This window comes from Callospermophilus lateralis, chromosome 13, assembly GCF_048772815.1.
Source record: "Callospermophilus lateralis isolate mCalLat2 chromosome 13, mCalLat2.hap1, whole genome shotgun sequence".
Lineage (NCBI taxonomy): Eukaryota > Metazoa > Chordata > Mammalia > Rodentia > Sciuridae > Callospermophilus > Callospermophilus lateralis.
In genome coordinates, this window is record NC_135317.1 from 75577558 (window position 1) to 76117560 (window position 540003).

The 540003-nt window shown below is 42.9% G+C and overlaps 8 protein-coding genes and 1 non-coding gene across 14 annotated transcripts; 4 read left to right on the forward strand and 5 right to left on the reverse strand.

The window, feature by feature from the left end:
• Positions 1 to 223: 223 nt before the first annotated feature.
• Positions 224 to 10889, reverse strand: Dyrk3 (dual specificity tyrosine phosphorylation regulated kinase 3). The gene is made up of 3 exons (XM_076831645.1): positions 10813 to 10889; positions 8822 to 8933; positions 224 to 2793 (listed from the first exon to the last, which is right to left on the reverse strand). Exons 1-3 carry the CDS (start codon positions 10887 to 10889, stop codon positions 1219 to 1221), a joined length of 1764 nt encoding a protein of 587 aa, XP_076687760.1. The 3' UTR covers positions 224 to 1218.
• An 8915-nt stretch (positions 10890 to 19804) lies between these two features.
• Positions 19805 to 40259, forward strand: Eif2d (eukaryotic translation initiation factor 2D). Of its 2 annotated transcripts, XM_076831762.1 has the most exons (16): positions 19805 to 20001; positions 20863 to 21053; positions 21867 to 21902; positions 22483 to 22566; positions 23052 to 23142; positions 26807 to 26914; positions 29134 to 29378; positions 29834 to 29951; positions 31778 to 31823; positions 32201 to 32304; positions 32426 to 32575; positions 32953 to 33042; positions 34245 to 34340; positions 35480 to 35600; positions 38016 to 38190; positions 40073 to 40259. In XM_076831762.1, the coding sequence occupies exons 1-16, from the start codon at positions 19946 to 19948 to the stop codon at positions 40141 to 40143; spliced, it is 1782 nt and encodes a 593-aa protein (XP_076687877.1). In that variant the 5' UTR covers positions 19805 to 19945; the 3' UTR covers positions 40144 to 40259. The 2 variants fall into 2 exon arrangements, with proteins under 2 accessions (XP_076687877.1, XP_076687878.1); XM_076831763.1 differs by lacking the exon at positions 21867 to 21902.
• A 2629-nt stretch (positions 40260 to 42888) lies between these two features.
• On the reverse strand, positions 42889 to 110762 carry Rassf5 (Ras association domain family member 5). Of its 2 annotated transcripts, XM_076831393.1 has the most exons (6): positions 110283 to 110762; positions 83605 to 83726; positions 48818 to 48928; positions 47438 to 47735; positions 46705 to 46820; positions 42889 to 45242 (listed from the first exon to the last, which is right to left on the reverse strand). In XM_076831393.1, exons 1-6 carry the CDS (start codon positions 110743 to 110745, stop codon positions 45090 to 45092), a joined length of 1263 nt encoding a protein of 420 aa, XP_076687508.1. In that variant the 5' UTR covers positions 110746 to 110762; the 3' UTR covers positions 42889 to 45089. The 2 variants fall into 2 exon arrangements, with proteins under 2 accessions (XP_076687508.1, XP_076687509.1); XM_076831394.1 differs by lacking the exons at positions 83605 to 83726; positions 110283 to 110762 and adding an exon at positions 68815 to 68934.
• Positions 110763 to 120632: 9870 nt separating this feature from the next.
• On the reverse strand, positions 120633 to 145972 carry Ikbke (inhibitor of nuclear factor kappa B kinase subunit epsilon). Its single transcript, XM_076831938.1, has 22 exons — positions 145763 to 145972; positions 145151 to 145234; positions 143544 to 143639; positions 142723 to 142863; positions 141980 to 142109; positions 140706 to 140887; positions 140126 to 140286; positions 138441 to 138551; positions 137962 to 138141; positions 137231 to 137427; positions 136405 to 136469; positions 136226 to 136317; positions 135981 to 136067; positions 131945 to 132020; positions 131720 to 131832; positions 129817 to 129893; positions 127013 to 127052; positions 125983 to 126084; positions 124674 to 124770; positions 123796 to 123908; positions 123540 to 123611; positions 120633 to 121397 (listed from the first exon to the last, which is right to left on the reverse strand). Exons 3-22 carry the CDS (start codon positions 143628 to 143630, stop codon positions 121364 to 121366), a joined length of 2157 nt encoding a protein of 718 aa, XP_076688053.1. The 5' UTR covers positions 143631 to 143639; positions 145151 to 145234; positions 145763 to 145972; the 3' UTR covers positions 120633 to 121363.
• A 5537-nt stretch (positions 145973 to 151509) lies between these two features.
• On the reverse strand, positions 151510 to 396744 carry Srgap2 (SLIT-ROBO Rho GTPase activating protein 2). Of its 3 annotated transcripts, none has more exons than XM_076832371.1 (23): positions 396660 to 396744; positions 394327 to 394927; positions 303171 to 303363; positions 273648 to 273810; positions 230803 to 230865; positions 222957 to 223172; positions 222204 to 222332; positions 214255 to 214476; positions 210446 to 210547; positions 208791 to 208988; positions 197736 to 197820; positions 194566 to 194593; positions 192614 to 192638; positions 185811 to 185871; positions 179265 to 179342; positions 178265 to 178399; positions 176212 to 176317; positions 168654 to 168878; positions 164735 to 164814; positions 162498 to 162678; positions 160831 to 160977; positions 156904 to 157228; positions 151510 to 154787 (listed from the first exon to the last, which is right to left on the reverse strand). In XM_076832371.1, the coding sequence occupies exons 2-23, from the start codon at positions 394391 to 394393 to the stop codon at positions 154404 to 154406; spliced, it is 3213 nt and encodes a 1070-aa protein (XP_076688486.1). In that variant the 5' UTR covers positions 394394 to 394927; positions 396660 to 396744; the 3' UTR covers positions 151510 to 154403. The 3 variants fall into 3 exon arrangements, with proteins under 3 accessions (XP_076688486.1, XP_076688485.1, XP_076688487.1); XM_076832370.1 differs by having other exon boundaries at positions 214255 to 214479; XM_076832372.1 differs by lacking the exons at positions 151510 to 154787; positions 156904 to 157228 and having other exon boundaries at positions 160891 to 161724; positions 214255 to 214479.
• On the forward strand, positions 347359 to 347431 carry Trnaa-ugc (transfer RNA alanine (anticodon UGC)). The gene has a single exon. It is a non-coding gene; the product is annotated as a tRNA-Ala (tRNA).
• A 1463-nt stretch (positions 396745 to 398207) lies between the features above and the next one.
• On the forward strand, positions 398208 to 412073 carry Fam72a (family with sequence similarity 72 member A). 2 transcript variants are annotated; one of them, XM_076832374.1, is made up of 4 exons: positions 398208 to 398359; positions 400876 to 400953; positions 403611 to 403735; positions 411979 to 412073. In XM_076832374.1, the coding sequence occupies exons 1-4, from the start codon at positions 398208 to 398210 to the stop codon at positions 412071 to 412073; spliced, it is 450 nt and encodes a 149-aa protein (XP_076688489.1). The 2 variants fall into 2 exon arrangements, with proteins under 2 accessions (XP_076688489.1, XP_076688490.1); XM_076832375.1 differs by having other exon boundaries at positions 398208 to 398245.
• A 60657-nt stretch (positions 412074 to 472730) lies between these two features.
• Positions 472731 to 478256, forward strand: Avpr1b (arginine vasopressin receptor 1B). The gene is made up of 2 exons (XM_076832074.1): positions 472731 to 473670; positions 477934 to 478256. Exons 1-2 carry the CDS (start codon positions 472731 to 472733, stop codon positions 478254 to 478256), a joined length of 1263 nt encoding a protein of 420 aa, XP_076688189.1.
• Positions 478257 to 486901: 8645 nt separating this feature from the next.
• Rhex (regulator of hemoglobinization and erythroid cell expansion) lies at positions 486902 to 490760 on the reverse strand. Its single transcript, XM_076872921.1, has 5 exons — positions 490750 to 490760; positions 490414 to 490514; positions 489159 to 489278; positions 487624 to 487703; positions 486902 to 487087 (listed from the first exon to the last, which is right to left on the reverse strand). The coding sequence occupies exons 1-5, from the start codon at positions 490758 to 490760 to the stop codon at positions 486902 to 486904; spliced, it is 498 nt and encodes a 165-aa protein (XP_076729036.1).
• Positions 490761 to 540003: the final 49243 nt, after the last annotated feature.

A 540003-nucleotide genomic window follows, 5' to 3' on the forward strand; every position in this document is an offset into this window, starting at 1 on the left:
GAATCCACAAAAATCCAGCAATTAGCTAGTCCAAGGAGTAGGAAACTGCAGTTTTCATGCTGATTCCACCTTTAACATTTGGAGGCAGCTGGGGGCAAAGAAGTTGCTTTATCTTCCTTGGAGATGGAGGAGAAATAATGTATACGACTTGGCTTTAAAATGGGCCCCTGTGTGAGTCAGCTTTCTATTACTATAACAAATACCTGAGATAAATCAATTTTTTATAAAGAGAAAAGGTTTATTTTGGCTCACAGTTTGAAGGTTCCACTCCATAACCAATTGGCCTCATTGCCTTGGGTCTGCAGTGGCCATTGTGGTGGGAATAACATTGTGGTGGTAGAGCAAAGCCATTCATCTTATGCCTGAGAATCAAAGAGGAAGAGAAAGAAACAAGGGTCCCACAATTCCCTTCAAGGTCAAATGCCCAATGGACTTGAAAACCTTCCACCAGGACCCACTTCTTAAAGGTTCTACTACCTCCCAAGAGAACTGAGGGCCGGGACCAAGCCTTCAATACACAGGCCTTTGGGGAAGACTTATTCAAACCCCAGCAATAACCTACAAGGTTTTTTGGTAAGGTGGTGCGACGTCTGTAAGATGCTTTCAGTGTCCAGGAACAAAGCTGAGGCAAAATAATAGCAATAATAACATAAATAAAAAATACTGTGCATAATGGGAAGTGAAAAACGACGACACCAATTGTACAGGTGACCGATAGCTTTGAGGTGCTCCCTCACCTCATATTCTGCTGTGAGCCCCTTCACTTAGAATAAGCCCATGGAATGGCCTGCTGGAGCAAGAGATCTAGCTTTGCATCTCATCTACAACTACCACAACTTCCCAAATTACCCCTCCAAAATAGATGCTGAGGGAGATAGGAGAGGAATAGTGAGCATATACTTTTGGTATCCCATCCATCTTGGAAGAAAGAGATTCAAACCCAATAGAATATACAAGGTTGAAGTACATCTGATGATAATAAGAAAAATGCATTGACCTATAAAAAGTCATTTAATGTATATTCCAGATGGCCAATACAAGCTGGTTAGGTAATTAGCCCTTGAAGAGTTCTTTTATAGTCATATAAAAATGTTTTGTCTTGTTAAAAAAAAGAAGTCTAGTCTAACAAAAACATGTCCACCAACGGGCTTGCATTGTTTTCCATTTGCAGGTTTGCAAAGTATTAAAATACATACATATGCATCTCTGAACTGTCCATTAGCTAATCAGTTTTGGCAACACGCTGCACAGAGGTATACCACCACTGGTTTCTGACATTAAGTTAGCTTTAAGCTTACTGGCAATTCCAACAACTGGAGGCAGCTTGGAACCCAGTCCCTGGAAAGCATTCGTAGGATTAACTACTCGTTTCCCTGACACCTTTTCAATGGTGAGAGGTCTGGGCACAGACTTGCTAATCCAAGGGTGTCTTAATGCTTGAGCTGGGGTCAGGCGGGCAGAGGGGTCCCAATGAAGACATCTTTTCAGGAATTCTATAAACAAGTAGTCATCACACCCTTTCAGTGCTGTCCCCCAGTCTCTGCTGCCTGGGGGACCCCGCTTTTTACCCCTACGTGAGCGACCCCCCACAAGTACAACCCTCCCATCTGCCTGAGTAGTCACAGAGCAGTAGCGAGGTAGGCCCTTAGAGTTAATAAAGTACTTGGCACGTTTGGATTGCTCTAAAAGTTTTGGTGGTGGCATTCCTAGAAGCTCCATCATGCAAGCCAACTGATCTCCTTCATCCTCTCCAGGGAACAGAGGCTGTCCTGTTAAAAGTTCTGCAAGGATGCAGCCAAAACTCCATATGTCAATAGGTGTGCTGTAGCGGCACCCTAAGATGATCTCTGGAGCTCTGTAGAAACGAGACTGGATATATGTGTAAAGTTTCTGGTACTCAAAACAACTGGACCCAAAGTCAATGACTTTAGTTGCACTGCGCCCGTGGTGTTTCAGAAGAATGTTTTCTGGTTTCAGGTCGCAGTGAATGATCTTATTTTTGTGAAGAGCATCCAAGGATTGCAAGATAGATTGGGCAAATTTGCGTACCAACTGGACACTAAAGCCTTGAAATTTATTTTTTTTAATTAGCTCATAAAGGTCTATGCTCAGCAATTCAAAGGCCATGCAAACATGGTTCCGGAACGTGAAACTTTCCAACATGTGGATAACATTCATGCTACCAGTTTTATCCTGTTTTTTAAGATGCTCTAAAATCCGGATCTCCTCAGCTGCTTGACGATGAAAGCGCTTTTCATTGCGCACCATTTTCAGGGCCACATACTGTCGAAGTTTGTGATCATAGACCCGAGCTACTTGCCCAAAACTCCCCTTGCCAATAATTTTCAGCACCTCATACCGATAAGCTAGATGGTCTCGAGGGACATGAATATAGGCCCCATCAGCATCATCATATCCCCCATTATTGGGACCACCAACAACTCCATGTCTTTTCTTGGCATTTGGACCAACAAAATAAATTTCTGGGTAATTGATGATTTCCAGCTTCTCATAAGCAGTGAGGTGATGTTTGTATTGCTTCAGCGCTTGCTCAGGGGTCAGAGGTACCACTTTGGGTGCTTTGGATGAACTGCTGGATTTAATTATATTTAAGCTATCTGAACTTTTCCCTTGAGAAACAATTGGAGAGCATTTTTCAGAGTCGGTGATGCCATCTGACTGAAGAGTACCAGATTTGCTGCTACCAAATTCTTGAAACAGCTGTTCTACTTTTATCTCACCTCCATTCATAAAGTGCTGAGAATGCTCTCTTGTTAAATGCTCAGTAGTGATCTGAAAGGAGAAAATGAATACAATGTTACAGACACTAGTAAGAGGAAGGGATCTTCCCTCTGACCTAAGAACATCAAAATATGTCCAGTTGTGTTAGTTTTAAGGTTAAAATGACACAAAAAGGATACAATGAGCAAAGCAAGGGTCTCCTAATTAATCCTGACTCCCTGAAGATTAAGTCCACCCTAATCCTTATATATGCCTTGCTTTGCTCAAGACAGGATGATTGTCTTCCCATCCCTTGGCATGCTAGGTTTTTTTTCATAGGTCTGTCTTATCCTGAGAATCTTTTCACCCCTCCCCACATTCACTCTCATCCTCTACTCCTTCAGACCCAATTTAAGTCCACTCTCTTTCACTTAGAACTACTTCAAGCCCATAATAGTTAACTTCATGATTTAACTGCAGCCTATGCCACATGATTTGCCCTTGCTTATATATATACTGTTTAACATTATGTACTAATTATTTCAAGTACCTTTATGGTTCTGACCTAGCTTCCCCATCAACCCCCAGGTCCTCAAATACATTACTACAGCCTTCTAACAGCACATGAAGTCATGGAAATTCTAACTCTTGAAACCATCTGGGCCAACTTTCAATGTAGCTGATAAACAACCAAGAATCCAAGGCCCCTGAAGAGCTTTTTCCAAGTGCCTCTGAGATAAAGGAGTGCTACCCTTTTACCTCAATTTGCTTACACTTTTCTTGGAAGGAACAGTATCACAGAGAAAAAAGTTCTACTTATTTCTCTTAATTAAAATAGGATTCTGTGAATTGAAACAAGATTCTTTGAAATATGACTAAGGAAAACAAAAGCAAAAGCAAAAATAGCCAAACATCTAAAAATAAATAATAGTTAGATAAAAAGGGTAACTGTGAGCTGATAGAATATGTTAAACGGCTTGAGGGCATGACCATTTCTTATCCTAGATGGATGTGGAGGCTCATGCCTGTAATCCCAGAGGAACTCTGGGGCTGAGGCAGGAAGACCTCAAATTTAAGGTCAGCCTCAGGAACTTAACAAAGCCTAAACAACTTAACAGGACTTTTGTCTCAAACTAAAAAATAAAAGAAAAAGGGTTGGGGTTATGGCTTAGTGGTTAAGTACTCATGGGTTTAATCCCCAATATCCATAAACAACAACAACAAAAATCATGATGTATACCTTAAATATAAATTTTTAAAAAATATTTATTTATTAGTTATCGACGGACACAACATCTTTGTTTTGTATGTGGTGCTGAGGATCGAACCTGGGCCGCATGCATGCCAGGCTACCGCTTGAGCCACATCCCCAGGCCCAAATATAAATATTTTTTAAAAAGGGAAAAAACAAAATTGTTCAGATACATTAATGAGCTAGGGATAAAGAAAAAAAAATCTATTGTTAAAAAAAAAAAAGTATGCGATACTTAAAAGAACGTCTGTCTTTTCCAGTGGACCCGAATCTGATCATTTCAGGGGACCTCCAGTATCAAAGACAAAGAATTCCAGAGAAGCTCTAAACTTGTTAAAAATCTCCAAAAACATAAGTTAAAAAGTAATCAAACATTTAAAAAATTTGAATTTTAACTTAAACCTAAGCAAACCAAAAGTTATGTATTACCAAAAATAAAAAAGAAATGATACAAAAATGAAAACCCAAATAACAAAAAAAAAGGGATAAAAATTTTCAGTGTTGGCATACCTCAAATAGCCCCTGATCTAGTTATAAAAGCAGGACTTAGTCCCTTCCTGCTCCTTTAAAAATAATTTAATTAAATCTCAATATTTATAGAGTACTTAAGAGTTACATGAACTATCAGACAATCTTAAAACAAAACTAAAGCAACCAGTTTGATCATAGCCACAATTTGGCATTTAGCTTTAAAGAGGCCAGATATGGACACGCTGTGGTTTTTCTGATAACTAAAATAGAGAATTATCACTGGTCAAGAAAACAAATAGGCCTGTGACAGAGTCCCAATAACCCACCAAGACAAATGCAATGCAACATCCTTTTTATCAGTGATTATGTCAAACAACTATTCCTGTTTATAGGGATGAAAAAACAGAAGTGGGTCACAGTCACCCATCCAGTTTTCACTGGAACTCAGAGTTTACAACTTAGCACCTATGCTAAAAAGATTTTTTTTTTTTCCCTTATAGAACTACTATGTATTAGGGAATAAATCTGGCTGAATGAGGAAAGAATTATAATCATTTGGTTCAAGTTAGATTTACATAACAGAAAATGAACATCTGCACACCATCTTCGCCTGTTTTCCTTAAAATTTTTACTACCTAATTTTAATGTACCTAAATATTTATTGCTATAGCTTTTGGAACATATTCTAAAGAATGAAGTTAGAAGGCCCAGGTTTGGGTACTGGCTATAGTACTTAAAAGCTGTAGGTCTCTGGACAGGTTACTTGAACTGTTCTTCATCTTTTTTTTTTTTTTAATCTATATAACATGAATAATAATACCTAATTGCAGGATGATGTGTGGATCAAACTATAATCAATAATACATGTGAAAGACCCTCACAAACTGGAAAGCATGTTCAAAATACTAGTTATGATTAGGCAAAATTTTCAACATAATAAGGTTTAAATTCCTATACTCTCCCCTATTCCCTAATGATTTCTCTGTGGTGGCTTCCTCAATCTCAGTCTCCCTCCACTAAGCATCTAAATACAGCTTCTGCCCAATGTGGGCCCACTCAACAGGCCTCCTCATGAAACATGTCACCCACTTTCTCCCTGGCACAAAGCCTGCTTTCAACTTGCTATACAATTTAATGTGCTGCCTCTCCAGTGATATTTGAACTTTAACGGAAAACAATGCCTTAACCCAAAAGAATGCCTCTCTAGGAACTGCAGTCATCAATGACAAGCTGGTAGGAAAGGTATTTGTGGTCCAGGGTCCATCCCTGGGAATTTCACCTACTCTGCCTACATATAAGACTGCCCTTGCCTTGGGCTGGCTCTGGAGGTCTTCATTTGTTTGTGATAAGAGAGAGTGTCTCAGGCACAGTAAGTTAATAGGAACAGAAATCTAATAGAAGTTTAACTTCCATAGAACTATTACCATAAAATGAAGGATGTCAGTGGGATTTCCTGACTCATGGTTTTACCTTAAAGTGAGACTCAATCTGTCTCTGCAAATAAGCCTTACTTTGTCCTCAGGAAGAATACAGAAGTATCCAAATTTCATGTAAGAACCCGTGGAATACCTAAAAATGGCTGCTGTATCCCTGACACCACCAAATTCTTCTGCAAGTTCATCATCTCCTTCAACTATTCTCACCTTGCTCGCCATGTGTTGGGTTTCCTTAATACTCTGTTCACATTCTTTTTATGGGCTGTACTTTATGTCTCTCTTAAGGTGTGGCTTCCAGAACAGAATATACTACCCAGGGTGTAGTCCTCTATGGAGTATAGAGGTTTGCTGTTGAGAGCCACAGTTTAGTCCGAATGACCGCCTGGCATTTTGCTAGAGAGAATGCTTGAAAGGTGACCCTGCTCTGGGATTAGGGCAGATCCTGCTGGGATTTGGGCGGATCCTGCTGCCTTGGTGCCTGCTACTTTAGAGTTCCTGTAGAGTTCTCATGGAGAATTGGCATGGGGAGCCCAGTGGAGGGAGTGTATTCCTGGGAAGTGGTGGAGAGTGCCGGTGAGAATTCGGGAATAAAGAGTTGCTGTTTGAACCTACAAGGCTTTGTGTCGGCTCAGTTATTTGTGCCCAGCCAGACTGCGGCAGTTTGCATCTCCAGCAAACCTACAGAATTCCAGGAAGAAATTTTTCCACACAGGGGGAGTGGTTCTTTCCTTATCTTTCTCTTCTGTCCTGTAAATAATTCAAATACTGGCCTGAATTAATTATATATCAAGTCTTCTGTACTATAAATAAAACCTTCCTTCTACTGTTCTCAGAGAATCTACAGTGTTCACATGTTAACATGTAATAATTATAAAAAATTCCAGTCTAAGGTTATAATCATAATAAGAAAATATTTTGATACCATGTAATTATGTCCAGAGATCCAGATTTACCATGTTTTCTTTCTCTCTCTTTCTTTCTTCCCTCCCTCCTTTTCTGTCCTCCCACATTGGGAATTGAACCCACAGTTACTTTACCACTCACCCACACCTCCAGTGTCTGTTTTATGTTATTTTGGGACAGGGTCTTGCTAAATTATCTGGGCTTGCCTCAAACTTGTGATTTTTTCCTGCCTCAGCCTCCTAAATTGCTGGGATTATAGATGTGTGCCACTAAGCCTGGCCATACTTTATTTCTTAAGAATGCCTCATATACACTGTGAATTTAGATGTTTCAAAAACAATCTTCTACTGCATTATTTGAGTCCTAAAAATCTTGTTGATAATTCAGAAGAATAGTCTTCTCATCCAGATATAAAAACCTACCCTTTACCCACCTCCTGACCCTATCTGTATCCCTGCAACACAGAATTTAACCCAGTAACAATCTTTAGGTAAATGATTTAGTTTATAATGAGTATGTAAGAGCATCTAGAATAAATGACAAATCTAAAAGTCTTTGTGTAAAGAGCAATAGGACCACAGGATAAAGTCGTAGCATAATGAACTATAAGTGCCACCAAGAAGTCAAACTTTTTTTTTTTAGTAAAATTTGTAAAGATACCATTGCATTAGAATCTAAAAATCTATGCTTCCCAAAACTGTTACTCTAAACACTAGGCAATAAAAAATTCATTTTAATTTTGAACATATAATTTAAGTGACCTACTGGAAGGTTATCAGCATGGATCAACCCTGAATTGATGTTAAACTGAAATCAGATGTTAACACACCAGCTCAACTGTAATCAGCATCCTACAGAAATCTAATGGTCAACACAAGTAGACATAGTTCTTCTGGTTCTTGGAAGTTTTTAAAAAGAAAGAAAATGCAGAGAATGGAAACAAACCCTGCAGAGAATGGAAAGAAGAAACCCTACTATACTCCAGAAATGGAATGACCACCCTTTCAAATAATTTTAGCCCATGATTTGTAATACTATTAGCCTTGAAAGGGGTAGAAAGTGTTGATTTTAATAGCAAAAACCTGAAATGAAATAGGAATAATGCAAGTAATTTTTGCCACATAGTAACAATTTCAGACTAGGTATAGTGAGGCAGGCCTGTCATCCCAGCAACTAAGGAAGCTGAGGCAGGAGGATCAAAGGCTCAAGACTACCCTGGGCAACTTCGTGAGACCCTGTCTCAAAACAAAAATTGCTCTGGATATAGCTCAGTGGTACAGTGCCTGCTTACCATGTATGAAGCCCTTGGTTCAATCTCTGATGGGGGCGGGAGACATAACACAACATCTTTTTTCAGGTCTTAAACCAGAAACATGAAGGAGAAATGTTACAAATTAAATTCAAGTATTCAATATGTTCATTAGGTGGCATGTGCAATTTAAGTCACAGGATAGTTTCTTCTTGTCTTGAAACTTGTTCAAACCCTGCTCTGCCTACTGCTCTGTGTATGCTGAGAAAATGTGAATAAATTTATCATTATCTTCCATAAAACAGCATCAAAAGCTAATGTCTGCAGTTCCTAAAATGATTAAATGCATCAAAAAACAAGTTGTATTGTTCAAGTTTAATTTATGAGTTATAAAATGGTTCTTTTTAGCATACTAATAAGCTAGGACTGCATTTCTATCATGCAGGGAGAATTCTGCAGATCCACAAATTCTGAGATAATTTCTTTTGCTTGTTTTTGTTAAAAGGAGCCTTTGTGATACTCTGTATTATCCTTTACTAAAATAAATGTCACCTAAATAAAATCTTTTTCCCAGTGTCATATATTTATCTGAGTAAGAACTCAAAGAGGTGGGCTCTAAATCAAAATGAATTTGAAAATCTAAACCTGGACCACAGAAATTGTTTTTCCAAAGAAACAACAACAAAAGAGTCTGTGTTGCCAGTGATACATAACCACACCTTGAGTATTATTTAGCACTTTATCTTTTCCAAGACAATTAGAACACAAAGAATTATGTCCTTTACTTACATGCAGTCTTCTGGGTGGAGGCTGTTCAGAAGGATTGCAGAGTACATTAGAACAGGGTGGGCACTTGGTTTCATCTATCATCATGAAGGTATCATAGACACCATCCCCCAATCTAGTTGAAAGGATTATAGATAAGATCTGTTAGTAAGGAAGAATATAAATCACCTTTCTAAAACATTGTGTGTGTGTCTTAACTGCTTTATACCTGCTACAAAGAACAGTTAATTGAAATAAGTATCTACACTGCATTTTGGCATTGAATATAAAAAACTGGGGCATTTGACAAATGATCCCAAATTGTCTTTTCCTTTTTATTTTTTTTTTTTAAATAGCATTTCTAGATTTACATTTTAAAATGGTCAAAACTCAGATTACCTGTTCTGAGTACTGCTAAAAAAAAAAAAAAAAAAAAAAAAAGGAACTATAAATTATCTTACTACCTGAAAATGAAGGCTAGTTTGTATAGGAATCCTAAAAACCAGAAAGAAAGTGTGACAGAGGTGATTGTTTTTTCAGCCTGAGACATGGATTCTAATCTGTATCACTGGCTGGGCTGTCTTCTCCTCTGAGCATGTTTACCACATGTTGATGGAAAGAACAGTTCATTTACACACTTTTGGATCTAATTGCAAGAAATAAAAGGCTTTTTAGAGCTGTCTTCTCTTTATTTGTTTACTTACATGCTTACAGCTACCCAACTAGTAGAAAAATACAGTGAATACTATAGCTGACAGTTAAAGGGGTGCTTCAAATTACAAGATGTACTGAATTTTGTCTCTGTTCCCACTTCATTTCCTGGTAGATGGGGGAGGCAAAATGCTCAGTGATTTAGGATCATTTCTCTGTTCTTTAGCACTGTAGCTTCCCTACTGCAAGGGAACACAAAAGACAGAGAGGATCTATTTAATCCACAAGATGGCCCTGGAATAATGTATTTCATCTGCCACCAAGAACATGGATTTTCCAATTAAATACATCAGCATTTCACTGTATCATTTTATGTGATATAACCATGAATAATACAACAATGACCCTGTGCAGGGGGAAATTTTTTTTAATGCCTTTAAAAATCCTGGAATATTTTAATCACCCTTAAAAACTGTTTTATAAAATTAGTTCTAGATGTGATTACTGTATTAAAGAAATACAAAGGGTAAAAAAAAAGTACAAATGTTTTTGAAATGTTCTTTTAAAAAATGCTCATTCTTAATAGAATTATTTCTGCTTCACGGACAGAAACCAAATAGTCGGAATGGGACTGACCTTTTGCCACAGCATGATAAGACAAACAGGGAAAAGCATCCACATTTACTGAGAAAAAGACGCTAAACACTTGGAAGATTTCCTACTAACAGCAAATTAACCACAAGAAGGCTCCATGCAAATGCAGCGGAGGGCGTGTGGGGGTGGGGTGGGGGGTGGCTTCTCTCCACTTAGGCGTAAAATACAAAGCAAGGTGGAGAATCTTAAAATAGGAGCCGGCGAGAGCCTTACGCTGCACAGTCCGTTACCTTCAAATACCAAGCTGGACCGCACCCCTCATAGCAAAACCCCAAGAGTTCAGCCCTGGGTTATCTGCTCTGAGCAACAGGGCTCCTTTCAAAGGTATAGCTCCCAGACTACCCAGGTTTGCTTAAAAAAAGAAAAAAGAAAAGAAAGAAAAGAAAAGCCACGAAAAGTCCCAGGTTTCTGGAGTCCCTTGCCATATCACCGATCTAGGGTTTCAGAGACAACCCAGGGGTCGTAATTCTTCCTCTAACTCCGCTCCAGCCCCCTCCCCCACTCACGGTGGGCTGGGGACGGGAGGGGGGACGCTGATGGAAAAGAAGGGAGGGGGCCCATCCAGGGAGGGAATCAGACCCCTTCCCTCGTCCCTCCTGCTGGGGGCTCGCTAGACCACCAGTCCAGACCCTCCCCGACCCCCGGCCTCGCCTACCAGCGCCAAGCGCTCACTCTGGCACCCCTAGCCCGTTACCCCGCGGCGCCGTTACCTTCGCTGCTGGGGAGGGAGCCCGGCCCCGGGCGGACCCGCATCCTTCCGGCCCGGCCCGCGAGCAGTGCCTCCCATCTTGAGCTCGGGACCCCCCGCGGGGGGAGGGGCGGCGGTTGGCTGACTCGGCGGGCCGCGTCCACCTGCGCTGTGAAGGCTGCCTCCCGGGCGCGACGCTTCCCCGGGGATTCTCTGCCAGACACTGCAGCTCCGCGCGCCTTCGCTCGCGACTAGCCGGGACCGGGAGGAGGGAGAAGGAGCGCCAGGGCGGGAGGGGGAGCGGCATGGTAGCCTAGCAACCGAGGCACGCCCCGGGAAACGCCTCTGCGCAACTACGCTCTGACGCACGGGGGCGGGGCGCTTCTCCGTGTCCTTAGCGCGGTCTCTGGTGATTGAAGGCAAGAAGCACGCGTCCTGAGCTGCCACTTTGGGCTGCTGCGCGCAAGGTTGGGGCACCCGGCAGTGGGTGGAAGAAAGGCCCGGGCAGAAGATTTGTGAAATCCTGGATATCTGTCCCAAAGTGCAGCCAGCCTTCACAGTCTACAATTAAGTAGCACTTTGCAATCTGGAGTGCTAAAACCTCCTGCATGAATATATATGAATTCTAAATGTATACGTGTATTGTTTTAGGCTTCCCAACTGCTGGAGTGGCCGTCCGGAGGGAGATGGTGACATAAAAAGGCAGTAACAAAGCCGGGCGTCGTGGCACACGCCTGTAATCCCAGCGGCTTGGGAAGCTGAGGCTGTAGGATCTAAATTCAAAGCCAGCTTCAACAATTTAGCGAGGCCTTAAGCCACTCAGGGAGACACTGTCTCTAAATAAAAATACAAAATAGGGCTGGGGATGTGACTCAGTGGTCGAGTGCTCCTCAATCCCTGGTTCTCCCCCCCCCCCCAAAAAAAAGGCAATAATAATGAAGACCATTTACGTACAGTACTAGCATTTATGAAAATTATTTAATCCAGTAACCATGCCAAATGATAACGCTGTTTTAAAGTTATAACTTGGATCCAGAATTGAAGCTGGGGTTTGTCTAACTTCCCTGCATCAGCATGCCACAGGTAACAGAGCTCAAAGAGTCATTTTTACCAATGAGGAAACTTGAGACCAGAGACTCCGTGCTTCCTCATCCAGTGGTGAACCCTGAATTAAAGTTTCAAAAGCCCAGCCTTCCTCCTCCTGCACCAGACTTCTTGAAAGACTCTTCCTTTTCTTTAGTATGTTTGGAGAAGTTTTTTTTTCCCTCGCCCCTTTCTGAAAACTTCACACTCCTTAATAACTCTGATGTTAAGCGCACTTCGACAGTTGGAATGAAAGTGAGAGCGAAGGAGGTTAAACCACAGAACTGTGTTTTCTTGAGCGTGAAGCCCAATCAGATTTTCTAAACCTGAAAAGGCACAAGGCCCTGTGACTCGCCAGAAGAAATCCAGACGTTTTCAAAATGCCGAACGCGGGCGCCACCTGGTGATATTGTAGGACACATTGTTTTAAGTTAGCCCAGCACAGTCTTGTAACCCTTAAAGTTTTCATCCAAGTCTCCTTTTCATGTCACTAAAAGACATACATGTCACTAAAAGACATCCCTGTTCTCATGTCTCCCAATGAAAATGCCCCTACAGATCCAAAGTCTCTTCTAAGTTAAATGTATTTGGGGCATTGTATTTTTTTCTAATCAATGTTTCTTTAGCCTATGATATGAACATAAATAAAAATGTTTTCTTCCATGATACTCTTTTGAAATTTTCTAATTTTATAAATTAGATTTCTTTTCCCCTCCTCCCCCCACCTTTGCAACAAGAGCAATCTTACTTTCATAAGCGTTTGACTTTGGGCTCTCTGAAGCTTTTGTTTAAAGAGATCCATGGCAACAAAAAGTTTGGACTAGATTGTTCTGGAAGTCCCCTCCATCTCCAAGACTGAAAATTTCTATTAAATAATTCCTGCTATGGATACCTCAGACCACTTTCCTACCCTAAAGAGTTGAAAAGGACTTGCCTCCACAAGTTTTCTTACCTCATTCTGAATCACTGCTCTTGAGAGGGTTGCAGCTCTACACTGTGTTTAACTTGAATCTTCCGGAGCCAAGCTGAAGCTCCTGCTTCCCTCGGGCTCCTAAGGTGGGAAAGACAGAGGTCTCCTTTGTCTTTAGCCTATGGTTCCCATGGTCAAGGGAGAGAGGGCTCCTTGAGGGTACGGGAACTTCATGAATTTCTGACCTTAGTGACCCAAGAACTTTCCAATGTTTCTTCAAAGGGCCCCTGTTTCATAACAGCATGGCTGAGTTCAAATCTAATAAGAAATAGCAGGAGCCTCCACATCCCTGCTGAGTTGCTATCCTGTGCACTCCAACCCTTGAGCAGCTTCTGCATAATGCATGTCCTTTCTTTCCTCCCAAAGCTCCTTTCCAGCGCCATTTAAAATCACCATTATCTTTCTCCAAGGTAGAAAGCCAGACTCACCTACCTTGGATTAGCCAAAAGTTATATAAGATGCCTGCCCATCTTCGAAGCCAATTCTAATACATCTAAAAAATGAAGAACCTATAAAAAATCAGAAGGAAAAAAAAAAGGAAACTCTCCCAGGATTTTCAAAAACCAATGGAAGGGGCTCAGAATGTAGTTCAGTGGTAGAGCGCCTGCCTGGTGCTCAAGGCCCTGGGTTAGATTCCAAGCACCACCAAAACAACCAAATATGAAAACCACAAAAAATAGAACATTCAGAATGTGGTCACAGCAGTTACAAATGAACAGATTAAGAAAATATCCTTGGGCTCACATTCCCCTGGAATTTTATGATGAAATAGCTGTTGGTATAAACTAGTTAAGTTTGAAATCTTTTCATTGCTATGAATTTCTTTATAGCAAAATATGCCATAATGCATACTATGATATATGCATACTATGATATATGCATCACAAAATTGGAATGCATGTTTTTAAAAAAACATTCAATGTGAACCTATGAAACTCACTCTTCTGGTACTCCTGCTTCTATATACCAAGTTCTGTGTCTCCTAAGCCCTGATGCCTGACCCAATTAACCCCAAATCCCAGAAACATTTTTCTTTCCCCCAAATTTCTGCCACCTCTTTTCACTTACTTTCTTTGAGTCAGCATAACCAGGCTATCTTCAGCCTCTGAGGTGTCATTTCTGAAACCATACAGCCTAACCAGGACTCTTTCCAATCATCATTACCCTTTGCTGAATATTTATTATGTTCCAAACACCCTCTGAAATGCTTTAATATATTTGCTCACTTAAAACTTGCAGTAGTCCTGTGAGACAGGGCTTCTTACCTTAAGGAAAAAGTGTCAGAGATTAATAACTTGCCAAGTCACCCAGCTAGTAAATGGTGAACTGGAACTCAAACTCCGGTCTATTTGATTTCAATACCCACACCCTTGTCTACCTGTGTATTTCCTGAGTCTGGCAGGATACTCCAGACTAGACCCTAGACACTTTGAATTCTGTGACATACAACAGTTAAAAATGAAATATTTATCTTAGGGTCAGGTAGCATGTGAAATCTTAACTTTGAAGTCTTTGTAATCTTGACTCAGTCCCAGGGCTGAGTCTCCCTGCTGCCAGTTGTCCTTCTCTAGGACTTTCATAGGAGGCCCAGGTGTAACCACACAGCTTCCATCCCACTCACTCACCTCCTGTACTTTTCCACTGCAGACATCCAGCTCCTGGGTTATGAGTCATCCATTGAGGCAGGTTTCTTATGGAATCTTCCCAGAGACCAGCAGGATCTGGAAGTCTCCACCAACAGGTTTCTGCCACAGGTGGTAAGGTATGTCTTTACATCAGAAAGATCTTCCAGACCTATCCCAGGTAAGGAAATAGCTGTAACTTTCTGAGATGTGGAAGGTTTACTTCTGAGAGCTCTGGAAAACTTCCCAACCATCCGTATCTGAGGGCCCACAGGCCTTATCTGGGATCATCCAGATCCAAACTTTTAGAGGTGTGAGTTGAAGTGGGAGAGATTAATGAAGAAAGAGGACTTTCCAAAAAGTCCTTTAAAAAGAGTTTAAAAATGTCTAGTCCTGGCAGCCCCAAGAAGGAACAAAGGACAGAAAGGCATCATAAAAAAAAAAAGTCGCCACACAGCTGGAGATAGCTCAGAGCTCTGGAGCATGTGTGGCAGTCATCTGGGAAGTGGGCACAGTTGTCTTCAGACTGGGTCCCCTGGTCCCAAACTGGCCGCCATTCCAGCCTAGAAGAACAGGCAACATAGCCGGGTTGGCCTGGGCTTAGAAGAACTCTGCCTTCTTCAAACCTTTCCCACGTCTTTTCTTTTTGCAAGAACAAGCACCTCCTTTGCTCCCCTCTGTTTTTGGTACTGAGGGTTGCACCCAGGGATTCTACCACCAAGCTACAGCTCTAGTTCTTTTTACTTTGAGACAGGATCCTGATAAGTTGCCCAGGCTGACCTTGAACTTTAAATTCTCTTGCCTCAGCCTCAGGAGTAGCTGGGCTTAAAGGCAAGCACCATCACGTCCAGATCACTGTTCCTCTTTTATATTGTGGGTTCATTGAGGCTTTCCATTCATAAAAACCCACAGAATCACAGAATTCCTAGCAGGGGCTTTATGATTAGAGCCCCTTCCTTTCCCATCTCCATCCGACTTTGCATAGGTCAAACATCTCTTTTAAGTTTTAAATGTTCACAGTGTAAACAAAGCAGCCAGTGCAGGATGAGCCCTCAAGTGAGCAACAGGACTGCAGATGGCTATGGTGTCCATCACAGAGACATGGACAAATTGGCCATTTTTAGATACAGAAATACTTGAGTATTTGTAGTCCACTGTTGCATAACAAATCACCCCTAAACTTAGTAGCTTAAAAACAAAAATTATTATTTCTGTGATGGTTAATTGTGGTTGTCTATGTGACTAGGTTGACAGATGCCTAGAAAACTTGTTGAGCACCCTCTGGGTGTGTCTATGAAGGTGTTTCCAGAGACAACCGGCAATGGATTGGTGAACTGAGGGGGCGTGACCTGCCCTGACTGTGGGTGGCTCTGTCCAATAAGCCTCCAAGGAAAAAAAAAGAAGGGGGAAAGGAAACTCAGTCACACACAGTCTCAACTCTTGTGAGCAGGTGCTATTTTGCTGTTGCCATTGCTGAAGGACATCAGACCGTAGATTCTTTAGCCTTTGAATATGGACTCACACCAAGGCTCCAGGGGTCTTTCAGAGACTCAGAAGGGGACTGAGGATGCATCATGGGTCTGTTTTGTTCTAAGGTACCCAGCTTTTTGGACTGAGCAGTTGCCGGTTTCCCCAGCTCTCCAGCCTGTAGACAGCCATTGGTGGGACTATCCAGACTCTGATGGTGTAAGTCAGTCAATAAATTCCCTCATGTAATTATACATACATTCTTCAGTTCTGTTTCACTAGAGAACACTGGTTCATACAACTTATTACCTCATGGTTTCTGTGAGTTAGGAATTCAACAGGACATAGGGGAAACTGCTTCCTGCTGGTGAGGGCCTCAGTTGGAAGACCTGAAGACCTGTGGCATGGGGTGACTTGGTGAGGGCTGGAGGCAGTGCTTCCAAGGTGGTTCATTTGCTTGGCTGCCACAGGACCTCCAAAATGAGTGACGTTAAGTCAGGTGAGAGCAAGTGCTACTACTAGAGGGTTTATTTAGGTTTTTCCTTGGTAACAATAAATGCATGCTGGCTTTATGACAAACAGCTATCCTATTTTCCAAAGTGTATATAGTATCTTGCATCCCCACCAGCAAGGAATAAGAATTCCGGCTGCCTCATCTTTGTCAGAACTTAGGATTATGGGTTTTTGTTTTGGCCATTATAATAAATGTGTAGTGGTATCTCATGGTGTTTTAAATTTGCATTTCCCTAATGACTAATGATGTTGAGAATCTTTTCATGTGCATATTGTCCATTCATATAGTTTGCTTGGTGATGGGCCTATTCAAATATTTTGTTCAATTTATATTGGGTTATTAATTTTCCTTAATATTTAGTTTTGATAGGCCCAAATCTTTATCATGTCGGATTAGGTCCTGACTTCCTTAACAAGACTCCTAAAGTGCAAGAAATAAAATAAAGAATTAATAAATGGGATGGATTCAAACTAAAAAGCTTCTTTTCAGCAAAAGAAACAATCAATGAGGTGAAGAGAGAGCCTACATTTTGGGATCAAATTTTTGCCACACACGTCAGATAGAACACTAATCTCCAGGATATATAAAGAACTCAAACTTAAACCTAAAAAAACAAACAACTCAATCAATAAATGGGCTAAGGAGCTGAACAGACACTTGTCAGAAGAAGATATACATCCAATCAACAAATATATGAAAAAAATGTTTAATGTCTTTAGTAATTCGAGAAATGCAAATCAAAACTACTCTAAGATTTCATCTCACGCCATTAAGAATGGCAGTTTTAAAGAATGCAGACAATAATAAATGTTGGTGAGGATGTGGGGGAAAGGGCACACTCATATATTGCTGGTGGAACTGCACATTGGTACAACCAATCTGGAAAGCTGTATGAAACTATCCCACTCCTTGGTATTTACCCAAAGGACTTAAAATCACTATACTTTAATAATGCAGCCACATCAATGTTTACAGCAGTTCAGTTCACAATAGATGAACTGTGGAAGCAAACTAGATGCTCTTCAATAGATGAATTCATGAAGAACTGTGGTATATATACACAATGGAATATTACACAGCATTAAAAGAGAATAAAATTGTGGCATTTTCAGGTAAATGGATGGAATTGGAGAATATCATGCTAAGCAAAGTAAGCCAATCCCCGAAAGTGGATGCTGATAAGTGGATGCTGATTCATAATGGGGGTGAGGGGCATAGGAAAAATGGAGGAACTTTGATGGGGCAAAGGGGAGGGAGGAGTGGGAAGGGGGAATGGGGGTAGGAAAGATGGTGGAATGAGATGGACATCATTACCCAAGGTACTTGTATGACTGCACATATGGTGCAATGATACATTGTGTACAACCAGAGAAATGAAAAGTTGTGCTGCAGTTATGTACAGTGAATCAAAATGTGTTCTGCTGTCATACAGAACTAATTAAAATGAATAAATTAATTAATAAAAAGTTAGTTTTGAGAGTTCTTTATATATTATAAACACAAATCCCTTTTCCTAATCTTTAGCTTATCTTTTCATTTTCTTCATTTTTTTCCAAAAGATTTCTTTCTTTTTAATTGAAAAAACAAATGGTATATATTTATTGTATATAACTGGTTTTTTTAAAAAAATATTTATCCATTGTAGGATGGCTAAATTGAGCTAATTAGCACATGTATTTCTTCACATACTTATCTCTTTTTTGGTGAGAATACTTAGTAACTACTCTCAGCAATTTTCAAGATCTTAACATGTTTTTGAAGAGCAGAATTTATTAATTTTGATGAAATTAAAATCACCATGTCAAGTTCATTGTATTGTCTTGAGCAACCAATAAAAATAAAATAAAATTACCAGTATTTATTTTTATGAATCATGATTATTGTGTCCTTTCTAAAAAGTCTTTGCTTAATACTGGGTCACAAAGATGTCTCATTATTCTTAGAAGTTTTCTGAATCATATTTTTCACTTAGATCTATGATCTGTCTTAAGTTCATATTTGAATAGCATATAAGGTAGGGATCAAAATTTAGTTCTTGCCCAGCACAGTGGCACCTGCCTGTAATTCTAGCAGCTTGGGAGGCTGAGGCAGGAGTCTTTTCATGACTTTGTAGCTTGTTTCTTTAGAGTGCTGAATGGTATTCCACTGTTGGATGGATCACAGTTTACTTATTCATCCACATACCGAAGGATATCTTGGTTGCTTTCGGGTTTGTCAAATTTTGTATCATACACCCCAAAGGTGACCAAGTGGGTTTTCAAGGAGGAGGAGACTTGGCATTGATCTCTCCTGGGATCCTCTGACTTTGGTCTTGTGACTGAGGTACTTCAGAATAAAGGCCTGGTGTGTCAAAGGTTTAGTAGGTGGGGGACAGTCTCTTCAGGAGGCCTATCTTTCGACAATTCATGTGAAATTCTCCTTTATGCAACTGTCAATTAATTAAGCAAATAGGATTTTTTATTGGTGAAAGGATACACAACTCTGAAGTCTTAATATGCAAATTTATAACGTGGTAGGGGCAGGGACCCCAGGTGTTTAAATTCTTGCCTCCAGGGTACATAGTTGTTACTCTAGGGAAACCTAATCTTTCTGCCCAGGCTGCTTGACTACCTGGGGCAAACCTAAAGCAAGAGTGGATTCTGTGTTACTATCATTATCACCTATGTAAATTAAAAATTATGGAGGAAGGTTAGAAGTTTAGCTCATTGGTAGAGTGCTTGCCTAACATGCACAAGACCCTGGGTTTGACCCTCAGCACTACAAAAAATAAAAATAAAAATCAAGGAAGATAGGCACGGTGGCCCATGCCTGTAATCCCAGGTACTCCAGAGGTTGAGGCAGGAGAAGCACAAGTTCAAGGCCATTCTCAGCAAATTAGGGAGGCCCTGTCTCAAAATAAAAAATAAAAGGACTGGAGTTGTAGTTCAGAGGTAAAGAGAAAGCCATACTGGGGTTAATCCCTAGTCCAAAAAAAAAAAAAAAAAATCAGGGAGAAGAATATCCTAGGTGAGGCCTCTAGTTTACAATATAATTTTTACATTATTAAATAAAATACTTGAAGAGAAGCATTCAAAAGGACTGCAAACTTAATTCATTTAATTATGCAGAATTGAGCCAATTTGGAATGAGAGCTTGCAGAGTTTCTCTTCAATGCAGAATCTAACGTTAATGGGTTGGAAGGATTGAACTAAAAGCTCTATTGGTGCAGTAGGGTCCCTAGAGTCCTGCAGGCTCAGAGCGACCTGGGCTTGATGTTCCCGGGCCCCTCCCTGGCCCTGCTTCAGTTCCTGGCCTCGCCACTAGGGGCGGCCGCCAGCCTCCGCAGTGACTACGGCCGCAAAGCTGCGCGACCCGGATTTCCAGCCGGGCACTTTTCGCGGCGGGGCCCCCAGCATGGCTGCCCCCAGGGCCTCAGCCCGGGGAGGCTTCATGGTCTCACTTTCCTGACACTCTCTGGTTTCTGTGTTCTTCTTGTCTTCCCCCGGCTACCCCAGCAGACATGTTCGCCAAGGCCTTTCGGGTCAAGTCCAATACGGCCATCAAGGGGTCGGACAGGTGAGGGAGCTAAAGGGTTTCTGCCCACGAGGCCTCAGACATCTCTGGCCCCATCGGTTTAAAGCCCTCCCTGGGCTCGGTCAGATGACCTGGGGCAGGGGCAGAGGCCGAGGAGACAAAGGGAAAGGTTAGTTACGTTTTGAAGATGAGAATGAAAAGAAGCCTGATTTATCTCCCAGGCTTTCTTTTGCATATTTTATTGAGATTAAAAGAAAATATAACTCAGCGTGACTGACTGCAGACTGTAAGGTGTTATCGCGGGTGTAAAAATGAAGGAATTCAAGGCCCTTGCCCTCCACAGAGTTTAGAGCTCCTTGGGAAAGATGGGGGTCCGAGAACTGAAATTATAAGAGAGGTGTGTGAGGATTACGACCGTGGGAGAGACAGCTGGAGGGTGAGGTGGGAGGGGATAAGGCACATGTGGTAAGAATCATGTTTATTCAGACAGTGTCGCAAGTAGTTATTGTATCAGGAATTTTGGAACCAGTGTTCTATAGGTATCATTCTTGGTATCATGGTATAACCATTTAATTATGAGCTAACAGATTTATCAAACATGAGAAGGGACTGGGTCTGAAGGTGTCGGCATGGAATCAGGAGGGCAGGGCTGGGTTTTCTATGTCAAATGACTTTAGTTGTTCACTGGGCCTCTGTTTTCTTATCTTTAAAATGGAAAGATGTGCCCAGGAATATGTGAAAATAAATGAGACACTAGATGAGAGAGAGAATAGGATTTAGTATGCCTAATAAACTAGGCAGTTTTTCCTTGGCCTGTATGATTTTATAGTGAGTCTTCTGAATTCTCCATATTTATTAAAGTCCATAAGGTAGCATTTATGGTACTGGTGTGCTTTTCTACAGGAGAAAACTTCGGGCTGATGTGACATCTGCCTTCCCCACCCTCGGAAGTGATCAGCTTTCTGTGTTAATACCTGGAAAAGAGGAGCTCAACATTGTGAAGCTGTATGCTCACAAAGGGGATGCAGTGACTGTTTATATGAGTGGCGGTAACCCCATCCTATTTGAACTGGAGAAAAATCTATATCCAACAGGTATGGCAACAGCATGGCCATTACTATAGTCCTTGCCTAACACCTGCTTCTCTCTGTTGTTTCATTAGCCTGGCTCCCATAAATCAAACAAGCACAGAATCTCTCAATACCATTCCTAAAGATCTTTCAAGACCCACTGTACCTATAATTGGATCTTGTAAGATCAGAAACTGCTATAAAAAGGAGTGGCAGGTGTGGAGGAAGAACTAACAAAGAAAGTGGAGAGGTTACAGAGGGAAATTCTGAAATAAAGGAGCGATGCAGAGGAGTTCGAAGTGGATTAACAAGAGATAGAGCTGTGTTCTTGCAAAGGATGGAATTATTTCAGGGCATGTAAGAAATATTCTTTAAGATATGTATAACAGGATTTTTCTTCCTTCCATTCTTCTTACCTTCATTCCTAGTACTGGGGATTGAACCCAGGGGCACTTTACCTATGGGCCACATCCCCCGCCCTTTTATTTTGAGACAGGGTTTTGTTAAGTTATTTAGGGCTTCATCAGGTTGCTGAGATTGGCCTGGAATTTGCAGTTCTCCTGCCTCACCTCTCAAGTTGCTGGGATTACAGGCATGTAGCACCATTCTTAGCTTTAACAACACTTTCTTAAGATACTGAAGAAAAATACTGTGGTAGGAAAGAAGCTGGATTAATTAAGCTACATATCCAGCGAGCTTTTGATGTGCTTCAGTTGGGATATCTTACAGGGATTCTCTTTTAGGCTCTGACTGTTTGTCTAGGATTCTTTTTTTAAAATATTTTTTTAGTTATACATGGACATAATACCTTTATTTTGTTTATTTATTTTTGTGTAGTGCTGAAGATTGAACTCAGTGCCTCACATGTGCAAGGCAAGTGCTCTGCCACTGAGCCACAACCCCAGCCCTTGTCTAGAATTCTTTGCTGTCACTCTTTGTCACCAGTCTCAGGGATTCAATCTCCTTTTTTCCATAGCTGCTGATATCTACTTTGTTGTTTGGGGTTTTTTTTCCAGTAAGATTGGTTTCAACAGTGTAGTCTGTAGGCCACCACTACCCCTACCACTGTTTCTCTACTAATCACTATAGAAATGGAATAAAAATAATAAACATGAAAAATTTCAAAATTTCTTATAGACTGACTCTGTTATTAGGTCACTTACTTCTTAGGTCATAAGTGACAGCCTCATTGGTTCTCTGCCTCCATTTTAATTCACTGGGACCATTTTCTGCAGCCGCAATCCAGAAGGCACCTGGGTGCCTTCAGGTCTCAGGTGACACTCAGTTGCTTAGGTCTCTGTTTTCCTCAAGAATGAAAGCTCTTGGCACCCCCTTAGAACCTCTTTCTCTAACTTTGAGTTCAGTTTCCTTCTGTATTCTAATTAATGTGAATATGCAAGTTCCCTTTCAAATTGATCTTTTAATAGTGTCTTCTGGATCTTTTTTTGAACAGTGTACACACTGTGGTCCTATCCTGATCTTCTACCAACATTTACAACATGGCCTCTGGTACTTGAAAAACTGATTGGGGGAGCAGGTAAGAGGATTTTCCTAAATTTTGGCTATTGCCTGAAACTGCTTAGTAAAGGTCAATTAACTAAATAAATTACGCATTTCTTATGTTCATATAGTTGAAAAATAGAATTTTCCCCCTGTTTTTACCCCTTGGTGGATTGGTTCCACAAGTTCTCTGGGCCTGTCCAACTTTGTTGTAGCCTTATATAAGTGATGTTAAGGTATACCCTGAACTGCCATATACTGTACTTAAGTCAATAAACTGTATTTAGGGAACTAGCACAAGATAGATCATGGCCTAGGACACTCAACCTGGTGCTTCTATGTGACAATTGGCCCCCCTAAAGTGAGGGCTGATACTCAAGTTGCTGTTTAAAATTTTCATTATAAATAACATAGCTGATAATTAGTAAGTGTTTCTTTGTCAATTTCATAAATAAATGATGAAGTAAAATATGGATTGAGATGGAGGCAGAAAGTAAGCTGTGATGTTTTTGCTTGCTGCAGATTTGATGCTGCCAGGATTAGTGGTGCCCCCTGCTGGTCTGCCTCAGGTACAGAAGGGCGACCTCTGTGCCATTGCCTTGGTGGGAAACAGGTACTATACCATGCAGCTATTTCTTTCATGGGGGAAACATAAGTAAAAGGGGGATGAAGGGAAATGACAACTTCCAAAACATACAGACGAAAGGTTGAAAGAGAAAACAGGTCTTTCTGCAAGAAGCATATAGTGAGCCACAGGGACCATGGCAGTAAGTCTGTGGAGTGTCTGTATATTTGGGCTTAGGGTATTTGCCTCTGGTGTGACTGCTGCCTTTAAAAAACATTTTATTTAAAAAATAATTTTAGATTTTTTAGAAGAATGCAAAGATAGTACAGTGTTCTGATATACTCTTTATCCAGCTTCCACTGATGGCAACATCTTACATAACCATAGTGTAGTTACCACAACTAAGGAATTAATATTGGGACAATACTGTTAACTAGAGACTTTAACATATTTTTCCACTAGTATCTTTTTTCCATTCAAGGATCCATCCTAAGGTAGCACATTGTGTTTAGTTACCATGTCTTCTAGGCTCCTTCAGTTTGTGACATTTCATTCTTTAAAGTTAATTTTTTAGTTTTAGGGGGACATAATATCTTTATTTTATTTTTATGTGGTGCTGAGGATTGAACCCAGTGCCTCATGCATGCTAGGTGAACACTGTACCACTGAGCTACAACCCCAGCCCCACTATTTTAATTTATAATGGAGTAATTTTTAGTACATCTGTAGGTAATACATTTGTAGATGAGTCAACCATCACCTTTCTGCTTCTTTTTAAAAATAAGTTAAGTATGAGCAATTCTGAAAAATTAAAAGACCCCCTCATCTCAAATTCTTTTCTTCTAGAAGTAGCCATTATCATTTTTTTTTGGAGGGGAGGTACTGGGGATTGAACTTGACCAGACCACTGAGCCACATCCCCAGCCCTATTTTGTATTTTATTAGAGACAAGATCTTATTGAGTTGCTTAGCACCTCACTTTTGCTGAGGCTGGCTTACAATTCTCCTGTCTCAGCCTCCCAAGCCACTGGGATTACAGGCATGTACCACCATACCCAGCTGAAGTAGCCATTGTCATTTTGATGTGCTCTTTTCAATATATATATATATATATATATATATATATATATATGTATAAAAATGCATGATTTGGAGTCAAGGGTGAGCTCAGTGGTAGAATGCTTGCCTTGCATATATATGAGGCCCTGGGCTTTGTTTTATTATTTGGTACCAAGGATATTGAGCTACATCCCCATATCTCCACCCTTTTTATTTTTTTATTTTGAGACAGAGTCTCGCTAAGTTGCTGAGGCTGGTCTCAAACTTTTGACCCTCCTGCCTCAGCCTCCGGAGCTGCTGAGATTACAAGTGTGCACCACCACCCCTGGCAGAGGCCCTGGGTTTAAGCACTTCAAATAAAACAAAATGATTTGGAATACATGTATTGAGAAATATAAAATAATGATGTTTATGTTTTGTTTTTCACTTATATAGTGTGGACATTTTCCATTTCAGTATAAGAAGATTTCTGTCAAATCTTTTTACCTGCTATGTGGTGGACACCTCCTATGTTGGTGGACATTGAGGTTGCCTCTAATTTGTCTCTCTTACAAACAATATCTTCTTGATGCCTCTAGGGACTCCAATGTCAATATTTTTCTAGAACAGATACTGAAAAGTAGAACTGTTAAGCTAAAGATCTGTTCTGCTTCCCTTTAAAAACAGTAACAGTTTTCATTCCTACTGTTTTCGTCAGCCTTTTTGTTGCTATGACTAAAAGGTCTGACCAGAACAACTGTAGAGGAGGAAAAGTTTATTTGGGGGCTTATGGTTTCCAAGCTCTTAGATCTATAGACAGCAGACTCCATTCCTCAGGGCCCAAGGTGAGACTGAATATCATGGCAGAAAAGTGTGGCAGAGGGAAGCAGCTCACATGATAATCAGAAAGCAGAGAGAGACTAAGCTCAGCTCACCAAATATATACCCCAAAGGCATACCTCTAGTGACCACCTCTTCCAGCAACACTCTACCCACTTTCAGTTACCACTTAGTTAATCTCCATCAGGGAATTAATTCACTGATTGGGTTAAGATTCTCACAACCCAATCATTTCTCCTATGAACCTTCTTGTATTGTCTCACATGTGCACCTTTTGGGGACACCTCACACCCAAACCATAACATCTACCTATAGCACATATGGAGTCTATTTCTATACTCTCAGCAACACTAGATTTGATGGGTCATTTTTATCTTGTCCTAATAAATGAAAAATGACATCTCATTATTTTAATCATTGCTTGATTGTCCTGTGATACTGGGAATTGAACCCAGGAGCATTCTACCATTAAGCTACATCCCCAGCTCTTTTTTATTTTGAGTCAGGATCTATCTAAGTTGCTGAAGCTGGCTTCAAATTTGTGATTCTCCTGCCTCAGCCTTCCAAGTCACTGAGAATACAGGCATGTGCCACCATACCTAGATAATCATTGCTTCTTTGAGAGAAGGAGAGGTTGTATACGTGAGAGGAGTGAGTATGTAAGATCTTTATTTCAGCTAGTCATTTCACTTGAACGTTTTTTAAACCAAGCACCTAGAAACCTTTTTTTATTTACCTGTAACAGAAATACAGGTGAAAACAATCATGTGTCATTAGTTTTCTCCTGCAAGATTATATTCAACTACATAAATGGATATTTGGCCTGTTCAGTTTGACTTTTAGGGTATATATGGGGCTGGAGCTTGGGGATGGATCAGGGCATTGATCGGGCACACTGGGTTTGTTAAAAATACAGTCACATTTAGGATTGGAGTTATTGAGCCATTAACCTTGGTGGGGTAGAATCAAAAGACCCCTCTTTTAAGAACTGGGAAAGAAGCCAGGCTCAAATTTTCTGTTGTAGATATGGTCCTGTAGGCACAATAAGTGAAGCCACCACATTTAGTAAAATAAAATTTAAGTTCAGCTGTTGGGATCTCTGCCCTTGAATCCAGGCTCCCTTGCCAGGCTTATGAATTCCCCAACTATTACCCACCTGATCACCCACTTTCACAGGCAATGTGTGATCAACATTGAGTAACACCAGGCTGACAGACATTTCTCACTTGGGTTTTGGGAGTTTTTGCTGCTACTGGAAATGTGGCTTTGGGTATCCTGGCAACACACCATTTTCAGATGTTCAGTTACACAGGGCAAGCCCTGTGGTAAAGAGCCAACTCAGAAGGAACTTCTCTCATGAGCTCCACTGATCAACTCCTTCCTGTGGCATCTCTCAGCCTTATCTCTGGCAGCTTATTTCAGCCAGCGTGTGTAGCTGGTCTTTTAGCCAACTCTTTGTGTCCTATTAGTATAGATTTCTCCTCCAGAGAACTTCCTTATAGGATGATGGCTATAATTTCTTTAAGGTAGAGGAGATCATTTGTATTTTTGAAATTAAAGGAAGGAAACTCCCATTACCCTTCTAAGGCATGCCTGGGTTTAATTGATAATAGGTATAAAACAGAGCCAGTGATCATGTCAGGAGAGAAGTACTTAGAAGGTCAATGTTTGATCTAGAGTGTTTGAAAGTAATATTTATAGATAATTTGAAGAAAATCGAGAGTGGACTCAAAATTTTGTGATACTAGTGACCACGTAGGAGGAAAGACAGTCTGAATGTGTGCCCTCCTGGAAGACTTTCCCTGACCCTTGTCTCTGGCCTTGTTCTTCCTAGAGCCCCTATAGCAATCGGAGTAGCTGCCATGTCCACTGCTGAGATGCTGACTTCAGGTCTGAAGGGAAGGGGCTTTTCTGTGCTCCACACTTACCAGGATCACTTGTGGTGGGTACAGCATTTTTTTGCTTACAGGGAGCTCGGGTAGGTGGAGACAGAACCTGGGATTAAGAAATAGCAAAGTATTGTTTCTAGCCAGGTCCTTAGGCAAATTTCTGACCCCAGATCACATTTCCTTGCCAAATGAGGGAGAAAAACTTTTTTTGCCTGTTCAGACAAAAGATTGGAATGAATTTTATTTTCTGGGTGAATTTTAGACTCCTAGACCTGGAAGAGGATCTCCAGGTAGGCCATTCTGTCCTTTAGTAGGGGTGATTCCTTTTTTTTTCAGTTCTAGTCAGTCTGGCGATGACATCTTAGCATCTAACTCTGAGATGAGTACTTTGGAATCCAAGTAAAAGCAGGGTTGACTCTAGACACCAGGATGATGACTGATTACTCTTGTATTATTCAATCCCATTTTAAGATCTTCATCTCTCATTATGGAAGTAAAATATTCTGACTAACAGTTGCTTTCCAGAGTCCATTTCCTGTTTTTAATTTTTTTCTTTTGTTTATTTTGTTTTCTTATTTAATGAAAACAGTAAATAGTGTTTTTCTCAAAAGTAGTATTAAACCAGTTTTTAAGCCAAGTGTTGTGGCCTGTTGGTATAGATTTCTCCTTACATTTTCTAGTCCAGTCTTGATTGTTCACTTTATAAGTGTTGGCTCAGCCCTACTTTGTTGGAGGTTACAACCTCATTAACCTCTTTTGGCAAAATTAAAAAAAAAAATTTAAACATATATTTGAGGGCAGATGAGTGACATTCTCCTAGAACCTTTTATCATTGTTGTTCTATTGCTTTGGGGGTACTTTTTGTGTACTGGGGATTGAACCCAGGGGCACTCTACCACTGAGCTACAACCCTATCCCTGTTTTATCGTTTATTTTAAGAAAGGGTCCTACTGCATTGCTTAGGGTGTCACTAAGTTGCTGAGGCTGGCTTTGAACTATGATCCTGATCCTCTTGTCTCAGTCTCCCAGGTCACTGGGATTGTAGGTATGCACCACCACACCTAGCAAAAATTTGTTTTCTAATTCTCAGTCTGGGCCATAGCAATCAAGGTCATATCTTAAGTTGTTTTATCAGCAACTGCCTCTACCTTCCACCCCAACTTAAAAATACTTTGTTTTTAGGCCTCGGTTTGTAGCTCAGTGGTAGAGCACTTGCCTAGCATGTGTGAGGCACCGAGTTTGATTCTCAGTGCCACAAATAAATAAATAAAATAAAGGTCTATTGACAACCAAAAAAATTATTTAAAAAAATCTTTTTTAATTTACCCAATCAGAATAGCTTAAACGTACAATTTGGTGTCACTATTAAAAATGCTAACCGGGTGCAGTGGCACATGCCTATAATCCCAGTGGCTTGGGAGGCTGAGGCTGGAGGATCATGAGTTCAAAGCCAGCCTTAGCAAAATCGAGGTTCTGAGCAACTCAGGGAGACCTTGTCTTTGAATAAAATACAAAATAGGGCTGGGAATGTGGCTCAGTGGTCGAGTACCCCTGAGTTCAATCCCCAGTTAAAAAAAAAAAAAAAAAAAGAAAAAAGCTAATAAGCCTTGCTGTAACTATCAGTTAAAACTTGGCTTGATTGACATAATCTTGGCCAAGATAAAGCCTTTTACTTCTCTGTACACTGTGCTGTGTGGCATCAATTATTTTTCTTGTCTTCCTGAGGTTTGGGAATAAACCATAGTAATCTTGACTTTGCAAGTTAGATTGCATTTGATTTAACACAGAAGCCACTGATTCTGTATCCCTTGAGCAGTCTGGGTGTTTGTACTTTGTTACATAGACTGAACCCTGGGTTTGGGGTTCACCAAACCGGGACTATAGATACATTTGCAATCTTAATCTTGTTACTTAATTCAAATGGTTTATTATTTTTTGCTCATATAAAAGAAGTAATTTTATGGGTTTATCTTAAGCAGCTCTTTCTTTAATCTTTCTCTGTCTTAGGAGCTCTATTAATAATATGGTTATTCCCTTGGGCTAAAGAGGAGGCAAGAATTATTCTCCTCATTTCAGAGATGCAGAAACCAAGGCCTGGAATTTTTCTGGGTCCATAATTGAATGGAAAGAATTGAGATAAGAGCCCAGGCCCTTTGCTGTCTCCATAATGCTCTTGCTGTTGGCTCTTGCTAGCCTGAGCTCCTAGCTAACTCCTCCCTGACCAGGAGTGCTGTGGCTGCTGCTTGCTGTTTCTGATATAAGATTTTTCTAGGCGATCTGGAGACAAGTCCTCTCCACCTTCAATTGCTCCACTGGTATTGGATCCTGCAGATCTTAGTGAAGAGAAGGTGGACTCTACCTTTCAGGAAGATCTGAGATGCCTGACTCTGGAGGGGAAGGAGGAAGAAAATGGGGAGGTTCATCAGGCATGTGAGGAGAAGTCCCTCTCAGAAGCCTCAGAGGACACCAGTGCCGGGGTCCTGAGCCAAGACTCCACAGACAGCAGACCTCTTCAAGGTGTGACTCTGGTGGTAGAAGGCCCATCCCCTCCCTTGCTGACTAGAGTGGCACTGATTTTCTAGGAGAGCACAGCAGAGTTATTTTTGGTGAAGGTGGTGCAGTAATCTTGTGACCTGTTCTGGGAGTTCATTCCTCAGAAGTCATATCTCCCTGCATGCCATTCTGCCCTAGCTCTTGGACTGTTTGCAGCTAGAGAGCCCCCTAAGGTTTCTTCTAGGTCTGATTTCTCTGAGTGAATGCCCCTGGCTTTATGAGACTTTGTGGCTTAACTCCTTCTCTGGGGGTCAGCCTTCTTTACAGGTTCAGTGCTCAAGAGTCTGAGAACTTTGGTACCTGGGTGTGGGTCCTACTCAAGAGCCAAGGGTTGGGTGGGGATGGAGCTGGGCCAGGGAGGTTTCTTGTACTGTACCAGGTGTTCTATAAAGGATGTATTTCTTGTCTTTTCCTTGCAGAGCAAATGGACGAACTGTTGCAGCAGTGCTTCTTGCATGCTTTGAAATGCAGAGTCAGAAAGGCTGACCTGCCGTTACTCACCAGCACTTTGCTGGGCAGCCACATGTTTTCTTGCTGGTATGGAAGACACTGATGTGGGCTGGGGCCAGGGTCTGGGTCTCTTGTTCCTTGGCAGTAGGGCAGAGCAGAGCAGGGCTAATGAGGAACAAGTGGAATGACATGCTGTGGGTAGAATGGAGTAGAAGGTGGATCTGGTAAGCAGATTTGGTTCTGGGTTTTAAAAACTTAAATTTAGCCAGTGAAGGATGTTGAGAAAATGGAAGGTTGAAATTTTCAAGATCTCTGAATGCTGCCTCTGCTGTGGTGGTTCTGGGCTGTTTCTTATGTATTAGTCAACATGTTCAGACACAGGAAGAGTCTCCAGGCAGCCTCTTTGTCAGGAGACTTCTAGAATGTTTCACACCCTCATACTTCTGAAAAGTAAGTGGACCATATCAGGTTGCATTAAGAGGAAGAATAGGTGTGAGGACCCCACCTTACCCATGATAGGCCATCAGGAAAGGCAATGTTACACATGAACAGAAGCTTGATTTAGAAGACAGCTATGTGAACACTCTTGCTAGCTCCTCAGGGTATTTGACCAAGGCAGATTTCAATTAGTTACTGGGTTTCTCTGAGCCCTAATTTCTAGTATTCATTGAATTGCTGTGAAGATTACACAGCCTGCTATATAACAGGCACTCATTAGATACTGTTACTTCAGGAAATTTGCTTATTAATTTTCATCCTAAGGTTGAACTTCTTTCTGAGCATCCTGCTTTGTTTTTTCCAGAACCGGAAATTAAACCCAAGGCTTGTACATGCTAGGCAAATGCTCAACCAGTGAACCATATCCCCAGCCCTTTTTATTTTATTTTGAGATAAGGTTTCAGTAAATTGCCCAGAATGGCCTTGAATTTGGAATCCTTCTGCCTCAGCCTCTCAAGATAGTAGGATTACAGACATGTGCTATTGTACCCAACTCTTGCTGTGTTTTTAAAAAGTGGTTTCTAATCTGGTCTCTTTCCTGTGAACATGTGGGCTGCTTTAAAGGCTTCGTGTGCAAGTGTGACATCTAGAGTATGTGAAGAGATTCTTGGTAATTTGTCCTGACTTTACTGGGTTTTAAGTAACAGAGAAAGGAGTCTTAAGTATCCTTTAAGAGAGATGTTAAACAGTAGCTCTCTGCTACTATTGAATATGACATTTTGGGAGAGGTTTAAGTTCAGAGGGGAGGAAAAAATTATAGCTTTCATTAGGACTCTTTACCCCCAAACAAATTACTCTATAACAGGAATCTTTTCTGTAAAAGAACAGGGAGTCAGTATTTTAGGTCAGTCTCTTGTACCTTCTTTCTCCGCTATTTACACTACTGTGACCATCCATAGGCAATGGGTAAGTGATAGATGTTACTGGACTGGGTTCCAGGGTGTACGCTGTTCAACTTTGTTGAACCCTGCTCAAGATCTGGCAGTCCGCAGTGTGACTTTGCTGTTGGAAAGGTTCACTTTGAAGTAAAACATTTGAGGCCATGGAAGGGTTGAGAGGAATCTGAAGCTACATCCAATTCAATAGCCACTAGCCACATGTGACCAATTAAGTTTAAATTAATTGAAAGACAATAAAATTTAAAATTCAGGTCCTTGGTCACAGCAGGCACATTTCAGGTGTTTAATAGCCACATAGATAGCTACCACACTAGACAGCACAGACACACTGCATCTTTATGGAAAGTGCTATTGGGCATTCCTTTCCAATGCTGCCACCAGGCAGAGTTCTAGAACAGTGGCTTGACTCTGAGTGTTCGGGAAGAAGGCTGAGGGAAAAGGCCTTTGTCTTCATGTCAGGCAGGTCCCACCATTACTGCTCTATTGGCTTAACTTGCCTTTTCCATCTGCCATCAGCCCTGAAGGACGACAGCTGGACATAAAGAAGTCAAGCTACAAAAAGGTAAGCAGGTGCCTCCTCTGCATACCCACATAGAGTTGTGGAGGGACATATGATGGACACTAGGGCTCAGGCTAGAATTAAGTTTTTTATTTAAGGGAGAATAAACACATTCCTGGGCTTAGCCAGATTGGGGGGCACCCTTTCCCCTCTTTGACCCCTTTATATCTAATTAGATTTGTGACAGAATACCCCTGTTAGTTTCTTGCAATTTCTTGTTCCTGATCTGCATGGCAAAGGCCTCCCTATACATAGTTAGATAAGGGCAAGGACAGTCTTGTAGCCTCCAGTTCCCACCTAGGTTGGTCAGGCCCTTCCAAGATGCTCGGTATGTTTGTGGAGTTGATGAAGTCCCCTCCCACTGGCCCTGTCTCCCCTAGCTCTCTAAGTTCCTGCAGCACATGCAGCAGGAGCAGATTATACAGGTGAAGGAGCTGAGCAAAGGGGTGGAGAGCGTTGTGGCTGTGGACTGGAAGCACCCAAGGTGAGTGCAGGGGGCCTGGCCACTGTAGTGCAGTGGGCCCTAGGGCACCTGGGCCACGGACTGGGGATTGCCAAGATACTAGTATAAAATGTGTTTTTTCTTTCCTTCTGCTGGGTTTTAGGATCACATCTTTCATCATACCCGAACCCTCCCCGACCTCCCAGACTGTCCAGGAGGTTAGCAGGGAACAGCCCTATCACCCTCCAGACATAAAACCCCTCTACTGTGTCCCAGCCAGCATGACCCTGCTCTTCCAGGAGTCTGGCCACAAGTGAGTTTTTGGAGAGCAGCACTGCTCTGCCTGTGTGGTGTTCTGGCCTACACTTCCTCTCTCTCAACCTGAGTAGTGTTCTTCTATGATTGGCAAAACTTGCTCTGCCCCTGTCTCCTATCCTCCCAAATCCAGCTTCAAGCCTTCTTCCACAAGGATGTTTCTTTGCACTAAGATGAATGAGAGAATAAGTCTCTCTGTTTTCTTCTGTAGTTTTCCTTCACACAGTTGTGCTTGCCTTGGTCAGGAAAAGGGAAGAAAATAGAGGTCAAAACCAATCAAGGAAAGTGTCCTGCTGAGCAGGGAGTGAGTCTGGGTATTCGCAGTTTGTCTCCTGGCACAGCTCACATTAACCCTGGACATTTCTCCTTTCCTAGGAAGGGGAGCATTCTTGAGGGCAGTGAGGTCCGAACGATCATCATTGACTACGCCAAGAAAAATGAGCTGGTAGATACACACAACAAAAAGTGAGTGGAGGAGGAAAATGATATCTTTCTTTTATAGGTTGTCATCTTCAGCAGACATAGATACACTTGGGGAGGGTGTCTGGGCTGGGGCATAGAAAATCTCAGCATCTTACAAACAAGGGAGACCAGTATTTCCAAACCACAGACTGTGGGCATCTAGATTTGTTAGCTAGGGTGCTCAGATCCGTGAGTATTGTCAACACTGACTACAGACTGAGTAAACAGTACCTCCTCGTGTACATCCACCTCTGATCTTCAAGTGCAGATGGCTGTTGTGAAGAATAGAATTCACTTTAAAAAACTGTTAACCTACGTTAAGTGCATGTACAAATACATAACAGCTAGTCCTACTATTATGTATAGTTATACACCAAAAATAATTTTTAAAAAAAGAGGCTTATAAAGGACTAGTCATTCTGTAGCCATAGAATTTTTGAAATAGAAAACAAAGAAGCCACAATTTAAACAAATTTTATCTGAAATCATTGTAGCTTTTTGGTATTGTTTTCTTTTTTTATATATTATTTTCATAATAAGTGGACATAGAGAGTATGCTACCAGATGGAGAGAGTTCCATTAATTTTTTGTTTTTTACTTAAAAAGACACTGTCATGCTTAGAAAGTTGAGACTCCCCAGCCTGATTTAATGCTCTCTTTTTTTAATATTTAACTTTGTTTACTTACTTTTATTTATTGATTGATTGTGGTGCTGGGGTAGAACTCAGGACCTCACTCACACTAGGCAAGCTACCACTGAGCTATACCCTGAGCTCTAGGTTATTATTTTAATTGTACAAATTTATAGAGTAGTGTGTGATAGTTCAATACATGTGTACAGGGTGTAATGATCATACTGGGGTAGTTAGTATTTACTTCCCTGCTTTCTGTCTTCCTTCCTTGCCAGCCCTACTGTGAAATTAAACCTAGAAAGCTGTGGTCCCATGGTTAGTTAGTAGCAGAACTGAACTCAGAATCCCGGTCTTCAGATTTATCTTATCCCACATTCCCTTTCCCGACCTCTCTTCTTCCTAGGAAAGTGAACTTGCATTTGCACCAATAGAGCATCCTGCCTGATAAACTCTTTCTACAACTCAGAGTCATCCTAAATGACAATAAAGGAGACACGAGAGAAATTTTGAGTCAGCTCTTGGATCAGAAGGCTTGAGTCTTAGATTTCTGTATTGTTTCTTCTTTCTCTATAGTCTGGTGAAATTGGATCCCATCCTTTGTGATTGCATCTTAGAGAAAGATGAACAGCACACAGTCATGAAGCTTCCATGGGACAGTCTCCTGACCAGGTAACAGAATGGCTGCCCCTCTCCAACTTTTTTCTCCTTTCCACTCAATATCTAACATGTTGAATTTCAACATCATCATTCTCATAGTCTATGTCTTTCTTTCTGTAATTCAAATCATGTCAGTGTACATATAAACAGGCTTGAGCAATTCTATTGTGGAGGTGCATTGGGACAATTGGAGCTGACAAGACATACAAAAACTTAAGAGGAAGAAAGAAAAGGAACATAATTAAAGATAAAATTTTGACAGGAGAAGCAAGAGACTGGAGGGAATTGTCTAAAGTAGTCAAAAGAAAGATTATTTTTTTAAAAAGTATTTTTTTAGTTGTAGTTGGACACAATACCTTTATTTTATTTATTTATTTTTATGTGGTGCTGAGGATCGAACCCAGTGCCTCACACATGCTAGGCAAACACTCTACAACTGAGCTACAACCCCAGCCCAGGAAAGATTCTTAATAGTTCTTTTCCACAGAACCATAACTAAAAATAATTTATATCAGGAGTCAGCAAACTACAGCTTGTAGGCCAAACCTGCCTGCTACTTGTTTCAGTAAATAAAGTTTTATTGGAACACAGCTGTACCCATTTATGTGTTGTCTGCAAAATGCTTTGCTATAATGGCTGAACTGAGTAGTTGGTATAGACCTAAAATATTTTTTGTGTAGCTCTTTATAGAAAAGTGTGTCAATTCTGATTTGTATGACACCAGAGAAAATTTGATTAGGTAAGTGGTAGAAATTCCTTGTGATAAAGGTGTTCTATAAAAAATGCATTATTAAAACTTGTTAAAAATGTGAAGCCGTACTCAGAAGCAAAGCTGGGTGAGGTATGTTCTTGAGACTCGCAGAGTCTCAGAAGGCCAGGCCCATGGACAGTTTGCAGGATCTAAAGTCATTGATGCTCCCTGGATCTCAACTTTGCTCATTGGGGGAGTGTTAAAAGATATACATGCCTGGTCAGAAATACTGACTATATTAGTGCAGCTCCCTAGGTGATTTGAATGATTCCGACACACAGCCAAGTTGCAATCCACTACCTATAAGATCTGCTTTCACCCACGCACCTGCTGGTAGTGCAGTATGATGAGATGGGTTCTGTTGGCTCAATCAGTTTATGACTCATAATTCTCATTTCAGGTGTTTGGAAAAATTACAGCCTGCCTATCAAGTGACCTTTCCTGGACAAGAGCCCATTGTGAAGAAAGGAAAAATCTGTCCAATTGACATCACCCTTGCACAGAGGGCTTCTAATAAAAAGGTAATTTTTAAAAAAACATAAAATTTGAGGAGGAGGATTTAATGTCCCTGCTGAGTTCTAGTCTCTCTAGTATGATTAGAAGTTTTTAGACTGACTTGAAACCTGGGCTGGATGCTGTATGATAGGTTGAGCTGACCCTGTTTCCTTACTGCCCACTAGGATTTTGTGCTAGGAAACTTGCTTAGAACCTGCTTCCAAAAGAAAATAAGATTTTATTTAAAAATTTTTTTCTTGGTATTACATTATAGGCTTTCACCCCTTAACAACATGTTCTATTACCTCTTGGGCTTTGCTCAATGAAAAAAAAAAACATAAAAAATTGCTAAGGAACTGAATATATTTAGCTTGACAACACAAAGTTGTGGTGAACAAACAGTATCTATCCTCAAATATGTGAAAAGCTTCCTTTGCAAAAGTGGTCCTCTTATTCTGTATGCCTTGAGAAGACAGACATAGGATTATTGGGTAAGAATCCCGGTATCTGTTTGAACCTAAGTTCAAAAGAGAACTTTTCAGAAGCATATGGTTACAAGCATGTGCTTTGGAATTAGACCTGAGTACAAATACAGCCTTTGCCTCACTTTTTGACCTCAAGCAAGTTACTTTATTTCCTTTTGTCTGAATTTTGTTATGTAAAAAATGGAGATATTTACCTACCTTGTGTAATACCTACTTTATGAGGATCCAATGAAAGAATATACATGAGTGAAGCACTTAGAATAATACTTGGCAAATAAGCAGTCTATAAATGACAACCAGTCATAATAGCTTTAATAATAATTAGAAAGTCACTAATTATTATTTATGTGCCATACATTATACTAAACAATTTATGTTGTAAGTGAATGTATTAAACACTAATTTTCTATTAAAATGCCAATTAGAATTGTCCAAAATTGAAATTAATGCTTCATGAAGTAGTTATTTTATGGAGGTCTCTAAGCAAAGATTAGGTGATCACTTGTTGGGAGAAAGTATAGTTGGGGACTCATGCATCAGGGAGGGGGTTGGCTACCTGATGTGTATTTTATTTATTTATTTTGGGGGGGCAGTGGTGATACTAGGGATTGAACCCAGGGGTGATTTACCACTAAGCTACACCTAGCCCTTTTATTTTATTTTGAGATAGGGTCTCACTAAGTTGCTGAGGCTGACCTCAAACTTGCAATCCTGCTGCCTCAGTCTCTTGAGTTACTACGCTCATAGTCATGAGCCACCACACCTGACCAGAATTGTGATTTTTTTTTTTAAAGGGTAGCTGAGCATGGTGGCACATGCCTATAATTACAGAGACTTGGGAAACTGAGGCAGGAGGATCACAAGTTCGAAGCCAACCTTGGCAATTTAGTGAGATCCTTAGCAATTTAGTAAGAACTGTCTCAAAAAATAAAAAAGGATTGGGGATATAGCTTAGTGGTAAGGTACTACTGGGTTCATTCCCTGGTACCAAAATAAAAATTAATAACTTCAAAAAAGGATTAATATATTTCTTTATTACATGAATGTTACATTCTTATTTGTGAAGTTGATAAAAATAGAAAAGTACAACTGTTGCTATCTAGAATAATTATTGTTAATTTATTTATACATGTGCTTATTGTTTCTTTTTTAAGTTATCTTTTTTTTTGGCAGTGCTAGGGCTTAAAATCAGGGACTCACACATGCCAGGCAAGTGCCCTACCACTGAGCCACATCCCTAGTCCCCTCATTTTTATGTTAAAAAGATCCCTATCTTTTGTAAGTTAATTCTGAAATATTTATAGGTGAAATAAGGATTTGCTGGAAGGAATTACTTTAAAGTACTGGAGAAGTTGGGAATGAAGGGGGATGTGCATGAATCGAGGTTGACTATGAGTTGCTAATTGTTGAAACTGATATTGGGTACAGATGAGGTTCAGTATACTGTTCTACTTTTATTTATGTTTTAAATTCTCCATGGTAAAGACGTATACATCATATGTTATATGTGGATAGAGAGTATCTATCCCCCTAAATATATAACACAATAATTAGATGGAACTGACTTTGGTGGTGTACACCTGTAATCCCAGCAGCTCAGGAGGCTGAGGCAGGAGGATTGTGAGTTGGAAGCCAGCCTCAGCAACTTAGTGAGACCCTGTCTCTAAAAACTAAAATATAAATATTAAAAAGGGCTGGGGATGTGGCTCAGTGGTTAAAGGCCTATGGGTTCAACCCCCAGTACCAAAAAAATAAATAAAAATAATAATTGGTTGGAGTAGAGAGAATCGTTTTAGAAGGACAAAATAAGAAATGTACCATGGTGATAAGGATGGTGAACCCTCAGAAAATACTGAGGGTGAGGAGGCTATTGAGGCTCTGGAAAGCCCTGTGGAGGGGAGGATGTGCAGTCAGCACCACCATCAGTCTACTGTCCTCACTGTCCACCCCTCTCAGGTGACTGTGGTCCGGAACTTGGAACCCTATGGTCTGGACCCATACTCAGTGGCTGCCATCCTCCAGCAACGATGCCAGGCCAGCACCACCGTCACTCCTGCCCCTGGGGCCAAGGACAGCCTGCAGGTGCAGATCCAGGGAAACCAGGTGCACCACCTTGGCTGGCTGTTGCTTGGTGAGCATCTCCTCCAAAGAGCATTGGCACTGGGCTAGTTTGGCAAAGATCTTCCTGCCAACTCACCTTGGTGTAGTTATCTTGATACCTGTATATATGCACGCACACACACACACACACGCACACACACAGGTCCTTGACTTACCAATTGTGCAACTTCATAATGTGCCAAAGTGATACACATTCAGTAGAAACTGTGCTTCAGGATTTGAATTTTGAGCTTTTCCTGGGATCGCCATATCCCCTCAATACTCTCTTAAGAGGCTCCTAATCAGCCATGTGATCACAGAGGCAAACAGCAGGTACTCCAGTGGATGGTGCTGCTGACCTATGGTTTTTGGTGGGTTAGGTGTAAAAATGCATTTTTTATTTAACCATATTTTCCATTCACAATGTTTTTCTGGGGGAACATAACCCCATCATAAATTGAGAAGCATACCTACATACACATGTGTATATGTCATTTTAGCAGCTGACAAGGGGTGAAACCAATGTTTGAACCAGATCTTTGTCCCTTCCCAATTCAACACTTTTTCTACCATATACACTTATTTTCTCCCTGAGCCTCCCTTTTCTATAAAACATTTATTGAGCACCCAAACCATGCTAAGCACTTTGCTGGACTTTTGGCAGGCAGCTCCTTAATCATAATGCTGCTGAAGGACTGTTATTTGTATTGCAAATGAGGAAACTGAGGCCCAGAGAGGTCCACTAACTTGCCCTGAGTTCACCTGACTCTTAAGTGCTGCACCTGGGCTTAGAATGTGTTCAGTCTCCAGAACCCAAGTTCTTTCTACCCCACTGGGTCATCCGGCCAGTCTCCTGCTTGTCTTAATTCAAACCATTCTCCGTGTCACTTCCCGGGTCAGCTTTCTAAAACAAATATGCTCACATCACTCCCCTCTAAAAAACTCTGTATGCCTCTTCAGTGCCTTCAGAGTTAACTCCTGAACTTGTTACCTAGTCTGTCCTAGCCTGACCCCAAGCTTTCCCCCAGGCTTTTCATGGCTCCCACACTGTCTCAGCCTCAGTCTTGCCAATCCCCTGTTGTTCCCCAAATACAGAAAGCATATCACACTTTTCCTGTATTCACCTGGACTGTCCCCTTGGCTCACATGCCCTTCCACAGCCCGAATCTGCCTGCCCTCATTGGCCCACCTCAGGGGCCCTGTCCTTTTCCTTAAATGAGCATTTTTAAAATGGTTAATATAGCACTTCCCAATTGTGTTTATATTTCTGGCTGGTGTCTATAGCTTGGCTAATACTTTCTAATGTCTGAGCTGTCTGTTAGACTGTGTTCCTTGAGGCAGAGACCTTGTATTTTTCATGCTTGTCACATCTTCAGGGCTTGGCACATAGTAAATGCTCAATAAGCAAATTTATTTTATGATCTTAGGAAGTACCAAGAACTGACTTACAGGTTTGAGCCCCTTCATGTGAAGAGACCCATGTGAGAGGTGCTGAGTAGAAACACAGGGGAAAATAGACAGGCACACAGCTGAATATAGTCACATACATTCTCTTCCATAAGAAAACTAGAAGTACTATTTTCCAGTGAACCTGGAAGGCAGATGGCCATATGAAAATTACTGAAGAATGAACTTGGGCTTTGAGATGTGGGGTAAATGGTCCATCACAAAAGGCAGCCCCAGAAAGATGAGCTTCAGCCGGATGTAGACAAACATATCCTGAGTTGGGAATCATTAGAGCAGAGTCTTGATAGCAAGAATACTGGGGCAAAGAGGGCTGGGAGATTGGTGTGGGCCATGGGCCAGGCCAAGGAGTGACATTGTGAGACAAAGGAGAAATCATGGTAGGGCTGATGGGGAGCGGGAGAGTGAGTTCCTGCTCCACTAAGCAGTTTCTGCTTTTTGGATTGTAGAAGAATATCATCTCCCTCGAAAACACATCCAAGGCCTAGAAAAGGCCCCCAAACCTGGCAAGAAGAAGTGATACACTATTGCTTCATGCAGTGGATCCAGTGGAAATCCAAGCCCTGAGCTGGTAATTTATATGAGCATTTTCAGATTTTGTGAATAAAAAATATAATTCTTTACCAAAAATTTAAATCCTGATTTAAATCTGACTCCCTTCTTGTTTCCTCCACTTAATGAAAAATGTACTAACTTTTAAAGTCAGAAGCACTTGAAATCAACAGAAAAAGCTGCTGTGTGGTGCTTTTGTTCCATTCAGGTGGTTTTGATGTTCAGTTGGCTCCTGCTTTCAATTTAGAATACCCCGTTCAAAGTGCAGGCAGGTGAGGACTTTCTGTTTCTCAAGCCCCTCTCCCAAATAGTTCATGGCCTCTTGTTTATCTGCTCCTACTACCTAGTTAACCTCCTAATCCCCACACAGTCCCTTCACATCTCTAAAAGTTAGTCATTCAGAAAGTAGAACCTGTCTTTGGCCATCAATCAAGGCAACAGAGGAAAGAATTGACTCTAAATTGCATCAGATTTAGGATAGAAAGACATAACAATATGGGTTTCTGTATGACGGTGATTTTCCCCCCAACTTCAGCACACTGCCACTAACAACTAGATTTATAATGTAACTTTGAGGTGAGAGCTTTGCTACAGTGAAGAGTCTTAGCCCACAAATGCCTTCTTTAGCCCTGCCTTCTTAGCCTGGGGTTCACAGAAGAGGTCTTCAGAAAGTCCACGAACTCCGTGAAATGCTGAACAAGATTCGTATGTCATTTTCCTAAGAAAGGAACCATGCTTTTGTCCAATTCTAAAGGGATCACTGGATGCCAGAAAATATCCAGAACCATTGTTCTCCCCTTCCTCAGTTAGTAGAAGTCATTTCTGTGACCATAGCTCTCCTTATACAATAGGAACAAGAGTGGCACTAAACTCCTTAAATAGTTCTTGATTTTACCATCAAGAAACAATTACACTTCAATATACTTCCTTTTTTCTTTCCCATCTCACTTTTTTAAAAAACTGAGACTTTCAAGGCCATTCACAGCCTCCACAGATTACCCATCTGAGGCTTGAAAAGGAGGAAAGAGATGGGTGTGAAGATGTATATGGGGTCCCCCACCATTTGCTCTTAGTTCCAGAATAGCCTTTTTCACTGGTAAATCAAGTCCTTAATTTCACTAGTACTGTCTCTACTGGCTTGAACATATAGAACCAGAAAAGGACTTCTAGAAACTGACCCCAAAGAGGATCCTAGTACAACAAAACCAGAATCTGATCTGAGGGAGTAGAATATGTACAGTAGAACTAAATAAGGTCCTTAATATGAATATAAATAACTTGTGGTACTGTACAAAGTTCCTTACAAACATGATCTGTTTTGCACAATCTTGGAGGTATTGAAGGTTCACAGAGGTTGTCTTTTGTTAATCCCTGTTAAAGACACAAAGCCAGTAAGGAGCGTTCACTCTTAATTGTGATCAGCACAGAATTCTGCCATGACAGGGTGCTGTCGAGACCTGTGCTGTAATGTTTTTTCCAGTAATGGTGACACATTTGCATTGAGTCATATCGCCCCCCCCCCACCTGTGAATAGCATGGAGATGTTAAGAGGGCAGGGTAGAGTTAGACTACCCTATGATTCTTTAGCTGTATACTAGGCCAAGTAATCTGTAACAAGGTCAAACTTAAAATTTTGAACTTACTAGCCCCATGCTGTAACAAACTGAGTTGTAAAAAGCAGAAGCTTCTTCATTCCATGCTTTGGCAGAATCTTTGAAATACACATCATGGAGGTGTGGGTGGACAGGTGTTGCAGATGTGCACAATAACTGGCTAATTCTAAGGATGGCTGGTGGATAGGGTATTCTCCTCTATAGCTGAACTAGATGAGCTCTGAAGAGCCTCTGTAGCCCCAGGGCCCGCCCCGTCCATTGCATGATCGATGATCGTTACTGGAAGGCAGGCAAGAATTTTTCTTTAATAACTTATGTGGTATTTCCATGATTACTGAGATGTTCTTTTGTTGGAGTCAGAGGATGCCAAGGTGAGGAATTTTTTGATCATATGATTCAGCTCTCTTCCTCCATGGTAAAGTAATCTTAAACTTACAAGGACACATTCCTATCTATCTCATTTTTAGATAATACCAGAAATAGAATATCCATTTCTACCTTAGTGGCCCATCCTGGTGTTTAAACATCCTTGGCCACAGAAAGCTCTTCTCTTGCTTTTTTTTTTTTTTTTCCTGATATTGGGGATTGAACTCAGGGGCACTCAGCCACTGAGCCACATCCCCAGCCCTATTTTGTATTTTATTTAGAGACAGGGTCTCACTGAGTTGCTTAGGGCCTCACTGAGTTGCTGAGGCTGGCTTTGAAGTCACAATCCTCCTGCCTCTGTCTCCAAGCCACTGGGATTTCAGGTGTGTGCCACCGCACCCATTTACCTCTGCTCTTTTCTCTCTGTTTGCTTCTGTAACAGGTCCCCCTACCTCTCTGGTTCTCAAGAGATAGAATAGCTGCTCACCCAGGCAGCACCCTCCAGCCCACACATTGGACAGGTTTCTAAAAATTATTTGAACAGTAGCCTTCATTCCTTGGCTCACTGGTGAAAGAAAACCTGGCTCTGCCAAGAAGTGTGTGATCATGTCTAGTCCTTCTTCTCTCCCAGCTCCTGATTTCCATAAGATTGTGAAGTTCAGGGAAGACATTTCCATTGTGAATCATTTTTACAACAAGGTTTTATTACTTTTTTTTTAAAACCCATATAAGAAAGACAATTAAAAAGAAAATATCCTTGGAACAAACACTTATACACTGAGCAACACGACCATAGAAGGCACTACCAGCAGTCACACCCACCTCTGGGAGGGAAGGAAACTCTACACGCCTTCCAGAGGCTCAGACCTCAGCATGGGTCCTGGGTCTAACTGTGCTTTAAAGTCTGAATTTTCCCATAATTATTTCATAAACACCCTTATATCTTTATATAGCTATATGTCTGTATACATATATATATATATACATGACTTTGTTTTTCCTTCTCAAAAATAAAATAGCCATCCCAATCAAGGGAGGGTCTCAGCAGCATTCAGCAGTTGCAGCAGGAGCCATGCCTTCTCTTAAGATCAGAGACATGCAGGACAAAGGGAAAGGGATTCTCTCTACCTGCTTCCTTTAATATGCAGCAGGGAGAGAGATTTACTTTTTTTTAAGGGAGGAAAGTGATAAGGCTGAGCATGAGATGGCAGATAACCAGGGTTTTTGTGGCTTAAAAAATTGTTTCTAGCTCATGTTGCTTTTGTAGCTCTGAAGATGACACACAGTGTTTATGACAAGGGGTCAACATTCCTCTGGGAATTGGGCAGTATGGACTCAGCCTTAGTAAAGGAAGAAACTTCGGAGGCTACACAAAGCTTGGGTTGGAACTGACCCAAGAGGGACTTAGGAAGGCAGAGGGCAGCAAAGAAATGGTCACTCCGAGGCTGGATGGGAAAACCAGCTGTTTTTGAGAATGGCAAGTCCTTCTCCCTCTGTGTTGGAGCGTCTCTGCAGTCCTGGCTACTTGCTGGAATTGTCTGGCTAATTATTTTAAGCTTGAACCTAAACAAGGTGCCAGTACAAATATTCAGAGTCAGGAATCTGATCCTCCCTGTCAATGTGCTGATATTACTTCTTGGGAAGTCAAAGCCTAGGAACCCAGATGGGTAGGAGGTGTGTAACCCTCACCCTATGCTCGAAGTGAGGGCTCCCCTGGCCTTGTCTCCCACACCGCCGTTGTCCACTTCCTGGCAGAAGCAAGTCAGCAGCAGAGCTTCATGCAAACACGCCCTGCTCCTGTCTCTCTGAAACAAAAGGCACTGAGGTCAACGGGAGGCCAGGCCCACAGGTTCACTGAGCCATGCCTGGCCAGCTTCACAACAGAAAGGACTCCAAGTTGGCCCTGTTGGAGGATCCCCCTCTGTAACCAAGGCCACGCCTCTGGCAGCACCTGGAGATCCCAGAGTTCCAGGGGGAGGAAGGAGGCAGTGCTGGAGGCCCTGGGGGAACCCAAGGCAGCCAGGCCCTCCGCTGCTGAAGGTGGAGGCAAGGCTGTAGACGGCTTGGACACGTTTCTCTGCAATGCTTTTTGGCTTTCTCTTGCTGCCTGATTTCCAGACTCAGCAGGAGACTTTTAAAATGGTAAATGGCTAGTTTCCCTTTAATGGAAACATATAAAGATGATAGTAATGTCAAATTCAAATTTGTAACTTAAATACAAAGACCGTTGACAAAGATGTGACTACCATACATATATATCCCTTTGGGTTTACACGGGCACAGTTTCAGCAATGAGGGCCAGGGACAGAGCAGGCGGCAGCTTCCCTGGAAATCCAGCCTCCGCCTTGGTGCGCCTTAGCCCAGCAGCTGGGCCAGAGGCCACATGAACTTTCCTTAAGCAGGAACAGCAGGTGCCTTGGGCAGTGGGAAAGTCCTTTTTTTGAACATTATTCTGCTTTCAGGGACTTAGCTCAGACCTGATAAAGGAATATGCTACAACATTTTACTCATAAATAAAGGTATTGAAGGTGGCAAATAAGAGAAACTGAAGATGAGTCAAAGCGAGAGAAAGAACATATTGTTCTAAAACCTTTTTCTCTTTTCCTTTTGCCGGCTGGTGTGAAAGTTTCCGGTTTGGTGACAAGAGAGGCAACTATTTGGTTTGTGAAAGGCTTGCAGATTGAGAGAGGACAACACTTGTTCATCTCATGAGTTCTGATCCTTGGTGGAGTCTGTTGAGGGGCACAGCATGGGGGGGTGGGAAACCCCCACACAGACACTTGTCCATGGAAGAGACTTTGTGCCACATCTGGAACTATGAGGCGGATACAGATGCACCCACCAGAGATGTCCTGAGAAAAAGTGTCTGTTGCAAAATAATAATTAATAATAAAAATAAATCTGTGGGTATTGGGAGGAGAGGAAGCAAGACCAGTTACCCAGGTTTGCCCTGGGACTCTCTTAAGGCCTCCTCCAGTTTCTGTCTAAACTTGTCGTACTTCTTCTGTACTTGCTGGATTTTGTCCTGTTCTTCCTTTTCCAAGATTGTTAGGAAGTTCTGAAGCTCAGGGATGGAGAAAGCGTCCCACTGTGAGGAGATTTGAGGGGAGAAATGGAAGTGGAAACAGGTTAGAAGTTGATACAATCCAAGGGCCTGGCCCCACCTTCTTCACATGGTTCATACACTTGGAATGACTCACAGGCACTTAGCTCTAACTAGGCAGACACAGTGAAGGACCCTTGGGTTGTATATGACTGTTGCACCACCAGCAGCAGCAGTTCCTATCCTGTCATCTCATGACCAAGAGTTGGAGGCCCATGAGCCTTGCTTTATTTTGAGAACCAGTAGCAGCTGAGGCCACCACCAAATAGATCCATCAGAAGCAGCCAGAGGCCAGCTGAACCGAGACTCAGGACCCTTGGGTTGAGCCTGTGTGACCTTGAGCCCCTCACTCTACTCCCTTCGGCCTGTTTTCTCATCTGCTGTGGGTTTTGGATACCTGCTGCCGGTGCTGGTAGAGCAGATGAGAAAGCACACCCTCTAAAGCTCTGGAGGGCCTGGTTGGCTCAGGCCTGCCCAGAAAGGACCTGGTCTCTCAGGATAGAAGGCAATCTGATTTCTAAGCTGACTCAAGACCAAAGGTCCCATGGGGCCACGGATGGAGATGCCTGTGGTTTTCTAGCACAAAAGAAAATTATTATAGGCTATCGGGTTTAATCCCCACATTGGATAAATGAGAAACCTAAAGACCACAGAGGGAAGGTGGCATAACCGCAGTCATGGAGCCGACAGCAGCAGAATGTCAAGTAGAAGCCAGGACCCCTTCACGGGGCCAGCCCTTTACTCCACACTCTCAGTGGAATCTTCTCCAAACCAACTCTTCTGTAGGCTCAAAGCAGATGGAAGCAGAGCTTCTCTGGTTGAAGTGGGGTCAGAGCTCCACCTGCCCAGATGATCCAAATCTCCAGTGCCCTCAAGACCACCCTCACACCCTAGATCTCCACTGAAGAGTGTGATAAACTGGCACCTTCCTCTGCTCTTGATCACTCCTCAAAGATTCTGCCTCCTAAGTATACCAAGCCTTGGAGAGCACCCATATATGGCATCAGACTTGACACTGGTTAACCCCCCCCCCCCTTAGGAGAAGGAAGTCAGTATTTTAAAAACAGAAGAGAGACAAATGGCTCAAAAATGTCTATACCCAGTGGAACTTAGTGGTATAACTTGCTGGGCCTCATGCTATCCTGGGACAAAAAGCCTGGTCCTCCACCCTGAGTTTCAGAGACAAAGCACACAAAATCCTTTCTCAGCACAGGCCTTGCCAGACACAGGCCCTGACTTGCTATTACTACTCCTGGGGGCTGACAATTCTGGCTTCAACACTGAGCCTCAGGCCCAATGCTCACCCCAGCTCAGCTCCCCCAGAAATCATCTATCTTCCTGCTGCTGCCACCTGGCCCCCACCTACTCTGGGTGGTTAGAACAATGCCCACCTTCACCCTCCCAGCGTGCCCTGCAAGCTGGGTGTGTGCAAGGGCTGCAGACTTACCTCCACCTCTCCAGTTTCATTCTCCTTTAGCACAAAGCTGAGGACATCTGTATCGGGCCCAGCAAGGAGACGCAAGTAGAGAGGGCAGTCAGCAACAGAGAGTTTCTGGAAGAGCACTGTAAACCAAGAGAGGGAGCTGGGTGCTCATGTTGAAACAGGACAGGGTGGGATAGGATTGGAAATGCAGAGCAAGGTCTTATAACTTGAAAAAGATATAGGGTCTTTTCAACCTAGTGAAATGAACTTGAATCTGACAAGAATAGACAAGGTGAGATGGCAGTGTGGCTCAGCAGTAGAGCACTTGCGCTGGATTCCTGCCCAATACAAAAAAAAACAAAAAACAAAAAAACAGAGCAATGACCTTTTATCTTGGGTGTTTGCTTAGAGTTTACAGCATGTTTCCATATTCACATCATCTCCCAAAAGATTAGGAGTGGTGGGTGGATTCCCTCCCATTACACAGATTAGGAAATGGGAGACTGGGTGCGGTTTTCCTGCACATGCACAGAGAGGGGTACAGTGACTGGCCACGATCTGCTCTCATCTCCCTACCCAGATACCATGAGTGGCTCTTCCATGGATCTGAACACCACATGGATGGTTGGACCCCTGATGTAAAGAACCCCACCTCTACCCCACCAGGGCTGGTCAGAGATTTACGGAGTGGACTTGAACAAAGTGGGGAAAGGTAATTTCGGGTGGGAATGATTCATAATCATTCTCTCTCTCATACCTTGACCATCCTTGTGTATCCGCTTAAAAAGTGCAAACTTCTGGGGATTGTCCACAACCATAAACTTCTTGAGCAGCCCCTGGATGACCTCACTGACTGTGGTGGTGCTACTGATGTGCAGCTGTTTGATGGCATCCAATGGCAGGTAGAAAGATGTCCGCTTGTCTGTGGTGGCTGCCAGGTTCACTTCCTTGATGGCATCATAGATGGACTGAGGCCGGATCCCAGCAGGCACTGTCACAGGACGCCGAAGTTTCAAATGCACTTTGATGAAACCCGTGTAGGTGCCATCTTCGCTCTGCAAGTGGGAGGACATTGTGTGGGTTCAGGGAGGTCCATTTTGCATGGTTGTATCTGCCACTCTGGACAGATACACTCTGGACTATTTCCCTGGAGGCTACCCCAGTCAGCTCACCACTTGTCTCCCAGGGTTGCCTCCTATCCCTGCTGAACTAGAGACGCTGGAGTGACACAGCCACCTTCCACCCCCAGTGGGTCAGAAATAGGCCCATAGAGTTGAGCTGCCAGACAGGATTTGCGGGGCTGCAGCAGTTTCGCCCCATAAGAGGTTCAGGCTGACTGCCCCAAACCTCCTGTCACCAGGTCAATTGCCCTTGGTGAGTCCTTACTCTAAAAGCAAGGTCTATAGTGACCTCTCTAGTTCTCACCTCTGAACCAGGAGGGAGAGGGAGGGCTCTGTAATAAGGTCCTCAGACACTCAAGCCACTGGATTTCTTTGCATTTCTTTATAAAAACCCTCAGTTTTTAAGACTAAAACCAGGGCTCATTGAATTTTCACTGCCTCTCCCCAAAGACAGTTGCTTCCAACCACCAGCAGGGGGCAGGGTTCATCTACTGTCTCCTCTCCCTCTGGAAGACTGCTTTTCTGAACCCTGTGACAAGTCAGCAGCCCTCACCTCTCTGAGCACTGCACAGTCTAAGGGGTAAGAAGAGAAGCTGTGAACTCTCCTGGTCAAGGGCTTCCTGGGGGCCAAGCAATATGGGCCTCTGGTCACTGCTTATCATTTAACCCTCACAAGACTTCTGACACATAGGCATTAATGTCTATTTAACACGGAGGTTCAGAAAGTTCCCAAAGCCACAAGCACAGAGAAGCAAACAGGGATTGGATCTGGATCCTATTCTAAAGACTGTTGTTTCCCTGGCTCATGGAAGCCACTGGCAGCCCAGGCTACCGGCCATCCAGGGTCCAGGCTTCCGGAGGCCCCAAGAGGTCCCAAGAAAGGGGAGGGAGTTACAAGGGAGTAGCCACAGCATCCAGTGGGGAGCAGGAAACCAAGCTGGATGGGGGCGGGGGGAGAGTGGGTGCAGGTAGAAGGCGTGGGGTGCAGGTAGAGGGCCGTGGCAGGCCCGGCTCACCAGCTTCATGCCCAGGCAGTTCTTCTCCCTGCTATTGTAGCTGTCAATCTTCTGCTTGATCTCCTGCAGTGTGGGTGGGCGGCGCGTCTCTTCCACCGACTTACAGACATTCTGGAGCAGATAGAAGTGGGGGTGGTGTACAGTGGTTCTCAGGAGAAGAAGGGGAAAGACCACACCCCCCAAAGGCCTCTCAGGCCTAGAAGAGGTGAGCAGCAGCCCCCTCACTGTGGAATGAATTCATGGTCCCAGAGTGAGAACAGGAGGCCAGCCACCTGGTGGGGGTGCAGGGGAGCAACTCAAATCTCTCTAAGCCTCAGTGTCCTCACAAGTAAAATGGGAACAGTACCTCCTCCTCAGTCTGGTTGCGAGACAAACAGGGACTGACTAGGAACTGGTGAAGGAGCAGGGCCACATTTGCTATGGGTTGCTATGGAGAAGCTGCTAATGCTAAGGAGATGCAAAGGAATGCCAGCCATGGTCTGTCTCCTTGAGGAAGCAACAGTAAAGCTGGAAAGACAGGTGTGTACAAGTGGTGCCAGCAAAAGCTGACGGGAATGACCCAAATTCTAGGCCCAGAGGACGAGGGCACATGATCACAAGTTCAGGCTTCACATACTGGCCACAGTGCTTTCCTGGCACACAGCAAGAAGAGAATCTACGTATTTGTCAAGGAAATAAATGAACTGGTAGAGACAGGGGCTGTAGCTCTCTATGATAATCGGGGAGATAATCTCAACTAGGGGCAAAAGGATAACCAACATCTACTGAGCACCTCTTCTGTGCCAAGTACTTAGCATACACTATCTCATTTAATTCCTCACAAGCCCAAATTCTGCGAGATGGTTTATTAACCCCCATTTTACAGGTGAGACCGAGAGGCCTTTACCAACTTGCGTAATGCCCGATAGTAAGAATGTGAAGAACTGATCAGAAATTCCAGGTCTGGCCTGTTGTGTTCCTCCTTTGACATCAAGACTCTTTCTCCATATATTCCCCTGTTGCGCACCCCACCCCACCCCATACTCTCCAGGAAGGGGAAAGGATGAATGAAGTTAGGAGGTAGAGGACAAGGTCCTTACATTGGAGAGGGAGTTCAGGGGTGGTTTCTGGGGTCTAAGTTACTGCATCCCTCAGTCAATCCTCTTAATTTCTCTCAAGATCATGGTCACTCACTTCCCAGTTTTATCTTCATGTTGCCCTGTGTGGCTGGGAGTGCAGGATCTGGTTGGTTAAAAGCCACCCAGAATTTGCCTGATCTTAGATGTCAAAAGATCATGATTCATCTTTGAATGAGGGAACTGGGCTCCAAAGAGGGATGATTCTGACACCTGCCTGTGGGAGTCTGGGTTTGGTGGGAAGTTTACAATTGCCCTGACATCACACCACCACCCAGTGGAGCACAATGGGACATCTAACGCAAAGCATGCCCCTGACCTTCCCCCAAGCCTGTCTGTGGGAAATGTGCCATCACTTCCTCCTCCCACTTTCCAATACCACAGAGCAAATAAAATGTCAGACTCCACAGTTGCCAAGAGAAGCCGCCAAGGTCAGCTAACATCTTCTGGTCACAGCACCTCTCCTTGGCCGTCTACTCCCTCTGTACTCCTCCAGGGGTCCCAACAGTAACAGCATCATGCTAGGTACGTGCACACACCTTCTCTTACATTCTACTTATATTATTCCTACCTTACAGATTACAAAACTGAGGCTCAGAGAAGTTAAGGAATGTGCCTATCCCCCACTGCTAGTTAATGGCCAAGAATCAAGTCCACCTGGAAATCAGGTTCTTCACAATTTACCGCATGACCCGCCCCCCCCGCCCCCAGGACAGTCTCCAACCCATGTTCCTATAATGGTCACTCCACACTGTAGGGCTGGGATGGGCAGCTGCTAAATCAAGGCCTGGGAAGTATCTGACCTATGAAATGTTCATCCAAGTTGACTCTGATCAGTGGGTTGGGTCTCAGAGGCCTTGGGACTCTGTGCTCACTATGTCACCCAAGAAGATGACAAGGAAGGACTCCCAACTCTGGAGTGGGAAGCAGTCACTAGGATGCAGGGCCCACCCTCTCCCATGTGCCCACTCGGGTCTCTGGAACTGAACCTGTTGGCCACCCAAGAGGAAGCCTTCGCAGGGCCGTTTCCTGTTTGCCTGAAGTGAGTAAAAACGCTTTGTGAGCCTCACATGCTCTCATTCGTTGTCAATCCATTAATCTAGGAGTTCTCAAAATGGGGCTTCTCATGTGTCTTAGCTCCTGGAGTAACAGCCTTCACTGTGCACACCTCCATGAACCAGACATGCCAGGCTGCCTTCCTTCTGGGAGCTTCCAGTCAGAAGGATCAGCCATCTGGCTAACCATTGTAGTCTTATCTCTGAGACACACACACAGGCTGTTGCTCCTCAGGAGTTAAGAACTTTCTCATACTCATCTTCAAAGGAGAGTTAAGTGATAGAAGGCAAATTCTAGAAGCGACTAGAAGATTTCTCAGTTCCCTGTAAGAAAAGGCAGCTGCACCGTGGCTTTCCAAGGCCAGTCTTCCAGGCCTGGTTAGGAATTCAGTGAGAGTCAGAGCTGCCTTGGCCTACGATTTCTACTTCCTGTTCCCCTTTTCTTCATCAGATAAACCCATCTATTCTCTCCCTTTCCCACCACAAACCTGTGACGCAAGTGGCCCCAGGCACCTCCGCCTTCCAAGGCAGACACAGAAGATAGCAGCCCTGACCTCACTATTCTAAGTCTGGGGGAGGGTGAGCTCCATCTGTGAGTGCCAGGAGCCCTGCGTGTGGCCAACACTAAGAATCTCACACCCGGGGAAAGTCAGTGCCCAGTGTGGGATGGCTGTTGCCCACACTGAGTCTGCCAGACGAGATCTGAGCCACAGACTGGATGAATCACCTCCCAAAGTAGGCCAGCCAGTGGGCCAGCCAGCCACAACCAAGGACTCTCTAATCCTCCTCCCACTCTAGGATGGTGTAGAATCTAGACTAGTGGTTCTTAAACTTGCCTGCACAATGGAGTCATCTGGGGATCTTTAGAAACACAGATACCTGGCCTACATCCTCAGAGATTTATGATTTAATTGGTCTGGGATGTATCTGGGCATAGAGATTAAAAAACAAACAAACAAACAAACAAAAAAACTCCCAGATGATTCCAATTCACTGTGGTATTTGAGAACTACAAAAGACCCTTCCCCATCATTCCCAATCCAGCTGCAAAGTTCACACATTGGTGCCAGTAGATGCACACTGCCCAGAAGGGCAGTATCCATTGTGTGAATAAGATCAAGAATATAGTCATCTTCCAAGGGGAAGGCAAAATCCCAACTTCTGTTCACCTGCCAGATTCTGAAGTGAAACATTTGTCTCTGTTCATCGGCACAAAGCTAGAAATCAAGAAGACAGCATTTGTCTCTTGGGGTGGCCCAAGATAGAGATGGAATAGGGAACTCTGTTATGATTTCACAAATATAGGCATTGGCCTGTGTCTCTCCTGGGAGTTCATACATCTTGGTGCATCTGGCATAGAATTCATCTGCTCTGATTAAGCCCCTGGCATTGGTGGCAGATGGCTGAACTGTTGCCAGCGCACCGGCTCGTCCAGGGCACTGGTGAAAAAAATTGGTTTATCTTACATGTCTAAAGCATGAAATATCTGTCACCTTTCTTAGCTCTCGAGTCTATTGGGAGTGAAAAGGTTGAGTGCTAGCCATAAGAGCAGAGATGTTTCCCCCAAAGAGTGAGCCTCTAATGTTTCTATTAAAATATCCTTACAAAATAAGGAGGGCCATGCCCTGTATCTGGGGCCTATTTCAGAGCAGATTTACCCTAAGTCAAGTTTTTCTTTATCTTACTTTTAAGATGACAGCAATGGATGGATGATTCTGCATTCTAATCAATGACAAGGAAGTCTTAATTTTGATGGCAGGGAGTAATCCAATGCTCTAAGGAGAGCTCTGAGCAAGTCCTGTGGCTTCTAGAATCCCCAGGAGGGCATAAGGCAATCCATCAGAACTCCTGAAAGGGTCCCCCAAGGTGAAGATGGGCAGGAAGACCAGGCGTCCCACCCTCAGTGCCAGAACCCTCATGCACATCCATGCTCATAAATCACACAAACCTCATTTTTGCTAAAAATTTCACTCTTTTTAAAGATGTGTCAGCCTCTTGTCCTTCCTGCCTGCTACCTTCAGCCCATCACTTCTACCTGCCCACCTGCCCTCCCTTCATCTGGCAAGGCCTCTCTGACCATTCCAGCCCTGGATGATGACCTCTCACTAGCGCTAGGTAAGTGCCATGCGCTGTTCCTCTCAGCATGTATTCACTCATTTCATCTCCACAGCAAATTTATGAGGAAGATCTCATTATTGTGCCCATTTTACAGTCAAGGGAACTGAGCCACATTAAAATGAAAGCAGACCTACATCTAAGGCTAACACCATGCCATCTGGTGCTTACTTAGTTTACCCTGCAACTACTTATTTTACCCTGCCACGGGATCACCAGTGTTGGGTTTTCTTTGCAATTAGACCAAAGCTCCATACTTTTTCTGTTTCTTCTCTGGGCCCAATAGCACTGAGCATGAATCAGATCATAAACACTTGCTCAAGAATCTTCAATTGGTCCCTAATTGCCTGTAGTGGAAAGAAATGTCTTAGTCTCTCCTAGGAATTACAGCGAGACTTGGATTTCAATTTAGTCTGAGTTCTGTGACAGCAGTGGCCATACCTGTCTTGTCCACTATAGCATCCCAGAGCCTAGTTCCAGCTTAGCACATAGCAGGGCTCAGTAAATACCCACAGGATGAACACAAATGTGTGTTTGAATTCTCACTCCCAGTACTAATTATATGACCTTGAGAAAATGAGATGACCTCTAAAGCTTAGTTTCTTCATCTATAGGTTCAGGATAAAAATCCTTTATTGCCTCATAGATTTGATGTAAAGGTAAAACCAATCAGAATAATGGGTATGGAGGTGTTCTGGAAATTATCAAACTCATCCAAAAGCATCTTGCTACTCTCATCCCAGGAAAACCAAGCCCTGAGCCAATTTCATTTCTCACTTTCCTTGAGCACTTACTCTAGACTGGCCCAAGTGCCCAGAGTCCCTGCATTCCTTCCTCTGCACAGACACTTGGCAGACTTGCTGTAAAGGGCCAGACAGTCTATTGCAACTACTCGCCTCTACCACTGTGGCACCAAAGCAACCGTAGGACGAGGGTGGCTGTGTTCCAATAAAACCCGATTTATGGAAACTGGCCCATGAGCAGTAATTTGCTCCACACTGTTATTTGTGCAGTTTTTCCTGCCTAGAATACACACTCCCCATTTTCCCTAGATGCTTCTTCTCCATGCGGTTTCCCAGTGAAACTTTCCAGCCCACAGCAATCTCCCTATCCTCTGTTTTCCTACTAAATCACATCAGTGACATTTTGTTTCCTAAATGAGGAAGCCGTATTCAGTTTTATGCTGGTCCCTTTCTTTCTCCTGAATCACTTTCTATGTTTCCTGTATATTTCCTCCCTCAACCAGTCCATAGGCTTCTGTAACTTTACTTTCACTGATGAACACTCTGCACAGGCAAAGGCTTGATCATAAACAGGAGTTATTCTCCTCTCCTCTCCACTGGGGAGGCCACACAGCTGGCAGGTGGGCAGCTAGGCTCACTCACAGGCTAGAGCACTCACTCTCCAACACCAGCCATGGCCCAATGCCTCAGACTCCTCTTACAGCAAAGCTGCATATTACCACATGGCACAGATGTCAGCAGCTGATTTCCAATGTTGAACCCAGACTGCAAGGACCTATGGAGGTTCTTTCAGAGTTCTAATTATATGCTGCCTTTTATTTCTTAAAGATGGTTTCATATATGTTAATCCCAGAGACCCAATTAGTTGCTCCCAGAGGAAGACAGACTTCATGTCTGAGGCTTCAACTTCTTTGGCACCCCTGCGGGGACCAGCTAAACACTGATTGACCTCCAAGGGGTTGCCAGATAAATACCCAATAACTGGGTAGCAGGGAAGGGTGGAGCAGCTTGAGTGGTTCCCAGCCCATAGATGTGGACACTGGACAGCCAGGTGCTGACCTCCACTCCAAGGGGTGATGCCCCATCAGGCAGGCTGCACGGGGCTTCAGGTTCCGCTGAAAGCCAGCCCTGTGGCTAGCTGGTGAGAACAAATGCAAGACCATCACATGACCTGTGACCTATGGCAGGTCACTTCCCATCCTGGGATCTGAGTTTTCTCATCTGTGAAATCATGAAGTGATACCAAAGAGACGCAAAGGCTCCACTGCAAGAACAAGATTGGACACATAAGATAGGACGGGTTTTTTCGTCACTGCTTCCTCTTCCCTTTCAGAGAACTGGGTGTGGGGCTGGGGGCCCCACAGGAGAGCTGGGCACATCTGAATTGCAGCAGACTCATGCCTAAGGGAGCAGGAAGAACGTTTCTGCCCTCCACCACTTCACTCTTCTCACCCCTCACCACCTGTTTTCTCTTCATCTTCAGGACTCCATCTTACTTAGCCAAGCTCAAGTAGGGCCGCATCTTCTTACCTCATTTAACTCAAGAAAACAAACAAAAGTACCCCGGAAGCCATTCACCAGGAGCCTTTGCCACATTTCCTCTTTCTCAGCTCTTAGCAAATCTGTCAGCAGCAATTCTCTCACCCCTTGGGTAGAAGTGTTCAGGCCTAAGTCAGGGAGGAGAGCCTCAGAAAGGACCTACATAAGAGAGACCATGTGCAGAGCCTTCCAGATATGAACCCCAGGGTTCCCATTAGGCCTGTCCTAAATGAGAACCTCAGAAGGCAAGGGCAGATTCTCACTGGTCAGGCCCCTGCTCAATGTCTAAGCCACAGACGAGGGTTACTGGGTCTCCTTGGGATGATCTCAACCAGCTAGGAAAGAGGAAGCCCTATGGAACCTCACTGCAGGGGGCCCTCTCAGGTCCTAAAGAGTCTGTGTTCTGGGATGGAATCTCCAGTCCCATCCATGGCAGTGAAAGGGTTCATTCCCACAGGTCCCTCTCTGAACTGTCCAATGTCCCTAAAATAAAAGGGTTGGAAACTCCTAATCTATATTCTCCAATAGGATGTTTGCAGCAGAGCAAGGAAGAGGCTCCAGCATAGAGCCATCTCTTTAAGTAGAACCACATGGAATCTGAGAAGCTCCTATAGGGTGTAGTGGAGGAATAGGCTAAAATAAGGAGGGGAACTCAGGAACTAGAGAAAGATCGAAGTCCCCAAAGACCCAGATGGAGAGCAGATGGTCAATGCAGACAGTTAACAGTAACTGACTGAATTGCCTATGGGTTGAGGACTGTGAAAGGCATCTTGGGAGATGAGACAGACAGGTATGGTCCCCTTCTTTGGAAGCCCACATGTCATCTGAGGAGGGAAGACAGAGATACTGTGACATATCAGAACAAGAACAGCACAATCTGGGACAACAAGCCTCAGTGGCTTTCAGGCAGTCTAGATCAACTTCACGTGACGAAGGTCATCCTGGTGGACTCTCCATGTGCCAGCATGTCCCAGAGCCTGGCACAGTGTCTCCCACTCATCAAAATGGCCACCTCATGTGTATGTAGGAGTGGCCCATCAGGATCAGGGATCAGTAGCACCATGCAGAAGGCCTAGAGAACCGTGTGGCCTTGTGCTACGGGGACCTAGCTTCAAGCCCTGCGGTGTCTCACTGTAATAATAAAAGTCACTGCTCTGAGGACTTCACAGTCACAATCTCATTGGATGCCCTAAATACTGTCATACCCAGTCCCTGCTTTTCACCTATTCCACACTGCCCTCAGGTGGGTCCCCAGGCTGGCCTTTCTAGCCATGCCCCTGTTCTGTGAATTTGAGCAAATTGATCTCAAAGACAGGCTTCTTTGTACCAGGGCCACATGATGATTTTCATGAGTCCTAACTACTTTCATCTTTAGGGCCATGGCCCCTTCCTCCACAAAAACTACTAAAAATTGCTGGGCACAGTGGCACACACCTGTAATCCCAGTGGCTTGGGAGGCTGAGGCAGGAGGATCACAGGTTTGAAGCCAGCCTCAGCAACTTAGTGAGAAACTGTTTTAAAATAAAATTTTTTTAAAAGAGCCTAGGGATGGGGCTCAATGGTTAAGCACTCTTGGATTCAATCCCCAGTAAACCCCTCAAAAAAAAAAAAAAAAAAAACAAAAACAAAACTACTACTGAAAGTTATATTTTATAATTGCATCAATATACAGACCTATTAATAGCTTATATTAAAACAGCCTAGGCCACATAGTGAGGCTATGTCTCTAAGTAAATAAATAGAATTTCATTGCAGATTATTTATCTGATAAAGGATTGATATCCAAATATATGAAGAATTCTGGCAACTCAACAAAAAAAAATGACTAATATGATTAAAAATGGACAAAGGACCTGAATAGTCATTTCCACAGAGAAGATATGTAAAAGGCCAAAAATACATGAAAACATGTTCAATGCCACTAATTATTAAAGAAATGCAAATCAAAATCATAATAAGATATGACCACTTCAAACCCATCAGGATGGCTATTATAAAACATTGGGTGTGCAGAAACCGGAACCTGTGTATTGTTGGTAGGAATATAAATATAGTGCAGCCATGTGGGAAATGGTACGGCGATTCCTCAAAAAATTAAACAGAATTACCACACTTTTCAGCAAATCCATTTCTGGGCATATGTTCAAAAGACAGGGAAGCAAAGACTCAACCAGATACTTGAACACCAGTGTTGATAGCAGCACTACTCATAGTAGCCAAAGGGTGACAGCAATCTGTGTCCATTGTGGATGAATGGATAAATGCAATGTAACATACATATAATGGAATATTACTCAGCAAAAAGGAAGGAAATTATGACATATGCTATAACCCCAGAAGAATCTTGCAAACACTATGCTCAATGAAATAAGCAAGCCCCAGAAGGACAAACACCATGAGTCCACTTATCTGGGGTTCCTACAGTAGTCAAACTGATAGAGACAGAAAGTAGAATGCGGTTGCCAGAGCCTGGGCCAGGGGAAGGTAAGGAGTTATTATTTAGTAGGTAAGGAGTTTCAGTTTGGGAAGATAAAATGTTCTGGAGCTGGGGCTTGGGGCTCTGGTAGAGCATGTGCTTAGCATGCAGGAGACCAGGTTTAAATCCCTAGCACGCGCGCTCAAACCCCTCCCCCCCACAAAAGGTATGGAGAAAAATGAAGATTGTGGTGATAGTTACACAATACGTGAACATCGTACTTAAGGACACAAAATTACATCCTTGTCAGGCACAGTGACGCTCGTCTGTAAACCCAGTGACTTGGGAGGGTAAGGCAGCAGATTACGAGTTCAAAACCAGCCTCTGCAACTCAGTGAGGCTCTAAGACGTCAGTGAGACCCTGTCTCTAAATAAAACACAAAAAAGGGCTGGGGATGGGGCTCAATGGTTGAGTGCCCCTGAGTTCAATCCCTGGTATCAAAACAAAATAAAACAAAAGAACTGCATCCTTAACCCATTTTTTTGGTCCCCTCTTACCAGATGTGGAACACCTATAAAAACTTAAATTAAGCAACAAATACACTATTTATGGTAATTTGAAATAATATCGGAACATTGATTCTATTAAAAAAATTGAAAACTTGGGACTTGATGGATTGACAATAATTTAAATGGGGGCTGGGGATTTAGCTCAGTGGCAGAGCACTTGCCTAGGACATGCAAAGCCCAGAATTTGGTCCTTGACCCTTAAAAAGAAAGGTAGTGGAAAAAAATAAGGTAAAAATAATTACAGTAGTAAATTTTCTGATATGTGTATTTTAACATAATTGTTTTTAAAAGACTGCTGTGGGAACTGCTAGAGTATTTGCCAAGCATACACAAGGCTCTAGATTTGATCTCCAGACCACTAAACACACACATACATACATAGACAAACATAAATTAAAGGAGGATTCCAAGGGCAGGGAGACCTGGAGGTCATGTGACTGGCTTGTTTTATTTGGATCCTACAGTTAGGGACTTCCCTTTTTATATTCCAAGCAAGTGAGGACCAAGCTCACTTCTAGGCAAGTTGGGCCCCCATCCTAGGCCCAGTCTCTTTCCCAGGGACTAGGCCACCCAGCTAGAGGCAGGATGGGACATTCAACTCCATAAAGGATTCAGACAGTTCAGAGGTGGTGAGTGGCGTGTGGAAGCAGAGGGACTCTGATGGCGAGCCAGTCCCCAGCACCCAGCTCACCCACACTTGCTAGGAGGAGAGGCAGCTTAGGCTTTGCACCAACACCAGGACACCACCTGCACGGCCTTGCTGGAGGAGGCCGGTCCTTGCCAGCTCCCCTCTACCTGGAGCCCACAGCTGCCTTTACTTTGGGACAGGTGGCACCTGGTACTGCAGTCTCTGGCAGCCTACACCTGCCCTCTCTGCTCAGGGCTGTCACTCCACCTCATGCTGGCCCTTCTTCACCCAGGTTCTCACAGATCAATCTGCGATGCTGAAACACGGCCTAGTTAGTTATTGAGTGGCTTTTCATGGTGTTCTCTCATTATATCACAATGGCCTAGGGGCAAGGACTTCTGATTTCCTCTATGCTCCAAATGGCCCAGAAAAGTACACTATCCTCAGTGACTCCAGGATGTGTACTGCTGACATGGTGTTGCATTTGGGGACATAACTGGTTTCACTCCTTGGATTTCAACTACTAGAAGAATTCTGGGGAGAGCTAGAGAAGCAGTATGCTTGGTGGTTAGGAGCACCGGCACTGGACTACAGTGTGACCTTGACATGTTACTTGACCCCCTTCTGTGTGTCAGTTTCCTCACTGTTAAATGCAAACAAAAATGGTGCTTCCCTCATATCGTGCTATGAGGCTTCAAATGAAGATACTCATGGAAAGCACCCAGGACAGTGCTGACTTATATCAAGGTCCCATTCCTGTCCCTGACTCTGTTCTTTGAACAGTCTTATCCCTCCACACATCACAATCATGTATCCCACCACCTACATCAAAATTTGACACCCATCAGCATTTCTAAAAATGGCCTTTGTTATCACAAACCCCAGAGCTCCACAGGTTCTCATGGTCTAGTGCTGGGCCCCCGCTTATTACTTCCTCTCCATGGAGGAGCAAGTCTTCCCATTTTACAAAAGGAGAAAGTGAGCCCCGGAGTAGTGATGCTTCCTGAGGTCTCACAGAGTGAAGGCTTGAGAGTGGGCTCCCAGGCCCACTGACAGGGTCATATGAGATCCTGGGACCTCAGAGCAGCCAGCCCCTGCCCACTGTACCGGGGCACTAAGAGGGTGCTCAAACTACTGGAGTTGCCAAACTAGTATCTTTCACTCACTCAAAAGTAAGTTGGGAAAGAAAAACAAATGAGAGGTTTACTGGTTTCTTCCTCCCAACCTGCCACTCCCCATGGCTAAAAGGCCAACAAAAGAAACCTGTCATACCAGACTCTCCTGCCTCCTCACACGGGCCCCTCAGCCCCTACCACCCTTGGTGGCCTCACTCAAGGAAGGACCACACCATCTCCTGCCAGCAGGTGCCAGGCCTGGTTGCTTAGTGACCCAGCCCTGCCCGCCCTCATCCTCCAGGGCAAACAGCTGAACAATCATGGATGGGGTGGGGCACGCTAGATTTGGAAGTTGTCCTTGTATTTTCTGCTCATTCAGTGGGATTTTTCTTTTCAAGGTAACTGGGAAATCCATTTATTCAGAATCTTAGCAAGTTTCCCTTGAAAATAGTCCTGAGATCAACTTTCACAAATGTTGCTGCTAAGTGCTCGTTCATGTCCTCTGGAGAGTCCCTGCTGCCTTCCAGAGCTCTTGGTAATGGAGAAAGAAGCCCCAAGCCAGCTCCTCCTTCATCTAACATGTATCAAGCAACTACCATGTGCCAAGGACACAGTGACATGCAAGACATGGCCCCTGGGCCAGAAAATTATAGCCCATCACAATGAGGGATTAGTGAGGACAGGTCAGGAATCTGGGGAGCACAGAAAAAGGACCATTTGAGCTACAGCTGGAAACACTAGCTCCCACATTCTCTACGTGAACCTGCACATTTCCAGCCACATATGAGTGTCAACAGTATACATGCTATCTCCCTGTCCATCATGGTATTCCAGCCAATGGAAGGGACATCTCTCATCTCGGTTCTGTGGCATGGGAAATTCTGCCCCCCCACTACCCATAGCAAGGGCAGCACCCTGCAGACCCAGCCTCTGTGTGTCAATCAATGCCTGGTGAAGACCACTCTTTGCACTGGGGGCCTAGAGGTGAGGAGGAGTGTGAGGGGCCCCTGAACAAGAGGCTGAGGTGATGATATAACAGAATATACTGACCCGGGTTTCCCAAGTGAAAAACAGGAAAAAAGGGCCTGAATTTCACCACTAGGAAATTGGCTGAATGAGAACAGTAGCTTCTATGATAAGTTACACTGTTTTGAGAGGGTGATTAGGACTTATCCGGAATCTTCCAAAAACAGGACTCTTACCCAACAGCCATGTGTGTTGGGAAGAGCACGTACTTTGGAGTTAGACAAATAGGGGGTAGGGCAAAGCCTACCTGCTGACTCCCTCCACATACTACCTGTCCTACGTGCCAGCTTCCTGGCATGAGAGCAACAGAAACTCTGCTGGTGCCCCCTGTCAGTCCTAGGCTCTCTGCTGCCCTCCTTTGCCCAGGATCATGGCCCCACACTTAGTAGCTCATAAATTCAGCCAGCCCACATCCCATTGTAGAGCTCACTGGACAAGGAAGGATGGATAATAGGGTTGGAGGAGGATGGGAGTACTGGACAGAGCTTCCCTTCCCCTGCCTGCGATGGCTTATGGGAAAGCTTGCTTGGAAACGGGGGACTGACTGTAATGATCTTTAACAAACAGCCTCCTCCAGCTCTAGATACTCTGCTTTTCAGAGGGTAAGTCAATCCCCTCCACCTCTTCCTGGCTCCTGCAGCTTTGTCACTACCAGCTTTTGCCAGCCTATCTCCAGACCTCTCAAGGGCAATTGTCCCAACCCTCTGATTCCAGGAATTAGCTCCTCAGTCCTCCCTGTCCAAGAGCTGCCACCATGTTTTGATAAAAGCCACATAGCTGGAAGGCAGATGCCGAGAATGCCTTTCACTTGGATGCCCTTGTTTCCAGGGACCCCCATCTAAACACTTCATGGATGGCGAGGGGAGCACCGAGGGTCTGTTACACCACGTTGCTGGAGGCCACAGGGTCTTTAAGAGTAGAAACCATGTCTGTCCATCTCTGTATCCCCACCTGTGGTGCTCAGTGCTATAAGACAGTTGAAAACACAAGGTATGACTGAGGCCAGGTACTGCCAGTTTCGGAATGCTGCACCAAAGAGCAGGAACCAAGTATAGGCTTTCCTCGGGAAGCAAAGGGAGTGTGTGAAGACTTTGGGGGTACCACAAGCAGTTGTATGCAGGATACTCAAGAAGGGAAGAAACAGGATGGAAACCAGTTGGGTATCTTATTAGAGCATCTCAGTGAGAGGTGATGAGCACCCAACAGGGCAGGGTGGGGGTCAGGAAGGGGAGCCTGCCATCTGCCACACTGTGGAGATGCAGCCCATGGTGACAGATGGGATGAAGGCCCCTGAGGTTCTGAAGGTAGGGGATTAGGCAGAGGGACATGAACACACAGAGAGAGATCATTTATGAGCAAAGGATATGTGTTGGTTCTGGATGTAATGAATATTAGGTATCTGAGGTGCACATGAGTAGAGACCTCCAAGCACCAGGAAGAGAGATGGGATGGGGAATGGAGCTGGGGAGTGAGAAGCAAAGCACCTCAGACACTTACTTATACCTGTCTCCTTCCTCCCAACTCTCAAGTTTAATGCTCCTGATTCTCAGCAAATGTATCTGGTTCTCTTGTCCCCAAAGAATAAACCAGGCCAGACCTGGGACCCCAGCCTCGTTTAGAAGTATATTGAGCTATTCAGAGGAAGAAACTGAGGCCTTGGATGAGAACAGGTCTGGGTTGACACAGGAAACCATTAAGGTCTTCAAGCTAAGAGCAGAAGGAAGAAGAGAATCCAGGACTCCAGGATGGGCCTGTTGATGCCTCCCCTTCAAGATCATGGGCTGGGGAGCTGGATCCAGATCCCAACCTGACAGTGTGAAGTAAGAGCTGGGATTCAGTGTATAATCTTTCTTCCTAAACTTCTAGGGTAGGCAGATGTTGCATGTGCCCAAATCTATCACTGGAATTGAATTATTAAAGAAAATTCATCTGAGTCAAGACAAACAGTCTAAATTTGTGAAAAAGAGAAGATAGAGGGGGACAACATGGAGGACAGAGCAGGGGAGCCAGACCAAGAGTGTGAATGAGGATGTCTTGGATAAGTCCAGGTGGTCCTGCAGGAGGAAACCCTTGTTAGTCATCCAGGACCTCTAGCTGACCCCACATAGGGAGAGTCCACATGTTTTAGAGCATTTAAAAGTTACTATCTAAGATCCTTCCAAGGTCCACCCCTATACAAAATGGTGATGGAATCTCAAAGAAATATGGCCCACTCATATCACACAGTGTTCCTGCTCAAAAGGATAAAATACCCAAGTCTGAGAGTTGAAATGACTTGGCCACAGCCTCTCAGTTAATGGCCTGGGTGGGGATGAGAAGCCAGGACTTGACTTACAGTTCTTTGTGTGTTCTGTTACATCAGGTGTCAGTCAAGCTCTTAAAGGGCTGTCACCCTGATATCCTTGGGATCTCAGCATGTTGTGACGAGTGTAATGAAGAAAGCTCTAAGCAGGCCCAGGGGACTGGAGTCCTCCATTCCCCCTCAACTTAATGTGACTGGGGACAAATCCTTGTACCTCTCTGGGCCTTCATTTCTGGCCTAGGAACCTCTCAGAAATCTGTGACAAATGCTCATCTGGCAGCCCAACTGCAGCAATCCATCAATTAGTAAATATTTCCTAAACAGGTGTTGCCAACACTCCAAATATATGGAATCACCTGGGGAGAGTATTTAAAAAGCAAACTCTGGGGTCCCACCTGCAAAGAGTCAGGAGCCAGGAGCTCCAGGGTGGAGCCCCTGAGTCTCCATTTCCAAAAAGTGATTTAAAGACTGATTCCAATGCCGGTGGCCAGGGCCAGGTGGTCCTGCAGGAGGGAACCCATGCCAGTCATCCAGCTCCTCTAGCGACCCCACATAGGGAGAATCCATATATTTTAGAGCTGCAAAGGAACCAGTGTATAATCTTTCTTCCTAAACTTCTAGGGAAGGCAGATGTTGCATGTGCCCAAATCTATCACTGGAATTGATTTATTAAAGAAAATTCAGCTGAGTCAAGACAAACAGTCTTTGTGAAAAAAGGAGAAGAATCATCTATCCTCCAGGAGCTCCTAGTCTGGTTGGGGGAGACAGGACCCCAGGAGCACGATACCCTTAAGGACAGATGAAGAGGTACTGGGTCAGAGAGACAGAGGTGATGCCCTTCACCAAGGTGTGAACAGGGCTTCCATGGTGCAGAGAGATGCTGAGAGGAATGTGTGGCCGAACCAGCCAAAGGTTCACCACTGTGGGCCTCCTCGCACACCTGGGCTCACAGTTGCAAGTGATGTCCCTTGTGGTTAGGTGTTGCCATGTGACTGAATCCTGGCTGATGGCATGTGGGTTTGAGAAACACACCACTTCCGGCCTGGCCTACAAAAATCTCCTCTGTGTTATCCTGAGCCCCCACCTGTCAATTTAACTTCATGTAAAGAGGGAAATAAACTTCTTATGCTCAAGGACTGAAAATTGAGGTTGTTTGTTACAACGCTTAGTTTCAGCCAGCATTCAGTCAGCACCAGCCTGCACTGGGCCAAAGGGGATGTGATTCCTGATCTTACAGGGCTGGCGACCTTCAACCTTCAGGGCAAAGCAAAGCTAGGAAAGGCCAGAGGTGATGAAATCTACGGGGTGTAGAGGTCACATCCATAAATGAAAGGTGCTTGTACAAAGAATCATTTGGGTTCTTCTTGGGCAGTGTAAGCTTCTGACATAGCACATTAAAAACCCTTCAATGGTCTGGCAGCCCCGAGGAGTCCCGTTTTTATTTTTATTGCTCAAGTTCAGATACAGCTTAATTTGAGTATTCTTTTCTCTCACGCCAAGGGGGTCAGGGGCAGGGGCTGTGCCTATGGCTTCGTGAGATGAGGGTTTCCCCAGCTGGTCCAGGGCTGTCAGGGTTGACTGCTGTTCTCAGAGTACCAAAGACTCCCAGGGAGATGCTGACTGGCCAGGTAAGAAGAGAGTCATGTGGTACCCTGAACTCTAAGAACCCTTCCTCTTGGCATCTTCCTTGAAGAAAAAAATTCAAGGGTGTCTGTACAGACCAGAGAAGGCTTGGGGGGAAGGAGGGGTGGGAGTGTGTTCCACATTTGCTTAAATATAATATCTAAGCACAAATATAGTCAACCTCTGTTCTCCATAACCACAAAGAAAAACATGTGGAAGTCTCTAGCAAGAGGTAGATTTTTATCTAGAACAATCTTTCCATTTTAGGACAGACATCAAGGAGAACTTTTAAATGATTAGAGTTTTAAGACACCCTCCGGCCCCAGTGTTAAAACACAGGGTCAAGGTCCCCAGGCAGGTTGCCTTATGGAATGGAGGGATAGTAACGATTTTTCCTGACCTCACCCAGCCTGCAGTTGTTTGGTTCCTTCCATTTTGGAGAAGGGTCTGAGGGGACAAAGTCTGAAGTCTGTCCTTGTTCCACGCTGAGTAGAAGAGCAAGAGCAGAAGAGGAGCAGTTGACAAGGAGTTCAAAGAGGGTGTTAGTCTAGGCTCTTCCCCAACCAGATGTGTGCCCTGGTGAAACATTTGCACCTTTATGACCTCAGGTTCTCTCTCTGTCAAGCAGCCTTTATGTGTCCTCAGAGCACCTCCAAGATGCTCTGGGTGGGCTCCAAAGTCCTGGAGTCCTAGAATCCATTGAACACACATACTCCTACATCTTAGATGAAAGTAGGCATGTTCCTGCCTTACTGAAAGCATCAGTCTACACTGCCTGAGCCCACAGGAGCCCATTTTGATATGCATGACCCAGGGAAACACAACCTAATTGTGTGCTGCCAAGGGAGAAGTGCCTGGAACAGAGTACCCACTCAGCCTCCTGAAACTGCCCAGTGTGACTCAATACCAGATCCCCGGGCCCCTTCAAACAACATACACTGCCCCAAGAAGCTGCCATCTCCTGAGAGGAGAGACCAAGCTGGGGCCCAGGACCTGATTCCCCTTTCTACTGTGCTGTCTCCCCAACCTCCAGGTGCTACGAAGTGGGGAGATCTTCCCAAAGCCTCCCACCTCCTACCAAAGGGGGCTGAAGAGACATCTCGGAGAGTCCTTGGGAACCGGCTAGTGACAACTCCCAGGGAATGGCATGGGAAGGGCAGTGAGGCTTCCCCGTGGCTCTGTTCCAGTCAGGCACAGACTGAGCAGCAGACACAGGTTGTTCTGACAGGGCTATTTATAGAAGCATCTCGGCCTTTCCCGAATGAGGGCCTCAGTCTCTCAGCGACCGGGAAACACATAAGCTCCTTCCCTTGGAGACAGAAAAAAGAAATTCTCTCAGGAGCTCAGACATGATCTTGCTCTGGGGAGGAAAGAAGCACTGTTAGGAATCAGAATTGGGTCGGGATATGGCTGATGGCTTTGAAGCCTTTTCTACAGCAACTCCAAGAAGGAAGAGGAGATAGAAAACGTGACTGAATGTGAAAAAAGATAAAGAACAGAGATCAAAATGTTTGCAGGAAGCTTCCCCAGCTCCTAGGTTGGCCACACATGCTCCTCTTCACAGCCTGAGCCTTCTCTAGACAGTGGGCCCAGCTTACCCGGGGCTTCTCACCCAGCCCTGCCTCTCCCTGGAGAGCTGGGACCAGGCTGGAGGCTATTCTGGTGTCGAGGAAAACTCCCTGACTGCAGTTCTGAATACTGTCAGGGTCTTCTCATACCATATATTAGAGTTGGGCAGAGGCCAGGGAAAGGAGAGGCCTTGCCCACCTTCCCTTCCTTCTCTGGAGCATTTATCGCTTACTGCACTTTCTGACATTCAACAAAATGACTTTCTTAGCAGGATTCCTGCCCCTGGTGAACTTACAGACAAGGGCAAATGAAATAGGGAGCCATACAGAGGACCCAAGACATGAGATGATTCAAGACACAAAGTAAAGAAAGAAAGCATTTCTGTAGGTGCCAAACCAAAGATGCATTTCCTGGGGTGAAGGAATGAAGGAAAATTTGGTGGAAGAATGAGGAAAGGAGGTTGTGTGGGCCTCAGGATAAGTCATTTCCCACCCTCGACCCCATCTCAGTGTATTTTTTATGGGGATATTATTTCTATTTCTTCCAAGAATACCAGAAACAATGACCTTTTTCAATTGCCAAGCAAAAGAAACTCCAGCTTTGCAGGGTCCCTTCCTCACTCAATTATGCAAAATTCTCACCCTCTGGGACCAAGGGTTTACAGCATGGCCAGTAGCGAGAAGCAGGCATGGCAGCTAAACCGGGTTTAAAAACAGGAACCATTTCCTTCCCAGGCACAGCAACAAAACGCTCTAGAGCAATCGTTCAAAACCTCAGCTGCATCTGAGAATTACCTGGGAGCCTTTTCAAAATCCAATGCCCAGATTGGCCCTCAGGCCAATCCAATCAGTCTCCCTGGGCTTTCGACCCAGGTGTCAGTATTTTCTAAAACCCATTCCAGTGAGTAGCTAAAATTGATAACCACTGTTTGTTTCAAGGGGGAGGAGGTTCACACAATGAGGCAAGAACCCCAAAACAGGGTGAGACACTTCCCCTCTGCAATGATGCTGTTCTGCATGAGGCCTACCTAGCCAGAGAAGGGAACTCCTGTCTCCTGCATAATAAGTCCTGCTCTTCAGACTCAAGAAGGGGTGCCCTAGAAAACTAGTGCTTGTTCCAGAGGTCTGTTTTACTTGATTCCTTCAAACATAAAATCACAACTTCTTATTTGGTTCACGGGCATCCCTCAACATTGAAAGTATGTTATTGAAACACTTTTGCCTGTTATCAGAACCCAGCAAATACAGGGTCTGCAGGCAGGATGAATTAAGAACAAAGGAAGCCCCAAGTCAGGCCTGAGGTAGTTTTGGTTAATTCTAGTTGGTATAGGACTGATGAGTTAATGATGAGCCTGCCACACACCTGTGAAATTTAACAGTAACAGTTCACTTTTGCCTACAAACAACCTTTCTAGGTAACCTCTCTAAGGCCTTGCCTTAGGGCCCTCTCATCTAAATAACACAACAAATAAATAAACAGTTTTGCCAAGAGGAGCCACAGATAATGTGGCTCTGTAGCCAACTAGGAGAGCACAGCCAGGGAACCCAGGCTAGCTGGGTGTCCAGAGGCTGACCCTTGAAGAAACACAAAACTCCACCAGCCCTTCAGGTCACCCAAGTCCACTTAGGAAGTTATAATAATAACATGAGAGCAGCCTAGGAGAGAAGTTTTAGTCTGTTTCTAAAAACACCCTGGACTTCTGCAAAGTTGCTGAACTCAGTTTTAAAATGGTTTCTGGCCACTTGGAATACGGAAGTCTCAACCTATGAAGAGTTTATCTACAGAGGCACCAAGTACTACCCCCTTTCCATCTAGAGTTTGTAAGCTTGGATTTGGGGGTGGGACAGAGCAGATGCCCAGTGACCCTTTCAGACACAGGTGAACATGATGCAGCCAATCCATGAGTCAAGCCTGTCCTCAAACCCTAGAGAGCCATTTTGAAAAGGTCTAGGGACAGGAAATGCTGAAAGGAGGTCTGATCAGAATTGTGGAGGTCCTCAAAGGGCTCCTCCACAATTGCTAAAGAGGTTCCTGGCGGGCAATTGGTCAAGAAGGTCCCTAGCAGCAGCCCACACATGTGACACATGGCTTGGCCTGTTTGCCAGGAGCAAGTTTTCCCTTCTAGGGCACAGGGGTTATTTCCTCCAGGCCAAAGGCTCCGTATTCCATCTTTATGTTTACCTTTGACAGATGTTTGCTCTGCACATTCCTGAAAAAGGTGGTCTTGGCCGTAAAGAAGCAATCTTCCAGCTCCTCGTCCAGGCTGCAGTACCCACTGCTCATGCTGCTGTCCACCGTCATCGAGCCCTGGGACCCCCAGCCGGAGGCTGCGAGCGCCTCGGACGGGGCGGGCTTGGGATGCGGCGCGAGGTGGGGACCCCTCCCGGGGCCAGCCCGGCCGAGCGGGCGGGGCCGCCTGCGTTTGTCACTGGGGCCCAGGCGGCGGGGTACCCAGTTGCCGTTCCCGCGCGCGCCGGTGCCTGCTCTGCCCTGGGGTTGGCCCCGGGCGCCCGCTCGCCCGCCTCGCTCCGGCGGTGCTAGGCATCTGCGGTTTCATCTCCGCTGCGCGGCGCCTGCTGGCTCGCTCGCTCCGCCCGGCGCAGAGCGCCATCTCCACACCTCCCCCGCCTGCCCGCGCCTTTCCTGCCCCGCGCCCGAAGCCACTTCCTCTCGAAAGGTTCCTCAAAGCCAAGCTCGGCTGTCATCGCGCCCCTCCCCCCGCCTCCCCACCCACCTGGGTGCCACAGGACCCGGTGGCAAGTGGATCTAGGACACTGAATAGGGATGCGTGGATGAACCCGAGGGGAGACAATTCCCTCTGTCCCTTACTTGTCCTGTGCTGCCCTTCTCGCCCCTCACGGTGGCTGGCGCTCACGGAGTAGAAGGTGGTGTAAGGTCTACATCTTCCTCCTCCTTCCCCACCCACCCCCTCACTCCATCCCACTCCCAGCCTCCATTGGGGAGTTGGGGGGAGCTGGGTCAATCCGTGGTTAGATGAGTCACTGGAGAAGAAGGTAATCGATATCTGGTCTGTCTGTAGAAGCAACAATATTTTAACTTGAAAATGCCAAAAGAAAAATGCAGGGTCTCACAAGCATATGCAAATCATATGCAAAGCTATGCAGGGCTGGGCTGAGCTAGCCCACTCTCCCACCACCAGAACTTGGCCCTCAGCCTCAGGATACTGAAGAGATGCTGCTCAGGTTGGGTGTGCATTTTCCTGACAGTCAAACCAAGAGGGTTCTTGACCAGATCTTGTCATTGCTAGCATCGAGGGTGGCTCATTTCTATCTCCCTAGGAACTGGATGGACCAGATGGGGGAACACTTTCCTTCTGTAGGATTCAACTGCTCAAAGCAATTAGGGCAACATCCCTATAATTTCTCAGACTAGATTTGTACAGTAGCAGTTGTAGCTCCCATTGTTTGAACAATTACTGTATGTCCAGATGATTTACATGCAGTCTGGCACTTAATGTTCCCAATAACCGTTAGATAGAGACTATTATTTCATATTTTTATGGATGAGGAAACCAAGGCTGAGGGTCATACAAGTAGGACCTGTGTGCTAGGATCAGACTCAGATCTATGTAACTCCAGGGCCTCTGTGCTCTTAGTCCCTGTGATGAACTATCCGTCAGTAGAGGTGAGACTATTGGTGGGCCCTCTGCCATCTTTAAACACAGTGGGGCCTGAAGTCTCAAGAAGAGAAAACACCGCCTTCTAAGCCCAGGGTTGTGGACCCCAGAAGTGGCCTGGAAAGTGGTTGGGAAGGGGGACAGTCAGGACTGTCTCCAAGTCTGTGTGGCTTTTCCTGAAGTTTTGAAATAAATCAGTGCCGGGGAAGCACAAGCTGGCGGAGGGTTAGCCTCAGCCCCCAGACGCCAAGCTGCTGACTCCATATTAATCTCTGGTTACTTTTCTGAGTTCTTCCCTCCCCTACCTTTGCCAAATCTGTCAGTGCCCAGGAGGGTTTCAAAATGCAACCCAGTTTGGCTCCATCCTCCCACACAGCCTCTTTGACAGAAGCCTGCGTGTGCCTGGCAGGGACAAAGCTGAGATAGCTGAAAGCCAGCACCCCTGGGCCTGCCACCCTTGGCTCAGGAGAATGTCAATGCCAGTAGCTACCTCCTCTGGAGGGAAGATAAGAGGTGGTAGACAGCTGGGGCAGGACTGGGGTGGGTGGGCAGTGTGCTATGCAGAGTCTAAGAGGGTTGATCTCACATGAATGGGGTTGAAGATAGGTTCTGTCTCTGTCTGGGTGATCTGTTCTTCAAACAGGTGTTTTAGAGAGTGTTTTGGGGGTTTTCCCCAGGGACCATGGCTCAGGCCTCAAGCAGAGGAAGCTGGTGTCTGTTTCCAAGTTCAGGGGCAGAATGCTGAATGCTACAGAGAGGGGGCTCTGGGTGATCCATGGCCACCATAGCAGCCCACCTGCTTTGTCCAGCAAGCAAAGAAACAGACTCTTCTTATAAAAAGAACCTCCTTGCTCAGTGGGAATTCCACACTTAAGGGAAAAAAACAAGCCCCAGATTCTCTATGGCCACAGTGTCCTCCGAGTCACATGGGGAGCTCTGCAATGCCACCACAGTGCTACACATTCAAAATGTACAATCTTAAAATGCGGCGAATAACAACCTTTTCAAACACTAAGCCAGAGTCCCCCAGGAGCCAGCTCCTTGTGAGCAGGACACTCGATGCCAGACCTGGCAAGGAAGGTTCTCAGGGACACTGTGTTCTTGTAGGGAGCTGCTCCACACCACTCCAAACATCGTGAAAACCTGACATCTGAATAGGGCCTTTTAACCCCATTGCTTCACTTAGGATACTCGAACCCAACAGCAGGAATTATGGCCATTTTACAGGTGAAGAGACTAAGGGACATAACCATTTCCATCACAGCTCACTACTTCTAAAGCCTCTTCGTGACTCCTAGTTAATGTCTCTTTCCCTCATGCCACCTCACCTGTCAATGAATCACCTGCGCATAAGTGCTGGCAGGGACCCTAGGCCTAGAAGAAATCTGCAAAGATCATATACAATATAACAAGTTGGCCAGTCCACAGCAGAAAAATCCAGACTGACGCCCTAGGGTCTCAAAGGAAGAAAGACTGGACTGGAGTGTCTAGTGACACTGTCAGAATCTCCCCCCTATGAATAATCAACAGTAGTGACATCGACTGGCCTAAGTAAGAGGGACAGGCAGGGACAAACCTGAAAGGTAGCCTTTAAAGCCTCATTGAGGTGATCCACAAAGTATGGGAAAAGCTGTTCTTGTCTGTGGGCCCAGGAGGAGAAAGCAGGCCCTAAAACACAGCATGCAGAGCCCAAAGCCCACAGAACTCTGCTGGAGTTCAAAGAGTCCTGGGGAAATGATGAATGGGCCACTTTCCTGACTCAAAGTGTCAGATGATGAAAGACATTATTTTAAACTTTCTTCCTTTCTCAAATGCGATCCTGATAGGTGGCCGGATCCCCTTGTGAGATCCACCCTGTGGTTCTGCATGCTCCAGAGAGGCTGCAGTGTAAGAATGGAAGCTGGAAGCCCAGCCTCAACTCCACTTGATGTAGCCTCTTGAGAAACTGTGGACCTCAGGCTTCTTCACCAGTCCAATTGAAGGGTCACGTGAAGATCAGATGTGAGGCCTTAAACCTACTAATGTATGCCAAGGCTGAAAACCAGAGTGAGGTGTTCCCCGCACAAAACTCCCTAAATTTATTTTAAAATTATTATTAGCTTATGTGCTATTAACTTGATGCACATTACTTAATTTAATCCTTACAACAAACTTATGAGGAAGCCGCAGTTATTTTCTCTATTTTACAAACAGGAAAAGGAGGATCAGGAAAGTTAAATAACTTGCAAATAGATACAGGCTGTCAATGGTGGAGTCGAATCAACCCACCTGGGTCTCACTCCAGGTACAAGTCCTTAAATTCAACATTCTGTGGTCTCATGGGTTAGCACTGAGATGACTCCCATCACAGGTCCAAAATTGAGCTCGCTGCCCACCTACTCATTCTCCGCCCTTTAGTATTTCCTGTCTTGATGATTGTCATTAACCTAGATTACTGCAAAACCTTGCAGGAGTTCCCCTTGTTTGCATCTCTGCCTCCTCCAAACTCCCCACCCCCTTGTTGCCAAAGTTATCCTTCTAAGACCAAGTTCAGATCATTGTGGCTCCCTATCATAAAATCTGTTCATATTTCAACTCCGAATGATCATATAATTAACATGTACTCAGTCTAGTTGCTTGTGTTTCCATTCATTCATTGAACAAATACTTACTGAGCACCTTCTACACGGCAAACATACTGGATATTCAAGTTTGGGCCTGGGTGAGATCTAGTCCCTGCCTTCTCAAAGTATACACTCTAGAGAGAGTGACATTAAATATTAGTTATTTTAAAGTTATTACTGAGCTTTTATAGGTTTCATTATAGGACTTAATCCTTTTAACCTTCCCAAGAAGATATTTTGCAAATGGGTAAAGAGCTCAGAGTGGTTAATTTGCCCAACAAAATAAATGGTAGAATCAGATTTCAAACCCAGAGCCCCTGTATATAACTTTCAATTACAACTGTTGTCTTTCCTCCAATGACCGCACAATATTCCAAACCCCTGAGCAGGCCCTCCCAGGCCCTTTTCAGTGTGTGTCCAGCCAAAAGTTCAGACTCATCTAAAGCCACAATCAAGTGGCCCTCATTACAGTCACCCAAAATTGATTCACATTGCCAGAAGCCACTCCGCCCCCTTGTGGTTTTGCTGTTGCTATTTTCTCTGCCTGTCAAAATCCTCCTCCTACCTCTATCCCCTTCCTGACACATATTCCCCCATAAGGATCATACCTCCCACACCTTCCACATGACTCTCAGGAGGAGAGTTCTATCTAGGCTGAATCTTAAGAATGCTACCAGAACTGGGGATGTGGCTCAAGCGGTAGCGTGCTCGCCTGGCATGCGTGTGGTCCGGGTTCGATCCTCAGCACCACATACAAAAAACGATGTTGTGTCTGCTAAAAAATAAATATTAAAATTCTCTCTCCTCTCTCTCTCTCTCTAAAAAAAAAAATGCTACCAACCAGGGCTGAGGTTGTAGCTCAGTGGTACAGCGCTTGCCTAGCATGTGTGAGGCACTGGGTTTGATCCTCAGCACCACATAAAAATAAATAAAATAAAGGTCCATTAACAACTAAATTTTTTTTTAAAAAAAGAATGCTACCAACCATCCCTAGAGTGGCATTATTTTTTTAGCATGAATTTGCTGTGTATAGCAGAGAGTTCAGTTTCTCCCCAGATGACTTCCTGTCCTAAGAAGAAAGTGGCTGCCCACCATTTAGGTTAGAGCCGCATGTGATTCACTTTCTCTGGGGTTCCAGCCCACACCATACCTCTCTTGCTTGGCTGCCAGCTCACACAGGGCCCTAATGCATAAAAACGCCGAAGGTGGTTAAATTACTCTGGTCATTCACACCAACAAGCTAAGGCCCTGAAGAACTCATGTTAGGAGTCAAGTCAGGCCCAGGGATTCTATCTTCTAACTGTCCTTCAGTGAGACCAGAGGGTGACAGAAGATATTTCTAATCTCTCTTAGCTGTCCCTCTCCAGGCAAGACCCATCTTCCCAAATCCAGGGCAGCTTGGTCACCATTGGGAGATGTGAACAACTCTCAGACTACCCACAGAAAGGAGGGCCATGAGCCTCGGAACTGACCCGGTAATCTCTGTATTCTGCTTCTCCTAGGGGCTGTGAGGAGCACAGAGAAACATCTCCAGGGCTTCAGGATTTCTAGAGAAATAAGTCTGGGAGCTCTATCCCCACATGGAGTTGAGCTCAGACCCTTCTTTACTGGGAAGGCTTTTCCACTCTACCCAATCAGAAAAGAGCTCAGCCTGGGTGGGTCAGATAGGCCTTGAGGAGGCTCCTGGGAGGGCCAGCTGTCTAGTGCAGAAGAATCCCTGGGTGCTTGAGCCGGCACTTGGGCTTTTAGATATGGTGTAAAATCTGGGAAGAAACCATGGATTGGGCTTTCCCAGATGGAGCCAGAGTGGGATGGAGGGAGCAGGGAATCAGTTCCTTTCTTTTGGCTGGTACTTATTTGGCTACCTCTGGAGTCCCTGGGAGAGGCAATCATTTCCTTATAAAGGGAATGAGTCAGAATAGAAATCATAGCTGAATTTTGAGCTTGGAAAGAAAGGAAATAATGGATGAAAAAAATAATGGCTAAGAAAAATGGGTGGATTCTAGTGTATTCGCCTTCCAAACCTGCCCAGGAGAGGTTATATCTGAGGCCCTGGTCCCTGCCTTTTTTGCCATTCATGCCAATGTTATGGCAACTGAACTGTCCTCTCATTCTATGGTGGCCAGAGGATGACAGAGGAAGCTATTAATGTCAACGGATTTCTAGATGACAAAGTATTAAGCTATAAAAAGTCAGTAATAGGGATGGGACACTAAACTCACTCCAAGATGGTATGCCTCCTCTAAAATCAGAAAAGGGGCTGTAAGCAGGCTTAAGGATTGGGTATCAGAGTGGGCATACTTATGAATTTAAAAGCAAGACCTAAAAGCATCAAGCCATCTCCAAGTAACTTAACCAAGTCTCAAAACAAAGCCCCCCAAATATATACATAAGAAAATGAAACTATCCAGCATCGAACAAGGTGAATTTGCAATGTCTGGTATCCAACTGAAAATTACCTAACATGCAAAGACACAGGGAAATATGATCCTTAATGAGGAGAAAAAAATCAATCAATACAAACTAACCTATAACTGAGACAGAACAAAGAAAAAGGGAAGAAAAAAAACTGATAGAAAATACAAACAGAGGGGCTGGGGTTGTGGCTCAGCGGTAGAGCGCTCGCCTTGCACATGCAAGACCCTGGGTTCCATCCTCAACACCACATAAGAATAAATAAGTGAAATAAAGGTATTGTTAAAAAAATAAAATACAAACAGAATGTTGCAAAAGAAAAGATTAGTGAATTTGAAGACAGAGCAATAACAACCATACAAAACAAACACAGAGAAAGAAAAAAATTTTTAAATGTACAGAGCAATAAACTATAGGACAAGTAGAAGCAGCCTAGAACATATGTGTAATTGGAATTCTTAGAAGGATTCAAGAGGACATTAAAAATATTTGAGAAATAATGCCTGAAAATTTTCCAATTTTGTTGAAAACTATAAACCCACAGATCCAAGAAACTCAACAAGCACAAGAAACTACAACAAAGAGCATCATAATCAAATTGTTCAAAACATGTGATAAAGAGAAAATATTAAAATCAGAGGACACATTAGATACAGAGGAACAGGGTAAAGACTGTTATTTCATAAACAATGAAAGTGTGAAAATAATGAAGCAACACCTTTAAATGAATACAAGAAAAAAAAAAAAAAAAACCTGTCAACCTAGAATTTTCTACCCAGTGAAAATCTTTAAAAAACAGAGGTGACACTGAAACTATTTTAGACACAGAAAGTTAAAAGAATGTATCACCAGTAAACCCACAACACAAGAAATTTAAAGAACATCATTTAGGCAGAAGGGAAATGATATCAGATATAAACCTGGATCTACTCAAAGGAAAAAGTACCAAAAATGGTAACCATATAGATAAATACAGTTTTCCCCTACTATTTAAACATCTTTAAAATATAATTAAACATCTAAATAGTAACAATGTTGTACTGAGTTTATAGTATATAAAGAGGAAAAAGGGTATATGACTTCAAGGTTTTTATACACTATGTGAAGTGGTATTAACCACTTGATAAATAGACTTTCACAAGCTGAAGATATATGTTGTAAACCCTAAGGCAACCACTAATTAAACAAAACAAAGAAAAAAACTTGGGGGCAACAAATAAGAGAAAATGGAATCATAAAATATATTCAGTTAACCCCAAAGAAGGCAAAAATAGAACAAAGAAAAGGGAAGAAAAACTGATAGAATACAAACAGAAAACATATAGCAAGAAGACAGACTCAAAATCTAGCTATATCAATAATCTCATTAAATGCAAATGACCTAGATACTACAATTCAAGGGTAGAGATTATTAGATTGAATTTTAAAAAACAAGATCCAACTATTTGTTATCTATAAGCAATGAACTTTACATAGAGCCATGTGCTATGTAACAAAGTTGCAGTCAACAATGGACCACACATATAACAGTAGTCCCACAAGATTACAATGGACCTAACAATTCCTGCCACTTAATATTTTTATTATACTTTTTCTATATTCACCATTGTGTTAAAATTGCTACAGTACATTCAGAACAGTAATATGCTGTATAAGTTTGTATCTTAGAAATAATAGGCTTTATCATATAGCCCAGGTGTGTAATAGGATACATCATCAAGGTTTGTGTAAGTATTGTTTATTATGTTCCCTCAATTGACAAAATTGCTTACCAATGCACTTCTCAGAATATATTCCCATCGTTAAGCAATTCATGACTGTATAATAAAAACCCTCAAAATAAGAATAAAGAAATACTATAGTAATGGTAATAAAAAGAAAGCTGCAGTGGCTATATTAATATCAGACAAAGTAGATTTTAGATCAAAGAATGTTACCAGGGATAAAGATACAGGAGTCAATTAATCATGAGGACATAATAATCCTACATGTTTATATACTTAATAATGGAGTTTTAAAATACAGGAATGTAGGACTGTAAGGAGAAATAGGCAAATCCACAATTCAACACCTGACTTTTAATAATAAATAAAACAAGTAGACAGAACGCAGATATGCCTCAGCAAATGCCAGTTCCTGTTGTTATTGCTTACAATTCCATTTGATAAGCATTTATCAAGCCTTTCTGAAGAGATGTAGGACCTTGCACCCCCCTAGAGGTATGCAGGTGTCTACAGGAGCATTAGCAAGCCAAGCCCTCTCAGCAAGCGCTCACTCCGAGCTCCTCCCCTTTCAGGCTCCTCCTTTCTTGCTCCCTGGCTCCCCCATGTGGTGGTCCTGTTTTTAACATGTTGAAACATGTTGGTCTGGGGCGGGTCCAGGACTTTCTCTTCTCAAAGATCTGAAAAGTCAGAGCCTTGGGTAATGAGACAGTCGTGTGTCTGCAGGAGGGAGCCAGGAAATGCAGAAATCCATGCCAACTAAGTCACCTCTCTGCTGCTGCAGGGGCTAAGGAGTGATTCCATCAGAGCCCTGCTAAGGAATGATAGCAAGAAGGGTGTACTTTTGTTTGGGATGGGCATACAGGCAGAAAGGGAGCCCAAAGGCCATCAGCCTAGCTGACCTAGCCTGGACAGCTTTGAGAGTCATCTGTCTCTTGGGTGAATGGGGGACAGGGTCACCTACAGAATGGAACAATGACTCAGGTCTCAATGTTCAGGGGGATAATCATAAGTCATATAGCAAAAAGTGGCCACCCAAACCACAAGTCATAGCTTCCTGGTTTGATTCCAGAACAAAAATCCAAATTTCTAGTGTTCTGGTGAGTTGGCAGAAGCCAACCATGAAGGGTTTTATGTAGTAATCCATATTTAGACTATTCTGAGGGCAATGGGAAGCCACAGAGTGTTTTCATCACAGAGTAACAGAACAAAAATTAAAAAGTAAAAAACATCCCGTGAGTTGGCTTGTGCACACCTGGAATCACAGCTGCTTAGGAAGCCAAGGTAGAAGGATCATAAATCCAAGAGCAGCCTGGGCAACTTAGCAAGACCCTTCTCAAAATAAAATAAAAAGGGCTGGGGATGTGGCTCAGTGGTAGAGCTCTTGCCCTGGTTTTGATGCCTGGTATTAAAAAAAAAAAAAAAGAAAAAGAAAATCCACTGAGGCCCCTGGAGGTTCCAGAGATGGCTCTAGACTGTTACCACAGGATACTTACTCCTTGGTGTCACATATTTTTATATAATACTTGAACCCCACACCCACCCTGGGGACTGTCCCATTTCTCAGAGGAGAACCTCAAGGCACAGAGAAACTAGGAGCGTTGTCTTGGGTCCTAAACCAAGTATTTCATCTATACAGTCTAGATTTTAGCCTCACTCTTTGGGCATTCAGATAGGGGTTCTCTCCTTAAGACAATATTTATTGCTTTTTGAAAAATATTACGTTAGAAACATGTGGAGTCATCTGCAAATCAAAGAGCAGAAAAGCAAATAATAAAAGTTGAAAGTCTGACTCTAGCCCTTACTACTCCCTCCCCTTCCCAAGCTGAAATCTCTTCCAACAGTCTAGAGCACTTCTAGACCCTCTGCTCTTTCAGGGAAAGAAATTCATTGTCCCCCATTCAGAGCATCTTCTAGACCCTCCCTCTGCATTCCCCTTCCCCGCCACACACACACACACACACATACCTACACACACACACACACACACACACACACACATGCAGACACAGATGTAATATAAAAGGCTGGGCCCTACATATCCAGTGGAGTGGCTTGTCTTCACTTTTCTCTATTTCCTGTCAGTACTTACAACTCCACCTCTCCTTTGGAAGGGCACCATGGTATCAGTATGGGTGACTGGCATTTCCTTCCCAGCTCTCTCTGTGGCTCCCACGACCCTTAGGCATCCCCTGGAGCCAGTGTCCTGGGAGTCCAGGCACCAGATGGCCAAAGAGAGTAGCCTCATTATGGCAGCATTTCCCATGATGGCACCTGCAAGGGTCTTAGAACAGGACCTGGCTCAATTAGTACTTGTGAAATGAATCTGAGGCAGTCCTTAGATGCACTTTTTTTAAAAAAAAAATTAGAGATTAAATACTAATTAATAGTAATTAATCCGATGGGTATCTGGAAAAATCCTAAGTGCATTAGTGATTGAAGAATATTTTTAAATTTCTTTTGACACAAGTTGATTTAAGTTTAATAAAATGAGTCTATTTAAGGATTATTATGAAGTAAATAAAATGCAGGAGGAACGTAGTTATGGCCACAATGTGTGGCAGTGCTTGAGCACCTTTTTGGAACTGCCATGAGAGGAACTGATGTGCACTCTGCAGGGCCAGGGGGAAGGGAAGCACCTGGGCCAGGGGAGTTGGCAGAAGCCAACCATGAAAGGTTTTATGTACTAATCCAGATTTAGACTATGGATGGAGGAGTGGGTCCCTGGCTGCAGGGAATTTGAATGAAAGGGGAGGGGAGTGCTTATGTTTGTCTCTTGTAATCTTGCATTCCATGTCCCGAGGAAACTGGTACCAAATGTCAGAGGGACAGAGCTTCCAGGATTCCCCCAGGCCACAGCTGGTTATGATGAGGATCAACAGTGGTGGGCAAGGACAAAGACATCTTCTCTCAGAGTCACCTTCCCCAGAAGAAACGCAAGGACTGCACCAGATCATCAGAGGTCTCACTTTATTGTGAGGGCACTCGGGAGCCACAGTGGGTTCTTCATCACAGGGTGACATGAGAAGAGCTCTTTGAAGACCACCAGAAATACAAGTTCTTTGGGGGTATGTCCCCAAATAAAGGAACTACAACTGTTTGGGCAATTTATTGTGACCTTCAGCCAATGGCAATGATGTTCTCCAGCTAATGGGATGAAAATGAAAAAAGGATCTGGGGTAGACTTGCAGGAGATTTGTCTTGTCACCCAATGGGGCCCAGGAAAAGGTCAAACAGCCTAGACCTCAGAGATCTCCAAGGAGAGGCTGCAAAACAACTGGTCCTAGGGCCCACAAAAGCAGAGGCAGCTACTAGCCACCCTTCCTCTGTTTTGGACACCTGTGAGAGACAGGCCAACCCACATGACTTTGTGAGTGTACACTGGGGCTCTTAGCCACCCCTGCCATTTCCATGCCTGTCCCTCATCCTTCCCTTCCCCTACCATGGCAGAGAAGATGGTCAGAACTTTGTGATTATTGCTTTTAAAAGGTTGAGGCCAAATAATCTTCTACAGGATGATCTCAGCCATGTTTTAAAAATGTATGAACGTACAGGAAGGACATATAAAAATGTTAATGAAGAATGGTTCTCTCTGGATGGAGAAAAATCAATGAATTTCTTTCCCTGAAAGAGCAGACAGGAGAAATGCTACCAAGAGGAGACTTCCTAAGAGTCACATGTCCCAGGATGAGCTGAGCTCCGACCCAGACCTCTGCCACAATAAATCCCCAGGATGGCATGAGCACATGAGGTTCACTCAGCCTGGCGATGACATCAAGGTGAAGGAAAGTTCTATCTTGATTTTTAACAGAAAATCAAGCCAAGGCGGAAATCAGCACAAACAAGCCTTTTAGAAAAGGTGAGGGAGCCCCGGAGCAGGGCCCAGCTTTATTGACAGAAGGCTGTGTCCTGCCCCAGCTCTGCTGAAGCACGCAGTCAGGCCTGTCCAAGGCAAACACAGCAGTCTGCATCACGCCAGGCTGTTTGCTGACCGAGGTCCACTCAGCACCACGTGGGATTCTTGCTCCTTCCTCTGTGACATTTCAATTATGTTTCTAGGGGCTTGGGACGTAGCTCAGCTTGCCTAGCATGCAGGAGGCCCTGGGTTTGAATCACAGCATCACAAAAAATAGAACAAAATAAAATAATAATCCATCATGTTTCCAATCTAGACACTGCCCTGATTTAGCTTGCCAGAGGATTACAAGTTTGCCTCCTCTCTCTCTTGGAGTACAGGGGATTTCTCGACTTCCAAATACTCCATTTGAAAGCACTGCCAGCATTCTGAGGATGAGCCACTGTGCAGTAAACCCCAAGACCTTCTGGGGGGCCTTTTGCCCACCACATCAAGCTAAGCTGCTCCAAGGCAAGGCTTCTCAGCCTCAGCATGATTGACATCTGGAGCCAGATAACTCTTTGTTGCGGGGTCTGTTTTGTGCACTGCAGGGAATTTAGCAGTGTCCCCCACCTCCACTGCCTAGAAGCCAGTAGCATCCCCTGACAACCAAAAATGTCTCTAGACATTATCACATGCAGGGGGAGGGGCACAGAAATCACCCTCTTTTGAGACCTGCTGCTCTAGAGGAAGGAATAGAAATCCCAAGAAGGAGATCCAGGAAGGAGGGGGTGGAACCAGGCTCCAGGGTAGGGAATGGGCAGGATTGGGAGACCAGAGAGAAGAGAGACTTGGAAACGCCCAAAGAGAAAAGAAATTGGGAAAAGAAAGAGTTACTGAATTATGCTTTTCAGATGCTGCTCTGCAGGGTGCCACATAACTCCCTCTTTCATCATCTAAGGAACACCTTCTTCGAAAATCTACACTATTGTGCTTAGAGTATAGGCCAGTGGTGGAGCACCTGCCCAGCATCTTTAAGGTCCTGGTTTTACTCTTAGCATCCCCTAAACAACAGAAAAATTGACATCGCTCATCAGTGCTTTGAGCATCTGCTGTGCCCACCCCTTTCCAGGATGGACAGGTTCCAGTCCAAGAGGCCTGGTTACATTCAGGTTATGCACAAATAGTTACCATTCCAAAGTCTGGAAAAGATTGTACTGAAATTTTTGTTTTGTTTTGTAAAAGGGATTGAACCCAGAGTGCTTAACCACCACTGAGCCACATCCCCGGCAGCCCTTTTTGTATTTTTTAAAATTTTAAGACATGATCTTGCTAAGTTGCTTAGGGCCTCACCAAGTTGCTGAGGCTGGGTTTGAACTTGAGATCCTCCTGCCTCCGCCTCCCGAGCTGCTGGGATTACAGGTGTGTACCACCATACCTGGCCTGAATTTTTAAATATACAATTTTGGACCAATTTAGTATCATCCATCAAATGTCATACTTGATTTCTAGCTACACTTTTTCAGTGAGAGAAGGCATGAGGGAACAACAGGGCAACACCCATGAGCAGATCAGGCATTTGAACACTGTGGATCATGTGCATTGTGGCCAGAAACATTGTGGACTTGGGACTGGATGTGAGTCCCCCCTAACATTCAGATCTCCCATACTGTCTCTCACAGCACCCTGGGAGTTTCCCTCTTAGACAAAGAGTTTGTTTAAAGTCTCCCACCCACGCCATGTCTCTTTCCTTTATCATTTCTGGGCCTGGCACGTGGTGAATGCTCAAAACACATCTGTTAAATGAGTAAATGGATGACATCCTAGAGCACTCCTTACTTCTCTGATCAGCAACTTTCAATTCCCAGATAAAGGCTTGCATCAAAGATCCTTCCTTTGAGAAGCCTTCCTTGATTTCTCCCAGCAGAAACAATTGCGCTATGTACCCACTTGGTCCATAGTCTTATCATGCGTATGTCACAGTATATACTATTTGGCTGTATTCTGCCTCCCCTGCCAGAGCATAAGCTCTCCAAGGAAACTGTGATGTATCATTTTTTTACCCCTCCTACCACCAGTGTTTGGCGCATGGTAGATAATCGATAAATGTCTGCTCAACACAATAATCAATAAATGCTCTCCTCTGTCTCCATTTCAAACCCTAGACATCAGAGTTCAGACACACTGCAGTTCAGGTGCCTTGATAAAACCCAGTAACAAGAGCTATTTTGGAGTCAACTTTCTGGTCCTTGAACACAGGGAAAGAACATTTGCCCAGTCCCTCCAGAAGAGGAGCTGGCCTGATTGGCTGAGGGGCAGGCAGACAAGGTGAAGGTCTGTGATGATCCATGGTCTGAAGGCAGGATGTGTGTGAAGCTTTAGCCCCATCATCTCCCCACTGCTCCAGGGCTCTAAGGAACTTCTCAGGCTTCTCGGTGACTCACCCTGCTCCCACCCATACCCACACTTCTGGATCAGAGCCCTAGGCCAAAACAGAATGTATGCTTGGGAGAAATAGAGCTTACTGCTGAGTTTCTGCAGACTGCTGCCCCTTGTCACTTGGAAAAGGAGTAATCTGCAGACTGCTGCCCCTTGTCACTTGGAAAGGGAGTGTCTACGCTTCCATGTGGCCAGAAGGGGACCCAACATCCAGCACACATGGAATACTGGAGCCTGCTCGCCAGAGCTTCCGGGAGAGGAAGCAGAGCCCAGGCACCTGCAGAGGCTGCTCCAACTGGGCTCTTGAGCTTTGCTGCCTACCTGGCCAAAGGTTGGGGCGAGGGTGCTTTCTGGAGAGGGTCTGTTCCGGGCTGGGCCCTGCTGCTCACTGCAGTCCAGTTGGATCAGGCTGCGGCACTCCGGGTGACAGGTGAATTTACAGTCTGGAGGGAAAGAACCAAAGAGGCATCAGGCACTGGGCAGCATCTCTACTACTTCTGTCCAGAGAAATAACCTGGGCGATCACATTTATTTCCCAGCGGAAGGACAGTGCAAGAGGGCAGTGGCGGGCGGGAGGCAGGTGAAGATGAAGTTCTGTTCCATGGCAGTTAAGTGCTTTACACCTGTACAGACTGCTCTCACCTGCCATACTTTGTGTGACCCTGTAATTGTTACTGTTGGGGCCTTGGGACTTCCTCATGATCAGACCTTCTGGTTCCAGACTGGTCACCAGGGGCCACAGATCCCTGGGAAGAGCTCAAGGTTGCTGGACTTCATTTGGCCAGTCTGGAATCTATGGATTTAGTGGACCTGTCTGTGGCACGAGACTGTGCACAGGTATAGAGGAGGATATGTCTGAAGATGCTTCCAGAGACAAAGCCATTTTCATCAGACCCTGCCCAGTCCAGAAGTGCTGGGGTGGCCACTCTAACCCAGTTGAGATGCTATCAATAAAAACCAAAATTGGGGGAAAATCACACGTTCCATGGACCATGTTCACTTCCATGGAAGCAGTAACTTAATGGCCAGAGTTGAAAAGAGCCTTGGGAACTCCCTTAGAGACAGGGAAACAGGCCCAGAGGTTAAGTGAAGTACCCAGTGACAACTCACAGGGGAGAGCCTGGGCTGCTGATATTTTCCAGCTTCCTCAAGGGCTCCCTCTGGAACCTCTTTGGTAGAAGAGATATGAAGTCAAAGGGGCCAGGAGACAGCGAGACTCAGCCAGGGGAGGGAGGGACGGGGAGAAGGTGGGGGAAAGGAAAGAGTGGAATCAGAAAAAAGCAATACAGGTTGTCTCCCAGGCAAAATGCTCAGATCTGATGTGTAGCGCCCACAGAGGGCTGTGCGTCAGTCAGAGCTGCCTATCCTGGAGTTAGCACAGCTCAGCCAGACAGCCCAGCCATGCAAGTGCCAGAGTCTCTCTTGAATTTCCCTCCTGATGGTGAAGTCTGGTGCATGGCTGGGGAGGGTGGATTTTGTGGCAGGGGACACAACAGCCTGGATTTTCTTGGATAACCTGAGGATTAGGGGGTCACCTGTTTTAGATAGCTTTTTTTGCTGCTGCGACTAAAAGACCTGACCAGAACAACTGTAGAGGAGGAAGAGTTTATTTGAGGGCCCACAGTTTCTGAGGTCCCAATCCACAGACAGCTGGCTTCATTCCATGGGGCTCCAGGTGAGGCGGGCATCATGGTGGAAGAGTGTGGCAGAGGGAAGCAGCTCACATGGTGATCAGAAAGGAGAGAGAGAGAGAGAGAGAAACACTCCACTTTCTGGATACAAAATATATACCTAAAGCCACACCTCCAATTCCCACCTCCTCCAGCCACACACTATCACTTCAGTTACCACTCAGCTCATCCCTATCAGGGAATTAATTCACTGATTGGGTTAAGACTCTCATGACCCAGTCATTCTCCTCTGAACTTTCTTACATTGTCTCACAGGTGAGATTTTTTGGGGACATCTCACATCCAAACCATAACATCACTGTTGGTTGAGAACGGATCAGGCACCCCAAGACTCTTTCCTGCCTTCTAACAAGCTCCCAAAATTCTGCACATTTGGTCTCTTTTTGAAGTACCCATAGCACACTCTACCTTGGGGTAGGGGTGGTGGCTGTTCTTTTGCCCATTCAGTTGAGGAATCTAGGATGAGACCCTCACTCTCCCCCAGCTGCCCTGTTCCCTTACATCCCAAAGATGAGCATCTGGGCCACATTCCTTGTATGGAATGCAGGGGGGTGTCCTGGGAAATGTGGGGACACTCAGGGATTCCAGCAACCAGCAACCTTCTTCCTCCATAGTCTAAAGCTCCTGGCCACTTTCCTGGGATGTCACTTAGAAGCTCTATCACTGTTACGGGTTAGATATGAGGTGCCAGCTCCACCCCTCAAAAGCTCATGCATTAATGCAGGAATGTTCAGAGTCAAAATGACTATATTATGGGAGCTGTAACCAATTCAGTGGATTAATCCATTTGATGGATTAATAATTTGAAAGGACAGATACGGTGTGGCTGGAAGAAGTACATCATTGCGGGGGGTGCCTTTGAGTTTTATACTTTGTCCCTGGTGCCTCCCCCTCCTCCCTCTCTCTCTCTCTCTCTCTCTCTCTCTCTCTCTCTCTCTGCTTTTCAGCTGCCATGAGCTAAACAGTTTTCTTCTACTACATCCTTCTGCCATGATTTTCTGCCTCACCTCAGGCTTCAAGCAATGGAGCTTGACCAACCGTGGACTGAAATCTTGAAACCGTGAGCCCTCAAGTAAACTTTTCTTCCTATAAGCTGTTCTTGTCCAGTATTTTGGTCACAGTGACAAAAAGTTGACTAACCCAACTGCTCATCTCCCTCATGCACCAAGATGAAGTCTGTCAATGTCCTTTCCTTCAGACCCCATAAGAATCTAGGCCTTCCTGACTCTCCTCCACAGAGGACCCTTTTCTCAACTGGAGATGGAATCAGGTGGCCAGTTCTCTGAGGCTTTACCATCCCTACCTGCACTTCTGAATCCCCCCAGTGGAAGATCTCCTGCTCTGCACAGAAACAGCCTAACCCTTCATGGGGGTGGGCACAGAAGGACATGCAGCCAAGTTATTCTGCCTGCAGTGCCCAGAAATACCAAGACTTTTTAGATAATATAACCCTAAGGCCAGAGCCCACAAAGGACAGCATTGTTCCAGGTTCCGGCCCTGGAACACACCTGTAGGGCTCCTGGTCACGCTCTGAAGGATGAAGAATGCTCCAAGGATGCCAAGAAGTGGGAACAAGGAAGTGGAGGAAGGACTGGAGCTCCCTGGCTTCCCAGTGAGCGAGAGCCCGCAGCAGCTCACACCTGGGCAAGGCTTTTGGAAGTAGGAAGCTCTTGTCTCCTCCTCTGAGTGCCTTGTGTGGCTGACATATGCACCCTGTGACTGCCTGTGTCCCGGGTCACTCTTGCAATTCCCATTTCTCCCTTTCTCTCTCTCTCTCTCTCTCTCTCTCTCTCTCTCTCTCTCTTTCTCTCTCTCTCTCTCTTTCTCTCTCTCTCTCTCTGTCATACACACACTCAGAGCACCAAAACCTCAGAAAGATCTCTTTACAGGCCTGACGCTGAGCTGGATGGAGCTGGGAACAGAGAACTCCAGGAGGAGGGTTTGGAAGTCGAGGAAAAGAACTTGGAGGCACTAACGACTTTGTTCCATCAGACCGTATAATCACAGGCTGCAGCAAAGCCACTGAAGTGCGTCTTTGTACTGCCTGGCCCTGGAAACGCCAAGTCAAGGGCTTTGAGGCCAGAGGGATGAAGTCAGAGCCGCATGCCCTTCTCCGGCAGCCTGTGTCCTGCGAGTGGGGAAACCCACGGCATCCATAGACAGGGCTATGTCCCCATGACTGTGTGCTCCACCCCCACAGACCATCCTTCTCTCAGGCAGCTAGACACAGGGGCTGCCCCACTGGCCCCTGCCTTGGTATCCCAACTTCCTCCTCAGCTTTCAGTGAGTGTTCAATCTGGACAAGAGAAGAGAGAGGGACCCTGGGTGGAATAGGGCCACATAGGCCCTCTCTGCACGGCCAGCACCATCATCTCAGGCTACAGCATCCGTGGGCTGAGCTCAGGCGTCCATGTGCCCTGCTGGTCCGAGGGTAAGGATGAGTGAGACAACCCCTGGGGAGCTAGCTGGCTGGGCAGATGGGACCCCACCGTAATATACAACCAATGAGTGCTACAGCCCAAAGCAAGGACCTGACCACGGCACCAGGGTCTGGGAAGGTTGTTTGGACAGACACTTGGGGACACAGCACCCTAGGAAGGTGGGGGCCCAGGAGGCTCTGGGGAGCAGAAACAAGGGATCTAATTATAGGTACCACAGATGTCCTCCTCACAGGGGCCAAGAGCAGGTGGGCTCTGATGTCACTAAATGGTTGGGACAAGGGTCTCACCAAGAAGAGGCAGCAAAAGTTTAGGCGCCAATACTCCTGGGCTCTAAATGTAGTTGTTTTTTTTTTTTTTTTTTTTAAGGAAAAATGACATTTCTTTAGTATTGCCACCTATACGACAGAATTATCCCTCCCCTTCTTTACAGCTTTCCTTCCAGTTACAGCTCCTGTCCCCATTCCCAGGGGATATTTTAAGGAAAATTAACACACTTCCAGGTTGAGAAGAGGGGCCTATGGAAATAGAAGGTGAATGTGAGGAGAAATGATGGGGACAAACCACAATAGAGGCCTCTCTCCCAAGGAAGCCATCATGGTCTGATCCAGGATAGAGGCCCCTCCCTCAGGGCCCAGGCGACATTCATTTCCAACTCCACCAGGACAAAGAACCATGAACTGGGTGGCTCAAAACAACTTCTCGTCTCCCTGTTCTGGAGGCTAGAAGTCCAAACCCAAGTTGCTGGAGGGCCATGCTCCCTCCCAAATACGTAGAGGATCCTCCTTTGCCTCTTCCTGGCTTCTGATCTTTTGCAGGCAGTTTGGCATCCTTGGCCTGGAGCTCAGCACCTCCAAATCCCACCCGCGTCTTCACCCAGTCCGTCTCCTTGTAGGAACGCAAGTCATATTGGATCAGGGTACCACCCCACTCCAGTATTACCTCAAACAATGACACCTGCAACCTCCCTACTTCCAAATAATGTCCCCTCCTGAGGTACTGGGGTTTAGGACTTAAATATGTCTTTTTGCAGGGAGCACAGATCAATTCATGAGGCAGACTCCGGGCCACACTGGGAACTCAGAGCCCTTAGGCCCAAACAGAGAGGGGCTGCCATGGATACCTTCTCCAGAGATCAGCCGTGGACTGGCGGGGCCAGGGGACCCGGGAATGCTGGGCTGAAGCCAAGATGACCACCACCTGACTTTCCCCAAGGGCTCTGCTTCTAGTTTTAAACACCAAGGCCACCACCATAAAGGACAGGGTCAGGCTCACAGGCCATGGCAAACTGTGCTCAGGGACGGCAATTACTTCTCCCACTTCAACCCGGAGGAGCTGAAGCCAGCAGGTGGGACTATGGACTCGGGGACTGTTTTTCCAAAATGCAGACACTGCAGCCTCCCCCAAATCCTCAGAGCTGCCAAAGTTAGTTTCTGGCCTATTCCAGCACCAAATGCATGGATCATGCTAGGCACATACACCACCATGTGATTCTGTGATCCAAATGGCTAATTTTCTGACCCAGAGGGACACCATTGAGAAGAAACCCCTAAGGCCCATTCGCGATGGATGCAGAGCCTGGTTACCAGGAGCCCATATCCCCTGCTGTCACTCCCAGGTCAGGGAACAGCAGCTTCTCACCCTGCATGGACAAAGAGCATTCTGAAGGTGAGGGGAAACAGACAGCCTGTGAATCCAGGAACTTCTGCCCACTCTCCAGGCACCCACAGCCTTCTGGGAGAAGGTCAACCTTTGAACAGAGCTGACCCCCATCCCCTTCCCCACTCTTTTTCAGGACCTGGACTGAGCTATGGTATAATAGACTTTGGGGAAGTCCTGGCCTCCAGTCTCTCCACTCAATCAGCTCTGTGACATTGGGGAAATTGCTAAACTTCTCTGAGCATAATTTTCTCCACTATAAAATGGGAATCATAATAATCAGTTCACAGGGCTACCCTGAGGATGAAAGGGGGTTCTTGATGTCGAGAGGTGCATAAAAGGCATAGAATGTGGAGGTCCCCTGTTAATAGTTACTTTCCCCCTCCCTTCCTCTACTCTGCTATATGGGTTTCCCATCCCATCCCACCAAGCTCCTGGTGTGGAACCTATAGTCTCACCAATCTTCCCCCAGCAGCGACTTCCAAAATAAGCATACAAACAGTTTTTAGTTTGAAAATAATGTGTTAAGTACTACAGGGAAAACTGGAAAAAAATAATATGCATTGGATAATTATAACTTATAGAAGTTTTTAAAAATAAGTGTTGTCCTGATCCTCTTGGGACAGTCCTGGTCAGTGGTGCCTGTCTCCAGTCTTCTCACTGGCATTGGAGACATTGCTCTGAGAATCCCCCGTTCTTTCACTGGGGATCACTCCCCTGGGCCTCTGAGCTGGACCAGCTATGGCGGCTTCTGTAACACCCAGAGGTTCCATCACCCTTTGCTCCCCACCTGGCCCAAGCTGTCCCAGGTCTGCTCCACCCCATGCGGCCCTTGACCATCACCCTATAGCCTCTGCCCTGCCTGCTCCCCTGCCAGGAAAATCCCTCTCTAGCTGCCCCAAGATCGTCCCTTGGACCTCAGACCCTCTCCAGCTGACCCAGTAGTTCCCTTTATAAGCACACGGCCCCTCAATCCTCCATGGCTCCATTCCTGCATTCCACCCTGTCCGCAACCCTTTTCTCCGGCCCCTGCCCAGGGTAGGAGAAGCACACTCACTGTTAAGCATTCAAAAGGGGCTGTATATGAATTGCTTGAGTGAATCATGGGAGGCCCAGTGTTTCAGCTTTGGTTGAAGTGGAGAAACCAAAGTGTGATCTGACACTAGACTTGTGTCCTAACTCTTACTTATCCATTAAGTGGAGGTGATAGCAGTACCTACTTTGTGGGGTTGCTGAGAAAATTAAACGAGACAATTATGTAAACAACAATGCAACCCGGGATACACACTAAAGGTTCAATAAATATTGGCTAGTTGGTTTTTGTTGTTGTTGTTGTTTTGGTACTGGTGATTGAACCCAGAAGCACTTCACACTGAGCCACATCCCTAGCCCTTTTTATATTTTATTTGGAGACAGGGTCTCCCTGAATTACTTAGGGCTAAGTTGCTGAGGCTGGCTTTGAACTCGTGATCCTCCAACTTCAGCTGCCCTAGTCGCTGGGACTACAGGTGTGCACCACCACACCCAGCTATTCTTATTAACTAGCTAAAATCCAAGTTTTAGTCTGGCCAGTAGTCAGGGTGCCAGGCATCTGAGGCCTGCTGGGCACAATCCATCGGGGCCTGGGATCTCCCACAGACTTGTACTGAGTCCTGGTGCAACAGGACCTAACCCTTCCTCTCACCTCCCACCGCACCTTGGTCCTTAGTCTGGGCACAAGTCCCAGGTTTCAGCTCCCTAGAGAGGGGAGGTGCCAGGTGTACCTGGAGACAGGGAAGAAATAACCCTCTTTACCTTGGAGAGGTCCCTCTGCGGCCCTCTGCAACTTCCTTCCTCCCCTCCTTCTGGCTCATCCTCCTTTGACATTTGAAATTCAAAAATCTTGCTCAAGTTTAGGGAAAGAAAACTGCTAAGCAAAGTTGACCATGCCCAGCATTAAAGAGGAGGTGGAGAAGTGTCAGGCAGTGCCTTACTAGTGGCACCAGCTTCCTGCAGGGATCTGTCCTGAGTGCATATTTACTAGGGTCTAAATATTTCTTCACTAAAATGTTCATCGCATCATTGTTTATGATAGCAAAATGCCAGAAATATCCCCATAGCCACCTACAGGGGACTAGTGTACATCTATGATATGGTTTTCAATGAAATACTATATAGCTATTATATAAAACAAAGCAGATCAACATTGGTCCACATGGGAATATGACCACACTATACACTGAAAGAGGAAAAATGTTGTTTTATGACTTAATTGTATAAAATACACATGTACTCATATCTACATTATGCACATAGGTATCTGGAAAAAAGGTTATGTGCTTGCTCTAAGGGTGAGAATGGGATTTTGAGTGTTTTTCCTTATTTCTTGCTTTCTTTGTTATTTTGATTTTTGACTTCTTTCTTTTGTTTTGGGTACTGAGGATTGAACCTGGGGGATTAACCACTAAGCCACATCCCCAGCCCTTTTTATTTTTTAAGACAGGGTCTCGATAGGTTGCTTAAGGCCTCACTAAGTTGATGAGGCTGGCTTTGAACTCATGATCCTCCAACCTCAGCCTCCCTAGTCCAGGGTCTCAATAGGTTACTTAGGGCCTTGCTAAATTGCTGAGGTTTGTAATCCTCCTGCCTCAAGTCCAAGCCACTGGTATTACAGGAATGCACCACTGCGCCTGGTCCACAATTTCTTTATAATCTCAGCCCCTGCACATACATAGCCTCTGCATTACCAACATCCTGCACTGGGGTGGTGCATATGTCACAGTGGATGATCCCACAGGGACACACCATTCTCACCTGAGCACATTTTACATTTGGGAAAGAACCTTTTAAAAAATACTTTCAGTTTTTGATGGACACAGTACCTTTATTTTATTTATTTATTTTTATATGGTGCTGAGCATAGAACCCAGTGCCTCACACATGCAAGGCAAGCACTCTGCCACTGAGCCACAACCTCAGCCCCACAGTTTACATTTGGGTTCACTCTTTGTGCTGTACGTTCTCTGAACCCGGACATGCATGCGCTCTGATAGTACATACAGAGGAGTTGCACTTCCCTAAATATACCTGCTCGCCCTGCTCATCCCTCTCTACCCCACCCCCTGGCATAGGCTTATCCTTAACTGTTTCCATAATTTTGCCTTTGCTGGAACATCGTATAGTTGGAATCATACTGTAGAGAGCTTTTTCAGGTTGGCTTTTTCACTGAGAAATGTGGATTTTTTTTATTCTTATTTTTTATTGATTTTTTTAAAATGACAACAGAATGCAATTATAATTCTTATTACACATATATACCACATTGTTTCATATCTCTGTATATAAAGTATGTTGACACCCAATTCGTGTCTTCATACATGTACGTTGGGTAATGATATCTGTCACATTCCACCATGCTTGCTAATCCCCTGGATTTAAGTTTCCTTTCTTGATTTTATTTATTTTTGGTGGGGAGGGTATCAGAGATTGAACTCAGGGGCACTCAACCACTGAGCCACACCCCCCATCCCTATTTTGTATTTTATTTCGAGACAGCGTCTCACTGAGTTGCTTGGTGCTTCACTTTTGCTGAGACTGGCTTTGAACTTGTGATCCTCCTGCTTTAGCCTCCGAGTCGCTGGGATTACAGGTATGTGCCACTGTGCCTGGCTCCGGCCTTTCTTTATGATTTGATAGCTCGTCTCCTTTTATTGATGCATAATATTCCATTATCTGGATGTACCAGGGTTGTTTTTGTTGTTGTTGTTGTTGTTTGTTTGTTTTGTTTTGTTTTATCTTCTCACCTAATGGAGGACATCCTGGCTGCTTCCACATTTTGACAGTTCTAAACAAAACTGCTGCAAGCATCTGTGTGCAGGTTTTTGTGTGGATATGTTTCAACTCCTTTGTCTATCCCTGTTTTAAGGATGAGAAAATTGAGACTTGAAGAGTTTAAGTAACACACTGACAGTTTTACAGCTAGCAAGTGGCAGGGTTGGGTGTGGAAATCCATCATACCTGGCTGCTTCTCAGTAGCCGTTTTCTCATTCAAAGGTCCATTCCTCAGAGCTGTTCCCCAACTTGGTCCTAGACCCCCTATACTGCACTGCTGGAGGCTACGAATGGGCTTCTGTGGGGATGGGGTTAGATGGCCTGAGACCAGAAAGAACCTGTGTTGGAGGGTTTTGAGCTAGGAGAGCTTTTTCCACTGCCCAGAAGTAACAGAGAAAGTGTCCCTCCCCAGGTTCCCACCCTGTCCTTGGAGGGTTTGGGAAGGGCCAGTTCATACCTGAATAGAACCTCCCAGTTAAGCCAGCTCTGGAGGCTGCCAGGACCTGGGAGTTTCTGAACCACCGTCCTGTCTGCCTGTCCTAGACTGGCCTCCAAGACCAGTCCTCCAGGACCCTTCTGCCTCTGGAACGCCACCTCTGGGAGACTCTAAACTACAGAGGCAGTAGCCAGAGGTTCTCATCCTGAGCTCCCAGGGCACCTACAACAGAGAAGCCATTTCTTTGACCAAGGTCCAGCACCAGAAAGAAGCTGGATCTTGGTCTCCCCCACTTGAGCACACCCACCCTCTGCAATCCTGCTCTCCAAGACATTAGAATAGACTTGGGGTTCCCAGCACCAGCTGCCCCACAGATTTGCATTAAAGTGCACCAACTCATCAGCTGTAAATCAGAAATCCTCCATCACTGCTTGACGTGTATGTTAGAGGTCTTTGAGAACAGGTGCAAGGGATGGAACACTCAATCTGGGGTGGGGTAATGGAAAGAATCTGGCCTATGGAATGACAGGGGCCTGGATTTGAACCTGAGCCCTGCCTCTAATTGGACACGAGAGACATAGGCAATTCACCTTGCTTAAATATGGAATTTATTTGGTCTTAATTTCCTCGTCTGCGAACTATGATTAACAATATCTTACTTGTGGGCAAATAATTGCCAAATTAGAGAGAATGTATATAAAGCATCTAATGGTGCAGTGGCTGGCACTTAGTAAGTACTCGATAAAAGGCAACTGCCTTTTCAAAACTCCTGAGTCTGGATACCTGATTTCCAGCTGACTCAGCATCTGATGCCAGTAAAAACCCCTTGATTTTCAGGTTCTCTTCTACTGGATTAAGGTATTCTGAATCCTACAACTGGCCAGCTCACCTATGCTCCTCCCACATGCCTCCCTCTAAGTTCTGCCTGGGGTGGGTCCAGAGGAACCGGGCAGGGGGGATGGAAGACAGGTCAAGTTGGTGGGTTGTGGAGAGACTGTGATTACCAAGCTCAGAGGTCTGTAGCCCCTGCCAAAACCAACATGACCTACACGTTTTCCATACTCCTGGCTAAATTCCTAGTTAGGAGGCCAGCAGCTAGGGAATGGAAAGTCCTGGGGTCGGGCAGCCAGCTCAGGACATCTGCATCTTAATATTTCCAGGAAGGAGTCTGAACCCCAGCCCTCTTGAGACCCTATACTATAGCTCCTTGTTTCAAAAGACAGACCACCCTTGAAGGCTCTCAGCAACCCCTGCACTAGCCCAGAGGACCTAAAGGCACAAAACTGTCCCTTCCCACTATGAAACCCTGACTTCAATTCCAACACACACACAGAGAATATGCCAGGGAGAGAGCCAGGAGCCAACAGGAAAGGTCAATGTAACAGTAAGACAAGAGACCTAGAACTCTTAGGTCAGAGATTGCTGTCCCTCCTATAGGCAGGCGGGCAGCTGGCTGGGCAGGGGCTGCTGACTCTGGGAAAAGCCAGGGTATACACCTGAATGTGGTCAACTTTGGATCTGACATTCAGCTCCCATGTAAAACAGAGGGTTGGGCTGGGTGGGACCCACTGAAGCTGGTCCTCCAGGTTGGGTTGGGGAGGGAAAGTGCTGGAGAGGTGGGGTGGAGACTGGGTGAACCAAGGGCAAAAATCTGCTGCGTTGTTACTCAGCAGATATTAAAGCAGATATCAAAACTCCCTGCCATGCTGGTCCCTACATCTAATATCTCAGTTTCTAATTCCCCAAGATGGGCCTCTTGTCACATTCTCAAGCAGGCTGGGTGTCTTCTGTACCCCTCCTCCCAGACATACCCAGCTGGCCTGGCAGAAGTTGGGCGCCCAGGCGGGCCTGCAGAGGCATAACCCTGCCCCACGTGGGTGGGTGTGGGTGGGTGCGCCTCTCAGGCAGCATATTAATCATCCATTTCCAACACGACCACAGGTCCCCAGGCTGGCAATACCAGCAGAGGCAGGCGCTGTGGCCAGGCCAGGCTGGGTGCATGGAGCGGGTTGTTTGGGGAGGGAGACAGGACAGTTCACAACGAGTTCAGACAGATCATTCAGGAAGGCAGTGGAGGGGCAGGCAGTGCTCACTGTGTGCCTGGTGACTTGGGGACCAGGATCTGACCACAGGGCATCTTATTCCCTTGGCTGGTTCCATACCACTTCACTCTTTGGGGCTCTGTACCCTGAAGCATGCCTCCTATATTGCCCTGTGTATATTTTACAAAATCATAAGGAAATTGAACAGCATTGTGTCAGTTTTAGCAACTCATGCTTCAGTTTCAGAGAACAGGATTAACTGATGCCCTGCTGACAATCCTGGACCACTCCTTCCCATCTCTTCCATACCAATCCCCCAGACTTTTTCCCTCTATTTTTGATATTTCCAACATTTATATCATTTTATGTAGTTTCAACTATAATGCCATAGCTGTCAAGATTTGCTTTACTTTTAGGGGTGGGGACTTTGCTCAGTGGTAGGACACTCTGGGTTCAGTCCTCAGCACCAAAATAAAATAAAATCAGCTATATTTTTAGATGAATTCAGTCCTGTTAAAACAGCTAAACTTTTTACTTTAATTCATCTTTTGGTTGACTCTATTTCGGAGCATACGTATGTTTTTTAAACACAATATGTTTCCTAATGACACTGTATGTGCCTGCTCTATGATAGGGCCTCATGCAGTATAGTTGTTGATGACAGCGATGAGGAGGAGAATGTGGAGGGGACAGGGTGAGGTGGGCAGGTCTGCCAGGTCTGCAGGCCCTCGTGTCACAGAGCATCCCTGAGAATCCCTCCTTGGCCAAGAATGGCTAGAAATGGTGGATTTGGAGAAGAATAGTCAAAGTAAATGGTTTGAGGTAAGGGGCCCTGGTGAGCAAACCAAATATGCAAATGATTGGAGAGATTTGTCATCTGGACCCTCTGACACTCTGAAAAGGTCAAAGTCATATTTAGGACATAGACATGCAGCTAGAAATGTAGTGACACAGCACACTTTCGGAACAGGGCAGTTCAAGTGCGCACCCATCAGGACACACATCCTCAGAGCATTAAGTTTTCTACATGATTTTGTCTCCTGTCTTTCCACATCTACCTAGTTCCTGTCCAGATTTTCATTTGTGCGTGCATGCATTTACTGAGGGCCTACCCTAGGCCAGGCTGGCAGCAGAAACAACCAGCTGTATGATTTGGTGTTACAGGAAGAAGTGTTTGAAAGGGTTCTATAGAGACAAAGAGTTCAAAACAATATAACCTGCTTTGATTGTCACAAGAAAAACAGAGATCCTATTGCCAGAGCACCTCAAGGAAATTAAAAAAAAAAAAATTTTTGAACCATAGTAGACAGCTAGGTGTAAGGGAATTTAATAAATAGTGACAAGCCCACAGTGTCCAAAGCTAGCACAGAGCTGACAGATACCCTTTCGACCTCAGCCTGGTCTGGAGGGGCCTCCCCTGCTCTAGGCATGTGTCACTCTGGGTGTACGAGAGATAAAGCAGCAGAGGTCCCCAACCCAGCTCTGGTCCTCTCCACCCATCCCTGGGGACCCTGAGAAGATAGAAGGGGTTCCTGAGTAGCTGGTAGAGAAGGGCCTGGGTTCTAGTAGTGAGAGGCATGTATGGAAAGATGGAAAGAGTAGTTATGGGAGTTTTTGGGGGTTTGCTTTTTTTTTTTTCTTTTAAAGCAGAAGGGGCAAAAGGCAGCCTCACTTCTCAGTAACCTGAAGTACATGTTTGGTAGTGTCCCACAGACCCTAAAGATATGGACAGCCACGCAGGCCTGGGCAGATGCTGAGTGCAGGGTGGCAGATGTGCAGATATGAATGCACACACAGGTGCGTGCACACAGGTATGTGTGGTCTGAGTGCCAGAAGGTCACAGAGGCAGACGGGTTCAGTTCAAGAGACGACTAGTTTACTGCATCCAACTGGTTTTCCCACCTGCTTTGATGTCACTTGCAGCCATTCAAAGTGCCAACTGCCAACCAGGTGAGGCAGATTTTTCGCAGTGAGAGAAAAGTAAATAGATGACGTCTGTGGCCAGCTCTCTGTGCCAGAGACACACAAAGCCTTCCTCACAGCTGCATCTCTGCAGCCAGGACCCCTGGAGACTTCTGGAGAGACCTAGGCCTGTTTTTCGCTGACCCCTTAGCAGCCTTTTAGAATGATATATGACGTGCTCCTTGGTGACATGCTTGTTTTAGCTCCTAATGACACCCGGTGGGCTAATCTGGCTTTGCCTGTTAATTATGTGGTGTGGTAAACTCAATGACAGGAATTTTTCCAGAGAAGGTGTTTAGGAGTTTCATGTCCCTCCTCCACTTTTGCCTGGATAATCTTCAAGTCCTACATCTTCTCCTGAGATGCAGGCAGCCCACTTTGGACCAGGGGTGAAGGAAGAACAGACAGCCATGTTGGAGGCTTGTCCATTGGGGGAACAGTCACTACAAGTCTACCTGGGAGCACTCAATACTGGAAGAGCCCAATGACGGGCCAGCGGGGTGCTGGGCATCACATCAGATGTTTACCTCCAAAGTCACATTTAACCTACCCAACACCACTTTGTTCCTTTCCATTACATGGAAATTACAAAGCTCAGTGAAGTGAATCTCTACAAGGGGGACCTGAAAGGCCAGAAACTGATAACTCCAGGATCTGTACTCAAGGGGGCCTGGTTCCTTGTCCATTTTCTTAAATGCCACACCCCGGTTGCTCATGGAGTCCTGTGCAGGAGGTGGAGTCATGTCAGAAGTCCACTGCTCCGTCATCTTTGAGCCTACCGTCTTATTCCCTCTCCTTGCATCAGTGAAGTTCAACCGCTCTCACAAGCCAGCACATCATATCGGCAGAGCAGTATTTGCCCTTAACTTAAGGCTGCCACTCCAGGTCAGATTGATTTTATTAAACCTATAACTCATTGGGCTGAAGAGCAAAGAGGCAAGGAAATGATCTGTTGAATAATAGATCTAGAATAATAGTAATTACAGAATAGAATAATAATAATTCTTAGAGAAGGGGTTGGGGAGAGAAAGAGAAAGAGAGGATGAACATGAACCCACTACAGAGTATTTAAATTTAAATTGAGAAACTCAGTAACCAAGTCTCTTCCTAGTGAGGGTCACAGTAGGTAGAGGCTATTGATGAGGACAAGTTATTCAGACTGGATAAAGAATATTTGCCCCCAAATGGGGACTGGTCTAGTTGAATTAAAATTCTCCCTTCTCAAGTGGTAAAGCCTTCATCAGAAATATATCTTTCATTGTCAAAATTCGATTGCCCTTTTAAACACTGCCTCCAGAAACTTAGCTCAGTGATGACATTTCATTTTGGTTCCACCCCTAAGACTTAGTGTTGTGACCCAGCTGGAACCCCACCTATTCCTGAATGTATATGAGAATGGCGTAGAGACAAGTGGGGTAGGAAACTGGTAGGAAAGCTTATGCACTCCAAAGACTTCCAACCAGCAAGGAGAAGCAGTTAAGGTTGCTACAGTGAGCAGATCCAGTTGCAAAGGGTTTGGGGCCTGGTTGTATGGCAACAATCTTTGACAAGAGGCCCTACTTTTCTATGCTGCCTCATCTATTAAACAGAATAACCTGTTTGCTATTCCTGCCATACATGGATCTGGAGAAGTGAAAGGTATTAAAGACAAACAAATATGAATGTTTTGAGTCTTTAGCAGACAGTGCTAGAGAAACAGAAGAGGCGGGAAACACCATGATACAGCAGAAAGAACCCAAGGCTGGAGGGCAGGCGCCTGGAACCCCAGTCCCGGTGCTGCCACCAACAGGGTTTTGTAGGCCTCAGGAAAAAGGACAGAGGGAGAGTGGAAGATACAGAGATAACCTGTCTTGCTACTCATCCCTGTGCCAGGCCCGGTTATCCTTTCCCAGGTAGGGACCATTCTCAGCCTAATTAGTGCTTAGAGAAGGAAACCAGTGCCTGAGGCCGGGATTCTTGTGAGCTCTTCCACCCATCAGCCACCAGCCAGCCAGAGCCACGCTAGCACCTCCACAAACCACACAGGTGAGGAAGTTTTGCTTAGGAAATGTCACTGCCTTCAAGTCCTGGGCAGGCTGACGCAGCAACCTGGCAAAGTCTGACTCCTCTCTGAGCCACAGGATGAGTAGAATGGAAAACAGTGGCCTTCCAAGGTACCCAGATTCCATCAGCCTGGGGACCCTAATTACGATGACCGCTTAGTCCTAATTCCCACCTCAGAAAAGGTTGTTAAAATTCATGGCCAATCCAAGGCTTCTGACTGTGCCCTTCCAGTCTGCCTGCTCACTCTAAGCCAGCCAAGGGCCAGTACTGGTGTCCTGGTCCCAAGAGAGTCAGGAGGGCAAGGCGTGGTGCGGTACTCAGCATCAATACCAGGCTGCCTGGAGGACCCTGCACTCCTTTCCTGTGAGAAAAGCTACTAGGCAGAAGCCTGGGAGCCCAAGCACCCCTGCAGACTGCTAGCTGGAGCAGCCAGGACCTACCTGGAGCCCGCCGGGCCTCGAACCTCTGCAGGACCTGGAGCTTCTCTGACAGTGAGAAGCTCTTCTTCGGGAGCCTGCAGAAGAGCCGCTGGAGGCGCACAGTGACCCGACCGAAGCAGGCAGCGGCTGCCTCCTCATCCTGGCCCTCAGTCATCTGGTCTGCAGATCAATAGCTCTTCTCTAGGTCTGGCGTCAGAGTTGGGTGCCCAGTGGGAGAGTCCCGGACCCCGGGGAGGACTCTGGGCTTCATGTGACCTGGACAGGCACCTGGGACTGCAGGCTCCTGCACCAGCACAGACTGACCAATGCTGCCTCCTTCCCTCCACCTCCCCCAATGGAAAACTTTCTATTTCTGGGGCTTTTAACTTGATAAGATAAAAATTCCCCCACCAAACAGGCTGCAGGAAAGAGCCTGCCCGAGCCTCACTTCTCAGTCGCGCCTGAGTCTGAAAATCAATGTCTCCAAAGTTTCAACGGATGACAGAAGTGATCGGTTACTTCACACCACGTGCCTGGCCCAGGAGCTCGTTAATGGATTTCTTTGGGGGTTGGTGGATTAATAATGCTTCACCAGCTATCTGGACTCCTAAGGGACCACCTGGGGTTAACTCATGTCCTCCCATGCTCATCCAAAGGGGGAAGGGCCCACAAGGAGGCCATGAGGCTTTGAGAGCGTCAGATCATTCATCTGAGATCAGATACCTGAGCCCAGAGGAGTTGACATGCACAAGGATGTGACCCTAAGGACTTCAGGAGGGGAGGACACAAAAGGAGAAAAGAATAGTCTCTCACAAAAAAAAAAAGGAAAAAGTGTCAAACTCTTGTCCTAAAATGATGCTTACAGGGTTTCCCTTCACTCTGACCCAGAAGAGGTCAAGCATTAGAGGAAAAGTCCACTGCCCAGGACAAGACAGAGCACAGGCACACGACAAGCAGCAGAGCCTTTCAGAAGGCCACTGGAGACGGGTGCCAGCTCCCAGGCTGCTCAGAGATCCCAGGCTCCACCTACAAACAGCCAATGAAGGAGGGACACAAAGGACACAAATCTCGGAGGACTTGCACACTCATAGAATCCTGGTGGAAGGTTCATGTACACATCTGTGCTCTGGTCACCTAGTGTCAGGTCCAGGGAGCTAGCACTTCTGAGTTCAGATGTGAGCCACAGTGTTCCCCATGCAGCCACCAACCTCTGGCTCAGCTCCCTGTGCTGTCATTTTCCCCAAGGTCAAAGAGAACACTGAAGGGCATCCTATCCCAAAGGCCAACATCCTCAGAAGAGAATATCGGTAGAACAAACCTAAGCTGCACTCTGATCCCCCAACGAGGCTCCTGGGTCACCTGGCCTTCTCAGAGAAATCTGACCAGGAGGTCCCCATCTAGATCACCCACCCTATGGGTATTATATTGCTCAGCACTTGGTGCAGTAGCAATAATGTCACAATGTTTACAGGTTACAGGTCATTTATTTAATATGCCACCCTTGCTCAGGCCTGGACACTGTTTTCTTCTCCCTAATGCTTTCTCGGGGAGAGCAGGATACCTATAGGAGTGGGCGGCTTTAGTTTATCGAGCAGCCTTCACATTAGAAAAGCATCGTAAATGAGTCCAGATCCTAAAAGAGTCCATCAAGCCAGGGGTAAAAGCCAAGGTTCCCTGAGATCTCCATGAGGGTCCAGGAATTCCTGGCTGCCCCGGGTTCTTTTCTCAGTAGGCCTCAGAGAGAAGAGCACATGTGCTTGGGGGGGACTTTTAAATATGAGCAATGGGGGGAATCCCTCCTGAATGCCCCATTGGGACTCGAGGATAGACTGACCTCACTTCTCTTTTCTCCTCAATTCAGAGATTTCCTTCCTTCCTTTCTTTCTTTCTTCTTTCATTAATGTGATAGGGATGGAACACAGGGCTTGGTCCACACTAGGCAAGTGCTCTACCACTGAGCTGCACCCGCAGCCCCACAAAACAATTCTTTAACAGATCAAGCCATTGGAGAAGCCAGCAGGAAAGAACTGGAAGAGTCTGGGGATAGGACTTTGGGAGGCTCTAGACTCTTCACTCTAGATCTTTTAGAAACTAGATCAATGTTTCACTGCGGGGATGGGCTGCGAGGAGCACCACCTACAGGCAGGGGAATGTCTGCAATGATCTCTCACCGCCCTGATGTTCAAGCATTAACTAGATAACCTCCTTGATGAAGCAGGAGTCGGCCAAGGGCCAAGAGAATTTGAAGCAACAAACTTCACCATCTTAAGGATGGGGGCTACAATATATTCTCACCTTGAAATTCTCTCCTTCTAGAAAGCTACCTCCAGATTGCTTTTAAAAACAGTCCCCACTAGAATACACAGTCACTGACAGCATGCTCCATCCATCCTCTCAAAACTCTCAGGTTACAGCTGGAATTTTCTGTTCCGTTTAAACACTAAGTCATCTCTGGGGCTTTTGGACTTTTAATACTTTCCTCAGTTGAAGAAAAGAAATAATTGCTTCAACAGAAACCACCAAATCTCCAACTTCCATTCAACTTGGATGAAAAAAAAAACGACTTCCTTCAAGTAAGCCAGGAAAGTGGGCGATGGTACCTGTCCCAACTGTGAACCTGACTTGGGGCAATACACAGAGGCAGAGTTGCTCTTTCCCACGGGGCCACACCACTGCCTAGGATTAGAGCTAGAGGTCCATTTTCCAGTCCCAAGCTAACCCTTCTCACCCTAGCTGTCCCTTCTAGAATCGGATTTCCCTAGTCTGCTGATTTCCCTTCAGTTCCTGGCTAGTCCTATGTCATGAACTCCAACAGCTGGGTCATGGCAGGGAGGAGGCAGGGAACAGGAAAGATATTCTACCTGCCTCTCCCTGCCTAGTGTCTGCACTGTCCTGACACCAACGGGAAGGGTGGGAACCAGGGACACTCACTTGTTTCTTTCATCCTGGGATTTAGAAAAACTTCAGCCTTTGTTTGAAGATCTTATGATTTGTGCATGCTGAAGATCCACTTAAACACGGAATATTGAAATTCAGCCAACTCTCAAGTATCCAGGCACTGGCTGGTGGCCTTGCATCTGGATCACAACCCCTTGGCACTTCCTTTTCTTCCCCGTACCTCTTTCTATTATTATTATTATTACTTTGGACATTTCAGTATTTGTGGGCAGAAGGAAGGCAGATGAATAAGAAAACTCAACTAGCTTCCACGACCAATGATGTCAGCTATGTTGGATTCTGGTGTTGGTTTTGAGAATGATGATCTGGGTCATCTTAGAGAAAAGTCACTTGACTTCCCTGAATGCTGTGTTTCCACATCTAGGAGATGGCCACGAGTAAGCTAGCCCTGCCTACCTCACTAGGGAACTGCCGGGCTCAACAGAGACAGTGCACGTGACAATGCTTCAGAAGCAGCCAGTGCAACAGAAGTTCCATCTGCTCTCACCATTTCTTGGCCATTCCCAATTCTTCTTTTTTTCTCGCCAGGGATTGAACCCAGTGGGTCAACCACTGAGCCACATCCCTAGCCCTTTTTATGCTTTATTTTGGGACAGGGTCTCTCTAAGTTGTTGAGGACCTTGCTAAATTGCTGAGGCTGGCTTTGAATTTGTAATCCCCCTGCCTCAGTCTCCTGAGCTGCTGGGATTACAGGCATGCGCCACCACATCCTGCTCCAACTCTTCTTATTGCACCTGAATACTCCCATTTTAGCAGGTTCACAGAATATCAACTTGTATCTTGAACAATTATCTGGGTAATTCTTTCCCAGATCTAGCATCCAATAGAAACGAAACATAGGAGGATTTATGGGCCTTTGGGGCCTGACTTCATGAACATGCCATCTGGTTTCTTAAAGGTTCATGCAATCCAAGTTTTATTTTCATTTTCTAGCAGCCCCTGCCAACGGCCACTGCAGTAAGACCTGTCCCCACCTTGGAAATGTGTTTGGTCAAGGAACAGGGGAGGGGGCAGAAGTTGGCACATGGGCCCTCCACTGAAGAGTAAGCATGACCCAGCCCTCTGTGGTTACAGGTGAGTGTCACACTTGGTCACCCAGCTGCCTGCCCAGTGACACACAGGACTAAACAGACTGGATGTTGAACACCACCCTCTCATAAATCCTTAGCACAATGTTATCTCAAGGTTCCCCCTGAAGTCTTCAATAGACCTTGAGCAGTAGGTGTAGGTAGGAAAATCCTAAAGAAAATTTGGGGCCTGCTTCTGCTCCTAGGAGTCACCAGACCCTTCAGCCAAGATGGGTCCTTCTCCCCCAGGAGGCTGGGCACATGCCACAATGCCAGGAGGGACTCCACTGCACTTCTTCCTTTCTTTCCTAAAGGGCAAAAAGAGAACCAAACCTTGGAGAGTCCCCTACGGGTGCATCTCTAAGGGGCCTTTTCTACTCCTAGAACCACTAGCTGGCTAGGACAAGTCCAGCACAGATGTGCTGACCACTTCAGTCAATGACCACTCCATGGAGAAGCCTGAGGTCTATCAGGCTCTGCCGGTGTTGTGTCTCCTCAGCATGGTATGTGGGTGTTTCAGAAAGGACTGGAATTCCACCTCCCTATGGGGGTCTGAGGCAAGAAAGTCTTGCCCTTTGGGGCAGGGTGGCCATGGCCATGCCCCAGAGCTGATTTTATTCCACTATCCCAGTGCACCCAGAGATCCAAGCCTTCTGCCCTGTCTGACATCATTGCTTCAGCCTCCTTCTTCTTTCCCCAAAGCCCCAAATCTGGCTCCCTGCCTTCTCCAAACCCTGAGCTCCAGCCTGGAACATGTGAAGAGAAGCTTGCCAGAACTTTTGGAAAAAAAAAACCCAAAGTGACTAAATGCAAAACCATCTTCCCAGCATCGGCTGCCGCCAGCACTTCCCAACCCAACCAGGGCAGAGCAGCAGCAGAGCCCTGCGGGAGGGGTGGGTGGCCAGCCAGGGTAAGCTGAGAGCAAAGAGCATCCAGCAAACACACAGACCTGGATCTGCAAGCTCAGATAGAGGAGCCTGCATGAGCCAGTGCTGGCTGAACTGCAGGAACAGAATGTCTGGGGGCTGGGGGTGTTCACATGCTTTGCACACCCACAAATACTCACCCTCTGGGAAATACTCACCTTGCCATCCCAGGAATGCAAACAGGAAGGGCCTCTAATGAGGGCAGAGATGTGTTTACAGGTTCCTCACTTAGTCTTAATAATACCTTGGGCTGGGCGAGGGTGACAGGCAGCTGCCCTCCATGGGGAAATGGAGGAGTGAGGGTGGGTGTGGGAAGCCAGAGAGAACACTGTGGGAGAGCACTTGGGATGCAGGAGTGGGGACCCGACTATGGCTGGGCTATGCCAGTGGCCTCTGACACAGGGGTGCTGGGCACAGGGCCCCAAAGAGGGAAATGGCTTAAGGGCCTGAGATGGCCCCAAAGCCTTCAAGGTGTGTTGGAATTAGCCTACAGGAGAGGTACTAGCCTCTCTGCTGCACCTAGCAAGTCCTGGACGGTGACTCCCTCTCAACAAATGTGAGATTTCAACAGAAGTGTCTTCCTCCATACTCATGAAGTTATTTTGAGAATGAACACAGTGGCATGAAAACATCTGGGCTCTTCAGAGAAAAGCACTATTGACATGCGAAGAATTCTTCCTGTGCTCCTTCTCAGACCTGGCTGGGCCTGGCTCCAGTCTGACCCACACCCTCCCTGACAGGGTGAATTCTCTCCACCAGTCAGCAGGGCCCCTGGGGCTGGACTGGGGCTGTCTTTCCTTGTCACTCTTGGCCTACCTTCCAGGCTTGGCAAAGGCTGATTTAAAAGTAAACTTGGGAGGACGAGAGAAACCCAGATCCAACCAACCCTCAGTGCTGAGGGGAGATGTCAATTCACTCCCACCTAATAACTCTGCAGGATCAGCAGGCGAACACACACGTTCATTACCAAGTCTAATTAGGCTGGCAGACAAGTGGCATTAATCATTTTTGACTGTACCTGTGATTCAAGCCCCTCACACTCCATAATCAGAAAATTTCATGCTCTGATGAATAGGGGGGGAAATTAAGCCCACATTTAATCCTTTCACTTTCATCTTTTGAGACGACAGGAAGCAGGGAGGAGAGGAATAACAGGGGGTACAGAGTGAGGGGCTCAGAAGCTTCTGGAAAGCAATGTATGTCCTTTCCCTATCCCCTAACACACATCCTCCAATAGGACCTGTCCCAAGAAGACCCTAATTAGAGCCAGGAGGAGAGAAGAGAATAGGGGTGAGGGATTCCCACCATCCTTAACAACCATTTCTGTGCTCAGTCTTCCAGCCTCCAAAGGGAAGCATGGGTCTAAATCAATGAGAACACCAGTGCACACTTCAACACCCCTGGGAGTGCCTAACAAAACCTTTCAGGTGCCCAGGGTAAATACAGAAGCCTCCAGGACACCAAAGGACACTTTCCAAGATGTCTGCAATGAAGACCTTTCTCTGCTGCAGGAAGAGTCCACAGCAATGTCCCAGTAACCTTTTTTTGCAAAGAACCCCCAACAAGGGATGGTTCTGCAGGATCAGTGGGCTCTCACATGGGTGGTTCCAGTCCTGCAGAGAGCCTACTTAAACCCAGCCATTAATGCAGTGACAGGAAATAGAAAGCTCTTACGGAGCTCTATGCCATACCAGCCACGCTCAGTAAGAAAAGACACTGAGCCCCTCCCGAGCGCCTCATGGTAAACACCTTACTCACTCCATAATTAGTCTATCACGGGAGGGGGAGGTCAGGAGGATGAGCCCCAGGGCCCCCTTTCAGCCCTATCATTCCAGTCCTTTAACACATCATGGCTCTGAAAACGCCCCCTCTGGAGAGAGACTCTGACTCTAGAAGGCACACGGTGGTCACCTGCAGTGTACAAAGGATGTCTAAGCGTCTCCCGGGCCATGTGAGCTGCACTTAAATTCTCCAACTACCAGATGATTCCTTGGCCCAGGATGGCTGACACATCCACCAAAATTTACATGAAAGATAAAATCATCTCATGTGCCTTCTACAAAACTAAGGGTCCATGATTCCTAAGGGACAGTCCCTGAGAACAAAGCCAAAGGGCAGCTGACGAGTTTTGCAGGTTATTTGCTATTGTCCAATCTCTCCTGAAATGCTAGAAGGTTTTCATTGTAAACATCTTGGAAAGTGTCCTTTGGTGTCCTGGAGGCTTCTGTATTTACCTTGGGCACCTGAAAGGTGTGTGTGTGTGTGTGTGTACCAATGTCCACTGATTTCCCTCTCTAACAAATGTGATTTCTTTGATCCTATAAACTAGTATGAACTCTGAACTTTCTTGTTTGCAAATCCAACAAGAACTCAGTTACAGACCCTGAAGTAGAGGGAGCTTAAGTTAGGAAGACAGACGGTGCAAAGACAATTTTCTAAAAGCTTCCCTTATTAAAAAGCCCATTTGCCAACATGGCTCCCACCCAGTGCCAGCCTCCTGTGCAGACAGATGTCATTCACGTACCCACTGCCCTTCTGCTTGTTTCCAGGAACAGGGAGCTTTAATAGCACAAACAAGTCACCACCTTCAACTTCCACTTATTGAAACTATGCCTGGCGCTTTGCTGGGTGCAGGTGGCACACAGACAAGGAGCCAATGCCTTTGTAAACCCTCAGCTGGGTACAGAAGGGTCTCAGCCACTGGCATTCTATAAGGATGCTCCTCTGCCACAGCAGGCTCCTCCTGAAGACACTGGGCAGAAGTGCCATTTCTAGAGGGCATTTAACATCCAAACATTCCGGGATGCTTACAGCACTCATTTCCCGATGCAGCTCAGCAAACAGGCTGAGTTTGAAAATTGCACTCACTCCTTAGAAAAGCGATCCCAGGAGGTATCACAAGCCCAGGCTAGTTGTTGTGGCTGTTGGATGGGAGGGGATAACAGCAAGTCATATTGAATTAAATGTCCATTGCCCTTTGCTATGCACCATCTGAAGCACTTTACATATACACGATAAATCCATGAATTCTCACATTAGCATGATCTAAAACATGATCTCCATGCTTTTAAACAGGGAAACGGAACACAGAGATGCACAAGGTCACACAAAAACCAAGCAGCAGTCAGGAGTCAAGCCCAGGACTTTGGTTACAGTCTGTAATCTTCATCACTGCATAGTATTGACTTTTAAAAGGTCCTTCCTAGGCTGGTGTGTGGTGTGGTGCACACTCATAGTCCCAGCAATTTGGGAAGCTGAGACAGGAGGATCATAAATTCAAGGCCCGACTCAGCAACTTAATGAGATTCTATCTCAAAACTAAAAAAGGACTGGAAATGTCATTCAGTGGTGAAAGCCCTTAGAGTTCAAACCCCAGTACCAAAATAAATAAACAAATAAAAAGTCTTTTCCTGATCCTGGTTTTTCAAAATGAAAGCAACCAACCTCATTATGGAATTAGACCAACTTAAAACAAGATGCTCAGTGAGTTTGTCCTGCCAGCCAAACTTGCACATCAGAACATTTCTCAACTTTTCCCAGCCAGTCACAGGCTCAAGAGTAGTTAAATATTAATAACAACAAAGAGAGACTCCTCTCTGTAGCCCCTTGATTCCAGTCTGTTTCCTCTCTAGTGTTCAGTCATCTCTAGTTGGAATCAAACCAACTATGTAGGGGGTCATGGAAGCCCAACAAAGTGAAGACTTTACCAAATCACACACGACAGCAGAGGTACTACCCAAGGACAGAGTCTTCATGACAGTAGAAACTCATGGCCTAACTTATTGGGTTAGGCCACTTATGGCTTAACCCAATGAAACAAACAATTCTAAGGTGCTGTGAGGATAACGTCATTTAACCATGGAGTATCACACATACATATACACGACTTACTACCAAACCAAAAAAATATCATAAAACTATGTGCAAAATGTTCATCAATAGATGAGGTCCCCAAAAGTCTAAATACAAACAAGAATGCCAATGAAGCGGATCTCTTGGGATTTCAGCACAATAAAACCCATTACAGTGAGGATATTGCTTCTCTCCTGTGTATAATAAGGTGAGTAGATGCAGTAAAGTAACCCAGGACCCTCCAGAGGACAAAGGTCGCCAACATATTCCTGTCGCATTGGATTGTCTGTCAGGTCAGAGGCACTGGCCAAGTGGTAGCCCCTCCCCCACGCGACACATACCTCTATCTATAACTGTTGCTCTTTCCATTTTAATTGGCACCTAAACTGTGAGATCTGGTGGTGTAAGAACAGCACCCACTTTCTCCTTCAATTGTCCCCTTCCACCTGACCCTGGCTTAGAGTCCATCTGAGTTTTCCTTCCTGGCAGCCAGCTGCAGCAGGAGGCACGCTGTGGGCTGCAGGGAGAGTCAAGGTAGGGCTCTCCTGATTCACATAGCCACCGCTGCTGTCCAGGGCTGCAGTGGGGTGGGAGATGTGGGGCTGCTGTCATGGGGGGAAGGGCCTTTGCTGAAAGATGCAAACCACAATCCATTTCCAGAGATGCTGGTTACAGGTTGTGCCATTGTCTGTGCTTTGTGTTTCAGATATTTAAAATATCTACATAAACACATGGCTGTGGATATCCTCTGCCAAACTGGCAACAGCAAATGCAGGGGTGGAGGGAAGACACCTATTAAAGGAATACACACACCTTACTGTAGGACGAGAAAATAAGAAGCCCCACGAAGACTGCAGATTTGCTTAGAAAAATCTCTACAGTGGGTGCTCAGTGTTTTATAGTCAGCATTGAGACCAGTGTGGCTGGGGAGGCAACCAGAGGGGGCCGGGAAGAAGGGACCCAGCAGGGAATTGGATCATTTTTGGAGCTTGATGACTGACTGATGAGGAACCCAGGAGGAGGAGGAGGAGGCAGGGCACAGCCACATACTGGGGCAGAGTCCAAAGGTTTGAGGGGTCAGGGGTAGAAGGCAGAAGTGGGTACCAGTCCTGTTTGACCAAAAGAGCTTGACTTCAAGCTCTTTCCTCAAGCTCTTTTCAATCTCACAGCCTGTTTCCATCCAAAGCTTAGCTAAGTCTCCTCCCTGTCCCAATAGGTTCCCCTGGAGCGGTCTGGGCTTGTAGGATAGGCGGACAAACAAGCCATTTTTTCCATTAACACAAATAAGCAAAGGTCAAATGGTCACTTCAATATCAGTCTCACAACCCTCTTCCAAGAATTCACAACTAAAGCAGGAGGGTCCAGGGGATGACCTTCAGGCGGCCATCAACCCTAACCCGCAAGCTTGCCTGTGTGCGTGCATGCTGGGGGTGGGGTAGGGCCCAGGAACGCACCTGTCATCAGAGAGGTATTTGTCAAACACCGCACAACCATTCCTGGGCAGTGCGCAGTCACTAAGGATAAGAGGCAGGGAAATAAGGAGCAGAGAGTCTTGGGGGTTACTGGCCTTAAGTTCGGGTCTCCTTTGGAGCCAAGGATGGCAATGTCCCCTCTCTCCTTGCCCCTACCCCTCCTGGTCCTTGGCCGTTGGACTGCGGTCTTCCCGCGCCCCTCCCTGCCCTGCCCGGACACTCACTAGCGCAGCGCAGCGCCTGCCGCAGCACCTCTCCTCCGCATAGGTCACACCAACCGGGGCCGCCCCGCAGCGCCAATTCCGCGAAGCTGTGCCCCTCGCCCCGCTCCGCCGGGACGCGGGGATCCTGCGGCTGTTCGAAGATGCTCCGCACGTCGCGGGGCCGGGGCGCCCCAGGCCGCCTCCGCAGTCTCTGCTGCAGACCAGGCCGGAGAGGGCGAGCGGGTCGGGAGGCCCGGGGTTGAGGATCGGGGTCCCCCCGGGCAGCCCTCCGGACGCCGCGCCCCTCGTGCGCCCCGGACGCGGTGGAGAGGGGCGCGGGGACGCAGCGGCGCGAGGAGCGGCTGGGGGGCGGCGGCAGCGGCGGCGATTCCGGGCCGCTCAGGCTCTGCAGATAACGCGGCGGTTCGGGGTCCAAGAGTAGAGGGTAGGGGCGCTGCCCGATGGCCGGGGACGCCATGGCCATGCCTTGCTAGTGGCAGCGGCGGCGGCTCCCGCGGCGGCCAGACTCCCGAGCCAGCCCCGAGAGAAGGGGCGGCCCCAGACCAGCGCGCCTTTAAAGGGACCGCAGCCCGCAGGGCGGGGCGGAGGCGGGGAGACTTCAGAGAAGCAGGAAGGGCCACCCGAGGGAACAACCAACGGACCGAGGGGCAGGGTCGGCAATGGGCGGGCCTGAGCGAGGGTGGATTTAGGGGTGTCTTCACGAAGCCGAGTGGACATCTGGGTCCCCTGAAGGATGCTGAATAGGGAAGGTTCCATACAGCAGGACTCAGAAGGCGCGCTTTTCTGTAGGGGTCCCTCTGCCTTCAGCCCGGCCTCTCCCTCTCCGATCCATCCACCTCCCGCTCCCCCGCACGCCCGGGTGAGACGGCCGGTGGCAAGGGAAGGGCTTTGGAACTGTCTGAGGATGGGGTCTAACCAGACAGTGGGACATCCACTGTCTGGGTGTCCTCTGTCACTCTCCAGGTGTCCATGCCTTCAAAAGGGTTGTGCTGCTTTGCTCGCTCATCCCTTGGCCCGCCGCTGCCGCCACCCCCTAGCTAGCCGAGCCCGACGTGGGTCGGGAAGGTCCCGCTTGCAGTGCCGAGTCGCGTGACGCGGAGGGAAGCGAGCACTCGGGACATTTCCGAAGCTGACCGCGGAAAGCTGCCTCCAGGCGTCCCCGTGAGACTTTGACTCTGGTTGGATTTCCCCTCTCTTAACAGCCCTACCGGGTAGAGTTTTCCCGTTTCCTGGAAGACTGGGATTATGATGATCCTGGGCCCTGGGTTATGAGAACGCTCCCGCGCCCCATGGATTGGGGGAGTTTTTCTTCCTAATCAAATCCTCCTCTCCCCTTAGCTGCGGAAATACCCCAACTGACCTGCTTTGTACTTGGTACGGACAGTTCACCCGTGAGATTCTTTTTCTATCAGCATAAGAGCTTGCTTCAGGGGCCCATTCCTGGTCTAAGGCTTTACTATAGTCATCTAAAAAGTCTTAATTTTTAAACAAAGGGCCAGAGCATCTTCTGTTCACACTGGGTCCCCAAAAATTATGAAGGGGGGTCTGATCAGCGCCTTCGTCCATGGAGACATCCCCCCCCCCCCCCATTCATGGGTGAGGAAACAGGATTCTGGTGAAGCAGGGGCTCCTGGATCTTTGGGCCTATGTGTCCTGTCAGAGATTAGCAATGACTAGGCCTTCTCTAACCCCAGTTTTGTTAACTCTAAGGGATCAGAGTGGGGAGATAGATAAATGCTGTTGTGGTACTTTCCAGTTCCACTGCTTTAACTCAAGATTCAGCTCTTTCTTCTTGAAACACTGGTTTGATTTGGTTAATTTAGCAGAGTGCCAGCAACCAACCTTGGAAACACAGTCTGTCCCCTACTGATCAGAAGACTCTGCATTCAGGTTTAAACCAACAATCAATGGAAAATATTCAGAGAGAGAGAGAGAGAGAAGAGAGAGAGAGAGAGAGAGTTGTACTGAATATATACACTTTTTTTTCTTGTCATGGTTCCATAAACAATACAATGTAACAACTATTTATGTAACATTTACATTGTATTAAGTATTACAAGCAAACCAGGGATGATTTAAAGTTTATGGGAGAGTGTGCATAGGTTATAAGCGAACACTATGCCATTTTATATGAGGGACTTGAGCATCAGCAGATTTTGGTATGGGTAGAAGGTTCTGGAACCAATTCCCCCGACCCCCACCCCACCCTGGACTTAATCTAAATACCAGAGAAACAGAGGGAGAGGGAAAAGGGGGGGAAAGAGAAAGGGAAGGAGAGAAAGAGAGAGGATTGTAGAATAAATTCTTCTAGATCTGGCTTTCCTGGTTTTTCCCAGGCCAGAGATGGGTCTCCCCCTAGTGTCTAGTAGGGGAATCCTCATTGCTGCTTTTTGTTTTCCCCTTGAAAGTAATTTTTAGGTAATTCCTAAAATTTCTAGAGTCCAATGGCCAAGAATTTCCCAGGCTGCTTTGTTCCATAGCTTCCCCCTCTTTCTGGTGGTAATCGTAGAGTTCCCTTCCCCCCAAATTTGTAGCAGAGGACAGGTTCCCGGTCTCTGGGTCTTGCCACATGAGGTGGTTTCTGGATAGATGGGAAGAATGACCCAGAGACCACCCCATGGTGCTGTAGAGCAGGGGAGCTGAGATGGGGTGTGTGAGCCACAAGCAGCCCCTCGGTTCCATCCCTCCTCCACCTTTCTTCTTCCCTCTGAGAGCCTACATCTTCTCTACAATAGTGGTTTTCAAACTTTGGCAGGCAACACAATATCCTGGAGGGTTTTATTAAGTCACAGATTACTGGGCTCCACACCCAGAGTTTCTGAGTCAGTTGGTCTGAGGCTGGGATTTGAGATTTTTGCATTTTTAGCAAGTTCTCAAGTTGTGTTGGTGTTGCTGTTCCAAGGAACCCAGTTTGAGAACCATTCTTACCCCTAGGGCTAAGGTGGTAATAAGAAAATGGGCTTTTCTGATCTGTTTCCCACTGGACTAGCAAACTTCCTGTGCAATAGGACTGGAAACCAAAAGGGGATATTCGTGAATGCTTTCTTTGGTTTGTGTACATTTGCCTTTATGGACTCTTATTTCCATCTTTCCCACTTTTTGGCTTGCAGAAGAAGGTCTCTCAGGGTTGTTACAGAAACCTATATTGTATGTAGATATTTTTGTACCCACCCTCTGTTAGCCAACTATCTCCAAAGCTCTGACACTTGTCCAAAGATCACTCTCTTTCAGGAGTGTAGTGTACTGGGTGAGGCCCGGGGCATGGACCCAGCCTGGGCTCTAGGTAAGAGTTTGGTGTGGCAAGAAGCTACAGGATTCTGGCAAAGAGTACATCACTGAAAGATAAGTTTTAAAATACCATTTATGAAGTAATTGCCAGTGATCACCATCTCTGTTCCATCCCTACTCCCGGTCCCCAGACCCAGCCCAGATTCCTGGCTGGAGAGGCTCCGGAGGATGGGAGCCTGCGGGCTGCCTGGACCAACCAGACGTGCAACCTTCATGGCTGTATGAGCTGTGCAGAAGGTTAATGTTTGTCTTCCTGCTGTAGCTCTGATTCGGTGGCATGTCAATGGCTGCTCTCAGCACTGGATGGAGGAGGAGATGTAGGGCCAGAGCCCCACATTTGGCTTCTGGAATGGGAATAGAGATGAAAATGGAGATATAACTTCATGCAGCTAATCCACAGTTTGTCAAGTTTATCTTAAGGTTCATCTCTTTCAGCCAAGAAATCGAGGTCAGGAGAGGTAGCTGCCTCCCCCAATCTCAATAGGAGGCACCCTGCGTGGGACTTGCCTCCTCAGATGCTATCTTTCATAGCTCAGTCCCCTTCTTCCCTGAAATAGCCTCCCCTCCTACTACACACACACACACACACACACACACACACACACACACATTCACACAGAAGCAACTCATTCCTCTTTCACCAGGAAGAAGTCCTGAACCACTTTAGTCCCCGGTGGGGTCAGGATATTGCCTGGGGTATGTCCAATGCCTGGACTTTAAAATTTTCTGGTCATCCAGTTCCAAGGCTAAGCCCCTGGCATCTGCTGAAACACCTCCACTGGGAGTTTTCTCCTCGTTAGCAGATCCTCTTGGCTCAGAGCTCTTGCCTTTTTTCTGATGATGACTCACTCCCAGCAGAGTGGGTTTTGCTGCTTTTATTTTTGACCAAGGGGAAGAATTACCACAGCGAATTCCAGTGTATGGTCAGTGTGTGAAGTCACTACAGAGGTGGTCCCAGAGCGTGTTGGCTTCCCTATTGGGTGAATTGTTTTAATACTGTCCCCCAAACTCCCTCCTCCTGCCCCTCTGTTAGGGAGGAAAAGGGAAGGGCAGAACCCAGCCTGACTTTCCAAAGGGGAAGCTTTTGTTTTTGGTGACTTTGAGGGTATTGAAGGTGCCCCCAAAATCCCCAAAGCTTTTAAAGAAATCGGGGAGGCTGACAGTTGTACAACTGTCTACTTAGGATTATTGCATATGGCAGGAAAAGCCAGCTAACCTATAGCCCAAATCTCAGGGCCTTAAGTAACAGAGACTGCTTCTTAATACTCCATGCCCTGTACAGGTTGGCCAGGACATTGTGCTCATTAGAGTTACTACAGGACCCAGGCTGATGGCACAGTCTTCCTATCTAATGTCACTGTGCCAGAGGGCAATCAAGAGAACCTGGAGGATCTCACATTAGCAGTTTAAAGTTAGCCAGTCACTGGTGGGAGAGGTAACTCAGTCCTATAATCTCAGCTACTTGGGAGATGAGGCAGGAGGATCACAAGTTCAAGGCTAGTGTGGGCAATTCAAAAGAGAATCTTTCAAAATACTGAAAAGAGCTGGAGTGAAACTCAGTGATAGAGTGCTTCCTTAGCATGTGTGACCCCCTGGGTTCAATCACCAGCACCACTAAATAAATAAATACTCTGGGGTATTTATTCCTCACAATTTACTGAACTAGTTAAATGCCCTATATAAGAGAAGCAAGACGTGTAATCCCCCCAAGTGCCCAGAATGGGGAAAGAACTGGAAATAGTTGGCAGTAGGTACCACTGATCAATGGAATCTCAATCTTCAAGGGAAGAGAACAGTCTTTCATTCATTTAGCAAGTCATTCTCTAACATCCACTAAGTTTCAGGTGTCATTTTGGCACTGATGGTGCAACAGTGCATCAGACGTGTTCGTGGAGCTTACATTTTAGAAGGAGAGCACAGCAGACAGACAAACAAATGTAGGTGTGACATGTGTGTCTAGGACAAAGCCCAGTAAGGGCATAGGGTATGCCAGGACTGCCACATTAGACCTTTCTTTCTTTCTTTTTTATTTGTTCTTTTTAGTTATACATGACAGTAAAGTGTATTTTGCCATACATATGTGGGGTATAACTTCCCATTCTTGTGGTTGTGCATGATGTGGAGTTACACTGGTCATGTATTCATATATGAACCTAGGACAGTTATGTCTGATTCATTCTACTGTTAGGTAGACCTTTCTGAGGCACAGTTAACACACAGGGTTGAATGAAGTAAGCCTTTTGTCAGTCCTCGCGAGAGTGTCCGAGGCTGCAGGAACAGCAGGCACAGAGCTCCCAAACTTTCCCACCCCGAGTTTGTTCAATGGATGCATCCTCAGAATGCATTGTAAATACAAATCCCTTGTAAAATGTGAAATGGCTGGCATTGCTCTTTTACAGATGAGAACCTGGGGCTCCAGAAGTCATGTGACTTTCTGATTCAGCATGCCTGGCTAATCAGCTTGTGTTTTGTAAGATGGCTCCCAGGTCACACTGGGGAAATGGGGCCACAGCAGTAGATAGTTAAAATTGTGACCTCCTCCATGACATTTCAGAGAAGAGGCTGTTTCTTCCCCCCTTCCTCCTTCTCTTCTTGAACTTCTATAGAGCTCAGCCTCTCAAAGAAATGAGTGTCACTGATGAGGGGTAATACCTGGTATCACTAGATACCACGACTGAGACGGTGACAATGTTTTAGAGAATTAAAATGTGTCTGAAAATCCCTTGTAAAATGTAAAATGGCTGGCATTGCTCTTTACAGATGAGAAACTGGGGCTCCAGAAGTCATGAGGCCGACTGATCAGGTGTCATAGTCTGGACTCTAATCCGCTCAGATGCATAAATTTGCCTTTGCACTGCCCAGCTGCTGTGGGAAGAGAGGCAGCCAATCTCTGATCTGGCTTTGTAGGTACAATGCAAAGATTAGCAAAAATCTTTCCCCAGTTTTCTCTCCTTGTTGAAATCCTGCTCTTCTTTCCAGATCTGGTCCAAATTCCAGATCCTAAGTAGAGCCTTCCCAGAGTCACCCAGTTTGAATTCATTTCCTCTAGGCTGCATGAGTCTCTGTGTCTCTGACGTGCACATGGTCCTAATGTGAGGTGGACTGACACTTTAACATTTTTATATCCCTTGCTTGGATCTTGGTCTTTCCCCCTGTGTGCTGAAAAATGAAAGGGGCTCCTTCATGTTTAATGAAATACATTCAGCTGTAGGCTCAGGACCAGGACATATCTCTTAGCATTCCTCTAAACCATGGGTCCTGTGCTCAGGGGTGTGAATGAAGGAATTGTTTGGTCTACGGAGAATGGAAGGTAACTGAAAACCTGCTGGGCTGAGTAGAAGTGAGAGTGAGGTTGGGAGTTCCATTTGAGATTCTTGTACATCCTCCAAGATGCTGGTCACTCAGGTGGGTATGCTGCTTCTAGGTGCTTCTAACTGGCCAGGATGAGGGCTGATGGAGCACTATCCTTAGCTCCAGGGAATAGATTTTGCGGTATGTCACCAAACACCAGAGCTCCCAAGGAAATCTTCTGGGTCCTTGACAGAATTTGGGAACAAGAAGGGCTGATGGGGGAAGGGGCTCCTAGAAAGGTTTCACTGCGTAGGATGGGGTGGGCAGGGCTTGCTTCCCACCAGTTTACTGGAGCCTCCTCCATCTCATCTCAATTATGGAATTTTTCCGTTCTAAGCCACTCTGCCAAGCTTATGATAAGACTGGTGTGTGTGTGTGTGTGTGTGTGTGTGTGTGTGTGTGTGTGTGTGTGTGTGTGTGTTATATGTGTTTTCCTTTCCATGTTGGAAAAACTCAGATATTCCAGCAGATTTGTCAGCAGCTTTTGTCGCTCAGCCAGCAGGGAGGCTGCAAGCCACAGCCACTTACATTCCAGCGCTAAGCCAGCTCTGAGCCCATTACAGTGGCAGGAAGCCATGAACTCGGGCTATGACAGACCATCAAGAGCAGAGTGGCCTGGATGACCTCATGGGATATCCCTGACCCACCTCAGCCCCCACCACCTGGCACTGATCCCTTCCTCTGTCTTATGGCTCTCATTTCTGCTTCTTTTTCTGTCTCCCTTTCCCTCTCCTTCCCCACTACACCATCTCTCCCCACCTCTCTTCATCTCTCCCTCCCTTCTTCCTCTTTCCATGGTGACTCCCATCTCTCCTCTCCCCTCCTCCCTACCTCTTTCTGGTGAAGGTGCAGAGAAAGGATCCATGCTGCCCCAGGTGGCAGTCCTTCTGAGCTTCCAGGGAAAATAAAGTTGCTTTGGGTCATCCTGGCCTGTCCCTCAACATGTCCCCCTGGAGGTGCCCAACTAAGGATCCTTAACAACATGGAATTCTGGTCTTTAGAAAATCATTGAAGCTATTTTGAAGTGAACCCAAAATGGCCAGATGTAGCAATTCTTTAAGGGGTTCAATTGCCCAAGTGAGGGAGCCCCCTGTGAAATGAGTGGTGGATTCAGAGGTGGGCAGCCAGGCCATTGTGGAAATCCATTCTGTCCTTATACTGGCTTCTCTGGACACAGCTGTTACAAAGGGGCTTGGCCAGGGCCACTCAGTGTCCTCTGCAGTACATTTGCAAACTCTGCCTCTCCATCCTCAAATTTTAGATTGTTATTTTGTTTTCATATTCTTTGTGGTACTAGGGATGGAACCCAGGCCTTCATGCATGCTTAGAAAGCACACTACCACTCAACCACATTCCAATCCTTTTTATTTTATTTTATTTTTTTGAGATACTGTGTGGCTAGGTTGCTGAGACTGGCCTCAAACTTGTGATTCTCCTGTCTTAGCTTCCCAAGTAGCTGGGGGTGAGGCTCGTGCCACTGTCTGGATTTTAGCTTGGGTAAGAATCAGCAGGGATGTCATCAACAATGCAGATTCTTGGGCCACACCCTTGCCAATTAGATTCTGGAATCCATCCAACTGGGTCCTGGAATCTGCATCTTGGAGCAGGACAAGAGGAAACTGTGGATTCTGAGAGGGAAGGAGAGAGAGAGAGAGAGAGAGCGTGCGCCCTACAGCTCTCTCCTCCAGCTGGAAAGAGGCTCCAGGCCCTTTGGTAACAACTACACCCCTGGGGTAAAAACCCACATTCTTTAATGTGTCCTGAAACTTTGGGGACTGGCTCCTCCTTTTCTGTGACACTGATTTCCTACATTAACTTATTCCCCAGGGACATAGGAGCTCCACACGGATGCTTCTGCTATTCCCATTGCTATGAGGATTACCTTCTCACCTGCTAAGATCCACTCAGGGTCATCTGCTCCCAAAGTCATCTCTGGCGCCTCCCAGTCTGACCTAGACACCCTGCCCTGCAATGATGGTGACTTCTTACCCTGAGCTGTGCATTCCTATGCATTCCTACACGGTGCTGTTGAAATCCTGTTGGCATGCCTGCCTTCCCAAGGTGAGCTCCTCAGGGCCAGGCCAGTAGCATGGGGCCTCCTATGCTGTAGTGCTCAGTTCCCATCCAATGAACTGAACAGGCTCTTGGGACTCATATGTCAGGAATCACTCCCTGTCGGGAGCAGGGAAGGAAGTTTATGGGATCTTCAGATGTCTGAGATTCTTACAGAGATTTCTGGTCATTGCCCTTCCTTTCTGGGAGGGCACCAGAGCTCTCAGAGCTTCTGCTGGGTGGAGGCATCTGTCTGAGCAGCTCTGCCCAGACTCGGCTGTGAATGTCCTCCACAGCTCACGGGCGTTGCTCGTGAGATCAGAGCCTGAGTCACATCATCTCCAAACATCTACATTTTGGCTTTCAGGGAACCCCTGGCTCTTTCACTGAGCCACACCAAACACATGGGCTCCAGAGCAGCCACAGCTGCCAGGGAAAATCCACTATGGGGCTTTCCTGTGGGGTCATTGATGATCCGGAACTATTGGCCTGAACTTGACTCCAGCGGAGCAGATGAGGACAACAGTCTCCAGGACTTGGCCTCCCTCACTCTAGCCCTGCGGGGTCACTAGGCAAAACAGTTTCCAATTGAGACGGAGTAGCCTCTGAGGACATGAAGCCTCCCATGAAGATGGACAGGACACATCTCTGGGGTTATATGGGGTCAAGCCCAATGTCATCTTCATGCTTTGAAGCTTATGGTGGGGCTCCTTGCTCATCTTCCAGTCCTCCTGGGGCTGCCACCCACCAGCTTCCTCCACCGCCCAAGCTAGGTGGGTAGTGCAGCTCTGGTTAAGGAAGCTTGGAGGTGCGGGCAGGGATCAGACTAAATTGTGCAGGCAGTTTGCATTAATTAGAATAACTTACCCAGACACCACTCTGGCTTCTAAGAAAAATAATGTAAACATTCAAAACATACTTAGGACACAGCCTAGGGTTTTTTTGCCAGGAGCAGGGAAGGAAGTTTATGGGGTCTTCAGATGTCTGAGATTCTTAAAGGGATTTCTGGTCATAGGCCTAGGTCCCCTTTGCCCTTCCTTTCTAGGGGGGCACCAGAGCTCTCCACATCTTTTGTTTTGTTTTTTGGTGGGAGAAGGATACCAGAGATTTAACTCAGGGGCACTTAACCACTGAGCCACATCCCCAGCCTTTTTTGTATTTTATTTAGATAGGGTTTTGCTAAGTTGCTTAAGGCCTTGCCAAATTGCTAAGGCTGACTTTGAACTCACAATCCTCCTGTCTCAGCCTCCTGAACCACTGGGATTACAGGCATGGGACACCATGCGTTCAGCTTAGGTGTTTTTGAACAGTAGTGGGGATGGCGAAAAGCAGCAAGTATTTAGAAGGTGGATGTGGAGTTTAAGAAAAGATAGACATTTTTTTTCTCCCCAAGGTTCAGGATCTTATGCAAGTCCTCAAGGACAAGGGCAAGGAAAATGGAAGGAATGGCAAATAATACCTCTCCTCCCCGAGTAAAAGGACATCTTCCTTGGGCTGTTCCCTGAAATTAGGGCCCACTTAGGGGAAAGGCAGGAATCAGGAAAAGACCAGCAGCCTCCAATGCTTCTCACAGATCCCCACCCAGCCCTGCTTGGTTGCCAAGTGTACCCAGCTGAGGATCTTCCCTGCCTCTCAGATAGCCCAGTAATAGTCACAAAATACAGAAAAGGCAGCCATGTTTATTCTGTTTCTCGAAGGTGCAGGCCTGCTCTCTGCTCAGGGCCCTGGGCTTACAGGCCCGCGCTCATTGGCAGGGCTCTTGTCAGCACTGCCTAGAGGCAGCCCAGGACCAAATGGTGCATTCGAGCCAGAAGGCAAGCAAAGAGTCCCTGAGGCACAGGCACTTGGCCCACCACCCATTTTCTCAACCTGAGGCTCATCCAGACCAAGAACAGAGGGACAACTGGCCTCTGTGTTATCTGTGGCCAAACATGGTGACTCTAGGGGACCCAGGAGGTGGGGGGTATTCAGTGTGAAACACCTTAAGAGGAAGAGGAAGGAAGATGGAGACGAGGTTGTTTGACCTGTACCCTGGGGAGTGCAGAAGGGGTGGGAGGGCCTGTGGGAGTCTCTTTTCCCCACAGCCTCGCCAGGTTCAGTCCTCCAGGCCTGGGTGACAGAGCAGCAGTCCCAGAGTCTGGAGAAAGCACAAAGGATGGTCCAGGCAGTGGCTGCTGCACTTTCCTGTGGATCGTGACAGAGTCGGCTGTGCAGCTTCCCAGGGGAACAGGCATTGGAAGGTAATGCTGATGACATCTCCTGACCATGGCCAGGAGGGAGGTAGGCTGATGAGATGGGACCAGATCTCACCCTGGGTTGGGTCCCGCAGTGCAGAAGAGCAGTGTGTGAATGATTCTAATGCTCTGGATGCCTCACATGCCCCCCACAGCTCAGACGTCAGGAGCTGATGGGAGTCTACCTAATCTGTAATGAAAGGCACAGGTTAGCAGAGTTAGTTTCACCTACCTATTGGAGAAACCTGCAAATCACACCCCAGGGCCCAGCACCATCAATATTTGGGAGTTCTCAGCCATCCAAGTGCCAGCTGTCCTTTTGTAGTGCCCTTGCTCCCTGAAAAGAACTGCTCTGGTTCTCATCTGACTGCTTCTTACGACCACCTGGGAAACCTAGGATACCCTCCAAACCCAGGCATCTGCACTCTTAGAAATGTCCATGGTGGGGGCTGGGGATGTGGCTCAAGCAGTAGCATGCTCGCCTGGCATGCGTGTGGCCTGGGTTCAATCCTCAGCACCACATACAAACAAAGATGTTGTGTCCACCGAAAACTAAAAAATAAATATTAAAAAATTCTCTCTCTCTCTCTCTTTAAAAAAAAAAAAAAGAAAAAGAAACTTCCATGGTGATTGCAATGTGCAGCCAGAGTTTAGGAGGTGGGAAAGGAGTTCAAATTGGTTCATTTGTATCTTTGGCTATGGCTCTGAATAAGGAAGTGAAAAACCACTAAAATAAAGTTTTGAGCTATTTGTAAATAGGCCACATATCACAGCAAGAAAAATTTATGTTGGTACTAAAAGTAGAACTTCCTGACCGAGAGGGCTATTTTGGAAAGTTTCTCCAAAGCTGCTGAATCTCCTTTTTTTTTCGGGCACTTAAGAGGATGAACTTCCCTGCTCGAGTGGAGAGGAAGGACATGCCTCCCCTACCCAAGGGGCCTCTTAAATGCTGGGGACAAACCACAAGCTCTGCTCCTGGTTGCCCTACGTCTGGCCCAGAGTCTGAGGTTCCAGACTGGAGTGACCTCTGGGAAACAATGAATGTTTATTGAGTCCTTCCCTCCACAGCCCCATTAGCCCTCAGGGACCTCACATATCACATCTTAAACTCTGTGATAATGCTGTAAGGTAGGAATTGTTATTTTTATTTCATAGGAGAGAGAACTGAAGCTCTGAGCTAAGCAAATCTCCCAGGATGACCCTGATGAGCAGGCAGTAAGGAGCATAGTCAGAATTCAGATCCCACTGAAATCCCTGCCTCTTTCTGTCATGCCACTTGTCCCTGAATGGGGGAAAGACAGACTTAAGGCTGATGGGGAAACTGTGGAAGTGTGTGCATATTATCCAGGTAGTCTCCAGTCTTCAGGGCAAGCAGAAACGTCCTTTATTCTGAGATCGTATCTTTGGTGTTGATGTGTTTTGTAAGTGGGACAGCTACAGGGCAGGCCTTTTGTCCTGTCAAATGTGCAAGCTTAGTCAGATGAGTAGTTGGCAATCCTGGCTTTCTTTCTTTCTTTCTTTTTTTTTTTTTTTTTTTTTTTTTTTGTGACTTTTACTGGTGCACAAAACCAAAAAGTGTGCGCACCACTGCATTCACTCCTACCCCAGTAGAGGGTCTCCCTGGCAGCTTGGCTAAGAGCTTGGGCAGGAGAACAGCCCCCTGAGGCTGGAGAGGCACAGGCTTTGGGCACTGAAGCTGGGCTGCATGTGGCACAGTTTCCTGGGGCAGGACATATGGATGGAGGTAGTGCCCACTCTGAGGACAGCTGGGGAGACTCCAAGAGACAGTGTGGGAAGCCTGAGCACAGTGTCCACACTCAATGCAGATGAGGACCCAGGCACAAATCCACCTGCCTCCAAGCCCCATCTTTCTGACAGCACTGAGGCTCCCATGTTAAAGTCTAAGTGAAACCTCAGCCCCTCGGGATGATGACCCGCTTGTGGACATGGTCTGAACTCCAATGCAGCTGTTTAGAAAATCGATGCCATCAAACTGGGGGTGTGGTGGCACATGCCTATAATCCCAGCAACTTGAGAGGCTGAGGTAGGAGGATCGCGAGTTCAAAGCCAGCCTCAGCAAAAGGGAGGTGCTAAGCAACTCAGCAAGACCCTGTCTCTAAAGAAAATACAATATAGGGCTGGTGTTGTGGCTCAGTGATTGAGTGCCCCCCAGTTCAATCCCCAGTACCTACCCCCCGCAAAAAAAAAAAAAAGAAAGAAAGAAAATCCATGCCATCAAGCCTGTGTGGACAGGCCCAGGGACTCTGTACCCCTCAAGCCATGGCAGTTTGAGGACCCAGCCCTCCCTGGCATATAGCAGGAGCTTCTTTACCGTTCGATGATGCGGTTGTTATCCTGCAGGTCAAAGGCCAGCAACCTCATCTCCTCACAGAGCTCCTGCATGCTGTGGAGGCAGAGGCCAGAGAGGTGACGGGAGGTTGAAATTGCCATGCTCAGACCCCTCCTCTCCTGCCAAGGGACAGCCCTCTAGGCCTAACCTGAGGGAAAACGACTGGGCCCTAACCTCAGCACTGTAGGGTCCCCTCTCGTCCCCTCTCCCACCACACACCCTTCTCTGTGGCACTTACTGGAGAACCAGGTCCTTTGGCACAGGACTGGGGTGAGGAGCTATGGGGGGTGGTGAGGTCTGGACCTCTTTTGTTCTGTCCTGAAGGAGCTGGTAGGATAGCTGGTCTAGGATCTGAAGGAAGTCACACTTTAGTCAGAACGATTTGAGCTGGCTTATTTGTGGCTGGGGAGGGGACAGGCTGAGGAAGGGTAAGAGGAGGGTAACTAGCTACCCCCAGCCTGCATCTCTGGAGTCCCTGGAATTGTCCAGGCTTTCCCATGAGCCCCTTGTTCCCATCCTGGGAATGCAATGACACAACTACTTTCACTCATCTGTGCTTGGATTGAATGATGCAGAATGTCAAGTTCTCTTTTGTGTCTAGCTTGACCGTCTCGTGGTGTAATATGAGCCACGGGCTGCAGAGAAGAGGTAGGGGTGACCCCTGGCCACTCTCTGAAAGCAGAGAGCTGCTTGCACGGGTGTGTGCTGGGGAGGTGAGAAGGAGCAACAAGTGGCTTGCTCTGGGAAGCAGCAGCCCCTCTCCATTCCTTGTGGCTGGGTAGGCGGCTTCTCAGAGCCATCCGAGTGTTGGTCTTTTTGCAGACAGCTGGTCAGAAGACCAAGGAGAGTTCCCATGGCCTTGCTCAGGAGAGGCCTTGGAGCCTTCCAGGCTGCACAAGACCCCGAGGAAGGTGTCTCAACATCCCAGAGTCCCTGCCCTCCCAGTGACCTTTGGTCTGAGATTACCAAGACATGCTTTCCAATCTTTGCTCTGTGCTCAGGGCATGTTTGTGAGTCAGAGTCTTAATCTGCATCAAAGTGACCCCAATGTTCCCCCCCCCCAGGGTATCTGAAAACCACCACCAGCAGCTCTAGGGACCTTTGAAGACCTCACACCTTGCTTAGGTTTTCCTGGACTCCTTGCGCTTCTGTGTTGCAGGAGGTCGCAGAACAGCTGACCCGGCGCAGGTGGGTCCTGGTCTCATACACCTCCCTTGAGAAAGCAGGCGACCAATTAGACTTAGAGCAGGGCTCTGCTCACTCCCCCTGGGGTCCACCCAGCCTCATCATGGGGCCACCGCAGACTCCGATGGGTCCCAGGCACTTGCTGCCTTCCCTGCCTCTGCCCTTCTAAGCGTGGCTCATCCCTCACCTGCCTCCACGCAGATGGACCCTGCTGACTGAGGCTGGGGAGGGTCCCAACAGAACCACCGTAGGGAGCATGGACAACATGTGCACGACAGGTCACATGCGCACAAGAGGGGTGAGGCTCCAGAGACACAGATGACAGCCCACGCTGGGGCATTTATGGGGCAGAATGGTTACATCGCATTTCCAAAGCAAATCACCATCAAGACTTTTATGAATTCTCTAAGGTGAGGTTATGAACCGGGACTTTTCCCTGTTACACAGAGAGGAAATTGAGGCCCAGAGCCATTAGATCATTGGTTGGTTCGCAACCCTGACTACACATTAGGATCATCCTGAGGAGCTATTACCTAAACTCAGATCCATCAAATCAGAATTTGGAGGGACTAGAGGTTGGAGGTAGAATATCAGGGCACTGTTATTCTAATATGGGGACACTGGGTCTCAGCCAGGGAGGGATCACACAGCACGTTGGAGCCTGACTTCTCGTCTAGGGAGGGACTTGTGTTCATGTAGACAGGGGAAGAAGGGGTCCTGCCTGAAAGGGAACCCCAAACTCCTATAGAGAATAGTGTAAGAAGGCTCAATTAGAGGACAGACACCATCTGCCCCTGCTTCCCTGCCCAATCAGAAGCCCATAAACTGACTGTCCTTGTCCCAGTGGAACCTGATATTCTCCCCAGAGAGGAGGTTCCTACCACAACCAACTGGAATCGGGGAACGAATCCAGATTTTAGAGGTGTATTTACCTATGTACTAATCCTGGGTCTGCCACTTATTAGCTGTGTGATATTGAAAAGAGACCAGTTCTTTGAGCCGTAATGGGGATAACATCTACTGTATAGATATTTTGGGTCTAAACAAGCATATTTGTAGAAATCATCCCAACAGACTGCCTGGTCTGCCCAGGTACATAAGCACACCAATTTTCTCATTTCTTTCTTTACTTACTCCTCTACCTCAGCCAGGGCTTATAGAGCGCAGGGTCCTCAGAAGCCTGAGGGGGCCAGGCCCATCCTGGGGCCCAAGAGCTAAGGAAGAAGGGCCAGACTCTCACCTCATCCTCTTGCCATGTGTGACCAGGGCTGCTTGGTACTTTGGCACACACTCCTCCTGGAACACCTGCAGGAGCCTTTTGGCTAAATGACTGAAATTCACCCTGAAAAGCAGAGAAACCAAGGCCTAGAGATGAGCAGCCCGAGCCACTGTCAAGATCCACAATTTCATCTGAGTGCATGGCACCCGCCTATAATCCCAGCAACTCAGGAGGCTGAGGCAGGAGGATCACGAGTTCAAAGCCAGGCTCAGCAAGTCAATGAGGCTTTCAGCAACTTAGTGAGACCCTGAGACCCTGTCTTGAATACAAAATAAAATAGGGCTGGGGATGTGGCTCAGTGGTTAAGCACCTGTGGGTTCAATCCCTGGTTTTAAAAAAAAAAAAAAATCATTTGCATCATGTAGGCTAGAGGTCAGCAAAGCACAGGTGTCAACAGGGATGGGAGATGGATGAGGGGCCCTCCTGAAACCCACACACTCTCAAGCAGAGGGGAGGACAGATGGTGGTTAAGGAAAGTGCATGACTATGTGCCCCCCCCATCCCCATGATTATGTGCGTGTGTGTGTGTGTGTGTGTGTGTGTGTGTGTGTGTGTTTGTGTAGGGGGACAGGGATGGAAGCACACCTGGGGAGAGGGTCTCCAAATAACTACTGGACCATGGGGGAAGCATCATGAAAGATGAAAGTATCTGGGAAACAGAAGCTGAGGGAAGCACAAAGCAGCAGAGGTCAGAGGCAGGAAGTGGGAAGTAGTAAATCAGGGAGGACAATTAGGGAAAAAAAAAAAAACAGCCCTAATATTGTTCATGCCAGAAGTAAATGCAGATACATCAAGATTGCTGCCAAAGCCTCCCTCTGACTCAGCTAGGCAGTGTCCTCCCCTGACCATAGATAACCTGCCCCAGATAGAGTTATCCCCCTCTTCTCAGCTCAGCCTAGGAGCAGGGCCCTTCCTGTCTGGCACAGACAATGGCTCTGCCCTGCTGAATCCACTCTCCTGGTCCCCGCCTGCCAGTGGACAGGCCACTCACTTATCCAGCTTGTGAATCTGCTCCTCATTGTAGCCGAGCCCTGAAGGAAACAGACAGAAATGATGTCACCTACTTAATCATCAGCAAAACAGAGTGCTACAGGGACTTGGGGACAGTTATGAAGATGAAGACAGCCCAGCTTGGGCCCTGTTTCATGAGAGCTCACAGCCCGTTGGAGCCAGGAAAGACAGAGGGAGAGGAACACCCATGTAACTCATTACAACTTAGGACATTATTACTCTGACCAAGTCCCTGGTTATGATTTAGGGGCCTAAAGAAGCTGCAGAAAAATTGCCACGAGGCTCCAGAGGAAGGTGAACCTGTAGTGCAGGGCTGGGGGCTTGGGAATTGGGGAGTGCTGGGTGAGATGGGCCTTGAAAGATGTTTGGTCAGCCATGGCTCTCATCCAGGAGGGACTGATGCCTGCAGCTGGTCGGCCCAAGCCCGGAAGATCATGCTCCCAACAGAGCCAGATGGACTCTGCAGCAACTAGTTGGAGAAGCTTGGCCACCACCTTCTAACTCTCCCCCTCTGCCCAGTGACTTTTGCAGATGGAGCACGTTGGCCGCGGGTCTGAAGTTTTGTGACTTTGGCCTTGGCCAACCCCTGAAGGGCCCTAATGTTCACATCAGGGAGATGCTGCCCCCTGCCGGGCTTCAAGGGAATGGGCCTATAGGTGATGGCAGCCCCAAGATAATAAGCAAGTTGGCCTTTCCTGCCTTCCCATTCCACTCCCCTAATATAGCAGGATCCCCTTCCTGAGCCCCACAGTCAGCATAGAGTACTTGTGGGGTCCAAGAGATCTGGAACAAGTCCCAGACCTGCCTGCTATTAGCAGGTGGCCAAAGGCAGATGATTTGGATTTGGTGAGCCTGCTTCCCCAGCCATCTCAGGTACCACTTGGGGCTCCTGTGTGGATCATGTCAAAGAGTGCCCTAAAGATACTGAGTGTCTCCCAGAATGGCATCTTCTAACACACCAGGCATTAGCAGTTAAAGGTTTGAATAAGGCTCTGGAAGACTAATAGAAATGAAAATCCTTTGAGAGGCTGTAAAAAGGGGCAACTGAAAGTTGCTAGATCTATATTGCTTGGGTTACTTTATCTTTCTGTTTCTATTGGACTGTTTCCTCATCTATAAAATGGGGAGGATAATGGCTTCCAGGGTTTTAAGACATGCAGAGCCCCCAGGACGGTGCCTAGCACAGAAGGTGCTCAGGTGAAGTTTAGATGGCAGTGTTAATGGAGTCTGGCCATAGCGGCAGAAGACCTCCTAGGTGCTCCTGAAGCCATAGCCAACTGGATATAGGGCCAGTCTGGCTGAGCCCCAAAGCCTAGTTGGCCTACAGAGACAGAAGATTTCGCTTTCTCCATGCCCTGTGGTCCCCTATACCCTCCAAGGCCAGATTCAGAGGCAGGACTGAGACCCCTAAAAAGAGAGGATTATCTTCTGGAGATCTCTGTGTCCATTATGGTAGCACCAAACACACAGCTACAGAGCACCTGATTGCAGCTAGTGAAACTGAGGACCTGAATTTGAATTAATTCAATTAATTGAAAAGCTGAACTGGTTTAACATATTAAATATTAAGCACAGATCTGTTGTTTTGTTAAGACTACATTTCACTTTGTTAAACACTTAGCTTCCAAATAGAGAAGTGCTCTAAGTGTGAAATACACATGGAGTTTTGAAGACTCTGTGAGAAAAGAAACATTAAATATCTCTTTAATAATTTTGTTTTCACTAATTGCATGCGACAGTGACATTGGGTTGAATAAAACATATTACAATTAATTCTACTTGTTTCTATATTTTCAATCCTGGGGATCAAACACAGGGCCTTGCACATGCTAGATAAGTGCTCTATCTCTTAGCTCTATCCCCAGCCTTTTAAAAAAATTTTAAAATTTGAGACAAGGTCTAACTAAGTTCCCAGCCTGCCCTTGAAATTTTGATCCTTCCTGCCTCAGCCTCCCAGAGTAGCTGGGATTGCAGGTTCACACAACAGCACCTTGCATGTTTTTTATTTCTACTTTTTAATTTGGCTGTGAGAGAATTTAAAATTACATATGTGTTTCATTGTGTTTTTATTGAACACAATTTATTGCTTTTGAGATAATCCCATGGATAGAAGAGTATTAGGCAACAAAGCCTAAGGCCTGCAGTCTGCGGATTAGGAAACACTTAGAACAGGGGGGGACACAGAGGGTCAGCTTGGATGTGTTTGCTCCCCAGCTAACTGGGGCCTCCCTAGGCTCCCCCTGTCCCCTTTACCGCTCTCACCCTTCCCTATGATGGCAGTCACCTGGGCAAGCAGGTTCCCATTCCATAGCCTGTGAATGGGATGGCCCCGCCCAGGTCTCTGTGAGCATTAGTAGATCACACAGGCATGTCACCTGGCCCTGTGACTCTCAATGGGATTTCTTCTGATCCCCCTTTTGAAAACCTGGCTTTCTCTGTACCCCCAAAGACACAGAGGATAGGAAAACACTCAAACCATAAAGTGCCCTGTCAAAATAAGGAGTCCCTTTCAGGACTGCTTAGGCTCTGGCCCACTGTGTCCCCTACCCATGTCATCTAAACCTCTCACAGAACAATGGGCACAAGAGTAAAGGCTTCAATCCTCATTGGCCTGCAGGCAGTGGGCAGGGGCCCTGCCTTAGGCCAGCTGCTCCCTGACCCCACCTAGCACTATCCACTCAGAGGCCTCCACCCACACCGAATGGGGTATCCACCAATCTCAGGAAGGGAGGAAGGCAGAGGGAGGGAAGAGAGCATAGGGGACATTTGCTCTCCATGGCTCACCTGGCCTCATCCTCGATTTCTTAAACTGTTTGTAGATGAGGCTCATCTTGTCCACACAACACTGAATCTGCTGGATGCTGGGCAGGAGACAACAGGAAGAATCAAACAGCACAGAGCAAAGGTGAAGGAGAGGATGGGATGGGGGTTGGGTAGGGGAGAAGCTGTCTCCCTGCAGGAGGAGCCTCATTGCCCCAGTTCTGGGGGCCAGTCTGGAAGCAGGGGTCACTGTTCTGTCTCTGAGATTATTTGAGAAATCTTAGAGCAAGCCAGCCATCTCCCATCCTCCTGTTCACCCCCACCCCACATTCCCTCACACAAAAAAAATTAAGAGGTGAGAGAAGAAGTCAAACTGGTTAGGCAACAGGGAAGTGGCCCTTGCTCCACAGGAAGTTTTGAGAGTAGGCCTTGAGAGGCCCCAGAAACCCAAGAGAGTCTGCCAAAGACAGCTGGGATGGAGTGGAACAGAAATCACTCCTGGCCACCTGCACAGGGCAGAAGGGCAAATGCTCTTGGTATTCCCGAAGCTTGGCATATAGAAGAATTCTATGATAAATAATGAACCCATGATCCTTGTTTAAAACAGGAATGGGGGCTGGGGTTGTAGACCAGTGGTAGAGCGCTTGACTAGCACATGTGAGGCACTGGGGTCCATCTTCAGCACCACATAAAAATAAATAAAATAAAGGTATTTTTCCATCTACAACTAAAAACAATTATTAAAAAAACAAAAGAATCAGTGGTCAGCAGTCCGGCCAGGAGACAGGAGAGTCAGTAGGTGACCTTCCAAGGGTCTTCTCAGACTGGACAAAGCCCTGTGTTTGAGATATCCGGGGTCCTTCCTCTCCCCCAGGCCTACCAGACTCTGCTTCTTTCCCAGAGCTCCTTTAGGTATCTCATTTTAGCTGTTTCTGGAGCTGGACTCTGGGCAGAACACTCACTTTTCCCTGCCTTTTTCAGAATGTGGGGGTGGAGGACAAGGTGGCCAGGGTGGGACCCCGAATCCATAGAGTTTATCCAAAAGACTTAGGGCCAAGTGTTTTCTGAAAGGTAATTCAGAGCAGTGCACATACAGGCACCATACAGGGACCATGTCCCTAGTCAAATGTACTCACATCTTCAGAGAAACACAAGGACATTTACCCTAAGTAGACTAGATAGACTGTGAAGAACATTATGTCAGTTTAGGTCAACTTTTGTGGCCAAAACAGTTAAGAAGAACCCTGTGGTTTTCAGAGCTTTTGAATTTAGGATCAAGCATATGGGATAATGGATCTGTGGAGGCCCTCATGGCCACAGGTACCATACTCTCCACAGGCGCCATCTGCCCTGTTGTCAGACTGGGGCAAGGGGGCCCGCAGCTCCACCAGAGCAGACCCTGGGGTGGGTGGGCATTTGTGAAAAAGGAGAATGGATTTTTTTAAAGGTTAAAATCCTGTCTGCTGTAGGTCAAGAACACAGACATTGGAATTGGACAGATCTGTCCTGAAGCCCTCTGTCACTGGTCACTAACTGGCTGCAACTCAAGGCAAATTAACCTCACATAGTGAGCTTCCTCATCTCTAAATAGCCATTAGTATAGCGGTATTATCGTTTTTGGAGGATTCAGTGAGATACTGAGTGACAAGACCCACTCAGGGGCCTGACAGAAAGAGAGAAAGGAACCATACTTTTCCCAGAACTACAGAACCTGCGTAGCTTCCTGACTCCACTCTCAGGTAGGGGCAGGGACCCGGACCCTCTTCTCCTATGGTCTCAGGAGAGGGTCTGGATCCCTCCTGTATTCCTACCCTAGCTCTAACAGTCTTGCCAACAAAAGGGAGGAAGCCAGCTGACTTCCGGAAAGGACCCTATGGGCTGGGCCCCTCCCTACCCCAACCCCACAAATGAGGAAAATCCCACAGACCTTCTGTCTTCATGTACCTGATCCCGGTTCTTCACCAGCACCGAGTTGAGGTCCCTGAGGCTTATCTGTGTCTCTGTGATATTCTGGGAACATCTGGAGAGAACCTCAGCCAGCTATGGGACAAAAAGGCAGACCCCCCGGGGGTCCCTAGCTTGAGACCTGCTGGGCAGCCCTGCTAGAACACTGCCCACCCCCACCTCTACTCCTGTCTCCCAGCTCACTCACAGTCTGCAACCTCGACCTCAGATCTGCAACCTCCTTCAGCTCCTGGACCTCAGGTGTCTCCGCTGTGCTGTTCAACCTGGAGAGAAAGAAAGAGGGAGGAGGCTGCACTTGAGGGCTTAGGAGGAGGGATCTCTGGGAACACATGCTGGCATGGCATCTTTGAGACAACCTTAATGGCTCTCAGGGTCTCTGGGGAGTTTGGCACAAGGAGCCAACTCGAGAGAGCTCTGTATACCATGGTTGTGACATTGTTGAGTTCTGCAAAGAATAAAGGTTGAGGTGCATTGGGATATCTTGAATCTATGAAAATGTATGAGCTCGTGATACAAAGTAGCTTTCATGAACTCCTTACCAGGATAATTTGTAATTAAACAGAGAAAATGAAGTTCCTTTCCAGTAGAAACTGTACTCCATGATAACCAACAGTTATGAAGGGGATCTGTCTTTTGTAGACTACTAGGCAATAACGTGCCATGGCTTGGGATGGTAGCATCCTATTTCCCCAGAGAAATGATGCTCTTGAGCATAGTATTAAAATCAATGATGAATGATGGAGGGGTGGACCTTTGCATGATGACAAAGTGACATTATCCTGATTCTTTCATTTGCAAGAAAAATGCATGTACAGTAGAGGAATCAGGCTGTCACTGCCCAGTGATGTGTCAATAGGAAGTATCCAGTGTCATCTATGATGGGTTCTAACATAAAATGTTTAACTTGAATCCATTCAGTCTGTAGAAGTTCCAATGTAAATTGGAAATACCAGGAAAGAAGAACAGGGAGACATCATGATGAGGAAGCTCTAAATGAGCCCAGAAGACAGGACAATGAACTTGGTCCCTGCAATAAGCCAGTGGCATGTACAGCGGGCAATTGGGAGAGTTTGTGCCAGCTTAGAATAGACTTAAGGGACAGAACGACCAGAAACAAAGTGAGGTCTTGGACTGGATTCCAGTATGAATAAAACTAGCTGTAAAAGAAAATGTGGGGGGTAATCTGAAAAATCTGAAAAGAAATATGTACCAGATAAGAGGAAACTATATGGATATAGAAGGGGGTGGTGCTCCTTAGCTGAGAAAAGTGGGCTATAGAGTACTGAATAAATACATGCTGGTATATATATATATATATATATATATATATATATATATATATATATTATAATATATAATATTCTTCTTATAATATATATAATATTCTTCTTATAATAGAAAGGAATTTACTACATATAGATATGCTAATGAAATATAACAGCCTGTCTCTGGGGGGCAAAAGGTGGTGAAGTTATTTTTCTTTTGCTTATCTGTACTTTCTAATATTCTACCATTAATAAATGCTTTTTATTTATTTTATTTTATTTAAAAAATTTTTTCGCCAAATTCCCAGCCCTATTTTTGTATTTTATTTAGAGACAGGGTCTCACTGCTGAAGCTGGCTTTGAATTTGCAATCCTCCTGCCTCCGACTCTGGAGCTGCTGGGATTACAGGTGAGTGCCACTGTGCCCAGTGACATATGCTTTTTAAATAACAATAAGAATTAAGAAAAAAAGAATCCCATATATTTTAGCTTAGGAATGGAGAGTCGGGGAGGAAAGAAGTGAGCAGAGAGCTTAGGGGTGAACTGGAAGTCCACAAAGGCAAGGACACTGTCTGTTTTGCTCATCAGGTGCATCAGGGCCGGCAGCAGTCACCACTTCATGAATGCAGAGCCCTTTACTGAATGCCATTTGAGGCGGGGAATACTAGACAGCTGAAGAGGACCAGCTGACCTAGTGCAACCCCTCAGGGAGTCAAGAGTCCTGGATTCAAGTCCTAGTCCTGCTAGCCACACTTGCCATCTGTGTGACCTTGGGTTACTTACCCTAGCTTTCTAAGGTCTCAGGCTCTTCATCTATAAAACAGGGAGACAAGTTTTCTTCCTGCTCCTTAATAAGGTGTTCATGGGGATCCAATGAGACCTCCATGGTAAAGGGCTTGCCAGCACACAGTTTTGGGGGTAGGACTGGGGTTCTCAGAGCCAGTTCTAGCTGCGCAGACAGTGCCTCAGGCGGCAGCAGCTGCAGAGGAGTGTCACAGGGCTTTGGGACAAAGGCAGGACTACTCTGCCAAGGGAGCTGTGTGTGTGTGTGTGGGGGAGCTGAGAGATGCAAGCTGCTTGCTGGGGATGTGGGTGACCAGGTGAGGCACTGAGGGGCCGCTCTGTACCTGCAGATGTTACACCTGCAGCTCAGATACCTCAGATTCCACTGCAGGTGGAGCTAGTGGCTTTGGCCCTTAGAGGAACCTACAGGTCTGAGGATGTGCAGAAGAGAATGGGATTGCAAAATGTTGGAGCTGGGAGGCCTTGGAGGTGGTTTAGAAGATGAGGATAGAGGCCCAGGTGGGGAAAGGTGGTGAGGGCCTGGTCCTATCACACCTGGCCCTCTGGAGTCCTGCTCTCATCCTCCTTGATAGGAGAATGTAGCATGCCTGACCCTGAGTTCTCCAGACACACCAGGCTTCAGGGAGGCCTTGGAGGCAGAATGGAAAAACAATAGCCCCATGACACCAGGCTCCACCACCTCTCACTCAAACCAGGGCAAAGCTAGACGAATGTGCAATCAATTTCTCTACACACCTCTTCCCTGATAAAAAACCTAATGGTCATTTTATTGGCACCCAACCTCCCTCTAACTAGACTTTCCTGGACCCCCATGCCCTCCCGCTCCATTCCCCACCCACCACCCATCCCTCTCTGGCTTCATTCCAGGACATTTTCCATCCCGGCTGTGGTTTCACTAACCTCACAGGACCCCCCTCCTTCCTCTAAACATGGTCCTCTTTTCCAATCTCTGCATAGACCCTCCTACAAAAGGTATTCTTTCTCTTTCTGGCCTAAAATGCCTCTTCCTCCAGGAAGGCTTCAGTGGCTGCCTCTACCTCTCTTTACTTTTTCTGCCAGCCCCCATATGTCAGAGAAGTCTGGGACCCTCTGTGTGATGTGATGCCACATCTCTCCCTGGATCTCCTTTCTGAGCTCTGGACAGAGTCTTCTCAGAGGAGATTCATAAGCCATGCTGATAGATCCCACCCTGTGTCACCATTTGAAGGGGCTCAGCCATGACAGGACTCTACTCCTGTCATCTGGAGACGCTGCTCTTCCTCACATCCCCTCTGCCCCATTATCAGTGTGGCTGCCGCCAGACCCCAGGAGGCAGGCAGAGCTGTGGGGAGTCAGCCCAAGGAGGGCCATTCCCTTACCTCCGAGGACAAGGGCTGGGGATGGTGGGAGGGGGACTTCAGGTATGTTTGGCAGTATCTGCTTCTTTTCACCACCATCTCCTCGTGGCAGGAAAGACTCTGGTCTGCAGAGCTCCCAACTCTCACCTGCCTCATACCTAAGACTTCCAGGGTTTGGGGGGCTGTGCCCACTTCTCCACAGTGATCTGGCCAAAAGTGTCTTCCTCTATTTCTCATTTCTAGAACCCCCAGCTCTGCTTCCTCTCCCCATCCTCTCTCTCTCTTTCTAACCCATAGTCCCTACTTAGCCCAAAACAGGGGAATAGAAGGTATGGGGTCCTTATGACTGGGCAGGAACTCAAGGAAGTCAGAGACAAGTGGAAAACCCAGAGGAGGCAGGAGCAGGGGCATGGAGATCATTGGATCTCCACCTTGGGTCAAGTCCATGGACTGTGCATGGCCATGGCCAGGAGTCTTTCCCTAGAGTTCTGCTTTGAGTCTTGGTGCAGCATGAGCATCCCAAATCATTCAGGGAGAGACCTAGGAGAGCAGAGACCCCTTGCTGGGGCTGGGAGACTGCCTGATACTGGGACAGGCAGTGCCCTCAGAGTCTCCCAGGTGAGTGACTGGACTGGGAGGGTTATTTTGCAGTCATCCTGACAGGTGGGGCAGGAGGGATAGATTGGGAGCACCCTCTCTATTTTAGCAGGCAGGGGAGGCAGGAGCTCTGGGTCAGGGAAGACCAGATACACGACAGGAGCCATAAAGGGTATAGAACAGACACAGAGAGAAGGGCTGGCCTGGGCAGGATACTCACCTCTCAGTGCCCAGGCTGCTGCTGAGGAAGAAGAGGGCTGTCCGTGTGACCTCTTGAGTCCGATAGCATGTGGCCTGGAGTACCTCCCTGCTCGAGAGGAGTCTGAGTCAAGGTCGCCCTCACTGGGGCACCAAGCAAGCCATGCACATTGGCATGGTCCCTGGGACAGTGCAGAGGAACTCTGGATGGTTAGCCTTGCCCTTTCTGCCCGCCCTGCCCTCCCCCTAGCCCTCAGGGGCACTCACACGACCCAGTACAACCCCCGAAGCATTAGCTCCTGCCCGTCTAGCAGGATCCGAGCTAGCCGCAGGGACTGGTAACCAACGCCCAGCACACCCTGAAACACACAGGTGGGCAGGGTCAGGTCCCACACCTCTTACCCCTGTGCCACACCTCCTCTCTGCCATCTGGGCACACCTCTCACCTTAGCTGTGTTGTAATCTGCCTGTAGGTCCACTTTGGGGACGAACTTGGGGATGTCCAGAGCAGCTGCAGATAAAGACCCTATCTGAGGGATTTGTCCCTATGGTTTGGATCAACTCTGAGCTCATTCTTTCTTGTTCCCAGATCACATTCCACCCTCAAGAATCTCTCACCTCAAACTTCCCAATTCACCCAGAGCCCTCACCTTCCAAGGCTTAAAGGAAAGGAGAGTGGGTACTTAAGTTGCAGTCCTTTACTGCCACCTTGTGGCCATTTTGGAGAATCCTCAAGCTCAAGATTTGGCTCAACAGAAAATGAACAAAACCCCTTGGGCGTCTTGCCCAAGGGTTTCAAGGTTAAATCACCTTCCCCATCTCAGAGAAGGAAGATGAAATTGGCATCATTAAAATGAGAAAGGATGATAGTTTTCTAGAACTTGGAGAAAGGAGAAAGCTCTGGAACTCTGACTACCTGCCCTCTACTCTAGCAGCTTGGGTTCCTGTTTCTTCCAATACCAACTACCAAGGTATTCCCCTCTACCACAGAGATTGGGCAGCACACCCTAAAGCCAAAACCCTGATTCAGTTGGTATTGCTTTCACAGATCTGAGAACACCGAGAAGCCCCTGGGGTCAGGCCACCAACTCAAAGTCACATGGTATCTCAGAGGCATGCACAGAATGTAAACCCGGATCTGCCTTCTATACCCCATGCACCCCAAAACAAAACAACAAAACAAAAGAAACCAAAACCATTAGTTAATGCCCAGGATTGTAATCCCCTGCATCCTGGAGGAGAATGCTGCCCAGCCTGGGTGACCCTACTCACGGTCCCTGAAGGCTAGCCCCTTTGGAGTCTCGCTGGCCATGCTGAACAGGGTCAGAGGGCTGCTGGCAGTTGTGTGGGTGATGTGCTGTGCTGAGAGGTTGGGCTCAAGAACACAGAGGTGACCCTCAAAGAGGTATTCCTGGTGGTGGGGGGCCACGTTGGTTTGCTCATACACGGCCTCCAGAAAGATGGCTATCCTAGACCCACCAGGGAGAGAGGGAGGGGAGGAAGAAGGATCAGTGGGTCGGATGTGGGGTCAGGGGACCAAATCCCAGCTAAGACTTGTCCCATGGGGGAAGCTCAGCTTTTCAGAGGGAGGGATGGAAGTGGTTTTCCCTCTCATCAAAGATGAAGAGAGAAAGGACAGAGTTTGTCTTACAGAGTAGAAACAGGACCCCAAAGTCCCAATACCCAACCTCTGCCTTTGCACGTTGGTTCCCTCTTCATTTCCCTTAAAATTCTCCTAATCCCATAAAGTACTCTAATAAATTTAGGAAATGCACACACACACACACTCACACACATGCAAACACACACACACTTCTGAGACTTAGAGTGCACATTGGCATCATGAAGAATACTGGACTTCTGAAGTACTAACAAAGAAATCTGTTTAATTTTGTGCCTACCTAAGCCCCCACAGAGAATGCCTTGGGAGGTGCTGCCTTACACACACATTTCTGCTTGGGTGGAGAAAGCCTTCGTACCTTCCCTCCCTCACCCCCACTCACGTGTTGTGGGCATGGATGTAGACACGGTGCAGGACGGCCTGGGACAGGGAGAAGACATGGACGACAACTCGCTGCAGGATGTCACTGGTTTCCGCAAAGAACTGGTCGAAGCCCCAGCACTTGGCCTGCTCCACTTCCAGGATGTTGGCCAGGATAGGCACCAGCTGGCTCTGCAGCCCCCTGCCCTCCCAGGACATGGAGACGGTCAGGGGCTAGGGCCAGATGGGTCCTCCTCAAGTAGGCCATGGGGACACTCCATGAGAAGGTCCTGAGGACCTAGGACCAAGGTGGTGGGGCAGGCTGGGTTGAGAAAGAATTGCTGGAAAAAATTCATTCCAGCCTCCAAATGGAAAACCCGAGGCCACAAAGGAAAAGTGGCGTACCCAAGAGAGCCACTAGAACAGGCCTCCAAGTTTCACTCAGAGGAGAGAAGTGGTACCCAGCCCAGACTTGGGGGTGTGCTCGCCCTTCCCACTCACATGGACAGCTGGCAGGTGATGGGGAGAGTGTAGCTCCACTCCAGGGGCCCGTTTTCACGCTTCTGGGTACCTGCAATGGCCCCAACTGGTTTCTCTGTGGTGATGCGGTACCTGGGGTGGGGCAGGATCAGTCAGTGGGGCCCCCAACCCACCATACTTCAAATGACAACAACCTTATCACGGAGAGTGCAAAGCACCTGTTAATGCCACCCAGACACTCTGAGGTGAGCTGGAAATGGAACTGGAGAGAGATGGCCCTCAGCCCATGAGAGCCCCTTGCCTTGGCTCCCCAGTCAAGCTCCCTGCTCTAGACAGAGACCTTCCCACCATCTGCTATCTCCACCCACTTCTGCATATGCCACAACCCAGACACCTCCACACCTGTGCCATGCTGATCTTGGCCCCCAATCTCCTCTCCTCTTCTGTCCTTTTCTCACCCAACCCTCTCTTCTGTGTCTCTCCTTCCCTGACAACCCCATCTGTGCCAGTCTCCTTCCCTTGTCTTTAAACCTAATATAGGCTCCACACAGCTTGTCCCCTGGGCTGAAGATTTGAGCACCAACCTTCCTGGTAATCCACTGATAAAACAGAAATTCTGAGATGTCATAAATGTAATTACTAGCACCAGGAGATGGAGTAGGGAAGAGATAAGGGAAGTTAATCAGTTAATAGCTCCAAGGACACTAAGGGAAGAGTGTTCCACATTCCTGGAAACCTTGACTTCAGTCCCCTCACTGTTGACCACCAGGGCCATCCTGCCCTGTTTTCATATCAACATTCTGGACTCTTAACTCAAGAGGCAATGAGTACTTCTTATGGACGGCTTCCTATTCCAAAGCTTTCCTGTCTCATCCTGAGAGAGAGTGCAGAGAGCAGCCATGGAGGAGGACAGTGGGCAGGGGGCACTTTGAGTGGACTTCTGGTGGACATGGAACCATTCCAAATCCATTTACTTTATCAGCACTTTGTTCACTTCCAAGAGCATAGCACAGCCATAGATTCAACTTGTGTGTGTGTGTGTGTGTGTGTGTGTGTGTATGTGCGTGCGTGTGTGTGTGTGTATGTGTGTGTGTGTGTGTTTATTTTCCCTAAAATTTAAAAAGAAATACTCTTAACTCTAGGTCCAGTGGACATTTTTCTGACTGCTACCTAGCTCTGCTGCTGTAAGTTGCAGGATTCATACCAGGACCTGCTTTTTTTCATTTCTTTTTCTGATAAGCATATGTGAAAGCTCAATTAATCTTTTTATTTCAGAGATCCTGCAGTCTCGAGACTTGGTGTGACACCAAAATCATATCCCTTTTGTTCTGGGCAGTGCAGCCTGGGAGTAGCCACTGTCTCCAGTTCCTTCTGTATCCAATAGCTGGAAACCACAGGAGGACCTTGGACCTGGGAGCTGGCCCCTCCTTGGCCCTGGCAGTCTCTGCCACCTTGGGCAATTCTCTCTGAGGCTCGGTAGAGAGGTGGTGAGCTGGGCGCCAGGGAAGTGAAACACTGAACCAAGAAAAGGGAGGATGAGCATCTCCCACAGAGTCAGGGAAAGTTCAGCTTCTAGTCTGAGTGAGGAGCCTGGGTGGGGACAGGGGAAAAGGAGACAGCAGGGACCAGTGAGGAAAGGGCCAGGGTCAGCCAGTAGGAAGTCCAGGGCCTGACCCCCTCATTCCCTACCCTGTGGCCCACCGTACATGATCTCCTTGTTGCGCCGGGGCCCGCCAAAAGGGACGAAAGGAAGGCTGCCAGTAGCTGCGTGGTACAGGGTCACCCCGATGCTCCAGAGATCCACAGTCACCCCAAATGCCTTTTGCTGGGGCTTGCGAAGCACTGCCCGCTCATACATGTCAGGGTGCTGTGAGAGAGAGAGCAGAGAGCAGTCGTGGAGGGGGACAGTGGGCAGGGGGCGCCTTCGTGGACTTTTGGTGGACATGGAACCATTCTGAATCCATTTACTTCATCAGTTTAAAAATGGGCACTGTGTTCACTACCCAGAGCATCGTCCTCTGCCTAGGGGAAGGTGTTGACTGGTTGCATCTCACCCCCTGAGGATGGGTCCGAGGAGCTAACTGTGGGGGGGCTGGGCAGGCTGTCTTAAAGAGCAGAAGGAATTCTGGTAGGGGAATAGCAGGGGTGGAGGAGATATAACCCTGAGAGAGCAGGACGAGGGGCAAGAACCCCTTCTAGGGGGCTCTAAACAAGGCACGAATCAAGGGTAATCAGCATGGGGAAAGACCCTCAGCCTGGGACAGCAGGTCCCCACATGTTACTCACTAGGTACTCCTCTGTCCCGTAGACAGAGACGAACTTCTCATCATCATCTAGCTCCCGGGCAGCCCCAAAGTCTGTCAGCTTGTAGATGCTCTGTCCCTCCTCCCCAATGAGGCGCATGATGTTGCCAGGCTTGATGTCCCGGTGCACGATGCCGTTCTCTCGCAGGTGGTTCATGCCGGCCACTGGGAACAGACAGAGGGCTGCTAACTGGCCCTGGGAAAGGCTGTCCTTGGCCCCAGGGAGACCCGGAGGAGTTCCCACCAGGTGACAGGGCCACAAAAGAAACAGGAGAACAGAGATGGGCACGGGGGAAGGAGGGACGTTCCAAGGACCCTAGAGTATTAAGGTTCCATCTGGATTCTCAAAGAAACCCAGGGCCTGCCTTTCCCCTTCTTATTTTTTTGTGGCCAAAGATAGTTCACACAATTTAACATTTTAACTGTGTTGGTGTGAACAGCGCAGCGCATTAAGCACATTAATATTGTCAAGCGCTCATCACTAGCACCTATCTCCAGAATTTTCTCATCTTCCCAAATGGAAACTCCATTAAACAACACCCCACCCCCAGGCCTTGCAACCACCATCCTGCCATCTGTCTCTAGGGATCTGACCACTTCAGGAAGCTCGTGTGAGTGGGACCATGTAGTTGACCTTCTGTGTTTGGCAGAGTATCCTCGGGGTGCATGCATACTGCAGTTGATGTCAGAATGTCCCTCCTTTTTAAGGCTGGAGTGGATCCTACTGTATGCATGTACACTATTTTATCCTTTTAGATATCCGCCCCCCCTTGGCCCTGTGAATAATGCTGATTGTACATTGGTATACACTCTTTTTAAAAAATTTATTTTTATTATTTTTTTGTACTAGGGATTGAACCCAGGGGCACCTAACCACCAAGCCACATTCCCAGCCCTTTTTATATTTTTATTTTGAGACAGGGTCTTGCTAAGTTGCTTAGGGCCTCACTAAGTTGCTGAGGCTGGCCTTGAACTTGCAATCCTCTTGCCTCAGCCTCTGGAGCAGCTGGGATTATAGGTTTGGGATTATAGCCACCGCACCAGGCTTAAAATTTATTTTTAAATTATAGTTTGAAGCTGAATGATTAACAGGAATCAGACACCTGGGTTCTGCCCATTTGTCTCAGTACTGTAAATGGAGACCCTTGAGAACGCTCATTTGGGTTGGGATTACTTGTTTCAGAATGTCCTACCCCCCTGGGTGGAGGGCCCAGGCCATGGCTGGTCCCATGGGAGCTGGGGACAGGGCGGGCTCACCCACACAGCGCAGAACCACCAGGAACTCGTCCTCCGGCAGCCCGAAGGTGTTCTCTGGGCTCTCCAGCACGCTCAGGAGACTCCCGCTGGAGCAGTATTCCATCACCAGCACCTTCTGCCGGCCGCCCCCCTGTGGCCGGGACAGAGGAAGGCTGGGGCGGAGGGCACTTCCCCTCCCCCATCAAGAAGAGGTGGCTCCCTGAGTAGAGCCCAGAGCTCTAGAGGCTTCTGGCCTGGCCTTCCTCTTTGGTCTTACATGGATCCCACAGGCCAGAATCCAAGGCCACCCTTCACTGGAAGCCCTCTCATTAGGAAATGATTCCCTCGTGCATTCTGACTGCTGTCCCACCCACCCTTGAGTTTTTTTTTTTTTTTTTTTTTAATTGGTGCATTATGATTCTACATAGTAGTGGAATTCATGTGACCTATTCATATATGCATATGGCATAGATTGATCAACTTCATTCCCCAGATCTTTCCCTTTTCTGCCTCTCCTCCCTCCCTATCCCCTTCCTCAACTCTATTTTCATGAGGTTCTTTTAGTATTTTTTTTTCTCTCTAGCTTCCACATATGAGGGAGAACATTCTACCCTTGACTTTGAGACTAACTTGTTTTGCTCAACATGTTGCTCTCCAGTTTCCTCCTCCCTGGTCTTGACTTTTTGATTAACAGGTGACCAAGTCTCTCCCCAGACTGAGGATCAAGAACAAGGCCATCCAACTTGACCCATTACGGGACTCACCGTCTCCTCCACTGCAAACAGCTTGACAATGTTCTGATGATTCAGCTTCCGCAGGACCTCGAACTCCCTCCCCTGTACCTCACGGGGGCGCAGGTAGCTGGCAGTGTTGAAGACCTTCACAGCGACCAACTCCCCGGATTTCTGCCATGGGTAAGAAGGTTGGGAAGTGGCCTGGGATAATGCAGGTCCCACTCCTGCTGAGGAGCTGCCATGCTCGCTCTCTGGGGCCCCTCTTCAGACTCCCAGCATCCAAACCTAAGGAGAGGAAGCAGGGTCCTACCCCCAGGTCCTTCCCCTATTCAGGTAGTAGATGGTCAGGTCCTGGGAGGTGACAAAGGCTTGGCACACCCAAGACCCTACAGGTGATGGCTTGTGGCAACTGTTACTCTTGCCATAGATACTAACTGCAAAGGCACTCAGCAGGAGGGCTGGGATTGGAACCTGGGCTACCTGAATCCAACTCCCACATAGGGGAGGGGAGCCTCATATATAATGATCTGGCTCCACAACGGATGCAGGATAAACCCAGGCATCCTGCTTCCCGCCTCTGCTATTCCTAGATCCCACTTGCTATCACCTCCCCCTGGATATTTGCTTTGTGCTGTCATCTGTCTCCTGTCCTAACTCGTACCTACTTAGTTCCCCACTGCCCAAATCCATGGGGTCCTTCCTCCCAAGTGGGTACAACGAGTCTGATGTCCCTGTCCAGCCACACACCACCTCCAGGCCCACCGGAGGCTGCTAGGGCTTCCTGCTGGGCACAGGGTAGTGGGGGTGGGTTGGGTTGGCCAGACTGCGGCCCCCACAGGGTTGCTACTTACCTTGTTGCGGGCCTTGTACACACTAGCAGTCGCCCCCTGGCCCAGCAGCTCATCTGTGTGCCACAGGTAGTTGGCGGTGCTCTGCATCTCCTCTCCCTGGAAAAAGTACACGCGGGGGACCCCAGGATTCTATTCCTAACCTGGAATGGACATTGATGGCTAGTCCAAGGCCACCCCAGAAAGGGCTCTATATGGCCATTTTACAGGAGTGGGGAAGTTGGAAGCACAGAAAGGTTAAGTAACTTCCTCCAAATGAAACATAACCAAGAGGAGGCCTGCTGGGCCCTCAGCCCATAGCTGGGCCTGTTCTACCCACAGGGCCATCTGTCTGTACTCACTCCCCAGTGTCCCCCAGCCCCTCCCATTCTGCAGAGATGAGCTTCTTTACTCCATCACTTCTTCCAGACTCTAGGGTTTTGGCATCCAGGCCTGGGACTGTCCCAGGAAGAAGAAACAGTGCAGGAGGAAGGGCCTAGGTCAGTCACACCACCACAAATCTCCAAGATTGCAACATGAGCCTGGAGCCCCCACACCACCCACGGCCTGACTGCCCGGCCCACCACTTCCTCTGCCCTGAGCTAACAGCTGCTCACCAGGTCACCAGCATACAGGTCAGTGCTGTTACAGAGAGAGAGAGAGAGAGGAGGAGAGGGACAGGGAACAGGCAGTGGGTGGGGAAGGCCAGAGACCATCAAACACAAGCCCTGAGGAGGATATGAAACCCCTCTACAGCCCTGTTCCCCATCTTTTCTCCTGTCCTATTTTCTCCAAAGGCCAGTTCCTTTAAAGCAACTGATTCCAGAAAGGGTAGCCTTAGAAGTCAATCTCAATGCTTGTCTGAAGTATAAGGTCAGGACTGGCCATTTTGAAATGCCTGAGGGCATCTGTGAAGGAATCCTAGATTAGACAAGGGCCTACTTCTGCTCTCATATCCCAGGCCTGGAGTCCTATGTTGCTTAGCTTTAAGCCTTTTCTCTCTCTAATCATTTTTTTTTTTTTTTTTTGGAAATGCAAATCCTTGAGTATGTCAGCTCCTTGAATCAGAGGCCACTTAAAGAGTTCATTGGTCAAGTCCGAGTTTCAGACTTGAAACTTATGTTTGCAGCATGCAGAAGCAACTGAGGCACTGGGACTACATAGCAGCTCATTATGGATGAACTGGCCAGGTTGCCCTGGGAGGAGTCAGCTGGAGGTCTGGGGTGTGAGGCTGGGGCAGAGCACACTGAAATCAAGCCCAAGGGCCCGGCGTGGGGAGCTCAGCCCCACCAGGTTGCATGACCTTCATCATTCTTCCTTGGGCTAGTGCAATACAACCCCTGTGCAGGGTGTGGCCAGGAATAGCTGAGGACCTAGGATGACCAGCAGTGTGGTGCAAAAGGCAGGGCCTCACAGTGGGCAACACAGCCTTGGGTTCTGTGCCTAGGAGCTCTGCTTGTGGCACATCTGGCTCTGGTCTGCCCGGGCACCTGTGCACAGAGGGCTCAGTAGCCTTCAGTGAGTGGATGGACGACGGATGAACGACGGATGGACGCCGACACAGAAGGTGCGCTGACCCACCCGTGGCCTCCCCGCCCTCCTCGGGCTCTTCCGTGGCCAGATGCACTTACCCCACGCTCTGAGTGGCCCTGAATCAGGCTCTCCCTGGCAAGTATGTGTTATGCTCTCTGTCTGTGGCAAGTCCAGGAGCTGAGCTACACCGGAAAGAGGAGGGCGGATGAGAGGCCCCCTTGGTGCTTTTTGATTCTCAGCCCCCATCAAAGGCCACCAACCCCAGCCCTTTAACCCTTTCCTGTTTGTCACCTCCCCCACAGGGCTGGGGGGTGGTTTCCAGTCTTCTTCCCCAGCTGTTCTGGGAGCCTTTCCTGACCACTCCTACTCCTGGGACTCCGGCCAGTGAAAAAGACCCCAAGGAGAGGTGTTGGGAAGCTTCGGGGTGTGGGGAAGCCCAGGAAAGGGGCACTGGTAACTGATGGGGTGTTCTTGTATGCCACAACCCTCCACGGGACTCACTGGCCTCCAGATAGTCCTTCCCAAGAGTGTCCACCAGGGAAGGCGTGCAGGATACCACCCTCCCCCAAGTAGCCACACAGAGAGCACAGGCAGTGGGCGCTGGGTCCCCTGAGCCACTCCTCTGCTGATGTGCCTGCCTGAGCCCTACCCTGCACTGCCCGTGCCCAGGATCCCCATGTCACCCTCCCCAGGGGATGCTGCATACTCACCCCATCGCGGCTTCAGAGGATGCCCACTTGTAGGACGGGGTGGCACCCCTGGCACCCTCAAGGCTTGCAGCAGTTATTCCTGGGCAGTACCCACAACATCCTGATAGTCAAGGACCCTGGGACACAGGCAGGGCTAGTTGAAATGGCCCTGTGACCCCTGGGAGCTGGGATTACAGATTTCTTCCCTGCCAGCCCTGACACCCAGCTCTGTAAAGCCCTGGCTCTGGGCTCTCTCATACTTCCTGATTTCGTTCTTTCCCTCCCCACCTCTCTCCCTCTCTCTCTCTTAAAGAGACAGGCAGCATGACTGCTACCGACACCACAGCAGGAAGGAGAAAGAGGATGCTTTGAGTTCTCAAGTGGAGGCAATAGAACTAGAGTCCGAGCCACAAAGAGGCAAGGAACTAGGCCTGGGCATCTGTGGCAGGCCACTGGGTCATGTTTTGGCACCTCCTGCAGTTCACTGGAGCAGGGAATTTCAGGTCTCTACCTAGAATCCCCAGAGCAGGTTGGGCAAGTTAACCAAGTAGAGAGCTGCTGGGAAGATGGAGTTCCCACACCCAAGAGCCCCAGGGAGGTCCAGGAAGTGTACCTTGCCACTTCTAGGAGAAGTCGAATCTGACTTGCCTTCCCAGGAACACACAGAGGCCCAGGGGCAACACTGGAACCCAAGTCAAGTACTCCAGTGTGACCTGGAGCACAGCATACAACCCCTCCCAATCCACTTTCTCAGCCACAGCATGAGGGTGCACACATTCCTTGGGCTTATGGAAGACAGAACAGTAAATCCACAAAAGCCTGGGAGACTGGACAGCGTGTTTCAGACAGGCATTGAAGGTTTTGAAGCTCACACACATTTAGTTATTGGACCATAATCTTCACAGACTGCTGGGCTGGAATGCAGGTATGCCAGCTTTCCAAACAGGACCCAGTACCCTAGAATCAAATGTCCTGGGAAGCTGGAGAGGTCTGTGCTGCTCTGATCAGCTCTGAGATAGCAGTTGAATAAGAAATGGTTAAAACCAGGAAATTCCATGTTTCTATAGAATGTTGGAGGGACTTTCCCATGGCCACACCTGGTGGTTTCCTCTGCCAGCCACACCCCTACCACAGAGACACCAGCTCAGGAGCAAGAGCAAACTGCCTCCTGCTCAGATCAATCTACTTGATAACATGATTTACTTGATAACAAGGCAGCTGTGGGTTTTCATAGCAGAGCCAGGAGGAATGCTCCTGAGAGCCAAGTGCTCCACCCTGTATTCCTGCTGGACATATGGGAAAATTGAACTTCCTTGGCTCTGTGACTGGGGAAGAAGAGAATCAGGTGACATCCCAATCAAAGCATTTAGTTGCTGCTGAAAGACCCCCTAGAGCTCGTCTCCTCTGGCAAGGAGATTGTATTAAACTTGGTAGTCTGGTCCCTGATTACTTTCTCAAGCACAGCGCCCCCTGCCGGCCAACAGGGGACCTTTGGCTTTAGTGAGAAATCAAACTTGTTTTAGGCCACTGAAGATTGCGTTATAAGCTAAATGCTACATATTTTCCCCTGATGAATCAGCGCTCTTACTTTCCTCTCTCTAGCAAGCCCAGTCTCTTTCAGTGTCTCTAGCAGCTTCAATTGCAACCGTAAAGCACCATTGTAAAGCAGACACTATGTGCTCAGGATGCAAAGGGGAGAATTAGGTGTCCTCCGAGGGGTCTGGGAGTGCTTTATATGTGCTAACGTATATACTTCAGCAGATGGTGATTTGGTGGCCCTTAGAAGAGGGACAGCAGGGAGTCAAGAAGGACTGACCAGTCAAGAAGGTTTGCTTGACCCGACTTTGGAAAGAGGGGAGTTAAAGAAGGGAGAGTTGGAGGTAAGGAGTTTGAGGCAGAGAGGACTGTGCAGAGGTGCAGAATGATGGGCAGAGTGTGCCTGGTAACTTGTTCAGGCACTGTGAAAAGAAGGGGGGAGGTGGATCCGGGCTAGAGGCAAATCAAGCTTCATGGGGCATCCCTTTGGGGACACATGCTCTGTGTGGACAAGATGAAGAAATGAGCCCTGGCTGGGCAGCGTGGCTGCTATTTTGTCTGGGGAGGTGCTGGAACATGCAGGCCTCCTGGAGAGAAGACTGAGAAGTCTAAGAGGCCTCACTGCATTTTCCCAAGTAGCTCTGAGGAATCATAGAAATAGAAGTGGCAATTCAAAGGTAGCCCAAGGACCATAGATAGGAAGGGCTAGCAGGGTGGGGGTGGGTTTCTTGATGGCAGCTCTGGGGGCGGAAGGAATCTCATATGGACCATCTGCAAAGCAGTGGTGTGGAGGGAAGGGCGAGAGTTAGCCACATCAGCCCAGAGGCTGACATCTGGCTGTGCCTTCCCTTGCAAGAGACAATGACTTTGAGCAAGTCACTCAACCTTTTTCAAAGAGTTGGTGTGAAGCATAATGAGATGAAGTGCCTGGGACCTGACCTGGTAGGCTCTGAAAAGAAATTAACTTGTTTTGGGCTTGGTGGTGTGTGCCTGTAGGCCCAGCTACTTGGGAGGCCAAGCAGGGAGGATCACTGGAGCCCAGGAGTTCAGGGCTAGCCTGGGCAATACAGACAGACCCCATCCTTTAAAAAAAAAAATAGGATCTGGGGTCTTAGTGGTAGTGCCTGTGCTTAGTGTGCATGAGGCTAGGCCCTAAACACGAAAACCACCGAAATAAAGAAAAAAAGAGATTTTTTTTTTTTCCCTGTCCGTTCGTGGCCCACACCAGTTTTTCCCAGCAGACTTACCTGTGTAGTGCCTTAAAGGGAAGAACTAGGGCAGTATATGGAAGGGGAGCCCCACAGGGGCAGGTGTAACAAAGCCTCAGAGCCCTGCTCCCTGCCATCTCCAGGAGTCAGCTCTGGCCAGAAGCTTTGTTGCAGAAGGAGGGACAGACATTGAAGACAGACCTGGTGCCCCTAGGCTGTGGGGAAGGGGCTGTGGGAGAATTCTGGCCCCTGAGCCATCCTGCATCATCCTTCTTCCTCATTTTCTTGACTCTTCAAGCCTCCTCTGCACCATTCCCTGCCACATTCTCAGTCAAAGACCTTGCTTTCAACTTCCCTGAAATAAAAGCAGCAATAAAAACTTCCTCGCCCCACATCCACACTGCCTGTGTCTTTACCCACACCTGCCTTCCCTCCCAAGAGACAGGCCCAGCCACCCCTCCACCTAGTCCCTATAACCCACCCCTCTCTCCATCAAACTCCTTCTTCCTGTCCTGCTGTGTCCTGCTCATAAAGCAGAACTGCCTCAGCTCTGTCCATCTGGGGGACAAAAACCTGGTCCTCTCACCAATCTTGATGCTTCCCATTTGCTGAGCTGCTGAGATTTCCCAACTCCCTTCCCCTCTCATTGTTGCTCAATCCACACCACCTAGATTCATTTCTCCTCTACTAAAATACTCTTGTCCAGGTCACTGCCTTCTATGCCAGTCTCACTTTACCCCACTGGCACTCAAGTTGGTCCCTCTCTCCTGGTCTACACCGCCTTCTCTTGGTTTCTGCGATAAATGTTCTCCCAGCCACCTACTTCCCCATGCCTTGCTTCTTCTGTCTCTTTTGGTCCTTCTCTCCTGCTGGATTTCTAATTGTTGGGACCTTCTCATTTCAGATTCTTCCAGGGACTCTCAAGAGTTTGAATACATCTATAAGGTAGTAGCTCCTAAATTTGTTTTCAGGTAGGATCTCTCCCCCAAACTCCAGATCCCCATAGCCAAGAGTCTGAGAGTTCCACACCGATGTGTACAAGTCACCTCAGTCTTGCCAGCCCAGGCAGAATTCTTGGTTTCCTAACAACACTCCCTTCCTGCCACAATGGTCTTCTTGACCCACCCCAGCACTCGTGTTATCTTGTCATGTTGCTTCTTTTGCTTATCATGTATTAACACATTTTTCCTCTCTAGCTCCGGTCCTGTTTTTCCTAGGCAATACTGTATGGCGATGCTTGTAGAAGGGAGAGGCTTAAAGTTTGTCAGATGGCTAGTTATTGAGTCTTTGTCATATGTAGTCTGACAGGGTTAATTTCTGGGTAAAAGGAAACTTCCTATAACTAAATAAACATTTAGATTAGCTAGTCTCTCTTTTTTTTTTTTTTTTTTTGGTACTGGAGGTTGAACCCAGGGACACTTAACCAATGAGCCACATTCCCAGCCCTTTTTAATATTTTATTAGAGACAGTGTCTTACTGAGTTGTTTAGGGCCTCACTAAAATTTCTGAGGATGACTTTGAACTCCCAATCCTCCCTTAGCCTCCTGAGTCTCTGGGATTACAGGCATGTGCCACCATACATGGTTTAGATTGGATAATCTTTTGATACTGTTTCCTAAACTAATACCCACCTGGTCTCCTTTTCTGGTTTAAATCTAGGTGAAATGGGATTGTTTTTTAGATTGTTCAGTGCCCCTCCCCCACTTTCATCAAGCTTCTGTCAGAATATATAGAAGAGGATCCAAAGCTCAGCCTTTACCTTAGGACTCTCTAAAGTCTCTTTGGTCCTCCTAGCTACACAGGTGCTCCAGTCCCCCACCCCCACTCTACCTCCATCCACCTATGCTGGGAGGAGGGACTCATTCATATCACAAGGTGGTGAAGCAGCCTCAGCTTTGACCTTCCCAAGGCCAAGTGTCCAGCAAGAGAATCTCAAGATGTAGCTATTCCATTTAAGTGAGAGGTGGGAGAGGCATCAGGTTGGAAGGGCATGATAGAGCTGAATACAAGATGTATACAACTAGCAGATGGCAGTGATCAAATCCCTAGAAGACCATGAAGGTGCTGGGCAGGGTGGCTCACACCTGTAATCCCAGCAGCTGGGGAGGCTGAAGCCGGAGGATGGCAAGTTCAAAGCCAGCTTCAGTAGCTTAATGAGGCCCTAAGCAACTCAGTGAGACCCTGCCTCTAAATAAGAATTAAAAAGGGTGAGGATGTGGCTCAGTGGTAAAGCACCCTTGAGTTCAATCCCGCTATCACCGAAACAAAAACACCAAAGAATACCCTACCTGCAGACCCAGTTCCTCCTCTTGTAGGAAGTGAAGCCTCCAGGGAGCCAGTCTACAATCAGTTGCTTTGGGCCTTTGACAGCACACCCAGGCAGGAGTGCATGGTAGACTCAAACTATTCATCTCATGGCCAGGAAGCATTAAATTGTTACCTTTGAATAACTTTTCCCTTTGACTTTGTTAAATCCAAATCTATAGGAGAGAAAGCAGGCCTGGTATCCTCCACCCCTCCAGCAGTCAGATATGTTGGTTAGCCCTTCCCCCAGATGCAGGGATGGGCCAATGGCAAAAGGACTCAGGGCTCTGGTTGTGGCAGAAAAAGAACCTCTGGCTTCCCTTAGCTGACAAAATTTCCAATCAACGTCTTAGGCCTCGTTCCTCCAAGTGGGGGATTCTGACTAAAGATAGAAATGAGAATAGTCCTCACTGATAACAGGGAAGGTGGAGGAAGGAAATGGTTCTCATGGCAACAGACTGCCCAGTGGTTTACAAACCTCTTAAGTCGCACACTTGTGCTAAATGGAAATGCTGTGGGGAGAAAATCCACATTTCTAAATGTAACGCTGCTGTGTCTTGGTTGGGGAGAGAGAAGGTGACTGGATCTAAGGTCACCTCATCCCTCCGGTTGCCTGGCAGGCTGTTTGCATGAACAAATCACAATTCTTTCTGGGTCGCTGTATTCCTGATTCAGAAATTGCAGGGAGTGGGGAAGGGGATATGAACTGCAGCATCGAAACCTAAAAATGTATTTTATTTTGAAGTTGTGCTTTGGATTTTCCCCAATCCAACATCTGTTGAGTGACAGTCTTAGGTTCACACAAAGCATCTCCAAGCATACATACAATATTCCAGTTATCAACACTATTTTAAAGAATATACCATTTTACACAAACGTGACATACAAGTCAGACGCCACAACATTGCGATTCCCTGGAAGATCTAACTTCTCTTCTGAACGTGAAGTCCATGGACACCAGCCCTTCCAGTGGTCTGTTCCTCCTGGCGCTGGTGTCACTGCTCCTCACCTCCTTGGGGAGAAACCAGGGCGCCCTGAGGAGGTTGGCTGAGACCAGTGTTTCCAGTTTACAGGCTGCTGGCTGCAAACTCCTCTATTTTCCAAATTGGGATGCTGGTGGCCGCCCCCACCCCTTTCCTCAAAGACTGACCCTTCAAAGTCCACACCAGGAAAAGGATCCATGCCACAAGGGGCAGAGCGGGGCTCTTTGAAGCATCATGCTGGTTTCAGCAAGCGGATCTGAGGACAACTGGTCTCCCCAGGCCTTGGGTGACCAGCTCCTTTTGGCTTTTCGGTGTAAAATCACAGTGTGCAACCTCAATTCCAGTTGACTGCAGTAAGCTCTGCCGAGAAGGACTCTCCTCCTAATGGTTCCTAGTCCTCTCGACAGGACCATCTCGCAGGTGTCAGGAGCACCAGAGATGGGGAAGACAGCTCGGCTCCCAGAGTTGGGTTTAGTAGGTGACCACTCACACTGTTCAGTTCATGATGCAAATCAGCAGATGGACACTGACCAAGGGGATGGCAAACACAATTCATGTACAGGGTTGAAAGAGAAATAAGGCAAGAGCAACAGAACAGGCCCAAAATGCTGTCATTAAGAAAGCTTTGCTTTTACTTTCTTAGAAGGGAGGGTTTTGGAGAGAGGGGGAAAGAGCGAGTATGAGAACCAATTTTGTTCAGTTGGATTAAAAGGAATGTCAAGTGAAGGGTGGATCTTTATTTTCAGTAAGGAAATAGATCCTTAGGTGTGAAAGCCCCCTTGACTTAGAACCTGTGAAATTGAGGTCAAGACAAGAACAGGCTACTAAAGAGCAACAAAGACTGAAATCTAAAGGACTGTGGGTTGCTTCTTACAGGCTGACTCGCTTTCCTGAAGGGGTTCTAGAGTTCTCTGGGGTCCAGATTATCCTTCTCATTAGTGCCCCCCACCCTGCCCCCAGGCTCCCCTTTCCCTTCAGTAGGATGAGAAACACCTACCACTTTCCATAGATCCAACTACCAACTGCACATGTTGGTCCAAAAAGGATCTCTTTTAGGTCAAAGACAAGAACACTCTGATTTTACTACTGAATGGTAATCCACCATCTCTCCTGGACTACAGAAAATCATAAGGCTAACATAAAAATGGGGTTTTCAAGCTAGAAAACAAAGAGGAGGAATGAGTTTCAGCTTTAAATAGCTTCGACTTACAAGCCTGCGATATGGATGTCCCCAGTCCTGGTATTCCTGGGGCAGAGGAACCAAGACCATATGCACCAGGTTTAGAGCAAACAAGGGAATCAGTTTTGCATTTTGGAGGGGAACCAGGAAAAGGGCCAAAAGATGCAGCATCTGATTTTTAATTTTCTTTAGATTCTGGCCTTGGGAAGACTATAGAGCCTGTGAAGTCAAAAGTTCCCTTACTTATCCTGTTTAAATAAATGAAAACTGGTCCAGGGGTAGGGTCTCTCTTTAATCTAACTAGGGCTCTACATGCCCCTGTTGGTCCCTGGAGAGAGACCTTATAAAATAACCAAACCAAGGGGTAAATGTAAAATAAGTTTACTTTTGGGGAAAATTTCTGGATTGGCAAAATGGAACCTAATTTTTAAATAGAATAATGAATTTTATGCTTTAAGTGCCCGAAAAAAGTGGAAGAAGGACCCATTTCTTACCTTTTTCAAACCTGCCATAAACACAATAAAACTTTAAGACTCTTTACTCTAAAAGGAACCAGCTATAAAACTGTCTTATATAGGAAAATGTCTTAAATGGAAAATGGTCCATCAGAGACAATGACAGGAACCCCAAGAAAAGTCTATACATTCAGAAAAAAACCTTTTAAAAGCTCCTTAATAAGATTGGGATGTACTTCTACAGGATGGAGGAGAGCAAAAGCAAACACCAGTGACCAACTCACAGCAATAGAAAGAAGACAGAGAGAAAGTCCCCACCCCAACACAGATTACAGAAAAGTCCCATCCTGCTAAATTTGGAGAGATTTCAAATGCTAAGTTCTCTGGCCCAGACAGAACAAAGTTTGTAACGGAAACAGAGACCCCTGGTGGCTCTTATATGAACTGCCATATAATAACTTACAAAGAGACTGACCAGGAGGGAGAAGCAACACGTGCCAGAGACTAGAAAAACCTGTGTGTGTGTGTGTGTGTGTGTGTGTGTAAAATGAAGAATGCATTATATATGCTTCTTAATAATCAGTACCCAAAATAAGATGCCACTGAAAGCTGGAGGCCGGGGCCAAACACCTGGTCAAGGCATCCCCTGTGGTCCAAGGGGACTGAGATCGAGTTCATGTCCTCATGACTTGCCTTGCCAGACTTCACAGTGACCTGATAATGAAAAACTCTGTCTCCGGCTAACCTAAGAACGGTACATACTGCAGCTGGCTGGATTACGACGACTGGGGTAAGCAGAGGGCGATGGGAAGGGAAGGGAAAGGCGGTAACGAGGGCTTCATTCTCAAGGTTTTGGGAGATGGGGAGGCTAATTCCTGCAAGAACAACTTAGAATCTAATTTTTCAACTGAAGTCCCCAAGCTAGTTAAATAGGAAGATTTTAATAACAGTCAGTCCCTATAGTCCCCTTGTCTAGAACAATTAAATTATACCCCTCAGACAGTACAAGACTTGTCAGTGGACTGTGGGGAAGCTGATGAGTTGACACCAGGGCTAGTGGCATTTGTTTTGGGGAAGACGGTGGGCTTGGGCCGCGTGGCTGGTGGTTTGACTGGGGCAGCCATCTTGACAGACTTGACAGGCCGAAAGGCGCAGGCGATGTCCCCAGCAGTACTGGCGCTGCGCTGGAAGGCAGGCTCAGGGTCCTTGAGGAGCTGGGTGTGCAGGGGGCTGGAGGGCTCTGATGTGGGGGCCACCACTGGGGAGGTTTTGAGGGGCTCCAAGGTGTCCAGGACCACATCAGGGGTGTGCTTGACGTTGCTCTGCCTCTCCAGCTCCCGCAGCTCATTCAAGGCAGAGTTCATTGTTGCCTCAATATCCTGCAAACCAGGAAAAAGTAGGAGGTGAGACAAATAAAGGGACAAGTCCCCAAGGATCCTATTTCAACTGGATAGGCCAAGTCACGAAGAAACCAACTATAAAATGTCTAGATTATTTGACTTGGCCAAACTCCTTGAACGTATGAATGCTCAGAATGTAGGGAAAGGGAGACAGAGAGATTTTTACTGTCATGAATTTTTTTTTTCCTTGTAGAAAGAGTGGTGGAGCTGATTTTTAACTAGAGTTCTTGGCTTTTATGCATAAAATATATATAATCCTGGGGGTGGAAGAACTAAGAGTGGCCAGGAGTTGGGGTGTAAGCACACAGAGATTTATTATCCAATCCTCCCTACTTTTGTGTATGTTTGAAAGTGTATATAGTAAATAATTTTTAAAGAGGGGTAGAGATGAAGTATGATCTTTATTTTCTTGAACTTCAATGCCAAAGGTTAAGAGGATTAGTCCTTCTTCCTCCGGGGCAGGGTAGAGTCCCAAAGCCTAGATTAATCAGGACAATCCCCACCCTTCAATCATGGGTGTCCAAACTGAAACCATTTCCTTCTACCCACCACCATGAGAGGGGAACCAAAGAGTAGCCAGAAGGGGGAGCCAAAGCCCACATAGGTGAATCACCTGCAAATCAATGGAACACTCCAGATCTTAGGAAATAGCAGTCCTAGCCCAGGATTAAAGAACCAAAGAACCTTTTTATGTAAGCCAGCTGCCTCCCAGGAAGACCTCCTAACTCCCCACCACCCTCCCCACAAACTTGTGTCTGGCACCCAAACCACCACTAGGGCTCCTTCTTGGGATGAAACTCATATGAAAGATTGGATGCTCCAAGCAAAGTCCCCCATTAAAGTTTCTTTCTCCTATGGAGTGATCCATGTTTCCATGTTTTCTCTTGACTGTGATTCAGTTTCACTTATCCCTATGACACTCTCAAACTTTTTTTTTTTTTTTTTTTCCCAGTACTGGGGTCTGAACCCAGGACCTCACACATGCAAGGCAAGCGCTCCACCATTGAGCCACATCCTCAGCTCTCTCAAATCTTCTAAATGCTCTCACACCTCGGTCTCACTCTGCAACTAGAGTCTTTCCCACTGTGCAGCTTTTCTGACATTCCTATTAATGTATGGAAAAGGAAGGACTGGGGAGGATTCCCATGGGGCAAGGCAGCCTGCCTACAGGAGGCACACAGGCACAGAACAGAAGGCCAGCAAAGCAAGACATCTCAGGCCCAGAGCTCAACACTGGGCTAACCAGTACAGTTCCTTAAGCAGAGCACCAACAAAATCAATAGAGACCACAACCAGCCGCTATTGCCCCTGGAGGATGGGTGAGGAGCATCTCAACCCAGTTGAGACACAGAGGGCAACAATGAGCCCTTAGTTCCTACCTGGTCTAATGAAAATTATATAGTTGGGAGAGACGTCTGAAAGAACTGGCTGGAGTGGCCCGGGTAGTCGGATTTTTAGAGATGGGGTTGGATCTCTAATTTCATGGAAAACAGAGAGTCATCAGTGCGGTACAGACGTGAAGGAAGACCCTACAATCAGGGAGTTCAGGTCCCCCTGCATTTGGCGCCTGTGGCTGGAAACCTTTCTAGTACTTGAGCTTCCAGTGTCAGAATATTTCTGAGTATTTAAGACCAGAATCAGGTTGTGGACCGATCATCTACTGACTACATTTCAGATCAGTTTGAGGAAATGGAATAAGGGGAATGAGCAGAGATATACAAATAGAGCCAGAACTGTTTCTAAGCCTGAACTCTCAGGTAGCTTCATGAAAGTCTACCAGGGTCTTAAAACCCACAAATTGGGCCGAATGTTCTATCAAAATACTCTCACTCATTTTAAAATGAGTAGGCTTGCAAATAGGTTATGAACAAGAAACCAGATTTTTTTGCTCTTGTCTTCAAGTTCTTGCTAGGCAGAGAGGGACAGACAATGGCTGGGCAAATGGTCTTATCAGGTCCACATGTCCAAGAGTCCCTGAATAGAAGGCACAAAGCATCATTCTGTCTCAGGTCCTGTCATAACTAACATGAACTGCCCAAGTGGTAGTGACAGGTGTGGACTCATGCTAACCGCTTGTTCAGGAGCCAGCACTTACCTGTGCAATGACCTCAGGGTCCATGGGCCGATGGTTATTGAAGCTTTTTGACCTTCCTGCTGTGGCAGTCTTCCGGATCTGTGGACTGTCTAACCGATTTTTCAGGGATGAGTGGCGACTGATGGAATTGAGGCTCCCATGCCCACTGATGGAACACTTATCTGGCCCTTCCTTGGGGAGACTCTGGCTCATGATGGGCTGGGAGGACGGGCGGCAGCCAGCCCCCACCCCCGGGGAGGAGGAGTCAGTCAGGGAACTGCTCAGCCCATGGCTGTCACTCCGAAATGTTTTCCGGATGCTCCCAGATTCTGGACGCTTCCTTTGCCTTCAATCACAAACAGAAAGGGCAGGGTGATCAGGGAGCCCTGGCTCCAAGGAAGATAGGATGGGTGAGAGGGGCAGATGTTGGCACCAAGGGACTTCTGGAAGGAGAGGCACACAGAGCCCCCTTTCTCCTCAATTCCGCCTTCTTTGGCCTTCAAAGTGTCTGTCCCCTGCCACCCCCACCTGGGCAAAGGAAAAATGGATACTTACTTGGAGGTTTGGGCTTTGAGTTCTGAAAGGTGCTGTCAGAAAAAAACTTCTGATTAAGGGAATATTTTTGATGGGAGAAAGAATCATGGAAAGACCCACTCCATTACCTGCTTTGAACAGAAACCTAATGCCCCAGGTAGGAAATGTCTCACCATCACCAAGGAAGTGGGCAATAGATGGGAAGAGGACAGTTAACACTTCCAAATTTTAGCTTGTCTCTTCATCCAACTACAGCAAGACTGTAATCATTTTGGGCTGAGGCAAGAGGTTGATGGTGCTTATTCTGCAGACATGGGACAGATGTTTCAAGCGGCTTCAATGTTGCAGACTCAGGGCCCAGTGTGTGCATTTTTTTCGGGTGGAAAGATATCCACATGACTCCTATGTCACCCAGTGCTGGGCTGAACCCTCACTCTGGGCCAATCTGTTTCACACCACTAAAGCTCTTGAATGAAATGACTTGGCAGAATCTTCTATGGGTGTTGCCTGATACTAAATATTTTCATTTTGTCTTGGAATCGGATTTTAAAGGACCTAATCTAAGAAGCCATGAAGCTGCTGGTTCAGAGAGCAGCTGGGCAGCTCTGATTTTGAATCTATTAAGGGAGACTGGGGTGGAAGGAGGTGAGGCAAGACTCTGCAGAGAAGGGAGTCTATGAGGCAGGGCTGGTGCTCTAAGCCAGTCCTGGTTGTGTTCATTGCTGAGGTTTCCCTCATCTTTGTGGACCTGAAGCCTAGCCGGAGACCTGGTACATCGCAGCCGTTCTATGTAATATCTGCCTGCTCGGCATTTCTAACCTCATGAGTCAGCTGTTCTCAAGTGGAAAAAGGATATTCTCAGACTCTTAGAAAGCTCTTCTGAAATGAGCCCACCTCTGCAAAATTTTTTCTCTGACATCACTAACTCCAACTATAGAAATAATGGCTCTCTCCTTCCCCTGCTCCTCAGAGCATCCACAGCTCTGCTTTTTAGCTACAGCTCCATACAGTCTTTACCTTGCTAGACGGTGGCTCTGACACTGGGGGCCATGTCTTATTTGGCTCTGAATAGCCAGTACCTCTGCTCAGCACAATAGCGGATGCTTAATAAATGTGCGCAGTTAAATCAAAATGCCACACCCTAATAACTCCTTTCTGATTTTCTCTTTCCATTCAAGGATGGCTGACTCACAAGCTTAAATCTGCTGAACAGGCAGATTTACGGGAGTGACTGCAGCACACAGTGTCCCCAGTCAGGCCCTGGGGACATAAAGATGAGCAAGACAAGAGTTGTTGGTTCCAGAGAGCTCAGTGTGGAACCAGTTAAGCACTTTTCGGGTGCAGACCAAGGGCATCTAACTCAGCCCTGGGGAAATCAGGGGTGTCAGAAAGGCTTCCCCCATGAGGCAAATCTTTGGCATGAGTCTTGAAGGGAGAGGAGGAGCTGACCTGTGAGGTCAGCAGATGTGAAGGCGGAGGGGGAGAGAGAACCCAGGGCACTCAAGGAATGGAAGGAGCTTGGAAGGATTGATGGGGCGAGGAGGCACAGACTAATTCCTGGGGGCCAGCCATGCTGGGGGCTGTCCTTCAGACACCAACTGACTGGCTGGTGTCTGGGTAGGCCTGGGAAGGCCATGGTGACAGAGGCTTGTTCTCTAAGAACTTCATCATGAGATTCTGATACTACTAAGTAAGGAGTTCAAGGGAACCACTTTGACTTTCTACCAGATGTTCCTCTTAGACTGTTTCTGTCATCCCTCTCTATAATTCTTTTGTACAAGTGACATCAAATATAATGTGATGTCTTAAAAATATGTACCTAGGTCTGTGAATGTAGTCAGTGGTAAAGCACTTGACCAGAATGTGAGAGGTCCTCGGTTTAATCCCTGGTACTGCGCCCCCCCCCAATTTTTTTTTAAAGTACCTAACTAAATATCTGACTACCTCCACCAACCCTGCCTTGGTTTCTGGCTTAATAATAAGCTTACAACCTTATGAGTATAGGCTTATAATTAACATAGACTTGTAAATAAGGAGAAAAATGTGATTAGCTCACAGTTATTTTTTACTAGTTGCCCTCCCAGAATGGCAGTATGCTGGAGGGAAGTATAAAATCCTCAATTTTTTACTGGCCTGAATTAAATTATAAGTACACAGAGTAAGTGAGCTGAATAAACTACTTTATGAACTTGAGGGTAAAAGAGATGGAAAAGAGCCACGTGTCCCAACCACTCCCCCTGCTACCGTCTGGTTGGAAGAAAGCCAAGAGATCTGGTAACCTGGTGTAGTTTAAAAACAACAAGCATCTTTTATTCTCCTTCCAGTCTCAGTGTCCAGAGGCTACGTTAACAGGTTTTCAAAGTGCAAATCATTTCATTCCTCCAAAGCCAGAGGGGAATAAAAACTGTACATCATCTCCAATCCATATTCATCAGGAGCGCCCTGGGGCTTGTCATCCTGCTGGCTCTGGGCCAAGTTTCAGGGTCTGGCGGAAAGAGGTCTGTAGGCTTTGGGACTTGTTGTCTGGCCCCTTGAGATGAGATTAGTTCTCCAATAACATGAATGCCTCCTGGGGAGGCAGCAGCACGCAGGCCAGGCGGGGGCGTGGAATCCCTCTAGACAGCCAGCTTGGGAGTGGGTGGAGTTAAAACCCCAGGATGTTGCTAATGGCACAATGAAAGCTGGGGGTCAGAGGTAAGAGCCTGCTGGACAGAGGTGGGCATCTGCAAGGGGATTGCTAGGGATGCTAATACACAGGGCTGAAGCAACAGGGGGTGGAAAAAAAAGGAATATTATTTCTCTTGGTGTGAAAGGGCAGAAGAAAAGGGCACTAGGGGTCACACAATGAATAAAGAGCTCAGAACAAAGCTTTCCTGGGGGCACAGTGCTACTCTCTCCTCCAAAGGAGTGAATGCAGGACAGGGGGAGAAACAAGACACGTGAAATCTAAAGTCCACCTGGCATAACATCAGCCTGGCAGAAGACACACAAGACTTTGAATCTTCAGACAAACAAGGGTGAAGAAAGACATCGCACACTATTATTTGAGTAAGAATTGGAAAAGAGAAGGCACCTCTAAGAAATAGTAGAAAATGAAGTTGCATATAGTGACCAAAGTTTTGGCCAAAGTTTTAGCCATATACCAGGAAGGTCTGGGTGGACAGACACTGAGGGAACACATAGTAGAACACCCTTCCACAGCATGAGGGCAGCTAGCTGGAGACCTGGCCTGTCCCCAGGCCTGTGCAAGTCTCCACAGGCCTGTCGCCTTGCAGCAGCAATGAACACATGCAAAGCATTAGGCCGGGGAGCTGGGAGCCCTGCACGCATTGCGGTAATGGAGGGGTGAGGTCAGGGGTGAGGCTGGGTGGTGCGCGTTGTACAGGGGAGCAGAAAATGAAAAGCAGAGCTTACTTGTTGATGTTTGCAAGGTAAATATCGGCTACATGACCCCCACTGGGACAGCTGGCCCCCGCTCTGGCTGTCACCTTTTCTTCAGGTGGCTCAGAAATGACCTCAATTTCAGACTTGGGGCTGGACCTCTCCACGACACCGTCCTCGCTGGGGGAGAAGGGGCAGGCAGGCAGGGAGGAGGGAAAACAACAACAACACAAAAAGCAGTGTTAAATCGGCAAGATGGCCCCCCGACACACACACGCGACCCCACACGGCTCTGAGGCAGCAGCGACACCTAGCGGGGCGAGCTCTGTGAGCACAGGCGAGGAAACCTAAAGGCCTTCGGAGGGTCAGGTTGTTTAAATAAAAATAAATAATCCGCTGAGTTCGTGGGATCCTTAGCTCCTCAGGAGAGCTTGGCTAGGGGACACCTGGCTTCGAGGCATCTGCCTTCTACCCCATGCTGCTTTCCTGGGGTGGCCGTGCTGGGGGCCACCTCCTGAAGGAGGCAGAAGTCCAGGTTGTGGTTTATCTGCTGAGGTCTCGAGCACTGCCGGGTAAGGACAGTCAGCTCTGCGGTGGCTCTGGAGATGCCGGCGTTGAGGCAGGACATGGCCACAGGGCCACACTTTTGTCGCAGCACATCTAGCCTCGCTTAGAGCGTCCAAGCCGGTCCCAGGTCTCTCCACTGCTCTCCTGGCCCCTCTGGCTACTGATGACAAAGAAAGCCCCTTCTCCCCCACAATTCATCTTCTCTCCATCCTGTAGTGAAGTCATAATGCTAAATTTGGGAGGGTACTGTCCACGCAAAGATCGCCACCAGGTTTGCGATGTTATCAACACAGGGAGGATTTCCCCGCAGAACGAGCCAGGGAGAGGCTGGGAGGGTGTAGTCTCACTCAGGATATCAACCTTTAAAAAATAATATTAAGGGAAGGACTAAAAACAGTGACACTGTATCTGGGGGAAATGAATGGGGGCGGAGGCAGGGCAAGGGACAGGGAGGCAGGTGTGGGTGGGCCACAGGGGATACTATTTCCTGCTAAGGAGACACTGCTTCAAAGACTGGGAATAGCCCATCCAACGAGATCTCTCTGGGACCTCACTGGATACAGTTGATCCAATGAGCAACCATGGTTTCCTGACATCCTTTCCCCTGTTTGCCCCATCTTTCCCCAAGTCAACCTCATCCAGGTTAAGTGAACTAGGTCACTTCCACAAAGCTGGTTAAGCCACATTTTTCCTAGAAAGTAACTCCTCATTTTCATTTACAGGTAAGAAAGTGCCACCAATAGCTCAGCAGATGGGGTGCCCATATTTCCTTAAAAGAAGGACAGAGAAGTGAAAATGTTTCCCCATCCTAATCTTTCCAAAAAAGGAAATGTATGTGGACAAATAAAAAGTCCACATTATCACTCATCAGGTATAAATGTGGATGAGCAATGGCCGGAAGGTCTCTAAACCAAATGGATCAGGGGGTGACTTAAAAAGGAAACAAAAAGTGGAGAGATTTAAAAAATTCTCCATGGAGTTGGGGTGGGACCCCCTTTAAGGAACTGTAAACCTTGGAACTGCATTGGTTTCCCTTGGGGTGGTCTCCCTCATGCTCCCATGGCTCTGGAATTGACATCTCACTCCCACAGTGCTGCCTGGGACCACCACAAAGGTGCCAGGGCCCAACGTACGTGTCTTGGACAACGATGTACTGATGGGGGATGAGTCCGTCGATGCCATTGTGCCGGCCTTCCCACCAGTCATCAGAAGCCCGCTGGTAAAGCAGCAGGGATGCCCCCTTCTTGAAGGACAGTTCTCGGGCTGTCCGGCCCACGTAGTCAAACTTGGCAATGGCCTCGATGGGCTCACACTCTGAGAGGGCAGAAAAGAAGGAAACATGTATTGTTGGGACCTACAGATTCAGGAAACTGGTGGAAAAGCCCAATGAGCTGGACCAGCTCTGTGGTGGGAGATAACCCGGGGTGATATACGAAGCATGTGACGCCCATGCACATGGTCTGTCTCTTCCACCAGGAATCCCCTTCTCTCTGCCTGATGAAACACACTAAGGCACTGCTTTCTCTGGCAACTTCTATGGTGTAAACATAACCCTTTACGTTGATTCTTCTTTATGATGATTCAGGTCATCAAACTTGCACTGGTGGGGTGTGGTGGCACACAGCTGTAATCCCAGAGTCTGAGGCCCTAAGCAACTCAGTGAGACCCTGTCTCTGAATAAAAAATAAAAAAGGACTGGGGACCTGGCATAGTGGTTAAGAGACTCTGGGTTCAATCCTTGCTACAAAAACAAACAACCCCCCCCCAAACTTGTACTATATTTTAAAGACTTATTTATCTTTTGATTATATAATCACTCCAATAATTATACTACATTTTAAGTAATTTTATCATCCCCAGTAGAACATGAGTTTTTAGTCTTTATAAAGAGAAAATACTTAACCAATCAACTTTCTGAGGAGCAGAACATGGAAATGTGTTTTGTAAAAAATGCATGTAAAAGTAATTCAAAAAATTAAAAGGGGTTTATTTATGAATGCAATGGGTTTCTACTTTTGTGTGGGGCTTCTGACTCCTTATCTGTGAAATGGGCTAATAGTGCCTTTTTTGTGAAGTTGTTGAGAGGAGCCAATGAAGTACAATTTGTATAAGTGCTCAGAGGGATGCTTAGCACTGTGTATGAGTACATTAGTCAATGTTATCATTATCTTTACTTGTTCTAGGCTGCAGGTAGAGATTAGATAGTGGAAACCTAGCACCTGAGAGTCAGATACTTTGGGTAGTAGAGACAAAGGCTGATTCAAAACAAGCATGCTTGGATGAGCTCTGGCTAGGGAGTCTGCTGGGGTTAGGAGGACTGGAGATTTCACCACAGCAGGCTGAGCAGAGAAGGCCCATCTAGGCATCCCAATCTCAGTTCTCCAAAGTCTCAGTATGTCACTTGACCCCTCTGGCCTCCATCTCTCAACTAAAAAACTGTGGTCCTGTCTGTTTCATGAGGATCAAGTGACAGTATCTCTTGAGCCTCCAAGAGTGCAGGCTCGAGGTAGCTGGAGTCCAGTGGTAAATCCCTAGTTCACCCATTCCCTTCAGAACATGGCAAATGACCACACTACTTCTTCTCACATCGGGGTATAAATAAGCAGCTCTAATTTTCTTCTCCTTTGAAAGTTGGCCCAGAATTGCACAATTCCCAGCAAGGTAGAGAACAGGCAAAACTTTGCAGACTCTGCCATTTAATTCTTATGCCCAGAAAATTCTGAGGCCCCTTGTCAGCTGCTGAGACTCCCAGAGCCCAACTGATCCAGAAATGGAGGTACGGAACTGTTGGAAGCAGAGAAAATGTGCTGGCTGAACAGGCCCTAATAAATCACGGGCATAGCCAAGGGCTGGCGGCTGACAGCTGAGCATTCCACTCCTGGATGTGCACCCACCGGGCTGCTCAGCGCTCTCATGTCTGTGCTGTGGACAGGGTCAGTTTTTCCAGTGGGCCGGCTGCAAGCATGTGGTTTCTCCTCACTCCCTCTCCCCTCTGGCTCACTCCCCTTGGCTCCTGGCATCTAACTTCTCTATCCCCTAGGCTTGCTGTTTTTTCAAATGAGCTTTCACTTTGGTCTCCAACTACTTGGGAGGAGTCTGGGCTGTGATAAGGGACTAGGACTGGGCTAGACAAGGAGTTGGGAGGCAGGGGAAGAAGACTGAAGGGCTACAAAAAAGTCTAGTTTCTCACTTGTGCTCAAATACAGAGACTATTCTATTTGAGGATGTCCCTCTAAGGAAGGGAGATAGGACAGACAGGAAAGCAGCCAGGGAACTGCTGGGCAGGAAAGTTCATCAGGGTCACAGGACACATAACCACTCCCTGCTTTACCCCTGGTAGCCCCACTGACCAGGAAGCCAGGCCCCGTACCGTCATCACTTGTGTGGTGTTCTGCGGTCACATCCTGGGTTGAGTCTTCAGCCGAGGTAGTCTCTCCATGAGGGCTATCACTGCAACAGAAGGGACAGTAACTGGGATGTCAGCATCTGCTTACAAAGTTCTCATTCCCTTAATACAGCCTCCTTGGAGCAAAGGGGTCATATGCTCTAAATATACACAGCAGACAATATATACCCCTAGAGGTTCTCTGCTCCAGCTCCTGCTACAAAAACCACTTGAGATTATTTCGGATGTAGACTATCTCCAGACAAATGGAAACTCTTTTGAAGTTATCAAATAAATTCTCTAGAAAATGCAGAACTACTCAACTTCTTAAGGAGTTGTTTCTCTATGTGAATTTGTTTCTGGTTTTCAAGGAGGGAGCCTGGTGGAAGGGAGTACTGGACTTTATCATCAGATATATCTGGATCCAAAAATCATCTCTGACGCTTGATAGCAGTGTGACCCTGGACAAGTACTTAATCTCTTTAAATCATAGTCGCCTCATCCATACACTGAAGGAAAACGATCTGTCTACCTCAGAGTTGGGTGAGGAGTCAATGATATAATCTAGTGAAGCATTTGGCATAGAAGGGTATGTAGCACTACCTTTCCTTCTTTCTCCTTCTGCTTGATGTCCCTAGGTTGCTTTGTGGGTTAGCCTGTGTAGTGGTGAGAAAGTGAGCCATAGGCGTGGGTGGAAAACAAGAACGGGAAAGAAGAATCTGCTGTGGATTAAATTCTGAAAGATGACAGGGGATGAAAGTCAGGTCAAGATCTTGAAAAAAATTCACCATGCAGGGTAGAGAATTGGGAATGGCCAGGGAGATAGTAACTTTACTCCTGATCTCCCGGTTCAGGGACTTCAGAGCCGACGGGAGATCTTACTTCTTGAAAAGTAAAGAAAACCCTATTAGTGTCTGAGGTTTCCTCCTCCAGCAGTAGGAGGTAATCAGAGAGCCTTTTTAGGCACTATAGAAGACCCAACCTCACAGCCTGGCCACACAGACTCTATCTCTGGCTCTGCGGACACTCTCTTCCTGTGGGCACAGGTTCTATGGTCCCAGGAAGTTCCTCAAAAACTTTAGGTGACCAATTCAGGACACCCCTGATGGAATAAGTCAGTTCCAAGAAGGTTTATCAATTCCACAGGACATTCTGGGAGAATATCAGTAAGGATTCCTCTCTGTCAAAAAATAGAGGCACAAATTCCTCACCCTTTTCTGTGCTTCAAAACCTTCTGATGAGTTTGGTGACATCTTGGAAACCCTGGGTGGTGACTGTGGTGGGGGAGGCAGGGGCACACAGGATGGAGGTTCATTTACATGGTCATTCACTAAGGTCACAGTTCTTGAATTTCAGGGAGCCTTGGAAGGCTTGTTAAAAAAGAGCTGTCCCATCCTCAGAGTTTCTGCATCACCAGGTCTAGTTGAAGCTGGAGACTTTGCATTTTTCTCTCTTTCCTTTTTTTTTGTCTGCAATTGAGTTGGAGTGCTCTACCACTGAGCTACATCCGAGCCATTTCTATTTTTTATTTGAGACAGGGTCTTTCTAAGTTGTCCAGGCTGGACTTGAACTTGGATTCTCAGGCTTTCGAAATGGCTGGCATTATAAGCATGCATCACTCCATCCATCTGGTGAGAATCTGCATTTCTAACCAGTCCCATGGGACCTGGATGCATTTTGAAAATCTCTGGACTGTTTAAAGGCAAGATGATGCTTTTAAAGTTCTCTTCCAGCCATAAAATTCCATGCTTCTCTCATTTGATCCATCACCCCTAACAATACCCCTGATCCCCACCCTTTTCAATACTGGAGGTCCCCAGAAGGACCCCATCATGTGCTAGCAGGCAGTCCTAGAGAACCAGGTTCCAGTTTCAGAATGGGAAGTACATTTAAATAGGTTTGCTCTTCATGTCCACAGCTGTGGGAGGCAAGTGGCTGGTGCCTTCTCCCTTGTGGTCCTGATCTCCTGGCCATTCTTTAGAGTTCTTGGGGCTCACCTCCTTTATCATCTTAGCTTACTTTGCTGCACTTCTTTCTCTTCCCAAAGAAGAAAGAGGAGAGGCTGGGAACTTCCACATGGGTGTGAGGCTCATAGCCCGATGGTCCCTCATCCCAAGGTCCCAGAATCCTGCTCCTTGCTGCCATTGGTCTGAGGCTTCCCATTTGGGTTATGATGTCAGGTAATGTCCCTGACTAATATTATGGTGTTTCTAGAGACTGTTAATTAATGACAGACCAAACAGAGGAGGCTGAGAAGAAAACTGGAGGAAGGTGCCTACCTAGGAGAACACCTTTTAGGCTCTGTTTGCTGCCCTGGTTGGGGACTGAGGGGAAATGGGGGTTCTGTTCCCCAGGTATTTGCGGAGCTGGAGGTTGAACCCAGGGCTTCACATATGCTAGGCAAGCATTCCACCACTGAGCTACACCCCCAGCCCAAGTAGTTTGATATTTGAGAAGTGAGGGCAGATGTTCTGCCTGATTTTCAAAGACAGGTAAAGCAAGAACTGAAACACACCATCCACAGCTTTTCACTACTTATATACAAAGGGGAAAATCAAGTTTTCAAGTTATATGCATAAGGACAGCTTCCTGGAGCTCACCAGCCAGAGCCTGAGACCTCAACTGACCACCCTCCCTAGTCACCACAAATTATCTGTCAGCGGGCCGTCTGAGGGTTCTCCAGCTCAGACCCAGACCTGGAATCTGCAGTATAGCAGAGAGGAGTGGACTCAGGGATGTCACTGCATTAGGATGTTCACAGAGGCACAGATTATCAATTTCTTTACTGCTTGAGCAGGAGTCTGTCCTGTGGGGGTCAGGGAGAAGTGTGGTCCAATTGGCCTCTAATTAAGTAAAGAGCCTCCCTTTTCCTCCCTACCTCAGTCAATAGCAATGGGGCTGGTGAATTGGTTCCAGATGTTGCATTCAGATGGAATCCGATTGGGGTTGGCTTGTGCTTTCAGCTCAGGCTGAAACATTATTTAGGTGGAAAAGGGAGAGGGAGGAGAGGGAGGTAAGGGATGTTAGGGATTAAAAGAGAGAGACAGTTGTCTTTGATGGAAAATAACACTGAAATGGTATCATGGGTGGGGAAGGGAAGCTACAGGGGTAACGAATGGTCACTGTGAGAAAAGAGATCAGGGTTAAATCCCCATCATCAGAGTTGCCTGAAATACACTGTCACTGGCCTCTCTCAGTTGCAGTAGCTACTTCATTTCTAGCATAGAAATATGACTCTATTTTTTGGAAATGATTCATTATTTTTCTAATGGAGGGGTCTACCAAAAATGTACCCTAGAGATTTCTTTTAGATTTCTGTTCTCATGCTAGGTCATAAAAAAACCTTACCCTACAGAATTTAATCCTGCTTCAGGGTGGGACATTGCCCAACCTGCTGAAAGTGAAGCTTACTCTTCTTTCTCTTCAAAAGTTTCTGAACTCATTCTAAAGCGTCATCTTACAAAGGCACAGTCAGGAAATCATGCCCCATATCTAAACTTTTCTCAATAAAAATGGGATTCCTTGGGCTCAGGACTGTCTTCCTCATAGCATAAGACAGAAGTCTGAGGGACATTATGGACTAATGAGAAGCAGTTTGATACACAATATTACTATTAATATTGCATTAATAGTATCATTATTAATGTTATTGTCATTATCTTTCAGAATGGTCCTTACTACTCTGAACTCATAAAAAAGGGAGCTGGCATGAAGTGGCACTTACTCCATAGGTGAGACTGAGGTGAGGGGACTGCCGGAAACATCCCCAGACCCTACAGCCTGAAAAGCCTAGGAGTGATAGGCTGGAGGACCTGGGGGTTTCCGTGTACTTTCACTTGACCATCTGGCCCCTATGCCAGTTGCATCAGTGATTCCCACCCTCATCCAGCCCTAAGCCCCCTACCAGTAATCCTCCATGCTTCCTCCTCTGCTGTAGACAGGGCCCTCCAGCTCCCTGGGGTTTGGGAAGATGTTCTCATGTTGGATGATGATGGTTTTGATCAGCTCATTCACGTGGGCTTGGCAGGACACCTGGTCGTGGCCCTCTGGCACTGACATCAGCGAGGGCCCGAAGCAGATGGCGAGGTTGTAGGGGTCCATCATGTTCTCTTCACTGAACTGTGATAAACTGGAGGAGAAGGGAAAGGAGGCAAGCTGGAGAGCTCTCGCATGAATGCCCAGAAAACACAATCACAGAGTCTCTGCCAAGAGCAAAGGCAGAGGGTCCACAAATGACCACCTGCCTTTCTGAGCACCAGGGGCCTTCTAGAAAGTCAGCTGGAGAAGAGGGTGACCACCGGATGGTCATTTAGGAGCCAAAGAGAGGTAAGGTGGAGGCTCCTACTTGGAAGTCTGACCTTCCTTTCTCTCCAGCTCACCATTCAAATGTTCCTTACCACTCCACCCTCACTCCTACCCTTGACCTTATCCATCCTGCATTGAGAACAAGTCACTCTGCAGATCTGAATATGGCTCCCACAGACCAACCCGCTAAGCTGCCAGATCAGATGGGGAACCTACGCTTTCCCTGGTAATGATATGGTCAGGAGACACAGGCATTGTATGCTGTGCACCCTTATTATATAGCAAAATGATCACATTATTAGGGATTTTTATTCAAGCCTCTAACCTTGTTAAAAACAAGTAGCCAACTGATTAGCTTTTGTATTCCCTCAAGACATTAAATTTCTTTCTAGAACAGCTAATGCAATTGTTTTTCATTTTCATAACATCCTCTTATACTATTACATTCATGTCTTATTCTGGAAAAAGTCAGCATGCTGTTCAAATCTGCTCAGGCTTCTTCTGGATGCAGCCTGACTTCATTACTGGGTATTTATTTTTTCTGGGAACACCCCCTTCTCATACAGCAGCAGCTCCAGCCACACTTACAACCTTGGCCAAGGACCTAAAGGCCTTCAATCAGCTGTTACACCTGGTGAGTCTCCAGTGTTCCCTGCTGTCCAGGCACAGAGGGCTAGAATCTCCTACCCCTCAAGCCTGAAGAGCTGCGAGCTCTACTCAGGAGCAGAGTTTTTCCCTTATGATCCTGAGTAGGAAGTTCCCAGCATCTGATTCTGACAGATCCTGTGAAGAAACCAGAGCCCTCTGATGCTGAGCTGCAGGCCCAAGACTCGGCTGCCTTTGTCTCAGCAGCTGTCCTTCTGAACAGGGCAGAGTTTATTTCTAATGTGTCCCACATCCAGACTCACATTACAAAGCTGGTTTCCCTCTAACCCAATGGTTCTCTCTTCTTGAGATTCTGATATGTGCCTCATGCCCCTTTGAGGGTCACTGCAGGACCTAAGATGTGGCACAATGGATGTGAACAACTGTCACAGGAAGAAAGAGTTGAGAGTCACTGTTTTCAAGGACCTAGAGTCAAATGAAAGAGAGGCTAGTGATGGGGGTTATAAATCTCAGTGGACAGCCAGAAGGGGTGGCGCATGTCTGCAGTCCCAGCTTGGGTGGCTGTGGAAAGAGGATTGTAAGTTCAAGGTTAGCCTGGATAACTTAGTGAAACCCCATTTCAAAAAAACAAATTTTTAAAAAGGGGAGGGATAGTTATGTAGCTTAGTGGTACAGCACTCTAGGTTCAATTCCTAGTACCAACAAACAAACAAACAAAACCCCCTGAAACAAACAAACAAACAAACAAACAAACAAAAAAAACAAATCCCCAAAACCTCAGGGACTGGATAGCTTCACAGGAGTCCTTCCTTGAGTGTATGTGTGTGGTACTGAGAATTGAACCCAGGGCTCTTGCTCACATAAGGCAAGTGCTCTACACTGAGCTACACCCCCTCAGCTCTTTGTAAATTGTTATTTTGAGACAGGGTCTAACTAAATTACCCAGGCTGGTCTTGAACTTTTAGGCTTCCTGACTCAGCCTCCCAAGTAGCTGGGATCACAGGCAATGCCCTCCTGTGCCTGGCTTTCACAGAGATTCTCAAATATTTCATTTTATAATCCTTCCCTGGATCTTCAGTTAAAAGGAACTAGAGATTTAGGAAGTTTGTAAGTGTACTTCCTGGTCAAATTCAAGCCAGAGAGACAGGAGAGATAATTACCCTGGTAACCTCAGTAGGAAGAACTGAAACAGGAGGTAACACAGGCTCATACTGAAGCTAACCTCAGGCTGGTGAGACAGGAGGCTTCAGCAAGGCCTTGTCTCTTTCGTGTGATCTGACAGTGTTTTGGTAACATGAAAGAAAACCACAAGTTTCTGGGAAGCCTGGTGGTCAGAGGGAAGCAAACTCTAGCACTGGGAAAGATGAGGAATGTAGAGAAGCCAACTAAGGAGAGGGCTGTGCATTTCATAGATAGTTACAATGACCGTGAGCTTGAGGAGGATGTGGACTGTGGTCTCATGAATCTAGACCCATTTTATGACTCCCATTAAAAAACCAGACCAAGATCCCTTTCTCTCTTCCAATGCATTGTGGGAACATCCAAGTTAGTGGCTAAAGTAGTGGGTCTTAACTATTTATTTAAATAAATTGGGCAATATAGCAAGATTTGATCTCCACCAGACCAAAAACCAAAACAAAACAAGACAAAAACTAGGGATTCTCTTGTAAATGCACACAGTTTTGTGTAACATGTCATGGTGTTAATAATCTTTGAAGACTCTAGAGGCTATAGCTAGTATAAGATCTCAAACATCAGCTGGGTGTGTGGTGCATGACTGAAATCCCAGAGGCTCAGGAGGCTGAAGCAGAAGGATCACGAATTCAAAGCCAGCCTCAGCAACTTAGCAAAGCCTGAAGCATCTTAGCAAGACCCTGTCTCTAAATAAAAAATGAAAAGAGGGCTGGGGATGTGGCTCAGAAGTTAAACGCTCCCAAGGTTCAGTCCCCAGTATGGTGAGTGGGTGGGTGGGGATCTCAAACACTAAAGCACAGGATTTTTATTCTTACAGAAATATCTGAGATGAACAGCACTGGTAACAACTCCCTGCTTTAACACTGTATATTTCTTTTTTGCTGCTGACTTATATATATGCCATCTTCTGTAAGAATTCTACTGTGTTTCCACAGTTTGAGTCTATGACAGGAGTGAATTCACCTGGGAGATTTGAACTCCTCCTCTTGTGTGCATCTTAAAAAAGTATGGCATCATAGTTTTGCAGGGAGGAAACAATTGGGATTGCCATGGTAATTTGTTTTTCATCATGCACTTTTCTGGATTTTTTACTTTTTGATACGTGCATTTGTTTGACTAGATTGAAAAGAAAAAATAAATAAATAAAACATTCCAAGGATTTTAGAGTAAAACAGGCCTGATTTTTGAATCTTGGTTTCATTGCTTCCCACTAGTTCCCTAATTATGTTCTAGTTTCCTAGTTTCTTCATTGTAAAATAGGGACAATTCTCTGCCTCCTTTAAGGGGCTGTTGGGGAGATGAAACAATGGCACAATATATGCAAGGCACTTAGCACAGTGCCTAGCACACAAGTTGTGTTCAACAAATATTTTCTGTAATTATAATATCCCAGTTGCTTTTTGATATAGAACAGGGAATGGACGATAGAGCTGCTGGCATTTGGCAGTCATTAATTTATAGGATTCTAACTATTTTTGTTCCCCAACAGGCATTATCTAATAAACTGAGGACTCTAGATCCCAAAATCAAAACCTTAAATCCTCAGAGACAGCATTAAGCTTGGGGCAGAGTTGTTTTTGATTTTTGAAATGCAGGGCTTGGTGCATGGAAGGTGAGCACTCTACCACTGAGCCACCACCCCAGCCCTGATTTTAAGTTTGAAAGGGATATAGTAATACCTCTCATCTATAAAAAAAAAAAAAAAAATCCTGTCTTAACCCTCCATCCGTACCAGGTGTACTGTCTCATTTCTCTGCTCCTCTTTATGATAAAATTCTTTCAGAGCTGTCTGTGCCAGCTGTCTCTGATTTTTTTCTCCTTCTGTCAGGGACTGAATTGTGTTTCCCCCAAATTCACATGTTGGAGTCCTGGTGTATACTTGGAGAGGGGATGTTTAAAGAGATTAAAGTTAAATAAGGTCACATGCGGGGTGGGTAGGGGAGGCACGGGGTGGTTCTAACCTGATAGGATGGGTGTCCTTTTAGGAAGAGGAACAGAAATCAGAGTTCTCTCTGAGCATGCCCAGAGGAAAGAAAGGTCATGTGAGGATTCAGTGAGAAGGTGGCTGTCTACAAACAAGGTCAGAGGCCTCACCAGAAGCCAACCCTGCTGGCACCTTGAATTTGGATTCCTAGCCTCTAGTACTGTGGGAAAACAAATTTCTGTTGTTCAAATCACTAACGAGTGGGATTTCATTATGGCAGGCTGAGCAGATAAATTCTCTTCCTTCTTTACTCCCTTTGTGTGGTAAAATATACATAATATAAAATTGGCATTTTAACCATATGACTCAATGGCATTTTGTATATTCACAGCATGGACATCCATTACCACTTCCTAGCTCCAGAACATTGTTATAAGCTCAATAGGAAACCTTGTATCTACTAGGCAGTCACTTTGTCCAAACCTCCTTTTCCAGCCCTGGCTATTACAAATCTATGTTGTATCTCTATGGATTTGACTATTTTGGACATTTAATATAAATGAAATCATATAATATTTAGCTTCTTTTGTTTGGCTTCTATCACTCAGCATAATATTTTCAAGGCTCATCCATATTGTAGTACTTCATTCCTTTTCATGGCTGAATATTATCCTGCTGTGTGGATAGAACACATTTCATGAGCTAGGAAGTAGATTCTTCCCAAGTCAAGATGAGACCACTTCCTTGCCCCAACACCTTCGCTACAACTTCATGTAACCATGGGCCAGAAGCCCCAGCTAAGCTGTACCTGGACTGCCAACCCACAGAATCTGTGAGATACTAGTTTATTTGCTTGTTGAGATTGAGTATACATATAACCCAAGAACAAACCATAGTCAAGATAAAGTTTGCACATACCCAGGACCCATACTATAAAGGAGAAAGTTCTTAATGGGTGGGCCCAGGCAGTCTCCATCAGGCACTGCCTATCAACGCTTGCTATACCTATTCATAAATGCACACTTATTAGCTGTCGTCCTCCCGTGGAGTTGGAGGTGGTCTTCTTTATCACCTATGTTCTTCATTCTATTAATTATTTTAGGAATCAATGATTATTTTAATGCTGTATCTTTTCAATGTGACACTTTGATAAACAAATCAATCTTTTTAAAATTAAATAAACAGCAAAACAAAGCAAAAACAATCATCTGAATTGGTACACTGCCATGTTTTCTTCAGCAATGGCCACCATCTCTAGTTCTGCCCGATGCTTACTCTATCGTTTCTCCTCCCCCACCCAGAAAGAAAATATGTGGAAGAGAATGAGGCAATTGTACTTTTGTCCACAGTCACCCCAGGCCCTCCCTGCTCCTCCTAACCCCCATTTGGTCACCACTGTCATGCTTTTTGCTCACGCCAGGCTCATGTTGAGGGCAAATATTGGTCAATGAGGGGAGACAATGATTGGTGACTCTGAGGGGACTGACTAACTCAAGAGTTATTAGCAGAGTTTCTAGGTCACATGTGAACACACTGTGTGAGTCATGAGGGTTTTAACTCAACAGCAGTTTGGGTGCCGAGTCAAGGCGTGGCCATTGAATGGAGCACACAGCCTCATGGAGGAGGTAGGCTATGAAACCAGGACCTTGATAGCTCTGCAGGGCCAGCAGTGGGCTACACGGTGTTGTGGGCTCCTCAGGCAGGGCCCACTGCCCAGATAATTATAGGGCCAGGATGATCTTGAATTTGTAAGCAAGCGGAGGCTTGTGACATGGTCTCAAAGCTGTGTTCCTTTTATCCAGAAACCAACCATGTTACAAACACTTCATTTTCAAAAAGAAATATGTGCCCCAAATACCTTGGACTCTTGATTTAGTTTTATCTTCCCTATTTTGATAGATTAATGAAACCAGAGAACTCCTTCTCCACTATATGGAAACTCACCAAGTCAGAATGATGATAAATGACAAGTGAAGCCAGCCTTAGGACTATGGAGAAATGAGGAGGGCTGGGGACCGTAGTGAACTGGGGAGTGCCTGCCCCTCTAGTGGGCAGCCCTGACTCCAAAGGGAATTGCTACCACAAGAATGTGGGTTCAGTATTGGCAAATCTAATCACTTTTCAAAAAACCTAGGAACTGACATTTTTAAAAAATAAAATCCCCAAATAGTTAAATGTTGTGTTAAAGTTTTCAAGACATAGTAGGAAGCTCAGCTGGGTACCTTTTCTGGCCCTCACGTTACCCACTTACAACCTTCATTCTGGGTTGCAGAGGAAGAGGTGGCAGTGAAAGCAGAGTGGAGAAGAGGTGCCAGACAGGAAGCCCACATGTTCCTGCTCCTGCCTTCACTAGCACTGGGACCCAGGGCTTGCTCTTGACAAGGACACACGCTTGGAGAAGAAGAAATGCCCCATCCAAGCCCGAGACTTCTCTGGTTCTCAGACCTTTCTTAAGCTACCTTCATTTCCTAGGTGACCAGCTAACTGCCACCAATGTATGGGTGACTCTCATACCAGTACTTTCATCCCAGGTTTCTCTCAGCACATGGATTCCTGTGTTCAAACACTTAGAATCTGTACTTGATGTCCAACAGCTACTTTAAATTACCTGTCCATCTTGACACTTTGTCTAGAGTCCTTCCTCCATATCTGTCTTCCCCAACTCCACGAATCTGGCTTATCCTCCCCTTCCCTTATCTTTAGTAGGAATGAACTTCACTATTTCTCCATTGCACATGCCAAAAATGTAGGATTTCTGTCTTTCTCTCACACTCTACATTCCGCTTATCAGTAAATCTGACCAACACTATGTTCAAAATATATCCCAAACCTTGCCCCCCTCACCACTCTCCAGTCTACCAACACATTGGCCAGACTACAACCACCTTGGGACCTGGCTTCCTTCTCTTTACAACCTTCTGTAGTAACTTCACAAAGCATTTTGGCAGGTTTTAAAATAAATACATAAATCAGAACGTAACACTCTACTCCTTCAACCTTTCAATCACTTCCCAAATCCAAACCCCTATTACTATGACTCTCAAACCTGAGTGTCCCCATGGCTCCTCTTTCATTGAATTTAGGCCGCTGCTCACACCCTGACTTCTCAGAGGACTTTGGATGATCACCCATCTAAAGCGTTTTCTCTTCTTTCATCTTCTGTCCCAATTCAGATCCTGTACTCTACCCCCTTCTTTACTCTTTCTACTTCTAAGCACTTATTTTACTGATTATTTGTCCCCTTCCCTGGTACATGAGCTCTCATTTAGCAATACATTCTTATAGTCTAGCACTATGGCCAGCATGCAGTAGGTGCTCCACAGGCACACATTAGGTGCTAAATGTATGTTTGGATGGATGAATAGGTCCATATGGAACTTCCAGAAGCCAAAACCAAGACTTGATTCAGCTGTTCACTGGGAAGGCTACTCACTGATTGAGGAAGGCAAAGAGGTATCTCATGATAATCAGAGTGGTTTTGGGCAGGACCAGGAGGACTTTCCGGATATGCAGAGCTCTCTCCTGTAGGTTGTCCATTGCTGAAAGAAGAAAGCCATGTGTTATCCTTCATTGTGCCTGAGATCCCAGGGAATAGCGGTCAGAAGCCCCTTACTATCAGCAGGTACAGCCCAGAGAGCACCAAGTCAAAGCTACATACAGCACTGGCACAGCAACAGGAATTTCATTATTGTTGCTTCTGGGCGTGGGGCTGTTGCACCAAGGTGCACACTGGGCTCCACACATTTACCAATTCAGGACTTAAGGTATACTCCTTGGGCACAAGAAGGGTTGGAAATGTTCTCCTCAGCATCTACCACCTGCTTTTTCAAAAAATTAGGAGCTGGCTGTGATTGCCTAACATCCATCCTGGAGGTCCCGCATCTAGTAAGGGAAATAGGCTGTGCTAGTCTTGTCTTGCATGCTCTATGCATGTCTCTTCCTCCTCTGGACAAGTCTGGCTTATCTTCCCTCTCCCTTATCTTCAGTAGAAATGAGCAGAACATGGCCCAAAGTAGGAAAAATAGGTCCGTGGGTAAATAGCCTTAACTGGGAAGAAGGCTGGAGAATTTTCCTGACTCTTATGCTATGGGCAGGTTTGTCCCCTGGGCCTGTGGTCTCTGTCATGACAGTCTCCCACTTCCACAGTGTCCCATGTAGATCTGGTTATTTTCTATGAGTGCCTTTATGTAAAGAGAAATGGGGTGTAATGGATTTGGGGCAAGAGTATATTTCTAGGGGAGAACTGCACAGTCAAAGGATGACTGTGTTGGCCACCACAGTCTAGCTTAGAAGACTTTACCTAGGTCCAGTTCTGGGAAAAGACATGAAGACACTATCCAAGGGATGCACAGAGTTGATTGCCACATAAATCACTTCCACTGAACTACCACAAACAGCAGGTCAACAAACAAAACAAGAGAGCTAGCTTCTTTAATGTGCTGGAGCTTTCTGAGAATAACTGAGAGGGAAAGTACTCAGGGCAAATGTTGAGTCAAATCAGCAACTCAGGGGTCACAAAGACCCTGGATGACCTCGGAAAAAGGATCTTTTCTCCATTGCAAAGGCATCTTTCTTAACAGCCTCTGGGGCCATCATCAAACTCTGCTTCCAGAGTTTCCATGGATTGCTTATTATGGAAACAAATGAGAGGATGGCACACAGTAACAGGAGTTTCTTCCTTGTTGCTTCTGGGAGTGAGGCTGATACACCAAGGTGCATGCTGGGCTCCACACATTTACTGATTCAGGACTTAAGGTATGTATTCCTTGGGCACAAAAAGTGTTGGAGATGTTCTCCCCAGCATCTACCACTCTCAGTTATTCTCAGAAAGGTCCAGCACATTCAAGAACCTAGCTCTCTTGTTTTGTTTATTAACCTGAATGCCTATCTCCCCCAGCAGTATCATGAGCTTTTCAAGCTCCAAATTTTAGAATCAGAGGCAGAGAACCCCTAAAAAAATAGAAAACATCTCTCTCTCTCTCTCTGGAGAAATATCAGATGCCTACTTCTTAGGATAGCATATATGAATACAGCTTACCTGGCAGGTAAGCCATGCCATTTTTTAAAGCAACAAGTGGGAGATATTTGCAATACTTACGCCTTTCCCCTGGTATCATGAAAAAGCCCAAATCCAGTGTATATGCTTCAAACAACTGAAAAGACTGAGTCTTATGAATGAATTTTTATAAAGGCATTTTACTAAAGGAAGTTAAAGCCCAGAGAAACAAAGGAGTTTATAATGGAGGTGAAGCCAGAAGTCCTGACCTGGGGTCCTAGACTCTTACTGAAAAGTCATTCTCCTTCCTTCCTCCCCTGCCAGGGATGAAGGAATGAAGATGAGCATAAACTCACAGAAAAAAAAAAATTAAAAAGGAAAGCTTTATGAGAAGCTTATGAGGAAACAAAGAACTCCTTAAGAATGTTCAAACCTTGTGCTTGGAGGTGTTGTGGCCCAGAAGCCACTCTGAGGCCAGGGCGGTACTTACTGACGCAGGCCATCAGGTCGTGGAAGATGTCCTTAGGGAAGAGCGGGTGTTCCAGTCCCCGGAAGTAAAGCTTCAGGACACCAGCTATGGAGTCCATGTCGTGGTCATTCTGGTCCCCTGCCAGGGGGTCCTCTCCTGAGGATAAGCACCCCCAGAAAGGAAAGAGTGAGAGAGGCAAACACACAAAGAATGAAGCAGAGGCAATGGGGAAGGGGTGACCCACTTATATCCTCGTCCCAGTCCCTCAGCACAATGCCCAGCACAGTGGCATGAGTGGGGTAAACCAGAGGACAGATAGAAGCACAGACTGCTGAGACTCAGGGACGTCCCTGTGGGCTGGGATTGGGACACAGAAACTGCTTCCCTTAGAGAATCATGCAAAGAGGCTGGGACCAAGCCCCTGGGGGAGGAAAACAAGGCCAAGGAGGCCAGCTCCTCTGATGAGCTCTCACTCCTGCTGCCCCCAACAAAGGACACCTACTTACAGAACAATCATGCCAGAGCTCCCTATGGAAAATTTCATATCAGATGTAATTAGATTTAATGATAGGACCAACCTCAAATTGAAACTATATATATCCATTACAGTGACGGAAATTGCCAAAGCTTGCCCATTACCTTAATAGCCCACAAGATAATAAATGGGCTACGATGAACAGGCGCATTAGCCTTGATATTAACTGCCACCAAGGGTTCCGGATAAAGCCATAAACCGCCTGGATATCATAGTTAACTTCTTGGGTTTTGGCAGATCATCCGTAGGGGAGAGGCAGGATGGGTGGGGCCGAGAAGGAAGGAAGTAGATGTGCTCAGCATCTCCTGCATCTCTAACAGGGAGTTGCGTATCTAATGGGAAGTATGTGCAGACAGCAGGTGTCCAGCTCAAGAGGGAGGCACAGGGGCTTCCGAAGCTCTGGGCCCCCTCAGAGGAGAAAGGATAGAGCCAGTACCCCAGGAGGCTGGCAAACACTTGGTCTTAGCTTCCAGGCTGTTCCCTTACCTCTTTCAAAGGCATTTTTGATGTCATTCACTTCCACCTGGGATCCAGACACCCGGAAAATTCCTTCATGCTGCAGTCCTGGAAACACACAGGGAAAAGTGATCAAGGAGAAGAAAAAGCAAACGCAGAGCCAAGCTTAGCTGAATGCCTATCTCCTCCGGCAGTGTGCACTGAAGCATCCTGTCTCTCTTCTTTTTCAGGCCAAAGGAGTAAAACATGTGCAGGAACATTGGGAAAGTCACTGGGATGATTATGATGCATTAACCTAAAGAAAGCACCAAATCAGAGGCTTAAGGGAAGGGATTTCTACAGCCTGCTTCTCCTCTGACTCTAAGGGAGACTATCAAGCAGGTACCTTCCCGGCTCTTTGTCTCACCTGGAAAGTGGGGAGGTGACCTGTTAGTGTTTTCTTGTCACTCAGGGTCAGGAATGGGAGATAGGTCGTGGCAGGCAAGACATTAGTTACCATCAGAGGAGTGTCATAAGATGTGAGGTTATAGAGATTACTTTAGCTATTGTGACACTGTTCCACTATTCTAGGGGCCAGTGCTTTCAGTACTGATGAAAAAGGGTGGACATGAGAATACAAGTGATCCATCAACAGTATAGCCAGCCACTGTCCCTGATTGCTGCTTCACACAAAAACAAACATGCATGAATACTACACTACAATGATGTACACAGAAACTTTGTCTTCTTGAGTTTTGTTAGAGTAGAAATATTCATAAAAATAATGCTTGTATAGTGACTGCTGTTAATAAATGCTTTCATATAAATGAAGTGCTTGGTCCTCACAATAAGGGATAAGCTCACAATAAAACAGTGGTTAAGCTGGGTGCGGTGGCGCATGACTATAATCCCAGAGCCTTGGGAAGTTGAAGCAGGAGGATCACGAGTTCAAAGCCAGCCTCAGCAATGGTGAAGCACTAAGTAACTCAGGCCATTTTAAAATCAGTGAGACCTCGTCTCTAAATAAAATACAAAACAAGGCTGGGGATGTGGCTCAGTGGCCGAGTGTCCCTGAGTTCGATCCCTGGCACTCCCCCTCCCCAAGAAAACCAACAAAGCAAAACCAGGGGTTAGCAATACTCCTATTTTTAGATGGAAGAACTGAGGATAACCATCCCTTAGTTATACAGGCACTAAGGACCAGGGCCAGGATTCAGACTCAGGCCTCGTGGCTGCAATCACATACTTAGTCCTCAAGCCAGACTTGTGGGGCCTACTAATGTGCAAGCAGAGAAGGTGGGAACCAAATGGCCATTCTGGACTTGTAAGCATGACTCACAGAGAGCACTACACACGCAACTGAGAAACCAGGGAGAAATCCAGGAAGCATGCCATTAGTGCCAGGCCCAGGGACTGAGTGGGTCTGGCACCTCCAATTCCAGTAGGACTGCCTAGGCTTTCTCAGACGCCTTGGGTATCAATACTGGCATTTTGTCAAAATCTTTCTATAATGGCACAGTCCTTCAAAAACCTTAATGTGTCAGAGAAGTCTCACATTTATTTTAGGAAAACAAAACAGAATAAGGCTACATTTTGCTGGCTGCTTCAGGGTTACCCTCTCAGTGGGGGTAGCTATCGGCTAGACCTTTGGAGGTCAATCATACAGGCCAGGACTGAAAGTACAAAATTGGACTGAAACAACATTGAGAAATAATCAGAGAGACTGTGATTACCTGATTTGTAGTAGGACTTAAGTCTGTTCCTCTAAGGGACTATAAGAGCCAGATAATGTTCTTTAAATACAGAATGTAAATAGCAAGTGTTCTGACAGAAAGTCACATTCAATGTGAAAATTCATTTGTTCACATACAAAAGTTGTAACCATACCTAGTGACTTGTCAAAAACACGATGTAGGGAAATGTCAGAAACCAGACTAGATGGTGTGTTCTGGTTGGTAAAGTATTGCATAAGTTCTTGAAGAGTGTTAACAGGGTGCTTTAGGTAGGGTAGACCACCAAGAAAATATAGTCTTGGCCGGTGGGCCCAAGGGTAAGAAGAAATGAGAACTCAGCTTGGTGGAAATCAGGCAGCAGGCCTGAAACACTCTGAGCTCTCTTGGTCTGGTTTCTGGGTCCTCTGGAGAACTGATGCTGAAGGGCCGCTCTGTGTTTGGAGTGCCTGATGGGATGATGCTGAGAGCAGAAACAATGTGCTTTCCAGAAAGGAAAGGGGAAAACCAGTTGGCTTTTTATTATAATGAAGGTGAATCCTGACTTGCATAACCAAAATAGCCCAGCCACCTTTTTCATTTTTCCTTAGTGCTCACTAACATGCAAGTGTAAAACCCATCAGATATGGGTACGTTATTTGGCGATGGTGCAAAACCTTTCATGCATGTTAGGCCGGATCCAGCTGTTGCAGAGTTGCTCTCCTAGGTAATTCTTTTTTCTTCCTTCCCTCCTTCCTCTTTTTTTTTCCTTCAGTACTGGAGATTGAAACCAGAAAACTCTACCTCCAAGCTACATGCCTAGTCCTTTTTCATTTTACCTTTTATTTTGAGGCAGGATCTCTCTAAATTCTCAGGCTGACCTTCAACTTGTGATCCTCCTACCTCAGCCTCCTGAATAGCCAGGATTACAGGCATGCAAAGGCTCCTGATAGATTCTTCTTTTTTGTTGTTCCAAGGATTGAACTACAGGGTGCTCAATTGCTGATCCATATCTCCAGCACTCATCCCCCCTTTTTAAAATTTTGAGACAGGGTCTCACTCGGTTGCTTACAGCCTCCCTAAGTTGCTGAGGCGGCTTCAAATCAGCAATCCTCCTGCCTCAGCCTCCTGAGCTGTTAGGATTATAGGCGTGCACCACCTCTCCTAGATTTTTCTTGAAATGATTACTACAACAGCCCCTCCTGTCCCTTCTCATGAAAATGATGAGGTTTTCTTCTCCTCATGATTCAGTTTCATTAGTTCCTCATCTTCCTTCTCCTTTAAATCGTCCTAGATCACACTCACCCTCTATTCACAGAGGACCCTCAGCTATCTCATCTAGATAATGGGGACAATAATATTTACCTCTCAAGGGAAATGAAAATAGTAAGGATATAAAAATTCCCAGCATTTGGTGGGTCACAGATCCTTTTGAGACTGAAAAAAGTTATAATACTATCTCCATTCAATGTGAAAATATATTTGTTCACATACTAAAGTTGTGACCATATCTTTTTTAGGGAGTTCATGAAAACTTTGAGTCTCTACTAGGGAAAAAAAATTCAATTTAGTTGAACAAATATTTTTTAAGCAGCTAGCTACTATATCTTTAAAACTTTTTAAAAATCAACAGTGTATTTGCCTAATCCTAGAATACACATAATTTCCAAATTGCTAACCCATACTTCTGAGATAAAAATTACTACTGTGCAAGATTTCTTTAGCTCTTTTTGTCTTTAGACTTACAGAGTATAGTCAAAACACTGTTTTCCAGTTACTTGTTTAATTATTTTCTTCTTCATTCCCCTTTAGTGTGGTTACATGTTCTTTTGTAGTACAGTTATGGCTCAGCAATTGAGCACCCTGTACTATTTATTTACATTCCTTTTGTAGTTTTACTCACATTCTAGTTATATTTGTTAATTCACCTATTGATTACGGAACACACTAAGGAAGTTCTAAAAGTCAAAACTACACAAAAAAGGTAAATTCAGGGCAAGGCCACCCCCATCCTGTTTCCCACTGCTCCATTCCTTCCACCTCCTTCCTACCATTCTCCTGAAATAATGAATAGAACATTAATTTCTAGATTCATCTTTATTTCTTGCAGAAATGAGAAGATACATGTATATTCTTTTCTTTCTTTCTTTTTTGATACCAGGGATTGAACCCAGGGGCACTTAACTACTGAGCCACATCCCAGCTCTTTTTCATATTTTATTCAGAGTCAGGGTCTTGCTGAATTGCTTAAGGCCTTGCTAAGTTCCTAAGGTTTTGAACTCTCAATTTTCCTGTCTCAGCCTTCAAGCCACTAGGATTATAGGCATAATAATCATAAAATAGATGCTCTTTCACATTTTGTTTTTTTCACCTAACAGCATACCCCCAAGGGACCTCTTTATATCAATTCATGGAAGTCATTCTCATGTCTTTTTGCAGTTGTCTAGTGCTCCACTGTATGGACATATCATAGTTTTTCCAACCACTGTTCTATGTATGGGCATTTAGGTTGTTTCTGATACTGTGAAATTACAAACAATGCTGCAGCAAATAACCTTGTGAATATCTAATCTTTGCATTGTTGGAGGAATACCTTCATGGTGAATTCTTGGAAGGACTGCTGGATTAGGAGATCAGTGCATATGTAGTTTTATTATATACTGCCAAATTCCCCTATGCTGGTTTAGCTTCTCATCAGCAACATATGCATGTGCCCATTTCCCTAGAGTCTCAACCTAGAAACATGCTCAATTTTTGTCTCCTTATGCATTGAACCTGCACAGGGGTAGGGATGGGAAACTCCAAGCCACAATATCTAGAACCCATCACTTCTTAGCTAACACCGTAATTAGCACCTTAGTCTAGATCACCACCATGTCTTCCGTGGCCTGCTGCCTAACTTCCTATATCACCCTTATGATCTTATCTCAATAGAACAAACAATGATCCTTTAAAGAGATGTCTCCCTGATCAAAATTCTACAATGGTTTCCATCTCACTCCAAAAAAATAAAATAATAAATAAAAATAAAATCCAAATGCCTATCTTATCCAACAGAGTTGTACAAGGTCTGGTCTCTGGCTTCATTTCCTGTCACTTTCCTCTCCACTCTGTTCAGCAATGCTGGCTTTATCCTATTCTATGAATAAGCCAACAGTCTCTGCTCATAGTGTCCCCTCTCCCCATGATGCCCTTCCCCAGATGTCCACAAAGCTCACCCCCTCAGAACGCTGCTCAAATGTCATCTTCTTAGAAGTGGCCTTTCCCTTGAAACCACTGACAATAGTGTCTGTCTCCTTTCCATTCTTCATTCTTCACCTTGCTTTACTTTTCTTTATGACACCAACACGCAAAATGTTGTACGTGAATTTGTTATTTATTGGCTGTTCAACTCATCATCTATTTGTCCTTCAGTAGAACATGAGGTTCAGGAGGACAGAAGCTTTTTAATAGTGTACAATAAGCAATCAATAAATATTTCTATTGAATATATATATACATATACATATACATATATATATGTATATATATATATATTTCTATTGATTGAGATACTTGGAAGAATGATGGGAGTTCAGATCTCCTTCTTCCTATTGTCTTTTAGGCACAAATAATTCCTCCTCCCCTGAACTCAGTTTGGACTTCTTTGCCAATTACTTGATCATTAATCATTACTATCTTGCAAAATTTCTTATTCTGCTATTCTGAATTAACACCATTTATCTCTTTTTATTTAACTTCTCCCTCACTTACTTATATTCTCCAAATGCATCATAAGACCACTTAAAGATAGGAACAGTGTTTTATTCCTGTTTTAGTTTTCCTACTTGGCATTATGTGGTACTCAGCATTGATCAGGGGTTTGATAAATATTTGATTGTTTCAATAGTGATATACAATGCTCTTACTTCAAGTGACTGGAGATAATATTAAAAACTTACAGCTGATGGAGAATGGGATAAGTTGTAAGAATGCTCAAATAATTACTGTTCCAAATACGATCCTAAACAATGTCCCAGTTTATAGGGAGAGAGGAAGATGAGAGGAGGAAGGGAGAACCTTAATGCCTCTGAATTTATATCAGCAAAACTTTATCTACCTCTTTGTTCAGGAAGGTCATTCTATCCCTCTTCCTATACTATTTAAAAAAATTTCTGATGCTCGGTTCCTAGACATCTCTATGGCACTAGTTCAGATATTTGTGCTTTCTAAACATTCTTAACCTTAAAAAATCAATTCTCTGGCAATTATCTCCACCCCTAAATTCTGTTGAACCAGACCAGTAGCGGGTAAGGACTGGAGTTTTTGAGATGTAGCTTTGTCAAGCAGAAGGATTAGTGTGATTTGACTAAGTTTGAGAAGGAGTCAGCCCCTGCAGAATAAAAACAACTTTAGGACTGAGCTCTTGTAGATGTTGTATCCAGTGAGACCCAACCAGAATAAAAATGGAATATTATTAGGAATCAGTTGCAACCTTACAAATGGAGTTGTTTCCAAACCAGACTGGCACAGAAAGCTACCATGACAAAATTATCAGGCTGTGCCATGGGAGATAACTGCATGCAGAGGCTGAGTATGAAACTACTGCCACCGTGTATTAGCAGCTGGGTTCTCTCACATAGCAGCTGGAATTTAAAACTCATTTTTGAGCTAAAAAAGGGCATTGTGGTAAGTGGCTGTGGCATTTGGGGTCGAAACATATGATGTCTTTCAATGTCTAGAAGCGGCCATTTTGAAGCGGCAAACATTATGTGAACAAACATGACTTTATTTTTATTTGCTGAGAAGGTTAGCATAGGGAGGCAATCTCTATTCTTATTCTACAAAGAATTCCTGGATGTTCTTCCAACCTTTGCACACATATGGGTAGGGCCATGGTCCTGCTTACCGTGCCTACTGATAAACCGGATGCAGCTTTCTACCACCAGAGGAATTGCCTGGCTGGAGTCCTGAAAAGCCAAAGAAAAACAATATCACAATCTTCAAATAGGGATAGCCCAGGGTGAGAGCAAATGGGCCACACTGTGGAACTTGTCTCAGATGGATCAGTGATGGTGCAGTCACCTGGCTTGTCCTCCAAGCTCCAGAGCACAAAAACACAACCATTGACTTGGAATGGCAATTATCTCCACCCCTAAATTCTGTTGAACCAGACCAGTAGTGGGTAAGGACTGGAGTTTATGAGATGTTGACACACCCTAAATCTAGCATGTTCTAAATGGAGCGGGTTATCTTTTTATCCTGACCCAGTACACCACCAACAGCCATCCAATCCATTTTCTCAGGTTTGCCTTCAAAATATCTGTTGAATCTCTTCACACTTCTCCATCTCTATTGCCACCAGTTCAGCTCAGTCCACCAATATCTCCATTTCCATCCCTGCTACCTAACCATTCCTTTACATAGCGGTCAGGAGATCTTTAAAAGTACATCTCACCTACTGGGGATGGAGACTGATCAAATTGTGTTATGTGCCTGTACAAATATGGCAACATAAATCCTTCTGTTATGTATAATTAGAGTATACCAAGAAAATAAAAGTGCATCTCATCTCGTGAACTTTATCAGAGACTTCTCTTCTCAGCTTCACATGTTCAGGATCTTGCCTTTGCCTCCACTGTCCCAACTTCTGCTCAACCCCATCTCTGCTACAGCTAACTGGCTGCCTTTCTTTCTCCAGTAAGTCCTCCCTTGTCTCAAGGGTTTACATGAGTGACACCTGCTGCTGACACATTCTTCTCAACCCTGACTGTGACTTCATTATGTGGGTGTGAATATCTATTTGCACTGACCACCACCAGCTCAAGCTCTACAAGGGTAGGTCCTACATCCATTCCTGGGTGTCTAGTGCTGGCCATGATGCTCTCATATAGTAGTGCTTAATTAATACCAAAGGTCACAGGGTGAATCAAAGGGAGCTTCAGAAAGGTTTGTTTGGCATAAAAGGTAGGAAAGAAAAGAAAAGCCAGTTCTTGCAAACAGTGGAGATTACTTGATACTAAGCAAAACAGGTCTCCCAGATGTTAATCTTCATTCTGTCCTTTTGCTATATAACCCTTCTCATATTGTTTAACTTCTATGAACTTAAATTTGCCATAAATTTTTCAATGGGTAGGGAATTCATGTGAGGAATGAATATCTACTGTGGGCATGAGTGTCTACTGTGCACAGAAGAATTTATAGAGGTCTTGGGCCATGAACAAGTCCTTGAGATAGACTGGTCCTCAAAACAACCCTATGGGGTATGTATTATTATTCTCATGAAGTTAACTCGCTGCTGATGGTCACTTAGCTGGAAAGTGGCCAAGCCAGAATTCAAACTCCAGCTGCCTCCCTGAAACTGAATACTTCACTACCACCATGCTGCATCCTAGGAGTTCAGCAAACATTACACACCATCTCTCACTAAAACCCAGCAGGGTTTTATAATCTAGCCACATGCACAAATCATTCAGCTCTGTGGAAGAAAGACATGAGGCAGAGGGGCCCAAAACTTAGCTAGAAAGAGCTTCGGCAATGTGTCAAGATGCATTCTACTGTCATGTATAATGATAATTAGAACAAATTAAAAAAACAATAAAAAAAAAAAGAGCTTCGGATATTCAGGACAGAGATGTTCAGAACTCTTCAGTGGGCTGGGTCCTGTGTCTTCTGCCCATTTCACAGGTTTACCTGTAGCCCTCTTCTGGCTCTGAATTTTCAACTGTAGCTGTGGGGTTTGGCTACTATTAGGAAGCAGCTGGGTCTCATGAAGAAGTCAGGCCGAGAGAAGAGCTGGCTTGGCCTCCAGCTCCAGAGCTTGCCAGGAATCACGATGCTGCCAAAGGGAGTATTGCATATGCCAAGGTGGAGGGAGTTGGGAAGGTCTCAGTGACCCAAATGCTCATCTTTGTGACCCCCAAACCCATGTGCTTCCTCCAGCTTTCCACTGACAGCAGCCAGTGTCTACTCTCTTATTAACATCACTGCCAGATGGGCTAGGTGATTTTGTAGGAAGACTCTTTGTTCTCTCTTCCTTACTCTAATGAAGAAAATGGCACCTCTATTAAAAGAGAAAAAATGCTCCATTTGAGGAAGTCTTTTTTATATTTACAGACTTCTGTTATCATATTTTCACTTATAAATAGCAGCAGCAGAGAAAATGAAGATAGCAACAGGAAGGTTTGGAAAGTTTTGCTGGTCCCAGATTTGAATATAAAGACCCAAACACAGGGAAGATGGGAAGCTCCCAGATTACTGGCTTCATTAAGTTATGTGAAATCAAATGTGGTGGTGCACAACTGTAATCCCAGCAGCTCAGGAGGCTGAGGCAGGAGGATCACAGGTTCAAAGCCAGCCTTAGCAACTTAGCAAGGCCCTAAGCAACTCTGTGAGACCCTGTCTCTTGATAAAATACAAAAAAAAAAAAAAAAAAAAAAAAAAAAAGCTGGAGATGTGGCTTAGTGGGGTAAGTGTCCCTGGGTTCAATCCCCGTTAGCAAAAAGAAAAAGGTGATTTGAAAGCAAAATTTTGCTGAATACACAGGAAATGGAATATTAGTGGCAAAGCAAGTAAGGATTGGCTGAAAATATGGCATCGAAGATAACAGCCTGTACGTACATGGTTACCAATAGCAGAAGTGGCCCAGAGAGATAATCTGTGGCATACAAGAGTGGGCAAAAGATGACCTGCCCTATTATAGAAGAGCATTTTTCTTGTCTCCATTGGTCCAATGGAGCCTAAGACAGAGCCTAGTGGAAACAGACAAGTGACAAAGGCACAAAAGTTTCGGATGCTCCTGTCAATCTTCACCACTCCACTCCCTGAGATGTTTCTGAGCATCCAGTGAATTCATTTCCCCAGATGGCTCTGTATGTCACTGTGGTGCCCCGAGACCTGCACTTCACCACTGACTTTGCACACGGCTTTCCAGCAGTTTCTATATGTGTTTCCATCCACTGAATGTTTGTCTCTCACCCCTCTCCCAATGTTAGGACTGATGTAACTTTAATTCTTTTGATCATAATAGGTTTGGTCACATAATCTCAGAGTTGGAAGAAGACTTTAAGGACAATCAGGCTAAATTTCTAACTAATCAGATTAAAGGAACTGCAGGAAAAGGGATAATAGACATAACTTGGAAAAGATAGCAGAGCAGTGATCTAGTAATTTGCAGGGGAAAACAGGAAGATGGCAGATGAAGTCCAAACATGTATTGTTTGGCATAACTTTTTTTTTCTTTTTCCTTTTGGTACTAACTGGGTGTTTAAAATTTGTAAATTTAAATTAAATTTATTTTTAACTAAAACATAAATTTGTATATATTAATGGGGTACCATGCGATATTGTAATACATATGTATATTGTATAATATTTAAATCAGGGTAAACATATCTACTCAATTTATCACTACTTGATGATTAAAATATTCAAATAGAGCTGGGGCTGTGGTTCAGTGTTAGTGCACTTGCCTGGCATGTGTGAGGCACTGGGTTCAATTCTCAGCAGTGCATATAAAAAAATAAAAAATAAAGGTCTATCAACAACTAAAAAAATATTTAAAAAAGAAATTCAAATATTGAAAATCCTTTCTTCTAGCTTTTCTTTTTTAATTTTAAGAATTTTCTTTTTTTAAAAAAAATTATTTATTTATTAATTATTTGGTGCTGAGGATCAAACCAGGGCCTTGCATATGTTGGGCACATGCTCTACCACTGAGCCACAATCCCAGCCCTCTTCTAGCTTTTTGAAATGTACATTATTATCTTTAGTCACCCTACTGTGTAATAGCGCATCAGAACTTCTTGCTTGTTCTTATTTAACTGTAACTTAGTAATAACTGATCAACTTTTCTCTATTGGCATAATTCCTCTTTTGGAGGGTGGGGTACTGGGGATTGAACTCGGGGCACTCAACCACTGAGCCACATTCCCAGCCCTATTTTATATTTTATTTAGAGACAGGGTCTGTCTCACTGAGTTGCTTTGTGCCTCACTTTTGCTGAGGCTGGCTTTGAACTTGTGACCTTCCTGTCTCAGCCTCCTGAGCTGCTGGGATTACAGGCTTGCACCACCATGCCCAGCCTCTATTAGCATAATTTCTTATGAGAAAGAGGGTTAGGAATTTTTTTCACATACTGATCTCCAGATCATTTATTAGATTTCCACTTTCACCAAAGTAGAAAATACAAATCTTGGACAACTAACCAGATGTGGTACAAAGACAAAAAAAAAAAAAAAGGATGACATGAAAGATAAGATTTGGGACCTTAGAGACTATGAAGGATGGAGAGTCTCCATTAAAAGAAATAGAATTTAGGGGAGCTGACGAAGCACCTGTGGTGGGGGAGGGGAAGGCTGGTGCTAAGGGTGGAGGTGCTATGGCACAAATGTCCAGTCAGTCACTTGGGAGTTAGAGCCAAGGACTCAGGCAGGCAGCACTACAGGACAAAAGGACACTTTAGGAAGGAGAGAAAGGTTCCTCTAGAGGAACATAATGACAAGGGAAGGAGCATGGAGAAAAGTCAGGCAACCTGGGGAGGAGCCTAAATTTAGAAGAATGGAGAAAGTGAGGCCATCAAAGAAGATATCAATGGCCAGGAGAAAGATAGTACTAGGCTTGAAGAGAGCAGAGAAGGTCTAGAAGCAAATGCTGATGCACATAATTTTCAAGAAAAGTCTAGGGGGGACTGGGGATGTGGCTCAAGCGGTAGCGCGCTCGCCTGGCATGCGTGCGGCCCGGGTTCGATTCTCAGCACCACATATACACAAAGATGTTGTGTTCGCCGAAAACTAAAAAATAAATATTAAAAAAAAATTCTCTCTCTCTCTCTCTCTCTCTCTCTCTCTCTCTCTCTCTCTCTCCCCATCTCTCACTCTTTCTTTAAAAAAAAAAAAAGTCTAGGGGCTTTGAACCTAGTCTTTGCTAGGGTAAAAAATGGCTAGAATCCATTAGGCACCCTCAAGAACAAAAGCCATCAGATTCTTCCTCTTGTTTGGCTTATTTGCCATAAACTCCCAAAACTCCTGGTTACTTTTATGAAATTCCTCATCTTCTAAGTTATTATTTTACACCCCTGACTATTTTAGATATGAACCCACCATTAGATATAAACTGCTGCAGAGAAACTGGGGTAGTAGAACAAAAACAAGCTCTTATTTTGATTAAGGTTTATGGAAGTTTCTGGAACTCTTAGGCACATCTAGCACCAGTTTCCCTGCAACTGCTTAGGTGCAGCAGGATGCAAACCAGATGGATGGCAAGCTGACCAGGAGCATATATCACCTGCCTGACTGTGGGTTCCTACATTCCTGTAGCCAGAGTAGGAGCTGCAAAGCCTGCCCATACATGCTCCTCCTTCTCTAAGCAGGAGGTCCAGTTTTGGATCAGGAACTAAAAGGAACAAAGTTCGAGCTCAATCCTATTCTTAGTGTTAAAGATGGCTTGCTCATTCTTTAAGACATATACTGACTAGTTTTCAATGCCATAAACTAACCCTGGGAGGCTTTCCATTCTTTCCCAGTTTTAAATGAAATCATGGGAGAAAGGAGAAAGAAAAAAAAAGAGAGAGAGGAATAAGAGGAAAGAGAATTGCAATGAATTTTTTATCATTTAAAAAATGTGTAAATGTATTTGACACAGTGTTCTCATTAAAATGAGATCTGAAGTAAAGAAGGAGGAAAAAAATTACAATAAAGCTGGGACAAATGAGGTCTATGTCATCGGAGTTCTCCAGCTGGACTGACCACCCAGCCAGAGCAGTCACCAGCTTGAATATACTGCTGGGGCTGCCGACACTACAGAAACCACGCACCCTCTACGTTTGATTGTCTTCCTGTGGTTAGGGCCACTGTGAATTACCCAGAATGTCTTTATAAAGCCTGGATCAGCCTTTCCCCTGAGTAGACACAGAGATATTTCTGAGCTCTCTCTACCCCCTCCCTGCTAATGGCCTTCTGCAAAGCTGCTTTGAGCTTAGGGGAAACAAAATCATTTCAGTATTTGCTATAAAGTATAATTAGGAAGTCAAATTTGCTACTGCAAAAAATACTTCAATTAATTTTTTTTTTTAAACAAGCACAAGTGCTGTTTAGATTGTCCACTAGTGTGGCTTATCCATGCCACTGCTCTCTTGAGGTTTCCTTCTAATATAGGTAATGAGACCTGGTGCCCAGTGACAGAATTGAATACAATGGTGAAAACCATGAACAAAACAGCTCTTGTCCTTCATTCCCAGACCAGAGTAATCTCTGCATTTTAGTACATGGCAGGATACATCTAGGATGGACACACCATCAGAAACAAAATCTACACATGTAAAGCAAGACTGTCTGGTCTAGGGGATTAGCTGCTGGAAGTTACTGACACATTAATGTGTCTATAAGTTAGTGTGCAGCCTCTTTTTGGCACTTATCCTTCATGGCAGAAGGATGCCATGGGCAGTTCTGGTACAATCTGTCCCCTTAAAAATCATACCAGCTAGTATGTAAGAGGGTAAATGACTAGTAAAGAAGAACAAGGTATAAATATTATGACCATTCCAACACTGACAAAATTGCTATAACTGTAACCATGCCATGACTAAAGGGTACAGCCTAAAGGCAGGCATAAAGTCAGAGAAGTGTCTGTCCTGTCCACATGGAGCTTCACGATTGCCTGTGGGATATACTCAATTGTCATGCCAGGCCAGCCTGGCCTCTGCTGGGCTCTTACCTGTTTCCTCACGGTTGAGCTTCGCCTGTGGTTGATCCCACCAAGTCAGAGAGGGCCGATCCAGCAACAGGGAGGACAAAAGAGAAAATTGGGACAGAATGAGACAAGTCATTGCTTGTGTGAGTGTGTGTGTGTGTGTGTGTGTGTGTACACATATGTGCACATGTGCAAGCGCACATATGTATTGCCTTAGCTTCTGAATAGCTGGAGTTATAGGTATGTGCCATCATGCCCACTTCAAATGAGGGCTCTTAAACCTAAAAGTTTTTAATCATGAAAAACAGTCTTTATGGTAGTTAATGAATCAAGTCACAATATTCAGCTCAGTCCCAGAAAAGGCTAAGAGACTTGTTAAGTTACTTCCCATCTAAAGTCAAATATAGTTTTTCTCTTTATATAAAAGCACAGAGGTGCTTATTTTTAATGTCTACCAACATTCAAAATTTGAATAAGAAGGAACTGGTTCAAATTTGCAGATCTGGGTTAGATAACAAGAAGATCTTCCTGTTGCAAGGAGATGTTGAAAAATACCAAAGGCTGCTGCCCATCATTTGCTTTCTCTTGGAAATCCTCAGGGAAAAGATAGGAAGCATTTTTTTTTTTTTTTCTAGATTTAGAGAGTAGGGCACCTACAATGGAAGGAAGGATGGGGATCTTCTGTCTATATTTTTCAAGTTGTGTTGATTCTCAGAGAACTTTTCTCAAAGGGAATTTGACTCAGAGGCACCTGAGTCAAACAGGCACGGCAGCGCTACCCTGCTTTGAATGAAGGTGGGGGCCAGGGCCTGACCACTGGGCCTTGTTCTGCCTCTGCTGCCAGGTCACTCCTGGAGAACCTCTTTGAAATTCTCCAGGCTCGTGGAGCTCATGTAAAACACTATTTTTCTAAGGGGGGAAAAGAGTGGCCAAGGTCAGACACAGTGAAATAATCCAGCAACAGGGAAATGGACTCAGTTCTTTTCATTTTTTTCAGAAACTTCTGCAGATATAGGCTCAGGTGAACTTATACTATATCACCAAAAGATATATTCCATAGAATTCCATTATCCTGGTTCCCTGCAGCCCCCAAGTCTGTCATATTAATGGGACTTTAGTTATAATCCACAATGACAAAACGATGAAAGCCAAATGAAGCTATCTCTAAATAATGAGCCTATAATTGTAAATGGCTTATGATTATTGTGTGTGTTGGCAGATAGAAGTGGTTGATATAATGGACTAACGCAGGGTCTCTAAGGAGTCTAGTCCATTAGAGTTCTTTCTCCAGTTAAATCAGCACATTTTTAGGCATCAGAGAACTGTCATCTGAATGGATGTCTTGCTTTCTGCCCACTCAAGAGTTTTCTCATAGCAGCACCATGACTGGGGGGGAAAATATGTGGCTGGGGTGGGAGAGGAAGGGGAAGGTAGGGAAAAATCAGGAGTGCCGCATACTTGCACATCAGGCAAGATTTCTACCAGTGCCATTTGGCAAGCCAATACAAAATAATATTTTATTATCCAGCAATGTCACGAATTAGGCTATCATCTTTGCCATGCATGGGGAAAAAAAAAATCTCAGACCAAATGCTACCTCCTGATCTTCTTTCTCTAAGTTAGGGACTCCCCAGAGCCTGTATGCTGAAATCTACCAGCTAAGGATAGGTTAAAGGATAGGATCCTCCAGTGTTAAATGTCTATTTTCCTTGCAATATGGTGGCTTTGAGAAGACTTGGACTATTTCAGCAACTGATACTCCTTTACTCAGTTCTGCTCAGTTCTCTTCCTAAGTCATAGCAAACCCCATTGCCAGCTGAGACCAGAGAGAGTCACTAAGGCCAAGGGAAGGAACCCATCCTCGGCCAGTCATTCAATGTCCTTACAACTCAACCTTAGATCTTTCCCAAGCTGGGACCACTGGACCTTTGGGCCTCTCTTTATCCCTTCCCAGGGCTGTCCCATGCCACACCTACCTGGCCAGACTGCAATCTGTCCGCTGACCTGTGGAAAGACAAAAGTAAAAAGCATATGAAATAAAAGAGGTAGAGAAGGGAGACCAACTAGCAGAAAAGAATAAGGAGCCCATAGCCTCATCTGAGAAAGAACTTTCTCTTGGTTCCCAAGCCACAGTTGCTACTATCCCTGGACCTTAGGTTTGCCAATTCTTCTTCCCAAAGGGAAAACAGGCATGGATATAGGACAATGAGAATGAGACAGATCATACTTTAGAGAACAATCTGTTAGAAATTTAGCTTTTTATGCTTATGCTGGGTGTCTATGGTGGGAAGTTGTGGAGTGGAGTAGAACATGTTTTCTTGCTCCCAAGCCTATAAATGTTCATACACTCATATACACAGCTGGGGTTAGAATGGAAGAAGGAAAAGGAGTTGTCTGGGGAGAGAAGGGAGATGTGCATGTTCTGGTTTTAGATTCATACTAAATTCTGTTAGGTTAGACTGGGGTAGTGAGGCAGACTCTGCTAGGAAATCATAGTTCTCAATCCAGTGGCAGGCCCTAATAAATGAATGGGTCATAGTCAGCTTTAAAAGCTGAAATGCAAACTCAGCATGGTGGCTCACACCTGTAATCCGGCCACATGGGAGTCTGAGGCAGGAGGATCTCAAGTTTGAGGCCAGCCTCAGCAAATTAATGAGGCACTTAGCTACTTAATGAGACCCTGTCTCAAAACAAAAAAAATAAAAAATAAAATAAAGTAAAATGGGCTGGAGATGTAGCTCAGTGGTACAGCATTTCTGGGTCTAATTCCCCATACCAAAACAAAAAGACAAACAAACAAACAAACAAACAACATCAACAACAAAACCCCTGAAATTCAAACCTTAAATTCATAAGAAATATTTGTATTTTTATTTTTTTTTTTTGTTTGGTTTTGGTTTTTGTGGTGCTAGGGATCAAAGCCAGGGCTTCATGCTAGGTGAGCACCCTAACACAGAGCTGCATCCTCAGCCCCATAGACATGTCTTTAAAATTTAAAAATACATCTACATGTATACATGGGTCATAATGTAATATGTGGTGCTTTCTTTGAGCCCATAGTTAATGAAGCTTGATCTGTACTAGACCCAAATTAGATAAACGAAGAGCAAACCTCAGCAGGCACTGAGCCAGTGAAGCAGAGATCAGCTCCTACATTCCCCATTCACACTCCTGAAAAGGCAACTCCAAGGGCTGGGGGAGGGCAGCACTGTTTCTTGTCTTTAAAGCTTGCTAATTGTTGATTACAGTGCAGCTCATCTTGAGCAACACCATCCCCCACCCCTAACAGCCTCTTCTTACCAAAGGCTCAGCTTTCATCTGCAAAAATATTATTCTGAGCCATTATTTTCAACATCTGTCCCATTTCCATTCTGGAATATTCATACACATCAATTATCCCTCTGTGGCAAGAACAAGGGGCTCTTGCATTATGGTAACAAATACATACAGAAGGCAGGGACATGATGGCTTGCACACAGGAAGATTTACAGCTATTTTTTTTTCTTTATTGCTACAACTTGTCATCTTTAGATTAAGGCAATTTGCAACACTAATGAATGGTCAACTTTCATCCCTCCAGAGTTGCACATTTGGTGCATACTTGGGTGTGAGCAAACACACACACACACACACCCCAAGATCCTGCTTCTTGTCTTACTTATGAATTATGCTTAGTTTGTCTTGACCGAAAAAAAAAATCACAGCTATAACTTGCTTCAAAACTTCTGAGCTTTCTTTTCTTCAGTCTCTGGTGGAGCAATTTGATAACCAAAGAGTAAAGATTTTTCTATAAGCAAAGTTTGACTCTCTTTTTTCTTTCTTTTTCTTTTTTTTTTTTTTTTTTGCAGTGCTAGGGATTGAACCCATAGCCTTATGCATGTGAGGCAAGCACTCTACCAACTGAGCTATATCCCCAGCCTAAGTGTGACTCTGAATGCCTGGACCTGTTTAGTCTGAGTCCCTTGGGTGGTGGAGAAGAAAGAGACCAGAAGTTATGGAAAAGGCTCTCTTTATAGAAAATGCCTTAAAAATCATAAGAGCAGAGGTATTAGAGAAAAGAGAATTAACCACCTGGGGGAACTCTCCAGAGAAGGAAAAGGATAGGGTGAGAACAGTGGGCAGGAGACTCTGGTGTGAAAGGCAGGGCTCCAATCCCTGGGCCAATGAGCCAATGAGCCTCACATGCTTTCCTGGGCTCTGCAGTTTGTCTGATGAGAGCTTGAGAATTTATTTGAAAAAAGTCAGAGCTTTATGTAAGTGCAGGCTTGCCTGTCACTGAGGTTACCACAGAGTCCCTGTAGCATCTCTCTTCCTCTCCCTCCCATCTTTAAGTGAGGAGATTAGTGGGGCAGGGCATTCAGAGGCATCCCCAACCTGGAAATCCCATTAATCATAGGATGCTGAGAGCTAGGCAGGAGACCTGGGCAGGGTGCCAAACAACCCTGAGGAAGCTTCTCTTTCAACCTTCGCCTTCTGTTTGACGTCCGAGAAGACAAAGTCCAGAGTGCCAGTTCTCTGCCTTGCTACTTTCTAGGGTCTGGTTAAGATCATCATCGGAGATGAGACAACCCTATCAGCACAATGGCCTCAACATGACCACAGTAGAGAGAGGGGGCTGCCACTTAAACAGCACAGAGACTCCTCCAAGTAGAAGGAAGCAGACATTCACTCTGCAACTCAGAAAGCAGCCAAACATCTGTCTGTCCATTACTCCTGCACCTAAGGATCCTCTCCCTCCTTAGCGGGGCATTTCATCTCACAGCTCCCGCCCTTCCTGCTCCAGCCTCAGTCTTGCCACAAGGAACTGGGAGTTTTAACAAAGTGTCTGCAGAGGAAATAACTCTGCAGCCCCATTACTGGGGTTGTGGCAGAGGAGGCAAGGGAGGGGGCCTGGGTGGAGAGCAGGCACGCTCCATTTAAACAAATAGATGATGCACATTAGTGCTTCATTAAGCATTACCCTTTTCCCATTACTCAAGCAGTCATCTGGGGCGTGTGCTTCCACATTAAAGGGGCTAGGAAAAGAAACGTGTTCATATAACCAGATTGGGTCCACTTGGCTGAGGACAGAGGCGCGTGCTCAGCAAGAGAGCTCAGTGGGACCCGGCCCAGCTGCCAGCCTCCCACGGAGCATTCCCACACTCACTTTCTCCCAGGGTTTTCTGCAGAAGGTCGTGCTTGGCTTGTAACTTGGTGATGAGGTTCCTGCCCTCCAGGTACTCCTTCATTTTCTGTAGGGGAGGAGCAGAAAGAATAGTCAGATGCCTAAGGAAAAAAAATATCACGAATTCTTGGCTAGACAATTCCCTTTTTTTGACAGGTCTTTGGTTTCTGACCCAATTTCTATCAGGTCCATGTTTAAAAAATTTCTTTGAGGCCCAGAGTGTATGGCAGCTGCTGATTTTCACGGTGGATTAGTGCCCTGCTCTATGTTTCCATTGGAATTTGACGTTGGCCAGTACAAACAAACAAACGGTCTCCTGAAGCCCCTCACCTATCTCCTTCAGCCACACTGAAGAACAAGAACTGTAGGAAATGTGAACAGACTCCCAGAGCCCCAGTTTTCTTGGTGTGAAGACACACACCTGCTCTTTGGCATCTCTACTGACATCTCTCCTGCCCTGCCTCTCCCAGGGTGTGTACTGTCAGACCTGCACCTGGAGCAATAGGCCCCAGTCCCTGCCTCAGCTGCAAGTCCAGCATGCAGAGCATCTTCATTTGAGCCATATCCTAATCCTAATTGACCTCCTTCACTATTCTGCACAGAAATCTTTATGGAAAGCAGCTGTCCCCCACTTGCGCATGCGTACACACACACACACACACACACACACACACACACACACACTTCCAAACCTAAGAGTTGGTTCTGGAAATGCAATGCCACCTGCTCTAACAGCCGGGATAGGATACTGTGCTGCATTTTCAATTACAATCTCTCATGAAAGCTTGTCTGCCCATGGAGAGACTGTAGTTCACTGAAAAATTTATAAAATCTTCAAAACAACCGTATGAATGACTATTATCATTATCCCCATTTTACTGAGGAGAGTATTGAGGTCTGGAGAGATCAAGGTGCTCAAGGTCAAACAGTGAGCAATGGAATTAGAAGGCCAACACAAGGGGCTGAGGATGCAGCTCAGTGGTATAGTGCTTGCCTATCATGCATGAGGCTCTTGGTTCCATCCCTAATACCACAAAAATTAATACCTGATTAAATAAATAAAAAGGAAAATCCCCTAAACTACCCAATACATGCAGTTTCAGAATGATATCTGCTCTTAAGCATTATAATAAAATGCCCCATCACTACAGTATAGAACAAGAGAGAAGCAGAATTAAACATAGCATTCTTTTTATATATGAGGCAACTTATTTTTTCCCCCCTTGGGTACTGGGGATTGAACCCAGGGATACTATAACACTGAGTTGCTGCCTTGGCCATTTTCATTTTCATTTTATTATGAGACAGACAACTTACTAAGTTGCTAAGGCTGGCCTTGAACTTGTGAATCTCCTGCCTCAGCCTCCTGAGTTTCTGAGATTACAGGTGTGCGCCACCATACCTGGCAACTTAGGAGATTTTGGAACACTATAGCACATAGTCTTTCATTTGATTCCCACAATAACTCCATACAGCACATACGGAAGATACTATTTCTTTATTAGAGTTGAGAAGATAATAGCAAAGAAGGAGCATATCAAATAAATTGCTCAACACTGCAAGACAGTAAGTAGAAGCGCCAGGTAGGGGGCCTAGTTTGGACTCTTAACCTGGCTTCTTTTCCACTGTCCCCCAAAGTCAGGTCATTCTTATGGATCTTAGTTTGCCTTGGTTGTCTCCTGCTGCACGGGTTCACCTGTCAGATCAGGGGTCATCTGCCCATGTTTAATTTAGTAGTCCAATGGCAGGGTTTCTCAGAGTATGATCTGAGAACTACTGGAAAGTGGACAAAACATTTTCAACTATAACAGTTCTGCCTGTCTTTTAATGTGTACTAAATAAAACCAGAATTATACACCAAGGCTTTGATTTCAGGGCAATTATCACTTAGGATCAAGACTGAAAAAGAAAAGGTTAAAACGAATGTGAATTACTTTCAGTCTCTATTTTTGTGTATAGTGTGAACTTTTAACTAAGAGCTTGTAGCTGGGTGTGGTGACACACACTTGTAATCCCAGTGTCTCAGGAGGCTGAGGCAAGAGGATCACAAGTTCAAAGCTAGCCTCAGCATCTTAGAGAGATCCCTAGGTAACTTATCAAGACCCTGTCTCAAAATAAAAATAAAAAGGGTTGGGATGTAGCTCAGTGGTTAAGTGCCTCTGGTTCAATCCCTGGTACCAAGCAAACAAGCAAATAAAAAACAAAATTAAGAGCTTGTATATCCCTCTCTCTCATTTAAGAACAATGAAAACCCCTGTTTTCTTGGGGATCAGTCCTGGCCCATCACACTTGCCCACATGGCCCTAATCTCTACTACAGCCCTTCTCATACAGCTCTGTCACAGGTGGTTTATTACTTGTATTTCTCTCCAGACTGTCTCTTCCCCATGGTCAGGAACCATTGCCTTCATTATTCTTCCCATCCCATACCTAGCAAGAGAGTAGACACTCGGTAAATGCATGAAGAATGAGTAATAGATAAGCAATCTCACCCTCCTCTGTATAGAACTGCTGTTAGCAGTTACCAAGCCCTTAAGTGTGTCCCTACTCTAAATTAAATATAAAACAAACCACATACTGAATCATTTCTGCCACCTTCACCAGGACCTGTTCCCCTGACTCCTTTATGCCTTTGCACGAGAACATCTGCATGAAAATAGGCTCTCGTGTCACCTTCCCCTTTCCATCTGTTCCAGCTGCCAGCTCACCTGCTGCCAGTCTTCCTGGGGTGATATCCTAATCCCCAACTAAAGCCTAATTGTGGGCTAGGAATAGTACTTTGGGGCCTAGAGGTGAGAAGCCTTCAGGAAACATCCATTGCTAATAACACAAACCTCAAAAGCCTCTCTTTGGAAGGTTCTCCCAGGAGACACAAGGGCTTCCTAATGAGGAAAATTCACCAAGAAACTATAACCCTCAAAACAAGACCAGACTGCTCAGAATACTGCAAATATACAGAAAGGGGGTGGGTGCAAATTCCTCCCTCTCACTCAAGCTCCTACTTGTGATTCTGAAAATCATTTTTTTCATTCATGTTCACTTAATAGTTAACTCTGGCTGTCACTCAGTGAACCATTAAAATAAATAATAATCTGATAAAGGAGGTATGATGGATTACCTTTTAGGGTTCCATTAAATCCTAACGGATCAAAACTGTGTCAAGGTATGACCTGAATCCCTAATGGTGTGGAAACAATGGTTGGGGTTTTCTGTAGAAGTAAACTGGGTGTAAAGAGTTAAAGGCATCCTAGGGTTTGCAGATGTGTTATTTATCACTTTCATATAAACCTGGAAGTCAGCACTAATCTGCAGGACAGATAAGCTGGGGACAAATAACATTGCCTTCTTCTGTTGCTGCTGGACAGACACACAGAGAAAGAAGCTGAGACAGCCGAAGACAAGGGAGGAATAGGTGGATTTTTGATGAATTCTGGGGATTAGGGGACCAGGAAAACAGCTATATATGTGTGGTTTCTAAAATGTCTTCCTTGCCAGGCACTGTGGTGCATGTCTGTAATCCCAGCGACTTGGGAGGCTGAGGCAGGAGGACTGTGAGTTCAAATCCAGCCTTAGCAACTCAGCAAGGCCCTAAGCAACTCAGCCCCTGTCTCTAAAAAGAAAAATAAAAGGGGCTGGGGGTGTGGCTCAGTGGTTAAGCACCCCTAGGTTCAATCCCCAGTACCCCCCCTGCCAAAAAAAAAAAAAATCTCTTCCACGGGCAATAAGAGTCACATCCCTTATTTAAAACGTGTCTTAATATTAATAACTTATTTTCTTTTATTCCACTTCTTTCACCCTGCTTCTCTCACCAAACACCCAAAAGTAAAGCAATTACCTGAGATTTTCACTTTACCTGGGGATTTTATTTTACCAGAATAAATCAGATTCCTAAAACAGTCTGACTAATGCTCCCTACTCCATTTTTTTTCATTTGATAATATCAAAACAAAATTTTTACAAAAAGTAGAAAAGGAGATTAAAAAGTCTATTAAGGTGTTTTGTTGTTTGTTTTTCTTTAACACTATGAAACTTAATTCCATTTTCATATAACTGATTGATTGATTGCCATACTGGGGACTGAACCCAGGGGGACTCTACAGCTGAGTTACAGCTGCCCATCTTTTTGTTTTGAGAAAGTCCTTGCTAAGTTGTCCAGGCTGGTCTCAGACTTGGGTTCCCCCTACTTCAGCCTCCCTAGTTGCTGGAATTACAGGTGTGCACCACTGTGCCTGGTTTAAATTTCATTTTTACGATCTCATTATTTCTTAATAATTCCTAATTGGTATTGAGAACATTGAGGTTGATTTATTAAAAGGTATTAATACAGTCATTTTTCTTTCTGAGCCCTTCTTCCCTGACATTTTTTCACAGTAAAATGGAATATTCTAGGCCTACCATTTGCCCTTCTAACTTTGAACAAATCACTTAACCCATTTGAGTCTTAGTTTTTTCAGTGGAGAAATAAGAATACTTTCTTTTTCACAAGGTTGCTAAGGATGAGGCAGGACAAGCATGACTGTGATTGGCACAGGGGTTGGTACATGGCAGGTGCTCAGAAAGCATTTCTTATTCCTGAATCACCTGCTCAAGCAACCTAAAAGCATTCCTTCCCTAAACTGCTTTATGCTAATATATAAGAATACTATGTCAAAATAGGCATGTTTAGGCATTTTTTTTTAAATAGTAAAGGGCACAAGAATGCTTTTCAAACTTCATTTTTAAAAGTCCTTTCTTGAAATACACTCTTACCATGGGAGTATGAATTGCAGGACTTTGCTTTCACACTGAACTTGGTCTGTGTAAACCCATGGCTGGCTCTAAGTATCTACTGCAGCAAAGGGATGGGGTGGGAGGAGGAGTGGCTGGGCCTAGAGATACACAGATGTCATTACTGTGGCTGTTTCCCCACCATCCAGGCACACTGACATTTCCCCTCCTCCCCGTCAATTTGTAAAGCAGGAAACAGCTGTTAGAATACATAATAGAGTAAACCTTAAATGGAGCACATCTCGCCAGTTTATTGGCAGGGCAGGGGCATTCACTCATTTTGTACCTGTTTAGCACATGTTTACCAAAGATTGCAGGATACCAGGATAGGAAAAGGTCTCAGACCACAAATTCCAAGTTTATTGGTCTAACACACACTGCTCCACTGGCCAAACCTGTCCCTAAGAATTCAGGTAGTCTGACTTTGTTATTTTATCAGCCATCATCCTTAAATTCTTTCTCATTCCACTCCAATACAAGAACCTCTTACTCTAACACTCCAATGAAATAGTTGGGACAAATGCCAGCCTTCTAATTTAGATAATTCTTGGCTAAACAGTGAGCACTACAGTCTACGAGGAGAGAACTGGTGGAACAAAGGATCATATATCCACCTATTGGAATTCTATCCAGCTATTGAAAAAGGAAGCAGATCTTTTTGGTTTTGGACTAACATGAAAATATGCAAAACAAATTAAGTAATAAAAGTAAAGAACAGTATGAGTGGTATACTTCTACTTGTCATTCTATTTTATTTCATTACATTTCTAATGTAATTCATTGTATTAAAGGTTATTTACCAACGTATTATTAGTGGTTTCCTATGCATGGAACATCCCTGGAAGGACATAGAACTAGTTTCAATCACTGGCAGGGGAAGAAGAAGCAGGGGTCAAGGATAGGGCAAGGATTTACTTTTTCATGTACAGCCTTTTGAAATTTTTGTATTTTCTTTTAAAACCCTTATTTTAAAGAATCACAGTTGCTGGGCGTGGTGGTACACGCCTGTAATCTCAGTGGCTTGGGAGGCTGATTGTGAGTTCAAAGCCAGCCAAAGCAACTTATTGAGGCCCCAAGCAACTCAGCAAGACCCTGTCTCTAAATAAAATATAAAAAAGGGTTGCAGATGAGGTTCAGTGGGTAAGTGCTCCTGGGTTTTATCCCCGGTACCAGGAAAAAAGAATCACAATAAAAATGGTAGCAAAAAAAAAAAAAAAAAAAAGTAATCATCACTGGATAATGTGTTTTTGAAGATGGGTGATAGACACCAAGTCCAGGAGATCAGGAAACATTTCCCTAAATAAGAGGGGAAAGCTGAGCTGTTCCTGAGCCTTGCCCTTCAGCTCTACTTCTTCAGCAGGGTGCAGAGGAAAAGCCCATGACTAGAGAATTCTGGGTTCATCTGCTGCTGAAGACCTTGACCAAGCTACATGTCCTCTCTGGATTTGTTTTTATTTGACTGGTTGGTTGGCTTTCAATCTTTCAAATGAGAAGGTTGATTTTGAAAATTTTCTTTAAGCTAGAAAATTTCATGATTATTTTCCTGAGATTCCTGCAAGCCAGTGACCTTTATAGGTCATACTTCAAATTTCTAATTGATGTCACCTGGACAGATTAATCTGGTTATAGCTACAAGTGTCAGAAAACTATCCCAGAGGCTGGGGATATAGCTCAGTTGGTAGAGTGCATGCCTCACATGCACAAGGCCTTGGATTTGATTCCCAGCACCAAAAAGAAAAGAAAAAAAAAGAAAAAAACTATCCCAGAAATCCTCTTAGTCACTAGGTACACTATCTAGGAGTCAAGCCATGCAAGGGACCTCTTCTCAACTTTCCAAAAGAAGGGCACAGAGAAGTAAAGAAACAGAGGGCTTTGTATGATTTGGCAAGCATGGGCAACCCCTCCATTTAACATGGGCATCTTTTCTTGAATGTCCATTTTACCACCCAAAATAAGACCTCTTATCATGAGTTGAATTATCTGAAACACTTCAGATGCCAGTTACAAAAATGATGAACTCTCTTCTAAATCCATTTCTGAACAAGCCCAGACAAAAACCATTCCTATAAGCCATGGAAATCTGCACACAATTTTGATAAGTAGCACCATATCCTCAAAAGACAGGAAACTGGTTAGAGGATGTCAGTGCATTTAGATAGGTGAAGGGTGAACAGGATTTAAGAGGTCGCCAGCTGGATGGAATAGGGTCATTCTGTTTTTACTAACTTTGAATACAAATATTATAGATTTATTTAAGCCAAAAAATAATTCTAACAGAAACTGTCTTAAATAGATTTTATGTCCCAAATTTTCTTAATTTAAAAAAATGGAAATCTTCCTCAACATAACAAGATTAAGGCATTTGTATCTAAGCAACTCAGACAGATTAGCCAAACAGTCCAATAGAGAGTACTCAACAAGCTCCTGAGATGACGAAGCTTGGGGCAACAACACAGCTCTAATTATAGTCAAGGTGTTCTCTGAACCCAAGACCCAGGCTTTTGATTGAATTTATGCTTTTACACATGCTGATCCTTCCTCAAAGAATACTATTCTCCTCCACAATCTTCTGCCTGGTTCACTGACCTTCAAGATTAAGCACAAAAGTCACTTTTTGTGATGCTTCCTGAGTGCCATGCATCTTGGTTGCCATTTTATACACACGGGCATGCACACATGCATTTAAAAAATCTTAAGTTTCAAATGTTCAACATCTCCAGCAATTAGAGAAATGCAAATCAAAACTACACTGAGATTCCACCTGACTCCAGTTAGAATGGCAATCATCAAGAATACAAGCAACAATAAATATTGGCCAGGATGTGGGGGAAAAGGTATGCTCATACAATGCTGGTAGGATTGCAAATTGGTGCAACTACTCTGGAAAACAGTATGGCGATTCCTCAGAAAACTTGGAATGGATCCACCATTTGATCAAGTCATCCTACTCCTAGGTTTATACCCAAAGCATTAAAAATCAGCATACTACAGTGACACAGCCTCATCAATGTTTGTAGCAGCAGAATTCACAATAGCTAAACTATGGAACCAACCTAGGTGCCTTTCAACGGATGAATAGATAAAGAAACTATGGTAGGGCTGGGTATGTGGCTCAAGCGGTAGCATGCTCGCCTGGCATGCGTGCAGCCCGGGTTCAGTCCTAGCATCACATACAAACAAAGATGTTGTGTCCGCCAAAAACTAAAAATAAATATTAAAAAAATTCTCTCTCTCTCTCTTTAAAAAAAAAAAAGGAAAAAAAAAAAAAAACTATGGTAGATATACCCAATGGAGTATTACTCAGCCTTAAAGAAGAACAAAATTATGGCATTTTCCAGTAAATGGATGGAACTGAAAAATATTATGATAAGTGAAATAATCCAGTTCCAAGGAACCAAAGGCCAAATGTTTTCTCTGATATGCATACACTAATTCATAATAGTGGAAGAAGAGAATAGAGGTATTTTGGACTAAACAGAGGGAGTGAAGGAAGGGGGGGGAGGGGGGGTAAGAATGATAGTAGAATGAATCAGACATTATTACCCTATGTGCATATATGACTACAAGATCTGTGTAACTCTGCATCATGTACCACAAAATGAATAAGTAGTTCTACTCTATTTATGTATGATGTGTCAAAATGCATTCTTTTATCATGTAAAACTAATTAGAACAAATTAAAAAACATATTTAATTTTTTTTAAATTTCATTTTTTTTTAAAGAGAGAGTGAGAGAGAGGGAGAGAGGGAGATAGAGAGAGAACTTTAATATTTATTTTTTAGTATTTGGCAGACACAACATCTTTGTTTGTATGTGGTGCTGAGGATTGAACCCGGGCCGCACGCATGCCAGGCAAGCGCGCTACCGCTTGAGCCACATCCCCAGCCCTAAATTTCATTTTTAATTACAAAAATCAATCCATTCTGCCAGGTGTGATGGCACACACCTGTAATGTCAGTGGCTTCAGATGCTGAGACAAGGAGGAGCGCCAGTTCAAAGCCAGCCTCAGCAACTTAGAGAGGTCCTAAGAAACTTGGAGAGATCCTGTCTCAAAATCAGAAACAGAACAAAACAAAAGGGCTAGGAATGTTGCTCAGTGGTTAAGCACCCATGGGTTCAATCCCCAGTACCAAAAATACTCCAAAAACCAAAAACCAAAACAACAGCAACAAAAAACCCACCAAAACCCAAAAAACAACAAAAACAAAAATCCCCTCAAACTAATGCATTCTAACTGTTTAGAGACAAAGTAAAAATGAAAAGTTCTCCTTTATATGCCCAAGTCCATTATGTCCCTCTTCATCTTAATATTCTTCTCATTCCCAGCCTAGAGCACAGTGTCTGGCGCACAGTAAATCCACAATAAATGATCAATGAATAATTTGGCAGTGATTAATAATAAATTAACATGATGATGTTGAAAATAAAATTTCAGCATTTACTGAAATGATGATGAACTATGATCCAGGCAATGTGTTAAATATTTTGCAAAAATTATTGAATAAACCAAAATGTCATTCCATTATTTTTTTTGGATAGATTTTAGTATATTACTCAGTGACTTTAAAAATGTTGTAATTAAATGCTTAAATTATAAAAATGTGTTCAGTAGTATCCCATAGTTTGCAATAAAAATATAAATATATATTATCATATGTATTTGTATATGCATAGAAAAATACTAAAAGGAAATATATCCTACCACCATTATATTTCTAGATGATAGGATTATAGATTATTTTTATTTTCATCTTTTTAAGTTTCATACAATAAACATGTTTTTCTTTGTATAACTTTTTTGGAAATTATTTTAGAAGAATAATACTCTTAAATCACTCCCTTTCAACAGTCTTTTCAAGATCAAGAAAAAAAAAAACCCAAGAATTCTGAGCTTGATTAATTAAAAAACAGATTTTTTAAAAAAAATTAGCAAATTATTAGTGTTCCTTATGCAGAAAGGGCAATGTTCAAAGGAGAATTAAACAAATTGTTCCAGTTGGAGGAAAAATTCAATTTAGTGCATGCAGACTGTGCTTCTTGACTGAAAAACAAGTTAATTCCTTTCATTCGGAATCAGTATGCATATTCACTGGCTATATTTCATCTCACATCTGCAAACTTAATTTTTCCTTTCTTGGTCTTTGGAAGATTAGGAAATAAATTTTAGTCCAGGCAACAATAAATTCTACTTTGCAAGCTCAAAATAACTTAATTATTAAAAAGCAGCACCAAAAACCAGCTAGCAACCTTCCAAGGACTGTTAACACCACTTAGAAAAAAAAAAAAAAATGGGTCCATCTGTCTAAAAGGAGAATAAAGATACATGAATAACAAAATACAATGTTTTGGAAATGCTCTGCTAAACAACAATGTTGTATATTGTCAGTACCTTTAAATGTTAGCAATAATTATGAAAAACAATTCCCCAATAATGAATGTTACAAAATAATGTCATCACATCACCTGGAGGAGACTTAGACTTTTAAAACCAAGGTACCTGTAAGGCAGGATATTTGGATGTAGTTCCCAAGAACCAACATGATCCCCTGTGGCTGAGAAGAAACCTTTCAAATGAAAGCCTACTAGCTGCTTAAAAAAGTCTTTTAAAAATTTTTGGTAGTAGGTGGGCACAGTGGTGCATGATTGAAATCCCAGCAGCTCAGGAAGCTGAGGCAGGAGGATCTTGAGTTCAAGACCAACCTCAGGATCTTAGTGAGGCCCTAAGCAACTCAGTGAGACCCTGTCTCTAAATAAAATATAAAAAAGGGTTGGGGAAGTGGCTCAGTGATTAAGCACCCCTGGGTTCAATCCCTTATACCAAAAAAAAAAAAAAAAAATCTTGGTAGTATATTTGGGAATGTCCCTTCTTCCTTGGGGGAGAGGGTCCCTGCTAGACATATACAACTTTATGCCCAAATTTAAATCTAGGATATTCAAAGGCTGCCTTTCCAACATTTGACAAGGACTCTGAGTTCTAAAGCTCCCTAGGGTGCCACAGTGCCTGCTGATGCTCTTTACAGGCCACTGAGAGCTGAGCTTGTTGGCACACATCTCTAATCCTAGCAGTTCTGGAGGCTGAAGCAAGAGGATCACAAGTTCAAAGCCAGTCTCAGCAAAAGCGAGGTGCTAAGCCACTCAGTGAGACCCTGTTTCCAAATAAAATATAAAATAGGTCTGGGGATGTGGATCGGTGGTTGAGTGCTCCTGAGTTCAATCCCTGGTAAAAAAAAAATTAAATTAAAAAAAATAAAGGCCACTGAGCTCCCTTACTGTGAAGTAAAACTGCTCTGTCTCTTGCTGGTTGGCTCTCCTCTTAGCGATGCTAGGCTTGCTCATGAAGGTTTCTGAGACAGTTGACTTAACAGATTCCATAGAATTGCTGTACTGGAAGCAGTCAGACACATCAAAATCCTCGACCGTCACAATGTCCTGGATGGTCTGCAGGGTGGCCTCCATTGTTTTCTTTACCTGTGGTGACAAGGGTCAACATAATGCATGAGGGGCAGGCTGCAAAGAGCCAGTGGTAGAGAAGCTTGGAGAAGTGGAAGAGTGTTGAGAGCTTGGTGCTGATAACGCCAAGGTCGCGGGTTCGTTCCCCGTACGGGCCACCAAATGCCGCAGTCTGGCTAGGCACAATTCAAGAGCCACTTGTCAAAAGAAAATAACTTTATTTTTAGAACCACACAAGATAAACAAAACAGCTCCTCAGGAAAAAACCCTCAGAGCCCAACTGCCACCACTGGCTTCCCACAAGCCATACACCCCAACAACCTCCTCCTCCCACAATCCTCCTGCTCTTGAGGCCGATTGGCTGGGTCGCATGGGTGGAGCCAAAAAAGTCCCCCAATGAGCAGCTCCGTGGTCTGAAAGGGCAGGGAAACAGCCCAATGAGCATCACTGCAGAGGAGCTAATCAGCTAGATGTTGCTAGATGTTGCTGGGGCTGCTGTGAGCCAATCATCAGCTGGTAGTCTGAAAGTTTGCTGGAGCCCCTTCGGCTGTAGCTCTCAACAGAAGAGGAGAGGGCTGGGAAGGATGCAAGATACCACATAAGGTGCAGCTGTGCTTCCCACTGGACGGTGTTAAGAGAGTGATAAAAGTCACATGGACCCTACCATAGCATGCTACCCTCTTTAGTGAGGACCTAAAAACCATCACCTGCTTTGTGCTTTATACTCGACTCAGTTCTTTTATTTAATGTGTACTTTTGAAATTTAACATTAGCTCTTTGTTATAATAAAAGTACACCACTGTACAGAGAGATAGTTAAAACATCTGATGGGCAGAGTCCTGCAGCATCTCAGGTTTTGTTTTCTGAGCTTCAACAAATTGATGAATTTGTTTCCCTATTTGCAAACCAAGGGACCCATCTGCAGTCCTTCCTGATCTTACTGGGAAAAATAAGACTTACTGAGATGCAAGGTAAGAGGCCATGTGAGCTCAAAAGAAAGCTGGATCACTGATCAAACTGCCCTTTTGAACTGGCTGTTGAAAGAAAATCTGCTGGGCCCAGAAGAAAGTCACCCTTTCTGAAGAGGATGGAGATGTTTGAAGTGTCAAAGTCAAAGGCCTCTGTTTATTTGAAAATGCTGGAAAAAGCCAGGCATGAGGGGGTGGTTTCAGAGACACAATATTGTCCACACAGCTGCCAAGTGCCATTTTGATTAAACGTGGAGAGAGAGGGAAAAAGCATTTTGCAAAAGCTCAAAATAGAGCACAACCTTTGGCAATGCAAGAGCAACTTCCTGGAGTTCAAGGGCAGGATGTAGCAGGGGGAAAGTCCAAGCCTACATTTGGCTAGGAAATGTTTGCGGCAGCCCGGACATTCTCTGCATGCTCCTTCCACCTGCTCCCAGTTGGGCAGCAGCAAGAAATTCAACAGAGAACCTCAGAGGGGGCTCTGAGCCTCCTACGTGGGGAACTTACCTCTTCATTCTCAATCTTCAGAGTGGATAAGCGGGACTGTAGCTGTTGGCATCTCTGCACCAGCTCACTCTGAACAGGCTGCTGGGCACAGAGCTGGGAGGCCTGCCAGAAGAAAATCACACCAGGTCAGGAAGAGGACACAGTTCTTTTGGTGGTTCCAGAGTTCTCATTACTCCTAATAAAACTAATTCAAGGTGTAAGGCTTGCAGTTTCTATTGGAAATAAAATCTAAAGTCAATGTGTGGGGACCTCTTCTAGGATCAAAGAGCACATGAAAGGAACGGGGAGAGGGATCAGTTTGGAAAGACCAGGTTTCTCCCCTTGGCATCCCTCCAGAGGCTGGTGCTTGGCTGAAGCAGGTCTACACAGGGTCCACAGATCCGTGGAAGGCTGAGGAAGCTGGAAAAGAGTACCTTGGGCAGCCCCAGCTCCAGAAATACAATGCTTTGGCACAGTGAGGATTTCCTGCTGGAGGTCCAAGTGGCCACCTCTCCAGCCCTTCCCTCCTCCCGCTTCATACACCAGAGTGAGAGCAGGAGAGAAGTGGGTCAGGAGGCTAACTTGCCACTCTTGGCAGCCAGCATGTGTTTATAAATCCAGGCCATGCACGACTCCATGGCTGACTCAATGAGAGAGTACGCGAAGCAGGGAACACGTTCGTAAGCTGTGCTGGGGGCCCCAGAGGGCATGGAATCTGGTGGAGTGTGACATTTTCCAAAGAGCTATCATTTTACCCCAGGTCTTTACTAGATCTGTGTGGGAGAGGATCTTCTGCAACTTGCCCTTCCCCCAAGGAAGCTTTCTCCTACATGAAGGGACTGCCAATCTATGGTCCTTCTTGATGGGGGTGTGACTGTGGCATGATGTCACCCACAGTCCCTAAGATGACTGAAGAAGAGCAGAAGGCAGGACCCATGTGCAGGCAGCTCCTGTCATCTTGCTACCATGTGTCCTTTAGCTCTGTCTGTAGAGAGCCATCTAGATAAAACTGGCTCCTTCCTCAGCATCGAGTGGGCACATTCATATGCTCACAGACAGTTCTCTTGCTTGAAAGACAAAACCTCCCTTCAAATGGAGGGGGCTGGGACTTGACCTTTTCATCCATTGGCTTTTAAGCTCTCAACTGCTTTGACCTCTTCTCTGGGCTGACAGGCTGACCCAAGCCAGCTCTCAGATCTGAAGAGAGCTGACTTCATTCTGGCTCTTGGATATGTAGACACAATGGAGAGAGCTTGGTGGCCAGAAAGAGTTAGTGCCAAGAGTGAAACTCTCTGGCTGCCTGATGTCACCAGTCAGGCATTCAGAGCCCCACAAGCCTCTGGGGGCACCAAGAGTAGAGACAGGCACCACCGCCTAGTGCCTCTGAGAATGCTTGGCATCCATTCATGTGTTGAGGGCCCCACAACACCAGTCAGTGTGGGGCCTTGGTCAATCTCAGGGCTTCTGGTCAAAATGCCACCCGAACTCTGGCCCTAGTTCAAGGACTTCCAGGCAGCTCCTCATGCTGCCTCCACTGTCTACAGACAACCCACACTGATGAGGACAGACTAGCCTCAGGGACCAAGAACGACTTTCTCTCTCAACTCTTTTTATTTTCCATTTTAGGAAGGCTAGGCTAGAATGTGGAACCTTGTAAGCTTTAGGTCTGGCCTTGACCCCTGCCTGGCTTAGCTATTGATCATCTAGCTAAATGACATAAAAAGAGCACCTAGGCAGAAGAATGAGGTATTGATTTTTAAAGTAACCCAGACCTGGCAGGGAGACGTCATGGAGGAAAATCCACCTCCAAGTCTGTTCCTTTAAGACGCAGCAGAGCTGCTGATGCATGCTTTGGCAGGGATCTCCTACCAGGGTGCAAGGTAATGCATTCCAGCTGTGCTCTGGAGAATGGAAATGTGGCTCTGACAGGGTGAGGAGGGGGCCTGAGAACCCAGCATCTGGATTCCCCCTTTATGGAGACAAGCTGTTTGGCTCAGAAGACAGTCAACACCAGGAAATGCATCCCTCTGCTCAGCTGGTCCCCAAGTAAAACTGAAGCTTGGGAAGGAATCTCAGAGGCAGCTGGGGAAGGGGCTTAGAAGGCATATTTGACTAGGAGCCAGGGCAGGTGAGGAATGGGGCTTCTCGGGGGTTGGTGACACCCTTCCCCCAACTCTAACTGCACATGAGGCGTCTCATTCCCCATCTGTTCAGACGCTGACATCTCCTAAGCCACAGCAATGGAAACACTCTGTAAGTGGTTTGGTTTTTCCCAAGAAGGAGAGGAAAGAAATCCTTTCCACACTTTTGTCTTTAGGACAGAAATGTCCCACTCTCTATAGTGGCCTATTGATGACAGCAAATCTTTTGATTACACAGCTACAGTTGTCATTCTGGAGCAGGGCTTTCTAAAGAGTCTGGATGCTAATCCTAAAGGAAGCACTACACTTGGCAAGAGCACATAGCTGTTTTTTGGTCCCCTAGCATCTGCGCCTCCATCTTTTGATAACTTTGGTCTGACTGTCCTTAAGGAGAGCCTCCTACTCTATAACTCAAGCCAAGTTCTTTGGATGAAGCATGTGACCCAGACATAAGCCAGGAAGTCAACTGATACCAGCCACAGTGACTGGCTCAGGGATAAGCACATCACCCAATCAAAGCCAGTGGACACAGCAAGACCTCTGTGGGGATTTTGAGGAGGGAGGCAGATCCTCATCCTTTGGATTCTAACCTATAGGGAGATGAGGCTGGGAATACAGTCACCTTGCCACCAGGTAAGATCCTGAGAATGGAAGTAAGCAGACAAAAAAAGAAGAAAAAATTGAGCTGTGTAAAGTTCCTGCTCCTAAATCCAACTATGCCTGAAGGTCCATCCTGACCCTTTCTGTCATGGAAGCCTATACACCCTCCTTCTGATTTGTAGTTGAAATGGTGACTCCCAACTTCAGGAAGGAGGTTTTCTCTGATTTAGATGCACAAATACCACAAGGAGAACCAAAGATTCAGAGCAATGAAAACCAAGAGCTTCTCTTTCCTCTCACTTTATACCCTTGTTGTTCTAGTCAATAGAGGTAAAGAATCTCCAACAAGTCCCCCAATTCATGCTCCCCTGCCTTGGCAACCAGCTTTAGGCTTTCAGGATCACCTCTTAGCTACTGTCCTTTCTGGAAACACCCATGCTGTTTTGTTCAATACCCAAGGAAAACTACACCCTTCATCACAATCTTTGGAACCCATGAGAATAGATCCTTCAGAACTCTGACAAATGACAAGATCACTTCATTCCTATACTAAGCCTGCCCTCCTTCCCCCACAGAAGCCTCTAGGGCCTGGCCCTACCTCTGCTCTCACTTCTTCCAGACCCACCCCACTTGGAGGACCCCTTCCCCCACTTTCCTTTTACCTACAAACTCTCAGTAGTTTTTAGAATGTATCAGATAATTCTTTCTGTTTTTTTTTTTTTTTTAATGACAGGGTGTCATCATGTTGACCAGGCTGGACTCTTGGAAGCCCTGCTTCAGCCTCCCTAGTGGCTTTATGGACACATATCACTATGCCTAGTAGCTGTCCCCTTTGGATGTCCCTCTCTGTGCATATTTCTCTCTCCCAACCTCAGCTAACTCTCTCACCAGACAGAAGCTTCCTGAGGGTTCCAACAGCCTGACTAGCATGCTGCAGGCACTCGGTGGCTGTTTGCTGTATGAGTCGAATGTGCCTCACCCCCATGCAGGAAGCTCTCTCCCCCTAGAATAATATGGCCTCTGTGTAGTGAAGTCACCCCAATATATTCAAGTCCCTGCAGATGTGTGAACATAGGAAGAGGGCCTCACCATGTCCCCCATGTGGGGCTGGAACTCAAACTTCATAGGGGGGCAGAAGACATTGTTGTACATTTCCATGAGGCGCTGCTTATCACTGGTGGCATCCAGGTTTTCTACTGCATTCTCGATGGCATCCAGACCCTCATGCTTCGACTGTTCGAGATTTAATTCAGCAGAGAGGAAGGTACGCAGGGCCCGGTTCAGGCTAGCATGGTAGCCTAGGTCACAACACTGCTGTGGAAGGAGAAGGCACGTGAGCACACCTCGACAGCTCCAAGGCCTGACAGAAAGGACAGCTGGTCCATAGGGCAGATCTGACCACATCAATGTACCTAGCTGTGCAGAGTGAAGAAGGCTGACTCAGAATTCCAAGATCTGCACGAGACAGAATTCTCAGTTCTTGACTCCAGATCAATGATTAAATACACCTACAGGACTGTGAGGTGGCTAGATGGAAGAGGACCCATAAGGACCAAATAAAATGATTTAATTCAGTGCTATTCCATAAACATGAAAAGGTTTAAGAGTCAAAAAGAATTCTGCTGGGTGCAGAGGTGCATGCTTATAATCCCAGTAGCTCTGGAGGCTGGGGCAGGAGGATCACAAGTTCAAGGTCAGCTTCAGTAACTTAGTGAGGCCCTAAGCAACTCAGCAAGACCCTGTCTCCAAATAAAATATAAAAAAGGGCTGGGGATGTGGCTCAGTGGTTAAGTGACCCAGCCTGGTATCAAAAAAAGAGTTAAAGAATTCTGTTTCTAGGTCTGTCTGAGGTTGCATTATGACAAAATTCAATAATAACAATATAACCTGCCACTCCCTGAGGATAACTGTGGTTGAATCACTACATACCAAGCCCATCAGGCCATTTTAGCAGTCAGGGGTCAAAAGTCCAGAGTGCTGCAATAGCAGCTAATTTACACAACCTCAGCTCCAGGTGGGAGAAGAGAATGGGAGGCTGACTCTGTCAACCCACTGGCTTCCAGTGTTCTAGGACAATCCTGAACTGCACAGTAAATTTTCTATGCTGAAGCTCCTGCCCTACAGAAATAGCATTTATAATACTACTAAACAGTTGCTGGGAGCTGTGGTACAGGCTTATAATCTCAGCAGCTCAGGAGGCTGGGATTCTCCTGAATCATGAGTTCAAAGCCAGCCTCAGCAAAAGCAAGGTGCTAAGCAGCTCAGTGAGACTGTGTCTCTAAATAAAATACAAAAAAGGGCTGGGGATGTGGCTCAGTGGTTAAGTGTCCCTGATTTCAATCCCAGGTATCAAAAACAAAACAAAACTAAACTAAATAGTTCCAAACATAGGTGTTACTGGGGATATTCATATCACACAATGGATTCTGATTTGCTACACCAAAAATGTACAAGAGGAAATAGTATGAAAGAGGTAACTGTATAAAACACCCAGCACTGAAGTAGAGTCAAGCAACCTTAAAAACCCTGAACCTGTTTCCTTGATAGAAAATGAACTGATTTGAAAAAGCCAGTGGTTTTGAAACTGCAGACCAGAGCTCTCAAGTTCTGTGCCAGCTTGCTCAGGCTGCCTGTGAAAAGGGGAAGTACAACCCATGGTGTGCTCACGTGGTTGTTCATTTTTCTACTTAATATATTTTTGAAATTCTATATAAGGTCTGGTTTGAACAAAGAATTCTTCTGTTAGAGAAAAAGTCTGAAAACCTTGGATTAAAGGCAATCCCCAAGGCCCTTTTCAGTAATAGCATTCTGAAACTCTGTGATAATATTCCCCACCCCTCCAAAAGGACCCAGAGATCCAAATTCTTTGGCTAGCCTTTATCCTCTCTATTGCTTAAGCAGGTTTGAGGCCCAGACCTGAGAAGAAACGTCAGAGAAGAATCCATGGATAGAGAAGGCCATCTGTGTGACTGTCATTTCATCGCATAAGCAAGCTTCAAATTAACTCTCCCCCCAGCCTTTCTCCCTCATCATGATCACATTGGGAACAGCCACTACTGGGGAAGAAAAAGCACATGACATGCCTCCTCCTTCCAGGCATCTGACAAGATGCTCAGCAATGGAGCACCCGTTGGGCTGGGCTCTGGGTTCAGTGCCAACAGGCTCTGGCAGGTGCCTGGCTTCAGCAGAATAATGGCAGTCACAGCTTAACTAGAGCCAGAGGATGGAAAGACATTAAATTCGGATGGGAGGGAGAAGCAAATGAAAGCTAGACAAAAGCGGCTGATTGGGAGGCTGCACGTGCAGGGGGCTCTTCCTCCTCGGGGAGATGCTGCTGAACTAGCCAGGCTGCCCTTGAACCTTAAACCCTTCCTGAGGAGCTCTCGCTAGCACCTGATGCTGGTAAGTCTAGTGTCAGGTAACTGCCCACAGTGTAGGGCAGGGGGTTGGAAGGAAAATTAGGGGGAGGCAGGGTGCCCTGCAGAAACCTTTATGTATTTTTAGAAACTCCTCTTTCCTCTCTATTCTTACTGCCTCTGTCCTAAAAATACCTTTATCTTACACCAGTGCTGTCTGCTTCACTGTCCTAAAATATGACTTTTATTATGCCCCCGTTAAAGAACTATTTATTTTTTTCTAAAGTAAAAATCCACCTTCCTTAGTTTAGAAATATAAAGAAATTCTTCTCTTCACTAAGGATGTTTACTACATTCTACATTCAAATCTTCACAATTACCCCCCATGGGGTCGGTATTTTCTTAGTTTTCCAGGTGAGGAAGCTGAGATTGACAGGTTAAATAATTTAAGCAAGGTCAAACAGGCAGAACAAATTATAATGTGTCTGCAGTCTGCCCACCTGACATTATTCCCCTCACTTTTCTCCTTCAGCTCTTCTGCTCTAATCCAATGACATGCTCTCTGTTTAGGATAGTGTTAGAGAAGCATAGGCCTCCAACCAGCTGTGTGACCATAAACAAACTACTTAATCCCTCTGAGCCTTGAATGAGGATAAGTCCAGCTGATAACAGGCAATACATTTACATATATCTGGTACTGCATATAACACCAATCATTGTATCCCTAAATCCACGGACCTCTGCCCTGCAGCTCCTAGCTTTTTCTCTTCCAGAGATGTTTCCAACTCTTCAAGATCTGAATCAAATTCCCAGCCTCTGGGAAACCAACCAGCCCTGCATCCCTGGCCAACACTGCCCGGATATCTATTTGGAACTCTGCTGATGAGCCCTCACATGATACAAATACTTGCCCTTATTCTGTGTCTTGCCATTTCCGACCACCCCAAATACATTGTATGTTTCTTGAAGACTTGGCTGGTATCTTACCCTTGTTTATTACCCTCCCACACAGTAGGCCTTGCTCACAGTAGGCTTTTGATAAAGTTTAGTTATCAATCTGATTGATACCACAAGAACAATTTCTGGCTTCTTGGGAAATAGTCTGAATACTGGCCCAAGTTAAGTGGGTGGGTGTGGCCTTTTGTTGCTTACTGTACAGGGTCTGAGGGAAGCAGCAGCCTCCTGGGCTGCAGCACTAACTCTATTTATATGATCATCCAGTAGGTTCTCTGTGCAAATGAATGGGAGCCTGACTCACAAATGTGCCCTCCGGCTCCTCCGTACCTCCAGCTAACCTGGGCTATTTAGAATAGGTTTTCAGAGCTTTGGCCCTCTATATGTCTTCAGGGGCAACAGCCAGAAACTGAGCCTTTAGCAAAGAAGCAATATCTGGTCAAGGTTAGGTAAATGAGGTTTGAATATCTCATTGTACTCCCAGGAGAATCCCAGTGCATAGAGGCAGCAAGTTATTTTGTTCACATTAGGGACAAAGCATGTTTTCCATGGCTTCTGATGAGTTCTGTGGCCACACTGGGCTCCCCTGGCTATTTCTGGGTTATATAAATGTTTGATGAAAACCCTCTCAGGGGAAATCAAATTTATAAAGAATTTAATGACAGCCCACCCAGATGTATGATAAATGGAGTCAATAGCTTACTAATCCTTTACCAGCTGATAGTCTCAAAGACCCTGGAAAGGATCTAGTAAATAAAAAGTTCATACAGAGGAAAACAGTCACTGCTCTTAATAAAATTTCCTACTGGGAAAGCCAAGTTCCTTCATGTCCAACTTGGGTGTACATGATGTCATGGACCCTCTGTCCAGTTGCCTGGCCCTCACAATATTCAGGCTAAGTTTGAGGACAATGCTGTGTTCTTCATTCACTCATCTGCTCCTAGGCTGACTACGGGAACCAGAGGCGTATAGGGGAGGCAAATGACATTCCAAGGTGCCTCCAGTTCTTAGATGCTATCAAGTGAGCTCAGAATGTCTTTTGGGCCTGAATCAAGGTTTTCCTGGTGTGTGTCAGATGTCTCACATGGACTCCTCTAGTCTGAGTTTAAATCTTACACTATACTATAAAAAGAAGTTGGAGGCTAGTCCTCGTGTTAGTGTAATGGCATTGACTAAAATAACTTCTTTTCACTTCTCTTTGCCTTAAATACAAGCTTCAAACTCCTAGAAAGAAGGCAGAATGGTATACATAACACAGATGGCAATGGCCCGCAATAAGAATCATCCCATGTCTTCAAGCAAGTTCTGGATACTGTCAAGATCAAGATGCCAACATACCCAAGTTCCTTGCTCACTCCTGCTCTGTTGGTTTGTTGCCAAAGCACACATTTGGCCCTTTTCATTATAGGTCAGCAAGAAAAACAAAAACTATTGATACATACAAACAACATGGATGGAGCTCAAAAAAAGTTGGGCAAAAGAAGCCATATACAAAAAATTATATACTGTATATGCCCATCTTTGTGAAATTCTACAACAGGCAACGCTAACTTGTAATGAATGAAGTTATAATAGTGGTTGCCATAGGGTGAAACTGGGAAGAGACAAGAGGAACTTTCTGAGGTGACAGGAGTATATCTTTCATCAGCTATTTATTCTAGATCTTGATAGAGATGTAGATTATAAGAATGTACAAATTTGTCAGATCTATTGAAACTAACACTCAAATTCAGTCTTCATATGCAAATGACACACTAAATGAGTATTAAAGGCACAAAAATCGAAGCAAATCTTGGCTTAGCGGATCATCTTCTTCCTCTTTTTTTCTATTTATTCTTTTTTCAGTGATCATACCCATGTTTAGCTACATATTAAGCACTAGGGGCTATGAAGGTAAAGTAAGTATTAGTCCCTGCCCTCCCAGATCTTAGTACAGTGACTCTCAAACTTTTGACCCTCAATTCACAAGAAGAAATATTTTTTACATTATCACCCACATATATACAGAACACCCAGGGGCACACAAGCATGCATATACACACCTAACATAAAAATTTCACAAAATAAAACCTAGCCTCACAGTGTGAGGCACCCTGACATTTTTTTCCCAACTCTAGTCTAGTCTATTCATTCCAAAAAACAGGTCAGACACATAAAAGTGAATTCATGGCACCCTTAACGGATCATGACCCAAGGTGTAAAACACCTAGAGTCTATAAATACCTCTCAGGCAAAACTATTATATTCCATTTATACCCCTGGTGCTGGGCACATAGCCTCACTCACATATTTACTGAACATTTATGGAGTAGAGTAACCTTATCAGCTTTTCCTAAAAAGAGTAACTAATTTGCCCTCACCCTACAAAAAACAAACCTCAAACAATAAACAAATTGGATAGCAAAATACAACAGCAAAGAAAAAAGAACAAATGTACTACCCTGTGGACTGGAATACTGTCACCCTAGACTTGCTCACAGTTCCCTAGACCCATGCCCTGCTGAGTACTGGGGAAGCTGGCTGTCCTCTTTTTTAGTGGCAGTTCACACCATATCCTGTAAAGTTAGGTTCTTAACAGGCCTTAAAAAAAAGTGATGAAAGTAAGGCCCCAAATAGCTTGCTTTTTACACTGATTTTAAAACACCTGCTCATGTCTGATGAAGAAGGTTGTGACTGATAGAGAAGTAGCCCTTGTCTTCCCCTAAGGTCAGAATTTTGGTGAAAGTGTAGGACAGTGACCCCAGGGGCAACAGGAAGGGAAGACAGCAAACAGTAGAAGAGGTGTGGCAGCCTACACGGTCTTTTCTTTTTAAAAAATATTTTAACCAAATGCAAGATAAATGGCGGGAATTGAGCATAAGAAAGAACAGATTCTCTTTCTCAGGCCAAGAACAGGCCTCTTCCCAATAGTGAGGAGTTGCTGCCCTGAGAAGAGGATCTTGTTTAGGGCTCTGACCTCTTTTGAAAGACAGTGTTCAGATTAGTATCAACAAGCAGAGAGAACAAAGACGTGCCTGAACAGAGACCAAGGCTCCACTTACCCAGGGAAGCAATGACATACAGGGCATTAACAGCCCCAAATCTACCAAATCAAAACTCCCTGGTCAAAGGGAAATAGGAATCTGTATTTTGGAAAAGTTCCCCAAGCAACTCTGATGTGGGCCAGATTTAAGTACCAATGGTCTAGTCCAGCTCTTTAGTTTGCTGGGGGGTGGAGCAGTGGGAAACCACAGAAGAGTTCCAGAACAGTTCAGCGACAGGCCAAGATGAACCAGCTATTTAGAGACCAGTGAATCTTAGATCAGACCCCCATATGATGTTGCGCAGTATGACAGGTTTGTTGTGGAGAAACTGAGGCAGCAAGCATTTGCAGTCTGGCCAGAGGCTTGCAAGACCCAGTTGCTGTTGCTGAGAGCCCAAAGCAAATGCCAGGCCTCAAACAGGATACAGGGATACACCTGAAGCCCTAGAAACTGGAAGGCTGATGCTCCATCAGTTGCTTCTAGTTGCTTCCAGTTGCTTCACTTTGATGACCAGAGGGAGAGGTAAGAAAAGTACGCCAATGTAGCTTTATCTAGGACTGGCTCTGGAATTGGGCCAGATGAAGGGTAGAGACTACAAGACTCAACTATAAGGTCTGAGGAAAACAATAGGAGGATCAAGATCAAGACTGACCCATAAGGCCAAAGATAAAAGGAGATGCCTACTTCATGCAAAACATATGTGCCTGCTAACCTGCTTCTCTAGATTGTCCGTGTGCCACACCTCAAAAAGAATGGTCCTGATGTCAGTGGCATCTGGATAATTCCTGATAGCAACATAATTTGTGGCACACTGCAAATCTGTAACCTTGGGTAGGTAAGTCTCTTAACCCTCTGGACCACTAGTTTCCTCAACTACATACTGGAGACAGCATTACTTATCCATACGGTGTTATGATATTCAAAGGAGATAATACCAGAAATATAAACAGTAAGTGCTACATAAATATAAAGTATGGCATTCTAACTCTAGCTCTTGTCATTACTTCACCATACAAGTTGCTGAGTATTTCCTAGCAGCCCAAAGAGTGCTGTGATCATGAATCTTGATTTAGTAAGATTTAGGTGCAAATTTTGCCTCTGTCACTTTTTTTTTTGGTACTTGGGATTGAACCCAGGGGGTGTTTTACTACTGTGCTACATCCTGAGTCATTTTTTTTGAGACAGGCTCTCACCAAGTTGCTTAGGATCTCATGAAGTTGCTGAGGCTGGCCTTGGACTTGTGATCTTCCTGCCTCAGCCTCCTGAACTTCTGGGATTACGAGGCTCCCTACTTTAAACGCATGCCCCACTTTGAGTCTATCTTCAAATATCATTTTCCTCCTTGCACTGCCAACCTGGAGAAGGTGTCACTTACCCCAGCCTCTGAACACCTGACACCTAACACCAGGTTACTTCTGTCACTTAGTAGCTCTGGGTAAGTCATCTAAACTCTCTGAATGTTAATCAATAAAACTAGAGATAATAATGTCTTCCTCCAGGGACTGTAGTGAGAAGTGAATGAAACAAACAAAATGCTTCACCCAGAACTTGGAACCTGGCAATCTCCTAATGGATCATGGCTATCATCTTTTGTAATTGTCTCAAAATGCCCTAGATGCCCGAACAATAGAATTGGGGAATGTGTGACAAGGATTCTGAAGCCAGGGTAGAGGAGCCCATAGGCCCCCCAGCTTTAAGCACTTACATCAATAAGATCAGACAGGTCGTGGATGTAGTACTTGAAGACAGATGCATTGGTTGCCTCCAAAGCCAGTAAGTATTCATTCCGGGCTTTAATGGCCTTCAATTTATTCTCTGTGTACTTGGCTTGGCGCTGAAAAGGAAACAGAAGTTAAATTTTACTTTTTTTTTTTTTTAAAGGGGAGACTGTTCTCTGGGAGATGAACGTACAGTACATTCAAGAACCACAACTGTGCTGCTACTCCCTATGCGCATCTGCTTTAAATTGGGTTCTAATTCTGCTTAATGAGATTCAAGGGCATAATGTAGATCAACTCAGCAAAGGTTAATGAGGCTCCCTACTTTAAAAGCTTGCCCCACTTTGAGTCTATCTTCAAATATCATTCTCCAAAACTTGCACTGCCAACCTGGAGGAGGTGTCACTTACCCCAGCCTCTGAATACCTGACACCTAAAGGTGAACCCAAGGTCCTCAGTCTCCCCCCACCTTCCTGAAGCAGCAAGATATTTTGCTCAATTTAGAAAATGAGCAGGGAAGGGTGACTACTGTTTTTTGTCTATATGCTGGAGGTTGAAAACTTGGAGTCGACATGCATCCTTCAATACCTAGGATTCCTGCCAGGACAGAGAAAGGTCTCTTTTGGTAAAGGAACCCAGAGTTTCTGTGTTCTGCTCTTCTTTCCCTACTGGAAAACTTTTATCAGTCCTGCCTTCCAGAACATTCTTCCCTGCCTGTATAGCTGCTACAGCATACATACCTTCTCTTTCATCTTCTCAATCTTCTTCACTGAGCTCCTCCGGACATGTTTCTCTTCAATGCGGACATTGGCGGTAGAGTCAGGGGAGCGTGGGGTCTGCCGGTCCTCCTGCTTCACAGATTTACCAATTTGCTTCTCCTCTTGCTTCTCGGCCTCTTTCAGTTTGCTCTGAGCACTGATACTGTCAGCATTGTACATGTGATATGTCTTCATGACCTGCAAGACATCCCCCACCCCCACCCCAGAGGTCAAGCCAATGGGGTCAACTCTCTGCTTTACAGACTAAAAGACTCAGCCAGTCCTCTTCCCCAGGAAGCAACATCCTCATCCCCCCAAGGGAAAAATCCAGAAGAGTTTGGTTCAGCAAACACTATATAATAAAGGCAGTTCCAAAGCACAGGGAAGCAGAACTAACCCAAGGTGTCTTTTTATTGAAATGACTTCAGGTCTGTTCTTCATGTATTATTCAATTCTATTTATTACCATTTGTAATCATTAGTCTTATATGGGCCCAGGGATTTCCTATGGCTGCTCACCTCACAGTTACCCACTAGACAGGAAACATTACCTCTCTCAGTGCCCCAAAGAGGGCTGCATGGCCTGTGGAGTAGTCTTTACTATTTGTACCTTTCAACTATAAAACAGGGTAGAGGAAAAGCCTCCATAGCTCTCCCAACCATCCTGCTTCAACTGTATTATACACTTCCTCACAGCACTAGGGCAACAGCCATGGCAGTTCTTACATTCTGAGCACATACCATATTCCTGGCTTTGTGCAAATGTCACACACACATTTGCTCATTTCATCTGTGCAGCAGTTCTACAATCTAGACAACAACCATGAGATACTTGCATGATTCAGGTAAGAGTCAGGGAAGGAATAAAATCCCTATTAAGTATAACTAGAGTTACTATAAGAAGTAATAGAAAAAGAGGGACACCATTTTCAAATTTTCCACCAAACCACTGTCTAGGAATTCAATTCCATTTCTTAGCAATGAGACCAGGAAGCCTGGAACTTGACCTTGTTTCCAGTCCTCCCCAAATTACTACTTCCAGCCACATGATGCCCTGCTCTGCTGGAGCTTTCAAGGATATTGCTACCTTCCATCAGGGAATTACAAATGCTTGACCACAAACCTAGCCATCTGAAGTTCGAGAGTGCTGAAGTTTTGATGCTATGAAATTTCTTTGAAAGGGAGAAATAGTGTAGGAGCTGTGTGTGTGTGTGTGTGTATCTGTGTGTGTGTGTGTGTGTGTGTGTGTGAGCATGCATACATGTGCACGTGGCTGACCACTCGCAAGGGACAGCAAGGGTACAGTATTAATATTTATAATAATCTCTACCACTTAGTGCATGCTGTGTGGCAGGGGTTCTCTACGCCACCTCAGTGAATCCTCACAACATCTCTGTGAAAGACATGTTATTATTTCCACTCCTAAAGAGGAGGAAATGGGGCTAAAGAGATTAACTATGGCACTCAAAGTCACACGACTAGTAAGTGGCAGTCAGAATTCAAATTTAGGTCTATCAAACTTCAAAGGCCACTAAATCACTGCATAGGACTGGAACTGAATTAGTTGGGAGGAAAGGTTAAGTAAATTCAAGGGAGACATGAAAAGCAAAACTGGTTTCATTTAGGAACTTGAGTTAGAGCAGTATCTCACCCAGGGGACATTTAGCAATGTCTGGAAATATTTTTGCTTGTGACACCTTGGGGATTGCTAATGGGAATGCTGCTGCACATCTTATACACAGGGTACCCCTATAACAAAAAATTATTTGGCTCAAAATGTCAGTGGTGCCAAGGTTGAGAAAACCTGGGCTAGAGGGGCTCTGTGAGTATTCTAATCCCTTAGGATCAGTGGGAGGGGGAGGGAGGAATAAAGAATACTGAGGTATTGACAAAATCAAAGTACATTAGAATCTAAACTCTGTCTCATTTTGAATGCAGAATGTTTTAAATCAGCTTATTCTAAACCTGACACCATTTCCCATAAGATCCACTCTGCTTATACTTTGCATATTCTCTATATAGGAGAAGCAATATTAACAACTAAGGGTATTAAAAAGCTTTTCTAAGTAATTCAAACAGATCCCCAGTTTTGCAGGTTGACTAAGAAGTGGGAAAGAGGCCATCTGTTCTCCTGGCTGGAGACGGGTGGATGGGAGCTCCTTTCTCTGTTTTTTTGTTTTTTTTTTTTTTCACCTGATTCTGACAAAGGCATCCAAATGCTCAAGTAAATAAGTTGTAAAAGTGAATGATTTTTAAGAATGTGATTTCCCATTTTATGATGAAAGAGGAAATATTATGAATGAACATGAGAGACAAAGGAGCTCAAAGAATAGTGCCAACAACAAACAGATGAAGTAATAAAAATCAATAATTTATATTGTTCCTTCTGAACCCAAAAGTACTTAAAGAACTCTCTCATTAAAAGATTTTAAAAGCTAGGCACAGTGGCACATGACTGGAAACCCAAATACCCATGAGGCAAGAGAATTATAAGATCAAGGTCAGTCTTGGCAACTTAGGGAGACCCTATATCAAAACAAAGCATTGGATGGCAGAGTATCCCTGGTCTAATCCCCAATACCCCTCCCCACCAAAGAAAGAGTAAAATATTATCTACTCTAAGAAACTAAAACTTCCTAAGGAAAATATGTCATGTGCACATGGTAGCTTTACCATCAAATGGTTGCCCAAATGACTTAATGACAATGAATCATCTACTCTGTGGAAAATGTGGAAGAAATGTTACTAGTGCCCTCTAAAGGGAAAACTGAAGCATCCAGAGGCTGAAGCTTAAATAAGTAATAGTAAACAACTGGGGAAACAGGAAAATCAAGGTAGGACTTAGAGAAACATATATAGTGAGCAAATAAACTAGAGGAGAAACTCAGAATTCTAAATTCTCAGTTCTTCAAAGAACACTCACTTTACTTTGAAAAACTAAATACTCAATTCATGCATTTAGCTCTGTTACCTCCATAAGTTACACTAAAAGGACAGAAAAGAGTTTTCATTGTTACTTTTTTTTTGGGGGGGGGATTGAATTTTTTTTTTTTTTTTTTTTTTTTAACTAGGGATTGAATTCAGGGTTGCTCTATCACGGAGTTACTGCACAGTCCTTTTTATTTGTTGTTTTGTGACGGAGTCTTGCTAAATTGCATAGCTGGCCTCCAATTTGCAATCTTTCAGTCTCAGCCTCCAGAGTTGCTGGGATTACAGGAATGCACTACCATGCCTGGCTATTACTAATTTTTTAGGTGTAAATTGAGGAAAACAAAAAGAAAGAATCAAACTCTGACAAGCAGATAAGCAAGTAGTAACTGACCTACTGAATCCTAAATCAATAGTAGGGAGAGCCAAGAAGTAACCAGACATATCACAGAAGTCTCAAGAGAAATAGGTGGCAGTGGGATGAAGGTGGAGCTAAAAACAAGAAATTACTGAAAGCCTGAGAAAGTCAGATCCCAAATCCCCTCCCTAATCACAATGGGTGACTGAGGCTTATTTTCTTAGAAAGTGGCCACAAACTGGGGAATACCAGGCTCATCTGAGGATAGGAGTACTGAACTTAAACCAGGAGGATCAATGGCAACTTCTGTACTGAATGTTGAGATGGTCCAGACCTCTTTCAATTCAGTTCCCAGTCATAAGTGGGAGATCAAAAGAACCATCTCTCAGTAATCTATCCAAGATAAAAGATTAAAAAAAATTACTGATGCTGGGGCTTCCCCATTGGCCCCTACAGTGAAGGCCATGGTCAACACAGGACTTTTCAGTGCCTTACTTTAAAATATGATCAGCCAGCTAAGGACTACCAGACATTTAAGGAAAATATTTAAATACCCAGAACTGAACAAGCAATTTAGAAGAAATAGTATACAGACAGAATAAAACTTTGAAAATAATCTATTAGCAATAGCCTCAAGAGATGAATAAGAAATATAAAGATATTTCATCATGAACAATGGATGGGATTGTTTTCCCTGGATGGGAATAAAAGGAAAAAAATGGGAACATATAGAGAAGACTAAGAGTTCTTAGCAATTAAGATTCAACTCAAATGCCTTTCCAAGGAGCCTAATTCATGCTCTTCTCTCATGCAGATTGTAAGAGTTCTTACCTCATTTTTTACTTGCTGTCTTATTTTTCTGTCTCCCCCTATCAAAACTAAATATCTTGAGTTTAGGGACACCTCTTTGTATTCCTACTGTCCAGTGCCAGGATCAAACAGATAAGCAGAGTTGGAGGACTATTAGCTGCCACTGGTTCAGGGGAACAGGTGCTGAACACCAGGCTGAAGTAGCTTGCAGCAAACAGGTGCTACACAAGTCAAGGGGACATATACTGTAGCACAAAACCTCTAGGTGACAACAGCTCTAGAGTGTCCCAATCTCCTCTTCTCTTTCAAGTCCAGGGTTTCCTTGACTCTTCATATTTAGCCAATCCATGTGGCTTCTGTGCCTCTACATATCCTTCTGCATCTGCACATCCTTCCTGTAGGGCCTTTCTGGACTTTTCCAGATAGTCTCTGAGTGCAACTGAGGCAGACAATCCCAGAGTTCTTTAGGAAGCAGTGTGCTCTGACTTCAAAGGCATTCCTAGAGCATCAGTCAGAGAATGAAAACCACTTATCCCCTGGTTTCCAAGCTAGCCAGTTCATGATGGGGGAGAAACATGTGCAGAAGATTGCTCTCTGAACAGCAGCTGTGGAAGTGGCCCTGGCACAGAATGCCAAGTCAGGGAAATCAAAGCCCTTCAGGCAGAAAAGAGGAAGGTGCAGAGGGGCAGCTGGCCACTTATGGTGGGATTCTGGGCTTCTCATCCAAAGGCATCTTTATTTGGAAACACCTGGGTTCGGCCCCTTGGTTCATCAGGTTCAAAAGTACTTAAATTACCAACCCATGGGTAATTGGTTCCCAAAAAGAATTATTCATGGACATAAGGGGCAAGTGTGAAGTAAGAAGGGCACTGGTAAATAAGGCAGATCTCTTACATCCTTGATTCCCTTTTTTTTAGTGCCCACAAATAATTTCTATTGCCTATGGGGGGTGTGGGGGGAGAGAGACTGACTCTTACTTTCCTACAGAGCAAACAGAGATAATGTTCCTTTCAAGAATTCTTTCTTATTCTCTTCCTAACTCCTCTGAGAGTGTCCACAGCTAGCAGCTTCCCTAAGCCAATATACAGTAGTGCCGGTTTCCTATTGATGAGACCACTATCCCACCCACAGTGACAAATCATCCTGTTTTACTCAGGAATTTCCCAGTTTCAGCACTGAAAGTCTCATGTCCCAGGAAACACTTCAGTCCTAGGTTGAAGGGTTCCACATCCCAATCCCATGTGCCTTTATTCAAACCAGTCAAAAGCTAATGTCACCCCTGTAGAAGAAACAACTCTTAGTTCTATTCTTTGAACCCTTTAATAGTCTACAGACAGATCTGTGAATTAATTTGATCCTTAACTGTAGTCTGATATTTCTGAAATTCTAACTCCCCCAATGAGCCCATCCCTCAGGATATGGAGATACCTGACATGAGGGTCATAGACATTAGGGTATCCCACATTCATATAGCTAGCAGTCAACAATCTATGTTGCCTAATTCAGGAGACTCTAGTCACCAGACACAGATGTCTCAAACTTAGTACTACTGACATTTTGGGGGAGATAATTCTTTGTCGTGACGGAATATCCTGGATATTGTAGGATATTAGTAGCACTCTTGGCCTCTACTTACTAGATTTTAGTTGTCCAGTTCTGACAACTAAAAATGCTGCAGACACTGCCAAAAGTTCTTTTGGTGGTGGTGGTGGGGGATTACCCTGCATGGGAATCATTGCATCATACTGTTGTGCTTTCTCTGGAACTTTCTGGTGTCCTCTACACTCTTCTTCTCTTCCCATCACCTCTTTGAGGAATATATCAAATTTTTACATAGATCTTAGACAGATTATAAAACTGTGTACCAAGGCACCTCACAACAGGAGACACTATACTTAGCCAGTTCTCAGTTTGAATATCAGTGGGAATATTCTATGCTCTGCATAGACTGCTTACTGGCCTATATGGGGTGGCCTAAGGATTGTAGTTAGAGGTCCAAACTTGGTCCTCAGACCAGAGCAGCAAGTTCCAGGATTTTCTTCTTTACTCTGGCATTGCCCATACCCTTTCGCTTACTTTTTAAGTCATAGCTTATGAAGAGATCTAGGACTCTGGGTAAAAGCTAACAGATGGTCAGACACTATTCATCCTTTGCTGTATTGAGTCCATCGGCCAAAGGAGCACACTAGATTTAAGTGAGTCTGGGGTTTTCTGGTATCCAACTAACTCACCCCTAGAAAGAGCTGCAAATAGCAGAGGTCAAAGATGCTTATGGGAAAATATAAGAATTCCTATAATGACATGTGTCATCTTCCATCTTAGTGAATTCTCTGCCAGAAAAAAGGAATAATAGCTCTTGTTAGTGCCTAGAAGATGCTCTAAAAATAAAGAGCAGAAGCACTGAAAAGACCAAATTCAGGAAACTCTTCCAATCTGAAAATGGTTCCCATCCGTGTGCTTCTATTTTTAAAAGACATCAACTGCATTTGAGAAAAAATGAAAACTCGGAAGCTGAACCAAAGGGTACCCTGCTCTCTACTTGGTTGTCTTCATAGCAGAAGAGTCACAGAGTAGAAATTCACAATGAACCGAGCTCTGCTGCAGACAGGTCAGATGACCACACTACACTATTTACTTGCTTAGTAGTTGCCATGACAAAACGGACACGCCTGGGCTCTGGACCAAGAACATGGAATTCTCTGACCCCAGATGCCTGTTACGTATGTCGCTGCTGCCTGCTTTCCTGTGAATTAAAGAAAGATAGGAAGGAAGGGAGAGAGAAAAGGAGGAAAAGAAGCAAGGAGGGAGGAAGGAAGGAAGGAAGGGAAGAGAAGAGGGGAGGGAGGGAATAAACAAATGAACACAGAAAACCAATTTCACCTCCAAATAGGATGGGACAACCCTGGAAAATGACACACAGGGCTGATATAACAGAACTGGAGAAGGGATCCCTGTCAGGTGCTGCACAATTGAAGTATTCCATTTATGGGAGCAAGAGTTTCCTTGATGTAGGTGTGTGTGTGTATGTGTGTGTGTGTGTGTGTGTGTGTGTGTGTGTGTGTGTATGTTTATTATAACTAACAAAACGTGGCTGGGGGAGAACCAGACCACAATCACATCTCAGAGCATGAAGAAGCACCCATCATCCACTGAATTGCCAGGTTTCTTAGAACAGATTGGGCTCTCTCCTCCAAGCCCACAGCCTGCGTCTTCTTGGTGGGCTCTGCCTGTCTGAACCAGACCCTTATATTGGGACATTTAGGAGTCTATACTTCCCTCTACAGCATTTGCTCTAATCTCAAATCAAGATCAATCCAAGATCTGACATAAAACTTGGACGATAAGTGCTTTCCAAGAGGCAAATGTTAATGGTGCAATACAGGCTGTGTTCCTTGCCATTAAAATTGGGGTCCCTGGTTGCTGCTGCTAATGGTGTCAGCTGGGTTGGTGACCTAGTCCTTGGCTGGTGTTTTGAGGTGATGTCTCAAATGAAGCCAGGGTGAACTTGCACAGTGGAGGAAGGATATTATTCTGAGGAAGTTTTTTGGGGGGGCTTGTTCGTTTTGAAAATCAAGAGTGTGAACAAAGAAATGGGTGGGGTCACCCCCAATACAGAGCATGCACTGTCCTCAACCTCAGCTCATTTCAGGGCTGCTGACATGACTATGGCTGTCAGCTGCCAAATGCTGCTTCCCTCTGCTTGTTAAAGAGCCCAGCAACCCATCTGATTTACCGAATAGAGCTCGTTCAGGACCTTCATCAAATCATCTTGGAGCTGCTGGCCGACTTCTTTACTCTGCAAGGAAAGAGGAATGAAGGTTAATTGGGAAACAGAAGGAGGGAGGAGGGGGCAACAAAGGCAAGAGCAGCACTGGCTCTACAAATAACACAGACTCAATTAAGGCCCATTATTTAACCCAGCAAATCAGATAACCACTCGGTTCAGACCCAATTATGGTCAGATTACTCAAAGAGTTTTAATAAAATGAAATGTGCCCTTTCTGTAGCCCAGCAAAAGCAATCATGTGGAGGGAAAATGGGTTATAGCCTTTGATTTTTCAATTGGTCCCCAAAGAGCAGGCCTGAAAACCACATCCTACCTAGCAACAGTTGTTAGGTGGAGCATGCCTTCTCAGATACTTGTAGGCAAACATGCCAAAGGATTACAAAGGAAAGATGCATAATAGGATGAGAGAGGAAAAAGCATATCAACATTCAAGGACTTCAAAGTCCCTAACTAAATAAGTTCAAGCAGGAAGGAATTGTACTTCTCACTGGCTTTATTTCTACTCCAAACTCTCAAGGAAGTGATTCTTCAATAATGACTGCTTGCAACCTGAGCTAACGGGACCTGATTCTGATAATATCTGTTAAGGGGTCTTCAACTGGTAATCCTGAGCAGTGGTAGCTCTCAGATTCTGTGTTGCTGCCACCCAAGGCTGGCATCTAACCACACAGAACAGTAGAAATAGAGAAGAAGGAGGAAGCAGGAAGGAAAGAGTCATGGCTTCTGAACAGAATGTTATATGCCAAGCCCAAGAGAGCAGGGGATAAAACCGACTGGCCTCATGGCGGAATTGATAAGGAAAGCCCTTGTTGTATCTTCTGCCAGGCCCTTCTAATTCTTTACTATAAAAATTCAGATACCAGCATCTTTCTGACAGAAGTTATAATACTGTCCTGGCATAGCTAAATGCCCAGGCAAGAAGGGATGTGCCCTGTTATTCAGAAACAAAATCATTATAAATCTTGCTTTTTTTTTCCCAAGATGCATAAATCTTTGCCTTAAAAATACCTTTTCTGATTACAAAAGTAATATATTTATTATAACAAGGAAAGTGGAAAAACCATCAAAAGAGAAAACAAAGTAACCTTGAATTCCTACCACTAAAAAAATTATCACTCTAGACAGTGGCAAAATATTTTTCTAATTTTCCCTCTTTCGTTATGATTTTTACAAAGTTAGGATTGCATTATAAACACTGTTTGGGAATTTATTTGCTTAAATGTATATTGTGAACATTTCTCCATCATTCTTCTATAATATTATAATACATTAGGCTGAGGTAGCTCCTATTCTTACGTATTTGCTTCCAGAGTTTTGTGATAGAAAATCTGTATTAAATTACTTTATATATAATCTATGCACACATTTTTCATTATTTTCTACTAGAAATAACAGTGGGTCAGAGAGTACTCATTTGTAGCATTAAATTGCCTTTGAGAAATACTGTACCAATTAAAAATACTGCCAGAGGCATGTAAGAATGCTTAGTTCACTTTTTTTTTTTTTTTTTTTGGTCTTGACAACCAAAAATCTTTGCCAATTTAGGGAACTGTGATGTGGTATCTCTTGCAATCTGCAGTTCTTGAATGATTCTAGTGAGCCTGAACATTTTAAAAAACATGTTTATCAGACATTTCATTTTTCTATTACGGTTTGACATTTTTTCCAATAAGAAATTCTCTGCCCATTGTTTTCTAGTAAGGTATTCATTATGGAATATAACATAGGTGTGCCTTCCATCATAGGTGGTCCTGAATTTTTATAGCCAGAAGTAGAGAATGGAGTGGAAGGAAACCTAAATTGGCAATCATAGGAGTCTCCTTCTATTCCCAGCTCTTCTACCACCTGCTATAATCTTAGGCACCCTGGTTAATCTCTTTGCATCTCTTGATTTCTCTTCTATAAAATGAGAGGCCTCTGCCACTATGATTCCACATGATTTTTTGCCTAGCTCCTTGCATCCATATTCCATTCAAACACGACCCCTTTAGTGTGCAATGGGTTGGCTGTCTTCACACCATAGAGTAGCAGATAATGGGCAAGTTCTCCTCAGGGACTCAGTTGCTTTGCAAAACAGAGGGCTTCAGGGGCACTTTTCTGGTCTTGAATTTATCATTCCTAGTGTCTGTCATCCAGTGACCTCAACCACTGGAGGAAGCCACAGGAGGGAATGCCTTTCCTGTGCACACTCACACCCCAGCCTCACCCATCTTGAGGAGAGCTGAGCTCCACTGAAGCAGCTGAGGCTCAAGGAGGTGAAGTAAGGAGAAATGACTCACCACCAGCCTCGGAGTCAGCAACAGGGTCAGGAAGTGACCACGAGTATCACTTCCCACCACCCTGCCCTGCTGCCTCCAGGCCGGCCTCCCCCCACACCCCACCAGCCTTCCAGCCTCTCCTACCACCTCCTTATGCTGAATGGCAGAGGTTAAGGGGGAAAAGTGCCTGATGCTCTACCCTGTAGCTTATCCACAACTTAAAACAACCCCAGTCCCACAGGAGTGGAGGAGAAAGGAGTGAGGAAGAGGGAAGGAAAGCCTAACCAATAAAATAGCAATTAAACCAGGCAGATGTTTCCTTTCATGTGCTGATTAGCTGGGAGGACCACTCAACTCTTACCCTGTTTATTTGAACAGGGCTCAAGTGATCTGACTTACCACTCCCTCTGCCAGAGAGCTGGGCTGGGAATACTCCTGTAGTTAACCCAGTTAAAATGCACAGTAAAGCCCCTAGCAATCAGGAGCAATTCTGACCCAGGGAGAGAGAGACGAAGTGGGCAGTGTCTCTCCTTTCACTGATACAAGGCTGGCCTTCTCTATTTCAGAAACCTTAACTGTGCGCCTTTAGGGAAAAGCACAGCGCAGGAAGGGCTTCCGTGCTGGCCACTGTGGAGAGGTTGACGGAGCTGGGAAGCTACAAGGGGCCCCACCCAGAGACAAGGGGCACATTTATTCCTCAGAACAACAAAATCTGATGAGGCCCAGAGCAGGACAATGAAGACTGTGGAGCCTTTCCGTTTCCTGTAAAGAAGCAAGGGGTCTCTAGGCAGGGAAGAAAAAGAATTTACAGTGCAGTCTTTGTGCACTAATATTCAGCCTGCATCTCTTTTCTTTAAAATTTCTTGGAAGAGAATGAGTCATCTAAACATTGCAGGAAACCAAACAGAAGTCAGGGAAAAAATTACTTTGGGTAAAGTTTTTCTCTTAAATGTTTGCATAGTAATTTTTGCCTGGAAAAAAAAAAGTACCTAAATTTAGAACAGAGATGTGGTACAGTGACCAATGCTGGTCCTATGGAATAGGAAGTGTGATGGTGTGCTCAGGCCTGGATATTTTATTTTGAAACTTACCATAACCCTTTGGCTAGAGTGAGTTTCAAGGGGGCCCCCATTCTGCCTGCTGCTGGGGCTAAGGCAAGGCTGATGAGAAGACATTGAAATTGCAACAGCTCCTGCCAAAATGGGTAGGGAATCTTCCTTTTCCAACATATAATAGCAACGGACAACAGAACTGAAATGCACAGCCTCATCTCCCCAAGACTGTAATGTTTCAAAGCCCTCTTGCTCACAGAACAGATACAGCAGCAGAAATGTTCTAAAATATGAGGCTACATATCTGGAATGCCTGGACACTGGGCTGGTCACTCATCTTTAGACCTCTTTAAGCCAATACATCTGCTGAGCTTTGGTGAGTTTAGTTTTTCCCAAAGAACAACAATTATGAAAAGGCTTTATTTTAATTTATTTTATTTTATTAGAGGGGTATTGAGGATTGAACTCAGGGGCACTCAGTCCTGAGCCATATCCCCAGCCCTATTTTGTATTTTATTTAGAGACAGGGTCTCACTGAGTTGCTTAGTGCCTTGTTTTTGCTGAGGCTAACTTTGAACTCCTGATCCTCCTGCCTCAGCCTCCAGAGCTGCTGGAATTACAGGCATGGGCCACAAGGCCCCGCTTTAAAACCAGTCATCATCAGAGGGATCCCCATTACCTGAGTCTCTAAGTTACTCAGATCAGTACAGTATGTTTTCCAAGAAGCCAGTGGGGTAGGGCTGCTTTTTATTGGCTCCCTACACTACAAAGCTATGTTATTTGACAGTCATAAATTAACCACATTTGCATGAAAGGGAGGGAAAAAAGGAAGGCGAGTCTTCACCCTGTGGTGAGAACTAATTTCAGCCTGTCCCGGGGCTGAGCCTGTCAGCAGGTAGAAACAGTGGGTCATTTAGCTGTGTTGATTAGCCTATGTAAGCGCTTTTCCAAAAAGGAATCCAATTTTCAAGGACACAGATCTCCTTCACCAGTGCTAGCATCCCCTCCTCACCCATAAGATACTTCAGAGGCCAACTGTTAAAACAAATCCAGTTAAAAACTGACTACATTTATAGATTTCAGAAGAAAGGGACATGAGCCTCCTATTTAAGCTCCAGCAGCAGGAGAAGCACCATTAGATGCAGGCTGAAGGTTTCAGGGGCACTTGCTCACCACTTCAAAGAGACTACATTTCCCGAGCTCCTGCTTTGCCCCAACTGCTTTTGATGGGGAGGATAGGACTCAAAGGAGTGGCTGTGGGCAGCAGGGCCAATGCTAGGTGGTGGCCCTTATTGTATCTGGCCACTCTTCCACACATTTCAGTCCACCAAAATGGTAGTGGAGTATAGTGCTGAGACTGCAGGGGTGCTTCAGGTGGTGATCCAGCAGGTCAGCACTCAGGAATGATTTCTAGATTTTTCCATCAACAACACTCCTTGCATACATTTCTATTGCCCATTCACTTACTAGTTAGGGTACCAACTGTGGCTCTAGGAAGGTTGAGCTACATTTAGAGCCTTATACTCTGGGAAGACCAAGGTTATATAATATTCAATTACAGGGGTGGGGTGGTGTGGTGTATGGCTCAGTGGAAGGCTACTTGCCTGCCTTGTGCAAGGCCCTGGGTTCATCTCCAGCACTGTAATAAACTAACAAAACATCACTGCAATGTAAAACTTTTTTTTTTTTTTTTTTTTTTTTTTTAGGATCTGGGGTTTGAAACCCAGGGCCTCCTAGGTGCTAGGCAATGTTCTACCACTGAGCTATACTCCTATCCCAGTACAAAACTCTTATACGGGACTGGGTTGGTGGCTCAGTGTTAGAGTGCTCGTCTAGCATGCATGAGGCATTGGGTTCGATCCTTGGCACCACATAAAAACAAACTAATATATCCACCTAAAACTAAAGATACATAAATAAATAAATACTTTAAAAATTAAAAAAAAAAAAAACTCTTATAGAGGTAGAGTGGAAGAGGAACACCAGAGGTGCTTTTATCTTCTGAAGAGGGGTAGTCAAGGATGTTCAAGACTTTATTTTTCATTGTAACCTAGTGTATGTATGTCTACAACATAAGTACTTAAGTGCAATGCATTCTGATATTTTCCCATTCTTGTTTGACTTTTTTATGTTGCTTATAGCTCACTGAATTAATTTTACAACTCATTAACGCATTGTATACACAGGTTTAAAAAGACAGAGTGGATACAAAAGACTAATTTTGGAATTAATAAAGAAAACAGCAGTTTAAGAACTGAAGCCAACTAACCCAGAGAGTAGCTAAAAAACTTGTACTCTTGAGGTGGTAGATCAGATCAGATGGGTCAAGGCAGGTTCAGTTACTAGATTCTGGCAAATGGAAAAACGGCTAGATTTTGGGGTGAGCAATAAAAAGTCCACTGGCAAATATTTATAGAATAACTATTATGTGTCAGGCACTTGTAGTTTAAAAATAAAACAAACAATTTAAAAGTTTACAGTCTGCTGTGAAAGATGGACATTCATTTGATGTCTGAGCCTATCAAAATGCAATTTTCCCACCTCAAAGGCAGTACTAGAAATGGCATTCAGTTAGTTTTCTAGTTCAGGATCATTTTTTTCCTATCTCATCAAGATGCAGGGCAAGTTAGATGTTAAACCCTGTTTACCAAAAATGGAAATCTTATTTTTAAAAATCCAGCTATTACATAGTAAAACCTTTTTTTTTTTTTCCTGAGTTTGCCTTCTTTTCAGGTGATAATGATACTGCTTCAGTATAAGTGACTCCCAAAGCAGTCACATTCCATTTTCAAAGAATCCCTTGAGCTTAGAAGCCACCATAAAAACTTACCTCACCAATAGCTGCTTTGCTCAGAAGTTAATGGTTATAGTTAAACTCTCAAAGGGACAAAAGTCATATTTTATAAGAAATGTCAGACACCTGATGCATTTTAAGACCTGGAATTCATATTCTGAAACATGAATGGTTTCTCTATTTCATTCCTGTCGCATTATCTAAAGAACTTAGTAGTTTTATAAAAAATCCCAAAGCCACTAAAATATGAAATCATCTAAAATTAATGGAAGAAAGAGATTATAACTTTTCCAAGTATCTTTCTGTCCTTCATGGTGCCCATCCACCTACTTTGTGTGTAGCAGCCATAAAAGAATCAGTTATTGAATCAATTGAATCAAAATTTAGTGTAGACTTAAACACTATGTTTTCATATAATGATGAAACAACATAGCTGTATTTTCTTATGTCGATTATTAAAAGTGGATATGCCATTAGAGGGAACCCACAGACACTCTCTCTGGTTATGGGTCATGGACGAGTCTAGAAAGTTAAAATAAAATTTCCAGGGTCATGCAGTTATTCAGTATCTTATCTAGGCCTACAGGTAGCATTAGAATAGAGTGAAATATGTAGGTTATAGAGCAGGATTAGAAAATTGCTTCCCTCCTCAACTGCAGGGTCTTGGGTATATTGTTTAATCATTCTATGCCTCAACTTCCCCATCTGTAAAATAGAATGATAATCCAATTGTAGGATTATCCCTACAATAAGATAATCCATGTAAAAAGTGCTTTAAACAGAATCTAGCACCTAGTATGTTCAATAAATATTAGCTAATAGTAATATGAGTCCACCCCCTCAACATCCACTGGAGTGCTCTTGCCATCAAAACTAGCCACCTCCTTATGTGCTCTTAAACATGTTAATGATTATAATATGGAGGATTGTGAAGGCCCCTGAAAGCTATCCCCACCATACATACACAAAGTAGTTTTTCTGAATAAAGAAACAAACAAAATAAGATAACAACAACAAAAAAAGATACATTGGGAAAACAGTGTTAGCACATAGGAGGAAATGGAAATCATACATGAAAAGGTAGGAGCGTCCTACTGCCTAGGTTAGAGAGTGCCAAGAACACCCATCTCCAAGCCTGGTTTAGTGAAATCTAGGACCTCTCTCCTATAGAGTACTTATTTCTGAAAGGCATTTTTTAAGGCTTTCCCAGAAGCTCTGGGACATGTGAGCCGTCACACATGACAACCCACAAGTAATTGCCAGTGGCCCTGGGGGAAAATCCTTTCTTTGGGATAACATGAACTCTGTGAATTCAACTCCTACCCTCTGTGGATGCTTACTATGCTCTATTACAGTTGACCAAAGTCCAAACACATAATCTGAAGAAGATGGAGTCCCACAGGATTGGGATAAGGCAGTGGGGGTGGGAACAGGAAGAGACTGGCAGCCCTCTGCTCTCCTAAGACCTCTGATGGCACAGCCTGAAACACGGTCATGTTAAGAAGTCTGAATATTCTTTCATGATTATTTCAATCCCTTAGAATGACTTATCATAATACTAAGAAAATAAGATCAAAGCAACATCCCTCAAAATGAAAGTGAAAATCACCGAGCCTTCTTTTCTTAAACCACTTGGCAAATTTCCATCTTTATTTTTTTGGATAATGACTTAAGTGGGGTTATATGTCTTCAGGTCCTGATCTCTCATGCCAAAAGTATTTCTTGAGGTCCATCTGAAGATGAGTGACTATCCCATTTTGTAAGCAGGACACTAAAGGCATAGAAATGGTGTCTAGGAGACCGTGGCATTCTTGTCTAGACTGGGACACAAGGAACAAAAGAAATAAAGGCAAAATAAGCAACATGGGAGCACAGATCTCTCAGTAGCCATAGAATGAACTCAGGAAGAAAAGCAATCAATGACTTGGAACTGGGCAAGCAGAAAAAAATGAGCCAGAAGTGTAAGGTGCTCGTAAGCATATGCCCTCCTTCAGGAAGGAATTCCAGGAGCTGGGGGAGTAGAAAATGCCTGTGTGGCTCCCAGATGGCAGGGGTGGGGGATGGGGGGATGGGGGAGCTGGAAGAACAGGAGTTAACAGAGCGAGCTCATCTGAAAGTTGGCAGTTCGAACCCTGAGACAAGGAGGGCAGCCTGGTAGGAAGTAGAACAGCCAGCAGCACCCCTACAGGAAATGCCTGGGGCACTGGGAAAATCGCTGATTAAATACTTCAAGAAAGAGGAACCCAGCAGCAATGCCAATTTGCCCAGGGATCTGTGCAGTGTTAGACTCTTGGAGTTGCCTTAGCATCTTAGTCAAGAGAAGAGGCTCCAGAGTGTTTAATTATGAAGACAGCATGTTCTTGACACCCCAGGTACAGGGTTGTACCAAAAGGAGCATAAAGTCAAGCTGAGGACACTGAATAGAATCTATTATTGTAGAGAACTAGGATGCATCTCCTTGGGGCTGGAAGGAAGATCCCAGCCTGGATCAGCTTTCTCCAGCTGTAGTGGTGGTTTGCAGGCCCTCGTCTTTGTCTACACTAATCACATGTGCAGCCACCCCAATCAGTCACGGCTAAATACAACTTTAAAAAATTCATATCCTTGGGAAAGGCAGCTTTCTTTTTTCTTTCTTTTTTATTTATATATGACAGTGGAATGCATTACAATTCTTATTACACATATAGAGCACAATTTTTCATATCTCTGGTTGTATACAAAGTATATTCACACCAATTCGTGTCTTCACACATGTACTTTGGATAATAATGGTCATCACACTCCACCATCATTAATAACCCCATGCCCCCTCCCTTCCCCTCCCACCCCTCTGTCCTATCTAGAGTTTGTCTATTCCTCCCATGCTCCCTGTTCCTATCCCATTATGAATCAGCCTCCTTATATCAGAGAAAACATTCAGCATTTGTTTTTTTGGGATTGGCTAACTTCACTTAGCATTATCTTCTCTAACTCCATCCACTGGCAGCTTTCTTCTGGCCAGTTCCTCTCTCCCACTGACAAATCATTGAATTTTTTTTTTTTTTTTTTTTTTTGGTGCCAGTGACTGAACTCAGGGGCGCTTAACCAATGAACCACATTCCCATTCCTTTTTATTTTATTTTTTTAATTTTTTATTTAGAGACAGGGTCTTACTAGGTTACTAAAGCCTTGCTAAGTTGCTGAGGCTGACTTTGAACCTGCGATTCTCCTGCCTCAGCCTCCAGAGCCGCTGGAATTACAGATGTGAGCCACCATGCCTGACCCCAAATCACTGAATTGTGAGGAGGAGAATGCCCAGAGTTAGAAGCTGTGGATTTCCAATCTCTGGCTCTAATTGGTCACCTCAGCTCTTCCATTCTTCCTCTCCAATTCAGGATTCAACTTTCCATGTACACTTAAAAAAGAATTTGTCCATTTGCAGTGGTCAGATACAGTGCTCATACATGTCATGAAGGTCAAGATTATTGGTTTTCAAATCTAGACTTTCTATTGATTTTTTTTTCCATCTAGTTTTTAAATCATTCACTAAGGCAAGTATATTAAGTCTCTCACTAGGGTGGATGATTTTCTATTTCCCTTTTGAGTTCTATCCATTTTTTATTAATATATTTTAAGGCTATATTATTAAGTATTAACTTGAATTTTTATTAGGAAATATTCCTCTTTATATCTAATAAAACTTTCTGCATTCAAATCTACTTGGTCTATTTATATCATATCTATCTTATCATATTTTTATCTTATTTATTTATTTTTGTTACTGGGGATTGAACCCAGGGGTGCTTTCTATTGAGCTACATTCCTAGCCCTTTTTATTTTGAAACAGGTCTTGCTAAGTTGCTGAGGGCCTTGCTAAGTTATCAAGGCTATTCTTGGATTTTTCTTATGAGAAAACATCTTTAGTTGACCTTTCTTTTTTCTTTTATAACTTTTAGGACATTGTAGTTATACATAATAGTGGGGTTCATTTTGACATGTTCATAAATAAATAACACTACTATTCCCTTTCTTCCCTACCCCTCTCATTCCATTCTTCTGCTCTATTGGCCTTATTTATTTATTTATTTATTTTAATTGGTATGTTATAGTTATATATGCAATTGGTAATCATTATGATATATTCATTCATGCATATGGCATAATTTGGTCAACTTTATTCCCCCAGCCTTCCCCTCTGCCTTCCCTCCTCCCTTACCCTAGGTCTCCTGCTTCTACTCTGCTACTCGCTTTTCTATTTTTATGAGGCCAGCTCCCAGCTGCTTTTTTAATTCCTTTTTTTCTCTCTAGCTTCCACTTATGAAAGAAAACATTTGATCCTTTTGACCTTATTTTCTGAAGGATATTTCTTTTTATGCTTTCATTCCACTGTCTCCTGTTTTCTATTGCTTTTGGTGAAAAGTCAGCTGTTAATGTAATAGTGGTCCACTTTGTGCTGTGAATCAGTGCTGCTCTGCCACTGAGACTAATTTTTTTAAATGAACATAGTTTCTTTCTCTTCCTCTCTGTCTCCTTCCTAATCTCTCCCCATCTCCAATCAGGATTACCTTCTTCCCCATCCTAGGCAGAGTAATCTGTCCTTGGGCACACACCCACCACAGGAACGAAGTGTTGGGGTCTTGACTTTCAGACTTGGGAATGGCATCAGAAAATTAAGAAATGACTCTCTCTCAAATAAACAAGTGAGTTAAAACTCTGGATAGATAAAACCTCTTTCACCTCTTTAAAATCCCCCTGGTTCCCCATGATGGGCAGAATCACAGCCTCTGGGACAGGAGTCCCCTGTGTTTCTCCTTTACTAGCAAAGCAATGAAATTTCTTTGTCCTTTTTCTCAAAAACATGTCCTCATTGGATTGGCAGTGGGAACAAGAACTGAGCTTTCAGTTATATTAATTTTTTGCTTATCCTTGGAAAGTGATCAGTCTTCCCCCTTCCCCCCAGCCATTTTAAGATTTCGCTATGATTTTTTTCTCACAATTTTCAGCCATTTTACAACAATGTTCCTACATGTACTTTTCTTTGTATTTATCCTACTTGGGAATTCATAATGCTTCTTCATTCTGTAATGTGTTTGTTAGTTTGGGACAATTAACGGGCATTATTATCTCTTCAAATATTGCTTCTACTCCATAATCTTTGTTCTCTTCTTCTGGGACTTCAAATATATGCATTTTAGGCCTATTCATCATATGCTGTCAGTCTTTTGTCCTTTTTCTGTATTTTCCATTCTTTGATCTCTCCAAACTTCATTATATACTGTTTTCTGAACTCATTTTCCAGCTCACTAATTCTTCATTTAGCTTTTTTTAATCTGCTGTTTAACCCATACATTGAGCTCTTTTAGTTACTGCATTTTGGGGGACTAAAATTTTCATTTGAAAATTTCCTTTTTTTAATCACCACTAATTCTATAATATTTTAATCACCCCCCAAAAAACCTCATAAGTGACAGCAATCATTTTCTACCCTCATTTCCCCAACTCCTGGCAATACTAATCTACTGTCTATCTCTATGGATTTGCATATTTTAATCATTTCTTATAAAAGGAATCATATAATATATGGCCTTTAGTTTCTCCTTTTTTCATGAACACAATTTTTCAGGGTTTACCCATGTTGCAGAATATATAAGTACTTACTCCCTACCCCCCACCCCCCCTTATTTTTTCTTTTTTTTTGGTGCTTGGGATATTAAACCCAGAATCTTGCACATGCTAAGTATGTACTCTTCACTGAGCTATATTCCTGGCCCCACTTCTGAGTTTGTTTGTTTTTTTTTTTTTGTTTTGTTTTGTTTTTGGTACTGGGTATTGAACCCAGAGGCACTTAACCACTGAGCCACACATCCCCAGACCTTTTTATATTGTATTTAGAAACAAGGTCTCACTGAGTTGCTTAGAACCTCACTAAGTTGCTGAGGTTTGCTTTGAACTCATGATCCTCCTGCCTCAGTCTCCTAAGCTGTGAGGATTATAGTGTATGCTACTCTCCTGGCTCACTTCTTCTTTTAAATGGTGGAGTAATATTCCATTGTATGGATATGCCACATTTTATTAAGTTTTGTCCATTCATCACTTCATGAATATTTGGATTATTTTCACTTCTTGATTACTGTGAATAATGTTATAATGAAGATTTGTGTACAAGTACTTATGAACATAAATGCTTCCATTTCTCTTGAATATATACTTAGGAGTGGAATTGTTGGGTCACAAAGTAATTTATGTTTCAACTTTTGAGGAATTATCAAACTATTTCCCATACGATTTGTACCACTTACTAATTTCATCATAATGGGAGGGTTTCAATTTCTCTACACCCCCACTAATATTTGTAATTTCTTTTTTTTTCTTCATTTTTTTAGTTGTAGATGGACACAACACATCTATTTTATTTATTTTTTATTTTTATGTGGGGCTGAGGATAGAACCCAGTGCCTCACATGTGATAGGCAAGCGCTCTACCACTGAGTCCCAACCTGAGTCCCAACATTTGTTATTTCTCTCTTTCTCTTTTTTTTTCTTAAGTTAGAGTCATTCTTGTGGATCTGACATAGTATTTCATTGTGGTTTTGATTTGCAGTTTCCTAATAACTAATAATGTCAAGCATCTTTCCTTCTGTTTATCAGCCATTTGTTTATCTTCTTTGTAGAACAATATGTATTTACATCTTTTGACCATTTTAAAATTGGGTTGTTTTGTCTTTTTGTTGTTAAGATGTAAGAGTTCTGTATATATTATATTAAACCCTAAAGAGATACATTTTTTGAAAATATTTCTTCTCGCTCTCTAGGTTGTCTTTCCTAGATAATGTCCTTTTGTAAGCAGAGAAGTTTTTGATTTTGATGAAGTTCACTACAAATGTTTTTTTTTTTCTTTAGTTACTTTGGTTTTGGTTCCATAGCTAAGAAAACACTACCTAATCCAAGATCATGAATATTTACACCTGTATTTTCTTCTAGAAGTTTTTTAGTTTTAGCTCTTCAACTTATGTCTTTGATCCATTTTGAGCTGATTAATTTTTAATTATTTCCAGTTTTATTCTTATCATTTCATTTCTGAAACATATTAAATATAGTTAATTTAAAATTATGTTTGATAAGACAATTACCTGGATCTCCTGTGAGTCTGCAGTTTCTCTTAATTTTGGGGCCCAGATCTTATTTTCTCATATGCCTAATTATTTATAATTGAATTTCAAACACTGTATATGAAAAATGATGAGAGATATATTACATCTGATAGTACCTTCCTCCAGAGAAGACTTCAATTTGCTTCTAGCCACTAACCATCCTGGATCACCTTAATCCAATTAGAGATTAAGATAATCTGAAACCAGACTTTAGTCTTTGTGAAATTACTGAAATCTACTTCTAGTTTACATTTACTTTTAAGATGTTTCCCTTTGGTGTTCCAAAGGAATTTTAGTCAGATCTTCCCTTGTTGGCCTTGAATGCCAATTTCTGTCCTGCTAGCCCTATAGAGTTTATGAAAAGTACTGCTCAATTTCTTGCCCCTCAATTATCTTTTCTAGAATGGAGAACACTACTTTATGTTTGTAGCCTTCAGGTCTAGTGCAATATAGATACCCAATAAGCACTGAAATATGCTTTGCTTGAATGAATAAATGAATACTGGTGGTAGTGAAGGCTTGCCACACTTAGGGTTCAAAGTTATTCATTTCCCAGCACATGGTAACCAAAGCATTCTGGTAAAGAGAGAAGTAAGCCTGAGGTTTTAAATAGAGTTCCTCATTAATTCCTTAGGAGCTTTTAAAAAAACCACAGTCTAGGGCTGGGGTTGTAGATCAGTGGTAGAACACTTGCCTAGCATGTGTGAGGCACTGGGTTTGATTCTCAGCACTACATATAAAACAAATAAATCAATAAAGTCCATCTATAGCTAATAAAAATATTTAAAAAACACAGTCTACCAAATAAAAAAAGGCTGAATCTATCTCAAATAAAGAACATTTCTGAAATCAGCCCAGTGACTGAGAATTCTAATTCAGGTATTGTCTGGTGACTCAAAGTCCACCAAATGGATAAACTCTACAAGAAATTCTAAAAATGAGTAAAAATAAAAACATCTGGGTCTCTAGTTCCTGAACACACATGTAAATGTCAGCTTCACCAGACAGCTCAAATTTTGTAACAACATTACTGCATTTCCTGACTGACACTGGCATAAAAACAGAAAGAAATAATCAGTGACTTCTCATTCTTAATGAGAATTCTTAATATGTTCTTGAATTTTCCTTCAAAATATGTCTTATATAAGTTGGGTATGGTGGCACACCCAATGGCTCAGGAGGCTGAGGCAGGAGAATCACAAGTTTAAGGCCAGCTCAGCAATTTAGTAATGCCCTAAAGCAACTTAGTGAGACCCTGTCTCAAAATAAAAAACAAAAAGGGTTGGTGATGTGGCTTAGTGGTTAATGACCCTGGGTTCAATCCCTGGTACCAAAAAAAAAAAAGATGTCTGATACCTGTCATTGCCTACATCGTAGGCCCTTGGTGGTTCCTAGTACTCTCAGAATAAAAACCCAACTCTTTATTCTGCCACTTGGAGCTCTTTTTTTTAACATTTTTCAGCTTCTCATCAATACTCTGATTTTGCGAACTATTATGCTCAACACCCTCTGAAGAGTGCATATCCATTTATGTGCTCTTCTGTCCTGAAGCCTGCTCCTTCCATATGGTATGTCCTACTCCAGCTCGCGCCCCCACTCTCACATACCACTCATTTTTCCATCTCTAATTACTATAATTCTTTTCGTTCATTAAAAACCCAGCTCAAATTTTACCTCTCTACCTCTGCACATAAGGTACTTAGTATTGCGCCTGATGTAGAGTCAATCTTCAACATTTGTTCTTTAAGAAAAAAGAATTTGTGTATGAAAAAAAAAGGATATAATTTTAAATCAATGGTGCTACAGAAATTGCATAGCCAGCCAACACAGAGGTGCATGCCTGTAATCCCAGCAGCTTGGGAGGCTAAGATGGAGGATTGTGAGTTCAAAGCCAGCCTCAGCAACTTAGCGAGGACCTAAGCACTTAGGGAGACCCTGCCTCTAAATAAAATATTTTTAAAAGGGGCTGGGGATGTGGCTCAGTGATTAAGCGCCTCTGGGTTCAATCTTTGGTACCATTTTTTAAAAAATTTAAATAATTAATAAATAAAAATCTGACCATACCATATGCAAATAGGGATGCAGAAAAATGAAAACTCTTATATTGCTGATAGGGGTGAAAATCAGAAATTCCACTTTGAAAAACTGTTTATCATTATAAAGTAAAGTAGATGATACACCTATCTTGATCCAGTAATTCTCTACTAGGTTCACATTCTAGAAATCTGGACATATATATGTCAGAATTCAGGTATGTTTGTGCCAGGCATGGTGGCACACACCTGTAATCCCAGCAATTTGGGACACTGAAGCAGGAGGATCACAAGTTTGAGGCCAGCCTTAGTGATTTAGCAAGGCCCTAAACAACTTAGTGAGACCCTGTCTCAAAATAAAAAAATAAAAAGGGCTGGAGATATAGCTCAGTGGTAAAACGCTCCTGGATTCAATCGCCAGTTGGGGGTGGGGGGATGTGTTGGTTGCAAGGTGAAAACAGTCCAAACACCCACTGATAACAAAATGGACAAATAAATTTTAGTATATTTGATGCAACTCAGTAACAATAAAAATAAAGAAGGCACAAGCTATGTGACAACATGGATAACTCTTACAATCCATGGAAAGCTGTAGAAATAAGATGCAAAAGACTATATACAGTGTAATGTGATATAATAATAAATATATATTTGGGGCTTCAGCCAGGATCCCTGGCACATTTACAAACCCTTGTATTTCATAAGTGACAGTATTGATAAAGGTGAAAGAGCCATCCTTTGTCACTTATAACAGTCCCTTTCAAACACACCTGAGTTTATGTTAATTAGGTGACCTTTGGAAAGCCCCTAAGGAAGCACTGGTTGCTAGGGGAACAAACCACGTGATTAGAGGGTTGGAATTTTCAGCATCACCCCTCATCCTCTAGAGAGGGGAGAGGGGCTGAAGGTTAAGTTGATCACCAGTGACCATAATTTAATCACTCATGCCTACATAATGAAACCTCCATTAAAACTCAAAAGGATAATATTTGGAGGCTTGCAGATTGTTGAGGAGGTGGTGGTAGGGTGTGTGCCTTGGGGAGAGTGTGGAAGTGCTGTGCTCCATACCCTGCCTGTATCTATTCCATCTGGTTGTTCCTGAGTTGTACCCTTTTTAAATCAGTTGGTAATTCCTTTGTAATAAAATGGTAAGTAAACTGTTTTCCTGAGTTCTATGAATTGTTCTAGCAAATGGCAGAACCTGAGGAGGGGGGTGTCACAGAAACCTCCAATCAATAGCCAGTCTATGAGAATTACAGGTGACTACCTGGATTTTTAGTTGACATCAGAAGTGGGGGCGGTCTTTTGAGACAGAATGCTTAACTTGTAGGGTCTGTGTTAACTAGGCAGACAATGTCAGAATCAAATTGAACTATGAGACATCCAACTGGTATATGCAGAGAATTGGAGAATTCCTTGATATGGGAAATCCTTCTACACACTTGGTATCAGAAGTGAAATATAGGGAGAAAATGACTATTGAGAAGAAAAAATATGTTTTTCCTATTCAATAGGCAAAATTAAGCCATGCTGTTTAGGGACAAATTCCTAAAAGCAAGAAAATAGGGGCTGGGGCTGGAGCTCAGTGGTACAGTACTTGCCACTCATGTGTTAGGCACTGGGTTCGATCCACAACACCACATAATAAATAAATAAATAAATAAAGGTATTGTGTCCAAAAAACATTTTTTTAAAAAAAGCAAGTAAATAATTACCACAAACTTAAGATATTGGATGGGGGATCCAATGGGGAGGGGGTTGTACCAGTGACTTTTTAAAAAATATATTTTTAATGGCAGATGGACACAATACCTTTGTTTAATTTGTTCATTTACTTTTATGTGGTACTGAGGATCAAATCCAGTGCCTGAAAAGTATGAGGCAAGTGCTCTACCACTGAGCTATAATCCCAGCCCTGTACCAGTGACTTTTGAGACACTGATAAAGTCCTGTGTATTGATCTGTATGGTAAGTTACATTAGCATTTTCTCTGTGATTACTCATTTACTATACAAATACATTTTATGTACATTTCTATCACTATTATATTTTAAATTTTAAAAGTTGAAAAAAGAATTCTAGATTGATTAATGTTATCTGTCACAGATGCAGAAATGGGGTTTTTGCTAGTATTCACTGGTCGATGGGTCTTCCTTAAAAACCCAGATAAATATGAGCTTTTCTTCTATTACTGGTACTGAATTTTCTAGCAACTATTATCTATGCCATCTATGGCACACTTATATCTACACTGCCTTGATCAGAGTTGCTTATGCAAGTATCTTTTCCCCTTTCAACTACAGCATAAGCTTCTGAAGGATTTGGACTATATTTTCCAATTAGTAATTAATAAAAACAATAACTGTAGCTTATACTTACTTAGTGTTTGCTATGTGCTAATCATTCACAGGCATAACTTCATTTAATCTTTGCAATAAGTCTAAGAATTATTATCATCATTTCCATTTTATAGATGCTAAAGCTTCAGGAGGTTAAGACATTTCTCTACAGGAGCAGCTACTAAATGGTGGCATTGGCATTTGAAGTTATAAACTTCTGTTCCATATTCTTTGGTCATATTTGTATTCTCCTCTTGTACATGGCCTTGTATCTAATAAACACCCAATAATTATTAGGTGAGAGTGGGGGAAAGAAAAGCCATAAAGTTTCACATCAATAAAGAGAAGGATAGTACAAAAGAATATTCTGGGGTATCAATTTTTAAATCCTCAAATATATGCTGTTGAAAACACTGTAATTTCATCTACTGGAAAGAGAAGAATATATACAGAGGTTTTAAAAAAGATAAGCTGCTAGGATATTCTGGTTAGAGAGGGGAATCCGACTTAACCAACTTTTTTTTAATGCCACTAATTTTTTTTATTTGTTCCAATTAGTTATACATGGCAGCAGAATGCATTTCGATTCACTGTACACAATGGAGCACAACTTTTCATTTCTTTGGTTGTACATGATGCAGAGTCACACCATTAGTGCAATCATACATGTACATAGGATGATAATTACCGTCTCATCCCACCTCCTTAATCAACTCTTTAATCCATTTGCTGTATTTGGATGGCTGGCAGTTCAAAGGGCAAACAGCAAAAGTATGTTTCTGGAGCTCCTGACCACAGTGCAAATGGAACTGAGCCAAGGGGTTACGCAGCTAGGAAGCATTACTGCTTTCCCACTGCCCATGGCTGTCCTGCAGAGGCCCTCAACAGTTTATCTGTTCTTCACTTCGGTTCTGGGACTGAAGGATGAATGGAATGAAGATGGTGGGTAAACGACAAGGCACTGTCCCTCATTGTGCTCCTATAGAGTTCAGGCAGCGATCTTGGGGAGCCTCAAGGAAGGGGACAGAAAGAGACTGAAGACAATGGGTGCTTTCAGGAATCTAGTATCCAGACAAAATGTAAGAACAGAGGGAACAGGGTTCAAATACCCGGTGGAAGGAAACCACTCCTGATCCATTCCTCAAACAATATCCAGGATCAAAGAACTGCTTGCCACAGAGATAGCAAAAAGAAAGTGACCACAGACCTTCCTGCCTCCTGCCTTTCTCTCAACTTGGAGATGCAGAGTAAGGCCCCTGGCTGGCCTCTCCCCCCACCATCCACACCCCGTGCCCCCTGCCCCCAACCCAACTCCTGGGGACAATTGAGCTGTGTCTCTGTCATGTGTGGAGTTGCAGGTCACGGCCATATTTAAGGAGAACATTCATTCTCCACAGGCATTACAGGGTTCTCTTCAAAACGCCCTTTGTGTCACTGTGCCTTTCTCTCCACCCCCCACCCCTTTGACACTAATTTAATCAAGATGTCTTTCTGGCTTGTAGATAGGGTGTATTCTGGCTGTACCGCATTCCTCAATGCATTAGGGCTTTGCAGTCAAATATGTAGGGTTGAAATCAGCAAGTGAGGAGACAGGGTCAGGGGTTCCAAGCCACAGCAAGTCAACCTTTTGAATAAACCAAGACATAAAGAGAGTACTAAGTTTGTTGTATGGCCTAATGATTTTCAATTAACCCTAAATATGCTGGAGAGGTTAAGAAATATTTTCTTAGTATATAGGCATTCTTAAGCAAACTCAAAAGAAAGTAAAGCAAATAAAAAGAAAAATACAGGATTTTATCTGTATTTTTTTAAATCTAATAGCACTATTTCTAGAATGCAGAACAGAAAAGGGAGTTTGTCCAAACCATGCCCGCCCTTTTCCTCTCAGTCTCCACTCTACCCACTCCTAATTTTGCAAAATCTGAAAACTTCTAATTGTCTTATCCAAGAACCAAATTTTAATTCCGATGAGCTGTTTCTCTAGACTGCAGTCAACATCCAAAATGAGAATGTCAAAATTGGGGTAGAAAATTAAACCATTGAGAAAAATAAACACAGAAACCATCTGGAGCCCTGGGATCCCCGCAAAGTTACCTGATTCTAGGTCTGATGTTCTTTTCCTATGCCGTGGGGTCCCCGAGAAGGGCTTTACCACTTTCCTCAGTTGACTTGTGGACTCCAATTTGAAACTCTGAAGCATGCATCTTGCAAACCAGAGTCAAAATATTTGAGCAAGGCAGGAGGCTGCCTTGCGGAACTCCCACAGCCTATCTAGGAGCTGATGTGACTGTGTGTTAAAATTCCTTTGTCAAACACAGATCCAACTGTCAGGACCTCCCACCTGGACATGTAATCTATTCCCTCCATCATGCCTGCCAGTTTAATCCACTCCTATCAGCAGCAGCAGAAATATATTCAAAGGGCTACTGTTTCATAAGGGGATTTTCAGAAACCTTGCAGGTCTCCAGAATGTAAGAGGGATATACCCTCTGAGCTGTTGGAGCAAAAAACTCAATTCCCTCTCCTTCCTGCCTAGCTCAAGGAGGCCACTGACCTGGGGTCAGGAACAACCTAATATGCTTAGGCCAATTCCAAAGTTATCTTAAAGCAATTATATAAACTCAAACTCCAAGTCATGAAAAACTGAAATGCTCTTTCCGGCTCCCTTGCAAAACTATATTGCAAAAGCAAGTAAACAATCATCTCTAGGTTGCTGCTTAGGATAAGAGCTTTTCCCCCCTCTCTATTTTTGCCAGTTTTCTTTTCTTTTTTTTTTTGTTTTAGAAAAGTCAAAAAAGAAATACTTCATGAAGCTGGGTTCAGTGGCGCATGCCTATAATCCCAGCAATTTGGGAGGTTGAAGCAGGAGGATCACAAATTGAAAGCTACCTCAGCAAATCAGTGAGGCCCTATCTCTATTTTTCAAAAAGGGGTGGGGATGTGGCTCAGTGACTAAGTGCCCCTGGGTTCAATCCCTGATACCAAAACAAACAAACAAAAAAAGCTTTAAGGATACTGTCAAATCAAAAGACCATGACACATAGATCCAGGTTTTGTGCTAGAGTAGAGAACACTCATTTTGAACTAGTTAAGACCTCAAGTGGCAAAAATTTGGGAACAGGGCCATAGAAGCAACCTCTGGGCTATGGAGAAAACCATCTTATGTGATCACATCCTATAACAAAATTGCACACCTACACTGGAGATTCCAACCACTCTGTACTGAACAACAGGAATCTGGTCCAAAAGTTGTCCAAGAAGGAAAGTGACACCTTCATAAACATCATTTAACAAAATCTAAGTTATGTTTAATAAATTCAGGGGCTTGGGTTCTTAAAAGAGTAACCCAGAGATTACACAGACACTTGATAATCTAGAGAAAAATGTGATTTTTTTTTCTACCTGAGTCAGAGTTTTTCCAGCATTTAAATCTACAGCACAAAATGCAAAGCCTACATCTTCTGATTCCAAAGAAAATTGGAATGTCTCTCCTATCTTCTCTACTCCTCTCACAGGCTACCGTCATCTCTTAAATGAACTACTGTACTAGCTTTCTCACTTTTTTTTTTTCTTTTTCTTTTTGTGGTGCTGGGAATCAAACCCAAGGCTTTGCACACTCTGGGTAAGTGCTCTACCACTGAGCTGCATCCCCAGCCCTCTTCTCGCTTTCCTAATGTCCCTTACAACCAGACATCTCAGAGGAACCTTTCTAAAAGGCACCTCTATCCATGGCACTCCTTGGTAAAACCCAATACTGGAACTGTTTCCATTAGGAAGCAGGTTTGGATGCTAAAAATTAGTGGGCAAAGGATGAGGAGCACTATAGTTTGGATAAATGTCCACCAGAAGCACATAAAGGCTTGATTGTCAGCCTGTGGCTCTGTTGGGAGGTAGTGGAAACTTTAAAAGGTTTAGCCTAGTGGGAGGAAGTTACCACTGGGGCATTCTAGAAGGAGATATGGGGACACCAGCGCCTTCCTCTCCCTCTTCCGATTCCCAGCTGCTGTGAGGTAAACAGCTTTCTGTAGTGTCTGCTGCCTCATCATGGCCCACAAGCAAACTGATCAAGAACTGAAACATCTAGAACCCTGAGCCAAAAAATAAACCTTTTCTTTTTTTAGGATGATTGATTATCTGGTATTTTGTCACAAGTGATTATCTCAGATATTTTGTCCCAAGGAAAAACAGGTTCAAAGTATGCTTACAAGATACTTGAATTCAAGTACAACGGGGAAGGTACTAACCTCATAGTAAGGAAACCTGGGACACCTTCACCCTAATCAAATCTTCAAAATTACCACCACTACAAAACCACAGCAAGTACTTTCTGCTATAATGTATGAAGAATAGGATATCACTTTTAAGGGGATTTTGCCCAAACTGCTTAACCTGAATCTAATCACGAGGAAACATCAGACAGACCAGAACTCAGGGATTTTCTATAAAATAACTAGCCCATACTCTTCGAAAGTGTCAAAATCTTGAAAGACAAAGGGAGACACAGAAATTGCCTAGAGATTAAAGAAGGCTAAGGAGACAACTCCTCTCAGCACAATGTGTATTCCTGAACTGAACCTGAACTAGACCTTGGGCCAGAAACTAGATGTAAGAGGAGCGATTAGTGATATTTGAATAAGATCAATAGATTAATAGTATTGTATCAATTTCCTAATTTTGATCATTATATCATTTTAACATTTTGGGGATTTGGGTTAAGTGTACATAAAAATTTTTGTACTATTTTTGCCATCTTTCTTTAGGTTTTTAATTTCAAAATGAAAGATTAAAATAACAACTTTTTAAAATTGCTTTCATTTTTTAAATCAAAACAACAATTTTATAGAAGCTTCCAGTTCACTGGCTTTAAAAGGTACGGCTTCAGTGTGGCATACAAGGTCCCTGCCTATCTCCTCAGCCTCATTGCTTGCCTTCCTTTACAAGGGACCTGGCTCAGTCATCCTCACCCATACAAAATGTAGTACCCGAATACTCTTTACTTGTTTATATCCCTTTGTTTTCTTTTTGGTACCAGGGATTGAACCCAGGGATGCTTAACCACTGAACCACATCTCCAATCTTTTTTTTTTTTTTTTTTAATTTGAGACGGTCTCACAAGGTTGTTATATATAGTCTCACTAAATTGTTGAGGCTGCCTTTGAACCTGTGATCCTCCTGCTTCTGTCTCCTGAGCCACTGGGATTGCGCCACTGTGTGCTTGGCTATACCTCTTTGTTCTCTGAATAAGCTGTTTCATCTCCTGGGAATCCCTACACTTCTCTCCCCCACACACCATTCTTAGCAAACACAAAGAACTCCAGAAGGTAACCCTTACTTCAGTTCCTTCCACTGAAGAAGCTATTATTACACTCTGTCACCATTGCTTATTTGCATGTCTGTTTCTCCCACTAGATTCCAGGCTCCTACCTACATCAGAGGTCATGTCATGCCATCCTCACATTATCAAGCACACAGCTATATACCATCCAGAATCAGAACTCAATGAATTATGTGTTGAGAAACATATTGGTTACACTTAGAACTATCACAGTGCCTTACATCTGTATACTGTCTGTTTGGCAAGCATTTTCATCATAGGAATTCCCTCACTTAATAATAGAATATCAGGAAGAAAGATTAGTTCAAACTCTTGTTTTACAGATTAGAAAACCAAGTCCTGAATAGGTTACAAAGTTGGATTCCACTGTGGGTCAGTGTGACAGCTGGGATAAGACCCTTACTCCCAGACCAGGATCTTTTATGATTCATGAACTACAAGGGCCGCTTTCCTCTTCCCACTAAATACCACAGCATCCATGCAGGAAGAACAGCCTGGCCTGTTATGATGCTTCGGGAAGGCATTTAATAAACGCTTCCTAAAATGAACTAAATCACCAGGGAGCAGCACTTCAATTACCTATTTCATTCAGGCTGAACTCAGAACAAGATGTGACTCCAAGGCCTAACCAAGACACCTGACTATACCTTGTTTGGAATGTGACCCATAATATACTCGTCTTAAATGAGAAGGCCTGATTTTCCACTAAGACATCTCCTATCCAAAGTGAGCAGGAGTCTGGCTTTCCTCCAGGGCTGGTGGGAGGATGAGGCAGAGGCTGCATAGCCCCGAGCTATGTGGTTACCAGGCCAGAGGCAACAAGCTCAGATCACATCCTTATATCTAACCTGAGGAGGAAGTCCACAGTGTGTCAAAAATCATCTGCTCTGATAACAACACCCTTTTTAATCTTCCCGGCCCAAGTGGGGATATGCACTGATAACTTTAATAATGCCAGCAGGTACAATTAATTTCCATTCCCACTCTTCCCATACTCTAATGTGAAGGGGACTGGAAGGACAGAATTAAACTCCACTGGGGCTTCAGCCTGCAGCTCTGAAACAGACTGCTCAGCACTCAGCAGGGAACACCTCACCCTGTGCTTCATCAGAAGGACTAATGCTGAACTATGAATGCTTGAAAGACCTGTATGGCCTTGGGGGCAGGGACCATACTTTGTGGTTGGGTATCAATGACTACAAAATTAAATTTAAAAGCCCAGGCAGGACCTGATATGAGTCAGATGGACATACTTATGAAGCAAGAGTTAATCAAAATGATACTGAAATATTGTTTCAAAGAAGAATATCAATTTTATCAGTCAAGATGTCTTGTATTTAATAGATAGCTAATGTAAAGTTTTCCTTAATGACAATCAAAACATTTTAAACTAAAAAATTAAAGTTAACTGGGAAAGGATATCTTAATTTATGGAACATCTTTATTTATTTATTTATTTGTTTTTGATACCAGGAATTGAACTCAGGGGTGCTGGGAGCCATCAGCCAAGTAGGTATGACAAATTCCTTGCCAGCTTACTCCCATGCTGTCTAGTGGAAGGACTTCTGAAAGGTGACCTTGCTCAAGGACCAGGGCAGGATCCGTGTTTAGGGTGTTCCCCCTTTAGAATAGGGCAGTTTAGCATAATAGGAGAGTAGGGTGTTTCCCCTTTAGAATAGGGTGGTTTAGTAATAGGAGATTAGGGTGTTCCTCTTTTGGAATAGGGCGTATCCTGCTGCTGAGTTCCTCTTGAGTGCTTAGGGTCAGACAGTATTTTTTGAGAGACAGAAGCCCATGCGGGGTGGATTTAGGCAGGAGTAGATTTGGGTGTGTGGATTTGGGCAGAGAACGTGGATTCCCCCAGAACGTGTTTGTAGAAGGCTGGTGTGAGTTCGGGAATAAAGAATTGCTGTTTGAATCTACAAGCTGTGTGGAGGCTCGTGATTTGTGCCCAGCCAGAGACTGCGGCACAGGGGCACTCGATCACTGAGCTACATCCCCACCCTATTTGTATTTTATTTAGAGACAAGGTCTGAGTTGCTTAGCACCTCACTTTTTGCTGAGGCTGGCTTTGAACTCGCAATCCTCCTGCCTCAGCATCCTGAGCCGCTGGGATTACAGGCATGTACCCCTGCGCCAGACCATTATGGAACATCTTTTTTCCAAGGCAGTTTCATATCCTCTGCCAGTAATCCCTGCACAATCTATCTCCAGGAAGTAAGACAGGCAGAAGTATGCTTCCTTTTCAGTTTCTAAATGGGCACATGGATGTCTGGGATGATCAAATTCTTCTTTAAGGCTCACAAGAAGGTGATGCAAGTGGAAGAGAGTTTTTTCTTAATTCCCTATCTCCTGCTTTTACTATTCTATTCCTTCTTTCTAGCTGAAAAGGCCACAAGTGCTTAAAATTGTAAAGGAGGTTATGCTGAGCTCAGTCCCCACAGTTTCCCCAGACTCCAGAACGGAATCTAATGACATCTGTTTAGGTCCCATTCTTCCTGATCCCTTTGTAGTCCTCATCACTGACTTGTCTTCCCACTGAAGTTCTAAGAGCCATATGATTCTCATTTGTCTTTTGTCCATTTTAATCTATTCTCTCTTTGCTGGCTTTTCAAAGTCCCTGTCAAGACCTCAACTGCCCTTTCCCATGAATATTCACCTTCAGTTTCAGCAGCCAGTTTTATGTTACTAATTTTCAAATTTCCTTTTCAGCTCTGATCATCATCAATAACCCTTCCCTTTACCACCATCTAAAACTGAACTCAGATCGCTCCAGATAACATCCTGGAGAGAGCACTGAATAAATTTAAAAGACCTAGTAAGTTTTTTCCCATCTTGACTACTGCCTAACCGAGCAATCCAAGGCAAGCCACTTCTTGGCTCTCAGATTCTTTGCCAATTGAAGCACTAGATTATAATAAGCAGCTCTCCCAGATACTGTCCTCCATAAATGGCAATTCCAACTTTCAACTGCTCAGGCCAAAATGCTTGGGATCATCTTTGCTCTTTTTCTCATAAACCACATTTCAGCAGCAAATTCTACTGGCTCCTTCTTCAGCATACATCCCAGAATTTCACTGGTTCTCAACGTCTCCCCAGCTACAGTTTCAATTCTCTGTCACCTCCTGTCTGAATTATTCAGAGGCCTCTTTAACTGGCCTTCCCTTCTGGCTTCTATCTTGTTTCTTTCATCGTCCTTTTAACATAGAAGCCAGAATAATCCTATTTATTTATTTTTCCAGAATAATCCTAGTTAAATGGGAGTATGTGTCATTCCTCTGTTCCAAAACCTCCGATGGCCTCCAAGGCCCTTCCAGATATAAGCTGTTCCCAGTCCCCAGTTCCTATCACTCTCCCTCGTGGCCATTCTACACAAGCCTTCCTTACTGTATCTCAAAATCAGATCAGCACATTCCCATCTTGTAGCCTTACCGTGTAACCGTGTAGTCTTTTTTGGTTTTGGCACTGGGGACTGAATCCAGGGGCACTCAACCACTGAGCTACACCTCTAGTCCTTTTTAATATTTTATTTAGAGTTAGGTCTCTCTGAGTTGCTTAGGGCCTCACTAAATCACTGAGGCCCACTTTGAATTTATGATCTTCCTGCCTCGGCCTCCACAGCTACTGGAATTACAGGTGTGAGTCACCCCGCCAGGCTCAAGCAGTCTTTTTCTTTATCTAAAACACCTTTTCCAAAGAGTTAAACAGCCAAATTCCCTATTTCCTTCAAGAATCAGTCCAAATGCCAATTTAGCCGTGAGACCTTCTCGGAATACCTAAATAAAATAGCAACATTCCTAAGATCCCTCCATCTTCTTTATTGATTTTAGTTTATCACCATCTGATATATTTTGTATTTACTAATCTGCATATTATCTATTTCTCCTACTAGACTAAAAGGTCCATGCAAGGACTTTTTGTTATTTGCTGTTATTTGCAAGGGCCTAGAACATGGGAGGTACACTGTGAATATCTGCTGAATGACTTAGCGAATTCTGGTTCTTTTCTGGCATTTCCCTCCTCCCACCTCATGTTGGGACCCTCAGTGCCATCTATAACATCTTCCTCTGTCTTTTAGTAAATCTCATTCTCTCAGTTCCCAGTGTCATATCTAAGAACTGGCTTCCATTATCCCCCTTAATTATTGCAGCAAACTCCCAATAGTCTCTTCCATCCTAAACTGATGTGACAGAAAATCATGGTTTTCAAATTTTCATTGTCCTGCCTAAAATGGCCACTCTCCTTGACTGCATTCAGAATCCCTGAGCTGACATCAAAGTCCTTTGCTTAGGCTTCACGTTCTTCCTGTATGAAGCCTCTGTGCTGTCAGATTGGTCCATGGGTGGCATCTCTAATGGGAACACAGAAGCAGGAAAGGAAGCTAGTATCAGATAATATGGAAACAATCAAAAGATATTTCCACAAGATAAGAAATGGATGGATAACTGAGAATCCTGGCAGTAGGCAATTAAAAGAACATCAGCCTGATTCTTTCCCCTCTGTGAGGCATGTGTGACTCACCTCTCATGAATGTGTGCCTTTCCCAAGCTCCTATAGACAACTAATTATCTGTACCACTCATTAAATTGCTGTCTTAAATTGTAACCCACTTCAAGAATCTATGGTCCATCTACCCAACTGACATATAAGAAACCTAAGATGTTGAACTATGTTTCAAACTTGCTCTGCAGCCCTATTAGAGTGCCAGTGTGAATACTGAGCAATCATAGACAATCAAATAATACCATTAAATTGAACTGAGTGAACTGGTGCTTACTTGCAATCCTGGATTTAAATCACTGCTTTTTTTTTTTTTTAAGAGTCCCTGAGGGTACATGCCCTTAATCCCAGAAGCTCAGGAAGCTGAGGCAGGAAGACTAAGAATTCAGAGCCAGAATCAGCAATTTTGTAAGGTCCTAAGCAACTTAGTGAGACCCTGTCTCTAAATAAATATAAAAAAAGGGCTGGAGATGTGACTCAGTGGTTAAGCACCCCTGGGTTCAATCCCTGGTACCAAAAAAATAAAATGAAAAAATAAAAAGTCCCTGAAGAAAGGTCAGGTAGGCTATGCAATTTTCCTTGCCTGAGAACTCAGAGGCCCAAAAAGGCCACTGACTCAGAGTAACAAAAAGAGAATGATTTTTTTTTTTTCCCTACTCTCCACCCTCAAAATGAACATCAAAAGGAAAACAAGGTCATGGGAAGAGGCAAGGCAGGAAAAGATGCGATGCTTATGTGGGCAGAAGGCTTGGATTATCTTGGCTTTGGAGAAGAAATGATTAAAGCTAGAGACTGGATCTCCCAGTTCGTCTATTTTATTTCCTTTCTACCCTATATGATAACACACTGCTAAAAAAGATTAGCTGAGAAATGCAAAGACCACCCCAGCTGGGAGAAGGTACAAGACGTCCACTATTCTGCGGGAACATAACCAGATACCATCTGGCCATAACAGTTCTGCAAAGTAATTTCTTCCCTGGTTTTACTGATTCCTATGACACTCTAGAAAGAAAGAGTGAGGATATGAGTAATTTTCTTCGGTGTAAAGATGAGGAAACTGACACCCTGCATGGTGTAAGAACCACACTGAGCCAGCCAGGGCCCAGGATCAGGCATTGCTCTGAGATTTGGATTCCCAGCTAAACTCAAAATGAATACGATAAAAAGGAAGAAAGAAAAAGACAATGAAACTTCTTACCTTGCCATATAGTAAAAGCAAGTAGGGTATTTCCAAGTGAAAACACAAGTCATCTCATTACCTTAAAAATAAGTGACTCCCAAGAAAGATATGAAGACGATTTTGGATTACTTCTGAGTGTATAACACATGATCCAAAGGAGTCAGGACAGCAGAGCCAAAGAACTATAAGGAACGTATAAATAAGCTATGGGCTAGCCCAAAGATAGACTGTGTACTGTTATAAAAAGCAATGTTTTTAAAGACGATGCAATGACATGGGGAAAACGCTTATTCAAAATGTTATATGAGGGCTGGGGGTGTGGCTCAGTGGCAGAGCCCTTGCCTAGCATGTGTGAGCACTGGATTTGATTCTCAGTACTACATAAAAACAAATGAATAAAATAAAAATTCATCAACAATTAAAAAAAGTGTTACATGAAAAAAATTACACAAAGCAATATGAACACAATATAATGCTCATTTTCTAAAGAAAACTGCATAGAAAAAAGATTAGAGGAAATACACCAAAAATATTTACCATTATTCCAAATAATCATTATTTTCTTTTATTGTTTTTGTCTCCCCCACAATGTATTGAAAAATCATGTATTACATTTTTATAACTAAAAAAAATTCTAAGCTTCAAAATGAAAGGAAAAATAAAACCAGAAACTGTTACTACTTTATCCTGTCCCTGGGCCTTAATAATAACGGTTAGGTCAGGGGGATAATTCCATGAGCCCTAAACGTCATGGAAAAGGATGCTCTTATGTTCCCATGGTCTCTCAAAGCCAGAATTAGCATAGACAATTAAAATTAAGCAATAACTACAAGTTTCATTTTGAGCAAATGTTGGGAAAAGCTGCCTATAGACCCAAATGATTTGGGGAGCACAGGGGAAAAGAAGAAAGAGAAAAATTTCAAGGTCTGGACTTAAAAAAAAAGGTAGAATCTGGTTGAAAAATTAAGAGACTGGAAAAAGTCCAAAATCATAAGGGAAGAAGATGAAAATGTAAAAAGTAAAGATGCTATCTCAAAAGAAGGAAAAGTTAAGTTTTGTTCTTGTTTTAAATGAAAATCTTTTTCAGACAGGTAGGGAAAAATTCAAAGGATAACTCTTGACAAAGATAAATAGGAGAATCAAAAGAAGCCAGTCCTGCAAGAAGGGAGACTGAAATCAAAGGTGCCGCCTCTCTCTGGACAAGTTGGGCAAGAAGCAGAATCAGAAATAGCAAAATGGAAATAACCGGCTTGGCAGAAGCCCCAATATGAATAACTGCATATTGGTCATTAATCCTTGCACAAGCAGTGGTTTTTCAGCTTACCAATATATGACTGTCACCTTTCTACTTGCAAGGCAGCATAGTGTAGTCAAGTGATAACTCAGGAGAAGCTGAATGGTTAGGCTTGAACTCTATTCTCCCATCTACCACTGCAGGACCTTGAGTAAATTGCTTAGCCCCTCTGCCCATGTTCTTGTCTACAAATGGGGATGATAAAACCAGCACTTATCTCAAAGGGTTATATTATTATTATTATTATTATTATCATCATCATCATCATCATCATCATTATCCATTTGTGCCTTTAGAACCAACTTCCGATTTACAGGAGATATAGGACACAGGCTGTAACAATTCAAGTAAGTAACCAGACAAATCTAGAAGATGGGACATTTTACAGAACAACTGGCCTAGTCTCCTCATTAAATCAGTGTCACTAAAAGAGAACAGTACTAGATTAAAGGAAACTTAAGGGACATAAAACTAATATGCATTAGGGTTGGGGCTGGAGCTGGGATTCAGTGGTAGGAGTGCTTGCCTAACATGTGTGAGGCACAGGGTTTGGTCCTCAGCACCGCATAAAAAAATAAACAAATAAAATAAAGTTCTAAAAAACCTAATATGCATTAGATACTGGATTGGAGAAACCAGTTGTTAAGGGCATTTTTAGGACAGTTAGGGAAATGTTTATAGGCCTAAGTATTAAATGAAATGAAAATTTACTGAAACATGAAAGTGGAACTCTTACTAAAACAGATTACAAAATAATGTATTCAATATAACTTTTAATCATATTCTTTTCTCTGCATTTTCTAATTACTACAAGGCACATATACTGTAAAATAACAAATTATTCATAAGAATGGAGAGAAGGAAGGAGAAAAAAAGGGGAGAAGAAAAAGAAAGGGAGAGAAGGAAAAGGAATGAGAGGGGAAGTGAGATATTGAGCCAGAAAATCAGGTTTTGAATCTACTACCCTTAAAGTCTGGATTATGATCAGGGTCAACAATCTGATTGGGCAACAATTCTTTTCTTTCTTTGGTGGGGGGAAGTAGGGATTGAACTCCAGGAGCTACATCCCCGGTCCTTTTTATTTTGTGATAGGGTCTTGTTAGGTTGTTTAGCCCAGCTAAGTTGCTGAGGCCTGCCTCAAATTTATGATCCTTCTGCCTCAGTCTCCTAAGTCACTGGGATTAAAGGCAGGCATTACTGTGCCTGGCAAGGCAACACTTATTTTCTAAAGATTCTGCCTATAAATCTTGAAACCTAGGGTGACAGGATGATGTAGTGGAAAGATCATAAGAGTTCAAATTTCGGAGCTCCAGTGGCGCAATCGGTTAGCGCGCAGTACTTATAAGAGTTCAAATTTCAATGTCTTCCCTCCTGCAAATACAAAAGGTTGTTTGACCAATGTGAGTTTTTTCAGTCTGAAAGAAAAATAATCTTCCAATATAAGTTCATAGAAGCACTATTCACAATTGCCTTCAACAAGAAACTACCCAAATGCCATCTAGAGTAGAATAAATAAGAAAAAAGCTTCATGTCCTAGGAACCACTCTGCTACAGGAAAACCAGGACAGCTAGCCATTTTAGGTGCTACTCTCTATAGAGAAGATGGAATTTGATGTTGAAAGCCTGCCAAGTTGGAGGTGCTTGATAAACATTTTGATCTTTCCATGGAAACCCCAGAAAGGCCAAGCTTAAAGTATATAGACCATGTCCCAGGAACAAGGGTAAAACCAAAATATACCCACTGCAGCAAGGGAGAAAACCAAGTTCAAGTTGATCAATCATTAATTTAACTGCCTACTAGAAAAAAAATTTAATACCCTTCAGAGGAAGATTGGCATATTTATAGTCTCCATATCATTTCAAATGTCCAATATGTACAAATATTTATAGGTGTGAAAAAATACAGAAAAATGAAATGACAGGCTAGCAGACAAAAGAACAACATATTAAGATTGCTGAAAGAATAGTATAATAGTTCATTTTCAAACAATTTTTTTTAAAAATTGGCAAATGCTTGTGTTGTCTAAGAGGTTGGCATAGTGACTACTTTGGGGGGGATAATGACTGGAACAAGCAAATAAAGGAGACTGGTAACATTCTTTTTCTGGGTGCTATTACATGGTTGTTTTCAATGTAGCGAAACTCACTGAGCTATACACTTCACAGTATGTGCACTTCCTCTAAGTATTTAATACTTCCTTAAAGTTAAGGAAAACAACCTTGCAAAATAGATAAAAGGATTACAGCAAATATCCATTTAGATCATATTCCATGGGGTGGTATCTATAGTAGGCATTTTATGAAAGGTTGTTACTGTTAGTATTAATATCATCATCCTACAGAAAGTTCTGGAACACCTAAGTGGATTGGAAAGCCCGTACTTCCTGAGGACAAATCTTACTTCTCAATTGGATTTTTCAAACTCTTTTTAGCACTTAGCAAAATGCTGTGTTTATGGTGCTTACTAACATATTTACTGACTGCATGATTTTTAATTTAGGATAGTGTTCACATTCAAGGCTGCATTTGAGACACTGTTTTCTGTCCACTGCAACTCTTTCTTATATGCTCCTTTTAATCCCATTGTTCTTCTTTGGATTCTCTTAAAATTATCTTTTGGCTTAAAAAAAAATGGAACTACCACTATGCTTTTGAATATTCTAAACCCAGCACCTTGACTCTTTTAGGAAAAGCAGCTAGATATCTAACAACTGAAACAACCAAAAAGGCAAACACATAAACTAACCTTAGCAAAAGGCTGCAGACATCTTTGATGCACACTCTTTTTTTGAGCTGCTTCTTCCTAAGTCCAAAAACAGCCTGGACCACCCAGAGAGAAGCCTCCAGGGAGAGCATACAGATGCTGCTGACCTAGTGTCACAGAAACCAAAGCTAAAACACCATGAACAGCACTAGCTGCAAAGCTCTCCTCAGTGTTGGCTTTGGCAGCAAACCTGACACCCTTTATCAGCAGAGATACCTTTGAAGTAGCTGGCAGCCTTCCATCCTCTACTCAAATAAGCTCAGCTTCACATCCTATTCTTTTCTCCAAGACCATCTCTTCATCAGATATGAGAGAATAAAGCTCAATTAATCAGAACAGATTTTTTGCTACCAACAAGATAAACTGGGCAACTGGAACAGCTGTCTGCAAAGCACCATACAATGCTGTGTTATATCACAGAGGAAATTCAGTCAAAGACAGGTACTGAGTTCGGGGGGGGGGGGAGAGGGAAGACAGTAGGACAGATGGGGAAGAGAAGGAGGGTTAAATCACTCATCTATTCCTCTCCCAGACATCTCCAAGTTAAACCCTTTCTCAAGAGGGCAGGTTGCAGGGGCACAACTGCTGGAAAATCATTCTTTCTCCATTCATTCAATTCATAGTACAGCTGTTCCCCAGGGTCTGTGGGGAATTGCTTATAGTACCCCTCAAAGATACCAAAATCCAAAGATGTTTAAATCCTTTATATAAAAAGGTGTTAGTATTTGTATATAATCTATGAACATCCTCCTCTGTACTATAAATCATCTCTAGATTATGTATAGTACTCAATATAATGTAAATGCTATGTCAACTATCATTATACTATGTTGTTTATGGAACCGTTAACAATACAGATGCACTTTTTTCTCCCCAAGTATTTTTGATTCACAGTTGGTTGAATCTGCAATGTGGAACCTACAGATACAGAGGGCTCACTGTACCCAGCAGAGACACATATTCCAGCATATGGGTCAATTCTTCCCTTCTTATTTATGACAATAACACCAGAGAATATGCCTCCTACAGTATCCTCGTCTTTCCACACATAGACCAAGCAGCTGGACTCAAAGATTCCCTAGGAAATCCTATCCCAGTTCAAAGGAGATAGACAGGTAACACACATTGCTTTAAAAAAAAATGTATGTATATGTATGTATGTGTATATATATATATATATAATATATATATAAACTAAAAAATATATATTTTAGTTGTTAATGGACCCTTATTTTATTTATTTATTTACATGAGGTGCTGAGAATTGAACCCAGTGCCTCACACATGCTAGGCAAGCAATGTACTACTGAGTCACACCCCAGCCCAACATGCACTGCTTTTAATTTTAAATCCCCTTTATCCTCTTTTACTGCCAGCCCCATTTCCTTGGTGCCAAAGGAAATCTGACGGGTCATGCCAATTCCCTTGTGACTGATGTATCAATGGCAAAAGGACATGTTTAACATCTGATGGTCCTGGAGAAAAGTCTTAATGGAGCCTATTACCTTCCTTCTCAGCACTTCTCGTGCATTGCCTACTTCCTACGGAGTGAAGGAAGCCAAATCACCTTTCATCACCCTCCAGGATCAAAGAAGGAAACCACAAAGGGCTGCCTGGAAAAATTGGCCTCGCTGCTTCAGTAAGACAGCTGCTGGGGCAGGCATGGCTCACATCCACACAGACAGGATCTTAAGGCTTCAGATGTCCTCTCTGCCCTTCACTTTCCCCAAGAAGGAAGGCATCAGCGATTCTCAACCCTGACTGAAGGCATCCATACCCCCGCCCTATTGCTGAGACTTGAATTCAACTGCACTTAGATTCAACCTTGGCATAGGCATTTTGTTTAACTTTTACATCAACATTAATGAGGCATAATTTACACACAATAAAATGTGCATATTTTCAATGTACAGTATGATACGTTTTGACAAATGCACCACCATTCTCCAGATTACAGAACATTTTCATTAACCCAGAAGTTCCCTTGTATCCCTCTGCAGTCCACCCTTCATCCACACCCTGGGCCCAAGGCAATCACTGATCTGTTTTCTATCACTAAACATAAGATTTACTCGTTTTAAAATTTCATATAAATGGAAACATAGAGTGTACTCATTGTGCTTGGCTCCTTTTTATTAGCATAATGTTTTTTGGATTGGTTTATATTGTATCTATCAGCATTCTGTTTCTTTTTATTGCTGAGTAGTATATATGGAAGTACCATAATAGGTTTTTTCATTCATCTGTTGATGGACGTTTGGGTTGTTTCCAGTTTGGGCTATTGTGAATGAAGTATCAGCTTCCTATGGCAGCTGAAACAAATTACTGAAAACTTGGTGGCTTAAAATAACACTCGCAGAGTTCTGGAGGTCAGAACTCCAAAATTAATTTCATTGGGCTGAAACCAAGGTGTCAGCAGGACTGCTTTTGCTTGGGGGACTCATAGAAAGAGTCTGTTTTGGGTGGGGATGTGGCTTAAGTGGTAGCGCGCTCGCCTGGCATGCGTGCGGCCCGGGTTTGATCCTCAGCACCACATACAAAGATGTTGTGTCCTCCGAAAAACTAAAAAATAAATATTAAAAAATCTCTCTCTCTCTCTCACACACACACACATTCTCTCTAAAAAAAAAAAAAAAAAAAAAAAAAAGAGTCTGTTTTTATGCTTTTTTTTTTTTTAACAATGAGATCTGACTCATGACCCCTTCTTCTATCTTCAAAGCCAGTGGTATAGCATCTTCTATGACTATGCTCCCATCACATGGCCTTCCTCTTTTATCTGTAATTTCCCACTCATAAAGGCATTTTAGATTGCATTCAGGGCCCACCTATTCAAGCTTAACCTCCCCATCACAAAATCCTCAAATTATTCTTTTTTTTTTTCAGTACTAGAGATTTAACCCAGGGGTGCTTTTCCACTGAGCGACATCCCCAGCCCTTTTTTTAAATTTTTTTTAAATTTTTTTATTTTGAGACAGGGTCTCACTGAGTTGCTTAGGGCCTTGCTAAACTGTTGAGGCTGGTCTTGAACTTTCAATCCTCCTGCTTGACTCCTTCTGGAATCACTGGAATTACAGGTGTGTGCCACTGCACCCAGCTATCCTTAAATTAATTCTATCTTCAAAGTCTTACATGGATTAGATAATATTCACAGGTTATCTAATTATTAGGACATGGACAACTTTGGGGAGGGGGTGGTATTATTCAGCCCACCACAGCACTGTTGTAAATATCTAGGTACAAGTCCTTGTGTAGACAAATGTTTTTATTTCTTTTCAGTAAATACCTAAAAATACCAGAAGTTGCAGGGCGTGGTAGCACATGCCTGTAATCCCAGCGGCTTGGTAGGCTGAGGCAGGAGGATTGGGAGTGCCCTTGAGTTCACCCCAGTTACCCATCCCCTGCAAAAAAAAATTGCTGGTTCAGATGGTAAGTCCATATTTAATCCCATAAGAATATACCAGAATCTGGGTGTGGTGGCTCACACATATAATCACACATATAACCTCGTGAGGCTGAGGCAAGAGAATTGTAAGTTCAAATACCAAGGCCCTGTCTCTAAATAAAATATAAAAAGGATGGGGATGTGGCTCAGTGGTAAAGCGCCCCTGGGTTCAATACCTGGTACCAAATAAATAAATAAATAAATAAATAGAAATAGAGAAACTACTAAACTATTTTCTAAACTGGTTATACCATTTCACATTCTTATCAGCAACATGTGAATTTCATCCATTCTCTCTAAGACTTGCTAGTGTCAATCACTTTGATGTTAACCATTTTAGTGAATTTGGAGTTCATCTCCTTGTTTTAATTTGCATTTCCCCAATAATTAATGATATTAACCATATTTTCATGTAATGATTGGCCATTTATGTATTTTTTACTAATGAAGTGTTTACCCAAAAATGTTTTACCCATTTTTAAAAATTTGGGTAGCATGTTTTCTTATTCCCGAGTTCTAAGAGTTCTTTATTTGGCATTCTGACACAAGTCTTTTTTAGATATATATTGCTATTGTCTGAAAGTGTCCCCCCAAGTTCATGACTTGGAAGCTTAATCCTCAATGAAACAGTATTGAGAGGTGGTGCCTGTGAGAGTGACTGGGTGAATAGATTAATACCATTATCGTGGGAGTGGGTTCGTTATTTCAGGAGTGGGTTTCTGATAAAAGTGAGTTTGGCTTATGCTTTCTCTCCCCGACCTGCCCCCAAATCCTCTTTTTCTATTGCCTATATCATGTTTTCTGCCTCATTATGATGCAGCAGGAAGGCCCTTGCTAGATATAAGTTCCTTACCTTGGACTTCCCAGTCCCAGAACTGTTAAAAAGTATATATACAAGTCTCACTGTTTTGTGTGTTCTTGCTTTACATTGTTGTTGTTGTTTTGGGTAGTGCGGATTTAATACAGAGCCTTGTGGGAGACCAACCTTGCACTTGATTGAGTCAGACTTCCCGGCTGGGTGCTTTGGTGCTCAGTCGCAGAAATGTGGCAGAGCTTTCCCCACCCTTCTTGGGTTCGAGGGTCCGTGTCTTGTGCATGGGTGTGTCTGGCTACAGCCCCATGGGTGAAGCTGTGCTCACCTGTCCCTTTGTAATATAACCTCTTGCCCTGTTTAGGATAGAATCTTCCATGGAAGTGCCTTGTGTGTCCCCTCCTCTTACTGCGCCCTTGGGTGTGGCCTACCCAGATGTCAGTCAACCTGCTGACAGTGGACATCATGAAGATAGACTCAGCCCCCTGAAACCTGACCCCTTGCCTCATTTGAATAGCTTCTCCTCAATAAAAGGGGGTCAGTGCATGCTCTCACTCTCTCTTTTCCTGCGGACCCTTAAGGTCAGAGGAGCTGTCACAGAGACCCCAAAGAAAAAGGTATTTATGTCTCTTGTGTGGTTATTTCGTGCAGCCCAGTTAGCCCAATTTAACTGGAGTGACCCCTGAGCCTTTTAGTTGCGAACAGAAACCTGGTAGAGCCTCATACATACTAGGCAATCACTCTATCACTGAGTTACATCCTCAACTCCTTTAAAAAATTTTTTATTTGGGTACCAGGTCTCACTAGGTTGCCCAAGCTGGCCTTGAATTTGCAATTCTTGTGCCTCAGACTCCCCAGTAACTGGGATTACAAACATACACCACCATGCCTAGCTGAAACCTTCATTCTTTATAAATTACTCAGCCTTGGCTATTCTGTTATAGCAGCACAAAATAGACTGACAGAAATAGTTCAAATATTTCCTCTCACTCTGTGGCTTGTTTGTCATTTTCTTAACAATGTCTTTCCATGATTGGATGAAGTCCAATATATCTCTTTTTAAAATTTTATAGTTCATGCTTTTTATATTCTAAGAAATCTTTGTCTATTCACGATCACAATTTTTAAAAAAAAATGCTGCAAGTAACTTTCATGCACAGACAAAGTTGAGAACTATTAGTCTGAAAGGAACCTGATCTAGCTTTCTCAAATTAACCTGAGTTTCTGACAGAGAAACTTAAGAGTATTAAAGGTAAAACAGGAGTACAGTGAACTGGAGTAATGTAAAAACAAGGATGCAACTGAGAGTCTTAGAACTGTCTGAATTGACTGGGTTCTGAGCTTAAGTGTGAGCAGCTGTCAAGGGCTAGAAACAGTAAGTTGAAAAAGCAAAGTCAGAGATGCTTTTACTGTATTCCAACTAAGGGAAAAGAGGAAAAGAGAGCCCGGATTGCCCTGTCCCCTGTGGGAAACAACAGCCCCAAGTTCATTTCAGTTTAAACTGATCAAGTGGGAAAAATTATTTCTGTTCTTGGTGGGATTCTTTAGAACATGCTTCTCACAGAGACCACATGGGCATGGGGATCAGACTTGGCAGTGTTTGGTCACTGTTTTTGAAGCCACCACATTAAACAAATGGAGGTGGCAGCAATAATATTTGCCCAAACCTTGCTTCCAACAGGGGTCAGACAGACTGAGCTTTCATTGCATGAGAGGAGATGTCCAGAGCACCAAATGGGCTCAATTTTCTCTGGAGTCCTGGACAAAGTGGGTCTGTTTCTAAGCTCTGAACAGGAGGTTACTTTCTCCAGATGTTATATTTAGCTAAAGGAATCTCCAACACAGTTTCATGTAAAATGCAAAATATGTCCCAAAAGACATAACCACAAACCAGAGGGCCAGCAGGGAGCATCCCCTAAGGGAGTACAGTAGCATACAGGGGCCAATTGTGCAGCCACCCTGAGATCCCCAATTGGCTGAATTAGCTGTGAGCCAGATTTTTTGGCTAGTTCTCAAATTTAATGAGACTTTGTTTCCCTCTTACTAGAGACTCTGACCCTGGGGAGAAAAGCATGCAGCCATATTCTACTCCAAGTCACAGCTGCTTCCCCAACACCAGGTAGAAGAAACAATTCAAAGTTGACCAGCAAACGAGAGCAGATGTTGGAAACCATGGAGATGCTGAAAAGTACCCTCATGCCTACATGAAGTGTGGCCCTGGCCACCTACACACCTTTTGAAGGTTCATGTGCAAAATGTTAGATTAATTCTACAACGAAGTAAAATATCCACATGCAATAAAAAAAAGTAAGAATGCCTGGGCCACCCTTTTCCTGCACACCACACCTAGAGCATCCTAATAGACCATGTTGATGTGCTTTAGAGCCAATGTTCTGGATTTGAATTCTAGCCTCACCCCACTTTTGCTTAACCTCTTTAAGCCTCAGTTTCCTCCTTAATAAAATAAAGATAATAATAGTAACTAACTTATAGAATTATTGTAAGGATTAAAAAATAATGCATAAGAATGTTTAACACAATATCTGGCACATAAGGGTTCAAAAACTTCTGGCTTATATTATCATAACTTTGGCCACTGAATTTTAGATAACAATTAATATAAAGCACAGATGTGCACTGTCAAGAGAGAAAGAAAGTCATCTTTTCTGAAACCTGTGTCTCCAGAGAAATAGATTTCCTTTTTGCTGCTAGAACCAAATTTACTAGTAAAACAAAAGCTATATCTAGTATACACTCTTGGATCCCAGTCTGGCGTCTCTTAGTTGTTGGTCATTACAGATAACAGCATCTGAAACAATGCTTGATTCTTCAAGAAATTTGGTCTAGAGTTGCTTAAGCTAGCCCTCAACCCACCCACACCTCTCTTTTGTTTGTTCTATCTCTGGGGCTGCAATTTACCTATCAAAATTTAACAATGGTTATCCAACAACCAGAAGGAAGCCCCAGTGTAGGATACCCTTTTGTCACAGAACTGTAGAATATTGGCTTTAGAAGGCACCAAGGAGACTGTATAGCTCATACTCTTTTTTTTTTTTTTTTTTAAGTTTAGGGAACTGAGGCATACAAGGACATAATTACTCAAACATTAATGGCAGAGCCAGGTCCAACAGAAAGGGTTACTTGGAAAAGATCTCTGCTCTGATAGCAAGCAAGCCTCCAAAAGCTTCTCCAAATGAATAAGTGGTTGGGCACATTCTTTAGGTCTCTTATGTGATTACTATGTCTTAACCAATGCAACATATTCTAAACAAAAGGGATTGAAAAACTGGGGTATGGAGAATGTTTCTTTGCCAATTTCTAGAAAGCAAAGAGGCTCTCACCCAGCCCAAACAGAAGGAATCTTCTCTTCTGATCTATCAGCTAGCTTCTGAGAGGACTCTGTATACTTGCAGTCCCAAGGGAGAAAAAAAAATTAATCACCCTACGGGACAGTAAACATTGGTCATGCAACAATCCTATGAGTATCTCTAATCAACTATAATTTAATCAAAACAAAGTTATTAAGAGGAAGTCCTATGATCTGTACACAAAATGGAGAATGAGAAAAACCAGACCCAGAGAATATTGATAGCATGATTCTACTTATAAAAAGTGTGAAACCAAGCAAAACTAATCTTTGATGTTAAAAGTCAGGACAGTAGTTATCCTTAGGGGTTTGGAAGTGGGGATGAATAGAGCATAAGGGGTAGGGGACTCCTGGGGCACTGAATGGTTCTGTTTCTTCATCTAGAGCTGGTTATACAGGTGTGCTCACTTTGTGAAAATGCACTGAGCTGTAAACCTATGATCGTGCACTTCTCTTCAGTGAAATGTAATATATGAACAGTCCTAGGAGAAATCAGAAATTCTTCATTACAGCCCCAGCATAAAAATGCATGCTTGTAGAGATCAATCTTGAGACCATGGCTAGGAAAATGGTTCTTGGGTGGATTTTCTGAGGGTGATACATCCCATGGCTCATATATGTGCCATACATTTGGGTCTCTGGTGAAGTAAATGTGGATGTGCTCTTAAGGATCCAGGAACACTAATGGCTTTGCCATCTGGCTGCCTTCACTTTAGACATTATTGATATCTGGAGAGTCTAGATAACTCTCTCACCTTGGTTCTTCTCTACACTTCTAAGGCTGGAAGAGAAGGCAGTGAAAGACTAGGTGAAATCAAGCTAGGTAAACAACTCTCACAAAAATCTTTTCTCAAAGGAACAGAAAGAATGGAGACTACCAGTCAATCCCCTTCTCTTCTCATGGTGGTCTAAGTGGTTGTGGAAACCTATTTCTCTCAAGATTTTACCTAGGTTTTCATTATAGTCACACTTGAACAACCCACCAAAGGTTGCAGAATAATTCAGATTAATAAAAAGCAAGCTAGAGCAGATGCTGGAAACCATGGAGATGCTGAAAAGGACCCTTATTCCTAAATGAAGTGTGGTCCTGGCCAAAACACAGCTAGGCCAGTAAATATAGCAAGTGAGCTCTGAGAGGAAGAATCTTTCTCTTCCTTCTTTTCTTTTCAGATGATTGTACTCTCAGCATCCTGTCTCTACGACACAGGAAAGCCCCTCATGGATGTAGTCATTCTCAGTTCTTTTTGAGGCTGGTCAATACAGAAGATGGGTATTAATTCCAGTGAAATCTGGAAAACTTCCTAACATTAAGGGTTGAAAAAGTGTTCCAACAGGTATAGCCATCTCAATGACAATCCTGATTATCACAGCCTTCTCTCTCTCAGCCTCAAATCTTTTTTTTTTTTTTTCTTCCTCTTTTTAATTAACACTGTATGGTTTTTGGTTTTGGTTTTGGTGATACTGGAAAGAACCCAGGAGTGCTCTACCACTGAACTAACTGCCCTGTTTTATCTTTTCTTTTTTAATATTTTAAATTTTGAGACAAGGTCTCACCAAGTTGTTCAGGCTAAACTCCAACTTGAGATCTTCCTTCCTTAGCCTCTGGAGTCACTGGGATAACAGGCATGTGCCGTCACGCCCAGCCAACCTCAAATCTTAACACTGGATTTTGTCAAACAGAAACCAGTGAAATCTAAATAGCTCTGTATATCATCCTCTTTCTATCTGTGACTTGTGGGAAGACTGTTTACCTTCTAGAAAGTCTTTAGGGATGTTAGAGATTGAGTTTCAGGCATGGCATGCTGTGTATAATGGTCGGGGCCTTTGCCACTTGGAACCAAACCTCATGAATAAAGGACTCCACTAAGAAACTCTTCTTGAGTTCCTGGGTTTCTAAAAGGTGGGTTCCACCACTGATAGGAAAGGTGAATTTAGCAGGAATTCTTTAAGATTATTGCAATTATTTTTAGTGTTTTCTTAGTCAAATTTCTCAACCTACACTCAAGAAAACATGATAAAAACTGAGCCTCAGAAAGCATGGAGAAACCCCAAACAAAGATACATCAGGATAAAAACAATCAAATTCATATGTACCTTAGGCCAAGATGAGAACTTGGAAAGAAAAATGAAAACCAAAACACAAACACACATGAATTTGGTAAATAAGCTAGAAGAGGAAAACATGAAACAGCACGGAGGTCCCCTAAATCCCAACCATGTCACAAATCACTTGAGGAAACCACCAAAACACACACAGTATTAATAACATGCAGATTATGAATGATGGTGCCAGTTCTGGGATTGTACTTTATAATGGTTAACTTTCCCAGGACTTTAGTTCTGAAAGGAAGAAAAGAATGCTTATTCAACAATTTTTTCCTCCCTGAATATGAAACAAAGAATGGTCAGTGGAAAGTCTAATAAGATATCCTTCCTCTTATTTACAATATTGTGTCACTGCTCCTGCCAAGAACCTCACCATATCTACGTACCTTCTTAAAGAGCCTTCCTGAGTCCTCGCTGACTTGGACAAATCGAGGAATTATATTATTCAGGTAGATGTCACTCAGGGTGGTGTGGTCCCTGCTCTCCCGCTTCACTTGGTTTAAGAGGAGATTCCAACAGTTGACTGGAGAAAGAACATTCTGGTCCTTCCTGCAGAGAAACAGCAATAAAAGTAAATTAATAAATAAATATTGGTAAGATTCCAGGGCCAACATATACAATTACAGTCTATGCCACAAATCAAAGCAAAACCCGAAAGATGTCTTTCCTGAAGGTTGCATCACTACTTTTTCTAAAAATCCATAGAGAGAGAGAGAGAGAGAGAGAATATAAGAATAACATGAAGTGAGGGAGGGAAAAGGGTAGGGAAAGTAGAGAAGAAAGAGAAAGAAGCAGAATTATTTGTCGAACACTCATGTTCTACGAATTTGTTAGAACTTTGAATGTATTAACTCATTTAAGCTCCACTGTTTCATCCTAAGAACAGAACTACCATTTTCACTATTTGACTGATTAGAAAACCAAAGCTCAGAGGGGTTGTCACTTGCCCCCAAGCCATTGCATGGTTAGTAATAGATAGCTAGGGACTAGAACCACAGTTCTCTGCAGACACTGGAGTCCATAACCTTAGCCTTTAGGTTACCTGGCTTAGATGGTACAAAATCATTAGAGCACTACAAATTAAATCCTCACAAGTTGTAGGATACAATGACAACAACTTTGGAGACAACTGCCATAAAAAAGTCATGGAACACTCTTCAGTTCAATGGAACACATCCAAATAGATTTGATTTCATTGAGTGAACCATGGCCTCATTTCCCATATAACCAAAACACAAACCTCATCTGAACATAAGTATTCCAAAACATTCACAGATCCAGAGCGGTAAAGTGCTAAACCTAGTTGTTCACTTCAAATGAAAACAATGTGATCCAAAAGAATAACGTTACTTAACTCACAGTACTAATTTAAGCAACAGTACTAATTTCTGCATCTGGGAGTTGGATTTCTTTAAGGAGAGAAACAGAAAGTAGGAAAAATTTGTGATACTGTTTATCAAGGGATAATGAGTATTTAGCACACGGCTAGTCCTTTACACACGTTGTTTAACTTAAACCCTACAACTGTCTGATGAGATGGGTGTTATTAACCACACTGGTGGAAAAGTGGACCAAAATGAAAACAAAAACCCAACCAAACAAAAAAATCTGATTAAACAACTTTCCTCCAGGTCACACAGCTAAAAAATGGCAGTAGAGGAGTTCAAAAAGCACTCCTATAATTGCAAAGAGTGCTTTTAACCACTCAAAAGAATCCTACCCAGGGTACTCAATCCCCTCTTGCTCCTCTAGTCAGTCTTCGAATACAGAGAGTTGAGAGTGGCTTGGTCCATCAAGGCTAGACACAGGTGGGCAACTGTGACTTGTAAAGCTGGAAGTTCAACTTGGAATGTCCAGTTCCATAGTAATAACTACTAACACATAATTAGACCATATCTACTTAGGCTTTACAACATACCAGACCAGCCAGGCTTGGTGGCACATGCCTATCATCTCAGCAAGTCAGGAGACCCAGGCAGAAAGATCACAAGTTCAAAGCTGGCCTCAGCAACTCAGTGAGGCCCTAAGAAATTTAGTGAGACCCTTTCTCAAAATAAATGAATAAATAAATAAATAAATAAAAAGAGATGAGGATGTAGAGCAATGGTGAAATGCCCCTGGGTTCAATTCCTGGTACCCAAAACAAAACAAAACAATAAGACCAGCATACACATACACAAGACCAGCAAGTCAAATATCTGTCTAATCAATCTAAAAAGTTGCTTCAAACCAAAGAACTTTAGAGTCTCATCTGAAATCTGTTCTAAACTTGTCCTTTTCCCTACCCCGGGCATCACACTTCCACAGACAAAGTAACTTAACACTTATGTGCCAATCACTGTGACATTATGTCAATTACCTTTCTAGGGAATTTTTAAAAGACTTATATGGGAATTTTAAAATACACTAGCCAGAGGGAGACATACAAGTCATTAATTCACTCCTAAAAATGTTTAGCATCTGGATAAAAAAAAGTCAACAGAAAACAATCCAAAAATCAAATAATGAGAGATTTAAACACATGTATTTAATGTTTCCATTGCAAAGAACCTCTCAAATTGATTCCAAATCAGTTTTAGTTAACTATTCTAAAACAAAAACAAAACAAAACAAAAAACACCAAAATCTACTTTACATTTTTATCAAGTGGTTTCTCTCGGCAAGATACCCACATCTTCGGGAAGCAAAGAATGTACCAGGCCATTACACTTGCTTTTTAAAATTAGGGCAGATCTCACAAGACCCTAAATTTACAACTGATTTCAAACTGCTTCTTATAGGAAAATGTGGGTTGGGAATCCATACTGTGCTTTATGCATGCAAACATGATGCTTCAATTCAATTCCACAAATGTGTAAATATTTGTATCTTAAATAAACAAGGTATAGTATTAGGAGTGTCAGTGGTTATAAAGGCACCAATGTCCCAGTGCAGTGTGGAAAACAGAGAAAAACCTCTAGTAAGACAGAATATTGGTGAGTTGAACAAAGAGCCAGCTAGCTCACAAACAGGGCACCACAGATCACAAGAAGCAGAAACCCATCCAAGGAAATCAAAGTTAATCATGAAAAAAGAATGCAAGATACATAGCCCCAGGCCTCTAATATGTATGTTTATATCCCCAAGTACCCTCAAAAGAAAGAATGAGCAAGCATGATAGGTGGGGGCTGGGGTGTAGCTCAATGGGAGAGCTTGGCCTTGTAAGCCTGGTGATACATTGAAGGGGGAACCTTTTAAAATAAAATGCATTGTCACTTAAGGCTAATGAAGTGTACTGAGAACTTTTTTTTGGTGATGCTGGGAGGTGGAACTCAGAGCCTTGCTATCACATATAGTGCAACAGCTATTATGATTGATTGGTTTCACTGAGTAGGGGCTTTTAAATTATGTTCTGAGAAACTCTGGAATTAACAGAATCACATTTCAACTAAAACTGTAAAACATTCATACAAATGAGCAATCCCATTAAAATGAACAAGGCCCCTGGACCCAGGTTCTCCGACTTAGACAACACTGAAATGTCTCCTAGGCCACTAGGAGAGCTTCTATGTATGAAAGCCTCAGAACAAAGAATCACTGCATGCAATGGAACTTCTAAACAATGTACTAATAGTTCGAATGGATGTAGCTCTGCACAGGTTATTTCTTTTTCATTTAAGCCTGTGTGTGCCTCCCTAGAAAAGGCTGTACAGGTGAGTACATAACTCAACAATCAACCAAGTTCAACTATGTGTCACAGAAAGCTGACAATTGGGTTCATGGGAGATCATGGCTGGCTGGTGAGAATCAATCTTCTCAGTATCATATCATTTCATTATCAATTAACACAATGCTAATGATACATGTTGGGGCTTATCTAATTAATAGTTATGAAGGGGGATGGGAAGAGCTGGTAGATAATGTTAGAGATTCATTTTTTTTTCTTTTGTACCATGATTGAGCCACATCCCCAGCCCTTTTTCTATTTTATTTAGAGACAGGGTCTCACTGAGTTGCTTAGAACCTCGCTAAATTGCTCAGGCTGATCTTGAACCCATGATCCTCTTGCCTTAGCCTCCCAAACCACTGGGATTACAGGCGTGCGCCATCGTGCCTGACAGTGATTCAATTTTAAAACAAAGACTGTTTTTTTCAAGCACCTGAATCAATATAAAACTATCTCAAGATTATAATAACTCTGTGTGAGTAAGAATTTTCTTGGTAGTGAACAACTCAAACCAAAACCAGAAATAACTTGGATGCTGAAACCGATACAAAAACTGTAATACTTATTCATAACTCTGATTTCAATATTTTTAGTTCATAAGCACAGCCTCAATCACAGTGATTGACTCTGTAATAAGTGGTTTTTATAAATGTGTGCTTTAAAACTCGATCCAGTAAAGCGCTTGCCTACATGCACGAGGCCCTGGATTTAATCTCTGGTACTGCAAAAAAAAAAAAAAAAAAAAAAAAACAACCCACTGTGTTGATCTATTTCATATATTTAAGTTCTATACAAGAATTTTGTTTTACAAAAGTAGTCTATGATTTAAACACACACACACACACACACACACACACACACACATTAGAACTTGCTTGTTTCCTCTAGGGGTTCCCAAGCTTCCTTTTACTTTTCAATATTTCAGGTTCTCTGAGTCTGTATGCTTTCTCAGACACACTCCTCCTTTCCACTGAGGTGTTTTAATTAATTCACTTATTTATTTTGGGACGGCAGTGGGGTAGGAGAGGTGAAGATAATGTGGGGAGAGGGGAACGCAAATACACAGGCAATTTTCCCAGCCAACACGAACAAAGATGAAACACACTTCGAAACACACTTCGGGCTGGAAAATAAGCAAGTCAACGAGACGTGATTTCATAGGGAGCATATTAAGGCTCTGTGAGAGTGGTTTCCTGCTCTAGCGGCTTTGCAGCCTTATTTTATTTGGGGCCACTGGAGCCAAGGGAACTTCGTTTGGTTGGGAGATTGAAATTTGTCTTTATATCTTTTCCATCTATCATTTGTTTGCACAGTGTCTTTGCTTTCCCCGCCCCCAGAGCCCCAGGTTGTGTAATACTTGGGCATTTAAAGCCAAGGGTCTGCATCCCTTAGGAATGTGCTGAACAGCTGCAAACCTCCTCAAACACTAATCCCTAAAAAGCAGACAAAATATCCAGAAGTATTTTTCTTACTTAAAAAAAAATTTCAGGGGGAAGATCAAGAAAACATCATACTGTACTGGAAAGGAGATGATTCCAGTCACAAGAAAGGGGACCCAGAAAGTCGCAAGGCGGCTGTGCATCTGCAGAAGGGATTATCACTACAAATGCACTGGAACAGATAAACCTGCACAGCTGAATCATTAGTTTCAAAGACATTAGCCCAGCTTTTCTCTCTCAATTTAGACTACTTATGAATGTTCAACAAACTTAGCAACAATGCTCAAAGGGATTTCACTAAAATATCCAGAATAAAGAGCCAACTCCATAAACTTGGCCTACTGTATTCAGACTTTCTCCTTTCCATATCCCCTCTGTTTGGTTTCACCTAAAACGTGGACATGTGTCCACTGGTGTACATCTAGCTCCTAAAGATCTTCAATGCATGACTATAAAATCCTGGAAGCTCTCCTAACCTAAGATAACATTTAATTCCTAATTGCTACATTCACGGCTCTGCAGATGGCACGCGTGGCACAAGCCTGGCATTAATGGAAGGGTTGAGCTTCTACATTTGCTGTGGTGCAGTGGGTTCCTTCTGGGGCTAATGGTCTCTGACTTGTGCACTCTCAGGGGGGTTGTGTGGATTGACTGAGATGATGGTTGCAAAAGGACTAGAGCAACATGAAAGCTCGACACAAATTGTGAGGAAATATTATTATTTTTATTTCCAAACAAACTAGGATTCAGTTTCCATCAATTTCCAACACACTCCTCACCCAGCCCTGGGCCAGGGCCAAGAGTGCAGCCTACTGAAAATGCACAGCCCTCAGCAAATAATGGTTAGGATAAGATGGCAGCAACAGGCAATTAACAAAGCAGCTGTAAGTCTCTGGGAAGACGTGAGGGAGATACCAAGGGGAGAGCAGAATTCAATCTTCCACTGTCCTTTCCCTAAGGGACCAGGTGGAACGATCCGTCCTGCATTCCACAGTGGGTACTATGTGCTGAGGTTGACAGGAAGACATCCAAAAGGGAGCCCAGATTGCCAGAACCCTAGATGCCTCAGCAGCTTCCAAACCCCCACCACTGTCTCAGAATTCCTATCAAACCTGCCAGTCTGTAGAGAGCTGCCAAATATCAGTGCATCTAAGAATAATAGAATTTCTCACTTTGAAAAATAGACATATCTGTGATGATAGACAAAACCCAAATGAGTTCAACACATCATTCAATATAAGTTATTAAGCATCCAATGAGGAGGAGGATTAAAAAAAATAAGGCGCATGCCTGATAAAAGAGATCATTTAGTGATGGTTGGATAGAAAGCTAGTGACGAGGAGGCTGGATTATTTTAACCTAAATTCCCTCCTGGCACCTTGATTAAAATGAAATGAACTGAGGCAGCCAAAGAGATTATTTTATTCAGATGAGTGTTATTAGCCTTTCTGGCTTATTTTCTCTATTATGCATTTTGCTGATGCTGACAGAAGCAGACGGGCTGGATAGAGAGGCAAAGCTGCAGCGGATTTATGGTCTGACAGTGCCATGCATAAAATCAGACCCTTGCTGACCCAGATAAGCCAGAGGATGGATTGGATTTGCTGGGGAAGGTGTTAAAAGAAGGAGGGGGAAAAATCCCCAAGGTAGAAACTGACTTGAAAAAGAATCTGCCTGTAAGGGCGACTGCTGGTTTTTTGACCCAGTAGTACAGTGGCAGCCTGGAGGCGTCTTTCAAAGAGAAGAGGGTAGACAGGGGGCGGGCACACTCCTCTGGGCTTATCACAGCTCTTGCTTCAGCTCTGCCAGCAATGAGACCAGAGTCGGGAGAGTTCAGAGACAGAAAAAGTGCCAAAAGCAAAAATAATGTATTTTACGTATGGAGAAATGAGCTTTCAAGTTTTCAAGTTAGTACCACAAACTGCCTTCAGTAACCTAAACAGATGATTAGAAAGGATTCAAACGGTGGCATACCCACCTTACTCAAAATAGTCTAAATTGTTCCCTATAATCAAGTTTTGGGGAATTGCTGTATGGAAACAGGATTTTTGTGGCTCTGGATTAGTTCCACAGAGCTTAGCCACACCCTTTGGGGAATGACATGCCCAAGAGCTGGGAGCTTAGGATTCTACTTTGAAGTAGAGAACTGGACTAGCACCGTGTCCAACATCTGTTAAGTGCTTAATAACAATTTCCTGAATGATTATGGTTCTTCTAGGTTAGGTCAGAGAACTAGGAATGGCCCTCAAATGGGAGGCACTATTGACGCTCAGTGGAGTTGACTTAATTTATGACACAAGAGATTTTTCCTTCTCTTTGACCACCCCATGGCACCCTATCACAGGGGAGAGAAGGCAACTGGAGATTCTTCACACTACTCAAGACCTTAGATTCCATGAGACTGTAGTCTCAAGATTTGAATCTCTGCAATCCAAATTTCTTGCCTAGATTTTTGACATCTTATTGTCTAGACTCCTCTAAGTCCCTGATCTCATTTCGTTCATTTATTCAACAGATACTAACTGAGCACCTACTGTGTACCAAACACTGTTCTGTGTACTAGGGATAAAAAGATAACCATTCTTATTTTTCATCTATTTCTCCCATTTGTAAACCTTTAGGATCAGAGATATGGCTTTCTTATTCCTGGACTGTCTATTACCTGTAACCACATCCACTGGTGTGGATGAATCCATTGTGAAACCCTGACCTGGCTGACACAGAAGACCTGCCTGCTCATCAGGTCTCTGCATGGACCTTCCTTCATTTATACCCATGTCTTGGCATAGTATGCTCAGAAATACAGGGAAGAATAAACAAAGTGGCTATTAAACTCTCCTTGTATACTCTAGGCACAAACTAAATGCTGGAAGACAAGGTCTAAGCATTCAATTCCTGTATGATCTGTAGAACGAAAGGCCTAGACAGTCACTTAGGAAATAAATACACACCTTAGAACCCCAATTCATTCAATGAAGCAAAAAACACCACAGCAAGAGGGAAAGCATCACAAAAGTATGATCAATGGCCAAGGAACATTAAAGTCAAACATGTTTTTTGGTTTAAAAAGAATCTATAACCATCTATATTACATTGACAGTTGGGTTCACATATTCCATAGAAAAACTTGCGAACAACTCTACAATTATATCTTCAGTTTTTTTCTTCTCTAGTTAATTAAGATGTCACCAGAAACCCCATAAGTAATTATAGAACATGACAAACATACAGAGAAAGAAGAAAAAAAACACATGCAGATGTGTTAGCAGATTTTTTAAATAAATGAAACCTTGGAAGATGACTGAGGCAGACAGTCTGGCTCAACTCTGGTAATTCGTTCTAGAGAAATAAATACCTGTCAGTGCCAAAGTGAAATGACGTCACTCAGAAATCCACACACTTATTTTCAAAGCAGTAAACACCCCCTTAGGATCAGGCATCTCCCTGGCACCAGGCATGAGAAGAGAAGTTTGATCTACAGCCAGGAACTCCTCCTGGCTAGCAATTCAGTACTTAAATTTGCCAAGTGCCAACAAGCCACTGGGAAGAAAGGGCATCCATAAGGGTGTCTCCCCCTCTTGTTCCTGGGACAATAAGTCCCTTTACATTGATCATAACAGCAATGAAGAAAATATAGCTCCTGTATAACTACAGAGCTAAACAGAATAAAACCTCCATAGTCATCAGATGAGCTGTGTGCATCATTACCACTTCTCATGTGTTATTTTAATATTTATCTTGCCTTTATTGGAAGGAAGTCTCTTGAGGATAGGGTATATTTTGGAATATTCAATAAACACCTATAACCAAGAATCAGATTGACTAATAACCAGTCGCCAGAGCCACACAGAAATCCTATAAGTGTTGAGCACAGTAAGTCTAAGATTCACTTAATGAATAGTTAGTTCTTATCTTCAGTCTCCATCTACCTTGCTTAATCAACTGCTCCAGCATGAACCTTGTGCTCACTCTCTGGGTGGTTGTTGAGTGACCAAATTTATATGCCCATTGGCTTGTGTGCTCGGAACTACAGCATATTATTAACCAGGTTGATATTTTATTGGCAAACTTTAAAGGGTTGGGTGATGTAAGAGATGCCCTACTCAATTTCAGGTTAGTGGGTCAAATTATTGAGTTCAGGTCCTTAAGGCATCTGGATGAACAATGAACTCCATTACAGCAGGCGCTAAAGCACCTTAACCTATACTTAAGACCCAGATTCAGTTCTGCTATTTACTAGCCAAGTAATTTTGGATAAGTAGCAAATGTATTCTGGGTCTCAAATTTCCCTTATCTGTTTAAAAATATAAATGGGGACGGCAGACCTGACCTGCCTGACTCATCTGATCAGTGAGGATCAAGTCAAACAAGGTGATGTCCACAAAAAACTTTATAGACAGGAAGTGTTCTCCAACTAAAATCAATATCATCATCATTTCTAATTATTGTAACAACTAATACTATTACCCAACAGCCCACACAATGAATTTACATCCACAAAACAAAGTAGCTAGAATCTTTACAAACACACCCCAAAATTCCCAAAATTACTCAATTTGACAATGAACTTGTTTTATAAATTTCCTACTTCTTCAGTGCACTAAATAGGAATATATTTTGCTTCTCTTAACTTATCACCTGATTCTCTGGAAATTCCCAAACTCTATCTGCTGTGCCTAACCTAATTGAGACATGAAAGAATTTTAAACTGCAAAGCCAGAGGGTATAAAAAATAGAATCATGGAATTTCAGAGCTAGCAGAGACTTTCAAAATGGTCCAGAGTCTAGACCAAACCTATCATTTTCTAAGTGAGAAGACTGAGACTCGGGGAACCTGAGGTCACATAGATAGTGGTGGAGCAAAGCAAGCACCCAGGTCTCCTGACTAGCAAATGTTTTCTTATTTCATTGTGGTGGTTGTTATATTTCAACCAGAAACCCCTCAGCATCTACAAAGGCCTGGTGCTGCAGGAGTTAACGGCTATTCTAAGACAACACATAACAGGAATACCAAGGGTCCATGAACTCAGAGGCAGCAAAATCGCTGGTGCCTAATGGCGCCGGAAAGCATGTTGACACACTGCATGTGGTTACACATGAAAGGCAAGTGCAGAGGAAAAGCAGTTTTGAATCCCACCCTATTCTAATTTGGGACTGGCTTTGGGCACCTACTAGAGGGCTGTGCCACACCCCAGCCACTCTGTAAAATGACCCTTCATTCTCTATTCTGCGGCCTCAGTTAACCCCTTATCTGCCTTAATAAGAGCCACGACAGACATTTAAAAGAGAACTATCAAGAAATATGAAGTAGAATGATAATTCCATGTTTGTATAAATGTCAAAATATACTTAATGTCATGTATAACTAAAAAGAATAAATAAATATAAAATAAACTATAAAAAAGAAATATTAAGATCCGGGAGTCGGCATGGATGAGTCTGTAACGAGAGGATTCCTGGCCTGGATTTGGATGATCCCCAATACCACCTACCACCTTGAGGCAAGTATGAGATAGAAGCCTTAAATAGCCAGGCTCCTAAGCTCAAAAGACAGCGGTTTCTCAAAGTATGAGTCTTCAGGACCCCAAATCACACTGCATCAGAATGACTGGAGTGTTTGTTTAAATGTGGATTCTCATGCTCCTTAACAGAGATTACAATCCACCAGAGCAATCTCCAGAAATCTGCCTTTTAAAGAAGCAGCCCAGACAGTTTTATATATGCTCCAAATTTAAAAACTGATGCTCTTAAAATGATGTTGTTTAAACTGTAGCATACAACTCAATAATGGAGTTTTTTTTTTAATCAATTTACTGGCTGAGGTTGTGGCTCAGTGGTACAGCGCTTGCCTGGCATGCGGAGGACACTGGGTTCGATCCTCAGCACCTCATAAAAGTGAAATGAAGGTATTGTGTCACCTACAAGTAAAAAATATATTTAGAAAATCAATTGACAACTGGCATTTCTCAAAAAATGAAATACAAAAGTGGAACAGAACAAAAGAATGAAGTAGAAATATCAGAGTATATCACAAAGAGTGAAAATAAGTACTGTTTTGTAAAAGTTATTTATTTAATAATGCAAACACTTGTGTATGTGTGCATTCTAGCCTACAGATACACAATCAAAAATGGTCCTACATTCTAAGAGATAATTACACACTCCAGATCCTTTTGAGAATCAGAGGATTTTCTTCCAAGTATTTTCTTCCAAAGAAAGAAGGAAAGGAGAAAGGGAGGAAAATGTATATACATAAACGTCAAAATTTACATATAAGTCAAGGGATCCATAAACTTCTGGAAGCCCATCCCCTGGGGACTTCTCTGGAAGACAGTCTAGTACTCCTGTTATAGTGGGCACTCAATAATTACTAGCCTATGCCAATATCTTCCTCCTGATGGTTATAAATGATCATCAATATCCTTGTTATGCACCTGTAAGGTAGGTGGCCCCACCATGTTGGTTCTCTTCCTCTCATATTTATGGTGACCATAAATGCTGAGTTCAACAGTGTTCTTCAGAACATCTGGAGAAAACCCTTGGTAAATTCCAAGAATGGGAATTTTGGAATTAATGTGTATGCAGCAATGTTGCTGCTTCCCAAGAAACACACTCCTTGCCTATGGGGAATGTCTACATGCTCCCTACAAGGATAGGTAGTGGGAATGGCACCTTCTTTTTTTTTTTTTTTTTTTTTTTTTGTATTCTGATTGGTAAAACCAATAGAGGACCATCAACTTTATTCTCAAGTGGGTGACTTCTTTGCCCAATGACACAGAAGCCAAGTCCCACCTTCTCTATATGACCAAAAAGGATATAAATCCCTTAGTTCTCTGTGGAGGATTCACACAGGGCATAGATAATTAGAAAGACATCAACAACTCCAGCTTGATTTTCTTCCCCCACTGACCAATATTTATTGTATTTCAATTTTTTCCAGTACAACCTAAAATATAAAGTACAATTTTGAAAATTGTGTATTGCTTGTATGCATGTCAATATGATAAAATCCTTAAATTCCTTGGTAAAGAGGTTTCTGCATTTGTAATATTCATCAGTATGACAATATGGCTGTAACATTTTAAATGGTTTCCCTGTATCCAAACTTACTATTCCCCAATTCTCTTTCCTACATTACTGTGTGGAACTTTTCTATGCTTTTACATGTGTAACACATTTAAATCCAGGTTTGTCTATATACTGCAGGAAGGATTCTCATGATCTGCACCTGCTCATCTTTCTACCCTTGATATTTTTCTAATCCTCCTTTTTTTGTCATATCAACACAAACTACTTTCAATTCTATGCCAAAATGCTGTTTGAATCCACTTCTTTGCATACATACCTTTCCCTCTTTCTGAAATACTGCCCTTGAGTCTTTGCTAATATAACTCTTTGTTTGCTAATATCACTCTGTTTTTAAAAAATCCAGTTCAGTTGTAACTTCCTCTAAATTATTCTTTTTAAAAATTTATTTCAATTAGGTATATATGACAGCAGAGTACCACCTCATTGGTTAAACCTATCAACACATAGAGTTAAATAGGGATAAAAGTTTTAGAAACCAGCCTTTGCCAAGGGAGGCATACAAAGAAGTGACAAGGTATATGGAGAAGGGGATGGGGTGGATAGAGGAATGGAGGGGGAAGACACAGACTCAAACCCCAAAACTATTCTAAAATTTCCTGATGCTTTTCAGTAATTTGTTTTCATGAAATGGAAATTGGCACAGCATCTAGGAAGCTTTGGGCCCATCTGTTTTTGAACTTAAGCTGTAGGCAAGATTCAGAACAGCTGGAATCAGCAGCACTGACCAGGTTATATGTGTCTAGAGGAAAGAGAAATAAAATGAGTGTGTGGGAGATGGAGTATGCAGGATAAGTGGGGAATCTGGAAGCCATTCCCAGACAGAAAGGAGAAGATGGCCAGGTCAGAATTGATATAAAGGAGTTTTAGAAGGGTCAAAGCATCCGAGTCAATAAAGTCAACCAATGAAATAGCAGGGTATCAGAACAGGGAGACAGAAAACAGTCTAGTAACAGTTCTAACATTCTGCAAGGTTGGATGTCCGTGAACAATGCCCTAGGACTTCACCCCAAGGGACCAGACCAAGATCATCCAAAGGTCTTAAGTCAGCATGTTACAAAAGTGGAAACAGTCTGCCCAATCATAGCCCAGGGCTGACATGACAGCTGGATCCTGGGTTCCCTAAATGTAAAGGCGTGATCACCAGAATGGCAGGGAGAATGTGAGAGAGTAGACAACTTGGTAGAAATGGGCAAGGGTTCTCACTTGCAGCATGGTTTGCCCAGAGTTAGGGTGGACCCAGGAACAAGGGGAAATGTCTATAGGAGGGTCTGCAGAGCACATTCCTCATCTGGCCTATGATCCCAGCACTGACTTCTGTTAATGCCCTGATTTAATTTGTGGATAAGCAGGTCCCTCACTTCTCCTGAGGCCAATCTCTAGTCAACAGAATGGATTAGGCAAAAGCTTGTTCTGAAAGGAAAAAAATAAATAAATACAAATAAATAAACCAAATTGTATTTCAAATAAATATTATAGCAGCCAGGCATACAGTGCATACACCTTGGAATCCCAGTGATTGGAGAGGCTCAGGCAGGAGGATCTCAAATTCAAGCAAACCCACCTGAGCAACTTAGCAAGACCCAGATTTGAAATAAAATTAAAAGAACTGGGGATTTAACTCAGAGGTAGAACATTCCTGGATTTGATTCCCAGGATGGATGGATGAATGGGTGGATGGATGGATAGATAGAAAGAAAGAACAAGCAAGCCAAACTGAACTTCTGGGGTTTAGAAAGACCTTATGAACTAACTTTTGAACACTGTTTTCGCCCTCAAGGTTGAAAACAAAAATTACTATAAACCAGTATTAAAATCTGTAAGTTTTTTCCAGAGGCATAGGTTAGCAAGTTTGAAACTATGCTCTATACAGTCTAAGACTAAGCAACTAATTGAAAATATTATGCATAAGAGGAGACTTTTTCTCACTGTTCAGAAAACAGTTACAAACATGAAAAGGGGAGAAAATTAAATGTAACATGGCATTTGAGTGAAATCAAAGATATTTTGTGAACTCACAGGTTTTAATATTTATAAATACAGTATCTGAATTAATGATGGTTCAACTTATTGGTATTTTTTTGACTTCACAGTGGTATGAGAGCAATATACATTCAGTTGAAACTATACTTTAAATTCTGAATTTTGATCTTTTTGCAGGCTAGCTACATGTGATATAATTCTCTGTGGTGATTCTGGACAGCAGCAGAGAGCCATCATTCCTTGTCAGCCATGAGAGATCATGAGTACAAACAACAGATATTCCACAGTGTACTCGGTTGCTCAGTGATGATATTCAGTAAGTTGGATGCACTAAATGTAGTTTTGACTTATTTTCAGTTTACCATGGGTTTATCAGGGTAGAATTCCATCTAAGTTGAGGAGCACATATATATAGATAGAAAGAGATGTGGGCATAGAAGTACATGGGGCAGGGGTATGCATACATCTACCTACTACCTGTCTGCTGAGAGGGGCTAAAAGTCATAGTAGTCCAGTAACAAATAACACACTCAGCACCCATAGTTTCTAAATACCCTACCACACAAAAGCAACAAGGCTCTCTGAAAAAAAGACTGACTCCAGAGCCAAAGCAAGAAAAGTACAAGATGAACTTGGAACATCTTGTGCTAGAAATTAAGGAAGTACTCAAAGAAATGACATGACTCATGTCAAAAGGACTTGGGGGCCATCTTGATGGGACTCCAGTGGACAAATCTGGAACCATATGAAATTAAAGTAAATAAAGATGGTAAAGGATTACAGCCTGCTGAATAAAATAAAATTTACAAGTTCACATTGATAGAAACAACCAACCAGACCCCCCCTCAAAAAATGGGGGTGATGGGAAATCTCTTTTTTACTATAAAATTCCAATTGATAAATGTAGAAGGAATGATGATAACTGAAAAAATGACTATTTGGTAACCACTGTAATAATACTTGACTCAAACAAGGATTATCAACGGATGCTAAAACGAGGGAAGTGAAGAGCTTTACAGTACCTGATATTCACACATGGTCTCAAAGTATCTCTCCACAATATACACTTAATTTATAAAGCACAGAACAGAATTGACTTTTCAGTGAAGCAACCTGGTAGATCCCACTTTTAGCCAAATGGTCAAAGTTAACATCACCAGTAATAGGACAAATCATCAGCAATGAGTTCTACTAGGCTGCACTTACAAGCCTAAGAAATGACCCCCATGGCTTTCTGCCAGATATCTACAACCTAAATCTTATCATAAGGTAATATCAATAATTAATAGAAATATCAAATTTAGGGACACATAAAATAATTGGGCTAAGTGCTCCAAAAAATGTCAGTGTCATGAAATATAAAGGAAGATTTGAAAATCATTGCACATTAAAGGAACCTAAAGACAACTGAATGAATTGCATAATCTTGAATCTTCCTTTGCCTCAAAAGATGCTTTTGAAACAACTGGAAAAATATGTATGTCTATGAACTAGACAATATCATTGTGCCAATCTTCATGTCCTTATTTTGATAACAGAAACGTGACTTTATAAGAAAATATCCTTTTTTTGGTAAATACATACATATGTACGGATATAAGGGCAATCATGTCTGCAACTTACAAGTGTTGCAGAAAAACAAAATAAGTCTGTGGGTCGTGTATACAGAGAAAAGTATAAAGCAAATGCAGTGATATGTTAACATTTGGGGGAAATTTGTAAAATGGCATATGAAAATTCTTTGTACTATTGAAATTTTTCTGTAAGTCTACAATTGTATTAAAATTTAAAGCAAATTTTTATTTGAAAGATTCTCTTCCGGAGGAAAAGGAAGTCATTTCTCCCATTTCTCTTTAACAATAAGTATATGCTACTTTATGTTCTTTTTTATTTAAACCTCTGTTTTCCACATGATACCAGGAGCTTCCTAAGGGCAGGGCTTGGTCCTCTCTATGACCCCAGAACCTGAGCAGAACCTGTTGTTCATAGTTGAAGATGAGAATGAAGCTCAGTATTTATTACTAAATCTCATGTACTACAAGTGACTACAAGCGTCATTCAACAATTCTGGTTCTTTGACCTTGAACTCTATGGATTATCAGAACACACACATACAGACAGGCACAAACTGAAACTATTTTACTTTAAATAGCAACCTTCATGAACTAGAATTATGGCTTCTTCTTCAGCGTATATTTAATTCCTAGCACACCTATAGCATAGAATAGATGTTCAGTAAATGCTGAGGGCTGGGGATTTAACTCAGTGCTAGGGAACTTGCCTAGCATGTGTAAGGCCCTGGGTTCAATCCCCAGCATGGGGAGAAAAAAAGTTTGCTGAATGATCTCACACATCAGGATTGGTGTTCACTAACTTTCCACACTAATGGGCAAAATGACTAGAAGTAGATTTGTTTTCCAAAGGAGTAATAATATAAGGATGTTCTTAGCCTCCAAAACAATAAATGATTTTATCAGAAATGTTCAAACCAGTTGTTTCTGGTTAATTTGAGTGGAACGAAAATTTGCTCTGACCTGATTAATTACCCTCCCACCCCTCATTTGATTAAAGGCAACAATCACAAAGTTTTCTTTAATTTAGTACCAAGGAAGCCTACTAAAGATATATTACATAGGTATTTTTCATTATGGCTTCCCTAACTATGTTGCAAAGTGTACATTTCCTAAACGTTCATCATCTGGCAGGAAACTCAATATATGGCTTAGAGTCTGGGGATGGAGATAAAGAAGAGGCAGTATTAAGGATGGCGGTGTGGCTCAATGGTTGAGCCCCTGCTTAGTATGCACAAATCTATGGGTCTGAGCCCCAGCATCACTTAAAAATTGTTAATTAAAAAAAAAATAGAAGGGAGAGAAGAAAAAGGGAGAGCACTTTTAGGAAATTTTTATTAGCCATACTATACTGAGCTACCTCCAATTAATGAAGTAATGGCATAATTGACATTTAGTAAACACAAGGCTTAAAATCCAACACAAAGCCTGTAACAATATCTCATAATCAGAATATCATAAGAACCTGGACTTCTTTGGGAGGTGCTGATAAAAGAGACTATGTTACGCACCTGCATGCACATATGTGCATATGTGTTTGGGACTCTGTGATCAGGAAGGCTCATATTTCCACACATTACCAGACGTCTGATTCAGAACATGTACAAAAGCTGGAGCAGGAGGGAAGGAGTCCAGGAAGTCAATACACCTTAGAAGCTTGGCATGTCTTTACTGTGCCTGCCTCCCTGGGGTCCCTTCGCTTTCCATTCAGAGTCCACTCTATAGCCTGTGCTTTGTTTCCAAGGAAGTCTGCGAGAGGCATCATCTCCACCTGTACACTGTCCCAATCCTGTACAACTTCCTCCTTTTGCTAAATCCCCTAGATGCTGCCTATAAATTCAAAGAATTTCAAACATCAACAGAAACCCCTACCCTCAGCCCCAGAACTTCGTTCTGAACAGCTGTTGTTTACAAGGGTTCAGACTGAGAGCTGCCAGACTTGCTCTGCAACCTCGACTTCAGCTCAAGGCTGCCAGAGAGATGTCTGAATTTCATGCAAGGATGCCCTGACTCCACTGCTTAAGCAGAAATTGGCAAACACAGCTCAGCATCCTCGATGATGATGCTAGTTTGTTCGATTCATTTTCTAATCCGGGTTCTTTCACCAGCTGTACCCAAAATATGTTAAGAAGCAGATCTGGGGCTGATTCATCCTCCCTGAATTGAAAACCTCAGGAGCAATGACAGGAGGGAGGTAGAAGCAGGAGCTAGCAGAAAAAAAAAAATGATCCTGAAAAATCCAAACCTTACCTTTTCTCATTCTCCCTAAATCCTTCATTAACACTGAGCCCTTCCCATATGACTCCGTTTCTCCTCACAGCATGATACTTTGGTGCAGTGTAAGAATTAGATATTAAAGTCTTTACTTCAATTAACAGGGGACCAAATCTAATTGAGAACATCAACCGTGCTATCTTTTACCTTTCCCTGATTGAGCCAAGCATGAGTTCTTCCTGAGGACTCCACCTTCCCTGCCTTCCCAGGGACTACTGGAACCTCCTTTAAATGGGGTCCTATTTTTAGATTCATGTGCGCCTGTATTCTTATTATTCTCTCTCAGCCTGCCTGATTTTTCCCATTTCAATGACAAAAGTCTGTACAGAAGAGACAGTATTCTCCTCTTATCTTCTAAACCCTCCCACTCAAAACAGTCAGCTCCCAATAAGATGACATGCTTTGGCCTCTAAAAAAGAACTAGATCAAAGACAATTCATTTAATTGGCCACAAATTCCTGAGAATTAAAGACCCCGAGAACCAGCCACACATTGCTTCCGGTGTCTGTCATAGAATTTTTATGGGGCTCACAGGAGCAGAGAAAATGAATACTATACACTCCCCACACCCCAGCACAAGGGACATGCTCAACACTATCTTTACACCATGGAGCTGAAAGCCTGCTGACATTCCACTGCCAGATCTTAGGAGACACAGGAAGCCTCAGGAGTCCCCAACATCCTCCCAATTGCTCATAAAAGCATGTTTTACTTCTGCCCTTCCTTCAACATTCCCTAACCTAAAATGATGAGATAAGGCCACTTATGCAGAAGCTTGGGAGCTTTTGTTTGGCCTCATGAAACCAACAACCCAGTTTATCACATTCTGTTGTGCCCATGGGTGAGGCTTATACTACAGTGGCCTGCTGATCTCAATGACAGACATTACAGAAGGCTCAACAGGACTGGTCTTCTTTGACTGAGTTGTACTATATCTTTATATAAACACCACCAATTTGGCAAGAGGGCTAACTATTGATTCCAAGAGGACAAGGAAACCAGAGGGTGGCTGAATGACAAATTTCACCCTTTTGATAATAATGAGGCTAAATTAAAAATAACATACCAGAGTTGAACTATATGACACCCTGAAAGACAAAACATACAACTGCTGAGTTTTTGATAGGGACTGGCCATATAATTATTTAGAGTCACAAAGTTGAGTATGTCCTGTCCAAGGGAGCCATACCATAAAATTCAGCAGAGTGGATGAGTTTGTCATTCCAGTGGGCCCACAGGGGTCTCTAAGGAAAATGGAGATGGACATATTATCTAGCCAGGCTTAGGAAAGGTTAACACTGAACAGAAAATAACTAATGAATCTAATGTTTTACCTACCTTAGCTATGCTCATTCTCCACTCCTGGGGATGAGAGTAAGTATTGCTACTATGTACATTTACCAAGTGCCAAGTGCTGTCCTAAGGTTTTCACATACATTAATACACTTAATCAGCATAAAAACCCCATGAGGCAGGTTCTATTATTATCATCAATTTGCAAATGAAGAAACTGAGGTGATAAAGGACCTTCATCTGCAGTAACATAGTAAGTATTGAAATATAGGATTGTGAACCTAATAAATCTGGTTCCAGAAACTGTGACCTTAACTATCATGCTACTCCTTTCAGTGTTGATTTTTTTTTTAATACCAGGGATTGAAACTAGGGGTGTTTAACCACTGAACCATATTCCCATCCCTTTGTATTTTTTATTTTCAGACAGGATCTCACTAAGTTGCTAAGTTGCTGAGGCTGGCCTAGAACTTACAATCCTCCTGCCTCAGCCTCCTGACATTCCACTGCCAGATCTTAGGAGACACAGACAGCCTCATGAGTTCCCAATATCCTCCCAATTGCTCATAAAAGCATGTTTTGCTTCTTCATGGCCTTCTATCATTCCCTAACCTAAAATGATGAGATGAGGCTACTGGCATAAGGCCTCTGGGATTACAGGCATGAGTCACCAAGCCCGGCTCACAGTGTTGATATATCAGCTACCTTATTAAGTTATAGGGATCAGACTGATGCTTTACATACATGATATCTAATTCTTAGAATGACATTTCAAGGTAAGTATTACTATCCACATTTCATAGATGAGAAAACAGAGGTTTAAGGCAACACACTCAAGGTCACACAGCTATGAGTGAAGAGACAGGTTTCAGACTCAAGTCTGTCTGGCTCAAAACTCTAAGCTCTTTCTACTAAGTCATGAAGTTTCCCAAGGAGCTTTCAACTGGATCTTTCTTTGTTCTAAAGACTGTCTACCTCCCTGTACTGCTGATCCACAAACTGTTTTCTTGTGTGTCTTCCTCTGACTTTTTACCCATATGTGAGGAGCCCTCCCAACTCTTCCTTTAAAAAAGACCCAACCACCACCAAAGGTTCTATGCAGCCTGGGCCAGTGAAAAACACACCAAGGGACCGTTTGTTAGTTTCTCAATGAGAATAGGTTGAGCCATGGGGAAGGGAGGCCAAACCTTGCTCAATTCCAGATGCTACATCTGGGCAAAACCCTCCCAGAGGGAACAAACAGCTTCCAAATATGTCCAAAATGAATGAATGACACACTGGACCCAGCAAGTCAGGGGTTCTCCTTTCTGGTAATTTCATGCTTCTTCTTACTTCTCCTCTTAAGGTCATCCCATACTCAAAAAGAGGAACTTTCTGGTCTTCCACCCTGTTCTGATTTGCAACCACAGCTATAACATTCTCCATGGCCAATTGACTCTGTGTTTTCAACCCAGAGCTATCCCGTGAGACTGGTGAACAACTAACTCTGAACTCAGCTCCAGAGAAGGAATCCATCAGCAGTAGGTGTCATAAATGCTGATACTGTGCAAGTTCAAATACTGGGCCTAAGGCCAAGAACATGGACTCTACAATAATTTCTCTTTAATTAATTGTGGCTAACCTCCCACTGAAAGGAGTATTGCAGGTTGAATGTCTACCAGATTCTTGAGATAGCTAAGTCCTGCTCCCCCAAATCCCAATAATAACACAACTCATGAACAAATAATTAAGCAGATTTATTTTTCATTGTATACCCCCTTAATATACTGTTAATTTAAAATTGATGGGAATAGGACATTATCTTGTTCTTTCTATTCCCAGAACCTAGATCGATATCTAGTATATAATTAGGTCCCAAAAATGTGTGCTGAATAAATCACTATAACTATATATGTTTTTAAATTCCTCTCTACTCTCTGAAATCTGAATACAACTGACAATACAAAGGAAATCTCCCCTTTTTTCTTTCTGAGTTTCTTCACTGTTGGAAATTACAAACATTTTCAGTCTCAAATATCACCTCTTTAAAACATACTCAAATCTCTTCCAACAATCCTGACCTCTCTTTAAGCCCTACATATAGCTGTTCATTTTCTGTCAATTACTAAAAACACTGGCTTCAATAACCTCCATGCATGTTAAAACTTAACTTCCAAAAACCAAATTTATCATATCCTAGTCCTTCAAAACCGATTCCTTCTTCTCACTTCTGTATTTCTGTTAAGGTACCATTAATTTACCAGGCACTAAAATCTAAAAAGAAATTCCCTGGATCTCTTTCTTTTGTGTTTCTAAGCTCACTGAAATCTGAATCCCATCAGTCAGCAATTCCTGGAGGTGCTTCCTACACCAGGTGCTGTCCATCTGTCTCTAGACTGTAAGCTCCAGGAGTGCAGAGAGCAGTATCTGTCTTGCCTGGCATGTGTCTGGCACAGGGTCAGAGCATAATACATAATAACTAAGAGGACGACGGAAGGATAAATTCCTATTCTTTCCATTCCTACCATCCTACCCTAATTTAGATCCTTATTATCTACTGCCATAACTGGTTTTCCTGTCTCAAATTTCTTGTCACTTAGCAAACTATCACCAGGTTAATCTTCCTTAAGTAGAGTTCATACCTAAGCCTGTACAATAAGTTATTCAAAGTTTCAATGCTTTCCGGTGTCCACGGCATAGGACCAGATCTCTCAGTCAAGAGCCAGGGCTTTGCATGATGTGCCTCCCTTTGCCCAATTCCTCCATATCCACTTGTACCCCAGCCAAACCAGTGTAGTCCTAATACCCCAAAGAGCTGTGAATTTTCCTCCAGCTGTGCCCCTTGTGTCCAGAACAACTTCCCCTGCCTTTCTCTCCATCTATCAAGATCCTGTTCTCATGAAAATTGAAGGGAGATCTGAGGAATAGAAGAAAGGGATGAAGGGGAGGGAGGACACTGTTTCTCACTGTTTCTCTGGGACAAAAAGAGAGAGATGGGATCACGGGTCAAGCTTTACCATGGGAAATACTGGGGAATGAAACTGACCAAATTATATTGTAAAATTGTGTGCATGCATGAATACTTAACAACAAATCCCACCATTATGTACAACAATAGTGCACCCATAAAAACATGTGAGGGAAAAAAGAGATCCTATCTGTCTTCTTCTGAGCCTGGATCAAATCCCATTTCCTAGCTGAAGTTTCCTGATCACAGCAACTATGCATCCTTTCTTCGGTAGGACGTACTTGATGCTACCACATATAGCCTTACACTGAAGATTTGTGTTCTTGCATTCAGATATGATTTCTTCCTGATTTAGTAACAAATCTGAATGGGAAAGAACCACTATTTTTACTTCTGTGACTCCCTCCTATAAGAATATAGAATAATACCTTTAAAATGTTCAACAAATATTTGTTGAGGAGAAGGAAAAGCAGGAGAAAGAAAAGATGTTGACAGTGGGTTATCAAATAGCATGAGACCTCTGCAAGGAACACAGCAGGAGAGCAACATAGAAGTATTTCTCTAAAAATGCAATAGAAAAAAAAAAGCTACCTCAAAATAAAACAAAGAAATGAGCTATTAAAAGTAAGAGATCAAAACCAAGTGAGCTGTCTGAAAGGTAATTTACAGCAAGTCTATGTAAAAAATTTTAAAAAAAGCAACCAGTGCATTATCAATTAGAATCCTGCTGGGTAATATTAACACAGATTCCACTTAAAAGAGACAATCAAAGGCTCAGCAACAAATAGGAATACATTTATGCTCTTCAAGGAGCCAAAGAAATTGCAAGAACATTTTCCCTAGAAAGGCTTCCTACCCTCACATAATATTTTATCTCTGCTCTTAATCAAACAGGCTGACAGAATTTCAGACATTAACAGAGTCTCAAGGATGGGGAAGCCATGTTACCTATCTTAAAACAGAAGAAGGCAGAATTGAATAATTGGTACAGTTCTGTGTGCAGCATCTCTCACTGTTTCTCTGGGAGAGAAAGAGAGGGATGGGACCATTGGGTCAGGCTTTGCCGTGGAGTCGAAGCTGTGTGGGCTTTAATGAGGCTGTCTGCACTGAGCACAGTGTGGGAGAGGACAAAAGGTGAGCAGAAGCAAAGCAGAAGAAGCAGCAAAGCCAAAAGAGCGACAGGATAATGGTTTCCAGGGGAAGAAGTTGTTCAAGAGAAGATGAAAAAAAGCAGTTCCGCAACATTTGTCCCTCAATGCAGTCACTTAAAACTGAAACAGAATGCCCAACCTAACCCCGGATGAGAGGCTGCAATGGAAGCAGGGTGAGATACTGGCCTGGAAAAGGGTGGTATGAGTCCATGTGGACTGCATTCAGCCCTGGTCAACCTGTCCCATCCCAAGTGGAATAGTTTCCATGGCCCTGAGACGTGTCTGTCCAGAGCTGCTGCTGGCAGCTGCTCTCCTGGCAGCACAGAGAGACAAATTCATGGCATTGCTGGGCCAACAGCTGCTACAGCTCCGGGGGAGGTGATGAGTGCCCGCTGAGATGCTCTGGGCAGAGAATGAACTATTCTGGGACCAGTCCTAGAGTCAGCAAAATCAAGGCTACAGTTTAATGGCTGAATGAAAATACAGTACAATTGCCACTCCAGAGATCCAGGAAACCAAGAGTCCTTTCTCTGGCCCAGCTTCTTGGACTTCAGTTGATTACTGCCCTCACATTTGGCTCTATTTTTTCTATTTCCAAGGACATGACTTGAGTTTCGGTCCACATTAACCTCACCACTGGGCAGCCATACCTTAATAACAGGTCTTCCTCCTCCAGTCTCTCCACTGCAATTGAGCATATGCATTGTTGCCATAGTAACCTTTCTAAAGCACATCCATCATTATGCGCCTTGCTCAAAAATTATCAATGGCTCCCCTATGCTGACAGAATAAAGCCCAAACCCCATCACATGGTATTCATAAACCTCTGAAATCTCCAGGGTCCTACCAACTTTTCCGGGTTGATTTCACTATCATGTTGATGATTCTTGTTCTTCAACAAAGCAGGTAAATTGTCCACCTGCTTTGAGTTTTTTACACCTCTGGGCCTTTACTAACACCTTTCTGTCTAAAATGCTTCTTTCTCATTTCTTCATCCTCCTTTTACAACTTCTGCATTGTCTCAATTATAGGGAACTTATAAGATCAATACCTAGTATTGGCACTTTCATTTTTCCATTTCTTATACATTGAACTTCACCTTCATGAAGTTCTCCCTAGTCCTCCAACCAGAACAAAGCCCTTTATATGGCTGGGTGGCCATGTTCTTTTGTACACCTGCCCTTTCACAGATCACAGATGAATATTGTGGCAGATACTGCTAACTGTTCTCCAATACGTTTCCCTTACTTTTATATATTAATAGAAAACTCTGCTTTCTAATCACTCAGAGCAATAACTACATTTCCCAGCCTCCCTTGCAATTCAGCATAACCACGTGACCAAGTCTGGCCGGCAGGGTGTGAGCTGAAGGCATGTATGTGCCACTTCCAGACTGCATCTTTAAAAAATAAAGACATATTTGCCCTTTGCCCTGTTGCCTTTCCAGCTGGCTTGAATGGGGACATAGTGGCAGTGAGCCATCTTGAGTCATACAGACAAGGACAGCTCTCTGGAGATGGAAAAGGAGCCTGAAACAGTTCTGGATAGCTAACACTCAAACTATTACATGCAGAGAAAGGAAACCTCTATCATGTGCAAGTTATTACTCAGTGTCTGTTACAACAGCTACGCTTATATGTTAACCAAATCAGACATACCTAAAATACCTTTCCTGTGACAAAAGGCCAAATTTTCTGTTGCCAAAAAATGTGTCAAGTATGGCCTGGTGGTGTCACTTGCCAAATGCCTGTTTGATTTCAACAGCAAGTGTCTCTATGCAGCAATGCTTGTACTATGCAAGCACCTTGGTTACTCAACACAAAATGAGTGGAGAATGGAAAAATGAAAGTGTTATTTCCTAGTGTTGTATTGAGAAGTAGAGGTCTCAACACTGCACCCATAAGACAAGGGTAGAAATCAGCCACGGGGACTCTTCAGATGTTCAAGGGTTTAAGCAGGTAGGTTGTGGGTTTAATTGTGAAGAAAATATAAGGTACAAAATACTGAAAAATTATCAGGTGAAATATAATTCAGAATTTCACACATGTACTTATAATATTACAATCCACCTGCTCCACATAAAACTGCAGTTAGACTTTCAGCTATTTGACTTATCTTAAGGAATAAATCATGTATGAAAGTAGGGTGTTGACTGGATCTCTTATCTAGCTTCTTAGCATCTTGTCTATATTAAGTGCACTTATATGTATGTATCAACTCTTTATTAGGCTGTACCATGTGAAATTGTTATCACGTGACCACTTTTGACCACTTAAAAACAGGAAATTAACAGATAGAAAGCTCCTGAGCTTGGGGATCACATCTTTGCATCTCTCATGATGCCTTATACATGAAATTATCAGTAAGAAATCACTGGGATGAACTTTTTATCAGTTTTCTACTTGAAACATTTCTAGTTGCATCAGACAACACTATCCTACAGTGTTCCATCTTTTTACCTGCCTGGTAAGGGGGAGAAAATCCAACTCTCTTTTGAGGTAAGAATTCCAAAGCTTATTTTAGTCTCCAAAGGAATCAGCACAGTGCACAGTACTCAGTAGGTTTATAAAAGGGTATGTTGATTAAGTAGACTTACTCAGGCTAAAACCAGAGGGAAGTTATTGGTATAAACCACCATAATGTGATGGACAGAGGAGTGGAGAAGTCCCCCTCTTCTAGGTTCTCGTACCACCCTGTACTTTTTCTTCCCTTAATACCTACCCCAACTTTAAACTATATACCTAATGGAGTTATCTGATTAATGCCCATTTCCTCATTCTATTCTAAGTGCCTTATGGACGGGGCAGGGCTTATTCACCGCTATATCCCAAGGCATATAAAGGAGTTTAAGGAATATGCAATGGATTAGTTAAATGAATGTGTAAGAAGAACCTTGCCTGGATCCCATGCTAGTCCCTACACTCACTTACCATCAAATATCCCTGTCTCCCCTCACCTGTTCCTGCTGTTCTCTCTTTTTCTACAAAAATCTGCCTTTAAAATCTAACCTAAGTCCTACATGCTTCATAAAAACTCTCCTGAATATTCTAGATCCTGTATCTCTGAGATGTATTTCTGATCTTTTATCATATCTATGTCCTACATAACACCAAAGATTTCTTAAGAAGAGCATATTGCTTTATTCTCTGACTGTTTCCTATATTCAAAATCCTTCTTTCCAACCAGATAGACCTCCTATGTATATATATAATATACTTCTGTTGTCTTTTCCAATACTTTGTTCAATACTGAACACAGGACTGGCTCTCAGTAAATATTCATTGGCTATATAAGAAAAAAAATGACACAGGTACCAGCTTTATCAAAAGGGAATCAGTTTTCTTGAGTTTTGAAAAAAAAACATCCTATTCCTTATTTGTGATCTTAGAGCAATTCGGACTTAGAGATTAACACATCTGTATCCTAATTTATAATAAGTATGTACTTAAATGAGAATATGATATAATGCTAAAAATTAAATGCTATTTTAAACTTAGGAGGAGCTCACCAACCAAATAAATCCAACTTTAAACCATTTTCTAAAGCAAATGATTCCTCCCCCATGTCTTCATTTATCACATACTAAAATAATATTTTATTATCAGATGATTCTTTTATCTTTTTGTTTGTTTTTAATTTTTTTCCTGTAGAGATAGACATGTGACTCTTATCTTAAAGAGAACAGAATTGGGGAAAGATGAGGGACTTTGAGAGGAGAAAAAATCTGGAGGAAATTCTTATTCTGGCTGGTATTGAGAGTGTCATACATTCTTCTCCATCTTAATTTCCATATTCATTGCTCAAAGCTGGCTTAAAGAGGATAATTTCTGCCTTGGAGAATATAGAAGAATTTAAAATAGGGGGAATAATATAGACTTGGCATTAATTATTTTTTTAATATGACAATAGCTGATTTATCTATTAGGTATAATTCTTAAAATTCTCATTCATTTACTCATTCCACAATATTTACTGAGCATCTATTTTATACCACATATTCTGCTACACACAGTGGGACACTGAAAAATGAATCAAAACAAGATTGTGTAGTCCACAAAGAGAAGATGATACAGGGCAGACTGTGCTGAATGTCCTAAGAACGAATAAAATGTTGTAAGAATTTAGTAAATGGAGAACATTTTTTCTTCTGAGAGAATAACTAATGTTTCTTTTTTTTTTTTAAACACTACAAAGATTGCAGAGAATTTTTTGATATTTATTTATTTATTTTTAGTTATCGGCAGACACAACATCTTTGTTTGTACGTGGTGTTGAGAATCGAACCCAGGCCGCACGCATGCCAGGTGAGCGCGCTACCACTTGAGCCACATCCCCAGCCCGAGAATAACTAATGTTTCTTAGGGGGCAGTTTAGATGGGTCTCATGACTTACACACACACAGATGTGAAAAATGAGCTCATAAGCTCAATTAACAGATATCAGCCGCCCAATGGAGTGAATGATCTATTTGGCTAATGTATGCTGGACCAGAAACAAGAAACAAGGTGGAACATTAGTTGAGCCAGATGTAGAGGGGCTTGAAGGACAAACCAAGAAGTGTGCACTTTTGTGAATAGACAAGCACTTCTTCTATTCTTTTTTTCTAATATTTGTAGTTGTAGATGGACACAATACCTTTATTTTATTTATTCATATGTGGTGCTGAGATGGAACCCAGTGTCTCACCTGTGCTAGGCAAGCACTCTACCAGTGAGCTACAACCCCAGCCCAAGAAGTGCTTCTTGAACTTCAACAGACTCCCTGTCACCTGAGGATCTTGTAGAGTAAGTCTGGGGTGGGGCCTGAGGCACTAAATTTCTAACAACCCAGATGATGCAGATGGAAGACCACACCATAGATGATAGGGAGTCATTGAAAGTTTTGTACACAGAAAACTGTCTCATCCTCAGTTGTGGCTCAGTGGTAGAGCGCTTGCCTAGCATGTGTGAGGCATTGGGTTCAATCCTCAGTGTGTTCCAGTAATTCTAAATCTGATCATATCTGGACCAAGCAGATTGGAATGGGGAGAAGCTGTAGACTTTGAACCTCAATAGTGGCTCTTCACAGGATGGGAAGCTTTTACATCATCCTAATACCCAGGCCCCCCTCCTCAGATTCTCATTTAATTGTTCTAGAATAGGAGACCACACTCTAGAACTGCAAAAAGTTATCCAAGGAGGGCTGAGGTTGTGGTTCATGGTAGGGCACTTGCCCAGGATGTGTGAGGCCCTGGGTTTGATTCTCAGCACTGCATATAAATAAATGAATATTAAAAAAAAAGTTATCCAGGAAATTCTGAGATGCAGTCAGGTTTGAAAACCTCTGCTATGGATAACAGAATAGGTATTGCAATCATTCAATCAAAAGATGATGCTCAGGTTGGGGATGTGGCTCAAGCGGTAGCGCGCTCGCCTGGCATGCGTGCGGCCCGGGTTCGATCCTCAGCACCACATACAAACAAAGATGTTGTATCCGCTGATAACTAAAAAATAAATATTAAAAAAAAAAAAAGATGATGCTCTAAACTAGAGAATAACTATGTGAACAGAGTAAAGGGGTCCGGTGCATAAAAGATTGTAAATGTAGAAGGAATAGACCTTAGTAATGGCATAGATTTAGCTGTAAGGCTATATCATTCATTTCTTATGATTAAAAATGATTTGATGAGGGCTGAGGCTGGGGCTCAGTGGTAGAGCGCTTGCCTAGCATGTGTGAGGCACTGTGTTCGATCCTCAGCACACATATAAATAAATGAATAAAATAAAGGTCCATACATTTAAAAAATATTTTTAAAAAAATGGTTTGATGAAATTGTTGAGTACAAAAACTGGACCCAGCCACCCTATATTTCAATTCCAGTTCTATGACTTATTAGGGATGTGTATGTGATCTGGATTAATTTTCTTAAACTCTTAATGTTTCAGTTTCCTCACATATAAATCAGGAATAATAACAATCCAAACAAATGAAGTTATATGCATTCAGTTAGCTGACATACATGCAAAGCCCTTAGAACCATGGCTGACACATAGAAATGGCTATAAAAGTCTTTACTGGCCAGGTGCAGTGGCACAGGCCTGTAATCTCAGCTACTCCAGAAGCTGAGGAACATAAGTTCAAGGCCAGCCTCAGTAATTTAGTAAGAACCTGTCTCAAAAAATAAAAAGGGTGTGGACTTAGCTCAGGGTAGAGCACACCTGGGTTCAATCACCAGAACTACAAAAAAAGTTTACTGTTATTAGCATGGCTCATCCTCTAGTCTGATCTCTACAAGATAGAGAACTATACATTACATGTAAGATTAATGTGAAAAAAGGAAAGTCCTTGAGGCTTTTGATCAATTTGAAGTCACTGGCTCATGAATCCAACTGGATCTAAGTGGCATCTTCAGTCTCCCTCCACCCCAAATCCCACTCTCAAGGACTTTAAAAGCAAAGGTCATAACCATGGAGTCCATACTTGAATTGCTGGTCCTTGGTGCTACGTGTCTTAGCCAGGAAGCGCTCTGCCAGCTTTTCCAGGTTGCGGGAGTAGTCCATCTCAATCTCGGCCTTCTTCCGGAAGAAGTCCTGCAGGTCCTGCAACAGCTGCACCCGGAGCTCACACTGCTGGTCCAGGCATTTCATTTGCTCTGTGAGCTGAGCCCGGATCTCTGCCACAAAACAAAGGAAAACAGTCAGATGGACAGCCCTGAAAAACATACTGCACACCCTGATCATTTTCTTGTTTCCTGTCCCCTGGGGAATTCAAAGCCCTTCATCAAAAAGCCTAAAGTCTAAACTGGCCATATAATGTGAGGCATATCCCAAAACTCCACCAACTCTTTATGGACCATTGAAGAACACTGTGAATCAGAAATCTGCTGAATAATTTAGGAGAAATATTTATTGGACATAATAATATTCAGAGCTAAAATTACTAACCATTTTACTGAGTTTCTGACATAGTGCCAAAATTTGAATTCTCCTCTAGCAAATGAGTCCAAATAAATTATTGACCTTATGAGGTAGGTACTACCATATTCCCATTTTAAAGATGAGAATACTAAATCTTGAAGAAGCCAAGCTAGAAAGTAGTAAATCTGGGGTTCAAATCCAGACAGACTAACTTTACTTTTCATACTTTTCCCCATCATTTCAAAATGTCTTTCAGCATCTTCATATACTAAGGTAAGGGTCAGGATATTTTAATGGTGATAGAAAGGGACCTGTCAAATGGTGACCATCAAGAACGAAACAAGCACCATGACTTCTGGGCAAGCAAACCATTCAACATCAATCATTTCATAGTTTTTAATGTCACAGGATGTAACTGGAAACTGGGGTATAACTAGCACTTGTGAAGCCCTGGGTCTGAACCCCAGCACCACAAAATAAATAAATAGCTTTAAAAAAAAAAAAAAAGAGTTGACTTGAAAGAGATCTTTTTCACAACAAATTTATATCTTTTATTCATTTATATCTCTGCTGCTTCATCCTCATGGAAGATGCCTCAGAGCATCTGTTATGTCAGAGCTAGAAACATTTCTGATTAAGCTCTAGCCTGGCAGATTTCTGGCTAGTCTGTCCTTGTACAGGGCTAGCACACACCGTCTCTGTGGAACTGCAGCAATGGCAGCTCCAGATGCAACCAGATCTGCCTTGAATGCAACACTGCATGTTTTACTGACAAGAGACCTGGCACTCCCGGGAAGCAGCCTGCCAATACCAGAGTGCTTTTCAGCTCAGAGAAGGCCTGCATCTGCTGATGCTCTGTCCCAAGCGCCATCTCAGTCAGAATGGAGCCATTTCTTTGATCCCTGCCCCCTGTAGGCATGCTTAGCTCCAAGTATATTAGGATATGACAGTGAGCTGCAAATAACTCAGAGGCAAATCTGGTACTGGGATCATAATGCTAAAGCAACAAGAATAGGTAAAGGTGCAATTGGCTTTGCCTTGGCGTAGCTTGGGAGCCATAATCTTCATTTTGGTTTAGCCCCATCTTCATTTTGGTTTTCTGTTTCTATAGCTATCAATATGCAACATACTCATATCTGATCCTTTGTGGGAGATCCGGCAGTTCATCCTCTTCATCCCCAGGCCTCCCCCTTGCCAACCACAACGTTACCCAGAACTACAGTAACCTCACCTGAACTGAAACTGAGCACCAGAGGATTGTTTCAAGCAGACAGAAGGCTGCACAGAAAAGCCGCCTAGGTCATCACTCATCAAGGCTCTCTTGTTCTGTGTATTTTGGAGTCTGATTACAAGGGTACTAGGGGGAAAGATCTGCAGAGGTCATGTCAGGCACCTGGTTTTTGCCAGGGATTTCTGAATCTCAAAGGTAAAGCCCTAGTCAAGACTGCTTCCTAGAGGCATCTGGCCCCCTTCTGTCTTGATGAAAAGCTAGCAGTGGTAGCCATGCGGCAAGCAGACTAGGTAGAGGTAGCATCCAAAAGACTCCTTGATAGTCCTTAGAACTTGTTCCTTACCTAAGAACACCTATTAAGGTAAAATGGCTCTCTGGGTACCTAATCAGGAGCAAAGGTACAAGGGGAAATAGAAGGGGAGTGAGGCTGTCAGGCCCCTGAGGGTCACCTATGATTCACCCAAAACTTTGCTTCAGTAATCTCACTTACTAAGGGTAGAAAGGAACATAACAGATTGTTCTAGAAACTCTAGGCAAAGTCCTATGATACCCATGAAGTTCCAGAAGTAGGCCACTCCAGGGCTGTTCTGTCCAAGGACCAAGCACATCATAGACCTCTAAGACATGTGAATTAGTCTAAGATACCACTAAGCACACCTAGCCAGTGTGGATTCCCACCTGACTTTCTCAGTGAGTGGGCAGCATAGCACAAACTGCAGCTCATCCTCAGGCACCCTCTCTGGACCCTTCTGGGAAGGGTGCCTGTGTTTACTGGACACATTATATGAACTTGCATATACATTATCTCATTTAATTCTCACACCTAATCTATAAGGTATCTCTAATTATCCCAACTGCACAGAAGAGGAAACTGAAATTAAGAATCAGTGAGTAATATACCAAAGAGTCACATAATTAGTCTCATGACTAAAACTAAATTAATGTTTGTCTGACTTATCAAAGAGCTTGTTGATGGGGCAGAGAAATAAAAAAAATAGAGCACCAGCGTGGAGTCTCTAAAGTCATTTCTGGATAAGTCTAGGACTATGGCTCTTGGACTATGGCTCTAGATTATCACCTTCTCCACCTACCAGTTGAGGGGTAATTCAGAACCTCAGCATCGAGTGTGCAGTAGCCCATGAATCATGAGCTAGCTCATATTTTGACTAATCCACAAATGGATTGGATCCCTTCCATGCTTCTTCCTTCCAGGGCAGCTTTGAAGGAAGTGCTTTTCTTGTCCTGTGGTGTGTCAGTATGTCCAGAGGACAGAGAAAGGGAGAAAGCAATATCCACACCCCAATTCAGGAAAGAGGCTCTGCTAATAGATAGCACCTGCCATTGTGACTTTTGTGTGATATGACACCACTGAGCATCTTCCCTCCCCCACAATTCCCCTCGAAGGAGAAGCCCCTCTTGCTACTGTCCTCAGAACATCCACACAACGAAATTAAGGGACACTCGAGCAACCCCCACACCAAGGCCTACAGTCCAAGACAGAATGGCTGTTCTATCCCGAGCAGAATGTCCCACTTCAGGCTTTGCTGCTGCCACTACTATTGCTGCTGTTGCGAAGACAAACAATGGTCCCCAAGAAGGCAGCTGTGCCAGCCCCAGTCCTCTGTCCATGTATATAAGGGGCACAAAACAATAGGCCACTGAATGCCAACACGCCTGGGCCGTGTGCCCAGACTAGAGGCCCCTCTGCACCCTGGCCTACCAACAAGCCACAGGGGCAGAAAGAAGAAAGGGGCAATTTATAAAAACATGCAGGAATGCCTCCCAGTTCCCTTGTGTGCTCAGGCAAGTATGCACGTGCACATGTGTGCACACTCCAAGACACACGGCTCACACCACCCACACTGTGCTTCACCACGCCAGTTCAAGAAGGCTTTCCAAATCCACTTCACAGTTGGATGAGAAGTCCTAAGAGCTGCAGGGATGATGGGGTCCTTGGAAGTTCTTTTCTTAGAATCGCATGGGAAAATATCAAGCTTTTTACCTTCTATAAGCAGCTGTGTCTTGGGAATATGAAAAATTCCCCCAGCACCTGGAGTCCCATGCCAAAAATGACCTCCCTGGGGAGCGAATAGAGCCCATTTGTTCAGTAAATCTTACTGACCCATCCTGTATGACAGGTACTAGATGATGGTGACAAAAGAGAACAAGAGAGAGTCCAAGCCCTATCCTAATGAAACACGGCTTGACAAAGGAGAAAGACAAGAAAGCAAAGAAAGTCTTGTTTTTGCTTTGAATATTCTTTACTATAACAAAGTTCCTTTACTATAACAAGTTCCAACCTGAAGATCTAAGATTTAAATGTCATCAACAGCAGAAAGAAAAGAAATAAAGCAAAAATATCCTTTTTGCCAGGCATGGTGTCATATGTCTGTAATCCCAGCGGCTCGGGAGGCTGAGTAAGGGAGGAGGATCACGAGTTCAAAGCCAGACTAAGCAACGGTGTGACACCACGCAACTCAGTGAGACCCTGTCTCTAAATAAAATACAAAAAAGGGCTGGAGATGTGGCTCAGTGGTTGAGAGCTCCTGAGTTCAATCCCCAGTACAAAATAAAAAAAAAAAAAAACTCCCTCTCACCAAAGTCTACTGCCCTCTCTTTATTCTGGTTTTTCTTTTTTTTTTTTTTCTTTTTGGTCTATTTATTTGTTTTATTTTTCAAATAATATCTGAATAAAAATTTAGGTTCATTTGCAAGAGGCACCAAAGATTTTTAAACAGGTTTCTTGAGAATGAGAGTTGACCTTTGGTTGACGTTTCATTCAAAGAATTCAAGTCAAAATTTAACCTCATTATTTTGCAATTAAGATAGTCGTGTTGGTTACATAACCTAATGAATATACTAAAAAACACTGTGCTGCACACTTTAAAAAGAATAAATTGCATAGTATATGGTTTATATTTCACTAAAAAAATAGTTTTTTTTAGTGAAATAGTTTTAAAACTTTAACAACCACACAGCACATTCTGTTGAGTACCATCCTGCCAACTAAGGGGGAAATGGCCCCAATAAACAGGCACTGAAAGGAGGAAGGATTCTTGGTTTCCATTTCTCCGTTCCAATGAGTTAAATCAGCTCAGCAATGAATATTTCTAAAGAAATCTTGGAAGCTGCCCCTCTGGACAGCAGGCTTGACAATGACATTGAACTCCACTGGCAAGTAGATCACCATTCCATCATTTCCAAACGGTGTCCGATCAAAACCTAACAAGGGGTGTTTGTGTATGGTTCCAACCCAGGTTCAGCAGACACACCCAATAAAGCTTCCCTTGGGGACTTCGGCCTTTTGGTCCATACTTGGCCACAGCTGATATCCTAAATACACCTGTCCTGGGAATTTGAAGGAGGCTTATTTCATTTTTGGCAAGATCCCAAAGGATCATAGCAAGGTTGCAACAGAAGAAAACCAGCCCTAATAGACTGATCATTTAACAAACACAGCCAGGGCCCTGACACACCAACAACCTTATAGCCTCTAACTTATAACACCTGCCAATGCAGGTGGCACCATGCTCTAAAAAACCCTCACTTCAGAGAACAACCAGGAAATCCCTAGGACTCCATGTGGGGGGACTGTGTTCAGCCTACTGCTTTCAATCCTCAGAAATAAAGCTCATTTCTTTTCCCCTTCCAAAATTCATCTCCGCATTCAGGAATTTTTCTCTAAGTCATGAATCCCACATTTCTGAGGAGAAAATGGGGAAGGAGGGCATCCAGAAAAGTCACAGGCACGTTTTCCCCTTCACCTTGGTATTCGGCACCTAGGGGTGGGGGCTGTGGCTCCCACAGGCTCTGTTGCCAGCACGGAGCATGAGATCAGCCCATGTTCTCCATTGGGAATCTGTTCTGACTGCTGGTCTTTTTCCACAAAATCTGTCTCACCTGCTTTTAGCCCTTTCACAAACACATGACATCACCTCAGCCATCTCAGGAATATTAATTCCTAGTACCTTTCCAGCAGTGTTATATAAGAAAACAATTGGGGCTTTCATCAGGCTCTACCCTTCATATCTCTTACCAAGACTTCTTATCACCACAGTAATCAGCCCCTCTGAAAACTGTCCCTTAGGAAACAAAATGCCAGAAGGTCCTGCCAAGTTTTGCTCTTCATCCTACTGCTTTGCCTTTCTTCAAATTTAGTAATGGGAGGGTTCTTACAAACCCTGATGGACAAATGCAAGAACCAAAACCCAGAGATGTGAAGAGAACTGACCAAGACCACACAGCTATTTAGTTACAGATCTGATACTGGTCAGATACCCTAGTCACAGGGTTCCCAAACCAATGTTCTTTCTTATTTACTCTTGGGAAACACTTAGAATACATTCCAGGTGTTCTGATAATACAATGACATAAGTTCTCTCTCTGAGTTAGTATGTTTGTGGAGAAGAAACAAACAAACAAACAAACAAAAACAAGGTGAAATAATAGTATAAATAAATGAGGTGTACATATAGTGACTCACTTTCAGTGACTGACACTATTACTTATCTGAGAGTAGTCAGTATTCCAAGGAAAGGCCAGAGAGTTACTTTCAGTAAACTAGAAAACAGCAAATATTCTTCCTCAAAGATTGTGTCTGATAATGTTTTTCCTTATAATTACTGAAGAAGGAACAGATACATACTCACAGACATGAGATACTTCAAACAAGGAACTGATACCTCCAGAATAACTTTTCATTCCTTATATCTATGTCTTCCCCACTGTTGGTTCAAGTGCTTTTGGTAAAACCCATTCCCCTCCTCTGTCCTTTAAAGATGGTGGTCATTACTTCCAGGCCTTGGCTGGGAGCTAAAAGACCTGGTGACAATGAGAGTCTGAGACAGCTGCCACCATCTTGCCATCTGTGAGGGACAAGTCTGTTTGAAAATGCAGCTGGCCCAGAGAAACAGGGCTGAGAGAAGGGGAAAAGGAAATGTGAGTGCCTGAATTAAGTCATGGCCAGAAGCCAGCTCTATCCCTGGAACGTTTAGTCACACTAGCCAACTCATTCACGTTTTGTTTAATCTATTTTGCTTTGGGTTTTTGGTCACTTGCAAACAAAGAAGTCCTAAAGGATAAAGTGAGGGATTCTGAAGTATTCAGAAGTATAAAGATCTCTGTTCCAGAGGAACCTATGATTTAATTGTACACAATCAAAACATACATTTAAAAATTTTTTATAAATGTAATATAAAAGTTCATGTTATTGTATACTGTAAGCACATGAGATTAAGAATAAATACTATGAGGAACACTTCTAAGGGATAAGAAAGATCAGTGGGAACTAATATTACTGAAGCAAGGCTTCTTTTTTTTTTAATTTTTTAATATTTATTTTATTTTAGTTATCGGCAGACACAACATCTTTGTTTGTATGTGGTGCTGAGGATCGAACCCGGGCCGCACGCATGCCAGGCGAGCACGCTACCGCTTGAGCCACATCCTCAGCCCCTGAAGCAAGGCTTCTTGAGGAAGGATCTACTTCTTGAAAGAAATTTATCTTTTTCATTTCCTAATGTCTTCCTGGGACCCAAAACAATACCTGGCATAGACCAGGCCTCCAAATTTGTGAAGGAAAGAGAGGAAGAAAATAGAAGTCTGAACAAGTTCTCTGAGGATGAGTGGAAATTTTGTAAATGAAGGGTGAGGAAATAATATTGCAGAGGAAGATAAAACCTAAGCCAGGAGATAGGAATACCTGGGCACAACTTCTTTTTGAGGTAGTGAGGATGGCCTGAGTAGAACACGGGATGACCAGGGGTCTTGGCTGCTGACAAAGGTGCCAGTGGAGGAGGAGCTGATCTAAAGGCCAGTAGAGTAGTTGGAATTCCAAGCAGCTGGAATGGTGTTAGGGAAAGTTTATGTCATGATGGAAATAATAAACAGATTCACGGAAGATCACCTTGAAGGAGGTCCGTGGCACAGGTCCCTAGGCCTTCCTAATCAAGACCTGGAGTAAGCATTCATGACCAATATGGACTAATGGTAGCCAGGTCAAAATGAGCAGAATACCATGAGTGGAAAATCCCTGCATGTATTCACATTGATCCTTAGCAATGATACATACTTTAGAGCCTGTGATCCTAAAAATAATGGTCCAAACCATTCTGTCCTATACAGTGGTGGGCACACTGGATGGATAAGAGAGACCCTTGGGTTCAAAGGTAAGAGAGTAATTTAGCAGGAGGGAAGGGTGGTGTGATCTGAGTCTTGGCCTTACTAGCTTTCCTTTTGACTACAGTTCTCTCTGTTGGGGGGCAAATTTAAACATCTTCAAAACTGTCTGCCTTGTGCAGCAGAATTTCCCAAAGCTATATTAAAAAAAAAAAAAAAAAGACTCTCTCTCCCCTTACATGAACTCTGTGTTACCTAAAAACAATGCTCACAGCTTTGGAGACAAAGTGACACCAGCTAGTGAGAAGGAGGAGGAGAAAAATGGCCCTATGAGTTTTCAAAGGACACTCAGTCATCCATTTACTTTCCAGCCACCATGTGAAGGCAAAGAAAGCAACCCCATAAAGCCGATGAGGCGGGAGGGTATGCAGGGGGCTAGCTCAATGAACTTTAATCATCGTGATTGCTCTGGCAGGCCGCCGTGGCTCTTTCAAGTGACTCAATAGCAAGTCAGAGAAAAAAGGCTCCCAGAAGAACAAGCTGCCACATCCAATGCCAAAGTAGTAATTTTAGCTCCTAGGCCTTGCCTGAGATGTTTAAGAAACAGAATTCCCAAGGTCCAAAATCTAGAATTAACTCGAACTACAAACTAAAGATGTGGAAGCAGAATATCAACAACTCCTCTGGGAAATAGCACCTAGTGGGATGTCCCCTATTCATGGATAGAAACAAGCTCCAAGTCAGTTCCCAAGGACCACAATAACCCACCAGCACACCCAGCAAATATTTATCTAACACCATCTCTGTGCAAAGATCTGGGTGACGAATCACTGGAACACACATGAATGTAAGACATTTATACAAGAAATGTAAGACATTGTCTCACTCTCAAAGAACTTATAATCCAACTTGGGGGAAAGGGAGAATAAATGCAAAAGTACAGCAGTGGAACACTAGACCAAAACAATGGTCCCAGACTATGTTCAGAGAGGAGTATGGGCCTGAGTTAGTCTTGAGGCCTTGAGCTAGACAGTATTAAAGGGAAATGAGAATGATGGGAAAAGAGCACTGGGGTTAGCAGAGCAAAGGTAAAGAGGCAGAAATGGGCAGATGACACTTAGCAGGCTCTGAGTACAGCTCTGTGACTTGGAAATCCACACAGAAAGGTATGAAGAGAGACAGTCAAAAAGCAGGCCAAATCTGGGTATGGTGGCACATATACCTGTAATCCAAGTGCTTGGGAGGCTAAGGCAGGAAGATCCCAAGTTCAAAGCCAGCCTCAGCAATTTAGTGAGACCCTGTCTCAAAATTTTTTAAAAAAAGTAAAAAGGACTGGGGATGTGGCTCAGTGCTTAAATGCGCCTAGGTTCAATCAAAAAAAAAAAAAAAAAAGAAAGAAAGAAAGAAAAGAAAAAGCAGGTCAGAGTTAGCAGAGAAGTCCCTGCAGGCTCCATGAGCAGAAGAGATACAAACACAGTCCAACAGGAAATTGTAACTGGACAAACCAAGAGTCTTAGAAATCAGAACAGCCCAAGGAGGATCAAAACCCAGGGAATTTCCTACCAAACAACTCCAGAAAAGGCCAAATGCCAATTCAAACCAGTCCACTCTATCAAAAGACAAGGGTAAACCATATGTTGCTCAGGGCACCGGCAAAAGCAGATGGAAAACAAACCAGATCCATACTAAAATCTAGTCCCTAAGTTCCTAGAGAGCTGGCCCTGGAGGATGTATTTCATTTTGTGCAGGACCCTGCTTAACACTTAGTATTGGTAGATTGTTACCAGTTTAGTTCAATAAGCAAGGACCAAGAACCTACTACTAATTGTCCGAGAGGGAGACAAACAAAAATGAGTAAGGAGAACAAGACATTGACTTGACCTGTGAAAGGCCTATGAAGCACCCTGCTGGAAAAGGCAGTTCTCCAGACTGGAGTTCTCAGGAGAGGTCAAGTCTGGAAATAGACATTTGGAAGTCATCGTCAAGGAGATGGAGTTAGGAAGTTAACCATAAAAGTGAATGCAGCTGTCTGAAGACAGCACACAGAACAAAAGATAAAGTAGTCCCAGGCGTGGGGCGCCCCCATGTAGATGGACAGGGAAGAGGAGATAGAAAGTAGACGAAGAAAGCACACATGAAAAATGTCAATAACTGCAGAGTCTTTGAATGAGATGGCAGGCAAAGAGTTCTTAACTTGTGCAATTGAAGGTTTGTCATTATTGAGAAGCTACTCTGCCAGATCCAGTTTATATGTCCCTCCCACCCAAGGTGCACATACCTCCTCTTGCTGACCACCTGGAAAACTATGCACTCTGGCAGCTGCAATGGCTGTTCTGGTCCTTCATGCCGTTGGTGGCTAGCCTGACAGTTTGTAGCCTTGAGCATGTTCTATATGCCTCCCAATCCCATCCCAGGGTTTCCCTGTTGCCACTGAGGCATAAGATTTGGAGGGACCTGTTCAGCCAAAAGCCACATTACTGAGAATGTACAGGAACTGAAGCTCCATCAGGTCAAACTTCCACCAAGAGAATGGGAATTGATGAATTGAACCTTTTCCCTCTTTTCTAGTAAACAGATGCAGAAGCTTCTCTGAGATGTCCCTCCAAGCCAAGCAAGCTTCCCCTGAAGCTAAGATCAGCTTCTAAGCAGTGCTTGATATTTGCTTTCCCTCTTTCCTTTCTCTCCCCCATTTTCTTCTTATTCCTGCTGCCTTGGATTGTTCTCACAAATAAAGTATAAGTTTCATTTTCTAGGAAATCTAGACTAAGACATTCGTCATGTGCCAGGCACTGTCCTTGAAGCTGGGTAGACATTCCCTTCCTAGATGCAATTCTTATTGCAATGAAAGTATCTATTCAGCAGATCCTTGAGGTCATCCATTACTTTTCAAGAACTCAGTATGTATGTTAAGTGATCAGTTGGTTTTAAGAACTGATTTAGTTTACTACAGTTGATCTTGTATAGAAAGGTAAACTTTCTCCATAAAAGTTACAGGCAGACACATCTTATATATTTAATAGTAATCACAAATGCCATTTATTAAGTGATCACTATGTGTCAAGCAAGCCTATATCAAGTCATTATTCAAGTATAAAGGTACATTATCTCAATCCTCAAAAAAACCCTGGGGAGATAAATTTGTAGTAAAGCAGAGTGGTTAAGAACACAGATTCTATCAGGTATGGTGGTGCTCGCCTGTAATCCCAGCATATTCGGAGGCTGAGGCAGGAGGATTGCGCAGTTCAAAGCTAGCCTCAGCAAAAACGAGGTGCTAAGCAATTCAGTGAGACTCTGTCTCTAAATAAAATACAAAATAGGGCTGGGGATGTGGCTTAGTGGTTGAGTGCTTCTGAGTTCAATCCCCAGGTCCCCACCCGCCTCAAAAAGCACAGATTTTCTGCATTCCGAAAAACCTGAGTTTTAATTTGAGCTCTCCACCTGCTCTCAGTGTATCCTTGAATAAAACAATCTCTCTAGGTCTGTTTCATTATCTATATAAAGTGCAGTTTGTAACACCAGTCACTTCACTGACTGTTATAAGGAGTAAAAGAAATAATGTATATAAAGTACTTACTATATGGCTGGTGTCTAGTAAGTTCCCTTTTAATTAAAAAATCAACCATGATTCCTCCCACTTGACCCTAGATGTGTTGAATTCTAAATCAGTGCTCCTGACCACTCCTCCACACCATGTGTTTATGAAGCTAAGATGTGGTCCCATTTGACTCATTCATCCTGGAATTCTATAGATTCTAGGCTATTAGCTAATAAAGAGGATCCTTGAATTTATTAATAGAGAGCCCTCATTCTCACCATCTTAACTCTGATTGTTTAAGTGTATGTGTTGGGATGGAGTGGAAAAGCAAACACCTTTTTATCATTTCTTCTTAAAGTCCATGCCATCACTTAAGGATGTAATCATCTGGAGAGGTGGCAGAAAAAAAAAAAATCAAATTAAGGAATCAAACTGGCTTCAAAATGCCAGCTCCATCACATAACTAGCTGTGTGACCTTGGACAAGTCAGTGAATCTCAACTACTCCCTGTGCTTCAATTTCTCTACCTGCAAAAATTTGACTATAATAATACCTATCTCTTAAAACTTAAAATATTAACTTTCTATAAGTTAATATTTGTAAAGGTAATTAGAATAGTTCCACATATATATTGTAAGCATTAGACAAATTTTTGTTAAATATATAAATAAAATGTATCTCATGAGCTCTTTGTTCCAGAAGGTATAGAAAGTAATAGAAATTGAATAAACCAAATTAGTGGCTTCTAGCTTTTGCAAGCCAAGCTAGTTCATACATACACACACACACACACACACACACACACACACACACACACTAAAACAAAAATTTCATGAAAACAATATCCTTAGTATATGCCACAAACTCTGATATTAATTGCCTTTTAAAATGGTGGTTGTGGATCACTAATTTGATTTTATGATCTACTAAAAGGTTTTGGCCTGAAGTTTGAAAAGTTCTGCAATAAACCTCATGGCCACCAAAGGCAGAACTAGAACACAGTCTGCAAACCATTCAGCTCCTTTTTCATGGTTATTATTAAACTAGAGAGGGCCTAAGTTTCACTTCTTGGTAGGAAAAAAACTGCACATTCTGGATCCTCTCTCATTCCCTCCACAGTTCACGTGAGCACTAGAAATTCAGAGAGTACCAGGGAAACAGCAGGCACTTCCTGTGTGCACAACTCATGTTACTGTTGCCCAATCCAAAGCAATGCCATTCTGCATCTGGAAGAGTTCTGGGGCCTATTCTTTTGAGATTCATCTTCCTGGTTTTGAGGGCCAGCAACTATGGTCACCCACTGCACCTTTGGAGCAAAGAAGCTGCTGGTCTAACACAACAAAGTCATGTTATATAATTAGCAAGTGGATTATAACAAACTGGATGAACTTTATTAATGGTTATGATTTTTTAAGAATTCTTATCTCTTAGAGATAAATACTGAAATATCTAAGGATGAATAATGTCTGATATTTGCTTCAAAATAACAGAAGAGTGGGAGTGAGTAGAGGATACAGCTGAAACAAGATTGCTATGAGCTGGTGATTTCTTGAAGCAGGGCAGTGGGTGAGTGGGAGTCCATAACATTATTCTCTTATGTATGTTTGACATTTTTCATAATGAGAAGATTTTTAAAACCTAATTAATGGCATGCAGAAAAAGGCTTAAGAGAATCCAGAGTAAATGCAAAGGAATAAGATAAATGAGACAGAAAAACATCCACAGAACTAAACTTATGAGTAAAAAAGTAAAAAAGGCACACCATACACTAGGAAAAGGTACATAGAACACTCAACATCAAGACATACGATATTTAGGTTTTTTACTTTCAAAGATCAAGAAAGATTTATTTAAGATGGAGAAAACCGAATTGAGGGGGAAATCAAGTCAGTTTCAGATTTCTCTACAGCACCAATCAAACCCTGAAGACAAGGGAGCCATATCTTAAAGAATTCTGAAGGAGAGCATCTGTGATCCAAGAATATTATGAAGAGCTGAGTCACCGCTCAAGTGTAAAAAAGGCTCAGACATTCTCCAACTTGAAAGATCTCAGCGTAGAAAGCACTCATGAAGCCCTCTTGAGAAACAGAAACCCTGTACTCAAGATCAATCAAAACAAAACCAGAGGAACAGGGTAGAAGGTAAAAGAACAGGCAGTTAGATGCAATACGGAGACCAAAAAATGGGAGCATGCAAGTTGAAATGCAAATGCTAGAAACCCTGGCAAGGGGGAAACAGATATACTAAGCTCTGAACACCAGGCACTGGGGAAGTGTAAAAACATGAATCACTGAATCCTTCCAGGCAAGAAACAAGCCAAACCATCTCAAAGTGAAGAAATAGCTAAAAATGTAGTTACATATATTAATAGCAACTTCAGCCTCCTAACGGTTTTCATAATTGTATTCTTAACCTTAGAGAGAACTTGAGAAGCTATTATCTTTGGTGGAGAAGAAACATTATCTGAAGTTCAACAATTTCTTCAGTTTCATATTAGTTTCCTTTCCTCTATTAAATTCAGTAAAATGAAATTCAATTATTTTTTATTTCTAAAGCACATATGGTATAATGCCATTCCTATAAAATTATTTTGCTCTCACCAGCCACCTTCTGCTTATATTTAGTACCAACTACTCACACTGGAAGAGAATATCCACGTGCCCCAACACCAAATCCTTTGCCCTTCTAATCTGCCTGCCTGGTCCCAGGTCCTATCCTAAGTTTATTTGCCACCTACAAGCCAGATCTTACCCCTTCTTGCTTACTCAAGCCCTCCTAAAATTATAGGTATCATTTTTTCCTCTCTAGTGGATCATTCCCATAACAAACAAATATGTCATACTCCCTCCACCCCCTGCACGCTTTTTTTTGGGGGGGGAGGGGAGCAGGAATTGAACCTGGGGTGCTTAAAACCACCAGGCCACATCCCCAGCCCTCTTTATTTTTTATTTTCAGACAGGGTCTTGCTAAGTCATTTAAGGGCCTCAATAAGTTACTGAGGCTGACTTTGAACTTGTGATCTTCCTGTCTCAGCCTCCTGAGCCACTGGGATTATAAGTGTGTACCATCATACCCAGATTCCCATCTTATTTTTTTAAATGTCATTTTCCTTAATCTCCCCTCTCCTTGTCAACCAGATACCTTTTTATCCTGGTTTCTCTTTACAATGACACTCAAAATGGTTTTCCTACTTCCTTCCTCTACCTTCTCTCTTTGGCCCACTCTAACTAGGCTCTCACTTCTGCCATTCTTGTGGTGGGCAGTAATGGTCACCATCCTGCCAAATACAGCCAGTTCTCAAGACTCTGCTTAACTTCCACCAGCATAGAGACTGGCCCTGGGTACCATCCTCTCCTGATATGCTTCCAGACACAGATTCTATCTCCCTTGCTGGAACTTTCTCCTTTACCAACCACTAAATGGTGCCATGAAATGCCCCAGGTTATCAGTTCTATGGCTGCTTTTCTGTCTCTTTGCTTCCTAGTAAGTCTCATTCAGTTCTATACCCGTGACTCCCAAATCCATATTCACAGTCTAGACCTCTTCCTGAACTCCAGCCTCCTACAACTGGCTTATCATTTTCTTTTAGATCTCTAAACATACCTAGAACTTATGCCCAAGCCTGAACTCTTGACATCTCACCCTGACCCCTTCCTGCCCCACCCATGTTCCCTATCCCCATAATGGCACCACCATTCACCCACCAGGCCAAAATCCTTCAGACTTGTATTGGGTATTTTCTTTCAAACTTCCAATTCAATTTATTAGCAAACCATGTCAACTCTACTTTCAAAATATGTCCAGAACCCAATCTTTTCTCAGCCCTTCTACCAGTCTCTGCTTAATGCAGCTCAGCAGCAGCATTTTGTCTTGAATCAAGGTCCCTATCAAGTCCTACCGCCTCTACTCTTACCTCTCTGTATTCTGTAGTCTACACTGCATCCCTGCTCACCAGCTCCCAATGGCTTCTCACTGGAGAAGAGCTAAAGGCTATCCAAAGTCTGTCTTACATGGCCCAGACCCTCCAGTCTCTAAAGTGCACTCTTACTGTTCCACGGGCACACTGGGCTCTCTGATCACAGAACATTCCGGGCACTCTCCCATCTCAGGGACTTAACCTACGCTTCCCATAGCTGGAAGCAACTTCCCATCTTTACCTGGCTCACTCCCTCACTCTATTCAGCTGTCCACTCAGATTCTGCTTCTCAAAGCAGCCCTCACTGCCCTCCACCTGAAAGAGCCCCTGACCCTCTATACCGTTTCCCCATTTTATCTTTCTTCACTATACTTATAAATCTATTAATGTATTTGCTATCTCCCTCACACGGCAGCACAAGTCCCATGATGCAGGGACTCTGCTTTGCTCCCTTCGGATCCCTGATGCCTCAGTGCCTAACACATAAAGCACCCCACGAATATACACTGATGAATGGATGAAGGGCTGTTTTGGTAAAACAGGATTTGCAACACTAATTGCTAACTTTTTTTTTTTTTGTCCGTTTTGCTTGGATTTTTTTTTCATGTGTATCTATTAATATTTTTTTCCAAAAAAGCAACAATAGTCCTTTAAAAATTAAAAAAGAAACCCCACTAAAAATCAAAGGAGAGATGCATTATCTATTGAACCCTGTTATATTTTGACCAGTGTTTTCCCCCCATTATTTATGATAGCCACAAAAGGATTCACAATGCCCAAAGGACATTTTTCATAATTAATTAAATCTTTTTAGGAGGAAACTTTACTGGAACAAAAGTTTCAATTGCCCAAGGCTGGCCAAAGACTATAAACACAAGCCTCCAACTATGAGCAAAAATTGGCAAAGTTCTTCCTAAATTTCACTCCCCTCTGTAATAGTTTCTTTAAATATTGCTACTAAAATCCAGATGCCAGAATCTAGCATCTGTTACCATCCTGCAAACAAAAAAGTATGTAGGTCTTTGGTAATATTTAAATAGAAAATAAGAGTCTCATTTTCAATAAGCTGATACTTTCTAAATACAAGCAGGGTCACAGGACCACAAAGGTCAGTGAAAAGATTAAAAAGTGCTTCTGTGGGCTGGGATTGTGGCTCAGCAGTACAGCGCTTGCCTTGCACATGTGAGGCACTGGGTTCAATCCTCAGCACCACATAAAAATAAACAAAATAAAGGTATTGTATCCATCTACCAATTTAAAAAAAAAAAATGCCTCTGTGAGTCCCTGTGACACATGTACCAACTAGAAAAGATCCTCCAACCAACCCATGCAAAGTAAGTGACATGAATTGCTTTTCCAGCCTCCAGGCAGCCTGGAGAAAGAGAGCACCGGAAGTATTCCCTGGGTCTGATGAGAGAAGTCCAGTGAGAAATACAAGACCTAAAAGTGGCAGACAAAAAAGTTCAGGATTCAGCCTCGCCTCTCCCTTCCCGTCTCTGGTATTACCAGTATTCTCTGTTCTTTTCATGATGAGGAAGGAAAGAGCAAGAGCCTGTCCACTCTGGAAATGTGGAGTAGTAAACTGGCATCTTGGGACTTGGTGTAGAGTGTTTCCAACCTCAGAGAGAATGCAAAACCCATTTCTTAACATCTAAGTTTTCTAAGACTGTTGACCAAGCAATAGACTGTGAACCTCCACGGTCTTTCAGGGTCTATCACCCTGCCAACAGCAGCTATGGCAGCTGCTTCATTTTTTTAAAATTATTATTAAATTATTTATTTATTCTAATTTGTTATACACGATGGCAGAATGCAATTTATTTCATATTACACATACAGAGCACAATTTTTCAAGTCACTGATTATACAAAAGTATTTTCACATCATTTGTGTCTTCATAAATGTACTTAGGGTAATGATGTCTGACTCATTCCACCATCCTTCCTACCCCCATGCTTCCTCTCTTCCCCTCTCTCCCCTTTGCCCTATCTAAAGTTCCTCCATTCCTCCCATGCACCCTGACCATCGCCATTATGAGTCAGCATCCTCAAATTAATGCTTCATTTCTTCTTAAAATATCAATAACTTTATTCTTTTCCCAATTTTCCCCTTTAAAACCTCACAGTTTAGAACCTCTATATATCAAGTATGTGTGCATAATGGTGAGTGGCGATGAGCCCTACAGCATTAAGACTAAGGTGTTGGTAGTGGTGGTGTTGTGATTATTATTATTAACTGTGATTATTGTAATAAATGCAGTATAAAATTGGCCACTTTAACCATTTTAAGTATGTAGTTCAGTGGCCTCAGGTACATTCATATTGTTGTACAATCGTGACCACCATCTGACTCTAGAAGTTTTTCATTGTCCACAACTGAAACTCTGTACGCATTAAACACTAATTCCTCATCCTCTTCTCCAATAGTCCCTGGCCACCATCATTTAGGTCAAGGAGGTTTGAAGCACTGTACATACAGTTTTTAATTGTTCACATTCTTTATCATATATCAAAAAATGTGCAATCATAGTGGACTATGGATTTAAAATGGCAAATCTAAGAAGACTAATGATGAGATCCAATTGTCAATAAGAAGCACAAAAACAAAATCAAATCATCTAATTCCCATTGAGATTATCTTCACCATATCACCATATCTTGTTCATCTGATTAACCTTTCAGTACTTCAAAATCCAGTTTTTAAAACCAGAGGCCATAGGGAGTACCATATCAAAACTAGACTCACAGCTGTTAGAGGAGAGGCATTCAGACCTACAATATGCTGTCCCTTGTAGATATGCAGCTGAAGCTTTGTGGTATCTTGCCACGTGGAAAACAAAATTTACAAATTATATGTAAGGGCTGGGCGTAGCTCAGTGGTACAGTGCATGCCTAGCATTCATGAGGCCCTGGGTTCCATCCCCAACACCCCCACCAAAATTATATGTAAGAATAAATCCTTTCCTTTTAATGTGAAATGCAAAAATCCAAACATTATGTCAGGAAAGCAAGACTCTCTTTTTAAATGTGTAAGCAAATAATAAAATTCTAGCTACATTTTTAATGTATATTTGGTCTCAAACTAAGCATGATATTTTATTTTTAAGTTGTTTTATGAATCATATTATTTCTTGCATAATTTATCGAAATAAATAGTGCACATCACTTGTTTAATGAAAAAATTATCTCTATTTAATTGAAGCTATTAAATTTTAAAGTCTATATTAAAATAAACTACATAATATTTAATAATGTTGATACAAAATAAAATGTTTTCCCTATATTCACTTCTTTATCATAGTTTGTAAAAATGACAACACTGTTTCATTTTAATTCCTGAGGGGATCAAAAATAATATTACTCTGAAAATAGTTCATAAATTTAAAAAAACTAGGAAACACCAGTCTAATATAAGTCTTCTTAATTTTAACTAGCTTCCTGGGCTTGCCTTCCAAAGAGATCTAGTCTTCCAGAGAAGACGGACTATAAGAAGAAATTACAATATGATGAGCCTATTATCCAGGAGAAGGGGGGTACTTAGAAACATACAGTCAAGAAGCCTGATTGGTCCAGGACTCAGCAATAGGCTCCCAAAGGAGCTGAATTTGAAGGACCGAAGTTAGCCATAGGAAGAGGGCAAGAAAAAATGTTCCAGCTCAAAGGGAATGGCATGTTCAAGGGCACAGAGGCAAAACACAGAAAGCCACATGTAAATGACTGAAATAATCAAGGAAATTCATATTAGCTGGAGCACAGATTTTAAATGGAGGTTGAATAAAGGTCAAAATACTTGAAGAGGCAGGGATTCAGCCCTGGAGAATATCATGTCTGAAGAAGTATGGAACTGTTCCTAAGAGCAATGGTCAGCCATTAATATGGACACAGAGTAGAAATTAGATCAGCAAACCATACTATAATGATTTTAATGACATGTGCCCCACTCCACGGAGAACCAAAGTAGGCAGGAAATGTGAGACTTTTTAAGTTTCAGAGGGTTCAAGATTTCCAAGAATCTTTTTACGACTCCCTCAGCCTGGCATCTTCAAAATCAAGCAAAATGCAGTACCCCACCATCCCCAAATAATACAGAGAACCTGGTGATCCAAAGTTTAGCAAGTAAATGACCACACACTCTGATCTTGCAAGTAGATAGGTCCCATGGGTTAGATACTGGCAACAAGAAAACTACATGAGTCAGAAGATTTGAGCCTCTAGGTTTCAATTTCCTCATCTGAGAATCTGTGGTAAGTACTTATCCCCTGTCTACCCACCTCACACCATCTGAAGACCATGTCTCAACCACGTGCCTCAACAATGTCAGTGGGAAGGATTTTACCAGCTGCTTTTACTCGATCCACCAGAAAAAGACAACAAGGAGCAAAAAAACTCCTTCATAACATACAGTATGTCTAAGTTCTAAGACTCCCTGATAAATTTCACACCTCACAAAAACACCCTCTCCTTCAAATCCATAGATGGGAATATTCGGAATTTGCCTCAGGCAGGAAAAAAATTCAGAGCCAAGTCAGCTAGTAACAAAAACACCAAACTAAATAAAATAAAAACCAAGTAAAAGACAGTAAGACTTAACTCTTGATTGAATCTGGTGCTACTGCCATGAGCCAGGTTTAGGCCAAATACAACTAACAACAGCAATTGGCTTGGTATTCGGTGACCCAGATTCTCAATCATGAATGTATTATGTGACTTGCTTGATATTACTTGATATCGATATTACTGTTGCAAAATTAGTCATGATTTTACATGCCCCCAAAAGTTAGTACTAATTTTAAAAATCAATGAGAAAGTAAAAATAGAGCATGGTAATTTCCATCAGAGAAAGGCTTCAAGTTGCTATTATTCTGTTTTGTCAATATTTTTCAGGGTATATAGAAAATTGTTTTAAATTATCTTATTTGCCTCTAGAATTTCTGGACAGGGATTCTGACAAAACAGATTTTTTTAAAAAAATTAAATATAAATTTGGAGTTGATATTACACAAGATATCACAGTAGCCTGACTGGATCCCCTTAGAAATTTCATTTTCCTTTCTCACAGAGTGGACTTCCCCAACTTTTACAAACCTATTCTAGTTCTTTATTAAGTGGCACTATTCTCAGAACGAAAGCCTTAAACCACAGCTACTCCAATTCAAATGCTCTATTCAGAAGCATTCTATACCTACTTTCTATTATGACACTCAGCACAATGTACAGTAATTAGCAATTTACATCTGTCTTCCCTGCCAGGCTGGGAGCGTCACAGCCCAAAACCATGTCTTTTTCGTTGTTACATCCCCAACACCTAGTGAAGAGCTGGCATAAGTGTTGAATTGAAATAAATGGAAATGAGTTGCACTTTCCCTGTCTTCAACAATGAATCTTTGGCAGATTCCAACAAAGCCTCGGAGTTAACTATGTACAGATCCTGGGTCAGCTAAATTCACAATGAAGATTTCTGCCTAATTGCCTCTTTCTCTCCTCTTCATTCCCCTTCCCTCCCCACCTCCAGAGGGGAGTTCCCACTGGAAATTGCACAATTCTTTGTGCTGAGAGAAACAACAAGCTTAGTTCCTGTTGACCTGAACAGCATAATGTTCTGGCACAGTACCTTCCACCTTCATGGGAGAGTAGCAGACCCAATTCAGCTTGTTTTTCTAACTAAAAACCGTCATTTGAACTTCTACTATTATCTCACCCCCATATTATCTTCTAAGGCACTCAATTCTCTTCTATCCTTATCAGTCTCATTAATAAGCAAATAGAATTTAGGACAGACTGAAACAGTGTTTTGGGATTCTTTCTGATCATAACCCATAATAAGCAATATGTGTCACATGTTATATTGTAATTGAGTATACACTCTTGTGCACATATACACACTCATTCCTTAAAAAAAAAAGTTTGATACAATAATATCTGCCCTATAGCTGGGCGTGGTGGTGCACGCCTGTAATCCCAGAAGCTTGGGAGTCTGAGACAGGAGGATTGAGAGTTCAAAGCCAGTCTCAGCAACTGAGAGGCACTAAGCAACTCAGTAAGACCCTGTCTCTAAATAAAATTTAAAAATAGGGCTACGGATGTGGCTCAGTGGTCAAGTGTCCCTGAGTTCAGTCCCTGGTACCAAAAAAAAAAAAAAAAAAAAAAAAAAGTCCCTTTCTATATCCAATTCATTTTGATAGTTTTCTATTCATTTTTTAAAAAGCCTTATTCCATTTACATTTTCAAACTAGCTTCACAACCTGATCTACAAAAAAGTCACAGTCTGCAGGTGGAAAAATACTGGTTTACAGATAGGGCTCTTAGTCAATATTTCAAAATCATTGTGGAGACTTCAAGTAGTAACATAAGAGTTCTTAAAAACAAAACAAATAGAAAATCAGGTACACAAGGTGAAATTCTCTTCTGGAATAAAGCACTACACATCCTGCCTTAGAAAACCACAGCGCTACTGGATTTGGCAAAGGGGCTGGGACTAGACTGGACCCAGATATGTCCAAGATCCAACCAGGCCAGGAGAGAACTCCTTCCCCAAAGAAATGAAACACAAATGGTCCTCCCACTTTTCGTGGGTGTGAAGATGGGTAATGAAGAGAACTGATACAGTTTGTGGATTCCTTCCTGGAATGTGAGTTTCAAAGTACTTTCACTTCTATGACTTCATTTAATGAGATTCACTCAGAAAGTTCATTTCCAGAATTAGAAAGTATCAGGTAGGTGGTACAGAAGAGCATTTCAGGGTGCTTTCTGAGACTAGAGGGTCAGCAATGGGAAACACCTTCAGAAAATTACTAATATAAAATATGTCAAAAATCATAAGCATTTGAGATTCTTGAAGCAGAGCAAGGGGGGAGACTGCATAAAGGGTGTCTGTATAGTCTTACAGCTCTTTGTGCCAGGGAAGTGGGGTGGGAAGAATCTCACCTGCTCACCAGATCTCAAACAGGGCAGTTTCCAGGTCCCTGGAAAGGCTCTGGGGCCAGTTTCTCTGTATTCTCCCTTATAATCTACCCTCCCTCCCACCTACCCACCCACACACTCATACACGAATTCCCAAAGAGAGACTTTAGGGAGTTCAGAAGATGGTAGAAATGAAAGCTGTAAGATGTGATGGTACTAGCTACGATGCAGCTATAAACCGATACAGATGGAGAGGCTTACAAAATAAAAGCCAGTGGCCTAACACAGTGTGACATGACCAGGCACCTCCTTCTCAGTCCTCTACAGACCCTTATCCTTAATCTCTGACTCAACTCCTAATACTCCCCCTCATCCCCACCAAACCACAGAGTTTCGGCCACAGTGGCCTTCTTCCTGTCCCCAAATATCCCAAGCACACTTTAGCATTAGGCTCTACTTATGCCTTAGGCACTAGCTGCTCCCTCTGCCTGGGATGCTTTTCCCCCCACACAGCTTACACTCTCACCTCTTTCAAATCTTTGCACAAGTGTGACCTACTCTATGAGGCCTCACCTAAATGCTCCTGGCTCCCATTTTAAAATGCAATCTGACTTCACTATCCGGCATCCCATACCCCCACCTACTATACTCATTACTTTCTAAATATTGTGCAATGAATAAGTCTGTAACTTAGGATATAAATACTTCTTATCTACTTGGTAATGGCAAAAAAAAAAAAAAAAAAAAAAAATTACCAGGGCAGTCTACTCATGGAGGTTGATAAAAATACAATGCACATGGTCATTTACACTAAAGTCTAATGGTCATCCCATCAAGATAAATTAATGATATCAGGACTGGTTTCTAGGGCGGAGGAGTTTACCTGCAGGGTGGACAGGCAGCCACCCAAAAGAGGGGAGAAAAGTAAAGGCAGAAGAGATCTGTACAAAAAAATCAGAGACTTTAATTCACACGTTATCTATGAGCTATTCATATTTACCTTTACCTAAGCAGGAACAAACAGAAGTTTAAGAAAGACCTTCTGGTCAAGTCTCCAAATATCATCTAGAATGAATTCTGAAAAAATATTTGTACCTTTTTTAATATGACTTCCTTCCATAGCAACATGGCTCTGAAACATAAAGAAAACCAACTTCTCTTCATTGAGAGAAGATCTGAAATTAATTTATCCAATAGCCAGATTTTGGGTGTGTCTATTGACCCACAAGAGTGACACTTGAACACTGAGGATGGGCGAAGGCCTGGGAGGACTACAAACCAAGGGCTTAGCTTTTTGGACCTGAAACCTTCAAAGGTGTAGGTAGCAAATACCCAGCTGTGGTGCTCTAAAAAGTCAAGGTCATAAGTCTCCTCTCTGTGAGAAGGCAATACCCTAAAAACAAAGCAAGGAAAAGTGAAAGAAGATTGCTCATCTCCTCCAGCTCACTGAGGAGTTAGTGACCCCCGAAGAAGATAGCCAGCCTCCTGCTTAGGGAAAGCCCCAGAAAGAATTCCAGTCCATGAGGAGGCAATTTCAGAAGGAGGAGGCCATAAATCAATTAAAGAGGAAATGGGTTGATCTGTAGCTGGTATAATCTATATGTTCTCTAAAGCAGCATCGCTATCAATGGCAATCTCACATTAGTCTCTGGCTTTTCAAACAAGCAATTTTCTTCACTTCTTCAAGGAAAAAAAACCCACACATTTTATCAAGAAAGAGAGGTAGAAAGAAAGCAGAAGTTCGATTTCTCACATCTAAGCCCCTCAGGCAATCTGAATTTACTGAAGCTATTCTCTCGGGAGGGGGCATATTGTGACCAAGCTTTCCGACATTACCTCCTGCCATCTGCAAAATTAAATTAAATGGTCCTTCGATTTTGAAAACCTGCCATCAGTGTACCAAAGGGAACATCTGAGTATACCAGGCAGGGATGATGGCTTTTCCCTTTTACCAACACACACAAATCATTAGGAGATTAAGTCTCTGAATAGCTAATGTGCATTTTCATAAAGGAGAAGTTAAACACTCAATCTGACACCCACAAGGAAGGGGCTGAAAGGGACTGGGATTGCACTTGCTGCTGCTCTTGGAAGATGATAAAAAGCAGGGCAGACCAAAAGCTAATGGCTTTTTTTTTTAATCTCACTTTTTTTAGGGGGTGGGGGGGTGTCAAGAATGAACACAGAAAATCAAGTGCCAAGAAATGGAGAGGAGGAGAAAAGGGCTATTATAGGCCTACATGGCCCTGGGAAGGTCCCAGGAAGGGGAACAGTATCCCCCACGACCACCACCCTACAGTGGGGCTGTTCCAAGAACATGGTAAAGTGACAGTCACCACACTGCAGAGTGCAGCTCTAAGGCACATTGAGATTTGAAGTAAAGCAAAGTATTCCTGTCACTTTTTATCCTTTCTGCTTTACCACAGTTTCCATTTTCTTACCCTAAAACCCAACCAAAAGATTCTGTAGGTCTTAGCCATCTCCCCCATCTTCCTCTGCTGAACAATTTAATTCAACAGTTATTTCCTCACCCACCTGGTCTCGCTTCCAATATACCTAAATTTGGAATAATGAAAGCAAGTGGGTGAAAAAGAATAAAGAAAAGAAAATTCAGGAAATGACAATCTTTAAAGTAGCAATATATAATTTTTTTAAAAAAAGGAACTCAGACTGAGAATAGATTTTATATGAATATAAAATTGCATACAAATCGTATTCAATTCAAATCACTTCAATTCAACAAATCTTTAGTGAGCACCTACTATTATGCCTTGTGGGGGGAACTAAAAATGATTAGTCAGCACACCATCTAATGTAAAACACAGTGGACCCCTATTCATGCACCTAGAGGAGACTTTTAGGAAAACCTAGCAGAGCCTCTGGATTAAGGATATATAAAAAAGAAACTATGCCCACCTAAAGGTCATTTTTGTTTCATAGTACTGGGGATTAAACTCAGCCTGGACTCGAATTAGCCATCCTCCTGTGTCAGCCTCCCAAGTAGCTGGGATTACAAGGTATGCATCAACACGCCCAGCATCAAGGTTACTAGTAATGATTTCTTTAGACTCATTTGCTATCCCCCAATACCAGCATGGACAAACAGGGAATTACAGGGGCCAAGGCTGAGAGGTAGAGAGAGAGAGATCTAAAGACTGCCTGCAAAGCTCAGGAATATATGCTTCTTAATGAGCTGTCTTGCAGGATGCATGAGAGAAAGATCCCTTGCATCATATTCCTTAAGAAACTATAATCCACCGAGAGTTTGTTTGGCAAGATTTCTTTTTAAAACTACCACAGTTAATAATCAACTCTATCCCTTTTCCTCTATTTTGTTCTGAAAAATACAGAATTTCAGAGGGAGAATTAGTAATAAACATACTTCTTGAACTGGGATCTAGGAAAAGATATGAGGGCATCAGAATGCACTGAACAGACAGAAAAAAACAAAATGAAATCAAAGAAATTGGAAAGAGGGAACTCTGCAAAGCTCCTTGCCCCACAATGTCTACACTGCCAGCCCAACATCCAGCTGTCTTATAGAATCACATATTTAATGTCATAAAAATGAAATCAACTGGAAAGGCTCATAAATTCCTATCCCTCAAAACAGTGACTATCCACAGAAGGGTTTTTATGAAAATGAAAAGTTCCCCCAGTAGACTTATCAAAATTAGGACAATCTCTTTTGAGCTTTCACACTGCTGTCCTTAAGAGAGGCTCTGGAACAGCCTGAAACTGGAATGACATCACACTCTGTGCCACTTGTTCTACTGTCAGTGTTTGCCAAAAGCAAAAAGTCCAAATTCTTCAGGGAGAAGTTTTCTCACTCTGGATCCCAACTCTAATCTACAAACTTCAAGAATATAATCAGTCTTCCACAATAAAGAGGTTCCACTTTAAAAACCCAAGGACACAGAGGCAGAGCCAAGGTGACAGAGCTTGAATTCTAGTAGGAAACAGAAATCCCCAGATAGCCTCTGCCCCTGTCCAAGAGCAAAAGCTCACCAGGCTGGAAAGAAAGACTCTGGCACAGTGTGGCATACACCACTTACTCCTGTTCCTTCTTCCCAGAAACCAATCTCCTTGTCCTCCAGAGATACAGGGCCTTCTTCCAGTATGGATAGCTCCAGGTCAAAATCAGGAGTAGCCTGCTACATTTCAATGCTCTTATACTGCTGTGAGTTTCAGGGACCTCCAAACCTCTGCTACTTTAAGATGTAAAAAGTGAAACAATGAATTTGTGGCTGCAAAGAAGAGAAAATGGTGTTGTAAAAGAACAAAGGGTATTGCCTTTCTTAATAATTATGTCATTTTGCCTTTTTGCATTTTCCAAATTATCTATGACATGTTGCTTTTCTATTTAGAAGAAAGTAATAAGTGTCATTTTTAATTTTTTTTAAATCAGCAGGAGCACTATTCAGAATGCTTTGAGGCAATGCTCTGGGGGTGCCTTACCCGTGGTTGAAGTAGGTGAGGGGACACTGAAAGAGAAAGAATAAAAGAACATCCCATTTAAAAAAAAAAAAAAAAAAAAAACAGAGAAAAGGTGAAAAATCTGAGAGGTTGGGAAAGGATGGGCATATCCTATGCTTACATGTGCACTCGTATGCTAGGGAAAAATTATTTTATAACAGAAGGCATCTGGAATGGGTAGGGGTACTGCACAAGAAAACACTCCAAATAAAGAATCAGTTTCTGGATATTTTCTGAGAAGAAAGATTTTTACATGGGTGTTTTTTTTGTTGTTGTTTTTTGTTTTTTTATCCCTGGGTATTTCAAAGCAATGAGGCCTGGGAACATAAGAGTCTGAGTCCTGAAAGCTAAGTTTTCTTTGTCCTATTAGCTTGCCTCCTTTTTCAGGAGGACCAGAAACAGTTCTTGGCCAAGGACACAGGACAGGAGCCCTGCTCACCCCTACCTAAGGAGATTTCAGCTCATCTCCTTAGGGCTTCTTAGAAGAGTAGAGTCTTAGAAATTCTTCACCATGAGCCTCAGGAGAGAATCTTCTAATGTGAATTCAGTGTTACATGGGCCTGGGCTCAGAGGAAGCACAATCACAGTGAGGGGAAAGACAGATGCCAATTTCCAAAAGAAACATCTGTTCCTTCCAGCTCAGGAAAATCTGTTGGCAGAGAACAGTGTGGTAGAATTTTTTTTGTTAGAAAAAAGCTAAAAAGCACATCACAGAGAAATGGACCAATGCTATTAGGATAAACCAAACCTCCATGCTTTTTAAGGAAAGAGAATCAAAATTCTTCTTCCTGAACTTGTGCCCACTGTCACAAAAGCCTGACAAGCTTTTGTGTTTCTCCCCGATAAGCCAGTGGTCAAGGTCAAGTCCTGTGTTACTGAGTGAAAACCATCAGTTATAGAAAGGAAGTTCATTTAAGTTGTTTTTTTTTTTTTTCTTTCCTCTAAGGAAATGTCTACAGCTGTCTGTGTCCAGACCCTGCTAGGGGAACTGGGAAGTCTCAAAGAGAAGCTTTAAACTTTAACAGTACCACCATCTCATCCCATGCCCCAGAATGTTTTGAAATCTACAGTGGCACTTTTTTGTTTGCCACAATGACTGGGGAAGTGCTACTAGCATTTAGTACAAAGGGATAGGAATATAATGTCCTCCACTGGGTGGGACAGTCCCATACGCCAAACATGTATCCAACATGCCAACAGCATCTCTGTTAAAAACCACTATGGACAGTAGAAGTGGCTTGGTTCAGCTTGGTTTTGCTTATGTTTCATTCACTGGGGAAACACTTTTAAACAATACAAAACAGTGAACAATAAAAAGTAAGTTTCCCTCCTATCCCCATCCCTGTCTGCCCCAAGTTCTACACCTTTGAGAAAACCACAGTTACTATTTTTTTCCATATCCTCTTAGAAATATCCAATGTATATACAAGCATCTGTTGTATATGTCCCTTCCTTTTAAAAAAACATACCCCTAGAACACAATTTTGTTTTCAGTTCATAATTTATTTTATAACAGTACATATAAATCTGTCTCTTCTTTCTACTGGCTACACAGCATTCACCTGGATAGCAATGTTGTCATTTTCTCAACAATTCAACCAGTCCCATTTGATGGTTCTCACCACTGTTTCTTCTTCTTCTTCTTCTTCTTCTTTTTTTTTTTTTTTTTTTTTTTTTTTTTTTTTTTTGCCATCATATACAATGCTGCAATGAATGCAAATGTGAGAATATTTGTAGAATAAAGTCCTGGAAGGCAACTCATAAGTTAAGAGGTATACACGTATAGAATTTTTTTATGCTACCAAGGTCTGAGACTTCCTGTTATCCTACATACCTCCAGAGTATAAAGCACTAGCAAATGTTTTTTATCTATTATGTGAAAGATGATCATGCACTGTAGTTGTAATATAATTTGTATTTCTCAATTATGAGTAAGATCAGGCCTCAGTCATTTCCCACATTCATATGTCTGTATGTTGCAATAAGTCTTTGTGGTTGTCTGTTTCTTTGAAACAACAGTTCATGCTCTTTACTCATTTTTTCTTTTAGATTACTGATCTTTTTGATTTTGTTGGCTGTGTGAACAGTTTATCTCTAAAGGAAATTAACCCTTTCTCATTGCTGTAAATGCTTTCCCCTGTTTGTTTGAGCTTTAGGATCTTTTTTTTTTTTAAACTCTAGAGAACTTCTAAAAATTATCATTTTTTTCTTATATAGCTTCTATCATGCTTAGAGTATATTCTGTTTCTTTAATAGTTCTTTTAAAATATTTTATGGTTTTGTTTTGTACATGTATATTTTAAATGCTGTTCAGTTTACTTCATACTAGGAGAATTATAGGGATCCAATTTAACGGTTTTTTCCCAAATCGCTACCCACTTGTCTCAAAATCGGTTATTGAAAAATTCATTCCTCTCTCCCATCCCACCAATTTAAAATGCCATGGTTTACTCTATGCCAAATTCCTTTGTGTATTTAGATCTACTTCTGAATCCTCTATCCTGTTTTTCTGGACTCTATTTTTAATTTGAGATGCAAAAACAAAGCTAGAGAGCAACCTTGAGGTATCATAAAGAAAAGGAAATGGCCTTCGAGAGCCTGGAAGCAGTGTTCATATAAATTGGAATTAAAATTCACTATCTCCATTGAGTAGTCCTATATTCCATAGAACTTTACCCACACCTTATTTTTTGCTTTTAAACAGTTTCTATTTTAAAATGTAAGTCTTTTATTAAAATATAGCATATATATCCACACAAAAGAACACAACTTTTAAGCATTTGGCTTAAAATTTTTTCACAAAGTGAAGAAAACAATGCAGCCAGCACCCAGATCCCAAAACTGACCATCACCAAGGCACCAGAAGGCCCTCTAAGTCCCCTCCAGTCATGGTCTCACCCTGGGGTGAACACAATCCTGATCACTGTCACTACAGATTGTTCCCTCCTGTTTAAACTCCATATAAACAGAATAACATAATATGTACTCTTATTTTGTACCTCTTCCACCCAATATTATGATTAGCTTCATTCGTGTTATGATGTCACATATTCTCATTATATATAGAAGTAGTCCGCTGTATGACTATACCACCCCTTATATTTACCCATTTCAGGTCTGTTAGACATTCTGGGAGTGGTTTAGGTCTTACAAATAACACTTCTAACAGCATCCTACTATGTCCTTGAGCTACCCTACTAATGTTAGCCCTTTGAAATAATTTTGTTGTAGGTATGTCTTTTGTACACAGCAAAAGAACATTCTGAAAATATTTTCCTTTTGTCATTGAGTTTCAGCTCACTTGTATTTTTATATCATTGATATATCTGGTCTCAAATCTATCATATTTTACATTATTTTTACTGCTTCTATTATGTTATACTCGGTTGGTTGCTTGGTTGGTTGGTTGCTTGGTTGGTTGGTATTCTCCTACTTAGGGGAGTTTGCATTTTTGTTCTACCAGTTATATTTATACTAATATTTTCTAAAATATCATTAGCTTCCTTTCCCCTCTTACTGTCCTACTATTTGGCTTGTCAGCTTTTAATGAGTCCTTTGACCTGCACCTATTTGTTAACTTGGTGACAGTCCTATCCTAGTCTCTCCTTTCTACCGGCTTTCTTTCCTTTTCCTCTCATTTTTATATGCATTATCTTTCAGAACAATATAATTTATATACATGATTCTTCCACTCTTATCCTTATTTTTCTTTAATCTTGGATTTATCTTGAAATTTATCCATATTGGTCATCGATCCTTTTGTTAAAATTTTCCAAAGTCATATTTGCATGAAGGAGCTTGTCATCTTCCATTTTAAAGGATATTTTCACCATGTACAGAATTTTATTTTGACATGATTTCCTTGGAACACTTTGAAGACATCAATCCATTTTTTTTTCTAGCTTCCTTTTATTTCTACTGAGGATTTACCTGTCAGTCTTGATTCTCCATTAAAAGTAAAATGTTCTTTTTTCTCTGGTTGCTTTTAAGATTTTCTTTTTTGTATTTGTTTTTCAGTCAAGTTTTACTATAATGTGCCTAGGTACAGCTTTCTGGGTTTATCCTGCTTAAATTCAAAGTGCTTCTCAAATGTGTAGTTTGATATCTTTGGTAGTCTGGGGAACACTCTTAACATACTGCTTAACATTTTGCTTAACATATTGCTTCTATTGGTCTGTCTTTTTCTGAGCTTCCAATTTGCTAGCATGTTAGATATTTTTTATGTGTGATTCTTTATATCTCTAATATTTTCTCCTATGTTTAAAAAACTTTTAATCTCTGTGCTTTCTTCTGAATACTTTCTTATAATAATAGTACTAGTTCACTAATTGTTTATTTCAATTGTATATATAGTACATGAAACCTATCCACTAAGTTCTTATTTCATTTATTATTTTTTAGTTCTATAATTACCATTTTTTCCATTTTTAATTTCCAGTTTTTCAAAAAAAATTAATGATCTTATTTTTTTTCCTACCCTTGAACATATTTTGCAGTTGCTTTTTAATCCATATATGACAGTTCCATTCAGATAGCTAGATCCTCTATGGGTCTGTCTCTATTTTCTATTACTTCTTTTAGTTTCAAATCTTGTTGTCATGTCACCTCATATGCCTATCTATATTTGGCTGCATACTGGGTGTTTCATATGAAAAGTTATAGAAATAACTTAAGACATTTTCAAAGAAGATTTTTCCCTTGCTTCTAAGATGTGGCTAAGAAAATTAGCCATCCCCAATCAAGATCTTTAATCTGTTCAGGGAGAGAAAGGATATTAAACTGGGTCTCAGTTTCTATGAGGTTTAATCAATTTCCAGATCATGCTTAATCCCATATTTTTGCCCCTAAGAGCATCAGTACAAAGCCCAACCTCCTTGGCAGGTTCTAAATTCAATTTTGCATCCTGAGCCTAATGAATGTTTGAAAGTTTACTAGGTTTCTAGTCTTTCAACTGACTATTACAAAATCAGAAGATATCTCAATGGGGGAATTTATCACAATGCCAGTCTGTGATTTTCCAAGACTATGACCCCATAATGTCTTTATGGCCTTGTGAACTCTCCAATGACTCCAAACAGTTTTTGATTTTTTTTTTGGATGGGGGGGGTCCTACTTTTGGGTCATTCTCTGTAAAATTGCCCTGCTCAGAAGAATAACTACAATAAAGAAGCCTAATGGTGAAATATGAATAACTGCTTAAGCAGCTTGAGAATGTCATCAAAATTCAGAGTTTCATCTGTAATTTTTTAGTGAATCAATGCAGAATTTTATGTCACAAGTTGGCAGGTAGACTGCCAAGCATCTCATCACATTTTAAGAAATAAAAAACATTAAGCATAAGAGAAACAGGTCAAGTCTGTGCCCTTTTACATATGTTTTTTAATAAATAAGAATTTCTTCTTTGGGTTCTTTTTGCTCTGTTCATAATAACTTGTCTTCTTTTACTAGAGGGGACTATGAACAAATGACATAACCTTTCTAGGCCTTAGTTTCTGTCCAATAAGTTATTTGCTGTAGATGAGCTCTAAGCTCCTTCCAGCTCAAACATTCTTAGATTTTTTTTTTTTTTAATAAAGTAGAATGAAATAGTTGACTTAACCTATTTAAGAGGCAAGACTTGGGGGCTGGGGTTGCAGCTTAGTAGTAGAGCACTTGCCTAGCTTGTGTTACGCTGTGGATTGGATTTCTAGCGAAAGGAAGAAAGGAAGAAAGAAAGAAAGGAAGGAAGGAAAAAAGAAGAAAGGAAGGAAGGAAGGAAGGAAGGAAGGAAGGAAGGAAGGAAGGAAAGAAGGAAGGAAGGAAGGAAGGAAGGAAGGAAGGAAGGAAGGAAGGAAGGAAGGAGAGAAAGAAAGAAGGAAGGAAGGAACGAACGAACGAAGGAATGAAGGAAGGAAGGAAAGAAAGACCTGAAGATGAAGAATGTACCGGGCTTTATCTCCTGGAGAGCAAAGGTCTCAATTTAAGTTAAATCAATATACTAAAACCTAGATTTAAAAATTAAATTGGTGAGAAAGAAATAGTTCACTGCATGAAAAATAATTCTGATCTTCTAGCAGGTCTTATAAAGTTTTTTAATCCCTTTAATTTATGATTAGATTTATAGTGATTCAATCTGCACACAACTTTCAAACTCCATAGGCTCTTTTGTATGCCTAAGGACCATTATTTTCCTCAACAGACCAATTGGGTTTCTTATCACCAAGAATATCACACATTCCTTCCCTCTTAGTTCTGTAACCACCATTCTATGACTCTAGGAGCAATTTTCTAAGTGCTTCTCAAACCCAAATATCCAGCTATTAATGAGCATTCAAAGGAAACACCTTTAAACTTCTAACTTGAATTTTTACATATTTACTTCTTTAGAGGTGGAATGTTGAGCAATTCCATATACTTGTTTAAAAGAAGTATGAAAAGATTCCTTATTTAATTTCCCCACCCTTTCTCACATTCCTCATGACCAACCATCCTCCCAAAAGGGGGGTAAAATTTGCCTACATTATGCCAAATATTTCAGCTTTATTTTCACCATGGAAAAAACATTAAACTTAGCTGAATTATTCATGAGGCCCTAGGTAATATGATCACTGTTTTTGGCCTTCAGCTTCGATACTTTCAGTCTCACAACTCTTTTTAGGGCTTCTGAATGGGGCTAACAAGAGACTCTACTCTACACATCATTAAACTGTTGGCATGTGGCCTGACATGGAAATTTACAATACGTCAATACACCCATATATTTGCAAAAGTGTGTGTGTGTGTGCGAGTGTGTGTGTTTGATACTGGAGAGTTCTTACTTTCATCCATTTTCCCTACTTCCCTGAAGTTACCTCCAGATTGACTTTTCAGAGTACAAGCCAAAATAAGATGACTAAAATATTCAAGACAGAAAAAAATTTCAGCTCAGTTTAGAGATCCTCAATCTTTCCCTGGGGATGATTATAAGATTGGTTTGACTGATGAAGGGCAAATAGCACCAGCACAACTTTCCAGAATCCATTTCATTGCAATTACAAATGTTTTTCTGGATTGGGTGCAGTGGCATGCCTGTAATTCCAGCTACTTGGGAGGCTGAGGCAGGGAGGAGCGAAAGTTCCAGGCCAATCTCAACAATTTGGCAAGATCTGATCTCAAAAAAACAAGACTGGGGATATAGTTTGGTGTAGAGCGCCCTTGGGCTCAATCCCCAGTATAAGGAAAAAAAAAAAAAAAAAAGGTATTTTTCTTAATTTGGACAAACAATTACACAGTCCATACCCTACCAGTGTCCAGAGTTTTTCCCTGAGTTGGTTCATCCTTCTGACCATCATTTAGACAGTCCTCTCTCCTGACCTAACCCTAGTCTCATGGCTCTAGTTTGCCCCAAAGCAAAGCAGGGGGTTGGGAGTGGGTTGCCCCCTTGCTCCATTTCAATTCTCAGGCACCATTCTCCTCACTTCTTCCCACTGAGGCAGAATAGGTGCTGCTCATTCTTAAACCAACAGACTTTCAGGTTACACAAAGCCAATTAACAGCTAGCAATGCAACTAATATTCCTCAACAACCAGTCCTAAGCTCCATCTGTATGCTTTGGGGGGGGGGGGGCGGGGGCAGGGGAACTAACCAGTCTCAAAGCTTTCACAGGGGACCTTTAAGAAAACATTTTATCAACATATTTCCAAATCATATTAGCCAAGCATTATGGATTATACACTCATTTCCATTTCACTTCTCCCTAGTACAGTAGCCAGGTTAACAGTACTAAACTGGACCAGTATCTACTAAGCACCAGACCTCAGAACAATCTGACTGCAGAAGAGGAGTGCCCTCAGGGACGTGCTTAACAGAGCACATCAAGCGCAAAGCTTGGATTTCATCTCCCACCAAACCCAGTGGGATGCTAATGAGTTTTCAAAGATACAAAGCAAATTAATATCATTCTTGGCTGTCATTTATTTTGGAGTACACTAGCTACTTAATTTTGTCACAAGGCTACCAAGTAACACATGTTCTCTTTTGCTTTCAGTGATACTCCTTTCCAAGTCATAAGAAAACACTCTAGAAATGTCTAGAATCTTAAATTCTTTTTCTCGTTTTTTGGTACTGGGGATTGAAACCAGGGACACTTAACCACTGAGCCACACCGCCACACCCTTTTTTTTTTTTTTTTTTGATAAAGGTCTTGCAGCTTAGGGCCTTGGTAAGTTGCTGAGGCTGGCTTTGAACCTGCAATCCTCCTGCATCAGCCTCTTGAGCCACTGGGATTACAGGTGTGTGCACCACATCTGGCTCCAGAAACTTAAGACATATAGAGAAACATTAAAGAATATTAATAAGGATTCCGGCGATTCCCAGTTGCTTCCCATGCATTTTTTTGTTTTTAGAGATTTATCTTTAACATGAACTTATTTATTTTCTTTCATAGCATTTATCTCAATTTGTAATTATCTTTGTTTGCTTATTTGTTGTTTATTTCCCACACAGACTGTAGGTTCCATGAAAAGAGATACTTCATTTGCCTCATTGATTGTTATATCCCTAACCTAATAGTTCCCAGTATGAAGTTAAGTAATCAATAAGTATGTATTAACTGAAGCAGTCAGTATGGGTTGGGTTCTGCTACAGGAAAAAAATAATCCTAAAAATTTCAGTGGCTTCACACAAGAAAAGTCCATTTTTTATCTATGCTATGTGTCTCACAAAGGTCAGGAGGGAGAAATCTGTTCATCATTATAGTTCAAGGGCCCAGTATGACAGAGGTTCCACTTTGTCACAGACTTTCACATCACTGAGGCAGAAAAAGAGAGCATTGAACTATCTCATACTGGGAATTGTTTCTGTCTGGAAGTGTCATGTACTGTCACATTTTGCTAGCTAAAACAAGCCACATGGCCCACCCTAATTTCAAAGAAAAGAAGAAAAGTAGATGTGAGTGAGCACTGGAAGTCTGGAGAATTAAACAGCAAATCTAGAATCATGCTATTGAAGAGGCTTCATTTGGTCCATTTCTCTGTTTCTAGGCAAAGATGTAATTAGAAGAAGATAAAAGACAACTACCAAAAGAAAATATGTCTGAATTGCCCAATCAAGGCGAAACACCTGCACTCATTATGCCATTTAACCTAAGAACAAAGTAAATGATTTAGGTGTGTTCTGTACTCATGCTCCTTATAATAAAACCTTCTTGGGAACTGAAGCAAGTGTAGAAATATGCGTGACTATGTGATGAATGTCACACTTTTTTTTTCAAACAACAACAACAAAAAAAAAAACAGTTCACTAAAATCCATTCATACATTTATTTTTTACTGAAGTCATACTGTGAACACAAGCAATAATCTGGTGACAGTGCTTAGGCAAACTAAGACACAGTCAATCACCCATTGCCTCAAAAGGCCTGCACATTCTGACTCACATGTGGAACTTTCTCTAGAGCACATCTCTTGGTATTTCCTGTGGATAGAGCAAGCGAGATTTAATTCCTGCTAGACAGAGTTTTTTTTTTTTTTTCTTTTTTCTTTTTATCTCCACCAGTCAGTCTCTTGCAGTGAGATAAACTCCAGTCACAACTCTCCCTCCAAATGAATTCCCAAGTTGCCATGGTAACTAACACCTTCCTCCAATACTGCCAATATGCTTCCCAACCCTGAAGGCAGCCCTCTTGATACACTGCCAGAAGTACCAATCTCCTCCTGCAAGAGAGAGCACCTGCCTTCTCTCCAAAGTTAAAAATGAGACCCTTCAGATGACTCTGCTAATAATAGTAGCAGCTACCACCTACTGAAAGCCAACTCTGTATCTATTATCTCATTTAATCATTGCCCCAAAAAATACTGTACAGTAGATGTCATTCTCCTTGTTTACAGATTTAAATATCTATATTGTCAGAGGTTATATAACTTGGCCAATGGGCCCAACCAGGATGTAAACACAGAATTCTCTGATCACACTGTCCCTGAGGCATCTTCCCTCTGTGAAGTGACTTCACCTGTCTTGTTCTCCCAGCTGCCCCAGCTCCTTTCTCCAAAAAGGTTTTCTACACTTCAAGGCAATTTTGTTTGCTCTAATAGCAACACACTACTATAAATCTGATGTCACTTTAAGGTATATTAATGCAAATTAGATACTAGGAAAGAAAAGCTTCATTCTCCTTCAAGTCCAAGGACTTTGGTGGGGAAGAACGAGATAATGGGTGTTGTGTTTTTTACAGAGAATACAGGTACAAGATCCATACCTAGCAGATGTTAAGTTACCCACAATGTATACAGATGCCAAGGAACATCAGTAAGAGTGGAATTGCAGTGAACTCCTAAATTTGCTTTCTTGGGCTCCTTCAGAGCCTTCCTCCCCAACCCATATGACCCACAACCTCACTATTCTCCCCTAAACACAAGTCTAGGAACACACAAAGCAAGCACTGTACTTACTTCTTCAATGATCCCTCCCATCCCCCACCCCCAACACACAGGGAGACTTTATGCTAGCCTTGTAAATAAGAGGGAAACACCATCCCACAGTGATTTTTCCAGTCTGCCTTTTTTAACCACTCACCTGGCAGAAACTTTTATTCCCCTGGCCAGCAGCTATTTGTAAAACCAGTCTGCCTCTCTATTTTCACACCAAAGATACTCCTTCTTTAGCAGAAAGGGGAGTATATTAAATTAGATAAATTAGCAAGTCACCTAGCATATTGCCACCCACTCCATGGAGGTACACAAACAAGAGCATTAACCCAATTTGTTGTCCACAATAAACAGGACACTTCCCATCAGAGCCCCACAGGATGGCAGAGGATGACTAATTCCAAGCAGTTATGGCTACCATGGCCCACTTCCCTAGTTTCTAACTATGTGCTGAAATTCAAAGGCACTTGTCCCCACCCCATCTTCCCTTGCGTACTTCTGCACATCAATCCATTAAGAATCTGAAGTGTAATTTATCTTATTCACTATTATCCTGTTAAATTGCTCTACAGCTGCCATGGCAGTAATTGCAGTGATCAGTGATTCAGACTCCTTGAGCAAAGGGCCTTAAGTAGGTTTCATTATTAAAATTTCCAAAGGTTTTATTATTAAAATAAGCCTAAGATAGAGAAGCATGCCTCCATGGGGCAGTCATACTAATAGTTCTTGAGTTACAAAGGGATGTAGGTACTGTCATCAGTGTTTCACTCGTGAATACCATAATTGGGAATTTATCAATCAGTAAAACCAACAAGCTTTCTAAAAAAGAAGAATCTCATTTTTAAGTACTTATGCAATACTGTGCAACTTTTAGAAAAAGCCTGCCTTTAGCTGGGCACAGTGGTACACACTGTAATTCTAGCAGCTCAGAAGGCTGAGGTAGAAGGATCGTGAGTTCAAAGCCAGCCTCAGGAACTTAGCAAGGCCCTAAGTAATTTAGCAAAAGCCCATCTTAAAAGAAAAATAAAAAATGGATTGGGGATGTGGCTCAGTGGTTAATCCCTGGTACCAAAAATATAAAATAAAATAAATAAAAAGCTGCTGGGGATATAGCTCAGTTGATAGAGTGCTTGCCTTGCATGCATAAAGCCCTGGGTTCAATACCCAGCACCACAAATAAATAAATAAACAAATAGCAAGCTGCCTTTGTTCATTAAGGCATGTAATAGCAAACACTGGAAATACTCAAGTGTCTATTTATAAGTGACTGGTTCAACAAACAGAGGCAACCATGCACATAACAGAATATTATGCAGCTCTGATAAAAGGACGAGACCACTTTCTCTGAACCAACATAGAAAGATCCCTGGGACATACTGGTAAGAACCAAAGGCAACCTGTAGAATAGGTTGCAATGTGCTAAATTTTGTGTAAAATGATGGAGGGGGATAAGAATATATATTCATGCTTGTTTCTATTTACATAAGGGAACACTAGACAGATGTATAAGAAACTATTAACAGTAGCATATAGGGGCTGGGTTGTGACTCAGTTCTAGAGAGCTTGCCTAGCATGAGGGAGGCACTGGGTTTGATCCTCAGCACCACATAAAAATAAAGTGGTCCACAGGATGAACCAGAACAGGAGTGGAAGTCATATCTCTCAACAGAACCCTTCCAACATAATTTTTTTCTCATTTTTAAACTATACTTAATTCACTTGGCAGGAGGAGGATTGGTAGGTATTTGGAACTCTATTTCTGCCACAGTGGGATCAGATGATCAGACTTCAGACTTCTTACCTTTGCCTGCCAGAAGTCACTACCTTCAGGACAGAGGAGTAGCAAGACTATTGCTTGAATATCTCCTTAGAGAAAAAGAAACTGCTCAAACATTGTGCCAAGTCCATTCCCATATCAGGACCCCTCCACTAAAATTTGAATATGATATATAAGAGCGCATTAGCTCAGCCTTATAAAAATGTGCAAAAAGCAGGTGGGTGACACTGTGACAAAAAGGTAGGGTGGAGGTGGAACAGCAAGTAGAGAGGGGTCCTGCTTCTCCACTCTCTTTACAATTCTCATTTTATTCTTGGGTTTTCAGAATGGACTTTTGTAAAGAAGGGAGATTTACACCCAAGGCTAGGATTACATCTATCTTAAAGCCACTTTCAATACAAGTGCTTTTTCATGAGTCACTTCCGTGCTTCTCCTTTTCCAAATAAGAAGAAAAGAAAGAAAAGGAAAGGGGCAGCTATTGTTCAGGGCATGTCAGGGGTTTATCTAGCCTTGCAGGTTTAAGAGAAATGGCATCAAAATGAATAAAATTAAGCCACCTGTCTAATCCTAGTGTCAGAGAATTCTTACTCCAAAAAAACTCTAAGGACAACTAGACCTTCCTATTTTTCCACAGCCCAGCGGTCATCAATCAACTGCAGAGTTAAAAGGTCACAAATGCTCCAATGTTGGGTTGGAGACAGGAGGAAAGAAACCCCCAGAGCCGCCCCAGTCACCCCGTTAAGAGAAAGAGGTTGGCAGCAGAAGAATTGGAAAGGCAGGCCCTCATCAGAGCTGGCCAGCCTCCACAGAGAAAATATTCTACAGTTATGGGAGAACCAGACAAACTGCTTAGATTTGTCTCCCCTCCAGATCCAAATTGTATAGGAAATAAACACTAGTGAGGTCTGTGCTCGCCCTCTTCTTTACACACTCTCCTTGGGAGAGTCATAAGCTGAGGAATTCGGAATTCCTGTTACCATCAGTCTAGGATTCAGGCTTGTGAGCTCCCAACCTGGGTCCCCCACTCCCTTTTAGACATCTCCCCCTGGATGTGCTGGGTGTCACCTGTCCAAAGATGAATTCCTTCATTTTTTTTTTTTTTTTTTAAGTTTTAAAGTTACACTGCATGGTTTAAAAGCAAGGAAGGGGATAAAAAGAGAAGGCTGGTTACCGAGCTAAAGGAATCTAGGAAGAGAAAAATATAGAGAAGTTAAAAGAAGGATAAGTTGAGGAAAATCCAGCGGCCCAAGATCCCACTCTGAGCTGGGAGATGGTGCCTTATTCCTTCTTTCACCCAGTCAACAATAAGCTGTACTGGTTTATTGTCTCCTAAAATCTCTGAAAGCTTCGATTTCCCTTTATTTTCACTGACACCACCTCATTGAATTATCTCATCATTCATGCAGTAATATGTAATAAGTATAGATGTTAGCTAGATGCTTTTACATAGAATAAAAGCAGTATGATCCCTACTTCCTGGTGGGTCAACATCTATTTATTTCTCACCCAAACTATTCAGATACACTCTCTTTACACTGCACCCAGAATGTCTCCTCAAAACTTGAGAAGAACATTTCATTCATAGGTAGCAAACTCCTCCTACAAAGGCCAGGTAGTAAATATTTTAGGCTTACGGGCCATATGTTCTTTCTCACAACTACTGAACTCTACTTTACCCATCAGGTAAAGCACCAATCACAAAGTGTAGAACCAATGGGGGTGACTGTTCCAATATGATTCATTTACAGAAACAGGCAACAAGCCAAATGGGCCAAATGGACGTAGTTTACCGAGTCTTGATTGAATTAATTGCAGTGCTTCTTACTCCACTGGAATTAATCCAAATTCTTTCCCATGACCTAGAAGACCCTGCAGCCTCTTCTGACTACCATTTGCTTGCCTATGTTCCATCTATCTTGACTTCTATGGATCTCAAACATTATGCCTAGTCCATTCCCATATCAGGACCCCTACACTTGCTGTTCTCCCTATTAGGATCGCTCTTCCCTAGATCTCCCCTCAGTTGCCTTGGCTCATCTCCTCAGAGAGGCCCTCACTGACTACCCCAATGGGTCAGCACCTACCCAGGGCACAAACATTCTAAGTCCCATGACTTTACTGATTTTCTTCATATTACTTGTCACCTGAAAAATATCATTTGTTCATGCATATTATCTGTCTTGCCAACCACTACACTTCTTCTCTGAGGGCAGATACTGTCTAATATGTTTACCCCTAGGCTCCCAACACCAGAACTGTGCCTGACACTTAGTAGGAGCTTGACAAATATCTGTTGAACTGTTTACTGCCTCCAATCTCAATCCCTCTACCCCACTTCTATCCTTAGTGCCGCCAGTAGTTTATCTAAAACATATATCTAAAACATAAATGGATCATGTCATTCTCTTGCTTAATATACTTCCACTGCTCCCCCACTGGCTTCAAGACGCAGATGCAAATTATATGACAAGGCTACTATAGCCTTATCACACCTCTGATGCTCTCCCACAGACTAAGAGCAAGGACGTGTCTTGTTTATCTTATCTCAAGTACCCAGCACAGTACTAGGAACACTGATGGTGCTCCATGAATGCAGAATGAAATCAATCGATAGATTGGAACAACTAAGTAGAAGGCTAAATTCCAGTGTGATAACTCAAAAATATCAGATGTGAAGGCAACAAAGCAAGATTTTTACACAAGACTCTTACTTTCCTCTTTTGGAAGCAACCCAAGTCAGGGCTATGCTTGTACTCATGAATGTGACTTAGGATTTGTCACTCAGATTCCACCTGGCAGACAGCCATTCCCCACTTTCTAAAAGAATCATGGGAGGAGGCAGGGAGAGAAATAATGCTCATTTCTCTATGCTGTTTCCTGTAAGCAGCTCTGGTTAGGAAGGGAGAAATAACACTTGGGTGTAAATGTAACTTAAGGATTCTCCATGGATTCCAAGTGTTCACATTCTCCCTGTCATCTATTAGCAAAGACAACCTAATGCTGGCTATTTTGCTTTATAAAATAACCCAAGAGGTTCAGGGAATTTCTTCAGAACTGCCTCACCAATAGAATGAAAATTGTTACTTCTAGAAGAATTTCCATTAGCCCTTTGAAATCCTTCAACATTCATTAAGGCCAAGGAGTTTTCACCTAATTCAGGCTGATGGGTGTGAGAATCGAGTCTTTCTAGGGAATACAGACTCCCAAATTGTTCAGCTGGTTAGTGAGGAGGGAATTTATTATTCAAAATCAAAGGGAAATGAAAAGAGGCCAACCCAGAATGTCATTATTCTCTTTCAAGGGTGGGGGATTGAGTTCCAGATTCATTCTGTCACCTTTACATGACCTCCTTAGCATTTAAAAGCTTCAGGTTGGTACAGCCAGCTAAGTTCTCTAATGTAACAGAATCTGCTTCAGCAAAGCTTATGCTGAGCCATCTCCAGACTCCAGAAATGATAGGCTATAAATTACTGGGTCTCCTATTTGTTATAATGAAGTGTAAGCTAGTGCAGTTCTGAATCACCACTCTAAATACTACTCTGAGTTGTCTGAAGCAAATTTGACTGAAGCCTGGAGGAAACACAAAGCTGAGCTAGATCTGGGATGCATCCACTCTGAGCCTAGCTTTTCTATTCACCTGTGATTCTAGTCAACAGAATCCAATAAGGGATGGGGGAATAAGGCTCCTGGTGTTCCCCGAATATTTGCATCTCTTCCGTATTTGGTATCTTCATGTAAAGGAACTAAACAGACTAAACCCAAATAACAAAATGATTTACCCTTTACATAGAACCTTCAGAGATCCACCAAACTGCATAGAAGACAGCTAAACAGTCAACCTGGAGGACTAATTGATGAACCATCAATCAGCCAGATTTGAGACCTCATAAAATTCTTGTCAAGGATCTGTCTATATTAATATGAGAGACAAGAACCAACCATTCAAATGAACCAAGTTCCCTTACAAGGCCATAGTCTCGTACTGTACCATTTGACAAAGCTGTGGTCTATTATCTATCCTTAAGTCCATTTGCCAGTGACACAGAGCCACAGCAACCTATTCCCTGGCAGGAAATCAACAGAATGTCCTACTAAACACCACTCTGAAGATGCTGAAACCCATGGGTTACACAAGGAAAGAAAAGATAGAGAATGGGTCAACCAGGTACATGCCATGGCAAAAGCACACTACTTCTCCTCCCCACCCTGCCTAATCCTATGTGGACTGAGCCCAAACTGATTAGATGGACCACAAGCTCTCTAATTGAGGCAGGAACTCAGAACACAGGAAGCAACAGTAAATACTTAAAGACCAGGTAAGTTCTTGATGAAGGAGGAAAGGTTTCAGATAAATGGAATGCTAGTAGAATATAGGGCCCAAAGGGGCAGAAGTTAATCTGAGCCCAGGCAAAGCCTGGCTTGCTAGAGTATTAGATGTGCAAGGGCTAGAGTAACTATTCTTGTCAGAGAAACTGGCTCCATTGAAGGCCGCTTGGCATCCAAGGCATAGCATACATACAATTGGCAAAATTCAGTGTCACTGAAGCAAAAGTTTCAGGAACAAGAAGATCATACATGGGGGGTAAAGCAGGAAATTCTCAGAGATAAATCTTTATAAAGAGCAAGGCAGAACTTCACAGTGGTTCCTGGAGATCTATTGAGTCTCAGCAAGAGCCTCATACTGGCTATGAGCAGGAACAGGTTGTAATCCCAGGAAAGAAGGTTTGTAAAAGTATTTCAGTCCTAGAGTACAGACTGTGTTCTCTACTAAAAGGATCCAGCCCTTTGGAGAAATGGCTGATTCTATGTATGGCAGGATATAGCACCTGTAACAACTAGCTATGCCAAAAAGCAAGGAAGGCATCAGAGTTCAACAGGGCTGCTGGTGGCCAGCACGCCTGTAATCCAGGTGTGGTGGCCAGCACGCCTGTAATCCAGGCAGCTCAGGAGCCTGAGGCAAGAGGATGGCAAGTTCAAAACCAGGCTCAGCAACTTAGCAAGGTTCTAAGCAACTCAATGAGACACTGTCTCTAAATAAAATACAAAAGAGGGCTGGGGATGTGAATCTGTGGTCAAGTGCCCCTGAGTTCAATACCAGGTACCCCCCCAAAAAAATTTTTTTTCAACAGGGCCATGTCAAAAGGACATGGAGTAGACCTGAAGGGACATCTACTAACCTGAGACAATGTGAGCAAACAAAACAATTAATAATGATAGCAATAGGTTGAAACAATGCAAATGCAAAATAATCTATGAGTTCCTGGGTTCAATTCCCAGGACCACAAACAAACAAAAAAACAAAACCTATGAGCTCACAGTGACATTCAGAAAACAACAATGACAACAACAACAAAGTATTGGTCATTAGTGGAGGTTGGCAGATCACTAACTCATTATTCTTAAAAGTAATTTTAGGGCTGGGGTTGTGGCTCAGTGGTAGAGCACTTGCCTTGCATGCATGAGGCCCTGGGTTCGATCCTCAGCACCACATAAAAATAAATAAATACAAATAAAGATATTTTTTTTAAAGTGTTTTTAAAAAAGTAATTTTAAAAGGAAGATAGGATAAAGAAATTAGGTATTTACCTAGTCTTCCCTGTACAAGAAAGGTGGGCTTGAAGCAGATAAAACAAATTTGGCAATAACTGCTGAATTTGAATGCTGGGTACATGGAGGTTCTCTGTTGTTGTGTGTGTACATTGGAACTCCCTTTTCCTCCAGTCCCAGCCCCAAAACTTCAAGACAGAACCTAAGCCAAGGAGAGAGGAGGATATGAGGAGGAATTTTAGCCCTGATGGGCTGAGCCAACTCGAAGCACACAGGAGGTGCCAAATTGTAGAGGTCTCAGGTTGCCAGCCCTTGATCTGGAGTCCCAGGTCCCATGGCAGCATGGTTTACTAAAGGGTGGATGTGAGGCTGTCGAGAGAACATGCTTTCAGCCATAATTGGCTCAGGAACTCAAAAGGGCCTGGTCTTCAGTGAAATACAACAAGATCCAGGCATGAACCCTCACATCTGTAGCCATCTGATTTTTGACAAAAGGGCTAAAAACATATATTGGTGAAAGGACAGCCTCTGCAGCAAACGATGCTGGGAAAACTTGACTTCCACCTTAAAGAATGAAAATGGATCCCTTTCTTTCACCCTGTACAAAAATCAACTCAAAATGGATCAAAGACCTTAATGTAAGACTCCAAACTCTGAAACCACTAGAGAAAAAACACAGGGGAAACATTTCAAAACACAGGTTCAGGCAACAATTTCCTGAAAAGAACTCCAATAGCTCGGGGAAAAAACAGCAAAAATTGACAAATGGGATTACATCAAATTTTAAAAAGCATCTGCAAACTGGGTGTGGTGGCACAAGCCTGTAATCCCAGTGGCTTAGGAGGCTGAGGCAAAAGGATTGCGAGTTCAAAGCCAGCCTCAGCAATTTCGCAAGGCCATAAGTAACTCCGTGAGACCCCATCTTTGAATAAAATATAAAAAAGGGCTGGGAATATGGCTCAGTGGTTAAGCACCCTTGGGTTAAATCCCCAGTCGCAAAACCCAAAAAAGCTTCTGCACACCAATGCAAATAATTAACAAAGTGAAGAGATAGCCTACAGAAAGGGAGAAAATTTTTGCCAGCAAAAATTAATATCCAGAATATATAAAGATCTAAAAAACTGAACACAAAAAGAATAATAAATTCAATCAACCGATGGGCAAATGAACTGGACACTCAAAAGAAGTACAAATGGCTAATAAATAAATGAAAAAAGCTCAGCATCTTTAGCCATCAAGGAAATGCAAATCAAAACTACATTGAGCCGGGGTGCAGTGGTGCACACCTGTAATCCCAGCAGCTCGGGAGGCTGAGGCAGGAGGATTGTGAGTTCAAAGCTAGCCTCAGCAAAAACAAGGCACTAGGCAACTCAGTGAGATCCTGTCTCTAAATGAAACCCAAAATAGGATTGGGGATATGGCTCAGTGGTCAAGTGCCCCTGAGTTCAATCCCCAATACCAAAAAAAAAAAACCTATGTTGAGACTCCATTTCATTCCAGTCAGAATATCCCTTATCAAGATAACAAATGTTGGGAGAAACCTTCATACGCTGTTGGTAGGAATGTAAATTCTACAGCCACTATGGAAAACAGCATAGAGGATCCTCAAAAAACTAAAAATAAATTTACCATAAGATGTAGTTATCCCACTCCTGAGTACAGTTAAAGGAAACAAAGTCAGAATACTATGGAGATGCCTGCATATCCATGTTTATCACGGCAATATTCACAATAGCCAAGTTATGGAATTAGCCTAGATGCCCATCAGCTAACGAATAAAGAAAATGTGATACACAGACACACACACACACACACACACACACACACACACACACACACATATCATGGTATATTATTCAGCCACAAAGAACAAACTCATATCATCTGCAGGAAAAAGGATGAAATTGAAGATCATGTTAAGCAAAATAAGATAAATCCAGAAATACAAATATCACATGTTTTCTCTCATATGTGGACTCCAAGAGGGGAAAAAAAAAAAAATTGACATGAGAGTAGAGGGGAAGTGTTAGGAAAAGGGAAGAGGACCAAGAAGAGGGAGCACGGGGAAGGGGAAGTAAGAGAGGGTAATAAGGAGGGTGAAACCAAAGTGTACTTTATATGCATATGTGAAATTGTCACAATGAAATCTATTACGTAAACAATTAATATGCACTAATAATTATAATAAAATTGATCGCTAATTTTTAAAAAAGGCCTGGTCTTGAAAATGGAGCCCTTGTGTAACTTCAATCAAGAGGAGGTAAGAAAATCAAAGATGAGAGGAGACAGGTGGCAAGGGCTAACTGAAAAACACAGAGATTAAGGGTAAAAGTCATGCCGAATCCTGTAGTCTAGACTGCTTTACCAAAAGCACCAACAAAACCTCATCATGCCCCCGGCTCACCTCTATCCACATCTCAAGAGCCACACACAGCACTACCAAAGGGAGCAGCCTGAGGAGAGTGTTCTCCTCAACAGAGGAGCTGAGTATTCAAACACCCAGCCTCGACAGCTCAGTTCAGTCCCTCCCTAACCACCACTCAAGTATCCAGCTCCAAAAACCAGCATCCTGACACCCACTGCCAGACAACTTACACAGCAAAGAGAGATTCATCAAAACAGCAATGCTAGCTGCCATGAAGAGTTTTGTAGGACAATGAAAAGAAGAAAAGCAGATCTCTTGGGTTCTGACAAGGCCTTCAGGACTTTCAAATGCAGAATCCATGCACCTCTGGGGCTGTGGAGATCCAAAGGCAAGTTGACGCCTTCCATCTCCTCGAAGATAAATGAGCAGGCAAGCTGGCCAGAAAACCACTCAGGGCATTACTCTATAAAGAATCTTTATAGGGTCAAAGAGGAATGGGTCTATAGGCTGTGTGTATTCCCAGCAGATTCTGGGGATGATGTCAGAGTCCCTTTCCAGGTGTGTTTTAACACTGTGGTCACTTGTATTCCTGCCACTGAACGTCACTGCTTTGCTAATTTGAAATGATTCCAGCCCAGGCTGACCCCAACTCCCTGGATCTGGTTACCATTAGCTGAGACTATCATCTATTCTGTATCCTTTCAAAGAGCCCAAAAAGAGCTCTTCACCTGCTCTTCCAAGACAAGTAAGAATGTCTGCCAAAGAAACTGGGGAGCTGGGGAAGTAGAATTAAGAGAAAATATAATTAGCATACTACCAAAATAGCAAAAACTGAAGGGAGTAGAGAACTACGGCTCACATTTATTTCCAAAGCTGGGTCAATATCCTTTTGCTTGTATCTAAAAAAAGTGCTAACTTAAAACGGCTACTGGAAAAAAGAAAGAAAGAAAAAAAAAAAAGACCTTTTAGCACGAAAACAAGAATAAGTAAGAATTTGGATTTTCTGGTTATTTACCCTATGGGCTAAAGAATTTCTCTGCTTCTAAAGATCAGGGCACTCAGAATCAATGGCAGAACTTAAGTCAGAATCCAGCACAAAACTGATCACCAAAAACATCAGAGTGAGTCCTCTTGACCTTGAAATTGCTTCTCTAGCTTTTTGTTAAGAAAATATATGAGAACAAAGCCCTTTCACCACCCCATTTGTTTGAACTGTTGGATGTTTGTCTTGTCCAGATCAGTGGCTCCCGTGAATGACTGAGGCTCAGATGGGAGAACCACCCAGAATGCAGGGGGCTAACATATAACAGTACAAAACCTGAAAACGTAAAAGGAAGAATTCAGACTCTTAAACTCCACTCACCCAACCTTAAAAAAAAAGAGTCTGAACAGAGTAGGTTCTGGTTCCTAATTCCAGGCCTTATTGTTTCCTTGGTGTATTAGACCATGGCCTAAATTTTTCTGAACTGTATTTTGCCCACCTAATTTAAGAAATTAAACTGAAATGTATTTTGTAACCCAAGCAAAATGAAGCTCTCTAAATGGGATGGTAATGGTACTTGAGGCACTTGAACTTCCCTTGACCCAAAAACATCTATTTGAAAGTCAGTATCCCCAAAGTACATTTCAGTCTTAACTGGAAAATGTTCAGGCAAACTAGGAAGAGTCCAGAGCTTTTGCTTGAGTAAAACCAGATTCAGTAAAAGTATGAGTTTTTTTGTTGTTGTTGTTTGTTTTGTTTTGTTTTTGCATAAAAAGTTTTGTAACAGAGGCTGCAGGGAATGGAATTAAGCATGACACCTTCTTTGTGTATGATCAAAGTGCCTTAAAAACTCAAATTGGGGCACCTTGTATCACAAACCAGATGGCAAGAAATTAAATAAATTTAAGTCTTTTTTATGCCATCCCAATCACATCACGGTCAGTTCACAAACATGTTCCAGCAAATGCTGGAGGAGTCTTTCTCTCTTTAAAGAGTCCCCACTCACTGCACCCTGTTGAACAAAAGACCTCACGCACTTACAAAGAGGATGGAAATAGGCCAGCTTCAGGACACACGCTGCATGGGGAGAGCTGACTGTCCCAGAGAGCCGACTCAACACCCTTCTGACAACTCCACAATAGAGTGGCTACACACAAACGCTTGAAATAAGGAAGTTCATCAAGAAAATGAACAGTTGGCAAGATCAAGGCTTCTGGTCCAAAGGGCTTGCAGCTGGTCTGGCCATTCATCAAAAAATCTGAATTTAAATGGAAGACACATTCAACTGTGACATGTAATGGAACAACTGGAGCAGCAAAGGCTCTTGATTTTGGTTTCCATTCCACCCTGCACATCTCCTATTAATGAAAGAGTGAGTGTTTCCGTGGGCACTTTCAGGGCAGTTCCCACTCACACTGGTCAACCTTTCAGTATTTTCCACTCATATTACCGGGTCATTGTCCATCTATACTAAGCTAAAATATGCAGAGAAAAGCTCCTGTTTAGAATCCGGAGAGACACTGTCAAATCTGAAAGGCCATGGACTTCCTCCATCAGGGAACTGAATATAAGAAAGACTATGGAATCAGATGTCAGAATCCTAATTTCAGATTGACCCCTAAGGAGCTTCATGACTTTGGGTAATTCAACTACTTTCTCTGGAGTTTGCTGTTCTTCTATCAATAATGAGAGAAGGAGACCAAATGATCTCTCAGATCCCTTTCAATCCATCCTTTGACTTTTTAAGTAAAGAGCAATATTAATAAGGCTAACAAGGGATCTTAAAGCCCACAGGAGCCATTGGGATTATTTTTTTAATAAAAACTCTACTCCACACAGACAGAGCCATTCTGACCACATCTTCTCTATACCAACTGTCATACAGATGTGCTGCACCACTGGTCCAAGAGGCCCCTTCTACAGAGGACACTAAGTAAGTGTAATAAGCTGATTTATTTACTCAATCAACAGCTATTTACTAAGTGCCTTAGGAATATAGTAGGATGAAACAGACAAAATCCTTTCCCTTAGGGAGCTTACAGTCAGGTGAATGTCAGACATTAATCAAATAGGAAATGTGCGGTGGAGGTACATTTTATAAAAAACAATCAGGAAGGCCTTGTCAATAGGTGAATTTTATGTACAGATCCAAGACAGTGAGGAATGAAGCTATGCAGATACTTGGGGAAGAATGTTCCAGACAGAAGAAACAGCAGGGCCCTGAAACAAGACTAGGCCAAGCATGGCTGCCATGTTGAAGGAAACACAACGAGCCCAATGTTGATGATGAGTGTGATAGAGAGAGCACTAAGAGCAAAGTCTCATGGGGAGCAGGGGCAGGAGCCTATAGGAGATGCAAAGCCACCGGGAGGTTTAAACAGGAGAAACAGGATCTGAGTTTCATTTTTAAAGGATTGTTTGAGCTGTGTGTTGAAAGTATGCTGGAGGGGGCACAAATGGAAGCAAGGAAACCAGTTAGGAGGCAACCAAAATAATCCAGGTGAGAGATGATGGCAGCTGGGCCCAGGGTAACAGCAGAAAGGAGAGATGAAGGACAGTCAGAGTCTGGGATATATCCTCAAGTACAATCAACAGGGCAACATCAGACAGAATCTTGGAAAATTCTACTGCAGAAACAATGAAGCTAAATGACAATCAATTCCAACATCTGCTGTGAAATCCTGGGAAAAGGCAGTTATTCATCTGTCACCCAGTGTCCAACACAGTACCTGGCACACAATGGATAGATGGAAAGTGTTGAATGAGTAAATATGGAACTGAATATATTACAAACCAAAAGACCTGCAGTTGCATAGGTCATTAGGATACCCAAAACCATTTGGTACTAGAACACATTTTACTAGCAATGAATCCCCTTCTCTGGGTAAACCTCTCTCTTTTTGTAAAAGGTCGTCCCTTATAACGCATTTCACAGTAGTAAGCTGTGAAGTTGCCAGAAAAGTTCACATAAATACAAATGAGACGAGTGCGCTACTGCTAGAGCCAATGTGGCTCAAGCGGTAGCACGCTCGCCTGGCATGCGTGCGGCCCGGGTTCGATCCTCAGCACCACATACAAACAAATATGTTGTGTCTGCCAATAACTAAAAAAAAAATAAATAATAAACTTCTCTCTCTCTCTCTCTCTCTCTCTCTCTCTCTCTCTCTCCCTCCCCCTCCCCCTCCCTCCCTCTCTCAAAAAAAAAAAAAAAAAAAAAATACAAATGAGAAACTAAAGCAACTGGGCCATTTCCCTAAGAGGCCATATGCAGTCACCAAAGTTCACATTACCTCAGCACCTCCCAGCTTCAACACAGGAGAAGTGTTTCATGAGTAAGTTCATGTTTCACAAAGTTCTGAGTCATGAGGACAACCAAAAAGATATGTTTGTGAATAATGTTATTATTATAACCAGCAAGGAATAACAAAAGCCAAATCTGAACTATTCTACAGGAGAGACCATGGGCTATTATTCTTCAATGTGCTCCATTTCCTCTATGAAGTTAAAAACAGGAATTTCTAGGTTCTTTTCCCAATAGCTCTACTCTGAGAAAGGTGACAATCCCTAACCACTGGAGCTCCTCTGCCAGTATAAGTCTTTGGAGCCCCAAAGTTTTTAACCCACAGAGACTGACCTCATGCAGAGGGTACAGAAAATTCAACATCAGGGAGAAATAACAATAAAGGTGTGTTATAAACTTACATTCTGGTAGCAGTTGTTTCAGCTAAATCATTGACCATCTTGAAGAGCTATATTAAAACCAACATTAATCAGGAAGTAGGTGCCAAAAAAAAAAAATCTTATTTACCAAAACAAAAAAAGGAGGAAGAAGGACAAGACATGTAAAATGGCTGAGAACAAATTACACGGAAAGGGAAGCTGTGACATTTGGAAGACCAAATCCTAGACAGATTCATCAGCTGAGTTGGAAATCATTTGATGTGACCTTGGACTAATTGTTTAACTTCTGTGCCTCTGTCTCCCATCTGTGCCTGAGTCTCCCACTCACTGTAAAGGAGAGCAAATGATTTCAGCCCCCTCCTATCTTAACAGGGATGTTCTGCAGCTGAGATCATGTCTCTGGAAGCTCCAGGGATTCTGTGGAGAAAGGCACTCCATAAACATGGACATGGTTTTTAGTAAGATAATTAAGAATCAGGCTGCTTTTGGAAACACCCTCACAGTATGATGGCTCTTTCTCCCTACCATCACTGATTTCAGAGTCAGGCAACCTAAATATGCTCAGATAATATGCAAACACAGGAATGGGGCAAGCCTCTTTGCAGATAATGTCAGGATTCCTAGATGTGAATGCATAATGAATACATTCAGGTGTTTAATAATAAACATTTAGTGATTCTTTTAAATCACCAGTATCTCCCCTGAAATGAACACACTGTTGACCATCTAGGAGGAGAGATGCATGTGAAGAATGAAGTAGTAGAAGGCCCATGATGGTGACCCCTTGGCAAGTTCTGACCTCAATTTCTACCTCTCTTTTATAGATCTAACAAGACTGAGGATTAAATGAGGTAACATGGGAAATACTGCTGGCACAGCCCTGGCTCAAAGAAGCAAAATTGTTAAGTGCTAAAGCTCTCCTCCCTCACAGGAGTCCATTCAGTAAATGAGTGCTGTTAATCCTTTAATCACAGATCCCAGGGAAAATAAAACAGGAAAGGTTCACCCATAAATATCTTATCTGCCTTTATTCCCTTATAACCATTTGAGAAGAGCAGAGTAAACAGGCCAAACTTTAATTAGGATCATAACATGGGATGTCCCAGGTAAGCCAGGCTTATGACCTCCAGACAATTAGGAGGAGACTGGTTTTTAATAGTCTACTCCATACCAGTGGAGTCAATGACAGAAGCAGACCCGGGCCTTTGTCCCAGCTTCCCAAAGAAATCCATTAGCCAGGCACACATGGTTCCAGTGGGATGTGGGGTCAGAGGCTTTCTATTCCGGCCTTTGTGGTCTAAAAATAGAGTCCCCAGCACAGGGCAAATGGACTCACAAGGATTGTGTTCATCTACTATCCAAGTTACCATCTGAGGACTATTTAAAGCAATGAGGCCAAAAAGCCCCGCTATGAACAGGAGGACTGACCAGGGGAAATAGGCAGGGTGTGTTTTTAAAACAGTTCTACAACTTGGAAGTATACTGCCACTTATAGACCCCAACTTGGGCCCCAGGATCTTGAAATGCACATCCATCATCACCAGCTCAGATATCTTACTTGGCTCCCTATCAACCACTGAGCAAGGAAGGCCAAGTTCATTTTACATATGGAAAAGTGGGAAGCATGGAAGAACAGGTTTCCACACTGTCAAGTTCATTGCTAATAATAGAAACAAACTACAGCTGACTGTGCTTCCAGGTACCAGTCCCTTTTCACCTTGGTTCTAATTTCACAACCTCCCTGCAAGATGGGCAGTTGTTTTGTTCACACTTTACAATAAGAACACTGAAATTCTTGGAGTAAGACAAAGCAACTTACTTTTGTGATCTAATTTACATGTGGCACTGCCAGGATTCAAACCCAGGTCTCTTTGGAGCCAGAGCTTTTTGTTAGGGTTGGGTTTTTTTTAAATTTTATTTTAAAAAAAATTTTTTATAGTTGTAAATGGACAGCATGCCTTTATTTTATTTATTTTTGAAGGCAGTGCTAAGGTTTGAACCTAATGCCTCACGCATACTAGGCAAGCACTCTGCCACTAAGCTACAGCCCTAGCCCCTTGTTAGGGGTTATGGATGCAGTTAGATCATGCTGTTTCTCTTGGTTTATCTTTGCTGATTTCAGAATAAAAGGAATCTATAATCCAAAGCCATACTAAACATCAGATCTCATGCCTTATTATCGAGGTCATCAATTTGGTGAGCAAAGAGAATTAAGTAGTCCAAGACCAACAGCAGAGTCTTTAGAGACAGAAACCAGACCGTAATTCCAATTAGCTAGACAAAACAGATAAATTCCACATCAAAAGAATCTTCACTGGAAAAAAACAGGTGTCGTGGAGCCCCTGAAAAAACTTTATGTCATTATTTCTCCTGTCCTGATACCCCTACACTCCAGCTGTTTTCATATACAGTCATCCCTGGTTTTTGGTACCCTTAGGGATACCAAAATACAAGAATGCTCAAGTCTCAAGTGAAATGACATAGTATTTGCATATAACCTATCACATCTTCCCATGTACGTTTATTCATCTCTAAATTACTTATAATCCCTAATGCAATGTAAATGATATGTGAATAGTTGTTATACTACATGGTTTAGGGAACAATGGAAAAAAGACTGAGGATCTGTGAAATGGCAGGAGGTTACAACATCTCTGCAATCTCATGAATTCAATGTAGTGCAGCACACAGCAAATTCAAATTTTGCTTCTTGGAACTTTCTGGAAATTTTTTCCCATATATTTTTATCTATTTTGGTTGAATATGGAAATATAGAACTCATGGATACAGAAGGCTGATTCAGCATCTTGCTGTCACTAATACAAAAAGTTCTTGAGATTGCAATAGTATGAAGATTTCTATCTTGCAAAGCAATTTTCCTAACTGACTTCTTTACTGCATACCTTTTGTCAAATTTCAGTTTTCCCAGAATACATCTAAACTGACAGTTCTAGGCCTTACCATTTAAAATATAAGTGATCAGAATTTGTCAGATCAGAACAAGATCAATTCTCTAGCCCTTTTGCTGCCATGTCTCTTACAGAACCCGCAAGCACACTACCACTGAGCCACATCCCCAGTCCCCAGTCCACCATTGTTTTCTTTTTTAAATATCTTTTTTAGTTGTTGATGTACCTTTTTAATTATTATTATTCATTTATTATATGTGGTGCTGAAAATTGAACCCAGTGCTTCACACATGCTAGTCAAGCGCTCTACCACGGAGCCACAACCCCAGCCTCTGAGTATACCATTCTTATGGGAGAAAAAAAAATGTCCTTTCTTCTAAGTGGGGCTCCCTGGCTATAATATCTTTTGGAGTGAATAAATGGATTTGGTGCTCAGGGTAAGAAAAAAGGAAATGAGATTTCTTTTCCCATTTAGAGAAGTTAGGAAGTAGAATGGCTTATACACAGGCCTGATGCCTTTCAGACAATGTGCATGGAGGTAATGTCACACTATCAGGAACTCCCTGAAGAAAAATCTCATCTCATAATGGGTTCTAACTTAACACATGTCCTTTTAAAATACTGACATGTAGTTGTATCAATGTTAAATAATAAGCCCACAGGACAGGATAGGGGCTGGATGTGTGTTTGCCTTACTTTACCTAGTTCAAGCATTTTCAAATTAGGATCATTTGGTGATAGTGACACTAACAATATAGATCCTGGCTAATACCATCACCATCCAAATCCTGTGGGGAAAAAAAATGCTACCTGGAATCATTCTCCTCTATCAATCACACTATAAGACAGGGAAGCTGGATGATCAGTCCAATTTCCAGACACTAATATATTCAAATCAATTAATCAGTAGTCACTAAGCAATCAGAAGCAGCGGGCATTCTAGTCATTCACCATTGTGTGCTATCAGTATGCATAGGGCCTTTTTAGTCCTGCTTTTTAACTTTCAAAGGCCAATCAAGTTCAACCCCAATGTCAAAGTCTAAACAACAAATCAAAGAATACTTAAATTGCTTAAGAAGGTTTAGTTCAATCAGCCAAAGTACCACTCTATTTCTCAGAAAGAACCTCCTGAGAACAAGAAAAGCCACTCCACCTACTAAGAAGACCCAGATGGTCTCTAAGGAAGAAGCAGGACAAGTGGAAGCCCACTTCTTGAGACCTAATCTGCCCTTTCCCTCCAGCTCCCTTACACTAAAGAGCCATCCCCTCCTCCAGCTCTGTCTGGGAGTATATAATTTTCTACCAAAAGAGGAAGGTCTGGAGGATGCTAGCAGCTGTCATGAGTTTCTCTATGACTTGAAGACCCTTGGCTATAGTCAGGGACAGTCAGAGTCCACATTCCAAAGCATCTTGTTTCCTGTTCTCTAGGTTAGAGCCCCCAGCTAAGAATAGCACTCCATCCAGCCTTTTCATTTTCTTTTTTCTCTTATATATGCACAAAAGTCAGTTCTTATACCTTCTCCAAGTTAAATGGAAATATGTTTAAATGGGCACAGAGCAGCAGCTTTATTCCCTGTCATGTCTACCAAAAGGATAGAGAAATTCCACTTCAGAGCTCAATGTCACAACAATCGGTGGGGCACAGAATCCTTCTCAGAATCTCCAAATACAGACATGCATTCAAAGGGTAACTCAGCAGCAAAACATATAGTATACCCAGTATCTTCCCAGAACCTCACCTTTGTGTATGCCCTAAACCTAAAGAAGGCCAGAGGACTATAAAACTGGTCTCTTAATATTAATTCAAGTAATGCCATGTCACCTACAAAATGGTGATCTCATATACTAACCTAATAGAATCCTAAAAAGCAATTAGGCATTTTGCTAACAAGCAAGATAGCAAAATCCAAGTGTTTCCCACATGGTTCCAACCCAAACAATATTCTATTCATCTTCAGTAATTAAATATTTTGCAAGAAAGTTAAAACCCATGGAATACCTTGCAAGACACGCCTGGCACTGGTAAAAGACATCCCTTCACTCATTCATTCCCCAGCTGTTATGGTTTAGATATGAAGTGTCCTCCAGAAGCTCATGCGTAAGACAATGCAAGAAGATTTAGAGGTGAAAAGATTAGGTTATGAAAACCTTGACCTAAGCACTAACATTATCCATTGATATGGATTCACTGGGTAGTAACTATAGGCAGGTAGGGTGTGGCTGGAAGAAGCAAGCCATTGAGGACATGCCTTTGGAGTTTATATTTTGTCCCTAGTGAGTGGGGCTCTCTCTGCTTCCTGACTGCTGTGTCCTGAGGTGCTTTCCTCCTCAATATCTTTCTGCCATGATGTTCTGCCTCACCTCAAGCCCAGAGCAATGGAGTCAGCCACTATAGACTGAGACTTCTGAAATCATGAGTGCCAAATAAACTTTTCCTCCTCAAAACTTGTTCTTGTCAGGTCTTTTGGTCACACTGGAGAAAAAGCTAAAACAACATCCATATCCATATTTATTCCCGGCCCTCAAGAGCTCACAGAGGAACAGGCAAACACAACACAATTTCAAAACTGCTACTCTAGGAATAGGCACAACTTTAATAGAACTCAATTACAACATTTCTCACACTGAATTCTGCTTGATTATTTGCACGTGGGCCTCGCCAATGAGATGATGCACATTAGGGGGCAGAATCCATATTCTCTTTGTCTTTAAATTCCCAGCATCCAGCACCATCCTTATCCAACACGAAGTTGATGCTAAATACATTTGCTGAATGACTAAAATCAACTCTTGGGGGCTAAGTGGGCTGTTTGTAAAATGAGGTGAGTAAGCAGTGTTTCTGTTAAGAACTTTAAGGTTCTTATAGTTCAGACCAGACTATTAATTACAGCACTGGAAAGGAAATAGCAGACTCCTGATTATAGAACCACAAAGAAAAACAAAAAGGGGGAGGGGGCACTTGCACTTTATAATCAAAGAAAGTCTGAAATTATAGACTAAAGTCTGCCTCTAGCTGGAAGTGTGGCAGCATCTTTCTCTCTCAATTTAACATCTTTTGAATTCAATTGATTTTCCGTGCTTTATAAGGACAGAACCATCAAGAGCAAAGGAAGTAAAAGGTGTTCTGCAAATTAATGTAATGGGGACAAACTCAAACAGGTCAAGTGTGAGGGAGGCAGCACCTTCCATTTGTCTTTCTGAAAACAGTATCCACTGAGAGGATGTGGTGGTGGTGGGTCTGGGGGAGCAGGCATTATTCCCTTTGGGGACTGGGATACCTTTTATGAATTCAGAAGAGCTTTAAATTAAAAAGAAAGAAAGAAATCTAATTCACAGGCACCAAAATAGGTAATTAAATGTTGAATTAAAGGATCAAGATGAAGGAAGAGATTAAGCTGACTACCAGGCGGTCAGAGTTGAAGAACACACACACACACACACACACTATAAAACCTTCCCAGATTTAAAAAATAAAAAAAAAGTCACTTAGGTCACCTTTTAAACCTATAGAATAATTATTTCTAAAAGAAAACAGCAGGCAGAAAACTAACCTAAAAACCCCCTCATCTTTCAAAGTTGAATATTTTGATATAGACTCAAGAAATCTTTCCTGCCCTTCTAGTAATCTGAGCTTTGGAAAAAGGCAGCATAGATCTCTTCCTGAAATGAAATTTTTATCTACACATTAACTTCTAAAGAGAGTCTGGCTGAGCACCATACTGCTTTGAAAGTAGAGGAAGTCTTTATCCTAATGAATTGATCTCATCAATTTAAATGCACATTTGATCCCAAGACCCTTAGAAGGCCTAATAACCCTAGGGAGGCCCAGAAGTGAGGCTATCCCCAGGGTGGCCCACTTCATCATAGCCACCAGCAGACAGGAAAGAGCCATTGGGGAGATTCTGATTTTATTATGTAAATCACAGGAAGCCACAGTTAGCTCCTCTCCTCTGCTCCAGCCTCCTGATTTCTACCCAGTGCAATCAACAGGGGGGGGGGGGGGAGAGGAAGTGTGGCTGCATTAACGAAAATGACAGAGCTGGCTGCTCCCACTTGGTAGTGGATGCTCCTCCCAAGCCACTATCTGTGAATACCCACACTTAAATTTCCCGCTTTTTTTTTCTCAAACCCATTTCAGTTGATTTACTTTCAAGGAATCGGAGAGGTAACATAAACAGCCAAGGGTTAAGGTCAAGTTCAAAGGCCCTGTGGGAAAAACATAGACTTTGGAGGTAGTTTTAGGATCTCAGTTCCTCAGACCGTGTGACCTTGGGCATGTTTCTCTGAGTCACATGATCCTCATATTTAAAATGCAGATAATAAGTCTCACCTCACAAAGCTGTTATGGATTATTTTGGGAGCTTCTAAGAACAGAGATTTGAGGAGGGGTATATGACTTCATTATGCTTCAGGGAAGCAAAAATCTGATATGAAACTAAAAGAAGAATGATGTCCAGATATGGCCTAGGCATGGACTAACACTGTATACAGGGCTGAGATGTTGGATTCCAGGGAGCCAGCTCTTGGTGTTTAAGGCCAAATTCAAGGAGACTTCCATGGTGATGGGTGCAGTATATCTCCATGGACATGCTCAACACCACTGCACAATTCTCACTATATTTTATAACTCCTCAATAGGCCAATTGTTCAGAATGGCCAATTCAGAATTGTCCAGTTCAGAATGGAACCCAAAGACTAACAAGACCAGTTAATGTCTTTCTTTTCAAGGAGTACAATGTAAACCAAGAAAGACTCCGAGGATTCATTCTAACACGAAATCAGCCTTACTAGTAAAGTCACTCCTTCAGTCAAAATCCACGCTTGTCAAGGTATCTGTCAAAAAAAAATCAAACTGTATCCAGGTGCAGTAGCGCATGCCTATAATCCTAGCAACCCAGGAGGCTGAGGCAGGATGATCGCAAGTTCAAGGTCAGTCTCAGTAACTTAGCAAGACCCTCAGCAACTCGGTGAGACTCTGTCTCAAAATTAAAAAAAAAAACAAAAAAAACCCAGAAAGGTCTGGGGATGTGGATATGGCTCAGCTGTAGAGTGACCCTGGGTTCAATCTTCAGTACCAAAACAACTGCTATTGACAAGCAGGAAAACTAGCCACACAGCAACACACAGTCCCTCTGGCGGAAAAGTGCATCAAGAATCCTTTCATTTGGGCTGGGGCTGTAGCTCAGTGGTAGAGCACTTGCCTTGCAGGTGTGAGAACCTGGGTTCGATCCTCAGCACCACATAAAAATAAATAAATAAAGTGTAAAAAAAAAAAAAAAAAGAATCCTTTCATTTAACTTCCAGGCCAAGGTGTTGTTCTTCCAGCAATTTAAAGCCAACCACAAAAACAGATAATGCTCCTTCTTTTGAGTTGGGAGACTACAGAAGGTGGCCTTAAACTGCCATCTCCCTCCCTTCATTGTGGCTTCCTTCCAACCTACAAAAAAGGGAAGAGACTGACATTCAGAATTAGCCTTGCAAAGAAATTCTGTTTGCCAGCCCACAGGCATTTTGTTTGGTTGGGTTTTTTGTTGTTGTTGTTGTTGCTGCCTGTGGCCTTCCTGACCAAGAGGCCCAAAGACTCACACTTTTTGAGATTCATTTCTGGTTGTGAATGAATTTGTAAAGACTGGCTTTGTGGTATCTGCCAGGTCCCCAAAGTATGGAGGAACAAAAGATCTTAACTCTCTCTTAAACTCAACTCAGAACCAACCTCATGCCAACTGCTAGGAAAATTATTTCTATCAACACCACTCCCAAATGGAGCCCTTCCACCCTGTACCAAGCTCCCAGCCAGGTCCCTGGGACCCACACTGCTATTTGTTTTGGCACCTGCAAGCAACTTGTTCACACACATCCAGACTACCAGAGCAAAAGGAGTCTCTGAAGGGCCCTCCAACAAGGGAGAGACCCAGAAAGAAAGTGACAGGCAGGGTCTAATGTCCCACAATAACGTGATTTTCACTGCTACTCTGGCTTATGCACCATCTGCCAGAAGCTGAATTCAAATACTCAGCAACCCCTGGTCTCAAGGATCCTTTCTGAGTCAGGACAGTGCCTGCTCTGGTTCCCAAAAAGCCAAAAGCAAATGCCAGTTCCTCCCTCTAGGCAGTTTCTGTAGGTGTAAGGCTTCCTTCCACCCTGCCTGGAAGGACCTCAACCCTTATAAGCAGCAGCACTCTGAAAACAAACTGTCCTCACTACTCCACTGTTCAGAGAGCCAACCTTTGTACCATATCCTCATCAGCTTCCAAATATTCCTCAGCTGCAAATAAAAATAATAATAACACAGTATGCCTTATGCCTTCTTTCAGGGACATAAAGATTAACCAAGGTAACACACCCAGAGCACAGTGCCTGGCACAAAGCAAGCCCTCAATAAAATTTTAGTTATTATTAACATTGCATTTATTAGTCTAAGAATGCAGTATAGTTACTATTAGGAGAGGATCTTCCTAAAATACATGTTGTGCCAACCTGTATTTTCAGTTCACTCATGTAAACAGAAGGAACTAGTGCAGCCAAAATGCTCAACTATAGATAGTCTAAGGGTTCTTATATGGATTTTGACTATGTTACATGTAGTGATACATATACAGATCCACTTATTCAACAAAGAGTTGTTCAGACCAACAATGTATACAGCAATGCACTGTGTGTGAGTGTATATACATATGTGGACACACACAAAAAAAATTAAGAAAACACATTCATATATATGTATATATTTATATATGAATATATATTTATATATATGTGCATATATACATATATAGTATATATGAATATATACTTTCAGCACCTGCTATGGGGCAGCCAATATATTAGGAGATATTGGAGATATACAGATAAATAAGAAATGGTCCCTACCTTTCCAAAGCTTATAGTCTCAGAAGAATTATGATTAAAGGCACTAAGTTAAAATTTCCTGTAACAAGCAATAGATGCAAAAAGGTAAGAAATATATACAAATTATGCTTTCTTAATTGACCTGCTGTTTATCTGACATAATTCAACTATGCTCTAATACATTTTGTCTGGGACCCACGACATGTAGAGGGCTGGTTGCTAGTAGACCCATCTGTTGTGTATCTGCTCTGCTCCCACCAGTCAGGCTGGGTGCTTCCCCAGGGTCAGTATTTATATTTGTTATTTTAATTATATACTAAACTATTATATCAACTGATGAAATATGAGTACAAAAAGATGTTTCCATGAAAAATAAGATGAATGCTTTGAAAAGACCTGATGAAGACAAGTAGTTTTAAAATACTGCTGCTCAATTAGGTATGCAAGACAATGATAAAAGATTATAGTGGTGGAGTTTAAAAATCTGAAAGTATTCTGCATTTTACTTCTCAAATGTATTTAATAACTTGTTCCACTTAAAGAAAACTAAAACTGGAAATCACAGATATGTTAAAGATATATTTTTTATTATAAAAAGAAAGTCAATAGAATTCTATACTCTAAGGAAAAGCCCTGGCCCCTGTTACAGATTTGTGAATATAGGTACCTTTATGTAATTTTAAATTAAAATAAAATGCATAGAGACTGCTTGTTTTTGTTTTTTCAAAATTCTCTTTTTAAACTGACTTTTAGTGATTAACTGATCAACTACTGGCTCAACTGTGTCCCAGATAAGATGTCTCCAGTATACCTGCCTTTTTCTCTTAGGTTGACAGCAAAATGAGTTATATTCCCTAACCCACTCCAATTAGATAGCAAAGAAAGTTGTCCTAGGATTTTATTAAAGTAAGAATGTTAACTACCTCTCAAACAGTTAAAGTGTGGGTGGAATACTGAATTTTATTCAGATTTCCAGAAATGGAGATGCTAATGCTTGTGAGCATAACCTGTACATTGACTATGTATACTCTAAACCATGGACCCAGAGATGGAGGTCCCAAATCCTACCTCAACTTTGGTCACAGGTCTGAATATAGCCATAGCTTGATCTAAGCATCTGACATTCCAACCTGCCATGTGATGCTACCTCTGCAAGAAGAAAATGTCTACTTTGAGGTTTGATTGAAAAAAGCTTCAAGGAGGAATGAGATCCCTTCCCAAGACCCTTTAGAGTCAGTGTAATACATTCCTGTTGATTTGCATAGAATGTGGATTTCTATACCACATAACAAGATCCCCTGCACTGCTCTGCACTGAGCTGACATCATTAGCTTCTCACCAGAGCTTTCTGCCATCAAGATGCAGTCTGTCAAGAGAGGAAAGTGTGCAGCACAGAAGCCAAGTGAAGGGGGAGTTTCAGCCACCTGACAATATTTTTAAGACAGACACTTAACAGAGGAGTCTATTAATGGATAAGAAAAAAATAACCAGCCCTATTTTTCCTTTAAAGACAAACACTGGTATGAAAGCAGGGGAAAGAACTGGGAAAGCCTTTGTATACTGAGAGCTGAGTTTATTTTTGCTCTCTGCCAACAGTGGCAAGGTAATTCTACAAGCATCATTTAACTTTCTCACTAGAAACAAAATAGAGTAAGTCAGTTAATGCCTTGCATTCTACACTTCCAACTCCAGAATCACTTGTTTTTTTCCCTGAAAATTAAATTGATTCTCACAGAATGGCACCCAAATGTGCACTTTCAGAGGCAGATCCCCAAACTGATGTGATTCTCAATGGGAAGATGAGGAGGCATTTTCCATTTTAATTTGGAGTTAGGAAATCGGTGCGTTTCATTTTCTTCATCAGGGGTGGGCCTAGATGACTTCCAAAATCCCTCTCTTTTCCAAATCCCTGATTTCTACAGGGGATGGGGTGGGGGGGTGATGGCAACAATGACACAAAAACAGATTTTCAATGATAGCTGCAGAATTTAAAGTAAGATATTAGGAAGAAATTCCTAATTTGAGAGCTGTCAATCAGTGAAACAGGTTTCAAAATAGGTTGTGGAATCTTCTTCCCCAGAGACAGTTAAAAATAGGCTAGGCAACCATCTGTCTTGGTAGGGTGCAGTCCTTCCAGGAGGGCATCAGAACAAAATACTCCTTCCCTCCCATGAAGAAATGATCAGGGCTATGAGAAAAAAAGGAAGGGGACAGCAGTTTGTCTGGGCCCAGGTAAAGCTGGGGTGAGACAGCTGAGCTATCCTGTAGGAAGGGAAGGTAAAAGCAGCAAAGAGGAAAATACAAGGGGGAAAAAGTCATGAAATAACCACACAGCTCTGAGCTCTCGGGGGAGGGCTGAGCCAATCTGCTTCCCAGAGGCAGCAGCTCTGTTTGGTTCTAGGGACAGGGAGCTCAGCCACAATTCCTTGGGGAGAATATTATTCCCCTCCCTAGTTCCCAAATGAGTGTATACATGCAGCCTAAGTGGAAAATAGGAACTGTCAAATAAATCCAAGGTTTCCCAGTGTGAACAGAAACACCTACCTGATGTTTTTTTTACCTGATGTTTTCCTTTAAAACAATCTTTTTTCTTTTCCTGGCCACCCTCCTTGGCCATCAGTAATCCTACCCATTTCCTGTAATACTGAATGTTTCTTCATTGTTATGGAAAGCTCTCTTGGGGCCTGAAAAGGAATGAAACCTTCCTGGACCTTTAGAAACCTAACTCCAGTGGGAAATGGAAGAGACAACTTTGCTACAACCTGTGACCACTGCAAAACTGGATTTGTCCCCTTCTCTGCAGACATGAGCAGTCTTCTGTCCTCTGTTCAACCACTCAGATGTACACATGTAGGGATCTCAACTATAAGTCTCTGTCCCTATCACCATGTCTTCCAGAAGCACACTAGAGTCAGCTACATGGCCTGGTCACATAGGCCTTTGGGTACCCAGCTTTGCTGGTAGACAAAACACAGGAAGCCCTCTGTTTTCCAAGCCTCCACAGTGCAAGAGGTCCCTGCAGGGGAAAAGAGGAGGGCAGTGAGATGCAGCAGTCAATACCAGGGCCTCACCAAGCTAATGTATGTCTCAAAGTAAAGAGTAAGGCGACGGACGGCCACCAGCTGTTGAGAACCAGACACTCGGGAGTATAAGGTAAAACCAGTGCCTGAGTTATACTCTGAAAAAAAAAATTTTTTTTTTCTTTTTTTTTCGGTTGAGGTCACTAACAAATGAGAAACCTGAAGTTCAACCATGCAGCCTGGTGATTTTTTCCCCCTTCACCAAAGCCAGAGAAGTTTGTAAGATAACTAGGAGAAAGTCAATACTGCAAGGCCCCAGGTTCAAGATGGGCCTTTGCAGAAGAGAAATCTGAGTCTGTTCTGTCCCTGTGGCTCTCCTAGATCAGATGAGATGCAGCTTTTACCCCAACAGAAAGTACCAGACTTATTGAGAAGAAAAGGAAAAATACATAATGGATATGAAAGGGCCCTGAAAACTCAAATAACCCAAAACAAATGGGAAGGTTTCACATAACAGCACATGGCTAACCCCAAATTGGGTGACTAAATGGGAACAAACCTCACCCAGAAAAAGCAGAGACTATTCTTCTGGGTCACTTCCAGGGGCCACTGAAGGGGCTTATTTAGGACATTCATCTTCCATCTTGCTAGTCCTGAGGCAAAGCCAACTATGTAAAGGAATGGACCACTTCCTTCCTTTATTGGATCCACATAGCAACTCCAAGAGCATGTATGGGCCAGCGTATGGGCAGACACCCTGACCTTCTGGAATGTTCTGGACATTATGGGCAAAACCAGGACTTCAGAACAGTATTTGGGGAAGTGTTTGCCTTCAGAACGCAACTTGGGCACACAAAAAGGGCTCAGGGTAGGGTCTTCTCTACATAGCTATGAAACTCAAGGTTTGTTCGTTTTTCAGAGCTGGGATAAGGTCTTTGGAATTCAGTCATCAAATACGGGATTCAGATTGCTTAACACCTTGGGGAACCGCAACTAAGCAACAGAAAGCAGGTTTCCAAGGCGGAGACTGAGTAGACTTGCAGAAGCAGAGCATCCTCTAGAGGTCGCCTCCTCCACCACCTACCTCACCACCTCCCACCCTCCACCTCTCTGCAAGTTACAGGAAGCAAGTGCAGGCAGGTGAGTGGGCGTCCCGCTTGTCAAGCTCACCTGGGAAGGAGAACCCACATTATCTTTCTATAGCCTGGAGCTGGTAAAAGATGGGAAGGAAGGAACTAACAATGGAGTAACCAACCCACCCGCTTCCCATTTACTATCATAACTCAACACGATGCGGCTGGCTGGCTGCCAGCCAGAATTCTCTCCAGAAGGATACAGCTAGCTGAAAGGCTGTCAAATCAGAGTGTGGGGTTGTGAGAAGGCACTGGATTAGACATCAAAAAAACAGGGGGCTGGAGGCAGGAAATGCAAAGAAGCATGAAGGAACTTTGGGGGGGATAGAAATGTTGAATATAGAGATTATGATTGTGGTTATTAAACAAGTACACACATTTGTCAAAATGCATTGAACTATAATGTTAAAATGGGTTCAATTTATTGCATGTAAATAACATCTCAATATTGTTGTTTTAAAAAGAAAAACTGCATTCTACATTTTGGTTCTGCCCTTATTAACTGTAACCTTGGGTATGTCACTTAGCCTACTTAATGTTTCAGTTTTCCCAGTTTTTAAATGGGATTAACAATTTCTGACCTGCTGACCTCATAGGATTTTTAAGATCAAATGAGATAATGTAAGTGAATCCACTTTAAAAAGCACAAAATGCTAAGCAAATATGAAATAACTATAATTATGTCAACAGTTGGGACATACATTGCTATACATTTCCTGGTGATCTTTTTTTTATTTATACATGATAGCAGAATGCATTACAATTCTTTTTACATATGTAGAGCACAATTTTTCATATCTCCAGTTGTATAAAGTATATTCACACCAATTCAGTCTTCATACCTATACTTTGGATAATAATGATCATCATATTCCACCATCATTAATAACCTCATGACCCCTCCCTTCCCCTCCCTCTGCCCTATCTAGAGTTCATCTATTCCTCCCATGCTCCCTCTCCCTGTACCACTATGAATCAGTCTCCTTACATCAAAGAAAATATTCGGCATTTGGTTTTTTGGGATTGGCTAACTTCTCTTAGCATTATCTTCTCTAACTCCATCCATTTATCTGCAAATACCATGATTTTATTTTCTTTTATTGCTGTATTAATAATTGTGTACATATGCCATATTTTTTTATCCATTCATCTATTGAAGGGCATCTAGGTTGGTTACACAGTTTAGCTATTGTGAATTGTGCTGCTATAAACATTGATGTGGCTGTGTCCCTGTAGTATGCTGCTTTTAAGTCCTTTGGGTACAGACCGAGAAGAGGGATAGCTGGGTCAAATGGTGGTTCCATTCCCATTTTTCCAAGAAATCTCCATACTTCTGGTGATCTTAAGGAAGGAAAATTCTGTTCCATTACTTCTTTCCCCAGTACTGGGGATAGAAGGGCCTCAAACATTAGGTAAGTGTAGCACTTACACTCCAGTTCTTCTTATTTTATTTTTGTCCAGGCTGGCCCTGAATTTGTGACCCTCCTGCTTCAGCTTCCCAAGTAGCTGGGATTAGGGGTGCACCCCCACCCACACTCAGCTGTTCAATTGATGATGGTTCAAAAATCTTTCCTCTGGAAAACCTTCATGTGAATATGCTTTCTACTTGCTTTGGACAATCTGCATTCCCACCCCTTCATTTCTGAAGTTCATTTTATTGCACGAGGGTGTGCAGGCCCTTCTGGCTCCCACAGATAAGCACCGAACAAGGGAGCCCAGCCTCTGAGCACAGCCACTGGCCAGAATGCAGACACCACAGCAGATAACATGCTGAAATTGTGGGCTCGTCCCTTTCTGAGGAAATTAGTGAGTTGGCATTCTACACACTGCTACAGAGAGCTCTCTGGAAGAAGGAAAGGAAAGAAAACACAGGCTTTCCTCATAGAAGGACAAAAGAGAGAAAAACAACTCCCCCCGGGCAGTTAGGTACAAACCTACCCATCTAGGAGAATTAGTTAAAAGGGACTGCAATGATTGAATCCAACTCTTTGATTTTTAAAAATTAGGAAAATATTTCTCAGAGAGGACAAGAGTTCAAGGCCAAGCAAAATTGTTAAGTAGATCCAACTGCAGGTGCCCAACTTTTTAGTTTCAGCCCCATATACCTGCTTACTTTCTCCAAAGGTACCCTTAATTGGCATCTAGTGTCCTAGACCCTTATCAAAATCTCATTCAGGAAACCAATACAATCTCTCACTGAAATATAAATAAACAACTAGACTTCTGAGTGAGGTCTGGAAAAGAACATTTTAAAAAGAGAAAGCTCATAGTAGAAGAGATGTCTGCAGCCCATCTACCTACAGAGGACCTTGACAGCAGTCCTAAAATCAGACCCCAGTAAGTGGTTTTGTACCCAGCATTAGACAAATAGGAGTATCAAAGCTTGAAACTCTTCCAGATAAATTCAAGTGGGTTTACAAAGAAGTTCAAGTGGGCCTGCCGAGCTGTGGGTCTTATCTGCAAGCCTGCCTTACTATGCTACAGGGCCTGTGCTGTAAGTAGCAACAATGACCACTGGAAAGGTGTTACACATCTTGTATAAATGGGAATCAGAGCTGCACATACACCCCTGCCACTGCTCCGCTTTCCTTCCAAATGCTGCTTTCTTGTCCATATGTTAAGAATACCACTCATTCTGGTTTCACCTAGTGGAGAGAGAAAACAAGTCTCACATTGGTCCTTTTTTCACCTGGTTCAAGCCACCACCATCTCTCACTCAGTTACTGCAAGAACCTTGCAAATGGTACACTTCCTTCCACTTTTTATCCACTAACATCCGTTTTTCACACAGCAAGCAGGGTGATCTTGAAAATATAAATAAATCCGATGTCACTCCCCAGATCCTTGCCTTCCTTGGCTTCCCACTGCACTGCAATCAGATGCAGAGCCCCTGCTGTGTTCCCTAGGTGCCCTGTGGTCTGGCCATCCCTGAATAGCTCACTTCACTCCATATTCCTCTCCCACTTATCTGCTACCCTTTGGTCACACAGACCTTAGCTCTGTTCCTCAAACATACACAGCTTCGGACCCTGGTATCTGCTGCCCCCAGATCTTCCCTTGGCTGGCTCCTTTGTTTTCATTACAGTGTCAACTCAGGCGTCTCCAAGAGGCCTTCCCTGTCTGTGCATGAGTCAGTAGGCTCCCTCCCCCTTGCTGGCCATTCTCCAGCCCACCATCTTTCTTCTGCTTCCTTCAGAACACTCAACTACCTTAAATTATCCTGTTAATGTGTGCATTTATTAGTCTGTTAAATATTTCTCTAAGATTACAGCTCCATGAAAAGAGGGATTTGCTGACTTTTGGGAGGATGGGGGGTATCCAGGGATTGAACCCAGGGCGCTATACCACTAAGCCACATCCCCAGCCCTTTTTTGTATTTTATTTAGAGACAGGGCCTTGCTAAGTTGCTGAGGCTGGCTTTGAATTTGCAATCCTCCTGTCTCAGCCTCCCAAGCCTCTGAGATCACTGTACCTATCTTGCGCCATCTCATTGACTCCATTTCTAGCACCAAACAAGAGTCTAGTGCATAGTGGACAAGCATCACCTTGTGCTGACTACATGAATGCATCAATCAATGAGTGGCTGAGTAAATTCATGGGTGTTTTAAATGAACAAAACTGAATGTCTGGCAGGCATCATAGAGTCCATGGGTCATGTCTGCACTCACAAGAAATGCCAATGCTGACATACACTTTAACATGAAAATACATCTCTGAGATGCAGAGGTAAAAAAAAGAGCTTCCATCAGGCATTTGCATAATTAATCATCAGCACTTCCCAGGCTGAGATACCTGTAATACCAACTTTAGCATTGATCTAGAGGAAACCTACTCATTTAAACTGACAAAAACATGCTGTCATTTTTCATTTCCATTACAAAACATGCCAATGTCACAGAAGCATTTTGATTGACTGACCATCTTTATCTCAATTCAAGTGGCAACTGATCAGTTTCCATAGAACAAATAGTTCAACCACTCAAGTCAAAAGCAGTAATTTTTTTTTTTTTTTTTACTTATAAGGAATAAGTAAGATATTTAAAATGTATAAAACTAGCTAATCCTTGAAATTCTCTTTCGGGAGACACTAAGTTGTTACCAATTCTCTTTGGAATAAGGTGAGATGGATATATGTGTGACTATATGTGTGTGTACATACATACACACACACACACACACACACACACATATCTATACAGTTACATACCACACACAACTGCTTGTGGTCAACAGCAGACCACATACACAACAGTTCCATGAGATTAAAATGGAGCTGAACAAATATCATCTCACCTCGAGATGTCACAGCCAGGTAACATCAAAGAGCAATGCTTTACTCACCTGTTTCTGGGGATGCTGTGTAAACAAACCCACTGAGCTAGTCCTATAAAAGTATAGCATATACAATTATGCACAGTACATAATACTTGAAAATGACAATAAACAGCTACATTACTGGTTTATGTGTTTACTATGCTATACTTGTCATCTTTAGAATGCACTCCTATTTATTTAAAAAAAAAAAAAGTTTACTGTAAAATAGTGTGCTGTGTTACACTGCAGCAGCCTCAGGCATCTCTTGGTTGCATCCAGGGATCCAATGAAGTGACTGACCTATACCATTTAGGTTTGTGTGATGTTCGCATAAAGATGAAATCAACTAATGACCGGTTTTTCAGAATATGTCCCTGTTGTTAACAACACGAGATGCATCTGTGTATATGTTATATTATATACATATAAATAACCTCACAACTGCCCTGGCACATTGACTCTACAGACTAGCAAGTGACACATGACTTCATTTCCTTCAAGACTAATTCCTGCTGGGGATGCACCTCAGTGATAGAGCAAAATGCTTACCTAGCATGCACCATGCCCTGGGTTCAATCCCCAGCACCAAAAGGAAAACAAAAAGAAAAAGAAAAAAAAGATTTAATTCCTGTCCCTGCAGAGAACAAATGGAATAATAGAACCAAAAGCTCTTTGAGTCTCTGAATGACAGAAGCTACAGAAATCCTGAAAGAAAAAAAAAAAATACAAATACTGTTTCTGAAATAGAAAAAAATGCATTCAAAAAAAAAAAGTCAAGGTGCTAATTGCTGAAGAGTCCTTCAAACTGAAGAGACATCCTTGACTCTCCTTTCCCATCCTGCAGCCCTGTCCTCCTTTGCAAAGATATTCAGTGAGTAGGTCCCCCAATTTAGTCTGTTTATTCAGTGGCCTTTTGACAGCCAAAATGCTAGGCCCTGCTGAGGTGCGGCTTCCTTGCAGGCCTGTGCAGGCTTCCACCACACCCAGGTTGGAGCTGAGTTGAAAATTAAAATAGCCAAAAAGACTTTTAATGAGTTGTTAATGATTTAAGTATTCACCGTGATATGCTTACAAGATAAAACAATGGGAACATAAGAGCCGGTGAAACCAATCAAACCAAGAATACATTCAAAAGCAGTGAGTGCAATCTTACACAACCTCCGCATAAATGTAGGAAGTGTTCAAAAGAGAATTAGGACTGGAAGATCCTACTGGCCAGCTTTCTGCCTCTACTCAGATGCTAACAAAGTCTGTCTTTCTTTCTTTCTTTTAAATTTTGAGGCAGGGCCTCACTAAGTTGCTAAAGTTGACCTCAAACTTGCAATCCTCCTGCCCCAGCCTCCTAAATCACCGGGATTACAGGTGTAAAACACTTCCTCCTACCCTCTTCTTTAAAACTCCCCCAACCAGGGTTTTCTATAGCCTTCTGTAATTTCATCTCACTATTCTACAAGCACTTGGCTCTAATATCAGCCCTACCTCTCCTCTGCTTACCTAAGGACAGGATTTAAACTAAAGTTGTTCTCTGAAGACAAAAGTACATTGGTCAACATTAAAGATCACCTATTTGAAGTGAAACTCTATTTAAGCAGCTAATAAACTCCACACTAACAGGTTCTTACACTTGGCATATTTTTCTAAAACATCCCAATAAAATAAGAGATTGGGAACTGACTTCATTGGTTAGTTAAGAATGTACTCTTTAAAAAAAAGCCCTGAAAGAATTGCCCTGCTAGGAACACCAACAGACAGGAGCCTTTCTTTTGTTCAGTATTTTTGCAAGCAGATTTGATTTATGCAGATTTATCTAATTTGGGCATAAAAAGGAATAGTAAAACAATAAAATAAACTTCAAAATAAATTAATTTCATGTTGAAGTCAAGAATCTCATATTGTGGGGCTGGGGATGTGGCTCAAGCGGTAGCGCGCTCGCCTGGCATGCGTGCGGCCCGGGTTCGATCCTCAAGCACCACATAACAACAAAGATGTTGTGTCCGCCAAATACTAAAAAATAAATATTAAAATTATCTCACTCTCTCCCAATCTCTCACTCTCTCTCACTCTTTAAAAAAAAAAAAAAAAAAGAATCTCATATTGCTACTAAATGACAATGATTCTAGGTCATGACTAAGAAGTTTCTTCAAACTATCATCAAGCATAGGTCCTAATCACCTGAGTGCCCAACACTATGTTAAACACCACTGGCAGGTACAAAAGAAGTGTATAATCAAAGTTCCTGACACCCATACCTAACAATCTAGAGACAGCTCTCAATTAATTTACCAATAAAGTTACACCACATAATGACATTACTTGTAAATTTGTTATTTGAAGTTCCAACACATATTACCATAAAAGGCATGGTATGTTTAACGCCTCGGTTCTTAAACTGGCAGAACACTATCTTAAGCCCACAATACAATTGAAATACATCATGTGCAAATGAAATACAATATAGAAAATGACTGTAATATGAGAAAAATCACATTTACATGGTGCTTTGTTAGCTATAAAGAATTTTTTGAATATATATATACTTTACCAGGACAGTGCACATAGGTGGTGATTTGGTAGCACAGGATAATATTTTCAATAGTTGAGGAAACAGAAAAACAGCCTGGAAACTTTTTCAAAGTCACATAGCTAATAAGAGGCTGGACTTGGCCTTGCAACTCCAAACCCCATTCTCTCTCCACTAGTATAAAATGCAAGAAGAAATAAGTGTGGGGTGTTTTGTTTTGCTTTTGTTTTTTAAGACTGGGACCTGAGGAGGAAATTTCATTTGAGAAAGATGAGGAGGTAAAGGGAGAATTTAAGTGATTCAAAAGGAGGCTTAGGGGCACTTTCAGAAGCTTTCAAGGTTGACAGCACTGGTGCTTTATTGCTTTGATTTCCCTTTGAGCCTTGTGGCCAGGCCTCTGCTGGCAGTGTTCAAGTTCATCTGCCACAATTAGGATATGTCGCAGGAGGAAGTTTGGATTGGGTTTTAATTCGTGAGTGGGAATACACCTGGAACCAAGAGAAGGTTTGAAAAGATTTCCTTGTGTAAGGACGAGTACTGGAAAAGAGAAAAGAAGAAGTAAAATGAGGAAGACAAATTTGTCAATAGGAAGGCTGCCTGAGGGACAATTAACTGAGCTACAAGCCCTGAAAGAAGGCAAAGGAGGAAGAGGGCAGAGGAAGGTGTTGAGTCAGCCCTCACCACTGTGCCATCAGGCCAGAGCAGCCTGTCTGGGGACACAGGAAGAAGGCAGCAGCCACACTACCTATATATAATCATTGGTCTCTCTTCCACAGTGAGGGTCTACAGTGGAGATGGCATCTATGAAATTACCAGGTGACGGTACAAATAATCCCACATCCGTGCCTCACACACACACACAAAATCCCTCTAATTAAATAAAACACAAAGAGGTTCATTCATTCAACCATCCAATAAACATTTACTATGTGCCAAGCACTGCACTAGATTAGGGAAAACAAAGATGGGGAGGAGGAGTGTCCTCCAGGAGCTCAGAGCTTAATAGGCAAGAAAGATGGATAAACAAACAAATGCAAAATGGTGCTATGGGAACAAGGTCCTTTAGAGTTAAACAGCCAGGACAGCATTGGCACAGTCACACTTCAAGCACGAACAGAGCCCAATAGGTTCCCCAACACGCTCAACTTGGCAAACTCGTTATTTATCATTTATCCATCCATATACAGAGGCCCACACTCTTAGGCCAAATCTACATTATTAATCACATATTTACCAGCTAAGTCACTTTCCTGATGTCTATCCTGCCCAAGTCACTGTTTTGTTTTCAAGGGGTAAGAATGCGTGCGTTCATAAATCTCACCCAAATTGTGTAAGAGCAACCTGAACTTGGGGCGGTGCAAAAGGAGTTCACCATAACGTGGCATGTCATTGCCAGCATGGTCCAGAAGGCAACAGGTGATTCACTTTAACAAACATCCTTGACTCCATGTTATATAGGTCAAGCCCCATTAAAACACACAACAAGAAACTGTCCACCTTCCCCTGTCACAGCAAATAAAATTTTAATTCCTATTTATCTGGGCTATGTAATTTATGAAGCAGATGCTTAAGCATTATCCCATGGCATCAACACAACAAACCCTAGTTGGAGGTATTATATATTCATCTTAGATGCAAAGAAGCAGAGGCCAGGAGAGGTTAGGGACTTACTCAGGGCCATGCAGTTGATAGCAAGGGTCAGAGTTGGGACTGGTACTCAAGCCTTCCAAGCTCCAGCTGGCTGTTTTGCTTTGTTGTGTTTACCAAACTGTGGCTTGGAATTCCCACACTAATGATCTTTGTTACCCAAAAAAAACCAAAGAAAAGAGGAAGATAATAATTCCTACAGTCTCCCTGGGTCCAAAGCATTGGATGAGACATAACCACAGGTCACTCTACTCAAAACAGAATAACATTAAGATTTCAAAGGCTTTGGAGGCAATAAAAAATTAAGTTCAACTGCCAATACCCTGAAATATATTTTCCTATAAATAGCTTTAGCCTGATCCCCTCTTTCAACAAAACTTAAATCACAATCTCTAATCAAATCCTCTATCAAAGAACCATCTCACCATCCCGGATTTATTCAAATTAAGGTGATTAGCCACTCCTGCCTCCACACCCTGAAACAGCACTGGCACCACCCAGTCATGTTTCGCCCAACTCAGCCTCTCCCACACTCCCCAGGATGCCTTTAAAATAACTTGGTCCTCAGCCAGCTCTTCAACCATGGGAGCTCAGATGGTGGAGGGTGGTGGCTGGACTTGACTTGACTTGACCTCTCTTCAGTTCATAGCTGACCCTCAGAAGAGGCCTTGGACCCACTCTCTGGGCAAGGCAGCTCCGAACTCCAGTTTTTCCTCTCCTGGCTTAGCTGTGCTCATTCCTCACGGGGCATGGGGAAAGAAAATGCTATTTATTCCCGAACACAAACATGAAGTTCTCTTCAAGGGGGAACATTTCTCAACTGAAAATGTAAAGATGCTGCAAACGAGGTCAGGTATTTGGCATGTACAGGAGGTGTTGTCTTATTTCACAGTTTTTCTGCAACATTCCCAATTTAGAAGAAAGGAAGATGACAGACTTAATGAAGTAGGGGGCAGGGAGAGGGGGTAAAGATGACACTGTCCCTTGCTGATGAAATTCCTGCTTCAATGAAACTGTCACCTCAAACTCAGGATGTCGAAAATAATGTTCATTCTCTCATCAACTGCAGTACCTCTTTCTGAATTCCCTATATCTATTTCTGCCATTGTCACCCTCGGTCTCCCCTTCTTCGGTCTCCCCTTCTCCCAAGCCAGAAACCTCCAGCATTCCTGATTCTTACCTCTCCCTTAGTCCCCACCCCCATCTCTGCAGATCATTTTCCCATTTTAATGGTGTCTCTGGACATAGTGTGATCAAACACCGTAATGAGGGTAAAAGAAAAACTAGCTTTTGAAACAAAACCTGAGCTGCAATCCCTACTCCACTACAAGTCACTGTCACCTTGTATCATCTGCCTGAATGCAGGTTTCTTGTTTGGTGCTAAGGATTGAACCCAGTGTCTCACATGTGCTAGGCAAGCGCTTTACCACTGAGCTACAACCCCAGCCTGGAATTGATCACTCTTTAACAACATATTTGTAGTATCCAAGGCAGGGCCCAGCACAGACTAGTGAACCCTATGTGGGCAGAAGCAGGCCTCCCTTTCCCTTCCTAGCGAGGCTGTCCAGGGCTGCCAGGGAGTCCCTCTGAAAGGGCTTCACCACCACTCCTCAGTGCAGACTGCCTCCATTGTTCTCCATTGCCCCAATGTGGAGCCAGACACAGGCTGACCTTCAAGAGCATCTGAAACTCCCCAGCCTATTCTTACTCCTCTGCTCCAGCCATAGTCTATTCACTCACTCAGCACACATTTATTGGGTCGCCACCACGTGAAAACATGGTGCTGGATGCTGGGAACGCTGAAATCAAAGGCTGCCCACTGCCCACCTCCCAGAATTCACAAGCTTTCTAGTAGGAGTGTGTGTCTGGGAGAGGGACATGATGGCTGGGGGAGTATGGATAAAACCATCATTGTATTAGGGTGTAGGAAGTGATGCAGGAGTGGTGAGCACAGAGGGGGCTGTGGGAACACCACTAAGGGAAGACACACTGCCTCTGTTCTTCCCTCCCACTCTCAACTTAGCCAAATCTTACTCCATAAATCAAGGTCTTATTCATTCTGGCCCACACCTCTCCCATCTCAGAATTCCTCAAGTTCTTATCAACAGAACTCACTTTTAGTCATCCCCAGGCTGATGTCATTTCTTGTATTGCTTTGGGTTAATTTTTTTTTAATTACTTTTCATATACGTAGGCTGTTTTCTTCACTGGTTTGTGTAGTCATAGAGGATAAGGACTAGACTCTAGACAGCTCTAAACTGCTCACAGAGACTACATAACAATTATTAGTGGCATCTACTAACAATCACAAAATAATGTATTTATTTTACTTTGAAAATGCATTGTCCTCTCACTGCTAGGTCCTAACTTCCTACTCTTTGTGTCTATCCCAAGATGAGAAAGAAGACCCTTGGCTTCCTCTGAAAAACTTTTTGAAATATAATTTGTTAAAATGATAATTATAAACCTCAAAAAAAGTGTAAGAATTTCTTTGAATTCTTCAAATAAAATCTTGGGTGGATGTCAAATATAGTAAACATAATGACAAAGCTGTTCTGGTTGGGGCTGAAGTGACAGCCTAGTGCTGGGAGATAAAAGTTCACTTCCCTCACTAGGAACCCCTGATGCACATCCCGAGGCAGTACCACTTCAGCATAATAGAGAATTCTTGCCCACAAATATGTAGAAACTAGACAAATGTACAAAAATGACATTAAAAATCAGTAGGAGAGCTGAGCACTATGGTGCACGCCTGTAATCCCAGTAGCTTAGGCAGGAGGATCACAAGCTCAAAGCCAGTCTCAGCAAAAGTGAGGTACTAAGCAACTCAGTGAGACCCTGTCTCTGAATAAAATATAAATAGGGCTGGGGATGTGGCTCAGTGGTTGAGTGCCCCTGAGTTCAATCCCCGGTACCCGTCCCCCAAAAAAATCTATAGGAGAAAAGATGCAACTTTAAATAAATGGAGGTAAGGTAAACAACCATGTGGATTATAAAATCAAGTTAGATCCCTACCTCACACCACGTACAAAAAATAAATTCCTCATTTATTTAATAGAGATATGTGAAAACTAATATTTCAAAACTTTTAGAGGAAACTACCATGATTTCAGGATAGGAAAGAGGTGTGTGTGTGTGTGTGTGTGTGTGTGTGTGTGTGTGTTTTAAGTAAGTAGTTACATACATTTAGTTATATTAAAATTTGAATTTTTTATACATCAAAGAAGTTAATAGAAAAGTGAAATAAGCTAATTCCAAGACATTCATTTCATCCATAATAATCAATAACCAGAATATAGAAGGAACACCTATACATCAAAAATGAGAAAAAGAAAGATGGCCTTAAAAAGCTGTCTCTGGACTGCAATTTAAGAACTGCTCTGGGTAAGGCTCCAGAACACAGTGATATGGCATTTTCCTCATTTATTTGTTAACATTTTATTACATTTTCTAACATTCATGACCATGCATTATCTCAGTTTATTTATACCAAACTCTGAGATGTAAGTAGAATATATATTATGCCATTTTATCAAACTAATTTGCAAGTCTCTTAAGAAAAAAAACTTTTATTCTCTATTTCTTTAAAAAACACCCATTTACAACAAAATCTGTACACTAGTCTTCCTATCATTTTTATTCTAATGGCCAAAAACTTTAAACAACCCAAGTGCCCTTCAATGGGTGAAAGGATAAATTGTTATACACAGGATAGTTCTCAGCAATGAAAAGAAATGTATTACTGATGTATTGCATGAATCTCCAGAGAATTATGATGCCAAAAAAAAGTCAATTCTAAAAGGATACATACTTATGGTTCCATTTTTATAATATTGTATAATATTCTTGAAATGACATGGAGAACAGATCAACAGTTGACAATAACTAAGGACTAAGTGGGCAAAGTGAGAAGAGGGGGTAAAAGAGAGAGCAGAACTATGAAGTGACAACATGAGGGTTCAGTATTTGATTGTATCAATGTCAATGTTAAAGTTCTGGTTGTGACATTGAGTTGTATTGTATTCCCTTGCAAGCCATTAACCATTGGAGAAAACTAAAGGAAGTGCACAATCTCTCTGCATTATTTCTGACAGCTGTGTGTAAATGTATAATTAACTCAAAAAAATATTTCAAAAAAGACAAGAAACAAAGGCCTGAAATCACTCTGCCCTTGTGTAGTACCATTGTGAGGTCAAATGAGATAAAATATAGGAAGGCACTCAGACTACGTGTGCTCTATAAATGCTAGGTAGCAATCATCTTCGTGCCTCCATCACCTAGCCTCACCAGCATTACTCACTATCAGACTATTCCATTGTCCACAAGGCCTTTGACAGCTCTCTACAGTGTGGTCCTATCACTGAATCTGTGTAATCTGTCCATCCTCCAACAGACTGAGGTTCCTTAAAGACAGAAGCCCTTTAATCTCTCAATGCCCACGATCTAGCAAGATACCAAGTAACAGTAGGGGCTACATAAATGGGTGCCAAATTAAAGTTAGCTCATGACCTTCTGGTTCAATACAAAGTGTCCCAACAGTGGAGGAAGTGAGGAAGGGAGGAGATTGGGAAGGACACCCCAGCAGCCAAGAGGCAACGCCTTGCAAGTTTCATCAATACCCTCCTCCTTCCCAAGTTGCCGAGAACCCAAAGGCAGCAAAGGCCTGCACTGAGGGTGTGGCGACAGCACAAAAACATGAGTTAACTCATCAGGCCTCTTTCTTATTCTAGTTCAAGTTCTGCAGATGAAAGGATTGACCATTTATAGTTTGGGTCACTGAAACAAGATGGAAAGGTGGGCTGTACTACACTCTTCTGGAAAGGATTTTAAAGGTTAGCCGACAGTTCTTTTCCTAAAAAGATTAGACTGAAGAAATTGCCTAGGGGCAGAAGAATATACTAAATGATCTGTCAAGATCACTCAGAGACCTTATACTCTTGGTCTGGGCAAACATATTTGGCTGGTAGAGTGGGGAGGGGGTTCCCACGCCCTGAAAACAATACTAGCTCCTCACTCCTACTCCAAATAGTTTTCATGCATAAAAAAGCACAAGCGGTTGCTTTGCTGCCCCTAATGTTATCGGCTAATTTTTCAAATTCTTACTCAATTACATATCACACTCTTATCTGCAATCTCCACTGGCCAAATAGGCCTCCTTTCACATCATGCCCACTAAGCCTGCGGAACCCAAGTGTCCCTCCCAAGTAATTCCTGCTCTCATAAACATGAGATCATTTTACATTAAGTCTTGGAAGAGTGTGAGGTGTGTGTGGGGGGGTGACTTTTCTTCTAGAAAGACTAAGGGGCGATATGAAGCAAGAGAGGGTTAAAAACTTGAGAGGTTTCTGTTTCTGCCTAGATAATGATTAACTATTTTGCTGCTGAATCCAAAAGAAGCTGGCATTTCTAGATTGGCAATTCCTGCTCCCTGGCCAAAAGAACTGAAGAAAGTATAAGTAAGCAAGCATGCAAGCGAGCAAGCAAGCGCTCGCTCTCTCTCTCAGACACACACACACATACACACACACACACACACACACACACACACACTTACTCTTAGAAAGAAATAACCGGCACAATCAGATCCAAGCTCTGGCAGTGTGGGTGCTAATGTAGTCTGGAGGAGAACCAGGTGTTTTAAAATTGTGTTGTTACTGGCCTTAATATATCCAGATCAAGAACCTCATTAATCAAAGTAACAGATGTCATCTACCCAAAATGCTCCGATGCTTGGTTTAAAATTGCTGACAGCAAAGAGCTGAGATAACTTACATCACCACAAATCACTGAATAAATAAGAGAGATCAAGCGATATGGCACAATTGGCTCCAAGGATGCCCAAAAACACAAAGCCTATTAATGTCACTTAAAGTTGAAACCTTAAACCAGGAGTCAGAGCAATGCATTTAAAAAAAACCTGTAATATCTGTTCTCTGGTTTCCATCCTTTCCCCAGGACAACAATCAGCATGGAGACTATGTGGCAACTAAGTAGAACAAATTAAAAAATAAAAAATTTTAAAAAAAGACTATGTGGCAATTCACATTATGCTAACCATTTTTTGGTCATATGTCCTAAACATGATGAAGCAAAGAACTAGCAATCCATCTTTTCCCTTTTTAGCTGAGAAGCTGAGAATCCCAAAGGTGGACTGGCTTGTCCAAGATTAGGTAGTTAGTCCTCCATTACCCTACAACCCTCCCTCCCTGAGAATGATATTTTTCAAATGCTGTAATGATAAAAATATGAGCTGTCATTATTATTAATAGTACTCATTTTAAAACAACAGACTGTTACTTAGCCTATTCATTAGCTGAAAAGAAAACAAACATAAACATGAAAACATTTCAAGTCCACAGTACAGCATACTTCATCAAAATTCTCAGAGAAATTCCTTAGTTGACAAACATATGAAAAAGGATATGAGAGGCAAGAGGCCATCCCTACATCCTAGAAGGAGCTGAAGTCACTTCCCCCACAGCCCAGATGTCTAGGCCAACCCTACACAGGTTCCACATCTACATCACCTCCCCCTAGTTTGTCCCAGCCCAGATGTCAGGGATTAAAATCCTGCCTCCCACTTCCTCATTTCTTTAATTTTCATTAGAGACAATCACTCAAACTTCCTTTTAAATCCAAGTTTTGAACACAACATAAATGTCTCTAATACCAAGGATTACACAAATTCCATTTTCTCCAACAGAGATGAGTGAGGAAAACCACACAAACCAGTGACATGGGCATTTTCTCACTTGAGCTCTCTGAGCTTACTAGAAATCCAAGGTTTAATATATTTATCCTGATTAAAGCATTCATTGTCCTAATGATCAAGTCACAAGTCCACCTCCAGCCCCATCAAGTAACCATTCCTTGGATTTCTCTGGGACTCAGATCTTTCTATCAGATCATGACACCTAACCAAATATTGCTTCAACTTCTCTCCATGCCAGCACCACTCTGCCACCATCTGGGGTTCATCCAATGTGTGTGGAGCCCATGCAGACAGTGTCATTCCAAGAACATAACAGTTTCTGTACCAAAGAGTGTGCCCTACAAAGGACAACATCATCATCTTCAATATCTCAAATAAGCAAGAATCATGAAAAAGGAAAGCTGAGAGAATATTAGAAATTTTCTAATTTAATCCCTAATTTCCCAGATGAGAAAAACAAGGTACGGGTAAGTTAAGCAAGTGTTACTAGGAATACATTTAGAAGACTGTATTAACTCTATTTTGTATTAAGAGACTAAGAAGTGACAACAATCAACTAAACATACAGCATTTCACAATTGTAAAAGTCTTTCAAATGAATTCTTTCATATGAGCTTCACAAAAGTCAGGGGTGGCAGCAAATGCCCATACTCCCAGCAACTCAGGAAGATGGTAAATTCGAGGCCAGCCTCAGCAATTTAGCAAGACCCTGTCTCAAAACGAAAAAATAAAATAAAGGACTGGAGAACTGGGGAATAGTTCTGTGGCAAAATGCCCCTGGGTTCAATCCCCAGTACCCCCGCCAAAAAAAAATGTATTCAATCATCCTGGGTAAGAGTATCACTTACTAACTGTGTGCTTTGGAGCAAGTTATTTAACCTCATTTTGCTTCATCTGTAAAATGGGGATAATAGCAGTAGCTAGCTCTTAGAGCTGTCAGAAAATTCATGAGGTAATATATGTAAAGCACTTAAAACAGAGCTTAGTCCTCTGAAGATGTTGGCCATCATCATCATCATAATCATCATTAATGAGATTCAAGAACTGTTCTCATTTTATAGATGAGAAACTTGGAATTTTGAGACCTTAATTGAGTTATTCCTCAAATTATAGTCAAAGCTAAACTAGAACCCCAACTTTCTGCCTTCCAATCCAGCACTCTATCTCTTAGACCCATTCTACCTGTACAGAATCCTAGAGTTCAATTTGTCATACAATATCCCATTGGTCCAAAAGAAATACTGCTCCAGAATAAGTACTTCAGACAAGATGCCTCCCACAGAGCAGCTTACTCATCTGCCAAGATCTGGCCCAGTATGCCCTTACACACACACACACACACAGAGGGGGGGTGGGGAACAGACCTCTAAAGGATTTCAGCATTTGGAGAAATTATTACCATCTCTTCAGAAACAGGATGTATTTTTTAAAGCTCATGGCACATCGCCTCTTGGACAGCTCATGCTTTTGGTTCCCTTTGTTTTCTGTGCTTTGTCTTCCTGTGGAGCTCTGGCCACCCAGTCACCCACAGCTGGTGGCGAGGTCGTCATCTCCTGGGGGAGCATTCAGACGCTGCCATATTCTAAACAGGATCTAGACTCAAAGAGCAAGATAAGATTCCTACTTTCACAATGCTTTCCAGGTAGCATGTCCACTGATTAGTAAAAGAAGAAAATGTTTAAATTAAAAAAAAAAAATGCCTCTCTGTAATCTATGGTATCCTAAAAAACCCACAAAAACGAAGGCTGCACAATTCCCAGCTGTTTTCTCCTCCCTGAGAATGTATATGATAATTCAGAACTATTCATTCACTATCAGAAATAAGGTCAAGGCTACCAAATACCAAATGACTTGAAAAACCAGAGGGGAGAGTTTTCCTGTTTGTCCCCTTGGACCTTTCCTCCTCATTCACCCAGATCACATAGTTGCTACTGGCCAGCTCTCACCAAACCCATCCCAACAGTCTCCTGTTCAAATCAACAGTGTTTTAACTCCTGGTCAAGACAGATCTAAACTTTCCCCAATTTAGATTGTGAATATCTATTAAAAATGGGGAATAAATCCTGGATAAGTGTAGAATGTGTTCTGCTTCAATTACAAAAAAAGCTTTACTTCTCTTTTAAACTCCTGGGAATTTCAAAGTTAATATTTTTCTTGGTTTCCAAGGTAAGAGATGTGATTGAAGAAATTTGATCAACTCAAGTATAGCTCTAGGGCAGTGATTTGAAAGAGGATGGGGGAGGTAAGGAATAAGGAGAAACATGCCCCATTTGTAGAGAAGCTGGATGGCGCTTTACAGTTTGTACTTGCCCTTGTACACTGATGACAGGATGTTTCATCTAGTTTGAATTTCAAGTAACATTAACAAAGGAGTGACTTTTTTTTTTTTTTTTTTTTAATAGAAGAATAACTGCAGAAGTGGGGCAGCAGGGCACTGACTGTCACATCCAACCTTAATTCAGAAAAAACATTCATTTGAATGTTTACATTTTAGTGCTTACTCTGTGCTAGAAGCTGGACACATGGAAATGAATAAGACAGTTCTCTCCCAAAGATGCTCAGTGAGTTGTAAATAAAGAGATGTAAACGAAGAAATTATAATGTAACATGATGACTGCAATAATACAAAGTGCACAAGGACACTGCCAAGGAGATGCTATGGGTATCTTGATTGCCATGTGCAGAAAGCAGGAGGAGATGCTGAGATATCCTGTAGGTCACTGTACTGAGAGCCAGGATATGCAGTAAAGCAAGGAGGGCTTTCAGGAAGTGATGCATCTGAGTTGGGCTTTAACGGATGAATAAATTTTCCAGGTTCAAGGAAGAGGACCCATTCCAAAGAGAGAGTACGCAGCATGAGTAAAGCATGAAGCTCGGCTTAACACAACATAGCAAGGAAACCAGCTCTGTGATGGTATAAGCAGGGTAGACGGGAAATGATGGAGATATATATATATATATATATATATATATATATATATATATATATAGTCGTTCATGCTATGAACTTTGCAGAATAACCAAAGTGTTTGTTTCTAATCACTTTGTAATACTGTACAAAGACAAATTGTAATGATCAAATTAAACTATTTCCAAAAGAAATAGTTATTTCTAGGTCATCTACTTATTCACTTGTTATTATAGTCAATAAATAATTACTGAGAGTCAGCATTTGGGCTACAGTAATATTCTGGAAATGTTTTCCATCTGAAGGGACCTCATAATATAAGCTATTTATTTTGCATTTAATATTTGTCTTTCACTGAGCTAGTCCTTTAGATACATTTGCAATAAACAGCAAGGTAGGTCTTGTTATCTTTGTGTCACAGAAGAGGATGCTTGGAAGAGAAATTTTATGATTTCAGCAAAGTCAAAGGGTGAGGAGATAATACTGAAAAGACTCCCAAGTCAGGGCTGTTCTGACATCTATATTCTTTGCACTGCGCTGTACCTCAAAACATTCCTACCAGAAGCATCATGGAAGAGAGATGACTGAAATACAAATATTCCAAACATGAGGCAGTAAAAGATCAATGCCATGAGATCTACTTTAAAAAAATGCTTGCATGGTGCGGTGGCACAAGGCTGTAATCCCAGTGCCTGGAGAGGCTAAGGCAGGAGGATCGTGAATTCAAAGCCAGCATCAGCAACTTAGCAAGGCAAGACCCTGTCTCTAAATAAAATATGAAAAGGACTGGGGATGTAGCCCAGTGGTTGAGTGCTTCTGGGTTCAATCCCTAGGAGGGAGGGAGGGAGGGAGGGAGGGAGGGAAGGAAGGAAGGAAAGAAGGAAGGAAGGAAGGAAGGAAGGAAGGAAGGAAGGAAGGAAGGAAGGAAGGAAGGAAGGAAGGAGCTATGTGGATAAAATAAAGAGAAGGGTCATTTCAGAACACAGTGATAAAGGAAGGATCCCAGAATAGCTGAATTTTCATGAGGTAAGACATGGGGCTGGGCTGGGCAGGGAGAAAGGGGCATTCTGTGAGCAGCACTCAGAATTCAGACTTTGGTGATTGTCAAGGTTCTAATTCCTGTTCTATTTCCACCAGGAGCAGACCCCAGCAAGTTTCTGAAGGTTCTACACCTCACTTTCTTCTTCAGCAAAATGCCATAGCAGTACTATATTTCTCCTGTAAGAATTATAAAATAATCTTTATAAAGTACTTAGGATAATGTCTGGTATATGATAAGCCCCAAACAAATAATAAAATGCTAGCTAATAGTGGATGTGTTAAAAGAATAGCAAATAGTCCAGATAGGCCTTCAGTTCTCTTAAACTGAGAAAAGTGGTTGAAATGATACGTTGCTCCAGAAGGAGGATAGAGCTCCTGTGTACCTGGTCTCTATTCAGCAGGCAATTGGGAATCAATTATTAGAGGAAATAAGCTATATTTCTAACATTCTGGGTAGATCTCCCATGGGAACCCCCAGCCCTTCCCCTTATCATCTGGCTCACTTGTAACCCTTTCTAAAGAGGTGTGATGCCCTGGGGACTGGTTCAAGCAAGGTCTGTAGGAAGATAGATACTGTCACATGTCAAGATACTGTCCTAACATGGCCAAGACCTTTTTTTCCCTTTCTTGATCTTTCCATTTTGTTCTCTTCTAAAAACAGCAATGACTAAGACATAATATGAACCAACTTCCCTAATAGGCTGTCTTTTATCATTAAGGTAAAACAAGTTTTCCAGGAACCAATCTGGGTAGCTTGGATCATTATTTATTTATTACTTTGTTAAATTTAGGAATACCTGCCTTTTACTTACTTCATGTTAAGCTAATATCTTTTCCATAACATGGTTACTGTACTACTCATTTATTAGCACTACATTATAATGAAGAAACATTTAGGGGTAATGGTTATTTCACTATCTTGATGTGATAGTTTCCTAGGGTATACTATATGTGAAAGGTTATCCAATTGTATCCTTAAACATGTACTTCTATTAAATGTCAAAGTTACTAAAACTACAGTAAAAGATTAGTAATGAAATTATTAAAAAGCATGACTATATTATTTACAATAATGTTAGTAATACACAATGCTCATGAACATAAGTAGATATTCATAATATGAATGCATATATTAAAACCTAACTCTGAAATATTTATCAAGATAAATAGTTATACAGAAATGTGTATACAGGCTTATAAAATGTTAGTATAAAGAACATTTTTGAAAAATATAAATACACTATGTTCATACCAATAGTAAGAATAAGTACTGGAAGCAACTCAAGTGTCCATCAACTAAAGATTGGATAAACAAAATGTGGTATATACACACAAAAGAATAATATTCAGACTTAAAAAGGAAAAAATCCTAATATACCAAAAATACGAATGAGCCTCAAAGATGTCATATTACACAGCGCAGTATTTATCTGAACTACCTCAGAAAGTAGAATGGTGGTTGCCAGGGTGTGAAGGCAGGAGGAAGAGAAGTTCTTGTTTAGTAGGTACACTTTCTATTTTGCAAGATGAAAAGAGTTCTGTGGATGGTGATAATGGTTGCACAATAATGTCACTGTACTTAATATCACTGAACTGTACAGTTCAGAAAAGCTAAGATGATAAATCTTATGTATATATTACCACAATTAAAAAGAAAAAGAGAAAAGTGAGTTCCTGTACATTATTCTGAAAGGTATTATTTTGTCATTTTTGAAAACAACTTTTTAAGAGCTATCATTATTTATTTTTAGATCAAATCTCTGCAGAGGTAACTTCCCTAGATTCCCTGAAAGGTCAATTCTGACACCAGATTAAAACTGTACTCTTGAATTTTATGGCTAGTAGAAACCTACATATTGATTACTTTTCCCCTGAATGTGACAGCATTTTCCAAATGTAGTCCTCAGAGGTCTAGCGTGTGTGAAGGAAGTATGATGCTCATGAAGAAAACCTTTATCTAGAAAGAGAACTCTACAGGAGCCACTGGACAGCTCAGTTTATCTAGAGTGGGCGCAAGAATTTTAAGAGTCAGAGTCTGAATACCAGTTGATGTTAAAAGGGGATAGACCTGGTTATACATCAGGACCAGGTCGCACAGTCTGTGAACTTGATAGCAAAGAAATGATCAGGGCTTGTCTAAGCTTTCAACCTGTATGGCACAAGACAGATGAGGCCATAACTACCCGATGATGGAAATTTCTGTTCCCATTTCCCAAAGAACACCAGAAATTGGCAAAGCTAAGGACTACCCTGAACACGGTTTCCAACCATTACTACTTTGCACAGCCCACTGCATACCCTGGATCCCAGCCTACCACCTTCTCTGGGGTCTTGCTACTCTGAGATGCAATGCTTGTATTTTGCTCAGAGCTTCCTTTTTTTTGGCAGGAGTTCACCTCACTATAGTGTCTCTATGTTCCCTGCACAAGGGAAGAAGAGCCCTCAGCCATTTCGCAGGAAGATGATAGCAACTGCATGGGGATTCCAAGATGTTTTAGTGCAGCTTTTCATAAACTGATTATATTTAAAGCTCCCATGGGGAGTGGGAGGCAGGGGCTGGGAGGAAAAAAGCTTCAGGAGAAGACCTTTGCTGGCATGAGTGAGGAACTGCTCAGACCTCCCTGGGGAACAAGCTTGTTAACTAGGAGCAATCAGCATTTCCAAGCACATGTGCACACACAACATGACTAGAGTCTGAAATTTCATCTCCACCTCCCAAAGGGTCCTGAAAGGGTTAAACTGTTCCAGGCAAAGGCCTGTGCTTTTCCTATCAAAATGCTCCAGATGGAAATTACAAAAACTCACTTCTCAGTTCTGTGTTGCACACACACTGTTCTAAGATATCGAGAGAGAGAGAAGCTGACTGCTTAGCACACAGTGCAACAGAGACTATTCCTCCTGGAATCTTTGCATTAACTGTTGATCTCAAGCTTTCTAGGAGACTGCAAAACTCAAGGTATGGAGTAAGGACTTTGAATAAGGAAGCTAAGGTAGGATAAGGAAGGATAATACCTGGAACTGTAGGCAGTGATGTGAATTCATTCAAATACAGAGTCTCGGATGTCTGGTACTATGCCCTGCATCTCCTCACCTTTTGTTGATAAGTACCAGCAAAGAAGCTAACAGGATAGAGGCCAAAGGCATGACCATGACTCTGACCAGGGTTTTCAAGAATATTCAGAGATTAATGTATATGGAAGTGCTTTGTAAACTGGAAAAGCTATGTGGAAAGACTAAGTATATTAGTGCTTTCCAGTCTAACATTGAGAGGCATGAACTTTCAAAGGAATCTGAACACCCACAAACCAGAAACAATGATGGTTTTTAATAAGGGAGCTACATGGCAGGCTGACCAGGGACGCAAGTACCCCTCATAAAACCACACTGGGGTGGCACTGGGGCTACAGTCTCAGAGTTCTTCAGGACACATGAAAGCAGATGGTTTCAGGGGAGGCAAAAACCACAGGACAGAAAGTCCCACGAAGTCCATTTAGAGACTACTTGATTCAAACCATCCCTCACTGAACAGCAGACCAAGGACTCTGGGCAGGGACATAGAGAACAACAAGTAGCCAACACTTAGACAGTTTACCTGTTCATTTTGCAAAAAAAGTAAACTCATGTCCACAAGTTTGAAATGTCTTCTGTTACTACTAGATGGATTTAGAATTCAAGTTTCATTTCTAGATTCTTGCCTATTATTTAACGACTGGTGCTTTGAGAATGAATACAACATGCAGGCTTATCAACTAGCCCAAGTCAGCAAGGAAGGCTTACTGAAGAGGGGAAAGATACACAACCCTTGAACACTAACACAGGCCAGATACTGTGCTAAGTGATCAATATACACCATCTCATTGACTGCCCACAACTCTCTTAGGAAATACCTATCATTTTGCCTACTTTCCAAATTAAGAAACTGAGGCTCAGACAAATCATACAATGAGTGGCAGAATAGAAATTCAAACCTGTGCTCTTAAGCACCAATCCAAATTGCTTTGCTGTTACAGCAAATTTCTTTTTTTTATCTTGGCATCTATAAGAGAAATAAGGGTGGCAGCATGTGAGCCCCACAGAACACATAGAGCTAAAACCCATAATTCTGATAGAAGGGCTTCCAGATAGGAAGGGGCAGAGTCAACCCTGAATCCAGATTCTTTGTCTAAAAATTCTTTGCTCTTCCAGAGTACAAGTTCTAGAATGTATGCTCCATTATAGTTGAGATTCTTCCTTCTTCACTGCTATATAGGCTTCCCCTGGAACACATAATAGGCACTCAATAAATAGCTCATGATTAAAGCTACAGTCCAGCAGTGTGACCTTGGAAGGGCCTATTATCCTTTCTGAGCCTCTGTTTCTTCATGTGTTGAATGGAAGATGACCATAATATTCACTTCCTGGACTGATGTAAGGATTAAACAAGACCATTTCATGTAAAGCTCTTCAGAGAGGATGAAACATAGTGAGCACCCAAAATGTAAAGTATTATCATTATCACTGTTATTCATTGGCATATTTTGGCTCCTTCAGAATTTTTTTTCCCCACCCTGATTAGATAATGTTTCATAGTAAAGACACGGAATAGGGAATTAGAAATCAGCAAACCTGTTTCTAGCTCAGATCTCCTACCACCTTACTAGATGACCTTGGACAAGCCTCTTCTGTTCTCCATTCTCTCCTCAGCTATAAAATAAGGAATTAAACCATTCAGATCAGTTCCCTAAGCATTCACCGGGTACCTTATCTGAGGAAGATATCAATGCTCAATCACCTATAAAATTCTATGACCCTGAATAGTGTCAATAGAAAAATATTGGAGCAAAACAAAACAGTCTCCTGCTTTGTGGCAAGGTTGAAGAGAAACCCCAAATAGCTGACTGCATTACATCATCTCAATGAGCAATGTTTGTAAATATACCAAGTGCTTAATTTTGAGACACTCGTGAGAAATCCTTTACCAATAAGAAATTGGCATGTTCTATTAACACCTATCACCTTGAACCTTCCAAAAAATAAGCATGTAAAATCACTTTGCACCTTAGTCAAATGGTGTGCTTCTGGAGAGAAATCTGGGAAAGTCAAAGTTATTAACACTCCCTATGACAACAGTTAAGAATAGGATGTATTAAAAGAAAAAAGAGAAAAAAAATGACATATGTGGCTAAAACTGCAGGGGGGATTCCAAGAGCAGAATGAAGTGCATCTGAACAGGACAGAGGCCAGTGGCCTATTGTTTACAAAAACAGGCCCAGATTATGAACAGTGACAAGAGGCCAAGACCTCAATTATAACTCACAACCACACCTCTCTCAATCTCAGCCCAACTGAAGCTATCAATCAGTCAACTCCCCCATCTCTGTAATAAACCTACCAATATTTGCAGCCAAGTGGATAGAAGGTCCCTTAGGGCACCTCAGCATTGACCAAACTGATGACATACAAAAGATCCTGCAGACACAATGGGGACTTCAAACTACCTTCCAACCTTCCAAGAGATAAGGCAGCTGCCCATTACATACTCTACCTCTACCCCCACCCCAGGCAATCATTAGAGGGGAGACATGGCCCTTCCCAAGTCCTCTGTGATAGGAAAGGTCTCCTTGCATTAGTGCAGGGAAAGAAGGAGGGGCCCCTCCCTCTGTACTCTGAAACAAAGGAAAACCCAGAGCTCCAACCATGTGGTGTAACATTCAAGGCCACCCACCTCTCCCACTCCCCAGCTAGGGTCTCAATGGGCTGAAGTGGCATGGCTCTTCTAGGGACTGGTCAGGAAGAGCCAGTGCCTTGCACAAACACATGCTAGATATCTTACACAGGCAGGAACCCCTCCTAAGGGAAATGCGCTGGTTAAGAAAAGGCTATTTGGGTAGGGGCTCTGATGAACCAGCCAAGTCAGGCAGTGGTGCACTAGATGAAGAGACAGGTCACTTGGTCTCTCCAGGTCCACATTTTGCTTTACCCTTCACATTTTTGCAGAGAGGGAAATGGGGCTTCGAAAGCATATTTCTGGAGCACAGGTCAACTACACAGAAGGGCTTAAAAATTATGTCTCCCCATTTTCCAGAATCAGCACCACCCTGAAACCCTAACATCCCAACTCTATTCAGGTTTAGGTAAGGGTGGAGACCGGGTGTGGATGGCCTTATTCTTTTTGTCCTCTGATCTCTAACTGTATGCAGAATGACCAGGGATGGAGCAGGTACAAGGTGCACCCAAAACGGTTAGGCACTTTTGTACAAGGTACCATTACAAATCTCAGGCTTTAATATAGTGCATTAGAAAAAACCCCGCCTCTCCCAGGGCTCTCCAAATGGTACACCTTCCCAAGGTTGCCTTTCTGTCAGGACTCCCCTTCAACCTCTGAATTAAATGTCCAAACACCTGTCAGATTTCACTTGTCCTTCAAGGAAACCCGACCCAGACAGGGGGAGGTGAGTGCCGAATTGCCACCTTTTTCTCTCCAAGAACCTCCTGCCCCTCCCCCCACCCTGTCCAAGCTTGGGGAAAAGGGCTGCCAAAATAATGGCCAGACCCACAAAGGCACTCCTAAAGCCCACTCCAGTTCCTTATCAGTGCCTGTGGCCCCTGGCACTACCCATCCTCAGGAGGCTTGGACCCATCTATGAAACCACCTCTGGGGTCATCCTGCCCCCACCTGCTCCACCCAAAGAAATGAACAGCCTGCAAATCAGGGTGGAAATGCATGCCTCACCAGTCCGTAGAGCACATGCATTATACCATTTTTCAAAGCCCTTACCTTTGACCTGAGTATCGTACTCTGCTATGATCTCCTTATCCTTTTTGAATTTGGCTGGAGACGTCATGTTTTCCTTCTTTCTTCCAAATTCGAATTGTGAATTGATAGATCCAGGAGAAAAATCCAACCAAAAAATCAATACCTCCAAGACCGATTCTCCCAAGGGCAGAAGGGGCCCCCCGCGGGGGTCTCCAGCGCTCCGGGGAGCGCGGGCTGAGCAGGCGGCTACGGCGGGCACATGCAGACGGTGGGCGCTGGGGCCGAGTACAGCGGCGACTGGTTCCTGTGCTAAAGCCCGAGCCGCAGCTTCAGCATTAGCCTGGAGAACGGCAGCGCCCGCAGCCTGGCCTGGGGTCTGACATCAACGACACAGGCGGGGAGTGGAAGTCCTTCCGCACAACATGGTGTGGGGGTGCGGGGGTGTGGACGCGCCCAGCTATGTCCCTGGGAGGGAGTGGGTTTGTATCGGGGTGCCGGGGGAGGGCTGGGCGTGCTTCGCGGTTTTTTGTCGTACAGGCTCAAAGATGCTGCAAATCAAATCCCAAACGGGAGCCGCAGCAGCGCGGACTGGATCGGAAGTCGTTTGCTCCGGTTCACTTGCCTGTAAATGCAGGAAAAGGGGGAGGGGGCGATCAACCCAAGAGCAGATCCTAATCGCAGCGGGGGTGGGGTTGGGGATGTCGCTCCGAGCCTGGCCTTGGCCCATTCATCTCGGCCAAACGCGGCCTGGCCAGCAGAGCCCGGCCCAGAGAGGTGGGGAGGAAGGAAGCTCCCTCCGGATTTTGTTTTAAGGCTGAAAGAAAACACTTTGGAGCAGCCGCGCGGGCTCCGGGCGGGGACTGCGGCGGGAACCCGGAGCCCCGGGCGGAGACTGCGGCACCTCGGCGGTTTCCCGAGCTCCGCCAGCACTGGGCAGCCGCCAACCCAAGGGGGGCCTCTGGCCCTTCCCGCGACTCGGCCCCTGACCCCTGGCTGGAGCACCTCCCTGGACATCAAAAGGGATCAAAGCCGGAGAGGGACAAGCCACCCGGGCACAACTTTTCTTCCCTTCCCGCCCCTCCTCCCAGTTGTTTTGTTTTTGGTTACTAGCTTCTCTTGGCAGCAAAATGTTGGAGGGGGGCGGGGGGATCTGCAGGAAAAAGCCTGCTCCGCACGGGACATATCCAGGAAAACAATGTGGTCGGCAGAAGCAGGAAACGGGTTAGAGGCGAGGGTCGGAACCGGGAAAACCGGGGGATGGGGGACAGAAGGCAGCCGTTGCCTCCCCCAAAACCAGGGACGAGAGTGACTTTAATGCCATCCCAACATTTTTTGTCACCCAAGCCCAGGAATCCCAGATACCGCACCCAATCCCAGTCTGGGGGTGGGGAGAGATCTTTGCGAGGAGGTGCTGGAGGAGATACCTCCCTGGCCAAGGCCCGGGAGGCTGGAGGGAAACAGGCTGGAGCGCGGAGGCCGGCGTCTGGTTCCCTGTCTCGCCGCAGCGGGGACCCTCCCTCCTTGGCCGCCCCTTTCCTCCCTCTGAGCGCCGGGAGGAGGTTCCGCGAGTATCTTCCACTTCCCGGGGCCGGAGGAAGAGCCGCACTGAGAGAGGCAGAGAAGGAGTAGAGGCGGCGTGGTTCAGGCTGGCAGGAAGCGAGGAAGCAGTTGTGAGGTGGGGTCCTGAGGCTGGACGGGAGCCCGGAGACAACTAGAGCTGCATATGTTTGGAAAGCCGGGAGAGGGCTAGGAGAGGATGGTCTTGGGGGTGAGGGTCAGTTGGGAGACTTTGGTGGGCTGGGATGTTACGTGAAGTACAAGGATGTTAGCAACTCTGGTACCGAGAAGCGGGCCGGGGAACCGGAGTGGGCTAGGAGGGTAGGACAAGGAAAGAGCCCCGGAAGCTGTGTGGAACACCCATCCTACTGAGTCCTGGTCCGTGACCTGGGCTTTCTGCCAGAGCTAGGAGACAGAGGAAGAGGCCAGCCGATGGTCACCGGCTACGCCAGTGACGGCTGCCCTAACGTGGACCCAGGCTGCCGGTGTGATGAAGAAAAGGGGAGGGGGCTGGATGCAGACTGCGCTCGGATAAGTAAGCCAGGACAGAATTTCAGGCAGTGCGGTGATGGGCGGAGAGACATGCAGTCCTGAGAAGTATTATGGGCTGTACTGGGAGATTTGGAGAGGGTCGGGGGCGAGGGGGGGCGGGCTGAGGGATTCCAGGCGCGCCGCACAGCCAAGGCGATGCCGCGATCAGCATCCGCGCCCTCTCCTTCCCGCCCCAGCCCGGGTTTGTTCAGTCAGTGATCAAGCCTGGAAGTAGGGAAGGAAGAGGAGAGGGAAGGAGCCTTTACCTGGCTCTGACGCGACGGGTCTCGGGCCCCTGGCTCCACTTCCCACTCGGAGCTCTCCTCCCCTCTCTACCCCACCACCCGCTTCTACGCAGATCGGCCCCCCAGTCCCCTGAGGAGCCTCGGCCAACTCCGCAGGACCCCGCCGGGAAGCTGAACCCACCCCTTTACCAATCACCGCCCGATTTCTATCGACCGATGGGGCATCCAGCCAATAAGAATAGCTGATCTCAAGACCAGGGACATGGGGAGGAGCCTACGAAACTTGGAGGTGTGACTAACACTCACTGCTGAGGCGTGGTCCCAGAGTAAGCTCCTCCCGGGGCTGTCGAACCCTAAAGTAGAACTGATGGGCGGTATTAAAATGGAACCGACAGCCAAACACAAACTCTTGAGAAAAGCCATGACCAATTGGACTGGGGTAGGGAGGCGGGGCGTTGGCGGGGAATTTTAGCCAATAGAGAGCAGATGTAGGAGGGGACTGTAGAACATCTTCCAATAAAAAACGTAAAAGGGCGTGCCTTGCCACTCCACCAGGGCGGGAGGAGGGTTGGCCCGAACCTCCCGAAATCCACCAATGAGATGGGAGGCGGAGCCAAGCTTAGCCAACCAGAAAGCCATCTGATCTCGGCACCGTTACTGGGGCGGGGCGTACGGTCTCCAAGCCATTGAGCTCTCCTCTGAGGAAGGCCCGAGAGCTGCCAATGCGCGACTTGGGCGAACTCTAGTTCTCCCAATCGGTGCGACGCGCTGGCAATTCAAACTGACAGCCGGAAGAAGCGGAGGAAGGAGCAAAAAACGACGTGTTCGGTGACAGGCTACAGCGCCGAAAGAACCTAAAAAGCGACCCCTGCTCCACTTCACCAGCACCACCGCTCACTCAGGAGCAGCCGCTGTGGGAGACACCTGAGGGGACCGCGAGAGAGAACTGAGGGAGGGAGGACGCGAGACGGCGCGAGCGCGAGCACGCTGCGGGCCGGGGTGCTGGGAGCCGAGCTTGCGGCCAAGCAGTGCTTAGAGTCGCGGGAGAACGGAGGATTGGGGAGAGCCAGGGTCCTTCCGGTGGAAAAGCTGAAGGGTTCTGAATCCTAGGAAGAGGTGGCGTGGGGGCAGAGGGAGGAATTGGAGAGCTCCGCAGGAGTGGCTTAGGCTGGGAGAGGGAAGCTTTAAATAAAAGAGACTGCTGGAGAAGCCTGAGGGAATTGCTGAAGGGGCGGGGGCTAAAGAGGAGAGGATCCTCACAGACCGCAGAAAGGGAAAGCTGATGACAAAGTTTCCCTGCAAACCCCACTCACCTCCTCCCCACCTCTAACGCCTCTCCCTTCTCCGGAAGTTAAAAGGAAGCCAAATTGTTGCCCCCACCCCATTCCCAATCAATAAATATTTCTTCTATCCTTCCACTGGGAAAACAGGAAAGGACTCTTTTCCTTCCCAATTTTAGGACTTATAAGAACTCGTGACTTGGTCTTTAGACTAGGGGGCTCAAAGTAGGAAGGCTATTGCTCTTATTTCCTTTTTCAAAACCCCGCACCTCATCCTTCGTGGGACGCTATGTCTACAAGCAGTTGTAGTTTCAAGGACCGATGCGTGTCCATTCTGTGTTGCAAATTCTGTAAACAAGTGCTCAGCTCTAGGGGCATGAAGGCTGTTTTGCTGGCTGATACTGACATAGACCTTTTCTCTACAGACATCCCTCCTACCAAGTAAGTCAAGCTAGTGGCGGGCAACGGTAGTCTTTAACTAAATGGGGAAAGTGTATGGCTTGGATCTCTGGGAGTCAACAAGGAGGTTATCATTTGATGTTCCAGCCACTCCCAAACGTCTGATGATCCCTTTGGAATATATCTAAGTGGGCAGACTGTCTGGACAAAGTCTGTGGTTTAGCCAAAGTGGTCAGTCCTGATGTAATGCTTCTAGTTCAATTAAGGTCACGTGGCTGCGCATCTCTCTTAAGTTGGATCCCTGGCTCAAGGCCCTGCATAACCTTCCTATCTTACTGAAACAATTTCGTGACCTAGACTCAAAATAAATTCGGCAAGATTTTCAGTACTGTTGGAGAAAAGAAGTCACATAGGTGTTCATGTTTTTCCAGTTCATATTTTTTCCAGTTTCACTATTATTTGCAACTGGCATACTGAATCAACTCCCCAGTATTCTTTTCTCAAATCTCTCTTTCCTCTTCCCCTAATGAGAGAGACTTAGATTTTTATGTGAGAAACGTGGAGACTTAGTCTTAAAATTATTTTTATTCCCCATAAAGCCTATTTTGGATATTATTGTTTGCATAATTGAACCCTTTTAAAAATCGATTTCAGTGGTTTCCCACTTTTGAGTGAAGAGTCCTTAAAATTTCCTTCCTATATGGTAAAATAGCCATTTATTTGACTCAAATATACCTTTATCTAGCTCTAAAAGAATTTTTTTCTTTCCATAATCAATATATATGTGCCCTACATGATTTCCAAGATGATTATTATTTATTGAAACTTTTTTATTAAGATGAAAGTAATTATTTAAAAATATTAATAGATAGCTATTCTTCAAATCTTTGGTTACAGACTTGGGAGAAAGCAGGCTAATAGCCCTAATTCTTTTTAAAAAGTTCACAGTAATGACAAACTTTTAAAGTTTTTAAATATACCCAAATAAAGCTACAGGCTCTTCTGTAAACAAGTGCTCAGCCAAATTTCCCTGAATTGTTTTAAGTATAGTCACACTTAACTGCAAAGCCAAGAACTCATTTATTTCAGAGATAAATGGATTAATATTTTGAAACACCATTTGTTACTTAGATCTATTTTTTAAAAGAGTCTATGTGTGCACCTGTGTGCTGCAAAAAAGAAAAAATTATTGTCTAGTGTTTTTTCTTTTTAGTAGCGCATAGTTACAATTTTTAAATATTAACCTTTTTAGCTTTTCAATAACTATGATAAGTAATAGGAGGACTCAGGTGAATTATTGAAAGTTAGACTATACTACAGTAGAATCAGATCTTTTCTATTGTTTATTCTTCTTTGTCAGAGTTATAATAGTGATGGGTTAATGTGCCGAGAGATGAGTAAATCAATGAACGAGTAAGATTTTTAAATAGAAGCTTTGCCAGATGTTTATAATGAGCTTACAAATATTAACTAACTCTTACAAAATATATTATAATTCTACCTTAGAGTTTTGGTTCTTTGGGTTTATGAAATTTGTGCTAAATTGCAATTAAAAGTACATTTGCTATGAGAATGTATAGAAATTAGAACACTTGCATACTGTGGGAATGAAAAATTGTACAGCTGATATGGAAAACAGCATGGTGGTTCCTTAAAAAATTAAACATAGAATTACCATATGAAGCCAGGTGCTGTGACACACGCCTATAATCCCAGTCTCTTGGGAGGCTGAGGCAGGAGGATTGCAAATTCAAAGCCAGCCTCAGCAAAAAGTGAGGCACAAAGAAACTCAGTGAGACCCTGTCTCTAAATAAAATACAAAATAGGGCTGGGGATGTGGCTCAGTGGTGGAGTGCCCCTGAGTTCAATCCCTGGTATCCCTCCCCCCCTCAAAAAAAAGAAGTACTACAATATGATCCAGTAGTTCCACTTCTGCGTATCATACCTGAAAGAATTCAAAGCAGGATCTTCAAGAGGTATTTGCAGCACAGTCCTGTTCATAATAGCATTATTCACATTATTAACAATCCAAATGTCCACTGATTCAACTATTGAAAGGATAAACAAAATTATACATGTATGTATGTATGTATGTATGAATACACACACACACACACACACACACACACACACACACACACATATATATACACACACACAATAGCATATTATTCAGCTTTGAAAGGAAGGTAATCCTGTCACTTGTTGCAAAATGGATGAACTGTGAGGACATTACATTAGTAAGTGAAGTTAATCAGTCACAAAAGACAAATACTCTATGATTCCACTTATACGAAGTATCTAAAGTAGTTGAATTTATGCAAAAATATAACAGAATGCTAGTGGTCAAGAAATGAGGGGAAGGAAAATGAGGAGCTATTGTATAATAAGTTTAGTGCTTCAATTTTGTAAGATGAAAAAGATCCGGAGACTCTGTTGCACAACAATGTCACTATATTTAACACTTTGAACTATATACTTAAAAATTCATATGGTCAATTTTTTTTCCACAGAGTTTTTTAAAAGCATATTTGACTGTAAACTTTTTCATTCCCCAGTGCAGTGGACTTCATTGGACGATGCTATTTCACCGAAATCTGCAAATGTAAACTTAAGGACATCGCGTGTTTAAAATGGTAATTTGTGGCACTATTCTAGATAGTCTAAGTTTGGAAGATGGATGTTGACAGCAAAGCACAGAGAAAGGTTCAGTGGACTGCAACGAACACTGATATAACCCATGCAATGAGCCATTGAAACACCATTTGTTACTTAGATCTATTTTTTAAAAGAGTCTGTGATACTTCACATTGGTATATGATTTTGTAATTTTTTCAAAGTGCACTCAAGTATTTGCTTTGTTGTTTTTCCAAAATAAGACAATGTAGTTTAGAGGGAAATACTGGGAATTATAGTCATAAAAGTCATATTTGAGCTCTTGCCCTACCTTTACTCTCTATATGATCTTTTGTAAATTCCTTAAACCTCTAAATCTCTGAACCCCTGTTTTCTTACTTAATTTCTATATTATTGAGATAGAAACTTAAATATCTTCTATATTGACCCTATAAAGTTGTTGTGAAGATAAAATGAATTATGAATGCTAAAAGGCTTGATAAACTATAAATAAAACATAAAAGATAGCTACTACTTGTATTTTGAGGTAGACAGATTTGTGTTATTATTCCTATTATAAAGAAAAATTGAGGTTTTCTCATTTTAATGGGGCTTGAATTACAAGTTATAATCCTAATAATTTAAATAAGCAAACTGCTATATGCTAATGACTCTCTGAATTTGTTCTTTCAAACAATAATTATATTGAGTGCCTAACATTATTATAGGGACTGGAAACACAATAGTAATTGAGAGAGTCACTAGCCTGTGTACATTCTATACTAGTGGGAAGATGATCAATCATTATGGTATTTAAATGAATAATATTTTTAACATGATGGGAAGTACTTCAGAGTAAATAAGAAGAAGAAGTGATAGAAAATAATATAAGTTGGGAAAGTAGGTGAGTTATTTTAGATATCATGGTCAGGGAAGCCATCTCATAAAGATGTCACATTGGAATTGAGTCCTGAAGAATGAGAAAGAGACAGAAGAAGAATGTTCTAGACAGAGGGAATAGCAAATGCAAAGAGCCCATGGCAAGAAGAAGCTTAACATGCTAAAGGAATAAAAAGATGATGGTCAGCATGACTGAGATGCGAGCATGGGGGGAGAACAGTGTAAACAGGTTAAAGAACAGATAATCTCGAGCAGTGTTGTCCAGTAGAAATACTAAAGTCATATATGTATTTAAATTTCTCTAGTAATATTTTTTAAAGTTAAACAAGTGAAGTTAATTTTAACTTAAATATACATCATTATTTAAATATATATTTTTTAATTAATCCAACATATCTAAGATATTATTGCAACTATAAACAACAAATTATTAATGAGACATTATACATTCTATTTTTTGTTCTTAGTCTTTGAAATCTGGTATACAGTTTACCCTTACAGCACATTTCAATTTAGGCCAGCCACATTTCAAGTGCTCAATAGCCACATGGGGCTATTGTTTCAGACAGCACAGATCTTGACCTTGGTATGATTGGTTTTTTTTCTTTTCTTTTCTTTTGGCCAACAGGAAGTCATTGAAGGGGTTTTTAACAACGGAGAAAAATGATCTGATACAGTCCCACTAGTACTTAGTTCCGTGAGATTAAGAACTTAGTATAGAACTGGATTCCTAGTATAGAACAATACCTGGCATTTAACAGGTGCTCAAAAAACATTATTTGAGTGAATGAATGAATGAATGGATAAATGAATAGAATAAAGCCATAGATTTACTCTGGCAATATAGTCTTACAAATAATTGTCAGCCCTGATCCAAGAAAGGTTTTTGTTTTCATTTGTTTGTTTGTAAGCAAGTGATGATCAGAAAACATATTTTAAGTAGACTGGTACTTTAATGGTATTTTTTAAGGGTCTAACAAAAGTGACTTACTCCCACATCTCACAGGATGACACCAAGCTCTAGTAAGAATTTTTACAATTCAAGGTAAAAACAGTTATTTTAAGTAACTTACTCAAACATTCCCTATAGGTCCGCTCTAGTATGTGACTAAGTAGTTTTTAAAAAATTGAGTGTGTGAGAAAGAGTGAGGTACTTATAATCAGCTGAATAATACTGTAGACAGTAAAAACTTTTTCCAACTTTCTCTAGAGGCTGAGGGTTTGCTTTATTTCTGAATTCCTTCAAAAAAAATGAAACTAAAATTAGAGCGACCATCTTGTGTTTGGTTTTCAGGGACTCATGCTGTCTTCCTACTCCTCCATCTGTTGAAACAGTTTTTAGGTGCTGGCATGGAACTAGAACATAGAAGAACCCAATTTGCCATGGTCCTGAGGATAGCAAAAACCTTTACCCACAGATCTGAGCATATTTAATATATTCTGTCTATATTGCTATACATCAAAATGGGTACTTTACAAAACAAATCACAACCTTGTATTTGTACTTTACAGAACAAATCACATCCAGAAGCTAGCTTCTGAAGGAAAAGTTACACTAGCAAAGAAAATTTCACTTAACTTGCAGGCTATTTTCCCACTTGATAATAGTACTGCAGTCATTATTAGAGTTAATTCCAATCCCAAAGATCCTACCAGTAGCGGGTAATTTGGAAGAAATGGGGATCTAAATTATATGGTCTATTTACATTAGCACATAAAAATGCTTCTATGGACCAGATATTACATGGTATCTAATAACATTTACTTTTGTTTTTAGTGGGAACATTGTAGGTTATCATGTGATTGTTCCATGTAATTCCTGCCTTCTTTCCTGCAACAACGGACACTTCTGGATGTTTCACAGCCAGGCAGTTTATGATATAAACAGACTTGACTCTACTGGTAAGAAACAATTAACTTAGGCATCTCTGGAACATTTTTCTATCAGTAAACTGAGAACAACTCCCAATAGATCATTTCCGAATTCCTCCAAGTCCTTCATTACTGGGTTGGATCAGTTAGTGAAATTTTTTTTAACTTTTTTTTAAATAGACCTTTATTCTATTTATTCATTTTTATGTGGTGCTGAGGATCAAACGCAGCGCCCTGCACATGCCAGGCGAGCACTGTACCGCTCAGCTCCAGCCCCAGCCCCAGTTAGTGAAATTTTAATCATTTTCCCGTAGACATTCATTTATGAAGACCCTTGGTCAAAATTTATTGCCATTTCTATGTTTATCATTGTATGTAAGAACTTCCAACTTGGCTTGATTTCATGGTCTTTTAAAAGTAATATTTTAATTGCTCTAAACTACAACCTTGAAACATTCTGGCTCCAGAGAATTTTTGAAGATTTTAGATTAAACAATCAGTTTGTGTGTGTGTGTGTGTGTGTGTGTGTGTGTGTGTGTGTGTATAAAGGAGAAAGGAGAGACTGGAGCAGTGTGAATGGAGAAGGAGGACTAGGCAATCTCTGTATTTGGTGATTCTTCAGGATAAAAATAGACATTCTGATATCTATATTAATAAGTTATGGTAAAATTTTAGTCAACGGAAATATTTAACATCAAAGTGTTTTTTAATTATTTTAGTAAGAAAATATACTATCCATTCTTTTTTTTTGCCATACACCCATTTTGTACTTTATTATTGTGATAATGTACAAAATATAAAGTTTACTATTTTAACACGTCTTTAATATGTATAGTTCAATGGCATTAAGTACATTTATAGATGGGTATGGTTATATACCAACAAAATTATGTTTATATACATCAGAGCTATATCGTCAGCCCTGGTTTACTACCAATTCTTAAGGTATGCATATGATCCTTTTTATATTGTCCAGAGTCATTCATTTTGTTACAGAAATCATGTTCTCAATGTCTAATATCTATTTATATAACAAACCAAGTTGACATTAAGGAACTTGACATTTTAATTTGACACTAAAATGCTCTGGGTTCTCAATGTATATTTTAGTCTTCTTTGGAATGTAAGATGTATTTTTTTCTTTTTTATTAACTTTTTCTTTGTTTTAATTAGTCATTCATGACAGTAGAATGCATTTATGCACTTTGATATATCATATATAGATGGTATATAATTTCTCATTTTTCTGAGTGTACAAGTTGCAGAATAATATTGGTTATGCAGTCACATATATGCATACAGTAATAATGTCTGTTTTGTCTATTTTATTCTACTGTCTTTCCTATCTCCACATCCCCCCCCTCCTCTCCCATCACTTCCCTCTACCTAATCTAAGGTAACGCTATTCTTCTCTAGTGCCCCCCACCTTATTGTGAATTAGCATCCACATATTAGAGAAAATATTTGGTTTTTGGTTTTGTGAGATTGGTTTATTTTACTTAGCATTATATTCTCTAATTCCATTTATTTACTGGCAAATGCCATAATTTCACTCTTCTTTAAAGCTGAGTAATATTCCATTGACTGTATATACTACATTTTCTTTATCCATTCATCTATTGAGGGACACATAGGTTGGTTCCATAGTTTAGCTACTGTGAATTGAGCTGCTATAGACATTGATGTGGCTGCAACACTACAGTATGCTGATTTTAAGTTCCTTGGGTATAAACCGAGGAGTGGGATAGCTGGGTCAAATGGTAGTTCCAATCCCATTTTTCTGAAGAATCTCCAAATTGCTTTCCATAGTGGTTGCACCAATTTGCAGACCCACCAGCAATGTATAAGTGTACCTTTTTTCCCACGTCCTCACCAACATTTATTATTTCCTGTATTCTTGATGATTGCTATTCTGACAGGAATGAGATGAAATCTTAGTGTAGTTTTGATTTGCATTTCTCCAATTTCTAGAGATGTTGAATACTTTTTCATATATTTGTTGATTGATTGTATTTCTTATGTGAAATGTCTGTGCAGTTCTTTAGCCCTTTTATTGATTAAGTTATTTATTTTTTTGGTGGTAAGTTTTTGAGTTCTTATATATCCTAGAGATTAATGCTTTATCAGAGTTGCATGTGGTAAAGATTTTCTCCCAGTCTGTAGGCTCTCCTCATGTTATTGTTTCCTTTGCTGAGAAGAAACTTTTTAATTTGAATCCATGCCATTTATTGATTCTTAATTTTATTTCTTGCACTTTAGGAGTCTTGTTAAGGAAGTCAGATCCTAGGCTAACATGATGAAGATTTGGGCCTATTTTTGACTCTATTAGGTGCAGGGTCTCTGTTCTAGTGCCTAAGTCTTTGATCCACTTTGAGTTGACTTTTGTGCAGGGTGAGAGATAGAGGTTTAATTTCATTTTGCTACATATGAATTTCCAGTTTTGCCAGCACCATTTGTTGAATAGGCTATCTTTTCTCCAGTGAATGTTTTTGGCACCTTTGTCTAGTATGACATAACCGTATTTATGTGGGTTTGTCTCCTCTATTCTCTACCATTGGTCTACAAGTCTATGTTGGTGCCAATACTTTGCCGTTTTTTTTTTTTTTTTTTTTTACTATATCTCTGTAGTATAGTTTAAGGTGAGGTATTGTGATGCCTCCTGCTTCACTTTTCTAAGGATTGCTTTAGCTATTCTGGGTCTCTTATTTTTCCAAATAAATTTAATGATTGCTTTTTCTATTTAAATGAAGAATGTCATTGGGATTTTAATAGGAATTGCATTAAATCTGTATAATGCTTTTGGGTAATATGGCCATTTTGACAATATTAATTCTGCCTATCCAGGAGCATAAGAGATCTTTCCATCTTCTGAGGTTTTCTTCAATTTCTTTCTTTAGTGTTCTGTAGTTTTATTGTAGAGGTCTTTCACCTCTTTTGTTAGATTGATTCCCAGGTTGTTGTTGTTTTTGTTGTTGTTGTTTTTTGTTGTTGTTTTTTTGAGGCTATCGAGAATGGGGTAGTTTTCTAATTTCTCTTCCAGTGGATTCATCACTGATGTATAGGAATGCATTTGATTTATGGGTGTTGCTTTTATATCCTGCTACTTTGCTGAATTCATTTATTAGTTCTAAAAATTTTCTGGTGGAATTTTTTGGATCTTCTAGATATAGAATCATGTCATCAGCAAATACTGATAGTTTGAGTTCTTCTTTACCTATTTGTATTTCTTTAATTTTTTTCTTTTGTCTATTGCTCTGACTAGAGTTTCAAGGATGATGTTGAATAGAAGTGGTAAAAGAGGACATCCTTGTCTTGTTCCAGTTTTTAGAGGGGAATGCTTTCGATTTTTCTCCATTTAGAATGATGCTGGCCTTGGGCTTAGAATATGTAGCTTTTACAATGTTGAGGTATGTTCCTATTATCCCCAGTTTCTCTAGTGTTTTTAACATGAATGTGTGCTGTATTTTGTCAAATGCTTTTTCTGCATCTATTGAGATGATCATTATGATTCTTGTTTTTATTAATACAATGAATTATATTTATTGATTTCTGAATGTTGAACCAACCCTGCATCCCTTGGATAAACCCCACTTGGATCATGGTGTGCTATCTTTTTAATATATTTTTGTATACAATTTGCCAGAATTTTATTGAGAATTTTTGCATCTATGTTCTTCAGGAATATTGGTCTGAAATTTTCTTTCCTTGATGTGTCTTTGTTTGGTTTTGGTATCAGGGTGATCATAGAATGAGTTTGGAAGGGTTCCTTCCTTTTCTATTTCATGGAATACTTTAAGGAGTATTTGTGTTAATTCTTTTTTGAAAGTCTTATAGAACTCCACTGAGAATCCATCTGGTCCTGGGCTTTTCTTGGTTGGTAGGCTTTTGATGGCATTTTCTATTTCATTACTTGAAATTGATCTGTTTAAATCGTTTATGATCTCCTCATTCAGTTTGGGTAGGTCATATGACTCTAAAAACTTGTCGATGTCTTCAATATTTTCTGTTTTATTAGAGTATAAATTTTCAAAATAGTTTCTAATTATCATCTGTAATTCAGATATGTCTGTTTTGATATTTCCTTCTTCATTTTGTATTTTAGTAATTTGAGTTTTCTCTCTTTTTCTCTTTGTTAGCATGGCCAGGGGTTTATCTATTTTATTTATTTTTTTTCAAAGAACCAACTTTTTTGTCAATTTTTTTTCAATTGCTTCATTTTGTTTCAATTTTCATTGATTTTGGCTCTGATTTTTATTATTTCCTGTCTTCTACTGCTTTTGCTGTTGATTTGTTCTTTTTCTAGGGCTTTGACACATAGTGTTAGGTCATTTATTTGTTGACTTTTTATTCTTTTAATAAATGCACTCAATGCAATAAACTCTCCTCTTAGTGCTACCTTCATAGGGTCCCAGAGATTTTGATTTGTTGTATCAGTGTTCTTATTTACCTCTAAGAATTTTTTTCATCCTTAATTTCTTCTACTATCCAGTCATCATTTAATTGTGTATTATTTAGTCTCCATTTGTTACAGTAGCTTGTATTTTTTATTTTGTCATTGATTTCTAATTTCATTCCATTGTGGTCTGATTGAATGCAAGGTATTATCTCTGTTTTTTTGTATTTACTAAGAGTTACTTTGTGGCATAAGATATGGTCTATTTTAGAGAAGGAGCCATGTGCTGCTGAGAAGAAAGTATATTTGCTTATTGATGGATGAAATATTCTATATATGTCTGTTAAGTCTAAATTATTGATTGTATTATTTAGTTCTATAGTTTCCTTATTTCGTTTTTGTTTAGAAGATCTGTCCAGTAGTAAGAGAGATGTGCTAAAGTCACCCAGTATTATTGTATTGTGGTCTATTTGACTCTTGAAATCAAGAAGAGTTTGTTTGATGTACATAAATACTCCATTGTTTGATCATAAATATTTACAATTGTTATATCCTGCTTATATATACTTCCCTTAAGAAGTATGAAATGTCCTTCTTTGTCTCTTCTGATTAACTTTGAAGTCTATTTTATCTGAGATGAGAATGGAAACTCTGCTTATTTACCCAATACATATGAGTGATAGGTTTTTTCCCTTCAACCTGTGGATGTCTTTGCTCATAAGATGAGTCACTTGAAGGCAGCATATTATTGGGTATTGCTTTTTAATCCAATTTTTCAATTAATGTCTTTTGATTGATAAGTTTAGATTGTTAACATTCAAGGTTATTATTGAGATATGATTTGTATTCCCTGTCATTTTGATTTATTTCTGGTTTTTGATTTGTCTTAGTTTCTCATTTGTTTGAATGTCCTTTTAGTGTAGATCCTCTCTTTGCTGTTTTTCACTTTTTTTTTTCACTTCATCTTCATGGAATATTCTGTTTTGAATGCTCTGTAATGTAGGTTTTCTAGTTGTGAATTCTTTTAATTTTTGTTTATCATGGATTTTTAAAATTTCATCTTCAAGTCTGAAATTTACTTTTGCTGCATATAAAATTCTTGATTGGCATCCATTTTCTTTCAGAGCTTGATATATACTATTCCCCAAAGCTAGGAATAATATATTTCTAACTTTGAGAGTTTGGGTTGAGAAATCAATTGAGATATGAATTGGTTTCTCCCTATACGTAATTTGATTTTTTCCCCCTTCTCATAGCCTTTAAGATTCTATCTTTATTCTGTTGTTAGTCATTCTCATTATAACGTGTCTAGGTGTGGGTCTGTTGTAATTTTGTACATTTGTAATTTTGTACCAGATGTATTTTCTTTTTAAAATATAAATTATTTCCCCTCATAGACCAAAAGATCATGAATTGCAAGCTATATTGTCATAATGGGTGCAACTATGTGCAACCATCCTGCAGTATCCCCAGAAGCAGTTTATGCTTGGGTTTTTAATACACTGACTTTTTTTTTTTTTTCCAAATCAATTGGGACTCAACTATAGCTCTTAATCCAGCAATTGGCAGTCTTAAGACTCTATGTGTTAAGAAGGCCATTTTCTAGCAAGGACTTCTCTTAACTCTCCTAAATAGGATATAGGTTTCTAATTTAGTATTTTCTTTATATATTTGTGTTGCTCATGGGACATGTTACAGGACGTCTCTGCTTTGATATTGTTTTTCCTGCTTCACAGGATTCAAAACACAGGGTGGAGATTTTTCAATTTTGATTTACTTTTAATATTGGTCAATTTTTCAAAGATAAAATCCCAGCATTCTTTCATTCACACTGAATCTAATCCATGAGAAACAGATGTATCACAGGATTTCCTTCCTCCCTTCTTAACATAGAAAGGAAGGTGGCACTTCTGTCAGATTCAATCTCTAAGTTTATTTTTTCTCTTTTGAACCAGTTGTGCTGAGCTGCTTCAAGGCTCTGAGTATTGACTCCAAGAATATCAAACTTCTCCTTTGTAACCCTAATATTGTGATTTTAAAGAAAGATTTTCTAGATGTTTGGTATAAAAGAGGATTTCTAATGGCATTGGAACTGTCCTTGAATCACCTGAAACAATAACATCAAAGGAATACATACACAAGTTTTATAAAATTCTAGAATGTTTAGACTGAAAACAATTCCAGGAGAGACCTGGAATTCTAGGTCTCTTCACATACTTCTAGGCTAGCTTCTTATACAGATTTGATTTCCCAGAATTTTCCCAAAGAGGCTTGGGAAATCTCAGCCCAGGATCCCTAGAAATTAGGCAAACGTTCCCAAGGGCAAAGTGGCTTCAGCTCTCCACTTTATCTTTATGGCTAATTTTCACTTAGATTTTGTCTTGCAATTCCTTGCAATTCTGTCAGTTCTTTAAATGTCATACTACCAGAACCAGAATACCATTCATTCTTAGGGATAAAGGTGGATGGAGGGGTGTTTTTTTTTTTAAAATAATAAGCAATTCAAACACAAAATAAATACAAAAATAACATGGTTGACATCAGTGTACCCACTTGCATCAATTACATGCTAATTTCTTACCTGATTAGATTCCAGTATCTCTTTCAGACAGGCAGTTGATTTTTTTTTCACTTTTTCATCAATATAAATACCTATCTTTGTATATGTTGCCTTGGGTACATGTGCAAAATGGGCAATAAAAAGAAGGGATGAGTGGTAGGATATATTTGAAACATTTTTTTTTAATTCACATCATGGAATACTCTATAGAGTTTAAAGAAGCTAATCTACACATATCAAACAGGAAAACCTCAGAAATACAATGAATGATAAAAACAAGTTAGAAAAAAATACAGAAAAATACCATTCTATAAAAATTTTAGATACACAAAACAATAATATATATATATATATATATATATATATATATATATATATATATATATATATTATGATTGTATACATTTGTAGTAAAACCATCCTTAGGGTACTGGTAGAGTTGGGAACTCAATTCAAACCAAAACTTCATTCCATTCTACCATGTGGTCACTGTCTCTGTGTCGAGTGGGTGTCCCCAGATGCTGGGTTTTCCTTGTGTCCACGCTTGCAACAGTTTGAGATTAGCTTTTCTCATGGAACTTCATTGGCTCTCCTAGAGGTCATTTTCTCCCACCCCTTCAATTTAGTACTTTGAAACTATAATATAGTACATGCCCTGGTAAAAAACCTTCTCATTATCCTTAATATTCTTGGTCTTGTCCTGTATACTGTGCTAGATTCTTCAATCTCAAATCCATTCTTTTGAAATAAGATCTTAGATTGTTCTTTTGTTGATTACTTTGACTATTGAAACCTGGTTCTAAAGTTTACAGCTCTGCCTTACTGCCTCTAGACTAAAGCCCACCTACTTCAAGGATTGCAGTTCATATAATTGGATCCAAAAATGTTGCCTATTTTTTTTTAAGTCAGTAAAATGGCACTAGCTACTGCTATGCTTATAGAAGAGATAAAGGAGACTTCTTCAGGACTTTTCCCTGTACCCTCCAAAGAGGAACTTATTGTAAAAGAATCTCACAAGATTTCTGCTCTTAAAAATCATTAAAATAGATTAGAAAATTATCAGTATAAAGTGGTATGGCATAATGTAGCTAGAATTCAAAATTCTTTTGAATTTTAAGATTCTAAAATTCAAGTTTTTGCTTAAAAGGGATTGAAGAATATTTATATCCTAGATGGATAATATAAGACAATTTTATTTGTAGTGTGTGCTTTAATAGCTATTTACTGCTAACACTGGTTTATCTAAGCATGTTAACATATAAAGTTTCATAAATCATATTATAGTGAGCACTAAAAAATTTTGTGGCCTTCTATTTTCAGGTGTAAACTTCCTGCTTTGGGGCAATTTGCCAGAGATAGAAGAGAGTACAGATGAAGATGTGTTAGATATCTCAGCAGAGGAGTGTATTCGATGAATGGAATTATGACATACGTGAAATATTTTTTTCATATTTAAAATATGTTAATGGATCAACTTTAAAACTGTAGTGAGGATTTACTACTGATTTTCTCTCTTCCTCCCTTTCTTTCTTCTCTTTTAAAACAAAAATGGGGCATTTGTTGATTTATTTATTCGCTGTCTCAAATTAATTACCTCAGTTTAATTTAAGCCAATGAAGTTATTCTTTCCTTCTACTTTTACTTCTTCCTCTCCTCTACTACTTCTGTCTGGTATAAGTGTATTCTTAATTTCAGATAAAAGATTCTTTTTACATATCACTCAGCTACCTCCCGATCTAAAGAAGTTTTTCTTTCAGCTTGATGCCAGATATCATTGATTTTTACATTCCTGACTAAAGGGCATTAGTATCCACTCATATCAAACACACATGTATCAGACTCATCTAAGTATTAAGAGGGAGTTTAAAAAAAGCAAGCTATTAGGTTTCCATGGGTACTGGTTAGCATATGTGATAACTGTTTTAATGTGAAGCAAAACTTATGAATCAGCTTATAGAATAAATTAAAACTTTAAAATATATGGAAAAATCCTTTTGATCCGTTTGCATGTTGTTAGATAAATGAGTTTTTAAAAAAATTATCAATATATACTGTTTACTGATGTTATTTATTTACATTCTCCTAAAGCCATTATAGATATTGTATTGTGAAAGCCAGATAAACTAAACCTTAGTCTTTATGTTTTCCTATTCCCTAGGGCTTTTTTTTATGAATAGCAAATTTTAGATGAGTAGTGTTTGTCCAAACCCCTAATATGGAAAGAAGCTTAAGCCACTGTATATTATAAAGAATTTTTTTCATTGTTTGTTGTTTTTAAAAATTGTATTCAGAGCCACACAGAAATAGGAAACTGGGATAATGTGGATTCTGGTTTTATGTAAAGCTAAAATCAATGTGTCTCCTTAACTAATATCTTAGTTGCAGATATTTTGTCAATAATGGTACCAAAGAAGACTTAATTGCAGTTTGGTAAATAAAGTTGGTTCTAAAAATGACCGTCCTTTCTTTAATTTTTTATTGTAACCACTTATCATACCCCAAAATATAGAGGGACAGTATATACAATCTAGAATATAAGGGCTAATGTTTATTGAGTACTGACTGACTCTGTGCCAAACACTAATCTAAGTGCTTTCCATATTTAATTCACATATTCCACAAATAAACCCATGAGATAGGCACTATTATTATTTCTTTTTCACTGATAAAACAGGTGAGACATACATAAAGTAACTTATCTGAGGTCATACAACCGGTCAGAGGTGTGGACAGACTCAGACAGACTGACTCCATAACTCCCACTCCTAATCTTCATGCTGAATCCTCTGAGCACCTCCAGATATGAATCAGTGATGGTCATACTTAGCCAGAATGCATGCTGGGTAATTAACTACATTGTTATGTACTAAATGAGGCCAGAAATGATGGATTTTAAGGTTGAACAAATTTCAGTTTACTTGGTCTTAGGATAAAAGTGATCTGTAGGTACTGACAGAATCATTTGCTATAAACCAGGATAAAAAGGTGCTTCAGGAAATGCTGTCACTAACACCCGTAGAACTTTTCCACAAGTCTTTCACACTAACCACCAGAACTAACAGAAGTTCATCCAAAGAGCCAAAGGAAAGAGTGTGAAAAAATTGGTTTTCAGATTTAACTTTTTTTTTTTCAACCTCTCAAATTCTTATTCTTCTGGAATAAGGTAGGCATATGGATAAGAAGAAAAAAAATAAGCATTTCCAGGCAACAATAGGTGATTCATGCCTATTATCCCAGTGCCTTGGGAGGCCGAGGCAGGAGGATCCCAAGTTGAAGACCAACCTCAGCAATTTAGTAGTGAGAGGCCCTGTCTCAAAATAAAAATCTCAAAAAGGGCTGGGGATATAGCTCAGTGGTAAAGCACCCCTGGGTTTAATCTCTAGTACCAGCAGGGAGTGAAGAGTATTATATTATACATTATATATTTCTTTTTTTAATTAAAACTTTTATACAATATATATTTCTTTGTTAACTTGTCCAAGTAGAGCAGAGAAGTGTAATGCTAGAGCAAAGAACATGGCAAGGTTAAAATTCAATAGAGTTCATCTGCTTCCTGTTCAGCTCATGCCTTCAAAGGCCATGGTTTATGGAGGGGCTCTCTGAAGAGCAAAAGCAAGCAGAGGTGCATGGATTAAAGCAAGCCCCCAAAGTGATTCCACTTCAGCTGGACAATGTTTCAAATTACACAGCTACTTGTAGCTAACTGGGATATAGGAAAGTCAATTTTAAATAGAAAATGGCTGATAAATTTTTATCTAGAGAAATATATTCATTATACTGTTTTTTAATAAAGGCAAATGACATACCCTCTAGTAATACCAAAAGCAGAATCACTTTCTAGTCCCACCATAATTCCTGGGCCTAGGAAATTCACCTATGCTTTGGTTGTCTTTTAATATTTGATTCAATTCAATAAGCCTGTATTATTTCTCCTACAGTCTGGTAAGAATTGCACGATGAGCTGCTCACACTTGACTTCAGGGAGCATGCAGTATATTGGGGGAGAGGATCTAATTCATTGAATCAAGTGGTTTAACAAAGGCATACTTAAAGTGCTGTGACTCCATAGATGAAAGAACAATCTTTCTGAGTAATAAGAGAGAGTAGGAGTTGAGAAAGCTAAACAGAAAAAATGATACTTGAGACAGGCTTTGAAGCCCAGGGGTTTACCAGCTGGGTTGAGAGCTTTGGGCAGAGAGAGCAGTGTAAACAAATAGATGGAGTTTACATCTTGCATATTTGGGAAATTCTAAGCAGTCCCCCACATCTTCCAAAATAAATATGAAGAATTAATTAGAAGATAAAACTAACAAGGAAGGTTAGGATCATTGTATGAAGATTATTCTATGCCATTGTAGGTTTAGACTTCATCCAGGAGCAATGTAGTTATTGAAGTTTTGAGCAAGAGAACAAAATGATCAGATTTAAGACAATAGCTCTAATAAAATATAATCAAGTTTCGTTTTTCTAATGTCCTTTCTTTGGTGCACTTAACAACTTGACCATGAACATTTGATTTATTGCCTTTACTCTAAGGACCCATGTAATTCTTTAAGTTCTATGAATTTCTCATCTTTCTTGGATCCTCTGTCATAAGGCAGTGCTTCCCCCCTACCCCCACCTTCCTTCTCATCATTCCTGAAGTTCAAGGCAGGGGCAGTGAATCATCAATTCACCCGCCATGACTTTTTCTGCTACTTGATCTTTTTCCTCAGGTCAGTTGACTCAGGCTCTGTTGAGCCATCTTGTGTGGAGCCTAATCTTAAAGCTGTAATATTTTGAATAATCCCAGGTGAAAACCAGGTCCTTAAATATTAGTAATTCAGGGAGATTGTTCTACAAAGAACCATTCCTTTGACCTCTGAGTCATATGTGACTGATTAAGAATAATCTATATTTGCTTTCCTTTGGTAAGGAGGAAGTGACCATGACATATAAACAGTGATATAGAAAACAACTAACTATGCGAACACAAATAGGGAATGGGGGAAGGTAGGGGAGGATATGGATCAAATAGTCTTGCTTCACTGGTGAATTACTCGATGAAGGCTCTCTCTATTTTAACATTCATGCTTATAAAAGGAAATAGTTTCCTTTTCTGCCTTTTTTTTTTTTAACTTTAAAAGCAGCCTAAACCATAGTTTCTTTCTTGCCTGGTATTGAGTGTATGCCAAATCTACCCTAAACTGCACAGATGGAAAAAATTAGTCTATGTCTGTGGTACCTCTGGGGTTGAATATTTTTAGTACTTAAATCTTTAGCTAAAGATTCTTTCTTCCAACACTCTTAAAGAATCTTTTTATTGTCATCCAGTGAACAAGCTCACTGAGAGGAAAATTAGCAATATCATGATGTTGTTTAACCCTTTATAGTTTATTGTAAGCTTTTGCATCCTCTTTAATTTAGTGGGCAGAATAACCTTAGGCGCTATCATTCCCATTTTACAAATTAAGAAAGAAAATCTTAATTCTAACACCCCCAAAGTTAGAAGGATTTAAACTTTAATCGGTCTTCTCATCTTAGTTGAGGCATCTCTCCTACCTCTATAAGTGACCCTAAATTGAGATTTATTTTTCCCTCAACAGATAAAAGAGAACAAATTTTCTTTGACTTTCAAACTCAGAGGCCATCTATTTTCATTAATTAATCCATTTGACAAATATTTATTGAGACAACTTTGTACAAAATAAATGCTAGGAATACATAACTAAATAAGACAAAATCCCTGCTCTCATGTAGAACTGACACTCTAGTTGAGGGGAAGGAAGAAAGTGAGGTAACATTTACTGGGTGCTCACTATGTGCAGCCATTGTTCTAAAAGTTTTACATATAATCCCTACTAGTTCCTGATATTCCTCATCATAAAAATCAGAAAACTGAGACTGGAAGAGGTTAAAGAACTTTCCTAAACTCACACAGTAAGTAAATGACATCCCTGTAAGATTTGGAGGGGACATAGTTCACTTAATGACTATGTTTCCTTTGTATTTTTTTTAGTGTAATTGTCTTCCATTCAAATAAGGTCAAGTTTTCCATTAGCAATCTTCCTGTACACATCTGTCCCTATTAGTCCTAAGTTGAAATTGTTGTTTTAAATTGAATTGGGGACAACAGCCTCTCCCTTTTCAGTAAGGGAGACTCAGTTTACCTGTAAATGATAAGAATGCTGGCCTTATACACTATGGGGGAAAAAAAAAACCTATAAAGAACTCTTAGTTTACAGGTTTTCTGTACTTCTATCAAGAAACAAAGACATTTTTACATGTCTAGATTTTTCTTACAGGTGACAACAGTTCACACAAGAGTAAATGTCTATTCTTTAAGGTGTTTGCATATTTCAAACAAATAGTGAATTAAATGTCCACCTTTTACAAATTTCTTCAATCTTTGCTTTCCTTTTAAGCTTGTACATGAAGTCTATATATATGGAATTTCAGAAGCAGCCATACCTTAAATGAGCATAATTGAATCTTTATATTAAGATTACGTATTTATGAGGAAAACAAAAGCAGGTGTCAAATCCATATCCAAATTTTTCATTTTAAGACTTGGGAAAGAGTGAGTTGACAAATAACTAACGATTAATTGGATCTGCCAAATATGGGCACCAGTGAAGTTTGCCCACCAGAATACATCTTTCCACCTCCGTTCACACAAATCACTTCCTCTGGAAAGGGGCCCATGGCAAAAGTAGGCATATGGGAATGATTCACTTAGGGAAAGTGGTACCCAGAATATCAAAACAGTTTGCTTTCTGTCTCTATATCCATGCCATAATTTTTCTCCCCAAAGGAACCACCTGCTATTATGGCTGTGACACCTGAAAAAGCTTTCTGTGTATTGCAAGAGATTGCTCATGTGTGGGTGGATTTTCAGGCTGTTGGGTGATATTTTTAAAAATGGCTCTTTAGGGGAAATATTCTCAGACTGGAACATTGCCTTGTCTTATCAAAATTGCTTCATAGCTTTGTTCACAAGTACCTTAAAACAGTGAGCTACAGATGGAGTTCAGTAGAAGACATACTGAGCTAATTTCCTTTGTGTGACATTACCCAGAGAAATCAAGCTGTCAGTACCCTGAAGAGCAAGCCTGCGAGGAGAGATGGAGGCCAAAGCCATGGGGAAGCCAGATGATGAAGGGCTTGCCCTTCATGAGCCTCTGCCCACCCTCCCAAATTCGTCGTTTCTGATGAAAGTTTAGAACAAATACACAGATTCTGTATGTTTTACTTGTCGTGGCAGTACAGTGACAGCAACGATGGCAAGTACTAGGTGGGAAAAATCTTGAATCCTAAATCTTTTTGGACACTCCATGATATATTCAAAAAGTGAAATGACACACCATACTCTAGCTTAACTGGAGACCATCATCCCTAAATTATGCCTTTCCTTTATCAAATTTTAGTTCCACCATTTAACTCATATTTAATGAGCATGGCTTATATGTGGGCACTATTTTAAGTGTTAAACAGTTTTTAAAAAACACATTTTTAAAAAATCCTTGTCCATAGACTAAAAATATAAAAGCTTCATTTTCCAGACTCCCTTAAAACTAGGGTTCACACATAATATACTTTTTTGCTAATTAGAGGCAGTTACACAATCTTGATTTCAAAACTAACTTAAGTTGGGGAAAGGTGGTAACTGCACTTTGATTATTCTCCCCCACCCACCCCCAGTACTGGGGATTCCACAGAGCTATATCTCCAACACTTTCTTAATTTTTTTTTTTTTTAGCCAAGGACTCACAAAGTTGCTGAGGCTCGTCTGAAACTTGCCTCCTCCTGCCTCAGCCCTCTGAGTAGCTGGGATTACAGGCATGCTCCAACACATCCAGCAATTATCCATTTTATTAATTTTGTGTGTGTGTGTGTGTGTGTGTGTGTGTGTGTACATGCATGCGCACACATATGTGTAGTGTGCTGGGGATTAAACCCAGAGCTTTTGAGTGCTAGGCAAGCACTCCACCATTAAGCTACATCCCCAGACCTCCATTTTGTTAATCTTAAAATGACTTTGTAATATGGATCTGAAGCCAACAGATTGTATAGACTTCCTGAGGCGCAGGTCATGATTGAGGTGATATGTATCTCAAGTTTGAAAGTGGTGGTTGGTTTCTGGGTCCTAGCTTCTAGATTGTAGCAGAAGTAGCCATTTCTCTGGCAGGCCAGTTCTGCAGTATTATCCTGAAAGTCATTTCTGGAAGCCACATCAGGTACCTGCCCATTGAAAAACTCTCCAGTGGTCTTACAAGCCCTAAATTCATTGGCATTTCAGTTATCTATTACTGTGGAATAAATACCCTTAAATCTTAGTTTCACTAGGTGATTGTGTTGAGCTCACTTAGCTTCACATGTGTTGTATATTTGGCTGTTAATTGTGCCAGGTTGGAAGGTCCTAAAGGGTTTCATTCCACTTCTGAAAGTTTGGAAGCCCTCTGTCGCCATTTGGTTCTTAATACGATGGTTGTCTTCTAAGAGGGTGGAATAGGAGCCAGGTCTGGAAGTCACGCAGTCTCACTTCTGCCTCACTACTGGTCAGAGTTAATCAAAGGGCTGGCCCAGAACCCAGGGGAGAAAAACTAGACCCTTGCTCTTTATGTGAATTGTGATAAAGTCAAATTGCAAAATATTACATGGGCTGGAAGGATTCTTGTACAACTAATCTACCATAACTGTATTAAATCCCTTACTCCTATGGGACAAGGGACCCCTCCTTCTGGGAAAAAGAGGATATTAACCTAAAATCAGTGTCTACTCTCCAAGAGAAGTATATTCTCCTTTAAATGCCCAGTTAGATGCTCAATGTAATATTTTATGAAGCAAAATCAACATTTCTTTGTCCCTTAGTTATAGGTAGCATGTACTCTTTCCATACCTCAGAGTGGACAGTCATACTCCCCTCGATATTTCAGGATGGAGGGTTAGAAGATTAGATGAAAAGCAAATGCTTAGCAGATTTTACTTTCTTTTATGTCCAAATTAATGCTGTCTAACCCTCTGTGATGGAAAATGCCCATTGTTGTTTGTATCATCAGTGACACAAGACTGAACTGTCATTGACGGTGAACCTATATTCCTCTCTCTCTCCCTCCTTACCCCCTTTCATGGTGCTGGAGATTGAACCCAGGACCTTGTGCATGCTAGGCAACTGCTTTACCACCGACCTATAACCCCAGACCTATCTGTATTTTTTTAAATATATGAATGGGAAGATGTTTTCATTCCTTCCTAGTCTGGAACTGTGAATCAAGCATAGTTGGTAGCTAAATTATACAAATGCCTTCTCCCCCTTTGCAGTTCAGTGGTTGCAAGGCAGCCTGAAGCTGCAGGAGCCATGGGCTGTGATAATGATTGCACTGATTAAGAGCCGATTACTCCTGAGACTTTTCAAAGGCTTCTGCTTTTTGTCTGATGTTAGGTAGAACTCTGTCATCCCAGGATATATAGCTGGTTTAGGATCTCTAACAATTATTTGTGTCATGTACTTTAATCACTATCATGCTTACATTATAACAAGTCTCCACACCTATTAGGAAGCATTACTCAGACTCTGTGTCCCTTTGCCCCCATTCTACTCACATGAACCTGAGCTTCTGACATGTGGATGATTAAGTTGCTCTAGTGAATCATCCTCAGTGGAGAGGGGGATGCTTTCCAACCAGAGCCAGCTCTTCACCACACCAAGTACCTGTTTGAAGGGACCCTGGAGCCCTTGGGCCCAGCCAGAGGTCTCTGTCTTGCTATTCTGTTGGATATCAATCTCCTGTTTAATGCCGCTTCCCTTTACAAATATTTAGGAGGGGCCTGTGATCACTTCTTGTCCCCCCTGAAAATTCTTTCCAACAAAGTTTTGGATCTACACATCATTTGATTTTGCTAGCGTCTTTGAAGCAGGTGGGAGACCGTAATAGAACATTGATAGGCAGAAAGTTGAGCTAAAAGGTGACTACGTCTGACTTGTTCTGTGACCTTGGACATTTATTTCAAAACAAGATGGTTGAGCCATATGTTTTCTTAGAAGTCTTCCAACTCTAGATTTGATGGAGTCATTTTATTTTTGCAGAAACCTTCTTATTCATTTTCCAGAGGTAATTATATACGTTTGCTAGGGCTGCTGAGACAGAGCACTACAAACTAGAGGCTTAAGCAACAGAAATTTATTCTCTTGTAGTTCTGGATGCTAGAAGTCTAAAATCAAGGTGTTGGCATGTTGGTTCTTTTTGAGAGTTTTGAGGGGAAATTATGTTCCAGGCCACTCCTTGACTTGAAAATGGCCGCTTTCATTTTTATGTGATATCCTCCTTTGTACATGTCTACCTTCAAATATTCCCTGTTTATAAGGACACCCGCATATTAGATTAAGGTCTATCTATTAACCTCATTTTAACTTGATTATCTCTGTAAAGATCCTATCTCTAAGCAAGATCCCATTCTAAGGTATTAAGTGTTAGGAGTTTAACATATGAGTATGAATAGGGGCACAAGTCAACCCATTACAAAAATTGAGTATCAAATATAAGGAAGAAAGAACAATGATTTGATTGATTTTAAGGCTGGTGACTGACAAGGGCGTGGTAGGTTAGTAAGTAAGTATAGACAGTTGAGTTTTTATTTTATCCCCTAGTGTTTTAAACCTACACCGATACCAGTCTTTATCTCCACATATGGATCTTGTGTAAAAGTCAGCTCTGAATCCCTTTGTGCCTAAAGTTCTTAGTTTTGCCATGAGGAACAATGTTTTTTCATCTGTGCTTATAATTGAATGTGAAACTTTTGAAAAAGAGTCTTATGACTCTTTAACCAATTATTGCTCAAAGGAGTTCTTGAACTGTTAAGTAGATAGGCCATTATGTAATTAAATAGCCCTGTCAAGGTTTGATTGAGTTTGGTCATCAGAGGATATAATATGAGTGAAACATGCTTTTGTTTGCTGAAATGGGGCTCCTGACTATATAATGCCATTCCTATATTAAGAAGAGAGAAAAGGAATGCATTAGATTCTGCCGACTCTCAGGTTCACATTTGGCTTTAATGAAGATAAATTAAAGAGTTCAACAATGTGAACAAGGACAGATTGGAGGCAGAACAGGATATTGACTATAAAGAAGCTGAGAGAAGTCTAAAATTATCAGCAAAAGTGCATCCTTCTCATCACTGGTCTGTTTTCTAGAACTTCTCTAGCTTGGAAATCCACTAGGTGGAGCAAAGGATCAGGGATTGCTTACCAAAGAAAATGCTTACAAGCAAATATAGGCCAGTACTGCAGTTATTCTTTTTCTCTACAAAACCCAGACAAAGACTGGAGCAAATTGAGTTTCTGAAACTGCTTGAGATCAAATGTTTCCTGCTCATTAAAATGGACAGTAGCCCAAGGAATAAAGAAACCCAGATTTGCTGAGCTGGACACGAGTATTAAATACACAAGAGGCACACCCATCTTGGACTATTTCCCCCTGGCTTGGCTCTTATTACATATTTCCTTTCTGCTTTCATTGGTGGCAGATGGAATTTCAGGCAGATCTCTTACCCAAGCTCCTGTAGTTAAAAGATCCTATGCTTAGATCCCACCTCTTCTTTTTCCTGCCTGCTCTAGCCATTCCAAAGTCCTGATATTAACCTGGTTTCTATTTAAATGTGTTCTCTTTGATTCCAGGCCTTTGGATGCTGACACTTCCTTCCCCGGATTACAATCTTGTCTTGCTTTCTGCACTTATGGGTTGGTTAGCTGAATGGGGGCCAATTCTTATTTGAGGTTTCCCCTCCCCCCATGTACTGGAGATGAAACCCAAGGCCTCATTAATGCCAGGCAAGCACTCTACCACTGAGCTATATCCCCAGCTCTAGGACTCTTAGGTATAAAGGGAAACTGTCCTTATTTTTCTGTTAGTTCTTCATCTCTTGTGCAAAGTATCTTCTATCTGCCTTTGCATTCAAATTGCAGGTGTTAACTGTCCCATATTTCAGTCCAAATCTGCTACCGATGCAAAATAGTTTGTTTGCTACAATCATCATTCCATAAAAAATAAGTCTGTTGTGGTTTGGATAGGAGATGTCTCCCCAAACCTGTTAATTCAGGAATGTTCCCAGGTAAAATAAGATTTTAGAATTAGATTTTTCCGTTAGATTATGAAAGCTGTAACCTAATCAGATAGTTTGGATGGACTGACTGGGTGGTAACTATAAGTAGGTGGGACTTGACTGGAGGGAGTGGGTCTCTGGGGACATGCCCTGCCAAGGTGCATCTTCCTATGCACCCACCCACCCATCCCCATTTTTCTCTGCTTCCTGATCCTACTAAGTGGCTTTCCTCCACTGTGCCCTGCCTCCATGATGCCTTACCTTGGGCCCAGAGCCATGGAGTTGGCCATCTATGGACTGAGATCTCTGAGGCCCGTATAGGCTTTCCCTCCTCTAACTTGTTCTTGTCAGGTGTTTTGGTCACAGCAAAGCCATCAGTAGACACCTCTGTGGCAACCAATATGGATTGACATCTAGCAGAGTCTCCTGTGGGCTTGGTTCCATGTAAGTTCTATAACTTTGCACCACCCTTGGAGCAGGGAGCCCCAGTAATGACTGAGATGACATTTTTTGCCAATTGAACTGTATGGGGACTCAGTGACATGAAAGTTTGTTTTACAGAAAATAAAGAATTAAGATATTTCTTGCATGTCTAAGTTTGTTTTCTAAGTTTCATACTGTCTACACTATAATTAAGAGTTCATTATGGAAGTCTGAGATTATATAGGCGCAGTGAATTGTGGTGGCCATGAGTATGGTCTTTGGAACCAGGGTTCCTGGTTTCAAATCTCAGCTCTGCCATTGACTAGCTGTGAATCCTTGGGCAAATTACTCAGCCTCTCTTTACCAGGAATTTCACTCTCTGTGAAATGGGAATGATAGTCCAGGCCTTACAAAGTTGTGACAGAATCTAATCAAAAAACACATGCAAAGTGTTTGAGTAATCAGTATCTGACATGCAGCAAAATTCAATGAATGTAAACCATTATTCTATAGATCTTTTTTGCATCACTATGTGATAGTTGAAATTTAATTTTCTAAATATATTTTCCATGTAAGAAAATATACAATGAAAAAGATATACAATGAAATAAAAGGACATGCAATGAAAACAGTTTCCTAGTTATCCCACCCCAGATGCAACCTACCTATGTCTTTACTTTTTTCTCCTTTTATGGAAATCATTTTTCAATAGTATCCCATTATATGGATAGACTTAACTTGTTGACTTATTTAACCAGTTTTCTTTATGGATGTCTATATTTCTGTTTTTTCTCTCTTATGAATAATACTACAATGAAAATCTTTATGCCTACATCTTTGAGCACGTGTCTGGAATATATGTGGGATAAATTCCTAGAAGTTTAGAAGCATGGAATTCCTAGAAGTATGGAATCTAAGCCTTTGTGCACCATAAAATTTGATAGACATTTTCCCATGGCCTACATGCAGTAAATTACACCCCCACCATTTTTTTTTTTTGCAAGAATACCAACAAAGGCAGTTATTTTTGATTTTTGACAATCTGCTGATTATCTTTTAGCAATTTTTATTTGCATTTATCCTAAGAATGGCATTCGGCATTTTTTATTTTTACAAAATCCCATTTCTGTTTCTTTTTAGAGAAACAGTCTACTATAAAATGGACTGTTCAGAAGCGAAAATAATAAATCTGTCTGTTATAAGAAGATCCTTTTAGTCTCATCATCAGGAAAAAATATTTCTGCCATCCAAGCTGCCTGCCAGTTCTATTATATGATGTACTCTGAATTCTTTGTGGTTGTCCCTCAATTCCACTGCACCAGGGAGCTAAAGAGGTCACTGTTCTCTTTAGTGTATTTGGTAGCAGAAAGTACCCAGGGAGCAAAGGAAAGTGGTAAGTTGCTTCCTTGGGCACTTCCTTAGCAGAAGCTGTCACTGCTCAGAGAATTTGGAGAATACAAGAGAAAAAGAACTTGAATCAATGTTGTGCCTCTAAGACACTCCAGTGAAAGCATGCAGAGGCCAAACAAGCAGGAGACTCAAATTTCACAAAATGCATAGTTTAAGCATGATTATCTTGTGCTGTTACACTCTATAGTTTTTCTGTGCAAGTGAAAAATAAGTGAAATGGCACTGCATCAGTCAGATGTCAGGCATATCAAAAGAACTTCAGGGAAACCAGAAGCTCTGTTCTCCAGGCTGTTATCTGGAAAGGAAGAGATGCTAGGAGAACAGCACAGTTGGAGCTAACAATGAACTGAGGGAGCCGGTGGGTTGACCAGAAGGAGCTGTTCTGTCTGACACACACTGTTTCTTTTCCAGGAAGGAAACATTGTTAACTAGGAAGCCAAATCCAAATTTAGGGATTTAATTAATCTTCCATTTGAAAATTATAATCAGGATAATCAGAGTTTATTCTTAGGATACCCTAAGCATTAGCATACCCTTGTGAGGAATTTACCTCAAAGGTGAATTGTTATTCCAACTGTAAGATAGGCAGAATCAAACATTTCAGGGATTATCTCATTTAGCATTTTATAAACACAGGAATCTAAGCTGAGTCAAGCCGCTTCTCCAAGGCTATGCCTTGGAAAGTGGGACCATTGTTTAGGGAACACTGTAAATAGTAGAGGGCTCTTTCCATCTGTAAAACCAGCTGTGTTAGTCTATTGCTGTCACTATAATGAAATACCTGAGACTGAGTAATTTATAAAGGAAAGTGGATTATTTAACTCATGGTTCTGGAAGCAGGGAAGTTCAGGTTCAAATAGGTCTATCTGACACGGGCCTCGGGCTATATTATAACATGTCAAATGGCATCACCGAGTAGGAGCACCTATAAGAGTGGCAAATAAGTACCTACAGAAGAGAAGATGGGACACAACATACTCTTGCAAGAACCAATCCATTCCTGTGAAAACGAATCTAGCTGCATGAGAAAGACATTCGTTCCTCTTAGAGGTCCAGCCTCCCAACACTGCTACATTGGCAACAAAATTTCCAAACGAGTTTTGGTTAGGCGGAATCCCATCCAAACTGAGGCACCAATGACACGGCTTCTACAAGGTTCTATTTAAATATATATTTACGTAAAAATCTGTATTCGTCTACTCAAGCTGCTGTAACAAGACACCACAGACTCAGTGGCTTAAATAACAAAAATCTGTTTTTGATATTTCAGGAGATTGGGAGATCCAAGAGCCAGGTAAATCTGACAGCTTTGGTTCCTGATGAGGGCTCTCTTCCTATCCTATGGACAGCTGTCCTCTTGTATCCACACATGATATAGATGGAACTCTGGTATCTCTCCCTTATCTTAAAAGAGCACACATTCCATCATGAGAGCCTCACCTTCATGACTTTATCTGAACTTAAATATCTCCCTAATATCATCATATTGGCAGTTAGAGCTTCAACACATGAATGTGGAAAGGAGTGGCGGCAACATACAGTCCACAGTAATAGGTATGTATTTGTTATTTTTGTTCTTGTTAGCCACTTCTGGGAAGCAGACTTCATGATAGCAGGAACTTGGTCTGTTTTGACTTGAAGATTCCCACCGTCGAAAACTGTGCCATATATTGAGCCACAACTGTATTCAATAAATGTTTGGGGAATGAATGGAGTTTTTGAGTGCTTACTACAAGCCAAGCACTGCTCCAAGCCCTTTACAGTAACGCACACCTTTTAATAGCCTTATAGAGTACGTTCTATAACTCCCTCATTTTTTACATGAGTAAACTGAGGCACACAGGAGTTAGGAGTTGCCCTGGTTTCGTAAGAGGCAGAACCACGTTTTGAAACAAGGCGACCTGTCTCCTTGGCCCATCTTCTCATTCATTACACCATGCAAGAAGTATAATTTCCCCCTCAAAAAAAAAAAAACCTCCTAGCAAATGCCTATGTTGCTAAACATTCATGTGACTTTTAAAATACAATGTTGGCTAATGTGTTGACATTTCCTCCAAATATTCCATAGTTTCTAGAAATGTTTCTAGTGATAACACCCCAAATTCTTCAATTAAAAACACCCACTTCAACATTTCCACGGTGCTGTCATTTCTCAATTTTGTTCTTTCCTCATTGACTCTAGTCTTGTGCTTCTGGATGCTGAGGGAGGGGTTCTCTCCTACTCAGATTCTTCCCAGCCCAATATTGCAATTGACTTAAGTTTCTATTTTCAGGGACTTTCCAAGGTGTAAAAAGTGATAATAAGCAAAGTTGTGGATAGAAAATGAATTTGGGGTGGGGGGTAGTGACATACATTTATTTATTTGTTTGTTTGTTTATTTATTTATTTGGTTCCGGGGTTGAATTCACGGGCACTTGACCACTGCGCCACATCCCAGACCTTTTTTTTGTATTTTATTTAGAGTCTCACTGAGTTGCTTAGCATCTCGTTGTTGCTGAGGCTGGCTACGAACTCGTGATCCTCTTGCCTCAGCCTCCCAAGCTGTTGGGATTACAGGTGTGTGCTACTAGACTACACCAGGTGTGAGGACCTTTAAAGTTGCACCAATAGCAAAACATTACACAGCTGGGTTTTGAGATGAATCATCATCTTGCTGGCAAGAAGTATAATCTAGGAAGATGACATAAATTCCAATTCACAACAGGCTGGCATTTTCATATTTGACTTTAAATAATTCCTATTTAATCTTGAGCTGTGGGTATGGAAAAGAAACTGAGGACTTATAGCTACTAAGAGGAAGAATTGAGATTTAAAACCAGGTCTTCTGGAAGCTATGGAGAAAAAATAAAATAAAACCGGGTCTGTGTGACTTTTTTTGAAAATAGCTTTCTTGAAATAATTCGTGTATCATAAAGTTCACCCATTTAAAATGTGCAACTCGATGGTTTTTAGTGTATTTACACAGTTTTGCAACCACTGCCATAGCCTGTCTGATTTTAGAACATTTTCATCATCCCCCAAGGAAACCATACACTCATTAGCAATTACCTTAATCACCACCTCCCAGCTCTAGACAACCACTAATCTATTTTCTGTCTCTAGATTTGCCTATTCGGGACATTTCCTATAATGCTATCATGCGTTCTGTGGTCTCTGGTGACTGCCTTATTTGACCTAACATGATGTTTTTGAGGTTCATCTATGTTGTGGCATGTGTCAGTACTTTCTTTTTATCACCTGCAAAGTTTCCTTTTAAAAACCCTTCCTTCATCTGTAAATTTGTTCTGAATTTGGCCTGACCTCTCCAGTGAGCCTCACCTTAACCAGAACCTGTTTCCTGGTGAACCAGCTTTAGGACAAGGACATGCAGACAGACCCCAGGCGCCTTTTCTGTCCACCGTCCGTAGGAATCCCAGAATTCTAGGAAGGTCAAGGCTCTGCAGATGGCAGGTGGGTGAGGATATTGGGATCTGCACTGGTTGAGGCTGACGGCACAGTCCCTCACTCTTTTATTTTTCTTGTGTTAAGATTTTCAAATGAAAGGTTTTTATTCCATCGTTGCCTCTCCCCAGAATCATTTGAAGCTCCTCACAGTCACCTCCAGAAGCTTCCGCAACTGAAAATCTTGATTCTGCTGCCACCTGCTGTCCTTACACCAGAGACAAGGTGGGAAAGAGGCCTTGTTCAGAACATAGTTGTATAAGGCAGGAGATCCAGTTCTAAAAAGGTTCTTTTTTTCTGTTGCTATGTTATTTATTTTGGTCTTTACCTTGTGTCCATATTTTTAGGGTGTCTACCTAAAAGCTCTGATCCCTCAAAAATGCATCATAGGAATGGCTCACTAAAGCTTTCTCAATAGGAAAAGAGTCCTGTAAGCTTTATTTTTATTTATTTTTTCCTTTAATCAGACCTCAAGTGCTAGGCTAGCCTATGGAATCCATTTCTTCACTTATGCCCCCCTCTTTCACCCTTATTTTATGGGACTTTTTTTTAATATTTATTTTTTAGGTGTAGATAGACACAACACAATGCTTTTATTTTTATGTGGTGCTGAGGATCGAACCCGGGTCCCACATGTGCTAGGGGAGCGTTCTACCGATGAGCCACAATCCCAGCCCCTATGGGACATTTTTTAGTGTTTTTACACACTAGGTTTTGTGAGGGCTAAGAAGGTGTAACATGCAAAGGACTTGGGCCATTGCCTTCGAATTACACTGTGGGGGACAGTTATGCTCTCTGGCATGGGTGGCCCCCTTGGGCAGTGAATCCTTAGACTTCTCCCCCAATATGTGTTTATTTAAATTTATTTTTTAACTGATACATGAAAACATTAATGAGGCACCATGTGATGTTGAATACCTGTTGACTTGCTGGATGTTTTGCTATGAAAAGAAAAGGACATCATGTTGCACGTGCTATTTTATTCCTTGTTTTTATTTTGACCTTAACGTGGGCTTGGAGATCCTTCTGTGCCTCATCTGTCCCACTCTGCACAGCATTTCACTGTACTATGGGTCATGGTTGATGAAACCTTTCCACTATTCTTTAAGCATTGGGGTTGTCTTTATTTTCCACTTTTACAAGCAATGCAACAGGGACCCCCTAATGCATGTCTCCTGGGGATACATTTCTGAGGATTCTTCTAGAACACACCCTTAGAAAAAAGTCAGCTTACTGAGGCAAAGGCATCTGTGTTTTTCAATGTAACAGATAATGCTGAATCATTCTTTAAAAAAAAACTGTCCAATTTTCACCTCCACCGACAGACCCAGGCTGCCTGTTTATCCCCAGCAACATGAACACTGTTTATTTTTAGGCTTTAGTTTTAGCCAATTTGATGAGAAATTCATATGTCATTTGATTTGTATTTTCATGCCTAGTTAGTAAGATTGAGAATGTATTGTTATATGTTTATTGGTTACTTGCATTTTTAATGAATCACTTGTTTATCTTTTGCTTATGTATGTAATTGTCTTCCTTTCTTTAAAAAAAAAAAAATGTAAGGTCTGAGGATGTGGCTCAGTGGTAGAGCACTTTCCTAGCAAGCTCAAGGTGCCATGTTCAATCCTCAGCACCACAAAAAATAAATAAATAAATAAATAAATAAAGAAGAAGAAAACTAAGTTTCATTTGGCACATAGTAATTGGCTGTATTTATGAGGTGCAGTGTGAAATTTCAGTGCATGTTAATGATCAGATCAAGTTAGTTGGCACATCTATCACTTCAGACATTTATCGTTTCTTTCTGTAGGGAACATTCAAAATCCTTTTTTCTCACTCTTTTGAAATCTTCAACCAATTGTTATTCACTATAGTTACCCTACTATGCTAAAAGACATGGGATGTTATTACTACTATCCAACTAGACCCCGTACCCATTAACCATTTTTCTCCACACCCTTCCCCAGTACTTTCCCAGGCTCTGGAAACCACTATTCTAGTTTCTCCTTCTTTCAGACCAACTTTTTAGCTTCTTAACATAAGTGAGAACATGCAGTATTTATCTATTTTATTATATATAATATCTTTACATTATCAGAAAGATAAATATAAGAATAAGCTTGGCTTATTCCAACCTAACATAATATCCTCCAGTCCCACCCATATTACTACAAATGACAGAATCTTATCTATTTTTGTGGCTGGATAATATCTCATTGTGTCAACATACCACATTTGCATTATCCATCTGTTTTTGTTCATTTGTTTGTTTTGTGGATTGGACCTAGGGCCTTGTACATGTTAGGCAAGTGCTCTACCACTGAGCCACTGAGTCACATCCTCAGCCCTGCTTTATCCATTCATCTGACTATGATAGATTGTATTTTTCTAATTGACTACTAGGTGCTCTTTATATATTCTTGGTCTTAATTCACTATTATAATGGTTGTAAAATGGATACTGTGTGTATAATTTCTTTTTCTCTCAACAACCATAGAATGTAGGTTTTATTATCCCTATAGCAGGACTATCTTTTCTGAGGCTAAATGTCCACTAGGTGTGGGGTATATGATCACCCCTCTTCCCAGCATCTATTTGTGTGATCTAATGGGCAGGGGCTTTTGTGTGTGCACAAATGCACACACATGCATATCTAAGAATGGGGGAGGGAAAGTGGGAAGAAGATAGGGATAGGAAAATGAAATTGTATGGTACCCATCCTTCAGGCCAGTCTGATGGAGGGAACCAATGTGATTTCAGGGGCAGGCTCTGCTGTTTCAGAGACCAGGTGATAAGCATAATACACAGTGAGAGAAGAACCATTCTTCCCGTTTCTCCCAGAACACAGTAGTAGCACTCAGTGGCTTGCTGGATGCTAACTGTGAAGAGGCAGGGAAGTCACCTCCTCCTAGCAGATCTGGCAGCTGTGAAGGTGGCCATGAAGGTGGCCAGAGGCCCTACCCAGAGAGTTTGTCAAGAAAACATGAGCACATGTGAAACTGTCTATAGGTTCCCCAAATGACAGAGGAAGTCTATTATTATGCAGCCTGGGGCCAAGTGGTCAGCATGTTCTAGTATTAACATTATCCCAGTCTCACTGCTCCTCTGGGCAGGGGCCACCCAGAATATTTGACTTACATATATCTGAAGACACTGAAGCCCAGAGAGTGTAGGTAATTTGCCCAAAGTCATCCAGCATGTAAGTGATGAAAGAGCCAATGTTGCCTTGTAACCTTGCAAACATGGCTTCCAAATATGAGATTCTCTCAAGCAAAACCTAAAGAGGTAACTACTTCTCCTCCTCCTCCTCCGCCTCCTCCTCCTCCTCCTCCTCCTTTTCCCTCTCCCTCTCCTTCTTACTCACCCTCTCACCTCCCCTCCTCCTCCCCTTCCCTGCTCCTCCTCTTCTTCCTCCTCCCCCTTCTTCATCTTCTATGAAGCAGGACCTGAGAAGGAGATAGCGTGGACAGATTTTGCATTGGAATCAATCAACTTCCCAATGCAGGACATGGGAAGTTCTAGGCAGCCATTAAGGAAAAGTGTCACAAGTCCAAGTTTTCACTGGCCGTCCTGTTGGAGGTCTGCCCTGCACACCCTGTCAATCAGGTCAGTCAGACTGGGACTCCCACATCTGCAGGCCACAGGGGGATGGAGGCCAGCTGGACTTTCCACCAGATTCACTGAGGTCCAGATGTTATAAAGACTGGAATTGTCTGCATGAGAGATCACAGAAGTATTTACCTACCAGCCACTGCCCCTCACTGGTTAAGAGTTGTTCTAAAGGATGGTGAGTTCAAAGCCAGCCTCAGCAACAGGGAGGCACTAAGCAACTCAGTGAGACCCTGTCTCTAAATAAAGTACAAAATAGGGCTGGGGATGCTGCTCGGTGGTTGATTGCCCCTGAGTCAATCCCTGGTCCCCCTTACACCTCCCTCCCCCCAAAAAAGAGTTGTTCTATGGAGTGACAATTTCCTCATGCTTTCAGGTTACACATGCACAGTATCTGAGCCAGTTCCTTCCTGCCAGTGTCCCAAAGGTAGAGAATCCCTTGGGAGGTAAAATGGGGGGTATGCAGCTGAGGAGAGAAAATGTGGGGTTATATTTGCTGCAGCCAGAGTAAAAGCTGAGCCAAGGGATGTGAGAGCCTGTGATTGGTGCCTGATGTTCTGTACTAGGGAGCTTGGAGGGCTTTTTTTTTTTTTTTTTTTTTCCTGAAGATAATAAAAATCCAACAATGTCATGAAATTTGCTTTTCAAGTTAACCCTGGTAGTACTAGGGAGAACAAATTTAAAAAGATTGGGATGCAAGCTGAGGTGAACAGATGAAGTTCATAGGGTTGTATATTATGTGTGAAATGTTGTGCTATGTGCCTGTGTGATTCTTCTGTGGAGAGAGTTCAGAGCTTTCATCAGATTCTTGGAGGGTGACCATTAAGGGCAGAGGGACTGGGAATAACTGGCTTCCCTCCAGGCACATCAGGCTGAGGGTGGAAGAACAATGATTAGGGACCTTCCTCCTCCCTTAAATATATTGCTAGAAGGGGAGAGGAGGCAGGTTGTCTTTTTTTTTTTTTTTTTTTTTGCAGTGTGGGGATATGGAATCCAAGACTTCATATATGCTAGGCAAGTGCTATACTACTGAGCCACACCCCCACCCCCCAAGTCCAAGGCAGTTTTTTTTTTTTTTTGGTGGGGGGAGGGCAGTATCAGGGATTAAACTCAGAGGCAGTCTATCAGACTCTGTGTGTGTGTGTGTGTGTGTGTGTGTGTGTGTGTTTTCTTTTTCTGTTTTTGACACAAGGTCCAGGATGGCCTTGAACTTGTGATCCTCCTGTCTAAGCCTTCTAAATTGCTGAGATTACAGATGTGAGCCACTTCACCTGGCAAGGCAGGTATTTTGTAGCTATTGCCTTTAATCCAGTTTCCACAGGGCTCCTGTCCCCAAGGGTGCTGTTTTGGTGTTCTTTCTGCTCCTAACCTGACAAGGATGTCTGATGTCATCACTGTCTCCAAAATCAACCAGTGACTGTCTCTTCTGCAAGAGTTCCTCCTTGACTTTTCTAAGCACATTGCAGCATCATTAGTATATCTTTATTATTTTATTCAAACAACAAATATTAAGCAAGTGCTAGCCGTGTACCTGGTGGCACCAGTGTTGGGTACCAAGAGTACATCAGTGAATTATGGTTCCTGCCCTGTGGAGCTTAGAGATCTGCAAAGGACATGGCCATTGAACCAGGCAACAACAAGGTACAGTGTAAATGCTGTGACAGAGAAACATAGGGTCTGTCAGAGTACAGAGGAATGGCGCCTAACTCAGATTAGGAGGTCAAAGGAGGCTCTTGGAAGAAGCAGGATCTAATCTGAACCCTAAATGTGAAATCAGAGGGAGCCAGATGAAGGGGGAGAGAAAGCCTGGTCCAGACATACAGCTTTATTTCATTCTGCCAAGAATGATAGTACTTGCCCAAGAAGGAGGTCACAGGCCTGCCCCCATTGTTTCTAGATGTGATTGACATCTGTCCTTGTATCCTCCTGTGTCAGTTGGTTCAGCCTAACCTCTCTTCTCAAGGAGAACACCTTCCCCAAGTTGGCATACTGCTTTATGGCTGGACCAGATTGAGAACTGTAAATACTTGGGTTGTAGATCCTTCCCCCCACCCCACCCCCTTTTTATGATGGTATTAGAGATTTTACACATGGGCAAGCTTTCTATCACTGAATTACATCACAGCCCAAAATGTACCCCCCACACATTGTTTTTTTTTTTTTCTTCAGTTTTAGGGATCAAACCCAGGGCCTTGTGCATGCTAGGCAAGTGCACCAGCACTGAGCTATATACGTGGCTCTCATATTTTCTTTAAGTATTTCCTCAGTGCCCAGTGGAAGAAGGACAAAGAAGAGGACATTGGGTGTAAAGCCTCCAAAATCCAGAGATTCAGTTCTGGCCCCAAACTTGCAGACCCTTTTCCAAAACAACAACTTTGGAGTCCCTGAACTATACTTCTTAGCAGACTATTGTCACCCAAGAATGTCCCTTGGAGGGGTGTCCCCTTCCAACCCTATTCCCAAGTGCCTTATCAAGGTATTTCTTTCAATTCCATTTTGTACTCTTTGTGAGAAGATTTCTGATAAAAAATTATTTCCTCTTTCAAGTTGTATTTCCAGTGCTGTGCTAGTGCCCCAGTAATGTCAAATCCCCGCTTAAAGATTGACATCTAAGGCAATTGCTTAACTGACTGGTTACCACTTATTCTTGATTCTTGAAGAGTACGAGCAATTAGAGGGTAAAAGCAGCACCTATATGTCCAATGGGACACCCCTCCCACAAGTTCCCTTATTTGTTTTAAATATATCCCCAGTGGTCGCATCACTCCTGGTCCCAAGCCCTGCCCCAACCCCTGGGCCTGGACCAGTATGAATCAGCTGAATAAGAATGTATGGGATGCATTACATGCTGTTGCTCCAGGTATACTTATAACCTGAAAGAGGAGGAGCAGGGGTCTAAGATTAAGAGGCCAGAGAGAAGGAGCTAAAAATCCCTGGGTTAAAAAAAAAAAATTAAAGCTTGGTTCATGAGCAAGGCCCTGGATTTAATTCCCAACACTGAAAGAAAGAAAGAAAGAATGAACGAATAAATAAAAATTTACTAAAGAAAATCAATAGTCTATATTAATACCAGAGCCTTCTTTTTTTAAGGCACAGAATTTATTAATTTATCATTTAAAAATGTGCTAGCTCTCTAAATAAACAAATTCAGTAATGGTGGAGAAGACATAGAAAAAGAGAAATGGGCTAAATATTTTGTCCCTGTGAGTGGAGTGGTTTCTCTCTCTCTCTCTCTCTCTCTCTCTCTCTCTCTCTGCTTCCTGGCGTCATGTTTCCCAGTTGCTTTCCTCCACCACGCCTTCTGCCATGATGCTCTGCCTCTGCTGTAGCTCAGAGCAATAGAGTCAGACATCTATGAAACCATATATAAAAATCAGAGAAATAAAAGTTGTGCTGCATTGTGTACAATGAATCAAAATTCATTCTGCTGTCCTATATGCCTAATTAAAATAAACAAATTAATTTAAAAAAATTTAGAAAAATTCAACTCTAGAAGGATCATAGACCTAAAATTGAAAGATTACACAATAAAGTCTGTAGAAAAAAAAAAAAAAAGGAAACAAGCTAGTACATTTATTGCATACCACTTAAAAATAATCTTAAAAAAAAAGTTACATATGATGAACTAAGAAGAAAAGCTTGGACAGGGGGTCAGTCCCATGGGTCTCCCCTTCCCCCGCCTCCTCTTCCTCCCTCCCCCGCTCCTCCTTCTGTAGTAGGGATGGAACCCAGGGATGCTCTCCCATTGAGCTATACCCCCAGCCCCTTTTGTATTTTCTGAGACAGAGTCTTGCTAAGTTGTCCAGGCTGTCCTTGAGATTGTGATCTTCCTGCCTCAGCCTCCCAAGTACCTGGGATTTCAGGTGTGGGCCACTGTGTACCCAGCACCCCATGGGTCGTCTTTGAGCTAGATGCTGCATGGGGACATTGATGAGGTAAATTTCTTCCTCTGATCTTGGGCGAGGACCATAACACTGAGCCCATGCCAATCAGGCATGAAACTCCCCCCTTTTTTTTTTTATTGGTTGTTCAAAACATTACAAAGCTCATGACATATTATCTTTCATACATTTGATTCAAGTGGGTTATGAACTCCCATTTTTACCCCAATTACAAGTTGCAGAATCACATAAGAAAATCTATCAGTTTTGTCCAGATCTTCCAAGCTTAAACTCTCAGCAAAGAATGTGATCTTCTTTCCACTGATTATCAGGAAGTCCTTCTCTATACCTAATCTTTATTCTTCTGTTTTGAAACTAATTTTTTTTTCTTTTTCTCTAACTTGATTAGAAATAAAGAATTAGGTGACATCTTTCCTCTAAGAAGAGAATTTGAAAATAATCATGCAATAACCCTAAGATCTTTTATTATTTCAAGTTTGTTCAGCTGTGGCTCAGAAGTCTTAGGCTTGGATCCTTAGCTACTCATTCGACACCTGGAGAGTAGTGTTGCCCTCCTCTGGAGCCTACAATTCAATTGGGAGGTGAAGGAATCATATTCTATAATAACATAAAGCAAACAAACAGCTGGGCTAAAGGGTTCTCTTCTTAAAACTGCCCTGGCCTCGGCCAAATTTCCCCGTTGAGTTAATTTGTTTATTTTATTAATTAATTTGTTTATTTCCCCTTTCTCCTTAGCATAGGCAGGTGTTTTCCAATATGTTCTTACATGATATTAGGAGACAGCAAAACCCAAAATGCAAAGTATAAAAGCTGTCAAATTGCCAAAGAACAAGCTTCTGGCCCTATATGACACTGAAAGGCCCTTTTGATTGCATGGCACTTTGTTGGATGTCTCTGCCAGTGGCTTCTCAGCCAGAAAACAGCCTGCATCTCGCCCTCCTGGCTCTCAGTAGCTGGTCTAATTGGCATCTTGTCATTTCCCCGGATAAGCACAAACACAAGCTTGTGCAAAAATACAAGCTTTCTTTTGCTTTGAAGTCATTCCCACTCAATTTTGATGTTTTCTAAAGTCGAGCTCCGCATTCTGTCTCAATCAATTAACAGGACTTTCCCATGCATCTCTCATGACGCCCAGCAGGCTCATGAACCCTTCCAGGTGGAGATACCAAGTCTTCCCTCTGGAGAATTTTGTGAAGTTCCTGGGGGAGTAATGCTTACTATTACCAGTGCAGAACACTAATTCGACAAGACACTACTCATAGCACGATGCAGCAACAACAGATTAATTCTCTCAAAGGGAGGCAAGACACACACATGACACAATTAACTAACAGGACAAGCAGTGTATGAGCAAATGCCAGAATGATTGAGAAGTAGGGTGGAAAGAGATGGAGAGAACAACATGGGCTGGAAGAATTAAAAAAGCTTCCCAGAGCCTTGAGCAAGACTTGGAATGAGCAATTTAGGGCATGATGGGGAGACTCAGGCCACAGCTGCTCACCCACAAGGCATTTGCAGCCCTCAATGGCCACAGGACCTGGTGAGTGGAGCCAATAGTGCCCTCTTAGACTCCTTCCCTCCATGTGTCATTCATTACCTAAACGAGTGTTTATTCAACAGCAGGAGCCTCCGCTCCCAACCCCTACCAGGGCTGCTAGGGGATTAGTTCTCTGTTTTAGTATTTAATCTAGTCCCTTCTCCCCATTTTATGGGTTGTTTGAAAGTAAAAAGCAACACTCCCAGCCTGCTGACACTTTCTTTTAACTAAAAGGTCATTGATTACAACCGGAATACCACATGCATTAAGATAAGACCTCAATTGTTTTGTTTCTAAGTGAACAAATAACATAAAAGGTTTCAGGCTGCTATTTATAAGCACTTTTCAGCAAATAACACATCATGGTGTAAAGAGTCCATTCCCAGTAGATGAGAGGACTCATCCCACAGGCTATTAGGGTCCACCTGAGTCCCCTTGCACTTGACTTTGCAGCAGGGGTTAGGGTTCTAGTTCCAGCCTGGAAGGGGTGCTGGAGATCCAGTGTGAATCCCTCGCTCAAGAGAGTCCTCTGGTTTCTTGGTTTCTTTCCCTCTTTCCCTCTCTCCATGCTGGGGATCAAACCCAAGATCTTAGGCATGTAAGGCAAGTGCTGTACTACTGAACGTTGTCACCAGTTTGTTTGTTTTTTTGCAGGACTGGAAGACAGCCACTCAAAAATGCCCTTGGCAATCCATTCTTGATTAGTTCAAGCATGTAATGCAATTTCAATAGTGAGTGGGCAAAGATGAGGTGGAGGAATAAAGAGGGACTGTATCTCTAGGCAGTAGAGAAAGTCTGGGATTAGCTATTGCCATTCCAACTGTCGCTGTGTCACAAGTAGATTCAGGAAGCAACAGAAATTCAAATTTGAATACCTACCAGAGAAGAGTAAAGCAGTGTTTCCTAACAGGTGGCCCTGATTGGTTTACCAATGTTGTCCCTGGAGCTTTATGTCCTTAAAAATGGGATCAGAGTCCACTTCCTTTGTTAAAATTCTTTAAATTTTAATTTAAATTCTTTAAATTTCTAAAATGCGGGATGGAAGAATCACATATCGAGCCTAGGAAGTAGCTTTTTTCTTATTATAACACATAATTAAATTTCAATGTATATTTTAATATGCAAACCCCAACTGCTATAGACTATGTTTCCTTAAGATTTTGTTGAATCTCTAGCAATTAGAGAAATGCAAATCAAAACTGCACTGAGAGTCCATCTCACTCCAGTCAGAATGGCAATCATCAAGGATACAAGCAACAATAAATGTTGGCAAGGTTGTGGGGGGAAAAGGTATACTTATATATTGCTGGTGGGACTGCAAATTGGTGCAAACTACTATGGAAACAGTAAGGAGATTCCTCAGAAAACTTGGAATGGAACCACCATTTTGACCTGGCTATTCCACTTCTCAGTTTATACCCAAAAGATTTAAAATCAGCATGCTATACTGATGCAGCTACATCAATGTTTATAGCAGCTCAATTCACAATAGCTAAACTATGGAACGAACCTAGGTGCCCTTCAACAGATGAATGGATAAAGAAACTGTGGTGTATATACAATATGGTTATCACTCAGCATTAAAAGAGAATACAATTATGGCATTTTTTAGTAAATGTGTTAGGATCTGTAAACAAGTCAAGATGGCGCCTGGCATTTTGCCAGAGGGAGTGGTTTGTGAAGTAACGCCAGCGAGCCATTAAGTGTGGAGATTCCTTATTGGTTGACTGTTGTATCTAGTTTATGTTAATTAAGATAAACTGTGTGGAATGTATATATACCCCTCCTGCCCTACAATAAACGGCTCCCACTCCTGCTGTATCAACCTACACAAGTTGCTCGTCACCCCCCAGTTATTTTGCTGCAGCCGGACTGTGGCAAAATGAATGGAACTGAAGAATATTATATTAAGTGAAATAAGTCAATCCCAAAGAACCAAAGACTAAATGTTTTCTCTGATATGTGGAGGTCAATTCACAATAAGAGGGGGAGATAGAGGTATTTTGGACTAGACAGAGGGGAGTAAAGAGAGGGGAGGGGGTATGGGGGTAGGGATGATAGTAGAATGAATTGGACATTCATTCTATGTGCTTATGATTACATGACCTATATACATCATATACAAACAGATGAATGAGAAGTTATACTCCACTTATGTATGATATGTCAAAATGCATTCTACTGACATGTATTACTAATTAGAACAAATAAAAAACTAAAAAAAACACAAATAATTATTTGTTGAATAATCCTTTCTTTTATGCAATTAATTCAAAGTAAACTAAGTCATCATTTGTTAAGTGGGAAAAAGCAGAAAATTGGCTGAATGTTATAGTAAATTTTATAGTAAAATGAACATTATAGTACAATTCTTTAAAACTTTTTTAAATTTATTCTTTATAGTTACATATGACAGAAGAATGTATTTTGACATATACATACATGGAGTATAACTTCCCATTCTTGTGGTTGTACATGAGGAGGAGTTTCACTGTCGTGCATTCATATATGAACATAGGAAAGTTATGTCTGATTCATTCTACTGTTAAGTGTAATTCTTGATCATGTGCTGAGTTAGAGAAAATATTTGTTTTTAAAACCATATTGTTATTATCATCTTGTGTAGTAGCCATTATTATTATTATTATTAATTATTATTATTATGCCATATAGATGCCGTAAGCACTCTGTATTTGAACTCTCCCATCTGTTGAGCCTGCCTAGAAAATAGAAGCCAAATGTTCTCAGCTTCCCTTGAAGCAAAGGTGTGGCGCAGGCGGACTGCTCCAATCAGTGCCCCTGCGTATGATTTCAGCGTGGAAGACGACATGGTGAAGCTGGCCCTGAGTGGGATCTGTTCCCGTGAGAGCACAGAGGCACTGGGGAGAAATCAGCTTCCAGAGCGTCCTGACAGAGTGTTAGCCCAGCATTAGGCCTGTGTCCAGTGGCAGAGACAACAGTTACAGCACTGGTTCTGGCTGCCCAGCCTTTAAGCTTCTTGTTCTGATTTTCTCTTCTAGAGATGATGCAAATGACCCCAGATCATTTAATATAGTGGTTTTTAAGCTTTTTTTCATTGCTGGATTTTGAACCCAGGGGTGCCACAGGCCATATTTGAAGCCCTTTTTATTTTTATTTATTTTATTTTGAGACAGGGCTCGATAAGTTGCCTGGGCTGGTCTTGAATTTGTGATCCTTCTTCCTCAGCCTCCCAAGTCTCTGGGATTGTAGGTGTGTACCTTTGCACCTGGCTCTTTAAACATTTTTATGAATGTACTCTCAAAACAAATTTAAGGAAGCTGGCTTTCTAAAGTGTTTGTGTGGTTACATGCTAGATTGCATTTAGGAACATTTTGTCCTATGTAAGTAAATGTTCTACTAAAGAGTGCAGTTTAATATACCCAGTAGGAATAAACAGAGAAAGGGAAGAAGGCATTAAGCTACTGATAAGTAGCTATAGTAATTATTATTTAAATGCATTATTTACAGTTGGTTTCACAACATATCTCCATGAAGTTAATCTAAATCTAATAAGTACATGGTCTGACTGACTAACCCAGCAAGGCTGTGGGTGACAGGAAGACCAGGAAAGTGTGTCTAAGGAAAAAGCGAATCTGGTTTTATGACATTAATAATCTTCTGGCCAAGATGCTTTTAAATGTTTCTTCTACAGCCTGAATTAGTGTTTGAGGAAGTATGGAGTGCCCCTACTTACTTTCAAAATCTTTTTCTAACTCGAAGATAACGATATCGACCCATTGGGAGTAAATGTAGGACTGCTCATGTTCTCTTGGAAACAATGCAAAAATATTCAACGGAGATGAAAATATATACAGGCGATATTTTAAAGCATAGTGCTATCTTCTGACATGCTTTTTTTTAAGACAAAAATTTACCATCTTAATTCTAAGACAGATAAAAGAAGGAAGAGAGAGGTGGGAAAGGAGGTAGATAAGGCAGTGTTTTGCCATGGGTTTGTGACCTGGATGAAAAGAACTTTGCTAAAGTTCCCTACTTTGTATTGATTTTCTCTACTTTGCTCTCTCAGATCCTTCCATGTTAGCCATGCATTCATTAATAGTTCAGGAGATGGAAAAGGTAAGATCACTAAACAAAATTAGCCATAATTCTTGCTACTTCACTCCTCAATATACATGAACTAAGGACATCTCCCAATACTTCCTGTTTTCTTTCTGTACTGGGTATTGAACCCAGCAATATATAACCACTGATTCATATTCCCAGCTCTTTTTAATACTGTAGAGACAGGGTTTCACTGAGTTGCTTAGGACCTTGCTAAATTGCTGAGGCTAGTTTTGAACTCTCCATCCTCCTGCTTCAACCTCCTGAGCTTCTGGGAGGAGTGCACCACCACGCCCGGCTAACACTTTATTTCCCAACTTTGCTTTACTCTTTTTTTAATTTTTTTTTTTTATTGGTTATTCAAAACATTACAAAGATTGCAGAATCACACCGGTTACACATCCACATTTTTACATAATGCCATAATAGTAACTGTTGTCTTATAAGCATTATGGGAAGACAGAAAAGTGTCACAGTCCTCTTACCAGATTACAATGTCTTGAATAAAGGAGACTTCAATATATTGAATTCTCCTGTTATCCTCCTGGATGTTATTACTCCCCACCCCCAGTGTAATGCTCATAATTAAATTCAGAAAGAGTTAAGGTTGTGCTATTCATTGATTAATTCATTCGTTTTTTATAAAATGGAGAATGGGAAGGTGAACATGATGAGACAGTATGACAGCTTGACCTTAGACATGCACTAAGACAGTTAAGTTTTAAGAAAGAGTACTTTGGAACTTAGGAAATTGGAAATAAATTCCCTTAAAAATTCAAGCTATTCTCCAAAGCTGAAAACTGGCAATCCATGTGTGGAATTTCAACCTCCAATCATGGAAGCTATCTGAATTATGCTTAGGTTTTTGGTTGGGTGGTGCTGGGGATCAAACCTAGGCTTTGCATATGCTAGGTAAGCGTTCTGTCATTGACCTACATCCCCAGCCCAAGAATTTCTGACTTTCAGATTTTGTTTTGAGGTAGGTCTTTTAAGTGTTATTTCTACCATTCCCAGCATATAATCTGGCTTTCCACATGAGAACCTGCTGTATAGGTATGGGGCTTGGACCTCCAGCATGCCATTTGGCCCTCTAAGCATGAAAATTTGCAACACTGTATATATATTCCATGCCTGTAGGATTAGGTCTCATGGATCATCACATTATATGCTTGGAAACTCAGTTCTACCTTTCCATGCATATAATGTGATGATCCATGAGACCTAATCCTACAGGCAGGGAATTTGAACCCCCAAACATGAAACCTAGACATCTAAACATAAATATTAGCCTATCCTATATAGAATGTACCCCTTCAAATGTGGAAACTGGCCCTCCAACTTGGATTCTGAATTTCCAGCCATAAAGAATCTCTTTAAGTACAATCTTCTCCAGGCATGAAATCTGGCATGCTAGGATTGGAACCTTTACTTTTACATATGAATCTTGAACAGTAGGCCCATAATTAGGCTTTCTGGGCATATCATGGGTGCCTGTATGAAATATCTCTCTCCAGAATTGGAACCTGGCCTCATGGGTTGGAACTTGAACGTCATATCATGTCATCTGACCCACCAGGTGTGGAACTGAGTTATCTTGGCATGAAATTTCACCTTCCAAGTTGGAACCTAAAATTTTAGGCAGAAAACAAAGTCTTGCGTTCGTGAGAACTGATCTGTGGAACTTGGTTCTCTGAGTAAGGTAATGGGAAAAAATGCCTTTCTAAGCACAGAAAGTAGATCTAAAAGTAATTATTGGACCCTTACACCTAAAACTGTAACCTTCCATTTTGTATGTGGAATTTTAATCTCCAAGTACAGAGATTGGCCTACAAGTATGAACCTGGTATTCTATGTATGAAATCTCAATCTCCGTGTAAAACATGACCATGGGATCTAGAATCCAGGTATAGAACCTGGCATTTCAGCCATGGAATTTGGTTTTCCATGCCTGGAAACTGTTCTAACACCAGGTGTGGAACCAATGCTATTGTGTATCTATCCAGGCCACATAGATAAGGAATTTGGCCTTCGGGTATGCTATGCATTAAAACTGTGTGAAATCTCTCTCTCAGTTTGTAACCTGGCATTTTAGTAGAACATAAATATCATCTGGCCCACCAGGTATTGAACCTAGAATCTTGCCTTCTAAGTATGGAATCTGGACTTATTGAGATGAAACAAGGCATATCCTTTATGATTCATATTCTGTAGAACTGAATCAGAAGGCAATCTCCTAGATTACCAGTTGTTCATCTTGGACATTAGGCCTGGAATTTGACAATCCAAATATGGAATCTGGATTTGTAGGCATGAAACAAGGCCAAGAACATCTATAGAAGTGGAATCTGAGTCTCTGTGCTGATATTTTTATTAGGGTTTTCTAGAGAAACAGAAATTATATACATATATATCCTAACATTACAAAGATCTAAGATGAGAGAACCAGGAACCCTGATGTCTGAGGACAGAAGATATATGTCCCACAAGCAAAGGCGAATTTGCCTTTCCTCCACCTTCCTATCAGGACTTCACAAATTGAATGATATTCACCCACATTATTGAGGGTAATCTTTGCTCAATCCCCAAATTTGAATGCTAATCTTTTCTAGAAATACCCTTACAGACATATCCAGAAATAAAGTTTCACCAATTAATTAGGGGTCTCTTAGCCAACTCAAGTTGACAGTTAAAATTAACCATTCCAGAATCTCCACCATGAGTAAAACACAGCTTTCTAAATATGGAAATATAGCCAGGCACAGTTGCACATTCCTGTAATCCCAGTGGCTCGGGAGGCTGAGGCAGGAGGATCAAAAGTTCAAAGCCAGCCTTAGCAAAAGTGAGGTGCTAAGCAACTCAGCAAGACCCTGTCTCTAAATAAAATAAAATAAAAAAGGCTGGGGATATGACTCAGTGGCTGAGTGCTTCTGAGTTCATTCCCTGGCATCAAAAAAAAAAAATGGACATATACATTTCCAAGCTATTACTTGACTCTCCATTTATAAAACTATACCTCCAGATATAGAATGTGACACTCCATAACTGGAATCTCAATTTCCAAGAATAGATACTGGCCATAAAGGCCCTGAATTTGGCAATCCATGTTTGGAATCAAATCTCCAAGCATCAAACACAGACTTGGAAGGTTGGAATCTGGAATTTCACACATAGAACTTGCATGTTACTCATAGAAGTTGATTTTTCTTGCATGGAAGCTGCTATCCCAGGCTTGGAATCTGAGACTTTGGATGTGGAATCTCATCCAAACATGGAACCTGGATTTATGAGCAGGGGACATGGCATTCTATGTTCACAATCTCAATCTCCATTATGTAATAGCCTTCCAAGCATGAAACCTAGCACTCCAGGTTTGGAATTTTAATGCCCTGCCTGCAACATGGCCTTAAAGTTTGAAATCTTAAAAAAAAAAGTTGTGGAATATGGTACTCCAGTGATGGCACATGGCATTTCATAAATTTTGGTTCTTTAAGACTAGGAACTTAGCATCCCATGCAGGGAATCTGGCACATCTCATGTACAATGTCAATCTCCAAAAACTGAACCTGGGCCCACTAGCGTATAGCCTGACATCTAATGTATGGAATTTCATCCACATGGTTTCATCCACTGACTTACAACTCCTTCTCTGTGGCAGTTCATAGAAATTTAATCTTCATCCTGCTATAGAATGGCCATAAAGAAACTCTTTGAACTATTCTTATCCAATAGAAGGTCATAAGACCCTCCTCATTCCAGAAGGGTCCTGCCCCATATGTTGGAAGAAGAAATGCTCCATGAGAGACCAAGAAGAATTTGAACAGGCAGGCTTTGCTGGGTTTCCTCACTCAGTTTATTAGCATGAGATCCTATCCATTTTTTGTCCAATCACATTTTGCTTTGATTGTCCATGCTTCAGTTGTGCTTGTGCAATGAAGTCTCCATGAAAAACCCAAAAGGACAGGATTCAAAGAGCTTATGGGCTGCTGAACAAGTGGAGGTCTCTTAAGGGTGGCACATCCCCAAAGAGCAAGGAACCTCTGTGCCCCTTCTCTATCATCTCTTCATCTGTAACATTCTTTATAGTAAATGTGTTTGTTTCCCTGAGTCCTGTGAGCCACTCCAACAAATTAATGAAACTCAAGAAAGGAGTTGCAGGAACCCTGATGTATAGCTGGCCAATCAAAAGCACAGGTGAAACAACTCGGGGTTTTTTGATTGACACTAGAAATAAAGTGGGTATTCTTGGGGAGTAAGTCTTCGTTGCAAACTTGCTACTTCTTTGGTGAGTGTGGAGAACCAATGTACATCTAGGATCCGAAGTCATCTGTGTTGTGAAAGTATATCAAGAGAAACAAAGTTTGCATCTTGGTTTAAGCTAGTTTTTCCCTTCTGTATCTTCAGAGAATCTTGATAATTATACAATCTGACCCTAATAGCAGGAAATTTGGTGTTATATGTATAGAATCTTAAATTTCAATCATAGAAGCTGACCATATCATCACAGAACCTGATGTTTCATGTATGAAATCTGAAATTTCAGGCATTATTGCATTTTAGATGTAAATTCTGCTTTTCTAGGCATATTTTTGGTATCCTCCATATGAGATCCATTCCTGTATGCTTGGAAATTGGCATTTCATGAATAGAATCTCAATCTCCAAGAACTGAACTTGGACCTCTAGCATGGAAACCACCTAGAGGGCGTATGTATGAATTCTCAATCTCCAAATACAGAACTTGTCTTTAAAAATATAGCATCTGTCATTTTAGACATACATCTTGAAAATTTCAGTCATAGAAATTCACGATTTAAGAAAACATAACTTTTCCCTACCAGCACAGAAATTAGTATTTCATATGTTCAATCTAAATCTATAAGCTTGGAACTTGGCATTTCATGTGTGGAACTCATGTCCAGTCATAAAATATGGCCTAACAAACTGGAACCTGGCACTTGAGACATAGAAATTGGCTCTCATGCATGGAACTTGGTCTCTCTGGCATGGAACCTGGCATTCCATATGTGAAACCTCCATATCCAGGTATCAGACTCGACTATACACAATGATACCTGTAATCTACTTATGAAATACAAATATTCAGGTATTGATTTAGCTCTAGGTATGAATTCTGTCTTTTCATGCATCTAATCTGGTCCTCCACATGAAACCTGGCCCTACAGACATGAAACTGGTCTTCCATGTATAGAAGGTCATTTTCCATCTTGGAAAGAGGGGCACCAATCAATAGTAGTGAGGAACAAGTGCACAGGGGAGGAGATAAGGAAAAGAGGAAATTCCAGAGACCATTAAAAGAACCAAAACTCCCCCACCAGATTCCCAATTCTGGGGAGAAGCCTATCTCTTTCACTTTTGCAATAAACCGGCTGCTTGCTTATTATCTCTGAATCCTGTTCTTCAATTCTTTGCTGAACAGAGACAACAAGCTCAGCACCCCTAGATGGTAACCCCTCCTTACGTGACCACTTTTTCAAGCATAGAACTTGGCTCTCTAATTGTGGAATGTGAACTTCTATGGATAGGCTGTGGCCCTCGAGGTAAAGAATTAGATCTTCCAGATGTGACATGAGCATGCAATCTGTCGATCTGTCTTTCCAAGCTGGTAATCTGCTTTTCTGAGGATGGAACTAGAACCTCATAGAATGTCAACTAGCCCACAAATGAAAAAATTCAGGTTAAAGGTTTCATGGCTTTCCCAAGGTAAAACAATTGGTTTTCTACCAAGCTGGGGCTACAATTCATATCTTCTGATTCTCAACTGGTGCTCATTGCATCAGACTCTTGTTAGGTTTATCTTGCCTTTCTCCCTAGTGGTATAGTGAGGGGAAAGGGGCATAAACAGGAATCAGACAGAACAAAGTCTGCTGCTAGCTCCATCCTTTCGGTCCCTTACCCTCTGTGCCCTTGGACAGATTGCTCAACCAGTGCTGCCCGAATGCATGCAAAGAGGGAGTCAAACAAGATGGCACCTGAGACCAGGTCCAGCTCTGGTGTTCTATTCTTTGCCTCTTTTTTTATGCTTCTCTCTATTGAGGGCCTTTTCCCCTTGTCCTCAAACTGTGAAAGGCCAATTTAGTCTAGGGCAAAGCAAAGCCACGTGAGGAAGGTGGAATCAGAAGGTCAGCTTTGATCCTACCCTGACCCCTCCTCCCTCCTGTGGTTTCCTTCATTATTTCAGCTGTTACCCAAGGAAGAGTCTTTTTAAAATTTGATTGAAGTTTCCCATTCAACTCAGAAAATCAAACACCATTTTAAAAGATCCTGACTTTGGATGTTAGCCTTGTGCTGCTGGGGGTACCTCACGATCCTTCTCTGTTTGAAGACCTGTCCTTGTTCTGCATTTTATAGCTTTTGTCTTGGCCTCTTCTTTTTGTTGGGGTGGGGTTGGCTCCTCAGGTCTGGATGGCACCAGGGTCCAAGCAGGGGAGGGAATCAGGACCAGCAGACTAGTCTGGGATCCCTGTGAGTCTTTACAGCATCTCCTGTCTTTCTGCCTGAGGCTGACCACTTTTATTTATTTATTTTTGCATTACAATTCTTAATACACCATTATACAATAATTTATCATATCTCCAATTATATATAAGGGATGTTTGACACCAAATTCACATCTTTATACATGTATTTTGTATAATGATGAGGGTGAGGCTGACCACTTTTAACTCTGTCCTTCATATACCTGTAAAATAAACTTTTAGGGATTTTTGCTGATTTATCAATTTTAGACATTATCTGTTGATTTCCTGCAAAGGTAGATTCATCTTTCACCATTTGTACATCCCAGTTCCTCTCCATCTTCCTAATGGAGTGTGAGGTTTTATGACCCTGAAGTATTATGGACCCCAGAACATATGGTATGCTGTGGTCACGTTTCTTTTTTTTTCCTCTAGCTCTTCTGCACCCTGTGTTTCTGTATTTTTTTTTCTTTCCTCCTTGTACTGACTGCCTTGATCTTTGCTCTATTTCTTTTTTTCCTTCCCAAACCTCTGTCATCTCACTTATTCTCTCTTCCTTTCTTCTCAGGCAGCTCCTCCAGAGTACTCTGTGGAGGAAACACTTTGATTTGTTAAAAAAAAAAATAGTCATGGAGTGCCTGCTGAGAGCCAGGACCATTTCAGTAAATTCACTGAGTCATTAAATAATTTCTTTCAGCAACTGTATGCTGGGCGCCTATTGTGCAACAGGCATTAATAAAATAAATAAATACACACACACACACACACACACACACACACACACACACACACACACCCTTGTGCCCAAGTATCTACTTTCTCTGTTTCTCCCACCAGGGTCAGGATTTTTCTTGTTCCTGGCACCAAGCTACATACTTAGCACTCAGAAAATGTTGATTATTGAGAACATGATTGGACCCATTTTTCAGGCCCAACCTCACCCACTTCTACCCCAATCTTTCTCCCTTTGGACCCACAGCAAAGCATTCTGAGCTGCATCCTCTTGCATCCACATCCTTCTTTAGGGCACTATCCCCAAGGGAGGCAATGTGGTGGGCACTAGATAGAACTGTGAACAGAAAGAAGACTAGGTACCTGATCCAGTACCGTCATTCTAAGTAGGAGGACGATCTGACTCGGAGCCTCTGTTTCCCTAGTTGTAAAACTGTGAAGCAAAGCCTGCCCTTCTCTCATCCTCCTGCGTTCAGTTTAGAATAAAATGAGAGTCCTTGGCCATGCAAGTCCTTCTGAGGCCCATTATAGGATTCAGTTTCAGCTCACAAGCATTCTGCAATTATGTCCCAGTGACAAGGAGTTCATGTATCTGTCAAGAGACAGCTCCTTCTCTTGCCCTGAGGGACTTAGCACCTGCTTGCTCAGAACAGGCTTTCCCACAGACTGTCCCCGCTGCTGTCCTCCCGCTCTGGTCTCTTGTTATTGCCAGGATCATTTAATCTGACCTTCCATCTGGGAAATAAATTTAAATTCCCCATGCAGTGTCCAGGCCCATTGCAGATGGCCATGCACGTGGGACTCCAGAGTTCCTGGGCCCTAGGGCTTGGCTGTGGACTTCCCTGCTTGGCAGCCAGCCTTGGAACCTCCAGTTCAGTTAGCAGGGAACTGCAAAGCTGGCCCCTCGTTAGAACAGTCTCCAGCCCCAGTCCACACCAAGAAGAGGCGCAGGTGTTAAACTCATGTACGTAACTTAATATCTGGCGAGTGAGCCCACGCAGAGCACAAGAGAGGCGAGCCTAGCCACCGTGCCTGCGTGTCTGGCATCCAGTCCTTCTCGCCCTGACCGACCAGCTACATGGAATGCTATTCCCCACGCAGCCCCAGGAGGCCCTTCTCTGCAGCCTGAAGGGGAGACATTCTCCTATCCCCCCAATATGGGAAGCTCTTGCTCCTATTGGTTTTAGTGAAGAAGTTGGGTCCAAAGGCTTGCAATCTCTTTTCCACATGATAGATATAAATAAATAAATAATATATATATATATATATATATATATATATATATATATATATATATATATATATATATATCATAGGAGAGAGTAGAGCAGAGGTCACCAGAGGCTAGGAAGAGCTGAGGGAAGGAACAATAGAGAGAGGATGGACAACAGGTACCAAAAAACAGTCAGAAGGGATAAATCCTAGTGCTCCAGAGCACAGTAGGGTGACTATAGTTAAAACTAATTCACTATATAGAGGAATTTGAATGTTTCCAATACAAGGAAGTGAAAAAGTGTTTGACATGATAGAAATGCTAATTAGCCTGATATGATCATGACATACTATATATGTATATGTATCAAAATTTCACATCGTACCCCATAAATATGTATACTCATATATCAATTTAAATATATAAAAACATCAACAGAAATATTATTCTCCTTTACTGGCTTGTCACTGCAATTAGAATATAATCAGAAGCCCTCCTCATTGTGGCCCTGCTCACCCGCACCCCAACCCTCCTTCAGGCCGCCCTGCCCTCTCCTTTGCCCTCCAGGAACACTCCTCTCCCCCCATCTCTGGGAACCATGTTTCCTTCTTGGAGCATTCTTTTCCTCTCCATCCTCAGTATAGCTGGCCCCTAATTTCTCTTTTTTTTTGGGGGGGGGGCGGGTAGGGGTACCAGGGATTGAACTCAGGGGAAATTGACCACTGAGCCACACCCCCAGCCCCATTTTGAATTTTATTTAGAGACAGGGTTTCCCTGAGTTGCTTAGCACGTTGCCATTGCTGAGGCTGGCTTTGAACTTGCAATCTTCCTGAATCAGCCTGCCGGGCTGCTGGGATTACAGGTGTGGGCCACTGCGCCCCGCCTGGCCTCTATCAAATTTCAGTTTCAATCTCAACTTGGAAACAACATCCTCAGTGGCTTCTCAGCCCAAGAGAGTGCCCCATGGCCCCATGCTCTTTCTGATCCTTAGTTCCTGGCTCTTTTTTCCCCCCAAGAATTTTTGTCACCATTTTTAGTTGTATGTAACTTTTTCTTTGTTGTTTCTGTTCTGTTTACCCTCAAATGTGAGCGCTCCAAGAGAGAGAGAGAGAGATGCTATATTCTTTAAGACACCCAGCTTCTGGCGTACTCGTGCATGGTACATAAATACATGTTCAAAGTAAAATGAAGGAATGTCAGGAAATGAATTCAGATAATTTCCTGAGTGCTGGGGTAGTAGCGCCTTTCAGAGCAGTGGTCTCCAAAGCAATGACATCAGACCCTCTAGGGGTGAGACCCAAGCATCATTAATAAAAAATCCTCAGGTGATTCCAAGGAACAGCTAAGGACCCGGGGTTTTAGAGCAGTGGTTCTTACGTGTAGTCCCTGGACCAGCAATATCAGCCTCATACGGAGACTCGTTACAAATGCAAAACCTCAGGTCCTGCTCAGATCTACTGAATCAGAAACTCCGGGGTCAGGAGGACCCAGCACTGTCCGGGGATCCTGATGCAGGATTAGGTTTAACAGCCACTACTTTAAAGAAGGGCTTGCACAGTCTCTCCTTTTTTCATTGGTCACTATTTTTGGCATCGACAAAAGGAAATTAGATACACTATGGCTGCGTGAGCGCCATCTCAGTTTATAGGGTATTATCCTGTTTTTATGGAACGTTTCACATTCAAGGAAACCCCTGAGTTCCCAGCAACCAGGAGAGTTGATGCTCCAACTCTTTAGAAGACTTTCAATTCAGGCAAGATTCACAAAACAAGTTGAATAAAGTGTGCATTAGTGGGCTTTAAAATGTTAATTTGGTCCGGTATTGCTGTGGTGGCTTCCCTCAGTCCTGAGGGTTAGATATGTGGCCATCAGATGGCCCTGGTCACCATGGCTCCCACTTAGATATCTGTAGAAAGCAAACACTGCTGGGCCCAGTTTGGGTCCACCTCAGTCAGGGCTGAATGTGAATAATTTGGTTTTCTTTTTGAAGCCACTAAGATGGTTAAAAAACATTCCTTACCAACTCCTAGTACCACCTTTCTCGTCACATAAATGACTCAGAAGAACATAAAACACAACTTTCTGCCCAGTTCTTCTCCAGGCAGTAAAATAATAAAATAGCGACATCATTCACAGCAAAGGCCTTATCTGAGAGCACCAGGGACTTCTTTTATTCTGTCTCTTCAAAATGTGTTTACTTATGAATTTTCCAGTTAGCTGGGTATGTATGCTACAAGAAGGCCTAGAAATTCGGGGTCAGATTAAAATTACAAAACTGGATCACTATCTACTTCAGACTTCCTCCAGTTTACAAACGAATTTAAAAACTAAATGCTCAAAGAAGGAAAAAAGATTATTTAAAGAGTCCCAATTTCCTTTTAACTTCAAGATTGGTTTAAGGAGTGAGTTTGAGCCTTTTTTTCTTTTTTTTTAGTACTGGGGATTGAATTCATGGGCACTCAACCACTGACCCACATCCCCAGCCCTATTTTGTGTTTTATTTAGAGACAGGATCTTCCTGAGTTGCTTAGTACTTTGCCATTGCTGAGGCTGGCTTTGAACTCACTATCATCCTGTCTAGGATCATTTGAAGGTGGTGTATGACCAAGAGGGAAAATGGTAACCTGCCTCCTAGAAAACAATAGTCATTCAGCTAAGACCACGGAAATGCACTGGCAAACTCAACCTGGCCCAAACCCTGGCCTTATCCTGCTTTAGGCAAGGAAATAGAACATCATTCCATTCAACATAGAGCAGGGCTTGACCATCCAGTTGGATCAACAATCATCAAGTCTTTACTTGATGCAGGGTCTATGTTGGTGATTGCAGATCCAGGGTCTGGTGAAATTCTCAGGAACTTGGAGAGTTGTGCACAACTAATGCAAACACTTCCATTTGACAGATGAGGACTCCACGGCTCAGAGTAGTTAAGTGACTTAAGATCACATACCTAGCATTCAGCAGGAGTAGGATTGGAATCTGGTGTCTTGACTTCAAGTTCAATGTCAATTCACAATACTTCAATTCTAGCAATCAGGCTCTTGATTAGTTCCTCATTATTATTACCACCACCACTACTACTATTACCTCTACTTCAGTTAACAAGTTACTATTTTAGTATCTGCTGTGCGTCAGGAACTGTCTTAAACCCTTTTTGGGCATGATCTCATTTATTCCTATAGCCTCATCTAATAGCCTTGTCTTACAGGGCTGTAGACTGAGATTTAGGAAAACGATGTAACTTGTTCCATTACTTAGCTGAGGTTTGAGCCTAGGTCCATTTGACTGTGGAATGGGCTCCGAGATCATGGTTATGTAATGTGCTCCTCTCCGGGTACATTTCCTGGGTCCCCACCACTGAATTCCTGCCTGGGTTATTTATCTGCTAATGTTGTTCTTGGATTAGGGTCCTGTTTTGTTCCACTGTTCCTGCTGGGTCCTGTCTTGTCTCTGACTCCTAGGGTTAGAACCCTGCTTCCCTAAGCACACAGCCAGAGTCTCCCCTTCACCAGGAGCCTGTTAACTAAACCAGTCTTCAGGACAGCCTCCTCTGTACCAAATGCCTACTCCCGTGGGCAAAATTCCTTCCTTGATCCTACCAGTGGATTTTTTGGGATGTAGTCTCCCTCATCTGACAGCCACTGCTATCAACTACTACCATCTTCCTAATTTGGGAAACTGCTTAGTGAGGAATGCCCAAGTCTCCTTGCCCCGCTCCTGTGGGCGTATCCCTTCTCTAAGTCGTCAGTGGTCTCCAATGAGATGTTACAAAGGTTTAGAAGATTTTGTTCTTACCCTCTCAGGAAAAAGTGAAGGGATGGCAGTCATAGGTAATTTTGTAAAGATTCATTTGAATGTCTGTCATCCCATCAGGAAAGTGCCTATTGGATTTGTGTACTCCTTACCCTCTCTCCACCCAAGAAACAGGGAAGTGCCCACTTGTCTTCCTGGGCAGGCTATGAGATCCTTTCCCCTTTCCCCAAACACCCTGCTGCGTGTCTAAGGGAAACTTAGGTAAATTAGTATCTATAATAACTTATCTATAGAGGTCTTCATTAAGTGCCATGAACTCAGAGGGAGTGTTTTAGTCAGATTTTTTTGCTGTTGTGACCAAAAGACCTGATGACAACAATTTTAGAGAACAAACATTTTATTTTGATGCTCACAGCTTCAGAGGTCTCAGTCTATAGACAGCTGGCTGCATCGCTCTGGGACCAAGGTGTGACAGAACATCATGGTGGAAGAGTGTGGTGTAGAAAAGCAGCTCAGGACATGGTCACCAGGAAGCAGAAAGAGAACTCTCGCTCAACAGGGACAAAATATATATCCCAAAGGCACACCCCAAAAGACCTACCTCTTTCAGTCATACCCTACCTGCCTATAGTTACCACCCAGTTAATCCCTATCTGTGGCTTAACACACTGATTAGGTTAAGGCTTTCATAACTCAATCATTTCATCTCTAAACTTTTTTTGCATTGTCTCATGCATACGTTTTTGGAGGATACCTCGCATCTAAACCATAACGGGGAATAAAAAAAGGAACTATACCTATCAGAGTAATTACGGGAAAGCACCATGGAGGAGATAGTAATTGAGCTGATTTCTAAAGTGTGCACAACAGTTCTTAATGTCTCAAGATTTCTCTGTTAAAATTTGACTATTAATTTATAGCTTTTCATGTTTACTGAAAATTCCATGCAACCCAGACCTTTAAATCCTATTCAGTAAATTCTGTGGTCAAATTCTAACCTGTGAGGAGATGACAAAAGAATGTAAGATAGGGTCACTACTCCTTGGGGAGCTTACAGTTTTGTTGAGGTCACCCATATGTGACAGGTCACCTTTCAAGATGCTGGTTTGCTAAGTGCTAGAAGAGTGTTATGGTTTAGATATAAGGGTTTACATTTTGTCATTGTTAAACAGAATCCTCTCTCTCTGTCTCTCTGTCTCTCTGTCTCTCTCTCTGCTTGCTCCATCCTGAGCTGCTTTCCTCTGCCAACCCCTTCCACCATGATGTTCTACCTCATCTTGGGCCCAGAGCTATGAAGTCTGCCATCTATGAACTGAGATCTTTGAAATTGCGACTCAAAATAAATTTTTCCTCTATTTTATTGTTCTTATCAGATCTGGTCATAGCAGTGAAAAAAAGTGACAAAACAAAGAGGAACCATGGTTGTCTCTATTCTGTCTCTGGTTTTTGGATATTGCACTGAGTGTTTAGTAGTTCTTAGGAAAGGCTAGCTGAGTAGAGAAACGAATGATGAAGCCTTAGTGTTGGAAGGCTCGGTTTGGGCCTGAGGGTCAGCCATGCTTGGAGAGAGAGAGGGGAAGGCACAACCCTCTTGCATTACATTTTCTTTCTCATGTGCAAGATTGTATCAACAATGAAACTGCAAACATCCCAGGGAAAGGGCCTTATTTTATGCATCTCCTATAGACAAAGGGAACTAGGCACTTAGCAGATACTCCTAAAAATTAAAGACCAAGCTAGAGTTCTATCAGTTCTTATTGAAAAATTATAGGACAGAAAGTCAATTAACAATAATCTCAAGAATCTCAAAATCATATTGAATATTTTGGCAGGATAATCTGAACACATGTGCTGAAGAAGAAAATTGTAATCACTGAGGTTCCTTGAAAATGCCAGAATTTTCTAGAGTTTTTTTGCTGTTTAAGCACTTCTTTCTTTGGGGGGGGGGTAACCAGGGATTGAACTCAGGGGCACTCAACCTCTGAGCCATATCCCCAGTCCTATTTTGTATTTTATTTAGAGACCAGGCCTCACTGAGTTGTTAGGGCCTCGCTTTTGCTGAGGCTGGCTTTGAACTTGCAATCCTTCTATCTCAGCATCCTAAACTGCTGGGATTACAGGCATGCGCCATTTTGCCTGGCCAAGCTTTTCTTCTTTAGGCTGGCATAACATGAGCCTCTTGTTGGCTCAATTGCTTATTCTTTGTGCCTGGGAAGGCATGTCTCTTGCTTTGCCACTGTAGGTCTGTTATTGATACTCTATGTTAATATTTGTTTGGCTAATGCACACTGTAAAGATTAGAGCTTTGGAAGATCATTTTCCTGAGCTCAGGTTCTTGAGAGTGAACCTGGGTAAGTGGAACAGATAAATTGAGAAGTGGAGAGTTTCAGAATTAATTGGCCTTACAGTATGCCTATCAGCTCTATGAATAAGCGAGAACCATGGCTTTTGTAGATTAAGATGTAGTATCTAGAAAGAGGAAAGGTAACTCTTTACATGTTGTAGCACTCAGAGGAGAAGCTAACAAGTGAATCCAAAATATGTCAGTCCTGGGAAAAATCTGCTTTGTGAGTCCAGGCTTATGCTGAGCAGGGATAAAATTTCTTCCTTTCTAGCTACCCAACTGTCCCCCAAGAAAAAGGTACAGTCATACATTGCTGGTGTGCCACAGTCTGGCTGGGCACAAATAACTGAGCCACCATGAGGCACTTGTAGGTTCAAAACAGGAACTCCTTTATTGCCCGAACTCCCCGCCCCCCCAACATGAACTTCACCAACCAACGTGAACTCTCCAGGAATCCCTGCGCGAGAACTCCAAAGCGGGAGTCTGAGGCAGCAGGAGCCGCCCCACTGCCGAACGGCAGGGGCCTATATACAATTGAATACACAGCCTGCTTCAATCCAGCATCATCCAGTCACAGCAATTATACACAGCTTAACTTAATTATCATCATCTTAATGGCTTGCCTCTCAACCATTACTTCTGGCAAAATGCCAGGGGCCATTCTGACTCAACTGTGGCTCTCAACACTGGTGGGATTACAAATTGGTGCAACTACTCTGGAAAGCAGTATGGAGATTTCTTAGAAAACATGGAATGAAACCACCACTTGACCCAGTCATACCCAAAAGACCTAAAATCAGCATACAATAGTGATGCAGCCACATGAATGTTTATAGCAGATCAATTCATAATGGCAAAACTATGGAGCCAACCTAAGTGCCATTCAACAGATGAATGGATAAAGGAAATGTGGTATATATACAATGGAATATTACTTAGTCATAAATAAGAATGAAATTATGGCATTTGCCAGTAAATAGATGGAACTTGGGACTGTCATGCTCAGTGAAATAAGCCAGTTCCCCAAATCCAAAGGCCAGATGTTCTCTCTGACATGTGGATGCTAATACACAAGAAGGGTGGGAGTGGGGAATAGAAGTTCATTGGATTAGACAAAGGGGAATGAAGGGAAGGGAGGGGGATGGGAATAGGAAAGACAGTAGAATGAATAGGACATCACTTTCCTATGTTCATATAGTGGTCTTGAAGACAAGACCACTGTAACTCCACATTACGTACAACCACAAGAATGGGAATTTAAGCTCTATGTATGTATAATATGTCAAAATACATTCTACTGTCATGTAATTTTTAGGGGTTTATAGCAATATAAACCAAGAAATAATGTGAACTGGCACTTAGATGACATTTTGTTAGGTGTGATCGCGACATGAGGTTCTGTGAGAAAAGAATAATACTGGCTATATAATATTGCTATAAACCCCTAAAAATTACATGACTCTAGGATGTATTTTGTTCTTAAAAGAAAAAATTAAAAAAAGAAAAAATCTCTCTCCCAAATCCTTCCACCCCACTCCCTTGGTCTTCCACCCCCACTTGGAGTGACTCCTTGGATTTAGGGCATTTATAGCACCAGGCATTCTCTCTGGAAAATATGAAAAAATAATGCCTCATAGAAATGATTTTCAAGAAAAAAAAAAAGATACCACAGAAAGCCTCTTTTTGTTCCTAATAATAAAAACTGTTCTGGCTAAAGCAGAGGGAGGGGCCTGGGCCTCCCCACAACCTCTCCCTGGCTGGCCCCTGAGACACTTGGGCAGAAGCCCAGGTGCTGAGAAGGCTGTTTAACAAGCTTTGCAGCAAACCAATTGGCCCTGCAGACTCATTTTGGGGACAACCAGAGAAACAATGTGAACTGGCTCTTAGATGACATGAAGGAATGATTGTCCATTTTGTTAGGTGTGATCATGGCATGCGGTTCTGTTAGAAAAGGAATAATATTGGGTTATGTGACAAAATGTCCCTGTGTTTTAAAATTCTGTATTTCGGGTCTGAGATTAGCATAAAAAAGAAGCAAGCTGGCAAAATGAAAATATGTTGAATCCAGGTGGTGGGCCCATGGGGTTCATTCTGATATTTTTGTGAAAAGGGTGAAAGCAATATTTTTTGGCAGCTTAGAAGGAACAGGTTGATCAGCAGCGTTCCTCTGAGACCTCAGTGCCAGGTCAGAGCAGAGCATGGAGGGAATGGGGGTGACTTGGGGGTGGCTTTAGGGTGGGAAAGGGTCCTGTGACATCTTTCCCTTAGCTCACTATCCATGGGCATCCAACTGGACCCTAAAACTCCTCTCATGTACATTACTCAACCCTAATTAAGTAATGGGTTTATAACATTTTTTTTTAACATTAGGGACAGGGCTGACCTCATGCCCACTGCCCCTCCTACCAGTCTTCTCTGAGTGCACAAGATACCCTCCTCCTACCCAACAGACCCCCCTTTGCCTCTGTGTCCTGCTTTAACCTGGCACCTGTGATACAGAGCTGATAAATATGTCTCTTCTCTCCTGCTCCATCCCCTCTCCCTCTGCTGGGTCTCCAGGGATCCCAGGAGAGTGCCTCTGGTTACCAGGAAGCTGACACATGGGCGCTGGGCAGTGATAATGCTTCTCATTCTAGAGACTTGTCTTCAACTGCTCACTGGCCAAACGCCAGCGCTGTTCTTGCTTCCCCTTGCTCTGCCCTTGCCACCTGCCAGCTTAGGAAATTGACATGTGGCATCTGAGAGAGAAAGGACTTCTGAAATCAAGAAGTGCAGCTTCCCAAGCAGACCAGGGATCCCCTTGGGATCTCTGCTGGGGGGTCACCTGGCCTCTGCTGAAATGTTTCCATGTCAGATTCTTTCCACGTTTATGGAGGACTCGTATGAGTCAGGCAAGTGCCAGGCACTAATCAGGGTCAGAGCCCAGTAACATCTCCCAGGGACAATGAAAGTTCAGGAACAAAATGAACAAAGACATGTCAGTGTCCATTTGTAGACCCTGGAGCTGGAGTTGGAAACTGTGGCACCGGGAACTCTGGACACAGGTGCAGGCAATGAAAAATGGCCAGGAGGCAGAGGACTGTGTCAGTGAGACCAGATCAGGAGCTCGGCTTCACCAGTTCGGGTCCTGGGGACCTTGCTAACTTAACCTTGTAAGAAATACCCGTGTTGAGAGGCCAATGTACAAATGATGAACGGACCCAGATGTTCAGTGAACAGAGTGTTCACAGCTGCTTCCCGAGAACACGCTTCTGGGACTGGAATTTACAATCAGGGAGTTGCTTGGTGAGCTTGGAATCAGCCCCCAAGTAGGGAGGGGTGGCTGGGAAGAGGCTGAGGAGGGGGCACCCGCAGACCTGTCACACCATAATACCCACATCCACAGAGGGGTGTCTCTTCTTATTTTGGCTTTTTCTGATAGCCGCACAACATCATCTCAACAAGTTTTAACTTCCTTCATGTTAGTTCTATTTCTCATCGTGCTTTCCTGAGTTGACTGAGACATTCTGGGAGAGAAGAGAAGACTTAATGGTGCCCCAGAGCTACCTACAGTACTAATTCTGGTATTCCTATACCAATGTAGAGAAATGTGGCGATGGTGGAGAACAGTTTGGCAACTCTCCTCTTTCTCTGGTTCTGTGTGATGTCAACAGGTGTGTGACAAGACTCACAAACTGCAATGTGACAGGGACATGCATGGAGGAGTGTTGCCGCCCCATAGAGCAACTTGAATGTAAACACGCTCTGAAGGCTCCTCACTGCTGGAAAATGAGGACAAATGACAACGGATGCTCAGTGGAGTGCGGAGACAGTGGTGAGTCCTGGGGACATGGGTGAGCTGGGGAGGCCACGTCCTTCATAAAAGGACCACCACTGCTTAGCTCCAGAAGATTGTGGCCATGTGGGAATTAATTTATTAATCTGAAGTTACCAGATCTGACGTTTTTTAAAGAAAAGTTGGCAATCAGGATTTTTTTTTTTTTTTAGGTGAAATCACCTGCTCTTTGAACATTGACAACCAACTCAAAACTTAAAAAAAAAAAAAAAAAGTGCTCACTAAACAAAACCTATTGGGACCAGATCCAATGAGCAACTTCTGCCAAATGTATAAAAGGATTTTCTGATTAAATGTTTTTAGAAAATATAGATTTCAAAAAATAAAGAAAACAGAAAAGAAAAAAAAAGCAGGCACTTCTTTGATGTTGCTTTGTAGCCGTAGAACTCCTCAGGCCTCTCAGAAATCGATGTGTGTTTGAATCTCTTGTTCAAAACAACACAAAAGTTGTGTGTTGAAATCTCCTGATTTCAGCACCTAGAGATGTCCACGTGTCTCCATGTTTTCTGTCAATTGTTTGGCTTCATTTCAGCCAGCGACAAAGCTAAGGGGGACATCCTCCTGAGGTCTCAGGTGCCTGTGTACCCATTGCTGACACAGGAACAGGGTGACACAAGAACAGAGACAGCCTGTCCTGGCTTATCCGGCTCACGGCTCACGTATCGAATTCCGGAGCTGTTTGGGTGAATTGATTTTGCCCAGAAGCTTCAGGCTTTTGGCCCCCGTCAGTCTCGCCTCCTGCAGTGGTTTCCCTCCTTCGCTTCCTGCTCTTCATCCATGGGAAATCTGGTTGCATGCTCACCCCCGAGAAACCCTTCCCAAAGCAGCCCTGACTCGTTTCTCTGCATTCTCCTCCTGAGATAGCAATGATTTCCCCTTAGAGAAAGCCCATATGTAGGACTCGGCAAAGCAGAGGAACCCAAAAGACAGGAAAGGGGCAACTCCAGTGAATTGAACCAGAATATTGCAATTGGAAAATTCTAAAAGGCTTTTTAAATTTCAGCATCGATTTGAGCCCTCAGCATCATTTTATTTTGAATTAGACTCAAGGCTTGGGGCCTCTGCTAGCATAAATGAAATCAGTTTGTTGGGACTATTTCATACTTTTTATTCATCTGTTATCTATAGCCTTCCAGCTTCCCAAAAGGAATTGGCGACTGCAATAAAAAAAACACATCCATGACGTGGGTTGACATGTGGCATCTGCCCTCCCTTTCTAGCACCTCTAGCTCTTATCTTGCTGTGGGCCTGTTGCCAACACCTCTGGATAAACTGCCTCTGGCTCCCTTTTCAAGTCCTTCTGTGCTCTGCTTCCAGAAAAATCTTTCTAAAACAGGTAGGTCTTATGTCACCTTCCTGCTTTGTTATCGTCTCTGCCTCCATCATAAACTCCCTAAAAAGATAAAGCAGACATCTTTATATTTCCCAGGTCAGAGTGATTCTCAAATTTTGGTGGAGAGATTTCAAATGTAACTGCCTGACTTTCACCTCAAAGGCTCTGACTTGGTGGACTGGGCTGAGGTTCAGGAATCTACCTTTTAAGCCCCAGACACACAACTCAGAAGATTGTGATGCTGGTGGTCTGCACACCGCTTATTGAGAAGTATTATCTGAAATCTAGTAGGGACCTAACGAAGGGAGAAGAGTTGAGTTTAGCTCTTCAGTTCATTCACCTGTATTTTATTGTTATGCTCGAATTCGGGACCCCCAAAGACCACCAGAGACCCAAGATCGATGTAAGCAGCAAAGAGGTGTTCATTGCAAGCTAGCTCGGTCCTCCGCGCACACACACAGCAACTGGTAACGCTGAGAGGCCCCGAGCCCAGGGTTTGCAGCAGTCTTATACATTCTTTGGAGAGGGCAGGGAATTCACATACATCATAGCAAATCATCACACACCGCGGGAAAATCAAATAACAACTCTAAAACATGATTAGCACATTCACTGGCGGGAACAAGTTGGGTAGAGGTGATTGGTCAGTACAAAAGGGGTATTAATTTGAACTGATTGGTTTAAGCCAAGAGGGGTGTACATGCTGAACTACATGGTTTCCCAACTTGTTATTAACCACCATAAACTGCTGGGAGGGTTATCTGGCATCCCAGGTATTTCCCTGTCTCATGCTGATTGGTGGCTGCTAGGGGGCTGCTATGGATCCCCACCTAGCCTGACTGAGTCAGGGACACCTGGCGCAGCAGATGTCTCCTGTAGATAAACAACTTAGCAGGGTGAGAATGTGCCTAGGAGTGCTCTGTGGGTTTTTCCAAGGACAAAGGCATGTCCCTTCCTTGGACAGGCTTTGCTCTGAGATAGAGGCTGGTTTTTCATTATCTTTTCTGGAAATATTGTATTTCCACATTTTCTTTTCCCCCGGCATCTGGCAAGGTATTGATTAATTTTATGCTGTAGTAGTTTTTTTTATTATTCAATTTTTATTTGAGATGATGTTACTATTTTCTTAATTTTTTTGTATTTTATTTTATTGTAGTTTTGAAAAGTGGAAGGGAAAAGAAGAGGAAGGAGCTTTTAAGTGGATGTCACTGAATATCTGGGAATTAGCAAGACAAAACTTTGGAGGCAAATGATGCCGTCAGTGAAGTGTGGGTGCTATCAAAATGCTTGGGCCACACCACTATTCACCCCTCGAGAGCGGAATGTCAAAAAGATGAGATGGCTGGCGGATGCATTTATGTCCTAATTTCTCATGTGATGCTCATGTTCTAAAAAGGGAGTCAGAGTCAGGGGGAGCAGTGGAGAGGAGCTGTAGCCATAAATAATCTGATGCGCAGTTCCCTAAACATTTACTGTTTACTAAGCCCCATGCACACATAATCTCTAATCATCCCAGTGACCTGCAGGTAGGTGTTAAGCGTCCCCATTTTTCTAGATAAGGAAATTGTCTGCCTACTTTCCATGATATCATAGTGACTCAGGCAAGGGAAGACAACAGAGCAACAGGTATTCCAGGAGTCACCTTTGTCATGAGACCCTACAGGGAAAGGGCTTGCAGAGGGAAGGGAAAATGGTAGGCTGAAGGATCTTCCTGAAGGGGCAAGAAATGACTCTTCTGTGCCCAAGTGCTCATGCTGACTTTTCCTGTGTAAGTTTTAAACACTCCCAAACAGACCTTGAAAAGCTTGAGATCTCTGTAATCTGTTCAGTTTATTTTCAGCCAAAGATGAGTTATTAGAAGTCATTGACACTTTCTTGGGCTCCAATTCCACTTAATAGTTTATGATGACAATAAGGATATAAATTCTCTCTGGCTCAGACCACCCACCAGCAAAATTATTATAATTCCAGGGCTTGAGAATGCTCCTCATCCTGGGGTATCCCCCTCACCTGTGTTGTTAAGCTGTAGTCCTCTGGCTACCTGGTGAGGTCCCTTCTCTGTGGTTCTGGGTGATCACCAAGAGGCTCTCAGACTTGGTGTGGTGTCCTTCCTCCTGGACACAGGACTGATGTGCTGCCGTGTGATAGGGAAGCTGCTCCTGCCTCCTAGTACCAGTTCATGTCTCAGTCACCTCTGAGGGCCACCCCAATGTTAGGATTTGTTATGAGGCCCCCAGCCAGAGTAGCATGTGCTCTATGTCTCTCAGTACTTCTGATACAGGGAGCTTTCATTTGACTTGCTTTTCCAGGTCATTAATGATAATTTCTTGAGAAGCCTCATCTGGCTGGATTCTGGAGCTGCATTGGAAGATGCTGCTTGGAGTCTCACGTGCTGACTCTCACCCCCTTCTCCCTTGGTAGATTGCTTTCCTTTCTGGGACACTGTCTGGGAGATTAGAAGATGGCCACTAGTCCCTAGAACTTCAGGGTCGGAGCCTTAGAAAACAGTCACCAATGGATTCAGTCCTGAGCACTCCATAAAAGCCTGAAGCAAACACAGCCTCCAGCCCACCAGCCTCTACCCAGCCCACCATGCCCAAATGTGTAATAGGTGAACACTTTGAGTCCTATGGTGAGGGATCCTTGCTACATATAGTATTTGAGTAGCACCGCTAGCATAGCGCCTGTATTTTCTGAACCCCGGTGGATGCAGTGTATACATTTTGCAAGAAGACTATTTGCAGTTAAGTATGTCTCATAAAGCCTGGACATGTGGCCAATATTTATGGAAGATGCACAAGATATCTATCAGTGGCTCAATCCATCACATATCACCATTACAGCTTCTTTAGCGTGCTAGAGGAAAGCAGGTACAACCAGATTTCTGAAATCAAGTTCACCTGCACCATGGAGTTGACGAAAGACTTCCCTGCTGTCCAGAGTTGTGAAGATGAGGAGCCTTGAAGGCTGGTAAGATTCAGATAAATCAAAAGAATTCTCCAGTGAGGGCAGCAGAGTGAAGGACCGAGCCCTGTGGACGGAGGGGCCCAGGAGAACAGCTTGACCAGAGCAGAAGATTGATTTGTCCATCAGGAAATCATTGTGATGAGGTGCACAGACAGAGCTGGGATCTGAGCGGTATTTTCAGCCCAACAGTGAGCAAGCAGAACAAAATGGGATCATTTGATGGGAGACTAGAGGTAAGGAGACTAGCCAGGGGCTGTCGTCCTCATCTTGATCGTCCTCAACTGGGTCACCTCCGACTCTGGAGGAGATCCACAGGAACCTCTATTCACATACTTCAGGAGGTCCACGAGCCTGGCTTTCTCTGAGTCCACCTGGCCTGGCTCCAGTGTCTAGTTCTGCTAAATGCTCATTATGCAGTTTACAGTCTTCTCTCCATCTCTGCCTCAATGCTGACAGTGATATGGCTTTTTCTCCATTCTCTCCCCATGCACCCCAATGTGTTTTCACGAGGAAGATGTGTATGGAGGGGAGTAGGGTTTTGGCAAGGGCATGTGTACATAAAAAGACTATTAGAGCCCACAACTAAAATTAGCCTTCCCACAGGCCCTTTCTGCCGACTTGGCATTCCTGAAGCCAGGCCCTGGCCCTCTCTCCCTTCCTTTCTCTACGTCTCCACTGTCCGAATCCTCTTGATGTTTTATGGTAGTGGTTTAACCATCTTTTTCTTGCTACTTTACAGGCCAAACAGTCAGAGTCGCATCTCTACCTCTCTGCAGTGTATTAGGTATTTTCCTAAGCAAAAGTGGTTCCTGCCCAAGAGAGGGTAAGGGAACAGTTTAATGAATAAGGCAGCCCTGGATCACTCTTGGGGAACTCAGCTCCCACTTTGAAAACCAAAGGGCTAGATGATTTTTGAGAGCCTTTCCACAATTCAAGCTGGAGGAGTCTATGATTCCTGCATTTCAGGAAGGAATGCAGAGTTGAGAAGAAGGAGTGTTAATTAGAGCAGTGATCCTCAAAAATTTTCTCCAGATTCCCCTTAGGGTTCTTAAGGGGACCTCCAAAGAACTTTGGTTTTTGTCTCTATAGCAGTCTTTATGTCCTGTGTGATCTTAACCTAGTATTAACTTCTCTGAATCTCAATATCCTTCTTCAACTTAGGACCGAAATTGTGAGAAATAAATGAGATGATACAAGATCAAGGTAATTTTTTTTTCAATTTTGAAAAGTTATGTGAATATGAGTTGTTATTAGTATGTTATTCTTATTAAGTAGATCATGAACGTCTGCCACCTTTTTATGTTACCTAAGGAGGTAGAAGCAGCATTTTATGATAGAAAAAAATTGGGCTCTGTAGTTTTCAGTGGAAAGGGCTTGGAATCCTGGCCCACCATTTACCAGCTGTGTGGATGCTTGGGGAAGTCACTTTCCATCTCTGCTTCATCTCAATTTCCTCACCATTGTGAGGGAGGAATGAAAGGGAAAATAATACATGTAAGAATTTGGGTCGTATCCACAGAGGTGGCTCCAGGTAGATATTAAAAGACAAATGAAATCTAATCTGTGCATTTCTCTGGCATGCTGGCTCACTCACATCTGCTCTCTTATAAGATCCCTTGACTGGAGGTTTTTGTTTATTTATTTATTTATTTATTAGTTGTAGATGGATACAATGCCTTTATTTTATTTATTTATTTTTATGTGGCTCTGAGGATCAAACCCAGGGCCTCATACGTGCCAGGAAAGCGCTCTACCACTGAGCTATAACCCCAGCCCTGACTAGAGTCTTTCATCAAAACTTCACTAAAGACCAACAATTCCATCTTCGGCTGTCCTGAGCTGTCTGTGGGTTGCACCTGGGTCAATGTGCATGGAAACCTTGTGGACTGAGACATCTGGTGTCTGGGAATGGCCAGTGGACATTTCCTCTGGTCAATTGCCCAGGGACAATGTGAATCTCTTTCGTGCTCCTTGTGGCCCACATAGCACCTGAGATGGGTGTGACCTGCCAAGACGTCAATCAACCTGCTGACTGCAAGACATCACAAGCAAGACTTAGCCCTTGAAATCGTATCCCTGCCTTTGATGAACCCCTTAAATAAACCACCGGAGGTCTTTGTCTAGTTCCAGAATCCATGTGGACTAGATCTATCAGAGGTTTCATTTCCTGTAAACATATTTCTGAGTATTTGTGCTTTGTTATTTGCTAATTACCTGAGATCGTAAGTTTTAGGGTAGCTTGGATTATCCTGAAAAAATAACACCTAACCCAAGGAAGGATGTTATTTTTTCAGAGGGCCTGTTTGAAACATCAGTATCTCCCGACAGGGGTAATGTTTAGCTTTAATAGCTCCACCTGGTTTGGGCTATTGTAGAATTGTAGCATCAGAGAACCGTAAAAGAGGTACTGCAGGGCACTTAGAGATCAACAAATCCTACCACCACCATTTTCCTTCGTAAGAGGAAAACGAGGCCAGAGTGACAAGGTGACTTCACCACGGGCACTCAGAGTTTAAGTAGTATTCAGAGGAGAACCTGGGTTTCTCAATTTGGGGTTCAATTTTTTCCCCCATATCTTCCATCCCCTCTCTCCATCCTTCCAACAAACTTTTATTGAGCACCCACTATGTGCCAAGATCTATGGTAAGAGTTGTTGACACAGATAATAGGCAAGTTGATCACTTCATGTCACCTGCCTCTGCACATTAGCCATATGGATTGATGAGCTTCCCTCCCCAACACCACCCATGGGGCACAGAAGAGGTTAAGTACTGATGGGAGGATAAAGGAAGTGCAACATGGGCAGTAAAACTTTCCATGGAGAATATGGGAACACGGTGGGAGTGGGGAGCAGGAGGTAGGAGAAAAGAGAAGTGCGGGTCCCAGAAAGCAGACTTGCAAGGGGCTTCAAGGGAAGTCTCTTTTCTCCTCAGCATAAAGAAGAGCCTTGAGCCTCACCTTTGGGGAGGGAGGGAGCACTGACATTTGAATACAAGGGGCGGGAGACCAATCCCGCAGCCATCTCTCAACCTCTACACCTCTCTGGCTCTGAGCTCTGCACCCCTGGTTTCTGTCTGGGGCTCCCTCCCTCTAAGAGTCATGCATCTGCATTGGCTGGGGCCAGCTTTCCCAGAATTTAGAAAGCTATGCTGTGCATCTCTACTCTGCGAGTCAGTGGCCTCGTCTCATCACACTCCAGGGAAACTTATTGGAGAGCCGAGAGCCACAAGGAGCTTAAAAGAGAAGCTAATACTTTCTCACGAGTGGATGATAACTAAGGAAGAAGGTTTCAACTGTTCCCCAAAGGGAGTCAAGGGAAGTGATATTTGAACATAACAGGATGGCTTCCTGTCCCAAGAAGCCAGGTCAGAGAGCTAAGCAGCCTGGGGAGAATCCAGCCTCAGCTCCAAGAAACTGTCTAAGCACTAACTTTCCCTTAGAGCTGAAGTCTACCGTGGGGCCAGGCAGGGAGATCCGCGGTATATTGTATAAAGGACCATCACTCTTGAGCTGCCCGATATATTCTGGCCATTAGGATGACTGGGTACTAGATCCCTCTTCTGCATCACTCACAGCCAAACCCATTTCAGTGGGATGTGGTCTGAGAGGCTCCCAATGCCACTGTGCACTTGACTCAGGACTCATGGGGCTATTGAGATTCTCACTAACAATAGAGTCACTCCTCTGATCTACTATCCAGAAAGTCTCTGTCAAAAGGCAAACCATATATTTTTGAATGATTATGCTCATCTCTCTAATGTAATGAATTTTTAAAATCTCTACAGTAAGGTTGAAAAATGAGGTGATATTACTGGCAGGGATAATTCATTTACTCATTTATGCCCGTTCAATTCTGAGTGAACATTCAACAAAAACCTGTTAGGCTTCTACTACTTGCCAAAAACTGAGTTGGTCTTAGAACTTCAGTCTGAAATTTTTGCCTTGAGGCAATGAATCAAAATCTCTGTGGGTGAGGCTTGGACATTTTACCATTTGTCCAGAAGTTCTAACCTGTGGCCACATTGAACCACCATGCCGAGAAAAGGATGAATAGAAGGGGGGAGAATACCCAGGAAGAGTTAGGTCCTGCCTGGGCTCTGACCTTCCACGGCTGTGTGATTTGGAGGACCTCATTTGCCTCTTTGACTTTTAGGTTGGGCTTTCTTCTGGAAAATGAAAGGATGGGAACTGATGGTCTGTCTTAGAGGTCTTTTCCATCACTCCTCTTCCTTTTGACCAGAACTAAAGGGTGAGTCCCTTTCAACGGTGACATGCTGTGACTCTACAAGATATCTTATGGTGAGAGAAACAAAGTAGGGACTTCTGTGGAGTCCCTAAAACCCAAACCCGTCAGGCTGAACCTCTGCCCTCCACACTCATTTTTAAAAATTTTTTCCTTTTTTTTTTTTTTTTTCCTTTTTGGTACTGGGGATTGAATTCAGGAGTAAGTCATATAGCTCATTCCTTATATCTCCATAAAATACTCTCTTGATATATATATGGATATTGATATAGTTATAGATCTACATCCCATTAATTCCTTCTTTGGAGAACGCTGACTAGCACAAAAATGGTAATACATAATAATTTAAAAGTCCTTATCTTTGAGAAATAGATATATGAAATATTTACAAATGAATGATATGATATCAGACATCTTCTTCAAAATAATCTTGAGGTAGAGGGGAAATGGATGAAAATTTAGATAAAACAAGATTAGCTTTATAGTGATAATTGTGAAAGTCGGGCAATGGAAACATGGAGTTTCCCTAAGCTATTTTCTACCTTTGTAGATGATTAAATTTACTTTTAATGAAAAATTTAAAATGGAAGAAAATACCTCTGAAACGTTGAAAAATAGTGGTGGTATAAGGGATTACTTTTTCCCTATAACAACTACTATGGAATACTATGACTATAATCATGCATATAAAAATTTTTAAAAATTAAACAGTGAAGAAGACCTATCATAGGCATAATACTTAATGGTAAAACTTTAGCTACATTCTTATTAATGTTTAAAACATCAGTGATTCCTGCTTTTCAACATTATACTAGACTCTTAGCCTTCATAATAAGACAAGAAAAAGAAATAAGAGCTAAATAGACTGGGATTAAAAGACCAAAATTTATTATTGTTTGCAGATAATACTGTATGCATAGATAACCAAAATAATTTATAAACTGCAGAAAAACAGCAAGATACCAAATCAATAGTATTGCTATGTATTGGCAATAAGTAATTAGTGATTGGTTATTAGAAAATGTGGTAGAACAAAATAATGTATATAAAAACAATACAAACTGTAAGGCACATTGGAATAAATGTATCAAAATGTGGGAAGACATTTATGAAGATAATTATAATTTTTTATAAGAAAATTATTGAAGGACATAAGAAAAGACCTAAATAAAATCAGAAGTAAGATGATCTTCCCACATATTATTCTCTAAATGCAATGCTTATCTAAAAGTTCAACACAACTGTTTGTGGACCTATGTAAACTGATAAAAATTTAACAATTTCAAAAATTTGAAAAATACTTTGAGAATATTCATTGTAGAGCTATAGTGCCTAAAATAGTGAAACACTAGAATAGGGATAAAAAATAAATCAATAGAATGTACCAGAGATCCAAGAAATAGTCTCATATAGAATTGAACGTTGATATATCACACAGGTGATAATTGGTATTAGTGGGCTGTAAGGAGTGATTGGTTTGCCATATGGAAAACAAAATGAAGTTAGATTTCTACTTCACATATATACAAAAATAAATTCAGATGGGTTGCAGACCTAAACATGAAAAACAAATTTAAACTTGTTAAAAGAAAATGTAGGGGGAAATACTGCTATTCTTGAGGTAGGGAACACAAGAAAAGGAGAATAATTAGATCATAATGTAAATGTTTCATGTAACAAATGATCCGACACAAAGGTAAAAGATAAGTAGATTAGAGAAGACATCTGCAACATATGAAAATAGATAAAAGATTCATATCAGAACATAAACAGAGGTCCTGCAAATTCATAAGAAAAACAACCTAATAAAAGTCTTGCAGAGGATATGAAAAATTCACAGAGAAGGAAATCCAAACAAGTAAAATATGAAAAGATGCTCATAACTTATAACCACAGAAATACAAAAGCAAGATGAGATGCTATTTCACATTTATAATATTGGTAAAAATTTAAAAGTGTGACTATGAGAATGTTTGGAAACTATAATACAACTGTTGGGACAACTAATTTAGAGATTAAAATTTTAGAGTATGGCTTATCTAATTGAAAGTTCATAATTGTATGACCCAACAATGCTTATACCCAGTGCATACTTCTAGATATATACCTGAGAGAAATTCAGACACATGAACATAAGGAGACATAAAAACATTCATTGTAGCATTTAAGCAAATATGTGTACATGAATCAAAACATCATATTGTACCCCATAAATGTGTATAATAATCATCAGTAAAAATTTTAAAAAGAAATGTATCCATACAGATATAATAAATAAATAGTGGGGAAAACCTGGAAATAACCTAAATTATAAAAATATAATTATGGGTGCATAAAAGGTACTATATTCACATGCTTATTAAGTAAGAATGAACTAGATCTATCCTATGTATCAGCATAAAGAGATCTCAAAAATAACAGAATTTAAAAGCAAGTTCCAGAATAATACATGTAGTATGATATCACATAATATTTTTAATATATATATGTAATATATACGTATAATAATTTAAAAATCTATATATGTAAAATATATGTTATATATATGTAATATATATATATATATATCTACAACTAATATATATTAGTTGTAGATAGACACAATAACTTTATTTATTTAACTTTATGTGGTGCTGAGGATCGAACCCAGGGCTCCACACATACTAAGCCACAACCTTAGCCCCTGCATAATATTTTTTAAACATGCATTTTAAGGGACTACATCCAGAAATGAATGGGAGCTAGGACGTGGAGACAAACACAGACAGCCCTTTTGAGAAGTTTCACTGGGAAGGAGAAGGGGCTATCACAGTTGGAATTGGTATAGTGTCTGAGGAGGAGTTCGAATTATTTTTTTAAAGTACAGTACTAGAGCTTACAGATATGAGCTGGCAGAGAGACTGAAAATAATCACTCATAAAGAGCAAATTCCTTGAGAAAGTGGAATCTTGGGCTGAAGAGCACAAAAGAAGATGAATTTGTAGGCTGTACAGGATGTAGAACCTTCCCGAAGTGGTGCTAATTGGATGTGCAGGTGGAGTAACATTGTAAAGGGGTTTGAAATCAGATGGACTAAAGGCAAGACAAAGGACCTCCCTACCATTACAGACCTTGCCTTTCCTGAGATTCTTGGACCACAGTACTGTCACTCCTAACGAAATCTGCTCTAGAGCATCTCAATAATGCACTCTGTGTGTGTGAACTCACGGAAGATGGAGTGAATTCCAATACCACGGAATACCTGCGTTGAACCTGTAAGTTTCCTCTGTACCCTCAGCTCCGCCTCTCGCACAAGGACCTAATGCAAATGCACCAGCTGTGCTTTGGACAAAGCTTGCTGGGCTGGTTCCGGTCCTGCCTCTACTGATTACTGATTCTGTAATCTTCTAGGGCAAACTGTCTAACTTCTCCAGGGCTCAGGTTTCTGTCTCACAATGTGTTAATTGCGTTTATGTATTTTGGAAGCAACCAGCTCAAGAAAAGTACTCAGGACAGGACAGGATTTAAGACTCCCCCTAGCTGAAAATACTCGGAATTTTTCCTTCCTTCTCCTCCCTACCTGTCCTACCAGGGATCCCAGGTCTAGCTCCTCCATCCCTCCACCCCACTCTCCTTCCCAATAAACGTCTTTACTTTTTCTTCCCCTCCCGATAGTCCTTCGCCTGAGACTGTGGGTGATCGCCTGAGACTGCGGTAGGATGTCGCTCCTAAGTGAAGGATCCTTCTAGTGATTTTAGATCCTTCGAGGGTTAAACGGGAGCCCCAGGCAGGGGGCGTGCCACACAACACTGCCAGCCTTACTTTCTGCGCAGGTGGCAAGAGGCCACCTCTCTCTCTCTCTCTCTCTCTCTCTCTCTCTCTCTCTCACTCACACACACACACACACACACACACACACACACACCCTGGGTGTGCATCTGTCTGGAAAGAGTCGGAGGCTTCAGGGTGCGAGTGTACAGACGTTTGTCTGCTAAGTCCGTGAGTCCTGCGGGCTGGTGGGAGCTTGCTTGCGTTGCTGGGTTCTTCTTACTAGCTCCCTGTCCCTGGGCCACCGCCCCTACTCTCCTCCTGTTTTGCCCCCTCCCCCAGCAGTCTAGCAGTCCAGCCTGGTGGGTGCCTGTGAGCCTCTCTCCGCCCTCCCACTGCAGGAGCCAACCCGGGAGCCCGGGGCTCTGGACTCTGCTGGAAGCGCATAAAACCCGCTGGGCTCCAGCCGCTGGGCTCCGCTGCCGCTCGCCTTGAGAGCGCTTTCTAGGCTGGAGCCTGCAGCTTGGCCGGCGGACACCTGTGATCTTGGATTGCACCTTTGAGCAGGCTTAGAGGCGCTCTCCACTTCAGAAAGTTGGGAGAAAGTGAATTTGGGGTGGTCTGGGGACAAGTGGTAGCTGGCCCAGGTCTCTCTTTACCTGAGCTCATCCTGCACAGCCTCCCCTGTTCTTCCCATCCCGACACCCCATCTGCCTGATTGTTTTTTCTTTCCCGGGTTCCCCTGCCCACCTGGGGCCAGCTCTGTTTTCTCCTTCCTTATCCCATTGTCCCTCCTCTCTCTATCCCTGTCCTTGACATTGCTACCTCCTGCTTTCAAGCCTTCTCCCAATCATTCCCATCCTTCTTTCTCTTCTTAAACTTTCCCCTTGATACTTCATTCACACCCTCCCTCCATTTCCCCCACCCCCAGCAAACTTTGACCATGGATTTGGAGCCTTCCTGGACTGCCATACCCAACCCTGGGGGCACCCTTTCTGCCCCCAATGCCACAACACCCTGGCTGGGCCGGGATGAGGAGCTGGCCAAGGTGGAGATTGGCATACTGACTACCGTCCTGGTGCTGGCCACAGGGGGCAACCTGGCTGTGCTGCTGACCCTGGGCCAGCCAGGCCGCAAGCGCTCCCGCATGCACCTGTTTGTGCTGCACCTGGCCCTGACTGACCTGGGTGTGGCACTCTTCCAGGTGCTGCCCCAGCTGCTCTGGGACATCACCTACCGCTTCCAGGGTCCTGACCTCCTCTGCCGGGCTGTCAAGTACCTGCAGGTGCTCAGCATGTTTGCCTCCACCTACATGCTGCTGGCCATGACAGTGGACCGATACCTGGCCGTCTGTCATCCCCTGCGCAGCCTCCAGCAGCCCAGCCAGTCCACTTACCCACTCATCGCGGCTCCCTGGCTGCTGGCTGCCATCCTTAGCCTCCCTCAAGTCTTCATTTTTTCTCTGCGGGAGGTGATCCAGGGCACAGGGGTGCTGGACTGCTGGGCTGATTTCCGCTTCTCCTGGGGGCCACGGGCCTACATCACCTGGACCACTCTGGCCATCTTTGTCCTGCCTGTGGCCATACTTACAGCCTGCTACAGCCTCATCTGCCATGAGATCTGTAAGAACCTAAAAGTCAAGACACAGGCTGGGAGGGTGGAAGCAGGGGGCTGGAGGACTTGGAACAAGCCTTCACCTTCTGCCCCAGCTGCGGCCAAGCGGGGGCTACCATCTCGGGTCAGCAGCATCAGCACCATCTCTCGGGCCAAGATCCGAACGGTGAAGATGACCTTCATCATCGTGCTGGCCTACATCGCTTGCTGGGCACCCTTCTTCAGTGTCCAGATGTGGTCTGTGTGGGATGAGGATGCCCCTGATGAAGGCAAGTATGTGGTCTATTCTGGGTGGTGAGGTAGGGAAGAGCAGAAAAGGAGGACAGTAGGGATAGGGCAGGGGTTACAATGCCTCCCAGGACCAGGTGGGTGACAAATGAGTGCAGCCATTAGGAAGGTTGGTGTTTGTTTGTTTTGGTCCATCTTCTGTTGCTGGAACAGAGTACCTGAGATTGAGTGACTTATAATAGAAAAAAGTTTAGCTCTTCCTGCTCTGAAGGCTGGAAAATCTAAAGTTAAAGGTTTGCATCTGGGGAGGGACTTTCTGCAGAGTCTCTGGGTGGCACAGGATATCACAGGACTTAGGAGAGATAGCCAAACTGACTTTAATAGAAGAAATATTCTTGTGATAACAAACCTACATCCTTGATAATTCATTAATCTATCAATCCATTCATGAGGGCAGAGCCCCACGACCCAGTCACCTCCCGAAGGTCCTACCTGCAAGTACAATGGACATATGACAGTGGAGATTATGCTTCTGACATGAATTCTGGAGGACAAACATTCAAACCATAACATTTTCCCGTGTTAAGAGGGACAGATGCAACTCTTGTCCAGCCTACCAATGCTATGTAACTTTTATGTAAAATTTCCTGATATTTAAATTTTGATATTTAACTTAACAATTTGAAAAATACTATGTGATGCTAATGAACTGTAACTGTAGGCAGATTTGCCCAACCAACTTCCAATTTGCCAGATGGGCTTTAGAATCCAAAGATTCTAGAGTTGAAGGGTTTTTTTTTTCCCCCCAAATGATCTGGTCCAGGATGACAATTTGTGGCCCAGAAACTGTCTCTCTTGGCACTCTTCCCTCCTGTACCTGGACATCACTTTGAGCTCCATCTCAATGGCCACTTTCAGTTAATTAGGGCTGACACATGACAACCCTCAAATTTCAAGTGCAGCCAGGTACAGTGGTGCACTCCTGTAATCCCAGCAGCTCAGGAGGTGAGGCAGGAGGATCCCAAGTTCAAAGCCAGCCTCAGCAAAAGTGAGGCACTAAGCAACTCCATGAGACCCTGTCTCTAAACAAAAATACAAAATAGGGCTGGAGATGTGGCTCAGTGGTTGAGTGCCCCTGAGTTCAATCCCTGGTACCCACCCCACCCTGCAAAAAATTTCAAGTTCAGCCACTTCATTGTGTCAATGAAGAAACAGAGACTCAAAGAGGAACCACGACTTGCTCAAGGCCACACAGCTAGGGAGTGGCAAAGTGAGGATTTTAGCCCAGGTCTTCTGCTTCCTTGTCTTTTCCCTCAACCCAGCCTTGCTCATAACCCTGGTTCTAAAAGTGCCTCCACATGAAGGGCCTTCCTCTTATTAAAAAAAAAAAAAGAAGAAAAGAAAAAACTGGGATCCCTCAAGAGTCCTGTGTTTCAGTTGGCACATGGCAGGACTTGCCTTTTTCTGGGGTGAGGTAGACATCAGAGCTTCAGACACTGCCTGGTAGTCTGGTCTTTGGAGGTAAGCTTGTTCCCAGGAAGGCAGGGCTGTGTCTGGGCAGCCTAAGTGTTGGAGGCTGGTGTTCAAGGGCCTCTGTTCCTGCTCCTCTAAGCAGAAGCAGGGCATGGGAACACATGCATGAGGACCTGTCTGGGTGCCTATGATAGGAGTGACCGTGCTCTGCAGCATACCTCGTGGTGTGCACGGCTCAGGACACATACTGGGTACACCGTGCGAGTGCCTTGGGGAGGCTCTGTCAGGATCTTCTGGAAGCTTCCTGAGAGTTCATGGTCCAGCAGCTCAGGCTACAAATTCCTACCAGCCGGTATGGAGTTGTCTCCCTTGAGTTTGTTTCTGATCTCATTTTGGTCATCCTACTCAAGCCAAATGCTTTGCTTTTCTGCAGACCTGAAATAGAGGAAGGCCATGAATTTAATGCAACCATGCAGGAGAAAAGCAAAAGTAATGTCCAACTATGACGGTCCCATTATCTACCTTCTTAGCTACCCATTTGACATCAGTCTGAACAAGAGGCTGTTTGTAAATTATCCTATAAAGGAGAAGCACATGAAACCCAACCAACTACAAGGCTCTCCCTCTGTAGCCGAGGCCAGACTAGAAGAAAGGAGAGCTTCCTGGAGCCAAGCACACTGAGTTTTCCTGCTACTGTGGGGTGATTTTCTCTATTGTACATCCGAGTAAGTTGAGGCTGGAGAGGTAAAATAACTGGTCCAAAATGCCACTGCTAGTAGGAGACGGAGCCAAGACTTGGATGGTTTTACTCTGAACAAGCACAGCTCAGCCAATGGCACCAGGAGGGGGGGCGGTCATTTGCCCCTTTAATGAGGAACATATGAGAAGATGGGCATCTTGCCAATCAGCCAGTGTGGCTTTCTGGGCTTGCCTTGGTATCCACAATCCTCATAAGCCTGTCCCCAGCACCTCATTCTTCACCTGTGTAGAGGGTTTTACCACTTCCCCAGGGCCTGAGAGATGAGTACAGGAACAAAGCTTATTGTACAGACAATGTGTTCTCTCAGAAAAATTAAAGCATTTTGAACTGGGGTTCACTACTTTAAACTTACTTTTCAGTACCCCCAGTTCTCCTCACAACACACTGGTCTCCTGGCCTCCTGGCTCTGAGTTTTTGGTCAGAGCCTGCCTGTTTCCCTGCCTCTGTCCCTGTCCCCACAGTCAGCTGAGTTTCCGCCTGGACCAACTATGGTGGATCTGCCCTCAAGGGCTGAGAAGCAGAGCCCATGTTCTCTGGTGCTTCCTGATACATCTCCTGCCCCATACTATATCTGGCTCAGATGGGCCAAGTCACACAGATGCCTCCTATGCCAAGGAACTTGCAAAGCTACTGTCACTAGTTTAAGCCGAACACTAAATGTATATTGATGAAGCAGCCAGGATGAATACCATCCCCTTAGCCAAAGCAACTCCCCAAGACTTCTGAAGCTCATGGTTAACTAGGCAAAACTGGAGACTAGTCCCTCCCCACTTAGACGTGACCTCCTCGCACATATTCACTCCTGTGCCCTAGAGCTATGGAAGGAACTGGGTCCATCCAGGCCTTCTTACCTCTTTGATTTGTGTCTCTTATCAAACACTCTTACCCTATGTCTTCTCTTGGGTTACAAGAGGCCATACCTTGAGCACACGCAGGAGAGATGTGCAGGAGGAGCCAGTTTACCTGAAGCTTTGACAGTGCTCTACAGAGCAGGCGCTGAGCTGTGCCTTTGAGTTTGCAGGTTGAATCTCTGATGGGTGCAGGATCTCTGCCTTAGGGCTGGGAAACCTGGGTTTGAGCTGCAGTTCTTATTTACTGTGCTATACAAGTTGGAAAGTTTACTTCTAAATTTCTTCCCAGCTCTGACGTTGCTTTCAATAATTCTACAGTCCCTGGAAAAATCAAGGTAACTCAGTGAGCCACCTGTGCCATAGCTGTAACCATGGTGGACCCAGGAGGCTGGTGCCCCTCCTGCAGCCTTCCTGTTGGTCTGGGGAGTTTCATTTAGTCTATTGAAAGATCATATCTGGAAGGAATCTTGTCAGAGTTTGGCACTCTCCCATTTTGACTGCCTAAGAGAGAAATTAGTTTTTCCCTGTAAAGGGGTCAGTGTGTTCCCTAGGGACAATCTGAGAACATGGAACAAGCACTGGAATGGGATACTTAGATGTCCCTAGAAGCTTTCCTCTCTCCTGTGCTTGGAAACGAGGCCATAGGACCTATGGAGCAGCCAGGTTCCACTGATTGTCCTACCAGGTCCCTGGCACAGGGCCCAGCACGGAGGCAGTACTCTACATGTATTCAGTGACTGAATGACAGAATAAGTGAGGCTGGCCCTGAAAGGCAAAGATAGAATCTGGAGGGCAGGATAGGAACAGGAGTAGAAGGGACCTGCACTTGGTTATTTTCCCAGGTCTGCATCCATTAGGGGATTCAAGGTCTAGGCTTTAGAACAAAACCAAGTTCTCCTATTTGAGCTGGTCTTCTCCCTAACAATGTGGACTCTTCTAAATTCAACTTAAAATTTGAAAAAAAAAAAAAAAAAAAAAAAAAAAGCTCCTGCTCTCACCCTGTAGTTAGTTACAAAACAAACAAAATCAGTGAGGTAGATTCTGGAGTCAAGTGACCCAGGTCAAGTCCCAGCTGTGCTCCTCTCTAGCTACAGAACCCGGAGCAAATCCCTTTTCCTCTCTGGGACTCGGTTTCCTCATCTGTTCAGCAAAGGGCTGGCCTGTCTCCCAGATCCCTGCAAGCCACCATCCTAAGTCTTCTTGTACTTCTCTTGTGGCAGATTCCACCAACGTGGCCTTTACCATCTCCATGCTTTTGGGCAACATCAGCAGCTGCTGCAACCCCTGGATCTACATGGGCTTCAACAGTCACCTGTTACCACGCCTCCTGCGTCATCTTGCTTGTTGTGGGGGAGCCCGGCCCCGCATGCGCAGACAGCTCTCCAGCAGTAGTCTCTCCAGCCGCCGCACCACCCTGCTGACCCGCTCCAGCTGCCCACCCACCCTTAGCCTCAGCCTCAGTTCGAGGCCAGGGCCGGCAGAGTCACTGAAGGACTTAGAGCAGGCAGACGGGGAAGCCAACACTGAGACCAGCATCTTTTAGAGAAGACTTGTTGGATGGAGCCTGGGACTGCCCCCAGGGCTAGCAGTGGAGGATCTCTGCCCATCTCAGGCACTGGGTGTAAGAGCTGGGAGGTCAGGGTTAGCGTTCCCTGAAACCCAAGAACCAATTTGAGGCAGTGCGAAGAGGCCAGAATAGCAGCCTCTAAGGTGAAGCCTGACGTCCTTAGCTCCCAGTCTCATGGTGACAGTCAGGCAGAATCAAATGGCCTGCTTCCTGGTCCTGCCATACTCACAGGGTGTCTTGGAACACACCCACAGGGTGGAGGTAGTGTGCCAGATCTGGGGTGGCACTGTCTGAGTGTCCCCAGGTGGCAGGAACCCAGAAGCTGGTCTCATGCCTTAGCTACCTGTCCCCATTCTAACCTGACTTGCACATCCCAGCCCAACCCCAGGGCACAGGGAGTGAAAAACTCTAAGGACCTACTTGGATCCTAATTTTTTTTTTTTTTTTGTATGGGGCATATAGTTTCATGAAGCAAGGCGAATGGGTATTCAGCCTTCACCTGCCATGCCCTCTTGTTTATGGAAGGGAGATGCAGGATTGGTACAGCATCTGCTACCCAGTAGGAACTCTGCAAATGTCAGTTCCTCTTCCCCCCATATCCTCCTCCACGGAATGGGTGGCAGGGGGAGTATTGTGTGTCCTTAGTGGGAGAGCCTAACCTGGGTGAGTCGGGGAAGAAAGAGAGGAAAGGATGAGGTGAAAATGGTCACAGTAAAATTAAGAGCAGGAATAAACCTCAGAGGCTGCAGGGGTAGGTTTCCCTCCCTCCTCTCCCCAAGGGGTTCCTGCTACTCCTTCCTCTGGGTCTGCATGGAGGAGATGTCTTTAAGGAGGAGTGTGTGATCACAATTCTGGAATAATCCTTGAGGTTCTGCAGAGCTTCCAGTAAAAATTGAATGGATGTGGGGATGGAGGCAGGAGCCCAGGATTCTCATCTCGGCTCTGCCTTGGAAAGTCACCTCCCTCTCGGGGTCTCTGCTTCCTTGCCTGTTGAACAGGTGAGATGGTCTCTAAGGTCTTTCTCAGCTCTAAGCTTCTCTGACTTTGCAAGACTGGAAGTGGATACTCTTTAACAGTTCTGGTGACTCTGGGTTCTGCCATGGCCATGCTGCCCACTTTGTCTTCAGTTCTGTGATGCTGAATCCTTCTCCAAGGCCAGGAGAGACAGCAGGGCAGGTGGAATCTGAGATTCTGCCCTGCTCCTCCTTATCTCCAGGGGGATTTACATCACGGGGTAGTTTCCTCACCCCAGCTGTCATTCTAAGAGACAGCCTGGATGGTAGAAGGAGCATCAGCTGAAAGGTCAGCAGGGATGGGTCTTGGTTCTGCTGCCACCAATGACCAACATCAGTAAAATGCTGGCTAACCTTGCCACCTCGGTTATGAGAGACAGACAGTCCTGTGGATGTAAATGAGGTTTGTAAATGAGTTTGACTCAAGTTCCTTCCTCATCTACTCTTTGCCTTCAGTAGCACCCCTTCTTACCACTATTGTATTTTCTGTTTGGCACTGAACAAGGGAAATGGACTTTGGGGGATGGCTTTGGGACCCCCCACTGTTCCTCCATGGGAAAGTTGCTTTTGATCTTTTCCCAAAAGCAGGTTCTTTCTTATTAAAAACCAATGGAGAACAACCAGCCACTGGGGTCTCAGGGTCCCATTCCAGAAAGCTTTGGAGGAAATGGTGGATCTTGTCTGGATCTATGAATGACAGCTTTTCAGGACCTGTAGGAAGCTCTCATGGACAGACTGGATGAGTCTTAGATGGGACACAAGGTGGCAGGAAGAAAGAAGGGGGTTCTCTGCCGCCAATCCCATTCCTAACTGCTAAGCCCAGGAGAAACTGAACAGAGCTGTCTCTGGGTGGGACACTTGTGTAAAATGTTGATGCCATTCTATGGACTGTGAAATACAGTCCCTTAAAGCCTTCTCAGGAGCAGGAGGTGAGGGGCAGGCAGGTATGAGAGGAAGGCAGGTAGGGCATTGATCAGTTGACTATGGGGATTCTTCAGATTGGCTTTTTCCATAGTTTGGTACCAGCCAGTAACTTCCCAGATAACCATGTCTGTGTTTTGTATATAAATAGGCCTTTTATCTAACAAAGGGCTATAAATTCAGCCTAGGCTATAGCAGTTGATTCCTAGGTCTGAAACCCAGAGAAGGTTGAAATCCACTAATAAAACTCTTTAATATACAGGACATTGCTGGTAATCTTTGTTTCCTAGGGGCAAGTATAATGGGAATATTCAAGAAAAAAAATTAAAACATGAACTTGAGAGAGGGGGGTAGGGCTGGACCACCTCCCTTGGAGTCCGGTTCTGAGCTCATCGGAAAAGCAGAGTGTCTTGGAGTTTGTTATTAGACCACAAGGTGGCACTGTGGAGCTGAAAGTGCTCGCAAAGTTGGTTTGGGCTGGGCCCTGCTGGGTGGCTTCTGCCCCAGAATCTGGTGGCACCCCTTCTTCAGCCCACTATTACTAAAATCCAGTTTATTCGCTCCCTGTCCTGGAGAGTCTGAAGCCGTAATGGCCCTCAGGGGAAGACTGGGAAAGTTACCCAGTTCCTTAGCTTGAATGCCATTAGAAAATTTCTCCTGAAGTCCTGAAGAGTCTCAGCTCCTTATCTCCTCCAGTTCTCCTGAGATACCTGGACACATGATGCCTTCTCTCTAAGCCCACGGGGGATGTATTTGACAAGGGCAGAGAATAAGAGGTTTCTACTACAAAGTGAGGGACTGAACACAGGCCATGAGATGTACACATGAGTGATTAAGGGAGATAGTGAGACCTCAAAAAACAGATGAGCTATAGTTTTCTTATGTGCTCTGGTTTAGAGATTGGGTGCATGGGCCTCTTGAGAGCCCCTCTGAACTCAACAATCTGTCCTGATGCAAGGAGCAAAATAAAACAAAAACACAAATAAAAACAAAAAATCCCATGGACATTGAGCATAAAATACCTCCTTGCTCAAGTAGGTCAGGTTGGCTAATAAAACACTGATGGTATTATTCTGCAACTCCCATGGTGGACATTTGGATGCCTGCTCCCTTAGAATAAGAGTCCACTGAAGTAGGTCACATTTGCAGTGGTCTATATTCCCAGCTTATTATTGGCACATAATTAACCATCTAGTGTTTACCAATAGAAAATCATCTTCTTTGGATCTTATCAGATAATTTTTGGGGAGATTTCTTTTTTTAAAGAGAGAGAGAGAGAGAGAGAGAGAGAGAGAGAGAGAGAGAGAATTTTTATTTATTTTTTAGTTTTCGGCGGACACAACATCTTTGTTTGTATGTGGTGCTGAGGATCGAACCCGGGCCGCATGCATGCCAGGCGAGCGCGCTACCGCTTGAGCCACATCCCCAGCCCTTGGGGAGATTTTTATCTGGATTCCTCACTCATGGAGGAACCCAGAATGGAACAGCATAATTATTTCTTGGAGGTTCTAATGACATGGAGCATGGGAGAACGTGACTTCCTTTGAACTGGAAACTATGCTCCTCAAAGGGTTATCACTTATGCAGACACTATGGGTACAGATTTAGGCAGATGAACCTCTAAGGACATAGAGTGTCCTAGAAATGTCATAAAGGCTATTTTATTGCTTGCAATGTGTCTGGTAGTAATTTTGAGGATTAATTACAGTAGTCCTCCTTTATTCACCATTTTAATTTCAGCCTTTTAGTAACCTGTGGTTAACTATGGTCTGGAAATATTAAATGGAAAATTACAAAAAGAAATAATTCATAAGTTTTAAATTGCATGCCATTCAGAGTAGTGTCATGAAGTAGTGTTATAATTCAAGTCTCACACCATCTTGTTCTCTTCTCCCTGCAATATAAATCATCTTTGTCCTGCAGATCTATGCCATATGAGCTACACATATGTTAATCACTTAGTAGCTGTTCTGATTATCAGATTGTCACAGTATCATATGCATGAAAGTCCACTTTCACATCATTTTTATTAGCTTACTGTTATAATTGTTCTATTTTACTAGTAGTTGTTGTTGATTTCTTCTTATGCCTAATTTATGTACGGGAAAAACATAGTATAAAGAGGGTCAGGTAGTATCCAAGGTTTGAGGTGTCCACTAGGGGCCTTGGAAGTATCCCCTAAAGATAAGGGGGAACTATGGTAATTTAAATTATTGGCTAGCCCCCATCATCAGTTTATTTGCTGAAACTCCTTGGGAGGTAAAATTGGCCTTCCTTTTATCAGAGCATCTGAGACGTCATCAACCCATGGAGTTCATTCGGTGGAGTCACACTTTGAACTTGATTTTTTAAATGGCACTCTCCAAGAATTCCTGTACCTGATATGCAAGCAGGATGGGCCTTGATGTTATCCTCCACGATAGACTTGCTATAAAGTGTCATTCTTTCGAAGCAGACTTCATCAGGGACCTTAGACGATCTGTGCCATTCTACAGCCTATGGTGCCTGGTCTCCCTGACATCCACTCCCTGCCCCTGAGCATCCCAGCCCACTCTGAGCCCAGGAGGACACTTCCCTATCAGGCTCAGCTCAGGTCAGTCCCTCAAGAACTTGTAGAGAGAGCCTGCACTGGGGCAGGTCTTGCTTCTGCCTCTTCTCCTTTTGATTGACTTTCCACCCTTCTTTGTAAACTGAGGTCAGAAATCACCTCTCTCCAGGGTGGTTTCTCTGATTAAGTCCACCCAGTCATTCCTTTCCTCAGATCTGTGTAACACGGACAAGCTCTGGTTTTATTGCTCTGTGTTAATTCTGCTTTGTTACACGTTATTTTGTACACATTCTCTGGCTCTTTCTTGCCTGCCCCAGCTAGGCCATAGATGCCGTAACCCCTCCCTGATGATTCCAGATGATCAAATCTTCATGTTGTTTTGTTTTGTTTTTTAGCACTGAACAGATAATTTTGTTTATATCCCCTTTCAAAATGCATGCACATGAATAAGATTGTATACAATAGGCCAAAGATTACCTAGAGACCAACAGAGCCATATAAAAATAATTTAGAGCAAGTTTTATTGATTTAAATAAGACAAAGTGAAACATAAGGTCAGCATTAAAATAAAGAGATTTTCAAGAAATTTCTCATAGTTGTACAGTGGAAAAGTATGAGTATCAAAATTTTGACTATTACTGTGCAGAACTGAAAGCCATGTGCATTTCAAATTGTAAACTCTTATAATAATACCATTAAATCTACAAAGTCTCTGGCAAGTTGTCTGATGTTATCCAGATCCTATAATATTTTCTTTATGTAAGTTTTGGTATATTTGAGTTCATAATAAGCCCCAAACTTGAAAATAATAAAATTCCAAGGTATATCTGCTTCTTTAAGACATCAGAATGACAAATGTAATTTTCTAGGCTGATATAATTCAAGTACAGTAATAAAAAAGGACAACATATTTGCTCCACAATACTAGGGACTGAACCCAGCGCCTCACACTTGCTAGGCAGGGCAAGTCAACCTATATTCCCCACCCTTTTAAAAAAATTATTTTAATTTAAATCACTGTTGCCCAGGCTAGCCTCAAACTTGTGATCTACTTGCCTCAGCGTCCTAGGTAGCTTGGATTATAGGTGTGCACCACCACAGATTATCTGTGGTGGTGCACACCTATAAATCTTTTTTTCAAATAGATTTAATGAAATCAAATCTATTTGAAAAAAAGGGACATTATAGAGTTGTTAAGCAACAGTGCAAACTAACATTAAAATCAATGATATATATTATATAAGAATACTTATATTTATTTTCACTGGACAAATTTTAAAGCCATTTTTCTTTTCTGAAGCATAAATAATGGGTCATATTCTAACTGTTCAATGATTAACCACATTTCTATAGCAGACTCTTCATTTTTATACCTGCTAACATGTTCACAATGTTCCTTTGAATTTGTACAGTACCTTAATAAATCTGATAGATCTTGGCATCCCTCATTACTTTTTCTACAGGATATTCTGTATTAAATCCAGAGCCTCCAAAAATCTGCACAGCATCAGTGGCTAATTGATTTGCAACATCTTCAGCAAATGCCTTTTCAATAGAGGCATAATAGGTATCTTGGCGACCAGAATCAATCTCCCAAGCTGCTCTCTGGTAACTTAATCTAGCTAGTTCAAGTCTTTGATTTATATTTTCTACTAACCCTCTGTTCCAGAATTCTGTAGAAAGCAAGCATTCTGCCTGCTAGCCCAAGTGTTCCCTCTCCTGGTGTGGAAGCAAACTGTCAGTCTCTCTTGGGTGCCCTATAACTTATCTGAGCCTCTTCAGCACAAGTTTGATGATTTTTTTGTTTGGTTTTCTTTTAAAAGACAACAGCAAGAAGTAGAGTGTCATCTCTATTTTTCTTTTCTTTTCTTTTTCTTTTTTGGTACTTGGGAACTAGGGATTGGACCCAGGGGTGCTTTACCACTGAGCTACATCCCCAGCCTTTTTTATTTTGAGATAGGGTCTTGCTAAATTGCTGATGGTCTCACTAAGTTTCTGAAACTGGTCTCAAATTTGCGATCCTCCTGCCTCAGCTCTCTAAGTCACTGTGATTACAGGCATGTGCCCTGCACCGACTAAGCTTCATTTCTTGATGCGAGGGCAGTGTTGCTATCATGGTTAATGATTATCCCTCATCCTGTCTCTCTAATCAGCAGAATCTTTTTTTCTCCATGAGGTAAAGCTTTCAAGGGGAGAAACAACAGTGAGAGCTACAAAGTGAAGGGCAAACAGACTGGAAAAATTTCCCAGCCCCAAAACCTAAATCAGAATCATCCTTACAGATCCTCTTGGGGAAGAGGAACCGGGAAGTGAAGGGGGCCCCCTGCACACAGCGTCAGAACTAGGAAGGGCATTTACATCCTGCAGATGGAGTATGGCTAACAGATTGGTCTTCCTAGGAACTGCCCATCACTGATCTGGATTTAGATTTGGGCTGGGAGTATTCCTAGGGTTTCAATTTTTTTTAAGCTATTGTGAATTTTTTTTTTCCTCTTAGTAGTACCAGGGCATTCTACCACTGATCCACATCCCCACCCTTTTTATTTTTTTATTTTGAGACAGGATCCCACTAAATTGGCCAGAATGGCCTTGAATTTGTAATCCTTCCACCTCAGCTTTCTGAGTAGCTGAGATTATTGGCATGTGCCACCACACCCAGCGTAAGCAATTTTTTTCCCATTTTATGTCTAAATTAGTATTGGGGGAAAATGTGTATTATTTAGTCACTGATTAGTGAACATAATTTTTTTTCAAATACATTTTTGGTTGCAGATACACACAGTACATTTATTTATTTATTTATTTTTATGTGGTGCTGAGGTTCAAACCCAGTGCCTCACACATGCTAGGCTAGTGCTCTGCCACTGAGCCCCAGCCCCAGCCCTGAACATAATTAATTTTAAAGCATTGAAGTTCTTGTGCTTTTCTTGGACTAGGATATCTACAAACAATGACACATTTGTCCTCCATTCCAGTAGTAATAGCTCTTGTCTGTCTGTCTGTCTGTCTGTTTTGAGATGAGGTCTCAAATTCATAGATTGAAATGATCATACCTCAGCCCCCCGAAGAGCTGGAACTGCAGGTGTGGGCCACTGTGCCTGGCTTGTTAACTATTTTGTTGTGCTGATTAGAATGTCTAGAGCAATGTTAAATAAAGAAATAGCAAGTTTGTGGACAGTCTTACTTTGTGGACTCAATGGGACTATGTCTAGGACCTGATAGTTAAATGTCCTGTTATCTGATGGTTTCAGATAAGCTTTCTTAATCAAGTCAAGAAAGAACCTTCTTATTTCTAATTGGTTAAAAAAAAAACACACACCCAAATGGATATTAACTTTGATTAGGTTAAATTCTGGAAGATTTTCCTTGGGATATCCAATGTTGATCTAAGTGGTATTGACTAGGATTCTATTTGTAAGCTTTTGATTATTATTATTTAAAAAACCCAGCAAATTCACAGGTTGATTGACAGTAGGCTTTCTAAATGAATTATATGAAATGTTGAGGGGGAAGCAAGATTACTCAGCAAAATATATTAATGTTAAAAGGGACAACATGCAGAGCTAGGCAAGAGGAAAAGAGGAACTGTTGGTTATAATTTTATTTAAAACTTTTACGAAGTTGTTTATTGTGAATAATTAAAGAACTCAAAGGGAAGACATTTAACCATAAAATTGCCAAGCAGAATTTCATTACAGCTGATTTTAAAAAGAGCTCACTGCTTTCGCTACTGATGGACTCCACTGTTTTCATACTTTACCTGGAAGATCTTCCTAATATCTGATCTGGATATTTCTTGCTAGGACATAGTCCTATTTCCTATTTACCCCCACTCTGCTTTTTTTTTTTTTTTTTTTTTTTTGTATTGGGGAATGAACCCAGGGGTACTTTACCACTGAGCCACATCCCCAGCCCTTTTAATTATTTATTTTGAGACAGGGTCTCAATAAGTTGATTAGGGCCTTGCTAAATTGCTGAGACTGGCTTTGACCTAGTGATTCTCCTGCCTCAGGCATCCCAAACCACTGGGATTACGTGTGCCACCACGCCCAGCTGCCTTATTTTTAATGGAAGGAATTCTGCTACAAAATGAATGCAAGAATACACAGAGAATCTCACCCTATTAAAAAATCTAGAATTCACACAGCCACTTGAGTGTATTCCACTGGATCAATGAAAGAAGCATTCACAGAAGTCCAGATTTTGGGCTTGGGTTTTTCTGGATTGACATTGACATAATCTGTAGCTTCCTTGATGTTCTCATAGTCCAGGACAGATTCAGGGGCTGAAAAGACCACTGGTGTGTAATTCACATCCTTGATGGCCTAAGGAAGACAACAGAAACACACGGGTCAAGGTTTCTACCCTGTTTGGAGGAGGTCAGACCCTCAGAGGGAACTTGAGCCCAAAGAAGCTGCTCAAGGCTTGGTGGGAAAGGACCCGGATGGATCCAGGTAGCTATCTGAGAGCAGGGCAAGGGCCATGAGGGGGGGTTTCCAGTGACTGTGTTCTGTATGTCTTCGGGGAATGGGCTAAAGGATGAGCAAGTGGGAGGCGATGGGTGACAGGGAAATGCAGACACCTGATTCAAGTGAGGTCAGGACTCAGTAGCTTTGGGTCCCAGTGAGAGATTTCCTATTAGCACTTCCACTTTTATGGTCTGCTCAGACTCCCTTCATTTGGTGGATCCATGCTAATATGGGACTGTGGGCAGAAGCCGGACCACCCTCACCCAGGGACACTCTGAGGACTCACCCAGCCCTCCTTTTTTGCTCCCACCTCCACAGTGCCCAGAGCTCCCAGTTTTACAGGGATCCTAGGTTTCCTATGGAGGAGTGCACATTACTAGGAATTTCATTACCTGGAAGGTGGAAGGCAAGGTGGCAGGGTTGTTCAAGCTGACAGAGCTGATGGAGCTGTCTGAGGATGTGTTGCTCTCATCTGGGGAGAAATAGAAATGATTCCTCCTCCAAAGAAAGTTGGGGAGTGTTAGGAGAGGAGAGTGACGACGGAAGGGAGACTGAGACAAAAGCAGAGGCAGAACCAGCAATGCAAAGAGGAGAGGAGACAGGAGAAGCAGAGCCCCAAAAGAGAAAGAAGGGGAATCAGGGACAGGGTGGGTGGTGGGTAAGAAGCCAATAGTAGACAGCAGCTTCCTGCCCAGGGGTCCAGGTACTGCTGCTCCGTCAGCTCATCTAAAACTAATAAAAAGCCCATGGTCAGCTTGCCCGTGCCTAGGCAGGACTGTCTGCCAGAAAAGAGAACAGCAGGGTTGTACCGAGGCAGCATGGCCCGGTCCCAGCCACAGGTTCCAGTCCAAAGCCATCACCAGCTCTAGACAGGTTGTATCTCTTTTGTGCCCTGACATTTGTCCTCTGCAAAGCCAGAGGGCTACACAGTGATTGCTGAGGTCCCTGCTAGCCAAACAATCTGATTCTGGCCAGGATTGGGGGACACTCGGAGGCCAGAGGTCAGGGTGAGGCCAGCATTTCCTCTCTTCTGCCCAAACTCTGAAGGCCCAGTGGCACCTTCTGGTTCCCATGATCTCAAGGCCTTCATTATCTCAACTGTGAAAAGATAAGATCAGAAGGACTGAGCAAACGCAAACCAATCCAGAGATAACCCATGGAAAAAGTGCAATCTCTGGAATCTCTGGTGAGTGGGCCCCAGCGGGGCTGCTGAAGTGGCAGTTTCCACCTTGTGGATGGATAGTGACCTATTGGGTCTCCCAGCCCTTGAGATAAAAAACCAGAGGGTGGGGCTTAGGTGGAGCTTGGTGGAGTGCAAGCCCAGCAGGTGCATATGCTAGGCCCTGGGTTCCAGCCACAGCACAGGGGGAAGAAAGGAGGAGGAGAAGGAAAAGAGAAAGAAAATAAGACCTGAGCACAAAACCAAGAGGGTGATGGGTGGTGCTCCTGGGTCTGGTGAAGGAACTGTCACCAAGACTTGCATTCATTCAAATTCCCAGATACCCAGGCAGTCTCAGCCCAGGAGGAGGTGTCTCCATGGGGAATATGAAAGAAGCAGCCAATGAACTGGCCAGGTGGTATAATGCCCAGTGACCACCATGGCTGGAGGCAGGCAGAGGCAGTCAGAAACTTGGCTCCACTATTAGCTGGCTCAGCAGAAGAGGCCATAGCCTTAGAAAGAGAGGAGCCAGCCCACAGGTCCCTATAACCCACACGAACCCCCAGGGGTCTTTCTGTCTTTTCAAATAGGATAAGTAACTATTTGAAAAAGGCAGGCTGGTGAAGCCTGCTCTGAGTCGGTGTGAGGGATCCTCAGGCTAGAAGTTTGGGTGGCAGGGATGAACATGGGTTGATGCAGAGATGCTCCTGCATGTCCAGACACAGCACAGTAAGCTTCAGGACAAGTTCTCCCCTGCCTCCTACTCACGCCTGTATTGGGGAGCAGGCTCTTTCCAAGTCTCTTTGGCCAAAGGGAAGGGACGGGGAGAAGGACTACGCTCCCGGACCTGGATTCTGGCTTCTTTCAGTATCCGTTCACTCTGGTGGGCTGGAGGGGAGAGGGCCAGGTTGAAAGCAAAAGAAACAGAATTAATGATGTCTTCTCTTGAATTAAGTACCTCTGAACCCTCAAAGGGAGACCCTTCCAGGATCCCTTTAAATCTCAGCTCTGCTGTGCTTCAAACCCCACAGTGGCTCCAAGCCTCACTCTGAATAGAAGCCCCTGTCCCAGCCTCTGAGACCCTCTGTGGCCTCACTGCCCTTCCTCTCCATCCCTTCTCCTGCAGCCTCTTGGCTCTTGCCAGAGTGTGCCCGACGTGCTTCTGCCCCAGCCTTTGCAACAGTGGCTCACTCCTCATTTCCTACAAATTTATACTCAGATATCAGCGCCTTAGGGACACTGGCCCCTTCTCAGCTCCTAGCTTCTTGTCTTGCTTCCTCCCCAGGATTTATCTTTACCTAACGTACATGTGTGTGATTTGTTTATCGTGTTTGATGTCCCATGGAGCAGAAATTCCAGGGCACAGGAATTTGTATTTGTTATGTTTCATATAGGCTGGGCTTAGACAGCGCCTGAGATGTTCGATAAATATCTGTCACATGGATGAATGAGCAAACAAACGAATGATTCAATGGAGAAGCCTAGACTTTCTTTTCTGGAAAAATCCTCAGAGTATCATTCTGCCTCATAGCCTGTCTTAGCCAAAGCACCATTATTTTTCCTAATAGTAAAGCTTTTTCATAACAGAGTTTCCTCTACCTACATTCTTTGTATATCATTTTAAGAATTTCAACTCATGTCTCAGTCTAATTATCTTTCCTTCTGTTGCAATTTAAGGCCATTTTTCACATCCAGTCCTTCAGCATGATGAACAAAACTCATTAGGCTCAAGGTAAGTGAGCCCTCTTCCCCAAGCACGTGGAAGCTGGTCTCTAGTCAGAGGGTTCGGGTGTGGGAGGAGCCTGGGCTGTCATTCCCAGTGAGAAATAGGTTGGATAAAAGGTGAGGTCAGAGAGGGGATTGCTTGGATGCAGGATGGTGAAGGGTAAGCGGTGCCAGGGATCTGGTCATTGGGTCCTTAGGTAGGTTTTCAAGAGATAGCTCCTAAGGGGTCTCATCCTCTACAGGATTAGGAACAGTCTCCTAGGGTGACTGGGAGGGGCAGGGGGACAAAGCCAGTTACCTATGTTCCTGCTGAGCAGGTAATTGAGGGCCATGAGGAGACAGATCTGGAGGAAGAGGGACAACACTGCAATCACTAAGCCATGCCACAGCTTCATCTCTCTGTTGGGAAAGGAGAAGGGTGAAAGTCAGAGATGGCAGTGATGTCAACGGTTGCAAAAGGTAGCCCTTCCCCAGATGGAAGCAGATGTCGGGCATTGTTGGGGGTTTCAGGGCAGATCCTTTTGCCTCTGGACAACATGGCTAGGGTAGCCAGGAAGGGTGTGCATGCCGGGTGGCCAGCTACACCAGTGAGCCTGGTGGAAGCCCTGCTCCGGTTCTCCTTGGGCTCACTCACTCTGTCAGCATGATGAGCTTCTGGCTGAGCTGCCGCTGGTGTAAATGGGGCTCAGACTTTTTCCAGGGCAAGCAGGAAGAGACCCGGGGGAAACTGTTCCTGGAGACCTGCAGGGGGTGGGGGGCAAGGAAGTGGTCAGGACTCTTGGGCTTTATGCCAAATTCCCCTCAGGCAAACTTGGCTGCTTGGGGGCCATTTGCCTTCCTCTCCCCAGATTTCAGGTTTTGAATGTGCAAAATAAGTGTAATAATGTTAACCACTCACCCTCAGTGCCAGCCACTGCCCGGCACACCCTCCACCTTCCCTATTTTGGATAGCAATGCTATGAGAGAAGTGTAATTACTATTCTTTTATTGCAATCAAAGGAGATGCAGAGAGATGGGTGATGTTTAAGGTCAGAGGCCTGGAAAGTGATCAGGCCTGATTTTGAGCTCTGGGTCCAAAGCCTACATCCAAACTGAGTGCTCTGCTCCTAGAGAGCCTTAACCAGAAGCAAATGGGGTTCTTCCTGAGCATAGAACACCGGTATAGAATCTTTGAAGAAGTCCAGATCTTAAGTGCACACACCAAGGCTCGTACACCAACAGGCTTATGCATTCACACACCACACAGCTTCAGTGTGGGCTTTAGGATTGTGGAAGCTGTTATACCCTCACAGTGCATTTATTTTAAAATACCAGTGTATGAATCCCATCCACTTACTGTTGAATGTGGAGTTTTTTAGAAGCAAAGAAAAAAATCAGTTTAAAGCCCTTGAAATGATATTTATTGAGCACTGAGATGGGGCTCTGCGCCCACTCAATCTTCTTACAGCAGACCCTAAACCTTAAAAAACTTTTGGCTGCTATGAATGGTTATTTTCTCAATCAGGGTTTCCAAGTGCAAAGGGCAATTTGAAAAAAGACTGAGCTTTTATTTGTAGTCCTCACACTGGGGCTTCTAAGGATCAAAATGTGCCCTGGGAGTCCAAAGAGAGAAGGAAATAATGGTGGGGAGGCAGGTGTGCCTGCAGGATTTGCCATCATTGCCTTTCCATGCCTGGTGAGCTCTGGCCACTGGAAGTCTCCAGAGAAGCTAATGCCATCTCCCTGACACCTTTCACACAACAACACCTAATCTAATCCTTGGGGATGACCTTCTTTGGAGGGAGGTCAAAAGATGAGTAACACGTGCCCTATTTATCCTCCTATTTGCTCACCATCCTCCATAATCAATCCTAGACACTTCTCACAAAAGACCCTGAGCAAAGCCACTAACATGTCACTCCCAAAGAATTCTATTTCGTTTGACTTACAAAGGTGGAGTCAGGATCTAGACATGAATTCTTTGTTTTATATGAGGTGGGGGTGGGGGAATGAGAATGTCCTAAGTGGGAGAAGGCTCCTGGCTGGGGATGATGGGACCCTTATGATGGAACTCTACTATATGGGTCCCAGCACCCAGCACTGCAGTGCCAGGAAGCACCACTGGTCACCTGGTTATCATCAGGACTTCTCCATTCTTCTTGTAGGACATCTGACCTCAGCGTACTCTGGCCATGGTAAGGAGCCCAGCAAAGGGGGCAGCCAGTGTGTCACCAGGGCTGTGCTACCATAATGTGCTTGATGATTTAAAATTTTTTTTTTCTTTTTTTGTGGTGCTGGTGCTGGGGATTGATCTCAGTGCCTTGTACATGCGAGTCAAGCACTCTACCAACTGAGCTATGGCCCAAGCCCATGATGATTTTAATTTCTTAAGGCTCTTCTCCTACTTAATTTATGAAAAATTATGCAACATATATATATATATATATATATATATATATATATATATATATATATATTTGTAGCCTAAGTATTAAAGATATTCATGAGCAAAACATTTTATAAAATCATCACAAACATTTTATGAAATCATCCTATTTCATATGCATCCAATTTTTTTCTACACATTTTCACATACATGTACCCCGTATATGTAGGTGAAAATATGTACAAATACATATACAATCTTTTAAAAACATAGGATCATACAGATTGGTAGGTGTTCCCTCACTTAATATATTGCAAATATATTTCCAGATCAGAAAAACCTTAGCTAAAAGGCCTCTCACTGGGGACCCACAGGCCAAATGAGTCACTGAGATGATTGTTGTTCCATAGTGTGTTTTAAAGATTTGAGTTTGGATTTTGTAAAATGGAACAGGTTCTCCTCAATTCCTGACTGATCCCTGAAGGTATTTGAGCCTGCCATGTCTGGGTTTTATAATAACATCACTTTAAATTATAGTTGTCCCTCAGTATCCTTGGGAGGAGGGGATTGGTTCTAAGACCTCCCCATGCCAAAATATAAGGATGTTTAAGTTCCCTATATAAAATATCATAATATTTGTGCACAACCCATCCTTTATACAAAAGATACAAACTTTAACTCATCTTTATACAAAAGATACAAACTTTAACTCATCTCTCGATTGCTTATGATACCTAATACAATGTCAATACCAAGTAACCAGTTGTCATACTATATTTTTAAGGGACTAATGACCAAAAAAAAAAAAAAAGAGTGTGTGTGTTCAATAGAGACACTATTTCTTTTTTGAATACTTTCTATTTGTAGCTGGCTGAATCCCCAAATGCAGCATCTACAGATACGGCATGCCAACTTCACGTTCCACTCCACTAGTGGTTCCTAGTGCTATCTGACATTTGAGGCTAGACAAGGCCTTCTTTCTAACACCGTTTTGCACACAACAGGACATGGAGCATCCCAGAAGCCCATGGATGTAACAGGTCAATGTAAAAAACAAAATGACCCCACACATTTCTAAATGTCCCCTGAAATAAGAAATCTTTCTCCAAGTGGAAACTCACCACACTGGATAGATATCCTATTTGTCTTATTTTGGCTCTTCATACAAATCTACATCGCCCAACCTTCCTTCCACCGTTACCATATATTATGAGTACATTACCAGCCAAGGGACCCACGGCCACTACGTTGAATGAGAGCAACAGAAGCACAGGCGTCCAAGAGACCTCAGCACGGATTCCAGTTCTGCCCTCTTCTAGAAGTGAGTGATCGGACTCCCCAGTGCCTTGGTTTCAGTGTCTGTTTAGTGGGAAGAATAACAGTATTTATTTCACAGAGTTCTTGTGTGGGCTCAGTGATTTATGCTATTTGTAAAGAACTTATTTTTATGATGCCAGGCACATGGGAAGCACTCAATAAATGTTTTTAGGTTTTCTTGAACTCTAAAGCACTCTACCATGATAGAGACTAGAATTGTTAAAAATTGGGTTTGTTTTGTCGTAGGAAACTTAGACATTTTTTTTTAGTATAGTTTGGAAACAAGATCTAGGACAAGAATGAGGTATGAAAATTATGACAGATGTCATTATTTAAGTGGCTAATGGCCCCAAACCACAATGAGTAGGTTGTTCCCCGAGGCCTAATTACAGATTGCTGATTAGGCCATATGCTCATAAACACACACACACACACACACACACACACACACACACACCCCAAATCAGCAACATAAGGTAATTACATCGTGCGCCTGGACCATGTGGGGGTTTCGTTTGCCCTGTTCCGTCATTGAGGTAGCGACTGTCTTGACCTCTTTTACTGTGCTGAATTTTGACACCCAGACACACACACTAATGTTGTCCTCAGCCAGGTGCCCCACAACCACGCTGCATCTGGGTGCTGGGAGCATTTTCTTGGTTGTTTCACACTGGTACATAAGGCTGGATTCCATTTTATTAAGTTCCCCTCTTTTGCTCGGGAAGGCTCTTCCTGATGAGCTCCCTAATAGGGACAGCATCACATCAGAGATGGGACCAAAAGACTGACAGTTGGTTTTCTTTGAATAGATTCATTCTAGAAAGAATGATTTAAAATGAGGTCACACTAGAAAATTTTATGAAAATCAAATGGACTAGAAGAAACAATCAATCCTGTTAGGATGGCTCTATTACTTTTAAAATTAAGTGCCATCATTAGTTTATTGTCTTTAAAATTAACTGTGGTATAATAGAGAAGAAAACAGGGAGGGGGCACCTGAATTTTCCTGGCTGAGTTACTTGCTAATTGTGTGTCCTCAGCAAAATACTCCTGATTTTTTTCCTAGCCCAACATATATATATAATACCTGGTACCAAAAAAAAAAAATATATATATATATATATATATATATATATATATATATATATATATATATATATATATATATTTTGGTACCAGGTATTATTGATCTCTGGGATCAATAAGGGGTGTTTAATCACTGAGCCACATCCCCAGCCCTTCTTCTTCTTATTTATTTATTTATTTTTTAATTTTGAGACAGGCCTTGCTTTTGCTGAGGTTGACTTGGAACTAGCAATGTTCCTGCCTTAGCCTCCCAAGCCACTGGAATTACAGGCATGTACCACTGCAAGTATTTTGTGTGTGTGTGTGTGTGTGTGTGTGTGTGTGTGTGTGTGTTAAACGCTGGAGTAGGGGGAGGTGAAAAAGAAGCAAAATTTAACTTTCCTGTGTTCATGTATGAATATATGACCAGTGAAACTCCATATCATGTACACCTCAAGAATGGGATCCTAATTAAAATAAGTAATACTCCATGTAGGTTTCATATATCAAAACACACTCTACTGTCATATGTATCTAAAAAGACAAATAAAAAAAGAAAAATAAATAAATAACAAGCAAATGAAACATTTTTTTTAAAGTAAAGTTGGATGGAAATGAAAGATTTTAAAAAATAAAATTTTTACTTCTATTTTGCATCACCCACCCTTCCCCACGTTACCAGACTTCTCTCCCCCAATTTAATATGCAGTTTCAAATAACCAAGAGACAGAGGAAACACAAACCAAGTTAGTAACATACAGAATATAACCATAGAAACAGAAGAGATTAAAAAAAAATGTGAGATAAGGAAGGCTGATTTAGGAATCTCAAAAAAAATTAATGATTTCCTAGGAAATAAAAATTAGCAAAATTTATTCCATAAGGCACAGAAAAATTAAACAGACCAAAAAAAATAAGAATAAAGTTTGGTCACCAGCTTGGTATTCATCCACCCAAGGCAGAAAACCCAAAGAGAGACTGCTGGGGTTCACCTCCTAGCTCTTTCTCTCTCTAGTTATTTAAACTCTGAAAACCTCAGTCTTCTTAAGCACAAAATGAGAACAATGATAACTAATCTCAGAATCAGATAAATATAAATAATACCTATTTCTAAGGATGATAAGATCTGTAAAATAATTATAGCTTTTGAGTTATAGTAATAAGCATTCAATAAATGTCATCTATTATTATTTTCCTTTTTTTTTCTTTCTTTCCTTTTTTTTGCCATGCTAAAAATGAAAAACACTTTAGAATTATTCCCCCAAATTTGTATTCTAGATGGCGTTACCAATGAATTACTTCAACGTTTTAAGGAACACATAATTTGTACAAAATGTGAACTAAACAGGGTCCAGAAAAACCTCCAAGTTCATCTCACTTATACAGAGGCCATATCAAGAAGTTAGCCCAGACACATCTAGGAAATCTACTGTTACAGGAATAAAAACTAAGATTGAGTATTTAGCATGTGTAAGAGTCGATGTTACCCTTTCATAGACAAAGAAACTAAGGCTTAGAAAGTTTGAGCAATTTGCGGCCCCCAGCTGAAAGGGTCATGTTTCAAAGACCATCTGACCCAAAGGCCTCATCTTAACCATTCCATTTATCTAATTCAAATATGACATCAATTGATTAAAAATTTTAAATGATTGATCTCATTAAAGGCCAACAAGCATTTAAGAAAATCTAATATCCCTTTCTCATTAAGTCAATAAAATAAAAGCATCAGAATTGTTTCTTACTTAAAGCTTATCTATCCTGCACCATCAATCATTATCTTACCAAATAGTAAACTATTTCAGCAGTTATTTGGGAACAAGAATGTCTGATGTAACAAAAGAACCCTAGAAATTCTAATTCCTAGAAGTTGGAGTCTCCTCCACTTCTAATAATAATGAGGACATTGAATATTTACTGGATGTGTTCTATATGACAGATGCTTTTATGTATAGAACTCATCTAATCCTCACGACCACCCAGGAGGCAGGTTCTATTATTATTTCCAATTAATAGACAATAAAACTAAGATACATAGAGAGATTTGAGATGTAAAAAGAAGTAATGAGGCTTTGTGCTCAGGAAGGCTGGGGTTGGAGCCTGAGTCAATAATTGAGGTGCAGTTTAGGGCAGGAGAAGTTATTCATCCTTCTTTGAAAAATATGTGATCTTATGCCTAGAAATTCCAAAAGAACTTTTTGTAAAACTGGTAAAATTAATGATAACACTCAATAAAGTCTACGGCTGTGACCAATACTCTAAAATTATGAGCTGTTCTCTCTATTGTACTAGTAATGGCCAGAAAATAGAATGGGGGAAAATACCATGATATTTGGCAACAGAAATATCTAAAATTAGTCTTAATTATAGAAAACAATTCTGAAGAAAAATAATAAAAATTTACTGAGAGACATGAAAGACTTTTAAGCTAATAGGAAAACACTAAAGCTAGAACAGTTTAAAAATCAGTTTTGAAATTAAATTATTGGCCAATGAAAAGTACAGTGAGTGGGTTTTTTTTTTTTAACCTTGAGATTATTCTAACAATTACCTGGTAAAATATAATAATTGAGAAGGGTTGAAGTGTGTTTGCAGAGGAATAGTGGCAGGTGGGTTCCTGACTAGCACTTTTTAAATGTAGTATAGATTTTAAAAATATGCTGCTGTGTACAATAAATATATCACTAAAGCATTTCAAAAACCGAATGGAGGAAAGGAAAGCATATTTAACAAACGTTGTGCACAGGACAATGGATTAGGTACTTCTAACAAAAAAGAAAACAACTTAGATCCAGGTTTATTTTATTTTATTTATTTTGTTATCCATGTGATAACAAATTCCAAAAGGATTAAGGAGGTAAATGTTTTTAAATTGGCCATTAAAATGAGATGGAAATAGATATTCCATAAATGGATGGATATATCCATATAAATGGATATTCATATATTTAATAATATTTATTAAATCCCTGGATGAGAGAAAACTTTCTTAGTTGATATGCAGTGGAGGAAATCACAAAGAAATAAATGAAAAATATATTTGTCTTTAAAATATTAAAACTTCTTATGTTAAAAATAAAAGGCAAACAGACAAAAAACTAGAACACATGTGGCAAACCATAATTTTAAAGTGTTCCTCCTTTTCATTTATTTTTAAGAAAAAAAGCTACACTCCCCAAATGATATACTGGTGAAGGATGTGGATCAGAAAATTCACAAATGATCTATATCAGGACCAAAGCTGTTATTGGGGGGGGGGGGGGCGGGAAGCTCCATTCTGAGTCAATTATTTGAAAATAAACTGTTTTAAAAATGGAAAGTGGTCTAAAGAAAAACAAAAATTAAATACGTTATGGTTAAGGTATCAAATGGAATATTTACAGCCTTTAAAAAATGAGATTTAGGAAGAATTTATCTAGCGAAAGGATTATAAAAATGTAGAGAACATATATGTGTTATAAGAATTGTAATGCATTCCACTCTCATATATAAATAAAAAATAAAAATATGTGGATTATTCTTTAAAAAAGGTAGAATACAGTTGCATTTATCAACATACAATAGTCTTATATCTGTATAAAAAATAAACATAAAAAGAAGGAAAATTTGCAAAGAGAAAATTCTAGGTCATTAAACGTCTCTTGTTATCACATTAGTTCAGTAATAACCCACCCAATTAATCTAATTGTGTTTATTAACAGTAATTCATTAATAATAATTTTATATATTGAATGCAGATTTATTCACAGATATAACTTTATGGAAAATAAATCAGGGATGTTATTTAAATGTAGTTTGTTCATAAAGGGAGACTGGGAGTAAATGTTAAATGTTAACAAAACTGGGTATTGGGGTTGTTTATAGCATCTTTTTAGTTATTTTACTTAGTGTCCCTTTTAAACTTTTCAGTAATTAACATGGATAGTTTGATTTGTTTTGGTGCTAGAGATTGAACCCAGGGCTTTATGCTTGTTGAACACTCTCTCTACCATTGAATTATACCCCAGCCCTTCAATTAGTTTTTGTAACTGATAAAATTATATACATTTATTGCATACTGTATCTTGTTTTGAAATATATTTACATTGGGGAATGATTAAATCTAGCTAATTAAAATATACATTATTTCACATATTTTATGCCAAAAACATTTAAAACCTACACTCATAACAATTTTCAATAATATAATACATTCTCATTAACTAAACTTTAAGCCAATTTGTAGTTATTGCCACACTGGGGATCAAACCCAGGGCCTTGTGAGCTACACACACTCTATCATTGAGCCACACTTCAGCCCTCAAAATAAGTTTTAAGACATTGAGAAAAGCCCAGGTTTTCCAAGTGTCTTAAATTAGCATGACACCAAGTCTGTCTACACAAATTTTATCTCCCTATGTTAATAGAACATTGAGGCAATTGGCTAAATTTCTGCATTTTTATCAATCCAATATTTATTGAGTGGTCTGTGTGCATGGACCTGGGTGAATTACTCTGTTGGCATGAAGAAAGGAAGAACATGCCTGTGCTTTTAAGAGCTCATATTTGTTTGGAAAATTGAGACATTAATATGTGAAAAGGCAAAGAGATGTCATAGATGAAGAAGAATGAGTTGCCAGAGGAGAGCTGTCAATCAGACATAGCACTTCAGCAGAAAAAGAGATCCCCGTGGATCTGTGGGATAGAGTGTTCAGGGAAGAGTCACTGAAGGAATTATCTGATGGGTGGATGAATGGATGGATGGAGAGAGGGAGGCTGGCAATACATAGAGCTAAGGCGGTCTGCCAGTCCTGGAGGTACCACACAGCTTTCATGGAATTGGTTGTTTTTCACAAATTTGATTTAAATTTGACCTCATGCAAATAAAATAATGCAGAAAATCAAATAATGCAGAGAAAGCTGAGTACGTTGCAAAGCAACTACTCCAGTAATTAGGGAAACAGTAAGGAGCAGGAATTTAATAGCCCTGTAGAGGGGTTTGGAATTTTAGCTCTGTCTTTCCAGCTGTGAGCTGCTTTATCTCTCTCACCTCAGTGTCACCTCTGTAAAATGGGATTGGCACTTGTTTTTCTTCTTCTTTTTTTTTTTTTTTAACACATACACTTTGTGTGTTTACTCTATATGTGCCTGCATCATGAAAAAATATTTTATACGAATTATTTTATGTATAACTTTATGAGGTAGCTACTATTGTTTTCCTCATTAAAAACAAAACAAACAAAAACAAGACAAAACTAAAAAGTTCTAGTTCCCAAGGGGGCTTGGGGCAGACCCTTTGCCATACTGTGTGCAGGATGTAAACTGTTGAGCAGAGTGCATGGCATATGTGGGGGAGCTCAACAGAGCAGTGTTCAACCCCAAAATGGCTTAGCCATATAAATACACACATTTCCATAGAATTCTATTTAAAAAAAAAAAAATAAAGCTAAGCTCACTCATGATTTTCAGGTGGCTGGGGGCGCATGTAAGAAAATCAGTGTATGAAGCCCCTATTCCTAAACCAGCCCTGCCACCATGACTGTCAACATGTCCTCTCACCATGGAACAGAGAAGGTGGAAAGGCCTGGCTGAGGGAAGGAAGGAATGGAGTCTGCCAACCACCCTGGGGAAGAGCATGGCAGAGGGTTAAGGGATTACCTTTGTCCTGGTGTTCTGTTTGGCTCTGCTCACCCATCAGGGTTCTTACCCTAGGAAGTTAGGAGTCATCTGGAACAGGAAATGAGAACTAGATGAACATTCTGACTCAGCAACATTATAAATGGGTTATCTTAAGCATGGAACCTCAGTTTCCTGGGATGGGGTGGGTTAAATGGATTTGGTCCTGAAATTTTATCATTCTAAAATTCTGTAAGTCTAAAATTGACCTAAAGAAATGCATTCTACTGTTATGTATAACTCATTAGCACAAATAAAAAATATTTTTAAAAAATAATAAAATGAACTTTTAGGGTGAAACTCAGATTAACCAGAAAGAAACATTGAGTCTCCATGAGCTAAGCCTCACCTCCAGTCACACTTATTTCCAGGTGCAAGCACAGTAATTGCAGGGAAAGCTTTTTTTGCAAGAAATTTCCTGAGCTGAAAGCAACTGCATTCCAAGATTGAAACAGCAAGAACGTAAAAAATTGCAAACGACTTGAACAGTATTCATGGGTTCATTTTGCTAGTTCCCATTAATCTCCAGGTTCACATGGAACTAGCTTAGTGAATTATTTTCTATTTCATACATTGGCCAACTAAATAGAGATGAGCCAACTAATTTCATGGAAACGAAACACCTTCTAGAGATTATGCTCAGTTTGTGAGCTCTGGTGGTTAGGACCTTGTCCTTGTATCACACCTCACATTTCCTAACACTGTTCTGAGTGACACTGGGGTGGTGGTGGGGGGGACTTTGTAACACACTTTACACATTGCAATTGGATCAATTTTACATAACCTTGTGAGGGGGCCACTCACTAGCCCTGAGCCTCAGTTTCCTCCTTTTTTAATTGGGAAGTCAAATGTCCACCTCCCAGAATTGTTGAGGGATACATGAGGCCATAGAATGTTCTAGCACTTTTCCCATCTCATTGTCACCTAGTCTGACCTGTGCTCACAAGGGTCCTGTGATTACCTTAAAGCTTTCCTGTTCTCATCTTTAAATCCTTAATAATTTTTAAACAAGGGACCCCAAAATTTCATTTTGCATGGTGGTCCCAACAATATGTAGCTGATTCTATTCAAGGCATTGTACTGGGTACGATTGTCAAATCTCACACCACGAGATTGATACACACAGCACAAGAAGCGGGGCCGGCCGGTTAACAAGCCTTCGCTGTCACCCATTCCATATTGCCAAGCACTGTGCAGGCTGAGACCCTCCCGGGCTGGGGAGATGAGGGAGAAGGGCCTGGTCTCAGGACGCTCAGATGAGGACGCTCAGGTTCTCAGATGAGTTTTCTCTCAATGATTCAGTCAAGGCACTAAATGCCTTGGTGCCTCCATTTCTTCACCTGTTAAGGGAAGAGCTTCCCATGGCACATGCTTTGGTTGTGAGTATTCAGTAAAGCCCTAGAATAGTCATTGGCAAGCAGTAAGCTCTGCTTCAGGGTCAGCCATTACTGCTTCCTGTCATTATTGGCTTTACCTTGCCCAGATGTTTGCATGTTTGTTTGTTTGTTTGTTTTTTCATTATCTGACTTCCATTAATGACATTTTTAGACTCCCAAGCTGGCCCCTTTCCCTCTACCTATAACTAGTCCCTTGCAGCTCAGAGCAAATTTCAAGGAATATATACCAGTGGAGAGATTTTTTTTTTTTCTGGGATCTGGTCCCCAGTTGACTTCAAAAGAAAAAGTAATACCTACTACGGACGGAGTGCTGTCCTGGTACTAGGTGTATGTGTCTGAATCCTTGTAGCAACCCTATGAGGTGAGTCTTCTTATACCTATTTTGCAGATGAGAAAACCAAGGCTCACAGGAGTTTGGCAGAGTAGGGATTTGAAATCAGTTTTTTTCTGCATCCAAAATCCATGCACCTTCTACAGGAGCCCTGATAGCTGCTACTGCTAATGCAAACAGATCTCAGGTCTCAGGAACAAGAGATGTATGCCCATAAAGTGTGCAAAGTACTGAATCTTAGGCTCACTTCATGCCAATTGCAAATTAAATTCCACACCCTGGAATCCCAACATGGAATCCCAGAGTCACACCTGTACACATTCACAGACAAACACATACCCTACAAATTAATCTAAAATCCTATCAATGCAGACAGTACTTACCTCTGTGACCATGGGCAAGTTCTGATCCCAATCTATGCGTTGCTGAGGTCCTAATGGAAACATCCTTCCATCTAGCCCCACCCAGAACCTTCTCTGTCACTGGAAATCAGTCACAAATGTTTCATCATTTCCAACAAACACGCTGCTAGGAAGATTGCAATCTAGCTCAGTGGGCGCAGCAGGTGAAGCACAGATAACATCTCCTGTCCCTTTTGGTCCTGCTCTGCTCTGATCCCTGAGTTGGTTTGTGTCGATGAGGGAGATTAGAAATCTCTTTTCTCATGTTTGCACACATTTATATACTCCAAATATGCCCACAGTCTGGAGCAGTGGAGAGAACACTGCATGTCAAGTCAAGAGACCCGGATTAAGTGCCAGCTCTGGCACCAGCTTGCTGCGTGAGCTCACAACTGGCTGTCCCCCCAGGGACTCATGTTCTTCCTCTGCAGCTTGAAGAAGCAGGGCTTCAGCTACTAACAAAAATCCCTTCCAGACTGGCTCATCTCCAAACCTGTATGTGATGTGGCTGTTGCATGGGAAAGTACACATGGGATGTAGTGCAATGGATGAGGATAATTTTTCAAGGACCAATTCTTTGCCTATAAGCATCAAATGAGACGAACCTAAACTGACTTAGTGTCAGGAAGGGGAGGAATGTCAGTTTGAGCCTTTTTGGGGATCTCAGGCTAAAACCCTAAGATCTACAGTTGGGAGTAAGGAGGAATGGAGGGATGATAAGATAACAGATAGTTTTAAAAAGAAAGGAAAACTTTATGGGCCTGTGTGATGTCACCCGTGCTCACAACAAGTTGACTAGTGCAAAATAATGGCCTTCAAGTTCAATATATTCAAATTTGAATACTGGCTCCATCTCTTAGTAGCTGGGAGAGTTGGGAAAAGTTACTTAACCTTTCTAATCCTAAGTTTTAATCTAAAAATTGGGTTAATAATAAATATCTAATTTTTTAAAAAAAAATTCTCATAAGGTTGATTAAAGTAAAATAATATAAATAAGTAGGTGAGGTACCTTAGCCTAGGGTTCTGAAAACAAAAATGGTAGCTATTAGGCTGGGCACGGTGACCCATGCCTGTAATTCCAGCTTGGGAGGGTGAGGTAGGAGGATCATGAGTTCAAAGGCATCCTCAGCAAGTTAATGGGGCTGTAAGTAATTCAGCAAGCCCTTGTTTCTAAATAAAATACAAAAAAGGGCTGGGAATGTGGCTCAGTGGTTGAGTGCCCCTGAATTCAATTCTCATACAAAAAAAAAGAAAGAAAGAAAGAGTAGCTATCAGCATTTTTAGCCTCTCAAGCCTGGTGAGAAAGATGCCCCTTGGGACAAGTTCTTCTCAGTGCTTTATGAGGCATTGATTGTCCCAGCTCTGTGAAGTCTTGTCTGTGGCTGTAGTTTTTTTCCCTTCATGTGGCTTATGTTAAGAACATGTGGCCCTTTATTACTGGGGGCTTCAGGAATGCACAGGGACACTGGCAGCTGTAGGATGGATTTCCTAACAGGGCCCCCCACACTCACGTCCGCCCTGCTGTATCAATAATACATTTCTCTCTGCTCCAGACTCAGGCGCCGACTCTGCGTTTAATTAACTTGATCTACAACTAACCTGAGCAAATGAAGCCATGATTCTTGACTTGCTATTTCTATGACCGTTGAGAGTAGCCCAAGCCACGAAACACCCACACCGCTCTGGGACCAGAACCTTCCAAGATGCTGCCTGAGGCTCCCGGTGCTGTGTCGTTGTGGATGAAGACCTTTAAGACCACACACTTCAGATCCTCCATGTGAGATTTTAGAGCTCCTCACTTGATAGGGGACTAAAGACGGGACAGGTTGCCGATGTGTCAGAAATGGTGACAATAGGTACACAATGGTTTAATGTACACTCTGGTGCACATGCTCACAGTGTCTAGTAGAAAGTCCACTGGACTTGACCTTCAATGACCTGGAGATCTGAGACATCTCTGAAGGTTTCCTTTTGTATACTTACAAGAAAGTTTTATTTTATTTTATTTTATTTTATTTTATTTTGGTGCTGGGGATGGAACTCAAGGCCTCACACATGCTAAACTCATGGTCTACCACTGAGCTACACCCCAGCCTCTATAAGGAGTTTTGATTCAGTCAAATCCAGCAGCCTTTCTGTTCTAAAATCCTGTGACTTTGTATGTTATTGTCATCCACAACCAGGCTCTATATAGCAGGGAGCGTCATGGAGGAACTATATCTGTATCCCAGTCCCCACAATTCTGCTGATAGCTAGTAGGTGCTCAGCAAATGTTTGTGGTGTGGATCAATGAGTGTGAATAAAAGTGTCCTGTAACATGCGCATGGCGTGTACATGCAGCTCACACACTCCCTGAGCGCATGCAAACACCGACCCACGATGAGAAAGTGAATAGTTCACAAAGCCACCTTGCTTTTTCCTGCCCAGAGAACACTCGGCAGGAGTTCCTGGTCCAGCGCTCCATCTGCCGAGCCCTGTGTGACAGGGCTGCACTTTGGGCTGACAGACTCCAACCTCAAGGTAGGATGTGAGGGGAGATCAGAACGATGATAAGCAAAGTTATGATATCTGTAACATCAACAGGAAGCTATTTGGGGTTTATCAGCTCGTGGAGAAGCAGCTGAGATGGAGGTGGATAAGGCACTCATCTCCCACCCCATCTCGGCCCCTTCTCCAGCTGCCCTTTAGCAAGACAGTCTCCCTCCCAAGCATTTTACCCCCTTGCATAATGTCCTCAACATTGATGGGAGAACAAAGCTACTCTGCAGGATAATCAATTTTCTTTCTTTCTTTTTTTTTTCTTTTTTTGGAGAGAGTTGGTGTGTCGGTTGGATTAGGGACAAAAGGGGGGAAATCTACTCGCCATGCAATCTCTCTAATCCATGTTTGTATCATACTTTGTCTCCATATTTGTATTTTAAAGATTAGCATTGTAGCAAAATATCAAATCTGTTGATAATTAGGGTCATCCCTAATGTTTTTAAGTCCACAATCCCAGTTTGTCACTCTCTGCTCAAAAACTATTAGTGGCGCCTGGGGATTTTAGAGGCCCAGTTCCTTGTCTATATGTATAAAATGCCCCAGCAAAGGTCTATGAGGGTTCCTTGCTCTCTGGAAGCCACCTACCTTTCCAGCTGTACCCGGCCACTGGCTTCTATTCTCTCTTCATGCCAGGCCCCCTCCCTCCTCAGGGCCTTGCGTCTCTGGGCCCAGACAGTTTTTATAACATTGTCAATGGCTACCTAATATCTCACTGATAAAACCCTAACCTTCGACACTGTAATGGACTCTTCTGTCTATGCAGGCGTGGGTCTGTTTTTTGTTATTTGTCTTTGTTGTATTGTTGGCTTACTTTAGATTATCTCCTCAGAGTAAACATGAAGTTCCCTTTAACGTTAGTTAAAGGGAGGCTCTTACCTCACGTTGAACTTCTGCTTTCCAAAAGTCTGACTCATGGCATCACTAGCAGCATTTGATCTATTTCACTACAACCTGGAAAGCAACGAATTCTCATTTTTAGTAATGACATAGTGTTCAATCCATGGGTGTTTTCATTCAAATCCGTTGATAATTAGGGTCATCCCTAATGTTTTTCTGTTTATTGAGCACCAGTCACTGTACCAGATGCTTCACAGACATTATTAATTCATTTAATTGTCACAACAACCCCTCGAGGAAGATCCCGTGGATACTATTTTTAAATAAAGAAACTGAAGATTGGGAAGGTTAACGCGTCTATAGCCACAAAATGTGGGATTCAAATTCAGATCACATACTGTCAACATCATCATTGTCCCAAAGCCATCCTTAAGCAGTACTTCCCCACCTTCTGTTCCCCAAGCTGACTGACGTTTGTGCACTCAGCATGACATGGCTTAATACGCAGACCACCAGGCCATGATGTAACACACAGGAAGCACCCAGAGCCACACCTCGATGGGAGCCACATTCTGTAGACAGTGGCTTCTTGCTCCCTGGCCACCTGCACCCTTCTCTTTCCTTCAAGATTCAACTTTTTGTTAATTAAAATTATCTCTTCATACACTGTAGTTTAACCTAGTGAACGTTGAATTAAAATGCCCCCCTCACAGAATTGTTCAAGATTCACTGAGTCCACATGAAGTGTTCTGCCAAACAGAAAACACTCTACAGTGTGAGGCTTTATTAATTTCAATAATAACAGAGGGAAGGGTAATGACCTCTAAGGATGTGGTGTCTTTTGAAGGTGATGAAAATATTCTGAAATTGATTATGGTAGTAGCTGCACAACCCTGTAAATACACGAAAAGCCACAGGGTTGTAGATACTTTTAATGGGTGGGTTTTATGGTATGTGGATTCTATCTCAATATAACTGATATTAAAAAGAATAATATCAGATTAAGAGCTGGGTGAGGTGGCTCACGCCTATAATCCCAGAGGCTCAGGAGGCTGAGATAGGAGGTTCATCATTTTGAGGTCAGCCTCAGCAATTTAGTGAAGGTATAAGCAACGTAGTGAGACCCTTTCTCAAAAAAAAAAAAAAAAAAAAAAAGAGTTAGGGATATGGTTCAGTGGTTAAGTGTCCCTGGTTCAATCCCCAGTGCCAAAAATTAAAAATTTTTTTAAAAAGATATTAAGAGCTTTTCTACTATGGCTGCTGTGATGTCCTTCCAGATGGTTCTCCCATTTGTTTGTTCATTCATTCTACAGATATTTTTTCATGGTGTACTGGAACTTGGCTCTATGCCAAGCAATTGGGATACAAAGTTGAAGAAAATAAACTGTGGTCCCTCTCCTTATGTGTTTGGGAGCACAGGCTTCAGATGAAAAATTACATTGAGCTATGATGAAGGTTAGACTGTGGAGAGTTAAAGGGAGTCAGGGAACAGACAGCAGAACGGCCTGTCATGTTTTGAACAGTGAAGGCCTTGGCTCTGATTGAGGAAGTCGGGAGAGGATTCTGGGCAGAGGGAACAGTGTGTGTAACGGGCCAGCGGGAACGGGGGGGCCAAGGTGAAAGGGAGAGGGTAAGAGAGGCTCTGAGGAGGGCAGGGCTGCCCTGGGCTGGGTACAGAAGGCCTTGTGGGCCGTGTTACAAACTTCTAATTTATCTGACAGACAGTGGGAACCTAGTGAAGGCTTGTTGATAAGTCCAAAACAGACAAGATGAGATTTTTTTCAGAAGAAACTTCTGGCTATACTGTCAATAACAGACTGAGATAATGAGACAACATATTTATTTAAACAAGTGGAAGTGATAGGATTTGGTTGTTGAACCAAAATGAAATATGAGAATTCCAAGATGGCTCGTATATTTCCAGCTTGGGCAAGTGAGTGGATGGTGCTGAGGTAGGAATCATGGAGGAACAGCAAAGTAGTTTCTGTTTCTGATGTGCTGAGTGTGACTATACAGGGTCCAGCATGCATAGAGGTCAGGACCAGAATCTGAAGCCCAGAGGGCTCCGCCATCTTGAAAAGTTGCCTGAACTCTCTGGGAATCAGTGCATTAGAGATGATGATGATGATGATGATGATGATGAAGAAGATGATGATGATAGCTATCTCAAGGACTAACATGAGGATTGCATGAGTTCATATATGTGAGGCAGCTACAGCATGTCTGATGCATTGTAAAAACTATACAAATGAATAATTTGTGGTGTTATTATTATTTACTCAATAAGTGAAGTCCAGGAAGCAACTAGTTGTATGCATTGGAGATATAGATTTCAGAGGCATCAGCAAACAGATAGCATTGAGCAAAGTGTGAGGACAGAGCCCTGAACTGCTCCGATATCAGAGGGACAGATGGGGTTTGCTGAGGAGACCCGAAAGTCTTGGAAAAGACATGAGGAAGAAGGTGAGAAGAACATTCATCCAGCATGTTATGGCTCCTGGATGTACCTCCACTTTCCTTGAGCATTCAAGACAGCCCCTAGTCAGAGTATTCTCAGGGACATTGATGAATTCAATCAATTAAGGGTTTTCTTTTTTTTGGTATTTTTATTTATTTATTTTTATTTATATATGATGAAGGAATGCATTACAATTCATATTACACATATAGAGCAAAATTGTTCATATCTCTGGTTGTATACAAAGTATATTCACACCAATTCATGTCTTTATACATGTACTTTGGATAATGATGTCCATCTCATTCCACCATCATTTCTAACCCCACGCCGCCTCCCTTCCCCTCCCACCCCTCTGCCCTATCTAGAGTTCATCTATTCCTCCCTTGCTCCCCCTCCCTACCCCACTATGAGTCAGCCTCTTTATATCAGAGAGAGCTTTCGACATTTGGTTTTTTGGGATTGGCTAACTTCACTTATCATTATCTTCTCCAACTCCATCCATTTACTTACAAATACCATGATTTTATTCTCTTTTATTGCTGAGTAATATTCCATTGTGTATATAAACCACATTTTTTAAATCCATTCATCTACTAAAGGACATCTAGGTTGGCTCCACAGTTTAATTATTGTGAATTGTGCTGCTATAAACTTTGATGTGGCTGTGTCCCTGTAGTATGCTGTTTTTAAGTCCTTTGGGTATAGACTGAGCAGAGGGATAGCTGGATCAAATTGTGGTTCCATTCCCAGTTTTCCAAGGAATCTCCAAACTGCTTTCCATATTGACTGCACCAACTTGCAGTTCCACCAGCAGTGTATGAGTGTGCCTTTTCCCCCACATCCTCACCAACACTTAGTGTTGTTTGTATTCATAATAGCGACCATTCTGACTGGAGTGAGATGATATCTTAGTTTAGACTTGCATTTCTCTAATTGCTAGAGATACGAGCATTTTTTCATATATTTGTTGATTGATTGTATATCATCTTCTGAGAGGTGTCTGTTCAGGTCTTTGGCCCATTTATTGATTGGGTTATTTGTTTTTTGGTGTTTAGATTTTTGAGTTCTTTATATATCCTAGAGATTAGTGCTCTATCTGATGTGTGAGGGGTAAAAATTTGCTCCCAAGAAGGAGGCTCTCTATTCACCCTACAGATTGTTTCTTTTGCTGAGAAGAAACTTTTTAGTTTGAATCCATCCCATTTATTGATTATTGATTTTAATTCTTGTGCTATTAAGGAAGTTGGGGCCTAATCTGACATGATGGAGATTTGGGCCTACTTTTTCTTCTATTAGATGCAAGTTCTCTGGTTTTATTTCTATGTCCTTGATCCACTTTGAGTTGAGTTTTGTGCATGATGAGAGATAGGGATTTAATTTTATTTTGTTGCATATGGATTTTCAATTTTCCCAGCACCATTTATTGAAGAGGTTATATAAGATAATTATACTTTTGTGGGTTAGTCTCTGTGTCCTCTGTGCTGTACTATTGTTCTACCAATCTGTTTTGATGCCAATACCAGGCTGTTTTTGTTACTATTGCTCTGTAGTATAGTTTAAGGTCTGGTATAGTGATGCTACCTGCTTTGCTCTTACTGCTAAGGATTGCTTTAGCTATTCTGGGTCTCTTAGTTTTTCCAGATGAATTTCATGATGCTTTTTCTATTTCTATGAGGAATGCCATTGGGATTTTGATTGGCATTGCATTAAATCTGTATAGTGCTTTTGATAGTATAGTCATTTTGATAACATTAATTCTGCCTATCCAAGAAACAAGGTAGATCTTTCCATCTTCTAAGGTCTTCTTTGATTTCTTTCTTTAGAGTTCTGTAGTTTTCATTATATAGATCTTTCACTTCTTTTGTTGAGTCCCAAGTATTTTTCTGTGTGTGTGGCTATTGTTAACTGGGTAGATTTCCTCATTTCCCTTTCTGTGGATTTGTCACTGATATACAGAAATGCATTTGATAACATATATGCCAAGCAACATATTTTTAGAGTACACTATTTTTTTGAAAATGAAGACTCAAATACATTCCCTTATAAAAACAAGAATCTCTTTGGTGTAAGGGTCGTCTGTCTACACTCAACAATGTTTTCCATTTGGACCTTTATGCATTGTTCTTTGTCCTAGGAAAGTTTTCTTGGTGCATAAATTTTATTCCACTGTTTTGTGTCAGTTTTGACTCTCCACCTAGATCATCAGCTCCTTCAGTAAGTAAAAGATGAGAGGCCATGTGATTCCTGTTTATGAGGAGTTGTCTCTGAAATGTACTGAGGCAGTTCTCAAACAAAATGTGTTTAAATGGCAAATGAACTTTTCTACCTAATGATGGCAAAGTAGTTCCACTAATCTAGTCCATTCAATGGATCAATGGGAAATAATCCTTTATAATATAGTCGATTATAATATAATCAGTTGTAAATAATTCCGTACATTTTCTGCAGAGTTGTATAGTTTGCTATTTTTATATAATACCTGTCAGGTTGCCATCATTATTGCCACTTGATAGATGAGAAAACCTGGACTTATAGAGATTAGTTACTTGCCAAGGGTGGTACACAGTATGTGAGGGGCTGAGACAGAGAGCTGAGAGGACATTGATGTACCAAGGGTGGGAGGATATGTCTGTCCTAGCATTAAAGGGGTGCCATGACTCTAGAGGATTCAGAAACAATAAAACCAACTAAAAGCGATCTATTTTTTTAATGATCATCATGCACCAGTTATTCTAAACGATGTCAGTGATAAAATATTCCTTCCCATCGAGAGCGAAAAACTGCTTTTTCTGTTCTTGAATAGAAATACACACACACACACACACACACACACTCACACACACACACACACTCACACACACTCATACACATTTTCAGTGCTGGGGATTGAATCCAGGGTCTGGAACATGCTAGGCAAGTGCTTCTACCATGGAGTAATTACCGTGAGCCCTCTCTAGTAGAAAATTAAGAGAGCAAGCAAGCCCCATTCTGAACACACAGATTTATTTCAGGTTTTTGCAAAAGCATTTTCTGCTAGTAGTCCCTACCTTTGTTAAAACATACTTTTTCTTCAGAGATGTTCAGAGTCTTGCAGAATTATCTGTTCCTAGGAGACATAACACCTCCCACATGGCCAAATGTCTAGAAACTTCTCAACCTACTGAATAGACTTTTCCAAGAATCTTCCAGAAAAACCACACCCAGTCATCATTCAGCAAATTGCACACGTCAGCCTCTCTGAGAAGGAGCCAAGGTTGTGGGTGGACAGCAAGGGGAGAATGACAGCTCGCTAGCCCCGCCCGCAGTGGCCATGGGTACCTCTACTGAGGGCAAGCTCCAGAATGTATCTCAACATCCAAGGTCTAGGATCTTCTCACTCCCTGCCCTCTGGGCTTTAGCTGGGAATGTCCGGAACTCCCTCATCCTGACTGAGAAGGGAATTTGCTTGTTTTAAAATCACAAAGGCTAATTCTGTATTGGAGAGTCCCTAGCTGCCAGCAACCTAGGCCTGAGCATTGTCCTGGGACCTGGAATTTTCAATGTTAAAACTGGGATAGCCCCTGCAAGCCAGGATGCTTGCTTATCCTCCTAGTTATTGAAATGTCCTAGTCACTTTTCAGCATTTATTTTACTGTTGTTAGGATCACCTTGAGCCTTGGCTTGGGGCGTTGAGATATGGGCAGCACCTTCATTTTAAGTATCTACAGAAGCCACTGCAAATACTTACCAAGGGTGGTACACAGTATGTGAGGGGCTGAGACAGACAGCTGAGAGGTCATTGACTCACTTTATGGGGGCCAGGAAGATCCTATAGTAGGTTTTCTCAACGGGAGCATAATTGACATCTGGGGCTGGACAGTCCTGTCCTGTGGGCTCTGTCCTGTGCATTGAAAGATGTTTAGCAGCGTCTCTGTTATTTACCAGCAGCCTGCTCCCATCCAGTTAAACAAATCCTGAGCCCTGCAAATGCCCACGAGGGTGAGGGGATGGTGCTGGCAATAACACGGCGCCCAGAGCAGTGCTTCCTGCTACCTCACAAAGCATTTAAGGCAGTAGCACACCATCAAGGGCACCCTGGCTTCAGGCTGGGCATAGGGATCCCATTTGACCACAAGCAAGTCCAGAGGCCACTCTCCACCCATCCTGAGTAGAAGAAGGGTTAGCCTGGTCCCTGTGACCGTGGGATGTGATAGTCCTATGGGATTCCCATAGGACATGAAATGGGGAAATCAAAAGGAGTTTGGAGACTACTCCATGGTTATTTACCAAGTACAGTCCATAATGTAAGCTCCAAGAAGCCTGGAAATAAAGAAACTCGTTTACAACCAAGATTTATGCTGAGATCAACCTATTCATTAAGATTTAACTACAGTCTGTTCAATCCCCTAAAAGGTTCTTTGGAAACCCTGGTGCCCTCCCTGAGATTGGCGACAATTTCCAAAAGGTTACTGTTCTTGTGATCACTTCCATCTCCGAGTTCAGCCTCCCCCCTGAATCCTCCAGCTCATTCCTAGTGCGCCTCTGACCATTTCTCCCTGATTTCTGCTCGATGCTGATCGACAGGTGATTTTTTCAGCCCCTTTCCATGTTTCCCCTTCCCCAAAACACCACACAAGGTGGTTTTGCTGAGATTGGAGGTGGCGGAAGTTTTTCATATCCCCACATTTTTAACCTTTGCCAAAACCTTCCTCTTACCTCCTCAATCCTCTCCTCTCCCCACTTCTCAACTCTCCTCCCTTGATTACAGAAAACAACCTCACTTGCCCTCCTTACTTGGTCTGGACATATTTTTGCATTTTCAAAACCTCGTTAACATGTGACTACATCATGTGTCATCCTAACTATGACACTTTTGGGAGTGAAAGTGGGCCTAATAACTTCACTGGGCCAACAGGAAGTCCCAGACAAACCAGGTCACATGCTCATCCCCATTTCGGCTAAGACCAAGAGCTACCTACCCTTGATGGTTTTCAACACAGGAAAGACTTCTCCCTCTCTAGGCCCTAGAGGTGGAGTTGTTGTAGGACAGATGAGGCAAGGCACCGAAGATAGCAGGAAACAGTTTTATTTGGCTGCAGCCAGGTTCAGAGGGCACAGTTTTTGCTGTAATCAATCAATCCCCTGAACCCTGAGTTTGGGTAGTTTCAGAATTTTATACCCAGCATCTAAGGGGAGGGGCTCAGAAGTTCACAGTCTGCAGAAGTTCACATGAAAGCAGTTTTTTCTTTCACTGTTCTGGGCAAGTTAACTCTTCAAGGCCAACATCTGAGAAGGGGAGAGCTTCTTCTCCCCTCTCTTTCCTCCCCCTGCCAGCTGTTACCACGGAGCCCAATTGGTAACTTCTCTTAACTTGGAAATGTAGACATCTCTGTGAAGCCCAGCTCAAGGCCAGAGGCCTTGTTTGCACATTTCTACCAACTACTATACTGGATACATTTGTGAAAAACTAGTAAGGGGGTGTCCAGCACCTGGAGTGCTGATATCTTCCCGGCCAGTGGCCAAGTAAAACAGGGCAACATGAAAATAGGAAGTTTATCTACATGGAACTCTTTTGCAGAGACTCTTTTGCTGATAGTCCCAAAATCGGCCATGGTGAAGATTTCTGGAGAAGCCCAGTAAAGACTTTTCTGTGGAGAAAGGGGGTGCCACTACAGAGTGGAGCCACCGAGCAAATACTTTCTAATGGATGTGAATGACGCCAGCCTCCATAGAGGACAGGACTGGCTGCCATCGGTGTTGGAGTAAAGTGAAAAAGAAAATTCTACAATACTCTCTGTTTAGTCATCATTGCCCAGCATTGATCATGGATCTCATTTACTCTCTCCATCCTGCACTTGCTAATCTCTCTCAGAACTAGAACACTCTGGGAGGAACTTGGAGCTCAGAGGCAGAAACGGGCTATCTACATTGCCACTAAAGTCACCTCGAATGGTGACAACAGTAGGGTGGAAAGGAGACAGGGATCATGTTCTGGTGGCCCCTGAGAGGAAGATCTAGGATGAGGGCCACAGGAGCATAGAGCACGGAGCAGCTGAGGCCTTTGCTACAACACTGACATTCTGGGACTCTGTTGTGAGCAACGCTGCTTTAGATCACACACTCCCAACTCAGGGGCTGGTTTGGACGAGAATCTTCAGAAATTCCTGGAAGGACTAAAGATGCTGAACACATCCAGCCAGAGATCTCCCTGGGCCGTACGTGCTGTGGACGTCTAAACGAGGCTCTTCTCCCTGGTTCCTTGGGGGCCAAGCCCTGTCCAGAACTGAAACCCATTCAGGCCACTAAAGAGCCCAAGAACTGACAGCTGGGTCCCCCCCCTACTTCCTGCACCCCTTTAGAGGCCATCTCCCACTGTCCCCAAGACCAGGCCAAGCTGAGGGAGCTGGGTGGGAAAGGGTGCTCCCTACAGATTGGTGGTGCTGGTGAGAGGCCTGAGCCTTGCCGAGTCCCTGATCCTTATCCTCCATGAGGAGCACTCGTGACTGTCACAGAATCTTGGACTTCTCCATAGATGGGAGAAGTTAAGAGAAGAGGTAGGGTTGGCCTCTTTATCTAGTCCCCGGGGTCCCTGCCACCCCAAGACTGACCTCAGTGCGGGTTTTCTGTCTTGAGTTCTGCATTCTAGCAACATCCAGAGAAGAAGCATGAGTCCTTCTGCTTTTGAGGGTCTGCCTGGCACTTCAGCCTTTGAACGAATACTACTTTCTCTTCTTCTGTTCTTACCCCCTAGAGTCCATTTTCAATATTGGCCACCAGAGAAGTCTTTAAAAATTAAGTCAAGTCATGTTCAAAACTCTCCAGAGCTACCAAGTTCCCTTCAGGTAATAGTCAAGATCCTGACTTCCTCCACATTTTTGCTCTGACCCCTAGCGATCCTGGAAACTCCACTCCAGACACCATCTCCCTCCTTTTCTTTGCGTCAGGTCCACTTGTACCTCAGGATCTTTGAACTCACGATTCCTTCTATGACCTTTTAATATAAAATAGCCACCCTCCTCCACCAGCGTGTCAAACGGTGCCCCTAGCATCCTGGGTATCTGCTTCTTTCTTTGTTCATTCTAGAAGGTAAGGTGTACGAGGGCAAGGTTTTGTGTGTTGCATTTACCGCTAGATTCACAAGACTCAGAATGTGAAAGTGCTTAATAAATAGCTGTGAATGAAGGAGTGAATGATCCAGACATCTACCAAAGTCCCCCCAGGAACTGTCCCTGGTCAGTGGTGACTTGTAGTCATCTTGCCACTTAGAAGCACTTCCCACGTGTCTGCAGCCCCCACACTGAACATAGATAGCGTCTATTTGTTCTATTGGACAGACATATGAGGTAGTCAGCCATTCACAAGTCCCAGACCTGAGCGTGATTCATGAATTAATTCACGGATGTCAATTCCTGACAAAGCAGAATAGCAGAGACAAAATCCAAAAGCTGGGCCCGTGTGGTGTGGACCCCCCTCCTCACCCTTTCCTGGGGAAGGTGAAGAGCTGGAGAAGGTGTCTCTGCTGGCTGCTCTGTCTGAGGAACCTGGCTCCTTTCCATTAGAACTATACTTTGATTCCAATAAATTAGAAGAAGTACCCAGTCATCTATCTCCAACAGAATGTTTTATGCATTTTTTAAAGCACATACATGCACGCATAAATTGAAGGCAACTGTGTCAGGATCCAGCCTAGCACAGGTCAGGATCCCACCCTGAGAAGCTCACAGGCCCCCAGATCAGTGGAATACGATGGAGGCATATTGCACTTGGTCTGGTGATGTTCTCCTGGGGCGATCGAAACAGGGCACGTTGGCGTAGACAGCGAAGTCATCCTCTTTCCGGGGGGCCAGGTTGATCACGTTGGAATATATGACTTCGGCTTGATAGGAAATGTCCTTTAGAGACAGAACCCCAGTTAGAGGTAGGTGGCTGGGCAGTGGACAGAAGAGGGACTGTCCCTACAGGACATCAAGTATAACCCCTGTGGCCCTGCTGTGCAGGTCTGGATTTCTCTGTTTTTAAGAACATTCCTTTCAGATCCGTTCCCTGCCTCCCCCACCCCCACCCCCAGCACCCTCTGTGTGGGGCCTATCTAGCAAACAGCAAGAGACTGAGCATTTTCTTACCGAGGATTTGTGGAAGAAATTGGTCTGATACCTCAGTTGTTTCTTAAATAGTCCTAGAAAAAGTAATAAACTCAAAGTCAGCCTGAGTTGGGGTAGTGACCATCTGTGTTGACTACCAAATTTAGGGCTCAAGTTTGAAATGCAAAGATCACCATGTTCAACCCATTGGGCCTCAGACTGAGTTAAATTCCCAGGAAGACACAGGGCAATGAGTACACTTAGTAATCTCATTATTATTTGGCATCAGTATTTTCAGTTGACATATATAAAGCATAATTGTTTATGCACATGGCTTGTACCTGGCTTTCAGAGTGAAGAATTTGTGGGATGGATAAATCACGTTGCTATCTACAGAGTCCCCAGCAACTCTAGAGAAGAGACCCTATAGCCTGCCCACCCGACACCCCCAAGACTGACCCCTAGGAAGGACACCTCCACCACTGTCCCCAGTTTCTCCCCTTTTGTTATTCCCACTTCCAGGGCCAGCTGTTCAACTCACTCTCGTGCCTCCATTTCCTCAAGGTCACGGACAACAGAATCACCAGGAGCAAGACGAGGACCACAACACCAATGCACCCAGAAAGGGCGGTGGTTTCTGTGCTGATGGGAGCAACCAGAAGAAATGAGGACATCCGGCTGTCCTGGCTAGCTGGGTGGCCTTCTCTAAAAGTGATCTGGAGCCTCCTTGCCCCTGGGCCAGCTCTCTTTCCCCCTCAGGGCTTCCACCTGCCCAACAGCCCAGCATGCTCTGCCTCCACCCGGAGCCCCCTCCTCTGCCTCAGCCTCCATAGCCACGGAGGAGCCACCGCCCCACCCACACACTGAGCCTTTCTCTGAGATCCCCACCCTCCTCCTCCATGGAGCCTTCTCTCACCTACCTGCCAAGTACTGCTGACTTAGTCTCTGGCCCCATGGTGGTGACATCCTCTGCAGAAAGGGAAGGAGAGGAAGAGGAAAGGACAGCTGAGAGTGATCCTTACCCACACATGCAAATGCACTTTATGGGATCCAAAAGGATAATGTTAACTTCCATTCATTCAGGGCTTGATATATGCCAGGCACATTCATTGTCTCATTTAATTTTCATATCAGCCATGAGGTAGGACCAATCCTGATTCCCTTTTTACAGTAAAGAAACCAACTCGTATGCATCTGCCTTGCACAAGGCCACAGAGTTTGAACTTGAACTCATCTCTCACTGACTGCAAATTCATGTTCATATACAGGAACTTCTGCTGCCTCCATGTGATCATTTCACCCCTGACTTCTGCCATTTAAGAATGGATAGGATAACCAGAGATTTGCTAGGGTGTCCAGGAAAAAAAAAACAAAACAGGATGATGAAGGTGATAGGTACATGGGAAGGCGTGTGAAGGGTTTGAAACCCAATAAACACCGGTAAGTCGGTCAGAGACCAGGAAGAGGTAGCAGCATGAGAGTCTGCCCATGCTCTGGGGAGGAAGGGGAGAATTATTTGCATTGTAAAAGAATTTCCCCTGCCTGAGGAATGAGACACTAAGTCCATCCCTCCCCCAAGCAGGATCTGTCCCTAGATTCTCAGAGTTGGGAGGAATCTTGAAAACCTCTGATTGTACAGCTGCAGAAACTCAGAGAAAGACACTTGCCCGAGAGAAGCAAGGACTTGAACCCATATTTTTAACTCGAAGACCAAAGCTCTCTATCCGTGCATTCAGGCCCTCCCTATAAAGTGGAGCCGTGAGATCCAGCTCTCACAGAAGGGAGCACCCTCTGGCCACAGGTCCTGGGGAGCTGGTACTCAGACACTGATGCAGAGACAGTTACCAAGGTGGAGGGGACATATTGGATCTAGGGCAACCTTATCTGTGGGCACAGACTCCAAGAATTACAGCTTCTCGGGGTCCCTAGGACAGAGGGAATCACACTGGACACCTCAGCATCTCCTTTTCTCTCTGCCCTTCACCCTGGCACATTGACCTTCCCAGTTCCCTGCAGCAGTTCCTGCCCATCTCCCAGGTGGAGGGTACAGAGGGGGCCTGGGGACCAGATCTTCCTAGTGGCAGTCATAAGGGGCGAATCACCCGAGATGAGACAAGTCACAGGACACGGTGGAGGGAGAGTGGAATGGGGTGACAGACACACATTATGCCAGAGCGAGGAGAAGGGAACTTGGGTCACAAGCTGAGGGCAATTGTCTGAGCTGGATACATCTGTTTACCATGAAGAGAAGAGAGAGCATGAAGATGCCCATCCAGGGCAGAGAGGCCAACAGCCTTCTAGAAAGGCAAAGGAAGGTCGGTAAAGATGAACAATCGTGAAGGAGGAAGTCGGGAAGGAGACTGATGTTGACTCCAGTGCCCTGGGTCTCAAGAACGTCTAACTGTGTGGTTTAAAGACCGTCGCTTAACCTCTCTGAGCCTCATTTTCTTCATCTGTGAAATGGACATAATACGAATACCTACCACATAGGGTTGTCTAAGAACTAAATGATCAGCCTATGATTGAACAGTCAGTAACAACCATCTTGCCTTGGGCTAGTTTTACCTGAGCTGAGCAACAGGGTGGGCTTGTCCAGGGAGGTGTTGCTGGCTCTGGAGTCCTGGAACCTAGAGTTGGTCCAATTCATCTCCCCCAGGGGACCGACCATTCAGTGAGTTCTTGTCCCAGGTTCTGAGGTTCCTGGGACGGAGGGTTCTGGAAGCAGAAGTTCTTAGAGGTATTTAGCAACGGCTGGCAGACACGGGACCCCAGAGAGCTGGCACCTCTTCTCCATGTCTTTCATTCCTCCATGGCAACCTGGTGAGTGGGGAGAATGTTAGACTCTCACCTTTGGACGGGAGGTGAGGGCTTGGAGATGGCTTCTCTCTCTTAATGAGCAAGCACATGGTCACAGTTGGCTCTGCATCCTCTCGGTTACATCACCCTCTTATCAATGGTGTCTGAGCTACCTCATTCCTTTTGCCTGTTGACTTGATTACTGTCTTTCTCCCTGGCAAAGAATGTAAGCTCCACAGGATCGAAAGCCTTATGGGTTTGGGCCTCACAACATCCCCAGTGCCTAGGAACATGCCTCGGGTGGTGAATAGGTTCAGTTCATATTTGTTGAATGAGTAAATGAGTGATCACCAAGGATGACTTGATGGCCACCCGACCAGGGTCATCCAGACTCTGCTGGATCTTGGAAAGCCTGTACCCCAGACTTCTAGATCTCTCAGCAGATGGCAAATCTGTATTCTTTGGAGGGGAAGTCGATTGGAAATGGCTCAATGTCATCAGAACCCACCAAGTTCTAAGATAAAGAGGCTGAACTAGGGCTGGGGTTGTGGCTCAGAGGTAGAGTGCTTGCCTCACATGCATGAGGTCCTGGGTTCGATCCTTGGCACAACATAAAAATAAACAAATAAAACAAAGGTATTGTGTCCATCTACAACTAAAAAAAAAAAAAATTTAATTAAAAAAAAAAAGCTACACTGGGCAATGGGGATTTCAGAAAAAGGGGAGATGGATCTACAAAATGCCAGGGGAGACTGGAGGAGGGCGCCCTGCCCAGGTGTGGGTGGCTGAGGGGAGAAGAAAGAGGAAGAATGGTGACGATAATGTTCTATAGCCACTGTCACCAGTATTCTCCCTGCTTGGCTTTCCAGACCCTGCTTAGGATGTGAAGCGAGAAGAGAAATGTGTAAGATCAAAGGAAAGAGGATCTAGCACCTTCTGTACCCCTGAGGAGGGATCTGCAGGAGCAATTGGAAAATCCCCCCCTTCAAAGAAGGCAAGAGCTGGAACAAGAGGCCCCGGAGCCCAGGATGAGTCACTTAACGGCTAGGACTTCGTTTTCCTTATTTGTGAAACAAGGCAAGGCTGAGAGGAGGAAGAAGGCATGACTAAGAAGTGGCTAGTTCTTTCCCCAGGTGCATCTCATTATCCAGCAGTCCCCCTCCGCCTGCTGTGGGGTACGCCCTGTCCCTCCCTTGGCCATGCTGTGGCCCAGGGAATAAGAACTCTCTCCAGAGAACAGCTTTTCTAAGTGTTAGAAATTGTTGTTCTTTTCTAATTCTCTGAAAATTATTTTTAATTTTCTTAAAAATTATTTTCATTTAATTTTCAGTTTGGAGGAGGTGTTTACAATTTTGTTTCATCAGGCAACATTCAAAGATAGAAGAAGAGACTCTAGAAAAAAGCTGTTCTTTTGCCCTTGACCCCAGTTAGCTAGTTCCCAGTCCTGGAGGCAACCAGCATGGCCAGTTCATTTATGCATACAGGAGTGAAGACACACACACACACACACACACACACACACACACACTATATGGTTTTTATTTTTTTTATATAAATGATAGCATACCATATACCTTGTCTTCTGTTTTACTATTTCATTTAACATATTTTGGAGCTAATTTATTATCAATATGCACACAGAACCTTCTCGTTCTGCTTTTTGGCTTCACAGTGGGCTATCTATGGATGCCCACAGTTTATGTAACTGGTTTCCTTGTAGTGGACATTGAGATTGTTTCCAATTTTTATTCTTCTAATAATGGTGCCATTACTAAAAGAAACATTGTCCACATGTGTGAATATATGTGTGGAATTAGGGGAATGGCTATGAAAGTAGATTTGCAGTCCAACTCTTAAGAATTTTTTTTTTATGTTGGAAAAAATATCCAAAATGCAGTGCTACCCAATTTGATATACGTATCAACCAGATTTCACTCTGAATGGCCTCTGGCTATTGACAAAATTCAAAGAATTGAGATCAGCGAAGACATTGAACAGAACTGCCAGCTCCTCTGAAGGCTTCCCTCCGTGGGGAATCCAACGCCTTCAGCAACAGAGCACCCTCGACTCTCTCCGGATGCTGCTGCAGGTGACATAAATCTTCAAGGACACAGATGCTTCCAAATACTCTAGGCAAGATCACTGAGTCTCAGCTATGGCCTGTCTAAATCCCAGGCCGGAGGATGAACGGGGGATGGCCTCACCGTTATAAAACTGGATCTCAGGGGGCAGTTCTCAAAGTGTGGTCTGGAGAATAAGAGACCCTTGCAGAGGGTTGGTTAGGTCAAAGCCATTTCCTCAAGAGCACCATGAGGCCAACTGCGGTTTTCACTCCTGTCCTTCTCTCTAATAGGTAGTGAAATTCTCCAAAGGCTCCCCGACATGTGGCGTGGGAAGAGACAGAACGCAAAGGCAGGTCTCAGCTCTCTTTAATCAAGATGGGTATTGATGATAAGATTTTCAAACACATCAAATGTGGCTTTTCTCCTCTCCAAAGCTGTCATGTTTTAGAAAATACAGTTATTCTTCAAAAATATGTTAGGATGTAATATTTTAGAACTATTTTTAGATGGATTAAGTAAATGCTTTAAGTTTTTCTTAGTTTTAAGTTCTAATAATTTTTAAGAGTGTATAGGGGTCCAGAGACCAAGAGTTTAAGAACTGCTGGCCTAAAGACCAAGACATTTCTTTTTTTATACCGGGGATTGAACCAGGGGTGCTTAACCACGAAGCCACATATCCAGCCCTTTTTTATATTTTATTTAGAGACAGGGTCTCGCTGAGTTGCTTAGCACCTTGTTTTTGCTGAGGCTGGCTTTAAACTCATGATCCTCCTGCCTCAGCCTCCAGAGTTGCCACGGGTGTGCACCATGGCACCCGCTTAAGACATTTCTTCACCATTGGGAAAGAGAGAGGTCCTTTGAGGGTGACAGCTAAGAGACACAGGAGAAACAGAAATGGTGTCCCCAGCAGTGTGTGTCAAAGAGGATGGTCATCTCTTGGAAGTGAGAACTCTTCAGGGTCACAGCCTGTGTAGACAGGCTCTGCCAAGGGGACAGAGCCCAAGTGTGGGGAGAGCATGGCCTTGAGCTAGAGGATCCTGGAGAAGAAATAGAAGTTGCTTGCCAGACCAAGCTGCTGAACCCCTCCTGCTGTGACTGCAAGAGCCACCTTCCCAGAATCCCTCCCCAATAGCTACTGGTGCCTAAAATTTTAATGCAAGTGTTTTTTTTTTTTTTTTTTTTCTTTAGCCAAAAGGCAAACTCAGTTCCAACAATACCAGGCACCCCTCAAGCTTCCATGTGTGTGTGAATAACATTGTGGAAGATAAATGGAAAGATAATAAGAGCCGGTGTCCATGACAGGCGTGAGATGGGTCTAAAGAACAAAGAAAACTACAAAACATTAAGGAAATAGAGCACAAGACCTGTGCAGGCTCCCAGGACGGCAGAAGGCCACCGATTAAGGAGACTGCTCAATCTAATTCTAATTCTAAAAAAGAAAAGAAAAGAAAAGAAAAAAGAAATGCAACCTAGCCACGCTTGTTTTCGTATATGGTGTGTTCCCAGGAGTGTGAGACAGGGTACGTGGGTGAGACAAACTGAGTAGGGGCATGGGATTCCAAGTGCCATCCCATGCCCACACCCACCCAGATCCAGCAGAGAAGAACTCCGTCCGACCCCAGCAGATGGAACAGAAGGTAGGTGGGCAGCCAGTGCTGAGAAGATGTCCAAAGAAAGGGCTATGGGATCGGAGAGGAAGGGCACGTCGTTTCTCACCTGGGTGATGAGAAGGCTGCATGGGAGAGGTGGCACTGTGCCCAAGCATTGGGCATTCCAGGTGAGAGGGTGCCAGCCAGAAGAAGGGCAAAGGCACGGTAAATGGAACAGGCTGTCATTTCCCCTTCAGTGAACATCTGAAATCATTAGTAAGAGATGGAGCTCTGGCACCTGGGGGTGAAGGGAAGGTTGTCACCCAGGTTGAAAAGGGAAGGAGGAACAGAACCTGGGAAGACAGAGTGTGGCAAAGGTGGTTCACCAACTGGACTTCAAAATCTTGTGAACTGAGACCATATCCGATTTGACTTTTCTCCCCAGCATCTAGGCCAGTGCCTGGGACACAGTAGCCCCTCCATAAATGCTTGATGAATGAATGAAAGATGGGAGATTCCCTTCTGGTGTCCCCGGGTTGGCCACAGATGCACAGCTGTGATCAAGCGGAGCCCGCAGGCACAGAGGAGAAGGTGAATGCCCGCTCATTTCCTCTGGGTTCCTCTGAAGTAAACACTCTTATCATTTCTGGGACTTTAAAGGTCTTTCTGGTTGTTATTGCAAATTTTCATTTCTCAAAATAGAAACCCCGCATCCTCTTGAAGTTGCTTACGGAGCCATTTGTTGGTAGGGGTTGCTTTAAAGATCACTTGGAGATTTTCAGGTGGCACAGTAGCTTATTCGCAAACAGCAAACAATTGCCTTAACGTTTGGCTTCCTAAGAAAATGCAAGTGTCAGCCTGTGGGCTCCTTCAAAGGTCCACGGGGGACATGAGAAGCCGGCAGCTGTCTTCAGGTGATTTAACAGAGACCGGGAATTACCATCCTTCACTGGCTCTGTGCATGTTTTGATTTGATTTAAAAACATAATAGCTTTTTGTTTGTTTGTTTGTTTCCCAGAAAGCAAGCACATTTTTAACAAATGTCAAACCTTATGCCCATTTCATGATCTCATTTGCTACTCAACGGGGGGTATCTCATGTGACCTCCAGGTAGCAGTTAAAAGGATTTAGAGTATTTATCTCCCTTTGTAGCCGAGGTGTCTGAGTCTTAGGAGAGTTGCTCAGGGTCACAGTCAGCAAACAGCAAGAGCAGCATCCCAACACAGACCTCACCATCCCTGAGACTATGGTCTATTCCTTGTTCCTATGTATGTGGAAGCACTGTATTGACTGTAGTGGCACACGGGCATAGAACAGCTATGGATGGTTGTTCAGGTTGTTTATTGCTCAAGAGTACAACATCTAAGGGGACTATTTACATTGTAGACATCATTATCTTGAATTTTGTTTCCATTTTTGTTTAAGTGGTGACTACAAAGGTAGATGATTTATATTTTTATTTCAATGATTTTCTGGTAAATGATGATATAATGTCTTATTAACAAAATCCATTTTTTATGACAGTTTTCTGACAGAAGCAAATAGACTTTTTCTAAAGCGGTTGATATTTTCTTGCTTTGTAAGTTGAAGCAGAATGAGTTGAACCAGACCTTGTTGGTTTAAATAAATAGTGCTAAAATAATTAGTGCTTCCAACCAAGGAGTTGCTTTCTAACTGTTGTTTTGATTTTCATTTAAGGGTTTAAAAAAAAACCCTACTAGCAATTATGTATTGATTGAATTTGAAGTTTTGCATTATAATTCATATTGTCCACTTGAATGGTCGCTCTGAGCTCCAAATTAAGTTCTGTAAGATTTTCATAATAGCATAACTTACTTTTATAGTAATTAATGTCATGTGCCATTATGTATCTGCAAAGCATTTTATACTCATAAATTAGAAAGTACTATATAATGAACTGCTAATTACAACTTAGCTATTATTTAAGGATTGCTAAAGGAAATTTCTTGGCAATAAAAATTGACCACTGATAAAATTTCATGGCTTATCATCCATTATTTTTAAAATTATAAATTCCAAAATAAGTTACTTATACATTTTAATAATACTTATTTAATATTCAGTAAAGTAATATGTCATGTCTCCCAAGATACTGAAAAGAAAAAAAAAATTGAACCAAAACCAGAGAATGAAAAAACTGTCTAGAGAAGAAATAAAATCAAATATTTGGATTGTTGGATAAATTTTGAGGGTGGGGGGAAAGGTGGAATACCGAAAGAAAATCGAGTTTCAGAGTTATTTGTATCACAGAAATGTGAGCAAGATGTTAACTCACCTCTTAGCTCCACAGTCAAACATAATTGATGAATTTCAAGAAAAAATGGCATTTATAAAATGCAAAGAATCCAAATACATGGCCCTGTAGTTTGAATAAGTAACAGTGCTGTGCTTTTGTTGAAAATTACCTATCTTCAAAGCTGGGTGCATGCCTGTAAATCCCAGCGGCTCAGGAGGCTGAGGCAGGAGGATCATGAATTCAAAGTCAGCCTCAGCAAAAGTGAGGCACTAAGCAACTCAGTGAGACCCTGTTTCCAAATAAAATACAAAATAGGGCTGGGGATGTGGCTCAGTGGTTGAATGCCCCTGAGTTCAATCCATGGTACCCCAAAAAAGAAAATCATCCACCTTCAGTAAGAAATTTTTCCTTTACAGAAGATAACATAGATTGGAAGTTTTTGGAAATATAATGGATACAATTTTTTTCCCCCAATGGTAGAAGAACTAAGCACTAGATGCTGGTTGCTTTATTACACTTCAAAGGATTCCAGACTTTGCCAGCTCTTTGAGAAGGAAAAATCAAAAGGAAAATGAGAAAGAAGGTAAAGTTTTGGGGGGATGTAGCATCCCCTCATTTTTAAAAAAATAAATATGAAGAATCTGAAATAAACATCAATAGAAATGCTAAGCATTTGAGCTTCCAGATTTGAAAACATATAATTATTAATGCTGCAATAATGGATTCTACATGATGAGGAAAATGTTGGTGTGCTGTTGAGTTACACACACACACACACACACACACACACATGATTCTCTTTTTGGCATGACAACATCTAGGCTTCAAAAGCTCATTCAAGAAGAAGTATGAGCAGTCTAATAGGAATTTTCTTCATTTACAGAAATTGTAGGAGATTCATAGTGTTGTGGCCGAACATGGACTCAGTACAGCTATACACACCAAATAACATTTACACATAATTTGGCAGATGAAAATTGAAATCAAGTCGTTAAAATTCAGCAGATTTATTGACTGACATCATTTTGAATGTGGTAAGAAATGGAAAATATCACTCATGAGGCATGTGTGCTAGGGTTGTAGGTCCATGTAACTGGTATTTGGGGGGTTTGTCAATTTTCCAAATGAAATTTTCAAAATATGTAAACATTAAAAAAAAATTTTCCACAGCAAATGATACAATTGGAGTAAGATTATACAGTTTTTCAGAGATAATCACCAACAACAAAAAGATTAATTCCAAGCTCTAATCATTGGCAGAGCAGAGAAACAGAAATGATGAAAAAGAATTTATAACAATTTTAATGGATTTCAAAATATGCTCCTAAATGAGCCCAAGGCTGCTCATTCTTTAAACTTGCAGAGAACAATATATCAAGAAAGTTCTTTCAAAGTCACTGAATTCTATTCTGCCAAGAACAGTTTGACTTTAGCAAAACATTGAGCATTGAAAACAGAAGAACAGAAGATAAAACTGAGACTGCTATCAAATACATGAAAAAAAATCAATTTGAAACCTTTGTGACCCCAAAACATCAATGAGAAGCCAATGGAACATTCTTTTAGAAATCACTGATGCTAATTAGTTTATAGATTTTTGGACACAAGCCAAAGCTACACTTTTGAAATATGTGAAAATAATATGTTTTCTAAATAAATGTTTTCTTGCCACTAATTTGGCATGATACTTTAAGTAAAATTTGTAAAGACACAAATGTTAAATTAAGCAAAAATTGAAAGTTAATGTGCAGCATTGATCTTGAAAATATATCTTGATAAATATATTTTCAAAATATCTTGAAAATATACAATTAAAAAACTATTAAGGGAAAAATGTTTTACCCAGTTGATAAAATATTTCTGAATTACATGCTGTTCATACTAAATAAGTGGTAATCTCCTGACATTAATGCCAGCTTCTCCAAAACAGAAAATACTAGAAAAAAGAAAGAGAAGACTCATTTTAACTGGGATTTACATGATCAATCCTTCTACAATCCAAAGGTCCGTATCAGAATCACCTTGTTTTCTCTGGAAGCAATGATATTTCTTTTTAAAAAAATGTGATAGCCAAAGAATATTATGGCCTTTTCAATACTCTGGATGGTATATATAACTTGAAAAATTGTGATAAACCTGAACTTCTGCAACCACTGGAAATATGATTAAAATGTGGGACATGGCAGGAAGAGTGTCGTTGCAGAACACCGTGAAAGAGGAGGAAAAACCTTTAGGTTGCTTTCCAGAAGGTCAGTTGGCTCCCATGAGATCCCTCAATTTATACGCAGTAATAATACACTGGACGTATTTACTGAAACTCTTGTCGCTCTCAGGATACATTACCCTTCATAGTACCAACCAGCACTTGAAACTGTAGCTTCTCACATTTGCCATTTGTAAAAGCTCTGTATCTGCAACAGCCCGTTATGAATGCCAGCCCCCTGGTTCTAGAGAAAATAAGATACTGGAACAAGAAAGTGTTCTAATGGCTACAGAAAATTTTGTTTTCATAAGAATTATTTGATGACTGAAAACATCTTACCACAAACTGTTAAATCTCAGAGATTTTTGAGTTCCTGCTTGTTGCAACTAAAACCATGAATTTTCTGGTTTGAGGCTCTATAATCTCATTTGTGTACAATCAACATGCATTTGCTTTGTTATTACTTAGAAGTACATAGTTTAATAATTTGAAAAGATTCTTCTTGGACAAGGGGTGCCTCCTTGCTAAAGTGCCGGGAGGGCTGACCTAGGCCCTGCACCTTCTCATGGGGCATTAAACAGCATCTGGGGCAAGAAGCATCCATAGAGAGAAGCATCCCATTCTCTTTCACATGCACCTGGCCTCATGCATGTTGTTACTGTGCATGACTCTGCCTCACAGTGGTCAGTGTCTCTCAATCGCCCAGGACAGAGTCCAGATGCTTTACCCAGGCACTGGGGACTTGAGTCCTGCCCAGCTCCCTGTCTTATTTCTTAAGCAGATTCTTTTACACTGTAAGCATTCAGCAACTTGAGCTTCTTACAGTTCTCAGTACCCCATCCTTACCTTGTGTGCCCTCTTTCCCTGGACCCCCCACTCCCAAGGACGCTGTTCCTTGGCTCTTCACCTGGGTACCTCCTAGTCTCCCTTCTCCTAGGACTAAGCTGAGATGTCCCCTCTCCAGAAACCCTTCTGCTCCATCGCAGGTCTAGAGGGTAGGCTGGGCGAAGATCTCACACAGCACCTTCCATCGTGGCCTGTCCCACAGAGCTGTAACCTGCCACCTGTTGTCTGTCTTCCCCACCAGGCTGTCATCACACACTAGTGCTCTGGCCTGATTTTGCACCTGCTCGGTGACATTCTCCCATGGGCAGCTATATAACGTATTAAAAACAGTTTCATCTCCACTAACGATCAAAGAAATTAAATTAAAATGATTTGAAATCATTTGAAAAATAATTAAGATGCTCATAACGACTGTGTTCTGGGGATGGACACCATCTAGCAGGAAGGCAGATTGTCGCAATCTTTCTGAAGGGTCATTTGGGGGTATTCAAAGGAGTGTCCATGCTCCTCTGAGCCAGCAACTTCCTGATGAAATAGTCAAGGGTGTAGGTACAAAGATCCAGGTGCAGGGCAGGTGACTGGTGTGTCATTAACTAAAGCAACAATTAAGAAACAATCTTAAAACTTGTTAATAGTGGATTGTTAAGTAAATTGTGGGACATCATAAGATTAAACATGTATGACTTAACCATTAAGGTATCTGTGGAGACAGGTTAATCTACAGGGAAAGATCTTCATACCATATTGTTGAGTAAAAACAACAGAATGCAAATCTACTTCATTAAAATAAACTCGCTAGCTGCGTCTCTGCCTGCGGACGCTCTATCTCCTTCCCCATGTAGGAAGAGATAATGGCCATCTTTCCCGGTCCACATCATGAAAAAGTAATTACCAAAAATGCGAGCAATAATGATCTCTGAGTGGGGAGACTCCTGATGATTTTTTTTTTTTATTCTTCCCCATCACTTCTATGTGTCTTCTCATTTTTCTACAGTGGATGTATATTGTGTTAAAAGTAAAAAAGAGGAGAGAAAACAAGGTAAAGAGAGAACGCTGTGGGGGGGAGGGGGCTGGGGTTGTGGCTCAGAGGCAGAGTGCTTGCCTCACACGTGTGAGGCCCTGGGTTCGATCCTCAGCACCACAAAGAAATAAATAAATAAAATAAAGATTTTTTTTTAAAAAAGGAGAGAACACTGTTGAGATACTGGCCTCCCTGGGGATTGTCAGGCCCTGGTGTGGAGAGCTCTCAGCACCTGTACTGAGATAACAGCAGCTTCAGAAAGTGAAGTTTGGTTTTTTCAATTTGTTTTATTTGTTTTAGGTACTGGGGATTGAACCCAGAGGATCTCTACCACTAAGCTATATCCCAAAATCTTTTTTAATTTTTATAATTATGAGATGGTGTCTTTAAGTTGTTTAGAGCCTCCATTAGTGGCTGAGGCTGGCCTCAAAACTGAAATCCTCCTGCCTTGACCTCCCCAAATCCCTGGGATTATAGGGGTGCATGATTGTGCCTGCTGAAAAGCAGCAGGAAGAAGTGATGGGAACTTCCAAAAGGTCATCTGGGCATCATCGAAGCTGCCTCTGACATACCTGGAAAAAAAATGTCTCATGACCATAAAGCTGTTTTTTGTTTTTTTTTTCCAATGCTTAGGTTTTCCCTTCTATTTCCTGAGCATCTCTGTTTGCATCTAACAAAGCTCATAATTCATCTCGCTGCTCTGACCTCTTTCTGGTAGAGCTGCTACTTTTAATGGAGGTCAGCCAAGTGGCTTCGTGAGGGATCTGGGTTTGGTTTATATATTTTTGTTTCGCCACGAATCTCTTTTGGTATGTGACGAGCTAGGGTTATCCATTTTAAAACACATCCCTGTAAATGTCACCCTAATATGATGCATCCAGCCCCTGAACCTCCTTGGAGTCACCTGGTGTTTAGCTCCTTTTGAAATTCAAAGCTGTGTGCAGAATAGATGTTAAAGATATATACCTTGTAAAGTAAGAGCACCCCTGGGTTCAATCCCCAGGACCAAAAACAAACAAACATCAACAACCAAAATAGTCATCAAGGTTATGAAAGAAAGAGAGCAGGTCAGGGTGTCTTTGGTGGCTCAGGAAGAATCTGTTGCCTGAGCAAGGACTCAGGGGCCTAGTCCCAGATCTTCTGTCCCACACACCCTAGTCTTGCCCACCCCTCTACCACCCACTGGACACTGTCTCCAGTTTTTCTTAGTCTTTTTCTGTTTGCACTACTCTTACAAAGATCTTGCTGGATCACCCAGAGGGAGGGAGAGCGTCCAGATTCTAACACCCTCCCCAGAAACCTGCCCAGCCCCCCCCCAGCACCTTCAGCCACAGTTAAAATATGTGCCCACTACCAACAGCTCTCTTTCCATCCTCCTTGGCAGACCCAATGCACCCTGGGCAGCATGCCACACCTGCTCCATAGGATCTCAATCTTTGCATCCAAACAGGAACATTGCTTTGCCCTTAAAAAGGGACACTTCTGGTCCTGCTGACCATCAAATAGGCTGTGGAGGCCATGCGCCCTTCTGGGAGATAGAACCCTGACAGTAGCTTAGGCACAGGCAAGAGGCCCCAGCAAGAAGGGAAGCAAAGAGCTGAGTCCTTAGCACATCCTGTTTGTTCAGCATTTATTGAGTGTCTACTATATGCTCCCCACCTTGAAAAGCTCTTGATCCAGTTAAAAATTTACATTGGTCGGGCGCGATGGCATACGCCTATATTCCCATTGTTTTGGGAGGCTGAGGCAGGAGGATCGCAAGTTCAAAGCCAGCCTCAGCAATTTAGCAAAGCCCTAAGCAACTCAGTGAAACTCTGTCTCTAAACAAAATATTTCAAAAGGACTGGGGATGTGGCTCAATGTTTAAGTGCTCCTGGGTTTAATCTACAGTAGCCCCCGTGCCCCCCCCCAAAAAAAAATTCACATAAAATGTCCTCAGCAGTTTTTGAAAGTGCCACACTGTTCTTTGTCCATACAGCCTCAGTAGGATTAAGGTCACTTTTGCCTTCGTTTTGTCAGACATAGCTCCTATAGGTCTTCTGAAGTGGGTGGGGGGTAAGAAATTACAAGCTTTAGCAAAACAGAACCATCTAAACTACAGCCTGCAAGGTTGGGTCACGCACCAGTGGCCCTGCCTTATGAATTTTCAAAGAATGAAATTAATTTGAAATAACACAAATGCCTTTACAATATCCATTGTTGATAAGTTGAAAGATCTTTAAAAGAGTTTGTTTGTTTCCTAGAAGTAACTCAATAGGACTTTTGTTCATAGAAAATATTTTCCTTCCTTTTATTTCCAGTCACACAGTGTTGAGCGAGGGCTCTTGCCTGGTAGCTGTGGAATGCATTGAACCACAGACAGGACCTTGTGGCTAATAGAAGCATCAAGAAATAGGTTTTTGAATTCTTACCGACAGTTCTTTCTGTCCTTTCCCCCCATCCCACCTTTGAACTGCAAAACCAAATTTCAAAGGGAGGTAGATAAAGGATGTATTCCTTGACCTACTTTTTTTTTTTTAGCATCAAGGTTCAAAGACTAGTAGTGAATTAATTTATGGCCCAGTCTTGTTGAACAAATAAAAATCACTATTCAGTCTGAAATCCATTTAGGAGAAATAACTACTTCAGAACACTTATATTTGCCCTCCAGGGATTGGGAACAAAAAATAGCAACTAGTTTGGAAAATTAATCTTCCTGCGCCTTCTTAGCAGCAATCAGCAGGCACTAAATAAAGAACCATGGGTATGGCCTGAGTTGGGGGAGGGGGCAGGTCTAGGGACCTTAATTGCCTATAGACTAACCAAAGTTGCAGCAGAGAAGAGCCCCAGGCGTGACTGATTTGCTTTGTCCATCCAGCTTTGAAAAGGCTCCCGGAGTCTTAAAGAGGGGATTTCTAAGGCATCCCAGCTTTGATGCCACTTTTAGAAAACAGTGTTCAGGAAGGACTAATAAGCAGGCTAATGAAAGGAGTTGGCCCTCTTCTCTGATCTGCTAAACAGATAATGGGGTTTCCAGTTGTTGGAGCTGTGTTACCAGATTGCAATTCCCAAGGACACGCCCCAGATGAAACTGCTCTAGAAACCATCCTGAGTGGGCATCTCTCAAAAGCCCAGAATCCTTGAAAATAAACTTGAGGTTTTCTGCCCATCCATGCAACACAGACTACTTTGCCAAGAGGTTACTATTCAGCACGTTCAACAGATACTGGAACATGAGGAAATCAGGTTCTGAGGTCACTTTTCTGATTTCTTATTTTTAAAAATTCCTCTAAATCCAATGTAGAAAATCAGAAACTAAGTTACAAGATCATGGTCATTGTTGGATTCCCCACTCAGCAGCCTCAGATCACAAACTCTAAAGGTCCTCTTTATCTTACAGAGGTAAGAAGCTACTTGTCCTAGGCCACTTAATAAGTCAGGGACCACGCTAGGTCTAGAACGTACCCAAGTATTCTAAGTCCCAGACAGGCTGGTTCTCTTCATGATCTAGAGATCCCCCATAAGCCACAGACAAATGCGGGAGACCCCTGTAGATTCAAATGACGCAAAGCTGAAATATCATGCTATAGGTGAGGGAAAAACTTGCCCTGTGAGTCACACACACTGGGTTTCAAGTCCTGACCCTGCAGCTCTGATAAGGTGGATGACTTGGGGCAAGTTATTAGAGCTCTCTGAGCCTCAGTCTCTTTGTTTGAAAAAGAAAGAAAAACAATGCCTATTACACAGGCTGCTATGAAAACCAGTTCAAAGAAGATCATAACGTTCATAAAACGGATAGCCCAGCTACTGCCTGAACGGCTTTGTCCTAGGAGGAAGGGTGCAATTATAGATACGGTTTAAATGACATGAGCAACACATCTGGAAGGTGTGACCAGTGACTCAAAAAATACCCAATGCAGAGGAGAGCCGAAGACACCCTAGAAGAAGAGCACTGGTGGTCTGGTTAGAGGTTAAGGGGAGCAAGAAAGGAAGGGAGAGGGGAGGCCGAGGCAGAATGGACCACAGATGTCCAAGAGAAATAGAACGCAAGGCACAGACGTCGTGGACAATGTCTGAATAGTCACACGTTTAAAAGTTCAAATGAACTGATAACATCAATCTTAATGTATGTTTTGTTTAGCCTAATGTGTCAAAATATTATTCTAACTTGTAATCAGTATAAAGTTAGTAATATTTTCTTTCTTTCCCCCTAAGTCTTCAAAGTCAGTGTGTACTTTACACTGAGTACATCTTGATTTAGGCACTCACCATGCTGGACAGCATAAGTACAGGTCCTGTCAATCACTCTGCTGGGTGCTGGGGACCAAACGTCTAGGATGGAGCATGGGGCCTGCCCCCAAGAGATGCATGGCCAAGTTTGGGATCTAAAATGGTGGGGGGGAGGGCGTGGAAGTACACCCAACGGCATGATTTGCCTGCGGGTTCCCAAACTTCTTATCACAGACACTAACCCTGCAGCTCAATCCTTTACCCCCGAGCCCTAGACACACTCCAGCCGCCGACATTCCTTCCCACTGTCCACATCAGCAGGGTCAGAATGTGGGTCTGATTTGGGGGATTGAGATTTACAGCCCCACACAGGAGCAGCTCAAGGGGAGCCGGTTGCCTTGCTCTCTAATCCTCTAGGCCACAAGGGACCCACTTTGTACTGGGTGAGCCCAAATTCCAGACAAGTGGGAAGGAAACCCCAAGAGAAGTCTCAGCCCCAGACAAAACCATGTACCTGCCTCTTGGGCGAGCAGCAGCAGCAGGGGGAGGCATCCATGTCGCAGAGGCAGCAGCCCTAGCTGCCAGCTGCACCCCGCCTGCCTGTCCCCCTTCCCTCGCCCCTCCCTTGAAAGCCTCTTCATTTCCTCCACCGCTGGACGGAGGGAGACTGACACCGCCCCAAGTGACACAGCGCCCTCCTCACTGTGCAAATGAGTAGTCATGACCCTTGGCAAAACCAGGCATGGGGCTTTTTGGTAGATTCCCCAGCGTTTTGGGAAACCCTTTACCTTTTTCTGCAGTCCCGCCCCTCCCCCAGCCCTAAGATCCTTTCTTGACTATTCATTCCTGCTGCGAAGCTAATTCCTACTGAGGAGTAAATGACTCCATCAGCCATCTCCCCCAGGAATATTGGCATTTAGACTGAATAATAATAAAAGAGCTAAAATTTATTGTGTGCTTACTAGGTGCCGAGCACGGTGCTAAGAAGATAATGCCTCACGCTAGGAAATTCCTGGACGATGGCGGGATCTTAAGCAAGGTCACAGAGTGGGAACAGAGGCATCTTCCTGGTACTTTCTCGGAAGGTGATCATTACATGTACATGTATATCCAAAGTACATATATAAAGACACGAATTGGTGTGAATATACTATGGATGCAACCAAAAATATGAAAAATTGTGCTCTATATATGTAATAAGAATTGTAATGCATTCTGCTGTCATATAAATAAAAAAATTTACATACAAAAATTCTCAGAAGATAAATCCTATGCAGCCTAACTATAGGGCATTACTGTTGGGGATATGGATCAGCTGCATTTCTCCCTCTTAGTTTAAATTTTAGAGTCACTTTCTTGTTTATGGATTAGGGGTAGTAGAATTAAATTTATTTTCATTCATTCATTTGCTTAAAATATGACAATGATCAAGACTGGCAAAGCTCGCTCTCATGGACTTACAATATGGTGGAGGAAGACAGGCATTAAACAAGCAAAATGAGAGGATTACAGATTGTGAGCATCCCATCAATAAAATGCGAAAAGGGTGTAATGGAGGAAAGCGGGAGTGGGTGGGACTCCCTGGGTACAGGCTGCAGGAGGAGACCTGGAGGAGGCCGTGTGGTTTTCCTGTCCCCACTGGGGCTCCTTCTGGATTTCCTGGCTCTTTCTCTTTTATCTACCTTGGGGCTTCAAAGCACAACCCTGGGGTATCTCCTCTTCTCGTTCCAGAAATGCTCTCTGTGTGCTCTCAGTTTCATAGCAGATGTCACCCAAATGTATAACTCTAGCTTCCAAAGGTGTTAGGAAAACTGGATCCATGAATTCAAGGGTCAATCCAAGAGCACCCCTGGGAAGTCCACTGGCACCTCAGGTTTAATTTGCTCTTGACTTTCCACTTCCCCAAGCTGATCTCTGGATTCAGTACACTCACTACTATCTGCCCAATGGCTCAAACAAAAAGCTTAGCTTATTTTCTATCTCTGAAATAGGATCAATGGGACAGCATCCTGATTTTCCTGTGAGTGAATAACATGTTCTAAGACCCCAGTGATGTGCTCCAACACAAACACTGTTGAACTTCCTCAGCCTGTTGACAGGAAGAGCCGGTAAGTGTCTTAGTGTCTTGGAATGCATGTATGCTTCGTTGAATCTTCAGTATGTGTTCTCCTCCTGTGGGAGGAAAAAGACATTATAGGAATGGAGCCGAATTCACCTTAAAGAAGACCCTGAGGTTGAACTTCTGCCTTTCTCCTAAAATCCCTCCCTGAGGGCTCTTCCGAAGTTCCAGGATAGAAACTGGCTCAGAGAGCCCTGCAGTCCTGCTACAGGGCTAGAGAAAGGAGCCCTGTAGAGGGAGGAGCGGTCACTAGGCATCTAAAAATGGAAACCCTCGCAGACTAAGGAAGGGACTAGATTTCTTCTTCTTTTTTAAATATGAAATCATTTTTTTGGACTTTTAAATTTTTTAATTTTAATTTTTTTATTTGTACTTTTTAGTTACACATGACGGTAGAATGTATTTTGACATATCATATATACATGGAGTGTAACTTCCCATTTTTGTGGTTGTTACACTGGTCGTGTATTCATATATGAACATAGGAACGTTATGTCCAATTCATTCTACTGTCTTTCCCATTCCCATCCACCCTCCCCTGTCCAATCCAGTGAAACCCATCCCCATGGGGAGTCAGCACCCACATATCAGAGAGAACATTCAGCCTTTGTTTTTTTTTGGAATTGGCTTATTTCACTGAGCATGATAGTCTCCAGTTCTGTCCAATTACTGGCAAATGCCATAATTTCATTTCTCTTTATGGCTGACTAATATTCCATTGTGTATATATACCACATTTTTTGTATCCATTCATATGTTAAAGGGCACCTAGGTTGGTTCCATAGCTTAGCTATAGTGAATTGAGCCACTATAAACATTGATGTGGCTGCGAGGGACTAGATTTATAATGCCTTTGCCTAGTCATACTCTCTATTCTCCTTTTTTTAATATTTCTTTTTTAGTTATAGGTGGACACAGTATTTTTATTTTATATTTATGTGGTGCTGAGGATCGAACCCACTGCCTCACGCATGTTAGGCGAGCACTCTACCTCTGAGCCACAACCCCAGCCCCTCTCTTCTCCTTTTAATAAAATTTTAACTAATTATTTCTGAGCACTCACTGTGTGTCAAAAGTTTTCACACGTGCATTAAATAATTTTTTTAGCAATTTTTCTAGCAATGCCATTACAGGTTAGCAAACTTTCACTGGTTGAACCCCTGATTATACAGCGGAACTGAGGACAGATGGAAACCTTAGTAACTTGCCTGAACAAATAAAATACACATAGTATAATAAACTTCAGGTGTATTTCTGTGCATATATGTGAGCTATAGATAGCAGCTGAGAGTTGTATTTAACGTTATAAACCCTATAGAAAGACTTCCTAAGCTTGAGCCTGGTTCCATCATTACCATCTGGGTCACCTTGGACAAATCCCTTCACCTCTCTGGGCCTATCACCAGAGCAGTGCCTGGAATCCAGTAGGTCCTCGGTCACCATCAGGCACCAGGTACTTGGTACACGTGGCCCAGAGCTTACTTGGGGCTCTCCGTATACTGAGAGCTTACTTGGTTGGGGTCAAGCACTGGGCTGGTTGACACAGACAGCACACATCCTGAAGATGGTCTCATGGGATCCTCACATCATTTTGCAAGGATATCATCCTTCCTCTTTTAGAGTGAAGGAATCAGAGACTCCAAACCATCCCTGATATCAAACAATCTCCCAGGAAGTGGCAGAGTAGGAATTCAAATCCTGCTTTGGCTGCCTTCAAAACCTGGACCCAGCGAGGGAGGGGGAGCCGGGGCATGGGGGGGTGGTGGGGACGGGGACGGGGCGCAGGCCTGTAATCCCAGTGGCGCGGGAGACTAAGGCAGGAGCATTGCGAGTTCAAAGCCAGACTCAGCAATGGCAAAGCACCAAGTAACTCAGTGAGACCCTGTCTCTAAATAAAATACAAAATAAGACTGGGGATATGTCTCAGTGGTTGAGAACCCCTGGGTTCAATCCCCAGGACAAAAAAATAAAACTGGGCCCAGTAACAAGCTCAGAAGTTGGTGCTCTCAGGTAGGTTGTGGCCCTGCTCCCTGGAAAGCCTGAGGCATGAACTGCTGTTCATGCTTATAGTACAGAAATGTGTGCTCGCATGCATGTCTGCACACACACACACACACACACACACACACGCCCCTGTGATCTTCAGGTGAGGAACTTCCACAGTGCCTGCCCTGCACCCTCTACTGACTACTGCAGCAACCTCTGGTCTGAAAGTCAATTTCCCAGATGAGAACTGCAGGGGTTGTGGAAACTACTCAAACCAATTAAATTTTATTTTTACATCAGAAGATGCTGAAGACCTTGACTTCTTCTTATTTCGTTGCGTGAAAACAAGAGGTTTTGAAAACACAAAGCAGATCAAGCCACATGGAAAACAAAATACATGTCAATGCCAGGCGCTCTCATTTTGCAATAAACAAATGATTTGATTTATATGAAACTTATTTTTTTTATATAATTCTGTGAGTTGGGGTTGCAGAGGTCACCTGGGAGGATTTTTTGCACCTGTCAGTAATACAATAATGATCTTTGCTGGGAGGCTCCTTGAAGGCAAAATAGAAAATGCTTACAAAAAAAAAAATAGGTAATGAGACTTCTTATCCTGCAGCTCCAACTCCACACCTCACCCTGCAGCTCCACCTCCACACCTCACCCTGTACACACCTCTTCTTATGATAAAAAGACCTCAAGTTTTCTGCCATGCAGCACCTATTCTCTCTCTCTCCTCCCCACCCCTTTCCTGCCTTTGTCTTTCAGGAAGAAATTCTAGAATCTAAGACCTGAAAGATCATCCCAAACAGCAACATGGTTAAAGAAAGCCACTTTCAAGTCAGGCAGACCTGGGTTTCAGTCCTGGTCATAGCATCTTATGCAAGAGACTTAAACCCTCTGGGTGTGTAAAAATTATGGATTTAAAATGATCTGATAGGTTTGGTGTCAGGTTTGAAGAAGCTAATGCTTATATATTCCTTGACTCGGAGTCAGAAATACAGTTTAAGCCCCCAGAAGAGTCTTTATTGTGGACACCCAGCCCAAACTTTTCATTCTATAGACAAAGAAACTAGACTCAGGAAGAATTGATTTCTCTGCAGTCAGATAGCAAGTTAATGACAAAGACTAGATTCAGGGGTCCAGCCCAGCCCTCTTTCAACTGTACCTAAGTGGATTTTCCTTCATTGATCAATTCCAGGCAGGAAAAGGTTGGGGCACTTTCCAACCAGTTGGTCAGTTCATGCTGAGCAGAAACTGTTGCCAGAGCCAAGATTACCCTGCGGTCCTGCGTCCCTGTCATCAGCAGCCTGCTCACAGCCCACTTAACACACTCTGTCCTCAGAGTTATTGAGCTCTGGTAAAGTTGGTTTCCACAGAGCACTCTTATCACTGATTTATCTTCTGAAAGTTGAAGCTAAAAAACAATTAGATGATTACATGGTGTTACCACTAACAGCCTCAAATGTTCTGGAAACACAGAAAAGCTCTGCAGCCAGCCAGCCTCCTATCCACATTCCTGAGTATTCTCCCCCAAGGCCCTCTCCCAGGGCTGAGAAGCTGAACGATTACCTACTCTGGGCTCCACTCTTGCCCCCATAGTCCTGTTGCACCCCAAGTGTTCCCCCACCTGCCTTTTCTTAAGAGCCATGGCCAACCATCATGCACATGCTCAAAGCCTTTTGTTCCCATTGTCCACAATGATTTTCCATAGCAATGTTCAGTTCCAGCCGGGGAGCAAACAGTAATTTGTGAGCAGAGCACTTCCTGTTTCTCTGGTGTTTCCAAAGAGGACAGAATCAATTGTTCTGACAAATGGCCCCATGTGTCCACCCTTTGTCAGAATTTCTGAAATCCAGCCAGAGCCTGGGGTTCCTGGCAGACAGGTGAGCCGGTGTCTACCCCACTCGGGACCAGGTGGTCCGCCACTGCGCACACCAATCAGCCTTTTTCCCAGCCTGGGCCTCTAATCCTAGTGAACAGGGGCAAGTGGGAGGTCAGGAGAGGCCTGGAAATTGGAAAAGCTGTGAGGGGCTCAGGGATGAGGATGCTATAATTCTTCAGGAGACATGAGAAATACAGAAAAAATATTTTGAGCTTCTGCCTCTCTGAAGTCTTCAGCTGCACCATTCGCAGTAACAGTTCAATAGGGTGGTGCCTACTATCCAGGGACATGTCACTCTCTCAGCCAATACACACAGGGTTTCTTAGAGTCGGCATGGGGTGCCAGAGACCCCGGGAGAAGCTGAGCCTGGAATAACTCTCTCACTCTCAGAGGTTGCATGGACCCCCAGGTTCCCACCCCAGACCCCCACTACTGTTGCAGGAGAGAAGGGACAGAGGGGTGGGGAAGGAATGTCTGCTTACAC

Coding starts and splice junctions, on each gene's coding strand:
- Rassf5 (XM_076831393.1), bottom strand. CDS start 110,745: ATGGCCATGGCGTCCCCGGCCATCGGGCAGCGCCCCTACCCTCTACTC. Junction 48,929..83,604: donor TCGCCCCAACCTTTGGCCAG/GTAGGCAGCAAA, acceptor TATCTGCTCCAG/AATGTCTGTAAGTCGGTGGA. Junction 47,736..48,817: donor ACTGCCTGGGCATGAAGCTG/GTGAGCCGGGCC, acceptor TCCCACTTGCAG/AGCGAAGATGGCACCTACAC.
- Ikbke (XM_076831938.1), bottom strand. CDS start 143,630: ATGCAGAGCACCGCCAACTACCTGTGGCACACAGATGAGCTGCTGGGC. Junction 140,888..141,979: donor GGTGGTTCTGCGCTGTGTGG/GTGAGCCCGCCC, acceptor GTCTGTTCCCAG/TGGCCGGCATGAACCACCTG. Junction 124,771..125,982: donor ACACATGGCAAGAGGATGAG/GTGAGAGTCTGG, acceptor TGCTTTCTCAAG/GGAGGTGTATGAGACCAGGA.
- Avpr1b (XM_076832074.1), top strand. CDS start 472,731: ATGGATTTGGAGCCTTCCTGGACTGCCATACCCAACCCTGGGGGCACC. Junction 473,671..477,933: donor TGAGGATGCCCCTGATGAAG/GCAAGTATGTGG, acceptor CTCTTGTGGCAG/ATTCCACCAACGTGGCCTTT.
- Rhex (XM_076872921.1), bottom strand. Junction 487,704..489,158: donor GCCTGCTCCCCAATACAGGC/GTGAGTAGGAGG, acceptor ATTTCTCCCCAG/ATGAGAGCAACACATCCTCA. Junction 487,088..487,623: donor CCTTGCCTTCCACCTTCCAG/GTAATGAAATTC, acceptor TGTCTTCCTTAG/GCCATCAAGGATGTGAATTA.
- Eif2d (XM_076831762.1), top strand. CDS start 19,946: ATGTTCGCCAAGGCCTTTCGGGTCAAGTCCAATACGGCCATCAAGGGG. Junction 29,952..31,777: donor AGCCACATGTTTTCTTGCTG/GTATGGAAGACA, acceptor ATCTGCCATCAG/CCCTGAAGGACGACAGCTGG. Junction 35,601..38,015: donor AGAGGGCTTCTAATAAAAAG/GTAATTTTTAAA, acceptor CACCCCTCTCAG/GTGACTGTGGTCCGGAACTT.
- Fam72a (XM_076832374.1), top strand. CDS start 398,208: ATGTCTACAAGCAGTTGTAGTTTCAAGGACCGATGCGTGTCCATTCTG. Junction 398,360..400,875: donor ACAGACATCCCTCCTACCAA/GTAAGTCAAGCT, acceptor TTCATTCCCCAG/TGCAGTGGACTTCATTGGAC. Junction 403,736..411,978: donor AAACAGACTTGACTCTACTG/GTAAGAAACAAT, acceptor TTCTATTTTCAG/GTGTAAACTTCCTGCTTTGG.
- Srgap2 (XM_076832370.1), bottom strand. CDS start 394,393: ATGACGTCTCCAGCCAAATTCAAAAAGGATAAGGAGATCATAGCAGAG. Junction 222,333..222,956: donor TTGAGAAGATGAAAGAGAAG/GTATGTATGCTG, acceptor TTTCCTTTTCAG/CGCCAAGCCAAGTACACAGA. Junction 194,594..197,735: donor GCAGAAAACCCTGGGAGAAA/GTGAGTGTGGGA, acceptor GTCTTTCCACAG/GTCAGCGGACAGATTGCAGT.
- Dyrk3 (XM_076831645.1), bottom strand. CDS start 10,889: ATGGGAGGCACTGCTCGCGGGCCGGGCCGGAAGGATGCGGGTCCGCCC. Junction 8,934..10,812: donor CTCCCTCCCCAGCAGCGAAG/GTAACGGCGCCG, acceptor CCTTTCAACTAG/ATTGGGGGATGGTGTCTATG. Junction 2,794..8,821: donor CTCCACCCAGAAGACTGCAT/GTAAGTAAAGGA, acceptor TTCTCCTTTCAG/ATCACTACTGAGCATTTAAC.